This window comes from Macaca nemestrina, chromosome 2 (genome assembly GCF_043159975.1).
Source record: "Macaca nemestrina isolate mMacNem1 chromosome 2, mMacNem.hap1, whole genome shotgun sequence".
Lineage (NCBI taxonomy): Eukaryota > Metazoa > Chordata > Mammalia > Primates > Cercopithecidae > Macaca > Macaca nemestrina.
This window is the reverse complement of record NC_092126.1, coordinates 190,111,385-190,688,100: the sequence shown is the minus strand read 5'-3', so window position 1 is coordinate 190,688,100 and position 576,716 is coordinate 190,111,385. Positions and strand designations below refer to the sequence as shown.

General features: G+C 34.9%; 1 protein-coding gene and 1 pseudogene across 4 annotated transcripts; both read left to right on the top strand.

Moving 5' to 3' along the window:
* Positions 1-127,223: 127,223 nt before the first annotated feature.
* LOC105477414 (EPH receptor A3) lies at positions 127,224-485,083 on the top strand. Of its 4 annotated transcripts, none has more exons than XM_071092556.1 (18): positions 127,224-127,444; positions 147,609-147,673; positions 231,464-232,124; positions 359,434-359,589; positions 360,280-360,615; positions 405,048-405,172; positions 408,589-408,748; positions 416,227-416,329; positions 417,024-417,091; positions 422,075-422,200; positions 428,196-428,381; positions 438,290-438,351; positions 440,317-440,526; positions 458,310-458,459; positions 459,245-459,438; positions 474,614-474,736; positions 475,592-475,747; positions 482,392-485,083. In XM_071092556.1, the coding sequence occupies exons 1-18, from the start codon at positions 127,357-127,359 to the stop codon at positions 482,495-482,497; spliced, it is 3,075 nt and encodes a 1,024-aa protein (XP_070948657.1). In that variant the 5' UTR covers positions 127,224-127,356; the 3' UTR covers positions 482,498-485,083. The 4 variants fall into 4 exon arrangements, with proteins under 4 accessions (XP_070948657.1, XP_070948658.1, XP_070948656.1 ...); XM_071092557.1 differs by having other exon boundaries at positions 408,586-408,748; positions 474,639-474,736; XM_071092555.1 differs by having other exon boundaries at positions 408,586-408,748.
* On the top strand, positions 227,064-227,936 carry LOC105477413 (protein FAM133B pseudogene; annotated as a pseudogene).
* Positions 485,084-576,716: the final 91,633 nt, after the last annotated feature.

The window sequence follows — 576,716 nt, the reverse complement described above, 5'->3', positions numbered from 1 at the left end:
ATGTTAACCAATTGTACACTTTACAAAAGGTTATAAGGAATTGCATTAGCCTCTCTCTCTCATCTCTTCCTACTAACCCTCTTATTTCACAGATCATAAGAAAAAATGGGTTTTATTCCATCAAAGTAAGTATTTTTGTTCAATGAAGGACACTACAGACAAAATCAACAGCTACTTCATAGATCAGGAAGCAATATTGAAAATATCTAAAGCATATGAAGATTAATAGTAAAAACATAAAAGAAAGTCTTGAAAATCAAAATGAAAAAAAATAGAAAACGCTATGGATAAAGGGCTACAGGATATGAACAGATCTGTCACAGGAAAGAAAATTAGAATGCCTAAGAAGTAGACAAAGATATGACTAAACTCACTTTTAATAAGATGTTTCACTTATGTAATGCTACATAACACAGAACCCAAAATGGAGAGGCTTGAAACAAAAAAAAATGATTTCTTCTTTGCCTCATGGGATAATGACTGGCTTATTACTCATTCAGCTGCATTTATCTTTGAGCTTTTCTAGAATTGGAACATCAAGGCTGGCTTCTCACACATATGTGGAACCTCAGCTGGGATGGTTTGAACAGATGGGGCCACACATCTCACTTTATCTGGGTATGTTTTCTATCAATGTAGATCACCTCGTTATACAGTTCAGGGGTCTCAGAGACCAAAGGCAGAAGCAGAAACTGGCATAGTATCATTTCTGCCACCATCTATTGGTTATAGTAAGTCACATAGCCAGATAAAGATAGGGGAAATCGGCCAGGCGCGGTGGCTAACACCTGTATCCCAGCACTTTGGGAGGCAGGCGGATCACCTGATGTCAGGAGTTCAAGACCAGCCTGACCAACATGGTGAAACTTTTCTCTACTAAAAATACAAAAATTAGCTGGGTATGGTAGTGGGCGCCTGTACTCCCAGCTATTCAGGAGGCTGAGGCAGAAGAATCACTTGAACCCGCAAGGCAGAGGTTGCAGTGAGCTGAGATCGTGCCACTGCACTCCAGCCTGGGGACAGGGTAAGACTCCATCTCAAAATAAATAAATAAATAAAAAGAAAAAAACAGGAAGAGGAAATAGTCGCAGTCTCTTAGTGCCGGAAGTGGTCAAGAACTTGTGATTGTATTTAACTGCACCATTAGTTAGGTGCAAAAATCTTAAAACAATAGTAGTGTACTACTTCTCACATATCAGATTGGTAAAAGGCATGAAATTTGAATAGGGTTGGTAAGGATGTGAGAAAGCAAAAACCTTAAAGCACTTATATAGAGATAATATAAATATTGAGAGGACTCTGGTGAAGCAAAGAAATAAGTAAGATTTGCTCTCTGACCCAATATTTGTGATTATACATTCCAGAAATATTTTTGAAAAGCTCCCTAGGTGAACCTTTAGGAAAATATTCTTTGCAGTATTTTTTTGTGGCAGTGAAGCAATGAAGGCATCTTATATGACCATCACTGTGGAATTCAGCAACTAAAATAGGCTGAATTTATATTGAATCTCATAAAGCTATCAGAATCAATGAAATAAATATACTCACGGCAACATGGAAACATCTTTAAAAACATAATGTTGACTAAAATAAAGCCAAAATGAAATAAATAAGCAATATAGCTCAATACACTTAATGTAAATGGAGATAACACTTCTGAGTTAACAAAAAACTTTTCCAAAAAAAAAAAAAAATTGGAGAGGCAAAGCAAGATGGCCAAATAAAAGACTTCAGTAGTCATCTGCCTCACAGGAGCACCTAATTTAACAACTATCTGCATACACAAAAACACCATCCTGAGGACCAAAAAATCAAATGAGCACTCACAGTGCCGGTTTTAACTCCATATCTGAAAGAGGCACTGAAGAAGGTAGGAAAGACAGCCTTGGTTACTGATGCCGCCCCTTCCCCATTCACCCACAGAAGTGCCTTGCCACAGAGAGAGAATCTGTGCACTTAGGAGAGGGAGAACACAGTGACTGTGAGTCTTTGCATTGATCTCATTGCTGTCTTGTCACAGTAGAAAGCAAAACCGGTTTGGAACTAAGCTCACATCAATCCACGGAGGGCACATTCAGAACAGCCCTAGCCAGAGGGGAATTGCCCATCCCAGTGGCTGGAAGTTGAGTTCCAGCAAGTCTTGTCACTGTACTCTTTGAGGCCCTAAATGAATTTGAAAGGCAGTCTAGGCCAGGAGGACTGCAACTCCTAGACAAATCATATATCATATTGCTGAACCCAGGGTGGAGCTAGTGGATTCAGGGGGCATGGAAACCACTGAGACACCACCCACAGTGGCTAAGGCAGTGGTTGTGCAACGCTGCATAGGCAGCACAAATTACAGCTCCAAAAGAGGCCCTTTCCTTCCACTTGAGGAGAGGAGAGGGAAGAGTAAAGAGCACTTTATCTTGCATCTTAGATATCAGCTAAGCCGCGGTAGGATAAGGCACAGTCAGAATCATGAGGCCCCCATTCCAGGCCCTAACTATCAGATGACATATCTATGCATGCCCTGAGCCAGAAGGGAGCCTGTTACCTTGAAGGAAATGACTCAGTCCTATCAGGATCCATCACCTGCTGAAAGAGCTCTTGGGCCCTGAATAACAAACAGTGATACCTAGGTAGTAAGCCAAGGGGATTAGGTGAAGCTCTGAGATGTGCTGGCTTCAGGTGACACTCAGCATGTTCATGTTGGCTATGATGAGAAACTCCGTCTGCTTGAGAGAAGCAGAGGAGAAAGCAAAGGGGACTTTGTATTGCGTCTGAGATACCAGCTTGGCTACAGGAGGGAAAAGTACCAAGTGGGCTCTTGGGGTCCTTGATTCCAGGCATTGGGTCCAGGATGGCATTTCTGGACCTTCCGTAGGCCAGATGGGAGGCCACTTCCCTGAATGGGGAGTCTCAGGCCAGGCAGAATTCATGACAAGCTGACTGAAGAGCCCTTGGACTGTAAGGGGACACTGGTGGTAGCCTAAAGCATTACTCTCTATGGGCCTTTGGTGGTGTTAGCCAGAGGAGGAGATTCCTCTGCATGTGGAAAAGGGAGGAAAGAGTGGGAAGGACAGCATCTCACGGTTTGAGTGCCAGTTCAGTCACAATAGACCACCAGGCTGATATCTAAGGTTCTTGAATTCAGTCTCTGGCTTATTGTTCATCTCTTACTGCACCTAATTTATACATTAAACTTTATCATAGCTACATATGCATAGGAAAACCCACAGTATATATAGAGTTTGGTACTATCTGCAGTTTCACTAGGAATCTTTATCCGCTGACAGTCTTGGAATGTACCCCTTAAGAATAAGGAGTGAATACTCTGATGTCTAAGATCAGCAGAAAAATTTTTGGTTTACTTTTCTCTTTGCTATAAAAGTTACTTATTGTAGCTCTTATTTAGTTTAGACCAATTAACGTTTGCAATAGGTTTTGTGGAACAGCCAACATAATAAAAATACAAATTTAAATTGTAAAATATGCTGCACATGTATTGACTTGGGTTTGGATGATTAACCTTTGTTGAAACTATAGTCTAGTTAACATGATTACTTACCCATAATACGTATACCTCATGTTATCTTTACCACAAGAGATAATAATTTTGTGGAAAACTAAGTTTTATTTGGAAAATTACCACTTTAAATACAAATACTCAGAGAAACTTTCAATTCCACCTAAGTAAATCATCTTGAGAATAATACATTAGTGACAGTACAAATTAAGAATTGCAGTGGGTCAAGCGGGAGTTTTAAAAATTCAAGAAGCAAACAAACAAAAAAAAAATGCAGCCAACAGACACATGAAAAAATGCTCATCCTCAGTGGCCATCAGAGAAATGTAAATCAAAACCACAATGAAATACCATCTCACACCAGTTAGAATGGTGATCATTAAAAAGTCAGGAACCAGCAGGTCCTGGAGAGGATGTGGAGAAATAGGAACACTTTTACACTGTTGGTGGGACTGTAAACTAGTTCAACCATTGTGGAAGACAGTGTGGCGATTCCTCAAGGATCTGGAATTAGAAATACCATTTGACCCAGCCATCCCATTACTGGGGATATACCCAAAGGGTTATAAATCATGCTGCTATAAAGACGCATGCACACCTATGTTTATTGCGGCACTATTCACAATAGCAAAGACTTGGAATCAACCCTAATGTCCATCAATGACAGACTGGATTAAGAAAATGTGGCACATATACACCATGGAATACTATGCAGCCATTAAAAAGGATGAGTTCATGTTCTTTGTAGGGACATGGATGCAGCTGGAAACCATCGTTCTCAGCAAACTATCGCAAGGACAGAAAACCAAACACCACATCTTCTCACTCATAGGTGGGAACTGAACAATGAGATCACTTGGACACAGGAAGGGGATCATCACACACCGAGTGATTACCAGTGTACTTTTGGAATATACAAAAGGCACTATTGAGGGATGGGGGAAGAGGGGAGGGATAGCATTAGGAGATATACCTAATGTAAATGATGAGTTAATGGGTGCAGCACACCAACATGGCACATGTATACATATGTAACAAACCTGCACATTGTGTACATGTACCCTAGAACATAAAGTATAATAATAAAAAAAAAATTATCACAGTCTCGGCAACATGGAGAGACTTTATCTCTACAAAAAGGAAAAAAATAAAGTAGCTGGGCAAGGTGGTGCTCACTTGTGACACAAGATGCTCAGATGATTGAGGTAGGAAGATCCTTTGAAACAAGGAGGTAGCAGCTGCCGTTAGAATAGAGACCGTCTCGAAATAAAAAAAAAAACTGGGCGTGGTGGCTCACGCCTATAACACCAGTAGTTTGGGAGGCCAAAGTGGGAGGATAACTTCAGCCCAGGAGTTTGAAACCAGCCTCTGCAACGTAAGTGAGGGCTTGTCTCTACAAAAAAATAGAAAAATTAGCCAGGCCTGGTGATGCCTGGCTGGGACTTCTGGTCCCAGCTACTCAAGTAGGGCTGAGGTGGGAGGACCGCTTAGGCCTGGGAGGTCTAGGCTGCAGTGAGTTGTGATTGTACCACTGCACTCCAGCCTGGGTGACAGAGCGAGGCACCGTCTAAATAAATCAATAAAATTCATGACACTCAGTGTGGTTCAAAAGGGGCAATGAAGTTGTGTTTATCCTGCAGATGTCAGCTGGTTCTCTTAAGCCATCATATATTGTTGTTACCTTTTTATTTGGTAAGTAGATAGGTGACTGGTTCTGTGACCTAGAATGTATCCTTAAAATTATTTTCAAGGAAAGCAAATTATGTGGTTTTGAGAGGAAAATGTTTTCAATTTCAAGCAGAAAATGGATTATGTATTAATCCATAAAATGTTATATGCTAGTCCCCAATTATACTTTGTATAGCTCTAGTATTACATGTTTTGAGCACAGGAATGAATCTCTGTCTAGTCATCCCAGTCATTTATCTTTTATTTTCCCCATAGTATAAGACAAGAGGTAAGATGGATGAGCTGCCGCCTTTCCACAGAGGGATAACAGTGAGATACAGACACTCCTGATGTAGGTTTTGGCAGTGGTCCTAGGTTGGCATAAAACTCTTCAAAATTTCCTTAAATAACACTGATTAAGGTTTATATTCTGTGATGATGCCAACCTCTGCTTTTGACTGCATCTCTTTTGTAAATGTTCTAGATAAATTTTGAATTTATAAAATTTGAACAAGCCTACCAATTTCATTTGATTGGTAGGCTTATTCAATTGCAGAAAAAGCTGCTTTTTCCCATCACACACATTCTTGTGTTTTCCAGATTACCGCCATCCTCATACCTTGGGAGGTACAGTTAGGTTGGGTAACAAATTCCTGAAGCAAATGTCTTTAAAAAATAAAAATCAATTTTTCACAGTTATTCAAAAATGCATAATAATTTGGAGTTTGTCTACAGGGAGGTATTACTTTCTCAGCCACAAGTTCTTTCCCTCTTGCTCAGTCTCCTTGTTGGAAAATACTTTGTGTAAACCTTAGGTGCACAGAATATTACCATGATTCACTCTGCAGAGCAGAACATGCTGTGAGGGTCCTGCCTGAAGCAATTGTTCTGCATTCCTTTGGGACACTAGAATTCTCTGAACTAAAATTATGCTTGAAAGCTTGATAATTTGATAAATCTTTTAATTGTGAGCTGTAAATCATCAAATTGCTTTTTAGTTTGGTGTTAACAATATTAGCTCTCTGCAAAGAGCACACTGAAATGATTAGCTAGAGAGCATCCTGTTAAAAGGACAGACTATGGATTCGCTTTTTTGTACCATCTTCCAGAAGCAGCCAAATAATGTAGACACTTTACTCTTATTATACTGAGGTGAAGAAAGCTGAAAGTTTGCCACATTCTTGGAAAGAATCAAAGAGTTCATTCCTTAGCTTAGAAATTGGGTTTGCATTAATGTGTTGCCTTTAGGTATTTCAATCCATAGTACCAAGTATGTTCTTTCTTTTCTTGTACATAGCAGCAATGCTGACACCAGAGATTTTTCTCTTTTTTTCTCATTTTATTACAATTTTTTTTATGTTAGCTAGGAAGAGGTATGGAATCAATATTTTACTTTGAAAGTTTTGAAATTAATACAGAAATTTTCAATGGTGTGCCACAAAAGGGGTTTGTGTATCTATCTGACAACAGATACATTTATTTTTTTGGCATTCATGTTATTAAAACAGGAGCAGTGTTTTTGTCCAGTTACTCAGGAAAGAGACCAAGAGGTGCTGAAAAATTCTGGAAGAATCACAGAGGGAGGACAGAGTTATACAATGAGTTAAAATTTTATATATATATATATATATATGAAAAATTGGGGAGATAAGTTGAATGCTTGATAGCTAGTCATAGCAACATTATGTTTAATTTGCCTCAAGCAACACTGTCATCAACCTCCTGGTAGGAGCATTTTTTATGGTTTGAAATCTCATCTCGGCTAATTGGCAGCTGTTTTAGCTTGGCTATACATTTTACATCCTGGAGTTTTTGTTTCTTCATCTAGAAAATAAGTCAATAGCATGTTTTTTTATGGTATTTTAAATATCAAATGAAATAATACATGAGAAGACAAAATGTCTAGAAGAGTCTCATAAATGTTAGTCCTTTCTCAATTAAAAAGCAAATGTTCATTCAAGATATAACACAAAAGCTAACTGGGCATTAAAAATATCAAGTACATTTGTTTTGCAAAGAGCTATGCCAGTAACCTTAATTTTTTAACTACTAAGTGCCAGTGTACTTTTGGAATATACAAAAGATACTATATTTCTCTTAAACATATTTCCCTTAGAACAGCAGATATAAAATGAACTTGTAGTATGTTGTGAGGAATTTTATACTTCTTAATTCTTTTGTATTCCTATTGCTTACAATTTCAGAATTTCAAAACTTTTTACCTGAATAGTGTTGTAACCGTTATTTTAAATTACTTTTTATATCCCTATTATCAATATTATAAAGATAAGTGATGATCCTAAAATTGTCTCTACAAATATCTTCAAAGGTTATTCTTATCCCATTGAATATATCTGATTTTTTTCCATTTCAGCATTTGGCTTCAAAATTTATAACCATTATTCCTAGTTATTCCTATACTTGTACCTTATACTTCAGCCAAATTAAGCTCTTTCTCATCTCTAAACAAGTCTTAAGTGTCCTTACATTCTTTTACTCAAACTAACCTATTCCGTATGGAATAACGTCGCCACCTGAAACATCCTCCTGCCTTTCATTTGACAGAACTGTGTAGCTGTATGCGTCTCTCACAATCCAGGTCAAATGTGGTGTCCTATACAAACGTAGCTCTCGTGATACTGAGAAAATAACTCAGGGTTCTTCTCTGCATTCTCCCTCTCTCTCTCTCTCGCTGTGTGTGTGTGTTTATCATATATATGTGGTAAAAAAAAAAAATTGAAAATTTCCCTAAAAGAGAGAGAGAGAGAGAAAGAGAGATTCATCTATCTTATGGCTATTACCATATTCCTTGTTTTTAGTTTACCTCCACATATGCCTTTGGAGCTTTATAATCATCTTTTTGATACTGAGAATACCTAGTATGATGAAATTAAATGAATCCCTTAATCCTTCTTCTGGATTAGAGTACTAGGTCATAACAATGAGTATTTTTAAATGAAAAGGAATTGAGAAGTAGAAGGAAGAAATAACCTAGTAGAATAGATCTGTCCCGTCAGGAACCTGATGAGCTGGTGCTGGGATGGGGATTGTAAGTGAGCAGGTTCTGAGCAAAAACAACGGGGGCACGATGAATGGAAGTGTATATACATGCGAGAGATACTATTTCAGTTTTTGGCCAATGGTAACTCTGTTCCTATAGAAAATAGTGATATAGAGTAACTCAGCCACTGGAGAAAAAAGAAGACTGTTTGCAAGTGTAAAAGTTGACCTCTAATCTCCATCAATGTTCCAGACTGTGCCCTAATAGCACACCTTTCCTCACACAATTGTGACACTGATCCTCTCGGAAGCATTCAGATTCCTCTCACGACCTCTTTAGTCAACTGCAGCTCTGTGTAGTGCACGATCTAAGATCTGGCACCTTTCAAAGTTGCCTTTACCTATTCTGAAACAGATATTGAAAACTCTCGCCAAACTAGGCTGCTCTAATATTTCACACATGACCTAGTTTTCTCTCCACTGTCGTACAGTTTCTCATATTCTTTGATCTGACTGGAATACACTTCCATCTAACCTGTCTTCATTCCCCACAATCTCCATCTCTATTTACGTATTGAAATGCTACTCATGCTTCAAGACATAATTAAAATATCTGTTTTTATTTGAGGACTTCTGAGATTCCTAGCAGTATGTCACAAATAAGATATGATTTCTTCTTTGTACATGCAAACTAATTTAAATAATTTATAGAAACCACAGTATTTTGTTATAATGTATGCATACTTTTTAATATCCTTTATTATTCTATAAATACCTAAACATGGAGTACATATTTTTAAAATTGCACATGGAATGAGCCAAGAAATATCCTACGAATTCAAACGTAAATGATAGGAACCGTTTTCAACAATAAAGTCAGAATAAAATTAAGAAAGTAAAATCTTTGATTTTTATGTGAAATAGCAGAAAATTTCATTCAATTGAAAGATTAATATGGAGTATGTTAAACTGGAATTTGCAACAAAACATCAATTGGTTAGTTTCACAGAGATAGGAAATGTTGTCGGGCATGGTGGCTTACGCCTGTAATCTCAGCATTTTGGACAGCCGGGGCATGGGATCACTTGAGCCCAGGTATTTGAGGGCAGTCTGAAAAACACAGGGAGATCCCATCTCTACCAAAAAAAAAAAAAAAAATAGTCGAGCATGGTGATTCACACTTGTAGTCCCTGCTACTTGGGAGGCTCAAGTGGGAGGATCGCTTGAGCCAGGAGCTTGATACTGTGAGCTGTGATTGTGCCATTGCACTGCAGCCAGTGTGACAGAGCAAAGCCCTGTCTTTAAGAGAGAGAGAGGAAGGGAGGAAGGGAGGAAGAGGAGGGAGGGAGGAAGGAAGGAAGGAAGGAAGGAAGGAAGGAAGGAAGGAAGGAAGGAAGGAAGGAAGGAAGGAAGGGAAGAATAGAGGAAGGAAGGAAGGAGACAGAAAGAGAGTAAGAGGAAAGAAAGAAAGAAAGAAAGAAAGAAAGAAAGAAAGAAAGAAAGAAAGAAAGAAAGAAAGAAAGAAAGAAAGAAAGAAAGAAAGAAAGAAAGAAAGAAGAAAGAAGGAAAGAAAGAAGGAAGGAAGGAAGGAAGGAAGGAAGGAAGGAAGGAAGGAAGGAAGGAAGGAAGGAAGGAAGGAAGGAAGGAAGGAAAGAAGGAAGGAAAGAAGGAAGGAAAGAAGGAAAGAAAGAAAGAAAGAAAGAAAGAAAGAAAGAAAGAAAGAAAGAAAGAAAGAAAGAAAGAAAGAAAGAAAGAAAGAAAGAGAAAGAAAGAAAGGAGTTGACAAACATCAGGAAAACAACCAGCATGAATGAAAGAGACATCGTAATCTAACAATTTTATATAAAAAGAAATAGTGATTGCTTTTGCATCAAAAATCACCAAACCTCTCAGGAGTTCCCATGTCTAATTAATGCTGGTTCCCCATCAAAAAAAAAACTCTTAGTGAGAGTAGGGGACTAAAACTTTTGATGGCTTTGTATCTTGAATTCTCTACCAAAAGGCCATCACTAGATTTCTTGCTCATTCAAATCTTAATTCTCTCACCCCTGAGCTATGATTTCTCTATCAAGCCCAGGCTTGGCTACTTTATTCATTTATTTGAATTCATTCATTTGACACCAAAAAAAAAAAAAGTACAATCATTTGAAACACAAAAAGAAGTATCACTCTTTTCTTGCCTCCCAAAGCAGTCCAGGTTATCTCTAAGATTGCAATAAAAGACAAAATTAAATTTCAAGAAACAATTAGAAAGAAACATATAAGAATACATATGGAATCCCAAAAATAACAGTAGTTATTTTAGGTAATGTTTCTCTTTTAAAAGTCTAATTTGTTCAGATAGGTCATGTTTTAAATTGAATATTCCGTATGCAATCCCCATCCACTTTTAATTATTATTTTGTATTTGAGATGTTTTCTTACCAGCCAATCTTGTGTATGGCATGTGATTTGGTATAATCATCTCCACAAATAATGAAATCCTCAACCATGATATCTAGCCTTTAATAGAAATTACTGTAGCACACACAATGATTTTATAAAATAAAGGTGGTAATGGGAAGCAGACAATTAAACATCATCAGGAAAATGTCAAGTTGATTTTCTTCCCAACTAATTCAACCCATGACATACAAATTTCTATGTTTTAAACTAAATTGATTTAACCTTTAACTTCAACAGATAAAGAATTATGTTCCAAATTTATTTATTATTTAAAATGCATAATCATACATAAACCTGGAATGAATGCAGTGTGATGCTATGTTAAATAGAGCAACCAGAAAAAGTGAAATGTATGACCTTGTTTTAACTAATCTCTCCTTATCCTTATTGTCCTTATTGGGAGAGATTTCAGTCCTCCCACCTCTTAACTTTTATACAATAGCTAAGGAAACAAGAGGAACACAGTCCTTTCTATGGAACATACAACAACAAAATTCTGTCAGTATTCACTCTGCCAAAGTGCTATAATTAGAACTTGCTGGAAGTGAAATTACAGTGATAAATAATTATATTTTCTCTACTAACAGCACATGTGGGAATACAATAGAGATAAACACAATGAGAAGGGGAGGGAGACAGAATACTCTTTCTGTCTAACATCTCTGATAAAAACGGCACCAGAGACAGGCCATTAACTTAGTATGCAAGTAGTAACTCTCATGAACCCAGAGCTCCCCAGTTTGTCAGTGTCGAGAAAGAAAGAGTCCCAGACATTCTTAGGAAATCAGTAACAGTGCCATGTTAAACGCTCCTTCATGGGTTATTACAGGTCAGTCTAAGAATCCCTTTATCCTCATTTTCCATTACTTTGCTATTTTCTTTATGAGTTTTTAGTTTTCCTTATTGAGACATCATGATTAAACAAACATCAAAACTGCCAGTTAAATGCAGGTGGATTTTCTGAGCAAATATGAAAGCAACATGACCTACAAATAGCATGAGAGATGTGTTATATACAATGTCCTTTCCACAGAAAAGACAGTAAAGACTGAGTTGACAGTTGTAGAAAAATACTTATTTTGTCCAAATTACCTGGAGGAACTCTATTATGGAAATTGAAGCTGTTTTGTTTTGTTTTGTTTTAAAAGCGATGTGATGCCCGCTCACAGGGAAACATTCTCAACACAGAAACACCCCTAGACCACAGCTGGATTGCCCAGCGCTCCAGCTCTTCCTTACTCTGTTCTTTCATATAAGTAGTCCCCAGAAAGCCTGTCTAACCTACACCTCCAGCCAGCTCAGATTTGTCAAGGCACGTTGGCAGAGCTGGAGTCTTGATCTCAAGGTGGATCTAACTTCTTGAAGAATCAGAAGCTGAAATGAACTAAATATAACTAGGAGGCCAGTTATATGGTTTCAGGGGCATAAGTCACCCTTTAAATCTCTAGGCTGGTTGAGAAATGTTCTCATATAGATCTGAGCACCAGTTTCGTGTGGAATGGTCTGTTAAGTAAGGACTATCTGTGCATATGAATGAGGTGAAACCCAGATAGGCTTATAACACAATTCCTGCTTGTTCTGAAGGGCGTGTGTGTGTGTGTGTGTGCGCGCGCGCGTGTGCGTGTGTGTGTGTGTTATGTTGGGGGACAAGGGAAACCAGAGAACGTAATAATAGAATACAGGTTGTTTCACTGGAAAATCTTTATGAAACTAAAAGCAGAGTATTTTGGGACCTACCTGATACACAGAGGAAATGTGCCCTGTATTTTCTCCAAGTGGATTGGCCTCTGGATAGCATCCAATAGCAGTTAGGGCTCCTTTCCGTGAGCTGCACACTTGAAGCTCAGTAGGGTCTTGTGTTTTTAAGACCCATTTCCTCCAACGCTTTTATTATATTGAATCATTTTGTTTTTTCCATGAGACCTTCTTTTTTCCTACACTTCTGTTCTATGTGAGAAACAATTATGATTTTTAAAAAGCAAATAGTACTACTTGTAAACTATTAACAACCTATTCAGCATTTCCACAACTATCTGGTGCTTTAGGCAAAGAGCCTCTGGATATGAGAATAAGTGGAGGCTTTATGGTTTTTCATCCATAATCTGGACCCCAGGTGAGATTTTATAATGAAACCAAAACCAAGTGTTAAACTATGTGCTATCCAGGATCTACGCTATGGTCTGAATGTCTGTGTCCCCCTAAAATTCATATGCTTAAATCTTAATCCCCAAGGTGATGGTATTAGGAGTTGGGGTCCTTTGGAGTTGATTTGTTCATGAGTGCTTTGCCCTTATTAATGAAATAAGTACCCTTATAAAAGAAGCCCAAGAGAAACCTATTTCCATTCCACCACATAAGAACACAACGAGAAGGAACCCTCTATAAACCAGAAAGTGTGTCATCACCAGACACAGAATCAGTTGAGACCTTGATCTTGGATTTCCCAGCCACAGGACTAAAAGTAAATTTCTATTTATACACCACCCAGTTTATGGTATTTTGTAACAGTAGTTCAAATGGACAAAGGCAACCTATAAGCACTCAGATATATAAAGCAATTCAGCTTCTACTTGTAATATGGAGAAACTCCTCTCTTGGTCCCCCCTCATGCTGAGATAGAAGACTCTCAATTCTGAGGGCCTGGAGCAATCAGCCTTGTGGTTGGTTTAGGGGAATTAATCTGCCAAGAATCAAAGCTTTGCAGGAACAAGTGGGCTCTAGCATTTGACTCCTGCATGAAAAAGAAGGCCTGTGTCATCTCTCTAAACACCTGTCATGAACACCATCATTTTACCAGTGAACAACTACTTCTAGCATCCCTTGGAGGCAGAGAAGCTTGATTGATATACTTGTGATAGGGACAGGAAACAGGGAAGTTCTGGGCAGAAGAGGGCAAGTCTGGCAAGGGCCTCACCCTCAAGCATAGAACCACGGCCCAAAGTGAGAACACGCATTCTTGTTTTCCTGCTGGAATTTTGCCTTTTCCAAAAGCACTTATGGCTCTCCTGCCGCCCATCCTGTACCCTTAAAACCCTCAAGTTTCACTGGCAGAGAGAGAGGAGAAGAGGAGAAGCAGCTGGAGGTCCAAGACTATGGTTTGATGTTGGAGAGAAGCAGCTTGACTTCAGAGGGACGGCTTGATGTCATTGCTTTGTAGTGGAGTCCAGTCGGGGACAGTCGGACTCTGGGGTAAGATCCCCTTCCCACTCTATCCCCTTTCCAGCTCCCCTTCCAGCTGTGAGCCACCTGCATTGGCAATGAAATCCTCTGTATTCACCACCTTTCAATTCGATTGTGTGACCTAATTTTTCCTCAATGCTGAACAAGAGTTCAGGTGCCATGGGCACAGATGCTAAAGGCTATCATGCTGACCCTCTACCCTCACTAACAAAGAGCAACCACCTCATGCAAAAAGGCAGAGGGCCCACTGAGCTGTTTAACACTGAAGCCATTTGTGGATGGCAAAGCTAAAAATGCACTGTAACACATGTCCTCTGGGGCTTTGTGGGTCATGGGTACTCCCTGTTAAATGCTGCAGGAGGCAGACATGGAGTTTTGCTCCCACAGGCACTTAAAGGCACTCGCCCCAGCTCCTGCTCCCTCTCACCTGTGCTCCCACTCCAGCAAGGGGTGGAACACAGCAGGACCTAACAAGAGGAGTCTACCCCTTCCAGCACAGAAGTGGATGGCTAGTTCTAGCATCTGCGCACTCCAGTACTCGCCTGCAAAAGGGTCAGAAAAAAATTCCTGCTTCTCTTGGACCTTATGAAAATTCTATTATAATTTCTTTAATTTTCTTAGTGATGTAAGGATGTCATCAATTGGAAGTAGAGATGGAGAAGAAGGGTTGGAGGTGAAGAAAAGAGGAAGGGTATGAAATCAACATATAAGATAGGGGGAACATGATGGATGAAGGAATGAAGTTTCATTTATTTGCAGTGTTAGGTGCCCATTTGTTGTTATTAATCATGATTTCAAGGTTGTTCGCTTTGGTGGTGCATTTTTCTCCAGACACATTCAACTGCATGAATGCAGACATGGACGAAGCAAAGAAGTGCATTTAAGTGGAATTAGAATTACACTCCATAACTGATGTTGAAGTATTTTCAAAGAAAACACAACATAAAGTATATAACACTATTTGTGATCCAAACTGTGTATTTCCAGTTTCTTTCATTGTTATTTTCTTTCATCCAGTTATTTTCATTGTTACTTATTTAAATTGATAGTCTCAGAGATCCCAAGTTGAACATGCTATCCCATAATCAACCTGTGTAAAATAAATCCTTTTTATTTATTCTATCTCTCAGCCCCACCCCCACTACCAATACCAAAGCACTCATCAAAATTATAATTAATCTATTTATCTGTTCTTTATCACTCTCTCTTTTTGAAATTATATGTGTAAAACATACATAATTCTTTGTTCGCCATTCTATTCTCAGCATCTGGCACAAAGTCGCAGCATAGAGTAGATAATGCATATTTATAGAATGACTACATGAATGAAGAAATGAATATAAGCAAATAAGTGACTGAAGGAAGAGAAAGATCTGACTATGGTTTGTATCTTACAGTTTTCTGGTTGTGATGAACTAGAGATAGGTGGTTTATCACCATCCCTTGTGATTTCATAATACTTAGTCTATTGACTTGGTGAGTGCTCAGGACTAGAGCCAGTCCTATCTACTCTGTGACCCTTCTTTCCCAATCATTATTGGAATAGTATTCAACCAGTGACCCATTCATTTGGCATGAAGTAATTATCTAAATTATGAAGAATCATGGACCAAAAACGCTTCAGGAACACTAAGACGTGAATTTACTTTCATTGGGGTTGAGAATTCTGGTTCAACATAAGGTGGCTTTACAACAGTAGGTTTGGCAATCTTTCTAAGCTATTATGCTTGGCAGGGCTCCAAATACAACTTCTGGGTTAAAGATGCAGGTAACTCCTCCCAATTGGCTGCTTCACATGGTGGATAAGAGTCAGGATCTTTGGAACTTCTTTTTAAACATTCATACATGCACAGACTTACTTACTTTTATTTACTACTCTCATTTATTACACTATGCTTTCTTTGATTCTATTTCTTTTTCTTCTCTTTATGTTAACCTACACTACTTGGCAGGTCTTTTACAGGTTACATACTCTTATTGTATGCTTTATGCTTACTCAGATCCCAAGATTTTAGTCACAATATTCTTCATATACTCTTCATTCAGACCCTGCATTCTTATAACATTAGCATCAACAATGGCCAAATTTTCAAAAATATGCATGAGATACATTTTATTAAGTATAAAAATGACACATTTACAAAAATAATTGGGAAAAACTTGCTCATTTAAAAATTAGGAGATTCTCTTTCTCTTTTTCTTCTTTTATTCTTTTTAAATATATTTCCCAAAAAGTTTTGGAGAAATTTCCTGCTTTACTAAGCAAAAATAGCAATGAAAATTTTGTTGTTAACAAAAATCTTATGATACTCAGGACCATTACTATTAGCATTGTTACTGCATTGATAATATAGAATGTTTAAGACATAGGACTTGGCAATGGATCTTGTTAAATTTATCAGAATTGTTCCTTTGAAAACAAAGTATTATGTGAGCTTGTTTGCTTGCTTTCTTGCTTTCTTTCTTTCTTTCTTTCTTTCTTTCTTTCTTTCTTTCTTTCTTTCTGTCTTTCTTTCTTAATTTCTACTTTATTCCAAGGGCTATATCGAAACTACTTTCTAACAGCTTAGTCATTAAAGGCTTACTCATTATTATGTTCCTACAATAAGTGAAACCTGAAGTACACTTTGGCTCACTTATCCATCATGATTCAAGCAAGTGAAATTTTAAAACCAATCTATCAGAAAATTGCCCCGAATCTCTATTTCCTTTAGTATGTGGACACAGTCCATAAAATATTTTGGAAGTGATTATTGGCTTCATTTTAAAACAGCTGATTCCCAGGATAAATTTAATAAAAGTGATTTGTCATCACCATTGATTCATGGTAAGTAGCTATCCTGGGACTTTGGCATCACATACTAAACTTTAAAATTTGCAGAACTTATAATTGCTACCTTCAGAAGTTTATCCATTGAAATACAGAGAGATGAAAAACTTTTCAGAATCAGAAGGATGATTCAGCAACAATATGGCTTAAGCAAAGACCTTTATGGAGATTAATACCAGACAGGAAGAAGGATGTATCTGGCCCACATCTTCATGAGGACGTTCTTAAAAATATGTCCAAATAATTATTAGGAATGTGTGAGGCTAACTATGTTTTGTTTTGTAACCCTCAAGTTTTAAGAATAATTATATTCAGAGAAAAATGCAAGTAAATTGTGCCAAACACTTCTCTCTCTTAAATATTAATCCCAAGGAAATTCCAGTGGAATGCACTGCATATGATTCTGATTTATTTTTACTTATTCAATCATTAAATCAAATAGAGACTATAATGAAGCACTGGATTGTACTTTTCTTTGTCTTTGTAACACAATTTCTATATGAAACAAACAGGCCTTGAGCTTCTTGCAGGATTCAAACTGTCTGCAAACTTCATGGTCTATAGATTAAAGGGTTTTGCAATTTTTCAGATCATGGCAAGCAGGACACAACAATTGCGAATGCTTTATACTGTTAAATTATCATTCTTACTCTGAAAATGGAAAGAGAGATAATGACTCCCTATATAATCTACATAGCTTTTAGGGAGTGAAGGAACAAATTCAAACTTAAAAGCACCAGGAAACAAGATTATAGGAAGATGGTGGAGTAGAAATCACCAGATACCATACACATATAACAATTACTCTAGCAGAATCTGTTTGGTGTAACTATTTTGAAACTACAGACTCCACTGAAGGCTTATAATTTGCAGGAGAAGTCCTGGTTAACAAATTACGGATAACATCAGTCAATTTCAGGTCTTATTTTGACAGCAGCTACCCATCCCTGAACCCTAGCCTCCTGGCAGGCAGTCATGTTCATGTTCCTAGAACAGCTTGCATGCAGCATGCAAAAGCAAGAGTAGGCAATAAGGAGCTGTCCCCCAAATATTGGGGAACTGTGTTCTGAGTATTGATTGTGTTTGATTATAGAGGTGCAGATACAGAGGCAGATAGCTATCGTTTTTACATCCTCCCATTGTTGCAAGCTGCCCAAATCTCTAATTGAAGTGGTTTCTAAGGGGTATAAAGGACTAGTGATTCTTAACACCCTTTATTCTTATCTTGTCCTCTTTTTAGGGGCTAGACATTAAATACCAGAACATTCAAAAGCAATCGCATACACAGGAAAAATTGGAAAATCACTATGCACGCCTGTGGAAATGTGCAGGATCAGAAAAGACCTACAAAGACCTTAAGATTACACCTTAGGCTCATTCTCAGCACAAAGACAGCTGACATCAATTTAAAAAGAAAAACTAAACAACAACATCAAATCCTGAGAAAGGGGAAAAGTCTGATTTCTGGGAATTTACACATTATTAGACTCAAATATCCAGTTTTCAACAAAGAAAAAGTCACAAGACGCACACACACACACACACACACACACACACACAAACCAGAAAAGTATGACATAGTCTAAGGAAAAACACCAACTGAGACTATCACTGAGGAAAACCTAAAAAGTTTAAAACAACTGTTTTTAAAATTGTTAACAGAACTAAAGAAAGATATGGAGAAAGTGAAGAAAATGATGTATGAACAAAATGGAAAAAATTCAAAAGATAGAAAGGTCAATATCAAACAAAAAATATTCTAAAGCTTAAAAGCACAGTAACTGAAATAAAAAAATTCACTACATGGATATAAAGGCAGATTTAAACAGACAGAAGGAAGAATTGGTGAACTTGAAGATAGGATAATTGACATTATTGAGTCTCAGGAAGAGAAAGAAAAAAGACTGAAGAATAGTGGAAAGAGCCTAAGAGATCTAAGAGACATCATCAAGCAAACCAACTTATGCACAGCAGCAGTTCCAGAAGGAGAAAAGAGAGAAAGGGGCAGAAACGATATTTGAACAAATAAAGGCTGAAAAATTCCAAATTTGATAAAAGACTTAAATATAAACATCAAAGAATCTCAATGAACTCAAAGTAAAATGAAGTCAAAGTCACCCACACTGAGACACATTACAATCAAAATGTCAAAATCCCTACAAGGCTACAATAAACAAAACAGCATGGTACTGGTATGAAAACAGATATATAGACCAATGGAACAGAACAGAGCCCTCAGAAATAACACCACACATCTACAACCATCTGATCTTTGACAAACCTGACAAAAATGAGCAATGGGGAAAGGATTCCCTATTTAATAAACGGTACTGGGAAAACTGGCTAGCCATACGTAGAAAGCTGAAACTGGATCCCTTCCTTACACCTTATACAAAAATTAATTCCAGATGGATTACAGATTTAAATGTTAGACCTAAAACCATAAAAACTCTAGAAGAAAACCTAGGCAATACCATTCAGGACATAGGCATGGGCAAGAACTTCATGTCTAAAACACCAAAAGCAATGGCAACAAAAACCAAAATTGACAAATGGGATCTAATTAAACTAAAGAGCTTCTGCACAACAAAAGAAACTACCATCAGAGTGAACAGGCAACCTACAGAATGGGAGAAAATTTTTGCAATCTACTCGTCTGACAAAGGGCTAAGATCCAGAACCTACAAAAAACTCAAACAAATTTACAAGAAAAAAACAAACAACCCCATCAAAAGGTGGGCAAAGGATGTGAACAGACACTTCTCAAAAGAAGACATTTATACAGCTAACAGACACATGAAAAAATGCTCATCATCACTTGCCATCAGAGAAATGGAAATCAAAACCACAATGAGATACCATCTCACACCAGTTAGAATGGTGATCATTAAAAAGTCAAGAAACAACTGGTGCTGGAGAGGATGTGGAGAAATAGGAACACTTTTACACTGTTGGTGGGACTGTAAACTAGTTCAACCATTGTGGAAGACAGTGTGTCGATTCCTCAAGGATCTAGAACTAGAAATACCATTTGACCCAGACATCCCATTACTGGGTATATTCCCAAAGGATTATAAATCATGCTGCTATAAAGACACATGCACACCTATGTTTATTGTGGCACTGTTCACAATAGCAAAGACTTGGAACCAACCCAAATGTCCATCAATGACAGACTGGATTAAGAAAATGTGGCACATATACCATGGAATACTATGCAGCCATAAAAAAGGATGAATTCATGTCCTTTGTAGGGACATGCATGCAGCTGGAAACCATCATTCTCAGCAAACTATCCCAAGAACAGAAAACAATACACTGCATGTTCTCACTCACAGGTGGGAGTTGAACAATGAGAACACATGGACACAGAAAAGGGAACATCACACACCGAGGCCTGTCGTGGGGTGTGGGGATTGGGGAGGGATAGCATAATGAGATATACCTAATGTAAATGATGAGTTAGTGGGTGCAGCACACCAACATGGCACATGTATACATATGTAACAAACCTGCACGTTTTGCACATGTACCCTAGAACATAAAGTATTAAAAAAAAAAAGAAGTCAAAAGCCAAAAATAAGAATCTTAAAAGTAACAAGAGATGAGTGTTATCACATACAAGGAATTGGTAATAAGCTTGCCAGTACACATAAGAACTTTGGAGGCCAGAAGTCAATGGGTTGATATACAGGCATACTTAAGATGTTGTGGGTTCAGTTCTAAACCACCATGATAAAGTCAATATTGCAATAAAGCAAGTCACATGAATTTTTTCATTTTCTAGAGCATATAAAAGTTTACATTACTATAGCCTATCAAGTGTGCAATAGTATATCTCTAATAAAAACTACATACCTCAACTAAAAAACACTTTATTGCTCAAAATGCTAATAATCATTAGATCTGAAAGCAAGATTTAATATTTATTGTTGGCAAAGGGTCATGCCTTCTTATTGGTAACTGATGACTGATTAGAGTCATGCTTGCCAAAGGCTGGAGTGGCTGTAGTAATTTCTTAAAATTTATATTTTCTTTTAAATGAATAAATAAATTACATTTATTAAATTTAAATAAATGTTTCCACATCAATTAAAGCTCCCTTTCACAAAATATTTCTCCATAGCAGGAAACACTATTTGATTGCATTCTGCCCTGAGTAAAAATTATTTCAAAGTAGGAGTCAATCCTCTCAAACCTTGCTTCACCAATTAAGTTTATGTGACACTTTAAATCCTTGGTTGTCATTTCCATAATGTTCTGAATATCTTCAACAGGAGTAAATATCATCTCAACAAACCAATTCATTTACTCATCTGTAAGAAACAATTACTCATTCCTTAAAATTTTATCACAAGATTGCGCAAATCAGCCACATCCTCGGGTTCAATTTCTAATTCCAGTTCTCTTGCTATTTCCATATGTGCCGCTGCTTCCTCCACCAAGCTCTTGAATGCCTAAAAGTCAACAAGAGGGTTACAATTAAATTAACTGTAAATTAATTTCTTCTACACAATTAAATTCTTCTACATTCCTGCTAATTGAATGTTGATATCTTATTTTTTTAATTTTTAATTTTTTTACGTGCCTGGTAAGTATATATATTTATAGGTTACATCAAATATTTTGATACAGGCTTGCAATGTGCAATAATCCCATCAGAGTAAATGGGATATCCATCATCTCAACTATTTATCCTTTGGGTTTTGAAAAATCCAATTATACCCTTTTAGTTATTTTAAAATGTACAATTAAATTACTTTTGACTATAGTTACTCTGTTGTGCTAGTAAATACTAGGTCTTATTCATTCCTTCTATTTTTTGTGTGGATTAAGTATCCGCATTTCCTCCCCTCTGCACCCCTCGCTGACCACACTACCAGCCTTCCTAGCATCTGGTATACATCCTTCTACTCTCTATCTCCATGAGTTCAATTATTTTAATTTTTAGCTCCTCCAAATAAGTGAAAACATGCAAAGTTTGTGTTTCCATGCCTGGCTTATTTCACTTAACATAATGACCTCCAGTTACGTCTATGTTTTTGTCTTCAAAGACAGGATTTCATTTTTTGTAGCTGAATAGTGCCATATATTGTGTATCTGTACCACATTTTCTTTGTTCATTCATCTGAAGATGGACACTTAGGTTGCTTCCATTCTTGGCTATTGTGAATAGTGCTGCAATAAACATAGGAGTGCGGTTATCTCTTCAGTATACTGATTTTCTTTCTTTAGGACATACACCTAAGAGTGGGAATGCTGGATTATGTGATAACTTAATTTTTAGTTTTTTCAGTAAGCTCTAAACTGTTCCCCATAGGGGTTGTACTAATTTGCATTTTAACCAACAGTGCATGAGGCTTCCTTTTTCTCCACATCCTTGCCCACATTAGTTATTGCCTGAATTTTGGTTAAAAGCCATTTTAACTGGAATCAGATGATATCTGATTTTTAGTTTTGATTTGCATTTCTCTGATGATATATAATATTGAGGACCTTTTCATATGCCCATTTTCCATGCTACTTAACTTGATGTGATCCCATCAGCCTATTTTTACTTTGGTTGCCTGTGTTTATGCGGTACTTCTCAAGAAATCATTGACTACTTCAATATCCTGGAGTTTCCCCAGTGTTTTATTTCAGTAGTTTCTTAGGTTCAGATCTTAGATTTGGTCTTTAATCCACTTTTGATTTGATTTTTGTATATGGTGAGAGATAGGGATCAAATATCATTGTTTTGCATATGGATATCCAATTTTCCCATCACCATTTATTAAAGAGACTATCCCTTCTCTTTATTGGGTTATTGGTGCATTTGTTGAGAATTAGCTCACTGTAGATATATAAATTATCTCTGGGTTCTCCATTATGTTCCACGGACACGGGTATCTGGTTTTATTCCAGTAACATACTATTTTGTTTACTGTAGCCTTATAGTATAATTTAAAGTCAGGTAACATGATTCTTCCAGTTTTGTTCTTTGTGCTTAGGATAGGTTTGGCTAATCTGGACCTTTTATGGTACAGTATTAATTTTAGGATTTTTTTTCTTTTCTGTGAAGAATACTATTGTTGTTTTGATAGGGATTGTATTAAATATATAGATTGTTTTGTGTAGTATGGACATTTTAACAATTTTGATTCTTCCAATCCATGAACATAAAAGATCTTTCCATTTTCTTGTGTCCTCTTCAATTTCTTGCATCAACTATTTTTTAGTTTTTATTGTAGAGATCTTTCACTTCTTTGGTTAAGTTTACTCCTAGATGTTTTATTTGTCATTATTTTAAGTGGGATTACATTCTTGGTTTCTTTTTCGGATTGTTCACTGTTGGCATATGGAAGTGCTAGTGAATTTTGTATGTTGACTTTGTATCTTGCAACTTTACAGAATTTGTGTAACAGTTCTAATAACTTCTTGGTGGATCCTTTAGTTTGTTTTCACATACAAGATTATATTATCTGCAAACAAGGATAATTTGACTTCTTCCATTCCAATTTGGATCCCTCTATTTTTTTTCCTCCTGTCTTACTGCTCCAGCTAGGACTTCCAGTGCTATGCTGTGTAACAGTATTGAAAGTGGACATCCTTATTGTGTTCTCGATCTTAGGAAAAAGGCTCTCCATTTTTCCCCATTTAGTATAATACTAGCTATGGGACCATCATATTTGGCTTTTATTATGTTGAGATATGTTCCTCATATACATAGATTTTGAGAATTTTTCTCATGAAGAAATGTTGAATTTTATAAAACGCTTTTTCAGCTTCAATTGAAATGATCATATGCTTTTTGCCCTTCATTCCGTTGATGTAATGTGTCTCATTCACAGATTTGCATATGTTGAACCACTTGCATCCCTGGGGTAAATCCCACTTGGTCGTGATGAATAATCTTTTTAATGTGCTGTTGAATTCAATTTGCCAGTATTTTCTTGAGAATTTTTGAGTCAATATTTATCAGAGAGAATGGCCTGTAGTTTTCTTTTCTCAATGTGTCTTTGTCTCATTTTGGTATCAGAATAATACAGGCCTTGTAGAATTAATTTGGAAGTGTTCCCTGATCCTCTGTTTTTTATAGTAGTTTGGGTAATATTGGTATTAGTTCTTCCTTAAATGTTTGGTAAAATTCAGCAGTGAAGCCAAGGGGTCCCAGGCTTTTCTTTGCTGAGAGAATTTTTATTATGACTTTGATCTTGTTACGTGTTATTGTTCTGTCTACATTTGGAATTTTTTCATGCTTCAACGTTGGTAGGTTGTCTGTGTTTAGGAATTTATCCATTTCTTCTAGATTTTCCAATGTATTGCATATAGTAGTTCATAGTGGCAACTAATGATCCTCTGAATTTCTGCAGTATCAGTTGTCATATCTCCTTTTTCATATCTGATTTTATTCATTTGGGTCTTATCTATTTTTTCTTGGTCTGGCTAAAGGCTTCTCACTGTTGTTTAATTTTTCAAACAATCAACTTTTTATTGAGTTTTGTATTGTTTACTTTGTTTTAATTTTATTTCTGTTCTGATTTTTATTATTTCTGACTTTGGGTTAAATTTGTTCCTGCTTTTCTGTTTCTTTCAGATACATGGTTAGGTTGTTTATTTGAAGTTTTTCTTCTTTTCTCATATAGGCACTTATAGCTATAATCTTCTCTCAATTCTTTTCTTGCTGTACATCATAGGTTTTGGTATGTTGTGTTTCCATCATCATTTGTTTCAAGAAATTGTTCAATTTTCTTTTTAATTTTTTCATTGACTCCGTGGTCATTCATGAGCACATTTTAAAATTTCCATGTATTTGCATAGTCTCCAAAATTCCTCTTGTTCCTCTTGTTCTTGATTTCTAGTTTTACTTCATTGTGATCAGAGAAAATACTTGATCATATTTCAATTTTTTATATGTGTTAAGATTTGTTTGTGACCTAACATGTGGTCTAACTTTGAGAATGTCTTGTGTCCTGAGGAAAAAAATTATATTCTGCAGCCATTGGATGAAATGTTTTGTGAATGTCTATTTAATCCATTTGGTCTCTAATGCAGATTAAGTACAATGTTTCGTTATTGATTTTCTATATGGAAGGTTTGTTCAATGCTGAAAGTGGATGATGAAGTCTCCAGCTATTATTGCATTGGGGTCTATCTCTCTCTTTAGCTCCAATAGTATTTGCCTTACATATCTCAGTGCTTCAGTGTTGGGTGCATATATATTTACAGCTGTTATATTCTCTTGATAATTTGAGAACTTTATCATTATATAACCACTTTATTTCTCTGTTTCCATAGTTTTTGTCTTGACATCTATTTTGTCTAACATAAGGACAGCTGCTCCAGCTTTTTTGTGGTTTCCACTGGTATGAAATATCTTCTTCCATCCCTTTATTTTAAGTCTATGTGCGTCTTTATAGATGAAATGTGTTTCTTGTAGATAACAGATTATTGGTTCTTGTGGTTTCAACCATTCAGTTCCTCTATGTCTTTTAATCAGAGAGTTTAGTCCATGTACATTCAGTGTTATTATTGATGAGTCAGGACTTACTTATGTCATTTTGTCATTTGTTTTCTGGTTAGTTTGTGGTCTCCTCTCCTTTCTTTCCTTCCTATCTTCCTATTAGTGACAGTGATTTTCTAGGGTGGTGTAATTTAATTTCATGCTTTTTATTTCTTATGTATCTACTGCATGATTTTGTGATTTGATGTTAACATGATTCTTATAAATACTATCTTATAACCCATTATTTTGAGCTGATAACAGCTTAACACTGCTTGCATAAACACACAAGCAAAGTCAACTAATAAAAACCCTATACCTCAATGTCATCCCCAGCTTTTTTTACATTTTATTATTTTTATTTATATTTTATTGTATTGTCTGCATCTTAAAAAGTTGTTGTAGTTATTATTTTTGATTGGTCATCATAGTCTTTCCACTTACGAGTAGTTTACACTTCACAGTTACATTGTTATAATATTTTGTATTTTTCTGTGTACTACCTAATGTAGATGATGGGTTGATGGGTGCAGCAGTCCACCATGGCACATGCATACCTATGTAACAAACCTGCATGTTCTGCACATGTGTCGCAGAACTTAAAGTATAATTAAAAAAAAACAAAGAACGAGGAGATTATACCGGTAATCAAAAATATCTGGAAAAGAAAAGTAATGGATCTATGGCTTCATCTGTGAATTCTACGAAACATTTGGAGAACAACTAAAATCCATCATTCTCAAACTTTTTCAAAGAAATTCAAAAGTAGGGAACAATTTGTAAACTATTCTATAAGGTCAGCAGTGCTGTGATACCAAAACAAGACAAACACACTACAAGAGAAAACTACAGACCAGTACCTCTTATGAACATTGATTAAAATGTCCTCAACGAAATGCTGTCAAACTAAATTCAGCACCATATTCAAAGGATTATACACCATGACCAAGTGGAATTTATTATTGAGATGCAAGGATGTTTCAATATATGAAAATTGATCAATATAACATACCACATTAGTAGAATGAAGGAAATGAAAAACAACACATAACCATCTCCACTGATGCAGGAATCACATTTGACAAAATTCAACACACCTTTATGGTTAAAATAACATATTAAACAAACTAGAAATAAAGAAAAATGCATATATGTGTGTGTGTGTGTGTGTGTATATATATATATATATATATATATATAGTGCCATATATAAAAAACTCACAGCAGGCATCTAATTAAATGGTAAAAGACTTAAGCTTTTTCTTTAGGATTAGGAAAATGGCAAGGATGCCCACTTTAACAACTTCTATTTAACATATTGCTTGGAATTCTAGCCAGATTATTTAAAGAAAAAGAAATAAAATTCATCCAAATTGAAAACCGAAGGTAAAATTATCTGTTTGCAGATTTTATGATCTTATATATAGAAAATCCTGAAAATTTCACTCCCCCCCCAAAAAATGGTAAAACTAATAAATCTGGAAGAGTCACAGGATATGAAGCCAACATTCAAAAATCAGTTCCATTTCTACATACTAACAATGAACAATTTGAAAAGGAATCAAGTAAACAATTCTGTTTATGATAGCATCAAACAAATAGAATACTTAGTAATTAACCAAAAAAGTAAAGACCTGTACAATGAAAACAACAAAACATTGCTGAAAGAAATTTAAAAAGACATAAACAAATAGAATAGCTCATCTTCATGGATTGTAAGACTTAGTATCTTTAAAACGGCAATACTATCCAAAGTGATCTAAAGATTCAGTACATTTTCAAAATCCCACTGATGTATTTGTAGATATAAAAACAATTCTAAAAATTTTTCCATGAAATTTCAAGGGAACTTCAATAGCCAAAACAATCTTGAAAAAGAAAGAAAAAGTTGGAGAATTCATACTCTGATTTCAAAACTTACTACAAAGGTATGGTAGTCAAAACCATGTAGTTCTCTCACAAAGATAGGTGTATTGACCAATGGAATGAAATAAAAAACCTAAATATAAACCCATGCATACATGTTTAAATTATTTTTTATGATGGGGCCAAAATTGTTCAACATGAAAAGGGCCATCTTTTCAACAAGAGATTCTGGGAAAACTAAATAATTACATGCAAAAGAATGAAATTGGACCCTTAACTCCTACTGTATACAAAAATTAACTAAAATGAATCAAAGACCTAAATGTAAGATCTAAAACTATCAAACTCCTATAAGAAAACATAAGGACAAAGCTTTATGACATTGGATTTGGCAATGTTTTGGATATGACACCAAAGACACATGCAAAAACAACAAAAATATACACAAATCAGACTGCATGAAAACTTAAAAATCTTTGTGCATTAAAAGACACCATCGACAAAGCAAAAATGCAACTTACAGAATGGGCCAAAATATTTGCAAATCACATGTCTGGTAAGGAATTTATATCCAGACTATATGTCTAAATATAGTATATTTCTAAAATTCATGGACCAAAAAAAGAAAAACAGCAAAAATAAACAAAGAACGTGAGTCGTAACTTGTCCAAAGAAAATATACAAACTACAAATAGGGACATAAGATGCTCAACATCACCAATCATTAGGGAAATACAAATCAAAATTACCATGAGATACCACCTCATACCCAATAAAATGGCTAGTCTCAAAAAAAAAAAAACACCAACCAAACAACAATAACAACAAAACAGAAAATAATTATTGTTTGGAGGATGTGGAGAAATTGGAAACACTGTACACTGTTGCGGAGAATGCAAAATGGTGCAGCTGCTATGGAAAGCTGTATCACAGTTCATAAAAAAATTAAATCTAGAATTAACATATGATTCAGCAATTCTGCTTCTGGGCATATGCCCCAACTATTAAAAGCAGGGCCTTGAAGATATGTTTTCACACCCATGTTTACAGCAGCATTATCTACAATAGGCAAAACATGGAAGCAACCCAAGTAGCCATTGACAGACAAATGCATTCTTTTTTTCTTTTTTAGAGATGGAGTCTCCTGTCACCAAGGCTAGAATGCAGTGGCGTGAGCTCGATTCAGTGCAATCTCTTCCTCCCAGGTGCAGGCAATTCTCCTGCCGCATCCTCCAGAGTAGCTGAGATTACAGACGTGCACTAGCATTCCAGGCTAATTTTTGCTTTTTTAGCAGAGAAGGGGTTTCACCACGTTGATCAGGCTGATCTCGAACTCCTGACCTTGTGATCCATCCGCCTTGGCCTTCCAAAGTGCTGGGATTACAGGCGTAAGCCACAGCGCCTGGCTTGAATTTTTAAAATATGGTGTGTATATATACATGTGTTTGTATATACATCATAGATATATATAAAATCTCCATTATTTATCTATATATAATAGAACATTAATAGGCCTCAAAAAGGAAGAAAATTCTGACTTATGCAGCAAATGGATAAACCTTGAGGACATTATGCTAAGTGAAATTGACAATCACACACACAAAAATACTGTTGAATTTTATTTATATGAGGTACTTAGAGTAGCCAGATTCATAGAGACAGAAAATAGAATGGTGGTTGGTGGGGGCTCAGGGAGAGGAGAATGGAGAGTAGTTTAGTGGGTATAGAGTTTCAATTTGTGAAGATAAATGAGTTATGGAGGTGGGTTGTGGTGATGCTAACACAGTAATATGAAAGTACTTAATACTACTGAAATATAGACTTAAAAAGAGTTAAGATGGTAAATTTTATTTTATGTGTATTTTATGACACTGATCAAAATTTGGGGGAAAAAAAGAGTACCAGAGTTATACAAACATCCTTTTTAGTTATCATGCTCATAGATGTGATAAAAATGTTTACGTTAATGTAATTTTAATATTTATATCGGTGTTTCATACACACTTGAGTTATCATTATACTGTTTGTGTAAAAAATATGTCCTGCCTCCTTTCTTGAGATATGGACATGGTCACTCCCTCTCTTTAGTAACTTCTGCTTAAATGTCTCCTTAGTGAGTTCGTTCCTGAGCAACGTATGAAGAAGAATTATCTTCTCCTATCAGACCCCAAAGTCTGCTTGACTTTTATTCTTTTTAAGTAAAATATTTCATATTAAAACATATTAATCTGCTTACTTCATTATTATCTGTCTCCCAATTTGACCATAGCCCACTGAGGGCAGAAACATTGTACCATGTACCTCTTGTCTCCTGCAGAAAGAACAGGGGTTCAATACAAATTTACTGGACAAATAGATGAGTCATATAATGCACTAAAATGGCAGGAGACTATCTCTGCCAGCTGTTAACATTTCAGAGAAAGGGGCATTTACTTACTAATAGGGTTTTTTTGTACATAAGACATAGTCAATACTTATTAGCAGAAAAGAGTTCAAGTTAAAGGATATTCTTTCAGAAATGTCTAATATCTTCCAGAGCTGAATTGGCGGGAGTAACAGTTTCAGTGACTGACATAGTTACAGATGGAACCTTTGCATAAGACAGTGAATGAAATAGAACCAACTGCAAGAAGCTAGCTCATTTGCAGTTGGTTGTTTTCATTAAACATACCCATCAATCAACTGAAACCAGCTGCTCAATTTTCAGAAGCTATGGGTAACATTTTTTACTGAAAAGGATAATGAACTTATGACAAAAATACATGTGAGCCTTTAAATCAGAATTACTCTGCTAAGCTTTTATTAAACTCACATAGATTTTTTTTTTTTTTCATTTAACTTTTTAATTTGTCTTGAGTTCTAAAAACCTTCAGGGGTCAGAGAAAAAGAAATCTTGTCTTAGTGAAGCCTTTATATTCTGCTTCTGAGAGATAAAAACAGTTGAGGTAATACTGAAGGATTCTTTTTTCAATTTAAAAATATGATTTTAATCAGAAGAACACATTTCAATCACTACTCACCCATTTGACTGAATTCATGCCTGACTCTAAACTACATGATTTACAAACCTCATAACTCAGCCAAGTTTGGTCTTCTCACTACTCCTTAAGTGTGTGCCAACCACATTAGTGTTCTTTTAGTGTAGCTTTTCATCACATCCCAGATTCCTTAGGGATTTAGGATTTCCAAAATAATCTTCTATGACCAATTATAATGCTCAGTACAGCTCAATTCTCTCTTTGTGTGACCTACAGAATTCTGTAAGTGAGGTTTGATCAGAGCTTTAGCTCTAAGTTTCTCCTGTAAAAGCTGACTTTTCATATTCACAAGCTGCGTGAGTAAAAATTACCGTGTCAGTTTTGTGCCTTGCTCTTTATTTATATGGTATAATAAATGCATCTGGCAAAAGCATTCAGAACTAAAAGAAGCCTATTTTCTTGCTCCAGACTTGGATTATCCATACATTAGCCACTTTCTCTTGCTTTAGATCAATCCCTGCTATCAGAACACACCTTATTTAGTAGCATTAATTGGACATCTAGATGTGCCTTTTTCTTAAGCTAAATAATTCTGCAATGTTGATGGTCCCTCATCTAAAACGGGACTCATTATGTTAATTTCAATGGGTTGGCTGCAGAAACCCTGTCTGTCTAAGCTCTATTCTAGGAATGGCTTGGTTTTAGAAATAAATGACTCTACTAAAGTATGTCTGAACTCTTTCGGCAAGACATTTATCTGAAAGGAGAATACAAAGGTAAGCTTTAAATTTGGCATTATATTTAATCTATTAGTTGAGCACCTACGAATGTGACAAAATGAACTCCAAAAGAAGTCATGCCTTCTTTGCATTCAAGAGGTCAAATCTGAAAGGAAATATAGATATGGAGGCAATAACTAAAAACGACATACAAAAGACACACACCAACATAGACAGGCATTACAGAGGATGTGCCATTAAGAATGAGGTAGACTTCAATGCTCTTATAAAATAAAATAAATGATACGTGAAGAAAGAATATAGTGAACAAAGAAGTAAAAATGTAAAAGTGCACAGAAGGTTTGGGGGATAGAAAATAGTTCCATCTGGTCAATTGGTCAACCATTGACACTCAGAGATTCTGTGTGACAAATGAGCCTGGGTATCCATTGCATCTACTGAAGTGGATCAGAGATCTTATAGATTAGATCAGTGACTCTAAAACGTTAGTGTCCTTAAGATTAACTGACAAGTTTGTTAAACATAAATTTTATGATCCATCCACAGAGGTCTTGTTTCAGAATGTTTAGAATAAAGTAAGAAATATGCATATTCAATGAGCACAGCAGGAAATTTTGATTCAGATCAATGCCACTCTTAGATCTAGGCAAGCGGGTCCCCTGCTGCAGGTCCTCGCATCAGGGGCTCTTCATGTTTTGGAATGCCTTTCCCAAAACTTTCTAAGCTTCTCTCAAGTGCTTAGAATCAGCTGTTCTGGCTGTGTGGCACGTACCAGTACCCACATGGGCTTTGGTCTAGTTTCTCTGAGTCCTTTTCAACCCTTTCTCATAGGTATGGGTTCAACATATGCCCAAGGACCTATGAGGTTGTTTCATGGCTCCAGGATTTCCTCCATGGGATCAGGTGACATTGGACTATGATCATAGAGATGGCACACCGATTTAGGTGACACATTAGTTTAGCCCTCCAGGCTACCTACAGCTCTGACACTTAGGATTTGAGTTATGTATAGACCTGTGAATCAGCTTTTGACTTTCTGTTGGCTATCATCTATCTGTGTTATGTCCCCTTGCTCCGTAGCACCTAAGTGTGGCAGAGGTGATTGCCATATCGTAGTGGTGCTATATCGTCATCACTACTAGAACCAAAGGAAGTTTTCCATTACCTTCACCAATTTTGTGTCATGAGTCAGGTAGCTTCATTGGTAGCTGTGCACTGCTCCATAATGTCAATGGGCCATTCTGATTCATATTCTCTTTTGCTTCTGAGCGATTCAGTCACCTGCTGCTCTTCTAGGTTAGTCTTAAGCTATGTCAGTTGAGGAATGGAAATTTCTATGACTTCTACATAATTCGGATCCACAAATGTATGTTGAGTGCCTATTGTAGTTTAGACATGGTTCTAGGTGTGAGAATATAATGCTCAATTAAGTCATGACCCGTACACTCAAAGAGGTCAAAGTTTGTGAGATGGACACATAAAATAAAAGAGTACATGTTATTATGGCACATTCTAGTAAAACAGAAAGCACAAATCACTAGGGGAACATAGAAAAGTAAGTAATAATTCTGCCTGAATTTGCATTTAAATCAACCCAGAATATGTTTTTAAGCAAGCATTCATTTATTCTTTCAAACAGGAAATATTTTGGTGCATGTCTACACCGTGCCCGATATTATACTAGTCACTGACAATGGAGAAAACTGTCAAAGAGTGGCATGAATGACACCCAAGTACACACAGAAACAAGTTGAACAATAAATGAACCTTTCTTAGACTGAAGAACCATATCTTCCTCAGGGATATGTCCCTCGTCTGTTGATAACAAAGGCAAGATTTTTGTTTCAGATTTTTTGAATAAGTGAAAGGAAAAAGATTTGATGTTTTTAGAATTTAAAAAGGAAAGAAACAACAAACAACCAAACAGCATTTATCTCAGGCCCTTGAAGTCACTTTCTCCCTAATTACAAATTACCCACAGCAAGTTTGTTTAGAGTTGATCCCTGTTTGACTGATGAGATGCTTGTCAAAGCTTTAAGAGATGAAAATACTCTGAATGAAGAGGAACTGGATAAGATAGCATCCATGAATATAAGGTTCTCTATATATTTTTTCATCATTCCTAACAGCAAACCTCTTCATTGAACCCTATACAGAGGAATATTCCTGCACTTTAACTCAGTGAGCTGTTGGTTTGTTATTATTCCAGCCTCATCTCATCATTAGAAGGAGTTATTCATTATGCTTATTTGTTGAGTTCCTGTAATGTAACATATCCTGTTTGCCAATTGAGAAAGTGAACTCTGAAAATAGCAGCAATTATTATTCTTATTACTGTCAATATTTTATTTGATATATATATAAAAGTACCTCCTGAGCTTAACATCACAATTATAAAATAATAATTAATATTATAGATATTTGAAGCCATCTATTAATCTACATTGTGAAGTTTGCTAAAGGAGATCTTAGTGTTTGAAAACCACTGACTCTACCTATGTGGATGATTTAATTAGGACAGGGAGCAGTCGAAACGATATGAGATGAAAATTTTCATTGCATCAAATTTGGCAACTTTTCTTTGTGCCATCTCTGAAACATCCAACTGATGAACAATCATGTTACAAAACAGTGGATGTTCTGTTCCATTCCATTTAAACCCTGTGTAGAAACAAAACTATGATAGTCAAAACATCTGTGATGTCATTTCTTCAAGACACTGAAATATGGAATCAGTTAATGGTAGTCAGTATTAAGTCTTTTTTAAATGACAATTACCATTTAAATACATATATATATATTCATTCTCATAGTGACTCTAGGTTTTACACACACACACATGCATGCATGTGCACACACATACAAATAGCATAATATAGGCTAAATATTTATGTAATTCAAGCTTTTTAAAGTGCTATGTTGTGCTGTCACTTGATAAAATACTTCTATTAGTTTGCATTTTGGACATATTTTGACTTCCTCTGTAAATGATATTTTAGTTGAGATAGTTTCCAAGAGAAAATTGAGTTCCATGGAATTCTGTCTTTGAAATTCAGCTTCAAATTAGTCATTACAGACAAGTATAGAAATCAGGGCATAGAAATCTCAATGGCCCACATATTATCACCTTCAAATATTTTGCCATGAAAAGGAACATCTGGCTACCTTATTCCAGAACCCTTTAAGACACATATTTTTACCATGTTAAGACGTGTAAGAATCATGTGGGGGCCTTTGAAATATAGAGATTTCTAGCCTCTGCAGATATTGTGATTTATTTTGTGTGAAGGAAGGCTCTAACAATACTCAGCCACACTCTGAGACACATTGCCTACAGAGAGGAGACCTAATGATTAGAATCTAAAATTATAGTGTCTCTTTATATTTGATAGTGATTTTTTTTCCTTAATTATCTCTACATCAATTTCATGGTCTCATTAACTTCTGGATCAGTGATCTCCAAAATAAAATGCAGGTATTTGAAGAGCAAAGATATTACATGGAAATGTAGAGAAAGTATTAGAGCCCAATTTATTTTTAAAAATTCATCCTTTTTTAATTTTTTAATTTTTTACTTTTTGACTATGTTTTATAATATAAAAATACATAAGTAAAATGCTAAAACACCAAAAGCAATGGCAATGAAAGCCAAATTGACAAATGGGATCTCATTAAACTAAAGAGCTTCTGCACAACAAAAGAAACTATCAGCAGAGTGAATAGGCAGCCTACATAATGGGAGAAAATTTTTGCAATCTATCTATCTGAAAAAGGGCTAGTATTCAGAATCTACAAGGAACTTAAACAAATTTCCAAGAAAGAAACAACCCCATCAAAAAGTGGGCATAGGATATGAACAGACACTTCTCGAAAGAAGACATTTATGGGGCCAAGAAACATGAAAAAATGCTCATCATCAAGGGTCATTAGAGAAATGCAAATCAAAACTACAATGAGATACCATCTCACACCAGTTAGAATGGTGATCATTAAAAAGTCAGGAAACAAAAGTTACTGGAGAGGATGTGGAGAAATAGGGTTGCCTTTACACTGTTGGTGGGAGTGTAAATTAGTGCCACCATTGCGTACAACAGTGTGGTAATTCCTCAAGGATCTAGAAAAAGAAATACTATTTGACTCAGCAATCCCATTACTGGGTATATACCCAAAGGATTGTAAATCATTACTACTATAAAACACATGTACACATATGTTTATTGCAGCACCATTCACAATAGCAAAGACTTGGAACCAACCCAAATACCCATCAATGATTGACTGGATAAAGATAATGTGGCACACATACACCATGGAATACTATGCAGCCCTAGAAAATGATGAGTTCATGTCCTTTGTAGGAACATGGATGAAACTGGAAACCATCATTCTAAGCAAACTAACGCAGGAACAGAAAACCAAACACCGCATTTTCTCACTCATAAGACAGAGTTGAACAATGAGAACACATAGACACAGGGAGGGGAACATCACACACCTGTTGGGGCCTGTTGGGATGTTGGGGGCTAGGAGAGGGATAGCCTTAGGAGAAATATCTAATGGAGATGACGAGTTGATGGGTCCAGCAAACCACCATAGCACATGTATACCTATGTAACAAACCTGCATGTTCTGCACATTGTATCCCAGAACTTAAAGTATAATTTTAAAAACTGCAAAAAAATCAGCTATAACATTTATAAATATGTATACATATTTCCATATATATATATATATGAAATACTCAAAAATTTCAAAAGTTTGAAAATTACTGTTTCCAGATTACTGCCAGTCTGGATTATGCATCCATAATAAACAAAATACAAATATCAGATCCTCAGTACAACAAAAGTGTTGTTTTTATCTTACACAATGTCTGCCATAAATCTGGGCACCTCTCCAAGATAACTGTCCTTCATACAGAAACTTGGCGGGGAGGGTCCAGCATTCAGTAACTGCTTCATAATAAACACAATGCCTCAGGGCAACACGGGTCTAGGCAACAGGGAAAGAGAGAGGGGAGAATTGTGCATACGCTCTTTAATAGAGTTTGATCGTGTGTCCCCACCCAAATCACATATTGAAATATAATCCCAAATGTCAGAGGTGGGGTCTGGTGGGAGGTGATTAGATCATGGTGTGGATTTCTCATTAATGGTTTAGAACCATCTCCCATGGCACCGTCCCCATGGTAGTGAGTTCTCCTGAGATATCGTTGTTTAAAGATGTGAAAATCTTCCCCTCACTCTCTTGCTCCTGCTTTAGCCATGTGATGTGCCTACTCCCACTTTGCTTTGCCATCTACCATGATTGTAAGTTCCTGAGGCCTCCTCAGAAGGTGAGCAGTTGCCAGCACCATGTTTCCTATACAGCCTATGGATCCATGAGCCAATTAAACTCCTTTTCTTCTTTTTTTTTTTTTTGAGACGGAGTCTCTCTCTGTCGCCCAGGCTGGAGTGAGTGGCGCGACACTGGCTCACTGCAAACTCAGCCTCCCGGGTTCCCGCCATTCTCCTGCCTCAGCCTCCAGAGTAGCTGGGACCACAGGCGCCCGCCGCCACGTCTGGCTGATTTTTTTGTTTGTTTTTTGTTCTTTGTTTTTGTTTTTTGGGTTTTTGTTTTGTTTTGTTTTGTTTTTTGTTTTTTGTATTTTTAGTGGAGACGGGATTTCACCATGTTAGCCAGGATGGTCTCTATCTCCTGACCTCGTGATCCGCCCACCTCAGCCTCCCAAAGTTCTGGGATTACAGGCATTTAAACCTCTTTTCTGTATAAATTACCCAATTTCAAGTGTCTTTTATAGCAATGTGAGAATGGACTAATACTCTCTTAAAGTCACATTTTGTTGGAAAAACAAAGTCCAAGACCATCGCTTATGGCAGGGCAGTGGGGAATTGCAATACTCACATGTACAAGAAATATTGGTAAGCAAATCTAATATCTGCTACATAATTTAAACAAATTTTAATATTTAATACAATTTATCCAGTTCTAAATATTATATTGTAGTTGTTCAAACACACTAACATACCTGCATATCAGTGCTGATCATAGAACTACATATATGTTTATATTATTATTACAAAACATATTTTAGTTAATATACCGCATTTCACAGTAGAGCCTATAAGTTAAAATTCTGCCAGCATATATTTCTTTTTATTCGAAAATCATCCTTTGATATAACATAGCATATTATCTAATGCAAAGGAGTAAAGAATATTCCTTTATCTGGATGACTACTACACATAATGTAAATGCAGCTGAAAACTAATCATTTTCGGCATCGTTATCATGTTAGGTATTTAAGTTGGAAGGGAAAAAATATGATTATGGAAAAACTTGAAATGTTGACATTCCTTTTCTACAGAAGAAACTGAGGTATTTAAATTTTTTATTTATTGGTTTAATTATTTAATTTAATTTAATTATTATTATTATCAAGACTGAGTCTTGCTCTGTTGCCCAAGCTGGAGTGCAGTGGCATGATCTCGGCTCACTGCACCCTCTGTCTCCTGGGTTCAAATGATGCTCCTGTCTCAGCCTCCCGAGTAACTGGGACTTCAGGTGCCTGCCAGCACACCCAGCTAACTTTTTGTATTTTTAGTAGAGACGGAGTTTCACCATGTTAGCCAGGATGGTCTCGATCTCCTGACCTCCCGAGTGCTGGGATTACAGGCATGAGTCACCATGCCCAGGCTAAATTAGTTTTAAGAACAGGCAATTCACTGGTTTCTATGCCAAATTTCATTCACTTGAAGGGACTTGGCTTTTCACAGCCAAGTTTTAAGCATGAGGAAATCATAACTGAAAGCATATTGTGTCCTCTGATCTTTGAGGTAGCAACTTTTCCTACAAAACGGGGTGGGAGATTGATCTCATTCTTTGGTTTTTTACTTTTTTGCTGAAGAATTTAAATTTACTGTATTTTAACCAATAGTTTAAAAAAAATTGCACAGTCTCAGTTAAAAGAGCATTGCTTCATAACTACATAATAGCTTCACCAACAAATAAGAGTCTGTTTCCTGCAATGAAGCCACAAATATGTTGAAAGGTCCCAGCTTTCTGCAGGATGTACAAAGATGTCCTTTCGAGTCACTTTTGGACTATTTTCCTTCTTTGTGGTAGCAGTGGTTGTCTGGATGCGTGGGTGTACATTTAAAACACATCTTACAGATTTTTAATAATGCATTCTTTGGGAGGAAAGAAGACCAATTTTTTCCTATGCTGTGAGCACTTAAAGCACTTCTCTGATGACTTATTGGTTTTCTTTAGCAACTGAAGATTGACTGAACAGGGAAATAAAGAGGATTTTTGAAGGAAAGTAGAAAAAAGTACCTAAAACATTTTATTATTATCAGGCTCATTTTAAATTCATTTCTTGTCAGTGCCACAAAGTCTTTCACAGCCAAGTTAAAATCTCAACTGGAATTTATCATAGTGAATTAAAAGATGTCAAACTCATTTATTTTGAAAGCTTTTCATCTGGTGATATTACGTCCATTATGTTTATTTGTTAATTCACTCTCAATTTCCATTTGATATATTCAGTGATGGTGTGTTTCCAGCTCTAATTTATTATCATCTCAAAAGAAAAAAGAATTCTTCCAGGTCAGACCTTCTACAGGGCAAGTATCTTGAGTATTTTCATGACCTACTTATACTGATTATATGATTAGATGACGACTCTGGCAAATTTTTCCCTGGAGAATTTCCTCCTGATCTGTGTCTTTCACAGCAGTTTGGGTCTGTATTAGAGCAAACGCATCTGATCCATTTCTATTGTTCTTCGTTTCAGAAGTAGGTTTCACGTTCTTCAATAATATCATATAGAGGATAGTATACATACGTTATGAGCAGTTTTCTCTGGTTACCTTCCTGTATGTCTAAATGGATATTTAAACAAATCAATGTATTCATTTCAATGTTTTTAAGATGGTCATAAAATCTGATTCCTTTTCTCATCCAGTAAATATAAATTTTATTCGTTTGTCTCTAAGCTAGATGATAATTTAAGCATAATAAATAGATGCATAAATAGGTAAAATAAAATAAATAGGTAAAATCAAAGGTTTGGTTGAAATTATTTCTCATGTCTCCAAACTCTTACATTTCATATTCTGTTATTTTAAAACCATTAAGGATGATTGCTTTACCAATGTTAAGGAACTTTTTTTATTATAGATGCTTGTTTTTGGGAAATATATTCCTCATTAATGATATAAATTACTCAAGTTTAAATACATCATTATTTTGTACCATTTTTTAAAATGCTAAGTAATAAATAAATTTTAGAATTCTTAAACCATATACTAGATCACATCTCGTTTCTTAACTTCAAGAAAAAAATAATAATTTCTCAATTTTTCCAATGTTTAGACTCCTAGCAAAATGCTTCTTTTTGTGTGCCATTTTCAGTTTTTCTGATTTTTTCTTAATTTGTGATCTTCAGTCCTGTGTGATCACTAGGATAAAAGAGACAAGTTCACAGTTTTCAGCACCTATGCTCTAATACTCCAGTTTATGCATGGTAGCCTCTTCTACAGGACCTTTAGCTCACTGGTTTTTAAGCATCACATTTACCTCACACCTCACATCCTAGAAAAATCTAGCAAAATGAACAGGCAATGTCTTTCCCACCCCCTTGGAGAGTTTTTATAACTTAATAGAGAAAATATATAATAAAATTGGTCCTTGAGCTTATATATCAAGAAAATATATATATCAATTGAGCTTATATATCAATAATAAACTCTCACAAAAATATTTTATTCAACAGGTAAATGTGTGGATTTAGAAATAACAGAAGAAGGGATTTCAGGTTCAGGAAGGAACGTGATTTTGGAAAGCCTCTGAATGCAAGCTTGCTGTTTCCATAGACCTTACTTTGCAAGATACTTCATGAGGAGGGACGTTGATGACACTGCAGCACATACAGTGGCTGCCAGAATTTATCCCTCTTCACTCCACACTCAATTCAGCCCAAACTCAGGGAACATTTACTGTGAGTCAGGTATTGTCTACACATTACCTCATGTAATGCTCATATCAGCCCTGCAAAACCATGTCATAATTATCATAAGTTCACGTGTGAGGAAATAAATATTTACAGGCATGACATTATCCAAGCTCACACAACCAGTATGTGACAGAATTGGAAATCAAACCCCCGACTCATTTGACTGCAAAGTCAGTGTTTCTACCCTTTCGGCTCTAACTGTCTGTGCTTTATGACTGCTTTATGTGCCACATCACATTTGTCCCTCTCATCATGGTCTTCCCCATTCAGATCAAGTGATATTCCTGGGAATTTACTATTTAGCATCTCTACTGTTGAATTTCCCATGGTTTACAAAAATGAAATAAAATAATTGTTTTAAATTCTCCGAAGTTTATTGTTTCTTCTTAATTTATGTTATTATTATTTTTTGAGATGTAGTCTTACTCTGTCACCCAGGCTGGAGTGTAATAGCGCTGTATCAGCTCACTGCAACCTCTGTTTCCTGGGTTCAAGCAATTATCCTGCCTCAGCTTCCCAAGTAGTTGGGATTACAGACAAGCCCCACAATCCCCAGCTAATTTTTGTATTTTTATATTTTTGTTGAGACGGGGTATCACCATGTTGACTAGGCTGTTCTCAAACTCCTGACCAAGTAATCTGCTTGCCTCGTCCTCACAAAGTGCTGAGATCACAGTCGTGAGCCACTGCACTAGGTCAAATTCAAAATTTAAATAAACACAAATTCAAATGTTAAATATCAACTGTTGAGATAAAGTAACTAAAGAGTAATTGTGTTAAATTTTAGCTTTTCCAATAAAACAACAATAATAAAAGTGACATAAAGTAATTATTGATTGCAGAGTACACTATCTCCTACTCTCAGGAGACCAATTTCAACTAGGAAGTGTAGTTCATGCTCAGATTAAACTCTTCTCCATTTTTCACTTATAAATATGTTATTTGAAGCCAATATTGTCACAGACAGAATGTCTAATATTTTCAGGATTGTGTCTTGATATTACATACCAGACTCAAAGCATCTGTAAAGCAATACGAAGTTTTAGATACTACACGAGTCTTTCAACCCTGACCACCTTAATAACCCAGGGTCATTGCAAAGCTGTCCTCTCAGTTCATATGGAGCCACTATTAGAAATTAAAAATCAGAATAATTATTTCACAAGAGAGGAGATGGAGGGTATACCTCTAAAGAGCAATATTGTTCTTTTAAAAAATTTATATGGTTTTAAAGATATTTTAGTTTCACTTAATGAATTTCCCTAATTGACCAGTAATCAAAAGATCAAAAGTAGATCCAAATAATTTTATAAGGTTGAACAGTAAGCACTATTTCTTCTTGGCTGCCAACTTGTTCTTTGTTTCAGGACTGAGATGCAGCTCCCAGTTAAAGCATCCTGGCTTTTCTTTGAAAGCTACTTATTTGCTTCCTGACTATGGTCATATGCTTTCAATTTCTTTTGCATTTTACCACTTACTTTCTACAGCATTCTTTTATGCATGAATGACTGCCTGGCAAAATAGAAACTGAACCACACTATGTAATTAAATTCTTTGCACAATGGAAGTTAGTCATCGACACAATTAAACCACTGGCTTCAGGATCCAGCGCTGAGGGAACGAACAGCACAACCAAAGAGTGTTCATTTCAGTAAGACTTTCCTAAATCATTGAATTGAAGAGTTCTGCCTGCTTTTTTGATGTCATGATAAGAATCCAAAGCAAACTCTCTTTCACAAACTGAAAAGAATTCATGTCATATTTTGTTTTTGCTACATAATTTTTAAAGATTTCTTTTTACTGTTTCTGAACTGTTAACAGAGATTTCAGAATATTGGTGGGAATATATAATTTAGGGTTTATTTTCTTGTTAAAGCCTAGAAAAACTGTTCTAAAACATAAAATGTAGTTTTTGATAACATATTTGAATATTTTTCTATTTTAATATAAAGTATGATCCAATAATAAATACAATATAAAATTGTTAAATATATTTTAATATGTTTCAGTTTTCTAAAACGTAAGTAACTCTTAGAGTTGGTTAAGAATGCTCTAGGACTATTTTAACTTATTATGTAAAATTCAATTTCAAGTGATGGCCAGATATGTATCTAGATTAAAAGATGTAATAAACAGCCATTAAGTTGCTGGAAAAGTATTTTTTAAAGAAATTTTTAGAATTATAAGTATGTTTAAAAAAAAATTCAAAGTGAGATATGAAGATAAAAATCTTGGAGAGGGAGCGCGCCCAAGATGGCTGAATAGGAACAGCTCCAGCCTCCAGCTCCGAGCATGAGCAACACAGAAGATAGTTGATTTCTGTATTTTCAACTGAGGTACTGGTTTCATCTCACTGGGGCATGTTGGACAGTTGGTGCTAGTCTGTGGGTGCAGCCCAACAAGTGAGAGCTGAAGCAGGACTAGGCATCACCTCACCTGGGAAGCGCAAGGGGGAAGGGAATTCCTTCTCCTAGCAAAAGGAAATTGAGACACACAACACCTGGAAAATCGGGTAACTCCCATCCTAATCCTGCACTTTACCAAGGGTCTTAGCAAACGGCACATCAGGAGATTATATCTCACACCTGGCCCAGAGGGTCCCACACCCACAGAGCCTCCCTCATTACTAGCACAGCAGTCTGCGATCTAACTGCAAGGCAGCAGCAAGGCTGAGGGAGGGGCGCCCACTATTGCTGAGGCTTAAGTAGGTAAGCAAAGCTGCTGGGAAGCTCAAACTGGGTGGAGCCCACCACGGCTCAAGGAGCCTGCCTGCCTCTGTAGACTATACCTCTGGGGACAGGCCATAGCTAAACAAAAATCAGCAGAAACCTCAGCAGAGGTAAATGTCCCGTCTGACAGCTTTGAAAAGAGCAGTGGATCTCACAGCATGGAGGATGAGATCTGAGAAGAGACAGACTGCCTGCTCAAGTGGATCCCTGACCCCTGAGTAGCCTAACTGGGAGACATCCCCTGCTAGGTGCAGACCAACACCTCACACCTCACATGGTGGGGTACATCCCTGAGACGAAGCTTCCAGAGCAAGAATCAGATAGCAACACTCACTGTTCAGCAATATTCTATCTTCTGCAGCCTCTGCTGCTGATACCCAGGCAAACAGAGTCTGGAGTGGACCTCAAGCAAACTCCAACAGACCTGCAGCTGAGGGTCCTGACTGTTAGAAGGAAAACTAACAAACAGAAAGAACACCCACATCAAAACCCCAAGAGTACGTCACCATCATCAAAGTCCAAAGGCAGATAAAACCACAAAGATGGTGAAAAAGCAGTACAGAAAAGCTCGAAATTCAAAAAATCAGAACTCATCTCCCCCTCCAAAGGAACATAGCTCATCGCCAGCAACAGAAAGCTGGACAGAGAATGACTTTGACGAGTTGAGAGAAGAAGGCTTCAGTCGATCAAACTTCTCAGAGCTAAAGGAGGAACTATGTAACCAGCACAAAGAAACTAAAAACCTTGAAAAAAGATTTGACGAATGGCTAACTAGAATAACCAATTTAGAGAAGTCCTTAAAAGAACTGATAGAGATGAAAACCATAACATGAGAACTATGTGACAAATGCACAAGCTTCAGTAACTGACTCGATCAACTGGAAGAAAGAGTATCAGCGATTGAAGATCAAATGAATAAAATGAAGTGAGAAGAGAAGTGTAGAGAAAAAAGAGTAAAAAGAAATGAACAAAGTCTCCAAGAAATATGGGATTATGTGAAAAGACCAAATCTACGTCTGATTGGTGTGCCTGAAAGTGACAGGGAAAATGGAACCAAGTTGGAAAACACTCTGCAGGATATCGTCCAGGAGAACTTCCTCAACCTAGTAAGGCAGGCCAACATTCAAATTCAGGAAATACAGAGAATAACACAAAGATACTCCTTGAGAAGAGCAACTCCAAGACACATAATTGCCAGATTCACCAAAGTTGAAATGAAGGAAAAAATGTTAAGGGCAGCCAGAGAGAAAGGTCAGGTTACCCACACAGGGAAGCCCATCAGACTAACAGCAGATCTCTCAGCAGAAACTCTACAAGCCAGAAGAGAGTGGGGGCCAATATTCAATATTCTTAAAGAAAAGAATTTTCAACTCAGAATTTCATATCCAGCCAAACTAAGTTTCATAAGTGAAGGAGAAATAAAATCGTTTACAGACAAGCAAATGCTTAGTGATTTTGTCACTACCAGGCCTAACTTACAAGAGATACTGAAGGAAGTACTAATCATGGAAAGGAACAACCAGTACCAGCCATTTCAAAAACATGCCAAAATGTAAAGCCCATTGATGCTAGGAAGAAACTGCATCAACTAGCGAGCAAAATAACCAGTTAATATAATAATGATGGGATCAAGTTCACACATAACAATATTAACCTTACATGTAAATGGACTAAATGGTCCAATTAAAAGACACAGATTGGCAAATTGGATAGAGTCAAGACCCATCAGTTTGCTGTATTCAAGAGACCTATCTCACATGCAGAGACACACATAGACTCAAAATAAAGGGATGGAGGAAGATCTACCAAGCAAATGGAAAACCAAAAAAAGCAGGGGTTGCAATCCTAGTCTCTGATAAAACAGACTTTAAACCATCAAAGATCAAAAGAGACAAAGAAGGCCATTACATAATAGTAAAGGGATCAATTCATCAGGAAGAGTTAACTATCCTAAACATATATGCAACCAATACAGGAGCACCCAGTTTCATAAAGCATGTTCTTAGAGACTTACAAAGAGACTTAGATTCCCATACAATAATAATGGGAGATTTTAATAGCCCACTGTCAACATTAGACATATCAATGAGACAGAAAGTTAACAAGGATATCCAGGAATTGAACTCAACTCTGCACCAAGCAGACCTAGTAGACATCTACAGAACTCTCCACCCCAAATCAACAGAATATACATTCTTCTCAGCACCACATCACACTTATTCCAAAATTGACCACATAGTTGGAAGTAAAGTACTCCTCAGCAAATGTAAAAGAACAGAAATTATAACAAACTCTCTCAGACCACAGTGCAATCAAACTAGAACTCAGGACTAAGAAACTCAATCAAAACCGCTCAACTACATGGAAACTGAACAACCTGCTCCTAAATGACTACTGGGTACATAACAAAATGAAGGCAGAAATAAAGATGTTCTTTTAAACCAATGAGAACAAAGATACAACATGCCAGAATCTCTGGGACACATTTAAAGCAATGTGTAGAGGGAAATTTATAGCACTAAATGCCCACAAGAGAAAGCAGGAAAGATCTAAAATTGACACTCTAACATCGCAATTAAAAGAACTAGAGAAGCAAGAGCAAACACATTCGAAAGCTAGCAGAAGGCAAGAAATAACTAAGATCAGAGCAGAACTGAAGGAGATAGAGACACAAAAACCACTCCAAAAAATCAATGAATCCAGGAGCTGGTTTTTTGAAAAGATCAACAAAATTGATAGACCGCTAGCAAGATTAATAAAGAAGAAAAGACAGAAGAATCAAATAGATGCAATAAAAAATGATAAAGGGGATATCACCACCAACCCCACAGAAATACAAACTACCATCAGAGAATACTATAAACACCTCTATGCAAATAAACTAGAAAACCTAGAAGAAATAGATAATTTCCTGGACACTTACACTCTCCCAAGACTAAACCAGGAAGAAGATGAATCCCTGAATAGACCAATAGCAGGCTCTGAAATTGAGGCAATAATTAATAGCCTACTAACTAAAAAAAGTCCAGGACCAGATGGATTCACAGCCGAATTCTACAAGAGGTACAAGGAGGAGTTGGTACCATTCCTTCTGAAACTATTCCAATCAATAGAAAAAGAAGGAATCCTCCCTAACTCATTTTATGAGGCCAACATCATCCTGATACCAAAGCCTAGCAGAGATACAACAACAAAAAAAGAGAATTTTAGACCAATATCCCTGGTGAACATCGATGCAAAAATCCTCAATAAAATATTGGCAAACTGAATCCAGCAGCACATCAAAAAGCTTACCCACCATGATCAAGTGGACTTCATCCCTGGGATGCAAGGTTGGTTCAACATATGCAAATCAGTAAACATAATCCAGCATATAAACAGAACAAAAGACAAAAACCACATGATTATCTCAATAGATGCAGAAAAGGCCTTTGACAAAATTCAACAGCGCTTCATGCTAGAAACTCTCAATAAATTAAGTATTGATGGAACGCATCTCAAAATAATAAGAGCTATTTAAGAAAAACCCACAGCCAATATCATACTGAATGGGCAAAAACTGGAAGCATTCCTTTTGAAAACTGGCACAAGACAGGGATGCCCTCTCTCACCACTCCTATTCAACAATAGTGTTGGAAGTTCTGGCTAGGGCAATCAGACAAGAGAAAGAAATAAAGGGTATTCAGTTAGAAAAGAAGAAGTCAAATTGTCCCTGTTTGCAGACGACATGATTGTATATTTAGAAGACCCCATCATCTCAGCCCAAAATCTCCTTAAGCTGATAAGCAACTTCAGCAAAGTCTCAGGATACAAATCAAAGTGCAAAAATCACAAGCATTCTTATACACCAGTAACAGACAAACAGAGAGCCAAATCATGAATGAACTCCCATTCACAATAGCTTCAAAGAGAATAAAATACCTAGGAATCCAACTTCCAAGGGAGGTAAAGGACCTCTTCAAGGAGAACTACAAACCACTGCTCAGTGAAATAAAAGAGGACACAAACAAATGGAAGAACATACCATGCTCATGGATAGGAAGAATCAATATTGTGAAAATGGCTGTACTGCCCAAGATAATTTATAGATTCAGTGCCATCCCTATTAAGCTACCAATGACTTTTCTCACATAATTGGAAAAATACTGCTTTAAAGTTCATATGGAACCAAAAAAGGCCCTGCATTGCCAAGACAATCTGAAGCCAAAAGAACAAAGGCATCACATTACCTGACTTCAAACTATACTACAAGGCTACAGTAACCACAATAGCATGGTACTGGTACCAAAACAAATATATAGACCAATGGAACAAAACAGAGCCCTCAGAAATAATACCACACATCTACAGTCATCTAATCTTTGACAAAACTGACAAAAACAAGAAATGGATAAGGATTCCCTATTTAATAAATGGTGCTCAGAAATTTGGCTAGCCATAAGTAGAAAGCTGAAACTGGATCCTTTTCTTACTCCTTATACGAAAATTAATTCAAGATGGATTAGAGACTTAAATTTAGACCTAAAACCATAAAAACCCTAGAAAAATATCTAGGTAATACCAATCAGGACATAGGCATGGGCAAGGACTTCATGTCTAAAACACCAAAAGCAATGGCAACAGAAACCAAAATTGACAAATAGGATCTAATTAAACTAAAGAGCTTCTGCACAGCAAAAGAAATTACCGTCAGAGTGAACAGGCAACCTACAGAATGGGAGAAAAATTTTGCAATCTACTCATCTGACAAAGGGCTAATATCCAGAACCTACAAAGAACTCAATCAAATTTACAAGAAAAAAAAAACAACCCCATCAGAAAGTGGGCAAAGGATATGAACAGACACTTCTCAAAAGCCAACAGACACATGAAAAAATGCTCATCATCACTCACCATCAGAGAAATGGAAATCAAAACCACAATGAGATACCATCTCACACCAGTTAGAATGGCAATCATTAAAAAATCAGGAAACAACAGGTGCTGGAGGGGATGTGGAGAAATAGGAAAACTTTTACACTGTTGGTGGGACTGTAAACTAGTTCAACCACTGTGGAAAACAGTGTGGCAATTCCTCAAGGATCTAGAACTAGAAATGCCATTTGACCCAGCCATCCCATTACTGGGTATATACCCAAAGGATTATAGATCATGCTGCTATAAAGACACATGCACACCTATGTTTATTAGGGCACTATTCACAATAGCAAAGACTTGGAATCAACCCAAATGTCCATCAGTGACAGACTGGATTAAGAAAATATGGCACATATACACCATGGAATACTATGCAGCCATTAAAAAGGATGAATTTGTGTTCTTTGTAGAGACATGGATGCAGCTGGAACCTTCATTCTCAGCAAACTATCACAAGAACAGAAAACCAAATACCACGTGTTCTCACTCACAGGTGGGAGTTGAACAATGAGATCACTTGGACACAGGAAGGGGAACATCACACACCGGGTCCTATTGTGAAGAGAGGGTAGTGGGGAAAGATAGCGTTAGGAGATATACCTAATGTAAATGACTAGTTAATGGGTGCAGCACACCAACATGGCACATGTATACATATGTAACAAACCTGCATGTAGTGCACATGTACCCTAGAACTTAAAGTATATATTAAAAAAAAAGAGTACTGTGGTAAATATATGTAACGTTAAAAAAAAAAATCTTGAAGAGGAAACTATCCAAGGTCAATTGAGTTAATAAAAAGTTTCAAATTGCTCTTCGCTTTTTGATCATATTATTTACCAAAAACACGTACATAAGAGTCTAGCTGAAGCACCTACGACATCAGATAAAACACAAAATATAGAAAATTATCCCACAATGTCACAAAATTGTAATAACATTCAATATTTCCGGGACTGCAATTGCTGTTGATATGTTGAAAAAATGCATTTATGTAAAGAATGAGTGTTACATGATCTTATTGTTTGTAAGCTAACAGGAACATTTCTTCTTTGATATTTTGCTGTAAAGTTTTCATTACAATAACTAGCATGTTTAGACTTGACCACACTCAAATGTGTAAAACTATAAATATCCAGAGAACTCCAAAGAAATTGGAGTTGCAATTAGTGTTTCTGTTGCAACTAATTTTTGTGATACTAGTTTTTGACTAGGCATTTATTTTTCCTTTGATAGAGGGTTATAAATAGTTTCTGGTTGATAGTAACTGAATATGGTCACTTAACTTACTCCTACAACTAGTACATTATTTTATGAACTTTGAATTTAAGGACAACCACTAAATTTCTGGTAGAATAGTGGAAGAAATAAAAAAACATGTCCAAGTACAGTCTGACTTTGGAAAACTTGTTTTTTTCTAATTGCCTATAATCATTCCCCATCCACCTCCCTCGGATTGCATCATCCTTTGCTTTTCCCATGGGACATTTAAAAAATCTTTCTTCCCTCTTAAATGTTACCATTCCTTCACAGTGCTTTTCATAGGTGTTTTGCTATAGCTATTTTCTCCAATGAATTTTTCTAATAAGGCATTGGTGAATACCTGTCGGTTAATACACTGACTCTTTAGGAAAAGCAGGGAAGGCATTGCAACTTATAAAAGAGAGAGATTTCTTATAGACATATGAACTTGCAGGTCCTCAGTGTTGTTGGATAATATTTTGAGACAAATTTTTCCTTTCACACATATAATGAAAGCAGTCACTTTCTTGACCTATGTCAGGGAAAGGCAACATCTGGTCTCAGGGCTAAGATTATCATCATCTAACTTGATTTACACAAGGTTGTAGTATTCCAACTCACTGAAGGACGGCGTGGAATGTACCATTAACTACCCCATAATCAAGTTAGACAGTAACATAAGTGGGCTGTCAGAAAGAGCTGGGAATAAAAAATAAAATCTGCAATGGATGAAAATACAGGCAGAGTGGAGCTTATAGGTTTTGTAGCTCAAAAAATTTTCGAAAGATTAACTAGTTGGGAAATGGGCTGGAATGCTGGCAAGGGATGATCATGGAAAGGAAGCAGCTTGTCATGTGGGCTGGGGTTTGGTGAAGAACCTGAAATCAGGAGTAGATGGTGGAAAGAACACCAAGGGTGTGCCAGCCTGGGCTTCTACTGAGTGCTGTCCCAGGTCTTCTTTGGTCTCCAGTGGAAATACTGTCAAAGTATGTACATGGATTCTCACAGGAATTATTTTATGTGAGATGATTTTCAGTTCAATATTCATTCCTTTATGCATCTGCCCAAAAAGTTATTATTAAGTAATTATCACCTATCACCTAAGATGTGAATCTTGATGTTTACGAAGATGTAAGAATCTATGTAAAGGGAGAAATAAGTACCCAAACAGTACAAGGGGCTGGTGAGAATATAGAAGGTATGTGTAATATAAACTAAGAAGCTCAGTGAGTTTACTGAAAGAGGAGACTCCTCAACAGTAATGAAAAAAAAAAAAAAGATTAAGATGAAAAAATATTAGAAGTTTCCAGGTAGCGCATGAGCAAGGTCCAGAGGTGATGATTGAACTCTACAAAATTTTAGAATCATACACAGAGTGGCAAAGAGGGCAAATGGCCATCTGACTTTAAAGGACATCTAATGTCTTGAACATAAGCTTGAACTTTATCCTCTAGGTAACAGGGAGCCATTGAAGGGTTTCAAGCACAGAGGTGACACCTTTCGATTTGCCTTTTAAGAAGATTGCTCTGAGCACAGTGAAGAAAATTATTTGGAAAAGATCAAGATTAGAGGTGGGAAAACCAGTTCAGCAGTTGTAGAAGTTAGAAGGATAAATGGCAAAAATTTATTGTTTACATAAATGGTGATCATGAAGATTGTATACTTAATGTCATGAATTCTCATGTTTATTTAAATATCATTCAATTATTTAACCTTTCCTGCTCCCTTTTAAACTTAACAAAGTGTGATATCTCTTTTATTGTTTTAAATTAACCAAATTTCTGGACAAGGAATGGAATGGACTCTGTCAGAAATTAATAAACTTTAATCAAGAAAAGATTATTTTCACCAAACAAGATATTTTCACCAAACAAATAAATAGAAAATTCAGAAATGAGGCATCAGATTCTAGATACCTTTCTGTAACTCATTTTCCTAATGAGATTTTATAAGAAATTTTTCTTTGCAACCAGTACCCAGGAAGGGGTCAAGCTAGTGCCAGTTCCTACTTCATTATGAGGGTAGTTTGACCATTTATACAAAAATATGTTAACAAAACACTCAACTCTTCCCATTTCTACAATCTATCTCTGCTGAACAGACTTTTCTCAAATTAATGGCAACTTTATTTACAGAAATAAAATTATTTTAATAAGTATAAGAGGTCATTGATATGAACATTTATAGAACATTAATTGGAACAAAAATCTGGCATATTGTTAATAAGAAATCAAAATGTGATACTCCTAGAGGGTAACTGAAGTTCTGCTTCTGTTAGTTTACCTTATGTGAAAATCAATAATTCTAAATTTTATACATGAACCATATTTATTAATAGGAGAGCCTGAACATAAAGCCAGAATATGTGGGTCTAAATTTTAGTTTATTCTGCCGATTGTATAGAAATATTTGCTTATATTTTTGAGACTTTAGATGAGATAAACCAGATGAAGCTTTCCCGACCCACAACGTATGGGCCGCATACACACCAGGATGCCTTTGAATTTGATTTGATTTGAATTGGATTTAAAAGACAAATTTGTAATCTTTTTTGAAACATTTTGAGATTGTGTGTGCGTGTGTGTGTTTTGTCTGGTTTTGTTTCAGTTCATCAGCTATCGTTGGTGTTAGTGCATTTTATGTGTGAACACAGATAATTCTTTACTTCCAATGTGGCCCAGGGCAGCTAAAAGATTGGACAGCCTTGAACTAGCTAATACCTAAAGGTTTTTTAAATTCTAGATTACTGTGAGTCTTTAGTTCTAATAATGTGTAAATTTATAAACACATATACTATTTAGTAATAAAATGCAATAATGAAATATTTACAATCATTGATACCTGTTCTTACCACTTAATACTCCATCTCAATTTTCTTGAAATTATCTTTGCTCTATTATACAGTCAATTTTTTCTCATCCATTCTTAATCATCTAAGACCATTTCTATTTTGTTGTGCATAAATATAACATACGTATACCAACAATTCCAAATATTGAAATTGAACTTATTCTATAATGTAGTAAAGTAACACTAGTCTTTGGATTTGGGGGTTGGTGCATTTAGATAAAAATAAAATAGTTGTTTCAAAATAGATGCATAAACCCACACCATCAAGATTGAACTTCATGAAATTCTTTTTTTATTTTTAAATTTTATTGCATTATTTTTTAATTGTTTTTATTTTTCTTTCTTTTGTTTTGTTTTGTTTTTTTGAGATGGAATCTCACTCTGTCAACCAGGCTGGAGCACAAGGGCATGATCTCGGCTCACTGCAACCTCCACCTCCTGGGTTCAAGTGATACTCCTGCCTCAGCCTCCCGAGTAGCGGGGATCACAGGCGCCCACCACATCCAACTAATTTTTGTATTTTTAGTAGACATGGGGTTTCACCATGTTGCCGAGGCTCATCTCGAATTTCTGACCTCAAGTAATAGACCCACATTGGCCTTCCAAAGTGCTGTGATTAAAGGCGTGAGCCACCGAGCCGGGCCTAAACTTCCATGAAATTCTGAAGATCTTCAAACCCCTTCGTATATGTTACATAACACAATTATTAAAGACACTCAAATTTGACAGATATTTATTTTACGTTTTTTATTAAAATCACAGTTTTTAAATGAGGTTTCAATTGCACATTAGAGGTCTATTACCCAGGAAAATATCGCATCATATTAATAGAAGCTTTTTAAGTGCAAACTTATTCTCAAATCAGTGAGATAGTGGTGAATTTGCCTTAACTGGCTATGACCTAAGTATTCACTTTAAATGTTACATTTTAATATTTTTTAATTGCAGAGATTTTAAAATAATGCTTTGGCAAACTTTTTTTCTCAAGACAACATAAACTTTGATGACTTGTTTCCACAGGCTTAGGAAATATAAGAGCTTTATATGACAATTTTATCTAGACATTTGCTGCTTATGAAATGTCATTTGCAAGCTACATGCTTGGATATATTCTGTCTAGTACATAGGATGCTTCCACCGGTTGAGCAATGTGCATGTTTCAGTAAGAGTACAATAAAACATTTGAGACTTTGTGACAGCTAAAATCATGACCAAGATAAATTAATCATTTTTTTTGTGATCCTTGAAGCCAAGGTTTCATGTGCATTTCAAAAATATACACGTGTTTTGGAAAAGGTCATGTTTCACTAAACACAATATGAACACTTTGATAACGCATACCACTTGTAAAAACTACAACCATATTCCCTATGATTCCCTCACTTTAGCAAAAGTAACTGTGCCCACTCTCTCTTCAACCAAACATTACAATTGCCATTATTTGAATTGAATAAGAATGTATCAAGTACAAAAAAATCAAAGTATAATCAATGGGGGTACTATGAAATATAAACGTCAAAATTCATTTGTTCGCTCTTGAAAATTAAATTTTTAGGCACATAGACGGAAACATTTCAGTGTTAAATCAGTTTCTAAAGCATCATAAATTTGTCAGAAGGCCTCAGTTGGACCTAGGTGGGGCGTATGCGTGTGTGTGTGTGTGTGTGTGTGTGTGTGTGTTTCAGTGATAAGTTTGTGTGTGATTTCTGATCACAGAGTTTGAAATTTTCTAATTAAAACTTTTTGAACCAATACTAAAAAGCAGAAATTTTCATATAACAATCTAGATGTTATTCTCTTTTTGAAAACCAGAAATAATGTGGAGATGCATAGAGGCTTTAGTTTTACACTCATTTCCATTCACCTGAGCCCTATAAGCATTTGAGTTTTAAACATAGTTTTAGACCAACTCAGTGGGTTCGTGGCTTCTTATTACATTAGGCCCCAGAGATAGTGCAGAGGGGGAATTCAACTGCACAAAATAGTGGAATTCAGATAGTAGCAGAAGCAGAGAGAGTAGATTTTAATTTTAGTTATGCTTTTACAGATTACAGGCATTTCTTGCTCAATGTCGGAACACAGTTTCTGAAAATTGGACAACCTTCATGAAGGCACTAACCTGGAACTTATTTTATCCTATTGTAAGTATGAGAAATCATAATATGCCTTGTGGACTCAATATGTCTCATTTATTTTATGAATCATTATGCAAGGTTTTTCACATCTGTTTTTACTGTTAATATATATTTTTTTTAATTTCAGTAACTTGTTTCTAACAGGTAAAATTGCTTGGTGGTTAAATTTGTCAAAAGTGCCATTATCATCCACCCAAAGTAGGTCTTCACTGTAACAGACTATGATGATTATGAAGAGGAATGCAATAATGAAGAAAGACTTTGGAAACATCATACTCAATATTAGCTATAATTTTCTATTGGAAAATCCAGAATTATTATAAAAAGGAAAATCTGACAATAAATTTTCTTAGAAAACATTTGAGAGAAAATATCTATAAGTAGCCATTCAGGAATATGGAAATTTTATTTTGGAGGGCAACAAACTTCAAATTTCTTTGCTAGAAAATTTTCCAATTTTCATATCTGCTTTTGTAAGCTGTAGTAAGTGGAAATTCTTTCTCTTTCTTTCTTTCTCTTGCTTTCTTTCTTTCTGTCTGTCTTTCTTTCTTTCTTTCTTTCTTTCCTTCCTTCCTTCCTTCTTTCTTTTTTTGACCATGGCAACAAAGGGCAAGTTCGATTCTAACCTTAGGAAATAAATTGTGATTGGAATTGTTAATATATCTTGCTAATGACAACACTGAAAAATGTATTAACAAATATCTCTGAACCTTAAAAGTAATCCTTCCTTCCTTCCTTCCTTCCTTCCTTCCTTCCTTCTTTGCTTCCTTCCTTCTCTTTCTTCTTTCTTTCCTTTCTTCTTTCCTTCTTTTTATTTTGTTTACTCATTCTTTAGAGAGAGAGAAAAAAAAGAGACTGTGTGTGTGTGTGTGTGTGTGTGTGTGATGTTTGTAGTTATGCAATAGTCTAATACTCATTAGCTAGGAAGGAGTGTTGATACATAGTTTACCACAGACACTATTTTAAGTATTCAGGAAGCATAGAAAGTACAGACATACATGCATACTTTCAAAAAATCAATATACAAAGCTCTCTGGGGAAAAATTATGTTAGCTTTGTGTTATGGACATTTCTTTTTCAAAAAGAATAGGAAATAAACACACATACATACACATTTAAGACAGTATTTCATTGTCCGTTTTAAGATAATAATAGGAAACATAATTTTATGAGTCACAGTCTGCTTGACTTTAATCCTTTTAGACATTGCAACCATTTGATTAAGTGCTATATGAGCTTTCTCCCCCAACACTCTCAAAGTGTCATCTGTCATAGCCTTGCTGTCACAGCTATAAAATATGACTGTCTAATGATATTAGAGCTAAGAAATATGATGTTGGGCTTGGCATTTCAGATCACAATGATTCCTTACTGTAAGCCATGTAGCATGGTCCCAGTGTACATAATGGAAAAGGAGATATTAAATTGAACACATAAACATGGCAGATTTGGGGGGAAAGACTGGAAAAAGTAACATTATTTTACGTTTAGACATATTCAATCCAGAATAGCATGAAAATAAAGACCTATTGTCCCAAAATTTTTTTTTTCTAAGAACATTCCTATAAATTTATTTTGAGGATATGAAAAATTACATATATAAGCTAAATCACCTGATCAGAATATTTGCTTGAGTTGTCTAGGTTAATATTGTACCTAGATTTGTTATTATCTGGTACCTAAAAATATCCTAATATGTTGCTGACACTATAAGTGTCAACTAAATGTGGAGCATGATCTCATGGGATTTGTGATAAGAGAAAATATTTTATATTTCCTGTTCAAATATATAATTCAGCTGTGTCACTGTATCATATTGGGTAAGTTACTTAAACTTCTCTTTCTTGTCCTTTTGTATAAAACTATGCTTTTAATATTTGACTAGCAGAGACTATTGCGAATTAAATTTTAAAAATACATGTGAAAAAATTAGGAAAAATCTTGACTCATAGAAAGTGCTGTATAACATATAATTATATTTAGCATTGGGAATATTGCTGAAAGCGTATGGTAAATCTATTTCTGTTCATATACAATGCCATAATTTAGACCTGTAATTTGGGAACTTTGGTCCCATACTTCTAAAATAATTAAACAACTTGTAGAGAATACAAAGAATTTAACGAAATTAATTGGGGAGATTAGGGTACATCCAAGAATCATTGCATTGGTTCATGGAGCTTTATGAATTATGAAATATGTCAAAGTGGGCAATAAAGAAATGTGAAAAGTAGAAATAGCCTATAAGGCAATAAAGATGACCATTGGGGGAAAATATAATATTCTGAATGGATGAGGTTTAGCCAAATGATTATATGTGGAAAGTATGGTGCATTCTTTAACAAACAACAACTGAGAAGAGTGTACAAAACTCAGATGCATAGAATCTGTCCTCTAAAAATACATGTGCAAATGGAGGAACTGGAACATACATAAATACCATAAGACAAACCTGCCAGACTGCAAAACTGCACAAAGGGCGAGAAATACTTGTGGAATGGTAGTGTGAGGATTGCCTTGGACCCTCTTCTAAAACAAAACGACCATAACTTTCTGCAAAACAACTATAGCTCATGAAAATTACAAAAAATAATACTCTTTAAGTCTCTGGAAATTGCCATAAGGGCATATAGCAAATGGAGAAACATTTACTCAAGAGAGTCTATGCAATTGGAATCTGTGCCATTTCACCTATAACCTACTCACTCTCCTTCCCCACCTCAGTGTGACAAAAGTTCTACTGTAGGCAGGTGTAGCCAAGAAGATGGAATTCACTCTTCTCCCAGCTGCCTAACATTATGACTTCTTCCTAAGACGTAAAAGCTATGAACACTACTCATCCATTCTTCCCAGCTCCGTTGAAAAAGCTTTATTCCATGCAAACATGACAGAAAGCTCTGGGATTTCCTTTTTCCACCCAGCCCTCACCTGCAAAATGGAAACTCTCAAGTTAGGTGCAGCAGGCCAAGAAAACTAAGCCCCAGTTGCCTCCCACCTCAGTTTACTCATATGGTGGAGGTTTCATGCCAGTCAGAAAAGTAGAAGACAAAACTACCATAGACCACCATCATTCCAATGTCCAAACCTAGGACAGAATTTTCATTCTAAGAGAACTGGGCCACTATTCCTGCCTCCTGGTCAGAAGCAGTAGAAGAGTTTCTGTCCAGGGGGAGATGCATGCTATAAGAATAGAAATTGCTGTCGCTCTCTCAAAAGACATTGACTTTTGAGGGTTCAAAGCAAGCCTCAAAGTCCAGCCTGATGAAAACGTTTTAGTTTAATCCTGCAGAAGGGGCCACACTATATTTGGATGTGACTATGGAAAATTTTATGCCCCAGAGCATTGTTAAAAACAATACAACAACCAGCTAGTAATTAGTGAAATGTAACTAGATTTGATGCCATTTGCGACAGATCATCCAAAGTTTAACAGGAAGATCAGTGAAACAGGCAAAGAGCTAAAACCCCAGCTAAAATCACAGTCATCTGTGTGAAGGCTAGGTGAAGACTGCGCATACCTAAGGCTGTCCCCTCTGAAGAGCAACATGAGAAACTGCACAGTGTGCGGTAGTAAATAGACTTCACCGAACTGGTCCAGTTGAGTCACTAAACAAGTATACAAGCAAACAATAAGATGGGAAGTGGAGAGGTGTCAGGATCCAGAGTTATTATAACTAGTATCTAAAATGTACAGTTTACAACAAAACATTATCAGTAATGCAAATAAAGAAAAAAATTGGGCCCATACACATGAAAAAATGCACACAGTAGAAATTGTCTTTGAGGATGCAGTTGATAACACTTAGCAGATAAAGACTTCAAACCAGCTGTAACTATTTTGAAAGAAATAAAGACAACCATATGGAATGAATTAAAGGATGATATGTTAACAATGTCTCATCAAATAGTGAATATCAATAAAGAGATAGAAAGTATTTTTTAATGAACTAAATAAAAATTCTGTAGATGAAAAACACTATTACCAAAATGAAGAACTTACTAGAGAGGCTCAATAGTAGTTTTGAGATGTACGAAGAAAAAAAAAATCAGTAAACTTGAAGATAGATTGATAAAAATGATGTAATGTGAAGAATAGAGGAACAAAGAAAGGAAAATAAACAGAGACTCAGAGAAACAGGGCACCATTAAATGAACCAATATATGAGTAATGACACTATGTGGCGGGGACGTTAGAAGAGGAGAAGAAAAAATTTTATAAGACATAATGTCTGAAAACTTACCAAATCTGATAAAATACATTATTTCACATGTCCAAGATTCTCGAAGAACTCTAGAAGGATAAAAAACAAAGATATCCGGCTGGGCGCAGTGGCTCATGCCTGTAATCCCAGCACTTTGGGAGGCCGAGGTGGGCAGATCATCTGAGGTCAGGAGTTTGAAACCAGTCTGGCCAACATGACGAAACCCCATCTCTACTAAAAATATAAAAATTAACAGGGCATGGTGGTGGGCACCTGTACTCCCAGCTACTTGGAAGGCTGAGGCAGAAGAATTGCTTGAACCCAGGAGACGGAGGTTACAGTGAGCCAAGATCATGCCATTGCACTCCAGCCTGGGTGACAAAGTGAGACTGTCTCAAAACAAAACAAAACAAAAAAAGATCCTCACTGAAAAAATCATGTTTAAAATATTGAAAGTGTAAAATGAGGAGAAAGTCTTATAAGCAGCAAATAAAACTCAACTTGTCACATGCAAATGCAAGGAGACGAATAAGAACGGCAGCTGCTTTCTCATCAGAAACAATGAAGTTCAGATGACAGTGGTATGATGCAATGATTCAAAGTGATTAAAAAAGACCTGTCAGTCAAGAATCTTATCAATAGCAATTTTTTCAAAAACTGAGGTAAAAACAAATTATTTCCAGATTTTAAGTGAAGTAATTTCTTGCTAGTAGATACACCATACAAGAAATATGAAATAAGTATTTTAGCCAGAAAGCAAGTAATATCCGGCAGTAATTTGAATCCACACACACTCAACAAAAAGAGCATTGATAAAAACAATTATGTAGGTCATCATAAAAGCGGTATAATTGCATATCACTTCTCCCTTTTTTTTCCAGTTGATTCTATGAGGCCAGTGTTTCCCTGAGGCCAATGCCAGACAAACATATCACAAAATAGAGAAAACTTCAGACCAATATCTCTTGTAAATGTAGATGAAAAAATTCTCAATGAAATATAGCAAACAAATCCAGTAACATCTACAAAGTGTTATATTCCATGGCCAAGAGGAATTTATCCCAGGAATGCAAGGTAGGTTTAACATACAAGAATCAATATAATTAATCATATTAATAGAATAAAAGATAAAAAACATGTAATTATCTCAATAGGAACAAAAATTCTTTGAAAAAATTCAACACCCTCTCTTAATAAAAGCACTCAAAAACTAGAAATCAAGGGGAAATTGTTCAACCCAATGAAGAGAATCTATAAAATAATACATGAAACACTATAGTTGGTGGTGAAAGACTAAAACCTTTCTGTCTAATCCTGAGAACAAGACATATAATTCTACTCTAACATTCTATTCAATATTGTATTTAATTTTTGTCAGGGCAATAAGGCAATACATATATATATATATATATACACATATGTACATATATATATATATACACATATGTACATATATATATAAACAAGATTGGAAGGAAGAAATTAAAAAATTTCTTCTTTTGAAATTGATATAAACTTGTATGCAGAAATCAGAAGGAATCTACTAAACAATGATATAAGAGCTGATATAAGAGCCAATAAACTACTTCAGTAAGCTTGCAGGATTTAGTATCAATGTTCAAAGATCAACTGTATTTCTATACAGCAGTAATGAATAATCATCAAATATAAATAAAATAATAAGGAATTAATTTAATGAAGGAAGTGCAGTATTTGTACTGTGAAAACTACACTATTTTGAAAGGTACTAAATGAGACTTAATAAATAGAAAGACATCTATATTTATAAAAGCCTTGATGTAGTTAGTATATCGTATAATCTTATAAGATATAATACTATTTAAATGGAATGTCTAGAATGCCAATACTCCTAAATTGATCTAAATTTAATTCGAGCCCTATCAAAATTCCAACTGCTTTCTTTTTAAAGGAAATTGGTAAATTCATCCTGAAATACATATGAAAATTCCAGAGACCCAGAATAGTAAAAACAATCTTGAAATAGAACAAAAGTTGGAGTATTTTCTGATTTCTAAACTTAATACAAAGCGTCTATGATACAGACAGATTGGTCTGCCATAATGATAGGCATATAGATAAATGAAATTATATTGAGCTCCAAAGATAACCTTCTACCTTTATTGTTAGTTGATTTTTGAAAGTCATGCCAAGAAAATTCAAAGGGGAAAAAATAGTATTGTCAAGTCATGATGCAGAGACAACTAGATGTTCACATGCAAAATAATTCTATATTCTTATTCATTATTTTTATTCCAATATTTATATTATTCTATATTCTTATTGGTTATTATTCTATAACCTATAACTAATTCAAATCCTAACTGTAAGCTAAACCTACAGAAGTCTTAGAATAAAACAAGAAGTCACTATGGGTTAAGAAATGTCTTCTTAGATATGACAATAAAAACGCAAGCAACAAAAGAAAAATTAGTTTGTATTTCCTCAAAATTAAAAGACTTTCGTGTCAAATCCACAGAATTGGGGACATACTTGCAAACAATATGTCTGATAAGGGCTAAGTTTTTAGAAAATATAAAGGACTCTGACAACTCAAAAAGATAAATAACTCAATTTAAAAAAAAAAATGCACAAAGCATCTGAATAAACATTTCTCAAAAGAAGATAGGTGAAACCAAGAAATACATGAAAAGATGCTCAACATCGTTAGCCATTAGGGAAATGCAAATAAAAACTACAACGAGATACCGCTTCTGAAACCCACTGGAATGACTACAATAAACAAGTAATTACAAGTGTTAGTGAGGAAATGGAGAAATTGGGATTGTCGTACATTACTAGTGGGAATGCAAAGTGGTACAACTGTATTGGAAAATAAAGTGACCATTCTTGAAAATATTAAGCATAGAGTTATCATATGACTCAACAATTCCACTTCTAGGTATATACCCAAGAAAAATGGAAAAACACCTTCACAAAATATGTGTACATGAATGATCATAACATTATGCATTAAACTTGAAACCAAAAGGTTAAAATGTAAATGCCCATGAACTGCTGAATAAATAAATAAAATACAACATAACCATAACAGAATATCACCTGGCAATAAAAACAAATTGATTACTGATACATGCTGCAATGTTGATGAATTTTAGAAATGTTTTGCTAACTGGAATACATCAGTCACAAATAATCTTATATGATATAATACTATTTAAATGGAATGTCTAGAATAGGAAAACAAACCTCTAGAGACAAAGAATAGATAAACGGTTTTAGATGTGCCTGTGGCTAGGGGTAGAGAAGGGAGTACGGATTGCGAGTAACTGTTAATGTGTACTAGGTTTCCTCTTAAAATAATGAAAATGGGCCGGGCGCGGTGGCTCAAGCCTGTAATCCCAGCACTTTGGGAGGCCGAGACGGGCGGATCACGAGGTCAGGAGATCAAGACCATCCTGGCTAACACGGTGAAACCCCGTCTCTACTAAAAAAAAAAAAAAACTAGCCGGGCGAGGTGGCGGCGCCTGTAGTCCCAGCTACTTGGGAGGCTGAGGCAGGAGAATGGCGTAAACTCGGGCGGCGGAGCTTGCAGTGAGCTGAGATCCGGCCACTACACTCCAGCTTGGGCGACAGAGCGAGACTCCGTTTCAAAATAATAATAATAATAATAATAATAATAATAATAATAATAATGAAAATGTTCTACAATTAAATTGTGGTGATGATTAACCAACTCTGTAAGTATACTTAAACACATTGAACTGTACACTTTAAATGCTTTATTTGTGTAATACAAGAATTATGTCTCAATTAAGCTCTTAAGAACTATACAAAGAAAACAGCTAAACTTAGCAGGGTTTAAGTGGGGGAACATTCAAGCAGTATGTGAATATCATTGAAATAAAGAAAGAAATAACCTCATTGATATGTGGGTAGAGCTCAGCTCCAGGAACCTGGGAGCAGAAAAAAATGTAAAATAAGAAATTCAGAGAGCAGACAGCTGAAAATTTTAGTAATAGGGGTTAGTAGGTAGTAGACATTTCTACAGAATTTCTCCTGAGAACAATTTTCTTTTCAGAAATGAGAAAATAATCCACGTGAAGATTTTTTTGAAGCAGTCACATCTAGGAAGAGAAAAATAAATACTGTTGTTGGATTAAATAAATATCTGTTATGTCCATACATGTGAAACAAACCAGATTTCCATTGACCACCTCCTCTCTCTAGTTTATTTTAATCTGTTTCCAGTCAGACTGAGGATGAATTTCACAGATAAAAGATGACACATTATTGGAGTTTGGAAAGGGTGGTATTAGTTTTGCAGGCTCTCACCCTGAGCCAGGGACATGGGAGGATTTATATTAATTCCAGAATTGGCCGGAAAACTTTAGTTTAGCATGGGAAGAAGAGTGAGATGTGAGTCACAACCACACAGTGCTTTATTTCATGTGAAACTGGTGTAAGTGAGAACTTTAAATGGTATTGACAGGAGTGTGAATTTTCTTTTTTGAGAGTTCCACCTGCCTAAAAGTAGAAGCTTCCCCTGCTGCTGCCCATGCTGTCCTCATTTGAGGGATAAACAAAAGCCTCCTCTCCAAAAGTCTGTCAATCCAGCACTTTTCTGAGGCACTGAATTCATTTAAAGTAAAAGAAAAAAAAAAGTGCTAAACGAATACATTGTCAAACTAAAAATGATTTTAATTTTTTAAAGGGGAACTTGGCATACTAATTATTCTGAATAATTATCTCAGCAATGTGTAGTTTTGTGTTACCTATTACTACGATAGCAAGAAATACAATAACATATCTACTATTCTAAACAGTAGTTACTACTGGTCTCCAAAGTATAACTGGCAACAAATGACTCCCAAATTTGTGCGCAAATGCCATAGAAGGTAAGCAAAAATGCTGCTTCAGTAAATATTATCAGAAAAAAAAATGTTAATACCATATCAGATTGTCTGCTTTTATTTTAAAAATTAGTCAAAAATTATATAAAACAGGAATCTAATATCTTAAACCAAATAATCATTTTATAATTTCTTGACAACTCTACACTAATTTAATTCACAGGAAAAACTTATTGAAATATCAACTTGCTACCTTTGATTTTTAATGTTTCTTTATCTTTCCATTTTGATCCAAGAAAGTTATTTTTTAAATTCTTTATTATTATTACTTTTAAAGCAAAAAAAATTCTGTGCTCTTTTTCAACTTAGAGACTAGTACAGGTCATTTTTTTAGGTTTATGCAATAAAAATGTATATAATGTCTCCAGTTTTAATTCATCTCCTTTTTTTTTTTCTTTACAATAATCAAGTTGGGAACATTTTTTCAAGTGTTCTTTTCAAGTACTGCTCTTTAATTTCAATTCATTGGCTGGCACACATGACCTGATACAAGATGGGATCTGGTTAATACGCCTGATCCATTGTGTTCACATTGGCTTCCTCTGCGGTACCGTGATCCAGAGCAGTGCACAATAGGAGGCATTTGGGTGCTTAATGTGCATAATTATTAAGGTGTGACAGAGGAATGGAGGAGTTGCAGAGGCAATCTGTTCTTCAATCTGGCCTGTCTGAGGATCCTTCCAGAGCAGCAGAGTGTTAATTTCCTGAACATCTCATGATAAGCAAAACAAGGCTTCTCTGACAAGAAGGTTGCCATAAAAACATGCCATTGGTGTGTGATTTATTCCCCAATGTAATAAAAACGTCAGTGAAACAGGAGGGTTAGTTCTCAGGTAAAGAAACTCTTAAGCGTTTATAAACAATTTGTGTCCTCCTACCAAGAGGAAAAGAAAACGGCAACTAGTTTATTTATACACACACACACACACACACACACACACACACGCATATATACAAACTATATAGTTTTTAGACGGAATCTCACTCTGTCACCAGGCTGGAGTGTAGTGGTGATATCTCCTCCTGCCTCAGCACCCTTAGTAACTGGGACTACAGGCGCATGCTACCATGCCCAGCTAATTTTTGTGTTTTTAGTAGAGGCAGGGTTTCACCATGTTGGCCAGGATGGTCTCCATCTCCTGACCTGGTGATCTGCTGGCCACAGCCTCCCAAAGTGCTAGGATTACAGGCACAAGCCACTGTGCCCGGACTAGCTTAAAGTTAATGAATCTCCTAATTTGCACTATTTTTTACTTCATATCAGCAGTGACAAACAAACAGAATTTATGATGATTCTTGGTGATATGGAAGTCCATTCCTCTCCACATAGTGTAGCTTGCAAAACTTGCTTTACTGTTGAAGAAACAGAGCTTATCATTGATAAATAGTATTTCTGTGTGCATTGTTACAGATAGTTGTGAAAACCAGTAAACAGTAAAATTCCAAATACATATACCATGTAATGAAGTTATCACTTAAACAATAAAAATGGATCTATTATAATATGAACTTGAAAATCAACCCTGTGTACTTCCTCTTGACTAGTCTTTTACATATTCTATTTAAAGCAAATGCCATATCAGAAAATGAAATGAACCAAAATGTATGTTTCTTAACTTCCTTGAATCTGAGAAAAAGTGTTACTATAATGAATGATACAAAATACCCATTTTCCCCCTTAGCTGGAAATATCAGGTTATGTTATATAATTTTGGTCTCCAAAGTAACCCATCAACTCAGAAGTAAAAGGCTGTGTTTCTTGGCCCCCTGTGAGGTGGCAGATCTAGTTACCTGGGCGATTGTTGCCTTTCTTAGGCTGCACCTCAGGACTTTCAAAAATCATCCAGAGAGCTAACAGCAGTGGCCTTCAGTCTGAGCCTTTTGAAAGGAAAAAAAAAAATCAAGAGCAGAGGCAGTTTGGAATATCCTCTTAGGCTTCTTTTAGGTTTGACTCCACTGGCATGCTCAGCAGCTTATGCTGTTCAGCTCTAGATGAGTGATTTGTGGACGTCTTTTACGATGGTTTAAAAATCATCTCAGACTTCTTTTTCTTTGTCACATGGGTAGCAACTTAAGTAGATTAAATATGAGTTAGCCCATCTCAAACTGGGTATCTATTTCATGTCGAGAGAAACAGAAGTCCATTCCAATTAAGGTGTTGCCTAAGGTGGAAGTTAGGAGCCTTAAACAGAGATGTGCAACAAAATGGAGTATCTGAGTCCAGTCTGAGGACTAGTGATTCTGAAATTGAGTTTGTTAAAAATATAAATTGTTGGTTCTCTCTGTCAGAGTGTCTGACTCAGGTCCAGGTTGAATCAATCTGAATGTTTAACAGGTGTCTTTGGTGTTTTTGTGAATCACGCTCTGATAAACCCACAATATGTTAAGTATTACCAAAATACATAAATGTTTCAGTCAGTTACTGACCATTACAATTAATCTCAAGCTGCAGTATGATATGAGCATAGACTTGATTCAATCCCTCCTCTCATGAAGGGTTTCTGAAAGTTTGCACAATTAGCTGTGTCTCTATCAAATGTAGTAAATATGTGTAGTTTGCTGGGCTTTTCATCTTTTATTCTCATTATCTCATGTATGTGTGTATCGCCCATTATTTCGAAGTATTTTTAAAAGTCAATTTGTTATATTTGTAAGGAAGTTTTATCCGGATTCCCAATCTTCATATGTGTTGTAACTAAAAGAGTAAGAAGCTTTTTTCCCTCAGACTCACTCTACTACCATCTTACCAAGAACTCAAGGTGGGGGCAGGGGTTGCTTATGTAGAGAATCTCTAACCTAGAATGCAATCTAGTCTAAATTTCAGAAAATGGCTGTTGGAAGGGTTGAACACATTTTACACAGTTCTCAGTGGGTAGATCATTCTGCACTTCAAATGTATATCGGCAAAGGTGAACATTCTGAAAACCAGGATATACGCAAAGAGACAGTTAACTTCACACAGTAAACAAAGAGAAGCTAGGGATGAAAGAGAGTAGGGAGAATAGAAGTATGAGAGAGGTAAGAGAGATGCAAGAGTGTATTAGCTTCTGTGGCTGTTGTGTCAAATTTCCACAAAGCTTTTGGGAATAAATTATTTCAGAATTCTTGAGGCTAGAAGTCCAAAATCAAGGTGGCTGGCAGAGCTGTATTCCTTTTGAGGGTCTAGAGAAGAATCTATTTCTTGCCTCCTCCAGTTTCTGATGGCTTCCAACATTCTTTGCTTGTGGTCACATCACACCAATCTTCAAGGCCAGCACTTTCAAACCTCTCTCTGCTCCATCTGCACATCCTCTTCTTCCCTGTGTGACTGGCTGTAAGATCTGCCCTAGACTCCCTGTTCTAAAAATGCAGATGATTGGATTTAAGGCCCATCGAGACAGGATAATCTTCCTGCTTCAAGAGCCTTAATTGAATCTTTTTTGTTGCTGTTGTTGCTGTTTTTTGTTTTGTTTTGTTTTGCCATCATAAGGTAACATTTACAGGTTCTGGGAATTAAGATGTAGATATCTTTTTTGGGAGTTGTGATTTTTAAGCCTTCAAAGGGGGATAAGAGAGAACTTTTATCAGGAAGCTGAAGGTAGTACAGAAAGTAATCATTGGAAAAATCCTAGATGGAGTTGCTGCCAGAGGCTGTAACAGAAATATCTAAGATCAATTTTAAACGGTATGCCTTGCTGAGATAAAAACTATCTTGATCTTCCTAAATTTTCAATGACTGCTGCTTCAAAAACGAAGCCTTATGAGAGAAGCTATCTGAGTTTCACAGAAGTAGAAATGTCCATCAAAAATGACCATGAGAATTTTAATCCCTGCAAGAATTGGGGACAGGACTTCCCACAGGACTTGGGGTAAGAACTTAAGCTAATTGTATCTAAATATCAAAGAGCAGTGTTGCTTAACTGATATGTGGATAGCACTATTACTGTGGCTTACACTGGAGTTTAACAATAACTAGGTTTTTTATTGTTGTTGCAGTAACTCTGTTCTTTCTTGACTATTCACACATTTCTGGGAGCCATCTCAGGTAACTCTATGCTTCCTTTTCTATGTTTTTCTTTGCTGTCTCATTGTGACCTGAACACCTCCTGCCTAAGCTTGAATGAAAGAGCTTGCTGACACTCATTTGTGTTTATGAAATATAAAAGATCTCAGGTCCAGTGCAATAGGAGTTCCCATCTGCTTGCCCCTTGAATCATAGTTTTCACTCGTTAAAAATTGGGTGTTTTTTTGTTTGTTTTTGTTTTTGTTTGCAGGGAACTTTATTGATAGTACATGGTAAAATGTAAGTCTCCCATTCTTCAGGGGTTCTGGGTTGAAAAATACATCACGAAGGAGAGAGTCTCAGTGTGATAGGGGACTGAATAGTGGCAGGGACTCTAGCAGCTAAGTACCTCTCTCTCCCCCTCATGCTCTCTCTAAGGCTGGCAGACCAGGGGTTTTTTATTCCTTGGTGGCCATATGGCCCGTCAGGTACAACGCCCTGTTGCTGTAGCCAACTTCATTGCCATAGCAGGAAATGAGCTTGACAAAGTGTTCTTTGAGAGCAATGCCAGCTCTAACATCAGAGCTGGAAGGGTGGGTGTCACTGTTAACATCAGAGGGGAACAGTGTAGGCTAGGATGTACCTGAGGAAGTCCCCCAATGTCTGCTTCACCACCTTTTTAATGTCATCATATTTGGCAACCCTCTTCAGATAGCATGCCAGTTCCACAGCTGACACACTGGCAGTGGATACAGAAGGTCATGTTAATGAGCTTCTCATTCAACTCAGAGATGGCCTGGTCCATAGTGTTGGCAGTGCCAGTAGGTGCAGGGATAATGTCCTGGAGAGCCCCATGGTCACCACACCTGTCTCCCAGAGGGACCATCCAGCATTTTCTGGGTAACAGTGATGGCATGGAATGTGGTTATGAGTCTCTCCATGATGCCAGAGTTGTCATAGACGACCTTGGCAAGGGGACTAAGCAGTTGGTGATGCCAGAGGCACAGCCGAAAATCATGTGGTTGTTTTCATACCAATTATGGTTCACATATCACCAACACAGGAGAATACGCAAAAGGGTCAGAGATGATGACCCTTTTAGTTCTACCTTCTAAGTGAAGCCAAGTCTTCTCCAAGATAGTAAAGACACCAGTAGACCCAATGACGTATTCAGCACCAGCATCATCCATCTGATTGTGGTGGGATGTCACTCCTGGAAGATGGAGGTGGGATTCTTGTTGATGACCAACTTCCTGTTCTCAGCCTTGACAATGCCCTGAAATTTGCCATGGGTGAAATCACACAGGAACATGGAGATCATGTAACTGAGGTCAATGAAAGTGTCATTAATGGTGACACTATCCACTTTACTGGAGTTAAAAGCAACCCTGGTGACCAGACATCAGCACCACCAAATTCATTAACCCTGGCCTTCACTGTCACCATCGTTTCTCAGGGATGCAATTGGCACTGTATGAGAAGATGTGGCTATCTGTCGAACAGGGAGGAGAACAAAGCTTTGCTCGTAAAACTTAATATTCAAATCTATAATGAGAGAGATTATTAATCCCCATCAGGAAGCACTTTGACTTTTGTGGAAAGGAGAGACTTACCAGACTGACCTCAGAATTATGTAAGTGCTATGCATACCTGGTATTGATGGTCTACCCTAAAGCTACCTGGCACATCTAAAAGGCAAGCTTTCTTTAGTTAATGGCAAGGCCCGCGTCAGAGTTTATAGTGAAAATAAAGAGATTATATTATATTTTATATTATATTATGTTATATTATATTACAGAGATGAAAATAAAGAGATTATCAATGGGCTGGCAGGAACAGGCAAAGAGAAAAGCCACTGATGCTGTAAAGCCTTACGCAAGTGGGTTTCATAGCACGGGTTCTGGCTATATTTCCTTAAATTTCCAGTTTCATAGACATCCCCAAATGCCAAAATATAGGACGGGTAGTTAAGAATGAGGTGCCAGGTCACCTTTGCAGGGCATTCTAATGGGCTGCATTAGAGCTGCTTCACTTACAGGATGAGATTGGACAGCAAAGCGGTGGCGGAGGCGGAGGATTCTCCGGGAGCATCACAGCGTGCAGGGGAGGAGGTGTTATCCCTCCGCCTCCAGGTAAAGGGAAAGGGGGTGCTAAGGCAGCTCTTCAAAAAGCTTTACGTATTTTCTCTAGAGCTTGAGAAGCTAACATGTGACTTTTGCCAAGAAAAGAGCCTTGATGCCAGGGGGCTGTGCCTGGAACTGATACTTTCTGGCTGCGCAAGGGTTAAGTCTTCATTGGAGTAAACTGGGCTTCCCCTGCTGGTGGGACCAGGGTTTGCGAATTTACCTGTTTGCGAATTTACCTATGAACTAATCCTGTTTGAAGGAACCAGCCTGGTCTCCTCCCTACAGAAGACTGCCTGGATTCCTGAAGGGACTTTTAAAGAATAAAGTTTGTGGGTTGGACCAGGGTAGGGGATCTTTGAGGTTCTAGTTATATTGGACTAGACGAAAGGTATTCAAATAGTATTTTAAAAAGGAGTCGAATTGAATGTGGTGGAGAAACGCAACATTTTATTTCATTTTTTGCTTGTACCATATCTAATCCAGAGGCTTTTCAACAAAATAGCTACAATTAGAAAGTAGTTGCCTTTGTACTTCGATTTTTACAGACTAGTAGTATAATTTCAAGGAATATTAATAATTAAGTTTACTCTGTATCATCATATAGCAAATATCAAAAAATTAAACTAAGGTATTCAGATCGGGCGCGGTGGCTCACGCTTGTAATCCCAGCACTTTGGAAAGCCGAGATGGATGAATCCCCTAAGGTCAGGAGCTCAAGACTAGCCTGGCCAACAAGGTGAGACCCCGTCTCTTCTAAAAATACAAAAATTAGCTGTGCGTGGTGGGGGGCGCCTGTAATCCCAGCTACTCAGGAGGCTGAGTCAGGAGAATCGCTTGAACCAGGGAGGTGGAGGTTGGACTGAGCCGAGATTACATCATTGCACTCCAGCCGGGGCAACAAGAGTGAAACTACATCTCAAAAAAATAAATAAATAAAAAATAAAAATTCAAAAAAAATTAAGGTGTTTAATATTTATTAGCTATTTTTGTTTGCGTTTCCTAAAATATTTTTCCATCCTGATTTTCTAATAGCAGCTATCCCCATTACTCTCATGCATACGTCATGCCTCTAGGAAAACCCCACCACTGACTTTTCCCTGAATACCTTTTCCTGCCTTTATCCCTTGAAACCTATATGTGGATAATGTTAAATGTTACTTATTCATTCAAGCGTTTTTGTTTTTCTCCAGCCATATATAAAATTCTCACTTATTCTATTGAAAAGTGTCATGATTTTTTGTTCTTATGGTCATACTTGCTCTACTTTAAATTGCATTTGCGTGCTTTGCCAGGTCAACCAATGTATTTATTCTTTCGTTCAGCAAACACTTGATCACTGGCTATTATGTGCAAGGAATTGTGTTGCATTCTTTAAGCAAACAGAGATAGTCACTTTATGGAGCATAGTCACTAGAAAAGTAATAGTATTCAAAAATATGTTTTGAAGAAACATCAAACCGAGCATTTAATGAATGCATCTCTGCACAATACACTGTGTGGAATAAAAACATGAATCTGATGCTACATTGCCCACAAAAAGAGGAGCTTATTATTCAGTGATTAATTATGATATAATATTATATATGGTAAAATGTGACAAATGAGAAGCTGTAAGTATTCAGTTAAAATAAAACAGTGCCATAAAGACTAAATTTCTGGCGTGGGTTACAAGTGAGTGTCTTGTTTAAAACCTTCCTACCATCTCATATAATTCTGCTTACCTTTTGAGTGAGATAAAACCACCACACAGAAATATATTTGTGTATCGAATACTATGTCAAAAGTGAAGACTCCAAAGATCACTATGGTCTGATCTCTAACCTTAACAAAGGCTATGAGGCAAAGGGAGTAATACACATTTATGGAGATTATATTAATGAAGTGTGTGTGTGCCCAGGTGTGCGCTTGTGTTTCCAGAATTGAAAGCCACACAAAGCATCTAGCTCTGTTGAGAAAAGTCTAGATATGGTTAAAGAGAAAATTAAAAATGATTTTAGAAAGAGCAAACTCTTTTACAGTAAAAAATAAAATAAAATAAAATATAGTCTGTCTTTTTTTCAAAAATAAAAGGAGTTTAAATCTAGAAGTGGTTCTCAGGAAACCAAGGAGATTGACTTAGCAGGGAGGTCTGCTGCTCACTCTGCCTATCTTCAATGTCAACACAAGGCATGTCTCCAGTGTCGCCAGCACTGTGAAGGCACAGCCCCCGGGCATCATCTGAGTGAGACCCTTCACCACACACTTAGTTGTCACAATGCTACTTCTCAGTGGCAGTTTTCTGGACATAGAGGTCAATTATTTTCGGCATTTGATGATGTCAGCTACTAATCCTGATCCTCTTTCTCCCATTTTATTTCTCCTTAACCTAAACTTCCTTGTTGATGTCTGAAACGTTTTTTCTGAAAAATAATCCTACCTAGTCTCAACAAGGTTTTTATATAAATGTTAATCTCTCTTAAGGTAATGTGATTTAATATACCGCCCGGATTCTGAAACTTTCACAACCAGGATATCACTCTTAGAGGTGAACAACCACCCATCTTGGCTTCACGGGTGAAGTCTGGGCACTCTTCACAAATGCCACTATTTACAAATGCTAGGAAAGTAGGATTTATTCCTCAACAAAGATTACAAAGGTTTACAAGAAAAAAATGGAAAGCAAATTTAAACAAAAATGACTAGCAGATGATTTTTCAGAAGTATATTTGGGTTAGTTAAGTATAAATACTTTTGGAAGAATACATTTTCTATAGAATACATACTAAATGTAATGTGGATTGGCAATTGAACCTTGGAAAATAAACCACTGAAGTTTCTTTTTTTCAAAACTAAATGCAAAGCCAATTAGGACAGTGCTGCTTTGACTAAGATGGACATTTTTAAATGTTTGGGGATTTAAATTTTGTATAACACATGCAGAAAAGAATTGCAAAACAAGGGACAATGTATTTTTTTTTTCATTTTGCAACACTTAGCCAGGCATATCAGAAAGACCATATGTTAGTTGCAAGAAAAGTTTGCTCTGAGGGGTTTTAGTTAGAATTTTGCAGTTTGGAGACTGTATATGACAAGATAGGCTTTCAGAAAAGATTTAAGTCTTTTTGGTAAGGGTAACACGATCAAACTGCATTGTAATGCCTAGAGACCCTACTTACAGATATAGTATGCCAAAATAACTGCAGTGCACTTTGTTGTGGTCACCCCACAGAAGTGAGACGAGCCTCCAACTCAAAATTTTGTTTGGCTATCAAGATTGATGATGTCACACTCACCAAGAGGGTATTGAAAGGTTTATTACTCACATAGTAAGTATTTCTGAGGAAAACAGAATGAGCTCTCAAGCAGGTCCATGAATTTCTTGATAAAACAGAGAACAAAGACTGGCTTTAGGGTTTTTAGAGTTGATAGGGGATGAGGAGAGGGTGAGGGTTCCTTTGCATGTGCTGGGGCCTGTATGGTTTAAAATTCCCACCAGCACCAAGGAGAGCATCGGGCCTTCTTATCAGCTTGCCCAGACGCAGAGCAGAGGGGAAAGGGAAGTGCTCAGGCTTGAAAGCTGCCAGCAGCCAAACATTAAAAATGGAATCTGACCCTGTTGCAATTCACCTCTGATATTTCACTAGTAGCTGAAGTGTGCAATGTTTCAGTTAACTGAATTTGAACTTGTTTAAATAAGCCATCACCATATTCTGTAGGCCTCTTGCCTGAGGCTGGTATGGGAGGTGAATGTTTTATTGAATGTATCATTTAAGAGTCCAGTATTGTATAGCTTTGGAAGTGAAATGAATGCCTTGGTCACTATCAATAGTGTCTGAAACTCTGAAAGGAGTATGCAATATCTTCATGAGGCCTTGTATTGTGGTTTTAGCATGTGCAGGGCATGTTTGAGTTTTAATTTTTTGTATATTTGTGAAGCAGGAGGTCATCAGAGCTCTTCACACCAAAAGAGGCATTTGTTGTTGCCATTGCTAAATGAGATAGCCAATCCACCAGCAATGAATAATAATATTTAAAAATAATAGCCAATCCACCAGCAATGAATAATAATATTTAAAAATAATAGCCAATCCACTGGCAATGACCAATAATATTTTAAAATGTGCAGATGGGGCCAATTGTTGGACAGGTTATCCAACGCTAAGATGACTTCTCTAAAGTACAGATAGTTGTGCTGACCTTTGGATCCTATGGTGTCAGGGACATCCTGAAAAAGGGATGAAGAGTAATCACCCTTCAGAAATCCTTATCACATGTGAAGATGTTGCTGATGTCCATAAAGTATCCGAATTCCTTTTCTCTTCACCCCATTATGGCCAAGGGATTCAGAACACAGGGATATTCCTGTGGAACCATAACATCTACAAAGATTTGGGGGTGAGGATGGAAGGGTTCCTGTTCTTGCAGATGAGATATGCCAGAGTACTCACAGTTTATTCTGTCTTCTAGGAGGAAGCCTCTGTAGTTGTACAGAACTTGTGGGATACTATTTTTTTTTTTTAATAAGGCTTTGCTCTGTCACCCAGGCTGAAGGTATGAACATGGCTCACTGCAGCCTCAGCTTCCTGGGCGCATGCAATCCTCCCCACTTGGCATCCTGAGTAGCTAGAACTACAAGGGCTCACTGCCATGCACGGATTTTTTTTTTTTTTTTTTTTTTTTTTTTTTTTGGTTGGGGGTACAGAGGACGTCTTACAATATGGCCCAGGCTGGTCTTCAACTCCTGGGATCAAGCAATCCTTCCACCTTGGCTTTCCCAAATGCTAGGATCACAAGCTTGAGTCATCATGCCTGCCAAAGTGGGGTACTGCTTTTACAATGAAGATATAAGCACAATTAGATATGTAGAGTCATGGATTCAGGGCCTGTGAGAGCCTCTGTTTTCAGGAAAGCCCAGAATGCAGTCAATAATGGCCACTCTAAGGGTATGTATGGTGGAGCCAAAGAGGACAGTTTCTTATGGTAGAAGTTCATGGACAATTTATGGCTATTTTGGGTGGTCCAAAGACCAGAAAGCTAGACCGGATGTTAATAGAGCCTCTAGAGTGAAAGAGTCTCTAATAGGCCCTAATGGAAATGCCTTTTGTCTTGCAATTTAGATGGATTTTGGAGCATTTCAGTGTAGGATTCTACAATCAAGCTTGGCTGATTTGTCAGTAACAGTATAAAAGCCTTAAGTAAAATGTGTAACTCAGGAATATGTTGCCTCCAGAACCCAAAAAGGCCTAAAAGATGTTTGCCTTCTTTAAAAAAATTGTGGGTACAGTTTGTTGACAGTGACGGGGGTAGCCATTTGTTGACAGTGTTAGGGATAGAGTGGACCTTAGTTTACCAAATAATTTTTGGAAATTTATGGAGTCTTGGAGGTTGTGGACTCTGGTGCTATTTGTGTGTCACTGGCCTGTTCCCTTTCCGCATGCTCCTTTGTGAGTATTTGTATGTCTTGAATGAGTATGTCAAACAAATCACCTTGGAGGATGATCATTATTATAATATCATACCTGTGTTCCTGGGGAAAGCTGGATGTTTGCCTGCAAACATTTTGTGTGATGGCAGGGCTGTTGCAGTACTCCATGTGTAGCAGATAAAGGTGCATTCAGTTCTTCAGAGGTGAAGGCAAACTGGCTGAGAAACTGTTGAAATAGGAACAGAACATATCAGTTAAATCTATGACTGCAAAGTGTTTGCTTGTTGCTGATTGGATGAAACTGGCAATTTCAAGACTATTGGATGTTGGAACCCTAATGAATAAAACCGGGGCATTGAGTAATGCACCATTGGGTGGCATTCATTCTTGCTAAGTTAAAGAATAAGTTAGGTTGAACTGCTAAAGAGAGAAGCAGTGGGACAAACCTCCCTTCTCTCAATAGGTCTTACATAATGGGTTTCAATTCTTGAAGGCCCTTTTTAAATTTATAATGGTGTTTATTGATTATTTTTAACCTGGAAGGAGAAGGCCCATGGAATCCCATTTTTTTTTCTAGCCATTTGTAAATGGCAAAGACTTAATTAATTTTAAATCTGCATTCAATGAGTGGAAGCTCCTATGCCCATTATGGTATATTCTAGGGCAATGGGCAATATGACCATGAGGAATTTTGACAAGGCAATAGCCCGATGGTTAAGGTGAGGAATGTTTCTTGTTATCTAGTTTATATCCAGGAATTCTTCAAATATTATAGAGGGGTCCCTTGTTTAAATATAGTGGGATCATACATTTAGCTAGAGTTTGCACCTCAGTAGTTACTCTAATCTTGAAAGTTCAACAACTGGTGCATTTTGGCAGATATTAAAATTAATTCAGGACCTATGCTGTAGGGGAACAAAAGCCAATCACTCTTATTTTACTGTATTATTGCATAAGATTTCTTAGTAGATTTTGAATTTTCAATTGAGTCAGATTGTGAAACTTTATTTTAGATTTTGTTTCTGCACCCTGTGTCTAAGGGTTTTTTGTTTGTTTGTTTTTGTTTTTGTTTTTTTTTCTTTTTGCTAGTTTGTTTGATCATTTATGAATGTACTTCAAGGAGAAACCAAATTCACATCTTCAGAGTTAGGAACCTTTCCCATGGCAATAGATGCTTTCTGGGTTTAAGGGCTGTGTACTTAAGTCAGGTTAGAACTAATTCATTGGTTGTTCCATGGGCATGTCATGAGTGTGTTCCCTATAACCCTGAAAAATCAGGATCTTTGTCAGAGGATTAGGCAGCAGTAGCAACAAAGGCAATTTGTGCCTAGTTAGCTATCTGCTTTTAAAAGTGTTGCCTCAACATGTCACATGATAGATACTTTTCCTCTACAAGCAGCCACCAACTGAGCTTATATACCACACAGAGTATCAGTCTTTCCCCTGATCACTTTAGAGTATGGGTTCCTGTCAATGCCTAGTTGAAACAAACAGACACACAGGGTAAGAGTTGCTACCTTAAGCCTGGCTATGCTAACAAAATATACTGGCACAGAAACACATGAATCAGTCTAACCCACACCGAGAAGTCTGGGCCAATACACATGACCCAGGGCCATTTAAAGAGGGCCCTAATCCCATACTCCTGTCCCTAAGTGCTCATTCTTGAAACCTGATATTCAGGTTAGTGAAAACTGTAAGAGGCTCAGTAGGACTCAGCAAATGCAGCACAAAACAGCACGACTCAAAGCAAAAGCTTGAGAGCATGGAAGAAATCCAGTCTAGAAGCCAAAGCCAGAGAAGAAAGATCCCCAGTGGTGATGGTCACTATCTAGACATCCTGATTGCCTTGACAAATGTTGTGGTCACCCATAGCAGGGAGTGGATCCTCCACTCAAAATTTGGTTCAGACGTCAAGACAAACGATGTTACACGATCCAGGAAGAAGGTTTGAAAAGGTTTATTACTTACACAATGGGGCTTGCTGGGGAGAGCAAGGTGGACTCTTGACAGTGCAAAAAATGACTTATGAGACGGAGGATTGGAGACTAGCTCTGAAGTTTCTATAGTAGTTACAGGATGGGGTTCAGGTGAGAGGATCCCCACTCAGGCTGAGATTTGCATGGTATAAACTTTACACAGCCAAAGGAGGGAGAACCCAAGATTTCTTTTTTTTTTTTTTAATTTTTTTTTCTTTTTTTTTTATTATTATACTTTAAGTTCTAGGGTACATGTGCACTACATGCAGGTTTGTTACATATGTATACATGTGCCATGTTGGTGTGCTGCACCCATTAACTCGTCATTTACATTAGGTATATCTCCTAATGCCATCCCTCCTCCCTCCCCCCTCCCCACAATAGGCCCTGGTGTGTGATGTTGCCCTTCCTGTGTCCAAGTGATCTCATTGTTCAATTCCCACCTATGAGTGAGAACATGCGGTGTTTGGTTTTCTGTTCTTGCGATAGTTTGCTAAGAATGATGGTTTCCAGCTGCATCCATGTCCCTACAAAGGACATGAACTCATCCTTTTTATGGCTGCATAGTATTCCATGGTGTATATGTGCCACATTTTCTTAATCCAGTCTGTCACTGATGGACATTTGGGTTGATTCCAAGTCTTTGCTATTGTGAATAGTGCTGCAACAAACATACAGCTTTCACATAAGCAGGGCTGAAAGGGAAAGGGAAATGATGGGACTCAAAAGCTTTCAGCAGTCAAACATCAAAAATGGAGTCTGATATTATATTACTTTATTACACTGTAAGTATGTGGGTGTGTGTGTAGGTGTGAGTGTGTGTGTTATATGTATGTTAGAAGGAAAAATTTGGTTTTGAATATTATACCATATTTTCACCTGAGCTCAGGATGAAATAATGGTCTATAAGGAATCAAGAGTGGTGTAGAAATAGCATGGATTTTAGAGTCAAACAGGCCGAAATTCACATGCTTTTTCTCGACAAACAACCTAATCTGTTAAGTATTTATTCCATGCCCTTGGGAATATATATATATTAAGTATTTATTCCATGCCCTTGGGAATATATATATATATATATATATATGTATGTATGTAACTTTTTTGGTTTTCTTCACTATGTAAAATAGAAACTTCATAGAACTGATGCATATAGAGGCCGATGTGTGAATGCATGTGAACTGCGTGGCATGGTTCTTGGCATATGGTAGTTATTATTAATGCTAGTTACTTCTCCTTCAGTCACTCAGTAACTTCTATTAACTTCTGAATGGAAACCCTGGCGATAGTAATGTTTTCCTAGATAGTCAATTCCCAACTATTCACAAGGGCATTCTCCTTTCTTGGTGATAAAATGACACCCCAGAAATTACCTGGTTCCCATTTCAGCTGGCCAGCATGCTTCATCCTAGGGTAACATGTGAGTCAAACCAGCTAATTTAATCATATTTTTAATTGAATCATGCAAAGTAATTTCCTCTATTGTGTGCTTTTACATCATAAAAAAGCAAATTTGAATCCTTCCGTTTAACTTCTATGAATCAATTGTATTTTTTAGCTATGAATTTTAGTATGCTTCCTTATTATGTGAACTTTAATCATGCTACTTTTTCTTTCAACAGACGTGAATTGTGCACATTACGGTAGGTCATGGTGGCACAGTGGGTCTGAAGACATAGTAAAATAAAAATAAAAAGGAAAAGAATTCAAAATATGTACATGTACAAAGCAGAATATGCTATTGGTTGGTAGGTAGACAATGTGCTGCAATGTCTTACTCATTTACTCTGTGGCAGCAAAGGCAGCAAACTCAGGGCTATGAACTCTAACTTGCTGGTTTCTTCAATATGCAAGGCCCCTTTTTTTTTATATATGGGGTCTTGCTGTGTCACCCAGGTTGGAGTGCAGTGGTGCCATCACAGCTCACTGCAGCCTCGACCTCTCAGGCTCAAGTTATCCTCCAGCTTTAGCCTTCCAAGTAGCTGGAACCACAGGAAGGTGCCACTATGCCTGGCTTTTTTTTTTTTTTAACTTTTTATTGAGACAGGGTCTTACTATGTTGTCCAGGCTGGTCTCAAACTCACGGGCTCAAGCAATGCACCTGCCTCAGCCTCCCAAAGTGCTGGGATTGTAGGCATGGGCCATCATACCCAGCCTTACAAGGGCCATTTTTAGCACTGTAGGTGACGTGTTGCTGCCCCAACTGTATCCCATTTACTATATAATTACTGTGGACACAGTCGAATTCCAACTCTACTATTTGCCTCACTGTATCTGATGATACTCTCTAAATTTGGAGACCACTCTGCTCACATGCCAGACGTGCTGGAAATGCCTAGATTTAATATCCTCCAGGGGTACTCCCAACCAGTGACTGGTGGGAATTGTTCTGTAAGTAACCACCATTCCCATCTTTCAGACAGGATAACTCAGAAGCATGTGCTTTATATTGACTTCCAGAATCAAGTGTCAGGAAGCAAGCAAAATTAGCTGTCTTTACTCCCCGATCTCCAGGGGATTTTATCCTAAGTTAAAGGTCTCTGTTGAAATAAACACCTCCATCATTGCAGTCTTACAATAAAGCACTCCTTAAACTTTTTTTCTATGTCAATGGTAGAGTTTAGTGAGCATGAGAATAACGGGAATGGAATGTGCAGAAGCTAATACATCAGGCCCAGAATTCAAACTGTCTTCAATCCCTCGGAAGAAACTTCTTAGCAATATGACTCTGGACAGGTTACGTAGCATCTCTAGAATTCAATTTCCAAATCTGTAAAATGGGAATGGTACAATTTCATTCATCAGGCATTATGTTCTCATGACTAAATGAGACAAATCATGTAAAGTTAATGGTGAGGCACCTGGCACACATTACTTATCTCATACAAATAGTTACAATGCTCAGGGTTATTTCACAGTTGGAAATTGAAAGTATTTGATACAATAGCACACATAAAATCAAGCCACCGCGCTTATTTGGCTACTGCTAAAGTATTTTCAAAAGAGTTTCCCAAATGGGAGATAGTCATAATGTTTGCAAGTTATAATATTTTTATCAAAATTGAAATCAGCTCACTATATCAAAATGTGACTGTGGCTTTCTAAATAGTGCCAACAAATTTTCAAAGAAGTTTTAGGAGATGCATCTATTGTTTATTTTTAAGAAAATCCCTACACATTCATAAGCAAGAAATAATGCATTAGCTTTATACAAATTATATCCATGTGCCATGGGAGATTTGAAGAGTTAATGTTTCAAAACACTACTAAATGGCTGATAAAAGTTTAAGTTTGAGGAAAAATAGTCATAGAATTTAATAGCTAAGAAATACCAAACAGAATACATGGTTCATTACCTGATGGTATTCCAATATGCTTTGTTATAATTGGAAATGAAGAAGGATAAGTATGTGTAAGCCTGTACCGCAGGCGTCTGTCACACTTCTCTTGGCCAAGCCTCAACCCCAAAGCCACAAGTATGCCTTATTGGGTAAACCTAAGGCTTCCCCACTTGCATGCACTATGATACAAGTCACAAATAATGCTTGTACCAACAGTTACATAACTTGCTCTGCAGCCATAGCAATCTTGCTTCTTCCTCTCTGGGGCCCATTCAGTCACTGCTCATTTATCTTGTTCCACACCGCCCTGTTCAATTTCCCCATTCCTTTTAAGCCCTGGTGCCTGAGCTCCTTACCACACAACTCACTCCCTGAAAATTGGCCTGGACTCTGCAAAGTGCAACAGATTCCCTTTTACTAGTCACCTCTTAGGGGACTCTGCCTCTTCTAAACTGGCTTCTGAACCTTGAGCCTGCATCTCCCTTTCTCTGCGCATTTGGCATGAATGTGATATAATTCCTGGAGATGACAGGGATGAGCTGCTAATCCAATCCTCTCACTGTACAGATAATGAAAGGACTTCACTTCAGTTACTTTTAGATTAGAATGTTTCTCATGAGATTTTTGCAAAAATATTTACAAATCACTTCAAATGGTGGGCTAATTTCTGGAAGGCTTCCACCAGTGGCTAGTCCTCCCTTCTGTGTTATATTGATTCCTAATAGTTTTATTCAGAGGATAAAATGTATACATTGTCCCCTGAGGTAAAAATGTCTCTTCATTAATAAGCCAATGGATCAGAAAAGAGAATGTATTGTTGTCTTTGAGTAAAAATACACAAAAAGCAAGTTTCTAAAATGTATTTAAATTCTTTATGTCATTAATTTAAATCATGTGTCATTCATATGAATTAATTCTGGAATTTATTTCTTCTTTCCTTGGTTCCCTGAAATTTCCACTTTTTGTATGTATGTTACTTTATAGTATTTAAAGTATATTATATCACATTCTTCTAATAAAAGTAAAGAATGCCGGATGGGAAAATGTACAATTTTATTTTATAAGTGAATAAAACATGGATCATTTCTAGCTGGCTGGGTTAGACTACTGAAAGTAAAAAAAAAAAAAAAAGAAAAAGAAATTGTGAACATACCAAGGATGTTGGTGAAAGCTGGAATGTTGATATACTTGAGATCCCAAATTTCATAATTTTCTCTTTCCAAAAGACCAAGTATTTAAAAATACTCACAGATGGTGAAAATATCCAATATACTGTCCCAAGTATGTCATTCTCTAGGTGTGCCAAAAGCATTTCTCTAGGCATTTAAGATTTAAACACTCTTTACAGTGTCCATTTCATGGTGAATTATTCTCTGTCCATGGAACACTGTTGAAAGATTCCAGAGTCTATCATTGTCTTTGGAACTAGTTTTTAGAAATTATGAGTAACAAGTGACTTTGAATTTTATGTATGTTATTACCTAAATAAACAAATAAAGCATGAGGTGAATCATTGATAATTTTTTAAACATCTGTCGAGGTATCTCAAGCTCCACTGGAAAAATATTGTTTAATGTTCCTGCTTGAAAGAGAAGATTTGAAAAAGAAAAGAAAATAGACTGTCGTGTGTCTCACTTTTACCTCAGACCAATTTCCTTGTTCTTATTTGGAAACCTTGGTTTAAAATCATGCTGAGGAAAACCACAAGTGAATCCATTAACTACTTCAGTGACACACATCCATTTAAACAATGAGGACCTTCCATCCAAACTTACTCGTGTGTCACAGTCAGCCGCACTTTAATCCTTCCTTCTTTATCTAGAATATAGCAACTTCCTCTAATATTTTAAAAGAACCTTGGTCAAAATAGTCCATCAACACTCTCTTTATCCTTCCTAAAACTCTTTCTTTCGTGTTGTTTCAAAGATTTTTGTAAAAGTATCTTTCCCTATTTAAAATGTCAAGTTTTACTTATTTAAAATATATGTGCTACTATACCTCCATAAACCACTGGCTGGGCCTAGGGACAAGAATATGAGTTGGCTCTTCTTTAGGAAAGATGTCATAATTTCCCAACACCATCTTCAATCTATATAGCACACGACCTCCAATTCTTCATTTAACAAAGCGATTCTGTTGAAAAGAACAACCATCTAACATAAGCATTCATAAAATGTTAAAATGGTTAATTACCTTTATGTTTTTCAACGAAGCATTGGTTTACACTAATGTTTGCTCTCAGCATTGTCAGCATAATTTTATTCACCATAATATGTAATGTAGATTGTCATGTTGTTGCTAAAATTTAATAAATTGAGGAGCTATTATTTAATTGATCCAATAACAGAGCGACACAACCAGAACACCTAGCAAAATTTTTGCTTCAGTGTTCTTCTATGCATCGGAAGAGAGAATGGTTAAAGTGCTTTACGGTCCTGATTGATATATTTCCTGAGTGATTTGGGACACACTGGAGTAAGTACTCCATAATAACCAGGAGATCTCAGTTCTCTGCAGCTCTGCAGCAAAGTTACTTTGTGATTCTAGGCCTGGGTGGTTTGGGTCTGATTCATGGGCTTGCAAGTCTGAGATTAGATAGTTAGACAGACAGACAGACAGACAGACAGACAGACAGACAGATAGATAGATAAACTGACAGATACAGAAGTAGAGATAGACATATAGCTACAAATGTGAATGTAAACATAGAAATAAACACAAACCTATGGATATATTGATACATAAATATAGATAGAGCAGCACAAAACCCCTTTCACCATAATACTTTCTCCTGTTTGATAAAAAATTTATGAAAATTGCCTGACACCTGTAGTCATTTGCATGCCTATACTTTGTCCTAAGAAATACTAAGTGGCTAAAAGATATTTATTCACAGCAAAAGGTCTCTACATGCCTAGAGTGAATTGAAGACTTTTCTTAGATACACACGTACAGCTCTTACTGAAGTGTGGCATCAACAAAGCATAGGAAACACTGTGCAAAACACTGAGCTTTATAATTTTGTGTCCAATTACAACTCACAAACAGAAATTTATACGTTGATCTTTAGAAATCTTTTATCCAACTTTAATGACAATGTCTCTCAACTTATTTAAGCCTGAAGTTTCTTTGCTAGTATTATGTAAATGAAGACTGGCATATTGGTAGAAAAAGCAAATCTTCATTCCTTAGAGGATTCAAAGATTCATAGGGAAATAAGTTGCATTAAGCACACACACACAAATATACACACGTGCACATGCGCATCACACACATATTGACACAAGTGAACAATTTCAAATTAATATATTAGATATGATTTTGTTAGATAAGCCACAGTGTTACACAAATATAATGTTTTCACTATTTCTTGTTTTTCTTTCCAAATATATTGTTTGAAATATGTCCACTTCACCAGAGAAGTGATAAAGATCAAATCAGGTTAAAAGCACTCTGCCTTGAATTCGTGGACTAATAACTCAAATTTACATTTTCAGTGACTTGGCAACCATTGAATTTCCAAAACAATGATTTTAGTCACAATAATGTACACTTTCCGCAAGAAAAAGAGAAATAAGAAATGCCAAAGCCATCCAAGTACATGCTAGATAATATGTTTGATTTATATGTTTGATATATATTGACTGGAGCAGCAGTTTGGAATAGTAGTTTTAGATTTATCTGCTACATATGCTATATTCTTACATGTTGATATACATTTGACTGTTGTTGACTTGTTCTGTGTGCAAATGGTTTTGGCTCACAGAAGGCTGTTAGGTCTCTAAACTATTTTCCCCATGAACTGATTTAATTGTTTGCAAACATAATCTTAAATGCAAGAGACCAAAACCAACAGCAACAACAAAACATAGAAAGCAACATTGCTGGAAAGTACTTTGGCTTAAGAAAAATAAAATATTTTCCAATAAAGTAAAACATTTCTCTTGTGTAGAAACCTTATAGACTTCTTTTCATATTTTTCAATTATTTGTGTATTGCTTCAGCTTCTCTAACTATGGTATTCAATAATCCTGCTCGTAATTATCATGATTAAACATTTATATATTATTTTGTTTGAAATTAATTGCTCTTTAAGTCACAATTTTTTAGAACTTAGAACATACCTGGAAAATCATCCAGTTTGTTTTCCATAGATGACTGATGCTAAACCTGAGGAGAAAAACAACACAACTACCTAAAGAAATAGAAATATATGACATTTTAACTTACATTAAAAAGACATTAATCATCAAATTAATTTAGATGTATTCTTAGAGAAAAACTCAAGTTTCTTTCAGTAAAACAAAGATAAAGATGATTATTTAGAGGGCCGTTTGCTTTCAAACCTTGTTTAACACCTATTACTTGCCATTCACAGGTTTATTTACTGAACATGGAGGAATAAACAAAGCAGAGGAAAAAAACAGCTATTTGGAGCTCATATTTAGTGGAGGAAGTGGGGTAAATGAGTCAAGTTAGATATATCTTATTTATAAATACATAAGCTGTAGTCAAATATTATGTTACCTAATAGTGTGTTGCTTACATAGATTAATACAGAAAACATCACAGAATCAAAAGCCCTGAGTATTAATCTAGAGTCTGAAACACTCAAGCCACTTTCATAAGTTATTTATGAGTTTTAGCTTCAGTTTTGACTCAAGTTAATTGTGAATCATATATACACCCAGGCTTCCTCACACTAGTTCTCTGAATCTCACATGTGATCAATGTACAACATAGCACTTTGTAAAGCTGTGTCAAGCATTTCATAAACAGAAAGCCGTGTCATTATAGCTAGAAGTTGATGTGGGGAAGAAAGTAAACTACAACATGGCAAACAAAATCCATAGAGCATTCCTGGATCTTTTTATTTTTAACTTTTATTTGAAGTTTAAGGGTACATGTGCAGGTTTGTTATATAGGTAAACTTGTGTCATGGGGGTTTGTTGTACAGATTATTTCATCACTTAGGTATTAAGCTTAGTAGCCATTACTTATTTTTCCTGATCCTCTCCTCCCTTTCAACTTCTCCCCTCCAAAAGACCCCTGTGTGTTTTCTTCCCCTCTATGTATCCATATGTTCTCATCACTTATGTCCCACTTATAAGTGAAAACATGAGGTATTTGGTTTTCAGTTCCTGTGTTAGTTTGCTCAGGATAATGACTGCCAGCTCCATCCATGTCATTGCAAAAGACATGATCTCGTTCTTTTTTATGCTGTATAGTATTGCATTGTGTATATGTACCACGTTTTCTCTATCTAATCATTGATGGGGCTTTCGGTTGATTCCATGTCTTTACTATGGTGAATAATATTGCAAATGTGAATAGTATTGTAATCTTAACAAGTGTTAGCAATTGGTCAGCAAAGTGACATAATTAATATGAGCCAGTGAATGAAGATTGTGAGAACTTTGGACCTGTACATATTCAGTTTTGCCCTATCCAGGTCCAACCTGAGAATGTAGTGTACTGGAGTCTTCTCAGAGAGGCTCATGTTTTAAGGGACCAATTTGCTACATGACAAGTGGTAATGCAACAAGGATTCTAGGAACAGTCACTGGGTTAAAAAGAGATCCCTCTCTCACTCATTTGTGCTAAAAACCACTGACAACTTCTGAAAAAGGTACAAGAGAGCTGTCTCTACTTTTTAAGGTTTTCCATTAATTTTTATTTTTAATTTAAATTTGCTCTTGACAGTCATCTCAAACCCATTGCATCTGCTTTAAATGTTGGCATTAGGTCTGGAGTTAGAATGAGAAATCCAGGCAACATTTTTTCTGAGGTTCTGTGCCTTCAATAACAGTGGTTCTCAAAATAGTGTAAGTCAACTGTTGATGTTAGAGGACATTGCCATCCCTGGACACTAGCACAAATATTCTGATTTGGTAAGTCTTGAATGTGTCCCAGATCTGCAAACTACATAGTACCCATCTATCCCTCCATTCTAATTCTCTCCACCTTAATAATACATTTTGAAGAAAACAAATGAAGATTAATAGACAACCCTAAAAATACCTAGATTAATATTTTATTTTAGAAAATTACTTGCAAGCTTTATAAATGAGATTACTTTTAGGGCTGTCTACCTAAAGAAACCAGAAAAATAGTGAAAACATATATATATTTTGGCTTTCACTAAAAATACATCTCCTACAACAACCTAAAAAATTCTGCCAGAATTAAATAAAGCAAGCTTAGGTTTCTAAAAGATTCTACCCTTTGACTTGGGGATGCCAATAAGAGGACTTGGTGTTCAAGATTTTTTTGTATGAGTGTGAGAGAGAGAGAAAGAGAGAGAGAGAATATAAGTGTGTGAGTGTCTGCCCATGCACAACACACACACACACACATTTAACGCTATGAGATCAAAACCAATCTTATGTTTTTGGTGTGTGTTTTTATTTTAAAGATGCTGTTGACGCTTTGGAGAATGGACAATTTTAAGAAAGCACCTAAAAGTAAATTTTCGTTTGAAATAACAAATATAAGGGAAGGGAGGAAAAGAAAATAATGGTTTTGATTAAGGTTTTCACTTGTCTTATATATGTCAAGAACTTCCTTTCCTCTTCCTGTGTTTTAAAAGGCCTAGAAACATTTGATGGGTTTTTATTTTCCTCTGAGTATTTTCTTTGGATACACTCTCTTGGGTTCTGAGAGTCATAACTCAATAGGATGTCACTGGGGCAACTCCAAGGTTGAAAATAAATAGCAAACTTGGGTAAAGGTTTACGAAATAACATATATGTGGAATAGTAATAGAACAAAAGCAACCTTCGCTTTCAGAAGACATGAATGAAAGATACTACAACTCTTTCAGCAATAACAAGGGCAATTACATAGAGCACTTGCCCAGGTGTTCATCTCCATTGAGGGCAGGAGAGGAAATGGATGAAACTGAATTATTTATTTTGAAATAAGAAACAAACTTCTGAGACTGAAGACTGAAAAAACATTGTTATTGTTGTGGTGGTGGTTTGTGTGTGTGTCCGTATTTTATGACGTAAGGAAGCCATACAATAAAATTTTCAAATTGGGCCTCTTCGGTCTCAGTTGGTTTAGGTGTGGTGCTGCATGAGAGAAAAAGTAGTGTAAGTGACCTCTTAGAATACATTTTATACCTATCATTCTGTAAATTAAAAATCTGAGTGAATGGTTTCTTTTTTTCAGATAGTTTGAAACTAACTGACAAGATGTCTTTAGGGAGTTTTCCCTGAATTAAACATAAATTCCTTTCCATAATCCTCTTCTCCTTTACTCTTCATCTCATTCATTCCCAATTATTTCCTTTCTCATGACAGTGGAAGTTAAAGAGGGTGGGACACACAGAGAATGTTTCAGATGTAGTCCTTTCTGCTTGAGTTAAAAAGCAGCATTTGGAAAAGTTTATGTTACAGTTTCCTATGATCCTGAAATAGAAACCTTATTGAGAGTAGTTTTCTTAAAAAGAAAAACACATATCAATAGCATCAGAAATGCAAAGAAAAGTTTATTAATGTAAATGCCACTTTATAATGTGACATTATGAATTACTCATTTCAAAATTGCAGCTGAACTAGATTGATTTAAGAGAATGCTGAACTGTATTCTGTAATTGCAAAATTCTGTAGTGGTACAACACAGTGTAAAGTACAAAGAAAAGAAGATAAAAACTCACGTCTTAAACCATATCTTGGATGTGAGGCAGCTATTAGAAATATCTTACTTTATGAAATACAACCTATATTATATTCAAATAATAATAATTACATTTCCATTGATATCATACCTTATAAAATATATTTTTAAAATTTAGTTTTATCCCAAAACACATTTCAGTGGTGCCCTTTTCTCTGTCACTAAAGAGGATGGAGAAGATTACCCATGATGTAATAAAAAAATCATTAAATAAAAATGATGCTTGGTGTCAATAGTCTTTTCTATTTACCATATTGTTTTTATGTCTGAATAATGACCTTGTTTGAGGCAACAATGTGGCCAAACTTGTGATTTTTCTGTTTTTTGTTTTTGCCAGATGTTTACCCTTCCAGCTTTTTTTCCAGCTGGGTGTGGCCACGTGACATAACTCTGGCTGCTAAGGGATTTTTACAAATTGGCAATTGATTTCTTCTCATTCTTTGTGCTTTAAACATCGATGTGTTATATAGAGTTGAAGCAACCATCCTTTGACCATGACTGAACAGGTAAAAAATGGTTGAAAATACATCCTTCAATAGATGTACTTTCACTTCTGGATGAAAAATAATATTTGTGATTATTGTGAGATTTCTGAAAATGTTACTGAGATTTTTAAGACAATAAACGTCCTGTTCAACAACTATAAATTTCATTCACACTGAAGAGAAAGATCTCCACATCAGACAAATACACAAAAATTATTTGTGTTGCAAAAGTAAATAATACCCTCAAAGTGTTTTAATATACTTAAAGTGTTTTAATATGTCCTTACATTTAATACTGAAAAAATGTAGAAATATTTTTATTTGTTCTATCTCTCTTTCTCTCCCTCCCCCACCATACATACCACATAACACAAATGTAAATATTTCAATATAATATATAAATATTGGCACATATTCATATTTATTACTAATACAGATTATAATATAACTTATATTGTGGTATTTAAAATACTTTAGGTATAATATACTTAAGCACTTCTTATATTTTGGAGAGGAATTTCTTAATTACAATTGTGACTTTGAAGATCCACACATAAATGTTAAGGACTTATAAAAATTTTTATTCAACATATTCTGACTTTAGTCATCCTTGTACAAGAGTAATTCCAAAGGCTTTTCAAATAAATGCTTTGGACTGTGGCTAATAAAATAATTAAAGTGTTTTCAGTAGTTAATTACTTTTGTAATTGGCTAAAAATGTTTTATATAAATTCTATTTCTCTTTTAAATTAAGTGAAATCATTAGTTTAATTTTTATTTTACGTTACTTTGTGACTCTGTGACAGAACATTTATTTTTAAATTTTATAACGCTAAACTGAATTTCAGTCAAGTTTTAAGAAATATAATATACTTTAATACTACAATTGCCATATTCAAACCTCAACTATTCATGTTTTGGGCAAGTGGAGTAAAATAAATAAATTAAAGGTAATAAACTTCATTGTTTTTCCCAAACCATGTTTTAATTGTTTTACAAATGTTGAGTAATGTGATTACTTCAAAAAGAAACTGAAATTATAGATGTGTCTGTTTCATAGAAAATAAGACAAGTAGTTGTATACATTTTTAAAATGTTATGTACATTATTGAAAAAATATACATTCTTTTCGTAAAGAACATTTAAAAATTTACTTCAAAAAGAAGCATTAAGAATACTTAAGAAAAGTATTACCCAACACAATCAATTTGGAGAAGCAGAGTAAAAGGGAATTTGTAAATTTCTGTATATAATTCTGATTTCTCCCTGTATTTACAGACAGTCCATGAGAAAAGTTATTATAAATTCAGTTACATTTTAAGTTTATCTTAGAAATTACATTTTGTGGTCACCTACTCTGTTTGCCTTTGATACTATTGTGGTACCTTTTAAATATATTCAGGTTGAAAAATTATCTATGGGCAATTTCTCAAGTGTACCTCAAAGCTATTAATAGATTCTCATTATTTCCTCTGAACTTGAACCATTGCTTTAGTTAAAGCGTGTATAATATTATGTGCAATGAACTTGATCATTAATGATTTTTACTTTTATTTGTAAAGTCTGAATGAAACAGATCATTCCTAACTCTTCATATACCTCCCCTTAGAAGGGGGTGAATTAAACACAGTCTTGCTGAATCAGACCAGGTAATTTGGGTACAGATCTTTGAAAAACAATAAGAAATTTACCAGATGAAAATGAGTTTTCAGTTGAAATGGGTAAGAATGAGTAAGCAGTTAAAACAAGTTCCTAATCATTTTCATTATGAAAGAAACAAAAAGAAAGAACATAAACTTGATTATCAAATGAACAGAGGCAAAGCTAGGCCTTCATCATAGGGAGTTACATGGCAGTGCTTCTTAGAATTCTTTTTTTTTCCAAATAAACCCTCAAACACGGAACAAAGAAGCCAATGCCGTTCCTCTCATCTCTCCCCTTGTCCCTACTGTTTTTAATAATGTACGTCTGACATGCTAACAATCAAGCACATGTTCTTTCATTGTTGTCTGATCTCAGCTGTCTGATAATGGCTTAAGAGGAATGATGAGTGGAATCACACATCAAGGGTCTCCTTTGTTGACAGTATAACCAAGGGTGTATTTCCAATTTGCAGTTTGGTGCTGCAGCTTTAGAAGTGCCACATTTGTTTGATATCCACTTGATGCAGTGCCATTAATCCACCAAACTCAGGGGTCAACTATCCCGACAATGTGTGAATGAGGAATCAAAGATACAGACTTTGCAGAAGTTTTTGAAAAATAAAAGAAACAGTTTGTTTCCCAGGTTTCTTTTTTTAATCTTCAGACATAAAATAATAAAATATCACTCTGCAAAAATCTAAGCATACCATATGATATGTACATACGTTCTCTACCATCTATAGATTTGGCCTAAAAAATGTTTCATGTTTTTCATAACGAATAAAGAGTCAATCTGTTCTGTGTTTTACCATTTGGAATTAATCCAAGACCAATTATTTTACAGATTATCCTCACAAATTTTCTGAATCTCAAACTCTTTTGGGGAAAAAATACATATTTTCAATATTTTAAACATTTTCTACTATGAACATGTGTTACTTGAGAAATACTAAAAATTGTATTTAAAATATAAACTGTAAGAGCTGGTAAAGACCTTAATAAGTTCTATTATTACAAATTTAAAAAGGCTTATTTATTTTAGAATATTAACTTTTCCCACTTCCAATAGTAGCCCATTATTTTCATAAAGTTCACTCTCTGATTAAATAAAATATATTTCATAATTTTTTTTGTCTTATATAAAATGATGATGATTAAAATTAAGTCTTTTCTGGTAGTGAAACCATATTCACAGGTAAGAGACTTGAAATTGTCTACGAATATTTTGTGTTCTTAGTATATGCATATGTATGTGTGTGTGTGTGTATATATATATATGCATACACATACAAAATGTTTGTTACTTTCTCCTGTTTTATTTGATTAAGAATATAGAAAGCAAACTCCACATACATACAATTCATATCCTTTCAACATTAATAAGCTCTCAAAAGATTGGTGCCAATGAATACATGTACTCTAAATGAATTCACTTTTAATTCAAACATCCCTTTTACTAAAATTGATTTTAAATTTAAGGTACATTGGCATGCAGATTTTCAGAAATACTTTTACTTGCAAAAACATACCAAATTGTAAAGAACATTGACACTATAAAGAAACTGCATCAACTAACGGGCAAAACCACCAGCTAACATCATAATGACAGGATCAGATTCACACGTACCAATATTAACCTTAAATATAAATGGGGTAAATGCCCCCAATTAAAAGACACAGGCTGTCAAATTGGATAAAGAGTCAAGACCCATCAGTATGCTGTATTCACAAGATCCATCTCACGTGCAAAGACACACATAGGCTCAAGAAAAGGAAGGAGGAATATTTACCAAGCAAATGGAAAGCAAAAAAAAAAAAAAAAAAAAAAAAGAGCAAGAGTTGCAATCCTAATCTCTGAGATCAAAAGAGACAAAGAAGGGCATTACATAATGGTAAAAGGGTCAATGCAGCAAGGAGAGCTAACTATCCTAAATATATATGCACCCGATACAGGACCATCCAGATTCATAAAGCAAGTTCTTAGAGACATACAGAGACATAGACTCATACACAATAATAGTAAGAGACCTTAATACCCCACTGTCAGTATTAGACAGATCAATGAGACAAAAAATTAACAAGGATATTTAGGTCTTGAATTCATCTCTAGACCAAGAGGACCTAATAGACATCTACAGAATTCTCTCCCCCAAATCAACAGAATGTATATTCTTCTCAGCACCTCATTGCACTTATTCTAAAATTGACAACATAATTGGAAGTAAAACACTCCTCAGCAAATGCAAAAGAATGGAAGTCATAACAGTCTCTCAGACCACAGTGCAATCAAATTGAACTCAGGATTAAGAATCTCACTCAAAACAACACAACTACATGGAAGCTGAACAACCTGCTCCTGAATGACTACTGGGTAAATAATGAAATGAAGGCAGAAATAAAGATGTTCTTTGAAACCAATGACAATGAAGACACAATGTGCAAGAATCTCTGGGACACATTTAAAGCAGTGTGTAAAGGGAAATTTATAGCACGAAGTGGCCACAAGAGAAAGTAGGAAAAATCTACAATTGACACCCTAACATCAAAATTGAAAGAACTTGGGAAGCAACAGTAAACAAATTCAAAATCTAGCAAAAGACAAGAAATAACTAAGATCAGGGCAGAACTGAAGGAGTAGAGACACAAAAAACCCTTCAAAACATCAATGTATCCAGGAGCTAGTTTTTTGAAAAGATAAACAAAATAGATAGACCACTAGCCAGACTAATAAACAAGAAAAGAGAGAATAAAATAGATGCAATAAAAAATGATAAAGGAGATATCACCACTGATCCCACAGAAATACAAACTACCATCAGAGAATACTATAAACACTTTGCAAATAAACTAGAAAACCTGGAAGAAATGCATAAATTCCTGGACACATACACCCTCCCAAGCCTAAACCAGGAAGAAGTCAAATCCGTGAATAGACCAATAACAAGTTCTGAAATTGAGGCATTAATGAATAGCCTCAGGAAAAAAAAAAAAAAAGTTCAGGACCAGACGAATTTACAGCTGAATTCTACCAGAGGTACAAAGAGGGGCTGGTACCATTCCTTCTTAAACAATTCCAAGCAATAGAAAAAGAGAAAATCCTTCCAAACTCCTTTTATGAGGCCAAAATCATCTTGACACCAAAACCTGTCAGAGACACTACAAAAAAAGAAAAATTACAGGTCAATATCCCTAATGAACATGAGCGCAAACATCCTCAATAAAATACTGGCAAACCGAATCCAGCAGCACATCAAAAAGCTTATCCACTATGATTAAGCTGGCTTCATACCTAGGATGCAAGGCTGGTTCAACCTATGCAAATCAAAAAAATGTAATCCATCACATAAACAGAACCAATGACAAAAACCATATGATTATCTCAATAGATGTAGAAAAGGCCTTTGACAAAATTCAACAGCTCTTCATGCGAAAAACTCTCAGTAAACTCGCTATCAATGGAACATATCTCAAAATAATAAGAGCTATTTATGACATACCCACAGCCAATATCACAAACTGAACAGGCAAAAACTGGAAGCATTCCCTTTGAAAACTGGCACAAGACAAGGATGCCCTCTCTCACCACTTCTATTCAACATAGTATTGGAAATTCTGGCCACGGCAATCAGGCAAGAGAAAGAGGAGGAGAGGAAGTCAAATTGTCTCTGTTTGCAGATGACATGATTGTATATTTAGAAAACCCCATCGTCTCAGCCCAAAACCTCCTTAAGCTGATAAGCAACTTCAGCAAAGTCTCAGGATAAAAAATCAATGTGCAAAAATCACAAGCATTCCTGTACACCAATAACAGAAAAACAGAACCAAATCATGAGTGAACTCCCATTCACAATTACTACTAAGAGAATAAAATACCTAGGAATACAACTTACAAGGGATGTGAAGGACCTCTTCATGGAGAACTACAAACCACTGCTCAAGGAAATAAGAGAGGACACAAACAAATGGAAAAAGGATTCCGTGCTTATGGATAGGAAGAATCTATATCATGAAATGGCCATAATAGCCCAAAGTAATTTATAGATTCAATGCTATCCCCATGAAGCTACCACTGACTTTCTTCACAGAATTGGAAAAAGACTACTTTAAACTTCAAATGGAATCAAAAAGAGCCTGAATAGCCACGACAATCCTAAGCAAAAAGACCAAAGCTGTAGGCATCACACTACCTGACTTTGAACTACACTACAAGGCTACAGTAACCAAAACAGCATGGTACTGGTACCAAAACAGATATATAGACCAATGGAACAGAACAGAGGCCTCAGAAATAACACCACACATCTACAACCATCGGATCTTTGACAGACCTGACACAAACAAGTAATGGGGAAAAGATTCCCTATTTAATAAATGATGTTTGGAAAACTGACTAGCCAAATGCAGAAAACTGAAACTGGACCCCTTCCTTACACTTTATACAAAAACCAACTCAAGATGGATGAAAGACTTAAATGTAAGACCTAAAGCCATAAAAATCCTAGAAGAAAAACTGGGCAATACCATTCAGGACACAGGCCTGGGAGAAGACTTCAGTTCTAGAACACTGAAAGCAATGGCAATGAAAGCTAAAATTGACAAATGGGATCTAATTAAGTAAAGAACTTCTGCACAGCAAAAGAAACTATCATCAGAGTGAACAGACAACCTACAGAATGGGAGAAAATGTTTGCAATCTATCCATCTGACAAAGGGTTAATATCCAGAGTCTACAAGCAACTTAAACAAATTTACAAGAAAAAAACAAACGACCCCATCAAAAAGTGGGCAAAGGATATGAACAGACAGTTCTCAAAAGAAGACATTTATGCAGTCAACAAACTTACGGAAAAAATGTTCATCATCACTGATCATTAGAGAAATGCAAATCAAAACCACAATGAGATACTATCTCACGCCAGTTGGAATGGTGATCATTAAAAAGTCAGGAAACAACAAATGCTGGAGAGGATGTGGAGAAATAGGAAGGCTTTTACACTGTTGGTGGGAGTGTAAATCAGTTCAACCATTGTGGAAGACAGTGTGGTGATTCCACAGGATTCTAGAACTAGAAATACTATTTTACTCAGCAATCCCATTACTGGGTACATACCCAAAGGATTGTAAATCATTGTATTATAAAAACACATGCACACGTATGTTTATTGTGGCACTATTCGCAATATCAAAGACTTGGAAACAACCTAAACGTCCATCAATGATAGACTGGTTAAAGAAAATATGGCACATATACCCCATGGAATACTATGCAACTACGAAAAGGAGATGAGGTCATGTCCTTTTCAGGGACATGGAAGAAACTGGAAACCATCATTCTCAGTAAACTGTCACAAGAAAAAAAAAACTAAAACACTGTATGTTCTCACTCATAAGTGGAATTTGAACAAGGAGAACACATGGAGAACAAGCAGAACAGAGGGAAACATCACACACCGGGGCCTCTCAGAGGATGTGGGGCTAGGAGAGGGATAGCACTAGGAGAAATACCTAATGCAGATGATGGTTGATGGGTGCAGCAAACTACCGTGACACGTGTATACCTATGTAACAAAACTGCACATTCTGCACATGTACCCCAGAACTTAAATATAATAAAACATATTTTTATTATATTTTATTATATTTTTATTATATTTTTGAAAATATATATATATAAAAGAACAAAAAAAGAATGTCAATTGCTGAACACTATTTCTTCTTTGTTTTGCATTCTTTTTGCAACAATCTTAATCATCCTTCATCAAATCTAATTTCTTGAGATTAATAAGAAACACAGTGATATTGAGTAGAACACAGAAGAAAAACAATAAATTTAACGTATTTTCAAAGTTTGATATATTTTAAACAATCTTTACTTTCACAAGTGAAGATTATTATAGTTAAACAAGAATTTAAAATAAATATTAATGTTTATTTTAATTAATTAACTAATTAATAGATTTGTTTACTCAACAAATATTTATTGAGTCTTCCTATATTTCAGGTAGCGTTATTTGCCCTTGAGATGCATCATTGAACAACGAATACAAATCTTTGCCTTATTTCGAGCTTTTTCTGCTGAACAGCACAAGTATTATGAATCTTATTATTTCTCACGGCTTTAAGTACTATATCTGTATGCACTATATATGTTATATATAAGTACTAATATATATATGTTGATAACTACTATTATTCAGGGTCTAATCTAGAAAAAAGAAACCGTTGTGAGGATTCAAAAATAACTTTAATAGAATCTACTTATACATAGGAGATTAAAGGGCTCAGGAGAAAAAAAGAGGCAATGTGGTAGCCATTATGTTACAAACAGCTATACTCTTAGACCAGAGGCTCAAGGAATAGAGATAGAATTATCAAATATTAGATGCAGGGGCTCAACAGATGTAAGCTAGAATTACAGCCAGGCTATGGGGTGGGAGCCACAGAGGATATTTAGCCACTGATGACACACAAGGCAGAGGGTAACTGAGGGAAATATCCTTGCTTCTCCATTCTTTCACCTTTCAGTTTCTCACTAGTGCCTCCCATTGGACAAACCCAATCTGAGACTTGGCCAACAGTACTTAGCCCACTTGTGAGGCAGAATAGAACAGGGAAGTCTGACAAGTGTATCTCAGGATAAACAGGACAAGACTGGCATAACTACCAAACTTCTATCCCTATCATTATTTTCCTTGTGAAACTCAGGCACGTGTGTTCAAATGACTGAGGGAGATTGCCCTTGAATATACAAATGGCACATTATACTGAATATGTAAAACATTAAATTTGATTGCTGCCACATTAACTAAACATATACACCAAAAAATCTAAACTAACTAAAATGTGACCTCCTGATAGTGCCCTGATACATTAAAAAACTGTGTCAATTATCACAGTTGCTCAAGCATTATGGCTAGGGGTTCATCTTTTATCCTTCTCTTACCTGTACCTCCTACTCTTAACTGTTCATCCTACTCTTACAGTTCGTTACACATGTAAGTCCTATCTTTAAAACATTCTGGGTCACTCTACTTCTTTTAATTTTCACAAAAGCACTCTAGTCTAAGTCACCATTATATTTAGCCTGGTTTTTTTTTTTTAAGAATTTAAAAAATTTTTAAATTTGAACTTTTAGGTTCACAGCAAAATTGTAAGGAAGGTACAAAGATTTCTCATTTCTCCTTGCCCCAACACATGCATAGCCTCCTTAGTTATAAGCATCCCCAACACAGTAGTATGTTTGTTATAACTGATGAACCTACATTGACACATCATTATCACACAAAGTTGATGGTTTACATTAGGGTTCAGGTTTGATGTTCATTTTATGGGTTTGACAAATGTATAATAACATGCATTTACTGTTATAGTATCCTACAGAGTTTCACTGCCCTAGAGATACTCTGTGCTCTGCCTATTCATCCCTTCTTCTGTCTTATCACTGGCAACCATTAGCCTTTTCATGTCTCCATAGCTTTGCCCTTTCCAGAATGTCACATTTTTGAAATCATAGAGTAGTTAGCCTTTCACGTTTTTTTTTCACCTAGTAATATGCACTGTAGTTTTCTCCATGCCTTTCAATGCCTTAATAGTTCATTTCTTTTTAGCATTGAATAATATTCTATTGTATGGACATACCACAGTTTTTATCCTATATTCCTGCAATAGCTCCTAACTGTCTGGTTGTGACAGATTGTGTTTTTCAAAAATGGCTGCATCAATATCACTTACCTGTCACGATTTTCTGCAAGGTGGCATTTCCACATCCCAATCAGGAGGTAAAATCAATTTCTCTATCCACTTGAATGTGACTGCCTTGACCAATAAGATAAAATAAACGTAACACTGTATCCGTTTCCCACCTTTTAAAGCCATGAGCCATGGAGGAAATATACTTCTAGCAACTACCATGCTGTGAGATAATCAAGTGGAGAGATTCTGGAGAATGAAACCAGCCACGAGGAGGGAGGGGTCAGGAAGTATTCAACACCGGATAAATGAATGAGATATCTTGGAAGTGCATCCTGTAGCCCCAGCTGCTCCAACCAATTTCCACAGAAAGTAAAAAGTATGGAGCTACTATAGGATTCAACATTTTCACTTTTAAATAGTTACCCAAGATAATTGAAAATATATATCCATACAAAAACTTGTACATCAATGTTCATGGTAGCATTATTCATAGTAGTCAAAAAGAAATGACTCAAATGCTGATTACTGAAGAATAAATAACATTTGGTATATCTATATATATACAAAGAAATATTATTCAGCAATAAACAGGAATGAAATACTGATACATGGTTCAATATGTACTAAACTTGAAAACATTATGCTAAGTGAAAGAAATCAGTTACCAAAAATACATATTATATAAACGATTTACATGAAATTTCCACAATAGGCTGATCTACAGAGATAGAACATAGATCAATGACTTCCTAAGGCAAATTTGTGTGTGTGTGTGAAAATGTTCTACAATTACATTAAAATAATAGTTTCATAAGTTGGTGAATATGCTATAAACCATTGAAGTATATGCCTTCAACGGGGGAACTATATGGTACGTAGGTTACATGTCAGCGAAGCTGGTTAAAAAGAAATCAACCCCTTCTTAAAACCCTTCCTTGCCTTTACATTCACCTATAATAAATTTCACACTCTTATCCTAGGCCTGTAACCCTAAGAATAAATTCCTATGGGGTCACAACCTTGTCTAGCATAGGTCTAGCATAGAGAGTTGAATTTACCTCTTTCAACTCTCTCCAAAGCACACTATATTTTAGCCAGGCTGGCTTTTTTTTCAGTGCTTCAGATAGTCTTAGTTTGTCCTCTTCTTACGATATTCACATTATTCCTACACCTATTCCTGGAAGACTCTGCCCTTACGTCTTCACGGGTTTGCATCCTCCTAGTTCTTCAGGTCTCGGCTCAAATATTAACTTCGTAGGCCAGATTCACTCAGTCTAAATAGGCCCAAGTCACTTTTTTACACAATACCCTGTCTTGTCTTTATCTCACTTCCAACACTGTAAAACATGATCAGGCCTGTTTCATTTATTTACTTGAGATGTCTTTTTTCCCCAGTAGAATCTGAGCTCCATGAGAGTTCAAATCTAATCTTTTGATCTTCACTTTGCAGCACCTGACTGCATGCACAGAGTAGACGCTTGGTAAACATGTGTTCAATGAGGAGTTCTTTACACTTACTTATCTTTTTACATTTATCATCATGGAGCGAATAATATATTTTCACAATAGTTTATGTCCCAAAGATATTCTTTGTAACCTTCACTCTCACCTTTCTCTGCTCACTGCTGAGGAAATCTCAGGCTGCCTGTAGACACAATAGTGCTATCTAAAGATGGTATTGTATCCCGTTCTTACCCGCCTGCTTCACAAGCTGTCTTGCAGATCTCCCACTGCTAAAGTAATTACAGAAATATTTTATAAACTATTTTGTAAGTATTTTTGGTTTATATTTTTACAATGTATGGCATACAAAGGTGAAAAATGAACACATAGCGGAGAATCAGGAAAGCTAGTATCTTGCTTGGATTCTGCCCTCAAAGAGGTCAAGTCACTCACCTGAGTCTGTGAAATATTGAACTTTCTTTAGATAGCTTCTGAAATTTCCTTCTGTTCCAACATCAAATAAGTTAGGCTACAGGAGCAATACCAATATGACAACATTAAGAAGTCCTAGGTGTATGCCCTGGTGATTGTGTTTGATCTAATCTAAGTGCCTCCTTGGTTTGTTTGTGAAGATTTTCTACTTTATTCTCCACATTCTTATGAGAAATTTCATGTGCTCAGCTGGTTTATAACCTCGTGGCACTTCCTGGCCAGGCTAGTTTGGCTCAATCTTACATGTGATGCTGGGGGCATTTTGTCACGTCACCTCCTCCATTCAGCTCCTGCTCTGAGGCTACCCATCAACATCAAAGGAAATAGCTCAGCACTGGCTCAATGGACCAAGCATGAGAGGCTGTAAGCTGCATGTGGTTGAAATGAGAATGTCTCTTCTTGATCATTCTGCAAGACCTTGTGCATCCCTCATACAGGGTCATGTTAATTTGTAATTATTAGCTTACTTGTCTCCCTTTCCTAGAGAACTAGGACAATGACTTGCTTAATGTAATGACATTTTTATCACAGTATCTGGAATATAATAAGTGATAAGATAATAGAAGATTGTATTGAGTGCTTATTAATATCAGGTATCATACTAAACACTTTCATCTTCACAATAACCCTATGAAGTAATTTCTATTTGTACCTCATATTACAGATGATACAATAAAAACCCAGAGAGAAGATGTCATTCACCTAATGTCACACATTTCACACGGGGCAAGCTGAGATTTCAATACAGAGAGTATAACTCCAGGTCCATTAAGTACTATGTTATAGTGCATTCTAAGTGTAGAATGAATTAATAAAATAAAATTTTAGGATTCAATGCTCCAAGGCAGTTAAGTTAAATGTAATTCAGGCAAGCTTTGACTTTCCAACTTAACAGCTGTATGAATTTCAGTAAATTGTCTCACTTTTCTGTACCTCTTTATCTTTATTGTTAATATGTGGAAAAAATGGCACATCCTCCTTTTAGGACTAAATGAGATAACTTATATAAAGTATCATGGTTACCGGAAGTGGTACAGAGAGAGTGATTGTATTTGTTGAAAGAAGTATAATAAATAGCTGCATTGCAAGAAGTATAATAAATAGCTGCATTGCTCTTTATATGCATAGCTATTCTATGTTAAAACACCAATGTTTCAGTTGCTTAAAACAAAATGTTTATTTCTTACTCCGTCATGGGACTCAGGCTGATGGAAGATCTACCAGCTGGAATATTACAGATCATCAAGAGAGAAAGAAAAGATAAAACATTAAAGATCAACTTTTAAGTGTTTGCTCCCTGAAAATGACATGTATCATTTCTATTCATGTATCTGACTATTCACATCACATAGCCTTGTCTGTCATCAAGAGATTGATTAAGTTTCAATCCTATCATGTGTTTGGAAGAAGAAAATTAGAATTATTAATAAATTGTAATATTTATTACAGTAGCCAACTTACATTTACTATTTTTTTTTCATTTTTGTCATGCCTATTAGTTAAAAAAGAACCTATATAACTGAATTGTTAGAGATGTATACCCAATTCAGTTCAATGTAGAAATCTGTTCTGGAGTCATTCTCATGTCCAAGACACTAGGCTTACCTAAATCAGAGAGTTCTGATACTCAAGGTGCTTATAATAAATTGACAGAGACTGTCATGTATAAATTTGATGTTGGGAATACAATGTAAGCTGAAAGGATGATTTTATAAATAAATAACCTTGAGTCGAAAAAATGCGGTAATAAATTCTCACTGAAAAAAAAAAAAAAAGAAAGAAAGATCTACACACAAATGACATCCCAAATAAAGTATACTAGATAACAGCAATGCATTAGAGAAAGATGGGGGAGATGAGGAAGCCTCATCCAGAGGGAAGACAGAGGCAAAGGCCGAGTAGTGCCTCACAACCAGAATTCAGCCCAGGTTGGAGTGTGTAAACTTCAGAAAATGATGCTAGCCCTCACTGAGGACTTTGCTCTCCATGCAGTGGATAAATATAAAATATTAAAAATATAAAAAAGATAAAATAAAGGGATCAGCCTTTATTCTTTGGGAACTGGAGAACCAACTGAGTTTTAGATCAGAGACATAGGTGATTAGACTTTTATTTTAGAGAGAAGGATGTGTGATTGTGGAAGGAAACTTCTGGATATAGGAGTACAAAGAACAATTTCCTCCAAAAGTACAAGAAGATATATTGGAAATGGAAAAGAGAGGTATCAAAGACAGATTTAAAAAACAGTGGAACCATCGCGCCCATTGAAATAAGAAGCACTAGAGTGTCATGGTCAAGAAAATAACAAGTTGAATATGGCATTCGGATTCTTTTAGTACAAAAGAGATTACTGCTAGTAACAATAATTGAGGACCACAAAAAGAAAGGCGTTGTAGCGAAAAACAGGGTTGACTTGCAAAATATGAGATAGAGGCGTTTGTAGGAGTTTCATGTGGAGCTGTTTAGTAACTAGACAGAGGTCCTAGCACAGAGAAACTATAAAGACCAGAAGGACAGAAAAAACAGAAAAGCCAAGGAGAGAGGATATGTGTGTGTGTGTGTGTGTGTGTGTGTGTGTGTGTGTGTGTGTGTGTGTGTAGAAATGGATGGCAAATTGTGTAAAATGCTGGGCAACATGGCAATTTAAAAAATCATTGGTAAATTTTCAGTTTATCCTTAGATGAATAGTGAGGGCAGAAGCCAGCATGCAGTGAGAAAGACTAGAGGAGTAAATTGGAGATGATGAAGTGGATTATGAATTCAAGAAATTTGGCAGAAGGAGAAGAGTTATCACATTACTCCACTGCTCTAAGCCCTCCAGTCATTTCCAATCTTACTCCACATGAAATATGAAGTTTTTATCATGGGCTACAGCCTCAACATCATCTGGAAGTTTCTGAACTCATATCCTGCACTCCCCTGAAGATCCCCTACAGCTAATACTGCTGTAGCCACATGGGAATCCTGGCTGTTTCTTGAACAAAATACAGGCCTTTCCCTTGTCTCAGCCTTTTTCATTTGGAATTCTGTTAATTCCCCCAGTTATTCACATGTACGCTATTCATTCTTTTTGATAAACATCATCTTAACGAATGGACTCTACTTGCTCACCTGATTTAAAAATAACCTGGTCCTTTTTAACACTAATTATCCTTCACTGTGCTTTCTTTTTAATACTTACTACAACTTGACACATTAAAAATGCATATTTTTCTATCCTTCCCTGTCCTCCACAACCCCCACTATATAAGCTGCAGTAGAGCAGGAATTTCCTGTCTTTTGACCAATGCTTTATTTCTAGGACCTAGAATAATGTCTGGCAGATACTAGTTTTTCAATAATTAATTGTTAAATGCATGAATAATGATATGGAGCTGTACTTAGAAGAATTCATAACATAAAGCATTTTCTTCGTTGAAGTCAGTCTTAAGACTATCTCTAGGGAGAAAGGACAAATTTGGAGGAGGAGATTGGTGACTCCCTGAAAGGAGATTGGTTGTAAATAGGCTATGGAGCAATATTCTGAAAGGAGAACAGTATTGAATCATGTCAACAGGTCAGGGATAAATCTCAGAAAAAAGTAGGAGAATGCTTCCATCAGAATCTAAAGAAAGAGAATAGATGCATTGAAATATAAATAACATCTGAGGAATGAACTTGAAATCATTTATTCTTAAACTGAGACATAGAATTCAAGAATTCTGAGACAGACCAGCAGAAAAAGTAAGAGAGAAGCTTGAGAAGGTCCAGAGTGGGGACTTTAGACATATTTGCTAGGGTGGAATGAGATGGCTTCTACATTTCCTGAAAGTGAGCCCAGGGCAGGGTTCTCCCCATCTTCATCTAGTTTTACAAATTGTTGCTAATGTAATAATCTTTCCAGAACAAAGCCACTTGTACCATTTAGAATGAATACTTTGTTCTACTAAAATCTTAGGTTTAGTCTAATTTTCTGAGATAGATAGGCTAATATGGGATGTTCTATACTGAAATTAATACATGCACATATACACACACACATACACACACATCAAGGTATATATATATATACACCTATATATATAGATTCTTGCATATATAATGCATACATATATGTTTATATTTGTGTAAATGTACATAAGCATTTAAATATATGTGTGTATATGTATACAGATCTTTAATATAGCAAATGAATTACCTGCTTTTTTTGTTTTCTTAGAATTGTCTAGTGAACTCGCCAATATCTAGTATCTTTCTCTCTTTATACTGTATTTTCCACTTCATTCCTGACAGAAGTCATCTGTTCGGAATGGTAACTGTTATTTAACCTTTAATGGGAAAAACTACAAAATATTTATCCTCCTCTGATAGTCCAGCTGCTTTACTAGATGTTGGCATTTCTTTTTACTGTTCTGGCATCACAGAAAAGCCAGTGATAACAATACTTTTTTTCTATCTGTAAAGAAGTATATGCATATTAAAAGGGAGAACATACAGCAAAGAACATGAAAACTACCTATGATTTTACAAACCAGTGTAGTTGCATGGTAATTTTAAAAGTTTTTTTGTTAACCTATTTATCTCCATATATTTTCAAGTACTCCAACTAATACTATGTTTAATTCTACAGTTTGATTTTTTTTCACATTTTCTATCATTAGCAATTTGACAACTAAGTGAACGCTCTTTAGAAAGTTTTAACTTTCTAATAGCTATATAATATTCTGTCACATGATATTTATTTAACCATTGTTCTATTTGGAATTTCTTCAATTTTTATTTTCCATTATTGACACTACCACAAAAAAATTCTGCATAAATTCTTTATTTCAGGTCATGTATTTTAAAATTATTTAAAATGTTACTGTTTCTGTGAAGAATTATAATTATAGCTGCTGCTAGAGTTTTGTTCTTAAACCGATATTTCAGACAGAACATGACATACTAATACATAATTCTGAATTTATATTTTGGTAATTATAATGTCTAAGAGGTTTCCATCTTGGGTTGTTACATTATCTTACCTAAGTATTCACAGTTGTGAATTTTCATGAATTTGTGCTTTAAGACTGTTTGTATTGTGCATTTGTTAAGCTTACTTAAATTTCAAAAATGTTGTGCCATATGCCTTCTTGGATATACTATATTAGAATTGGCACTAAATTTAGTATTTGTATCAAACTTTTTATAATTATCATGAGAAACTACATTATTTTAATTTTGTTGCAAATAGCAAATGATATTGTCATCAAGATCAATATTTGGATACTGGGAGTTACTTTAAACATTGTTTTATTTTAACCTCAGTGGATTTTTTGCATCAAAATATTCCCTGGTAGTATAAAGCAGACATTATAAAGTCTTTAAGAATATACTTCATAAAAAATAGTTATGTGAAGGATTTCTTTTTCCCTGAGCAGAAATATCCTTCCTCGTTGCATTTCAAGAGCTCTTTCTTTTTGTTGTTATTGTTCCAGGAACATAAGTGCTCCTGAGTGAATGGGTAATGTTCGTTGAGAGAAGGGCATAGAAGAGAATAAATCTCAATGTTTCTATTTGGAATTCATCGATGGCATCTGCTGATGTCCAAGGCAGACAAAGTTGCTTAAAATGCAAACTTTTTGCTGTTCCCACCACAATCAATATTGCACATCTTTCATACTTTAAAAGCATATTTTACTGTAAATCTTCAAACATTCCTTAGGTGATAAATGGCAGGCTTTTAGAGATCAGGCCATTTCAACTAAGATGGCAACTATATTTCTAAGATTCAGTTCTCTTTAAGATAAAATGGACTTTCTCTCTGATATAATAACAAGAAAAGAAAGGAAGACTTACCACAATTCTTACCACTTTGGCTGCCAAATCATAGAATGACATACAGGCAGTGTTTAGTTTCATTTGCTTGTTTGTTTCCTATTGGGATTTAAAATGTTCTTCTTAGAAAATTGCAGTATGAAGAACAGAAACCTTTTTTTAAAAAAATATGGTACTTTCTCTTGGGTCTTTTATGTTTTAGCTGAAGGCCATTGTAGAAAGCTTACTAAATCCCATATTTTTCTCTGGGGAAACACTCTGTATCCAGCCAAAATCTCTAATAGGCAAATTTATATATATATATTTAATTTTATATATATATGTATATAAAATTGTGATATAATTTTTTTCAAAAAAGGAGATCTCTGGAAAGGGGACATAGAATTTCTATTCCTGTCACATCAGAACCGAGTTCTGTTCACCAAGTAACATTTCATTTTTGCAGATTTGGGGTTGAAAAAGTGAGGAAAATAAAGTAGCTTAAGTAATGATTCAAGAAAAGTGTAATCTAATACTTTAAAAAATTGGTTTGTACTGAGTGGATCTCAAAAATTAGTCGGAATGTCAAATGTTCTAATCATTCTCAGCTTTGTAAAAATAGAGACTTGAATTAGCCATAGGGGTCATTTATTTTTCATTTGTTCATTTTATTTCTTCTAAAGATACTATTTCTAATTATAGGAAATATATAGAGATGAAAGACACTGTGTTTTCTGGGATCTCATTTGACTGCTTTTCTTAAAGTGAATGTTATTTTTGGCTTTGAGTTGAAGGAAGAGGAAGATAATAGAGGGTATATCATGGTATCCAACACCTTGACTATTGGTATCAAATGATATTTTTAATCTATTAACAATAGCCAAGATATGAAAGTGACTTAAGGGTCCATCAACAGATGAATGGGTAAATAAAATGTGATATCTATACAATAAAATATTACTGAGTCATAAAAGATAATGAAATTCTGTAATTTACAATTACATGGGTAGAACTAGAGGCTATTATGTTAAGTGAAATAAGCCAGTCACAGAAAGACAAGTATCACATGTTCTCACTCATACATGATGGCCTAAAAAATTGATCTCATGGAGGTAGCAAGTAGAATGATGATTGCCAGAAGCTCAGAAGAGTAGTGAGGACGGGGTATATAAAGGGTTGGTTAATTAGCACAAACAGTTTGATAAAAGAAATTGGACTTAGTGTTTGATAGAAGGTAGGGTGACTACAGCTTACAATAATCTACTGTATATTTCAAAATGACTACAGGGTCAGATTTGGAATGTTCCCAACAGAAAGAAATAATACATTTTTAAGGTAGAATATCTCAATCACCCTGATTTTGTTATTACACACTGTATGTTTTTATCAAAATAACGCATGCATCCTATAAATATGTGCAACGATTATATGACCATAAAAAATCAAAAATTTAAAATTTAAAAGTTTAAAATTAAAATAAGATGATTTTGAGAGGATGCCAAAACAATAAATAGAGAAAATATAGTCTTTTCAATAAATGATGTTGGGTCAACTGGATATTCATATGCAAAACAATTAAGTTGGGTCCCTTTCTTATACCATAATCCCCTCCCAATGTACATGTAATAGCTAAAACTATGAAAGGCTTAGAAGCCCATGATTTCTCAAAAATAAATAATGGAGGTGGGAGTACACAGAGAGGACTATGCTCTGATGGCTGCAATAAAAAAGACAAACAATAACAAATCCTGGGGAGGAACCGGAACTCTCGTCAATTGGTGGTAAAATATGTAAAATGGTGTAGCATCGTTGGAAAATGTTTTCAGTTCCTCGAAAAGTTAATCATTGGGTTATTATACGACCCAACAACTTCATATCCAAAGGGAACGAAAATATAAATCTGCAGAAAAGCTTGTACGTAAATGTTTCTAGCAGCATCATTCATAATAGCCAAAAATTGGAAACAACCCTAGTGTTTATGCCAACAGAAGAATTGGTAAATAAATGCAATATATACTAGAATAGAATATTATTAGTCAATAAAAAGAAATGAAATAATAATGTATGCTACACCAAGGATGACACCAAAATTATCACGCCAAAAAAAAGAAGTCAGTCACAAAAGATCACTCATTGTATGATTTTGTTTTATGTAATTTTCAAAATAAGCAAATTTATAAACAGAAAATAAGTTGGTAGTTTCCTAGAGCTGGACTATGAAGATTCAGGGAGAATAATCAAAGAGTGACTGGTAATGGGTATGAGGTTTTTTCTGCGGTCATTAAAATGCTTTACATTTAGATTGTGGTGATGTTTGAATAATTCTGTGGGTGTACTAAAAACCATTGAATTGCATAATTTAAATGTATTAATTTTCCAACAAAGGTATTATATCTCATTAAAATGTTACAAATGAGTATCAGAATCAGAAAATAAAGTTTTTAAGAGAAAATTGGCATAAAATTCTTAAAGCACAGGCCAGAAACTAATGCAACTCTTTTAAGAGATTTCCAGATTCTAGACCAAAATACATCTACTTTGGATCCCAAGATTCATTGTATGTCACAGATGGGTTTACATCTTCACTTTGTTCATTTGACTATCAGCAAATGCCACGATTAGTTGTAAATAGAAAGTCCTAGCTTCTCATGCTAAGATTACATTCTCTGAAGTTATCAGAAGACAACACTCTTGATACAAATATTTTTTCCTAAGATGATAGCGTATTCATCAGTTATTCAAAGGTGTTCTACCCTCATCTGTTTTGAGGAATGGGACGCAGTCATTAGTGATTGCATGTTTGTTTTGAGAAGTAAGAGGAATAAAATAATAATCATAGCTGGAAACCTGCTTTATATATTTAAATATTATCATAGTAGCATCAATATTTATGTGACCCAAAAAAGGTAACAGTCTCTCCTGAAGAATTTATTTTGGAAATTTTAGTTGAGGAGGACATATGTGAAAACTTTTCTTAAAATCCTGTATCTATGCATGTGTAATAGCTTCTTCAAAATTTTTACCATTACCTTCTTAGAAAAGAAGATATGAGAAACATGTATAGTGTTTCAGTTGAAGAAATTCGAAACACAATTGTTGAACCTCCCTTAATCGCAACAGAGTAAATGATTGAAAATCTAAAAATAATTACAGCTCGTGTCATTCTTGTGTACTTCATCTTGAAAAAGGCAAGTAGAAAAATGCAAAGAACTCTGTACATTTTCTGGTTACATATTCTAATTTGTTTATCATTTATATTAAGGTTAATTAAAATACAATTTTCCTCTGAATTATAATTCTCTCTGTGTGTGTCCCCACATCCAGCATTTATTTTGAGCAGTCAAGGCAAACATATTGTTAAGCTTATTGAACCAGGCATAATAATTAGGCATAAAGATATGTTTGACAAGAACAGAAAGTTATTTTAGTAGGAAAAGCAAAAGAGCAAATTTATATTAAATGATCTGTAAATCTCTTTTCAGCTATCAAACATTTGGCGATTCTATAATTACAAATAGTTACAGAATTTTAGAGATGGGTATAAAACAGTGATAAGAGTTTTGCTATTCACATTAAATAAAGTGTTCTTAAAAGTATGGTTAGGAAATAGTTTTTTGAGATTTCCAAGTCCAATAAAAACCATTTTAGGCATTTCTTAGAGAAACATACTAATAAAATGGTGACAGATCTTCCAAGTTTCCAAAAAAAAAAAAAAGAATTCATGAAAAATCTATATAGTTTCAGAGGGTAATAATGTATAGAATAATTTTTATTGCATATTTAAAAATGGATATATCAGAAAAATCAAAAGTTAGATGAAATGTAGAAATTCCTTGAAGAAATATAAGCAAAAAAATGGAAACAAATAAAATAGATAATCTGAATTGCCACTTAGTAGAATAATTAACAAAAGATATGAAAGACAACTGTAGTGAAAATTTAAAAATAGAATTCAGCATAACCTAAATGAGATGTAGACATTATATGTATTCTTTAATACTTTCCTATAGAAACAAAAATTCAGGCATAGTGACTTCATTGGTGACTTCTATTAAACATCCAAGTAATTATAGATAGATATTATCAAGAAAAGGAATAAAATACTTTGTAACTAATATTATCAGGCCAGCATAAACCTAGTAATAAAACTTATAAAAGACACTACAAACAAAGAAAATTATAGATTAATATCTCTCATGATATACATGCAGAAATCATTAACAAAATATTGGCATATTGAATATAAAATATGTAAAAAGATAATAGACAACAACCATGTAGGGTTCATCCTAGGAATACAAACGTGTTTTAACATTCAAATCAATTAGTGTATTTCATCATATCAGAATGAAGGATAAGACTTTTTCAAAAGAAGTAGAAAAAAGCATATAGCAACATTCAACATCTATTCATAGTCAAATCTATTTTTCATCTAGGAATAACAGGGAACATATTTGATCTGATGAAAGATACCTACAAAAACTCTCCATAATGAATGGTGTTTATAATGGTTAATATTATCTGTCACTTTGGCTGGGCCACAGAGTACCCCTGTATTTGATCCAACATTATTCTCCATGATCCTATGAGGGTGTTTTTGGAGAAGATGACTATCTCAATTGGTGGATGTTGAGGAAAGCAGATTGCCCTCCATAATGCAGGTGGGCCTCATCCAATCAGTTCAAGGCCTGAAAGAAACAAAAAGACAGCCTCCCCCAAGCAAGAGAAGTCTCCAGTAAACTACCTTCAGACTTCATCTGCAACATCATTTCTTCTACTGCAGACTACTGCCTTTGGACTTAAACCACAAAATCAGTTCTCCTGGTACCTCAGCTTGCTAGCCTTAAGACTGGAACTGCAACATTATCTCTCCTAGGCCTCCAGCCTCATGGATCACCCTGAGGATTTTAGACTTGCCAGCCTTGATAATCATTTGGGTCAATTCCTTATAATATACATCCATATTCTATAATAATTATGGAATAATTATTAAATAAATCATATAAATTATTATATCATAATTATATATAATAGATTTATTGTGCACTTATATAACATATATGTATGTATGCATTTTATTGATTCTGTGTCTCTGGAGAACCCTAATTCAGTAATATATTAAATGCTTGCCCCACAAGATCAGGAACAAGATAAGGATGAGTGTGCTTACTTCTTTGCAATATTGTACCAGAGGTCCCAGTCATTGCAATACGAAAAATACCAAAAAGACGTAAAGATTCAAAAGAAAGAAGCAAACTATCTCTGTTCAGAGATGGAAGAATTGTTTTTGTAGAAAATAGCAAGGACTATACAAACTACTAGAACAAATAAGTGAATTTATCAAAATTGCAAAGAACAAAGTTAAAATAATTGTTCAATTATATTTTTATAGCCAAGCGGCAAAAAAAAAAAGGAAAAAGAAAATGTACAATGGTATCAACATGCAACATATAGAAATAAATGTAATGAAATGTATGCAAGACATTTACACCAAAAATTACAAAACATTGCTGAGAGAAATTACATAAACTATCAATAAATGAAAATATACCATTTTTATATATTGGGCTAAATATTACTAAGAAATTACTACTCTAATTTCAATCTCAATAATTTCAATCCCAATAATACTAAGAACTTTTTACAGACATTTTCAATCAGATTCAAAATTGTATATGAAAAGACAAATAATCTATAGTAGCCAAAAGAATGTTTAAAAAGAAAAACAAAATTGTAGGACAACCTGTACTTAAGACTTACTCTGTCTAAATCTCTCGTAAGAAAGAGTGATGTTCATGAAAGAATAGACATATAGATCAGTAAAACAGACTAGAAGATCCAGAAATAGACCTATACCTATAGGCTCTATTGGTTTTTGACAACAATTTCAAGATAATTCAGTGAGTAAAGATTTTTCAACAAGTAGTGCTAGAACAACTGGATATCCATATTAGGGAAAAAGTGAACATTTTACCTCACACCGTACATAAAAATTAGCTTTAATCAGATACTTAAACAGAAAAAACTAGAATTTCAAAAACCCGGAAAAAAAAAAAAAGAACGTTTTGACACGTTAAAACAAAGACTGCTTAGATAGGACACAAAAGCACAATATATGCAAAAATATGTAAACTGGACTTTATCAAAATGAAAAACTTATTTCTTAAAATTCAACATTAGAACAACAAAGAAGTAAACCAAAGGATGAAAGAAAATGTTCCCAATACATTTATCTTACAAAAAAAAATTATATTCAGAAAATATAATCAATCTTTCTGATGCAATTATATGCAGACAACCAATTAAAAATAAGTGAAAGATTTGAAAAGATATCACAAAGAAAGATATACAAATGATGAACAGCACATGAAAAATTGCACAACACTATTAATAATCAGGTAAAATGCAAATGAAAACCATAAAGAGAAAACGCTATTCACCAATAGAATGGCTAAAATTAAAAGGTCAAATATAGACAAGGGCTGGAACAACTGGCTTTTGTGTACTACACTGCTGTTACAAAATCAAAATTTAAAAAAAATATCGGAAGCATTAATATAATTACTGTATGCTCTAGCCATTTCATTTCTTGGTATTTACCCAACATGAATGAAAATAAATATTTACAAAAATAAATTTTTACAAAAATGCTTGTATGTGAATTTCTGTAGTAATTTTTTTCACAAAAGCCAAAAACTAGAATAAATGTCAAATATCATTCAGAGGTGAAAAATATATTTCTACAATGGAACATTTCTCAGCAACAAAAAGAAACAAACTCCTGATGTGTATCAACAACATGAACGAATCTGAAATTCATGTTTCTGCATGCAAAAATACACAATAATGCATGCTATAAGGTTTTGTTCAACTAAAAGTCTGGAAAAATCAAGCTAACAGATAGTAACAGTGGTTACCTGGGACTGAGCAATAAGCGAGAGATGGATTGTAAACAGACATAAGAAAACTTCCCGTCACGATGGAAACATTTTGCATCCTGATTGTAGTGGGGGTTTTACGGGTGTACATATCTACAAAAATTGAAGTCACTTAAAGTTGAAATGGACACAGTTATGTGAAAATTATAAGTAAATGAAGGCTAATTTTAAAATGGAAATAAATAAATTGTCAAAGTATAATATGTCCACAGGACTAAATGTTGATATAGGCATGAAAATGATTTTAACATATTGGTAAGATAGTTTTAAATGTGATAAAATGAATAGCTAATGGATGTTGGTTTGTCTAGATAGACCAAAACTGTCAATCTATACGTGCAAAGCCACAAACAAAAAGAAAATGTATCTCTTTCAGGAAGTTTTTTCTAATTTTGGAAAATTCTATATATTGTATATATAAAAGAAATGTGTGTTTTGTTCTAAAACTATTTTTGTGAGATGTTGAGTGAGAAAGGTAGTAGGATTGGAGGATACTCAGGGAATTTCTATGTCCCATTTCAGTATTACTTAGCTGTATCCTATTTCTTCTAAAGAAGCTTTTCTAATGAGCTGCCTGGATTGCTTCTTAGGAGTCAGATGGGTCGTAGGCAACCAGTTAACTTAGGCATCTCTTACTAAGTTGATAGTATTTGAAGCGGTTTTAAGAGGAAAAACAGGCAAAATACATAATAATGGCCATGTACATTGAAAGGGCCAGTAAGTATACTATCGTTGAGATACTAAAACCTATTATATAATTTTCCACTTCAAATAAGTACGATGGTGTAGTACCTTAAAAGGTATTTGTTTTTCCATTTCCTTTCTACATAAAAAATGTTTTAGAGTTAAAGAGGACCTTACAAGTCATAGGTCATAAAAACTTACTTTGAAGATTAAGACACTAGGACCTCAGGGGCTTTGGTTCAAGATCATACACCTAGTTTGGACAGAAATGAGACAGATAATTATCAGAACTTGGTTACTTTTATGAAAGCATAGGTCTCATTAGTCTTTGGGATCATAATGAATTAATTTTAAATGAACTTTTATGTTTTTATTTCACTCAAAAAGCCTGGGTGAGTGTAAATTTTTAATCCATATCTTGCACATCTTTTAATTTCTGGATTACGGGAAACACCAAATTACTAAATTATCATTTGCTGATTAAGGGTTTATATTTACATTTAAAATGTAACCCTCTTTTTAAAGTTCCTATTTAGATTAGATAACTGCAATCACTGTAAAATCATATCTAAAATATATGGCCTAACTCTCACCACTGCAACCATATACTCAAATCAATTGGATCCATAAAATATAATAGAAAGAAAAAAATCCTCTTTCACTTTAGACTTTACATTACTCCATCTTTTCTTTCTAGTGGTATAATGTTATAATATGACAAATAATAATTTATCTTTGATATTCACTATTGAACAATAATCACAATAATCTGAAGAGCTTTTGTGTGTATTCACATGTTGCTTAAAATCTCGGTATCGACATTCCCATCACTGCGTTTCAAGCGATTCTCATCATTCCCTTCAGCAAACATGTTGCTCTTAAATGTCTTTGGAGTTCATTCATTGTACGAAATTACTCTGATTGGAGCGAGCTTGTGGGTTCTGATCGATGATGACAATTGTATGTATCTCCTACTAAATAAAACACCAATGTCTTCATAGTATTTTAGTTGTCTTTTTAAACAATGGAACTTTGCAGACAAGTTATAGCTGATGAAATCTATGCAGTTATAGTTAACGTTTTACTGTTTTCACAGGTCTAAAATTAAATGTTGATTTGGATAAGACACAGAATTTTAGAAAGGGATTATAAAGTCTTTATATATACACAAGGGTGGTCTTGGATATTTAATTCCATTATATATGATCTAACATCTTGCTAGTAAGGTAATTTTTTTTCCCTCTGATTGAAGCAAGGCTTCACTTGAAATTACCATTCACGGCGATCATTAAAAAGTCAGGAAACAACAGGTGCTGGAGAGGATGTGGAGAAATAGGAACACTTTTACACTGTTGGTGGGATTGTAAACTAGTTCAACCATTATGGAAAACAGTATGGCGATTCCTCAAGGATCTAGAACTAGATGTACCATATGACCCAGCCATCCCATTACTGGGTATATACCCAAAGGATTATAAATTATGCTGCTATAAAGACACACGCACACATATGTTTATTGCAGCACTATTCACAATAGCAAAGACTTGGAATCAACCCAAATGTCCATCAGTGACAGACTGGATTAAGAAAATGTGGCACATATACACCATGGAATACTATGCAGCCATCAAAAAGGATGAGTTTGCGTCCTTTGTAGGGACATGGATGCAGCTGGAAACCACCATTCTTAGCAAACTATCACAAGAACAGAAAACCAAACACCGCATGTTCTCACTCATAGGTGGGAACTGAACAATAAGATCACTTGGACTCGGGAAGGGGAACATCACACACAGGGGCCTATCATGGGGAGGGGGGAGGGGGGAGGGATTGCATTGGGAGTTATACCTGATGTAAATGATGAGTTGATGGGTGCAGCACAGCAACATGGCACAAGTATACATATGTAACAAACCTGCACGTTATGCACATGTACCCTACAACTTAAAGTATAATAATAATAAATAAATTAAAAAAAAAAAAGAAATTACCATTCACTGGTCTTTCCACAAAAATAGTTAAGTGGAATATGTAAATTACAGTTTTCCCCATGGAAATATCTTAGAATTCCATTTTCTGGTAGAAGTATCTTTGAAGACGTGTATCTGATATGCTGGTTCAACCCTCTTTCAACTTTCCAAATTTATTTTTTTATGTTATATATATTTGGTCCAGGTTAGCTGCTTTTAAATGTCTAGTAAGAGATATTAATTAATAATATAATTCCAAATAACAAATAAATATATTTTAAGAATCAGTGTATTCTTTTCATCTCTACCTTTAATTCATACTTTTTAAATTTTAATTTTAAAATATTAGATTTCTGAAATTTTAAAACCTCTTAAAAAAAATGTAGTTCTTCAAAACCAAATTACCATTTTTAGGAAAATGGCTTAAGTCAAAGATGCTAAGGTGATAATGATCAAGGAGTGCAGTGTCAGTATTTGCTAAACTTCGTGTTATTCCATTGGTTTTTACTTTCACGTACTTTTCATTTGCCCCCATTATTTGCATAGAAGAAAAATGCAAGATCACAAAGGATTAGAAAAATTACTCCATATAAATCACTAAAAAAATGCATCTATTGATCTCTAACTGTGGCCTGTTGTCTAAATAGTTTTAAAGAGCCTGTGTCTTCTGTATGTTCTGAGCTTGAACAGTTACTCTCGTCGTCAGTTCTTGTTCTAGCTGCTGCCAATTTTTGCTTAATTACCCTGCCCAGCTTTTCTCTGGAAGTCATTAGCAAGCAGTAATACAGACATCTACAACATTATTAGCCTTCTTCCCAAAATATAGAAAGTTGTGATTCTCCATAAGTTAGCAAGTTCAGTTAAAAAAAAAATTGCTCTTAAGAAGACCTCTTGAAAAATTACTAATAATGAGATTATGTATGAATTTCTAAATAGTTATCACATGCTCATACATGGAGTAAGGTGATAGAAAGCGGTATCCTGATCAGGTAGATTGAATCATTGTGTCTTTCACATAAAATTATATTTACCCTACTTATCCAAGAGTTTATTGCTTTCTAGAGACTTCATGATTGAGCAAAAATACCTATTAGAATTTATTTTCAATGTTAGGATAATTTAGGGGATATTAGTAATCTTCCACAACCATAATTTACATCAGCATTTTTCTTTTCCCATTTTAATTTTTTTCTATTTATTTTATCATAATAGAACTTGGTGAAAGATGTTTCCAGATTTCCAAGTCCTAAGATTTCTTTGAAGAACTCCTCCAGTGTAGTAGGTCTTACTGAAACATCATTTACTGTTTTTGTTTGTTTGTTTGTTTGTTTTTGGACTGCAACGCCCCTAAAGCATAGAGGCATACAAGAGAATAAAGACTCATTTTTTCCAAGTTGGGAAACCTCTCTCATATTCAGAAGCTGTCTGTTAAACAGGCTAAGTTCTGTTTTTAGCCCTACTACAAATATTTTCTTCAACCAGAGTCTGTTGATTCTTACATTCCTGAATAAGTGAATTTGTTGATAAAGGGGCTAGGTTGCTTTTTTACCTCAGAAATAATGCATTTTTTTTTTCTAAATCCTTTCCTATAATCTTGAAGACTGACAAAATGCAATTGGCAGTAAAAGGGTATTCAGATAACTTTAAGTTAATGGGCAAAACAAACTAAACTCATAAAAGACTATATAATAGATATGAGCTGACACATGAATGGGTAGAGCCACATAAAGTGAGCTGTGTGGCACTATCTTTCCCTGTTATGTGCTTGTCCTGAGGACACGTAAGGACTTTAAATCTCACAGCTACAAACAAGGCTCTCTCTATAAATCAGATATTACACGCATTTTCCTGCACACTGAGTTATTTTCTTCATTTAAAAAACTATTGCTACCCTGTTGAATATTTATGCTCCTAAAATATGGCACAATTAATTAAACATACAAACGAAAACTTGTGGAGATTAAGCAGTTTACTTAGTAAAGACTTTATTTTTTAGAGCAGTTTGAGGTTGACCACAAAATTAAGAGGAAAATACAGAGATTTCCCGTATACCTCGTGCCTTCACGCACGCATAGCCTCCTGCATTATCAGCACCTCCCAACAGAGGGGTACACTTGTTACAACTGATGAACCTACATCCACACATCACTTCGCTCAAAGTCCATAGTTTACATTAGGGTATATTTTATGGGTTTGGACACATTTATAATGATACCCAGCTATCATTATAATAACATGCAGTATTTTCTCTGCCCTCAAAAACCTCCATAGTCCCTTTATTCATTCCTTCCCCATTGAATAGCTTTCGTGTAGGAAGTCAAAAAATTGAAATTTGTCTGCATATAATGATTACTTCGGGAGCCATTTAAAATGTTCATATATAACAGTTAACTCCTTTATTATTTATGCAAGCATGAGGCCTACGGCTCTCTGTCTGTGTGATTTGATTTGCTGGAAGCTTAGTAGTATAAGAATGCCCTCCTTCCTGTTTTGGGAAAAGAAATCCATAAAATAAAATATTGTTTTTTAAGGATTTTAAGTTTCAAAAACTAAAACTAAAGAGATGTAATAATCTTACACATTGAAAATAATTTACATTATTTTGTTCAGTTGTAATTTTGTTTTGCTTTCTTCACTCTTTAAATTTCTTTATATAAAATCAATTTATTATGAATGATAAATAAGTTAACACAAAGTTTGTTAAATAAATTAAAACAACCAACATAAATGTTTTGTCATTTATTTATTGATTACCTTGAGGATAAGTTTTTGACTATTTTTCTCTAGGGTCAATATTTTGTGTAAACAGTCCCTTAACATTGTTTGCTCAACCCGTTGTCTATGTTTTAAAGAAGAGTATACGATTTCCAGTTTAATCTTTCATCAAAATGCAAGAATGTATTAATTTATTGAAATATAATTGAATAATTATTAACACATTACTATGTGATTAACTTATTATGCTTAATTTTCTGGGCTATGTTAAACTGTTTGAAATGGAAAATTAAAGAAGTAAGTGAATAGGTAGAGTGTTGAAATCTGGCATAAAATTAATCCAAAAGGAGACAAAATATAACAATAAAAAACAAAACTTTAAATATTATCATAAATAATAATTACATTTTCACTCAATCACCCAATATTGATTACAGACCTACTATGTGCCAGACACCGTTCCAGGTGCTGGGAATACAACAGTGAAAAAAGCAGACCACAATCACTGCTCCCCTGGCACTTAATTCATGAGTGTTTTAGATGAAGACATTCTTTGGCAGAATCAGACTTTGGTCACAGGTGGTCTGTAAGGCTACTTAGCATTCACAAGTTATCCTTATATTTCTAACAAAATAGTATTCAGCCCTTTACTGCTCTCATCATAACACGATGTTGTATTTCTTAAGTCTGGCATATTACTCCATAAATGAGGGACAACCAGCAACCCATGACATATAATGCTGACTTAGAATACTGTTAAACAATAACATTGTTAGATGCTGTAGAAGTTATGCTTCTGGTGGATATTAAAAATAGAAGATTGCAAGTTTTAGAGTAGACATAGCAAATAGATTTATTTTTCTATGTTAGGCATGTTCTTCTCCAAAGAAGATCATCCTTACAAAGATTTGTATGCACTATTCAAACAGTGCATCATGTCTCTTCTGCAAATCACACTAGGACACATCACTTTTACTGAAGGGAGCAAGACACATTCCACAGGAATGCCAGGTATGCTGCTTCCAAAAAAGGAGTAGGATATTTGGTCTATCCATTTTTCTCCTGATCTTCCTTGAAGTTTATAGCTTTACATAAAAGTGCTAAAAATAAATCAGTTTTTCCTATAGCTGTTGCTTTCCACAATACATTTGTGAAGGCAAGCCCCTGTCTTCCCTCTGCCACAGATGCTAAAGGGACTTCTTAAGACAACTGTTCATTATAGTGATCCTGTTTTTTAAATGTCTGTTTTAAGATATTTCCTTACCTTTTACTGTAAATTTTACTGAAACACTGTTTTTTTTAGGAAATATCTGGAGTATACAAAAATCTTACACTCCAGTCATTTTCAGAAACATTTTCACGGGGAAATTCAATGAAGAAACACTGCATATAAAGAAGAAAGATTTAAAAAAAAAAGTGTCACTTATCTAAACACTCTTTAGTGTGGAAATGGGTAGATTTATCTGAACAAGAAATCAAATGTGACAATGTGACACCATTTCTTGATTCCTCGGGGCTATAAAGAACTAATCATACAGTCCAGATAAGGTAAATACGAGGTTATGTGATTAGTTAAAACTCACAGATGTACATATGCATTCATACCCTTCTTAATTACTACTAATCAGGAAATTAATTAAACTGAACCTAAAAATAAAATTGTGCTTATTCCTGTGAAGGCCTCTATGTCAATGATCTGCCTCAATAAGCAGATCTAAATACCCGAATCTTCAGCAGCAGTGGCTGCTGCCTCGTTAGAGCCCTCTAGTGGAGAACCCGGCCTATAGCAGTGCCCTATGCCTGCGACTTGACAATAAAAAAATCTTTCATGAAATCGAGGGAAGTGAGGACGGGTATGTGACTCTACTCTTTCATTTGTTTAGATGTGATGACACCACCCAACAGACAGGCTTCCTGCATGTGGACTTGTAAATGTATTCCACCTTATTTACTCTAAGGTGAATTGAAAAAGTCCAAGTTTTTAGTTGAGGCTTTACTTGTGCATATGTTTCAAAAAAAAAATTACTGAATATTTGAGATGCTTAAATTAATTAAATCATAGAAATTGCAAGATAAATGCATCTTAAATAAGAATATAAAATGAAAATTTTGAATCATTCGTTGCCATAATTAAAAATTGAAGGAGGGCATACTCATTTTTCTAGAAAACTGTATCACTATATTTGTAATTATTTTTAAGCATTTTAGGTGCAATCTCCCTTACTTTGATTTATTTTTCAAACTGAGTTAATTCTGAGTTTCAGTCATCTCTGTAAAACCTGCAATTTTGTGTGTAAATAAAACATATTTGGATAGTAAAAAACCCAGAGTTGGAAATGGAAACAGCTTCCATTTAACTGGGGAAATATTGCATGGATAAAGATGATTGACATTAAGATGTGGACTACCTGACACACTTTAAATTATTTATCATTATTTAACCACTGTATTGATGTGACATAATAGGGATCACTGACCCACAGCATAGTCTAGGAGACAAATTGGAAAAGCAGGTGAGGTTATTTGGACACTTGTGGAAACCAGAGCATCCGTGAAAAATCACAAATGTTTGACATTGTTGAATATAAGATCTCTATGACTTAATATGGATTATTTTTCCAGTTCCCCGCTGAATTGATGACTTTGGTTAGACAAGTACATAATCAGTTAATTTTTCTGTATTGAGTAATTCTATTTTATGTTCAAGCTTGTTAGATAGTTCAGAAACAAAATTGAAGTCACATGTTCTCAAAATATATTTCTACAGAGCATTTAATAATCCTTTATCACCTTTTGCTTTATGTAGAAAACTATTTTGGATGTCCTCTTACTTTCGTCTGAGCCATAAAGATAGCATCTGCTATGACATCCTTTTAAAAATTCCCTTCAATCAATAGGCCATATTGCTATTACTTGTTTTTCTGAACTATGTAACAATACATTAAGGAATGAAAATGTCATTTTATATTTAAAATTAATTGATAAATAAAAGGACATTAGCTTTTCATCTTTAGATAAATTTCTTAATATTTGCAAACACAAAATTCATTTTGTATTAAATCATGGGTTTAACAGTGGTATTCTCATATGTTAAGCCCTATATATCTTCCTGGATAGCTGAAATTTGGTCTTTTAATGTATATCTCAAGAAATTATCCTCCCACTATATTATCATCCATTTAACATATCTGAAACAAAATGAAGTAGGTTATTTTACACTCTTGTGCTGAATAATGTTTTCACTTTTCTGGATTATGTTAGGTAATTTATTTTGTTGTGAAAGAACTTAAAATACTGAGAAGGAAATTCATGCACTTGAAACAGTTAACTAACAATGCAGATGAGTAAATAATGAAATGCTTCTAAGAGTGATTTAGATAAAGGTGAAATAAGAGTCTACAGGAATGATGGTGTGGTCTTGACTACACACTTTAAAGAAGAAAGGGATTTAGAATGAGGTAGTGTTATCTAAATAGTTGACTGGAGCAGCAGGCTAGTCTTGAAGTTTACTGAGAGATGAGTTTGAATTGATTGAGCCACGTATTCCCTTTTTTTTTTAATCAAATCTGATGTTTGAATATTTTAATGTTTGTATTTGAATATATTGTACATATTCACACTAATTTTCCAAATCAACCGATGTATTTTAGAACTTTGCTGCAAAGTGTCGCCATTTGCAACAGACATCAGACCTCGGAGCTTGTTGGAAATGCAGAATCTCAGGCCCTGCTCAAGATTTCCTAAATAAAATTCTGCATTTTACCATACCCTGCTCTAAGAAAATGCTATTGGATAGTGGATGGTCTTTCTTGTTGATGAACACAATATTTCATATGTGTGTGTACGACGAATGTACATATGTATGTATATTCATAATTATTTCTCAAAAATGGATTTTAAAAGGACTACAATCTAAGTCCTATCTCATCCAAAACGTTCCCTTCGCTCCTCACCATCTCAAGCCCCATATGCTCTTCCTCAGAGTTTGCTCAGAGCCTTGGGATGTTTTCCTTAGATGTTAAGATGAACTCTTGGCTTGTTTTGACTGTCTTTTGGCAAGAGAAACAGAAGAGTAGGAAGTAGTGATAGTAGTAAAATTTGTTTTAAAAATGGAAAAATGTTTCAGAAGTAATTATAAAATTGAATGTAAGAGTATGTTTTAAATAGCATTGGTTTATCCTAACCAGCAACTCATATTGACGTCTTTATTTTTTATTTTATTTTATTTTATTTTTTGCCTTTTTTGGACAGCTTTATAACAATTGGGTTAAAGCTTTCTAATTTATAATTAGCATTTTTCAATTAATTTGGGCATGCTAATTTTTATATTGATTGCATAAACTTGCATGTTTAAGACATATTAATTCAGTGGATATCAGTTAAAATACAGCAAATTAATTTGTGCAATCTGCTGTGACTATTTTCAAAGCCAAAATTTAGTAATTGTCCTAAAAAATCACTGTCCTTCAAGAAGCTTTCTTAGATTCTGAGACTATTCCATTCTTCTAATTGCCTTCAAATACTTAGGCACCGAAGATTTCCTGTAGAGTTTCCCATTGATATTTTTTTCTACTTTTTTAATAACTTTTTTTGATACTTTCTCTATTGTTGCCTTTGACCCTGTGAACATAACGATGTCACTAATGTTTGACTCTTTCTCTAACTATAAAATGATAGGTTCTAAAATATTTTGCAGCTCTAAACATAATTTTCTGGGAGGGAATTCCCAATCTTGTGGTCTTTTCACTCACTAGAAAGACTGTTTTTAGTCTTGATCAAACTTTACCTCTGTTTCAGTTGATTGTCCCCTTCTCGAAGTTTTCATCTCTGTTGTCCTTTCTGACTCATTCTCTTTACCTTCTTTTACAATATTTACTCCTATTCAGTTTATTGAGATAATTATTCAGTTTCTTTCTGCCTTTTGGATATTCTGTTTAATCTAAATCAAGGTTAGCTGTGATGGCTCACGCCTGGAATCCCAGAACTTTGGGAGGCCGAGGGTTGTGGATTGCTTGAGCCCAAGAGTTTGAGACCAGCTTGGACAAAATTGCAAAACCCCACCTCTATAAAAAATACAAAAGTTAACTAGGCAAGCCGGCACACTCCTGTTGTCCCAGTTAGGGAGGCTGAGGTGAAGGGAATACTTGAGCCCAGGAGGTAGAGGCTGCAGTGAGCCAGGATCATGCCACTGCCCTCCATCCTAGGTGACAGAGTGAGACTGTCTTAAAATAATAATAATAATCTGAATTGCATTCTGGGTTCTCTTTTTCCCTCATTGTTCATAGTCTTTCTGGGCAACTACATTTACTCTCGTGGATTAAACTATCATTTACCAACAATTTCCTAACTTGCAGTTTATGACCTTCTGGGTTTCTTATTTGATAACAAACTACTGACTTTATTAATTGCACTTAGATCTCAACAGGTTGTAAACAAAAAAAAAAAATTGGTATTTTTCCCGTTTTTCTCTACTTCGCAAATTTGAACCACTGTATTTCTTGTCAATTAATTGCATCACTGCTCAGCTAAGCACAGAAGGAAACATATCAGCCTCTTCTATTTTATAATACTCTTATTGGATCTCACTTTCCTCTTTTCCAGGCTTTTCTTCTAAGCTTACCTTCTTGAAAGCATAGAATATGTACTATTTCTATATCCTCACTTACCATTTCCTCCTTTATCTTAATTGAACTTGCAGTTCCATTACTGCACCAAAAGCATCACCAAAGCCATCAAAATCTTCCCTGCAGAAAGAGGCATTCATGTTTGAAGGAAACTTACAAGAGCGTCAAAATGAGCGCAAAGCAAAACCGAGCCTGGGAATTAATGTGAACAACATAAGATCTTGAAACAGTAGGCTCTCCAGATTAAGATACATCAAACAGTAAGTAAAGAGTTTCTATAACCTGAGCACCATTCTGGATCGATGTGAAGAAGAGGGATGTCAACAGAGGAGAACAATAAATTTAGCTGCAATGGGAGTGGGAAGGATAGAGGTAAGGGCAGCAGATTCAGAGAAGGCCTGATCCAGAATGTCGTCAAATTCAATTGTGACTTTTCAGTCATCTTCTTGGATTTTTTTTTTTTTTGCATGCACCACAGTTAAGAATGAATTATTTTTCAAAATTTTAACAAGCTTGATTTCTAATAAGCTATTTTTTCTAGTCCTTTACTATTTATTTCTACCTGCCTTTTAAATATAGGTGTATGCTAGGGCTTCATCCCTGGCCAATCAACTGATCTTCCTACCAACGCTCTGTCACCCAGGCTGGGGTGCAGTGGTGCGATCTTGGCTCACTGCAACCTCTGCCTCCAGCGCTAAAGAGATCCTACCACCTCAGCCACCCCAGTAGCTGGGACTCCAGGCATGTGCTACCATGCCTGGCTAGATTTTGTAGAGGTAGGGTTTCTCCATGTTGCTCAGGCTGGTCTTGAACTCGTGGACTCAAACAATCCACCAGTCTCAGCCTCCCAAAGTGCTGGGATTATAGGGCTGAGCCTCCACTCCCAGCCTATTTTCATATACTAATGATTTCCAAAGAAATAACTCCATTTAGGTCCTTTTCTCCTAGTATTTCATTTACCCTTGGCTTTGCCTCAGGTCTTTCCAACTAGACATATGTAAAACAGAAACCTTTACATTCCATGTCTGTTTTCTCTCCTCAAACCTCTCTTACTCTTCACTAACTCCTCATTTGAGTCAGAAATTGAAAGGCCTTCTAGGCACTACCATCTGACTAATTTGTCATAATCAATCTATTATGAAGTGTTGCCAGTTTTCCCACTTATATGCGCCTGGTTTCAGTTCTACTGTTCCTGCTCAGTGTCACACTCTCTAGATCTCCCTTTTGGATCAAGATTTTTTAAAAAAACAGCATTGAATGCTTTTAATAACTCAACCACTAGGCTAACACCGTATCTGTACCATCCCAAATCTGATATAATCCTTACAACATTCTGATGAGATAGGATCTGTTATTATCTGGATTTCACTAAGAGTGACAGAGCCAGGTCAGTGACCTAGATTGCTCTGAATCAAGAGCCCCACTGGTAACCTCTATGTGATATTGGCCATCTTACTGCAAAGGGCTCCTAATTTGTCTTTTGGCTTCTCATTGGGGTTTTCACTTTCATTTTTCCCTCCTTTCTTAAATATGTCTAACTGATCTTTCTAAAATGCAAATTGAAGTATTTCTGCCTTGCCCCTCAGCACCCCTGTCCAGGCTTTTTAGAGCAGCTCATACAGCTCTTCATGACCCCGCTCCCTCCTAGCTGGGGTCTCCTCTTTCCCATACCCGCTGACACCGTTTCGAAATCGACACTCTAATAATAGAGGCATTTGTCATTTCCTCCAGAAATCTTGTTTTTCACTTTTCTTTAAAATGCCCCTTTTTAGTTTCCTCTCAATTGCCATCTCCCCTAGGGAACTATTCTTTAACTCCTAACTTGAGTTATGTACTAAATCCAGCTTTCCTTGGGGGAGTATTGTTTGTTTAACCTAAAATCGTCTTCTCGTTTTCCCTTTTATCTTTCTTCTTTCTGAGAGATCCTAGTTCAGTTCCTTATCACTTTAGTCCTACTTGAAAAATAGCTGGAAGTCTAACTGGTCTACCTCTAATATTCCCTCTTTCACATTGAGCAGTGGTTCTCCCAGGACCCCAAGGATTACCTGAGAAGCTTGTGAAATTGCAGATTCCTGGGTTCCAACCTTTAGATGCAGTAAGTCTGTGGTGGGAAGAAGGTGTCACTTCTTAATAAGCATTGCACCCAGGTGGAGACATCCTGTTTTATGCTATCATTAAAATTTTGTCCTCAGACTGAGACATGATCAATTTACTACTTGCTGAAATGCTTTTGATGTCTCTTTAGTCTAAAATATATTGTAAAATCATTGACATGTGGCATCAAAATCTCTGCAGTTTTCAACCTGTTCTTTGAAGAATATTTCCCTACATTTTGTCTCCAATCCATACCTCCTCCTATCCTGGCCTTTTAGCCACCACAAATACTCTAACATACTGTACATTCCATATGTGCCAGATGCTTTCTTTTTTGGCTCAGTTGGACACTCTCTGGCCTTGCCTGCCTGCAGTGCCTTCTGAACCATTTTCTCACTAGTGAACTCCTACCCATTCTTCAAGCTGCAGCTCAGTTACCACTTTCTTAATAAGGGCTTCCCTGAATCTGCTGCCCCCACCTCATCCTTTCCACTCCTGCTATAGCCAAATCGATTGCTCTTCTCTGCTTGTTGGCATCACTCCTTTTCCCCCATCTATCCAGAATGACGCCCACATAATGGAAACATTTTACTTTTCACTCGAGAGTTGACAATTTAGAGATTCTATATCATTTATACTCTATTTTTCAGGCCAGGTATTGCTTTGTACTCATTTTGCCACTCCTGTAGCTTTCTGCAAACACGAATGCCTTTTTTCCCAGTGACAAGTAGTTTTTAAGTTTTCAAGTGTGAGAAGAGAAATGGCATGAGGGGGCCAATGTATGTGCATGTCAGCGCATTGGCAGGTTCTCCGAAATGTTTTCAAATTGTCAATTCCAAATAATATTTTAGTTGCTTTCAAGTTTCAGAAAATGTGTATCTAACTTTGGAACAATGTAAGTGTTGTGCTGGAACTTTGAAAAAACACCAGAGTCACTACTATCTAAGTTCTCTGGGCAGTATCTGTTATTATTTTCAATTCTGACAGACTTCGCACTTGAGGATTGCACAGCCTCTGGTGACACAATGTGGAAAGAAGTTAGAGACACAAAGTAACATGGCACACACAGAAAAGTGAGAGGGGTCCCTCTTTTCCCCTGGCTGCTTCTATCCACCCCACTTCCCCACCTCAGTCATCAAACTGTTATCTGGCAGCATTGTCTTATAATTTAAGTGAACATAGTGTTCTCTAATTAAAAACATCATGTTTGTGAACTGAATATATTATTAGCAAGGCCTTTTCAAACTTTCGTTTAAATTTCATTACCAAGAGCTCTAAAACTGATCACTGATCTTAAGATTATCAACATACCTTTATTTTCTGAAGTTGTGAGAGGACTGTAATAATCTTGTTTTCTTTTTAGTATAAGAAGAGATAGATGGGTGGAAGGATATCCGAGTAACCATTTTCTGGGAGATTGTTTTAAAGATAAGTGATACTAGTTATTAAAATATAAATTACAAAATTATTTGGCTGAAATAGATTGCAATAGGTTGTTCAGCAGTGGGATTGGAAATAACAGAGACCATTGATAATCATGGAGTGAAATAAGTGAGAAAGTACATTATTATTTAGCCTTTGGGATTTGGAATGTTAAAGAATAAGAATATCCCAATATTACCAGATTATCAGTGGTTGAAAGTTGAATGGAGCAAATGTGAATTATGCATTGTTTCTCTCGCAGAACCCAGAGATCCTAATGTGAGACGGTGAGGGACGGAGATATGTATTGTTAAGAAATTTAAGTTTGATCTGTATTACTTTTACAGCACAGAATGAGGAAAGAATGTGGACCTCAGGCTGGGGCTGGACTTGCTCATGTCCCTAAGATGATGAAGGTTACTTCCCTGTTGAAAAAACAACAACAACAAAGTATGCTCTATGCGCCCTGGAAATCACTGTGCCAGATCGCCTAAAAAACCACGATACCACTGGGTGTAGAAATACAGAGACCATCTGATCCAGGCTGTGTATTAGTGTCTTTCTGAACCACAAAGAACTCACAGAGAGTTATGATCGCATTGAACACAGTAAAGGAATAACTATAATCATTCTTTTTTTCAATTATACAAACACGATTGACTTTTTAACGAAAGACTGCTATTCTTTCAATAACACACGTTTCTCTCGCATTTCAGTTCCTTGTGCACTCACACTGCCATATGACACTCTATCAAGCCTCTGATTTCTTCCGTGAGTTAAACAGAGCATGGATAGCAAACAATAAAATAGCCACTTTTCATGGAGCACAAAAGAGGGTGCATTTTTCTCAGCATCGCAGACTCATCACAACTTCTGTGTTTCCTGTCCCATGGGCGACGCCCCCACTCCCACCCAGTCTCCTTCCTGGGCAGCTCTGGGCTGCTGAGCCAGCAGCGTGCCATCCCGCTCCGCTTTAGCGCCCGTTGAGGACGGCACTAGGACCCAGGGAAGTCCCCGAGCGGGGTTCGCGGAAAGGCAGCCAGACTCCTCCTTATCTCCAGTGTCAAACTTGACATCAGCCTGCGAGCGGAGCATGGTAACTTCTCCAGCAATCAGAGCGCTCCCCCTCACATCAGTGGCATGCTTCATGGAGATATGCTCCTCTCACTGCCCTCTGCACCAGCAACATGGATTGTCACCTCTCCATCCTCCTCCTCCTCAGCTGCTCTTTTCTCAACTGCTTCGGGGAACTGATTCCGCAGCCTTCCAATGAAGGTAAGCCAGGTACCGCGACGCGCGGAGCCCTGCCCCGTGGGCTCACGCTCTCCAAAGCACGTTCTCACCGAAGCCTTGCGCGTCGGGAAGGTGCCTCCGAATAGAGCGGTTTGCTCTTAGTGAACGAAAGATGTGCCTTTTTTTTTTTTTTTTCCAACTCTCTTCTAAAACACTTCAGAAGATAATTTTAGATGGTCTAAACCTTGAAAACGTGTTTTTAATTTGATACCAATTCGAGCAATTACCTTGTTTGCCAATTTGAACAGAAAGAAAGAAAGAAAATCCTCCAGCGTTGCAACCCAGTTATGTTAATTGCCAAATAGCCAAGGCAGTATTTTATTTTCTAATTATGACCATGTGGTACTCCGAGAAGTTTGAAAGAAAATTCAGCCTTCCTTTCCTAGACTCTTTAGTATGTTTAAAGGTAATGACAGGTTGTTCCTACTTGGGATCATGGCATTTATGAATGGACTAAAGGGAAATCACTTTGTCGAAGCGGAGGTGCGTGTGTGTGTTTATGTTGCAAGGGCTGTGTTGAAGTTGTGTGTGTCCCGCCAGGCAATGGTTTGCACTGTGGTACAGGTTCTAATGAGCAGCATATGCCACATTAACATAAGTAATATTTGCAAGAATTACAATAAGCTTAGGTTGGATTCTCTTTGTTTAAAGGCTTGTATACAAATAGGAGAATGTATTTAATGAATAGTGAATAGCTCCTGGGAAGATATAGTAAATAACTGAATAGTAGATTAAGAGAGAATGTTGATATGCAGCAAATGGCATTTCCTTGATGTTGTGTTATTTATTATCCTCGTAATGAGCATTAATTCCTTTTCAATGGGTTAAAGTGCAAATCTAATGTTAAGAACCAATGTGTTCTATACGATTGTGTACCTAATACATACATTTTCTTTCTCCTATATACGTTTTGTGATCTATTCCTAATGACTTGTGAATGCAGTCACTAACTCTTAAAACAAACTTCTCTAAATAATTGATTAGTTTAAAGCCACACTTACAACATTAATTTCCTCTCAGTGATTTTGAACTTATAACAATAACATTTAGCAATTTATTTTGCAAGTTAACAATACTGAGCAACTGATGTGCAAACGTCATGTTATATACATCACTCCTTAGAAAATATATTGTCAAGCCAATACTGTTGTATATTGTACAGTGTACCTTAATTTTAAAAACACAAGTAAAAACAAAACATTTAGAAAGTTTTTTATTAAATGTAAAAACTGCCTCATACCCGGTGACCTACTTTCACTGCTAATAGAGCAGTCATTTATCTCCTTCCTTACTGACTGCCTTTATCAATTTGGCAGATTTCATTAAATTTTCTGAATCTTTTTTCTAAATAAGAAAATAAAAATTCTAAAATTGTAAGAATCAAGAAAATGATCTTACCCACAAACGACTTTTTCTTTTACAACCCAAATTAAAATGTTTATTGGAAAGTAAGAGTCAATCATTCTTCCTGAATAAAAGGTAAGAGTATTCATTTGTATAACGGGTAACATGTATAATAGGTAACATATCAATAAATTAAAATTAATGTTTTAAAAATTTTTGTTCTTCACAGATATTAAAATATTGACAATCACTAGAAAAATAGTGTTAAAATTCCCACATTGCCATGATAAATTATATTTTCCAGATAGAATATTTATGAACTATGTAGATAATGGATATTACTGAATTAATTATGCACAAGAATGTAGTAATTAGTCAGTATTTTTGTGGAAAACATAACCTTTAAGTAAATTACAAGAGAAAAAAAAGACACCAAACTATTTCACACTTATGTAAAATTAATCAGTATTAATTTAATGATACAGAGTTAATCAAATGCAAATTGCTTTTAAGCCTCACCTCATATGTGTTTGGGGATATAATGTGCATAATTATACAGACAGGTACACATTAACAATATGTATATAGAAAGGTAAATATATTCAGAAAGCTGACATAATTACATTTAATTTGCTTGGATAAAAGTTTATCCATCGTTCATGGGATTATTCTTTCCAGATTGTGTCCTGTGGATAGTGTCTCTTTTCCCTCCTGTGATTATGAAGGGAAGCTTTAAAACAAATTTAAGATGATTTAACTTAGGTAATACTTGAGTGAGATTTTAAATATTAATCCATAACTTGGCTCTCAGTTGAGTTGAATAACATGAAAAATGAAAATGCCGAGTATGTGCCCAGATTTCCATGCAATTTTTCTAACAATGTAATTTAAATAAAAAGCAATTCTTTTGAAAATGTATATATGAGAGGAGTGATTTTAAAATAATATTAATGTAGTTTTCTGATATAATTTTTTAAATTTGAAATATGAAATACTAGACTGTATTTAAAATACTATGAATGAAATATTTCAACACTGTAAACAATGTACGAGAAATTTATTGGAACATATTCACTAGAATATATTCTTCGATCTATTATGAAGTTAGGCATAAGAGAACCAAGAGAACAAAACCAGGCCATTGACTTAATTGCTAGGACATTTGCAGTTGTGTGATTTGTTTTTAAATTTGAGATTTAATCATTAACTATCAATATTGAAATGCCATGGGTCCCTGATAAGAAAAATAACTTAGAAAATGTTTAATCTGAATTTTCCTTCTATTAATATATTTACAAATACCTTTCTTATATGCTTTCAAGAAAATGACTCCAGGTGATAATAGAGACTCATCAATGATAACAGATATTCATAATTCCATTGATCACTTGACTCAGCAATTGACCTATATACTTAAACAGAGCTTTATAAAAACTTTATTAAATTCTTATCAGATCTCTCTGTTTACACGGCTTAAGAAAAGACTTTTAATGGGAAATCAGCTGTTTTTCATAGCAAAGTACGATTGCTACACTATGTATTATTTTAAAAGTTCATATACTTGCTCCTAGTTTCCATACCAGAGGGATGATTAATGGTAAACAGAAATAACATTGAAACAAAGTTAAAACTGGATATAAAATAAAATGATCAACTATGGTTACTTCAACCCTTTCAGAATTGGTAAAAGTACTTCCTTTAAACACTTTTATACATTTATGGCAGTCTGGAGTACAATGCACTGTTAATTCATCAGTACATAATACGCTAAATCGTTTTTTCTATGCAAAAGAGTTCATAAGTTGGATTACCATTTATCTAGAAAGCTCTTTATATTGAAAATAAAGTATCCAAAATAAAATTGAATAAAATTAAATATTCATATTTATATACTAGTTTTTTTAAAAGACTTTTTTGAGTAGCTAAGACACTATTTCTATGAAATGCATTTCCCTAAATATAAATATTCTAAATACTAGAGGAAACTATGTGATTGTTTAAAACTTAAAAGTAAAACTTGCAATATGAATATTATAAGCCTCCCTTTGAGTATTAGGCAAATGTTGGAGAAAATAATCAATTTTTTTCATTTTTAAAAATTACTATAAATTGGCATCACTTTTCATATATAAACACTTTTCCTCAAATAAGAACACACTGTGATTAAAACATTAATAGAAAACTAAGCTATCATATCATCTTTATAAGTTTTTTTTGGTTTGGAAGAGGGTTTACATTTGCTTTTAATAGCATTTCATCATGCTAGACTAAATAATTGAATGCATTATACATTTTTGTAATTTAATAGCTCTCCTAATAGCTCACCCCTACATCCCCCCTGCCTCCATGGTTAACTGTGCTATTTGCCTGAAGGTAGGAGAAACCTTAATTTCACTATTTTATAACCCACAACAGTTAACACTTGACCTAGGTCATTAACAGGATTATCAGCAAATTTGTTTAAGCTTTTACTGACAATCTGAATTGCTAGGATAATATTTTGAATGTCCTAAAGAAACTTTTTGTAACCTCTCAAAATCTATCATGAAATTAATTCATTCTGAATCTATATTGTTGTAAAGACTAGTACTGATGATAATAATTTGAGTGGTGAAAGTGTTCACTCAGATACCTCAATCTCCTAATTTTTATGTTTCATAATCACACTATTCCAGTCCTTGTCATAAATGAGCAATTATAAACTCTTTTAGATATTACATCCTCTAGTAATAACAATAGATTTATCAATACAAAAGTTTCACCTGTAACAATCAATATTTTTAATTTTATATTTTTTATTATTGTTACCATAGTTGATAGGATTTTTTTTTTTTTTTTGTCTATTTTAAGGTTAAAAGTTAGTTGGATATACTTCTAACTCAGAAGTGACTGGACCTATAAAAGGGAAACTACATGTAATAAAACACCATTGCCACGTGTTAGATCATGGTTGTATTTTATATAAAGTTGTCTTTCCATGAAACACTAGAAATTGGGAGCTATAATGAAAAACACTTTAAACTAATATAAAATTTTAAAACAAAATATTGTACAGAATCAGATCTTAGTTATTTTTAACATTTTTTAGTAGGTTTAGGAAGTTTTAGGTAAAGTTTTTCAGTTCTTGAATTTAATTATGGCTGGCTCCTTGGTTATATTAACAACTTAGTAATCTCACATTGCTCTTAATACGTTCATTATAAAATAAATGATTTAGTAACATTCTTTATGTATTGCCTACATTTAACATTCAAATTTTGGTGTGTTCTTCAAGGGTCCAACATTTGTAATACTTTTTCACAATAACTTTCTTTATAATGTTAAAATCCTTTCAGAAATTTAAAATTTTTGTGAAATAAAATACATGTAATATTTAAATATCAAATAGTTACTTTTGCAAAGGATTTTTAAAGGCAAAATACATTACCACAATATATTTGATTTACCAATTTCAACACAAATGGAAAAAAAAAAGAAGCGTCCCTGAGAGTTACACTTTCCAAGTCATAAGACCTTCAGGAAAGTATTAATAAAACTTTCCTCAAATCATCAAACTCGATAAGTTTTTATAGACGCTTACTAAAAAAAAAAAAATCTGTGATCTGGGCTACTTTTGATTTGAATCATTTTTTCAATGATTCTGTTTGGCATAAATACTAGATAGAAGGGGAAACGTGTATTTCTTGAAGAACATTAAGTTTTACAAGTAATCTTCTGTCAAGATCCTCAAATTTGTTTATTTTTTTAACCTGCACACTTTTTCTTTAAAATATTTAATAAACCTTGTTCCTTTAAGTCCTGTTTGAGAGAAGATTTAGAAGAACAGATGCAGGTGTCTCCTTTCGGGTTCTGTTTTCAGAGATCTGGATTTTCTCATCAGGGAGGGTCAATAAAGGGCTTTTACCAAGTACAAAAGTAGCTTTCCACAGATTTTTTAAATAAAGGGTTGACCAGTAGTGTGAAACATTCATTATATTATTCATCCAGGTATACAGAAAACCAGGATTAGAAATTTACTTCTCAAAAATTTGGAAACCTTAGCTAACTCTTCTGTAACAACTTTAGAAATATTAGTAAAAGCAATATTGTGACATTTATAAAATGCGAAGTCTTCCAAGTCACAAATCAATCCCCCTAGGAAGACATCCCTCAACGTGTTCAGGGTGTGGATACACGTGCGCCACTTGCTTGATTTCATTAAGTCTGTTCCCAGCTGCTTGGTATCAGGTAGTTCTTGGAACCTGGCAGGAGGTTTTCTCCAGGAAAAGTCTGAAAGTCAGCAAGTTTTAGTTTGCCTCCTACCAGCTTCCTTTGTAAAAAAAAAAAAAAAAAAAAGGGGACAGGGGAGGGTTGTCGTTTACAAAAAGTTTTTGCAAGTGAAAATTTTAAAAGTTGATTAGAAAACTGGAGAAGTAGAGAAAAGGTTTTAAAGCCAATGTTAATATATAAATCATTTGCTTAAAAGAAAGACATTTATCACATAAAACATCTGGTTAATCAATTTTTATTAAATCCCTAAAAACCCCGCACACTTAAAATGGGGTTGGGGTTGGGGGGGGGGGGGGGCTGCATTTCTTTGTTTCTCTTCTCAAGTTTACACACTTCTAATTGTTTCCCAGAAGAAAATATTTTATCCAGGAAAGTTTTAAGAGTGTCAGCCAAAAAATGCTAAAATGCTTCCCCCTTTGAATGTCTGGACGAATGCATGTGGAGGGGTGGATGGAGTCAAAACCAGTTCAGCAAATAAAGCTTCAAACTTGGAGTGATGTTATTAAACTGGAAGCCCTGAGTGTGGACATCCCCCAACCCTTCATTTTCTAAATCATGTCCCGCTGTTCCAGTCAAAGCAAAGGGTGAAAATCCACATAATCCAAACCAGCATGGTGAAGTGAGAATAATAGGTGAGGAAGGAGGAGGAAAGCAAGTGGCAGCACTGCACAAACAAACTGTTGTGAATACTCCTCGCCATGGACAGGAGTGGCCACAGAAGGGGATACTGCCTTCCTTTTTCTTCGCCCTACACTTCCCACATTTAATAAAGCAATCTTCATTAAATTACAAAAGTGTGTCCTGCGAAATTTTAGCACAAAGCAGAGCTGTACGGGTAGAGACAGTAATGTGGCAACAGGGAGATGAGCAAGTGCTCCTTGCTGCCACCACACCCACCGTCAGGGTTGCCTTAACCACAAACTATTCTCCGCTAGGTCCAGGCTCATTGGAAAACAACCGTGTCTCTCAACAGTTCACTGCTTACTCACTCTGCATCAAATTAAAGATGAGATTTGAAAAAAAGAAAAAGAAAAACACATCTCGGGGTGCGGGTAAAGCAGTCCCAGCCCTCTGGAGGCCAGCGGGTTCTTTGTGCAAGAGACTCTCCGCTCCTGGCTGCCAAAGTCAGTTCCCGGAGCGCGACCAGGGTGCCACGGCCTCCGTCCCGGGGTAGGGTGGGTGGGCGAGCGCAGTCTGATGCTCTTTTGCTCCGGGTTTCTGCCTCCGGGCGGACGGTGTAGGCGCTGCGATGCAGGCTGCAGCTAGCAGAGCGCGAAGGTGCAAAGTTACGCGAACACCAGCGCCAGGAGGAGACTGGAGCGCGCGAGAGGCAAACGTGCGCCCTCTGCCTGCTGCCTGGGATCTGCTGGCACTGGGAGAGCACGGCGTCCTTCTTAACACCTGGACCCTTCTTACCCGGGCGTCAGGAAGACGCCAGAGTCCGTGCGCCTTGGACGGGTCTGGCAGGTCCTGACCTGAGGAATAGACTTTGATTCAGGATCTACCATCGTCCTGCCGCCTTTTACATTGCTGTCAGCTAGGCTTTTCAGTTTGATGTTTGGAAGTGCTGTGTCTCTTTTCCATCCGTTTTCATGGGTTCACCAGGTGACAGCCAAGGGAAGGAGATATTCTGCAAGGTTCGCTGCAGGATTGAGAAAGCATCTCGTACTGGGTGCGCTTGGTTGAGACTCACAGGAGTTGCCTCATACGCCCTGTTGTCCAGCTTGCTGATTTCTAACACTATCCCTTTACTATTTCTTCATCTTTTGGACATTCAACTCTTTTGGTGTCGCTAGACTCAAATGAAGAAATTTATTTTTTAGAAAAATTTTCTTTAAAACTACCTGCTAATGCCACCTGTTAGGCCCCTAGTAATTGCTGAGAGGGTGTCCGTAAACTTTGCCCCTGTGCATATTCAAAAGTTGTCTGTGTTCTCCCAAAACCCGTGTGTGACTGATACAGTTTTATTAAAACAGGATTTTTCCTCTTCCAATATTGGGAGTAAACAGGGAATGGACCAGAGAGGGTTTTGGGAGCTGTGCTATCGATATAGGTTGGTGGTTGGATGATCCTGATGCTCTGTGGCTGTGTTAGAACTTCAGTGTTTTTCATAAAAGATGGTATTGTTAAATCCTGTAGACTTCAAGACTAATATATCCTCAGTACCATGTTCAACATTGAGAAAATAATTGTTCATCGTTCTGCTGGCAAACAGATTTTTCCCGTACATTATCATTCATGACTTACTGAACCTCATTTCATCGTTAAAGTAGCCCTAAAATAGGTAATGTGACATTTCCCATTGTTAAACTGAGGAAACTGAGAAAAATGGATCCTAATAAAGTAGTAACTAAGCCAAGCCCTCTCTCTTGTCTTTGTCTTTTGATTTTAACCTCACATGTTTTCTTCTAGACACAAACGCCTATGAACTAGGGAGGCATCCTTGTCAGGAAAAGCACTAGCTTCTCAACCTTAATCCCAGTGACTGTACTAATGTGTCTTCTGACTTTGCAAGGATAACTTAGAAACAATCAGAAATTTGTAGTGAAAAATTGAAGGAAACCATAAAAATGAGAGTACTTTGGAACTGTAAAGTGGTTCCACTCCTAAGTTATGATTATCTGCATGGGTGGGGAACCCACTAAGAAACTAAGTTAAAGAAATTTGATGTAGACAGAAGAGCAGATAAAAATATCTGTGATGACTTTTCTTCACACGTTCTTTCCTCTGTGCTCCTTTCCTGACACTCAAACCCTCCTTTCCTCACCCTGGAGAGAAGATTCTGTCAAGAATTCCATACATACAGATAGTGAGGAAATTGTCAATATAACCAGAGTGTGATTATTTAGGGTTATGTGTAATAAAAATGAAGTGTTAATTAACAATTGGAATTGTCTTAAAGGTCAGTAATAGAAAATAGAACTTGGTCCAAAAAGTAGACTTTAGTCTCTGTGGAAATTTCCCCCCACTTAAACTACAATTTTTAAATTACTTAAGATGAGAAAATAAATTTTAGTGATTTAGCTCTTCTTTCATAAAAACACTTGTATTCTATTTAACTGTAGCCATTGAGAAAAGGTAGCTAAAACAGGCTTTTGAAAGGTAGCAAATTAAGTTGGGGGCAATTATATTTTTCATGTGGGTATTTCAGCACATATGTTTTGGATTAATTGCTGCAATAAATTCTGTTAACCTGGCAAAGAGCAAAAATAGCATATTGATGACATCAGGCTTCCAAAGCAGAAAGCAGCTTTTAGTATCTTGCTTTCTTCACTGAAACATAAAAAAAAGAAAAAAAGAAAAAAGACTAATGTGTTATCCGTTATGTTCCCAAAGAGTTAGACAGTCTTTCAAGCTATTGGCATGTTTTCTATGAACAAAAGTGAAGAATTAGCAACAAACTTTTTCCCCTTACTTCCAGAGAATTCATGTCAATTACTCATTTTCCTATTACCTGATTTTTTATATTCATATTTGTTACTCATTTCCCTATTATTTGATTTTTTTTTATATTTATCTTTGGGTTTTCAGAACTCTCTCACATCAAGGCAAATGTAAACTGACTTTAAAGACTCCAAACTGAGCTGTCTTCCCTTTTAAGACAAAAATCTTGACTGATTACATAGCAGGGCCTCAAAAGCACTTGCGCAAATAGATAATTGTAGGTTAATTTTATTACCGAGAGGTTTATTTAGTCAATATCAAAACTGTTTCTTCTTGCTTTTTTAATGCATTCATTTTGAGAAGGTTAATGTATGTTTTTTTCAATTAATAGTTAAGAAAAATAGATGAATAAGCTCTACAGCTCCAGTAAGTGTAAACTGCCTCATATAAGGCTTTAAAATCTTACTTTTTGCCTCTGATAAAGTTGATTGATTTCCAATCAACAGGAAATTGTAACATTTCCTATCTACGTCAGATTGACCAAGGGAAACACAGAGTAGCTTGTTAGTAGTCAACATACATTTATTTCCTGATTTTCAAACCCAATGTAGCAATTGATAAAACTGTTTAGCTTTTAAAGGGATATATTCTTTCATTGCATATGATGGCAGTCTTCACACTGAGGGAAAGTCTGGGAAGCTAATTTGCAATGTCTTCCATATGGATTATCTAACTAATCCTCTGGGTAGGCAAAACACCACTAACAGGAAAAGTCCATTTGCAGCACTGTGTGGTGTGTTATATCACCAATAGTATTGTCCTCTTACAAAACTGAGCTATTCCCAAACTGTAAGCAAAATTGTATGAATAAATATATACCTTTTGACCTCTCTATGGCATAAAATTTTATTTTTTTGAATTATAAACATGTGGTATGAAAAAAAAACCAAAAACATTGATTTATTTGTCACTATCTAATCTTGTTCATTTTCCCCAACTGTCCTCTAATCATCTATACTATTCAAAGGTGGCAAAAAGGCTAGCGTTATATACAAATCCCCCTCAAATAAGTCACAGTTGATCATGGTAGATTTTGCTTTTTTACAGAATAAAAGAACTGGCAGCATCATAGAAAAGCAGAACTAGAATTAAAGTAGATTGTTACTCTTTTATGAAATCTATAAACACCACCAAATCTAGTAACTGCCAAATATTGGAAATATTTTCAAAGAGGCAGTAAAAAGGAATTCGTATTTTTCTCTTGGTTTGCTTTTACTATCTGGTTTACCGTAGATAAGTTAATACTCATTTACATTAGATAACTCAAAAAGATAAACTTAGAGATTTTATTATAGTGTTCTTGACACTTCTGATCTAAATTATGATTTGATTGTCCTTGTTCTCTGAAAAAGAAATTTCCACGTGTAATTGTAGTATTTCTTGTGACTAAACTAGTTAATCTATGCTTAACAATGGTGTTTCTTTCTATATTTTCAGATACAAATGCTTATCTTTGACATTTGTACATTGAATAAGGAAAATTTTTCTTACCTTTGAAAGTGATGTTCTAAATCATACTAAAAGTTTTAATATTCCCACAAAAAATATAAAATGAGAGGAAGAAAACTAAAAAGATATAAAATTAGTAATGTTTCTTTAAGTTTTTCTTTCCAAAGGTGATCCTTTGGAAATTAACTCAGCATTTTTTTTTTTTTTTTTTTTTTTTTTTAATGTTTGGCCAGGTTTGTAGTAGGTTTACTACCCTAACCCTATTAGTGAAAACTTTGGAACTCTAAATGTAATGACAAAGACACACGTTTAAGAATCATTAAAACGAGTCAAGAAAAAGGTTGATATATAACTAATTTCGTATTACAAATTAATAAGTCATCTTTCATATTATAATAATTTATTGTTTGTGTTTGTTTATTTATCAAACTGTTTACCTGAGGATTAGTTACCCACTGGAGTTTGAAAAAAAAAATATGCTAGGGACTGGAATGCTCTGTGCTTTTGAAGATGTCAAATTCAATGGGATAAATGAATCTAAAATGAATACTTACATAAAAATTGTTATAGATATGAGAATTATGAAAAATATGATATGAATCTTTGGTGGAGAAGGCAATTTAAGTCCCAGAACAGAGTCCCTGAGAGACAGGGAGAATTTTTTTAAGGTAAAAGATAATAATAAATTCCTAAAAACAAGGAGTAGAAGATTAACTGATTTGCTTAAGTTCATGTGCTGGGCATAATTTTAACCCAGATTATTTTTAACTGCATGTAACTTTAAAAATAATTTAAATGAATATATAACAAAGACATATTTTTAAGCATGTCCAAAATAACTAAATATTCAGAAACAGTCCTTATTAAGCACATACCTAAACTGATGTAAATTCTGTGTGAGTGCATGTGAATATATTGGAAACACACGGGACTGAATATCAAAATAGAACCATCACCAAATAAAAACTTCTGGCCGGGCGCGGTGGCTCAAGCCTGTAATCCCAGCACTTTGGGAGGCCGAGACGGGCGGATCATGAGGTCAGGAGATCGAGACCATCCTGGCTAACACGGTGAAACCCCGTCTCTACTAAAAATACAAGAAAATTAGCCAGGCGAGGTGGCGGCGCCTGTGGTCCCAGCTACTCGGGAGGCTGAGGCAGGAGAATGGCGGGAACCCGGGGGGGCGGAGCTTGCAGTGAGCCGAGATCGCGCCACTGCACTCCAGCCTGGGCGACAGAGCAAGACTCCGCGTCAAAAAAAAAAAAAAAAAAAAAAAACTTCTGTAGGTGCTATTCCTATTATGATTACACTACCCCAAAATACCTCACTGGTCTTTATTTGCATTCTACCATCTCTTTCATCAATAAAGTAAAAGTTTTCTGACTATTCCAGTGCGGAGGTTGATGCTTTCCATTGACACCATGCTCCTAAGATGTAAGGGAAAAGACTAGTGTTTTGAAATAAACTGCTAAGAATGTGGTACCATATTTGATCCTTTGTGGACCGTTATAAAGACCCAAAAACAAACCTTGAAGAGTTTGTTTATGTGTGTGTGCCTATGTTTGTAGATGTCAGTGAAATTTGTATTGTCACGATCAGAATAAATGATACACATGAGATTTTAGATAATCCAGATATTCTGCAGAATATGATGAAGTCAAAGCTTTATTCTGATTGTAGTTTTCCAGAAATTTGTTTAATCAGGAAACCAATTTCTTCTACAGTGGGGTTCTTTCAAAACAAATACATGTGTACGTATATGCACATGTGTGTTTGAGGATGCCAAAATATCCAGAGGATGTTTTTAAATTTAAACTTACTTTTGTCTCATCATTACATTCTTTGTTTCCTATGCTAGAATTTTGAATCTTTATATCCAAGGGACTTCTAGGAACAATTTTATTTCTAAAGGAAATATTATATTACAGTTATTCTGTAAGCCAATTTTCTTCTTCTATTTTCACAGCCAACAGTCAAACTCCGGCTGAATAGAGAGAGAGCCTGTACTATCTGGATGTCGATATTCTACATTTTATGATAATACGATTTTTTTAATACCAAGATAGACTGATTTTATGGGGTGAAGGCAAAATGCATATGCTGTAGTTTAAACTGCTATTTCCCTTAATGACTATTTGTATTTCATAATTGAGTAATATGTTTTCATTTTTCACTTTTTAATCTTTCAAAAAGGTGTCCCTGAATTGGATGTAAACAAGTCATTCTATTACTTCTGGAACACTTTAAAAAGCAAAACTGTGAAAAATAAAATGCTGTTTACATAATAATGTCCTAGTTTTAGAAACTTACATTTTGGGAGATGCATTTTACTTGTCTGAATGATTCATAATATCAGTTAACAATGGAGAGAAACAAAGAGCTGTTATTTAAGTCAGGCTGTTAGTGTACTAAAAATTCACTGGCAGTAGAGGATCACAACTGATTTATGTGAAAGGATTATTTTGTTATAAGAACACATTTCCTACTGATATCTTGATACCTGTTTGTTCCATAATAGTTTTGATATCCATATGACCTTTATATTTCTCTGATTAAAAGAGGAAAAATGAAAATTTTAATACATTATAAACAGCATAGGATTGACATTTACTAAAGTGTCCAAGTTTCTAGTAGAATTTTGTTCTGCGTTATTTCCTGAGTCACTCTAGTTATAAAAACACAGACTCATCTTACTGTGAGACTCTGTTTTGATTCCAAGGAGTTCCCCCTACTGTTGGCAAAGACTGAGATGAGACAGCTAATTACAATTTCTTCCATAACTAAGATCTTGATAGAAATAAATCCAAAATTATTGCCCAGGAGAAAAAGCTAATGAGAAAGAGTAAGTTAAGGGCAGAAATCTTCTTATATCACATAAACAGGTTGTTAAAATACCACCTGACAAAAAAGGTTTTTCATAACAATGTTTAACATGGCAGCATTTAAAAAATTATTACATCAGCTAGGCGCGGTGGCTCACGCCTGTAATCCCTGCACTTTGAGAGGCCGAGGCAGGTGGATCACAAGGTCAGGAGATCAAGACCATCCTGACTAATGCGGGGAAACCCGTCTCTACTAAAAATACAAAAACAAAATTAGCCGGGCGTGGTGGCAGGCACCTGTAGTCCCAGCTACTCGGGAGGTTGAGGCAGGAGAATGGCGTGAACCTGGGAGGTGGAGCTGGCAGTGAGCCGAGATCATCCACTGCACTCCAGCCTGGGCGACAGAGTGAGACTCCATCTCAAACAAACAACAACAAAAAATTACATTCTAATTTTAGCTGTTCATTTGATAAAAATTGCATAAATTAAAATTTCTGTGATAGAAAATGCTGCTAAATTTAACACAGTTTACAGGAACTTTTATCTGCACACACTTGAGGCATAATAGTTGACTTCGTTTATAGTACAATATTTTTATAATGTTTTATCTGTGAAATAAAATACTAATTAGATCTATTAAAATATTTTGGCTGGTCGCGGTGACTCACGCCTGTAATCCCGGCACTTTGGGAGGCCAAGGCGTACAGATCACGAAGTCAAGAGATCGAGGCCATCCTGGCCAACATAGTGAAACCCCGTCTCTACTGAAAGTACAAAAATTAGCTGGGCGTGGTGGCCCATGCCTGTAATCACAATTACTCAGGAGGCTGAGGCAGGAGAATCGCTTGAATCCAGGAGGCAGAAGTTGCGGTGAGCCAAGTTTGTGCCACTGCACTCTAGCCTGGCGACACAGGGGAGACCCTGTCTCAAAACTAATAATAATAATAATAAATAAAATAAAAAAAGAATAATAATGCTTGGGTAGAAAGAAAATAAATACAAACAGGAAGTCCACAGGAACAGTTAAATTAAGAATATGCAAGCGCAGTAGATAAAAGTTGTTGCAATACAGAAGTACATCAGAAAAACTATCTTCTCTAAACTTCTCAATGTCATACCCTGGTGCATACAGTAAAACAGAAAAGCTGAGTTTTGGTGAATCCTATCATAAAATATTTGTTGATTTCTTAATTCTGTATTATGTTTGACCAGAGAACTACACAGAGAATTATAACACTGAGAAAAAAAATTTATTTCTTTCTGTATCATTTTCTTCAATTTGTGACATTTAAATATATTTAGAAGCAGACTGAAGAGCTCTGTGTAGTCCTGTAACCTAGAGCAAAGTTATTCTGCTTATTATAACAGAAAGTGATGAAAATGATAAAGATAAGTATTTGTGAAATGAGGCTGGGACAATTACAGTGATGGTGTGCATAGAAAGAAACTGTCATTACTCTTTAGTAAAAACAAGATGTAATCAAAGGATGGGCTTATTTTCTATTGTAGTGGTTTTATAGTTATTTGTACTTGGCCATAAAAGTCCCTTATAACTGAAGGTTTTACAAGAAAACTTGTGCATTATTATATGAGTTTGAAATTCTTTAGCCATTAAAGCCTACTGTTCACCTTGAAATGATTGTTTAATAATTATTTATAACTCAGTTTCATAAAATGCAACTACAGCATTACCACAAAGCCTATGGGTATATTATTAGATAATTGGAAAGATCTGCTTCAGTACAAAGCTGTGGCATTTAATCTTAAAAACCTTTTAGAACTATCTGCATGTTTGTAGCACTTAAAAATCTTTCAAGGTGTGAATATTAGTTTCATTCTCAGTCTTTCTAAGTGGACAAGTAGCCACTATGAATCAGAATTTATAAATGTCCTTTAAAAATCTTTATGTGTTAATAATTCTCTAAAAATCAAAACTCCAGAAACTTGTACATTTTTAATCTGCCCTCACTAACTGGGAACCTTTGTTTCAAGCCCTTATTTTAGTAACTGAGAACTTGAAAAAAAAAAAAAAAAAAATCTTAGTTTGTTCCTTTTACTAAGAAGAAAAGATGATGTAAATTATTGGAATAGGCAATTCTTTTTGACACTGCCAATACTAATGAGCAATTTTACTAGGAGTGGACTTTTGATTGAGTCTCTCCATTGTGATAGAGGACAGGATAGGAAGAGAGAGGATGGCTCTGGGAATCTCAATCCCACAATCCAACAGAGGGGGAGATGGAACAGCAGAAATCAGTGGCAGAAATGACGTCCAGGTTTCCTCCTTTCCCTAAGTACTTATTACCAATTTGAGCCAATTTGCTCTATACTTTGTTCCTTTTTTTGTTTGCTTGCTTTGTTTTATTTTGTTTGTTTTTGAGACGGAGCCTCGCTCTGTCTCCCAGGCTGGAGTGCAGTGGCGCGATCTCGGCTCACTGCAAGCTCCGCCCCCGGGGTTCAAGCGATTCTCCTGCCTCAGCCTCCCGAGTAGCTGGGATTACAGGCGTGTGCCGCCACGCAGGCTAATTTTTGTATTTTTAGTAGAGATGAGTTTTCGCCATGTTGGCCAGGCTGGTCTTGAACTCATGAACTCTGGTGATCCGCCAGCCTCGGCCTCCCAAAGTGCTGTACCCGGCACTATACTTTGTTCTTACTTCTTTACTCCATTCTACACCTTCTTATTTACATCAGAAACCACCATTCTTTCTTTCCAGATCTCAGTAACTTAGTGCCCATCTGAAAGCCAAATCAACAGTCCAAGTAAGGATTACCTTCCCCTTCTCATGAATATAAGCCCCTTCTAGTCATACATCTCTATTTAAAAGCAATTAGAGGCAGTAAAACATGTAAAAGAAAAACCTAGAACCATATCCATCGATACGTAAGACGGTGATTTCCAAATTCATTTTTGCCCAGAAAAACTCCACTTATTTATTTACTAACTTAAATAGAATCATGACATTTAAAAACATTTCCAATTTAAATCACTTTCATTAAAAAAGTTAATATATGCCATATAGTTCTTTGAATATAAAATATTCTAAAATTAACAAAATAATGTGTTTTCTGTTACACACCAAAAATATATGGCAATCACATCATTAGAATATGAAATCTGGGAAGGGGTAACTTACAGCTTTGATAAATAACTGGCATGAGATAGCCATTAAAGAATGAAGTCATACATATGTTCCTATCTAGCCTTAAGTAAGTTTTCGTTTTGTCAGATTTTATTGTCTGACAAATAAATTGTCCAGCAATTGAAATAAACTATCCAATTACTAGTGCAATTATAACTCAGTCCACAGTATTATATTTGTACGTCACAACTCATCAGACTATCCTGTCCATCCTAGCGTTTGAAAAGAAATGATCAGGTCTACATATGTTTAGAGAGGGACAGCATTCTAGTAACCAAAGTTCTTGCCTGTATCAGTGTGGGGTTTAAGGTATGTATTGCAATGTTACATTGAGTCAATGTATGCAGATAAATCCCTCACAGATTTACTTTGAAATTCCATTCATTTTCTTTTCTTACCTCAATTATGCTATATACTCAAACTGTTCTATAATGGATCACAGGAGATTTGAGGTTTGTATCCTGGGAGTCCCAATTAAGTAACCATTCACTTTAAAGTACTTAGAATTCTTAGACGGTGTTATTTTTATTTGGGTACAAACAAAAGGGACTTTATAAATCCAAATTATATGCTTTTAAAATGTGTTTTGAAGTTAACTATTCTACTCTACTAGGTCATGTATTTAGGTCATGTAATTGAATTATAAATATAATTCAGAAGTCAAAATGGAACTGTTGTCAAATAATATTAATGTATTAAATTTACAAGAAGGGAGTCTGTACAGCATGTTATAAACTCATGGCGGTTTTAAAGATATTTTTGGTATTTGAACATCACAGCAACATTGCAAGATACTCAGGGTAGATATAATTGATAGACAATAGAATCAGTCAGAAGTAATGCTGCTAATTGTGTTTTTCTCATTTGTGCTAAATGGAGTACACTAAAAATTTAATTTCTGAGTAAATGCAATAAATTTAATTAATCTATACTTACTTTAATTGACTGTATGGTCTAACTTATTTTGGTTTGTTCTCATTTGAGTAGAAACCAAATGCTGATGTGATTAGTCCAGTTCTTTTCCATTGTTCTTATTATCAGAAGAAACTTAAGGATATGGTAGTTCATTAGCTGATAACCTACATTCCAATAAGTAATTTACTAAATAGAGTCTATGTAATAACCACATCTTCTTCTCCTCACTCTGGTTACTAATACTAAGATTAAACTAGTGATTGATTTTAGCATGTGGAGTAACATATAATTATCATTTAGTAATGTGCAATTAGTACCTAAACACAATGATACATTAAGCCATTTAAACCCCCAAGGACACTGCAAATATAATCTAATAATTTATGCATACTGGCAAGCTGATTTCTACTATGCAAATCCCATATAAAGCTCAGAGAGATTAAATGATTGGTATGAAACAACTAACAATTGAACTAGGTATATCTTTTATGAGAATGAATGTTGGTAATATCCTTTAATTTAAAGGTGAGGAAGTATTTTTGTATTTTCAAAAATTTTCTAACACTGATCTGAAATATAATCTATAACATTGATTAATTGGTAGAGGGTTTTTAATTATTTTTCAGAGATAATTGCAATATAATTAAGCATACTGTTAATTTCCAAACTGATATCATGGGAAATAATTCAATTATGGAAATTATACTATGTAATCCATGCAGCGGCTATCTATCTTCTGTTTTAATCTAAATACAGTTACTTCTCATTAGGATTAATTTATTGGGAAAACATTCTTTAATCATTAAGGAATTATAATGTAAAAGGTAAAGTTTATGTTTGTCTTTCACTAGCAAAACTTAAAGAATCAAACTTTGAGAATTGTATTTCTTTTACATTGTAATGATCAAGAGCCTTACTTTTACCCACCTAATGTATTTATCAACTAACCAGGTAATCAAAATTTTAGTACTACCTGAAAATTTAGAAATCTAATGTCTATCAAATATGTAATTAATTTTTCTTAACATTTTATAAGATTAATATTTCCTTTACAAAAAATAGTTGAGATGATTTTTAGTATGTCAAATATGTAATTTATTTTTCTTAACATTTTATAAGATTAATATTTCCTCCACAAAAAATAGTTGAGATGATTTTTAGTATGTCAAATATGTAATTTATTTTTCTTAACATTTTATAAGATTAATATTTCCTCCACAAAAAATAGTTGAAATGATTTTTTAAAGTCTATCAGATATGTAAATTTTCTTTACATTTTAAAAGATTAATGTTTGCTTTGCAAAAAAAAATTACTTGAGATTATTTTTAAAAGAATGGTGCTTTTCATGTATCAGGAAACATTTTGTAAACAACATGAGAACATGTTGTGCAGTGTACGTATTTACATTTTGTTTTGCTGTGTGTATATATGTAACCCCTGAAAATGATTCCTTTCTATTGTGTGTATTGATTTTCATGGTCTGGTTCATGTTAATAATGCATGCTGAGTTTATGTAACCTTCCTTCACATCCTCCATTAGTCAATCATGGAATTTTTTTTCTAATTTAGAAGAAAGATGAGGTAAAATCATAGCTTCCATTATTTAATAGGTCAGATAGACAAAGTGAACCTTTTGTTATTAATTGTATTTGAAGTGCTGTTTTATATTTAATTTTCTAACCCATTACAAATTAATATTCGGTGTGGAAAATAACGTTCCATCTTCTTTTAATAATATATGCAATCATATGCATGTTATGTTTTACTTTTCGTGTACAAACATCGATGAAAAGTCATTAGAACTAGCACGAAGTTCTGAGTAAAACCACTAAAGTCTTTGAGTAAAAATACTCGCTCTGCCGCCCAGGCTGGAGTGCAGTGGCCTGATCTCGGCTCACTGCAAGCTCCGCCTCCCGGGTTCCCGCCATTCTCCTGCCTCAGCCTCCCGAGTAGCTGGGACCACAGGCGCCGCCACCACGCCCGGCTAAGTTTTTTGTATTTTTAGTAGAGACCGGGTTTCATCGTGTTAGCCAGGATGGTTGCGATTTCCTGACCTCGTGATCCACCCGCTTCAGCCTCCCAAAGTGCTGGGATTACAGGCTTGAGCCACGGCGCCCGGCCAAAATAACTACTTTAAATAAGTAAAGCTTTACACAGGTGTTATTATAAAACTTAGTTTTACTTTTATTTCTCCTCAAATTGGTAGTTAAGCTTTTTGTTTGTTACATGTAAGTAAATAATGAATACATTTTTAAAAAATACACATTGCAGAATAATATGTTGAGTATTAGCCAGGGACAATATGAAGGTGCCGTATTAAATATAAATAAACATATATTGATTCACTGTAGCAACATATTTAAGAAATGAATTAATTGTGAAATCATATGCAAATTTATCAAATTTAATATTTTTGAAGGTATTTTGATATGCTAGCATTAATATTGTTTTCTATTTTGCATTTTTATTGTTTCCTCTTTAAATCTGTAATTATTATGTAAGAAATTGTCAGTGTACTGAACATTAACCTATCCTTGTAAATAAATGCGAACAGTTTAAAAGGACACAGAAACTTTTGATCTCTTAACTTTCCCTGTGTATTTTTTGTAACTCCCTTTTTTTATACTAATTATAGACTTACAATGAAAAGGAAGAGTTATGTTTTTTGAGCAATATCAACAACAGACAATGTGAACTCAACAGAAGCAAATAGAAATAATTCACTGTTATTAATTGTGTTTGTGTATTGTGTTTTATTTCAGTCAATCTACTGGATTCAAAAACAATTCAAGGGGAGCTGGGCTGGATCTCTTATCCATCACATGGGGTGAGTTTAATAAACTATCAAAGGGAAACATCATTTTCTCCATTACCTTTCTTAGGGAGCAGATGAATTTATTGTATTCTCTAAAGAGAACTCTTGTACTTCTGGTGACAAATTATATTTATAGGAGTATTCAATATATGGAGTAGCACAGCTTGACATTTGTGTCCAGTGGAGTTACTGAGAATTTTGAACATTTTTTTCTTCTTAATTTATCAATTGCTTGAATGGATTGATTAAATAGTTTAATTATTGTTGGCATCATGTTAATGATTTAAGAGTGACTTTTTTTTTTTTTTTTGATGTGATCAGAATAGGTGAATTAATTAGACTGCCTAAATTTCAGGTGATGTAGAAAGTTTGTATTTGGAGATGGTAATCTCCAAAGTCATAGCTTTAAAATCAACCTCGGTAACTGCTCTTCCAAGTAGGTAGAATTATTGTTCAACATTATAAACCTATATTGTCTTAATTTACTTGTTTAAAATGTCTACAATTTGCCTAGATCAGTTTAAAAATGGGAATATTACTTAGAAAAAATCTGCTGCTGCCTTTAAGTTTTAAACTTTTTATATAGTTTTGGTATTTTATCAATCCAGATACAAATTACAGAGTGTGTAGTATTTTGGTGCTCTAAATGACTATAATGAGCCTTTTCTGGGAGAAAATTTTTCTTTTAGTTTTTCTGAAAAATGGGGGGTGGGGTTACATTTCTCAAACTTTTTTCCCTACACAATTTTGTAATAAATTCCCCAACATACCTTTTTGTTTCTAAGTATAGCTTGTGAAATACGTGAAATATTTTGAAATATTTATCATAGGAACAAGTGTATGTATTCCTGTCCTTCTATGATAGTCATCTTTTCAAGAGATTGTAATTACTTCCATTTCGTATTGGTGTTCAGTCTTTAGAGTTTTGTGCCTAAATATACACAGTTTTATGATAGCACCAGCTTCTTCACCAGCGGATGTTTTCCATCAGAGATACTTCATCTATCTGTCATCTTTGTATCTGCTTCTCTTCCTGACACACCTTGACTTTGACAATATGCCAAAACCTAAAATCAAGCCTTCATTAGTTACTTTAGAGCAGAGAGTATGAAGTAAGCCAGGATTTGGTTTTCCCAGAGGTGTGAAAGGAATCAAATGATTTGGATAAAAGCACAGCCTAGGTTGTCGTAAAGAGTGAATTGAAACTCAAGAATGAGCTGGAAAACTCATTTGAAACTAATCATCTAAAAGTCAAACCTCACCTTAATTTGATTTTAGAAATTTAAATTTTTCATGACTCTTTCAGATAATATACCAGAGAACCTGTTGCCTCAGGATATAAGAAAAGCAAAAACTATAGTAATGTTTAGTTACTATATATTAGTATATAGTATACTATATACCATATATACATACTATATACTATATATACTATATAATATGGTATATATATTACTATATTAGTATCTATAACTAATAGATACATATATGTTTATTTTTTAAAACAAGAAATTATCTTATATTTCACAGCAACAGTCCGGCTGATGTTTTCCTTTAAAGAAGGTATAGTGGTAACACATTTTTATATATTGAGAGTTGGGGGAAATGAATTCCCCCATTGTTAATCTCGTAGATAATGTGATGGGGTAGAGTTGACACTTCTACTTCTAGATCTATGTTGGAGGTAGACAGTGGGGTGTTCTTAGCACCTTGCTGGGTAAAGTGTGACACAGGGACAAACCAGCAACATCAACATGTGGGAGATTATTAGAAATGCAGACTACCAGACCCTTCTCCAGACATTGTGAATCAGAATCTGTATCTCAATAGGTGACTCTTTAGCACATTCAATTTGAAAAACACTCCTCTGGATAAATTACCTCTTCACATTTCCCATCTCTGGCCCAATTTACTATCTCTTTGTTGCCTAGGAATCTCTTATAGCTTCCACAGTCAAAAGTTTTCAGTTTCTTCTTTGGTTTACTGTTGCCTCAGAGATCCCCACTCGGACCCATTGGCTCCTCTTCATTGCTGTCCTCTGTTGATCTTTCAACTGTGATTTTCTTATTTCTGATGCATAAAATAGCCTAAAATGGTTGGTCATTCTCTTCAAGCTTATCATTATTATTTGCAGGGAGAAAAGAGAAACTCCCCAATAGTTCATGAAACTTACAATACCTAAGAACCCCAAAGCTAAAAAAAAGAATAAAATCAAATGATGTGAATTATTGTTCTGTGGTGATATGTAGTGTATATTTCCTTTAAATTTCCCACATATTTTGTTAACCATAATATATATAAGGAAATATATAGTGCAGTTTAGAAAACGTTAGATCAACTGTTTTTTTGGGAAATCGACCAAATTATTAGGTGAAAATACTGTATGGTAAGTTTAGGTTTTGGATTTAATAGCCTGGCATATACAAATATTTGTGCCTCCAGATTCAATTAATTATTTTTATTGCTCTCATTTTTAACACGGCAAGGATAGATTAGTTTTGTGGTGGTATTGTTTTTAAAGGAAATAGATACTTATAACAATTGTGATATCCTTGCTGAAAGGTTTTTCATAAAATAAAAAGACAAGTAATAGCTGGAAATGGACTTTGAGTTTGTTATTTTTCAGATTAATTAAATAATAACTGGCAGTGCATCTGACTGGAGGATAACTAAAATATGACTGTAAACTTAAGGGGAAAAATCATAATAACAATATTATACCATATTAAATCACTGCAAATTCTCACTCTTGATTTAGGGTAGTGGTTCTTAACAGTTTGAGCGAGTAGGGAATTTTTATTTTATCTCGGGGGGATATTTGGCAATGTTTGAAGACTTTTGTCACAACTGGGGAAAGGAGGCACTTTTACATTTAGTAGGGGAGACCAGTGGTACTGCCAAATACCTTACAATAAACATGGCAGCCTCTAAAAAGAAGATTGATCTGGTCTAAAATGGCAGTGCCTAAGTTCAGAAACTCTTACTTGGGGGATTAATAATAGCATTCCATCAGGAACTGTCCTTAACTAAGGAGATCTGGGAGACCGCCAGCTCCTTCTCTAACTTCCAATCATGTTCTCATCAGAAGCTCTGAATTCCAAATCTGTTGAAATATAAATTTTAAAAAATAAATCAGTGATTCATTTCAAACTTAAAATGAATCTTTCATGGAATGCTTGTATCACCTGAGCTATTAAAAAATTAATATATTTGGAGGAAAATGGCCAAGAGTCACTCATTCCTTCATATAATTTGTTTTCTTTTTCTATTCTTTCTTTTCCTCCAAAGATGTATTCATACATGAAACTTTGCAATTTGCCTAGGTAATTTTCTTGGGAGTAGTATTTCTCTCTCCATTTTTAAATGGTGCTTCATATCTTAGAGAAAACCTTGTAGGGAAATATGATACTACATATATTATTAGGCCTTGGACCAATTCTCCAAATAAATATCTGGGAGTAAATTTAATGAAACTTTAATTTTCTCTAAATGAAGGTCATGAAAATAATACTCAAATTTGTAAACTGAAATTATTTATGGAGGTCATGAATAGCAATTCATTTTTCAATGGAAGAGTTTTATTTGTCACTCATATTATCTGGCATTATATTTGGTGCCTTTAGCAAAGCAGACAGAAGCAGTTACCTTCTCTGGGCCTATAAACTATGAATTATAATATGATATTTGAATCCAGGACTTAATTTTATTCAGAAATTTGGGTAAATAATTCAATAGTTCTAATATTAATATTTGATTTTGAGAATAATCAACACATATCAAAGCTTCTATATATTGTTAGGTTACAGCTTAGAAAAACAGTCTTTTGCTTACACATGACTCTTAAATTGATTGTACTTAAACTGATCGATGATTGATTGATTGATTGATAGTGTTAATCTACCATGTAAACTTTCTTAGACTACATATCATTACATAAATTCATTGGAGGAGAGATCCAAGGAAGGTCGAGCTACACAGTTTTCATTTAGTATAGTATTGATATCCTGATTAACTAGTACAAAGAAATTATAAGCTATGACTCAATTAAGGAAACTCCAATAAGAAGAGGGTGAGGACTGGTAGGGTTCAGGAAGTGTAGAAAAAGCACTGTCTGCAACAAGTAATATATATTTGTGGAAAATAGAGGTATCAGAATTAGTAATTGTGGAATTAAGGTTTCTTTAGATATTTATTGATGTCTTAGCAGTGAACGTGCACTTAAATGAAAACACTCTTTTGGCAAATAGAGAGCTTGCTGATTGCCCACCCAATATCTGGATTCTCTTTGCTGATGGAAGAAACATCGATATTGTTCAAGTTTTCACTCTCCCAGGTGTTACTGGAAAATGGCCCTTCTGCGACTCTGTGGGTTTAATGTTGATTCATCTGAGAACTAATCATGACCATGATAGTTATTTTGGCAGGGATTGGTTGAAGCAAGTGTAAGTAAAGCCAATGATGCTGGTGCAGAATTCTAGTGATTTCTAGGAAAGGTTTTCCTCCTGATAGAGAGATAGGGAGAGACCCAGCATTTCCTCTGTTTGGACTTGTTCTATAAAGGCTCTGGGTCTGCAGCAGCTGCATTTCTCTCAGGACTAGAAAGGCAGAGCCCAGTGAGCATAAGAGAAACCAGCATGGAACCTTGTTATCACTGAACCACTGAATTACGTGAAATAATGCCTCTTCTTTGTTATTTAAGCCACTCTTAGTATTTTTCATGCTTTCAAATGAAAGGCATCCTGATAGGATGGAATGTTTTATCTTTGCTCAAATATTCTAATTTCTAAATGGAGGCTATCATTGTGTATTACAGTGTCATATATATTTTCCAGATTGTCTTTTTTGGTACTTTAGTAAGATGTCAAAAATAATAGAGTAGTAAAACAGGTTAAGCACATTGGTTAGAATTGAGGCATCTGCATTTCCATTCTATCTCTACCCCTTATTATATAATCAGATGTAAGCCAATTAATCAAAAACTGACCAGGTGGCTCACACCTGTAATCCCAGGGCTTTGAGAGCCTAAGGTAGGAGAATCACTTGAGATCAGGGCTTCAAGATCAGCCTGGGCAAACAGCAAGAACACCCTATCTCCAATAAATACATAAACACATAGAAATTAGCCTGGAGTTGTGGCATTCACCTGTAGTTGTAACTCTTCAGGGGGCTGAGGTGGGAGGATCACTTGAGCCCAAGAGTTCCAGGCTGCAGTGGGTTATGACTGAGCCACTGCACTCTAGCCTGGATGACGGAGCCAGACTCTGTCTCTCAAAAGGAATTTTTTTTTAATCTTGAAAAAACATTTGTTTTCACCTCTAAAAAAAGGAATTAGAGTAATTCCTATGTCATATCACTTTAGAGCAAATGAGATTTGAGCATAAGTATATATATGTGTATATATAATACATGTGAAAGAGCTATATAAATGTCATTTCTTATTCTAAGACAAGCTTTGAGGTTCTCCCACTTTAATTCAAACTCTTTTGCTAAATTCATTTACATGTCTCCATAAACCTCAATCTACACTCGAGGTCTTGAATTTGTATTTAGGAGAAGGAAAGTTGACAGTGTTGTGTGAAGTCTCAGCAGGCACCTCTTCTCAATTCAGAGTCCAATACATTGCCTCTGATGCCACTTCGTTTTTATTCCATCTAATCTGCACAGACTGAAGTTCACATACAATCTTGCTGCAAAAGGAATTGCGGTTTTGGACCGTGAATTTAAATCATTATTACTAGGCTCGAACACATCTTTATTAGTCAAAATAGGAACCATTACAATCATCACATTTTTGCCAACGAAAAATAAGTTTGTTTATTCCTGTAGAATAAAAATTCATGCTTCGGGATTCGATGAACTCTTGGAAAGCATTTTCTGCCTCCTGCTAGTTGTGGAAGCGATTTCCCTGCAAAAGGTTCTCGAGATGCTTGAAGAAGTGGTAGTCAGTTGGCGAGAGGTCAGGTGAATATGATAGATGAGGCAAAACTTTGTAGCTCAATTTGTTCAACTTTTGAAGCATTGTTTGTGCAGCGTGTCATGGGGCATTGTCGTGGACAAGAATTGGACCCTTTCTGTTGACCGATGCCAGCTGCAGGAATTGCAGTTTCCGATGCCTCTCATCAATTTGCTGAGCATACTTCTCAGAAGTAATGGCTTCACCGGGATTCAGAAAGCTGTAGTGGATCGAAACAGCAGCAGACCACCAAACAATGACCATCACTTTTTCGATGCAAGTTTGGCTTTGGAAAGTGCTTTGGAGCTTCTTCTTGGTCCAGCCACTGAGATGCTCGTCACCAGTTGTATAAAATCCACTTTTTGTCGCACGTTACAGTCTGATCGATAAATGGTTCATTTTTGCGGAGAATAAGAAAATGACGCTTGAAAACAACTTTTTTTTCTTTTTTTTTTCTTTTTTTTAACTTTCTCTCCGCTCATGAGGCACCCATTTATCAAGTTTTTTCACCTTTCCAATTTACTTCAAATGCCGAAGGACCACAGAATGGTCAGCATTGAGTTCTTCAGCAACCTCTTGTGTAGTTGTAAGAGGATCAGCTTTGATGATGACTCTCAGTTGGTCCTTGTCAACTTCCAAGGACAGGTCACTACGCTCCTCATCTTCAAGGCCCTTGTTTCCTGTGCGAAACTTCTTGAACCACCACTGCACTGTACCTTCATTAGCAGTTCTGAGCCAAATGCGTTGTTGGTGTTGTGAGTTGTCTCCAATGCTTTACAATCCACTTTGAACATCAATAAGAACATCGCTCGAATTTGCTTTTTGTCTAACATCATTTCCATAGTCTAAAATACATATAAAAAACAGCAAATAATAAGTCATTACCAAAAACAAAACGAGAAATGCACATTAAAATGATGTATAACATATTTCACACTTAATTCAGAACGTATTCCAGTATCAAATGGCAAATTTCAACAATGCAAACACTGCAATTACTTTTGCATCAGCTTAATAATTGAGGCAGTTAAAACATAGTAATTTGGTATGTAGTTTATTTGTAACTTTTAGTGATGAGAATATTCTCAAATATTGATATTTCAGATTTCAGGTCAAATGTTACTTCTTCATGGAGACCTTTTCACAAGCCACCCTCCTGCCCCACCATCTCCTAAATGACCCTCACCCCATCCCTAGTGTATAACACCTGATAAGCTCATCTACCTCCTTACGCATGTCCTTTGTTGTATATCCACAGCTTACAATTATACATTAATGCAATCATTCGATTGATCTTTATTTCAGCCAGGAAACTCTGGCTTTCACAGGAAAGCTCTGTGAGGCCAATCCTCATTTCACGAAATTCTCCCTTAACTCTTAGCATTTACAGTTTCTATATTAATTGCCCATGAATTAAAATTATTAAATGAATAATAAAAGCTTTGCCAATTAAGAAAGCTGACATCGATTTTTGTTTTGTTTTGTTTTTTGAAAATAATTTGATAATTTAGACTATATTACTTGAAACAATGTCTTTTAGAGATTTCATTGTCTCTTTTAATGGCATAAAATTAAGTACAATTCTTATATATAAACGCATATATCTTCTATAATCTATAATATATCTATATTAAATATATTACATTGTCTTTTGTACTAGCAGACATATTTAGTTAAATGTAGCTAGAAAATACAACTGGCCAGTGAACTGAAGTTTAACTGAAAAAAAATCTACATAAAGATAACTTCATATTGAAAATTATATTGATTGTTATCAAGGGGGGAAAAGTGAGAATCCTGTAAATAAATCCAGTTCAGCAAATCATAGAACTGTTTAAAATGAATAAATCATAGAGAGGAATGAAAATAATAAAAATACTTTCTAAATTAAGTCTTTACTTTTCTACTTTACAGTATGATGTTACTTGCCTGTAATATTAGAATTATTGCTATTTGGGAAGTTCAGGTTCTACAAAATCTTCCCAACTGGATTTCTAGCTTTCGCCTTGTGAATGGGGTTTTAAATGCAGAAAGAATATTTTGACAACTGGGTGTCAGCGATAACCACCTGGGATTCTGCCTTTATGAATCACAGTCCAAATTCTACTTCATAGACTGAATAGTCAATCCAGGAACATCAAATTTTTGTCATATGTGATATGTGATTCTTGGTCATTTGAAATTGTTCTGCCTAGACTCTATTTTAAGTATGTCACTCTCACCTATTATGCCGACCTCTCAAGGAAAGATGTCTGATTGCGTTAGAAAAACATGGCAAAATCTTACCGGCTTGTTTTTTTGAACCTTTCCTTGAAACAAAATGCACTCTGGAAAAAAAGGGGAAATGTGGACAAGTGCTAGAAATCAGATAAGATAGAATTTATTCTAGCAACATTTAATTTTTTAAAAATAAAATGCTACCTTGGTGCTTTAAAAAAAATAGAAGTGATTTTTCTGTTGCTAACACTATGTCTCTATGTGAATTGTCTTCTCTTCATCAAAACAGTGTTTATGTTTAGGGAGATTGGATTAGAATTTTAAAAATATGGCATGTACTCTATTTCATTTCTTTTACTTTGATGTAAGCTTAGTGGGATTTAAAACAAAGGAGACTTGAAACATAAGTGCATGGGTTTTATTTCCTCTAGCTTTACTCAAAAATTTATTTGTGCTTTATGATCATTACCTAACATATATTAACTATAAAGTTAAATAAAAAGCTAAGATGTAGTCAAATAATTTTCATTTCTATTTTGAGCGTTTAAATATTTCATATGTTTGCTATAATCATTCTTTATTTGTTTTTTAAAGTAGATTTAAAAATTCCAAATAGAAGACGAAATTCTGCTTCTGCTAGTTTTTCATATTGATAACATTTTTTCTCTAGAACAAATAACTTTGACACTAAGCTCTGTTTTGTTGTTCAACTTCAAATTAGCATATTTTCTGGTCAGAAATGCACAGTTATTAAAATAAAAGTGACCGAAAATATACATATTATAATTTTAAAAGAATGGCTTTCATATTCAATTCATTATATATTGAATGTGTTGAAACGTGCAAAATAGTGTATGGCAGACTGAATAGGTTTGTGCATTACTAAGAAATATCCTATTCCTTTAATATTTTATAGAGAGTATATTCAGCCTAAACATTATGTTTTCAAGCTTCCAAGTGTTCTTTTGTATGAAGGATATAAAAACAAGATACATACTCTGATGGAAAGGAGTTTCAACTGTGTCTTTCCATTACACGTAAAACAAGAATTTTTAAAAATAATTCACATAAAAGCTTTGCTTATTTAAAATATTGCCTCTTTTATTAAAATTTTTAATTATTTTGACCCTTAGGCTTATTACACTCTGGGTGCTTAATTTCTTTCGAAAAATTTAAAAAAGAAATTAAATTTAGTCTATAAAAACTATGGTGTAGTATACTTTTTATGTAAGTCCCAAGTCCCAAATGATAGTCATTGAACCTGAGAATGCTTAATGGCTATGATGCGTACAATATAAACCACCTTAAGTATTTCTGAAACCTTAATAGGGTGTAGATTACCATCACTGTTTTTCCTGCATATGCTGCTCACTTTATTGAAAAATTATTACATAAATAAAAATATTACCAAAGTAATATATGAGATTCCTTGGGAGTTGCTAAAATCATTTATCTCTATTACATGTGACATAAGAAGAAAAATGTCAAAGGGGCTACTTGGATTTTTCTGAGTATATCTAAAATCATATTATTACACATTATTTTTATTAATTCTGTTAATAAGGCAGTTTGATATATATAAACTAACAGATCAAAATTGTTACTTTTAAACTTCTATACAATAGTTGTTAGAAATGCAAAATTCTGAGCCCTAATCATGACTTGATGCATTAGAAACCCTGCGAATGGAGCCCAGCAATAGGATTTTTAATAGGCTGTCCATGGGATTCTGATGCTACTCAAGTTTGGGGATCACTGTGTTAGAAAATCATTATCTGATGTAATGAGGCATACAGTACTTACTAAGATATTCAGCTGCTGCTTGATTCAGGGCTGTAGTTCATCTCAACCTCTAAATGCAGCACTGTGCATAATTCATGATTAATATAACTATTGATATTTTTAAATATTGGATTTTTACAATAAACACACAGCAAGAGAAAAGACATGTTTCTCTGGCAACTTGGGAAATCCATTCCTGGAAATTTGTCATAGGAATTTATTCCAAGTCATCAAATTTATTTCACGTAATCTTGGAATTTAGTTTGAACCACATGTAGTATCTTCAATATTTACAAATACTTATACAGTATTTATATATCTGGAATCTATTGCTCATGATAAAAGAGATGATAATAAAACCCAAAAACTAAATAAACAATGAATTAAGTGATAGGGAGGTGGGAATACAGAATTGGAAAGTCCCTGTCATGTAGTTACTAGAATATAAGGTTGTCTGGGAAATGACTGTTAACTGTTCCCAGAGTGTTACTAGGATCAGATTGTGATGAATTTTATGTGCCACCCTAAAATACTCACATCAGTCAAAGACAACATTTTAAGCAGGTGATCAGGGAGGATAGCGTAATTGAAGAACAAATAGGAGTCAGAAAGGACACTGTAAAAGTTCCCACTGTAGGTTAATAGGACCTAGAATGAGCCTCCTATTCTTTTGGATATATATCTTGATGATTTAGCATCAAGTAGAACTTTTATTATTTTGTTAAGACTCCAGGAGGAGCTATCCTTAAAAATCAAATCTTTATTATTTTCTTTTCTTTTTTATTAATCAGATAATATTTATAATAAAGTCACAAAACAAATAGAAGTCATATTTGGAAAACTGAGTAACTTGTAGGACCTATAGAGGACTCAGTGAACATGAAAATTATCTAGTAAACTAGGGAAGGCAAAAGAAACAAACACAAGAGTGTGTGTTGGGGGACAGAAGGTACTCTCGCAGTAGAAGTGATTACGTTTCCCTTCTGTGTGACAGCCAATATTCTTTTGAGCCTAAGGTTAAGAATAAGCTAATTAAAAAAAAATGCAAATGGCTACCTCCCTTCTCAATGTAAAGTGACAACACCAAGAATCCAGCAATCGGGGAGACAGCCTAGCCTATTCAAGAAGGGAGAGATGCAATGCAGTGTTTTAAAAGAATTTTAACCATTTTGGATCGTCTATACTTGGATACTCTTCCATGCCATGGAATCCCAGGAAAACTGATAGCCACACACTTCATAGGTTTACTCAAAAGTCTTCAATAGGATATAAATCTAGTGGGTGATAGGAGTCAATGTAGTCAACTGTGTTTGTCCAGAAATTCCCTGAATGCATACGTAATCTGTGCCCGTAATGTTGGATGGATGTACTAGGTAGCCATTTCTTAAGTTGAATTAGTAATACAATTCAGATGGAAATTTGCCTATCCTGAGTGAGGAAAAAGCAGCAAATAAGCTGTAAAAATATTATCTGTAGAATTTTGTGAAAACATTTGTTGATAGAGCTGCTTCAGTTTTCCATTAAAGGCAGCAAAATTTTACCTTATTTAGAGCAGTAAAATATATTTGAATGAGTAATCAAATTTTAGAGGTGGCAGAAATGGCAACGACTGTAGAAATCTTTTAGTGCAATACTCTATATAGACAAGCAATTGAGGTTCAAGGAGGCTTAGTGACTTGATGAAGGTCACAGCATTACCTTCTGGGTCTGGGTTTGGTGTTCTTTTCATTCCTCCTCTCTGTCTTGGTCTGTGGACAGTGCCAAGGAAGGATTTAAGATTGTGTGGTTTAATATTATCAGATTATACTTTATAGAATTTCAAGCCACGTCAACCAAGTGTCATGCATTGCAGCAGCACCCAAGATAATATACAAATCTTGAGACACAGCAGACAAAATAGAACTACTTTTCTTAGCAGGTGAAAAAAGACTGATCTTTCATAAGCCCAAGAGAAAAATCAGGTTGTGTAGGATTATTATTAGCTTTCCATTCTCGTGAATGTGTACCCCTTCATCACGACTTGATTTATGATCCAGAGACTGGGCTGTCACTTGACGACTAAAGATTCTTAACTCATTTTCTGACAACTAGAAATTGATTTTAGCTTGAATTCAAAGAGTAATCTAAATCTGCTTGCATTAAAAGAGTATTTTCAAATGTTACATTGTAACTAAAATAAATATCACATAGTTTCAGTTTCTGTATAAGCCAATTAAATTCTGGAGATCCTTAAAAATTAGTATACCATTTTCCTACAACTAGTCTTAAAAGAGAAGCATTAGATATATTGTTTTCTAGCCAGTAAATCCTCAAGATTTAAAGTATCTCTAAATTATTGGCTTTATTTTGTGCTTTCTGAACTGCTAAAATAATCACTAAATTTTTATTGGATTCATTTTACAGAAATATATGTTGTTCATATGTAGGTTTCAAAATAATTTGGTAATATAAATTAGAGTAACAAGTTCGTCCTTCAACAAATTTTGGAGACTAAAATATAAAACAGAACAAACGAGCTTTATAACTCCCAAAAAACCTTTGTGGTGAAATTTGCTTTAGTGATTATCTCTTGGAAAATAAACACTTTTATTTTCTGAAATAAGTGATTCTGATTCAAAGAAAAGTTTAGGAGTGGTAAACATTTAGGAGAAGATTAAGGGTAATAACATAATTTCAGAAGTGAAAATATATGAGGCAATATTAATTTCTAGAACCTACTGAATTCTTAATAGTTTATGTAGCATACAAGGGGCTTGTAGAATCTTTATTACATTGAAATTTGTTCACTCTGTTGTCCAACAACTGCTTTAGCTCCTGCTATGTACCAGGTACTATTGTTGGTAGTAGAGATGCAAAGAATACAATAGCTAATATTTCTCCAATGGGCTATATACTATTCCTAGTGCTTTGATGTATCATTTCATTTAATTCTCACCACAATCCTATGAAGTTTTACAAGAAAGAACAGTAAAGCCCAAAGAATTTAAATAAATCGAACAAATTCAGAAATCTGGTGAGTAAAAACATCAGGAATGGAAACCAGACAATCTGATTCCCCCAAAATGCACGTCACCCCTACTTTATACTACATCTTGTAAGAAAAGTAAGCTATTCCAAGGAAAGTTTAAAGTTTAGTAGAAAAGACCAATACATAAACCAGCAACTATATACAATGATAGTCATGAATGAAAATACACAATAGATACAGGAATATTACATGGAGTATGTCATCAACTCTGCTTGGTATGAGTTAGCAAAGCTTATACCAAGAGATAGTGAAGCTTTAAAGATAAGTAGGAATTCACCAAGTATACTTGACTGTGCACCACACACACAAGTGCAGACTGAATAGCTTTGCATGTTGACAGAGAATCATAGCCCATGTCATCTGAAAATAGAACAGAAAATGTGTAAATGATGGAATTTCTGAAAGGAAAAAGAAAATAAATGAGAGTTAGAGTAATAGACTGGATAATGAAGAGCCTCAGACGTTATGCCAAGGGTTTGGGTTCTATCTTAACGCAAAATTGTTATGAAGTCTGAATTAGGATGTTTACTCCATGGACTTAGACTGGCGATGCAAAGATCAGATGGTCTACCAAAGTCATCAGAGAAAGGTCTAGCAAGATATGGAAAGGAGGTAATAGACACCAAGTGATTTATGCTATCTGTTCCATAAGAAAGGCAGAAAGGAGGTAGAGAAATCAAGGATAATTTCCATGATATTGTGATTGATAATAACTGATGCATGTCTTGATTTCTCCCAGATCAATGTTTCCCAAACTTTAGAGTACATCAGAACCATCTGAAGAATACCACCCTTACAGTTATAGTTACAGACTGCCTTGCTAATGGTGCTTTTCCAAAGATCACACTTTAAGATCCAATGTCCTACATTAATACTAAGACGTTAGCCTGCAAATAAATTTAAATGGTTTGGTATTATGAAAGTTTAAAGGATAGAACTTAAATGAATCTTTAAAAAGAGATGTGATCTATTATATATATACACGCATATGTCTAGGTATGAATATATCTATGTATATATCTACATATATATCTGCATCTAAAACACATATCCTAACATACCCAGTGGTATCTCATGTGCTATTTCAATATATGAAATTGTTTCATGACCCCTATATTATGAATAATTTCTAAATTGCTGGAAATTTAGATGCTATAAATAGGAAATTTTTACACAGATTCCTCCAGGCTGTTGAAGAAATTTATATAATGTACTCGTAGAGTTTTGGCAGAGTCAATTATGGGTATTTTGGCAGTAGAGTATATATAAAAGCTAAAAGTAAAACTTTTTTCTAAATATTAATTTTATATTGTATGCTATTTGCTATCTAAAACTGGTAGTTTCTTAAAAAATTGCAAAATACACTCATGATATTTGGTTGAAAAAAGGGAGGTAATCATGAAACTTTAAATAGAATTTTAAACAATAGTAGCCTTAGGAAATGTCTACCATATCACTTTTTTCCCCAATGTTCAATTTCCCTTTGAAAAGCACTGAAATTATAGATACAACATTTGTAGAAATTATGATTCTTAATAGAAACATTGGTATGTATTTACCGCAGTGTTTAAATGGGAGAGGAGTTATTGTTTAATCTGTTACTAGATCAGGGGATGTTCCATAGGAAGTGGCTATAAACAGAGCATGAAACATCTCAAGGCACTTATAAGTAAGTGAGCTAACTTTTGTGGCGATAGGCCTGCTTTAAACATACCAAAAAAAAAAAAATTCATGAGTATTAACATTAATTTCATCCCAAAATGTTTACAATAAAGTAAAAGGATGTTTTAATTGTTTAATTATTGGTCTTTATTCAAAATTGACATAAACTGTTACTTATATTAACATGCTTTTAGAGGACTTCCTCAGGAAACAGACACTTTTGAATTGTCATCTTAGAAGAATAGGATCTCTCTCATCAAATACTGTGGCAAAAGTGCACCAAAAAAGGGGGATTTGTAAAATGTAAAAGATAGCCATTTCTTTAAATTGTACATACTTTATTTTTATTCTTATAATCATTTAGAATTTCATGGATTGATTTAGACCAGTGAGCCATCAAATCTTTCAATAGCCTCACGCATTAGAGTTCCACTTTGTGCCTTTTCAAAAAAGAGCATGGATCCGGCACAATGCTAAATAAAGATTATATTCAAAAAATTGAAATGACTGAACAGTTAACTAGCTGTAACATGTTTAATAATGGAATGGGGAAATCCTCTTTTAACCTTTCAGCTAATTATTAAATATCTTAATATGAAATAATCTAAATATTATTTATAGAATATTCTATAAAGTATAACCAATGAAAAAATGAAAACGTTGCCTGTACAAAAGGACCTATAACGTGATATTTAATAAAATCTTTAAGTACTGAATTCTGCATGATATCTACATAGTTTGGGGAAAAAAATAAATTGTTTCTAATGAGACTAGATTTCTCTTTACTTTTCTAATAATACTTTTGTGGTTTTTTGGAATATACAATATAGCTGGTCTTTAAGCAATAATTCAAATTAAATAGAAAGTTACCTTGTTAATTAACATAACCCAATCTGTACTACTAAGTGGCATTGAAAGATCTTGTTTTCACTTGATTCTAGGTGATTAAGAATCAATCATTAGCAACTTATAAGCACTTTTTTCACTAGATATTTCATAGTTAAAAGAAAGCTAGAAACAAGTCTTACCCACAAGGACCAAGTATATTAGTGTGTTTTGTCTTGTTCTTGCACTACAGCTATCAAAGTCAAGAAAGAATATGGTCTATAGTGGTTGGAAGTTTCACTCTAGCTGTCAATTATTTCATGTATAATGCCGGTTTTAAAAAATTTCTTATTTTAAAAATAATCTTAGATATACAGAAAAGTTGCAAAGATAGTACAGAGTTGCCATTTTCTCCACTTACTTTCTCATAATGTTACATCTTACTTAACTATGGTACAGTATCAAAGCTAAGAAATTTATGTAGGTACATTACTATAAGCTATAGACTTTATTCAGATTTCACCATATTTTTCAGCCACTTCCTTCTTCTGTTCCAGGATCCAATCCAGGGTACCACATTGCATTTAGTAGGAAGGAATGTTTTTCTTGTGTATTTATAGTCAATAGTATATTTTACCACATATCATTTTGTCATCCGTTTAACTGTTTAAAATTAATAGATTTATTTTTTAAAGCAGTTTTAAGTTTACATAATAATTGATCAGAAAGTACAGAGAGTTCACATATATTCTGCATTTACCCCCACAGTTTCCTCCATAATTAACATCTTGCATTGCTGGCGTATGTTTTTTGAAAGTTGATGAACCAATATTCACACGTTGTTTTAACTTACGTACATAGTTTGCATTAGAGTTCACTCTTTGTATTGTACAGTTCTGTTGGTTTTGCCAAATGCGTAACACATATTTTCACCATTTCAGTATCATACAGAACAGTTTAATTGCCCTAAATATCCCTTATGCTCCACCTACTAATTTCTTTCCTCCTCCCACTCTTCCATGGCAACCACAGATCTTTTTGCTGACTGTTGTTTCCCTGTCAGAATGTCATATAGTTGGGGTGATGCAGTCTGCATCTATTTCAGACTGGCTTTACTCACTTAGTGATATGCATGTAAGATTCCTGCACATCTTTTCACATATGATGCTGTTTTGTGTTTGCTTTGACCATCTATGTATCCTTCCAGTTCTACACATGTCATTTTGAATTCTGAGTTTACAAAAGAAGACTTTGTCCATGTATGCCTTCCATTTTGTACTTGTTGAGGTGTGTTCTTTTTGAACTTAGTTTTCTTTTGGAATTATTAATGGTAACATTACAACAAACCTTTCAGTGCCGTTTACTATTAGAAAATATCTGCCCGTATGAACACTTTCATTTCTTTGCATATTATCACTTGTAAGATGACAGAGTGCATTTCTTTTACATTTCTTGTTATTTTTACAATACCATACTATTATTTATTTTTGCTTAAATTGAGTCCTGAATACTAGGCTTTCTCCTCATTTCCAAACACTCTGTGGTTGTGTTTTGTTTTGGTTTGATTCTTTTTACAGTAATAACAAATGGCAATGGCTTATATTTTCAATGCCCAAAGCTGATTATTAAACTTTGGGTGTTTAATAAGAATTGAGGGAAAAAGTCCAGAATAGGCCTAATTTACCACTTGAAAAATACCAGTTTGTTGACTTACTTTAGTTGAACTGTTTGAAACAAATTAGAAAATAATAATCATATCATTCTTAGAGTAACAATAGTAAGCATTTAATAAAACCACTGGATTTGATCGATGATTTAATAGGGTAAAAACAGAATTGAATTTACCTTCATAAAATAAGACAAGTTCCTTTCCTTTCCCAGGAAGAAAAGAATTCATCCTCTAAGCAACATTTTATTTTCTTGATAGAGGAGGAGGGGGGACAGGGACAGGGATGAAAAAGTTGATATTCTTTTCCCTACCTGAGTCATTGTTCTCAAAACTTTGCTCCTAATGGATTACTTTATTTTCTATAAATCAAACAAGTTAGAAACATTCTATTTTGGTTTTGTGTATTACATATATTCACAAACAGAGACACAGACACACACACATAATAGTGTATTTACCTTTATATAGAGATTCTTCAAGGAAACATACAAAAATATTGTGTTTATTTTAAAATAATATCTATCATATCAACATTCTTAATAAAACTATTGTGTGAACATACTCAATTTCCATATATATACATATATTATTTGAGCTAAATCAATCTTAGCGCAGTTATTTAAAGCAATATAGAATGATCTTCATAATACAGTTCTTTGAAAGATCTTATCTTGCAATCTTTTCTTTATAAAGGTGTCTGAATTTATAATATTCGATAGCTTATATGTGTCTATTCTTTTCACTGTTGACTTAAATAAGTCAAATTTTTAAAATCTGCTTTTTCTATATTGTCTATTTCAAATAATGTATTAAATATCCACTTAATCACCTAATGTAGAGACCTTTGAATCAATTATTATTTGTTGTTTTATTTTTATTCATATTCAATATTTACTATTTCCTGAGGATTGTTTTTTCTCAAGCGTGTCTAGACTCAATTTCTCGCTCTCCATTTCATTGTTGCTTTATTTCCTTCAGTGAAACAAGTATCGTCAAAGAAGACACCACCATGTAATAATATCTTTGGCTTTAAAATAAGTGGCGTAATTTAGTTAAAAAAGAAAAATTAACACAAAAATAATAAAATAAATGAGATGTAGTGTTAAAAATGAATAGATGGTAATTTTGGAAAGAAAATCCTTACTGTAGTTCCCACTCATATGTGATTTAGATTTCTGTGCTTTCAGTTACCAGAAATCAACAGAGGTCTGAAATCATTAAATGGAAAATTCTGGAAATAGTTCATAAGTTTTGAATTGCCCACTGCTTTGAGTAGTGTGATGAAGTCTCTATCTGTCCTGTTCCATCCCACTCAGGGCATGAATCATCCCTTTCTCCAGGGTATCCTCAATGTATACACAGGACCAGCCCATTAGTCACTTAGTAGCTGTCCCAGCTATCAGACCAACTGCTGCAGTTTCACATGGCTTATGTTCCAATAAACCTTATTTAACTTAATAATCCCCCAAAGTGCATGAGTAATGATGCTGCCAATTCAGATAGGCCAAAAAAAAAGTCATAAAGTATTTCTCTAATGACCACTGATGATGAACTTTTTAAAATATGTTTGTTGGCTGCATAAATGTCTTCTTTTGAGAAGTGTCTGTTCATATCCTTTGCCCACTTTTTGATGGGTGGTTTGTATTTTTCCTGTAAATTTGTTTAAGTTCCTTGTAGATTCTGGATATTAGAACTTTGTCAGATGGGTAGATTGCAAAAATTTTCTCCCATTCTGTAGGCTGCCTGTTCACTCTGATGGTATTCTTTTGCTGTACAGAAGCTCTTTAATTTAATTAGATCCCATTTCTCAATATTGGCTTTTGTTGCAATTGCTTTTCGTGTTTTAGTCATGAAGTCTTTGTCCATGCCTGTGTCCTGAATGGTAATGCCTAGGTTTTCTTCTAAGGTTTTTATAGTTTTAGGTTTTACATTTAAGTCTTTAGTTCATCTTGAGTTAATTTTTGTACAAGGTGTATGGAAGGGGTCCAGTTTCTCTTTTCTGCATATGGCTAACCAGTTTTCCCAACACACATATGTTTATTGCAGCACTATTTACAGTATCAAAAACTTCAAACCAATCCAAATGCCCATCAATGATAGACTGGATAAAGAAAATGTGGCACATATACACAATGGAATACCATGCAGCCTTAAAAAAAAAAATGAGTCCATGCCCTTTGCAGGGACATGGATAAAACTGGAAACCATCATCCTCAGCAAACTAACACAGGAACAAAACACCAAACATCACATGTTCTCACTCATAAGTGGGAGATGAATAATGAGAACACAGGGTGGGGAACATCACATACCGGGGCCTTTCAGGGGTGGGAGCAAGGGAAGGGAGAGCATTAGGACAAATACCTAATGCATGTGGAGCTTAAAACCTAGATGATGGGTTGATAGGTCCAGCAAACCGACATGGCACATGTATACCTATGTAACAAACCTGCATGTTCTGCACATGTATCCCAGAACATAAAGAAAAAAAAAAACATAGAGTGCTTTCCTAAATGTAAAGTTCCTAAGAAAAAATCTTACAATGAAGTTGCTAAGACGTATGGTAAGAATAAATCTTCTATCCTTACAATTGTGAAGAAGAAAAAGGAAATTTGTGCTAATTTTGCTTTGGCATCTCACCCTGCAAAAGTTACAGCCACAATTTCTGATAAGTGCTCAGTTAAGGTAAAACAACATTCAATTTGTGGACATGAACAGAATCGTGTTTCAATTGACCACAATCAGTTCAATATTATGTAAGATTTCAGGCATCCACTGGGGGTTTTGGAATGAATCCCCTAGAATAAAGGGAGACTGCTGTATTTACATTTAGCCCGATCTCAGGACTAATTCCTCACCCCTGAGGAATTTTGGCCTAGAAGTATAATATGGGGCATCAAAAGATGCTAGTATGAAGGTGGAAATAATGACTACTAACAATTGAGAAAGCAGAATGACTCACACATTAGCACCAAATAAGTTCAGTAAAATTCAGTCAGTTCTTTGACAGTAGCATGGAGTAGCAGGTCAAAAAGGAGGAAAACCAAAATGGAGAAGTCTTTATGTTTTGCATACGGAATATTAAGGAAACATAATGGATGATGCATTAAGCTAGGAGAGTAAAATACCATGAGAAAGAAAAAGGCATTTGGGTTTAATGATGTTGTATTCTAGAAATATACAATGTCTAGAATGTGCTGAGATTTTTAGGAAAAAAATGTATGAACTTGTGTGTTGATTAAATGCAAATATCAGTCAGTAACACAGATATGTGTTCTCTGTGTGTGGGTGTGTCTACATGTGTGCCTGCATTTTTAAAATGCATTATTGGAAAACTAAAACATTTATTAAAATGAAAACACTAACATATAAGGCACTTAATACCAGGGTCATTATTACAGAGAATAAGAGTCTATTCAAGTATCTGTTTTTAAAGTATGCAAAAGATAATGGAGAGTAGAGTTTATGAATTTACTGTTTTACCGGAAAGACTCTCTTCTTGGGTTTAGAAATTTTAGGGATAAGCAGAGAAGACACGAAGTGTTAAGCAAATTTATTTAAAAGCAAACAAAAGGAATTTATGAATAAATTAAGATTTTATGACAATATCAAAAGTTATTTATACAAAACGTTCATGTCTTTCATGAAACAGACATCCAAACTGAAGTTAAATTCAGTTTTCTCTAGGTTTTTTCTTCTTAAAGATTGAAAAATTATCGGGAAAATTGTGCTTTTAAACTTTGTGATAACATGATTTTAAGGAGCATGTATAACTTGCAGAATAATAAAACAAAATGGCTATTTTAGAATATTCCTTGATGATGAATTAATCTTACATTGTTTTCCAACATACCCATCTTAGGAAAGTTCTGTTTATCACTTCACCTATAGAAACAATTGGTGAATGTATCTGAATTATTTTCAGCTCCTGTCACTTGCATGTCAACCTGGAAAGGAAAAGAGGAAATCAACATCTCCCCCCATTCCTAAGTTAGGTATTTGCAAATAGAAAATAGAAATTATTGTTTATTTGGAGACATAATTATAAAAAATATTATATTATTGTTTCATTAGAGTCATACATATAATAAACTAATTGTGAAAAGTAAACATCAGGAACCTGAGGATACTGAGTCAGAGAAAGCTAGAATGCCATAATGCAAATTTGGAAGCCAGCACATACCAATCAGAGATTATAGTTCTTTAAGAGAGACAAAAAAACGGCAGCATGTTTTTTTGTTGAAACAGAAGATACTATGCCTACACAGTCGTAAAATATTATATAGTTCAAGGGATTTTATAGAGTGCTGGTTTCTACCTGAAACCAGATATGTCTGACATGGTTGCATGCAGGTCTGCTTTTGAAAAATATTTCCTTAGTCTATAAATATTTACCAAAAGCATTCTATTTACTGAAGCAGTACAGGACATTGTAAAGTATTACTTCAAGGATGGAACAACCACTATTTTATAATATCAGTCATCTTTTGGGTTTCCTTTTCTGAAATAGAAAACCATTGAAATAAGACACATAGTGGTATGCCATCCATCAGACACTAATATGTGGTCTTCCCTTCAAGTGGTTGGTGTGTATTAAAAACTACCCACATTCAATGCATATAATAATCTTTAAAGGCATTACAAAACTCCTATGGAAAATATGAGTTGTGGGTATTTATCTTTATAATATTTAAAAAGTTATAAGAAACTAAAGTTAAGATTCTTTAAAAGCAAAAAGGATTCACTGGTGTGTGACTACATGATAAACAATGGAGGGGTGATTGATATTAATAAGAAAGTTTAGGTCAAATATTCTGCTCTCATCTCAGCTGTTATAATAAACAAATTAAATATTTAGTGAGAGTTTGCAAGTAAAGCACCAAAATGTATTTCTGTGTACAAGTACCAGCTTGTTCTCAGGTATCACTAAAATCTATCCTTAAACAGTAGTTGTTTCAAAGGTCCTGTGGCTGTACATCCATTTTCTTGTATCTCTGGCTCTCTTTTTAGTGACAATTTGGATGGGAAAGTATATGGTTCTTAACAGATATTGATTTCATGCTAATGACTTCATGATTAATTATTTAAGCATCTATTAAGTCAAATTATGCTAAATCACACCACAGACATTGCAGATATGAAAGTAAGTGGTAGCCAACAATTTCAGATTTTCATGGGGTGGACTTGGTCAGATGAACAAGTACTTTAAATTTTAAGCTAGAAGTAAAGTCAACATGATCTTCAGATAATTCAGACAATAAAATTTGATTCATAGTCCCAAGATATATGTAACTTTTATTTACATGTTTTTTGTATAGATGGATAATAATGTGCATTTGTTATTGGGAAAAAAAAGATAAATTTAAAAGGCTAAAACAGATATCAATAGGGGGTACCCATGCACCTCATTTTGGAGACCTTCTAGAGTAGATAATAGATAATACCCTTCATTTTATGATCAAGAGTGATTTCTAGAATTTAAAAATTCATATAACTTCCCCAGATGCACATATACATATTATTGAGAAAACTCCAAAATGTTGATAATGGATCCAGATTCTGTGTTACTGAAATGTTTACCAGATATCGATTTGAATTTTACGTGTATTTCGTTTTCCCATAGCATTCATTCCTTACTTCATATATCACCAAAATGACAGACTGATTCAAGCAGACCAGAATATCGCTTGTACCTTTAGAACACTTGTAATTTGACATTTTTAGTATAGAATTTGCTGCTTAGAAATTACAGCCTGGTATGGTGACTCATGCCTGTATTCCTAGCTACTCAGGAGGCTGATGCAGGAGGATCACTTGACTCCAGGAGTTAGAGGCTGCAGTGAGCTATGGATCATGCCACTGCACTCCAGCCTGGGTGACAGTGAGGCTGTCTATAAAAAAGAAGACAATATAGACAAGTTCTAACACCTTTTCTTATTTACGCTTAACAGCAGATTCTGTGGAAAAAGGAATGCTTGATCTTTTAAGTCTGATAATAAGAGATATGTTGTGAAAAAGCTAAATATTATACAGGAAAAGGAACAATTGATGCATAAAAGCAGCAGAGAGGTATATCTAATTATCATGGCTAAAGTATGTGCTGTTGAAAGCCATCTCTGTGTCTAATTGCCTACTCTCAAATCCATTATCTTTACTAGAAGACATCCCATTTTATTCAGACATTCAGAGAATATTTCATATATTTACTTCACTGGACTTCTAAGATAACATTATACTGGCATTCTACTCAGCTAAAGGGATACATTTCCCAGCTTCTATCAATTGAAGTGTGTCTGTATGAACAAAGAATTTTAACTGAGGGGACGTAAGTAGGAGTGTGGGACTTCTACAAAGATGTTGTACAGGAAATCTGGCATTTGGGTAGTGACTGGCACTACAGAAGCACCTTGGGGACATTAGAATGAGTTATGTCTTAGGGTCAGCCTAGTGAGGAGCAGGAAGAGGCAGCTCACTGGTGCTTTGTGGGAGATGTCACGGCAGGTGTCAGCTGCCTATTTGTGAACTGTTTATGCAAGAAAATTAAACTTTTATATGACTGAAGATTTTCTAGGTTCAATCATTAGAGCATAATTCCGAACTAATATACAAATAATATATTATTTTAGGAAAAGTTAACATAAATCCAACATAGATATGTGTATAAATACACAAATTCTCCATTCTCTACATGAGCATGATAATAGAAATAATAGAAATGAAAGAAAAGCATAGAATTTAAATATTAATATCAAAACTTCCAAATCGATTTTGTGGTCTGGCATGCCCTGAAGGTCAAGTAAGAAAACTTTTCTCCAAATTCTGTTTGCAACGATCCACTTACCTTTACTCTTAGAAATAGTGAGAGGCCTTTACAGAAGGCTGCAAAATAGATTTTTGTTTTGAAAATTATAGATTTCCCACATTTAAATTTTAATATTTGGTAGAAATGTTTGTTTCAATAAAAACTTCTGCCCTACCTTGAGATTATTCAGTGAATATTTTTATGTTACCTCACATACAATCCTTGGTATTTTAATTCATTTTTCTGTGGATCACAAAGGTACTTACCAACATTATGGTGTGCTTATTAATTTATATCCATGTGTTCTCTGCTTTACCTGATTAAAATTCCAAATTCTATCTCTAACTCAACAAATGATCAGCGAGAACACAACATACATAAGTCACACATACATTAGAATTAACATAATACTCTCAGTTGTGTTCTGGTAAACCTAAAACGACCTCCTTGTGCTGTTCCTTATTATGATTAAACACTCTCAGAAACAGGCCTCTTTCCACCCGCAACCTGCTTTAACATATGGAATTTTTAACTTAGGGTCAAGACCATTCGAGATGTCTAGGTGATTTTACTCATCTGTTGTTATGAATGATTCTCAGGACCTAAACTGTTCATACTGTTCAACTTTTTAGGGAGGACTAATGGAATACATACTATTATATATTTTTTTGAAATGCTGGAATTCACATCATTATTCTTTCACTTATAGTTTCAACCTTCAGAAACTTAATTATAGTTTTTAAAAAGAACATGCTTACACTTTCCATCCCGTCAATGTTTTTTACAGGGTCAAAATACATGATTGTAAAAAGTAAAAACCAGCTTTGTGGTTATAGGAATATATTTAACAAAAATGATTGTGAAAAATCACAAAGAAATTGTTAATATCTGTTTCTAAATGAATGAAGGAATGTAGGCATTATATATGTTGACGGAAGTTTGAAAAGATTCATTATAAATTAGCAACTAAATTCCAGAATTTTGATACTAATTAGCTTGGTAAATTTAGAAAAATCACCCAAGGCTCAGTTTATTGTATTTATTTATTTGTAAAAGTGTCTAATTATTTTTTGTCTACTATTTCATAAATATCATGTGTGTTTAGAAGGTATTATAGGTTGATGAATATAAAACCTAAACATAGATTGCTACAATAAAGCATATTTAAATAAGCACCACTGTAATAAGCACTATGCTATAAGTTAATTACTAAATGGGTTATGTATGCAATAACAGCTACAGATGTTTAGAAAATGAAGAGATCCATTGTGAATTGACATGGGTAAAGGAAAAGGCAATTACATCTAGAATTTCAGTTTTGTCTTGAAGCAGGTAAATGAGTCAGAGAGAAAATGAGACTGTTTCATATATTTACTTCACTTAAGATACTATGCTCTCCTGCTTTAATTTTTTACACTGGTGGCTCCTTCTTTATTGACTTTGCTGTTGCCTGTTTATTTTCAGCCTTCTGCAACATGCAGATTCGTATATCCAACTTCCTTATTAACATCTCCATTTCCGACTGAACTGATTAAAAGTTGTTTTCCTCTTTTTCTCTGAGCCCACCCCCAAAACATATTTCTCCTGCAGACTTCCTCATCTCAGTTCATGGCCACTTATCCCTTCCAGGTATCAGGCCAAAAACTTTGGAGTCAACTTTGACTCTTTTCCTTCTCTCACATTTCACTTGCAGTGGTGGCAACTCTTGTTGACTTTACTTTCAAAACATATCCAAAATATAACCATTTCTTACCCACCAGCAATGCTACTGTTCTGACCAAGCCACCACCATCTTTTACCTATTTTTTGTTAAATCCAGGCTCCCTGCCCCTGCATGAGTCCTATTACAGTTACACTCTGTATTCATCATAGAATGATCCTGAATCTACTTACCTCAGTCCTTTGCTAATGATCTCCAAGGTTTTCCCATCACAGTCAGAATAAAAGCCAAAGTCCTCAGAATGACCGGCAAGGCTCATCATGATTTGTCCCCCAATGACATCTGTGACCTGATACTCTCTCCTTCCTTATACTGTTCCATCCTTCCTAGTGTCCACAGTGTCTATGAACAAGTCAGGTCTGCTTTTATCTCTGAGCTTCAGCCCTTATTCTTCCCACTTCCTGCAAATGCCTCCCCTTTGTCCCGAAGCCGTGAAGCGCCCGCATCCTTTATTTCTGTTCTCCTCAAATGTCAACTTCTCAGTGTGGCTTGTCTTGATCACTCTATTGTAAATTGCATTTACTGCTTTTATTTTCTCCATAACAAATATCATCTTCTAATATTCTCTCTAGTATATCCCCTTTCCTCTTGAGAAGGAGAACAGGAAAGTTTTGGGCTTCCTTGTTTTGTTTTGTTTTGTTTTCATTCCTTGGATGCAGAAAAAGGTGAGCACTCAAAAGTTAAGTGCTATTGAATAAGTTAAAAATTAATAAATGTAGAAAAGTGTCTTATCTCCATGATTTTTTTTCAGAAAAAGTTATGAAATATCAATGGACTGTGTGGTGCTTATATGCTGCTAATTTTGTATAAATGAAGGGCAGAAAAACATAGTCTCATAATAATTTCAAAAATACTGATTTTGGACCTAGCCTCTAAGATTTATTTATTTAATGAACAGCTATACTGAATAATATTTTAAATTGTTTGATCAAGCTAGGATTAAATTATATAAATCATGTGAAAACTTTCAATCATTTGGCAGCCATTTTGTAAACAACTTACTCTATCATTTTGTAATTGGGAGATTGCTCAAATGTTGGAACAGTGTAATACAAAGCTTTCAGGTTCAAATAGATCATGATTTTAAAAGGTTGGAACTCTAGAAAAAACAGTATTTTATTTGAGAGATTAGGCAATTATCCATATATTTCATCTAAAGAGAAATGTAATACCCAGCCAACTTCCTTTAAGCCACATTAAAACATCTAAGAACATACACACACACACACACACACACATATATACACATGTGTGTGTATGTATATATATAATGTTTATAATAGTGGAGCAATGATAATTATAAAATGTGACTTAATTATCTATAATCCATTGATGAGTTGATCTATAAAACTGAAGTCCTAGATAATTATGGAATAATTAGGTTATTTGTTGAGATTACTAGGCTAAAAAGACTGCACTTTGTCTTAAAATACTTCACAAATTATAGACTTATCTGCTTTTTAGCAGAATTGTTTAAGTAAAAGTATATTTAAAAGCTAAGTATTATTTTAATCATTCAATTTTGTTGCTTTCATCTACACAGTTTGTAAAAGGAAATTAATTGATAGAAACAGAATTCTATTTAAAAGTTTCAAACTTTTAAAAATTTTTTCAAAGAATAAGCATCATTAAAAATTCTTGAAGTTTGTTCAAAGTGACATCTATTAAGCACTTACTGTGTATATATCTGATAGTGCTGTACATTAAATATAGAAAGATGAATATATGTCATAATCCCCAGGATGAAGGCATTTTGGAGTTAATAGACTCAGAAATGTATGTAAAATCAATAAATAATGAGAACTATCCAAAAATATAAATAATGATCTTGTATATTTTTTATCTGTAATAGCTTAGGTACTATTTCTTTATTTGTAACTATGGTTCCAGCCTGTGTCATTTAAAACAAACTTCAAGAAATATATAAAATACCCTTTTTCTAGTTATATTAATAAGACTATCATGTAGCATTTAGTGGGTATATACCTTGTGCCAAGCACTGATGACAATATGTACTGTTTCATTTAATTTTCTCAAAAGTCCGTTGATATTTCAAGCATAGTATTAACCAGACAATGCTAGTACATAAAAGAGTAAACAAAGTTTGTAAGTAAGATTTCAGATTAGATCACCTTATAATTGCAATCCATTTTGATTTTCATGGTGGCTTTTTGATTGTTCATGGAATTTCTGAATAAGAAAATACATTTTCACAATGCCAGGCTTTACAAATATCATTTATAAAAGCTAAAAAGTAAAGTCAAATAACTACTGTTTTACAGTTACGTTTTAATAATGTTAACTTAAAAATTAAAAATGAAACAACTTCTCATATACCAGTTAGTGGAGGATTGAGTTCCCTTGAGAGAGTGAAAATATGGTCTTAGTGATTTCTTTTATGAGATTACCCTTTCTCATCTTTGAAAACATTGAACAGATTCATGCTTTATACAGTATGTAGTTGAATGTTGGGAACCAAGTCATACTACAGTGGTAGGAGTAATTACAGCTGTCAGTTCTTTCAACATGAGAAAACAACCTCATTTCAACTTTACAAGAAACAGATTGTAAGTATCCAAAGGAAAAGAAATAACGGTCTTTATGTGATGAACAGTGTGGTGATTGTTAAACTAGTAAACTTGGCCGTTTGAAGGATGTATTTACTGGAGGCTGTTGGGAAGAAGATACTGTTTACATGCAAGTTTGAGAGTGTTTTATGAATGAACAAACAAAAACATGAGCACTAAGTATCTCATCAGGAAGATTCTAATGACTGGTGGACTTTTCAGAGTAGAGACATTGTGTCTAAAGAAACTTGTCTTAACTGCTTTCATGTGAGTTTTGTTTTTGTGTGAAAGCACTTCCTTTGTATCTGGGTGTTCCTCACATCTGGTTTATTTGGATGTTAGAAATCCAGGACTTCCTTATGCTAAACAAGAAGAGAGCAGATAAAATTGGAAAAAGTTGAAAACACATTATAAAATGAGGAGCAAGTGCTCTTATTTTTAACTACTCTCCAATAAACTGTTTATTTTTTAAGCAATTTGTTTAACATATGCTTGTTCTCTTAATCTGTTTGGAAGGGGTTATTTGGTGTGCTTTTGGCAAAATTCAGTCGAAGTGCCAAAATCAGATGACTGGGAAACTGACAGAAAAGCAAATCCATTGTTGTTATTCCACTGTTAGGTAAAACTTAACGTTCTGGTTTTCAAGTGTTTGCTATTTTTTTCCCTTTTCTTTGTGAACATTTTTACTTCTTAGGTAAAAAGAAGAATGATGTTAGTTAGCAAATTAACCAAAAAAGTTAGTGTGCAAAAGCTAAAAGATGTTTTTAATGCTAAACAGAGCAGGAACATTTTATTTAAAAAAATGATACCATGAAAGTGCTGAATATATAGGTATATAAGATTTCTGATTACTTTTGGTGGCATCGCTTTCCTTTTTCTTTACGTATTCACTCATGTCCACTATACATTTTATTTTATTGAAAGAAAAATGTAACTAAGGGCAGCCAGATGGCCTAGGACAGAAAACAGGACACCTCTCCTTGCCTGGACAGATTTCAAGATTGACACTGCATCAGTGCACAAATGAATCCAGATAATGTGGCAGACACAAGGTGTCTGCCTCTTAATATGTAGCATACAAAAGCTGAAGGAATAAAATAAACTTTCATGGACAGTTCTGGTTTGCAGATATATAAGAATGAAATTGTGATGAAGTGAAGGTTTGTACTGGGAAAGAAGCCAGAATGCTATGGTAGTGCGATCCAGTGTTCCAGTCTTGGCCAACCAAATTCTGCTCTTTTATGATCGAACCACTTATTCTCAAGTTCCGCTTTAGCAAAAGCAAGATTAAAGTGGAAGTCTTCATTAAAATTCAATTGCCAGATATTCCTTAATGCAACTTTCAAATACTTTTCTAGGATTGCCAAGTTTAAACAAATTCTATTTGACCTTTATTAACAGGCACCCCTTCTCATACTTCAGCTGTTATCCGTAACACCTGTAGCAAATTCCTATGGTGTTCTTTCACAAAACCAGATCTCTTGCAAAGTTGATGAAAAACGAAGAGGAACAAGGAGCATAGAATATCACATTTCTTTTAGGTGTTTGTCCTGATTTCCTTTGGGTTCTGGAACATGTGCTTAAGTTTACATTTATCTAAATAACCCTGCTGCTCCAAGCAGATGGCTGTTGTAAAGGGGTAACGTTGCAGGGATAAAACCAGGGCAGGGGAACCCAGAAGCAGAGATGAAACTCTCTGCGGGCTGATGATGTATATATATTGATTTCACAATTGTCCTACAGGTACTAATTCCAGGAAGTTGCTTCTACATGTCTCTGGGGATACAGCAGTAAATAAAAGAGAACAAATCATCCTTGGCAGTAGGGGAGATGGACAATAACCACCACTAATATATACAGTGTAGAGAGTAACACTCATTATGAAGAAAAAGAAAAAAACAAAGGAAAGAAATCAGGGGAAAGAGAGAGTTAATGGGCAGGGTTGAAATTTTAAATAGAATTGACAGAGAAAACCCTGAGAAAGTGACATAAATGCCTAAAGTTTGTGAGGTCTTTTCTACCCACCTCAGTTGAAAGAGCCTACCACTGCTTGTTTGTTTGTTTAACAGATAATTCTGTAGTTCTGTGTATACCAGTGCTTTACAAATATCAATTCCTCGAATCTACAAGATAACACAACGGGACACATTGTATTACAATTTTGTAGATAAAAAAAACCTACAATGAAAATAACTAAATTATGCAAGGTTGTGCAACCAGTTAACATTGAATATAAGATTTAAATGTAAACAGCTTGACTCCAGAATGTTCTAAACCATTTTTAGGTGTGTCTTTAAAAATAGATTTATCTCTGTAGATTCTACCACTTCATTGAGGATTACCTTTAATGTTCATGGTAGAGAGTATGTGGTTTCTCATTAGGTGACATTGTCTCTTACTTCTCAATTAAGGTACACTCATAAATTGTTGGGGCTTTCTTTCGTAGTGTCTGTTAAAAGGAACGAAAGAATATGCAATGTATTGGTTGGCTAGTCTGGTGAAGAATTCCTAAATTTGTTTATCAGAAAACAGAGTATTATTACAAAAAATGTTAAAGATTTAAACAAGATAAAATAAATGTACAGGATGCTACTTATCGTGTCTACTTTTCCCAGATTCATAGAAAATGAACACATTAATATTTTATAGATTCAAGAAGTCCTTTTTCAAAGAGACAAGATTTGCTTTTTTATAGCCCATTGCTTCTTAAGCATATTTTACAGTGGGCCGCTTATTCTCAGCAACAACTGCAACATTCAAAGGAGCCCAGTGTGCCAAGGAGCATTTTTAATGAACAGTGCTGAAAGAGTACTGGATCAAGCTGTCCTCCAAATGTGGAATTAGTTCTATTTGAAAGGAGTGGAAACTTGGTTGGCAACTACATAAGAAAAAATACATATATTTGCCCTTAATTTCATTAAAGAAAAAATTCCTATGCATATATTTGGGGAAGAAGAAAAGAAATAACTACTTTTTTGTTGTTGTTGTTATAGGCCTAAATAATACATCACTGTAGGGCAAGGGCAATATAATATAAATAACCTCACCCATATTTCCTTATGTATATGTGCATTATTTACCTAATTCATTAATATATTAGTTCATTTTGTACTAATATGTCTGGCATATTTTCAGATGTTTCTAATGTGATTTTACTGATTCATTAAGTCAATATTTATCAAATGTCTACTAGGCATTTTGATACTCAAAGATTTTATTTTTAGCATCATTTCTATAGCCCTGATTATTTTACGTAAAACTGAAGTTCCTTTTACCAAAATCAGATGCACGTTTTATGAATCAGAGCTCTTAGTTGTAAGCATAGGAAACCTGCTGAAGCTGATTTAGTCAGAAAAGAAATTTATTGAAAAGAGTATTAGTAACCCAGCTCAGAAAGTGGCTAGATACAAGTTAGGGAGGGTTCAGTCAGGACCACAGCAAGCACCACCAAAATCCACTAGTGAAGTCCCTGTAATCACCACCACCGTTAACCTCTGGCTATGATCTCATTGACACCATGACAAGGTTGTCAATTGAGATCAGATGGCATTGCCAAAGTTGCTGCCAGAATAATAAATTCTCCACTGCCTCTCACTCCCATTACAAAGTTCTGGGCAGAAATAGTCAATGCAACCAATTGGAACTAGAGAAAATAAGTGCCGATTGGAACTACAGAGAATAAGTGAGGAGTATTTGGTGATTGTGTATCTAAATATGGGAAGGTGGCTCAGTTCCTTGGAATCCAAAGTGGATAAATATCTTCATGGCCCCTAGCATTAATTACTATTAGTGCTATAATTTTCATCATTTTTATTGTTATATTGTAGTATATAGAAGTACTCACTGTAATGAAACATTAGCTTCACATGGTGATTTATGAGATTGTGTTGAGGTATAAAGATCATTAATTAAGAAAACTCTAAACACCAACTGGGCTTTATATGGGCTCTGAGTTCCTTCCTTCCTTCCTTCCTTCCTTCCTTCCTTCCTTCCTTCCTTCCTTCCTTCCTTCCTTCCTTCCTTCCTTCTTTTCCTTCTTCCTAGTTTTGTATTTTTTAACTTTTTCTTCAAAAATAAAAGAAAAATTATATTAGATTTGGAAATATGACTAAATACTGCAATTACCCTGACACCCTATGACCGTTATCCTAAAACAGTATACCAAAGAGTTTGAATAAGAAATGATGGTAATCAATTTCCTTACATTCTGTTAGGAGAAAGAAGTTTACAAATGCAGTAAATGAACCTAATATATAATATATTAGAAGTCAATAATGTTTGGAACAATCAGGATGGATCTCACATTTGTTCCAGGGGTAACGGACAACAAATATATAATAAATGTATAAATTGTATACTATGTTTAAGTTTGATAAGGGATATGAAAAGATAGAAAAAGCAGTATAGCATATCTTGTTAGTGTCCATTTCTTACAGAAAATGATGGTAATATTTAGACTATTTTCCTTAGGTTGTTTGGAGAATAAAATGAGACTTCATGTGAAGGCCTTCTGAAAAGTTGTTATAATTGCAAAATTGTCAATATTCTTAAGTAAATAATTATAAATAAATGTTCATAAGTAAATAACAGCTTTATATTCCACAAGACAGAGAAAACCAACATCAGATTTTGTGTGTGTGCTTGTGTGTGTGTTCTTTTTCTGTGTGTATTTCTTTCACCAAAGTTTGGATCATGTTGTACAGCAAACTTGTATCCTCTTAATTATCAAACCTAAAGATTCAACCCTAAAGCTTTCTTCAATATTGTCACAAACTTGGTATATCCCTTTGGCAACTGCTTTCCAGACTTTTAATAGGAAATTCATCAGCAAAATTTTCACTTTTTATGGTCTCCTCAAGTTACAAAGTTGCTACTGTCTCAAACCTCAAATATTTCTACATTAAAAACATTTTTAAACTAGCAATTTTGGAGTGATTCTCCATGTTTTTGTCTCAGGATTGTATTCTAAGAAATTATTGAGGTTTTGTTTATGTTGGTTATGTCTGTAAATATTTACCCTAATGGAAATTAAACTAGGAAATTTAATGAAATTATTAATGCATCTAAAAATTAGCAGTAAGTCTACGTGAAGGATATTACCATCTGAGTGATGATGTCTTCTCACATCACGCAACTTCTAAAAAACTCCACCAAACTGGTAAGACGATTAGAGTGAAAAAGACAAAGACCACCATACTGTTCCTATGAAAATCACTTTGATTTCCCTGGATCACACTTTAAGGACTATGCTATATTAGAAACTAGAATAAAAAAAGAAAATGTTTGAATGGGTAATGCATTCACATGGTTACAATTTCACAAATTCTAGAAGAAATATAGTGAAGTCTGTCTCCACCTCTGCCAGTAAGTCATTGTTTCTCGTGTCTCAAGGCCATTAATAGTATTAGTTCTGTGGTTATATGTATACAAAAATTGTGTAATGTTTACATAGTATAAATAGAACACCTGCTTTTATACAAATTGAATCTTTCAATGATGTTTTATAGCTTACTTTTTGTGAAATCTAACAATGTATCTTGGAGATCTTTCACATAAAGAGCTTCCTTGTTCTTTATTTTTATGTTTGCATAGTTATTACAGAGTACGGATATACCATGATTTATTTAATTAGTCTTTTTACTGATGGGCAGTCATTCCTTTTATATATACATATAAAACGAAAACAGTGGCTGTAATGAATAACCTTGTGTGAATGTCCTATAATTTTTATTATTTTAAACCTGACTTGGGCTAGGCACAGTGGCTTATGCCTGTAATCCCAGTATTTTGAGAGGCCAAGGTGGGTGAGTTGTTTGAGCCCAGGAGTTCAATACCAGCCTGGGCAGCATGGTGAAATACTGTCTCTATGAAAAGACATAAAACATTAGCTGGATATGGTGGCATGCCTGTAGTCCCAGCTACCTGAGAGGCTGAGATAGGAGGATCACCTGAGCCTGGGAGGTAGAGGCTGCAATAAGCCATGATTGAACCACTGCACTCCAGCCTGGTTAATGGGAGTGAGACTCTGTCTCAAAATAATAATAATAATAATAAATAATATTAATAATAATAAATAAACCTCTCTTGCTTAATGAGCCTTCTTATCCAAGTGAGGTAATTCACTTAAAACACAAGTAAGAGATTTAAACAGAAACTGGGAATTAGATGAACCCATAATTATCCTCAGAGTAGGGATGCTTGAGGCTGAAAAGTGATATTACTTAAAATTAAAATTGGGGACAACATGTAGAAAGTAAGACAATCCTGGACATACTAGGCAGGTTATACGGTGTCCTGGAAATCATGCATTTTGGAAATGGGGAAAGCAGGAGTAAACGCAGGAACATGCCATACTCCAAAGAAATTAGATCAGAAGAAATAAATTATCTTATTAATTAATGATGTCCAAATAACATATTTCAGCCACTGTGAATGGTGATGTTAGTTTCATGCAAAAGCAAATGCAATGAACTAGCAGAATTTGTTCTTTTAGGATCTGATTTCTGTTCCTTTTCTGAAATGTTCCTTCACTCAGTGTTGTTCTCTTCCTTCCTCTCTTGCCCGGAAATCACTTGCCCAGCCTCTCTCCCTTCTCAATTGTGGTTTGGGTTCCCCTGGAATCAGACTGTAGGAAGGCATTTTGTATGCTGAATGTTTAGTAAGGAGTGCCTTTGGCATTCAAACCTGTGGAAAGGAAGGAAAGGAAGCAGGAATGGGCAGAAGGTGAAGTGAAGCTGTGATCTAGGCCTATCAAGGGTTTCAGCCCAACCCAGAGTGCTGGAACTGAGAGGGGCTTTTAAAAAGATCTTGAATTGGGCTGAGATGGCAAGGCCTTCTTATTCCTGCAGAACCCCTGGATGTGCCACCCTTGGGAAGGACCTGAACTCTAGCACGGCTACTCCATGCAGCAGAGACAATGTCTGCAAGGGTTGAAAGCTGCAGGCTGTCTGCTGACCGCGTCCCAGCAGCTGGGGCCGCAGTCCTTCAATGAAGAGGTATCCACGTGGCAAATTGCAGTGTCACCCTCTTGTATCAACACAGTCACTCAACAAACATGGTTTATACTAAGATGTAAATGATTAAAGTTTATGTTTACCAGGATATTTCATTTTAGCATGAGCAAAATAAATGAGCCAAATTACAGGAGTGATTATAGCTTTAGGGTCATGCACACCTAAACTTGAATCCTGCCATTGCCTCTTATTCACTGTAAGCTTCAGTTTCTTCTTCTGTAATATAGGGATGATGATACCTATTTTGGAGGATAGTGTGCAGATTAGAAGTTATATTTTATGTAAAGAACTTAAGCACCTAGTACGTAGTGAGCTTTTAGCAATGATGACCTATTTTTAACGTTAAAATTGATATTAACTTGATTAACTTTCAGTTTGATACTAAATACTTCGATATGATTTTGAGGGAGCTGGGGGGAAGGGAACAATAGGAAAATAAGAAATTTTCCCAGAACATCTCATTTATATTGCTGCTGATTCTTTATACTAACCCTGTTACCATATTTTTTAATATTATTGATTTTATTCCATTATAATAGCAATACATCATATTCAGATGATATAAAAATGATACGTAGAAGTTTTGTGAGTTCCCTCAATATCCAATGTATACTTCTATGGAAATGTAGGAATGAAAGTTTGTAAATAACCTAAATGAATACGAGTTGTGAGTATCTTAACCACACTCCTGGGAAATTAGAGAGTCTTGTCCGATTTCCCAATCAGACAAGATAGTGAGTTGTGGATCACTGCTGTAGCTGGGTGGCACATATAAATGGAACACTCCTGAACAAATCAGAATTAATTGCAGAGACAACCTGCAGTGTTATTTTCAAACGATGATGGTATGGGGAAGGAAGAGACGCCAAAACACATTCTAAAGTGACTGTTTTCTATTTGAGGTCAATAAAAGAGGTCTGGTGGTTTATCCAGGTGAGTAAGAGGCAGATTAAGGAATGAGATCTTTTAACATCTGATTGTGCCTAGTTCTTTTGGATGGAGAAATCAATAGCTAGGAGCAACAAACCAGAGTACAAAATAATATTACCATATTATTTTCAAGGGAAAAGAAATATCTCAAATTAATCCAGTGATGATTTTGAATTCTTCATACAGAGGCAGCATTTCAGACATAAAGGAGTAGAGAAGAGTAATTGATCTAGAAGTGCATGGATCTACCAGCTAGCCTAGACGAGGAATGTCCAATCTTTTGGCTTCCCTGGGCCAGATTGGAAGACGACGACTTGTCTTTGCATCTCATATAAAATACACTAACACTAACAATAGCTAATGAGCTTAAAAAATAATCGCAAAAAAATGTTACCATGTTTTAAGAAAATGTACGGATTTGTGTCGAGCCACATTCAAAACCATCCTGGGCCACATGCGACCCACAGGTTGTGGGTTGAACAAGCTTGGCCTAGACAGTCCCCTCTAAAGAATCCAACAAACCTTTGTAGAGTGTATGCTATTGCTGGGATTAACTGGAAATCTTTCTTGGAAGACATTTTTCAGACCTTTGTCACACCTGACATCTGAATTTTCCCGTCCACAGCTTCTCTTGCCCTTTGGATCTGCTTCCACCCAGACTTGCTCTAGGGTAAATCCCACTAGTTTTTCTATCTTCCTCTGAACTTACTAGAAATCTTCCAACACAAAATTATAGATGCCCTCATGATCCTTTTCTTTTATGGAGAAAAAAAAAATAAGTAGGCCAAGGAAATGATCTCCAGATTATTCAATGAAAGTATATGCTTTTCTGCCCATTTACTCTCTTGAGAGCATGCAATTAGTGCTAATAGAATGTGTGCTGGTAGGATAGCGCCCCGGAACCCCCTGCAGAATCGTCACGGTGTATCTCAGGGACTAGAAGAGAGTATTTAATAAATGAAATTATCTGATAATACTACATTTAAAATGGAGGTGTATTTATACAACTACACAGAGACCACTTGTAGTACTATTCAAACAAAACAAAATCTTTCCATGCAACATTGCTGATTCAGGGTTTTCATATCCTTCTACTTCAGAAACAGTTTCTTACTTGGCTTTTAAAGATTGCAGGTCCTCCTTACAGTCTTTCTGTCACCTCTGATTCTAATCAGTGAGGGATTAGGAACATAAAACAGATTAATGCAGGAGACATTTTGTGAGTGATTCTAATGCAACATTCTAGACACTCCCACTGGGATCCATGGGAAAATTCAACCTCATTTCTTTTCTAGCTACAAGTGAAACTCTGGGAAAGGTGAATGAGAACACAAAGAACTTCCGCCTAAAATAAGACAAATTGCCAATGCTTAACTAATCCTCAAAAACAGGTCTTCCTAAGAATTCAAACAAAATATCATAGTATGGAATCCACCCACCATACATTATCAGTATATAAAATATTCTTGAAAGAAATTATACTTTTCATAATAATTATTTTTAATAAATGCAATGCAATGCAAACCTATTTCAAATTGGTTCAATTATTCCATCCCCAATGCTGTCACCATAGAACAGACCCATCTCTTAACTGTTCTAATGCATGGAATAAAAGCTGTGCTCTTCTGTGCCTTTTCTCTTTACCATCTCCATATTGCAGTCAAAACGATCTATTCAAAAATGCAAGTCTTATGTTAATTCTCTGCTTAATTTTTAATGTTATCACTTTCAAAAAAACTGTGTTACTTTTGTATTCTTTTGAATCCTTGATTCAAATATCTTGCATCTTTACATACTCATCTTCTAAAATAAAAAAGACATCAGCTTTTGTACAACAAAATCCAGACTCCTTTCCAAGGCTGTTCAGGCCTTGGATGATAAAGGCTCCTGCCGTTCTGGAACTTGGTCATGCTGTGGCTACACTGGCCAACAATCAGCTCCTCAGAAACACCAAAGGCCCATTCAGGGCTTTCGTTCCTGTGTTTTCATTTTCCCAGAACATTTTTCCCTGGCTCTTCAAGCGCTGTTCACCCTATGGTTTGTTTTAGACACTATCATCATCTTTGTTTTACAGATGATGAAACTAAAGCCAGAGAGATTAAGCAGTTTGCTCAAATGCTCATTAATAGCAAATGAGTGGCAGGATTAAAACCCCAGTGATCTAACTCCGGATTCCAGGCTCTTCACCGCATGAGATCTCTGTCTTAGCACCCTTCAGATCTGGTTCTCAGCTGAAATGCCCAGGTAGTTTTCCCTGTTCCACTGCCTAAAGTAGGTTTAAGAACCATCTTCATCTTCTCATTCTTCCTTTATCTTCTTCTTTGTATAATTTACCAAAATTTGTAATTATTTATTATGGTAGTTGTTCAGCTTTTTAAATTGTACACTAAATTATGAGGTTTCTGAGGGCAAGACCAAAATATTTCCAGCACATATACTGTCTTTTGAACAGAAGCACTCGCTCTGTACATTTTTGCTTGAAATAACTGAAACACATTGGGAGGAAGGGTAGTTATTGGATGCCTGTAACTTTTGAAATGATACAAAGTCATTTAAATTACAGTAACTGCTGTTTTCTGATTTTTCACTCTGGTAACCATGTTACAAGTTTCTATTTCATGCAGAAAGTCTAAAAAAAACCACCAACCATAAAAACATAGTTCTTTGAAACAATGAAGACAAATCAATTATCTTTTATCCTTAACCTTTCTCCTTTTCTCTCCCAAATTCACCTGCTTCCTCTGATTTGCTCTCCTTTTTTCTTTTGCTTATTGGAACTATTTGCATATAAGTAGTTTCCAACACAGTGACATATCAGAAATGTCATGCTCTCAGAATATTTTAGAATGAGGTCTAGGGAGAACCTAAACAAAACACATCCTTTGATTAAATTGACTTGATAATATTAAGGGAGTGCTTTTGAATGGATAATTATTTGAGAGCATCAGTTAACAAACAGCACAGAAAATACAATCACAGCTACCCAGCAAGTATGATGTATTATTTAAGAAGGGGTGGAGTGGGTGCTTTATCTGACAAGTCACAGGCAGGAAAACACATTCTTGCAAATTGCCCCATTTCTCCTCAAAATGTGTCTGAGGTGAAATGGAGCATCCTTTGTTTTGTACAAAGAAAATAGCTTAGGAAAATGACAGTTTAGTGATATATATCCTCATGGCCTAAAAGTCAATGACCTGGAAAAAAAGGATGAAAAATAATTTGTTTTAATTGACAGATAACATTGTATATTTTTATCATGCACAACATAGTGTTTTGAAGCATGTATATGTTGTGAAACAGTTAACTAGCTAGTTGATAGATGCATTACATCACAGTTTTTATTTTGTGATGAAAGTACATAACATTCACTCTGTTTACAGTTTTCAAGAATACAGTACATAAACTTAGAAGTTCAAAGGACATATAACTTAAAATATCACATATATTATCTTTAGTATTTTCTATTCTTTCAATAAGAAGATAAAGCATAACTACAAGGTTTAGCATGGGTAGGGTTAGGGGGAGAAATGAGAAAATGAAGTAGGAAGAAAAGCTATTTCTCTCCCCTATGTGGGGAGAAGTAACATTACAAAAATAGAAGCTAAAATGCATCATCTTCACTTGTGTGTTATACTAACGTTATAGTTTGAAATGTGTAATTATTAGAAATCCTGACATCAGTGAATTTAAGGTAGTTGTCTCGGTTTTTGTCTTAAATGAGAGTCAAAGTTGAATACACTGAACTTTCTGAGGAGCAGCAGAATTTCAAGGGTTTCTTCCTTTAGAAATTATAGGGATTATCTGAGGACGAACTTGATGCTGGAGAAATATTTGCACATTGCTAAAACCCTGTATTCTCTTTTCAACTGGAGCAAGATAGAATTCCCACAGCGAGGTCATTACTATACTTTAACTTCTCAACCCTCATGTTTATACTATGTGTCTACATATTTGAGAATTGCAAAAGATGAGAACAACACTTTCTTCACTAGTTTCTATTATTTATTATACATAAATATATACACATATATACGTACATATATGTACATATATCTGTAATCAAAATTATGATTAGAATTTTATTTGAAGAGTGCAAAGTACCTAAAAGTCACTAAGAGGAAGGTTTGAAGTTGACACTAGATAAAAAGACAACCTTGAAATAATTTTAAAGTTTGCAATTAGCACAGATCACAGTGTGGCAAGTAAAAGTTTTAATAGCAGACTGGCCCAGGCCTTGAGGTAAATTATGCATAATTATTCATAACTGCTATTTTTGGCTTGCCTGATTTGTCCTAGACCTCTGGCTGAGGAAACAATTTGAAATAATTAGCGTACTAGTGCATTGACAATGATGAATGAATTGAATACTTCTTGTGCCAAACATAGATCTTGATAGGAAGCAGATAACTTTGGCAACTGTGGTATTTTGTTATTAGATCTCTGAAAGTGGAAAGTTTTTATTTTTTGTGATTTTTATAGGTTGTTCCATAAGTCATTCTCTAATGTCTTCAATCATTAATGAGGCTGTGATTAAAAACAAACCAAAAAAATTAAAAAGAGCATTGATGTTTGTTTATACCAAATTTTTACATGTTTAATGTTGAGAGTTTAAGCTATTATATTCTAAAAATAACTTCATGGTAATTAAGAGACTTCCTTTTCAATTTTAATTTCATGAAAAGTTTTTTAGAGTTTAGTATATCAAAACTCTATTTAAGAAAAAACATACAGATAACTAAACACAATGCTTCTTGAAATAGAGAAGCTTTAAATGTTACATAAGATGTTTAGTAATTTTTTTCTAAATATCACAAAATGCATATTTGCCTACGTGTTGAATTCCTATTACTAGGTAACAAAACCTTCCCTTTACATATGTTAGTATAGAAAATAATTTTCTATGATTATAATATGTAAATGTATTGAAATTAAAAATTGAGAAATTCTGGTACACCATCAAAAAATAAAACTAGCAGAAAAATTAAAGAAGTCTCAGAGACATGTTTTTCCAATTCATTGTCCATAAATTATATAAAGCTCCTCTTTTAATTAAGCAAATACTCAGAACACAATATATTCACATTTTTCAGTAGAATAAACACCAACAATTGTCTGTCTGGAGACAACTGTTTCTTGGCTGGAGGTTTGGAGGTTTGGACAGACAGGCAATCTTTGTTTTGGTATAAAAGCATCAGCCCATTTAGGTCACCTGAGTGGAAAGAATCAGACTTATTTTTTCTGAAACCATAAAATAATTTAAAAGTATAAAAAGATGAATTTACAGACAACCTTTGGCATCTGTGATAATTTTATCACTGCTAATCATACATGTTATTTTTTCCTATTTTTAAAAAGTTTGTTAGGGCATCCACATTTACAGTAAAAAATATTTTTTTACAGATATTGTATATATTTTTCAGACAGAAATTATACACATTTGTATTACACATGCACACAGTAGTTGGGTCTCAGCTGTGCTTCTGAAACATTGCACCTAATCAATGTTATCATTCTTTATTACTTATAACCATGATAAAATTATTTAAATGATTCTTGCTTTTCATGTATAGAATAAACTGCAATCTTAAATAAACTGCTAATAAAATATCTCAACTTGTTTGATGACCGTTATATATAAATAAACTATTATTTTATGTAACTCTTACCCATAATGAAGAGATAAAAAAGCACACAACGACCATACAGTGTTTTTGTGTATATCTTCAGATATCATATATTTCAGAATTGTGCCTCTGACCTTGAAAAAGTTGGGATCACATGACTACGTAAAGAGACACTTCTCTTCAGTTCTCTTGTATTTATTAGGTTTAAAGCTCAAATGTATCATTTCTTCAGTTTTACTGGGATGTATGTGAATTCTATTTCATAACCTTAATTTTGATTTTTGCTCATGTTTTCTGGTAGTAGAAATTGCAGCATTCAATCTACTTTACCTGAAGGCTTTGTTAATTAGAGCGTCTCCTACAGTCACTGGTTTCCGTAGAGCCAGATGAACGGCTCTGGAAGTCAACAAACTCTAATATTGAGACTATAGCCTCATAAAATAATGATTTATTCACAGAACTAGAATTACTTACGTTTAAACCTGAGGATACTTGGCTTAGTCTATGAGATAGCTTTTTACTTTATTTTCCTCGTAAGTACTTTGTCATATTGGATTACTTTGGACCCAAACCTTCAAGGACACTTAGCCTGGCTCTCTGTTCTGATGGAAATGGAATAGCGATGGTCAGGCAGTAAAGATTTCCACTGGTCTGTGGAATGCACACTCCTTGGCTGTGAAGTGTAGCCGAGGAGCTGATGACGTATGAACTAGTTCTTCTCCACTTTTCTTCTGAGACAGGGGCTGTTGCGACTACTCTTGTTATTGAAGTGAAGATAAAGCAAAAGTGTAGACAGTGGAATCCCAAACTCAGATTAAAATATTTAACCCTAAGTATGAATTACAAAAATGATATGTCTCTATATGTCATTGCAGAAGAGAAGTGCTTGGGGATTTTGATACCCTTGAGTTAAAAAAAAAGAATTATTTGAGAGCAATTCGAGAGCAATTTTTGTGAACGGTCACTTTGGTTATTTTTGTTAATATTACCTAGAATTAAGTTCAGTAGTTTTCTGATCGAGTGGATCATTAAATGTAAGATGTTTACAGCATGAAGAGCATATGCTAACTGTTTAAAACCATTTTTTCAAGAATTGCATCTGATACTTTTGCTTAGCTGGATAAGGGAGGCAAAATTTTTAACAGATTGAGCACTTTAAAAAGGGTTCTGTTTAGCATCACATGATGGGCATGCATTTTCAGATTGGTACAAATTAGCCTTGATATTACATGAAGATTTTTATGTTTCAAATTTATCAACGTTGTTTCAAAAACTGTATGAAGAAAGAAGCATTTTACTCCCTGAAATAAAATGAACAACATAGGAGGCTTAACTACCTCTGTGGTAAGTTCTCTCTGAGAGAATATAAAATAAGCATATTTTATTTTTCAAATGCCTCTTGTCATTTGAAGTCAAGCAGATTCAACTTTTTGACAATGGCTACATACTGAAATCTATGAGAACAATAATTTCTCAAATTGATTGAATATCACTAATCAGTACTAAAGAAGGAGATATTGTTTTTAAGTTGGAAGCAATGAATTTTGATATACAATGAAGCAAGCAATAGATACAATAGGTGTTTTTCTTATGATACAAATTAATAACTTGATTTTGAGGCTTATGTTGAGTCAATATCATGGAAGATAATTTTACAAACTCATCTCACATTTGTTTCATTCTGAGAAAGTGGTGAACGATAAAATAATCGGAAAGAAAACAGCATCTATAATTCATTCAGGATTGCCCACTCTTTTCTTAATTGCTTTAGGATAAACTGCAGAGCTTATTTCTAAAACGTCATATGTTTTCCTTGTGATGTGATTTTCTAATCACAAGGAAAAAATATATGATATCCTCCCAAAGGAGGCAGTTGAACAAAAGACAACACATAACCAGAAAAACAAAGGTTCATGGCCTGACTTAAAACTCCTTTGAATCAGGAACCACCTATGATCACAACAGCCATGTTTAAATGCATGACTCTTAGAGATGTGCCTGTCGTTGATAACATTCCCAGGTCATTGTGTAAGCCTGACCATAATCTTTCTATAGACAGAAGCCTTCTGTTTGGGTGGAAGGCTTAAAAAGTAGTGTTCTGTGAGATAGATTGCAATTTCTTCCATTCGCTTTTGTTTCTTCCTTCTTCCTAACCAACTGCCCCTTCTTCTCTACTCCCCCACCACCCCCTTTATGTCTGAAGCCATCAATTCATGTATTTAAATGTCCTTGGAAACTGAAAGTAATCTAGAAGGTTATTAGCATATTGTTATAAATGTTAATGGCCTGACAGCAAGGATGGGCTTTTTCTTTTATGCGTGTTGTTGTGAACATTATGAGTTTAAATGGGGTAAATCTTCCCCATTCAGAGTGTTGCCCTGGCCCTTCATTCACATGTCAGGAGCTCATTGTGTGCCCAAACCTTGTCAGAGGCTTCTAGATGTTTAGTGGCAGCAGCTTGCCATTGAGCTCTGGAAAGAGGGCTGTTTGGGATGGGGGAAAGACCAGCCTAGGCAGCCAGGTGGTGGCCAACTGGCCAGTAACTGACAGACAATTTAACCTAACTAGGCTGTACAGTCAGGCCTGCGTTACAAAAGACCCACATGTGTCCTTAGCAAGCTTCATTAACTCTTTTGGCTAGGGCTGTACTCCTCTGACATATTAATTAGTTGCAATGCTTTCTCCTACTCCAACTTAACCTTTCCATTGGTCACTCGATTCAAGTGGATCCATTGGAAGCTATTAGAATAATATGCAAAATAACTGGAAAAATAGCTGTAGGAGGAACAAGATTCCCTATCACTTCACTGATTTTGTAAGAAACAATATGTTGAAAAGAAAATGAGTGATCATTAATACTTCACTCAGAAAGGTGATGTATTCCATACTGTTAATAATAATAGAACATCAATTACAATGTAATTATGTGCATGTCATAGGTGTAGAATTGTCATGATTTCTTCTGTATCTGTAATAAAAATAAAGGAAAATACTATAAAACAATATTTTGATGTATTTTAGGTTATCTTAACGACCAGAGTGACCTGATGTGGGGATTATAAATTGGTTCAGCTTTTTGAGTAATTTTCACCACTTAAAGTCTTAATGAAGAAGAAATCGCGCAATATTCAAAAAAGTTAATATTTTTAATATTATAACAAGTACAGCATTCAGAATCTGTAAATATGTTTCATGTGTACATAGGTAGAGATAGATATACATATAAAAATACCCACCAAAATAGATGAGTTTTTTGTGTACTCTTTGATATTTTACATTTCATAATCAAGTGCTGTATCAGGTAACTCTATAGATGCCTCAACTATTGAATTTAATGACCATTGAATCTAATTTGTATCTTTAGTTTGTTTTGCTTATAGAATATTTTTGGCAGAGGTATTCTATATGCATAAATTAAATGTCCAAATTTAATTTGGAATTCCTAAAATCCAAAGGCCAAACATGCATTTTATTTATCAACCCTTACATAGTCAATAAATCTGCAATGGTATAATACTTTTAACTTCTCACAGCAGATAAGTCACCTCTCAAATCCATTGGGTGAATAAACTCAGTTTTGTTTTACCATTTTTAGATACTGTTATTTTTCAAACTTAAGCAAAGTTTCATATTACTTAGTTCAATATTCTACAGAAAAAAATAGAAACAAGTACAATGTGTGTACTTACTATTAAATGTTTTTATTAGCTATGTAAAATCAATAATCCTAAAAGTAGATTTTGCTTTAAGCTGTATTACCAGAAAGAGAGAAGCTGTTTTCAAAACCTGATGATGAGCATTGTCTCCTTACTTTTTGGTCAGCTTCACTATGTTTTTCCTCACAATTGATGGTTAATATGAGTCAGGCTGACTCTAAAATAAGCACATCCTAGGCAATTGTTGAGAACTAAAACAATATTGCTTAGTTTTAAATTATATATAAAAAATAACATACTGTCACATTTTAAGAAAAGAGAAAAAAAAAAAAATAATCCCTTCCACACTGGCTGTTGTCTCTAAACCATGTTCTATAAAACATAAAGTAAATTCGAAAAGATGGTGAACAACCACAGTCTGGTAGCAAAGATGCATCTTATTCTTAAATCACGTGTGTGTCTTTTGGGATATATATTTTGGGAAAATAGTTGATATTGGTGGTAGAAGCAAGGAAAAATTATTTGACTATTACAGAGAACAAACACAAGAAGAATACTATGTAAGAAAAACGACTCACGCAGATAAGTTAATAATAGCTTTAATTTCAATTGATTTTAATTTAATTGTGAATCTTAGGTACTCAGAAATGATCTGTCTTCTGTTGGTGAAAGCTGCACATTAAATATCAAGAGGTCTTAGGTTTCAGTGGTACTAGGTGTTCTCATACTTAGATAGTCTCATACATTTGCATAGTAATAAGATGATAATATCTGTCTCTAGGAGTGCTTGAGTCTTCTTTATCATCCACAACTAATCTGAATATACCTGATCAAGGCAAAAATGTGAGTGTGGTAATTATGAGTATTTCATTATTGTTTTTATCAGGGAAATGAGATTATTTGCAGCTACATACAATGAGCTTGTTATCTGTTGGTAGATTGGATCTCTTTTTTAATCCATTTCTAAGCAGCATATGCATTTACATAATGTGCATATCACTTCAGGAAGTAAAATTACAAAAAGATTGATTGCAGAGAGTATATTTACCCTATATTCTAGCAAGTTCATCATTTTTCTTAAGAATCCCTGTCTTGCATGTAAATCAGAATTAATTATTATATCGTTAATAATATAGGTATAAATCAGAGCCAACAGTCTTAGAACCACACTTCTTAATGAAGTTACTTTTTAAAATTAACCCCCAAGTTAAATTATGAAACACAGAGTATGATATTTGCCAGGTGATAATACTTTAAAAAAGATGGAGCTTTGGAAAGAATTTATACTAATCAATTTAATAGAATACTGTGTGAACTAATTTGGTTGTCTCTGTTGCATTGGAAGCATGTATTAACATTCTGTAGTTCTGCATAATACTTTTTCTGTTAAACTAAGCTTCAAAAATCTGATAATAAGTTTGGTAAAGAAAAAAAGTGATAGCAGTTTTTTGTTGTTGTTGTTTTTAATTTGGTCTTGAACCTTTCACCTGGGGAAATAAACATGTGTTGGTTGTATTTGGCAGTAGAATGTTATCTCTGAAAATAGGCCCTTTTTATTTGATGTGATCCAAAATAAAGCTGAAACAAATTGGGTCACAAGTGCCAACACTTGATAATTTACCGTGTGGTAAAACTGAGTGGTGTTTATAAGTATAATTTGCTCCGGGAAAATCTGAAACCACTTTAAGTTGGAAAAGTGTCAATATTTTATAATATATTTTATACTAACCATACCCAGATTGCAAGATCATTTTTAATTACAAGCTCTAGTTACCTTTAAACTATTCATTTAAATTTGTGGCTTACAGGTGTAGTATAAAGTCACTGGTCATTTATTAAAGCACATTCTTTAAATACTAAGACACAGGAATTGATAAACATATATATTTTAGTATGTAGAAGTTTATTTTGAACCTTGTTGAATTATTAACTTCAAAAAAATTGTGACCAAATTAGTAAAATTATGTTTCAGCCTTATTGGCTTTATAAACTCTAAGAGATTATAGGCGTTAAAGTTCAAAAACTAGTATCATTAAATATTAGTAACTAACATTATTCCACTTTAAGTTTTGATTCATACGATTTAATTAAAATACTTAATTAAAGGACACATTGTCATCTAAAATTTTCCTTTTGGTTTCTGAACAATGTCTGTGATTCTATATTCTGGTACCCTAAGCATTAAAAAAGGAAGAAGGAAAAGGAGAGAGAAGGGCAAGAACATCCTATTCTCCAAGACTGAATTCCTCCTTCTGATTATTCTGTTGTTATTGTTGTTTTTTCACAGTTGTTTTCGTTTTGGCCACCACTGACCCCTAGTGATGCTATCTTGGGCAACTTTGCTTTTATTTTTTGTTTAAGTTTCAGATATTTTTGTGAGATATCTGTAGTACTTTAATATAGAAACTGAAGTTTCTTTGAGCATTTTCCCATTTCATTTCTCTTTTTGTGATACACATCTCAATATATTCCAATTTGGGGATATTAGTATATGGCACTGTAGAAAGATTATAGGTGTTGAAGTTCAAAAACTTGACTTAGAAATATCTTTTTTTTTTGGCTGGCCATGGTGGCTCACAACTGTAATCCCAGCACTTTGGGAGGCTGAGGCAGGAGGATCACCTGCAGTCAGGAGATCGAGACCAGCCTGGCCAACATATAGTGCAACCCTGTCTCTACCAAAAAATACAAAAAAAAAAAAAAAAAAAAAAAAAATAGCCGGGCGTGGCAGCAGGTGCCTGTAGTCCCAGCTACTCAGGAGGCTGAGGCAGGAGAATGGCGTGAACCCGGGAGGTGGAACTTCTGCACTCCAGCCTGGGTGACAGAGCGAGACTCCGTTTCAAAAAAAAAAATAATAATAAAGAAAAGAAATATATGTTTTTTCACCTACTGTTTATTCTTACACCAGTTATTTAATCTTTCTAATTCTCAGGAATTTCTCTTGGAGAATGAAAGTAATAATACATGTCTCACAGAGTTGTTGTGTGCAACATTTTGTAAAGCATCTTACACATATTAACAGTCTTAAACATTATTTAGAATAATAGTGTTACATATGTGCTTAACTATAAGTTTATTAATAAATACGTCATAAAATCCTTGTCTCTGTTGGCATTTGTTGTGCAAACCACTTGGAATTTATTTGGAATGTACTATAGAGAATGAATTGAAGAAAATAAAATTTTCAAAATGGCTTTCAAAATATTCTATTTTAATTTTATGTGGAGATTAAAATAAATACAAACAGATATTTTTCTTAATGTTTCAGATTCTCTTTTAACAACCAATACACAAACACAGCCACATACAATACACATATCACACACACACACACACACACACACACACGGTTTTCTTAGACATTGACTAATTTGCAAAACCAAAACATTTGCTTATATGTAGCATAGCATAAAGGATTCACTCTCTGTGTGTGTATGTGTGTGTGTCTGTGTGTGTGTGTGTGTGTGTGTGAGAGAGAGAGAGTTTTATCACTTCTCATGATCATTTGAAATTTCCTAAATATTTTAAGAGTAGTTTTTCTTCTTCTATCTGATTCCACATCTTAACAAAAACTTTTACCTCTAAGCATGGACAGAATGCTGGTCAAGCTACCTGCCAGCAATTCTTTACATCAGATCTGCAAAAAGACACTTATCTGGGTCTTGTGCATGCCTTGGTGTGCACTGACAATTGAGTATTGAAATCTCTGGGGGACATCCAGAGCGAACACAAGTCTGAGGTCTTGGATTGCCTGTCCACATTTGGGACTGTAACAATGAAAAAAAGATTTCTCTCTCATACATCTGCCTTCTCTCTTCAGATTTGATGTTCCTTCTCCCATTGGTAAGATTTCAATAAACAACTTCAAAGACTGGCATAGGCTGACAGCACACGGCAGATGTGAAGGGTTACTTCCTTTCTCCTTTAGGTTTCATATTTTTAAATTTTTGAAATTACCAATTAGCCTTAAGGTTTAATTTGTTAGAAAGGGTTTCGAAAAGCTACTCAAATTGCCAGAAAATGTAAAGGATAGCAAATCTTCAAGTTGTTAGTTCAAATTAGTAGTTGCTAATTAAATGCACTGTTTTATCAAATCACTCTGTACATCTCCGGTGGGTAATTTCAACTGTAGTCCTGACAACATTTGATGTGTTTTATATTTGCATTCACTGTTTTTGATGCCTGCTTTATTTCCTCTTCTTCTATTTCTCTTTTCCTCACTCGTTTTATTTCTCTCTTATTTAAATACTGTGCTATGTTGATTGATTGATTTACTACACTCAGAATTTTCCAAAGAAGCCTGAGTCACAAAGCAAAAATATAATGTCCAATAATAATGAACATGATATCCTCCAAAGGAACCACATTATTAGAGGAAAATCCAAAGGGGTGAACTAAATTCATATCTATTTGTACATTTTTAATTTTATTTTGGATTTTACCATTGACATTTTTATCTTCTTTGTGGATAATGTTAAAGTATTGATTACAATTATTCTACTGAAACTTTTCAAGGTGCAGTTCCCCGGCATGATGATTCATAAACTAGTATTTAATAGGAATACATGATATTTTGAGGGCTTATAATCAAGAGACATATGTAGTCAATAGATAAATAGATAGATGATCATTTCCAGTGATTTTTATGTTATTAAATCTTCCAAATATAATTTTGATTTCCATGTTGATATTCCTTTCTTCCATTTGTGCAAAGATGGAACTAAGGTATAAAGAAATGCTATTAGAGTACTTATAATTACACATACATTATTGTTGATGAAGGAATTAGAAATAAGAGTCTGGCTCTGGAGTTTTATGTCATTGCAAAGATGTACCAACTGTTTTGAAAGAAATACTTGTTCTGAATTTTTAGTCCTTGGGGAATAATGGCTCCTGTGAATCCATTATTTATTACTGTAGATAGTACATTATCTATGAAGTTTGTGGACTGGATCAGATATTCTTCAGATGTTTTAAATGCACCGAAAATTATAAAACCTTTTCTGTTTTATTATTCATTCTGAATAATATAATGCCATAACTAAAATAATAATATTTTCAATACTTTTATAAATAATCCTCTATTTTTAAAGCATTTTGAGTACCATAACTTCTATTTGTTGAGCCACGAAAGTAATTTATATTGTATTTTTACAATATAAATTAAAAAAGAAAAAGTATTTTCTTGTATATGTGTAAAGTTACTGCTTACAACTAGCATGTGAATCTTGAGAATAACCTTTTCTGTATGTTAAAGTCATAATTTTATTGCTTTTATCCATTATATATTAAATCATAATAAGGTAGTCAAAGTCAATAAATGTTTGTGGTATAAAAACTAGATGTATATTATATTGTTAACGTGGGATGTTTTTCTAAAAGCAAAATGGTACAAACTATATCACTTATATTTTATTATAAAAATTTTCATTTTTCTTTTTTTACTTGAATAAAATTATTTATTTATACCTAATGAGCCATTTGAGTAATGTTATTTGTGTTTCTTGCAATGTTGAATTGTTTCATGTGCATTTTCATGTTTGCCAAAGATTCAAGTATTGTAAAATGATATTTGAGATGGAATTTATTTGGAAGACTAATTAGTATGTCTTTTTCTAGTGCTTTTTCCCACTGTTATACTGATCTCTGATATCTCTCATTCCTCCCTCAAAAATCACATGGGAATGGAGTATAGACAGAGTTATCAGAGAAGGGGTTTTAAACAAGTCTAATTTCTTTAAAAAGGAGGGGAAATTTTATAATTAGTTACCACCATTCGCTTTTATTTTTCATATAATAGAATACTTACTCCATCATCTAATAAGAAATAAATCATGATTCATAGTGAGTCTCTTTGTGATCTTTGGTCCAGACTAGTCCAAGGGGAATACAAGTATAAAGTTTGAATCTTCTCTCATCTTTTTCGCTTAGATTGAGGTCACTGTTGGGGCAGAGCAGGGAACTGTGTGGTTAACTGTAGTGAAGACAGCCTTTGAGCCCAATGCTGAGTGTTATGTTCAAATGTTGCCAATATTTTTAAAGTCTGTTAAAAAAAAAAGAAAGATCTTCAAAAAATGTGGACAATGAAATCCTTGTCTAGCTCCTTTTTCACTTTTTCCTATTAACACATAAAGTCACAAATGCATGTTACCAAGTCAAACATACTCACACTTGTAGATACATGTTCCCAGCAGGGTTTCATTTGTGCTCAGTGCTGCGGTTTGGTGACAAACCCTCTCATGTGTATAGTTGTTTTCATTTTTGAGCTTGTCACAGCATGAAATCAGTGTCTCACTGAGAGCAGGGTTTTTTTTTCAATACCCTGAGACTTAGAGGCTAAGTAATTTAAATTTTTAAATATGCAGAAATACAGCTCAAGTGCAGTTTGTATATTCATATCAATTTCTGTTATAAAAGATTAGAAAGATTAAACAAAACACTGTAATCTGTGGTTGAGGGTGTTTAGAGAACCTGTTCTTTTTGTTTCCATGTTTTTCTACAACAGCATAAATTTCTTCCCTAAAATATCTACAAATGCATAGTATGCCAATTAAATGATGTCAAAACAGCTCTACATTAAATTTTTTTTTTTTCATGAAGGCTTTCTTACCTGCTGTGCATCTAAGATATCTTAAATAGACCAGGCTTGAATGTGGAAATATTCAGGCATTGTCTTTTATACAATTCCAAATCTGATTTTTTTTTTTAAATAAGTTATCCACTGTACCATAAACAGAGCTAGAAGTTAGTTTCTCTTGATTTTCAAATCTGTGTGTGTTCAATTCCCTAAAGAGAAAGATGAAACCATTCTCTTAAATTTATGGTGTATATATTTACTGACTGGCATGCGACAGGAACACTGGTTAGAAAGCCATAGCTTTATGATGCATTGGGTCAAATATTGTTTTGACATTATGCTTACTTTACAGTAATCAGCATATTAAACTGAGGAGCGTTTTCTTACATATGCAAAATGCAGAGTATAAAGGCAGCAGTTTAGTAGCGTTATAAGGCCATAGAAGGTTAAGGTTTGCTTGCCTTGTGGTGCAGCTGATAAAACAATTGGACTGTTTCCAAAATTCCTTGACTCCAGCTTTGTCATTTATTTTTCTCTGTCGTTATTTTTTAAGAAAAAAAAAAAAACAGACTTATTTCCATGAAACTCTGAGGTGGCAAACCTGTACTTCACATAAATGAAAACTTTTTTGTAAGTGAAATGCATATGGGACTACTCCGGCAAGTTTAGTTTGCATAATTTGCTAAGACTTGCTTGTATAGGAGGAGCTAAAATAATTTCCAGAGAGTTGGGAAAAAAAGAGATTTTGTCACAGCCTTTTGGACAAGATGTTGATAAACCAAGTGAATGATAAACCGCTTTAAATGGGATATTTTCCATACTCTAACACATAGTAATGAAAATTTGTTTTCATAGTTTTGAAAATGTTTCTTTTGATGTAAACAGAAACACTCATATTGTAATTATGTAATTTGAGTTTGACAGACTTAAGTAATCGCCTAGTTTTATTTAAATGACTTTTATATTCTACCTATTTCTATTATAATATTTAAGTTTACTTTTTGAGCATTTCAGTGAATTTATTGGTGTTCATTGGTTTTCTGCCTTGTTTTCAAAATTGTAATAGGTATATTGAAGACCACAGAAGAAATTCTGAGTTAATTTCCAGTTAAGCAAATATGGGATAGAGTTTAATTCTTTTAACTCCTACTGAATATTTTTTTCTTACAGAAAAATATATCAATTATACATTTTGTCATATAGTTCAGTTTTGTACCCTGATTAAAATATTTTAGAAGCCAGGCAGACCTTCAAATAGACCTGTTTAATAGGGAGTCAATAATAACCTCAGAAGGTGATGCAGCCAAATAAACAGAAAAATAAATAAGAAGACAATGTAATGGAGATGGTAGTGGAGAGAGATATACTAAATACTGTGGTGTTTTAAATTGGGGCCTTTGGATTATTAGTGCCCTATGCAATCAGTAAGTATGCCATAAATCTTATCCTTCAGAATTATGAGATATCAAGACCAGCTACATAATCTGAGGGGCATAGGGTATTTTTGAAATACCTTGTTCAAAAGCTAACAACTTTAAGATTGTGACTGCAGATCGTGACATCTAAGCAGAGAGCCCTAGGAAACTACAGATTGCTTGCTCAGAAAGCTGGCCTATCAAGCATGCTAACTGAGTGAAAGTCTTCAAAGTTAAGAAATGGTTTTCAGTTCTTTGAATCATTATTCCTTGGCAAAATGCTAGTACCTTTTTTAAGGGTTGCTGGGAAGGTTGATGAAATATTTCATGTAAACTACTTGGGCAGCAGTGAACACTTTAGATACCATTTGACCAGTGATAATTATTTTCAGCCTTACTTATCTGTTAGTTCTTTTTTACTATGGTTTTCCTCTTATTTGATGACCATAGTATCATAAATTTTCCTTTATTTTTCCCCTTTATACTCCTCTTCTCTTCTTCACGACTTTAATCGTTTTTTTCTCCTTTCACTGAAAAATAAATACTGGTTTTATACCACCCTTTATTTCCTATAACAAGGACATGCCATACCCAGTGGTGCCACTTTACAGTCCCAGCCATGCCTCCATGCTGAGTGCGTCCTTTCATCAGATTTCCTTGACATCTGTAAAAGATCAGTCCGGGAATGTATAATTGCTAATGGTATAGTCTGTGCAGTACAGAAAATATGGCTATTCATTGTGGAGAGTAGCCTGGTCACTGAAGTTTAAATACATCAGAGTGTCCTTTAAAAATAAGAGGTAGGAATGCATTGATAGCTTGGTGTAGGAAATTTTATAGTCTGAATAGATTCTCAATTGATTTTCTGTATAGTGCACATAGATTTCTATTCATTTTAGTGGATAATTTAGAAAAGGTATGCCTTACATTATGTCATGAAGAGGAAAATATTGAAAAAAAAAAGGTCAATCCATACATGAATTTTGAACACAGAAAGTACAGCTTAAATGAAATAGGTTTTTCTAATGATAGGTAATTTGTGTGGTGTGTGCATAGGCGTGTGTGTAATTCTTTTGCTTTACCTGGAATAGTCTATGTATGTAAAAGTTGAGGTATAACCAACACAAACTTAGCATATCTTTCTACATCTGTTACAATGTCAGGGAACTATGATGTCTCTCACACTCTTTTGAAAGACAACAGTAGAAAAATCAAAACTCCCTCTAAGTAATATAAAAATCCATTCATTACTGTTTTTCAGGATCACATGGTATATATTACATTATTTCTAAAATATTTTGAATGAAAATTATCTACAATAAATAGCTTATTTTTCCATCGAATTACACAAAGCAGACATTGAAACTTGTCAGAATGTCAGACATTTTTTAAGATGAAAGGAAAACTGATTACAAATGTGATTTTAACTGGAGGACTCAGAGAGGTAATCTTTGAAGTCAGAGTTCCAGTATAATTTAAAACCATCCAAAACTTTTGATGATGTACTCTGATAATTAAAATAATTATTGAGTTCCCACTATATGTATATTTATAGATAGCTATAGATTTAGTTATTTCTACATGTATCTTTCTGTATATTGTAAATTTCTACATGTACCTTTCTGTATATTGTACACACAATTGAAATTAAATATACATTTTAAAATGGACTGCACAAGGATGGTTGAATTCCTGATCTCTTCCCCCTGTCTCACATGCTTCATTGAGCTCCTAAGAGTTTTATTCTATTATGCGTAGTCCCGGATGGTGCTTTGGGTGAGATCTGCAATATTTGGTCTTTTCTCATGGCTGCAATTAGATCTTCTCTTGCTACATCACCCTAACAAATACCCAAAGATATGTCAATATTGTCCTGATTAGAAGGTATGGTAAACCCCCGGGGCCTTTATATTTTAATATTTCCAATTACCTTTTGCCTCACCTTCCTCTCTATCACTTGGGGTCTTAATTACTGCCTAGAGTTCTGAAGTACTCCCTACACACACACACACACACACACACACATGGCCTCCAACTTTATTTTAACGTGATTTAATAAAGAAAATATTTGTTAATGAAAACAGATGCATTCTAAGCCCTTTCCATTAACATTATGATTTTTAAAATAATTTATGAGTTTTTTTTGCTTTATGAGCAGAAATCTAGAATTTTATAACTCTTTATACTTTGTTTAATGGCTCAAGAAGTAACTGTCACTTTTTGGGAACTGGGAATTAGCTACAGATTTTGTACTGCTGTCTTATCTGAAATTCTTTTGCAAAACTCTAGGGTTGAAACTAATTGTAATTGTAAAAGTCTGTGAGATTCTGCAGGTTACATAGAGACATTGAAATGATTACATAAATGATCATTTAAATCCTATGACTCTATCTTATTCTATGACTATGAAAATATTTTAAGATATAATTTTTATAAACAGTATTTTGTGGTTTTCTTTTTTTTAAGGTTTGACCTTTTCCTTTAAATATATTCACATGATTCGGAGCAGTATTTGGAATTTTCAAGATGTTGGTGTTCTTCAAATGTTTCAGGGACCAAGTAGTTATAGAGATCACTGGAAAATGATGGTGATTTTCCTGCTTGACGTATTCTTAGATAGAAATTGAAAGAGACCAATTCCCCTAAGGGAAAATATTTTCCCTTGGCTTCACGAAGAAAACACAAGGATATGTGTGTAGAAGTAGTTGAATGGCTAGTTGACTTGAGTGGCTTCATCAAAATGGAGGTCCCTATAGAGTAATGGTCTCCTTAGTAGGTTCCAAGTTACAGGGATTTCTTGGCATCAAAACCATTGTGCTCTATTTGTGTTTAAAAGGCCTCCATTCATTGGGTTGGTGGTTTACATTGACATTAATCTAATTACATTCCGGTTGTTTTGAATTTAGTTTAGATATGCCATAAGTGATTCTACTTTCAATAATCATATGCACAAATTACAAAGTAGCAGTCAACGAATTACTTTTAAAATAAGCAAACACTGGAACAACCAAACTCTTATGTTTTTCAGGAGCAAAATCCAGAATGTAAACACACGCTGAAAAGCTCTTTAAAAATCAATGAAAGATACTGTGCTTATGGCACTCGAACTTTTCTAAGGTAGAATTCTTGGTTTCTCTTGTGATTGTTAAAACAAAAGGAAGCAGAACTCTTGAAATTGAATCATTTTAGCATTTTCTTCCCCATGTCTAATAAGAGGGAATGTTTTGCAGCAAGACGATGATGGGGAGTCAGGCAGAAAGACAGGAGACTTAGGAAAAGGGATAGCAGCAGTGATATTAGAATGTGAAGCTGGAAACTACTGCTCCCAAGATTAAATCATCTAAGTGCTCCCAAATCTTGTGTCCATTACCAAGAGGGAGATTGGCATCTCTGGTTCGGAAAGCATGTTTTTAATTTGTATTTGTCTAAAATTAAAAAGCCAACTTCTTATTGGGTGCTTTTTTTCCCCCTCCTGTTTCTGGATTATTTTTCTGCTATGAGCTCAGTGCTTTATCTGCATCTGTGGGCTGTGAAGACAGTATATGACTGGGCACCTATAATCAAATTATGGTAAAGAACCTAAACCTAGAAATATTATGGTGTTTCCTCTATAATTCAAAGTCAAAGCAGCATCAGTAATATAATTGTAACAAGGTCCAGCAAAGTTTTAGCTTTTCTCCTTTTCAAACATTTATTTATTTTCTTTTTAAATATATCAGACATCATTTTAGATTTTAGAAATTAGAAAAAGAAAGTTTTGTGACCTTGCCATCTCCTAGATACATGTTGATCTGTCTGGTGGGTAATCCAGCACCTGTTGTGGCTGAATTAAGCATTTTATTGGCTACTTAAGTAGAAAGGAAATTATATTTCATATATTAATATATTTAGTAGTTGAGAAAATAGACCTCAGGAAAACTAAGTAATTTAACAGATATCAACAGATATTGTGAAAACAAGAATTAAAGTCCAATTTTCTTAATTGTTCAATTCCCTGGTCCTCCTCTTATGTTTTTCACTACTGCCTAGAGAACTGTCTTTTGTATCTTCTCTAGGGTTTAAACTTGGCAAAAATGTGAAGTAAGTCGGATTGGAGGAATGTGTTTTGTTTCTTCAGTTCTACCCTTTCACTTTTCATTTCACGTGCATCCTCACAATTTCCACACAGCTCTCCCCTTCTACTTTGTCTACTGTCAGAGCCTTCTTGGTTCACGTATTCACATTTACACAAATGATGGTTTAGGTTTAACATTCTATTATACCCAGGGGTGTGGTCATTTTTAGGGACAAGCAACAGGGTTTAGAGGGAATAATGGTTCAATAGTGGAATGTTGTCTTTTGAAAAGTGATATTTTGAGAGGAATAGCCCCTCATTAAACTCAAATTTAATGCTTATTACAAATAATGCTTATTTTGTTTGCAAGAAGGTTCATTTTTTTCTTTCTTTCTTTCTTCCTTCGTTTTACTTTCTCTTTTTTCTTTCTCTCTCCTCTTATCTCATTCCTTCTCTTTTTTCTTCTTTCTCTCTCTCTTCCATTCATTCTTTCTTTCAAGTGGTACGTGTCTACTGTTTGTTTCTAGAGATGAAACATAAATTATAGTATTACATTCATAATTAGCACAGTTAGTGAGTCCACCTCATTTTGCATATAGACTTCTTTTGGTAAAATTTCACTGTGTTATCATGATATATTAATCCATCTTGATACTATATTGTAACTTCCTCTAGGTCTAGCACCCTTTACCTTGTCTTTGAGGTCCAGGCACCTGTTCAAACACCTCTGTTCATTTTTATAATGATACAATCTTTAACTATCAATACATGTCCCAGGTTTAAAAAAATATAAGCAAGATAGTAAGTTTACAACTCACCTGTAGTTTTGTTAACCTTTCTTTCTTTAATTTTTAAAAATTATTTCAAAGTCAAAACTGCTTAAACTCACTTTCAACTGTCACAAATTTCACTCTGTTAAATGAGAACAACTCAAACTTCACATTGAGAAGTATTTTCTGATGTTTGCTAGTTGTGCTTGTGTAGTACTGCCAATTACATTGATTAGCCCTAAATATTACACAGCTGGCAAAATTCCATTGTATATAAATAAGACATTTGAGACCTGGACAAGTGCCATGTTGAATACAGCCAGCTGGTGCTTTTTACAGTTGTATTTGGGCTAGTAGTACTGATGCCACAGTACATTCAGTGTTTAGGTAAATGACAATAGAAAAACATGTTGCGAATTGGGAATTCTATAGGAAAGTCCATTGTGTAGAAATACAGCATTTCAAAGACTTTTAAACCAAAGAAATGATACGTTATGCACCTGTTGATTGAATTTGTTGAATTTTGTGTCGCCTGGACTATGTTTTTAACCGTCAGTTTACTATGTGCCTATTTTATATTGCTCTGAGTTATGCCATGCAAAATGACGACTGCTTTTGTGTTTAGTCTTCTAATAAAATACATTATTTCAGATTTATTTTAATTATAAAAGTGTATTGAACTTAATAGTAGTATAAAATTTAGATTCTCACTTTATATGTAGAATTTACTCTTTCAGAGCACTACAGACTTTAATTTTTATCCTCATGAATATTTTTATGTTCATGTCCTACCTTTGTTGAATTAGTGTCCAGCCCTTTATTATGTTATTACATCAAATTTGTGTTTTTGAAAAGCACATATATCTATAGTATGCTTATTTAATGTATATTAAGTAATTAATATTTATTTATGAATGTATTTAATATATGGCTCTATACATTACCAATTTATTACTATTCATTAATAAATTAATAAACATAAATAAATAATATACATTATAAATAAATGTATATATCCATGTATTGAATACACATTTATCTATTGTTCAAAAATGTATAAAGCTATAAATGTATTATGTAATTAATTTATCTTATTTAATATATATTAATCAATATATATTTTCAAGATACTGGATTGAATAAGGCACACAAATGCTAGTAAAGTGACTTACACTGTTGCAAATATAAAAAAAATGTTAATTTAAATTAAAAAATAAATTTGAGCTGATGAATATCAGTGTGATTCTAAAATTGTCCCTTTGTTTTAAAAGAGTATATGTTCCTAAATTTAACTGGTAAATACTGTAGAAAATATTTGTTGATTTACATGACGTGCCAGAGTGTGTGTATGTATACAAGCATGTGTATGAAAAGTTTAAATTAAGCAGTAGCCTTGTCACCATAAACACTTATCTGAGATAATTGGCCACGACATAGCTTTGTGGGAACACTTCAAAGGCTAGGTTGGGCTTGAGAAATGTAATATAACGACTCTCTTGACTTTTGCGAAATAGATATATATTATATATTACTTAACACTAAAAATCTCTTAGCACCTCAAACCTGCTTTCGTTGATGATTCTATATATATTTTAAAGTGTATAATTAGTATCTCCTAAACAGAGACAAGCAATCTGAAAAAAATTCAGTTTAATGGGCAGTATATAACAAGTTACTTTATTCCAATAATATAAAAGAAAACTCATAGGCAGAATTTTATTTTTATTTATTTTGTGATTTCATGATTTTCATGATGGCAATAAATGGATACATTCTCGTTTGTAGTTCCCTCTTTAGTACCCACACAAAATACCTTCTCAATAAATTGTTATTGAAGAAACAAATAGACGAAACACATCCAGATAAAAATAAGCCAGCTACGATCTCATTCTATCATAGGCACATAAATGACACCCACATTGCCAAACGCTGTGTCTCAGTCGTCGACCGTCACCTTGCTCATCTTGTAGAAGTATTTGGCAGTGCTTACTGACTTTTCTTCTTTTTATCATCGACTTTTATTCTTCCAGATACTTCGTCATTTAACATACTATTTTCATAATTCTCTTACTTTACTGGACACTTTTTCTTAAGCTCTTTGCAAGATTCTCCCAAAAATTCTTGATTTCTAATAAACGAAAAATTCTAGAACTCATTCTTCAAATTTCTTCTATTCTCTGTACAATATTTTCCTAGCCATTATCACCATCTACATATTGACAATCCTTATATTATATCCTTGACTTCATCATGCTCCTAAATTCCAGACTCATAACAGATGCTATTACAAACTTCACTTCTAACTAATATATCCAAAATGCTTTTATATTCTTTCACCAAACCCGCTCTTTCTTCAGTTAGTCTTTTCCATCGTAATAAATGGTTTTCTTCTTCACATTATTCACACCTCTGCCCATGACGATTCATCAGAGCAGTGATCCTTGACCTCTCTGTCCTTGTACCCTCCGTCATTCTTCATTATCTGTTCTCTTTTTCCTCCTTAAAAGTAAGTTCCATGAAACTTGAGACTGCCATTTGTTTATCTAACAGCTTCTATCCCCAGTTTTGAAAAATGTATGGTTCATACTAGGCCCTCAATAAATACTTTTGAGTGAGTTAAACATAAGACTATAGTAAGTGCTTCTCTCATGTGCTATCTAGACTAGATGCCTGTGACTGGAGTGTAATACCTGGAGTTAAATGGATTCCAGTTTATTTAGAAAGTTTAAAAACATTTCTGAAAGGAATAAATTTCAGTCTTTCTCAAGAGTATGAAGAGGACTAAATGGGGAAGATTGGCCTTACCTTATGAAATGAGAAATATATCTTAGACTATAATTGATATTAAGTGGGATTCTAGTATCAGAGTCCAGACCTTCATTGCATTAGCATTAATGTCCAATTCTTCAGTCCTAATATAATATTGAAAACTATACTAACAGGCCAGGCACAGTGACTCAAGTCTGTAATCCCAGCACTTTGGGAGGCCTAGGTGGGTGGATCATGAGGTAAAGAAATCGAGACCATCCTGGACAATATGGTGAAACCCCATCTCTATTAAATATACAAAAATTAGCTGGGCATGGTGGCGCGCACCTGTAGTCCCAGCTACTTGGGAGGCTGAGGCAGGAGAATTGCCTGAACCCAGGAGGCGGAGGTTGCAGTGAGCCAAGATCGTGCCACTGCACTCCAGTCTGGTGACAGAGCAAGACTCCGTCTCAAAAAAAAAAAAGAAAGAAAACTATACTAAGAGACCTAGCTCTAGTCTAAGCCATTTTTCTCTTCTTGAAAACTCCTGGTTTCCTGAACGTTACTTTCAGTTTTGTATTGCCCCCTGTGTCCAGCCCTGACAAATTGTTTTTATTCCAAAACAGAACCTTTGCTTTCATTTGCAATACTTTTTCACATTATCTATCTTTTAAAACTAAATTACTGTAAGTACTCCATTTTAAACCACTGGTTAGTAAGGAGGCATTAATTGTGTCCATTATGCTCTGCGATTTATTATTAGTACGTCTTCCTTTGTTTAGTAGCCCTACTATGTTTCACCGAGATTTAACACTGAAAACAAATTTTAAACTCAGTTCACCTTATTTGGAAGCATAATTTCAACATTAGATCTGAGCTGATAACAGGTACCTTATTCAGAAATTTGAACCTCGGACATTTCCTGTAACACTATTAAACATCCTCCATCTGTAGCAGTTCATGGTTTTACTATTTAACCATTTTATGACTACTTTACCTAAAGGCTGCACCTGCTTCTTTAATTTATATTATGTATCTTATTGAAATCAGGCCACATTTTACTTTACATATCTTTTTAACACTTACTAAGAGAAGCTGATAAAGAAAAATGTTAACATTTCTAGACTGGTCTGATTATAGTACTTTAAATTCTTTTTCCTAACTCTCTTCAAGACTCCTTGTTTGCCAGGTGGGTCTATGAAAACAAGTGAATCAGTCATTTCAGAGAACAATATATCTTCCAATTAACTGAGTAACCAATTAACCGATTATCTATAAACATAAGCTTTAGTTGAATACTAAACATTTACATTTTGTGTAAGTGTTGTTACAAGATGCATTCTTTGTTACATACTGTGACTAAATACCACAGACTGGGGGGTTTAAACAAAAAAATTATTTTTCTCACAGGCTGAAAGTGTGAAATCAATGTATTGACAGGATTGCTTCCTCTGAGAACCTTGAAATACAGGTGTAATTGCATAAAGTTGTACTTTTTATAAATATAACATTTGAAACCACAAAATAATATATTCTGTGAATATCTTCTCTTTATGTAGGCCATTTACAAAATATGGAAACCTTTGAGATACCACAGTTGAGAAGAATCTGTTTCAAACCTCTCTTTCTGGCTTATAGATGACTGTCTTCTGTCTCTTCACACTGTCTTCCCTCAATATGTGTCTGTATCCAAATTTCCTCTTCTTTTAAGACCTCCGTAGTATCGAATTGGAGTTCACAATAATAACTTCATTTTCATTTAATTACCTCTCTACAGATCTTCTCTCCAAATACACTCCCATGCTGAGATCCTGAGGGTTAGAACTTCAACATATGAATTTTGGGAGTATATGATTCAGCCCATAGTATATGTTTAAACATTTACCCATTTCATTTTATTCTTTTTATTGATATTATGCTAGGTTAGAAGACAAAAATGGATGGATACATTTGAGCCACAGTGTTTATTAAAAATTAAAGTGGACTTTCTTCTGACCATTAATGCACTCTCCAGCTTACCAGAGTTCCCATGATTCCAAATTGTACCCAACTAGTATTATGTTTTTATAGATCTGCCTCTGCAAGTATGTATTTCCAGCACTACGCTAGAGTCTGCAGTTACATGGAAAATTTTTAGTCTTAGAGATCAACCTTGAGGTAAAGTATAACCTTTTTGGCGGAAAACTGCAGTACTAGGTAATATATGCAGTAGTGGAACTGTTTAGAAAGTGGTGAAAGGGTACAGCTGAGAAGCCAGTGACTCAATCTTGGTGAGGAGGGAAGAAAATCTTAAACAAGGTGCCAGTTAAATTGGGTCTTAAAATCAATGAGTAGGCACTCACTGGGTTGGCACTAGCAAGCAGAGCAGCAGGGGAATAGCAAAACCAAAAATACAAAACAGAAAGAGAAGTGAGATCAACCAAACCAAACCAACAGGGAAGCATGATTTTAGTCTGTGAACTAGAATGCTGAAGTTAAAGCTCCTTTGTCCCGCCCTAGTGTGTGACTTCAGGACCTTCCTTAATCTTTTGGCAGCTCAATGTCTTCATTTTTGAAAGGAGATGATATTTTTTTTTCCCTTGTTGGTTGGTTATGAGGACTATATTAGATTTATAATATCAAGAACTTAAAAAAGTGTCTGGCCCATGAAAAACATGTAGTGCATGATTAAGAATTTGGCAAGCCTGGTGAAAGAATGTCAAGGTCCAAAAGGAGAATCCTAGGTATAATATTTTGTTCTAGAAACCACACTACATTATGGAGTGGTCATTAACTTACATTCACCTACAATACTGTTGAGTGACTGTTGCTACTGAAAATGATGTACTCTGAGCCTTCTTAGATCCAGAGTTATAGGAGTAAAAGTTTAATTTTCTTCAAAATAGTAAGGCTAAGATTTGAAGCAGGAAACTATAATAATAAATCTAAATAAAGGGTAAAATATACTATATATACTACATACACTAAGAAATATCTTGTATATCAAAATACATTCATATATGCATATACATCAAGTTGAAATAAATAAAACAACTGTAGGATTTAGAAATTAGTTCTCCAATAACCAGAGTATACAACTGACCAAAATATTTGCCTTCTGGTATACTTATAAAAATCTGTAAACTATAGACTTAATGTTGGTTTTCTTCAGTGTAATCCTACTTAATTTCATGGTATTGACTTGGATTTCATATTTTGAATAGAGGATACTAATGCAGAGAAAACTGGTATATGTTACCATTTTAGGTGTCACACAGCTCTAGAAGCTGAAGGATTCTCTGGAGACATGTAATATTAGGAAAATAAAATAAGGAGCCATCCTGCTCCTAATTCAGAGTAAGTAACTGCTTTAAAATGTACTGTACTTATTTAGCCTCATCGAATTAGGATAGCCAAAAGAAATAAATAATCACTTATAAAATTTGAGGTAGAATGTAGAGAAATATTTTCAAATAAACACATTTTTACACATCTATTATTAATACATAAACTTTGGATTAGTTTGTAAATAATCTCCGAAATATTTTTTACAAAGTTGAAGCAAAAATTTATTTGGATAATAAATAGAGGTGTAATTGCATAACGTTGTAGTTTACAAAAATATAATATTTGAAACCACAAAATAATATATTATCTGAATATCTTCTCTTTATATAGGCCATTTGCAAAATATGAAAATATTTGAGATGCCACACACAAAACAATGGATAAGCCATGACCAAAGACAACAAGATCTTTGTAGCTTAAGTAGCTGGCCATTGTTTTGGGGTTTCAAAATTTATTTTAAGTTCAAAATATTGCTCTCATGATAACTTGCAGCTGCTCCCCACCAAATGATATTGCTCTTGGCATTAACATGGGAACAATTGTTACAATTTGATAATCCTATTTTCACAATTCAATTTATGATTAGAAAGATTTTCTTCATTCTTGATCATTTTGATGTAGAAAGAGATTTGTTAAAAGACACAAAATTACAGTTAGAGAGGAGAAGTGCTAGTGTTCTATACCACTGCAGGATAGCTACAGTTAACAATAAAATACTATATAGTTTCAAATAACTGGAAGGTGGATATTGCACCTTTCCAAAAGAAAGAAATGATAAATGTATGAGATCATAGATATACCCATTACCCTGATATTTTCGCTGTACATTACACATTCCAAAATGTGACTATGTGCTCTATGAATATGTACAATTATTATTTGTCAATTAAAATAATATTTTTAAATGACATTAAATAAGTTACTTTTTTAGAAAAATTTAATTACACAAAATGATATGAATATACACTATTTAGCTTTTTAAGTTTTTCCCAATGTTTACCTGCTATGAACATGTTATATAAATAATATTGAACGATTTTGCTGATATCAAAATTTATAAATGTTCCTTCATCTCTAAAATTTTATGTACAAGTGGCTATTTGTGATTCCAATGTATTTCATTATTTTTGCTTGTACACACATTCACATTAGGCTATGAAAGTGAATGCACTATACATTATGGAACAATTGTGATCATATGATAATTTTAAAAGTGGAATATTTTCACTTGTGATTTATTTATAATCATTTTTAGGTCGGGATTAAAGTAAAATTTAGTCCATTCCCAAATATTCTTCCAGAAATGTAACTGTTCTTTAAAAATACTAACATTTCAGAACTTGTTAAAACATACTCTTTATAGTACATAGATTGATGTGCTAACAAAATGAGATTTTAATAAGTTAACTAGGTTCATCTAAAATTATAGTAATACTATATTTCTGTATTTGTTTCAAAGTTACTAATATTTTCCTGTAACTGAGGGGAATTCCCAGTTCAAATCTCATATTAATTATTAGTGGAGCAGAGTTTTACCCAAACTGACTTCACGATTAGTCCCTTCTGCCTTGCGGAAACAATGTGGTTTATTGGCACTTGTACAGGTCTAAGAGTAAGAAGATCTGGTCTAGGTTGGACTTTTATTAGTTTTGACGTTGGACATGTTTTTGCCTCTCTCTCTAGATATTGATTAAGAAATTTGTGAAGAAAGTTCTCCAATCTCCTATAGAATCTATTGAATATTTTTCTGTTCAATGATAAAATTGTTAGGACAAAATCTCCATATCTGCTTTGACTTCTTCTCTGCTATGCTTTATGAGTTAAATGACATTTTGTGAAAACCTCTGCTAACAAAAATACATATATTTTTTATAGTCAATATCTTTCTTCTTGTCAGTCACTCTACTCACACCACACTTTGCTCTAAAGTATCCTCTATAATACCTATACAGTTATCGAAATTCTCTTCTCTCTGGCAACTCTGACATTGTTTTTTCCTTGTTCTATTCTCACCTCTGTAAATGCTCCTTTTCCAGCAGTATATACCACACTTAACTTGAAAAACGTTTTGATGTGGGAACATTTCAGTATGGATTTGGACAGAGCAATTTCAATAATACAATATTTCCCCTTCTCTCATCAGCTCGTCATTCTCTTCCTACCCTGTAAACACAAGCATTTCATAATACAGTTTCTGACATTTCATTTTTCTTGTATTTTTTCTTTTTTAATCATAATATTTCTAAAACTTCAGTTATATGACTCCAAAATCTGAATTTATATGTGTATAATTTTTGTCTGAATTCTGGATCTGCATTTCAACTTTTGAAAACTTTTTTTTCTGTGTTTCATTTTGACATTATTAGATTCTACCCATATTAAACTTTTGCTCCTCTTCTTTGCATAAGTTTTCCCACCTGTTTTTCAGCTCTTTCTGCTCATAACATTATTTCCAAGTCACCAAGACAGGTTCATAAAAAACAGGAAAGCCTTGCAATTGAAGAGTTCTGGGTTTGAATCCAGGCTCTGCCATTACCAGCTAACAGATTTAGGGGAAGTTATTGAACCCCCTCCTAAGCTTCATTTTGTCTCATCTATAGAATTAGTAGATGATGGCACTTGCAGCACAGGGCTTTCAAGGATAAAATGATGCAATGCCAGAAAGGCCCATTACCTTGAACATAAAATGGTCAATATGATTATCCAATGTTAGCTTAAAACCTCAGAGTCATTTTCAGGTTTTCAGTTTTCTCAAAGGAAATATCAATCATTTGCCAAGTCCTTGTCCTACTCCTAAAATATTTCTCTCATTCAAAAATTAGTTCATTTCTTTACTTATTCAATGAGTGGGTTATGTGGAACTGTCCTGGGTGTTGGGTATCAATAATGAGCAAAATGAACAATTCTTCATTACCCGTCCCTTGCCTAACCACAGTAACTCTCAGATCCATCTGCCTCCATTCCTCATCTAGCCCATCCTAAATACTCTTGCCAAAGCAATGTACTTAAATCTAATTGTTGCTTAAATCTCATGAGTGATGAGAAAAACTTCCATTATATTACAAACCATCTACATGGTCATTTCCCACTCTTCTAATTTTCTACTATTCTCTTTATAGCACCCAGAGTGATTCGAGGAAAAAGTAAGACTTGTCAGTCTTCTGCTCAGATCCCAGGATTGGGCTAAACTCTTCAACCCTTCCCCTTCCTCCTCCTTCAAATCATTCTCTTTACCTCCCTCCTCTGAGGACATACAAGTTACTGTCTACCTTGGGATTCTTTACTGCTGTTTCCTTTGCCTTGGATGCTGTTTCCTGATATATCCATATTCCTTTATTCAAATAGTTCCCCATGAAGTCTTCCTGTGCCTTGTGTCATCCTTTGAGGTTTTATTTAAATATCACATGTCAGTGAAGACTTCCTAGGTCATTCATTTTGAAATCTTCCCCTCCTCTCAACATACACAACTGTTCAAGTCATCACTTTCACTGCTGTAATAGCACCTCATAGAGTCACTAGTGCATAACAGGTGTTTGATAAATATGTGTTGAGTTAGTCAATGAAAGATCAGCTTCATCTCTCGCTGCAGCTACCCAGTGATGTCCAAACTCAGTTGGAATTTTGGGGGTCTTATGCCTTTATCCGTATCATTTCACCTACCTAGAATGTGTTCATCCTCCTTCTTCCTCCTCATCTATTTTCACTAGTTAAAATTCCACTTATGCTTAAATTTCTTCCCTAAATGCCACCTCCTGACTGTTATTTTATTCCTCTGGTTTTTGTATTGGGAGGGGCAACTTTCAATAGCATAAATCACATTCTCTACTTTTCTCTCATGTCCCACATCTAATCTATAATATCCCATGGCTCTACCACCCAAATGGTTTTGGAATCTGTTATTTTCTTCCTATTTCCACTAATGAATGCTATCCTATCGAGATTCCATCCTATGTCACGAAAGTATTACGATAACCTCCCATCTCATTTCTTAGATTGTCACTCCTTGCTGTTTCTCTTCCACATAGCAGCCTGTGACCTTTTTATGACACGATTCAGATCATGTCACTCCTCTATTCAAACCCTTTACTAAATTGCCATGTGTCTAAGGATAAAATCCAAAGTCTCTCCTATGACCTAAAAGGACCTAAATGACCTTCTACTCAACTACCTCTTTGAGGTAATGTTTAATGACATCTTGATCATAATGGTAGTGCCAAAAATGGTTTTGTAGAATGTAAGGGCTTAATAAACATTTGTTTCACTTAGCAGGTAACAACTGTGTAAGCGCTTACTATCAATATTATTTATTAAGTCACTAAGAAATCCTGTGAGAAAGGTGCTATTATTATCTCCATTTTAAACATGAGATACCTGAGGCTTAACATATTGCCTGGTATGAAATAAAAACATAAAAAGAGTACTTATTTTTATTAAAGATATAGAATACATCTCTTGACATGTTATGCAGATAGAAGGCAGATATATTTTAATTTTTAAAAAGACAATAGTAAAAAGAAGTGAAGTCAAATGTCTAATAAAATTACAGAAATATAGAACATGGTAAAATGTGGAATACTATTGGCAAATATTTTATTCCAGTTTAGAAGGGCAAATTTATCTTAGATAAAAGACAGCAGACTCATTTCTAATAAAATTGTGACTGGGCACAGTGGCTCACGCTTGTTATCCCAGCACTTCAAGGCAGGTGGATTTCTTGAGGTCAGGGATTTGAGACCAGCCTAGCCAACATGGTGAAACCCTCTTTCTACCAAAATCATAAAGATTAGCCTGGTGTGGTGGTGTGTGCTTTAGTCCCATCTACTGGGGAGGCTGAGGGGGGAGAATCGCTTGAACCCAGGAGACAGAGTTTGCAGTGAGCCAAGATCATGCCACTGTACTCCAGCCTGGGTGACAGAGCAAGACCCTGTCTCAAAAAATAAAAATAAAAATATGTGAAGCAGCCAAATATTCAGTTACCTTTTGTCAACTATATTTAGTGAATTTCAAAAGACTAAAACAAACTTACACTGGTCAGAATTGTTATAGTCTCGAATTCGAAGACATAGAATCTCTAGCAAGTGAAAAGGAATAATAAATAAATAAACTTTGAATTTAAAATACATTTCTGTTATTTTATAAGGAAAACAAACTAGTATATTCCGGTGACATTTTTGGCTAACTCAGCTTTGTCAGCATAATAATGATGAGTGTTTATTTGCTGCTTCCCAGGTGGCAAACACAGTTACAATCATTTTAAATGGACAATCTAATTTTGTTCTCAACATCTCCAGAACATGTTAATTATTATTTTTCCCATTTTACAGATGTGTAAATTAAATCATACTCTATTGAATCTCTTAGTTATTAAGTAGTAGAGCTAGGTTTCAAACACAGGGTTTTTTATCTCTACAGGTTAGACCTTTAAATCTAGGCTCCCCGGGATACTCAATGGATAAAAGATTAAACGTGTTTCTATGAAGTATTGTTGCTACCCTTGTGAAGAGGACACTAGAAGAGGTTTCTGCAGCTTTAAAATTGGTGCTATAAAACAGCTTACGTTTCAGAGAAGTGCTCTCAAAAATTACACTTATTTTGTTAAAAACTAAATTTAACTATCTGAAGATCTGTAAAACTTAGCATTTGTTCCATAGTGACAGGAGTTAATTTCATTTCCGTCACTGGGAGTGCTCCACAGGTATATTGTAAATTGCTATGAATTACTGTGACTCTGACCCATTATCATAGCAGGAAATTGCATGAATCTCACAACTGATATGAAATGTACTGCCGTCACTGTTATGCATTAATTTCTAAGTAGTTGGCCATTTGTAATAATTCTGTAAATGTCCATCTTAGCACACTTTTCAGTCTAGACAAGTTAAGCCAATGTGCATGGAATTTTCCTCATTATCTTCAAGCAGTTATACTGAATTCTAAAATTACTTTTTTATTGGACAATTTCACCTTGAACATCTTTCCAAGAATTGGAAACATGCTAGTCTCATTGTCCTACTCTCTAATACTTAAGGGAAATTTACTCTATAAAAAGTAAAGCCATTTGGCTATATATGATTAGAAAGACAGAGTGAGACAATCTCTGATGAATGTCAATAATGTATTTTTTTCTTTCTAACTTGTATTGAATATATTAGTGATTCATTAGAGGATTTTTAAATCATATTGACTCTCAGTTTACTGATATAATTTTCAGATAATGGTATACTTCATCACTATAGTTTTAAAAAGAATGTTTTTGCAATGTAAGTGTCCTTTACATTATAAGTAAACACATTTCATCATTTAAAAACCAAACCTTTACAATGCAAATTATACTTTTCTTCTCTTTTCTTTGATATTGACATTCTTCCCCTCACAAGAAAGATGAATTCAAATAGCATACTTCATTGAAACTTATTGACAATGGTGAAATATATGTGGCCTCCCTATGTTATATTTTATATTTTAGGATATCATATCTGTTTCAACTCAATGCTTCTGGCTAGAAATTCCCTCCTTTGGTAAATCTTTAAGTACTTTTAATAATTTTTGAATTTTTTTTATTTCCACCCCACCACATCTCAGGTTTTCAGATTCTTTTCCTTCATCTTCCTAACTATTCACCCTCTATTTCAAAATCTGAATTGTAAATTAGTTTCTAGAAATTTATACCTTTTTTTTTTCCTGTAAGTCTGTCATTGATCTTATAGTTACTCAGTTAGGGCTACTCTGACAGATAACTGTCTGCATTACTGATTCTCTAACTCCAATGCCTCATGTAGCCAAAAGCACACTTCTGTCTATACTTTATAAATTATATAATTTTGACATTTGGCACATTGCATGCCATTTAATTTTAGTAAATTAAAATAGTGTGCCTACTTGGTTTTAGGCACAGGGCTAGATGCTTGGGAGGGGAAGAAGAACAAAACCAGAGACCATGGAGGGCAGCAAGACTAATGAATAGAGAAATGAATGAGTATGTTTTATATAAAATAACAGTAGATATAACTGGTAGACATTATGTTCTATAAGAACAGCTATCCTGTCTATCTCTGTCATAACTGCATTATCAATATAGAGTCTGATACACAGTAGTTAGTCAATAAACAAAAATTGAATGTTCTTGAAAGGAGATAAATGGAGTCTAAATAGGACATTATTTCACAGATAAAAATTAAAGATATCAATTTATTTATATATACGTACCTTGTCTTTTTTGTTGTTGTTGTTGATGCTGCATCTTTCAGTACAAAGAAGAATCATTCTAAAATATGTTTTGGTAATCAAAAATTCTAAGATAAGCTGAGTTACTATCTTCACATGTGGATATTGACTGTGTGCATTCATAAGAAAAAAGAGTATCTCTTTATAATCTTTTTGGGAAATGTTCAGTATGTAATTATTCAACAGACGTCATCTTAAGAAGTCTTGCCTGGGTCTTTGTCATGGTCTTCTTAAAGCTGTCCTCTTTTTTATTCTCTGGAGTACCAACTCCCAGTCCAGAGTTAACCATGCACCTCTCTTCAGTAGTTTCTCACTGTAGCAAATGAAGCAGAGACACGTTGTATTACCCAAATTGTTCCTGGCCTTACATTGCTAAGTATGCCAGGGCCTTGAATAAGCTACTTTTGTCCAATAGCTTTCATTGTAACACTAATGAGAAAGAAAAGTAATTCACAGCCAGGGACACTGTGGAATGTTCACATTGTCCCCATGTCTGCGTGAGTTTTCTCTGGGTACTCTGTTTTTCTCCCATATCCCAAAGATGTGCCCATTAGGTGAACTGGCATGTCTAAGTGTTCCCAGTCTGAGTCAGTATGGTGTGTTTGAGTGTGCCCTTCAATACGATAGCTTCCTGCCCAGGGCTGGCTCCTGCCTTGTGCCCTGAGCTGCTGGGATAGAGTCCAGCCACCCCAACCTTAAACTAGAATAAGCAGGTATATTTGTCTGTTCTCACATTGCTATAAAAACACTACCTAAGACTGGGTAATTTATGAAGAAAAGAAGTTTAATTGGCTCATGGTTCTGCAGGCTGCACAGGAAACATGGTTGGGGAGACCCCAGGAAACTTACAATCATGGCAGAAGGCAAAAGGGAAGCCAGCACATCCTACATGGCTGGAACAGGAGGAAGAAAGAGCGAAAAGGGAAGGGCTGCACACTTTCGAACAAGCAGATCTCATAGGAACTCACTCACTATCGTGAAAACAGAAGGGGAAAATCCACCCCATGGTCCAATCACCTCCCACCAGGTCCCTCCCTTAGCACTGGGGATTACAATTCAACATGAGATTTAGGTGGGGACACAGAGCCAAACCGTATCAGCAGGTTAGAAAAAGAATGAATGAATGAATACAAATTATTTTAAAATAAAAATTTGTCATGTGTTCAATAATCATACAAATACATGGCATCAAATGAGGCAGTAGCAAAGCACTCGGCGAGCCACCATATTTGCCATAGTTTTTGAACGACACAGTGGGAGGAGGTGCTCCTTAAAGTTTTCACTTTGCAAATGTTCATTCCTAGATGTAACACACTACCCGTCTGACCACCGTCTCACAGCTATTCACCAAAAATTGGGTTAATAATCATCTTTTCATGAATCTTTCTTAAATGAATCTGTACCTTACATTTATTTCCATGTTTAATATTAGAAGTGCTTTGAGTGTTTATTTAGAAATTTGGTGATGTTTTCATAACCAGAAATATGCCATGGAAAGTTAACTCTTGTTTATATCAATTAGCCCAGAGTAAAACTGGTTTTGTTATACATTGTTTCAAGTCATAGTTTCCAAGAATCTATAGAGGTTGTTAAGTGCGAACTTGAAGTACTTGTCCACATATCCACAGCCCACTGCCCTATATTCCAATCGTACTGGAACCCAGTTACTTAAACAGATTCTGTCCTCACATTTGCTAAGCCTGCTGACATTTGTTCTCCCTCTCTGTGTCCTCCTTAATTTTCACTTACAGAAGTTCCAATAATCCTATCTTTTCATTTCTGTATCCTTTTCCAGGACCTTCCTTCACATGATAATCTGTTCTTTCTCAATAACTCCTTGCAGAACCTCAAATACAGAACATATTGTCATCTTCTGTTTGTGTTATGCCTCCTCCACCAGCATCAATTTCTGATAAGAAAAATCACATTTTGTGGCCAAGCATGGTGTCTCACACTTGTAATCCCAGCACGTTGGGAGGCCAAGGCAGGAGGATCACTTGAGGCCAGGGGTTAGAGACCAGCCTGGCCAACATGGCAAAACACCATCTCTACTGAAATATACAAAAAAAAAAAAAAAAAGTATCTGGGCATGGCGGCGCATGCAGGTAATCCCAACTACTCTGGAGACTGAGGCAGGAGAATCACTTGAACCCGGGATGTGGAGGTTGCAGTGAGTCGAGATCGCCCGGCTGCATTCCAGCCGGGATGACTGAGCGACACTCTGTCTCAAAAAAAAAAAAAAAAAAAAAAAACATATATATATATATATATATATATATATATATATATGAAAAATTGCATTTTACTTATCTTTTAACTATAAAGTTTCTAATTTAAGCTTTGCACATATAAATATTTAATATATCCATGTAAAGTTGAATAAAACTGCAATTATAAGGGCATTTTCAAAAATCACAAATCACAGAAATCACGGTGGAATGCTATCAAACTACAGCAAACTATAAAAATAGTATCATGTCTAAAATCATCTTCATTCATACCATTAGGAATATGTGATTGAAAGTAATTTCCCCACACACTGTTTGCATGTTTTTGTAATACACGTGTTTTGTCAGGTGTACTACCACCAGATGTGAAATAGAACACTGTGAGGATTTACTTGGTTTGTTATAATAATATCTTATCATTCCTTGTAGGAGGTAGAAGATGAGGTTATTCAGGTGAGCTTCTGTGTAAGGCGTGTCTAGGCCTTGGCAAATCTGGAGTGAAAAACCAGATGGGATAAGGGCTGAACATAGACCATGCTACAGAGACAGGGGAAGGAAGACACTTTAGACGCAGTTTCATGGAAGCTGATATTGGAGCATCTTATCAGTTCAGTTAAGGTAAAGCACAGAAGTCAAAAGTCCAGTTGGCCAAGGGATATACAGCATTAGTTCTCAATGTTTGGGGTTAGAATGTTAGAATCACCTAGGCTGCTCTTTTTTTTTTTTGATCTGGGAAGTAGTATTTTTAAAAAGCCTCCGGGTTCCCTGCTTAGCCAGAATTAAAAAAAAAAAAAAAAACAAAACAATTACATAAAGGAATTAAACAAACTTAAAGGTATGGGACATTTGTCCAAAGGTGCAGTATCATTGCAACAGACCTGAGATCTCAGTACAGTAACTCTGAATCCCAGCTGGGAAGAAAATAAATCTCCGGCCGGGCGCGGTGGCTCAGGCTTGTAATCCTAGCACTTTGGGAGGCCGAGGCGGGCAGATCACGAGGTCAGGAGATCGAGACCATCCTTGCAAACACGGTGAAACCCCGTCTCTATTAAAAATACAAAAAATTAGCCGGGCGTGGTGGTGGCGCCTGTGGTCCCAGCTCCTCGGGAGGCTGAGGCAGGAGAATGGCAGGAACCCCGGAGGCGGAGCTTGCAGTGAGCCGAGATTGCGCCACTCACTCCAGCCTGGGGGACAGAGCGAGACTGCCTTTCAACAAATAAATAAATAAAATTAAATTAAATTAAAATAAAATAAAATAAAAATATTTTTAAAAACGTAAAGCTCCTACAAGAGTGGAGCTGAGGCTACTTCAGGTCTTTTCTCAGTCTAACGGTATTAAGGAACTAGAGGACAGAGAAGAAAAACACAGACATCTATGAGCCCAACTGTGAGGTTGCTCGGTAAAGTGGAGACAGAGGGGACAACATACTGCAACTTTCTGGAGACATTGTGCCTTTAGTAACCTGTATCCTGTTAAAACCACAGAAAGTAGTGAGGCATGCCCAATATTGGTGAGAATTCTAAGCAGGGATCTTACATGATTGTGTTCCTAGTTCTTCTCACTCTCTAAAATACTTTCTTGGCTTTTCTCATGATAATTTCTGATTCTTTTACATTTGTCTTTGTTTCCCAGATCTTTTCAGTATACTTTGCCAAACTGATGTTGACTTTTCTATATTCCATTAGGCAATTATAATACCATCACCAAATTTCTGCTGAAAACTTAGGGGCTAAAGGTGGTTAAATGAACTGAATAGTAGCCATTATTATTAAGATAACTGTCCATATCTTCCCACGCATGCCCTTTTTGGTCATATTTGTCTCTGGATCCTGTCCCACATCACGTTAATCATGGGGATTTTCCAACATCAAATCTCCATCTTCTGTCTTCCTGACTCCTTGGCCACAAACATAATTCTCTGATTTGACACACCACACACACACACACTTACACACACCCCAAACAAACAAAAAATAATTCTATTCCTCATTTGTCTCAACTATTTGATATTACTCTGATCTTTTTATAATATACTTTTAGAAATATATATCTGTGTGTAAATGTGTGTGTGTGTGTGTGTGTGTGTGTGTACTTTTGAGACCAGAATGGGCTAAGGAAAACTACTTATGAATAAATGGAAATACAATGATTTTTGTAGACATATTTGTGCCTTATGCTTGATAGTGACAGTCTTGCTGTAAGAGATTCTGCATGCATGCTTAAAATGCCGCTGCCTCGTAAATGCCCAAATACTTCGAGGTTGAAGACTGGATTTTGAAATGGCTATGAGTGTACAAGGGGAAATAAACATAAGAATAAAAAACATGAGTGGAGAAAGGAATAACATGAACCAACTTAATATCACTTAAAATTACTGAGTGCAAGATTAATCATCATTAGCATTTTGTAAAGCACAGAAATAGGTGTTTCTTATAAACCATTGAAATGCAAAAGTAATATTGTAAATGTAACAATATTGCTGATGTCATTTTCCTTTTATCGTCATCCACAAATTTCTTAGAAACTGGTTTTAAGTCTTAAAAGGTAAATCATGACTCTCTTGCACTCTTAATATTTTCCAAATTATATTAGCCTGTGCACTAAATTTATTGCAGCTTCTGCTTCTCTTAAAGGAAATGTAAACTTCTTCCTCACCTTACTATCCCTTGTTAGCAAATAACTAAAAATGTTTTCCATGAAAGTAATTAATAGCAACAATAAATATAAATTATTAATTACCATAATGATGATATACTAGCATAATAGTTATTATGTTAAATGCCAGTTAATTATTAAAATATGTGTTTTCCTCAAAAATATATGTTTGATTCAGTGACAAGGAACTGTTCTATCTAGAAAATATAAACTAAGAGCCTCCTTAGTATCTCATACTACCTTTGACAATGGAGAGGTTTGGTGTGATTAGTTTCAGAATGGACTCTCCGGGGGAGAAAGTTTGGATGCATAGGTTTGTTATAGTTGAAATGATCTGGAAAAAAGATGAAAATACAAGGAACCCGTCTTGGTTTATGTGGTCTGATAATTAAAGCTTAGAGTCAAAATCTGGAAGCTAGGCTAAATATCAGAATTTTTTATTTTAATGAGTTAGAGCTTGAGAAACTATTTTGAGCTCCTCTTTAGTTTGTATCCTCTTTTGCTGAAGCTGTTACTAGTGGATACCAACCACAGAGATTTCTTGTAAGCATTAAGAAAACGAAGAGAAAGATGCTTTTCACCACCAAATTCTATGTTACCAATGCTATGTCTCCCTTTTTCTTTTTTCATCTCTGCCTTGAGACAATTACTATAGCAGGATAGAATTTCTGATAATGTATAATGGTAATATATAATGAATATTATACATTAGTTATTACAGTAGCAAAGTGAATGAAGCATGGGCATTCTTTACATTTACAAAGCATGAGCATTATAACGGCAGCTTTAATTCATGATTTTTTCTTGTTGCTGCTGCTATGAGAAAATATTCATTTAAGGATTTTATTTCTACTGTCTTTAGTCCTCAGCAAATGCTAGAGTTAGAGACTTGTTTTCACAAGTGGTCTGAGATGGCACATCACCATCCCTTACAAGCAATTTGGCCTTCATTATAAATTAATGAAGTGCTAATTGCTCCTTGCAACCTTTTATGTGCAAAGGATGCTGGTGCTGTTTGCATTATCTTCTTGCAATGTATACTTCTGCTTTCACGGACTTGTGGTATCCTGCCAAATGTTAAACTACACTGAGATCTTCATAATTAAAATCATATTTTACATCAAATTAGGAAAATCTCTACATAATATGTACTGTTTGATGTCAAGTAAAATGCTGTTCATTGCAGAATAAATTTGCAAATGATTCATCAAAATAACAATCTCATTATTACTAAAAGGAGCTCAATTGGTTTACATTCAAATAATACTGTCAGGCCGGGCGCGGTGGCTCAAGCCTGTAATACCAGCACTTTGGGAGGCAGAGACGGGCGGATCACGAGGTCAGGAGATCGAGACCATCCTGGCTAACCCCGTGAAACCCCGTCTCTACTGAAAATACGAAAAACTAGCCGGGCGAGGTGGCGGGCGCCTGTAGTCCCAGCTACTCGGGAGGCTGAGGCAGGAGAATGGCGGGAACCCGGGAGGCGGAGCTTGCAGTGAGCCGAGATCCGGTCACTGCACTCCAGCCTGGGCGACAGAGCGAGACTCCGTTTTAAAAAAAAAAAATAAAATAAAATAATACTGTCATGATCAAACTTTCTATAAGATGGTTATGGAAAGCATTTATTCTCTAGAGTTTTTGCTACATCTGTACTTTAACATGCCATTGTGGAACCAAGGTAATGATACTAGAGAAGACTCTATAAAACACTAACTTTTAACACCAGAGATTTTTGTAGCACCAAGTCTGTTGACTCCTTTTTTATATTAAACATATACATTCATTTTGCTTTGAATATGATTGTATTATTATAGGCACCTCAATGTAAAACCCTAAGAACTGAAACTCTTATATACTCTTACCTTCTTAAAAACTCAGTATATAACATATAACTAGAGTGGATGCGAGAAAATGGTATATTGGCAATTATTACAAATACAATGTGAATATTTTCTTTTCTTAAACTGCAATTAGAATGTATCTTGTATATTACTTCTGAGATCTTCTAAAATAGTCTCAACTTGTTTCGTTGTTAAATCTGGGATGTGACAATGAAACTAGGTCAATTTTGCCTCCAGCAAATGAGTCCCTATCTTGTATTTTAGATCCTGAATGATCAAGGCTTTTAAAATAAGTAGTGCTGTTTACTTGTTTCGTTTGTAAGTTAATAGGTGAGCTAGGAAGAAGTTTTTAAACTGATTGTCACACCAGTAAAGTTTACAAATTGTTGTCACACCAGTAAAGTTTACAGATTGTTTTTTATAATTTAAGAATTTAATATAAAAAAATTTCCCCTAATGAGGCTTGAAGGCCAAATAAATGTCATGTTTCTTTGCTTGTGATTACCAACAATGTAATAAATGAATATTTTATTTTATTTTGTGATTAGAAGGTATGAATTAAAATTTCTGTGTTTTTAAAGATCGCAACAATAAAAACTAGGGACTGCTCAAGGAGAAAGGGAGGGAGGCAGCAAGAGTTGAAAAAGTCCCTGTTGGGTACTATGCTCACACCCTGGGTGAGGGGATCAATCGTACTGAAAACTGGACTTCGTGCGATGGACCCATGTAACAAACCTGCATGTGGACCACATTGGGAAAATATTCATACAGATAAATTTTAGGCAGTAACTTTTTTTATTCTTTTTTTTAAACAAACAAAGCAAAAAAATACAAGGAAATCATAACAAAGTGTCAAGAGAAATAGAAGAAAGTGTTAATGCATTTTAAATGCTGTTGATTTAGTTAAAAATGTTTACTATCTATTGTTCCTGATGAAAATAATTAATTCCTTTATTGGAGAAAAATGTAGGAACACATTTATAATGGGCTCACAAGGATTTTATTCATATATTTAGCTATAATATTTAAATATTTTCTCTAAGTAAAACGTTTTGTTTTATTCCCATTAATAACTCTCACATATATTATAAGAAACATAAGCTGTGGCGGGCCCGCTTCGGCTGTCTCTCCATCCCGGTTTCCCTCGCCTTGCGACTGTGCGCTCAATCCAGCACCATGGGGAAGCGGGGCAATCGGGTGGCCTATATGAACCCAATAGCAATGGCGAGATCAAGGGGTCCAGTCCAGTCTTCAGGGCCAACAATCCAGGATTATCTGAATCGCGCAAGGCCTACCTGGGAAGAAGTAAAAGAGCAACTAGAAAAGAAAAAGAAAGGCTCCAAGGCTTTGGCTGAATTTGAAGAAAAAATGAATGAGAACTGGAAGAAAGAACTGGAAAAACACAGGAAGAAATTATTAAGTGGAAGTGAGAGCTCATCCAAAAGAAGACAGAGAAAGAAAAAAGAAAAGAAGAAATCTGATAGGCATTCATCTTCTTCTTCATCAAGCTCTGATTCTTCCAGCAGTTCTTCTGATTCTGAAGATGAGGATAAGAAACAAGGAAAATGGAGAAAAAAAGAAGAACCGTTCACATAAATCTTCTGAAAGCTCCATGTCAGAAACTGAATCAGAAGTAAGGATAGTTTAAAAAAGAAAAAGAAGTCAAAAGATGGAACTGAGAAAGAAAAGGATATTAAAGGACTCAGCAAAAAGAGAAAGATGTATTCTGAAGATAAACCTTTATCATCTGAGTCCTTGTCACGATCAGAGTATATTGAGGAGGTGCGAGCAAATAAGAAGAAAAGCAGTGAAGAACGAGAAAGAGCAACAGAAAAAAAAAACAAAAAAGAAAAAGAAGCATAAGAAACACAGTAAGAAGAAGAAAAAGAAGGCTACTAGTTCAAGTCCTGACTCACCATAACACTAAGAAAAATCAGGATTCCCTTATAAAGAAAGTGCAATGTCTGAGGAAATTTCAACTGTGAAAACTACAACATATTTACGAAAATGCATGAATTTTCTTGTTTTTAGAATTATTCCGGCCGGGTGCGGTGGCTCAAGCCTGTAATCCCAGCACTTTGGGAGGCCGAGACAGGCGGATCCCGAGGTCAGGAGATCAAGACCATCCTGGCTAACACGGCGAAACCCCGTCTCTACTAAAAAATACAAAAAACTAGCCGGGCGAGGTGGCGGCGCCTGTAGTCCCAATTACTAGGGAGTCTGAGGCAGGAGAATGGCAGGAACCCGGGAGGCGGAGCTTGCAGTGAGCTGAGATCCGGCCACTGCGCTCCAGCCTGGGAGACAGAGCAAGACTCCGTCTCAAAAAAAAAGAAAAAAAAATAGAGAAAAAAAAAATAGAATTATTCCTGGACTATTCAGTAGCCACTCAGATGCCACTGTGTGAAAGGGCCATAAATGTTGCCCGCTGCTTGAACATCTATTTTTTTTTTTCTCCAGTGCTTGATAACTCTGGGAGATAATACACTGCCGTCATACTAGTGGTTAAGATATTTGGGAATAAAATTAATACTTTTGACTAGAAATGTCTAAGGATAAACCAATAGAAATTGAATCTGGATACATCTTATAAGATGTAATCAGAAATGACCAGATGATTCTAGTTAAAATTTTTGAAAGAGGGATTACATTAATATTGCAAAACCCTTACTCTGTAGATGTGTATTTTAATTTTTTCCCCTCATATACTTTTATTTACCTGGGGAAGGAGCTTTTAGGATTGGGGGAGTGGTTTGCTATCTCTTTAGCTAGCAGAATAGTGTGCCTTTGATCCCCACACATCCTATATTATGGACACAGTAGCCATGCTTCACAGGGAGGTCAGAGCTGGCTACCAGTAGTCTTGCCCTTTACTGAGCTTAGTATCATCCTTGGATGCTTTCATATGCTGCTTTGAGTGAACCAGAGAAACAGCCGTTTGCAGCACGAGAAAGGCCCAGAAGCTCTGGGATTTACCTCCACTTCAGTAATAATGAATGTTTTTTATTATTAGAATGTGTTATGTCATTTGAATTAATTTTGATTACACTTTGGCTTGGGAGAGGAATTATTTTAAATAGACACTGGTACTTTTTGAACTTGATAGCTAAAGATTCTAAAATGCATGTTTTACACTAAGTTTTAATCAGGAAAATTTTATGTAACCAGTGATAGTTTATGTTTTGTATGAATTTTGTTTAGGCTGCAATGTTTAGTTTTTGTTAACTCCTCAGTCTTGCTGTCTTAAGTTTATTACTGTGTTTAATGGCCTACTTGCCAAGATATTTAGCATGTAGAAAGCAGGGTTTTGATTTTTTTTTTTTTTTTTTAAAAAGGCTTCATATTGAAGCTGAGACTTAGAATAACAAGTTGAGTGGCAAGCCTGGTATGCTGTGTCTTATTGCCAGAATCTTAGTAAATGTAATGTTTTAAAAGTTTATTGTCTTTGTATATCAATAACAAATTATGACAAGTTAAGTTAAAATAATAATAATAATAATAATAATAATAATATCTGTGCATATACCAAAAGGTGAAGTTTTTGTGCTCCATACTATAGTGAATATGAAGAGACCTGCCTAAAATTTAGCAAATGCCTATGAAACAAAATTAGACTAACTTTAGCATGTATCATGAATTAAATTTACAAATGAATAGGGGATTCAATAAGGGTTATATAATACAGAAATTTTCTTAAGATTGTCAGGGTTACGGAAGGCATAAGGCAGAAGAATGCACAGTTCCATGGGGTTATATCTTAAGAAAGGTATATTCCAAGTGGGCACAGTGTCTCATGCCTATAATCCCAGCACTTTGGGAGAACAGGGCAGGTGGATCACAAGGCCAGGAGCTCGAGATCAGCCTGGCCAACATGGAGAAACCCAGTCTCTACTAAAAGTACCGTAATTAGCTGGGTGTAGTGGCAGTGGCCTGTAATCCCAGCTACTCAGGAGGCTGAGGCAGGAGAATCACTTTAACCCAGGAGGCGGAGATTACAGTGAGCTGAGATTGTGCCATTGCACTCTAGCCTGGGTGACAGGAGCAAGGCTCCATATCAAAACAGAAAGGAAGGAAGGAAGGAAAGAAGGAAAGAAGGAAGGAAGGAAGGAAGGAAGGAAGGAAGGAAGGAAGGAAGGAAGGAAGGAAGGAAGGAAGGAAGGAAGGAAGGTAGGTGGGAGGGAGGGAAGGAAGGAGGAAGGAAGGAAGGAAGGAAGGAAGGAAGGGAGGGAGGGAGGGAGGGAGGGAGGGAGGGAGGCAGGGAGGGAAGATATATTCCACAAGCTCCACAAGAAAGAATAAAAGACAGAATATCCACCACATCTGTCATAGACAATAAAAGCGTTTACACTGAAAATAATATAGTATGTGGAAATACTACTTATCTTGATTCAAGCAGTTAGAAAAATTAACATGTGGTTTAGGACCAGTTTTAAGAGGAACACAAATGTGAAACTCAAGGGTCTGAAAGTTTTTGCATAGGTAATAGAGATCCCTAGAAAACTTTACATTCAAGAATGGCATGGCAAAATATGTAGTTTCCTGCAAGAAGTAAGCAAAATGGGGCATAAGAAGAAAGTATGTATGCAGAGATAACAGAAACAACTGGTTTAATAGTTTTAGGATCAGAAGTAACACACTCTTACGATGCTAAGTTAAAAGCTTCTCAAAATTTGTCCTAAGGATCACAGAAAATAGTGCTTCACTATTCTCAAAAGTCTTAAGGCTTTTACAGACTTTTTACAGTGAGAAAAGTTGTACTAAGATAACCTTAACTACGATAACCACAAAACCCCAGATATCTATCTATTTTGGGAATATTTCTTGACTATTTCTTGACTAAGAAAAAGTCTAATGTGGGTGTAAAAGGCTTTAAGAATCAAATGTTTGCCATGTCTTCTGTTTGTCACACATAACTTGGTTTGATATTTGGCGGAGGCCAGGGGGTGAGGAACATTTATATTTTTACTTCAAGTTTTCTTTCATAGTTCCCCAATACATGTCCATTGAAATGACAGTACATTAAAAAAGTCATGCATGATGATATATAGTAAAAATATCATTTATATTCACTTTATTTTACCTTATATCAATTTTACCAAAAACCTGGCACAAATGGGGAAAAGATTAATAAGCATGAATTTTAGACAGTATTATTTTTTCTTTTTTAAACAAAGAAAAACACCCAAAAACATATGAGAAAATCATATCATAGTGTCATTGGAGACAACTGATTCGAGCTTTTGATCCTGGAATGTTTGATTAGGCTCTATTAACTGCTAAGTGACTTTTTCCTGAATATTCAACAAACTTCAATGCAATTGAAATGTGTTCATTCAAATTATAAATTACTTTGTGTCCATTAACTCAGAGAACCTTACAAATAAAAAACCAAAAACAAGAATGTTTTTTAATGAGTAAATGATAACTTACTATATAGTGATGGCTCTGACACCCTTATCTTGTATTCATTATTATCATTAATTCTGCCTCACTCTCTGTTTCTCTTTGATTCTTCAGTGGGAAGAGATCAGCGGTGTGGATGAACATTACACACCTATCAGGACTTACCAGGTGTGCAATGTCATGGATCATAGTCAAAACAATTGGCTGAGAACAAACTGGGTCCCCAGGAACTCAGCTCAGAAGATTTATGTGGAGCTCAAGTTCACTCTACGAGACTGCAATAGCATTCCATTGGTTTTAGGGACTTGCAAGGAGACATTCAACCTGTACTACATGGAGTCCGATGATGATCATGGGGTGAAATTTCGAGAGCATCAGTTTACAAAGATTGACACCATTGCAGCTGATGAAAGTTTCACTCAAATGGATCTTGGGGACCGTATTCTTAAACTCAACACTGAGATTAGAGAAGTAGGTCCTGTCAACAAGAAGGGATTTTATTTGGCATTTCAAGATGTTGGTGCGTGTGTTGCCTTGGTGTCTGTGAGAGTATACTTCAAAAAGTGCCCATTTACGGTGAAGAATCTGGCTATGTTTCCAGACACGGTACCCATGGACTCCCAGTCCCTGGTGGAGGTTAGAGGGTCTTGTGTCAACAATTCTAAGGAGGAAGATCCTCCAAGGATGTACTGCAGTACAGAAGGCGAATGGCTTGTACCCATTGGCAAGTGTTCCTGCAATGCTGGCTATGAAGAAAGAGGTTTTATGTGCCAAGGTAAGAGCCTTCTCTGTTTTTCTTTGAGTGGTATTTCTCACCTGTGAGTTTATCATAGTGTCATTAAATAAAATGCACTCAGTCTCAACTCACTTGGCAGGAAAACATGCCTCAAACTGACCATAGTTTATTTTTGGACTAAAATTAATTCCATTTGATGTGGTAATTCATGCTTTGCTGTAGAAATATTAATGTATTTGATTATGCAGTGCTGGCCTGCACCCTACATGAGGTGTTATATATGCTATATTTAAGTTGTTCTGTTGTTTAATAACTAAGGTAATCCTATTCTAGACCACCTGAAAGAAAAACTTTCTATCTCTTTTATGTAGAAAGTTGAGAAATCTTTAGCACTCAGCTAAACTAATTCTAACAGAATTAGATACTGTGGTGGTTATTTATGCTGGTGCTCATCTAGCGCGTAGCAATATTTACTTCGCTGCTATAAAGTACAGTCTTTTCTTCACTGACATCTGGGTATCAAATACATATTTACTTACAAGAGATTAGTGCTTTTAGAAGATTATTTGATTTAAAAATCCAGAGCTGATGCCTCAGTGTTTAATGTATGCAGGCATGATTTTTAAGTGTCTTTTGCACCGTGATTTGGCTTGTTTTAGTGCTCAAAAGATTATTTGTATCATCCTTTAGGCTTGAATGCATATTGATATTAATATAACATCACAGAACAAGAACTCTTTAATCAAGTTAATATTTATTAAAATCACTGTATATTTTAAGTGGAATCAATTAAAAGATCATTTTATATAAAATTATGTATATCAGCGATGCTATATCATATAATTTCACTTAATCCCAAAATTTACTTAGCATTAGGCAAGGTTTTATGCTGAAGAACACACTAAAATTGTTACTCAAAATTTAAATGAATAAATACATAGGAGAAGTTAAGTATATTGTCCTTGAAATTTTGTCCATTTTAATGCCTTTGCTTGCTGTTACACTCTGTCAAGTCTGGTGTTCTACTCCTGGTCTCATAATCAGTCACTTTTCTCAAATGCATGTGGAATAAATGAGCCTACTTTGTATATAAATTGTCCTCTTTAAATCTGAACAGAACATAATATTTTGCTTTTGACTGTAGACATGGTTTACAGAAAAAAAGTCATTTTAAATGAGAGTAAATGGTTCATTCTAGCTTCATACTTCTCCATGCCTTTTAGATCCTTGGAAAACACCATCAGAATACTCTTCCAAAAATGGTTTTGAAAGTTATAAAATTAAAACAACATACTGGCTACTATTTGCTTGTACTCATGAGTGAAGAAAAGTTGCAATAGCCTTTATATTCCACTTTGAATTGAATTTATCAGTAAGGTATTTGTTTATGTTATGTGGTATTTGTGAGATCTATTTTAAATAAAATCATGAAAGCTTATTCCAGAAGGAATTAAAAAGTTGCCCATTTAAGGTATATTCAGTGCACACCTACTTCATGGTAAGTACTGTAGTAAGAACTCAAAGATTTTTTGTTAACATTCATTAATTAGTCACTTACTACATGCCATACACTGTGCTGATTTGCTAAGTAATGTTCATTAGCTATCTCGTTTATTCCTCAAAATAACCTATCAAGTACATACTATTACTCTTTCCATTTTAAAATCATGGAGAATAAAGCTTTAATAGGTTCAATAGCTGGCCTTATTTCCCTCAGTGAGTTAGTACTGGAATTGAGATCTGAAACCAGGCAGTCTGACTCCAAAGGCTGGAGTCTTCACATCAACCCATGCTGCTTCCCTGTGATTCGGTGAAGAGTAACTGAGACTAGGAAACAAAGGACACAGATTCCACTTTAATTGGAACACTGTATTTTGAAGGATGAGAATGGCCACAAAAAGTGAACACAAAGTAGCCAAAGATCTAGAAATATAACTGTTATCTGTACTAGTTTATTTCCAACTTTTTTATTTCTAGATTTTTAAGAAAGAAGAATTATAAGCCAAAAGACCATATTTTAGGAAGACTAAGCTTAGCTCGGGTGGCATCTGATAAAACTGGATATATGATTTGTCAAGCATCTTAGACATGCAAATTTAATTGTATAAGTGTTTCTGACCATCTATGAGTACAAAGTAATAATGTGCCAGACACAGGGGAAATATAAATAAATAAAGTTATCGTATCTACCTTCTGGGAGCTCACTATCTAGCATGAAAGAGAGACACAAAAATGAATGGTTTTAACATGAGACAGACCAGTAAGTCTTCAGCCGATGATACAATGTGCCTTAACAGTGAAGGATAAGAAGAGATTAAGTTTGAATATTTTATGATAAATAGTAGGAAATGTTAATTAATAATGGGAAACTTTTGCATTGAGAGTTTGGGACTTTTTTATTGTTATTTTGCATAGAAACATTTGGAGTAGCAAGAAGGGGCTAGCTACCTTACACAGCTTACACATTCCAGAAGGTGAGATTTCTAATTTGTTTATGGAATCATTATATCAAAATTTCAAAATGCATAGGCATCTTATTAGAGTACTATCTTCTGAGTTTGTGTCACAGGGATACCTTAAAAAGGATCTGAACTTCACTACTGGGTCATTTTTTGACTTTAGTAATAAAATATTATAAATTTTATATTCCACTCTAGACAAATAATAGGCACAGTTAGAGTTCATTGAACTGAAAGATGAAAATGTGGCAATCTCCATTTGATAGGAAAAAACATATCAATTAAAATGTTTCATATTTAAGAAGCATATTTATCAATTTCAGAAGTATAAACAAAAGCTCTGGTATAAAATGTTTACTTTCAAAACAGTTCAGTTTTCCTGAAATAAGAAAAAGTAGTCAAAAGTATCCTTGAACCATTTCTTTAAACAGTCAACAATTCTTGAGCCCTTAATAAGTGTCCAATACTGTATTGAACACTAGAAACAGAATAATGAACACTGTCATTGCTTAGTTTGGTTCATGGTCCAAAAACGTGTGAGCGCGTGTGTGTGTGTGTGTGTGTGTGTGTGTTCTAAAATGTTTTTATCTGTACCTCTGAAAGAACATAGATTTTTTTAAACTAATTTATGAAACAGAACTAAGTTAACACTAATTTCTAAACATCTAGAAAATAAGCTATTATTGTTGATAGGGAAGGAAACATTGGTATAGGAGTAGATGAGTGATGAGAAATGAAGATTTTTCTGCATTAAGATGCTTTATGTTGCCAGGTTCTCCTCCTCCTCCTCCTCCTTTTTTTTTTTTTTTTTTTTTTTTTTTTTTTTTTTTTTTTTTGACTAGGGAGGATAGGAAAAAAGAAAGCTAAGAATAATAAATGGTGATTTTTTCTCTTTCAATGGCTGTTTAGAGAGAGAAAGTAAAGGAGGGTAGAAAGAAATGTTGGTGGCTAAAGAATCATTCAAGAATCACATGTCAAACAAACTGGAAAAAGCACCAGGAAGGTAAAGAGTACTTATTACACTAAGTTTGGTAAAATAGAAATGCATGTAGAAATAACTATGCAAGTTTAAACTGATAAGGAGTAGTATAAAAATTAGTAAGGAAGGTAAAAAATTATGTGTTATACTGTTTACTAGAAATTCATCTAATATATTATTTGAAAATATGACTTTTGTTTAAATACGTTATCTCTCATATTTGATGAAAGAGAAGGATAGTGTAATATATTTTATTTAATTTACCTGGTATGTAACTTAAAACTTATTTGGACCATTATTCTGGGATCTGGGAAGACTTGCTGGATTTTGACAGCATGATCAAATGCCAGGTTGGGTTGTTTTTTGGGGAGGGTGTTCATAAACCTCCTTTGAAAAGGGTAACACTGAAAAATTAAAATTATAAAGTGACATACTAAAACTGAATCATCTGGCATTTGCTTTCAAGCATTGGTAATATTTTACTTGATTATTTCATTTGGACATTTCATATTTTTTACATCCCAGCATAACTCTTCTTACTGGTTTTCTCTTTTTAAGATTGGAAGTGTGGGAAAATTTTGTATTAATACCAAGGAAACATCATGATCTTTTTTTTTCTCTCTTTTTAATCCTGGCTAATGAATTATGTTATCTGTTTTGGTTTAGTTTGGAGAGGAGAGATGAGAATGCTAATGGCTTTTTATATACTCAGTTAATTACATTTGAGTCAGATAGCAGAAGGTTACTATAAATATTCCTTCTCATACAAACTTTGTTTAGACTTAGTGTACCAAATACCTTATTAATGTCACTGAAGAATTTGTTGCTCTGTGCTTTATCTCTGCACATTCATTGTGGAATGCTAACGTTATCCCTTCTTCTTTTACATTAGCAGCTAAATAGAAACGTGTATTTGATGTGATGTATGAAGACGCCTAGACTTTTTGATGACTATCCAGAATTATATTTGTTTTACTTATGACTTAGGATACCAGTTCTTACTCTCCACTCATTTCTCTGTTAATTCAGAAACTCTTAAAACAGCTGCCAAAGTTTCAATAACAGGATGATTTTAAGACTCTGCTTGCTCTGACAGAGGCGCTAGAGAAAATTGAAAAGCTTAGTATATTCTTCACACCTACTAAGTCTATGTGCACAATCAGAAGGCACCCTCTGGACTTGCGAGGTGTTCATGAGTGTGAATAAATTCAGAAGCATTCCTTTCTCGTTGTTTTTTGTCTGGAAGTTCCTTAAGGGCAGACACCATGAATGTCTTTTCTTAGAAACACCTTGCTTAGAACTTGGCAGAATCTAATTGAGTTGGTTCTCAATTAGATACTTATAGGATGCGTAATTACTGGGAGATTTCTATGCCAACTATCCATTCTTAGAATAGAGGTCCTGTAGAGAATAGACTTTACATTATTTATCTTTGATTGCACTAGGCCTTTCAGAATGCGTTGCAAATAAAGATGTTAATTTTATCTAATTTGAAATAAACATATTTGATTATTAGGTCACATACAATTACAGCCAGGCAATAATAGATTCATCTGACTTCTCGTTAGAATAGCGAATAGATGATGAAGTAAAGGAATAACAAATATTTTTATGATACCAAATATCATACTTTTTTCTTTTATGAATTTATGATGAATATTATTTTTTCTGCCTTAAAATAATCAATTGTTTCTAGATTAATACCTGTAATAAAACAACAGTCTAAACAATTTTTGTAGGTGCTGAAATATATTTGGCCTTTTTGTCCCCTAAATTTACTGATCTAGTGCTTAAAGCATTGGTTCACCTTGTAAAGACTACCCTATAATTACCGAGTTCCTTACCTTCAGTTATGAAAAATTTCCTTTCCCTGAGGTTAAAATGACAACTGTCTGTTTCCTCTTTGCCTTTAACAGTTATACATCCATGATTTTTCCAACCAATGAATTTATTTAAATATAAAACATGGCACTGTTAAGTAATAAGATAAATAACTTCAACATAACAAATTAAACAGATGCATTATAGCTTTATAATAGCTATCAAGCCTGATTTATACAAGATTCTATGTCTTCTCACCAATTTATGCACATTAGCATAATGCAAAAAACTTCCCTGCACTTGTCCTCAAATTTCAGTTTGCATTTAATTGTTCTATTTAGCCGAAGGCTCTTGTCACTAACAAAGTGTTTGAGGGCTTGGGCTTAAGAGTCCCAGGAATGCAGCTTATTAATTTTGTGGCTAAACATTTTGAGCCTTAGTTTCTTTATCCACAAAAGGGATGGACTTCAAAATGGCCAGTCGATGTATTGCTTAGTCCATTGCAAAATGTACACCACTGGACGCAAGGTATTTGAACGTCATTATTTTCAGTCATCAGAATCCCTGAAAATGTGTTACCTTCCTTGTTTCCTTGTTTCAATACATTTTAAAACATTTAGATATGACAAAATCACCCATTCAACAGCTTACCTTAGACCTTAGACATATTTTAGGAGACAAAACATGTCTTTGATGAATGTATATATTTGTGTATTCATTATTTATTCATTGATTGCCCACCTTCTTCCAAACAGAATTGTGCTTTTCTAAAGAGACATTTTTTGTTGTTGTTCAATTAAACCTCTAGTCTATTAAACCATGGGTGACATTCCCTCCATTATCTTATTGTTAACTTTTATTTTTCTTCCAAACAGCAGTGACACTTGATTTTTCTCATCTGGTATTGGACTCAGTCTCTGTTTTTTTTTTTATAGTATGGATCTTTCCCACTGATTTTTCAAAAGTGCCTTGAGTTTACAAATGTACATTTTTATATGGTCTATTCAGAAAGACTTTTAGGTTTTAACTGACTTGATTTAAGGAAGTATGATTTAGGAAATAAGCAAACAACAGCAATACAAAAATAAAGTTAAAATGCTACATTTCAAAACTGTTCAGCCTAGGTTTTGTTCATACTATGTTTGTGCCCTTATATTCCTTATATAAAAGACAAGGTTAGGTAATTGGAAAGGATATACCAATAAATAATGTCCTTGCCTTGAAGGAATCATGTGAATCAAAAATCAGTAAGCAACTAAGAAAAAGAAAAAAAAAACCGATTGAAACATTTTACCTGACTCTGGATGGAACTAACTTATCTATTTACTTTGCTTTATGTAGTTGTTATGTATGCTTAAGAATCGCCCAAATAGCATAAAGGCAGTGGAGAAACAGTATAAGTTGTATGAAGTATATGTCAAATGTGCTTACATGAATTATTATGTGATTATTACTGGAAGTCTTTGATCAAATTATGGCAATGCACTATCTAAAAAGTAGTTAAAGTAAAAACTTATTTTTTAATATGAAAAGTGAGAGAAAGCAAGGGAATATATTTGGTTTGTGACTTCTTAAATGTTGTGGCTCATTTTTGAGTCTGTATAAAAACAATATAAATTTAAACCATGGAGTTGCATGTTTAGGAAAATAGAAATGTGAATTCTTTGTTCTGTATATACTACAAATCAGATTATTTTGAACACTCAGGCACAATTTAATTGCAAACATGTTTAGGAGAAATATGACTGTGGTTAAATTTAGGGAGTAGAGAAAATTCATATCTAAGCATTTGAATACCTCATAATGAATAAGAATGAATTAAATGATAAGCAATGAACCACTATAACAGGCCTTAAAAATCACATGAAGTTCCATAAATGTTAGTAACATTCTTACACAGGATTACAATTAAATAAGACTTACTGTGTTTTAGTAAAATATGAACTGTTTTACCTTATTTGGGTTAACTTTAGTAATATAATCTCACCAATTCTGTCCAGAGGGAAAAATCTTAAAACACATTTTCTCTTTAAATAGGCATTTCACTCTACTTTATCCAACCTAAAAGATGATTTTATAGGTCATTATTAAAGCATACTTCTAAAGCTCTAATTTAGCTCACAGGCATTCCTTATCAAATGACTGTGGGGTATCTGCTTTATAGTATCAAGTTCTGTTCATTAAATTATTATTCTTACACTAAGTTCTTTGGGCTTTTAGATGCTTTAATGGGTCTAGTGTTTCAAATGTGCAAATGGTAATTTAGGTAATATCAATATGCCAAATGTATAATCTTTGGGAAACATAAATGATGTGTCCATCGAGTAGTTTATTTGTTTGAGAGACTATGGTAATATATGGATTAAGCTTCCCAGGGCAGTATTCACTATGAGAATCTAAGACATCAGAAAATAATTTCAGTTGCAGAAAAAAAGTAGCTCTCATTTTACTTGAAAGCAGTTGTTTCCATCATTTCATTTTCAGTTTCCTTTCCAAAGGATGATCAGAACATAGCTTTGTAGACAACTCACTAAATATCTATTAAATGTAAACTTATCTGTAAAGTGACTGAAATTGTTCAAGCAAAAGACATATCTAAGTTTCTTTTGTCTGTGAAGGGTGGGATATTGGTTATTGTGAATAAGTAAAAATTATAGTTCTTCTATCATCTTAATAAATATTATCTTGTCAGATAGCTCATGAATCTGCCATCATAATTTACTGTCGAGGCTGGTTGGACCCTAAAGAAAGTCTTGAAATTCCTTTTCTTTAATTTAAGCTGTTTTATATGAATGATCTTCCTTAGCTCTGATTTGCTGCGTGCCACTTTGTTAAACAACTTCTGTTAAAGCACACATGTTATATAATGTATGGCTTTTGTAAAGAACATTCAATTCAATTCAAACTTATCTTTTTTATTCTAACTATTCAGATATTATAAAAGCTTCTGAGTTTCCAACTTTTAAGATGCAATATAAACATTTTTTTCAGAATACATGTAATGATTCCAAAGAACGATTATTGATATTTCATTAACTTTTCCAACTAATGTTTCATTTTTTTTTTTTTGTCAACTTCTTCCAGCGTAAGGTGAATAAAACCCTATACAAAATAAACTGAGAACTAGATCTTTTTTTCCCTCTTGATGGACTTCGATTCTGTGAAATATACTGGTAATAGTTTCACAAAGATGGCTTTGTCAGCACAGATTCATTGAACACTTTCCACCTTTTTTTCCTGTGATTTCTCCACCCCTTTCACTTCTGTCTGTGTTTAGAGTTTTGACAATCCCTTATTAGTTCCAGAGTAGAACTTATGAGAGCTAATAAGGGTTTACATTACAGCTCTGACAGCTGGCACTAAAGTTTAATAGAGAGCAATTGTAAAGAAGTATAAGTGTTGATAATATATGATGAAAGTGCTCTTAAAGAAAGAGCCTTTTGAAAATAATCACATAACTAGAAAAACTGCATATATACTCTTTGGTTGTAGCTTCTCATCTTCTAGGATGCGGGCAAAACATTCTGTTGGCAGATGACTCTGTAATCGCTTATGGATGCCTTTTCTAGGAACAGAATCCAGGATCGTTAAACAAACAAACAAACAAGAACAACAACAACAAAAAAAACCCAACTCTAAACCACTATTTCTATAAATCTCTGAAATTCATGTTAATTGTCCTTTAGAAACACAATCATAACGTGGATATCTAATCGCAGATTCATTCTGTGTGAAGAGACCCCGGGGATTCCAAAGGCAAGTCATTGAGATCATGAAGGCCATAAACCCCACGTAATCCACCACAGACTTTTTGTATTATTAAAAATAAACAAATAAAAAGCAAGAATGGCTTCAGATATAGAAAGATCCTGAGTGTAAAATATTTCTGAATTATCTGTTCAATGGTCAGTTGCAATGCCACAGAAGGTTAAAAGAAAATGCTGCAATTGAAAACAGCTGTAGCTTTTTTGACATGAAGACTAACTTTCAACAAAGAGAAAGCATATGCTGTGAGATGAGGGAATACCTGAATTTATTTGTGCGCCAGGAACATGTAAAGTTTTATGAAACTGAGAAGTGAATCTGAATATATAAATAATTGGAAAGGAACATCTTTGCTTCTCTGATGGTTATTGGAGAGGAAAATTTGTATTTCAGAGATGTAGATTCATTTACTGTTTATCTCATGCTTCTACATTGAATATAGAATATTTCAATCTATCATCATGCGTAAATGTTTTATAGCATACAGAATTGATTAATGTATTGAATTGGGGGGAAGAAGGATACAGTTCTTGCTATAAAGCATCTTGGATTCTAAAGGAGATATGAACTGAATCTATCTTAAAAGGAAGCAAGCATACTATTCATAAGGAAAAACGTCTGGTAAGCATGAAAGACAAATGTTGTTTAGAGACTCATTATCTGCCTCTAAAATGTCATCAAAGAGTTAAAGTTTCAGTCTCCATGGAGTTTATTTAATATTTCATCATTTGTCCTTTTTTTCTCAGCAACTTTTTTTTTTTTTTTTTTTTTTTTTTTTGAGGCAGAGTTTTGTTCTTGTTGCTCAGGCTGAAGTGCAGTGGTGTGATCTCGGCTCATCGCAACCTCTACCTCCCGGGTTCAAGCAATTCTCCTGCCTCAGCCTACTGAGTAGCTGGGATTACAGGCATGCACCATCCCACTCAGATAATTTTTTTTTTTTTTTTAGTAGAGAAGGGATTTCTCCATGTTGGTCAGGCTGGTCTCAAACTCCCGACCTCAGGTAATCTGCCTGCCTCAGCCTCCCAAAGTGCTGGGATTACAGGCGTGAGCCTCCACCTCCACGCCCGGCACCCAACAACAATTTATGAGTGTCTGCTATACCAAATGTCAACTGGAAATGTGGCACTAAATAAAACAGAAAAATGTTCCTGCCCTCAAGGAACTTAGATTTTAGTGGAAATATTAAGAAACCAAATGTTAATACAGATCCTTCCAGTGTATTACCCATAGAATTCTGGAGTCTACACCAATGTTCCTAACCCAGGTGATACTGCCTCCAAGAGGCATTTGACAATGGTTAAAAATATTTTTGGTTCTCACAGCTGAAGGAAGGGGTTGCTTACTGGCACCTCCTGTGTAAATGCCACACATGTTGCTAAATATCCTGCAATGCACAGGGCAATGTTTATAGCAAAGAGTTATGCAGACCAAGATATAAATATGTAGTGGGAGGGTTGAGAAACTCTGGTCTAGTTTAATCCCTGTCCTTTACAGATATGTATATTAAGCCTAAAGGTTCTAATTATACATTAGCAGAGCCCGAATTGGTACTTGACATCTTGTGATTGTACTTCAGAACACATTCATTCAGGGATATTCTTTAAAATTAGTGAATTTTTGAAGGCATATAAAGTCTTACTAACCACTTAGATGATTGGAAAGTGACACCTCTGCAAGAAAAACAAAACTAAGATGGCTTTTTTTCTGGGAGACTGAAGAAAGATTTCAGGAATAGTGACATGAAGATGGATATTTTAAAACTGAAAAAAAAAAAAGTTACTTGCAAAGAGCGGGTTAAAGTGACTGACATTCAGCGGGTAGAGTTTCATAATCTAAGAACTGAGAATGTGAATGGAGTAATAAAAGAGTTATCAAAGATAAAGCATTTGGAGGTTGAGGGTGTTTCCGTATGCAAACAATTCAGACAGCTGTTACAGAGTTAGTTTCCTTTGAGGATATTCTGACGTGCTGACATGAAATCAGATCTGACATTTGACTCCCTTTTTTTCTGTAACGTGATACTAATACAAAAATGACAGGTAGATGTGGTTCTATTTGAGGACATATTGTGTTAATAGTGTTTGTATAAAAAGTTTCTATGCTTTAGTTCTAGGACTGGTCCTTTAACAATTGCAGTGGCACTTTGATATCAGCTGTTTCTTTTAAAAATAGCCATTTCTTTCCTTTAGCATGTAACTGAGCTTGGCACTTCATTTAATCCTCCCAACAACATATGAGGTTGGTGGAATCATGTCTCCATTTTGTACGATAGAAAACCGGAGACTTAGAAAAATCAGGCAATTGTCCAAGGTCACAATCAGTAAGTGGTTCAACTGGAATTTGAATGGTAAAACTGGAATTTGAAAGTGGCACAGACCACTTGTGTGGAGCCACTGTTTCCTACGCTTCCTGGCGTAGAGAGTCAGGGGAACCTGAAGCTCATCAGCCTGCTTTACCAGAAATAGTCCCTGAGGCGCAGAGTATGTTTACTGTAAGGATGCTTCTCAGGATGTTACTCAATACTTTCCACTGTGTCCTCTCTCTGGGACCAATCAGACATTTACTTCTGACTCCAAGGGTGGGAGTCATTGTGTTCCTTAAGCTACTCACTTGGTTTTGCTTTTGGATATTGATTCACGTAATGGTCATCGTATCTTGTTTGCATTCCCTATAGAAGAGCAGAAAATTGCATGTCTTCCTGTATCTGACAAACATACATAGGTACGCTCTCTCAACATGCCTTTTAAATACTAAACTCGCTATTTTATTTGTTCTCTTTACGTACCCTTTTTCGTCTACTCTTCAGCTTCTAAAATGTATTTTATTGTAATCTGCTCCATCTTGAATTATGGGAATGCTTTCTCAAATATGAAAACTCATACATACATTTAAATTATTCTTTATTCATTGCCTAGTATGTACCCAGTGATTAATATACCATTTGATCCTCAACAAAAGCCTTATGAGGTAAATATTATTAGCGTTATTTTATCAGAACAGGTCTAAGAAAATTTACTAATCTGAGCAGTGTCACAATGCTAGAATGTAAATTCAGGTATGGCTGACTCTGAAACCTGATGCTTTTTATAATATAATATATTAATAATTTTCATCTGAAATGCTTCTGCAAGTCACCATAATGAGAAAATTTACAAGTTCTTGCTGCCAAGGGGAAGGTTGGAGAAATTGGTTATAAGAGTTGAGAAAAAAAGATTGGCAGTGGTTATATAAAAAGCAAAAAACTTCGTATTAATTAGTATAACACCTCTTTCTTTAATATAGAATTAGGTAAGCCTCTAACATGCAAATCTTTTCACAGGGCATCTCTGGCCTTTATTTTCTAGGCATGTGGAACTGAGCCACACCTCTAATTGCTTCTGCTTCTGTTTCCATTGCTCCTGCTGTTGCTGAGGACATGATTGATAGGAGATGATGGCTAGTGGAGAACCAGGGCTCAGAAAGACACTTGCTATGTGCCCAATGTGTATGCTTGCACAATATGCTTCATTATTAGCTTGACAGATCTCCAAGTGGCAGATTGGGAATCAGTTTTGGACCTGGCTAGCATTTCTGTTACAGACCTTGGGTTTTTATGAAGCTCATAAATACGTATATGTATGTATATACCTATACATACACACACATATATATACACACACATGCATGTAAATATATAGATGTATATGTATACTTGTGTGTGTATATGTATATAAACACAAAATACAATGTGTATTATATAAATATATATTATATATAAAATATATGTGTGTATACACAAAAATATATGTATGTATAGATGTGTATATATGTGCATGTTATCCATGTCCATATACATATATGCACTTAGCACTATATACTTAGTACATATATATTTAATAAATGTGTACTTATAAATGTACATTAAATTCTTTGTTTCTAAAAAACTGAGAAGAATGAAGGCTGTGATAAAATATCGAATGAGTTTCTGATGGTATTGAACTGCTGCACACATTCTTAAACTTCTTTTATTGCTTTTAGAACGAGGCGGCACACAAAATACATTAATCAATATGATATGTATAACTTCCAAAACTTGAAGTGGTAACACATACCGATGAATCTTTGCACTTCATTAAGTGAATGAATGTGGCTTAAAGTTACAGACTTCTTAAGTGTCTGACCTGGTTGTTTTATACAAGGATTATGTGTGAAACTATTTTCCTTTGAAAATGTTATTGGTGTTACAGATTACAAATTTTTGTGTTGCTGTTAAATATTTCTTAGTGTTTTAAGCTTTACAAAATCTAAAAGCTTATTTAAAGCAACCCTTTGGTTTATATAATACAACTCTTGAAAAACATTGATGGTCAAGAACAGAAGTAATTAGCAAGGGCTTTCACTGTTTATTCTTGTTATGCTTTCATGACAAGATGTACGCTGCTTTAAAATCTATTTTTTCTCATTTTTAAAAAACTCCTCTTATTAGCATTCCCAATAAATCAAAATCTGTGCAAGATGACGGGTGGCATTATGCTGTTCTATGAGTGCTTCAGTGCAGAACTATCAGGAAAGGGAGGCTGAAAGGAAGTGCTGACTCCATCCTTCATACGGTTGATGGTTGCTCTTATTAGTGATGAAAAGAAAATGAGAAAATGCATTGGTTTGCTTTTTATTAAGCACAGTAGGTAAAGCAGATGAATGCTTGAAGGCTCATTGAGCTGCCATAAAGAAATTTAAACATTGTTCATATTGGCTAGTCGCCAGGCTCATGCTGCAAACTCCAGATGAGGGTCATGATTGCAGAGGAATTGTCAGCTCTATTGGTAGACAGTTTCTGTACATTCCTAGTCTAGTAATAAACCTGAGATTTACCCAGCAGGGTTGGTGGGATTATGCTTGTTGTACATGACTTGGTATCCATCTTAATTCCTACAAAATAATTAAGATTTCTTAGTGTAAAATGATGGTGTGGCTTGACTTTATACATTTGGATTTTGTTTGTATCATTGTATTATAATACCTTATATGTGTTTATAAATTTAGCTTCCTCATATGTAGATCTAGAATAATAGAGTAAGAGTGGAGAGAAAACTGTATAATAAAGTGCTAAAATATGGTTAGTAAATATGGTTCTAAACATAGTAACTAATTTTTTAAGTTAAAAAATCAAGCTTTGTTATCATTATAATTTGTAATCTTTCTAAGATGAGCAGTGTGCTTTCCACTTCTTTTTAAATTCTTTCAAAGCCTAGTTCAAAATCTGAACACAGCTTTTGTGTGAATAATGATGATTATTTTATCGATCAATATTTTTGCTTCTTTATTAATAAATATACTATAGCAATATATAGCAAAAAATATGAAGCAGTAAGAAAAGATGGATAACGTTCTTGAATGTAGGTACACAGGGGGAATGTAAACCTGGACATTTGTTACGCTCTCATTTGAAGTTTATTTCAGAGATGTATAGCATCTCTTCTATCTACACAAATAATTTTCCATAAAATCTATTCAAAATTAAGCTTCATAAAATAAAGACGTAATCCAAAGATTTGGCTGAGTGATCATGCTGGTTGACTAAATCTTTAAATATTGAGACTGCCAGGGCAAATGAATTAGAATAGTTAATTTACAAGAAAATGATGAAACAAATTCTGCTGTATTTAGCTAACACCAAATTTGCCTCAAATCAGTTTATCTTTTTTTCCACCATTTTATTTTTAAAAAGTTACAAAAAGAAAGTAATAAGAAGGTAACTGTTTTAATTTCTGAAGAAGGAAGATGGCTAGAAATAGCCATTAATTTCTATTAAAGGTATAGATACTTTTATAAAGCATACACTTTTTGGTCAGGCACAGTGGCTCACGCCTGTAATCTTAGCACTTTGGGAGGCCAAGGCAGGCAGATCATTTGAGGTCAGGAGTTCAGGACTAGCCTGGCAATCATGGACACTATCTCTACTAAAAATACAAAAATTAGCTGAGAGTGGTGTCATGCACCTGTAATCCCAGCTCCTTGGGAGGCTGAGGCAGGAAAATTGCTTGAATCCTGGAGGCGGAGGTTGCAGTGAGCCGAGATCACATCACTGCACTCCAGCCTGGGCAACAGAACAAGACTCTGTCTCAAAATAATAATAATAATAATAATAAATAATAATAATAATAATAATAAACATACACTTTCTAAATACTCTTTGAATGCTGAAAAATATAAATGGGAAGGGTTAAACAGTGACAGTGATTAGTGAGATTAGCTTTCCAATTTAAAGCAAAATTTAGCAATCAAATTCAATTAAAAAGAAATGGAATACTTCAAGGATGTAAAAATGTGAAAGTTATTTGGAAATTATCAAGTTATTTACAAGTGAAATTATCCATCTTGGAATAGCTATGCTAAGATATAAAGACTTGAAGGTAGTAATTTGTAATCACATTTTATTTGCTATTATTCATTCACTGGTCAGTCATGGCTACGATTATGTGCTGCTGCTTTGATGGCTGTAAGGATCAGAAAAAAAAAATGCTTTCATAATCCAGTATATGACTGGAAAAGTCAGTGAAAATATTCTATGAATCCTCGGAAGATATTCTTTACTTACTCCAAAAGTTTTTGCTGTGTTCAAAACAATTTTCTAAGACTACACTAGGTATGAAAGTAAACCTTGTGGAACCTTTACAGTTTCTAACAACTGTACTGTATTATACATCTCAGCCTGTTGCATATTGCTACATTTCTTTTAGCTTAATAGTTATTGTGTTCTCTAAGATGATGCCAGTTTATAAAATTTGGTCATAGTAGACTAATATATTTTCAAAGAAAGTTGTATTTTTTCCCCAAACAATTTTACAGAAAATGTCTTTGGTAAAATTGCTAAGTGAGGAACATAGGCCTACAAATACATCCCCTAGGTACGCCATAAGTTCATAGTGAAATTCTTTACTCTTTCAGGAACACCGAGGCTGCAGTCAGAGCCCACCCTATTTTAGGTACATAGTTTGAATATGCTGAGTAATTTGGTTTCAAAGCTCATAGGAGATGAAAATCTGAAACTTGAAAGGGGTAAAGAAGTACATAGAGTGAGTATACTAAACATCACAATTGGCAGCCTGAGAATAGGAAAATGACCCAAGGGTCTATGATAACATACACACGTGTTCAAGTTACATTTGCCTGGGGCCACTGTGGACCACAGTCTTCTATGCCTCAGTAAACTCTGAGTGTTCACAGGACTGCAAAGTACATAAAGCAAATAAAAATATTCATAGTTGTGACCCTGAGACATCAATAAATGTTTAAATTATATTCACTCCACTCTGGTAAAGAATCAAATCATTATATAATATATTTTATATTTCCTCCATGGAAAACAAAGATTAGAAACATCGTTGCTTTAATCAGTATAAGTCGTATAAATCAGAGGTCCTGGGGTTTATCTTGGCTCTACCTCTTATTCCCTGTGGGACTGTGGACAAACTGTGTAACCATTCTGGGTCCCAGTTTCCTCACATATACATTGGAGATAACAAGAGACAACAATAGCATCTCCTTAGTAGTGCCATTGAGAGAATAAAGTGACATCATGTTTTTAAAATGTTTAACACAGGTCCTGGCACCTAACAAGTACTTTATAAGTGTTAGGCTTATCATAAGAGGAATAAATCCTTACTATGGGGAAACATTAGCTATCTAGAAAGTTTTTTTCCTAAAAGTTCCAGGAATCCAGAGAACTGAAGTTTTATTATATGTCAACTAAAATACCAAAATAAACAAAATAAAATTTAACTAAACAGTATACAATTTGTCATAACATGCAGTATTTCTGCACTCTAATTTAAAAGATTTTCAATTCTTAATTATATTTAGAACTTCAACTGATCCATGATTGGATAGGTTTTCAGAATTAAATAACTTTACTTGGTTCAGTAATTGGTTTTGATGGTCTGTCTAACATGGTTCAGGATTGTTTCTTTTAAAACAAGGCATGTCATACCATTCTGAATTCCTTATAAATTCTGAATTACCTTGCTGTGACAGTGGTTTTTTTTTTTTATCATGTAGAAAACCAGTTCTTATTCAGCACCAGATAATTAGCTACTTTGCAAATGTCATGAAGTTTGAAGCTTAGGCATGATTACTGAGACTTAATCACACTAAAATCCTTCATATGCATTCCTTTGTATAAGATTTTAAGTATAAAGTGTAGGTGCAGGGATATAGATGGTGATGCGGCTATGAATAGGTAGGAAATCAGAAGACATTTTGAGGCAGACAGAGAGCACATACACCTTACACAATAAATTTAGTTAAACATAGTCAAAAGAGAAAAATCAGTGAAGACTTGTTACTCAGGAGTCCATCAATTTTATATGCAAGCGTTCAGTCAGGTATATAATTAGTAACTGTCCTGAATGGCATGTGTATTCATATTTTTATACTTTAAACATGTCATTTCTATGTTTACTTTTTATTTTTGCTTTTTTTCTGTAAATAGACCAAAGTTCTCACGTTGGGAAACGTATTATGACTGCAAAATGTTTAATCGTTTTTTATGTGAATTATTTCAAAATTTCTTTGAGAAACAAATAACAGTTACTCTCTTGGAGATTCTGAAAATTGACTTCAGATGTGGGAGGTAGTCTTGTTCAGATATTGAGGATCTAAGCCCAAGGGATCACTTGCAGTTCTCTGATACCTCATGGATGAATCATGCATTTCCTGTGTGTTTCTTGAGTAAATATTAAATGGAAGTAAAGAACTTATACATTACGAGAGACTGAATATTTAAGTCAGTGTTTAACACATTATGGAAAACATGTATATATAAGTCATGGTATAAATGTAAATCCTGGAATGTGGGACAAAATTTCTCGATTACCTTGTACGTATCCAGGAACAACTAGTGAGCCCTCTATTTGTGCATACTTAGGTACTGGAGGGTGATTGATTCATAGCTTCACCTGTGATTTCAGAAGGTTGAATATTATTATTTTTATTAATTTTAATACTTCAGGGAAATTTACTATAATAATTCAGAGTAAGGATATCCTAGAACATGATGGCTATTATTTTGGGCAGTTTATTTGTAATGTTCCATGTCCAAGAATGACTCACTCTTATATTAGGTTGTTTAAACTGGAAAGGTCAAATGACTTAAGCTTCCAAAAATTCATTTGGCAAATTTCACATTTACTTTCAGCACTGTGGTTCCTTTCACCAAGGCACATGCATTTTAGAGCTCTATGTACAGTGAATTTACAAGGTTAATTATAGTGTATTGTGCATAACACAGTCGTTTTGTTGGTAGTTCAATATTATGTTTGGCATGTGTGATAACATTGCAGGGTAGATTTGCTCTAACTTTGACTTTGGTATTCTTAGTTAGAAATGACTACTCTCTTAGACACATGGTCCCCAGATAAAATGCCTACTCAGATTCACTGTTAAACAATAAGAAAAATAGTTTCTGCTGGAAACTGTTTCATCCATGGGTTGACAGTCATGGACAGAGTGTGTATAATTGGCAATGTGTATTTAAGTGTTTGCAAAAGCAGAAGAGAAAACTGAATATTGAAGATGAAAACTTGCCCGTGAGATGGTGTTCCTTTGAAAAAATTGGACAAAATAGGAATGGGAAAGCCTTCCAACACAGTTAGAGAGGATTAATTTCCTGATATTCACATACAGGGCTAATAAATATAGTATATCTACAACTTCATTATGCATAGTGCTCTTTTCATTCAACATGTTAGGGAATGAATATGGAGAAGCATAATAACAATGTCATGTTGATTTACATAAAATTTTGTGTATAGAATGATTAGATGCACTATCATATGGCATAAATTTGGAAAGATAAATGCTATATGCAGTCACGATTTTAGGAATTGTTAATTTTATATACACACACTGATTAACCATTAAGTTTAAGGCATTATACAAAACACTGTGTAAGATGTAATACCTATGAAAATTGCGCTCTAGATACATAAAATCTAGTGGGTGAGGAACCCATAAACATACCAAAGAGGTATGTAAGGACTGTATGAATGGAAACATACACTTGATATTGATAACCAAGAATAAAAACATTTTTAAAAAGTTTTCTGAAACCCATAGAGCAGCAGTTTTCAGGCTGAAGTACATATAAACTAAAGATTAACAGAGACTTTCCAAGGGAGTACATGAATATTTGTGGTTAATGGAAATTAATGTTTATATGCTCCACTTTCATATGTAGTGAAGTTAACTTGTGTGAGAATTTGACTATGTTTAAGCCCAAGCTCTCAAGCTAGCTGTCCTTCCTCACTTCCCTTTTCACTGTTTCCCTTTCCCTATTTTCTAAAGAAAAACATTCTTCTCATTTTTCTGAAATCTTACTAAGATGCTTTGTTCATAGGATGTAAGTGCTATCAAAAGGAAATTTTAAAATGTGTTAAGAATGTGAATGAATGTGAATCAAATTACATTTTCAGGTCAAGTGGTATCCGTTCTTGGCTCTGATTCAAATTGAAGAAAGACTTACGAAAGTCGTCAGTGAATAAAGAAGAAAAAAATCACTTTAGTGATAAATTACTCTGGAATTTAGCATATAACTCAAGTTCGAAGAACTCACACTGCTGTAGAAAAAACTATTTTTATTCCTACCTAATTATTTCTATAAATAAGATTTTCTGGTGCTTGCATTTATAACAATGAAAACTACAAAATGAATTGATTTTCAGTGCATAAAAATCAGTTATATCTATCTTAACTGGGAAAAAAGTCTAGCTCATCTCAGTATGACATCAATTTCTAATAAACATTTTCTTTCCATTAAAATAGTTTAAAAATATATAATACTTATGTAGGTTTCTTGAGTTATTTACTAAAAATAATTATAGTAAGAAAATTTAGGAAGACAATTTGCAGCCTTAAAACATGGAAATTAAAAGAAATAAACTATTAATTTCAGTTTCAATATTTGATTACTGCAATATATGATAGGTTGATCAATATGAGATGTTCAAGTATAAAAAAACATAAATATTTAGCATAATATTATAAGGGGTGAGTTAATTGGACGTATGAACTCAAGGGACAGAAAGCAAGCAACACAAATATTCTGACTATTAAAGAAGAACTTGATCATTTATTTTTATATGGATGACATTGAATAACAAAACACTGGAGTATTTAGATTCCATTGGGTGCATTTAGGAACAGTGTAACTGTTTTATTTTAAAATGTCAATATTTACAATATGTTAGAAATGATATAATTTTCAATTATTTACACTCAAGAGGAAACATTTTATATGTCAACTTTAAATATATAAGTCAGTATGTATGAGCTTTAAAAATTATTTTAGAGTGTGTATGATTAATAAAAGTTAGAAATTTACAGATCTAGGCTCATCACTTTAGACTACCAGTGAAGAGAGGAAGACCCAGAGGAATTAAGTAAACTCGCCAAGGTCATTCCAGCTCTTTGTAGCAGATCCAACTAGAAGGAAGGATCTGTGGAGAACAGAAAGGTTTCATGAAGTGGGTAATATTTAAGGTAAAATTTTGCTGGTTGAAAATGGCCTCTGGATGGGAGGAGTTTTTGGCTAGGTGTATCACCTCCATAGTTACCAAACCATAGACATTTTCACTTTGCCTAAATTGTGAAATTTTGTTGGAATGTATTGATATGCAAGGGTGCAAGGTTATTTTGGAGGTGCATGGTTCAGGCCAAAGATTTTAAATGTTCTTCAAACATTGTATATGGAGTGAGCTGTTGAAGGTTTTTAAGTAGAGTGAAGGAGAAAAGTAGTATAAAGCTACTATAAATCTTATGAATGAACACTATGGTACTTGGTTTTGATCATCTATCCAAATTCTTCTTTCTACAGTATTATGATAATACTAAATACAAACAATATTTTTAGATGTTGTTGTTTAGTTGTTTGTGTTTTGGGCAATATCAGGGAAAGTGTTTTGATCAAGGTGCTATTTTTATAAAATCAATCAGTTATTACTTTACTTCACTTTATCTTCCTTCAGATTTTAGAGTACATCTAGATATCTAGATCCACTGGTATGGTTCCACTCCCCAATATACATATTTCTCTCTCTCTCTTTCTCTCTCTCTCTCTCTCTCTCCCCCTCTCCCTCTCTCTCTGTCTCTTTCTGACACACACACACACACCCCTTTGTTTCTATCTGCTCTCCAGAAGAGCTTTATATTTTAGGTTATGGGCTTTGTTTTAAGGTACAGTCATGGTTGTGTGCATCATTGGCTTTCTCCATGACTAAGTATCTATGAATCTGTAATATTATTTTTATAATATTATGTTTATTCTAAATAAAAGCAATATATTAATCACACACAAAGCTCATTTGTTATACATTACCTATCATATTTTAAAATAATTGAATTTACGTAACAGGGGAATAGGCAGTAATTAATTCTATTAAGAATTTGCACTGAGGTGAATAGGTTAAGTTTATTGACACAATTAATTGTTCCCTAAAGAACATTCTTGTGTCATTTAATTGGAGAAACTATTTACCTGCAATTTCTCTTAATATATGACATTAGTAAGTTATTTATTATAGAAAACATTAGTGACTCCTGTTAGACCAACTCAATGACAGCATTTTAGGCATATTATTATATTATCTAGTGCTTTCTATATTGTTTGAATAGACATTTAAATATGTGTGTACCTAAATGAAAACAACCTAGATTTTAGATAAAACCACTATTTTCTATTAAATACCTAATTTAGAAAGAAAGCAATTTGTTTGCTATTTGCCTTTTTCCTTCTTGCTTCCTTCCTTCATCTAGTTCCTAATTGTGTTGTCACTGCTGTTACGTGTGTGTGTGTTTGTGTTTTGGGCAATATAGAATAGTGCTTTCCAAACATTGTCGTGCAGATGGATAACCTGGTGATCGTGTTATAAATGCAGATTCTGAGTCCTCAGGATTGAGGCAGGGCCTGAGATTCTGCCTTTCTAACAAGCTCTCAGGTGATATGAATTTTAGAGGTGAAAAAATAATATCCTTTCCCCACCCACTATAAAGTTCATGGCTGACACGCTATAGCAAAAACAGACTAACAAGAGGAAATAATACATCTATTTAAACAAAGTTTGATGTGACGTGGGAGGCTTCAGAAATGATGACCCAAAGCCCCAGGGAAAAGTGTATATTTATATGCTTCAGTTTGATGAATAATGGACAGTCTTGTAGAAATGGGATTAGAAAAGGTATGTTCTAATAGTAATGGTTTACTTAACAAGGCTGTTAACGTGCAGTTCTTTTTCATCTTCCTTCTTTCCTCCAAGTGTAGGGCAGGACACCCATCACATGAGGATCTGAAGGGCAGAAGGGAAGAGAGATTCTTTATATAACTCATGGGAGAAAGACAGGAGAAGGTCAGAAGGTGCCCATTCTGCTTATGCCAAGATGTTATATTTTGGGGCGTCGCGTTCTGAGCCCCAGTGGGACCACAGTTTAGTAAGGCTTGAGAGACTAAAAGAACACATATTTCCATTTGCTTATAAAAAATATCCTTAAGAAAGTTTAATTCACATGCATGCATTTAAAGAATGAAGAGCAAAAATTTGGTGGTTGGGCAAGGAAGACTCATTTCTGGCGGGGCTGATAGGTTAGAGGAAGCTTTGTTGCTAGGAGGATCAGGAAGCCAGGCTGGCGGATGTGGGGCCAGCAGGTCTTAAGATGTGTCTGAGCAGGTGGGACAGATTGGGTGGGAATGGCCAGACTGGTGAAAGGCCTTGACAAACCAATTATGTTGGAAACAGAAAGGTGTCAGAGGCTTCAAATAATTTTTAGGAGAATTATAGCATGCTTGCTATACATAGGTTTCATGTAAAACCATATAACCATACCTTATTTTGGAGATATCTTGCAATTTTCGGTTAATGGGGAAATTTAAATACTAGTGGGGCAAGGTAAAGTTTGTAACAATTCAATTTAGGCACAAATGCCACTTCTTAGTTTTATGCCAGATTAAATAATGAAAGGCAATTAATATTAGTGTGTTATACAAAATGGTCTCTCAGACTTGAGAATATTCAAATAGCCAAGAAGAAATTGAAATGATCTATAATTAATTCTAAACTCTTTAGTCCTGTACTCTAAGCTAGAAAAGATTTAGCTATTTGCCTATCATTCATTCAGATCATTTCTAGTACCAAAATTAGAAAGATAATAGGCAATGAACTTTCAATTTTACTGAACTGTAGCTGTTAGCTGTCTTCTCCCTGTACCTGAATTCAACATGTATAAGCAGAGTTGGCTTTTCATGGTGTCGGAAAATGAACTCCTATTTTATGTCCAAAAATAGTCAAGTTGAGGCTTTACTAAAATATAGTAATTTATTTCAGTATGCAAGACCACAGAGATCTCATATCTAAATACTCCCATTATAAAGTGCAGAGACATCTCAGGTAACAAAAAGGTTAGAATTTAGGAGAATAGCTTTTTGTCCAGAGTATTTGAAAAAGAAAAAATATATATATATATACACACACACACACATATGTACATATGTTAGCCTATGTCTGAAGATGAATCATTTAGAAAATCAAAGAAATGTTTAAAAGAAAAAGTAGAAAGTCTTGTTTGTCGGTAACTATTCTTTAGTGTGGAATAGATGCAATAATAATGCTGTCAACTGCAACGCTTCCCCTAAGACTTACATTGTCTCCTCACTTTTCTGCCTTTGGCATTGAACTAGTGTGCGTAAATGAGGTTGCTCTTTTTGTCCAGTTGTTAAGGCATGAACAGCGGGGCTTGCTTTTGGTACTGAGGCTATTCATCAAAGCTTTTTAAAATGTTTTCATTGTTGTTGTTGTTGACATGACTTTTTGCTTCTACCTCCCCTGCTGGGCCAGACCCTAAGAACTTTGCACCGGCTGTTGTTTTTTCTCATGTGCTGAATTGCTGTTGATTTGAAGACAGCAAGAGGAGAGTGAAAATTATATTGGTTCCTCAATTGGTGTTGGCTATAGGTCTTGCGCAGTTTCTAACCAAAGGCTAGAGTGTAGTACTACCTCTCTTTAAGGTTGTCGGCTGGAATATGTGTTTTACACATATATTCTTATGGAAAAGCTCTGTGGTATGTGTTACTTTTGTAGGTCTGTATGATGATGATTTGCTATTTTCCAAGCATCTATATCAGATGCTTATAAACCAAATTACTAGTGTCATAGTTAAGTGACTAAGATTTTTCTATTCTCTTATCCTTTGTGAAGGCAGAAAGCGTGAGCATTTTGGGTTTGCAGTTAAAGTGAGATTTAGTGGGAAAGTAGAACGATTGAAGAGAAACAGCACAAATCTGAGTGGTAAGTCTTCATAGCTATATCTTTCAGAGTTTCACTTCTAATAAACAAAAGGCAAATAATGTAGAGTAGGAATTTAACAAATTATGCCATAAAAGAAAAAATGCCACTTTGAAGTGATCGTAAATAAAAGATCAATTTAAATATAATTATATAGAGCAATAAGGATGAAATATATAAACAAGAATATAAAATAGAATAGAAATTGCCTTATTGAAGCAATTCTATGAAATCCTAATATCAACAGAAAGGAGAACTTGCTGTTTACTGGAACTTAACAGTTTGATGTTACTCATTCTCCATGTGACAGCTGTTTTCATGTATTTTAATTAATAAAATCTCGTAAAACTCTGCAAAACTGCTTGGAAAACTAATTATTTGAACTACACAGTCATGTACCACAATTAATCTATTTGAATTTTTTAATGTATATTTCATTGTTTATATTGGTCAACTTTGTAACTAGGTAATTTTGGTGGGTTAAGATTTGAAATCCATGTGGGCCAATCAAATGTGCTGGTGTCTTTCTTAGTAATGGGGACTATCAATTACATCTATAGGTGAATTTCAGTAGTGTACTTGAGTTAGGGGATCATGAGCCTTTCCATCATGCTACAGTATTTGGAGGGGCTTTGTCTGGATTTCTTTCTTCCTTTCTTCCTTTCCTCCTTTCTTTCCTTCTTTCTTTCTTTCCTTCCCTTCCTTCCCTTCCTTTGCTCCCTTTCCTTTCTCCCTTCCCTTCCTTTCCTTACTTTCTTCCTCTCTCCCTCCCTGCTTCCCTCCTTCCTTCCCTCCTTCCTTCTTTCCTTCCTTCCTTCCTTCCTTCCTTCCTTCTTTCCTTCCTTCCTTCCTTCCTTCCTTCCTTCCTTCCTTCCTTCCTTCCTTCCTTCCTTCCTTCCTTCCTTCCTTCCTTCCTTCCTCCCTTCTTCCCTCCCTCCCTCTTTTCCTTTCTCCCTCTTTTCTTTTCTTTTCTTTTTCTTTTCTTTCTTTGTTTCTTTCTGTCTGTCTGTCTCAATATTTGTAGTTTTAGTAGCGATGGGATTTCTCCAGTCTCTACTAAGATTGGCCAGTCTCGTTGCGAACTCCTGACCTCAGATGATCCACCCACCTAGACCCCTCCAAAGTAGTGGGATTACAGGCGTGAGCCACCCTGCCCAGCCTGGATTTTCTTGACAATAAATGTAATCGTGACACTCACTGATAGATTTGTAGATTTTAAAAATGTTCATTAAAAGTACATTCTGTTCTTTAATACTGTTTTGACATTCGAAGAGATAAAACAAAATGATTTCTAATAATAATCTAGAGATGTGAGCTTAAGATCAGATATATTTTACATAAATTTATCAACCTGTGTGCCAATCCTTTACTTTCTTAGTATAGCATAATAATAAATCTTGATATCTGAAACGGAAAATCTCTCATTCCTGACCTTAATATTACAGGTAATTACTGCCTTTTATTTCTTTATATGCATGTAAGAGTGATGTTATTAAATGCCGTGAAAATCCATATTGAGATTTTTCTTAGAATTCTACAATTTGTAGATAAATTTAGAAGAAAATGATTGTATTTTCAATATACCACAATTTTTCATGAACATGGTATATTTATAAACCTATTAAAACTACCCTATATTTTCATATGTTTAATCATTTCTCTTTTAGAAAACTTGCTGAATTCTTAACACTGCAGTTTTTATTCATATTAAAATAAAAAATCAGTTTGTACATTTTATACATTTTTTAAAAGTTTATACATTTTAAGAAAGTAAAAAAAGTTACAAACAGAAATTATTCTCACACATATAATTGAAAATATATGGATTAGTAATATATAAATAATTTCTATGTATTAATAAATAAATAATAAAAAGTGGAGTAAAAGTTATAAAGTAGAATTCCCCCCACAAAGCAAATGTGTGTATTCAATAAACATGGGAAGAAATGTTCCATATCATTAGTGGTCAGTGACATACAAGTCAAGAAAGCAGTGAATTACCATTTTAAACTGTTTAGTTGTGAATATATACATTTGTTTATTTTAGATACTTCAAGGATTGAAGAAGATGTGGTTTTTACATCTAAATTTATATCTAAATTTAACATAACTTATAGGAATCTAAATGTTTTAAGCACTTTAGGAATCTGTTTGACATTATCACCTGGAGTAAACTAAGCCTTTCTTCTCCTAAATATATATCCCCCCAAAAAACCCTTGCATATGTTTAGCAAGATATATTTTCATAAAGCACTATTAAACTATATAAGACCTCAAAATAATATCAATATTATTTAAAAGAGAATGAATGAATAAAAGGTGGTACATTTATACAATGAATTATTATACAACAATCAAGATTAATAAAAAAAAGACATTAAAACTTTGTACAAAATTTAGCAATATAGTATTAAGTAAAGAATAAGTCCTTAAAGTCACATCTATCATGATAATTTTAAAAAATAAAATTAAAGAAAACTACATTTGTTTAATATCTAAAAGCAAAATTATGATCAAATTGTGACTTACAATATCAATAACCCAGTGTGTCAGGAGAAAAGAATGAAATCAGGAAGACAATATGATTAGATCCATGTAGTTATTATCAAGTTTATATTCTGGATGATAGATTTACAGAAACTTATTACAGTACTGAATGAATGTAATCATGGATGAATGAATCAATACATGGCTTGAATGAATAAATGAATGCATGGATTGATAATTGAACAGATATGTAAACAAGTACATAAATATAAGCCAGACATAGTGACTCACACCTGCAATCCCAGCACTTTGGGAGGCCGAGGCAGTTGGATCACTTGAGGCCAGGAGTTCAAGACCAGCCTGGCCAACAGGCCAACAGAGCAAAACCCTGTCTCTACTAAAAATACAAAAAACTTAGCCTGGTGTGGTGGTGCATGCCTGTAATCCCAGGTACTCAGGAGGCTGAGGCATGAGAATCACTCGAACCAAGAGGCAGAGGTTGCAGTGAGCCAAGATGGTGCCACTGCACCTCAGCCTGGGTGACAAAGCGAGATTCTGACTCAAAACAAAACAAAACATAAATATATAAATAATGGCCATACATGAACCAATTTCACAAACCAAGGATTATGATAAATGTATTCTGTGAATTTAGTTTCAATAGAAATAAAGAGATATCCATAATTGTCACAAAATGTTACTTTTTGTTGACTTTTCATTTTTTCCTAAGAGTTTCTCCCCTATAATTTGAACTAACTGTATAGAGTGTTAGTTGGTGGTGGATGTGTACTGTTGATATCCAAGAATAACTTTTATCTGTTTTGTTAAGTCGTGGCCAATTTTTTAGTTTGTAATGTTATGTTAGATGAGGATTGGGCTGCAGTGGTGCCGTGGCTCACACCGATAATTCCAGCTCTTTTGGAGGCCAAGACAGGAGGATTGCTTGAAGCCAGGAATTCAAGAGCAGCCTGGGCCACAAAGCAAGATCCTTTCTCTACAAAAAATAAAACAAAATTAAAAAAAAAAAAATAGCTGGGCCTGGTGGTAAATTCCTATAGTCCTAGCTACTTGTGAGTCTGAGGTGGGAGGACTGCTAGAGCTCAGAAGTTTCAGGATGAAGTTAGCTATGATTGCACCACTGCACTCCAGCCTGGGCTACAGAGTGAGACCATGTCTCAGAAAAAAAAGAGGATATGACTTTTACACTTAAAACTCTACATGAAGAGAGAGGTTCAGTTGGCTCTCAGTATACTAATGTCAAATTCCAAGGCAGAATTTTTCTTGCTGAGACACTTTAGGGAACAGCAATGACAATATGCAGGACAATCTTTAAATAACTGGTATTCACTATTCACCAGTATGTTGATTATTTTCTCAAACATTAAGAAAAGCATATTTTTAAGGGGAGGTGATTACACAGTATGGGGTAGCCAGATGGATGTGTGAGAATAATTTCTCTTCCTTCACTTTGGTAGTTGGTTCAACACACTCTGCCAAAAAACCAACACAAAAAAAGTATATAATGATCTCACTAAAAACAATAGAGAATTGGGAGGCCCAAAAAATTTCATTTTGCTAGTAGCTTGAAGTCTTACTGAGGTATGTGAACCCAATTTTGAATTTGATAATTGCATTTTCTTCTAAAGATTTCAATATTGTATTTTATGCCTCTGCTGTTAGTCAGAACCACAGTTAAGTCAGTTCCAGCATGAAGAAACTATTCTTCTTTAACCACAGTTCTAGACTCAATTCTCGAGTTTAGCATCTCTTACTTTAGGAAGGTATTTCATGTTACGGTTTTTAAAATGTGGATTTATGATTTGCCTGTAAGCAACATAGGTTTTGGGAAACAGTATTGTCCAGGAAAATCTGTTAAATGGTGGCCTAAAATATGGAATTGATCTTATTTTCTTTAGAGTGTTGTTAACCTTAATAAATCACTTACTTCATTTCCATAACTTTTAATGCCAAATACTTGTAAAACAATAGCAAATGTTTAAAATTAAACTACTTCATAGGTGTTTGTAATAAACTAGACTGTGGACGTGATTATGTTTTAGGGGGAAAGAAACCTTTCTAAGTGTTGTTTGGTGTCCATGAATCTACCCTTTATTAACCTCAGAAACAGAAACCTATTGTATTCTGTCTCAAACAGCTAGGTTTATATTAGGTTAAAAAAGTCATACTCAGCATGGTATAAATACATCTTAAATTTGGCCACATTCCCATGTTCAAGAATATGACATAAGAAGTTACACAGTATGTGAGAGTGATTAAACATCTTTAATCTTTGGTCTTGCTAGACTTTGTAGCTCAAAGTCAAAAAGAAAGCCCACGTGCTCTATCTCTAACTGTATACACTGCACTATGGAATATCAAAAGCTGTCAGTCCTCACTCAAAGAAGATTGCACTGCTCAAAGTAAACGCTGTCTTACTATGAGTTTTATTGCTGAAAGCAATTCATGTACATAAAATGAGGATAAAGCAATACAGGAATATTTCACCAGTGATTTCATTGCTTTCCACATTTCAAAATACCAGTTTTATGATTTGGATAATTCCTTTAATTCCTACTGCTTTAAGGAAATAGTCCAGCCAAGCCAACAGAAGAGTAATGACAATAATAATAATAATAAATCTTACATGTTAGGGATATTATATCTTGCTGCTGGTGCTGTAAAATTTAAAACCAAAAGCCATTGTTTGTGCAGTATATATTTTAACATGACAATAAAATATTAGGTTTTGAGTGAAGGAAGTGAGAGTTCATAGTAGCATTTTAAAAAATCAACTAGCCTTTCTGAACCTATAACTCAGGATTACAGATATAAACACATCGCAGACATTTATCACCACTATTCTTCTCTTTTATGACCTTTTGAAAAGAACATAATTTCTCAAAAAAACATTTTTCAATAATCTCTTCACAGGATAATTTGCCCTTTTTCTAATCTTCAAAGTGACAGATTGCATAGGTTGAGCCTCTCTGACTTACATCACAGACAGTTTCATGTTTCAGTATGCTTTTCTGTCTCACTGGCTGACTTGATTGATAATAGTTGAGGTAGTACAAAATTAAAAATTAATTAATTTGAGTGAATTGGTAATAAAGGGGACTGAGCAGTTGTATTGAGATGCTAATAGGTCTATTCCAGACCTATTCTGGCCATCTGATCCTCTGGAAGAGCCAACAGCTGTGGTAGGCAAAACTGACAACTGCGCACATTCAAGGGTAAGGGTCAAGAGTTTGTCATCTAACCCCAGTGGGGCCAAAGCAGGGGCTGTTCTTCCCAAGACTCTTGTTCTGGGACAAAAGCAGGTCGCATGATTGAAATAACATATTTGTATGGCATTACTAAAATATTTTTATAAAATAATAATATAGTCACAGATGATGATTTTCTGTTTTGTTTTTTGTGTGTGCGCGTGAATTAGAACTTTCTGAACAAATTTCTGTAAGGTCTCCAGTAACTATAGTGCCTGCTTCATTCACTATTTTATTGGGAAAAGGCATAATTAATACAATTAAGACTAGTAGAAAAATACTTGACTGGTATTTTGCTATACATATAGTGTTATGCATATTTATACATGCCTAAAATGCAATAGATTTGTATTATTTTAAAGGATGAAATGCAGTTAATTAAGAAAATTACATTTCATGACCCATATAATAAAGAATATTCTTTATTTTATGATAGTCAAATATTTCAACTCTCCAGTAAACCAGTATAGTGTGTGGTATAGGATGTTTTTATATCCTATACAATGAATAGGATATATACATAGGATGTATGTATATCCTATACATTCACAAAATGAATATATAGTGTGTATATTTTTTATAACTATGTAGATAGTACCCATTCGTTTATGAGATTTTTAATAAAAATTCAGAATATTGGTAGAAAATAAAAACCATTCGCATTCTAGTTAAAATAATGATTTTTTGTCTATCTCACTAAATTATAGAAAAATAATATTAAAGTAGAAGAAATTATGGACAATTTGTTACCAATAAAAATAACAGAAAGCACCACTGGTTTAGATTATGGAGATTGATAAGCTGATTTGAGACAATTGAGCTCAATAATTATTGTAGAGCAAACTCTGAGAAACAAAACTTTAAAACTGAAATGTTAAATTCAGAGATGAATAAAATTACACAGTACTTCTTGAAAGTTAAGGACATGGATTAAAATAACCAGATGAAATATTTAATTTTTACTTTATAAATGTATGATTTACCTTTTTTAAAAAATAGTTTTTTCATTTACTTGAAGAACACATTATAAACCTTGTAGCTTCCTAGGGATAGTGTCACCAGTCTGTTAATTTGAAGCAGTCAAATATCTAATATAAACGTTAAAAAAACACCAGTCGTTGCATAATAATATAATTTTTAATGTCTCTCCGATTTGATTTATTTTTGTTTTTCCTTAGGAAGAATAAGAAAAAGATGATTATCTATTTTACTTGAAACCCAATTATCTCCACGTGTCTGGTGGGAATTTTTACACCATACACCAATCAGTAAATCAGCCAATCAGTGTTGACCTATTGTAGCTAAATGTTAGGTATTTGAAAACTGATTGGCATTTGCCACTGAATTCATTCAGCTAAAATTTACTATGGTGGTGGTGGTGATTTTCATATATTTTAGCAATCCTGAAATAACTATTTCTATTACATCTACTAACACCACCAATAATGATAACATTTCTACTATTGTTTCTATTAAGACTATTATACCTGCTTATTAATTCCACTACCATTACTAATACATAGCATTTATTGGACTCTTTGTGGCATTGTTCATTTGTATAGTAGTGTATTTAATCCTCATAACAACTGTCATTGCCAAATACCATTATTTTCTCCTTTTTAAAAATGAGAAAATCTAGATGGTTTATCAGTTAGTTTCTTTTAGCACCCCCCTACATGATTTTAAAGTAATGCCACGTACATTCTCTGTTTCTCATCTGAATAGCCTATTGTTTCTTGGAACACGGCTAAATTAAAATACAGGATATTTCATAAGGAGGTCAGGTTTTTCAAACAGAAGATTAAAAGAAAACATATTTTAAGAAATAAACTAAATGTTTTTTCCATTGATTGTTTAACTTCATTCCCCTCTCCTCCCTGAGATAAACTACAGGGATCATCAAGCAGAATTATAAAATCTCAAGCCTTAAGCTCATATTGATAGGGAGGTAAATAAAATTATACTTCTCTGCATCAGAAAACAAGATTAAATTGTCCTTTAGTGCAATAAAATGCTGATCTCAAAGCTAGGTTGATTCTTTTAAGGTGCTTTCTAATCAATGAGGATATAAAAGGAAATACATGGTTGGCAGAGTTGGGACTCCAACTCAAAATCTAAAGAGGACCATCTTCGTCTAATTGCTACAAATGGTTGTAATATGAGCTGCTGAGTTTTAAAGTGATTCAAGTCAAGAACTGTAATTCTATGAGACAATCATTCCCACTGCAGGTTAAAATCCATAGACCATTTCCATTAAAAATAATTAGCAATCATTTCTTGGGAGATACACATTGATATGAATGTTTCAAATAACTTTAGAATTACCTTAACTTTCAGTGTGAATACAATGTCCAGTTGTGCATTGCAACATAATGTTTTAGTATTTTCATTATAATTTTTGTCTTCTTTAGTTAATGCTTAAAACACTTGAACTGGTGGACTTCTTAAAGCCATTCGGTGAGATATTATGTAAACATTATCTCACTGCCAGGTCTCGTTTATCTTACCACTTGTTCTTTTACACCACCCTATACATTTTATTTAGTGAAATACAAAAATATTTCCACTCAGGAAAAAAATAAGGCACCTACCTTTGATATTGTCTCCTATATTACCTCTCACAATGCTTATATTTATAATTTACAAATATGGTGTTGTGACTTGTCTTAGGAATTTGATAATTTTGCATTTAAAAATGTAAAAATATGACCCTTACATGTCATTTTACATTTCTGTAATACTAATTTTATGTGACATTATTGATACACAAGCTGTAATTCTGAAAAAAAATTATTGGGGGAAATTGGCTCATAATAAAATATTTTTATGAAAACAAACAGATTTTAAGTCAATAAAATTGCTAGGTTAGCAGGAATATTAATTTTCAGAAAATCTGAATGAAAATATCTTTGTTATATTTTGTTTGCTTTGCTGATGTGTTTAAACTTTTATCACACTGAAATATATGCTAATATCTAAAAAATTTAAGCAGTAAGATTTCTATAATGATATGAGCTAATAGTATTCACATGGTTACATATTTCTGTACTTCCAAAATATTTAAATTTTTTCCAATTAAAAAAAGATGAGTACCTTAAAAAATGTGTTGTACTATCCATTAAATTTTTGAAACCAATGTATTTGTATTATTTTTCTGTATTTCTGTAACTCATACAAAAGTACGAATTTAGTAATTATAAAGTTTAAATAGTAGTATTTTCATGAATATGAATATGAGAAAAGAAGTATTATAGAAAATACGAAGAAATGTTTTAAATCAGCTTTATCTCTTATATTAAAATATTATTTTAGCCACCGTGGTATTAATACCAGTAATAGCGATATGCAGTTTTATCAGTGGCTATAATGTGAATATTTCTTCAGCTAACTGCCACACAGTTGGATGATCCAGTTGCAGGTCTGGGCTTTTCAATTTTTCCAAATTCTGGCTATTGTGTTAGGCATTGGTTTCGGAAATGAAGTGACACTTTTTCTTATGAAAATGCAATTGAGCAGATTGTTTTGGGCAAAGTTCAATTGCAGTTAACCCTCCAGACGAACAGTTACGCTCTCATTATTCAATGTCACTCAGGTCAATCTGAATTATTAAAGCGGATTGCAGAAAGGGTAAGTATAGTTGGCCATTCCTGAAGAAACGTTAAAAAAAAATTACCAAACCAGCAGTTTGATTCGCTTTCATTTAATTGTTTCTTAAAGATAAATAGCACAGATCATACCTATCCAGAGATAATTAGTACATATATGGTCTTTTTTGAAACACTTTGTGTTATTTTAAAGATTTATATATTCTTTATGTCCTTGTTTTGAAAGATAAATTTAAAGCTAGTATAATATATTGTTAAATTCTAGAATTCTAGAATACCCAGTTATGTAGTTATTTCAAGAACACTTGAAGGAACAAGAGCAGAAAATAGTAAGATATATCAGTGCTTTGTTTGTCTTTTAATGCATTTCACAGTTAATAATCTTCAAAAAGCATTATGCTACTTTCATGTCTGTATACTAATCAAACCTTATGACATGGTTTTATATGACTTGTAATTGATGAATATTATAAATATGAAAAACAATATTATGCCTCGCCAAAGACGTTATTTTCAGCTTGATTTCACAAAAAGAGAAAGAAATTTAAAGGTTCCTTATGTTGATTGTTCTGGTGAGATAGAACAAATACGGAAATCTGTTGGACTCCCACAATTGTGAAACATTCTACTGCAATGGGGCAAGATTAATTTGTAACACTTTCTCTGAAGTGCGAATTAAATCTGATGTTTCATGATGATCTGTAGTTGATGTGGATGCCTGTGTACATTATAGACCTGGCCATCCAGCTGGCATCTACTGTTATCAGAGTGCTGGCCCTGACTGGTTAAATGGATTTTGCCTCAGGTTAAAAAGCCTTTAGGGAAGTGGGTCAAATTGTACAAGGACAGCTTTTCTAATTCCTTGCTTGTGATGTAAAAGTAAGAGGATAATAAGGTTACTTAAAGCCCTGCAATATACAAGCTCATTTAGAAATACTAACATGGAGAATCTCAGGAGAATAAATTAGATCCACAGTTGGGTATTGCAAAAAGTCATTTACTGAAATGGTAGACAAGTTCCTCTTTAATTTTTTTTTTTCGTGTTGTATGACTCTCTTATGCTCAATTTAAACAGTAAGAATGCTAACTATTAAAAGGGAAATCCACTGAGATAGTGACATATATTTCACATATGATATGGAATAGTTACAATTATGCCATTTTCTGCATTTTAGATTATGTGATTCTGCAGATTGTAGCATGGGTGATAAATATCACACTTCCAGTGCAGTATGGAAACTGAAGTTTATATTTTATTTATAACAGAATTTAGTGTTTTAGGCACTCAAAGGCTGAAAGAAATCCTCCCAGGAAAAAATAAATAAACTCTTAGAAATCACTGAATCCCACAATTAATTGTTTATTTGATATGTTTCCATTTTGAGAAAAAAATAAGTTTAAAAAGTTATTTATTTGCAAGATAGAATAACATTTTGATGGCTCTCACAACACTTTAACATGACATAGGACACAGCTGTCTGTACCAGGATCCTCTACTGAATAGGTCTGGTCCCCTGCTGGCCTAACTCTTTGACCCTCCCACTAGGTTGTGTCAAAGAGCTTGCAAGGGACACAATGAAGTTGCCATCATTCCCATGGGCAATGGCAGTTCAATTATTTTACATGTGAATATATCGAATGTCAGTTGCTACTCTACCCTTTATATGATACAGTGGACATACTTTCAATATCTTTCCTTTGATAGAAATATGTATAATAGCTAAGGGAATGAAATATGAGTTGTTGTAAAAAGCATTCCAGGCTTTCTCAGATATTCATTGCTAATATTTACATGATTTAAATCTATTTTTTTTTATTTTGCTCCTTATTATTGTGGAAATGATCCAAAAGTAATGTTGGTTTAATGTCCTTTGGAGCAGTAGATTTTCCTGCTGGACAATTTCAAATTGAAGGTCTTGTCTTTGAGTTCTTACCAATGTTTTATATAGAGCAAGAGCAAGTGTTAGCGTATAGCATGTAGCATGTAGTGCCTGTGGTCTTTACTGACTCAGTCTCCTGATAAGAGTCTTCTGTACCATTCAACAAGTACATCTTGAGCATCTACTCTTTGTCCATGCTTTTCTAGATACCGGGAATAATTAGAAAGATAAGTAAATCCCAGTCATCATTACCAAAAAGTCCTAGTTTGGGAGATAAAGAGTAGGGAGAAGACAGACAAAGTAAATAATTTCAAGACAACACTGTACAGATATACAGACTCCATCTTCTGAGACTGGGAAAGATCCAGCTCAAGTTGAGGGGATGGGGAATAATTCTAAAGAGCAGATAAACTTAAAGCCATACTTAAATAATTAATAGAAAACAATCAGGCACATAAAAGGTGAAAATGGATAAATGAATCTTAAGTAATATCATGGCACAGTTCTGAGTTTAAGTAAGGGCAGTATTTGGTATTGCTGAAACACAAATTGTGAGGAATTCAAGAGCAGAAAATGTTATCTGAAGCTTTAACTTTATTTATGTATTGTCAGTTCAAGAAATTGTGACAGGTTTATCTAGATTAGTTTTATAAACCTGTACAAAAAGAAGCAGAACCCAAAAGTACATAGGATATGAAGACCATGGGAACAGGTTACTTAGAGAAAGAAATCTAGGTAATGCAGTTTTCTGATCGTAGAAAAGATTAGGCAAAAACCAGCTTGTGAAAAAAATGATGAGTTCAGTTTTGGGTATTTTGTGACCAAAGTCACTGTGGGACTTCCAAGTATAATAGTTAAGCAAAAAAAATTTGAGTCTAAATTGTATTGTAAAAGATATGATTGACATGCAGATTTGTGACCTTCATTGATAACATGGATACTGCTAAAAATCTAGAGAGTGGATGAAATTGCCCATAGAGACTAAAAACAGTAGAGACAGTGCTGATATAAGGAACTTGGGCAGTGCAGATGCTTAAAAGAATTTTCACTTCCTTGATCTTCTTTGTCTATTGTTTATGATATATATATATATATATATATATATATATATATATTTAATTTACCCTTTCTACCTGTTCCCTCTGTTAATGAATATACCTGCATCCTCCCAATTAAAAACAAAACCCCAAATATTTTCACAATATATCAAGTTACCTTACTATTTATCTCATTTCCTTAATCTAGACTAATAAGGCAATCAATCTAATCATTTCCTTAAATGCGTTGCAACTTCTACTGCCTGCACTTTTTCACCATGAAATCCATGCCCATTTTTCTTTGTGGCACTGTATGAAAATATTGTTCCTGGAGTTTATAGCATGAGACCTCCACGTTACCAGACAGATGATATTTTTTTTCTCAACTTGTCTTTCCTGATCTATCTGAAGCAAGTGCTCTGTTGATCACTAGACTCATTCTAAAATGTCTGACTTCCCACAACTCAGTGATTTATCACCCTCCATCGCTTTTTAATCCCCACAATTTGGGTCAACCTAGCTATTTTCTCCAGTTGTAGACATGAGTGCCCAGTTGCCAGAACCTTGTCTTCATTTTTATTTCTCTTCCCCTAATATTTAATATCGTGAATTCTTTAAAATATCGTTAGCAGCTGAAGTGCATTTGGGTATAGTAATAGATACATTTAGTTGAACTGGCATAAACACTGTATATAATGAATATAACATTACATCTCAGGAAGTCCAAAGGATAGAAGCATAACAATACAATAATCAACCAGATTATTCCTCTATTATACTATAATCCCTGCAGCTTCATCATTGGTGACTGGCAAGAATTTGGTTGTGACAGTTCCAGGCATTATTCCAGAAAAAGGGAGATTGTCTTTCTAGATAATCCTACTAATGAATGTGCAGATTTGGAAAAGAATCACTTTGCTTCTACCTAAATTCCTGTTCTTTAAAGGGCAAAATGAAAACCCATGTGCACAGGTCCATAACACACAGCATACTTCAAATTCTTCTGAACAGAGCGAATAAGGAAATCTTATTCTTACACGAAATTAATTATTTCTTAATCCTATGTGTCAGCCCTCATGTGGCAGAGATTTTAATCTGCACCAAAAATCTATTTGCAATCTCCTTTTCCCAGTATCCCTTGCAGTTATATTTGGGTCAAGAGAGTAGTTCTTAGCAGTGAGCTGTGAGTAAAAGTGACTAATGCCACTTTTGGGTGAAAGAAGTTAAGAATTGTGTTGCTCATTCATTTGCCTGTTGCCTTTGCCATGGAGAGCTTTTGTTCTAGAAACAACCTTCCTCATTCATTATTCTTCAAAGGCCCTGGTTTTGTCTGCTTCCTCATTATTTTATAAGATCACATGGGATATGAGTGGTCTTGGCATTGAGAAGCTTTGGCATCTCACTTCCTCTTGTTTCCTGTTTGGACTTTAATTTTCTTATGTGTTGAACGGTGAGATTTTAATTTTAATTTTGGCTAAATTCATGGTTTCTTTGTTAGTACAGTTTCATTCAACATTATTAGCTTCTGATCAAGCAGTGGTTTAGATTTTTATTTTTTATTAGTAGTAGTAGTAGTAATTTTGAGACAGGATCTGGCTCTGGTGCCCCGGCTTGAATGCAGTGGCACAATCTCTGCTCACTGCAACCTCCATCTCCTGGACTCAAGCAATTCTCCCACCTCAGTCTCCCTAGTAACTGGGACTACAGTCACATGCCACTACACCCTGTTAATTTTTGTATTTTTTATAGAGACGAGGTTTCACCATGTTGCCTACACTGTTCTCAAACCCCTGAGCACAAGCAATCTGCCTGCCTCAGCCTCTCAAAGTTCTTGGATTACAGGCAGTTGTAGCCTTTAAAACCAAGAATGTCTTATAGTGATGAGTTTTTGCTGTTTCTATATCTCAGGATACTAACATCTGTTTGACATAATTCAGATAAAAAATAATTCATTCCTGGCCAACATGTTGCCATTTCTTACTATAACAAACACAAGATTCACCCAACATTCATTTCTAATGCTGCAACTCTGATAGATACACAATTAATATCTTTATATATTATGGAAAATGCCAGAGCCAATCACTTGTAAAAAATGTTACATCACGAGACTTACTAGCTTCCTAACCAAAATATGGGGTCCTCCTGTTTTATGATGGATCTTTTCACCTGGACAATTTCCAGTTTTAAAATTCTTTTCATTGAAGTTCCACATTTCTAGTATACATTCATGAACAAGGACAGTCACTTTTGATTTAAATCCAGGAAGGTTAATTGATTTCATACAAATACCAAAGTCAGCATTCTCCTTATCAAATCAGCTTCTCTGAGCCGCTTTCCTCTATTAGCAAAGCTTCTTTATTTCTTGAGTGGAATCATGGAAACTTTATCGACATATATGCTCATGTGCTTACTCAGTTGCTTCTTTCCATCATATTTATTGCCCTTTGCCCATATCTTCCATCCTGTTTCAGGACTTCAGTGATTTTTCATGTAATATCAAGGTATTGCTATTTTTTTTCTGTCTCATGTCATCATACTTTTATCGACCCTATTATCACCCGCAAAATTAATCTTCCTAATTTGATGTTCTAGTCACATTAACTTTCTTACTTAAGTCTTCATTCTACTATATACCAAATTCTTCAACTTGGTTTTCCAGAATCCAGTCTTGGTTACTTTCTGTTCTTATCCCTATTGCTATCCTGTGCTGACCTAATACCTAAACCAAACTGGAAACGCCTCTGAATTCACCAAACTGGATGTGCTAACTATGTCAGAATTTCCTGAAAAGGCTCAAACTTCTGTCATCACTGCCCATTAGCAAAACCCTTTTCTACTAACCTCTTTCTTGAAATGGCTTCTGGATATAAAATCCCGCCATATATTTTTAAAATATTTTATCCCTAATAGCATTTATATACGAAGCCTCAACTGTTCACTGTGACTAGATAAAATTTATTTCCCCTTAATGAACGTTTGGTGATATTGTTCTATAAGACTGTAAACTTCACAAGCAGCATTAGCATGTGTATCCAAGTAAGCTCTGCAGCCCTTTTCAAGAGGCTAATTAGAAAGGATAACAATCTTTCATGGAACTGCTAGAAACATTAGATTTGGAATTATTTCTCTGAGACTATGAAATAAAAGGTTTAGCCTTAGATCAAAGCAGTTAGGCATATAAAATAATGTATAATGATTTTGCTCTTGAAAATTTAGGAGTCTGGACAGGTTTAATAACCAATGTTCTGGAGATACTCTTATCAAACTATGAGAGTTTTTTGGTTTATTATTTTTTAATCAGAATCTTCCAGAATAAAAAACAAACTAGGAAAAACAAGATAAGAGAAAACCAAATAAACCCTCTTGATTATAAATCTGTGGGAAATCACCTATTTTGGGGATTTTTTAAATCTTTCAAATAGATTAAAATTTTTTTTAAAGGACATTAATATAATAACCTATAGAAGGTGAAAAATGTATCAATCACAGTAACAATTTTGGACCAAATACATTTATCATATATAAAATTAAAATGATATGTGAAAAGATCACTCAAATTTATGAAGGCATAGTATGTGTTAGATATGTTTTGCATAGTTTTGCAACCCTGAAGGAAGTTGCTATAAATCTAATTAATAGAGACAGAAACCACAATCAGTAAAAGCTACAACTCTGATTTAAACACGAATCAATCTGATTACTAAGCCCCTGCTCTTTCAACAATCATATGATAATAAAGATAAAATATATTAATCAAGTGCAATTCATAATAATGTTTAAATATCATTTTTATTTCATAGCAATTTAATTTTTTGTTAGTTTTTCTAATCCATTGGCATGTCTTGCTTTACTCCAGGATGTGTTCCAAGAAATTGTGTGTATATAAAAAAAATTCAGATTGATTGGCATCATAGCCATACATTCTATTTAACAGAAAAATATAATGAGACATTTTACCATTCCAAGTATTTCAGGGTGTCTCTATTTTAAAGTATGTTTTGCATGTTTATTGTTAATTGCAGTATTTTGTTTTATTTTACTTTTTAAGTGGAACATGCATCAATAAAAGTAATTATGGTATATACAGCCTAAGAGAAAGAAAATTATGAATTATTACTATGAGTCTTAGTTTCTATAGATCTTCTATTCAGGAATAATAAATTATAAAGGAAAAACATGTCACAGTTATAGGAACATTTAAAAAAGAAATATGAAATATTTGCAGAGTAAATATGATTCCATACATTTCTTATACTGCAAACCATTTCCAAATTTCCACATATGCTTGCCAAAACCAATGATAATTAATGTTTCATTGAATTCTTTGAGAAATGTTGAATTCCAGGACTGGTTTGGACCATATTTTAACATCTATTATGCTGGACTAAATTCCAGAATCAGAGAGAATATTTTATATTTTTTAGCTATTGTGTTAAGAAAAATTCTCAGGTGGAGTACAGACACAAAATAGATTTGGTATCAAAACAATCCATATTCTATTTACTAGTTGCTTCTTCAGCATTTAAGAAAATATTTGGGGCCAGATACAGTGGTTCATGCCTGTAATCCCAACACTTTAGGAGGATGAGGATCTCTTACCCCAGGGGTTCAAAACTGGCCTGGGCAACACAGGGAGATTCCATCTTTACAAAAATTTGAAAAAATTAACCAGGCATGGTAGTGCATGCCTGCAGTCCCAGCTACTCTGGAGGATGAGGTGGGAGGATCTCTTGAGCCCAGGAAGTCAAAGGGGCAGTTCACTATGAATATGCCACTGTGCTCCGTTGAAACATTAACCTTTTTGTCCATTCATATTTTTAAAATACTATTCAAGTTTTTCATGCTGTTATCTTAAGAGATGTCAACATCAGGTACAATATGGTTTGCAGGGAGTTTATTGTTCATTAAGATTTTTAATTCATATGTATAATTTTTATGTACATTATACTTAATATAACTTTTTTTTATTTAATGGAATAGTGTATAAAAGATCAAAATAGTTTAGGCAAAACATTGTCTGAATTTAGTTTCTCAGTTGGTTTACTTTAAACTTACTTTACTTCTCTCTGCCCCCAACTTAGTCATTCTCCGTAGCCAGATGCTGGTTAGTTACTCCGAGCAATAGAGGAAGATTTATGCATTGACAAGTGGGGAGGTGAAACACTGGCTAAAAGAGTTCTGCAAATGATACTTCTGATCCCAGCAGGAGTTATAGGCTTACAATTTTTCAAAAAAGCAAAGTTTTCCCTGTTAATAACTATAAATTATATGGTATAATATTTTATCCCTTTTTTCTTTTTCCAATGACTAACTATACCTCACTTTAGGGATAAAATCCCTCAAGTGCATGACAGAGATGAATACAATATGTTTATATTTGGGAAACTCTTGAGATTTTCTTTGAAAAGAATGGATTTATGAGATTGAAAGACACAGACAATTCACACCCACACCATGCCCTCCTCCCACCTCAAAGTTGCATGTTCTTTTACAATAAAAGAACAAAAGTTCTCAAAAACATGTGTGGCCTAAGGCAGTCTTTAATCATTAGAGCACTTCTCTGTTCCCTGAGCCTCTATTAAGACATGTATATAGCTTGAACTTGAAAGTATATCCATGTATTTATTAGAAAGAAATACCACAGGTGGAGGTCAGTTGTCTATTTCTTGCAAAAATGTAAACTTTAAAGATATTGTTTTAAAGAAATAGCAATTTAGGAAGACATCTTGTCTGTAAATTTTACTAAATGTCATCTTCGTTTCATTTTAGCTTAGACACTGAGTTTAGTCAGTTAATAGGGAAGTTTCTGACTAATAACAAAGCTCAAAATTAAGGAAAAAATCTGATTTGAAATTATAGTTTGTGGTTAGTTTATATGAAATAAAAAAAAAAAATAAGAGGAGTTTTTTTTTTTTTAAGTACCAAAAGCATGTATTATGGGTAGCTCATGATCTTGCATTTTGATCATTATAGGAGTTGAAATATCTGCTTTCTTTTCATATTTTAAATATACTGTAAGTTTTAGGGCATAAAAAATCAGAAAAGTATGTTTAACCTTCTTATTTAGAAGCCTCATAGATATATCAATGTAAGTATAGCCATTTCCGTGTCCAACAATGTCTACAATTAGATACAAAATGATCGTAGAAAATGATAAACAGTATTTTCACTGCTCTTTCAGCCCTCTGAGTTTATATGTTATTCTATAGTAAAATAATCTGCTTAATTCATATTTAGACTCTTATACTTAATGCCAATATAAATCTCTATAGCTTATATTAAAATATTTTGAAAACATAGCTTGGAATTTGCATTGTTTAGTTAAAAAACTTGCGTTGGCAGGCCTAATACATGCCTGAAATCATTACTCTGCATTGATTAAATAGTCAATAATCCTTATACATTTACTTCTGTGATTAGTATTATTTCCTTCAGTGATACATTTACTCTGAATTAAATAGGAGGAGCCATCGAACAGATAAATCTATTTATAATTGCACGCCTAATAAATCCTGAAATTATCTTCTCAGGCCAAAATGCTTGAGGCACCTCTGCCTCATCTCTTTCTCTAAAACTCTACATCCTATCTGTGTAGAACTCTTCCTTGATAACATTAAAAAATCCAACCACTTCCCACTATGTTGAATTGTACTCAGCTAATGCAGTCACATTTGGGTCTGGTCAAGATTGCCATGGCTTCCTAACTTCTCTCCTTGCTTCCACCTCTCTCCCTTATCCTTATCCCACTCCCTTCTCAAAACAACAAGGTGATCCTTGCCACCTCCCCACACAAAGGGACCAGGGACTTTTGGAGAAATAGTTGATTCCTCATTTGAAGCAGAGAAAGTTTGAGGTGATTCTTGAGTATCTTATTATTTGAAAGCCAGAAAGTGTTTGAAGACTAATGGGAATGTAACAAAGTCACAGGGACTTAAAGTAGCTCCCACGGGCCAAACAGAATAACTCGACAATTAAAAGAAAAAAAAATACAACATATTAGGAAATAATAGTAAAAATAACAACCAGAATGACGATAGTAATACAACTAACATTATCAAAAACTGTTAAGTCCACACTAATCCTAAATAAAAGGTGGTAGGAGTGAGATGAGAGAAAGAACATCTTTACAGAGTGTTAGTGGACAAATGCATTATATTTCACCAACCAACGTAATAATTAACATAGGCAAGCATTATCAATGGATGCTAAAACCACTAAGTTAAATGTGCTGAGAAACAGAATATTCACATGAACTCTGTGTCACTCCATAAATTTTTAAGAATTAATTACAAAGAGAATAAACTATCTTTAAAAGCGAAAGATTTAATGAACACTACCCTCACCTATTCAACAAATTTAGCTGTATTCATGAGATAAACTGGTACTCCACCCCTCATGATATGATGCAGTAGGAAGTACACAATTACTTGTCTCATGTTCTTGCTGAAATGTCCAGTCAAAATTTGATCAGGAGGAAATAATCAGACAAATCCATCCAGACTGTAGGACATTCAATAAGCAACTAGCTTATGTCCTGAAAGACAAAAACAGGGGCCATTGGGGAGACATGGAGATACTTGTCCGGGATAGGGATGAGGAGAGAAACGACAAGCAAGTGTGGTGAGTGATCTTGACTGGATTTTTGATTTAAAAATTTTAAAGAATGTTTTAAGACAAGGAAAGAAATTTGTGGCCTGTATACTAGAAGACATCGTATCAGTGTTAATCTTGGACGGTGTGATAATGCTGTGCTTGTGAGACGAAGTTCCCTGTTGTTAGATGACTCATGTATTTAGTAGTAATTGCCGTTGTATATGGCAAATTAGTTTCAAATGGCTCACCACAGAGAGTAAGAAAAACAACATGAAATTGAAATAACGTATATGGAAAAATTTAAAAAAGCAAGTAAAGTGTCAGTATTTGAAAATACAGACATAAAGAAATACAGGGGTTCATTTTATTCTTTTAACATTCTGTAGATTTGAATTAAGTACAAAAACAAAAGAAATAGATATGTTATATATAATCTAGCAGATTATGTCACTTATTTGCTCAAAATCTTCCAAAGGAGCCCCGCCTCACTCAAAGATAGTCAATGCCATTAAATCAGTGACAGGTGGTCGATAGGGGTTGGGTGAGCACATGGCAACAAAAGGAGGACATTTTGTGGAGTCATGAAACAGTTTTGTACCCTGAGTGTTGTGGTATCTACAGAAACCTGCACATGCCATAAGATCCAAACGACTTTACACCAAACAACAATGCAAAGCCAATGTATGGGAAATCTCTAGGAGTCTGAATAAGGTCTGCATCTTAGAATTGTACCAATTCCAATTTTCTGGTCTTAATATTTATGGTTACATATATGTTATCACTGAGGGAAGCTGAGTGAAGGGTATGTGGGGATGCTGTACAATTTTACAAATTCTGTAGTCTAAATGTATTTGAAAATATAATTTTTTGATTACATGCAAGAGTTTGCATGATCTGCCCTTGTTACCTCTCTGACCTTTGCTATTCTCAAGCTCACCAGTTCTTCTTCACCTGTAGCTACCTTGCTGCTGCTTGCAGGGAGATGCCATCCTTGGGGCTCTGTGTTCCCTAACCCTGACCACCTCCTATCACATCATAGTCTTTTTAGTCATTATGTCCATCATCTGTCTTTTTGGCTAAAATGAATTTTGTAATAAAATAAGAATCTTTATTTTGTTTAAGGATGATATTGCCTGAAATATGCTTGGAACATGCTAGGCATTCAGTAAATAAGTGTTGAATTAACTAACAAATCTTGAAATTTATGTACTGGAAGTTTTTGTGTGAAAAGCGGGGCATGCCCTATTTGAAGAGAATACTGTTTTTTTTTTTTTTTTTAAGTAAATTATATTGTGTATATTTGAGTATACATTAAGTATTGTGTATATTTACAATATGATGTTATGGGATACGTATAGATAGTAAAATAGTAACTCTACTGAAGCAGATTAACATATCTGTTGTCTCACTTAGTTATGTTTTATAACCACAGAAGCTAACATCTACTTATTTAACAAAAATTTCTAATGCAATACAATTTTAGTCACTGTAGTCCTCGTGTTTTACATTAGATGTTTGTATTTGTCCATAGTACATATCTGTTACTTTGTATTGTTTGACCTACGTCTCCCCATTTCCTTTCTCCTAACCCTACCCATGAAAACTGCTGTTTTATTTTCTGTTTTTTTCAGATGCCACTTATAAGTGAGATCATACAATATTTTTCTTTCTGTGTTTTGCTTATTTCTTGTAGCATAATGTCCACCAGGTCCTTCCACATTGTTACAAATGGCAGCATCTTCTTTTTCAAAGGCTAAGTAATATTCCTGTCTCTGGATATGTGTGTGTGTGTGTGTGTGTGTGTGTATTTATAATTTTCTTTAACCTTTCTTCTGTCAACAGACACTTAGGTTGTTTCCATTATCTTGGCTATTATGAGTAATGCTGAAATGAGCATGAGAGTGCAGATATCTTTACAAGGCTGTGATTTCATCTCCTTTGGGTATATACCCAGAGGAGAGATTGCTGGGTGTATATGGTAGTTCTATTTTTAATTTCTATGGAACCTCCATACTCTTTTCCATAATGGCTAGACCAGTGTACATTTTTGCCCACAGTGTACTGGGATTCTCTTTTCTCCCCACCCTAGGCAACATTTGTTATCTCTTCTTTTTTTGATAATAGCCAATCTATTGGGTATGAAGTGATATCTTATAGTGGTTTTAATTTGCATTTCCCTGATGATTAGTGATGTTGAGCACCTTTTCATATACATGTTAGCTATTTTCATGTCTTCTTTGGAGATATGTCTGTTCTGGATTTTTGCCCATTTTTAAATCAGGTTATTTGTTTTTCTGCTATTGAGTTGTAGGGTTTTTTAATATAAATTTTGGATATTAACCCCTTATCAGATATGTGGTTTACATATATTTTTCCAGTCTGTAGGCTGCCCTTTGTTTGTATTTGGTTGCATTTTGTCAATTGTTTTCTTTTCTATGCCAAAGCTTTTAGGGTATAAGATTTACCTAAAGCTTCAACAACAAAATTTAACAATATTCTTCAGCTTGCACTATTGACAGAACATAACATTACTCCTTTCTTTGCCTTTTTGTTTGCACACAGTCAAAATCTCCCTCTCTGCTGACTTCCACACCAGACTGATTCATGAATGGCTCCTGTTTCCCATTGTTTCCTGTTAGGACTCTATGGTCCTTCACAGCATTTCCACTGAAATCTTTGAGGCCATCCTGCTATTTCTCAATACATAGCAGCTGCTAAGCTATCCTGCTGTCTTCCATTCTCTGCACGTTTCCTTCTGTGGAGTTATATTCCAACAAAGGCTCCTGACATGCTGGCTGAGCTTGCGCTTCTTACAATGCCATTTGTTTTTCAGCAAGGTTTGCTAGCAGATGATGAGATGGCAGAGGAAGCCAGTTATGGTATTTGCTATTAGTCTCAGTCTTCAAGAGACTGTCAGGACTTCCTTGTTTGAAAATCTGCTAAAAATTATTTTATATTCTCCAGAATTATTTGATTTTATTTTAACACTTGTATATTCTTTTTTCTTGATGCTCTTAGAAATGGCACTCGTGCCTCAGACTGTCTTTATACCTGCATTTTTTCCCATCAGAATGCTGACCTCCTGCCTTGTTCTTTGTATGTTCAGCTCCTTTGAAGGCTTCAGCCTTCAGTTAAAAGTAATCTGCACTGAGAACTGTTTCCTTGCCCCTGGATTGAAAGTACACTTTTACTTGTTCTTTTCCATGTAGACCTTGCTTACAACTTGTTATTTTTCATGTATTTTTACGTTGTGTGGATTGTCTCTTTTCCAGAGACATGCATGCTCTGTAAGAGCAAGGGGATCTTTGATTCCCCACTGTAGCCTGTCCCCCAGCACAGGGTTTGTATATAATAGGTGCTCAAAATAAATATTTTTTAAATAAATGGATATTTGAAAAAAATAATTTCTGGATGCTATTAAAGCATGTACCCAGAAAATAATGATTTGAACCCAAAGTGGCCACAAGTATCAGATACGCACTCATTTATAACTCTAGTATATTGTACTTACATCGCTCTTTGAAAGCCATTTTCAGTCATTTTATATTTTCAAGTAGTTGTTTAAAAAGTGATACTATTAGTTTGGTGCAAAAGTAATTGCTGTTTTTCCCATACTTTTAATGGCAAAACCAGCAATTACTTTTGCACCAACCCAATACCTTTAACCATCAACACACAGACCCCCCACACATACATATGAACACACACATTAATTGTGTAGCATTGTTAATAAAATATCGATATGATTTAATTGGTTTACCTTTTTGAATGTCTACCTCCAAAGATAACACAAAATATACAATAGGTTAAGTCACAATTTTAGTTTTCATTGGGTTATAACCCAAATAATATTATAACTAGTATCAGAAGGAACTTTCATATTCATGTCTACATGGCCTACGTAATATCAGCTCTAACTCTTCATGGATCACTGTCATCAGTATTCACAGTAATAAAAATAAAAATATATCAGGATATTTACTCTCATGAGAAACTGTTTTAGTTTCCCTGGGCTGCTGTAACAATTTACTGCAAACTGGATGACTTAAAACAACAGACTATCTTTCTTAATTGTTCCGGAGGCTAGAAGTCTGGAATCAAAGTATTGGCAGGGCCATACTCCCTCTGAGGATTCTAGGGAAAATGTTTCCTTTGCCTCCTTCTAGCTTCAGGCAGTTGCTGGAAATCCTTGGCATTCCCTGGCTTGTAGTTATGTCACTCTAATTTTGGTCTCAGTCTTCACAAGGCCTTAGTCACAGTGTGTGAGGATTTTCCTGACCACTTTATGAGAATACTAATCATTAGGTTTACAGTCTACCCTAATCAATACGACCTCATCTTAATGTAACTAATTATGTCTGCACCTTTTTGAAGCAGGATATTTCCCTGACCGCTTCGCGTGATGTATGACAGGGGTGCCTTGTCTACTCAGCCCACCTCTCTCAACTCCTCACAGCAGAGAGTGCATGAGTGAACACGGCGGTAACTGGAGTCACCCGCACTGGAACCGGCCGGCCGTTTTGGTGGCGGCAGGATCAGACTCCATTCACTCGCACCCACTGCGTTCCACCCACCGTGGGAGGGAGCGTGCAGGTGAGAAGGTGCAGAAGCCAGAGCAAGCCTTTTTGGGAGCCGGCCAGAGCGAACTCCGTTGAGGCCCTGCAGCAGCAGCCAAGCAGGGTGCATGCAACTTCTGAAGCCCCAGAGGGCATGTTACGGCGCTCTTTTTTATTTTTTTTTAAATTATAGTTTAAGTTCTGGGATACATGTGCAGAACGTGCAGGTTTGTTGCATAGGTATACACGTGCCATGGTGGTTTGCTGCACCCATCAACCCGTCATCTACATTAGGTATTTCTCCTAATGCTATCCCTCCCCTGTCCCCCCACTCCCTGTCAGGCCCTGGTGTGTGATGTTCCCGTCCCTGTGTCCATGTGTTCTCATTGTTCAACTGCCACTCATGAGTGAGAACATGTGTGTTTGGTTTGCTGTTCCTGTGTTAGTTTGCTGAGAATGATAATTTCCAGCTTCATCCATGTCACTAGAGTGCTCTGTAGCTCTGCTGTCTGTGGATGGCCTAAGTGTTAAGACTTCAGTTGGCCTTTAGCCTTTTCGTGTGAGGAGGCCGCCCTCCACCAGCAAGGGCAAAAGGCCAGTGTGATAGGCTTTTGTATCCACACTTCTGGCTCCCAAGCTCTTGTACCGCATCCAGGAAAAATGAGGTTGCACGAACGAATTGAACGATGGTAAATGCAGCGGATTTTATTGCTGCTCAAAGTGACTCTCAGCAGGAAGAGGAGCTGAAAAGGAGATGGGGCAGGTAGGAAATCTTCCCCTGAAGTCTGGCCATCTCGGGCCAGATTCATCTCTGAAGTTATGCTGTCAAGCTGCCCCTCTGAAGTCAATCTGCTTCTCTCTGACATCCACCCATAGTCCCCAATGCCCAGCTGCTTCTCCTCTCTGTCAGCTGAATCTGAGGTCTTTCTAGACACATGATGGGGGCTGGGGTGGGCCATGGGTACTTTAGGAAAAGACAACATTCAAGCAGGTAAACAGGGATACATGTTCTTATTTTGAGCCACGGTTTCAGGCTTTTTGGCTTGAGAATGGGGTTTCATTGTGGACCCTCCCTTTTCTTCCTAGAATTGCTCTGCCCCTGTCCCTATCACTATTTCCAAGTTAAGGTTACATTCTGAAGCTTCAGGTGGACATGAATTTCTATTTCAGAGGAGGGGATGCGTTACTCAACCCAGTAGAGTATGCCCTTTGGCCTCAAAATCCATGTCCATCCCATGCGCAACACGTCCTGACATTCCCAAAAGTCTTAACCCATTCACGCATCAACTCTAAGTCCAAAATCTTATTTAAATATCATCGGTTCCAAAAGTTTCAAATCTTATCATCTGAATCAAGTATGGCCAAGACTCTGGGTGTGATCTATCCTGGGGCAAAATTTCTCTTCATCTGTAAATGTGTGAAACTCTTAAATGAGCTATCTACTTCCTAAATACAATGCTCGGATAAGTGTAGGATAGACATTCCCATTCTCATGGGGGAAAATAGAAGGAATAAAGGAGTTCCTTGTCACAAGCAAGTCTGAATCCCAGTAGACAAAATTCCAATGGACTTCAAGGCCTGAGAATAGTCCTCTGTGGCTTGATGTTCAATCCTATGAATCTGCAGATTCCTGGTCAGTCCTGCCCTCTGTTCTCTTTCCCACCAACTCCCACCTCCCTTCTACTCCTTGCTTAGTGAAATCCTACTCATTTTTCAGTCTTAGTTTAACTGTTACTTACATGTTCTAGTGTAGGTGAGTTCTCTTTTTATAAATTATCACATAAACATTCATTCTTATCTTTGCTTACTAGAAATTATAAAGTAGAATAATTTCACAAGTAAATTAAACCCTGTTCCCCCAAGTAGTATTCAGATGAGAACAGGAGAAGCTTATGTCTTATTTGCTGTTACATCCGCAAAGCATAGGTCTATGCTTGCCACATCCTAGGCTCTCAGGAAATATTTATTGAATTAATGAATAAAATGGAATTCTGTCTTAAAAGAAAACAGTAGGAGTTTTTTGCCTTTTGAGTTAAAATAACATCATGGGCAAAATACCTGATTGCATGTTGAAGTTCCAAAGAGTCATTAAGAACATTGATGAAATGAAAAGGTACTCCTGTGCTTTAAATTTTTTTATTTTTTTATTTTTGTCGGCATATAGTAGGTGAATATATTTATGGGGTATATGAGATGTTTTGATATAACTCTTATGCTTTTAATGCAGTAATTTGAAGATTTCAGACACAATTGCAGACATTTAAAATTTTTAACAAATCCTTTGGAAATTGATTAGAAATTAAAAATTATGTTCAGCAATAATGTAGATAGACTCTCCCATAGGTGTTTTGGCCTAATTTAATTTTTGTTATTATCATCATTTTCTACTGTGAGTTCATCTCTGACTTGTACTAAATAAAAAATGCAACAAACCTTCTTTCCAAAACTACACTTCCCAAAACTGGTATTATAGAACATACATAGCATTTATTTAGAGATGCATCAAGAAAAATGGAGAATCCCTGGCCAAATAATTTTGGGAAATGTCATATTCAATATCCTCCTTCAACAATTAATTTTCATGAAGTTCGTTAGTGAGATGATATTAATAGCTCTGTGTAGTTATACAGAAAAAAATATTTTCTAAAATAGTTGCTCCTTCAAAAACTTTCATTTTAATATTTTTGTAAATATCTTGATACACCATTATTTTATAAAATAATTTTGGCAAAATATGTAATGCAAAATGTGATACGGCTTTTATTATGCAAATTAATTTATATTCTCATTTAGGATAAAGCAGTTTAACAATGCCTTCTTTCAAATACATATAACCTGAATTCTTGTTATATCTGTTTATTTGCTGAAATTATAATTTTAGAGAAAAGTATAGTAGAACCAATTGTGTAATTCCTGACCCAAGAGAAGACGTCAAGGAGTAAGCAATGTGTCACTCCTTTTGTCATGTGGATATTATGAAATCTAGTTCATTCTCAGTAACTGTCAAGTCTTGAGAATGAGCATTGATTGGATACCTGGGCAACTTTCCTTTTGTATCCTCTTCGTCCATGTCAAAGTTTCTCTGCCATTGGGGAATGTGATACTAGGAAAAAATTCCTGTAAGATATACACAAGGTAATTTCTATTTCCCATTTCTACTTTAGAAAGTTTTAGGATTTGATTGAAAATTTGCTTAGGAACGTGTTGCTCAGGATTTTCCAGTCCGATGGACACTATCAGAAGATATATAAACACAATTAAATTCCTAGCTTAGCTCTGAGCTCTATCTTCTGGACTTCAAGATAATCCAGAGGGGCACAATCCTGCCAAGACACACTAAACTCATTGAATAATAAAAATAGCATAAAGTATGAACACATTTAATATTCATAAAAATTCTATGAAGTAGGTATTTGTATTGATTTCATTTTATAGATAAAGAAACTGAAACCTACAGTTCAAGTCACCCATCCTAGGCCACACAGTTACTAAGTGAAACAGATGAGATTTGAAACCAGGTCGTCTGGTTTCTTATTCTTAATTACTACACCCTACAGCCATCATGTTCATTGGAAATTATTGTTTTATTGAAGCCAGCTTAGTTCCCTGGTAGCTGAATTTATATTCACATTATTAGACTTTAAAGAGTTCTGTTTCACATTTTAGTGTGTCAACGTTGAATTGAGGATTTAAATTCAATTTTAGCATAACACATAAATCAGTGAACTTCAATTACTACAGATTTTGACTAAAAGTGTTTTGATTTTTTTAAAGTAAATACTTATAAATTAACTCTCAATTTTTATCTAACCCTAAGAATATAACTTTTCTTACATAAATAGCATATTCTGTCATCGCTGGTAATTTCAATGCTTTCTTTATGTTTCTTTATCCTTGATGCTGTATATTTTTATGTTCTCCTTTGATCTCTATAATTCTTCTGATATTTCTCTTCAGACTATAAACAATTGGTTTTATTAAATACATAATCATTTAAAAAACAATTCAATAACAAATGACTAGACACACAAATTAGCAATGAAAAATATGATCACACACCAAATACACTATGACATTCTCAAAACGCATTTTAATGTGTTCTAATACAATTTTCTTCAGAAGTAGAAACTCACCTATTCAACCTTGAAAGGGCTAAAACCTCTGAAAGTCAATGACTTAAAAAAAATTTTTAAATAGTATTTCATTAAAAACATGAAATTGTCTATTGTTTTCTACCACTTCTCATATTATTCTTGGATGCATTTTTCCTCAGAGAGCATAAGACAATTTGCAGAGTATAAGCAAACTGGATGAATAAAAATTAGATCCTTTCTAAGGCAGAGCTAGAAAGGAAATGAGATAAAACGTGTAACATAAGGTGAGTGAAAACAAAACAGGAGCAGTAGGTAAAGTAAGCTTATCTTGCCAAATGTTCGATTATAATAGTTGTAGTATTAATGATAGAAACTTTAGGAAATTTAAGATGGTAGACATCATTATAATTTTCTTTGTAAGTACATTTGAAAAAGATGTCTGTGTACTTCAAGTGGAAGGGAATGAGGGTTGACTCAAAGCATATAATTAATTATCCTTGGCTATTTTACACTGTGGTTAATTCAGATGTTACTCTCTCAGGAAGACAGGGAGAAACTTCATTTATTCGGTCTGGAATCCTATTCTCATTAAAAAAGAAAGGCTTAGGCACCTACTGACTGACACAAGTCACAGCCCTGCCATTCCCCCGGAAGCCAGGAAGCAGAATAGCAAAGAAAAAGTGTTTCTAAATGAGCATTAAAAGCCCTTCACCATGGAGGAAGCTACATTGAAGGTAAAGTCTTGGCAAGGAAATATTGCTGTTTAGCTATATATTTTTTTAAAATTAACTTTATGAAGGCTGTCCTGGTATGTTTAAATAACATAAAGTCAAGGTTTGGTTTATTTCTGTTTAAGCTTTGGCTTGCTTTTTTAATAAAAAATTTTAAATCCATAAAAAATTAAAAGCTTAGAATAAATGAAGGCCAAGCTACTTAACGTTTTATACTAGAATATTAACAGTTGCTGAGGTGATGCTGAGCTTAATTTTGAGAAAAGAACAACAGATAAACCAATATGATAACATTTTGTTTTAAAACAGTGTGATTCCATTAGGCTACAAGTATGTTTTGTTAGTAATGTTAACTGATTTGAAGCTCTCTTTGCTGTTGTTCTCATTTCACATTGACCTTCAGTAAAGTTTGCAAATTGTTACAATGATGGAAAAGATATGTGCAGTTCCTAATAGCTAGGATGGGCTTACTGATATAGGTTAAGAAAAATTACGAAGTTAATTACTTGTGGTAGGTTGATGTAACTCAATCCATTTTTCCTAGGGATGCATTTAAATGCCAAAAGAAACAATTCACTTGCTCCAGGCCACACAAGTCAGTAGCTCAGGGTGGTGTTTGAGAGGGATTAAAATTCACAAATTCTGACACCTAGTCTACTAAACCACATCAGTTCAAACTGCCCTCAGTAGATCAACTTTCTTCTTTCTGGAAACATGTGCCTCCTAATGCTATTGCTGCTGAAAGATATGTCTGTTCATGTGGCTAATCTTCATTGCTTAGAAATAATAAGAAAGGCTCTCTCATCTTAACGAAGTTCAGTGCAGTCTCAGAAATTTAAAGAGATACTTCAAGTTTCTAAAAACTCCCAGTTTTATTTTCCTTTTTCTTATTTCTTGATATGTGTGGTCTATCTGGTTTTCCATGTTTCTGTTTTTTTTTAAGCCACCAATAATTTTATCATATAATTAATGTGTTTGAAATTAAGAAAGTTGAATTCACTTTTAGTAGTGTAGACAGTTACACTATTATAAATGATATCTATGACATATTTAAAAAGAAAACCTACCTGCTGATTTTTGAGGAAAAAGAAATCTTGTCTATAGCACTTTAGCTGCAACAGTAAATCAGCCGAAGTATTAGAATTTTACAGTGTTCTTTGAGGAAAGTGAAATTTATTATTGGCTTTTATACACTCCATTATTTTCACAAAGTGTTATAAAATAATTTTACAAGTTTTTTTAAACCTTCCTGTGTTGTGATAAATGATATAATTTTTCTTATTTACAAGTTAGGAAAAAAAACAACCTCAGGTCAAAGCAAGGTTGTGTATTTTATACAAGGTCATGTGTCTTATACAAGGTCATAGGATAAACCCACGGGCATTAGTTAGAGTTTTAAAAGTTTATATAGTATTATGGCATTACTACTTTTACCTTTCTATTCTTTTAAACATCACTATCTACTTCAAGTGTTGCTTCTGTAAATCTACTGACCAATAATATCTTTTAAGCATTCAATGTATATCGTGGGCAAGACCCAGTTTTAAGTGCCTTACATGGGGTAAACAATCGAAATCTCAAAATAACTTATAAAGAATACTTTTTACGCATTTTACAGAGAGACTGAGGCACAGAGACTTTATTATGACATGTCCATATCCAAAAAAGAGTATAGAACAGTGACTTGGAACATTGGTTCTCAAAGTGTGAATTCCAGACCAATAGCATTGGTATCATCTGAGAATATATTAGAAATGTAAATCTTTGGTTCCCACCCCATACTGAGTTAAAAGCTTGATGTACAGGGCATAGAAGATAGCTTTTTATAATTTATTATTATTATTATTGTGGACACAGGGTACTGCTTTGTTACTCAGGCTGGTCTCAAACTCCTTTTTTTATGTGATCCCCCTACCTTGGGCTCCCAAAGTGCTCTGATTATAGGCATAAGCCACCCAGCCTGAGTGACAAAAATTTTTTAAGAAATGATTTTGACGCATGCCCTTGTCTGAGAACTACTAGTTCAGAAGATAGAGTCTAGAGATAAACTGTCTGCTTTTGACTCACAAGATTTTCATTTACAAGGTTTGTGGCTTCAAGTCATTGGTTGGTCAGGGTCTAAGTTGGGTTATTTTTAGAATAACACTGGCAATACTAGTAGCTCTTCAATGAGGCTGTCAGAAGGACTAAATGTGAAAGCCCACTTCAGGTAGGTAGTATATCTTCTGTGAATACCAAATCCAAAACTCTATTATTTATAAGATTGAAACTAATTATTATATAAAAGATTCATTAATTTAATGTATTAAGGCATTCTGCATGGTACCTGACACTTAGTACATGGTTAGAAACTGATATCATGTTATTATTGTTATTACTACTACTATGATTCATCATTATCACTGCCAGTCATTATTTGAGTTGTGGAAAACTAGGCTATTGGTTTACCTATGACCTTTATACGCAGAAATCCCTTTCCACCCTCCTTCTGACAGGACTTCCACCCACTGTCTACTCATTTGTGTCTGTCTGTCTTTGGCCAGCTGTTAGTCCACCTGTTCTTTATGACTGTGATAGCCATTTAGACAGCTTCTCCTGATCTACAGCCAGTCTGATCCTCACTTCTGTCTTATTTCCTTAAGGAGACATGCAATAATGTTTTAAATTGTGTAGCTTGAGTATGAATTCAATCCACCATAAATATTTAAATGCATGCCCTCTCTTATTGATTGTGTTTCTTTTCATTGAAGTTAATAAAACTTAAACAAATACATGTGATCAAACTCATCTGTGCCCCAGAGTTGTAACTTTTTGAATGAATTCAGTGTAAACTTGCAAATATTATACCTTCAAAATTTCCTCTGTATGTTATTTTTTCTTCTGTTTATTTCTGATAAAAATTGTCTGTGCTTTTTGATTAAAAAGCAAACAAAACACACTGGGCTCCTCTAGTGAATTGTTTCTCAAGCTACAGCAATAATGCTTTTCTTTAATCAAGTTAAAGAAAACTGATATGGAAAGAATAAGCCCTCCCTACTATCTGTAGCTATTGTACAAACAAAATATAGATTATACTCACCATGTTCTGCCTTATTAATGTTATTTCTCCTTTATTAATATTGTTGTATGTTCTGCTTGAGCATTGAGACGAAACATCTGTTTATTCTTATTCTTCGGGAAATGTTAGGTCCAATAATATTGAGGAAGGCACAACTTTACATATAAAGTCACTATATTACCTTTTGTATAAGCAAGAAACCACAAGACAAGACAAAAAAAAAAAAAAGGTTACGTGGAAATGGCAATTTAGTGTGGGTTTTTTTAAAATGTGAAGAAGGCCGGGCGCGGTGGCTCACGCCTGTAATCCCAGCACTTTGGGAAGCCGAGACGGGCGGATAACGAGGTCAGGAGATCGAGACCATCCTGGCTATCACGGTGAAACCCCGTCTCTACTAAAAAATACAAAAAACTAGCCGGGCGAGGTGGCGGACGCCTGCAGTCCCAGCTACTCGGGAGGCTGAGGCAGGAGAATGGCGTGAACCCGAGAGGAGGAGCTTGCAGTGAGCTGAGATCCGGCCACTGCACTCCAGCCTGGGTGACAGAGCGAGACTCTGTCTCAAAAATAAAATAAGATAAAATAAAATAAAAAATAAAATGTGAAGAAATTATTGTAATTCCCTGGCAGCATACAGCAAAGTTAGGTATATTTCTGAATGGTGTTCATGATAAATGTATTTTTCTTATTTTTTTTAATGACTGAAATTCCTAAGGCTAGCTATCACATGGAGGAGTCAAGAAACCTGCAGGAACTTGGCTTTCTCTCACCTTTAGTGTTCTTGAAACTGGTCATGTCTAATATGCTTTAGATCTCTGGATTTATGTTCAAGTCTTCCATTTAACTGGTAGTACGTAAAACAAAACATATACTGTTTTTCTCTGCCTCTATTTATCTCCATCCGTACCGATGGCTGATGGTTGATTGTAATATGTTGAAACAGAAGAATAGCAATAGAAACAGACAAAGGAGGAGGATAAGAAGGGGAAGGAAAAGCAGAAAAGAAGAAAGAAAGAGAAAAATACTTACCAGGAATAAAAAGAAATTACGAGAAATTAAAAATAGAAAATTCCGTCAAGCGTGTCACTTTTATACTGGGCCCTTGAACAACCTGGGCTTGAACTTCACGGTTTCACTTATACATAGATTTTCTTCCACCACTGTCACCCTTGAGACAGTAAGACCACCCCTCCCTTTCCTCCTTTTCAGCTTACTTAATGTGAATACAATGAGGATAACATTTATCATGATCCACTCCCATTTAATAAATAGCAAATATATTTTTCTTATGATTTTCTTAATAACTTTCTCTTTTCTCTAGTTTGTTGTAATAATATAGTATATAATACCTATAACATACAAATATGCATTAATCGACTGTTTAAGTTGTCAGTAAGGCTTTTGGTCAACAGTAGGCTATTAGTAAAGTTTTTGGAAAGTCAAAAGGTATGCATGGATTTTCAGCTGCATGGGAAATCAGTGACCTTAATTCCTGCATTTATTATTCAAGGGTCAACTGTATTTTTTTGTACCAACTGTATTACCAACTGTATTACCATTTCTTTTGGCTACAATCTTTAAAAATGAAAATAAATTCTATTCTTTTTAAAATTTTAAATAAAACATTTTATAAGTCATATAATTTGGCTAATATGTCATACAGTTGTGGTTGTATTGATAGATTACACAAAAATTTCATCAGCCTTTAAACTAAAGCCCTCTCTTAAAAATGATGCAGTGTATTTCAACTTTGCCTTGTTACAGTGTCAAGAAATTTTAATCCATTAAGAGTTGTTAAGAAGTGAAAAATAAGGCATGTGCTATGCCAGATTTTTAAGTGTGCATGTGTTTGCTCTTAGACAGAGTTGTGTTAAGTAGAATCGTATTTCTCATTTTTCTAGTTGTATGTGATAATTGCACGTTAATCTCCTCAAATACACTTCTGTCTAACATGGCTTTGATCTTTTACTTGGTCCACATTTTACTTACTCCTTCTCTTTGTCCATGTTCATATTCGTAACCAATAATGTTTAAAAGCAATTATGGAACACATGGGAAGTTGGAATATTATTGGGATAATGAAACAACTTATTTTTTACAACTTGATGACATAGGATTTAAAGTAAACATGTAAATCTGGGAGGTGCTTTATAGAATTAATGTTCTCTAATGGTCACTGGAAAAGACTTAAGAAACCATGTATCTCTGGCTTAAAATAAATTCTGACTAAATTATTTATTACAAAATTATAATCTACATACACTGCTTAAGTGATTATTAAAGGAAGTGAATATTTTTCTTATCTAACCTAGTAGCTGGTAGGCCAAAAATACATTTGGTTTGATGGGAAGATAAATTTTCAACATTTTAAAGCAATTTTTTAATGTTTTTATGCATTGTGAGCCAAAATATTTGATTTCTTATTCCAACTGCTTTAGCTCTACCCACGTTCTTTTGACGACATTACTTTCTCTCTGAGCCTCACTCTGCTTATTTGTTAATTGAATATAGAAATGCTTGCAAATACCTAAAGAAGAGGTAGAAATGACATAAAGTAAAAAACCTTAAAAGGCAGTAAGAATGTCAGTCATTGTTATTTTCTTTGTCACCATTTCTGTATTCTATTCATGTTATATCTCTCACTGTTTATACCTTAGTTTAAACCTTATATTAATAGAACAGTAGCCAACTTTTCTTTTTGCCCATTTCCATCAGTCTTATTTGTACAATCTAACTTTGAAGAGAGCTTTTAGTAAATATAATTGATGTGAATTGATGCTTGTGAAGTGGAGTAGCAAAAATTATGCTAAGAGTGAGAAGATACTCAGTTGTAGTGTTTATAGTTAGTTGTCATTATTCATGGTAGTTATATTGTTTAAAGTTGCTGTGAATATTGAATTGCTGCAAATACAAGTTTAGGTTCCTGAGGGCACCTGGTCACAATATTGTCATCAACTGATCAATACATAATCTTATTTTATCTATGTTTCTGTTTTAAGGCACCTTATTTAACATACAGTTGATTCATTAACATTCAAATCATGGCCAATAGCGTGTAACTACTGCCAGAAAGCATATTTGCTAACATGTATTTTCTCTGTAAGGCCTTCTTGCCTTTAGGAACACTGGCTGACACTTTAGCACTGTGCTTTCGGTCGTTTTTTTTTTTTTTTTTTTGAGACGGAGTCTCGCTCTGTCGCCCGGGCTGGAGTGCAGTGGCCGGATCTCGGCTCACTGCAAGCTCTGCCTCCCGGGTTCACGCCATTCTCCTGCCTCAGCCTCCCGTGTAGCTGGGACTACAGGCGCCCGCCACCTCGCCCGGCTAGTTTTTTTTTTTGTAGTTTTAGGTAGAGAGGGGGTTTCACCGTGTTAGCCAGGATGGTCTGGATCTCCTGACCTCGTGATCCGCCCGTCTCGGCCTCCCAAAGTGCTGGGATTACAGGCTTGAGCCACCGCGCCCGGCCTCGGTCGTTTTATACAGCAAAATCACTAACAAAAAGCACAAAAATGTGAAAAATGGGGCACTAAATAGACATTTACATATTTACAGTGTGAAAGCTAATAAGAAGGCAGAGAGTTGCCTTATTTGACCTTCGCTGAGAACATGCCTGTCAGGCCACTAAAGTTTTTGCCATTCTGTCATGTCTACAAATGACCAGAAAGTGCCACAAGTATTGACTTTCAGGTCACAAATAAGTTTTAGCAAATATGTGAATTTGCAAATACAAAGTCCCCAAGTAATAAGATCAATTTTGTTATTTTCTATTTACCCACCACCCTCCCACCTTGTACCAGCTCAGCAAATAATGGATGTTTTGTATGCTGTACTTTAAATTCATTTTCATTTTAAAGCTTCAAAAAAAACCATTCAATCTCTGTAATGTGAGTACTCTAGTATTTTTTATTTTTAGTATTTAATACTTTATGAATATTGCAAATACTCAAACATTAACCGACTGAACTAAGTGATTTCTAAACAACAAGCAGTTTATTTAGAGAGAAGAAGAGTAAGGACAATTTATTTAAGTGTAATCATTAGACTTTGTCTAATGAGCTATGTTAAATTCTTACATTTTCTAATGAGTAAGGAATAATACCCTCATCTGAAAGCCATAGATTTATGTGAATTAATAGAGAACAGACAAATATGTTTAAAAGAGATATCAGTTGTATCATAATTAAAATGACTTATCTAGAAGTGAAAATCAATACTCTTGATTGAGCCATCAGTGTAATATAGTAAATTGTATGCCTGCCTTGTACCTCAGTCTGTCAAAGTTTTCCGCAGTTTTGAAGACTGGGCAGTGATTTAGAATGGTAACCAAGGAGGGAAGAAAAGGCAGATTAACCAAAAAATTTTAAGAAGATTGGAGCCCAGGAATCATGCATAATCTCTGCCAAGTCAATCCTCCCAGTACAAAGATAATGTAAGTGAAATTGCCATCTTTCCTATCCGTATGTATCAATCAGATTTCATATTGCCATTTCACTAGCATGATATATATGTCAGGCATGTCATTTTTACTTTATAATTCTAGTGCTGTTAACATCCTGCTCCATAGACATTAATACTTTCAGAATTTCACTAATGATGAAACTGAAGCTTTGAGTGGTTGTGACTTGTTCAAGGTCAAATAGCTAGTAAGTAGTTTAATTAAAATTGAAGTTCAAGGCTGAGTGATTCCAAAGTCCATAATTTTTCCGCCACATCAGGTTTTATATATATCAACCCAAAATTCCTACTATTGGATGTGCTATGAGATAGTCCTTGGGGGAGCAATGTCAATTCTACACACTCCTTTCCCTGGAGTTTCATGTTCTTCGGAAATCACTGACAGCTCCTAAAATCAAGAAGCTATGGTGGAAGATAGAAAAACTGTCTGCACCAGAGCCCCGTGATCTTCCTAATACTCAGCATCTTCACGACTCAGAAAACTGGATTTCACTCTACAACTATACATTCCCTAAACCTTCAAAGTGTGTAGCTGGGAAAATGTGGATTCATAGTCATACTAATAAAGTTCTTAATTTGTGAGAGCTCCAAACCTTCACCTATAATAAGTGAGGAATAGGAATCTTATCTCTGTCTTGGACACTAAGAGATTCAAATGAGATACTGTAAGTGGAAATGCCTTTCAAAATGCAAGTCCCTAACCCATTTACAAATGTGCTCACTCCCACCAGATTATTTTCCAACACCAAATTTTCTCAGAAATATGAAAATTCTTCAATATTTTCCACAACTGATAGCAGACAGGGTGAAATAGAAAGTTTGTGCATTTTATGTTCAGCTTTCATATTTGGTTTAAGTTTTCTGTCTCTGTATCACGGAAAAATCTTGGTTTATTTTATTCATTGACTCAATATTTATTGAAGGCATACTAAAAGTTACGAACTTTGCTGAGAGCTGGTACTATAATAATGAATAAAGCAAATCTCTTCCTTCAGTTAAAGGGAATACAATGCAATGCAATACAATGTAAAACATATTTTTCACAACCCAGGAAATGTACTTGGCCGAATTTTGGAGAGTTGCAGAAGGTGTTTGAACTAGAACCAGCAGGATGAATAGCAGCCAGTGAGGCATAGTACGGGGGAGAAAAAGCAGAGGTAGAAACGCTCAGGAAATAGAAAAATGGCTGTGCTTGCATTTTTAACATAGATGCTCTCAAGGATAGACATGTTCTAAAAATGTCCATACTCTGAAATCGTATACAGGTAATTTCTCCCCCAGAACATACTCTGATTGCCTTATCAGTGTCACAGGATGTCATCCTTAAAAATATGTCAACCTTCTAAAGAAGTGAAAGTATGAAAAGGCTCATAACACTTTCTCTTAATCCCCTTCCCTCTCAGATAGGATGTCTATCAAGCATTGTGCTGTACAGAATGAGGATGCCTCTGCCTGGGTGCTTAAATTATTGATCCAGCCTGTCACTAGCAAATTCTTTAAACTAGATACATTTTGATTGAGTCGGAAGGAATGTTTAGATGGATGCCTGACTGCGAAGAGAATGGTTTTGCAAATGTCTCCACAGCGCTTCTAATTAAAGTTCTGATAATACAGTATTGCAAGATAACTTGTTCTCCTCTATTTTTAATATGGCAATTTAAAATGTGCATATAAATTAAAAACACAGGAGTAGAAAGCATCAGAGATTGATAATACTCCTTTCCTCTCCTCTTAGATGTTATTTGGGAAAAAATATGAAATATATTTGATTGAGTGAGAAAGTTACTTTTACCATGCATTCTGTATTCAGGAGAAATATTTATTGTTCTAATCCGAATAGCCTTCTCAGGAAGTCTAGGTTCCCATAGAAGACAGGAAATTATGTATTTTTCTATAGCACTAAAAGACACATTATGTATTAAAGAGAATATTTAAAAAGTCAGTCTGTTTTGAAGCTATCCAGCTGCAACATTCACTTAAAAACATCATAGTAACTTTTCTCTTACAGTTTCCAAAGTGATGTTATGGATCAATTTAATAGTTTTCAATGAGTATATCCCTTTTAAAATGTCATCTTATAAAGCTCATGATTAATTGCATGAATATCCATATGAAACAGCATTGCCTCTCCCTAATCCACCTCCCCAAGGAAAAGCTAAATACATATGGAGTAGCCAAAACTTTAGAAGACATGGTATCTTCGTGTCTGCTACTGAATTACCAACTTGCATGTCCTAGGAATAGTTTAATATGAAGGCATACAATTTCTCTGAAAACTACTTTTTCTTATCTCTAAATAATGGCTTCTTCATCTCAATGTAAATAATAATATTAAATTAAAAATGCATACTCTAATTCTGAATTTTTAAGTGGGAGAAACGTACGTTTCAAGAAGTAATGACACCTAAAGTCCAACTATAAAGTAACAGTATAAAAAATCCGTTAAGCTCTTGAATATATTTCATTCAGTGCAATATCTATTATATAATCATATCATAGACGACTAGGTTTGATATTTGAAAATTTTAAAATCTAAGCAAAGATAAATCTTCTCCACAAAACTTTAGTTCAGAACTAGATAGCAATAGTAAAATTGTTCTAGACCACTGAAAACATGATACGTTTAAATAAAGTGTTTTTATTTATGCATATAAAGATATGTCACTGGGGTAGCACACCCTGGCCTGCTTTTGTTTTATAGGTTTATAATTCAAACTCTAAACCATCCATTTTAATGAGAAAAATGATCCCAGTATATTATATTTTTTGTCATAATATGATGCCCTAGTGTTCTATTGCTCTTTCCTCAAAAATGTCCTGAAACTTTATTTTCCAGTGACTATTCCTTTTCCCATTTATGAAAATTCCCTATGCATTAGCTAATATGATTTAAAGCAATTTTATTCTTTTTTCTCCTATTTAAACATTTTTCACACAATGATTCTCTTTTGGACCCTCCATGGATGGTGAATATAATTTCAATGGGGTGTTTAACTCTTACTTCTCATACCATAGTCAGGAGGTTGCCTTCAGCTGCCTTTTCAAGGAAAGTTCCTGAGGTTTGTCTCAAATATATTTGATTTTTTTGACAAAGATCTGTGCTTTTACAAGCTTTATGATGGGTTTATACTTTCTACAAGTTGCCTTTCTGAAAACATGTGTAATTCCCCAGCAGTCCTTTAAAATAGAGTCAAAATACTTTTCTTTTGGAGAAGTTTTACCCCAAAGGCTAGTATGTTATATATATTTCCTGCTTTACTTTTCATTTTAAAAGATTTATTCTTAATCCCAGGCATATTGAAACATTATTCAGACAGGGTATCAGGTTTGCTGGGTCTCTGTGGCATACTGGCAGCCTGCATCTTGCCACAAGGGTAGCTAGAAGCAGGTCTCTGCCCTGTAGGTGGCTGAAGCCAGAGGAGCTTGGCTCTTCCAGGTGGGAAATCAACCTGTCAAGAAGAGTCATGGAAACACGATTAGTTTACTAACTTCATTAAATGAAAACGTTTGCAACACAGGGCTCCCTTTGCTCTCAGTGTCTGCCCTTGCTAAACAATCCAGCATTTCATGGGCTGAATGGAATGCCATGTGTACTCCCAGCAGGAGGACATTCCAGAAGGCCATAGGCTTCCTTTACCTGGTGATCTTGTAGACTTCATGCGCAATGGCCTATTTTGTGACTCTTTCTCTTCTGCATTTCTCAATAACCCATAACCACAGGTACACAAATTAGGAATAAAATGAAATAGAGGTCGCTCTGCTATTTTCAGATCTTGATAAACCCGATTTAAGATTTGTATATATAAGCTATCAACTTCTTGAGTAAAGCATTTCTTTTGACTAGGTCTATTGCCCCAGAGGTTTGCCTTAATTTCCCAAAAGAAATGTGCTAAAATGAGTGCAAATTAACTTTTAAAAAGAGGATAGATTTCATTACTCTAAGTGCCTCATGCTGGGAGAAAGGTGCTGTTGAGCTCATATTTAAGGGTGATTAGAACTGCATCTTAATAGCTCGAGGATTCTCAAGTATGCATTCAACTTACTTGGTGGTAGTTTAAACTGTGGAAAATTTGAACCAAATGTATATATAGTGTTTTATTCCCCCTCAGATTTTTAAATAGCAGATTGTGGAACTGTGGATCATTTAAATTCTAAGAGTTGTCTTCTATTTTAAATTTAAAATTGTTCTGCAAGTAAACAGCTATGTCAAGTGAACTAAAAATTGTTTTGCAAACAAATAGCTATGTCACTGTTTTCTTAGTTTTTTTTTTTTAATTAACATACATACACACTCAAAAAACCTCATTTAGGTAGGAAGAAATATGTTCTCTTAAGTAATGAATTTGAGAGAAAGAGTCCTTTCTTGTTAATGGAATTGACACACTCTGTTTACTATTCTAGAAAAGTTAGAGAACAGGTCAGTAACCTGTACTTGTTCTACACATTAATATTTATAATCATTGAATACATTATATTCATAATGACTTATGTTTGCCATCATTAATTAATTTTAATTTTTTGGGTTTTTCAAACAAAATATATAGATACCTACTGTGTTACTGGCTTAGAAATATGTCTAAGAAATGTTAAAAAGTAAATGATACTAAAATTTATAAGAAATTACACATTGGTATTCAGTGATGTGAGCTAGTCTGTAAGCTTATTTTTAATGTAAAACTTTGGCTAATTGATTTTTTCTCATACCAGATAAATATTTCTTCATAAGGCCATCTTTTTCTAGAGTGGATCCTGCAACACTTATTTGGTGCAATTCTAAAGTAAAGGTAGTACAAACATATGTATTTGACTACTAATTTATCCTCTCATTAATTTGGTTACAGTCCTCCTTGCTAAGTAGCAAATAATCCTCAAAGAAAAATAACAATAAATAATATCAAAGGATTCAGTATTATTATACGCTAAATTGGGAAAAGCCACTCTAAATATGACACACAAAGAAGGTAGTTACTTCAATAATAAAAAATGATCTTTATTAAACACATTAAGTTGTGAACCATATTTTATTCATTCAGCTTATGAACTCAGGGGAAAACATATAGAGTTACTGACCACAATGTTTCAACAACTCTTGTGTGCACCTGTGTGTGTTTGTGTGTGTGCGCGTGCACGCACATGTCAGAGATGGGAACGCAGTATAATATTACATCAAAACAGCTAGCTATAGAGTTGATGTAATGGCATAAATATTAAAATTACAGACATTTGCTTCCTGCAAAAATAGATTTATTCAGTAATGGTTATATTTCATAATGACTTTTGAATACCATTTCATAGAAAATACTGATATTTCGAGTGGAAGATGGATGGACTTTTACATAGGTTCCAAGAAGTGAGTAGGTATAGACAGCCTGTTTACAAATCTGTGTTTCAGGTACACAGAGAGTATCTCAGAGTTAATAGTTATCAATAAAAAGTCTCCAGAGGGCTGAAGTAAAAAAATGGGGTTGGGTTAGGCAAAGGGTGGCACTGTCACCACATCTCCTCTGTCTGTGATACAGCTTATACAAATCAGAGCACTTGGGTTGTGACTAGTGATGTTTCTGTTCTCATTGATTAGTACTGAGTGAACTATTCTGGAGGGAATGATTGCTTTTCAGAGAGTCACATGTGGTATAATTGGGTTTTAGTTGCATTGAGCAATGCATCAATATAGTTACAAGACATGGGTTTGGTACTCAAAGGCATCTGTACTGTATTTATGCCTGTTTCCTGTATGTACACATTCATAAAATATATCAAGGACATACCACCTAGGAATAAATATGGTACAGTCGTACTTATTATGTAAGAACACATTATCAAAAGTGACTATATTACAACTATATCTTGCTGTCTATGAAGAGGGTAGATTTTGAGTTATTTTCCCAGAATTGGAAACAAATTATGGTAAAACAGCTAAAGTCTGTGATGTAATAATGATTCTTGTGATTTGACTTGTATATTTTACTTAGAAGAGTAGCTTATAATACTACTAGGTATTATTTACTAAATATCCATGTTGTTCACATATTATCTAACCATATGAATCTCACAAGATTTTTATTTTATTTTATTTTATTTATTTATTTTTTTATGACAGAGTCTCGCTCTGTCACCCAGGCTGCAGTGCAGTGGTGAGATCTTGGCTCAGTACAACCTCTGCCTCCCGGGTTCAAGCAATTATCCTGCCTCACCCTCTTGAGTAGCTGGGACTACAGGCCCATGCCGCCATGCCCAACTAATTTCTTTTGTATTTTAGTAGAGACAGGGTTTCACCATGTTACCCAGGCTGGTCTCGAACTCCTGAGCTCAGGCAATCCGCCTGCCTCAGCCTCCGAAAGTGCTAGGATTACAGGCATGGGACACCACACCTGGCCTCTCACAAGATATTATAGCTGTTTTATATATGAGAAAACTGAAAATCAGAGAGGGTATCTTGCCCAAGACCAAAAACCACTAGCAGATTTCTGAGCCACGATATAAATGCAACTCCCTTTGAAATGGAAACCTGCTCTACTTCTATTGCGGGAGGTTGTCTCCATTATTGATTCTGTGCCCTAAAATATTAACCAAACATGCATTATGAACAAATGTACAGTCAGATGCTATCTGTAGTCCATCCCTCCTTTCAACAAATATTTACTGTTTAATATTTGTATAAATAATATATGCAACGCAAATATTAAAATAAGTAATTTTATTTAAAGCGTAATGTTTTCAAGAGGCTCCATTGGAGATGTGGCTTTGTTCTATAGTACATGGGCTTCAAGGAGAAATTTAGAACATATTTACACTTTACATTTTGTCTTTCTGCAACAAATCTTGTGTCCCCTGAAACTCTCCAGTGGGAATAGTGAACAGGAAAGGTGCCACACTAAACAACTCTCTCGATTTTGTACCCGCTGAAAAAAAGCATACTCATGGCTAATTCCAATCATTGTACATATGTGTTAGAAAATGGTAATATAGTTCTTTCATCACCTGTTTTTAACAGTGTCTAGTTATTGGGCTGATGTGTCGGTTTCAATTTATCTGATAAAATTATGATTATCAAAGGCACAGATTATGTGAATTATATGTTAAATAATTCACTAATTTACCTGTGAAAGTTTATTTGTGCAGTTTCATTCAGTAGTTTTATTAAACATCTACTATGAGTCAGACATACATCTACAGTCAGATACAATGGTGGGTAAATATAGGCAGTATCTTGGCTTTTCTGACATTTCTCATGCTTGAACTAAAACAACCACAAAGTATTCAACTAATACTTTATTCAGAGTTATGATGAATAACTGTAATAATCTAGTCTCTAAGACCACTGAGAATTGACATTTAAGCTGATATCCTACAAATATGTACTGAGCACATACTCTATGCCAGACATTGTTTTGAGTATCAAGGAAATGACAGATATTTATTCTCCAATATAGAAGTTCTTATGCTTGTTGATTAATCACAAGTACATTTTTGGGGGAAGAAATATGTAAAAAGCACAGATCATCTGCTATATACATTTCATTTGGGAGTTTCTTTTGCCACCTTTTTTTAAATAGTTTCCACTTCCATCATCTTCCTACACATGGAAGAGCAAACCTCCATTATCTATTTTCATGGAAATTTATAGTTTATTGCCTTTAATAACAGGCCATAATTTTATTTGATTGCATACCATGTTTTCTCCCGTATTTTTGTTTACTTATGTTGATGTTCTTAAAAGATTTACAATCAATTATAAGTACCAATTTGGGGATTTAAATGTAAAAGGTGAATAAATGTGAAAAATGAACTGAGTTATTGAATCATGCATATCTGTAGCCAATAGAATGTCTTTTCTTTATGAAAAATAAACAGTCTCCTGCACCAAAACTGAAATTTGTTATGACTTTTTCAATATAATAATTCAAATTACTGTGAGTCATGATGATTATTTTGGTCATGTTAACTGAAACATGAATAACAGGAGCCACTGAAACGCTTTGCCTTTATTTCATTGTGTTAATCCCTGCATTGTACAATCTTTGTTGTACTAATGTTTGTATAAATATCACTTTAAAAGTTGACAGTTTCTGTATTTTCTTTGATACAGGAGAAGCCAGGCAAAAGAATTATTGTGAATCCAATCAATATAAATAACAACTATTGGAAGTGCAGGAGTTTGCTTTTAAGTGCAGTAACAGGGCGTGAACAAGTTTTAACTGTCATTATGGGTAATGGAAAGAATTTATTGTAGATGAATTAGAATCAACAGCAAAGTGAAAAAAGCTTAAACTGATTAGTGATATTAGATTTTCTGAAGAGTCAAGCCCTTGTGTAACTGGAGTGTCACAGAATTCTAAGTAGATAGCTTCCTGAAGCGGAGGAAATACATAATGTTTCATTCTTTCTGACGTTTATCCAGTGGGGGCTGGTGAGGGAATATGGTGGGAAATAGAGCACTTGAACACAGAAAGTAACAAAATGGGGTAAACTACTAATAATATTATGAGGGGAGGAAAACTGAATTACGTGTTTTTACTTTGCAGGAAACTTCTGGCTAATTTTCCGACAGAAGAATAAACAACCAATTCTAAAATGTCACAACTCTTTTAATCTAAATATGCATTTCCCAACCATTGAAGACATTTTACATATGCATTGCCACATAGTGAAATGAGAGCAGAAGCAAAGTAACTGAAGGACAGGCCAAATAAGGTCAAAAAGAGAACCCACTTCTACGCAGTTTTATTTTATCATATTCTAACTCTTCAGATACAAATCTTATTGCACAGCACAGTGCAACACAAGAGAGAATTGATGTTCTATAAACATAGAGGTGCTCACTTTGCTGCTTGTGCAAGCTTGAAAATGCATTCTTCCCCTTATAAAAATGCTCTAAAATCAAACAAAGAAAATAATTATAATTAAACAAATGGAATATGTTTTGTCTTCTCCTCTTAATTCTTTTAAAAATAGAAGTTCATTTTTTCAATTGCAAAATTTACATTAAAAAGAAATCCTAAGGATGTCGATGGACTTTCATACCCATATTTCCATCTCAGGTTTATAATTAACATCTTTTAGTTATATATTTTAGTGGAATACTAAACATGAATACAATGTTTAAATTCTTACTGCCACACCATAAAAGACTAGAGTTTTATTAATAAAATTTACTATATACAAATGTATAAAATAATGATTAGAAATGTTTATCAAAGTAATTCCAAATAAATGAAGTGAGATTTATATCTAAAGCCCACCTTTGTTGTTATAGGAATGTGTTCTGGATTATGCAATACCTATTTTCACTTTTTAAAGTCTGTACTCATTTACATTAATAAACTACACATTTGGGTTAGTTCTGTAAATTCATCTTGCTACGTTTTTGATAGTTTTTTAATAGACTCAGGTAGAGTGACTGGAGTGATTAGTCAATTGGAAGCTATTGAAAAAAATAAACCATTTCTGGTGATGGGACTGCGGATAAACCAATCTAGAACATTCAGAAATATCTAACTTTTGTACAAAGTCAGTTCAAACAGTGAAATTTTTATCTACCAACACTTTTTTAATCAGTTATATAATCTTAGTTACTTAACTTTATAATTTGCATGTTACTGATTTTAAAACCTTGAGTTTGATTTCTCCTGATTATTTCCTCCATGTAGAAAATGATTTCCTGCCATCCAAATGATTATTTAGAATAAAATCAAAATTATACTTTAAAACAAAATTATACAATTTCCCATAAGCTATGCCTTCATTAGACTCCTTCAATGGCACTTTCTTTTGCATCTAAAGTGAAATTCAACTTATTACCCTAGCCTAAAAGGCCCCAAATGAATTGTCCTCTCCTTCCTTCTCAAAACTTATCTCCTGTGTTTCTCCTCCTTACTTAATTTACTCCAACCATGTTCTTCCACTTTAGTTAACATAGAATTAGAACAACTATTTTAAAATATGTCAACAGGTGTGGTGGCTGACACCTGTAATTCCAGCACTTTGGGAGGCTGAGGTAGGTGGATCACTTGAGGTCAGGAGTTCGAGACCAGCCTGGCCAACAGGGTGAAACCTATTTCTACTAAAAATACTAAAATTAGCTGGGCACGGTGGTGGGCACCTGTAATCCCAGCTACTCAGGGATTGAGGCAGAGGAATCAATGAACACAGGAGGCAGAGGTGCAGTAAGCCAAGATGGTGCCACTGCACTCCAGCTTGGGCAATAGAGCGAGATTCTGTCTCAAATAAATAAATAAAATAAAAAATAAAAATATGTCTTGTCACTCCTCTTTTTGTTTAATGGCTGTCAGTTGTAAAGGACTTTACATCTGCCTAGAATAGTCTCTGCCTCGAGTGTCTAATGATCCATCTCTCTCAATATTTTGGGCTCAGGGAAGTCTTCCTGGTTTACATTCATTTACTCTTTCATTTATTCAGTAAATATTGGGAAAGCACTTAAGTGCTAGGCATTTTTCTATGCAATCGGAATATAGCATTGAATGACAGACAAAAGTATCTGTACTTATATTATGTATACCCTCACAGAAAAGAGATAATAATACAACAAAATAAATCTATTGGAGGTAATAATTACTATGAAGCAAAATAAACCAGAAATGTATAGAAAGTTTTAGGGTTTGGGGATGCAGTTTTAAAGAGGGCCCTACTAAAAAGGTGACAGCTGATTAAAAAGTCCTGAAAGAATTGAGCAGGCAAACAATGCTGATAAAGGGGGAGCATGTCAGCTATTTGCAAATGAGCAAAGGCCCTGGATGGAAGAATTGTTGGTGTATTTCATGAATATTAATATTTCCAAAATACCAAGGATTCCATCTAGGTCCTGTTGCTCAATGCACAGAAAGCCAATCACTGAGGCAACAAGTATTGCCAGGGAAGAAGTCTTTATTAGATTCCTGGTGATGTCAGCAGAAGACAATTCTTAAATCTGTTCTTACCTCCCAACTAAAGTTAATTTTTTTTTTAACTTTCTTTAAGAAAAGTCAGGAAAGGAATGTAGCTAAGTGTGGGGAATTAAGGCGGGGTAAGGAAGAGGCATTGGTCAACTGGAAGTAGGTGGTCAGGTAATCATGATAGATGAGATCGCTGCTGTCTTAATTGTCTGCATATGGTGATCTTGTTAGTTTCAGTCCCTTGATACTGTCTGGGAGGTCTGAGAGTCAGTTTCCTGAGGAAGGAACTCAGATAAGGCAAATGTAAGTTTCAAACTTTAAACTAGGAGGATCAATTTCTGTGTGTGTGTGTGTGTGTGTGTGTGTGTGTGTGTGTGTGTTTCCATATAATTTATGGGACTCTTGGGCTGGTTCCATTAGCAAAGCCAGTTTTCCTGGTGCTACATGAAGTAAGAAGAGAGGAGTGGAACGTGGTACAAGTGAGTAAGAGGTGTGAGGCAGATCAGGTAGGGCCTAGCAGAAATACATGGTGAGACTTCTGATTCTATTCTGTGTGAAATCAGAGCCATTGTATCCTTTGAATTGAGGAGGTACATCATCTGATTTATGTTTCCTCTGGCTCTGTGTTGTAATTAAACTGTACATTGGCAAAGGTGAAAGCAGGTGTGGAAAACCAATTAGGAAGGTTTTCCAGTAATTAATTGAGAGATTATGGAGTCTTGGACTCTCATGGCAGCAGTGAAAGTGATGAGAATGGGTAAAATACTGAGTATGTTTTGAAAGTAGAGTTGACATATTTCCTGCTGCTTTAGCTATAAAACAACACAGAGGAGTCAGAATAGTTCCAGAGGTTGTGTTCTTGGCAATGGAAAAATGTCATTTACTGTAAAAGGAAAAGACTGCTAGTGTAACAGGTTTTAGGAAGATAACCAAATTATATGGTATGTTTGAAAGTCATTTTTAATCCCTGGGCTCGGGTGAGGAAATGAAGAAGGGTACATAAACAAAGCAGAAATAATGTGCAGAACCTGAGCCTTGATTCACTTCAACATCAAGAGGTATGCATATCAGCAAGTAAAAGCACTTTTCCCTCCACTCCCACTCTCTTACACTCTTATTCTCTGCTACATGTCCTTGCTTTATTTTCTTAGTTGTTCTTATTTCTACCTGAAAATACCTTATTTATTTTTTAGACTCACTTTATATCATCTTTTTGCCTCTGGTGGAATGTAAGCTTTATGAGAACAGGAACATGTTCTATCTTTTCATAGAACCTGACTCCTGGCAATTCCTCCAAAACACTTTTTGAATGGATTACTTAATTTTCCAACCTATTTTTGGTTTTAACAGGAAAAACATTTTAAGCTGTAGAACAATTATGAACAGAAAAGTAATAATTAGCATTTATTAAATTTCAAGCACAGTTCTTAGTCTTTATATGTAATAAATCTAAGCCACAGAACAACCCTGATTGGTTAGCATTATCATTATCCTGATTTTGTGGATGGGAGAATTTTACAGATGGAAGCATAGAAATACTAAATACCTTGCCAAAGTTTATGTGGAGAACAGTCAGAGAATTGAAATTGTAAACCAAATCAGTGTCCTTATGGCATCGAAGTGAGTGTCCTTTTACCACTATATTGATAATTCTCAATGAAAAGAAATGATAATGATGGGGTAAATAAAGGCATGACATCTACAAGGTTTGGAGATTTTCATGGGCTGACTCAGTTAAGGGAAGGTGTGTTGTCAGCTAAAACAGAGAAAGAAGAATTACCATCCAAAGCAACTCTAGTATTCTGGGAATATATATTATACAGGCAAGAAGTTAATTAAACCTCCCACCAAAATACCCAGGGACAAAAGAAAGAAAATAAGGAAGAGTAAGCCAACATATTTAAATACACTTCATCTAGTATTACATTTTTTAGAAGAAAATGTTAACAAAAATCACTGAGGTCAACACTGTTATCTACAGATAGAGAAACTGTGGAAATTAGTTCATGTTACACAGATAGACATTGACCCAAATAAGTGTTGAATTTTACCTCAACTCTACCTTGTTCCCACTCAAGATTCTCCCTTGGTATGACATTGACCTTGTATTTTCTTTAGAAGTAGAAGAAAACACATCAACTGTCCATCTTTTATTTTTTCTGACAGCTAAAAATATGTCTGAATATGATAATATAACTCAGATTACTGTTTCAGCTACATAGGGTTATGCCTACCTGACAGGAAAACGTGCCATAATTTATTTTTATTTTTATTTTTTGGAATTAAAAAAAATAGAAAATAACCTAATATGTACATGCTTTCTGATAAAAGATGATTACGAATACCTACAAAAGAATGCAATTACAAATAAAAAAAAAAAAAACCTGGTGAGTGTTTGCATATAATAGTTACCATAATGCAAAACAATGTCTCACGTAGTCAATGTTGTATATTCAGGCTACAGTACATATGCATTTTTAAACTACAGTGCTCTCTGTGAGTAAAACATCTTTCTAAATGGATGTGTCACACCATTACTTGGTAGGACATGAATGATTATAGCCTTAAACTAGTAATATGCCTTCCTGACACAAATATAGAGATATGATGCTGTATAATGTTGACATTTATAGCCACTTCCATAGACTTCACCTCAAATCTTTGAGTGGATACAGAGTGTACTGTATATCTATTTTAAGGTTCCTGTATGTGGACAAGCACAGCAACCATTAAGTGATGCAAAGTGTTATAGACTTGAGTATTCTATTACTGCATGGTTTTTAGGAGCCAATAGAGATACCGGTTTGAACCAATACTTCTGTGTGAGTGGCAAAGGGCTGCTATCACCCAGTAATGTTCTCAGATGAAAAATCCAAGTAAATATTCCCATAGTTAGTTTCATATTAAATACTGTTTGTGTGAGCCTTTGAACATTACTAGGCATATTAAACTCAAAAGTACCATAATGGTTGCATAAATGATATTGCATTTTTCAGTGTTACAAGAAAATGAGGCATTGTGGTTGAGAAAATGGTCAAGCTTAAAAACAGAAAGCATGTTTATTTAACCTGAGATTGATTAAAATGCTTCCAAACAGTTTTAAAAGTTCTTTGGCCTTAATAAAGAATTCTGAAGATACTTTCAATCCATATGGATAACAAAATATCATTTATATATAAATTAAATATATTTTGACAATTACCATAGTAATAGCTTATATGGCACCTACTATGTGTCAAAGTTCCATATCTTTACGTATACTAATCCAGGTAGTCATTAGAAGAACCCTATGAAGTAAACACTGTTACCTGGATTTTACAAGCTAAGGAACTACAACAGAGAGATAAGTGGGTATGCTCATGGTCACAGAGCTAGAAAGCAATCTCCATCTACTCTTGATCATAACTGAAATGTGCAGAACTTAACTTTTCTGTATCTGGTTTCCTTCAGTGTGGAGAATCTCAGCCAGCAGAGAGAAGCTGAGGCTTGGTTCTGCCTTTTACTCTTTATTCCCACTGACAGTACAGGATACTCATTAAGTTGCCTTATGGTTGGTTAAATTTGGTATTAAAGTTGGTACTCAACATTGGTACTAAAAATTAATGGTTTCAGAATTAACTCCTGGGGGTGTTCTATGAAAATGAAAAAAAATATATATGTAGTATTTTAAAGTAATTCATCCTGTGTAATGGGATCCTGGAGCAGACAGGCTGTGCTCAGCACATTTATCTGAGAGCCTTGAGCCAACCTGTTAAATTTCTACATGTGAGATATATACACACACACACACATACTATATATCTTTACATATATCCTGCCTATACACACATATATTAATAGGTACTATATTAATGTTAGAAATTAAAATTTTCTCTGATTTTCTAAGTTCTTCCCAGTGACAGGGAATAACTCAGAGGTTCAATATGTGTATGCGTGTGTGCATGTGTTCATGCAAGGGGTGACACAGAGAGTTGAGACTCACAGAGACACGCACAGCAGGAAAGAAATGTGTGGAGGGGCTAAAAGGCTGTGATTCCTACCCCTTGCCACTTTGCCATTCTTCCTTTGTTTCCACTCAGGTTTGATTAATAGAAAGTGGATCCCTTTATACTGCATTTTAGTCAGAGGCCTTTCTGGTGAGTGAAGCCATTGTGGGGAAAGTTTAGGTTTCCGGGTTGTGAACATCAAAGAAAACACAGCCTCCGAGGTACCTAATGTAATAGACCATGCTGTTTTGCCTTCAGTTTAGGATTTATCCTCTGAATACTCACCTGTGTTTTATCAAAGATAATGTCAAATAACACAAACTGTGAGGCTGCCAACAGCTTCTTGTTGGACCGTTCTTCTGTTGTCGTTCTAAGAGTTCCTTTCTGGAGGTTTTATCACCTTTTCTTCTTATTCTAAGCACACAATTCCCTCTGAGGTTTTGTATAAGTGCAGATAAGCAAAAATTATATGTTCCTTTACAAACTTATCAAAGTAATGGATATTTAATGATTTTAACCAATTTCATCATTAATTCAATAATCTTTTGAGAATTTCTGCCAAACGTGCTCTGATATGTTCCTCTCTCCTCTTTGATGAATCAACGAATGAAAATACTGTTGAACGTGTGGTCTCATCGGAGTTGTGTGGGGAGGAAAACATGCTTTTACACATGTAGCATACATCATATGGAAAGAATGGACACCCTCCCCTCCACCAAAACACTTGAAAACAATACAATAGTATGTTATGAAAAAGGAATTGTGACAAGTGTTAATTAAAAGTTCCTTATTAATTCTTACTTTGTTTTTCATTTTTAGCACAATTTAAAGCTAAGTGTCATGTGTTTGGTTAACAGTAAAACTGTATCTTATTGCAAAGGATGTTGAGGCATATCTATAAATAAGAATCACAATCTCTAGCTGATTTTAGGCCCTGATTTTCAAAGCTTTAGCACTGCTGATGAATTTGTTTTTATTGTCACTGTGTGAGTTTTCAGGCACATAAAATTCAGTGAAAATCACTGAGCAGGTAGCTCTTTTTTGAGCACTCAATTCTTTTTTACAGTTGGGTATATTTTATAATTGAAATAAATTATTAAATCCACAAGCCAAGTTGTTAGATGTAAGGTTATGAATATTTTGTTTGTTATGTATTTTTAATGACAGAATTATTTAAGAAAAGAACAATGCATACCAAGGATATATTGAATTGAGTGACACATAGCTTGGTTTCTTCCCTGCCAGCCTCAAATCACTTGCATGATTGGATTGGTGCCTTTTTTCTTTATATACCTTTTGTAGTCAGCATAATATTTGACTCATCACTGGAACTCTCTAGTTAATGAATGGATGCAGAAAGCAATTCAATTTCAGTTAGAGCATTTACTCACTCTGTGATCTTGAGTAAGTCACTAAATCTCTTTCTCCCCTAATATCATCATATATCTATTATGGGGTTGGTCTAGTTTACCTTTGGTGTTCCTCCAACTTCTCATGTAGTTTGTTTATAGGATTTTATGAGTCAGATTATGTATCTAAGAATAATTATGGAGGCTAGAAAACTCTACTGTACATATTTTTATTATTGTGTTGTATTATAGAGAAAAATGAGTGTGTACTATGGTATATCACGCAGTATATAAAATTTGCAGTATTTTGGATTTCAAAGTATTATCTAGAAATTATGAAATGTGACAAAGGAAAAGACAGAGACAGATATATAGAGATATAGATAAAGAACATTTGCTTATGTGTTAAGAATTAATGGTTGGTTTAGGAAAACCTTCCATAATCATAAAAAGATGAAAAAAATGAGAGTTATTTACAGGATTCTTGAGTAGGAAAATCAATAAGAGAGGGCAGATATAAGATAACTTATGGTCAACTGTAGGCACTTAAAACTGAAGAGTTACTACTAAATTGCTAACTGAGGGCCTTGAAGTGTGATGTTGCATGAGATTATGTGTAAGGATCATTTGCTCCACTTTATGACTCTGTCACTTAAAAGATCAGAACTTTCTACCCTGTGATGTGCACATTTGGTCTGGTTTATAGGACATGTGCCAGCTGGCCAGGCTAAATGAAAGTGTCTGCTTCTTCAACAAACTGGTAATCTATGATCCTTAGTCTACTTTTCTAAGAAAGATTACTGTGGATGTATGGTAGCATCAATGTCTAAGAAATGGAGGTGATGTACATTACCTGGCAATTAAATTATAATAATATAAAGTTGACAAATTCACATGCTCCAGTGCCCAATGAAATTTTAGGCTCTCTGAGAATAGTAAGACCAATTATTTCCATAGTTCTAATAAAAATAGAAGAAAGACACTATAATTCCTTCCAGAAATCTCTGTAATAAAGATAAAAGATCATTTTACTGGAAAGTAAGGAGGGATCATTCAGTTATAAGAATCATAGTTAGCTCTCTGTATCCATGGGTTCTGTATCCACAGATTCAACCAACCACGAATCAAAAAAGGTTTTAAAAAAGAACAATAACAGTAATAATACAGCAATATAAATAACACAAATTTTAATATACAGTATAACAACTATTTCCATAGCATTTACATTGTATTAGGTATTTTAAGCAATCTGGAGATGATTTAAAGTATACAAGAGAATGTGCAGAGGTTGTATGCAAATACTATGGCATTTTATATAAGGGACTGGACATCCACAAAGTTTGGCATCCACAGGGGTCCTGGAACCAATTCCCTGTGGAACCCATTCCTTGTGGATGACTATAATTTAGTAAAACTTTTACATGAAATGTAGAAAGCATACCTATCTTTATTGAATAAAATGTCCTCCTTGAAAGACTTTACTAATCCAATATTTTGATTTTCAAATTTGTAAATATGTACAGAATAAAATTCTTAACTTTATTTGATCTATGGAAAGCATAGCATATCAATTCAGAATGCTATAGTCCCCAGTAAACTCTCTGCAAAGTCCCCAATATATCATTTATTCTTTTAACTTTGTTCTTTTCCTCTTACACACACACACACAGAAAATGACTACTGAAGTTTATCACAAATTTCAAAAGTCTTTGAATTGAGTACACATTTATATACAAGGCTTTATTTATAAATGCATGTTTCATTTCTTTTGGATAATTTTGGAAGATTGGGCTGGCTAAATCATGTGACTTTTACACTTCTAACAAAGTGTCGACATGTTTTCCATAGCATTTGAAACATTTTGTGTCTCTGCCAGCTGTGCGTGAGAACTCTAGTTTCTTTATATCTTCTCCACTCCTTAGTATTGTCAGTCTTTTTAATTTTTTGCCATTTTGATAAGTGTGTAATGGTATCTCATTGTGGCTTTAATTTGCATTTCCATAAAGCTAATGATGTTGAGTGTCAGTTCATGTGCTTATATCCCATATGTATATTTTCTTTGGTGAAGAGTCTATTTAAAGGTTTTGTCCTTTTTGAGGGGGGAGATTTTTTTTTTTTTTTTTTGAGTCGGAGTCTCGCTCTGTCACCCAGGCTGGACTGCAGTGGCTGGATCTCAGCTCACTGCAAGCTCCGCCTCCCGGGTTTATGCCATTCTCCTGCCTCAGCCTCCCGAGTAGCTGGGGACTACAGGCGCCTGCCACCTCGCCTGGCTAGTTTTTTGTATTTTTTGGTAGAGACAGGGTTTCACTGTGTTAGCCAGGATGGTCTCAGTCTCCTGACCTCGTGATCCTCCTGTCTCGGCCTCCCAAAGTGCTGGGATTATAGGCTTGAGCCACCGCACCCGGCCAAGGCGGGAGATTTTTTTTAAACTACGGAATTTTGAAAGGTCTTTATATTTTCTAAACACAAGTACTTTATCAGATATTTGATTTTTAAATACTTTTTTCCCAGTCTGTGTTTTATTTTTCATTCTCTTGATAGCATATTTTGAAGAGCAGAATTTTGAATATTGATGAAGTCCAACTTATCAATTTAACAAAAATTATTGTGCTTTTGCTATTATATCTTTGTCTATTCAAAGAGTTGGGGAACTTTCTTTTAATGGGACAGATAATAAACAGTTTAGACTTTGTGCTCCATACACCCTCTGTGATACAGTTTGCATCTGTGTCCCCACTCAAATCTCATCTCAAATTGTAATCCCCATGTGTCAGGGGAGGAACTTGGTGGGAGGTGATTGGATCATGGGGACGATTTCCCCATGCCTTTCTCATGATAATGAGTGAGTTCTCATAAGATGTGATGGTTTAAAAGCGTATGGCAGTTCCCTCCTTGCTCTCTTTCTCTCTTTTCTGCTGCCATGTAAGACATGCCTTGTTTTTCCCTCATCTACTGCCATGATTGTAAGTTTCCTGAGGCCTCCTCAGCCTTGTGGAAATGTAAGTCTTTTCTTTATAAATTACTCAGTCTTAGGTAGTTCTTTATAGCAGTGTGAAAACAGACTAATACACTCTGCTTCAACTAATCATCTCTGTAGCTGTAGTGTGAAAGCAATCATAAAAATATATTTAAATGAATCAGAATGGCTATGTTCTAATAATTAGTTATTAAAATATGAATTTTACATAATTTTCATGTAATGAAGTAGTATACTTTTTCCATTCTGCTAATCATTAAAAGATCTAAAAAATTATTCTTAGTTCATACATTATAGAAATACAGGTAGAGGGTAAGATTTCTCCTGTTGGCCATAGGTAGGTTGTCAACTTTTCTCTTAACCCAAGGTGACAATGATTTTCTCTTATGTTTTCTTCTATAGGTTTTATAGTTTTAGGTTTTAACAATGTCTATAATTTATTTTTATTAATTTTATTATGTGTTCCAAAGTACGAGTCTTAGTTCATCTTTTGCAAATGACTATCTAATTATTTCAATGCCATCTGTTGAAAAAAACATCCTTTCTCTATTAAATTACCTTTGCAGTTATGGAGAAAATCATTTGTTCAAATATTCTTCCCTGACACCATTGAGAATTACAATTAAAAATGCATTACACAAACTGAAGTAGTCCAGTGCTCTTCACATTTAAAAATCCTTTTTCTCTGTGTTCTTCATTTTTGGTAGTTTCATTTATTCCTTTAACTTTGTTCTTTTCCTCTTACATACACACACAGAAGATGACTACTGAAGTTTATTATAATAGTGTGCATAGTTGATTGCTATGCTTTCTCAAGCTCATGAAAATTTTCCAATATAATATTTAATCTGCCACCATCCAATCCAATGTATTTTTCATAGCAGACATTTTAGTTTTTATCTCTAGTTTTCTTTGGGCCTCCTAAAATATATTCCTTACTTGTCTTTCACTATTTGGACATATACAGCACGGTTATATTCACTGTTCTAATGTCCATGCCTACTAATTCTAACATCTATGTCAGTTCTGAGTTGATTTGACTGGTTGATTTCTCTGTTATGAGTTGTATTTTCTTGCATGCCATGTATTTTTTTGGTTGCCAAACATTGTGAATTTTATCTTTTGCATGCTTCATATTTTTGTATTCTTATTAATATTCTTGAACTTTTCTATGGGACACAGTTAAATTATTGAGAAACAGTTTGATCCTTATGAGCTCTGCTTTTTACATTTGTTACATGGAGTCAGAGAAGTGTTAATCAAGGGCTGATCATTCTTCACTCAAACTTGTATGTATACACATACCTTGGAAATATTGTGGATTTATTCCAGACTATAGCAATAAAGCTAATATAGCAATAACATGAGTCACACAAATGTTTTGGTCTCCCAGTCCATATGAAAGTTGTGTTTACACTATACTATAGTCTATTAAGTGTGCAATAGTGGTATGTCTAACAAACAGTGTACTTAGTTAAAAATACTTTATTACTAAAATTGCTGATGATCATCTCAGCCTTAGTGAGTTATAATCTTTTTGTTCACGGAGGATCTTGCTTCAATGTTGATGGCTGCTGACTGATCAAGATGGTGGTTGCTGAAGGGTGGAGTGACTGTGGTAATTTCTTAAAAGACAATAAGGTTCACCACATCTTTCATGAAAGATTCCTCTGTAGCATGCAATGCCATTTAACAACATTTTCTCTACCATAGAACTTCTTTCAAAATTGTGGTCAATTCTCTCAAACCCTGCTTCTGGTTTATCAACTAAGTTTATGTAATATTCTACATCCTTTGTTGTCATTTCCTTTTTTCCTATATTTTGAGACAGGCTCTGTCTCTCTCTCTGTTACCCAGGCTGGAGTGTTGTGGTGCAATCTCAGCTCACCGCAACCTCTGCCACCAGATTCAAGAGACTCTCATGCCTCAGCCTCTCAAGTAGCTGGGATTGTAGGTGTACACCACCACACCCACTAATTTTTGTATTGTTAGTACAGACAAGTTTCACCATGTTGGCCAGGCTGGTCTTGAAGTCCCAACCTCAGGTGATCTGCCTGCCTCGGCCTCCCAAAATGCTGGGATTACAGGCATGACCCACCATGCCCAGCCCCTTTGTTGTCATTTCAACAACGTTCATAGCATGTTTACCAGGAGTACATTCCATCTCAAGGAAGAATGTTCTTTGCTCATCCATAAGAGGCAATTCCTCGTCTGCTGAAGTTTTATCATAAGATTATAGCACTTCAGATACACATTCATGCTCCTCTTCAAATGCTAGTTCTCTTGCCATTTCCACAACATATGCAGTTATTCTTCCTCTGAAGTCTTAAATCCCTCTATATCATCCATAAGGATTGGAATGAACTTCTTCCAAACTTGTTACTGATGATATTTTGACCTCCTCTCCTGAATCACAAATGTTTTTAATGGAATCTAGAATGGTGATTTTTTTTCCAGAAGGCTTTCACTTTTCTTTCCCCAGATTCATCAGAAGAATCACCATTTATAGCAGCTATAGCCTTACAACATATATTTCTTAGACAATAAGACTTGAAAGTCAAAATTACTCCTTGATTCATGGGCTTCAGAATGGATGTTGTGTTAACAGGCCTGGAAAATCTTTCTATGTACATCCTCCTTAGAGTTCTTGGGTGACTAGGTGCATTGTCAATGAGAAGTAATATTCTGAAAGAAATTTTTTTTGAGCAATAGGTCTCAATACTGGGCTTGAAATATTAAGTAACCCATGCTGTAAACAGATGTGCTGTCATCCAGGCTTTGTTGTTACATTTGTAGAGCACAGGCAGAGTAAATTTAGCAAAATTATTAAGGGCCCCTGGATTTTCAGAATGGCAAATGTGTGTTGGTTTCAGCTTAAAGTCACCAGCTGCTGCATTTGCTTCTAATAAGGCAGTCAGCCTGCCCTTTGAAACTTCAAAGCTAGGCATTGACTTCTTCTCTCTAGCTATGAAAGTCTCAGATGATATCTTCTTCCAATATAAGACTATTTTGTCTATGTTGAAAATTTCTTGTCACATGCAGCCATCTTTATCAATTATCTTAGCTGGATCTCCTGGATAAATTACTTCAGTTCTTCTCTCAGTACCTGCTGCTTCACCTTGCAGTTTTATATTATGCAGATAGCTTCTTTCTTTAAGTGTCATGAACCAACCTCTGCTAGCTTCCAACATTTCTTCAGCAGTTTTCTCACTTCTCCAACTTTCATAGAATTGAAGAATGTTAGGACACTGCTCAGGATTGGGCTTTGGCTAAAAAGAGTGTTGTGAATGGTTTGATCTTCTCTGCAGACCACTACAACTTCTTTCATATCAGCAATAAGGCTGTTTTATTTTTCTGTCATTAGTTTGTTCAATAGATTAGTACTTTTAAGTTCCTTCAAGAACTCCTTTTCATTCACAACTTGGGTGTTTGTCATAAGAGACCTTTCTTTTAGCTTCTGTGGGCTTTTGCCACTCTTCCTCATTGAGCTTAATCATTCTAGCTTTTGATTTAAAGTGAGAGGCATGCAATACTTTCTTTCACTTGAACACTTACAGGCCATTGCAGGGTTATGAATTGGGTTAATTTCAATATTGTATCTCAGGGGATAGGGAGCCCAGAGGAGAGGCAGAGAGATGGGAATACTGCTAGTGAATGGAGCAGTCAGAACACACACAATATTTATCAATTAAGGTTGCCACATTTTATAGGCATGGTTCATGCTATCCCAAAACAATTACAATAAGGAACATCAAAGATCACGGATCATAGATCACCATAAAAGGTATAATAGTAATGAAATCATTTATAATATTGTGAGTATTACCAAAATGTGACACAGAAAAAAGTAGTGAGCATATGCTGTTGGAAAAAAATGGTGCAGATAGGCTTATTTGATGCAGGGTTGCCACAAACCTTTGGTTTGCAAAAAACTCAATATCTATACAATAAGCTAAGCACAATAAAATGAGGTATGTCGGCCGGGTGCAGTGGCTCATGCCTGTAATCCCAACACTTCGGGAGGCTAAAGTGGGCAGATCACTTGAGGTCAGGAGTTTGAGACCAGCCTGGCCAACATGGCAAAACCTCGTCTCTACTAAAAATACAGAAATCAGACGGGCATAGTGGTGCATGCCTGTAATCGCAGCTACTCAGGAGGCTGAAGCAAGAGAATCACTTGAACCTGGGAGGTGGAGGTTGCAGTGAGATGAGATCATGCCGCTGTACTCCAGCCTGGGCAACAGAGCGAGACTTCCTCTCAAAAAACAAAACAAACAAAAACATCGAGATATGTCTGTACTCTACCTAATGCTGCATGAATCTTGAGGTTTTCCAATTTGGCTGGTGGGAGCAAGCATTTTTCTCTGTCATGTGAGAGCACCAAATCCCATGCCTCTAATACATTTGGATAGTTCTTTCCCTGGCCTCAGGAGGTTTGGTCACACATGGTCTGCTAAAAACTGAAGGAGGAACTTTTGCAAACAGCCTTTCTCTGTCTCTGCGTAGCTGTCTTCTCTCTGGTGTTCTCTGCAAAAAAAACTCTAGTCATCTTGGTCTCCCTAGACTTTCATCTCCATCTCCTAAAATCCAAGAATTTTCTGAGCTCTACTTTGGTTTTCTGGCCTACTGTTTCAGCCTAGAAATTCTTACAGCAGTAAAATATTGCACTATAGGGTCACCATTTCCCTTTGTTAAGGATCTCTGTTCTTTGTTGCCTGATATCCAGTGACTTGAAAACTGTTGTTTTAGATGGATTTTAAAATTTCATTTGTTTCTTATTTTTTGTTTTGGTTGTTTCATATGAGATGGTAAATTCAGTCTCTGTTACTTTTTCCTGGCCAGGATTCAAGGATTAAGTTTCGTTATGTATTAATTCTATTAAATATATTTGTTGTGTTTTAAAAAGTATACATTGGAGATGCCAAGAAAGACATAAAATCCTATAAAATAGTTAAGTGTGCTTAAAATTATTTTAACATGGAGTAAATACATGGCATATGTAAATTAAATATTATAAAACTGGTTAAAGTAATATATGATTAACTGTCAAGTTAAAGATGGCAAAGAAAAGAACTCAAAATAAGAAGAATTTATTGATAATTATATGTTTAGAGACCCCTTCATGGGGTCTCTGTTATCATCATGAAGATGATAGTATAGGTAAACTCTCTATAGCTGGTATGGAATATTTTCATAAAGTCTTTTTATGCAGGTAAACACCATTATATAAAGATGTGTTGTACAAAATGATTAATGAAGACATTATTTTATGTCAGAGGGCAAAAAAAAAAAAAAGATTAAATGTTTGAAGAAGTATGTAAATGTCAGATTTTAGAAACTTTAAGTTTGTCTTTTTATATAAAGGCAGTAGAAAACCATTACAATTTTTGGCATTCATTTGTAATAAGATGGTGAATGCCACTTTGAACAAGAATAATCAGGAGGAAGTGACAAGGAAAGAAATACTAGACAGACTAGAAAGAAAACTGTTATACTTAACCAAGGTGGATTAAATCATTGTAACAGGGATGAAAAAAAAAGACAGAGCATCGTTACATAATATAAATTGGCAGTTGTTGGTGACTAATTATATGTGGGAATAAGAATAGGGGAAACTTTTAAGATGAATGAAATTTTAATAGAAAGAGCATAATGAAACTATCAACAGAAAAATGTAACATCCATAGCCTATAAAACTAAAATAAAGGAACCCAGGAAAAAATAATGGCAGCATCTTAATATATAAAAAATTAAAAAACAAAATTGTGTGCAATGAGTACCAGCACTATTAAGTCTTTACATGGAATACTTCATTTAGTAACTACAGCATTATTATCAGCTTATGTGATTGTCTTTCTGTAATTTAAAAGTCAGAAAATAAGTATTTTACCTAAGATGATAGGAAGTGATGGGGGCAGGATTTGAATCTCAATATATCCAACTTCAGAATCCAGTCTCTTGTTACAGATAATTACTAAAATGGTATAGTTTTAAAAAGGCATAGTTTTAAAGAAAATATATTGGGCAGGAGTTTGACTAACATTGTATATGAAATAGGAAAATATAACTGATTTGTGTGATATCCAGTCTTAAGGAAAAATGTTGATAGCCATAAGTAATGACTACTCTCATAGTACTGCCTATCAACAATCTAAGATAGTATTGCAATGTGACTACATATTTAAGTATCGATTATGTTAATTTTTCATTTGGGCATAAGAATATTATTTTATTTTATTTATCATGCTTTTGCCACTAAGCCAAATAAGCAACAACAAAAAAGAATTTAAAAATATTAATGCCAGTACTTACCAGGACTTGATTCACAGTAGATTTATGTCTTTGATAATTGTGATTACTTAACTTTCTTTATTATTTACCTACTCAGTAAATCTAATTGACAAGGAACTATTAAAGTCTCAAATCCCATAATACATTTTCTTTATACAATGGATTATTATTTTTTTAATCAGGAAGATAGTATTACTCCAATTATATTTGTTCTCTGTAATAAAAGATTTATAGTTAGTTTCACTATAAAATACTCTTACAGCCTATTTAGAATTGTCAAAATATCAAATTTATATGTAAAGTTATATATTAATATGTAAAGCATATGTTTCAAGCTTATATATGTAAAGTTTGATATATTGACAATGTTACACACACAGACATACAACACACAGACATTCACAACACATACATACAAATGAACACACAAACACACACACAAACTAATAAACAGAGAGAAAATGGGAGGACTGAATTACTTAGTACATGCTATGTTACAGACGCCATGCTAAACATTTTTATTTAGATTATCTCATTTATTACTTTAAACAATTATCTTTATTGTCTGAAACCTGCCCAATGTTACGCAGGTAATAAGCTTTGGAGCCAGATTTCAGTCTTCACTGTCTGATTTCAAAGTTCAAGTTCTTAACCACAATGTCATACGGCTCTGTATTCTAAGATATACTGAGTCGCTATAGTGCCTGCCATTTATTTTAATAAAGGATATCCTGTGTGGTGAGACCAATTTTTTAAAAGGGAAACTTCTCAGATAAAATGCACAGCCTGTGTCTCCTTACCATACAGCCATACCTGTTCTCTGGAGATCTCTGAGTATCTCTTTCCTCGCCTTCATTTCTGAGTTACCTCATTTGTGAGATACGGTTATAAAGCAGGGTAGCTGATATTTCCATGAAAGTTCCACAAATGTCTTCAGCACTTTTGTCCCCCCGACCCCTCTAAATTAAATGCAATAGCAACAAATTCTGATTTTTGCTTGAGGTGAATTTCGCTTTTCATAGCGCTTAACCATGATCTAGAGTCAAACCTGGTGGCTAAAAGAAATGACCAAATAAGAAATACCATTTAGGGTTAAAAATAAATGAGTCATGGATTTTAAGCACCGGGGGAAGTTTTCTCATGTGGCTTATAAAATGTCTGTCATGGCAATGCCTAAAAGAATTTTCAAAAATATTTGGAGTGTAGCAACATTGTAGGATGAATGTACAGCGTTCTCAATGTTTCACTTTAAAGCTGCCACAATAATTTGGGTTTATATATAATGAGAAAATTTTTGAGAGAGAAAGCTGATAATGTCACTTTTTAATAATAAAATATATTTCTACTCCTAAAAGAGAGGGCATTTTGTGAGCTCACTCTGAAACTAAACAGAGACTAGTACATTACTAGACACAGGAGGTTAATAAATGTCTCTTTCAGTAATAAAATTGGATTTCATATTAATTGAACTGGATCACATGACCCCTCAATTTACATATTTAAGTATTTTCACTGCTCATTTTGATGGATGTCTATTATGATTTCAGCAACGATATTCACAGAATAATTTTAGTTATCTAAATCTTAAATATAAAATGTTAGGTGACTGGAAAGTAGTGTAAATTGAGAGTTAAGCATACAGTATCAGAAGATACTTATTTGGAGTTGAAATCATGATCTCTTTCACAACATTTCATGAATGGAAATGTATTCTAAATTTTTATTCTCTAGGAAGCTCAATAGAATAGAATATACCATTAAATGATAGTCCAGAATATTATGATAAGGGTGTTGATAAACTCTGTAAAAGTCAGTGGATGATGCTTAGGAAAAAAATTGCAGGGACATAGGAAACTGAAACAAATGTGATATGGCTATTTTTTGAATATTAACCTTTTAAATTTTGGGTGTACTCAAGTAAAGAAGGAAAAATAAAATAAAATGTGGCCACCTCACTGCCTTAGAAAAGTTATAAATTCTTCGGACCACAGAAAGGATCTTGTCTTCTCCTATGTGGACAATTTATTTCATAAATAAATACATAAAATAATTATTTTAATATATAACAGATTTTTATGTTAGGAGGTGGCATAGTGTCATCTTAATAATTTTATATTTAAATCTATGAAATTCAAAAAATGTCATCTGTCATTGAAATAGCAACCTACTTACTTCATATTCTAAAGGCAATTATATTCATATTGTATCATAATTTTACATTTTTAGTAGTAACTAAGATCTATTTATACGGTGACATGGTTTTCCCTACTTACACTTCCTTTCCTTTCATTGATAACCTTTTTTATGTGTTTTATAACAGTCTGTCTTTATGCTTTTATTCTAGTTGATATAAAAGACCAAAAGGTGTTCTAACATTCAACTTGCTCTGTGGGAGGTAGAAAATTCTTTTATTTTCTATCCATTTGAGGAGTTTGACTCGATCCTAAGTCAGTAGAAGCTGAGAGTAAGGAACTGAGGAGGTGGAAATGATTACAGAATTACAGTCAGGGGCAAAGTGGTGAAAGATATTGTATGTGAATGAAGAATACCATATGGTATTAATTTCACTTGTATGTCATGACTGCTTATTTTTTCTAAAACCCTTCTCTCCACGTTTTAAGATATTTTTTAAAAATCTTCAAAATGTCTATATTTTCTGAATTTAGAATCCATAGAATCCTTGCTTGCTAATACTCTTCTAAAGTTTAGCTTTTTACAATTGTTATTTTATATATCATGTTCTGAATAACATTAGAATTATAAAATATCAGTATTATATGGTCCAGTGGCAATATGCATTTATTATATTACAGGATTATGCATAGTAACATATTAACTTTTTTTTTTTTTTTTTTTTTTTGAGACAGAGTCTCACTCTGTTGCCCAGGCTGGAGTACAGTGGCATTATCAGGGCTCACAGCAACCTTGACACCCTAGGCTCAAGTGATCCTCCTACCTCAGCTTCCCAGGTACCTGGGATTACTGGTGTCTGCCGCCACTCCCGGCTCATTTTTTCTATTTTTTTGTAGAGAAAGGGTTTCACCATGTTGCCCATGTTGGTCTCGAACACCTAGGCTCAAGCAGTCCACCCACCTTGGCCTCCCAATGTGCTGGGATTACAGACTTGGGCCACTGCGTCCAACTTTAGTTTAAGCTATATTTCTCGGTTTTTAAAATAATTTTTATTGATGGTATTTGCTCTACATACTCCTTATTACTTTTTTCTATTTGCAATTTCCATAATTATTATTTTCTATCATTCACTATCTTCTTCAAAAGCTTCTATCCCAGCACCAGTTATAAATATAAATATTCTTTACATATTTTCTCTTTAATTCAAAAAGGAGATCTTAAGATGCAAAACCTGATATCTATAAAAAGGCAAAGAAAAAAAAGAAGGAGAGAGAGGACAAAAGAAAGGAGGAAGGAGGATATAAAATGAGGGGAGAAGAGAAAAGGAAGGGTTAGATTATTAAATTAGAGTAAGTTGTCACGTATAGTTTTATTATTCCTATACATGGGTCTAAAAAGATCAATTTCTTTTACAAAAATATGAAAGAGGCAATTTAGTCCACATTAAAAAATTGATATTTTTTTCTATATCAATTATCCAGGAGCATTTGAAAGAAATATCATTCTGCTTTTATTAGTCTCCACAACATATTTAGAATTTTTAAAAATAAAGCAACTATTTTTTATGGCATGAAGAAATGGAATTCCCACACTAGAAAGAAAGCAAGTGACTTTAGTACAGATAACTTCCTCCATACATACAAATAGTTCAGATGACTCTTTGTGCACCTCTGTGTTTTTATGTCCAAAGTGACTAAGGGGAGTTTAAACTGGCTATCCCTTCATGTACTTCTGCCAAATAATAGTATGAGCTCATTCTGTGCGGGTTTTGAACCAGACTGACTTTTCTTTTCCTTGCTGATTTTCAAACTATTGAACATCTTTAGACCATTTTCTTCTACACTGGCAAACTGTTGAAAACTGTAACTAAGAGAACTCTCATTCTCTGTTGTATCCCCAGCCCCACGCTTCGCTACTCACTTGGTGTGGAAATAAAGGTCCCTGAATCTTTGGAACCAACTGTGGCTTTCGCTCCAACTTTTATCACCAGCACTTTCACCAGACAGCATTTCAGCAACAAACTCCCCACTTTTTTTCTAGTCCAGTATGAACTGTATTTCAGCCTCAATTTGAGCCATTCTTACCCTCTACCATTTATTCCCAGTGCAGGTATGGTGATATTATTTGTTAAAATTAGTCAGTTGTTGTTTCTCTCCAGTACCCTCCAATGGTTTTCCCATTTATTCAGAATTAAAGCCAAAATCCTTACAGGACTTTGACTGCCATATACAATTTGACTTTTGAGACTCATTACTCATCCCATCCGTCCTACCACTCCAGGCACACTAGACCGCTTGATGTCCCTCTAATATATCCTTATCTTTGGGATTTGCCCTGGCTGTTCACTAGGGCAGGAACAGTCTTTTCCAGGTATCTGCATGACTAATATCCTCAGCTCCCTTAAATGTTCGGTCAGATCAGTGATGAGCTAACTTTTATTCAAAATATTCCATTCACATACTCCCTTCTTTAGCTTCCCAGTGTATTTTTGATTTTTCATATTATTATGGTATCATATAAACAACATATTATGCATATTTATTATGTTTGTGAGAGCTTGTCTATTTCCTTTCCTCTCTCCGTTTTTCTGTTCTCTGCTCACTGCATACTACCACATAAATTCCAAAAGGGCAAGGTTCTTTCTTCTACTTACTGATGAATCCTAAGCACCTTGAAAAGATCGTGGACCACAATTGCCATTCAATAAATGTTTAAGGAATTTATAAATGAAAATATTTCCAGAGCTGTCATTAGGTTAATAAGCATTTTATTTTGATGTTGGCCTTCTTTAGCCATGTAATTAAAAGATTGTTCATTTCATGGATTATTTTTCAGTGTTATTTCTGATTATTTAAGAGTGTGATGGTATACCAATTTTTATATGATCCATTAATGTCTCTTGCATTCGGAATTGTTCCTATTGTTAAAGGATTCTCCCATAGATACTTGCAATACTTTCCATATTCTCGTAAGTTTTTCTTGTTTGTTTAATCTCTTTCTATTACAATCATCTTCCTATTCTGAATACATATTTCAATCTTATAGTTTTATACTTTTCAACATGAGGAGTTATTTATCATAGCAAATACAAATATTATCATTTAATGAAAAATGTAACAGCGAAGAAAAATATTATTTTGAATGGCAAATCATGCCATCTGTTAGCAAAATACAGAATTGACAAGCTTTCACTCTAGTTTTATTCTGTGAAGACTTGCACATTTAAAGTTTACAAATACAGGCACCTTTTTTGCATCCACCTGTCAGGTAGAAGAAGTTACATTGGATTGATATTTAGAAAATCTTAAATTAAAGTTGCTTAGTGTTACTATATTCTTATCCTGTAATATGAATATGTCATACCTCCGAAAGTTATTCTTTAATATCTCCTTTACCTCTAAAATTCAGTCATTCTATATATGGGTTTCTTGATTGTTAGGGGAAAAAAACCTATAATATGTCTTCTGAACTAGTGTGTGCCACCAATTTTAGCAATGACCCTATTAACCCCTTGGCTGCTTCCACTTTCACATTATTGCTTTCCTGTGTTTGACTCCAGTCTCCCGACTATGTGCATTCAACCAGACTACTTGGCCCTATCTTATAATACAGAGAATAAAACTTTGTGTTAATCAACTTCCTTGTTTTCCTTATTTTTCTAACATGCCAACGACACAACACCAGCTTAAATGTCATACAGAAGTAATTTTTATGGAAAGTTCTATTTCCTAGGAGAAGTAAGTAGAGAAGGACATATTATGTGCAATGATCATAAATGGAGTCAAGAGGTAAGCCTTCCCAGATGTAGTTATAAACTTCTCATCATCATCATTACTGTCATTATCATTGCCAGTGCTTTCTGATTGCTTACTACATTCCAGGCACTGTTCTCAGTACCTTAAATTTAATAATGTTTAGTTTCTACTACTGTAGTATTAGGGAGTTAATATTTCAATCCATTACACAAAAGATAAACCTGAGGCACAGAGAGATTAGGTAATTTTTGAAAAGGTATATAGCTTGTAAATAGTAACACCAGAATTCTAACTGAAGTGTCTGGCTTGAAGCCCATGTTCTTAATTACTATGCCCATTTTTATTTCATCTTAGACCAGGAAATTTAAGTCACCTCAAGACAAGATAACTATTGAAATCATCATGAAAGACCAAAGTAGACAATGTTAGATGACGCTATGAATATTCTGTGCCTACAGTAGAATTCATGTTAGCAGTGGCTTTCAGAAAATTTAATTTTCTATTGTAACCATCTTAACAAACTTTCTCTGAAAGTATTTAAATAAAATTTTGAATAACAAGTTATAGTTGAATGTGGCCTGACCTTCTAGAAACAAAGGAATGGGCTGTACAGTGGCAGTAAAATTAATGATATAAATCTCAGCTCTGATACATTACCAGACTTTCTGGCTTCTCCAGGCTGGCTTACCTAAGCTCAGTCTAGCCATCCGTTCATAGCAAATTGTGAATAATACTCAGAAAAGCCCTGTGGATTTGGATCTGTTTGGTCAGAACCATGCTGTGGCTTGGCTAGCCTGAAAGCAGAGAGTAGAATTCTGTCTTCCAATACTTGTGAAGTGGATACTTGCCAACTATGAAGTTGGTCCTTTGAATTGGATATAATCCTTTGTAGATGAAGCACCTTTCACGGTTTCTTTGGTTAGGGAAAAAGAAAAATGTCTCAGAATTGAAAACACACATTAACATAGTTCTCTGTTATTCTCACGTTTCAAAAATCAGACTTAAAATTATCAAATTTAAAAGAACAGTAATTTGACATTAAAACATAGATTAATATATGTATAATGATATAAGTTATTACCTTTTGCTGGGCTTCAGGAAGTTTGATAAATTCCTGTTCCTCATGGGCATTGACCATTGTACCGGTTTTCAAAGCTTGTTCTCTAAAATAAAAATGTTAAAAAAAAATCTAACATAACCATGGAAACCAAGAAAGCCTAAAAGTGTCTTGAATGTTTTTAAGAAGGAAACATAAACTTCTTTGTAGCCAGCATCCATAACCAGTTTTGGGGAAGCCTTAAGATTTTCAAATGCACAGAGTCTTGGCTCAAAGGATTGAGTTGCTAAACCTAATAAGGACTAAATAAATCAAAATCCATGAAATAAGTTAACAAAAAAAGACAAAGTCTGAAGAAATACAAAATTTAAAGGCTTAATTATTCAGCTGGTAGCATTATTAGACTGGTTAAGAGCGTGAAGAAAGTCAGGAGGCTAACCACATACAAATATTGTCTAAATGGTACATATATGGTTACCAAAACAGTACCAGTGCTAATGTTTGTTGGATTAGGAACATCTCTCTTTCATTTTATAATTTGAGACAAGTTCTCTGCCACTCAGGCTGAAGTGCAGTGGTGCAATCACAGCTCACTGCAGCCTCAATGTCCTAGGCTCCCACCTCCACCTCCCAAGTAGCTGGGACCGCAGGCATGCACCAGTATACCTGGCTAATTTTTGTTTTTTTTTGTTTTATTTTTTAATAGAGACAGGATCTGTTCATGTTGCCCAGATTGGTCTTGAACTTCTGGGCTCGAACAATCTGCTCACCTGGGCCTCCCAAAGTGCTTGGATTACAGACATGAGTCACTGCTCCAGGCCTAGAGCATCTCTTTTGGATTGTTTACCTTTTTTCCATGTACTTCCAAAGTTTAGTTTAATATGGTAAATTTAACCATATAAGTGGAGTAAAATGTAGCTGATAGTTGTGATTTACGATAGCATCTAGAAATTATTGCTATTGAAAATTGACTCTTTAGAGTGTAATCATTAAACTCATAGTGATTGCCTGAATCATCTAATGAGATCTTGGTGATTTTTTAATGTTCTTTGCCAGTAAGCAACCAGTAAGTAATTGTTGAGTGTGCATTATATACTTGGCTTTGTGATAAGTTGTGTGAAATATTTAAAAGAAGGATAAAATGGTATTAACTCTCCCTTTTCAAAGAACTAACTGTAGAAAAGTAAAAGAAAAAAAAATTCTACACATGAAAAGCAGTACATAACAAAACTGTGTATAAATAAAGCTAAGTTGCATGATAACCAACAGTTTGATTATATGACATTACATTAATACATGTAAAATAATACAAAGTTAAGAGCAAAATAGTTTGAGATGGGATAGCAGTGTCAACTGGGACCATCAGAGATGAAAACATAACAAGAAATTAAAAAGGGAAGCTGGCTATAATAGTGTGTGGGTGGGTGGGAGAGGCAGGCGTGCAAGAACATCAGGAACCCTGGCATAGGAAGCAGCTGATTATGTTGAAGTGATGGTTATGTTAAGAATTCTGCCTGCACTAGTTAAGTAGAAACAACTAAAAAGGGGACATATTATTTATAGACTACAGCCAAGGGAATGTTATTTTATTTTTATTTATTTATTTTTTAGTTTTCCAATAATTTGCAACTACATATTTTGAGCAGAGAAATGACATTCAACTCAGCAAACGTTATAAATCCTCAGCTGGATTATAGTTGGTTATAGTCAGTATAAGCGGGGTGTTGAGATTTTGAAATTGTGGAAAGGTTTGTGTAAAGGGATCTGGGAATAACAATTTTAATGAAACTCAGTAATCTTTTGTACATAACATTGAATTAACTAAGAAGATTCATACTGAATGCATATATAAAATGGATTAGATGACAAATGCAATGGATTCAGGAAGATATTCAGTGTTTTCTTAGACTACCTTTCCATTATGATTGATCACTTCTTCCTAACTACAGCATCTGGAAGGCAAACAGAGGAAGATTCTGAGAAGTGTTCTAGAAGGTGGACAGCAAAATGAGAGAGTGGTGTCTTAGAAGTCAGGATTAGGAAAGCTTTTAAGATGAAGAAAGTAGTAGAAGTATCAAATGTTGCATAGCAGATCAAGTAGACTGAAGAAAAAGAGCCTTTGGAGTTAGCAACTGGGAGATTATTTTTGACAGTATCCAAATGGTTTCATTGAATTGGTAGGAGTTAGAGAATGAATGGGTATAAGAAAGTAGAAAGAGAAAGAATAGGATACTCTTTCCATAAATGTTTTCAAGAGGAAATCTTAATTGTTACATCAGCATTTTGATGTGGAGAAGGGGAATAAGAGAGAATATTGTTTTGTTTGCTTTGTTTAGGAAAATTGTATCTTGAGCCTATTTAGAAACCTCTGGAAAAGAAACTAACAAATGTGAGAGACATCACCTTTTATGGTGTCTAACATGGGAGAAGTAGAGAGAGTATGGGAGTGGGAAGTAATAATCCTTAGTTTTAGCCTCTCAAAATCATGAGATGTTCTGTTATTACTGCCTCGCACTTTCAACTCCCTGCCATGTACACACACACGCACACACGCTCACATCTAACCGTGCTTTTACTGGCCTATCCCATACTGGGGCACCAGAGCACTAAGCATAGCTAGATTAATCTACTTTACTGTTGTTATTATTATTTTAGTTCGTTTATTTGATAGCCTTCAAAGAGAAATATTTTTGGTTTCAGTGCCAAACCTATGTTTCCTAGGTCAATGATAATATGTCAATTTCTAAACATTCAAGAAAAACATGTTTTTAGTAAATGATTGAATACAAGTTTAGAGAAGACCTTAAGAGATCTTTGGGCCCATTCCTTCTTTCTTCTCTTTTTACAATAAAATGCCACCCCCCTCCCCCCACAAACATTCTGTTTCATAATGCCATTCTCATATCCTGTGGTTTTTATGACTACAAGTTACAAATCTTGTGAATTAAAACTTGGAAGCAAACTAAATGCATCACCTCAGAATTAAGATTCTTATACCAAGTCAGATCTCTGATGGAAACCTCACAGGGTGAGCTTCACATGCTTTTAAGCTCTCTGTTCTCTGTAGAAAGCAGTACAATTGCTGAAATGTTCACTGACTTCTTTCAGCAGAGTTTTTAATGAGCTGGTACCTGTACAGCCCTTTGAGCAGTTCAAGCCAGGGTTCTTTATATATAAAGTAGACATGTAAAAGTAAAAGGCAAGTGAGTAAAAAGCATAATAGTCTATGTGAGTACTAATTGTAAGGGATAGGAAAAAGATACAATATAATAGCTTTAAAGGAAAAATGGAAATTGAAGACCTTATCACAATTATCCTTATAAATGCACAGAATAATGTCAGACTGCTTTGGAAAATTCATTAATTTTGTTTAAGCTAGTATTGATAAGAATTTTTGGGGTATATCTTCTCAATGACAAGTAGGTTAATCAAAAAGCACTTTGAGGAGATTAAGTCTAACTTAAATTATGTTAATACCTTCCTTTCTTATTGTGTATTTTGTTTTTAAAATTTTTTCATAGCCTGGGTCTTACATCCTCCAAATACCTTACTTATTCACCTCTCCAAAAAACAGGGACACAGTCTGTTAACTAAGTCTAACAGAATAGAGATATTATATATACCATCCAATTTAATATTCTACATAGATATCTATATAGATATTCATAATAGATATTAATTAGAAGTAAACTCCTAGAAGTCAATAAACAAAGTGAATTTCCTGATATTTCATCACCTTGTGATTTGTCATCTGTTTAAATATAAGAGCTAGGTAATTTAATTGGACTTCTGATGTTTTATGACAAATATATGAAGTATCAGCAATAGCAAAAAAGCAAATCTTAGTCTTCTGAAGATGTCTTAGCCTGTGTGTGTTTTTTTTAAGCATCATGATTTGTTGCACAGTCTTTGAAGCCAAAATGCCTAGGTTCTTATCCTGACTCTGCCATTTCCTAGCTAGTTACTTCACCTTTCTGCTATTTGGTTTTCTTATGTATATAATAGAGTTCATAGTGGTACTGCTACAAAGGTCTGTAATGAAGATTAAATAAAATGCTAAAGCGATACCTGGCAAACAGTAAGCATTTTACAAATGGTTGCAGTCATTATTTAAGAAATTATTTTAAGGACAAAAAGTGTGTACATATATGATGCCCCTCCCTATGTTATAAAAATAAATAAAATGCATTTCAGATTATGGATTACAAACAAAAGAAATACAAAATGAAGCATTTAACATCAACACATTTCCCTTTGTTCTCCTAACTATGAACCTTGACAAAAGAGTGCTGACATTTTGAAGAAATTGACTTTTTGGTGAATATTACAATTTCTTTGTTCTTGCTTTTGACATTTACTATTTCAACCAACATTCTAAGTGAAACCATGCAAACTTTGGTGCCTAAAGTAGGACAAAAGACGGTGTTGTGATTTGAGTAATAGAGGAGGATTTTGAAATTCTGCATTGTATTTCCATATGTATCATTTACTTAGCTTGGAAAGAAACAAATTATAATCATAATTGAGTCAAGACATGTTCAGAATTTTCAGATGTGATCAAGTTTAACATTCTCTTCAGTGTTAGCCAAAGGACCCAATGGATTTAGGAGATCATGGTCCAAGCCATCAACTGTCTCTTAAAATTCATGTTTATTATTCTGGCTTAGTGAATATGGATTGTCTTTCTTCAGCAAATGCCAGCTCTGGAATTGTTTATTAAGTGTCTATATCATTAATACTTCCAAGGGACTCTTTAACCTCAGCGTATGTTTCCTTGGCACAGGCACTTGTATTTTCAACACTTTGGAGCTGGCAATATAACTTGGAATATTTTCCATTTAGTGTCTGAATAATATCCTGGGATTTGTTGTCCAATGTGAAATGGCCAAGAGTATTGAAGAGTGGCTTTGAGGATGATACAAGTAGGCATGATTATGTTGAAAGGGTGAGAAAAGAGGGGCACAGAAAACAAAAACAAAATCCTTAAAGAAAATTAAGTAACAATTAAAAGACATAGAAGTATGGAACCTATATAGTTTATCAAAGTCTTCGCACCTCGATTTTCTATGGTCAGCACATCACTCCCTATGTATTTCCTGGTTTCACTTCTTTCAGGACTTTTGGTCGCATATATTTATAACCTCTGATAATAATAGAATCAAAATGTAATGTAAACAGTATTTCTGAAGGATTTAGTGACTTAAGGATTATAATAATGTTTGTCTTTTATTTTTATTTATTAATTCCACAAATTTCAAGAAAACTCTGAAGTTGGGGAAGATGTTTTTTTAGAGAAAGCTTAAAATGTGAGAGTTCATTTGCAGTTATGCAATTCTTTTTTTTTTTTTTTTTTTTTTGGTAGATTCACTAGGATTTTCTACATACACAGTCATGGTTTATGGAATAAAGACAGTTTTAATTATTCCTTTCTGATCTTACCTTTCTTCTTTAAATTGTGTGCATTTTGCCTCAGTTTTTTGCTCTTTTTAGATTTAGATACATTTATAAGTATTATTTCTTCTTGTTATATTGATCTTTTCATTATGCCCTTTATAGTTTCTTTTTTTAATTTTTATTTTAAGTTCAGGGATACATGTGCAGATTTGTTACATAGGTAAACTTCTATCATAAGAGTTTGTTGAATAGATTATTTCATCACCCAGGTATTAAGCCTAATATCCATTAGTTATTTTTCCTGATGCTCTCCCTCCTCCCACCTACCACACTCCAGAAGGCCCCAGTGTGTGTTTTTCCTCACTATGTGTCCATATCTTCTCATCATTCAGCTCCCACTTACAAGTGAGAATATGCGGTGTTTGATTTTCTGTTCCTGTGTTAGTTTGCTGAGGATGATGGCTTCCAGTTCCCTCCAGGTCCCTGCAAAGGACATAATCTTGTTCCTTTTTATGGCTGCATAATATTCCCTGGTGTATATGTACCACATCTTCTTTATCCAATCTGTAATTAATGGGCATTTAGGTTGATTCCAGGTCTTTGCTATTGTGAATTGTGTTGCAGTGAACGTACATGTGCACATATCTTTGTAATAATATGATTTGTATTCGTTTGGGTATATACCCAGATACTATTATTTTCCTTGAATCCATTTTGTGTAATAATAGAGCTGTGCCAATTCTTTTATTTTACAATATGCATAGTAATCTTCTTTAATCTTTTCACTTGCAAATTATTTTTGTTTCTAAATTTAAAGTGCATTTCTTATAGATAGCATATAATTGGATCTTGGTTTTTTAATTCAATCTGACAAATTCTGCTGTATGTTTGAAAAGTTTCATTCCCTTACATTTAATTTAAACAGTGCATTTGGCTTTAGGTTTGCCATTTGCTGTTTGTTTTCTGCTTCTCTGAATAATGTTTTGTTCTTCTGTTTTTCCTTTAATCTTTTGTTTTTATTACACTCTTAGTTTAACACAATGATTAGTAAATATGTAATTTTCAATCCTCCATTGATCTTTTTGCTATCTGTTCATAGGTTCTCTAGTGATTTCAATGTTTATCTGTAACTTATTACAATATACTTCAAGTTGACACTAAATTACTTCTGGTAAAATATAGGAAATTTTCATAAGTCTATGTCCCCTGTGGGTTCCATGCATTATATCATATATTTTACAAAGCCAAATATACAGTCTTATGTTTACTTTAAAGTTGGCATGTGACTTTTATACAATTTGAAAAGAGATCTGTTAGTCAATGGTAACAAAAAGTGAATAAAAGCAAAAATTATCACTTCCCCTGTTACATCTGTAATTCCAGCTTCTAAGTACTACATACTGTTGTTTAAAACTATCATCAGTAATATAAAAAGAAATATTCTCATGTCATGGCAGGTATATATTTTTTATAAACTGTTAAGAATTTAAAATTTGATTTTTTAGTGGGAATAACTTAGAAGTAAGTTAATTTTAATATTAATTTGATACTGTATGTACACACACATACACCAAGAATTAACATTTTATAATGCTTTTCATTTTACTAGGCATCTCAACATGTCCTTGTCCATTTGATTATATTTGAGGTGCTATCATGGAATTTTTCACAGAAGTCAAATATGTTTTGAAAGGTCAATTTCACTACCTCAAATCATATAGTCAAATTTCAAATTTTGTCAAGTTTAGTTACCTTCTTCACCATAAAATAATCAGCACAGGGTGAAATTAATGTTTGTGCCTATATAAAAGCTACTTTTCTATTTTCTAAAGTAGTTTCTAATTAGTATTTTAGGTTTTGTTTCTCCTCATAGTGACATTAGAGTTAAGTAACTAACTTTTTTCTATAAATTATGAGGATCACATGGGGCAAATAAGATTTTTTTTTCTAACAAAGATCTTTAATAGTGTGGGAATCAATGCTACTGTGATACAAAGCAATCTATACTGTATTAATCAAAGATCCAAAGCACACTGATTATGAAGAGTGAAAGCTCATGCAAATAAATTATGAAAGAATACAAATGAAGACACACTTACATGACTGCCTCATTTCCAGAGCCTGGTGACAGTCCTGCTGTTCTCAGCATGCTGCTTCATGATGACCTCATCAGTAACATAAGATGCATTCAGCTATCTGGCACCTAGATGGCAGCCTACAAAATCTAAACATAGTGATTTCAAATGGACCATAAAGCCTGGCTAAAATCTTACAAGTTAGCAATAGAAATACCTGTTACATCATGACATCATTTAGGTACACTCAGCAAATTATTCCCTGATGGAAATTATTTGAAAAAAAATGTATATGCAGTTATGCATTACTTAACAACGGGAGTACATTCTAAGAAATGCATCCTTAGGTGATTTTGTCATTGTGCAAATATCATAGAATGTACTTACACAAACCTAGATAGTATAGCTTACCACATACTTTGGCTCTGTGGTGTAGCCTTTTGCTCCTAGGTTACAAATCTGTACAGCATGTTATGGCACCGAATATTGTTAAGGAAATAATAACACACTGGTATTGTATATCTAAACTTATCTAAACATTGAAAAGGTATAGTAAAAATATGGCATTATAATATTACGGGTCTGCTGTCATGCACGCTGTCCATCATTGACTGAAACATTGTTATGTGGTACATGACTGTATATATGACATATGTGTCATATATTATATATATATATGGTTTGTATGTATACAATGTGTGTGAATGTCTGTGTGCAAAATACTTATTCCATTTGTTAAAACATAATATCTTATAATGACAGTGTATGCCTACAGAGATTAAGTTGAATAGAATGGCAATTAAGAAGCATGGTGTGTTTCTGAATCAACTACAGTATGTGATGAGACATTTGGTATAAGTGCTACAGTTCAGAACTCAGGAAAGATGAACACTTCAGTGCACCTTCAGGGATTAATGAAAGCTTTTTTTTTTTTTGTCCTGTGGATGATAGCAATTCATACAAATGTGTTAGCATTTATTTGGTTTAAAAATGACATTTAATCATTTTTAGGAGAATCTTCCCTAAAGCTAAATGAATATCACCATCCCTTTTGATTTAGGATGATTGAAACCTGTGAAGAGAAATTTCCTTTTTAATAAAAAAAAAAAAAAAAAGCAATCTTGTCCACTTAACCATCTCAGCTTTAGCAGTTCTGAAAGGGTTCTTTTTATTCAGGCCTCATGCTGGATTTACCTTGCAGTTAGTTTCATGGAGAAAAAGCGACAATGCTAAAATTATAGATGCCAGTAAGTCTAATTGTGATAGATGATGCATGGTTTCAGAAAAAGGATTTATTCTTATTTCAGAATATCAAATTTAGCTGACATTATTCCTTGAGAATGGAAAGTTAGGACCTGGATCCCCTGAATCATCTCTAATGTATTATAAGAAAAATCTGTTCCCTGAGGTACTTATCAATCAAGGGACAGCCTGAGAGTGGCGACCCACATATACAGCCAGGGAGAATGGATGAATCATAAAAAGGTTCACTTGAAATGCCTTTTTAAATACGTAATATAAATGTAAAAGGCACTCCTTGAAAAAATAACACAAAAAATAAGTTGCCGTAACCCATAACTTGCCTGGGACAGAATATAAAAAAGAAAGTGTTCATCAGTGCTGTTTCAGATACTATAGCTGGCACGAAAGTAGGCACAGGAGGAGAAAATCACCCTGAATTATAAATGTTATGTGCTATTTTCATGGCACCAGGTGGGAATGTTAACACTTAATCAGTCTCTCTGGCACTATTTCCCATCCATATTGCCAGCTTTATCGCCATGAAAGATGCTTTGATCCTCTTCTGTGGTGTCAAAAACAACAGGCCACAGCATCAATGACATTCCAATCAGTGGGGCATCACTGCACATTAGTTTTTATCAGATATGGTATTTCACTAACGCATTTTGACAACATGTGGTACAATACAGAGGTCTCTGTCTCTCAGAGTATACACTGTGTGTGTGTGTGTGTGTGTGTGTGTGTGTGTGTGTGTGTGTGTATACCTTTTTCCTATGTCCTAAAAAGGAGATTAATCACAAAGCACTTCTCTTTTACTGTTGTAGATTTTGAAAGCAGGAGGAAAAGTTCTGTTTTAAATATGCTGCAGTTTTCTCTTTGGTGGTACCTAATGCTTTCTTATGGAAAATGAAATTCTTAGATTTCTAAAATACTTGAGAGTTACCTTATGTTAAAACAATGCCATTGAAAATTGGCACTGTTAAGATTTGCATGGAAGTATCAGTTGTGAAATATAACTGTTGTATAATGACAAAATCTTTCTTTTGGTAAGTACCTCCTTTATGTCAGACACTTTATGAATGGTCGTTTCAGTGTTCACAACCACTTTGTACTCAATATAAATATATGAAAATAAGTTCAGAGAGGCTGAATAACTTTTCTAAGATCACTTAGAAAGTGTCCAAACTCTGATGCTCCCTGAGATCCAACTTACCATATCATGCCCATTCTACTGAAACTCAAGGCTGCCCTCCCTTTTAAAATCTACTTAACCAAATGTTAAATTAGACAAATAGAAATTTTGGGCCATAATTAAAGGAAAAATGTTGCAACATAATATCAAATGATGGTTATAGAAAATCAGATTAAAATAGTTCAAAACGTCTCAACAATTAGATTTTTCTCTTGATTTGCCATTTCTTTTATTGTTTAATGATAAACTCACTAGGTTTATCAGTTAGCAGGAAGAAAGAAAACGGGACTATTCCTATTGATGTGGAGCAGATGCCAGATAAATTTGGAGCATAGAAAAATTTCAGATCTGGATGTGTTTAAATCTGGCCCTGCACTGCCAATAGGAAAAGCATGACATTACTGGCAAACGGGGTTGGGGAAGGATATGTGTAAATAGAGGGATAGAGAGAAGTAGCAAAATATTATAAAATGAATTCACAACACACTCTCCGATTCCATAAAGCCCAGTCTTAATCTCTATCTATACCATGATAAAGTGTGTCTTGTCATATATTGACCTGAAAAGTTAGACCTCTGATACATCGTAGGTAAAAAACAAAGAATCATTTTTGCATTATAACATCAAAGAAACTTTCCTCATTTCCTTCCCCAAATGTACACATTTTTAAAAGTAATGCAATATATTTATATTAATATATTCTATCCATTCAATATATAAAAAACAGCCTAGACACTTTTATGGAATATTTTTACAATAAAAAAGTTAGAAAGAGAACATTTTGTATTAAACCAAAAATAATTCAAAGAAATGAGGTAATGCATTCTTTTGTATCACTTCTACATAAGCAATAGTCTTTGAGGTTTCTAAGTGCCTTAAAAAGAGATTTGATAAGTTGAAATATTGTCTTTTCTCGTTTTATGGCCAGAGAAAAATAGTACTTGTCTGGAATATATATAATATTGCACACAGGGTTAATTAGGTTAGGAATGAATTAATTTGTAACAATTTCCGTTATTTGACAGGCATCAATAATATAGCAGCATATTACATGCATTCCAGACATCAGCATACTTCCATGACCCAGTCAGATTCAATTTGGAAAAACCTTGGATCATATGAATATTTTATTATTGATTTTTTGTAACATCATATTTCACAATCAGTTCTGGTCATAAAAGACCATAATAACTTGAAGAGAGATTTTAGAAAGCCATATTGTTGATAAATGGAAAGTATGCTTTCTGCAGTGAAAAGACAACTTACTGTCCTTTTCCTGAGACAAGATGTCAAGGTACAATTTTGTGCTTTATTAACAGCTATCAAGGAAGTTCATTTTCTGAGCAATTTTTTCATCCTTCGATTTGATATTTTGGGTGTGGGGCACGGGGATATGATGATAGTTTGTATATCTTGGTTGTCCTGGCTTCTTTCAAATTCTTTTCATTTCAGACTATTTTCTATTGAATGATTTGACTTCTAAAAATCTTTCCAGTATCCTAGCCCTCAATCATTTGCACATAATAATCCAATAAAGTATCAAAGTTAGCACGTAAATGGTCAGATGGCTGGCCAGCTTGATACAGAAAGGTTATGTTGATGGTGTCCATGGTTAAATGCATTTCATTTCCAAACACATGCTTACATTCATCAGAAACCTAATTGTAGAACTTTTGCTTGTGGAGATGCCAAGCATAATCTATTGACCACGTATAAAAATACAATAATGACGCCTCTAAAGAATGGTAGAGTAACTCACAAGACTTGATATTAGTTATGAGTTTTCTTGTACTGTCTATATTTGAAAATGTGTAATACTTTACACAAGTACTGTGTTGGTTGCATTTAAACAATTGTGTGAAATCAGAACACACACACATCCTTCCCCAGAGGAGTGCAAATGTTGATTTTCCATAGGCTCAAAGAATGATTGCTCAATCCACATTTCCTTGGTTCTCTCACCTACCATATGTTATTCAGAATATTTTGCTCTTAGTTATGCTTTTTATGAAATTATTGATCTCTACTATCGGTTTTTACCATTTGTCATTTTTCTGAATCTCCTTCCCAGTATCACCTATTTTTTCTCCAGGTTCCAAAATGTAGGCAATTTTCTGATTTTCTAGTCTAAGTGCCATTTTCTTATTTTTCTCCTTTCTTTTCTCCTATAGAACCTAAGAACTTCTGGGGAGAAAGATTGAGAGTAAGAGAGAGGAGGGAGAAGAGAAGTAGGAACAGAGACTCATACCATGCCATGACATGTATACTAGGTATTATCAGTGCACACCCATGCCACACACGTATCCATGTATGTATGCATGCAGTTTATTTGTGTCAATGAATAATAACTACCAATTTTGTATTAGGCAGTATTCGGAAATCTGATACACAAGGATATATAGGACATAACTCTTCTCACTGAATTTACAGTGTAATAGGGCCAAAGCCCCGAAGAAAGATAATGACAATATAATATACTAAAATGGAAGCATGCACAGATGTTAATATTACAAACAGGAGAGCTGCATAGTCACCAGGCAGCCAGAAAGAGTGGTTGAAAAACTGAAGCTCATAGTGACTATACCCATCGAAACCCTATCTAGAGTAAGGACCCTCTCTCATGGCTCAATTTGTTCTGTCAGTAGAGAGCCTTTTATCGTTTGTGCAAAAACTGGGGGCCTCAGATGACCTAAACTGATGCCATAAAATGTTAAAATAGCTCCTCTCTCTTTTAATTCTAAGCTATTATGTGAATTCCCTACAATTAAAAATTATAAGAGGTTTCCAGTAGAGGCTCATGGTATAATAACTTGATCTTAATATGCTTTCTATAACTAATCTGGAAACATTTAAAACTCTTGGGCTTGTTTTTCATAAGCAATGGTATATATTGTGTATAATGCTATATAAAATAACAGAACAAGGTGGTATTTATAAATGCCGTACAGGTACCTACGGGCAAAATAAGTATGTATTTAAGCATAACTTTGTTCAAAATGTTCACAATTCTGAGCACAAGGCAATTTCTGATGATATTGAAAAATAGCATAATTCTAAAAATAATAACTTGTTCTTTAGTCATTACTAGTCAATACTAGTCTCACTAGTAATACATAGAAGAAAGATATACACACGTGCAAGTACAAATAATTCAAATAGAAAATAATAAAATAATGGGGGAAACCACATGTAAGTGCCAGCTCCTACAGTTATCTTCCCAGGACACCCAAGCCTTTCACTTCCTCTGGTGCAGCAGCATTTCGGTGGCCTCCAGCTGTGGTCAGAATAGTGTTCATCTCGTGCTATTCTCTAGTGTCCCAAAGGTGTTTAATTTTCAAGTTATAGTTGACACAGAGGAATAGAAATTCAGCAAATGAAAGAGGAACTTGAGATAAGAAACTAAAGGTGACTACAGGGATATTATCTTTGCTTTAGGGGAAACACATTCTCCAATGTAATCATTGAACCATCTTGTGTCATCTTCTGATCCTGGGAGATGAGTGCTAAATAGATGAAGAAGTCTATTTACTCTAGGATATGAGATTTTAAATGAAACAATCCCATGGACTTTTTTTTTTTTTTTTAAGCCAGGAGGCTACATGGCAAGATTTTTAAACTCTTTGTTTATACTTAATTATATGCCTATTTAGGATCTTGATTAGCAAAAATTAGATATTAGATTACCAGCAATGAATGTAGATGTAAAACACCACAAAAATATTTGAAAGTCTTTTATAACTCCCAAAAAATTGTTGCTGAAATATTCAAAATGTTACTATTCACCAAAATTACCCAATTCATGTGATGAGTATGTAATGATCTATCTCTATCAGTAGTTGCTGTGTATTCCTCTGTAATGTGAAATTGAGAAGATTCCTAAGACAGAATCAATATCATCTTGGCTGTTGACAAGAGAATCCTGTACGTATAGTAAGTGATAGAGAAAGAAATGATGGGTTATGTATGTTTTATGAGAGGCTGTCTTTTTTTTCTCTCTACAACAAAGTTCACACCACTGGCTTGTTTTATGACACTGTTCCTGGACTTCAGTATATTTACACATGTATGCCGAGTAAAGTATAGTCAAAAGCACATACATCCCTTCTTAAATTGACCCAGGAACATTTTGTTAGCTGTTCTTAAGGTTCTATGCTGTGAGCATAATGGAAGCAGCATGTGTGTTGAAGAAGGAAGATCTTTTGGCAAGTCCATCTCCACCATCCATTGGCTTTGAGATCTGGGACTAGTTCTTAATGTAAGACACTAGCCAGCTAAACAGTGTCGATCAGAAATAATAGACAACTCTGCTGCCTCCTGATCTGAAGCTATTCCTTTTCCTACATGAAAAGATGCCATTCAATAAGGAAGCTGTGCTTATATAGTTCAAGCTCATTTAAAATAATTTCTGCTCTAAGAAATGTTCTGATACCACTCCATTAAGTCAGTTCTGAAATACCTTGGGTACAGCACTTCCTTTAAATGTCTGCTATTCCTTTAGAAGCACCACAATATTCTCCTCATTTGCTGATTACTTGTGAGTCTGAGAAATGTTTAACTTATTACCAAGTGTGAGCAAATAGAAAGAGGTTGGAAAGAAACTGAAAGGAGCATGGCAGAGTCTTATAAACCAGTGGGGACAAAAGAGCATATTTAGCATTATAAGTAAGGGTACTGTATGTAAAATTGAATCCTAAAATATGAATTTAATAAATGCCTTAATAGCAACAGATTGAATGTTGTTTTGTTTTTGAAGAATAAAAATAACAAGAAAATTTAGTTAAAATAGCATTCTATAAACAACATGAAGCTTCTTGATAAAAAGTCATTTACAAAACTGAGCCGCTGCTCCTAGTATCCCGGTATTTAGATGTATAAAGATATTGCCTTCTGTTACTTTAATTCTGCAATACTTTATGCAGCGTGGAAATGAATTATCTTATTTCTGAACTTGCATTTGGTATAAAGTTAACTTTAGAATTTTGGTAGAATTGTACAAATTCTGGTACAGATTATTCAAATGAATCTACTTCAATGGAAAAATCCATGGAAAAGCAGTAACTGCACACACACACACACACACACACACACACACAATGAGAGAGAGAGAAACAGTATATACTTATTCGATAGAGCTTCCTATTTGGCACTATGGAATTATTCAATTATCCATTGAGTCTTTGGAAATAATGCTATGATCACCTAAAAGAACTTGCCAATTATTGCCATATGTGAATGTGGTTTTTATAATCTGGACACTGATGCCCTAGGATTTGGACTAATACTCTAGCCATTTACTTCTCATTAACTGCCAGAAAAATTATGAGACAGAGGAGACATTGGTCAGTGTCAACATGATATAAATTTGGACAAGTGGCTGAAAGTTGAAACGATCAGTATCACCTTAGCGATGGTGCTGTACTTTTTGAGAAAAAAGACTGAGAAAACTAAAGTATTTGAAAGTCCTACGTGTTTGGAAACTCTGTAAAAGAAGGCTCCTTCCAAAAGTGAGGACGAGATATATAGGGAAGGCAGCCAGGTTTGGAAGTGTTTACTAGTGTATGTGGCAGCCTAAGAAATAAAAAATTGAAAACTGCCAGTATTGGGAGTGGGAAGAGTGTACCTATATAAAAAAAGCAAAGCAGCTTTAAGCTACGAAGTCACAGGTAATCATTTCAATTACTCCTGAGGAGGTCCATTCAGCTTTGGTGTTTTTACCAGCTATGACAAAGATTTCAGAGGATGGTAATGTTTTTATATGCGTGTGACAAGATGGCCTGGCATATCCACCAAGAACCAAAAACAAAAATTTATTCGACTTGTCTGATTTGTTTAAGTTATCTAGACCTAATACACAAATGGAAATCTCTAGGCTCCCAAAGTAGGGTGTGGCAAAAGACTTGTCATACAGCTGTCAATAACATACTTGAAAAAAGGTGCTATTTTGTGATATATCTTTGTGAATTATATTTAAAAAGTATAATTTTAACAGAAAAGGATGTTGCATAATATTCCAAGAAAGAGCAAATGTCCAATACATCTCTAAAAGCAGAAAACTAAGAAAAGGCAAATGTGGTTTAATATTGTTCAAATATACTGACACATCTACCTGTGTTGTAGACTTCAGAAATATTTATACACAATTTGTAAGTATTTATTTATATAAAGTGTGTCAATACTTACTAATTTCTAATATGCTAATGTGTATTAGAGAATATTTATACTCACATGCAATTCCTACAAAATCCTGTTATAAAGTTTTTACTATCGCCATTTTACAGACAATGAAACTGAAGCGTGAGGAAGCTTTGGAACTTGTTCAGTTACATATGTAGTAACTGGCAGAGCCAAGATTTGAACCTGTGCAGTCTGAACCTGGGCTCTTAACGATTAAAATGTGCAGATCTAAATAATATCTCCTATTGATTTATCAGCATTGAGAATACACTTTTAATTGTTGGTCCAATAGTCATGACATGATTTTTGTTGATGTGATAATAATATTTTTTCTTTTCTGTTTTGTTATAAATAGTGTATACTAGCCAACAACAACAAAAAAGCTTGTATTGGAGTCCTTAAAACACAGGTTTTCTATTTTTGAAGACAGGTATCTGGTTCATGAAGAAATCAAAACCAGTATTCTGGTTTAATAAGCACTATATTCTAAGAAGATGAATCACCCAACTCAGTAAAGATAGTTTATTTTTCTTATGTATCAGTAATGTGGAAGATTTCTCCAGCAATATTTTATTGAATTATTTTACATAGAAGTTATGTATTTCTAGACCACTTTGGCTTCTCTAGAAACCCATATTTTTGCTAACCAGCTTCATTTAGTGTCAATAAACAGAAGCCTATGTGACAAAGAAAACTAAATGTGGCATTTTTCTTAACATGAAAATATTGGAATCCATTTTTTTTTTGCAGTACAAATACTATAAATACCACACAATTTACTACAGCAAATGCTAACTTGGCATTTCCTATTGGCTAACTCAATGTAACATATCCAAATTACAACTCCTGTGCCTTTGCTCATATAGCCATTCCTTCTGTAACTCAAAAAATAGGAATAGTTCCCAACTGCTCAATGTGGAACTTTAGATGTCAGTCTTTTTTTTTTTTTTTTTTTTTTTTTTAATTTTTGAGACAGCATCTCACTCTGTCACCCAGGCTGGAGTGTGGTGATGCGATCTTGGCTCACGGCAACCTCCGCTTCCCAGGTTCAAGCGATTCTCGTGCTTCAGCCTCCCAAGTAGCTGGGATTACAGATGTGTGCAACCATGCCCTACTAATTTTTTTGTATTTTTAGTAGAGACGAAGTTTCCCCACGATGGCCAGGCTGGTCTCGTCCTCCTAAACTCAAGTGATCCACCTGCCTAGGCCTCCGGGCGCTGTGGCTTATGCCTGTGCTGGGATTACAGGTGTGAGCCACAGCACCCGGTGAGTTTTGTTTTGTTTTTTGTTTTTTTTTTAACTAGTTTATCCAGATTTATTTGTTTCTGCCTCTATTGCTATATTATTGACAAAAATTACATATATTTAAGGTATACAATGTGACAATTTGCTATACATATACATTGTGAAATGATTACCAAAACACATATATCACTACACATAATTACCAGTTTTTAGATGTCATTCTATTTTTTTGTAATTTCAACTTTAATTTTAGATTCAGAGTGCACATGTTCAGATTTGTTGTATGGGTATATTGTGTGATGCTGAGATTTGAGATATGAATGATCCCATCACCAAGATAGTGAGCATAATACCTACTTAATTTTTCAACCCTTAACCTCCCTCCCTCTCTCTTCACCATTAGTTCCCAATATCTATTGTAGCCGTCTTCATGTTTGTGAGTACCCAGTGTTTAGCTCCCAGTTATAAGTGAGAACGTGCGCTATTTGGTTTTCTGTTCCTGCCTAATTCACTTCGCATAATGGCCTCCAGTTGTATCCATGTTGCTGCAAAAGACATGATTTCCTTCTTTCTTATGGTTGCATGGTGTCCCACTGTGTATATGTACTACATTTTCTTTATCCGCCACTGATGGTCACCTCGGTTGATTCCATGTCTTTCTTTGGTGAATAGTACTGTGATGAACATAAGAGTGCATGTGTCTTTTTGGAAGAACGATTTATGCTTTCTTCCACTCTGCATCATCTAAAATCTCCCTATCATCTACATAATATATCTCAAATAAATACATTTCTTTCTATGTCCATAATCACTTCTCTATCTACGCCATATGATTTCTTATTTAGATTATTTCAGTAGTTTCCTATCTGTTCCATTTTTGACTCAGTTTAATACATTTTCCCGATAGAAGTAAGCATAATCTCTTTGAAATGTAAATCTGATTATGGTGTACCTCATGCATGAAACCTTTCAATAACCCCTGATAACACTTAATATAGAAAAACAAGTCACCTTAATATAAGCCTGAAGACATGGCATGGCCTAATTGGCCTGCATGTGCCACCAAACTAATTTGAGGCCCTCATATCATTTCTGTTCTAGCTATACTCTTTTCCTTTCACTTTCATTTATTCTCCAGTTCTTTCCTGCCTCAAGACTTTTACCCTAGAATTCTCTGCCTTCTATTTTTGTATTTTTTCCTTTTACATACCATGTGAATACTTTAGTACTTTGTATATATCACAGAAAATGATAGATCTCTTTTAAAGGTTAGACACTGTACATACCATAAATATTATTCAACTGGAAATTCACTTACTCCATTTCTTTTCTATGCCAACTTAAATGTTTAAGGAAAAAGTTTCCTTAGTAAATGTAACTCATATTTTCCTTTATCTTTGTGATATTTGCTTTAATATAATTAAGATTTATACACAATTAAGATGTTATATCTAATTAAGATTTTGTAAACAAAATCTTTAATATAACTAAAGATTATATTAAAGAATAAAAAATTAAAATATAATTAAAGATTTTGTTTTAAATAAATGTTTATAGGACACTTAGGACACTGGGAAGTCCTTTTTTCTACTTTTAAAATGTGATGATGGTGATCATTAATTATATATATATTAATACATATTATGTACATGTTACACATATTATACAGAGTTGTACCTTGGTATCAGTGAAGGATTGCTTCCAGGACCCCTGAGAATACCAAAATCCATGGATGCTCAAGCCCCTTGTATAGAATAGTGTTGTATTTGCAAATAATCTATTGCATGCTTCCATATACTTAAAAACATCTCTATATTACTTACAATACCTAAAACAATGTAAATGCTAATAAGTGGTTGTTGTACTTTATTATTTAGGGAACATTGGCAAGAAAAAGATCTGTACATGTTCAATACAAGTACAACCATCTTTTTTTTGAGACAAGATCTTGCTCTGTTGCCCAACCTGGAGTGCAATAATGCAATCATGACTCACTGAAGCCTTGACTCCCCTGGACTCAGGTGATCCTCCCACATAAGCCTTCTGAGTAGTTAGGACTACAGGCAAGTGCCACCACACCCTGCTAATTTTTGTATTTTTTGTAGAGATGAGGTTTCGCCATGTTGCCCAGTCTGGTCTGGAACTCCAGAGCTCAAGAGATCCACCTGTCTTAGCCTCCTAAAGTGCTAAGATTACAGGAGTGAGCCACTGCACCTGACCCTTGACTAGCCATTAAAAAAAAAAAAAAATTTTGATCTGTGGTTAATTGAATGCATAAATGCAGAACCCATAAATACAGAGGCCAACCCTATTTCTGTATTTAGCACCTAATGAAACACATAAATATTTTCACAAATTTGTCCATCCTTTTTCGTTTTTTTTTTATTAGGAAACTTCACGATTGATTCAGAGCATGAGACTGATTCTTTAAAGGGAAATTAGACCTACTAAGATATATGTGTTTGGTTGAACAAAGTAATTGGGCATCGGACACGTGATAATGGGGAATTGCTGTGGAAAGATGAAAGAGGCCTCCATTCTTCCCTGAAAGTTTTTTGGTTGCCTTATATAAGACAGTCATTTTAGTACATGGTGAGAAATAAAGGTAAATAAAAGAAAGATGCCCGTGAGGTGCACTTACCTTATCTATCACGCTGCAGTAACACAATAGGAGTGGAGTTTTAAACACATGTAGAATGTGCTTTCTACATGTGTTTTATGAAAACATGATTATACTGTCAGTGTTTAGAGTGACTAGATTGCCTTACACGATGTATCAATTTTCAACTGAATATAGCACACTGTTTCAGAAAGAAGGTTTTCAGGTACTTGAAATTTTTATCTGGCCTGTAAACACACAGACAATGAAATGTTAAGGCAGTTAGAAATGACTGCTAGAATGAGTTCAAATGATTTTATATAATACTTCCATGAACTTGCCTAGTCATAAAAATTTTCTTTTCAGATATATCCCCACACCATGTGTCATCAATTAAACTGTACGTGCTAAGAAACCAAGATTTACTCAGAAGGAAAGTGGTTCAGACTCTATCATATGTTATACTGAGGGCACATTAGATGTACTATTAGATGTACTTTTCCAGGTCTAATTGACAGAAGTGTTATTGGTGTTTAAATACTTTATTTAGTTGTGCCAAATGTATAATCAAATTGGTAAGTACAGATGGGGGACAGTGTGGAAGGTTTTTTTAGGCATCTTTTCCGAAGTGCATCAATATACCCCTGAAAGTCTTGAGAACTATGCATTTTTTTTCTATATTGCTTCCAGATACATGGTACAGATACACAGTAGGGCACTATATCTATAAATGCCATAAATTGTTTCTGATCAAAACTCAAAGAACTTGGGAAGCTGAGGCACGTGGATCACTTGAGGTGAGAAATTTGAGAACAGCCTGGCCAGTATGATGGAACTCCGTCTCCACTAAAACTATAAAAATAAGCTGCGCATGGTGGCTCTCGCCTGTAATCCCAGCTACTTGGGAGGCTGAGGCAGGAGAATCGCTTAGACCCGGGAGGCAGAGGTTGCAGTGAGCCCAGATCATGCCACGGTACTCCAGCCTGGGTGATAGAGTGTGACTCCATCTCAAAAAAAGAAAAACGAAAACAAAAACAAACAAAAAACAGAAAAAACTCAAAAGAATTTATGCAATCTCACTTTATTACTTTATTCTGTCAGACATTAAGCACCCTTCACTAATTTAGGAAAATAAAATGCTTTATTTTTCCCCTCTGCACAATAAAAGTTCCGTGTTTTCACTAATAACATGTAGCAGACAGTCCATTATATGAGAAGCAGGCAGATCCCCCCACAAAATAATTCAGCCTACAAATACCTTTTCAGCAGGTCTGCATAAATTAAGCATTCTCTACTCCTAATAAAGTTTCTTTCCATCAGAGCCAGTCACTTGACTAGACCTCTAAGACATTGTTGAAGAAAACTACTGTGGAACTTACAGTCACTGGAAAGAGATGAGGTAATCAATTTCCCTGTATGCCTTGGAAGGTGTCTCCATCTTCATAGTCACACTTCCATTAAATTGGTTACCTTATTTTTACAGTGCAGGATTGCGTGTTAATGCTACATTAGTTGTCACTTTACAATTTTACATGAATAAGAAGCAACTAGATGCAAACACAGAATACCTATGTCTTGGAAGCCCTCAAACATGGTTTCATTTCTGTTTACAACACTTAAATCTTAGTATAAACAGCCAGTGCACTTAATACCTTTAAGCCCTAATCTTCTCCTCAGGGAAAAGAGATAATACCAGTCTCACATAATTGTTATGAATACGGAATTAAAACACAAGTGCAATGCTAGGCATGGAATAGGTTTCAGTAAATGCTGCTTTTTACATTACATATAGGTATGAACTGTTCTTTCCCGGTAGATGGTTCTGGAAAAGGTGATGTAAACATTGTAGTTCAATGTACCTGGGTTTTCAAAGGCAACAAAATGTGTGCTGCTGTCTAAGATGTAATAATCTCAGGGAACTAACTCCCTTTCCCATCCTTTCCCAACCCCTCACCTCTTTAGGTCTCATTTTTTTGCCCAATATAAAAATAACACAATTGTCCTGAATGAATATCTCAAGGCAACCAATGAAATTCTAAAAAGTAACTCCAAAGGGTTAATGGAATAAGTAATTATCTCTACTAAGAAATAGGGTGGTGGTTTAAATTCATATATAAACATACACACATACCCTGGGTGTGTCCATTTTAACACACACAAACACACCATTTCTCTCTCCTCCTTCTCCCTCCCACTCACCACTCCACCCCCCCACCATCCCCTCCACACTTCTAGGGCAGCAACACTGAATACAGATGACCAAGTCTGAGGTTATGCGACGTTTCCAGACAAAGTGAACAAAAATGGCAGAGATCCTTCTATTGTTCTTCCTTATGGTCCAAATTCCTAATGTGTCCCAGTTATTTATACTATGAGTGTTATGTATTTGCCAACTATAAGCAATCCATCTTAATATATCCAATATACTATTTTCTCATCTTTTCTTGCACTCTTCCTGTCCTCTAAAGGACAGGAACTAATTCTCTCTTCCTCTTAAATGGATTTAATCATCATATTCCCTTTATTGCAATTCATCTTTCAAGCTGAAAGTAAAGTTTTAGAATAACATAGTGAGGAAAAAAATGTTTATCTCTATATTTAGAAGTTAACCATTTTAAAGACTGTAAACCTGTTATAGTGCATCTTAAAGTTTTGGGATATTTTATTTTCATAACACCATTAAATACTGCTATATATTGCTGAGGTGTCTGCCCGTGAGATTGTTCTATATACTTGAGAAATTTCTTTTGACCTTCATTGGGGGAGGGGAATATTTTTGTGTTTTTGACATACAAATTTGAGTGAATATACAAATCTGAAACTTTATAGAGGCAAGTTTTTACAAATATTTTTATTCTTAGTAAAATAGAAAAATAATTTTTCTTGAATAAGATAGAACTCACTTTATGTGAAAATCAAATATATAAATATTCCTATACAATTACAAACATTTATGTCTGTATAGTTTCAAAAAAGAGGATTCGTTTAAGATATTTGAAAGACTCGTTCAGTCAAGTTTTGTTGATCTCCTAAGCACTGATTTATGATGGTTGTATGTTTTCCTTGAGAAATCCATTCTTATCTATTTAGGGAATAACTTTCAGGATACCTTAAATAGAAATCCTCTTTCTATCTGAGAACAAATACTTACCATAAACATAAAAATAAATAAAAAACAGACCCTAAAATTACACTAACTCTTATTTTTCTGTTATAAATGTCTGTCTGCCATGAAATCACTCAAAGCAAATATTGAATACTTTTAAATGATAAACTTCTCCTAGTTAGTAATATTATGTGATAATAAAAATCCAATGTATAAATTATACATCAAAGGTTTATTTTAAATCCATTGGCTTTTTAACAATAATATTATCACATAAGTCATTTTAATAAATTTCAAAAAATAAAATGGAATGGAAAGTTGGTAGGATGATATGAAATATTAGGGTGTGAATTTGAAAGCAGAGTTAATTCCTCATAATAGAAATGTACGTTAATTTAAAATAAATTTATCTAAACAGTAAAGCCAATTTGAAGAACTTAAAATAAAATGCAATGATGCCACCATTGTTCAAAGTTCCCGTTTGTCATCTTTTATTTGCAGAGTGGATAATCAATAATGTAACTAAGAGAGCAAATAATTGCACATTGTATTTTGCAGCATCCACAGAAATTTGCTCTAAATTTTCCACTTTGTACAGGTTTTCATTTAAATCCTGGATTAAAAAAAAGTGCTATCTTCTGTATACATCTTACCAAGTGGGGACACAATTACTTAATCTGGAAAGTGTGAAAATTCACGTTAGTAGACTATCAAAATTTTCTGTCAATTATAAATTCCCTCCATGTTGCATGTTTTTGAAGGGAAAAAAGCAAGAAGAAAAAGGAAGCTCTTAGATCAGTGACATAGAAGTAAGAACAAATAAAAGCTGTGGTGAGTGGATATTTGTGCATCTATATGTGTGTGTGCAGACAGAGTGGGAGAGGGATATGGGTATGCACATGCTTGCCCCACACAGAGTGTGCAATGTAGTTACATATTTTACATGTACATAACTACATGCACATGCACCCAAACCTCAAATTATACAAACACACATATTCGTTGACTAAGATGTTTTGATTTTTTAATTGTGTATGTGCAATAATTTTAATTCTAAGAACCTTTTAATTTTTAAGTTTGTGAAATAAGTGATAAAGTTAATGTTTGATGAATAAGAAAGTACAAACAACAACAACAAAATTATATATACATTTTTATCCTGCCTTTTTTCCTGTAAGAATATTCTGAGCACCTTTCCATGTGAGACATTAATACCATTATGCAAATGTATGAGAATAGCATAACTTAGTTATGAAAATGTGTGAACATAGCATAATTTATTTAGCTGCTTTTCTAATTTAGGGCATCACGCTTTTTTTCTAATTTGCCAATTTTATAAATAGCGTTGCTCATATAACTTTGTGTAGATGAACATACCTAGGACCTAAGTGTTCTTCCAACATTCATGTACAATATTGATCCTTTAGAAATTACAGCATCTAGGCTTTTATCATTTCTATCTCAGACTCCTTCTCTGGGTGACATTGTACACTCCGAACTTCAATTTATGATGGTAATTCTATTCATCTAAAATTAAATTATAAAGGTGGATATTGGATTGGTAGCCAAAATTCCTGTTCTAGTTATGATTCTAAATCAACCTAGGAAATGCTAATTTACAGTAGAGAGTATTCAGATGTAGTAGTGATTTAGCATCTCCAAAATTCCTTTCTAGGAAAGGAGTAATTTCCAATACTATTCTGATATTTAACAAAACAAACAAGCAAGCAAACAACACTTCAAAAAAAGCTTTTTAGCACTATTCTGAACAACTTCTCCAGGCTGTCTGCTAATATATCCTGAGTGTAGAGTTGAACCCTGTGCATTTTGATATTCACCTTAATAACATCTTCATAAATAAGACTTTCTGTCCCATTCTCGCTCTCGTCCCTTCCCCCATAATCGTCTGCTCATTACCTGCATATTCTGTTAATTGATCTTATTCTCTGAGCACTGATCATGAAGAATAGAAAACCCAACTAGTGCTACTCAGGACATACAGTTCTTTGAAAGCGGACAGCCAAAAAGCTGGCAAAACACGACCATCCTCAGGACCAGAAGCTGTTAACATTCTTTTTGTGGCGAATGTACATTGGACATATTTTAGTGTTACTGGCACCTGTCTTGCTAAATCTGATGGAACAACAACAAACACAATGAAGCCTTGTTACTAAGCTATCTTTGAGCCATACTAGATTGTGATTGATTTTGTTGTGTTTAATGGTGTGGTGGCATTTTGCCTTAGGCCTTTTTTATTGAACAGTGGAAGGAACAGAAGAAGGAAACACTTGATCACTTTGTAAATGCTGCACATTGCAGGCAGAGTTTAATGACTGAACATAGCCACTTCCAGTGTATTGAAATGCCTGGGCCTTGCCTCAAAGCATTGTACCTCTATTCAGATGGCGAAGAATAGAGTTCCTGTAACATTGTGGAGTACAGCTCATTTTGGGAATAAACAGTTGCTTTGACCTTGTACAGGCAAATAGCCCTGTCAGGCCTGGAATTGCAAGGCCAGGAAATCATCTGTTTAGTCAGTGCTGGTTCTAGTCATTAGTTTGTGTTTATGGCTGGGAATTGCTAACATAGTCCTGTGTGTAGGGAGCTAATGTCTGAATACTAAAAGAGACCTATTTACCAACAGCTTTATTTTTTAATTTAAAGTTAATTCAAATTGAAATGAGCCTTTTAACCCTTAATTAGGACCATGTTTCTTCTAAAAGTCAACCACATTAGTCAACTGGAGACAAAATTCACTTTGCAATTGAAAGGCTGCCTTCTTTCTTTCAACAGTAGCCACCATGGTTTACTAAGTGCATTTGTTTCCCTTTCACTATGGTAACTTTACCCATTCCCTGTATCAGCATAGTTCAAAGTCATCAATTACAACTGTGACAAAAATGTGTTATGTGCTTTGGGAATGAGGCCAAGATTCTATCTGGAAGCTCTTCCATAATGATTATTCATTGTATAGGTAGTGCTCATAATACTCCCTGTTTCATACTTTTTTCCATATTATTTTTCAGAGCTGGCCGTTTGCTGTTTTACCCCCATATGGCCCACAGTGTTTAGTTCCTGTTTGATTGTTTCCCTTTCATAAACATGAAATCAGCAGGTTCCCAAAATATTTCTAATTCAGCCACTACAAATTGGTATTATTTTGGCTTCCTTCTATTATCTTACTCATATTTTTAGTATTTCTCAATAGAAAATTAACATTTGGCAAAGGTCTCATCTAATTTGTTTCACTGTGGCCCATTCTGGGTGTTTTTTAAAATAAGTTTTGGCGTTTGCTCAATAATGCACAAGCATACCGTCACTAACTCCGCACTTAGACTTGAAGAGCTGAAGACTAGATTAGCAAGAAAAGGGCAAATAAAACCTAACTGCAGACTGGGCAGGGTGGCTCACGCCTATAATCCCCGCAGTTTGGGAGGTTGTGGCGGGCAGATCACCTAAGGTCAGGAGTTTGAGACCAGCCTGACCAGTATGGTGAAACCCCATCTTTACTAAAAATACAAAAATTAGTCGGTGTGGTGGCATGCGACTGTAGTCCCAGCTACCTGGGAGGCTGAGATAGGAGAACTGCTTGAACCAAGGAGGCAGAGGTTGCAGTGAGCCAAGATTGCACCACTAAACTGCAGCCTGAGTTACAGAGCAGAGCAAGACTCCGTCTCAAAAAGAAAAAAAGAAAACAAACACCTCACTGCAGACTAACAGAAGGAACATGTGCTCTCTTTGCAGTCGTCTTTTTAATACTGTGTTAATTTTTCTTGTCATTAAAAGAGAAAATATATTCTCTTATATTTTTAAAATTAGAAATAATTAATTTTGATTGATGTTATCAAATTGATTTGTATATGTATTCATTCCATAAAATTTCCAAACTTCTAAATATTCTGCATAATGTAAAATGTGAAAAAGGGATGACTATCATAACATATTGTTTTATTAAGTTATTGGTTATGATGAAAGTATAACAAGGAATTATTTGTTTGGCAGTCAATGTATCATTCAGTCCATTTGACTATAAAATCAATGTGCCCTTTGAATATACAGTACTCTAGTAGAGGAAAGCACTGCAAATTCCGTCATTTCTTTTTCAAATATATTTGTTCTAAGCCAGGAAAGATTTCATTTCCTTGTCCTGTTGCCATATGGCATTTTATAATTTAAATGGCTAATTTTAATCTTTAAAGCAGTGATGAACAAGAAGATAATTTGTTCTTTTATCTCCACTTAGAAAGTGTTACTAATCCTACAAATTTGGGCGTACAGAGGATTAACATTTTAAAGTGTCTAAGCTAAGAAGAGTCTTTGGAGACAACTTAGTCAACGTCTGTCATTTTTTAAATGAGGAAATTAACCTCCTGATAATTCAACTGGTTGCAAATTATTCACTCACTTTAAAAATTCATCTCATCCACTGCTAGGTGCTGGACGGTGTGCTAGATATAGGGTGTACAAACAGAATAGAAAATAACTCCCGTCTCTGTGTGGCTCAGGGTCTAATCTGGGAATACATAATTACTTAGAGTAGAACCTTAGAGTTATGTATAGAAGAGGAAGTCACTGTCTCAAATACCTCATCAAAGTTTGAAGATACCTGATCAGTAAATCTAAGCCAACACCTATTTAGTAGGAAAAGCTAGATCAAAACATGCGTTTCCCGCTTCCTAGTCCAGTGCTTTTCCTCTAACACGCTGAAGACAACTTGAAGTATTGGGATAAAAAGAAGAAACTGCAGAAAATTTCTCAGTGAAGATAACATATAAATGACATATAAAAATGTATCTTGCAACTCCAGTTCTCAAGTGAGAAGATCCATTTATAAAATAGCCGTGATATGAAACTGATCTCCTTTTTAAAAGCTGGAATTTTGACTTTTATTGCTGTAAGACTGGACACAATAAATGGTAATTTTCATTTCTTTGGGCTGCTATATCAAAATGCCATAAGCTGGTTGATTTATAAACAATGGAAATTTCTTTCTCCCAGTTCGGAAGTCTGGGACGTCCAAGATCAAGGGGCCAGCATATTCAGTGTCTGGTGAAGACTCATTTCCGGGTTCATAGATGGTACCTGCTAGCTATGTCCTCAGATGATAGAAGGGACAAGGCAGCTCTCTGGGACCTTTTTTATAAGGGCACAAATCTCATTCATGAGGACTCTGCCTTCGTGCTCTAAACCTCTCCAAGATCCCACCTCCTAAAACCAACATATTGGTCATTGGAATTCAACGTATATATTTTAGGGAAACACAATCACTTACATCACAGCAAGTGTCTAGATCATTTTAGGAAATCGATACATATTTGATAAAAGTGAAGGAATGCATTGGAACATTATGTAAACAAAGACAATTCATAGCAAATCCGTGATGATGTCTAGTGAGGCTTCAGAAGGTGCTGCCTTCCATTTTAATTGTTATTAACTTAGATTCATGGATCATCTTACTTGAATATATCAGTATAATATTAAAGATAAGAGTTCCTGCCACAATTAACTAGTTTAAAAATCTTCTTCCAAAACGGGAGAAAGCATGTCTGGGACCCCATAAAAAGGTGACAAGGTGCTTCCACTTGAAAGATTTTTAAACTATTCAATCACTCTTTGGTTTTGCTATCCTGGGGTTAAGATCTCTGAATAATTTCTCCCAGTGTTTGACTGACAAGAACATTTACTACTGGATTACCTGAGGGAAGACGTAAATCAGAATTGTGTCATTTTGGCAGCAGCTTTTTGATATGTGTGTATCTGCCTTAGTTAAGTATTGATTTAATAGCTGGTCTCCACTACAGACAACCTTGATTATATAGCTGGGGCTTTTGATTTTAAAATTTGTCTCTGTATAAATCTTTTGTCCACCCTTCTTGTCTAATCTCCATTTTCTTTGGTATTCTCTGTAAGTTGACTGGGACTTATTTTCATTAACAAAAGGAAAGAAAGCACATTAATATATCTACTTTTTATTTCCTACTTTTATTCTCTTATATGTGCAGCCTCATTCAGCCTATAAAAATGCTTAAATGAGAGAAATATGTAGATTGTTACTCACTAGTTTTACACTCAAGGAAGGAAAGGAGATGTTTTCAATATACAATCGTTGCCTTTGCTACTATAAGCAAAGATAACACACACACACACACACACAAAAATATGGATGCTCCTTAAAGTCTCTAATACTGTCAGGAGGATTTTTTGAAGCATAAAGAAGGCATGACAGACAGGTAATGAGCACAAGTTGATTTATAGCAAGGGAGAGAGATTACTTATTGATGAGATAAATTTAAAAATGGGCTTGTTATAGAAACATACATTTATAGAGATTGTTTCTTTATAAAATAATAATTTTATGCATTCTCCAGTCATATTCTCAAATTCGTTGCACAGTTTTGGTGGAGAATTGAGATACTACTGGAACAGAAAATGGAAAATTTACTTATATGCCTCCCAAATACCGCATGTCATGTTGTCCTATTCATGAAATTGAAAAATCCCTGCTGCCTTTCCAACTAAAAGGACACTTACTCATCTTCCCATACCAATGTTAGACATCAAAGAGATAGCAAAATAGAGAAAGGCTGGGTGCAGTGGCCCAAGCCTGTAATCGCAGCATTTTGGGAAGCTGAAGGGGGAGAAACACTTAAGGCCGGGAGTTCAATACTAGCCTGGCTAATATAGTGAGACCTCATCTCTACAAAAAGTTTTTAAAATTAGCCAAGCATGGTAGCATGCACCTGTTGTCCCAGCTACTTGGGAGGCTGAGGTAGGAGGATTGCTTAAGCCCAGGAGGTGGAGGCTGTAGCGAGCTGTTATCATGCCTCTGTACTCCAACCTGGACAGTCGGGTGAGAAGAGAAGACCCTGGCTCAAAAAAAAAAAAAAAAAAAGCCTAAATCGTAGAGAAAGACATGTACAAGAGAGCATTAGCCTTTCTGAGATGTTTTCTCACTTGGAATAGATGACAAACTCTTGCATTTTTTAATTAAATAAAAATTTAAATGACTATTTTTCAATCTCAAATCAACAGTTTAGAATTGGTAGAAAAATAATTGGTGTTTTAAGGAGGTAATTTGCTTTCAATGATTGGTTTTTATGAAATTAAAAGAAAAATACCTTCCCTGTTCAAACTATACCATTGAATTTCTTTGTTATCTTGGGCATGCTGTCCTTTCCATTGGTGCTTCAATTGTACAGTCTATAAAACACACAGACTGATACCTACACTGATAATTTCAATAGAACTGTGATTTAATTGAGATGGTATATATAAAAGTCCTACAGAAGAAGTAAGACATCTACAAAAGTTAAAATGTTATTATAGAATCTAGCATTTTACTCGTGCACATAGTTGGCATTAAATGACTATACATATGTGGTTAAAGCCTATCAGCTAGTTATCAGGTGTCAGATGATGCAATGTCTGTCCCTAAACTCTGTGTCACTTAACTTTCTGGACTTCAGTGACCTCAGATGTAAAACACACATACTGGTCAATGTGATTTCTGAGGAGTTTTTAGTTTCATTGGGCTATTATTCTATATAATTCGTACATCTCAACTGAATTTTCTATTTATCTATGTCACTCAGGGATGTCGTCTGCTACAAGTAAGAGAAACCTAGGCCACAGTGACTTAAACAAACAGGGTATTATCTTTCTGATATTATAAGAAATCTTGAGATTAGTGGTTCCTGGATCAAGTACAGAAAACACATCATGCTGATTTTCTTGGCCTTTCACTCATGATCACATGTAAGCTGCTGCAATTCCAGCCGTAATGTCCATGATGAAGGCTGGAAGAACTTGGCTTCAGTTGCATTTGTACCATCTTGTTAGAAAACACAAAGGTATCACAAATATTTTAATCAGACTTCTGTGTACATTTCTTTGCCCACCTTTTTGGCTATAACGTTGGCCATTCATCCCTAGCTGCACTGGTCTAAGGAAGAAAGGATTTGGATGGCTTCAACTCTGAGCAAAATCAAGATTCTGCTGGCAAGAAGAAAGCAGAGTTTGGATATTGAGTACCAACACTACTTTTCATATAATTCTGTATAATAGTCTGTCTTTTCATGTTGATTTATTTGTATATTGAATTATGCTTCATACTGGCCATTTCTAGTATCTATGTATGATCTTTCTCAAATGGCGCTCCTTCTGTGGAGTCTCTTCCAACCACCAATCACAATGGAGTGATTGCTCAGCATGATTTGTATTAAATGCCTGCTGCCCACTTTCTATTGCAAGGCCCTTTGGGTATGGGCAGAATTAGGGACATTTTTGCCTTTGGGGGTATCAAACAGCCCAAACAAGAATAGATGTTTGACAAATATTGATTAAGCTGTATGTATGTGTGCCTACCTATCTTTTACTGTTATTATCTCAGGGTTATTATCTAGTCATAATTGGATAAAGTCTGGTGACTAGTTTGAGAGGCATTCTTAACTTGTAGGTTTATTAACTGTAGCTACCTTCAAGATACTATCAGTAATCCTGATAATTTGTGCAGTACCTAGGAAGTGATTATGTGACTGTCTTTTCAACTATCATATAGTATAGCCATCTATAATAGTAACAAAAAGTGACTGAGTGTTTACTGAATACCTGTATGCCAAATGTTGTAAAAACCATAAAAGTCACACACACAAAAAAAACACACAGATAAACTTACAAGCAAACAAAATAACAAAGTACTTCAGAGCACAGCAGTTTAATCCTTTAAAGACTCAGCAATGCCCTCTTAGAAGTTTAATGGCATTCAATGATGAGCTAAATAGAAAACAGAATTTAAGTGCATAGTTTGTTTACAAATATCTGCAGTGCAGATAGTATACGCATTGCATATCATTTATATCATTTCCCCCTGAGGCAATATGATATGAGATATGAGTGGAAGTTTGTAACCAGTGCTTAAGGACAATATTTAAAAAATTATAATCCTGGCCAGGTGTGGTGGCTCACACCTGTAATCCCAGGACTTTGGGAGGCTGAGGCAGGTGAATCACGAGGTCAGGAGTTCGAGACCAGCCTGACCAATATGGAAACTCTGTCTCTACTAAAATACAAAAATTAGCCAGGCATGGTGGCACATGCGTGTAATCCCAGCTACTCGGGAGGCTAAGGCAGGAGAATAGCTTGAACCCGGAAGGCGGAGATTGCAGTGAGCCGAGATTGTGCCACTGCACTAAGCCTGGATGACAGAGTGAGACTCTGTCTCAAAAAAAAAAAAAAGAAAGAAAGAAAAAGAAAGAAAAAGAAAAATTATAATCATTAGGGCAGTAGAATTGACTATATGGCTACATGGAATGGATCTCAATGTGACACCAAAAGTTGTTCAATATATTGGAAATTGGTCCTAGATCAGCCACTCTTAGTAGGAACTAGAAAACTGTAAGACTAGATTAATGATTGCTATCATTTTAAGTTATTTCAGTAGTTTATTTTGGCAGGGTATTTCCTTTGTCTTATTTTAAGAAACTTTCAGTAAGAAGATATTCTACAATGGATATGTTGTGTTTCTTTTCAGAAACGTATTTAGTGATTATAAATATTGATTTGTCCACACGGGTTTTACTTTAATGCAAATAATCTCCTCTTCACAATATGAACTTAGTGTAAGAAAATTCGAGAATGTAATGACCATCTGTAGGGCCTATTCTATATATAATTCTGTAAATCTTCAAGTCTCTATAAGTTCTATAAATCATCAAGTCCAAATGTGGCACCGAAATTGAGCTTTAGAAGTTTGAGAAGATAATTGACTTCCAAGGATGATCTTGGATCTAAAATTTAGATCCCAAATTCCTTCTCAAATGAATGATTAGAGACTTCTTGTTGGAATTTTCACTATGATTTTAGTTCTCAATGTAATTATGAAAATGAATCAAAGAAATAATGCAGCATTTTGAATTTTCTGTCAGACAAAATGAAAATAATATAGTAGAGGCAGATTAGGCATATCTCTGTAAAACAGTAAATAGATGCTGAACACTAAATTATAAGCTGAAATCAGTGTTCGATAACCAGTTCAATAGGCTTACAAAAATCATTTTATGCAGAGATGTGGCCAGAAATTAAAAAGATAACACAGTTATTAAAAGAGCTCTCATCTAGTAAGAGTTCATAAGTGTATTAGTTTAAATAGGAACTGTATATCCCTCTGTATTTCAGATATAGACAAAGGAATACATTTAAATTTTTATTTTAGGCCATTGCCATAAGAGGTAAGGAAAAATACTGTCAAACCAGAAATAAATATTGTAGCTCATGAAAGTTTTTTATCAAGAATCTTAAAAATATACAAGAAGCCATGATCTCTTCTTTTAGTTGCTTACACTTTGTGGGACAAAATTGTACCCACAGAGCAATTAGAAAACAAGTCAATGTTAGTATACTGCTTACTGCAGTGCAGATAGTATACGCATTGCATCATGTTTTAAAAAGGGAATTACTGCATGGTGACATGGTTTTGCTTTATTTTCTCCACAAATAGTCCAATGCCAAGTAAAACTGTGAAAACATAAGCTGGAAATTTCATCATACACTAGTGCCAAAATAATCTAAATCTTGTGTGTGTGTGTTTTTTTTTCCTTAACATTTGGTGCAAATTCAATCATATATGCAGAAAAACTACAGTAGGCCCTATCATTTGTTTCTGTAAATTCTTGGAGGAAAAAACTTGATTTTTATTTATAATAAATTCATATTCGAACTTACTTAAATCTGTTTTACATATTTTCAAAAAAAATTATCACAGACTTTTAAAAGAGAGTCGTTTTGTTTGTAGCTTGCCGACCAGGTTTCTACAAGGCGTTGGATGGTAATATGAAGTGTGCTAAGTGCCCACCTCACAGTTCTACTCAGGAAGATGGTTCAATGAACTGCAGGTGTGAGAATAATTACTTCCGGGCAGACAAAGACCCTCCATCCATGGCTTGTACCCGTGAGTAGTTTTGCTGCAACCCATGCCTCCATGTTTGTTTTGTTTGTTTCGTTTTCTTCTTGTTACTGTGCTGTTTGTTTTTGTTTTAAAGCATTTGGCCCATTTCCTTCTGTTGCCCGTGTGCAAATTGAAAGCTTTCTCTGCTTCACTCTCCATGCTTGGCTCACCACAAATGCAACATTTATCATACAAAATGAATTATATTTTAAAGCACTTCCTGCAACACAACCCCCAGAAAGAGAGAACATTTTCTGTGTCTTGTTTAGATCCTGCATTACATATGACAGGATAGGGGAGGTTATAGACAGGGATTTATGTTTTTACATTTCTATTCCCTCTTGCTGTATGTTGGTCATAGGTCATAGGGAAAAAGACTAAGATTTATAAAACTAATACTAAAGTTTTTGTAACTATTCACAAGGGTTTTGAACATAGTGGTGAGTTATTTTGTTAGACTTTGTGAATGTATCCTTACCCTTGAGTCAAAACTTCCCTATTCACAGCTTGGGGAAGACAGTGTTCTTGAATCCATGTGTCTATAATCTCATGGATCCTCTAAGGATGAACTGAAAGTTGATAATAAAGAAAGGATAGTTATTTACCTCTTTCAGTTCCATTGTAAATTATCTATTTCCCTTGTAGTAGAAAACAGAATTGAGGCTCATTAATCTTTGTTGAACTACTTTGCAGGACCTCCATCTTCACCAAGAAATGTTATCTCTAATATAAACGAGACCTCAGTTATCCTGGACTGGAGTTGGCCCCTGGACACAGGAGGCCGGAAAGATGTTACCTTCAACATCATATGTAAAAAATGTGGGTGGAATATAAAACAGTGTGAGCCATGCAGCCCAAATGTCCGCTTCCTCCCTCGACAGTTTGGACTCACCAACACCACAGTGACAGTGACAGACCTCCTGGCACATACTAACTACACCTTTGAGATTGATGCCATTAATGGGGTGTCAGAGCTGAGCTCCCCACTGAGACAGTTTGCTGCGGTCAGCATCACAACTAATCAGGCTGGTGAGTAAATACTGGATGTTTCTTACTCCTATCATATCATGTCCGAGTAATGGTTTTGACAGAGTGGAAAACTGGGCGGAAAGAAAAAAAGATTTGATAGAGCCCCAAGATTTTGCCTTCTAACACATTTAAACAGTTATGGCACATTAAATAATTTAATTCTTCAAGTGAGAATAAACCATATTTGTTAGGTGATTTTTAAACTGGTTTATACCCATTGTTTCACAATTTGAAATCCTTAAATGTTTGAGGCTCTCAGATAGTAGTAGGGAGGCTCCTTAGGGGAAACATTTTTGTATTTCAGAGAACTTAGACAATGAATCTTAGCTTAAAAAAAGTTATCAGGATATGAAAAATTATAAATATCTTCAGCTTAGTTAAAATTAGATATTTTAGATATAATTATTTTGTTATTTTATACTTCTAAGAAGCTCTATGTGTTATAACTGATAGTTATAAATCTCTGCTTAGTTAATAATAAGAAAATAACCGATTTTATTTAATACATACAGCTTTACGTTAAAAAAATCAAAATGTTAAATTTAGAAAAAAGCACTATAAAAAGAGCTCTTGTTACAGAACAATTAGAATCATTAATTTAAATAATTTTCTGAAATGAATTGATAGGTGATTTCATCAACTATATTTTCCACTGACAATCTTTTCCCAATTAAACAAAAAATCCTACATTTGAAGGTTGTAGGCAAAGACTCCTTAATATGAAATGGAAAAATTAAACAAGTGTACAAACACCTCATCTTTCTTTATCTTACATCCATGATTTGTCTCTCTCTCCCTTTTTTTACTGTTAGTAAATCATTTCTTTTTAATCAAACTTTAAATTCTCTATGTACATTACTTAAGGATTTTACTTGTGGGATTTTAATTGTGAATCTCTCGAAGATATAGATAGATTATATGTTACATAGAAATAATGCCCCTTTGAGATATAACAATCATTTTTCAATATCGACAACTGATAAATGAATAATAAACAATTTTCTTTTGTAATAAAAATGTCTTATACAAAGTTAAACTGACAGGTATTTGTTGTGCTTAATTATTGCTACAAAGTGTCATTATTAGGTATACATTCCAAGATGCTCAATTCAGAGATATTGTTTTATTTTTACACACAAAAAAAACAAACATTGGAGCCAAAGCGAGAGGGAAGAGACAGACAAGATGCCACTCTGATTCTCCAGAGAACTACAGATTCTCCAGTCCTCTCCCAGGTGGGGTCACCTCTGAGCTGGTTGTCAAGATAGAGTATAAACTCGGCTTCTGCTCTGCCTTTGGCTCACATTATGGAAATCCCTGTGGTCCCTGGTGGGAATCACCCTTTGCTCTGAGAATATAAGAATGTGTCGGCCGGGCGCGGTGGCTCAAGCCTGTAATCCCAGCACTTTGGGAGGCCGCGGCGGGTGGATCACGAGGTCAGGAGATCGAGACTATCCTGGCTAACACGGTGAAACCCCGTCTCTACTAAAAATACAAAAAACTAGCCGGGCGTGGTGGCGGGCGCCTGTAGTCTCAGCTACTTGGGAGGCTGAGGCGGGAGAATGGCGTGAACCCGGGAGGCGGAGCTTGCAGTGAGCCGAGATCACGCCACTGCACTCCAGCCTGGGAGACACAGCGAGACTCCGTCTCAAAAAAAAAAAAAAAAAGAATGTGTCCTGGATGCTCTAGGCAAAAGGAAACCAGAAATGACTAAATTATCTCATCACCTAGGTCTTCTAGTAGCCAAATAATGAGCCAAAAAAACTCAGCACATTCCATCTCCATCACTTGGCTTACTCAGAAAGTTTAGTTCAACTAGCAAAGACACACAATAAGTGTCATCTACAAAAGCAAGTATGCATCAGTATGACTCTGCTGGTTGTTAACATTTTCATCTGTTTACGTACTGGTTAAATGTAGTTGTATCTATTCCTGCAGGTTATTATAGAAATGCATCTCTACTGGTTAATTTCTCAAATACACTGAGTAGCCCCCTAAGCTCAGTATGTCAGGTCCATCTCCATTATCCCCATCATTCAGCAACCAAAGGGATAAATCCTTGTGTAAGAGGGGTATCCAGAGCCTTTGACTAGCACCCATCTTTCTTGAGGGGCCGCTGTCTTCCCCATGCCGGTGGATAGATATTTTAAACACAAGCCATGGCAGAGTCCATCCATGTTCAAATATGTATCTTTCTGATTCTGAATTTCTCTTTCATTTCCACTTTGCTTCAGGTCTCATATATTGATGAAAATCTTATATTTTTATATTCCTCATGATGATAAGTAAACTTAATTTGTGGAAAATGAATGAATTTTTTTTTTTTTTTTTTTTTTTTTTTGAGACGGAGTCTCGCTCTGTAGCCCAGGCTGGAGTGCAGTGGCGTGATCTCAGCTCACTGCAAGCTCTGCCTCCCGGGTTCACGCCATTCTCCTGCCTCAGCCTCCCGAGTAGCTGGGACTACAGGCGCCTGCCACCTCGCCCGGCTAAGTTTTTGTATTTTTAGTAGAGACGGGGTTTCACTGTGTTACCCAGGATGGTCTCGATCTCCTGACCTCGTGATCCGCCCGTCTCGGCCTCCCAAAGTGCTGGGATTACAGGCTTGAGCCACCGCGCCCGGCCAAAAATGCATGAATTTTAAATGAAGTGCCCTGAATCACTACTTTAATCTTGCTCACTGAATCTGTAATTTCTCCCATTTGAAGCTAGATCCCAGACCAACCAGCATATACTTTGCTTTGCTTCAGTTAATGATATTTATACTTTGTAACTAATGATATTTAAAAGTTTGTAATGTAGGTTTATTTAACTATCTTCTATGGGGAAAAAATGAGTACTGCAATACTGTTGCTATATATTGCATGATTATGGCTTCTCATCTTCAGCGAACACAGGAATTCTTAACAAACTGTAATCATGTGGCAAATGGCTTTCTGGAGCCCTATATTTCAAGCTGATTTACTACCCTGTTTAAAATCATAACATCAATCTGTGTTATAATTATCTCTTAAGTCAAACAGAATTGTATAAAAACAAGCAAGAGCTCCTTATTTCCTATCTTATCATTCCCCCTGGCTTTCTGACAATGCATTTATCAGGAAACTAATAGTTCCAAATATATGCAGTGAATGAATCTAGGTAAATTGGCAACCAAGACCAGGCCAAGACATTAAAAAATAAATGAGGTTGATACTTTGGCCCTCCCAGTTACAAATCACTGTTTATGACAGATTCAGTAAGGGCGATATAAGTTACTTACCCTAGTCTCTTTCCCTTTAAAAAAAAATCACAAATGTGTTTGTAATGTGCACCACCAGGCATTTTATATATTTATTTCAGGATGTCTGTATCATTTTCTGCGCCTGGGGAGGTACAGGTCTTTGTTCTATCTTCGAATCTCCAGAGTAAGATACATAAGCATGATTAGAAGCAATGCCTTTTCTAAAGGGAGTGTTTCTTTGTTTTGCTTTATTTTTGTTCTTGTGAAGGTTAATGGACTTGTAGCCTTGAAAAATGAGCTCCCCACCACTGGAAGGGTATGGCTGTGACAGATATGATACCACGGTGTTTAAAATCCTCCCAGACTCTCTATACTTGACGTAGATACAAAGCGGAAGCATGAATGTGTCCTTTTTAATTTAGTTTGTGAGATCGAGTTTGTTGATTTTTCTCTTGATTACACTGTAAAAGCCTTGTGATGATCAAATGATAAGGCACCTTCTAAATTGTAGAAGATTATGTTGTAAATTCGGATATTAGTTCTCAGCTCTCAATACTTTCACGAAGTATGTCAGTGAGATAAGAAGGTAGGCCTCCATATAAAGATTTTATCTGTGAGTCCATAAGTCAAACAAGTAAAGAAAGAATTGCAGATTACAAAACAAAAATCTTCAAAGTTATAACATGACATAAATTGCTGCCTTTTGTTTTCTTTCATCGAATGAGTATATTAATCTTTTTTCTCCTGGACAAAAACAATCATTCCACTAGTGGAATATGTATATCTGTTCATTCTTAACTGCCGTTATAGAATCTGCCCTTTTCCACTATCCTATAGCATATAATGATCTCAGACTAGAATAAGGAGCACTAATAGAGAATTTATGTGGCCTTGGGGTTTTGAGGTCCACCTCTACTCTTATTTTACTACTTGGATCCTGAGAAGCTTTTTCAACATTTCATCAAGACAGCAAACTTCTGATTAAATTGACATTTCCTTCCTTTTCCAGTTTACCCTATTGGAATTCAGCATGTGTATATACAATTTCTATCATAAAATTGGATTTGTTCACATGTGTGAAAATATCACAATAGTGTACATTATGCTTATATACCTTAACACAGATTTCTCCTAGATTAATAATTTATTGTAAGTGCTTTATAATTCCCACTCCCATCTCTCTCTCTATGTAAATGTTACTTATTTCTGAACCACTGGCAGATATTATGCCCCTTTCCTCCTGAACACTTCAGTGACAATTTCTTAACAACAATAATGCTTTTACATAGTCTCAATATACTTGTTAAAATCAAGACATTAGCATTGTTCTGTACTATAATCTCATCTGACGCTATTAGTCAACTTCTGTTCATTGTTTTCCTCATATCCCAGTGGCAAAAACAAATTGATGTTCTGTTTACCTCCAGTTCCTATTTATAATAATATAGTAGCATATACTGATATAATATAGTTCCCACCCATAACAATAAGTAAATAATTTTCTGTAAATTCAAGGCAGATGCAAAAAAAAAAAAAAAAAAAAAAAGAATGGAGAAGGAAGAAGACCAACACTTATTGACAGGACTTCCCAGGTGCTGGATATGACACAGGGAATTTCAGAGTTGCCATTCCATTCAAAAATTATCAGCAAATTATGATTATTTTAAAGAGAACATGACTTCATTTTATGTAGATTTTCAATTGAAGGTGCACTAATTTGTGTAAAGGAAAAAATCTTTGAAACTGTTAGATATAATGAAGGAATTCCTATCCTCTGCTTTAGACAGAATGACCTCTATTATCTACTTAATTTGATGATCAAAGACAACCTGCTTCTTATCCTCTTAGATAAACCCTTTCCTTTCTTCTGGCTGAAAATTGCCATCCATCACATGAAGGGATTAAACTAGAAATCCAATAATTATTTTTATTTTTAATTTATTTTTTGGCATTCTGGGACTACAATTCAAAACGTTGTCTAGTATAATGTTAATCAATTAATTAGTTTTGACCTTTAAGACCACCTGTGCACTCACTTACTATCAAAAACGTTTAGAGGTTTTCTCAGTCATGGTTTTATGGCCTTTTATTTCACAGAATAAAGCAATAGTATCCATTGGTTAAAGAAAGTAGATATATTTAATAAATGTTAAATAAAAAATACATACTTTAAAAAATGAACCCTAAAATATTAGAGCCCTTTGACTAAATTTAGAATCCACGCTAGACCAGGTGCGGTGGCTCATGTCTGTAATTCCAGCACTTTGGGAGGCCGAGGCAGGCAGATCACTTGAGGTCAGGGATTCAAGACCAGCCTGGTCAACATGCTGAAACCCTGTCTCTACAAAAATTAGCCAGGCATGATGCCAGGTGCCTGTAATTCCAGCTACTCGGGAGACTGAGTTGGGAGAATTGCTTGAACCCAGGAGGCGTAGGTTGTAGTGAGCTGAGATCGCGCCATTGTACTCCAGCCTGGGCAAGAGAGCGAGAGTCTGTCTCAAAGAGAAGGGGAAGGGGAAGGGGAAGGGGAAGGGGAAGGGGAAGGGGAAGGGGAGAGGAGAGGAGAGGAGAAGAAGGAAAGAAAGAAAGAATCCACTGCATTTATTTTGCATTTGATAAAGTAAATATTTCTAAGTTTTCTGTAGGTTTCATTCTGGAATATGTTTCCTCTAGCCACGTTATTTTTCTTTTGGGACTTAGTGTATGTAGATATGACAAAGAAATAACTCATGTTAAAGACATCAGTCAGGCTTCAGCATTTCTGCAGAAGCAAACATTTTAAAATAAAGGTAGAATAAGTGCTTAACTGAATCTGCCATTAAACTATGGCCACCTATGGTATAGTCCCTATAGAACTGTATGTTGCCGTGTAATTATACTCCTTGGAAATGAATTAAACACCAGAACACCAGAAGGATCTACATGAATTCTTTCAGAACACGAAGGTTGACATTTTTCAGCACCAATGTAGTGAATCAGAAACTTTAAACATAATGAAAATCACCTAACAAAATAGTGAACATCATACGACTTTAGTAATGTTCTATGATGCATCCTTCTCTTTGTTTCATTGTATGATTAATGAAACCTAAAAATTGAAGTCTAAACATTTTGTTTATTTCAACAAACAAATGAGGTCTGAATTTGGCCCTGAGATTATAAGTGGTTGTATATATATATATATATATATATATATATATATATATATACACACACATTATGATTTCACAGTACATCAATTTAGCTTCTTCCTGTTTTGAAATCGAGGCAGATACCTGTGCATCTGGGAATATCACTCTGCAGTGACGTGTCATAGTGTGGCCGAAGCCTTCCGTGTCATTTAACACATTAATGATGACTTTCAGTCATCACACCCTGGTATGAAGTCACAGTACATATCTGTAGAGTGAGCAATAAGCTGTACAAAAACAAAAACCATATACTGTCCTGACAGTTATTCAAAACCCTTATATGAGCTTAGAGGCCATAACAAAATGGAACATGAGCTAAGGAAGGCTGTTGGAGAGCTTCATGAATCTAAACTGAATTTTCATCCCGTCTTCATTCTGATGTTATATATGACTCGAATTAATGGAGAAGACATGTACCTGGAAGGGTTTGATTACACCTTTCATTCAAGAGTTCTCACTGGAAAAAGAATATTAATAACCAGTTAGAGGAGTAAATATAGTGTTAACTAAAGCACATGGAAATTAAGAAAGAATTAGCCTTTTGATGCTAACTTGTTGTATGTTAACTATATTCCCCCAAGAGCAAAAAATATTTAATTCACAGAAAGTTTTCTCATCCTTATTTTCCAAGGAGAACATTTTTAGTCTCATATCACAATAAAATCATATTTTATACTTTAAACATGTTCTACCTCCCTAAAGTTAACTGAAATAGAGCCCTTAGGATATACTAGCGTTGCATGTGAGTAAATGAGAAATTTAATAAATGCAAGTATTTAGAAAGAAAAAAAAAGTGTTGTTTCCAAAAGCAGATATATTACTACCACTGGCAAAACTCTTTCATAATAAATTCTTAATTATATTTCAGTATCTCCCAAAGTATTAGCTTAGTGTTAATAACCATTATGTAGCCCAGTATTCTGACTTTATAATCCTATCACTATAGTACCAGTGTTCAGATAGAAAAACAAACATACATCCCTTTCTTAAGTGACTTTATAGATATCGGTCAGGAAATCATTGCAATAAGTATCCAAATTACAAAGACTGTGACTATGAGGTGTGGCACCCCCATAAGCAGGGGCCCTGACATTCGATATCATTCGCACCAAGTAAAGGAATGCAAAGGCCAAAAAGGTGAGAAGTTCATATTTTCTGCTCCTTTATTATTATTATTGTTATTATTATTAATTACTGACCTAACTCCTCTTGACATGATTAGCACTGCACTCAAGTCCTTTATGTAATTATCTTATTCAATCCTACAACAATTTTATATGGCTATAAGTGAATAAGTGACTTGTCCATGACCACACAACTCCAGAGCCCCTCTCTATATATTCTTCTTCCTATGGGTTGCAAACGAGAGGCTTTGCGCAAAATCTAAGTAAGACTGAAGAAAGAAATATATAAAGATGGTTATTATATTATAGTGAAATCTGGAATGCCTGGTACACAGGTGGTGTGATTTCTTCTTTGAAATCAAAATGTCACATGATGGTATTTACTATTAATCAATGCTAATTTAAAAGCACTTATCTTGACAATTCATCATCCAGAAATAACCTCTTACTCCTTTACATTTTCATTTCAATTGGAAAAAAAATAATTATAACAAACTACCAGAAAAAAAAAAAAATCTGTCTCTGGTCACAAGTTTTTCCCAAGAAATAGCTTTAAAGGCAAGGCCATGTGCCTGAGTAGGGAGAGGTCTGGAATGGGTGTCAAAAGAAGTAAGTATTTGCCAGGCGCGGTGGTTCACGCCTGTAATCCCAGCACTTTGGGAGGCCGAGGCAGGCGGATCACAAGGTCAGGAGATCGAGACCACGGTGAAACCCCGTCTCTACTAAAAATACAAAAAATTAGCCGGGCGCGGTTGTGGGCGCCTGTAGTCCCGGCTACTCGGGAGGCTGAGGCAGGAGAATGGCGGGAACCCGGGAGGCGGAGCTTGCAGTGAGCAGAGATCGCGCCACTGCACTCCAGCCTGGGCGACAGAGTGAGACTCCGTCTCAAAAAAAAAAAAAAAAAAAAAAAAAAAAAAAAAAAAAAAAGAAGTAAATATTCATCTATGATCCCTCTCTGATTGGGCCTCAGAGTAGGTCAGAGCTATCCCTTTATCTTTCTGTGAAATTTAACATTCGGACTAGACCATTTCTAAGTTTCCTTCCAGTTATATATTCTAGGAAACTAAGTTAATGCACATTGTATCATGTACTTATGAAAAAGTAATCCACTGTTTATTTATAATGAAGCAAATACGCCTTGGAAAAAAAAGGTATTTGAAAAACAAAGTGGGCAGGGCATGGTGGCTCACGCCTGTAATCCCAGCACTTTGGGAGGCTGAGGCGGGAGGATCACGAGGTCAGGAGATCAAGACCATCCTGGCTAACATGGTGAAACGCCATCTCTACTAAAAATACAAAAAATTAGCTGTGCAAGGTGGCAGGCACCTGTAGTCCCAGCTACTCGGGAGGCCGAGGCAGGAGAATGGTGTGAACCCGGGAGGTGGAGCTTGCAGTGAGCAGAGATCACGTCACTGTACTCCAGCCTGGGCAACAGAGCGAGACTCCGCCTCAAAGGAAAAAAAAAAAGAAAAAGAAAAAAAGAAAAACAAAGTGGAATAGGACAGTAGCAAAAGCCCAGTTGTAAATTCAGGTACTGTCACTTAATAACGAAGTGACTATTTTTTGTATTTTTAAATTTGGTATATTTATGCATTCATTCCCAATTTTGTTTAGAAATGAATTTAAGGGAGCTACTGGACTAAACTTACTAGCATCTTTGTATCCTTTTAGATTACTGCTACAATATGTCCTACACATAGATTGTTGTGAGAATTACATAAAATGAGAGAACATTTGTGACTGGGAAAGTGCTTGAATAAGTTGTGCCCTGTCTCCAAAATAATCATGCAGATTTTCCTGTGTCTTGGGAAAATAGAAACTCTTTTCTTTAATTAAAAATATGAATAAATATTAAGATATGTAAGATCAAAATTCTGATACATTCTTTTGGTGTGATTGGCTTAGAGTCCAAGTTTTTTTCAAAATTGTAATTCATATCTGTAATGTATGACAACCCTCAATATAATAAGTCATTCCCGCATTGTTCGTTGCACATACACACATGTGTATATACAATGTAGGTATATCCATTGATTTTGTGCCATCACTGAGGTGCCCTCCATAGGATGTAATGGAAATGACTGATTGAAAGTTATACATGTTGGCCTATATGTCTCAGTTGGGCTAAAACAAGAACCAAAGGCACACATAAAATAAGAAATTGTTAAGACTAATAAAAGTACAATCAACACTTTGAGAGGCCGAGGCGGGCGGATCAGGTGGTCAGGAGATCGAAACCATCATGGTAAACATGGTGAAACCCTGTCACTACTGAAAATACAAAAATTAGCTGGGTGTGGTCGCTGATTGTGCATCTGTAATCCCAGCTACTCGAAAGACTGAGGCAGGAGAATAACTTGAACCCGGGAGGTGGAGGTTACAGTGGGCCGAGACTGCACCACTGCACTCCAGCCTGGTGAAAGAGCGAGAAACCGTCAAAAAAAAAAAAAAAAAAAAAAAAAAAACCGACAATCAAGCAAAGGATATTGGCAAAGATTAAAGAAAATAGACGGTGATATGGGAATAAACCAGGTGACAACAAATGTTCTAATAATCATTCTGGATAGAGAGTTAGAATAATACACTTTACCAAGGCCCAGGTTGTGACAGGAGAAAAAGATTTTACAACCACTTAGGAAATGCTCACTTTTTAATTTTTAATCACTAGAAGGTTAGTTGTTGGCTTTTTCTACAAGTTTATTTTAATAGATTTACTGTAATTCCAAGATGAGAATGTCAGATGACCCCAAAATTAATTGTGCATACCACAAATATTTTAAAGAAAGAAAATCGTTGCATCTTTACTTTTATTTGTTTACTTTATCATGCTATTTGAATGTATTTTGTGGGCAAAGTTTGTCTTTGTCCATCGAACGAGGGCAATTGGGTATATATCCTCTAAAATGAAGTACCTGTTATGGATATTTACGCAGATTTTCAACATATCAAAAAATAACATTCTCTATTTCTATGTCACTTAGTAAAGCTTGTTTTATTTCTCTTCTGTTGAAATGATTTCAAAAGGTTTTTCAAAGTTGATATCTGGGATACATTGCCTACTGTTGCATTAAATCCCAGTTAAAATAAAACAACTAGACTAAGAACATAGCATACTTTTCTCTTGATTTGAACTGATATAGTGAAAAACTTTAGTTTAATTTGACATTTTTATATCTGAAATGTTTGAAAAAAAATCCCATCCGTCTTCTCTGAGGTATGTTTCCATTCTAAGCTGCTTTTACAAATTCTTATTATTGCAGACGTAAGTTAGATGTCCCTATTAAAATGCTAATATAAAACTGCTAGATAAAGAACTAGGTTTTACAACTATTCATATGTGTATGTGTTTGTATTTTTATATTCATGTGCGTGTGTATACATGTACATGTATAAATTAAGAATATAAAGAGCTAGAAAGAATAAAATTCTAGAAAGTATATGAAGTCTAACAGATATGAAACAAGGAAGACTTTTTTACTAAAATACTTGAACAGGACAGTCTTTTTCTTAACCATCTCATCTGTTAAGTAACGATTATAGCTACATTGAGATATTGTGAACTCAAGAAAAAAAGCATATGTAAGTACCTTGTGTGGTGCTGGCTGCTTATTAAGTGATCAATACTTGGTAGTTAATATCTTTGATAAACATTTGGAACATTTAGCAGTAAATGCGTTCTAAAAAAGAAAAAAAAAAAACCATTGATAACTCCAGGTTTTCTTTGGCAATAAATAACACACTCAATTAATTGGCTTTTTCTGTTCCCTGAGAATTGACTAAGCCCTTAGTATGAGCCAGTTACTATACTGGATCTACTGGGATAAAATGATGATTAAGATGTGGTCACTACTTTTAAGGAGCTCTCAGTTTAGGACATCTTAAAAGGTTTCATCAACACAGCATGAAATTGATTGGTTTGGCCAGGAAAAGACAGGCAAAGCCAGCTGCCAAGAGAATTCAAAAAGCATCAACAGCTCAATGAAGCCCCCAATGAAACAGATTGGTCTGGAATTCACAGATTATATGAAATTATGTGGAATAGCTTTATCTTCTTTTTTTCATTACTAAAGCAAAGGAAGAAAAGAAAAACCTACCTATTACACATGATGCTAGAAAACTCACAAACTGTCCCAAAGTTTTTCACTAGAGAGAAGGAAAGTAAATGAAATGCTTTAAGTTATGTACAAATTCGATGATAATTGAATGCACATTTTAATGATCTCTCAGTTGCATGTATCTGGCTTATAAAAACACATAGAATATGTGAACTTGTAATAATGGGACAAGAACAAATGTTTAAAGTTTTGCAGTAAAACTCTCCATGTTAGTCTGACTTATTCGTCTATCTGTTCATTTACTTACCTATTTGTTTAAGCTTATTGTTATTAGTTTGGAATTAAATACTCTAGTTAAGTAGACAGTTACCACATAAAGTATATGAAACTAGAATGCTTTAAAATATAATCAACATGAATTAGTATGAAAGTAGCTCCTCATTTCAGATAAAGAAAATGTCAGAAGTTTAGAAATGATCAGAATAATCATTGTAATTATGAATTATAACTGTTTTGAAGATACATGGCCATAATTTGGCACTGATAACATAATAGTAAGTCAGTTTTTACTAGTTTGCTAATATTTGTTAAGACATACACATTTACAGATATTGCCTATTTGTGAAAGTTAAAAGATATTGCTTTCTCTGTATGAAAAGTAAAAGTGATTAAAGTGAGTTTCAAAAAAGATATAAAGGAAAAATCCACTATTTTATCTATGTTAATCTACATGCACACTTTGTTGAGAAGTAAGAATTTAGCTGTCTTCTTGGGTAGTACTCATGGAGATTTTATAATTTATGTACATTTCACATGTAATACTGGTATTTACACACTACTGTAATTTTTAACACTGTATGATGTTTTTTAAATTGTGATACATTTTCAGATAATATATATTCCTCTATTGTCAGTAGCCATTTCTTCTTTAGATGAACTGGCAAGCATTATATATATATTTTGAGTGTGTGTGTGTGTGTGTGTATATATATATGTGTGTGTGCATGCATCTCTTTGGATTGTTGCAGTAGCCTAAGGGAATTGTTGCTCTCATTCAAAATCAGAATATTCATTATTTAAACTAACAACCAACACCGTACTGTACTGTACTGGGCATTTTCAAGGTATCATTTAAGCCTTAAATCAACCCTGTAATAGAGACATTATTACCCTTATTTTTAGAAGAAACTTTTCAAGTGTTTGCTAGTCCTACTTATCTAACTCAAGTTGCTAAGGACAGTTTGAGCCTAGATCTTTCCAGTGCACCAACAATTTCTAAATTTCAGTAAACAACTTACTGCTTTTAGGAATTTTGCTTCATCCATATGCCACTAGGACTCCTGTAACATAATGTGCTAAATCAAGCCTCTCTTTTTTTGTTTTGTTTTGTTTTGCTCTGAAATGTGAAAACAGTTTTCTCCTATAAATAGAAAACCAATATTACTTGCCAAAAATTTACGGCTAATTGGATAAAAAATGCTTGTCCACATAACACTGAAAATTATTTCACCAACCACCATGGGTGAATGTGGAGTAATAGACTGATTCCTATCAATACTACCTCACTGGCAATTGCTTATAAGGATCACTAACCCGCAGGCCATGCCATTTCAGGTAATTGCAACTCTATGCTTTTAGTTATTCCAGTCAAAGCTGTTGGAGTCAGTTGGCTCTTCTCTTTCTCTCAAACTGTATATCTACATCAGCATAGTCTATAAAACATGCCTTCAAAATATCACAAGAATCTCACTACTTCTTACAGATCCAGTGTGACCGCCCTGGTAACATCATCTTGCCCAGATTATTGAAAATGCTCTCAACTGCGTTTCTTTTTTCACCCTTGCCTTGAGAACACATGGACACAGAGAGGGGAACATCAAAAACAAGCATCTTATAACTATACTCATGTTTATTCTTATTATTTATTTTATTGAGTAAATTAACAATATTTGCAGTTTTAAAATTATTTTATAGCTAATCAAATTTCCTGTGTAATTTCAAATATTTAATTCATTTCTCATGTATTATTTCAAAGGTGACTGGCATTACTTTTTATTTGACCAATGAAAAAAATTGTAACCAATCACTTCTCCTATGAACAGATAGGTTTATTTAAAAAGTGGCTCAGGCAGGAATTGCTAGTGACCATGTGCCCTTAAATGCTAACTCACAATTATGGCAACTTACTGAATCAATGGTTTGGGCACTTGGCAAGTCTTTCTTCTGTTAATATCTTGCATATAAAATATTCATTTTCAGAATCTTACCTAGGGTGCACATATGGTTTTTCAACTCAAAAGACTACAGTAAAACGATGGGAAAGAAGATGCCATTAGTGTTGCCCAAGGCACAGACAAGGCCTTTGGCTTTCTTTGGAAAGAAAGACCTATGAATTGCTGATCTATACTTTTTGTTAAGATCCATTTTTAAAGGGTGTCATGTGTAGCCTAAGATATAGCTTGAAAGTTGATATGAGTGGTGCTTTGTGACAGACCCACAGATGTTCAGCACATGATATATTTATTTTTTACCCCAGTGGCCCTTATAAAAAGGGCTAGAAAATCAGCTTATAACAAGCCAACTAATGACATGATATAGAGAGGCCTCTGGTTCAGTGACTGTTAGTACAGCTGTGTCCCATTACATGTTAGATACCTAGAACATACTTGCATTCTGAATGGCATTTATCTTTTGAATTTCAAACATTCCTACCATAAATAAGGATTTTATGCTTTTCACAAATGTTTCACAGTTTAGTCTAGGGAATACTGAAAGGTTGTTTTTACTTAATGAAATTTAGCCTTTAAAGTTTCCTGGGACTAAGACGAGCATTTTCTGAGCACTCACCTCAACAGACCTGCCTCACTCTCCTCTATGTCCATTCTCTGCTATCCCCTTAGCCTGGAGAGGTGATAATAACTTCAGTTTCACAAAACCAACAGTGTGGGCACCACATGAGAGCTGGGTTTTGATCATGGTTTAGTAATTCCCTCTTTGTTACTTCTCCCTAATAAGAGGTGTCTAAGTCTAACATAGAATTGCTACACTGGTGCTGTGGGAAAAGCAATATTTTTATGTGTATTTTGTTTGCAAAATGCACACTATGTCTAAAAGGTATTTTAAGTGAAAATATGAAAGGGTGACAACCCCCTCAAAGTCCTGATTATAATTTGAAGGTACTGAAGACTCATGCTTCTAAAATAGAATAGTATGACACCTTAAGAAAGGTTATGTGAGATGACCTCACTTCTGAAATAATGACCACAATTGTTTCTTTTTAAATAAGTGTGATGGTCCATCTCATCTTCTTCAAGCTGCTATTCATCAAGAAGATGTCCGTTTCTTTTTGGGATGAACATATCTCCTATCTTGAGGAATGAACCAGGAAAAGAAGGAAAGTCATTACTTGTGTTTCAGGCAGGAACTCAGTCATTTTCCTTTTGTCCTTCAAATAATTGTTGAAATGGTGGGAGATTAGCCTAGATAGTGACTGCTGCAGTAACAACTGCTGCCTAGAAGTGAGCTTTATTCCACCTCCATGTAAAGAAAGCAGCTGTCTTTCTATTGCAGTTGGTGCTAGGCAGCTGCTTTTACTTTCTATATTTCTTTGGAGAGCCCTTCATCTTAAATACAGTCACCTGCACACGGCCTACACTTTTTTTAGTCACAAAGGTTACAACAAGAAAGCTTCGTATGACTCCTGTAGTGAGCAATGCAGAAAGTAATATGGAAAGACAGTCCTTGAGCATTGTATAAGGAGTGTACTGTGGGGATGTTGGGAGATGGGGCAAGGGAGAAGGTGTTTAACATGCGTGATTGGCTGTTTGTGAAAAGCACCAGATTGTCAGATGGCAGGATGTATACAACATGCGAGGAGTGGCAGGAAAGGCTCTAGTCATCAGTTCTTGTCCTGCACAAAAAAATTCATAGCACAATGAGAACCAAAGATATCTCCAATAAATGAAGTTTTCCTTCTTCCCAGTTAAAAGAAAATATTCTCATTGACCCAGGTTATATTTACTAACTCAAACTGAGATTGTAGTCTGGTGTATGTTTCAATCTCCTCTTTCCTCCTAGAGTTTTACTAAAGATTTATGCAAACCCAAACTGTGATAAGATTTGTAAGATGATTGACTGTGGCACCAAAGAAAATAACTCTTATCATTTCATCCTATATAAAGCTAGCTAGCTATCTACTCTCTTTTTAAACATAGGTTTTGGTTTCATGAATAGATTTGCAAAGTAATTTTTCAATTATATTAGTCCATATATTAATGAAGTTTCTCCAGAGAAGCAGAACCAATAGACTGTGTGTATCTATCTATTGAGAGAAAAATAGAGAGGGGGTGGGGGAAAGAAAGGGAGAGAGAGAGACAGAGAGAGAGAGAGTGTGTGTGTGTGTGTGTGTTTAAGGACTAGGCTCATGTGATTGTGGAGGCTGTCAAATCCAAAATCTGCAGGGTAAGCTGATAGGCTGGAAACCTAGGGAACGGTTGATATTGCAGCTTGAGTCTGAAAGTGGTCGGAAGCTAGAATTCCCTTGGTCTTAAGGGTTCTCTGTTTTTTCTCCTAAGGCCTTCAACTGACTGAATGAGGCCCATACATATTATGGAGTACAAGCTGCTTTACTCAAAAGTGTACTGATTTAAATGTTAATATCACCTGAAAAACACCTTCACAGTGAGTCCAGACTGGCGTTTGACCAAATATCTGAGTATCATGGCATAGCTAAGCTGACATATAAATTTAACCATCATAGTCAGTGGTATGTGTGTGCATGCACATGATTGCTGTTTCTCTTTTGAGTTAATTTCTAGACTATATTTTTTAAAGAAATGTCAAGATAAATTGATACGAAGAAAATATGAATCTTTGAATTTCACCCACTGACCATATTGGAATTCTCTTTTAATGGATCTTCATTCTTCCTTGAGAGCCTTTTTTTTTAGGTTTTTCTTGGAAGACAATGCCCAGTGCATCAGAAAGTGTCCCCTCGCCTAATCCTATTTCAAATATATTGTTTCAAAATCTCACTTGGATGACCACTTATCAATAGCAATGTAAACTGACAAACTGGCTTGTGGAAAAGGCACACTATAGGTTGTTTTAATTGGTAAATATTTTCATGTCAACATTATCCTTTTGGAGATCACCTTCTTATGTGCCCTCTGTGCATGGAATTTCAGGAATAGTGTCAGGCCTGATAAGACAGTTTTCACTACACTGTTTCCCTTTACCGACTTTTGAGAGGCATCCTTATTTTCAGGACAGTGCTGTGACTGCTATTAGTACCACTTGAGGGCTTATTAATCATCTTTGGGTACTGCTATTGATGAAATCTCTAAGCTCAGTGATTTTTTCAACCAGAATTGCTTAAAAAAATCACTCAGAGGCCTTTCAGAACACCAGTATTTACCTACTCCAAGCCAGTCCTACAGATGCAGAGTCTGTGAAAATAAGCATAGGGATTGTCATGCGCGTCAGTGTGAAGAGACCACCAAACAGGCTTTGTGTGACCAACATGGCTGTTTATTTCCCCTGGGTGCAGGCGGGCTGAGTCTGAAAAGAGAGTCAGCAAAGGGAGATAAGGGTGGGGCCGTTTTATAGGATTTGGGTAGGTAAAGGAAAATTACAGTCAAAGGGGGGTTGTTTTCTGGTTACAAGGTGCTCAGTGGGGGAGCTTTTTGAGCCAAGATGAGCCAGGAAAAGCAATTTCACAAGATAATGTCATCGCTTAAGGCAAGGACCAGCCATTTTCACTTCTTTTGTGGTGGAATGTCATCAGTTAAGGCGGGGCAGGGCATTTGCACTTCTTTTGTGATTCTTCAATTACTTCAGGCCATCTGGGCATATACGTGCAAGTCACAGGGGATGCGATGGCTTGGCTTGGGCTCAGAGGCCTGACAGGGATCCCTAGTAGCACATGCACATTTAAATCACTCTACAGATGAATCTGGTCAACAAGCACTTGGGAAGTTGTTAGGAAGAAAAACTTTCCCAGTTGCAAGGCTGCAGACAAGCAGAAAATCTATAGCTCCTTCACATTACAGCTTGTGCTTCCATGAACTGCCTGGCCTGAGGCCATGCAAATTGAACTTGCAGAAAGAGAAGTTCCGTAAACCCTTGTTAAAAAAAAAACAGACTTATTTATACTAATATTATCTTGGCCTCAAAAAGGCAATACTTGTTTTTCTAGACTTTATGTAAATTTAAAATACTGTCATTATCTTATCAATATCCTCTAAATCTATTTAATTCTGAAGAATTGTGTTAAACCTGTTGAAGAGTAATGCTGAGATAGTCAATCAGTGTAATGTAGAGATTGTACTTAAAACTGTTCATTAACTAATACTGAGTTATCTTTTCTTCTACATTTTCATCACTCTTTGCTACTTTTAAAAGATTTCCTTAACATTTGTTTTATAAAGTGACTTTACTTCCTAACAATGAAATTTAATTATTCAACTTCATTCCAACAATATTTGTTGCATACCGTTATGTGACCAACACTGTGCTGTATGTTATGGGGGAGATAATGATAATTAATACCTACTTTCTACCCTCAATGAATGTATAATTACCTTAACATTTATTCAACTAAATATAGTTTGTGTAAAGAAAACACATCATAATAAAGAAAAAGAATGATTATTCTCCGTCTGAGAATAGAGAAAGGTGTTCTTGAAGGGATGGGGTTTGAGGTGGACAATAAAAGGTAAATAAGGATGTAACAGGAGCCAGAATGCTGAAGACTGGGAAAGGGAATGAAGAGATTGGGAAGATAATTGTCTCCTCAGATATAGCCTTTCAGCTGAGCAGGGAAGAGGGGAAGACTAGAAGGGCAATGTTGGATGGAATGGTGATGTGGCTTAAAGTCTACAATCTTTTGAGCGGATTTTATTAGTGCATTGGAGTGGACACACACTTCCATTTCCAAACATATTTAGTCATGGATACAAAACATAATGCAAATATAGGAACTACAGGCATAAGAGCAGATACAACATAGCTTTTCACTTTGGTTTGTTTTTCCACAGGGCAACACTTGACTGTCTGTGCAGCAAGGGCCCTGCTAGACTTGGAAACATAGACTAATGTTGCTGCACCATTGCTTGTTAGTACTCAGTTCTGTGTCATGCATTCTAGAAAAAAATAACACCAAGAAATTGTGTTCATCAGTTTAAGGGAGTATTCACACACATTGACTTCCTTTTGGTTCCTGAACCTACTCAGCATCAACAATACCGACAAGTAGAGAGGAATAGAGGACAAAGCAGTATGACTGTCCTGATGTCCTTGAATAGGGTCTCTGCCTCCACTTTCCCTTGAAACAGAAAGCCCATTTGCATGCAGAGCCTGCCATGCAATTTCTTCACCTGGACAGAAATGCATGGGCATTTTTTCTTCATTTTATATATAGTGGTGCTTGTGTATGATATAGATGGTTTGGGATGGGTTTAGCAGAAATGCTTGTTGATTTTTGTGTAGAAAAGTGACACAATCAGGCCTATGACTTAGAAAAATAAATGAAGATGCAATTAAAATAAACTAGTTGACACATGAATGATAACTCAAATGAGAGATTATAAAGGTCAGAAATAAACCTAGGGAAAGGAAGGAGATGACCTTTCAGAGATTAAAACCAGAATCATTAAAACCATGACCAGTTCTGTGTCATGCATTCGGGCAAAAAAAGGCACCAATAAATTACTTTCATCAGTTTAAGGGAATGTTTACACATGCTGAGTTCCTTTTTGTTCCAGAACCAACTCAGCATCAACAATACCAACAGGCAGAGGGGAATAGAGGATAAATTGACCAAAATTGAATGAAGGAGCAAGGGGAGTTGTAGCTCACTCAAACCTGAGAATAATTTAAACATGTGTGGAATAAAGGATGATAATGCCATTGCTCAAGATCAAAAACATGAATGCCTGATAATATACAGCATTTTAGAATTGATCAAATTAAGGCAAAAAACATATTTTGTGCAGGTGGTTGTACTAAGTAAGCAATTGACCACTAAGATCTGATTCTTGGGAAATATCTTAAATATAAGTTGTATGTTTGAGAGCCATGAGAGTTGAAGAGAAAAGGGGTAGACAACAGAGCATGGAATTTAATTTTAAAATAGCATCAAATAAAAGATCTTGGGAACAGCAACAGATACCTGCTGAGTACAGATGGAGTCAACTTTGGAATCAAAGCCCAGACTTTAACTGGGAAACAGTCACCTACAAAGTCATTTATGAAATCTTACTCTATTTTTGCCCTCTCACTTAGTCCTCCTCCAGGAATATAAGCCTAATGAGGGTGGGGAATTGTTGTTCACTTTGTTCATTAGTGTATTGTTGATGTATTTCCTCAGTGATTAAAATGTGCTGGGTATTAAAAAAAAAGTCTATTGAATGAAGATGTAGCCAGTTAGCATGTCCCATAGATCCACCAGCACAAACTCTCTTCTGTTTCTATAACATCCTTTCTAACTTCACTTGATATTACTAACTTCAGGTTCTCATCATCCGTCATTTTGATTATTACAATAGCCACTAGTCTTCAGTTGCGTTTCCACCTCATGTGTTTTACAAAGTTCCTTAATCCAAGTGCTTTACTGTGACTTACAAAGCCCTCCATGACCTGTTCTAAGACTACCTGCCGATTAATACATTTCCATTTTACGCTCCATGAATACATTTTCTTGTAAACTTGCATAAACCCACTACAGTTTCATGCCTTTTAAAATCTATTTATATACACATATAGAAATTTCGACTATTTGCCTTCTTCACCTGTTCATTTCTCATCTCTCAAAAGTCAGTTCATGAGTCACTTCCTGCAGAATGTTTTCCATTTCTTCACTAGAATAAGCTGGCCTCCCGTGTACCCCATAGGAATCAGTTTCTAGCTCTGTTGCTGCTCTTACAGATGAGGTGACTCCTCAAAGGCAGGGACCTAGCTTTCTCCATGCTTGCTGAACTCTTGATAAAATCATTGCCAGATTAATCACATTGGCAGTTTCAATCACATAACTTAGCTGCTTCAAATAATGGCTTTCATTACACAGGAGATAAAAAAAAAAAGACTTCTTAGCCTCGAAACTAAGGTTCCTCTTATGTGGCATCACACAAATCTCCAGTCATAATTTCCTTTACTCCTTGTTACAAAGATACATTTAACTCTTTCCTATTCTCCAGGACATTTTGAAAATTTAGCAACCTTCACCTAAAATACACTTAATCTATATGCATGTGTTTAAAATTTTTAATTCTGCAAGACTCAGACTAAGTGCCAGCACTTCGTTAATTTTTCTCTAATTCTTCTCAGCTGGAAATAGTTGTCCTTTTATCAGAACTCCCATAGGGTTATAGAATCGGTTATCTGTATTCCTCTATTCTAATTTGTATTAGAATGCTATTTCACATGCATTTAATCTTTCATACTGCACTCTACGTTCCTTGAGGGCATGACCAAGGCATGGTCCACATTTGTCTCCTTCATGGTGACTAACTTGGGCCTTATCCAATAGGCATTTTTATATACATTTTAAGTGAGAGAGCCGTAAGAAGAAGAAGAGCTGAGTGGGAGATCGCAGTCCTAGTGGTTTCATACAATTAGATCAGAATACTAAAGCATGTGCTGTTGGTAGTTGTGAAGGTATGGACTTTTAAAAAATTATTATTTTAAGAGAAAACTGAGTGAAATTTGGGGACATAATTTAGATCATAAGTGTTAGAGTACATCATTTAAAGCAATCTTCATTAATTAAAAAAAGACAAAGCAGAACTATAAGGTAGTATATTAGTTAGGGCACTCCAGAAAAACAGAACCAGTGGGTTATATAGAGATATGTAAGAGGAGATTTATTATGGGGATTTGTTCACATAATTATGGAGGCCAGGAAGTTCCACAGTCTGCTGCCTGGCAGCTAGCGAACTAGAAAAGACTGATACAATTCCCTCTGAGGCCAAAGGCTGATGAACCAGGGGAGTCGATAGTTTAACTTCCATTTGAAGTCCAAGGCCTGAAAACTGGGGGGTCTGATGTTGTAATTCTTAGAATTAGCAGACCCAAGAAACAGGAGCTTCAATATCTGAGGGCAGGAAAAGATAGATATCCCAGCTCATGAAGAGAGAGCAAATTCACTGCCCTCTGCCTTGTTCTATTCAGGCCTTCAGTGGGTTGGATGATGCCCACCCACCTTAGTGAGGGTAGATCTTCTTTACTTGGTCCCTCTATTAAAACTTCCGTATCTTCTAGAAACACCCCCATAGACGCACCTAGAAAAAAACACTTCACCAGCAATCTGAGCATCCCTTAGCCCAGTCAAATTGACACATAAAATTAACCTTCATAGTTAACAACCATTAATTTTCCAGTTTTTCAATGTGGAAAACCAACGCAAGGATGTGAAGTAAGATGCCTAGTTCAGCCTGGTGTTGCTGAGTCACGATTTGAACTCAGGTAATCTGACAGCCAGGCCCACATTCTTAGTCATCATTTTCTGTGCTATTGAAGCATGTCATGGAAGGGAAGATGAATATGAATTAGCAACTTAATGACAAGCGAGGCTGGGTTTTTTGATAACTCAAGGAATTTTAAGAAGGAATGGAAACAACAACAAAGTAGAAATGAATAAGGAAATCTCTTTCTCTCAACATTGAGAAGAAAGTATAGGAGAAACTAAAAAGTCAAATTACCTGAATCAAGTTATGAAGCGAATTGGGTAAAGTATTAAGAAGTTGCTAAGCCGTGAAATAAAACAGTACAGTAGCCTCTCAAACTGGTACTGCAACTGCAGTTTTTCATCTTTTTTGTGCACCTAGACAAAACATCTACAATTTGGTAATGGATATAAAGTAAGAAAATAAAAGAACTACCAAGGAATTTTTAAAGTGAATATGGAAATTTTATTACATCTGCTCTTAAATGGTATGAAAATAAATATCTCAAGCTAGGTTCTTTGGGAAATCAACTTTGGATAGTCATTATAGATTTGTGTTTTAAAAACTCTTCATATTAGTTATTCATATATTTGCTTGTTTATTTTCATTCCAGTGATTATTTGTATTTAAACTCCTTTTCGGCTGATGATTTTGAGACATTATAATTTGTACCAATGACTACAGTCACCATAAAATTCTACTTTAGCACATTTAAGCAAAAACATCTTTTATCTGTTCTCATGTCTTTAAATTTCCCTGGAGGATTACTCTCTTTACTCATTTAATGAACATGCCCTTAACTATCTTTGTCTTTTTGGTATCTATTACGCTGGAATCTTTTCATTCTGGGTCCATTTCTACCACGCAAACTGAGAAAGAGATGATAGAAGATAAGATGAGATGAGATAAGATAGACTGATGCATGGGCTGGTATATTTGTATTCCTTATAAGGAGATTTGTAGAGTTTCTCTCTCAAAGTACTGACTGTCAGCCAGGGCCCTCCTCCAGTTCAGTAATCCACAACTATACCGTGTGGAACATTTAGATTGTTTAAGGGAAGTCTGTTAATGGGAAGAGTTTTTCTAATTTGTCTTCCTCTACTTAGATTATTAGACAAGGCACAGTGATACACATACACACACACACACACACACACACACACACACACACACACACACACATATATATGACTGAGATTGACAAGTAGCAAAGTTTTATGACTGGATAATTTATTATATGGAAATTTTTCATATCCTAGTCAACCCTGCTTACCTGCATTGAAGAGAAACAGTTTCTGAATGACTCAACATTTGAAGAGTTACTAGAATATGTCTGGGGTGGACTTTAGTATCAAACCAGTTGTTTCTGTAGGGCAATTCTCTATGATTCACTTCCAGCCTAGGGAGTTATCTAAAAGCTTTCTTCAATTCTAAAACAAAACAAAACGAAAATTAAAACAATTATAGCAGAGAGAGAGAGGAAAGAAAAAAAATGTCACTACAAATTTCTTCATAATTGATCATCAATCTGGTCTGAAACATTCAGATAAAATTGGCATTGACATTTGCTCATCTTGGAATCTATAGATTGATCCATCTGACGTTTTGGAACCAGTCAGCCTCAGTGGGATGTGCTGACAAAAAGGCAGGGTATGTCAAGACAGGAGTTCCTAGGACAACTCATAGCTTTGCTAGTCGTGACCTAGAATTGTACAGGCTTCATATACAAATTTAGGGCTTAAATACTTTATAGTGTGATGGAGACTATTGGTTACTTCCAGCAGCCCCCCTCACTCTCATACTTAGGTTCAAGCCTTTATATTCCAAGATATTTTTAAAAACACAGCAGCTTTTATTCATATATAGCACAGATTTTTTATTCCTTCTAATTGAAAAAAAAACTTTGCAATTTGCAATTGGCATATGTGCCACTTCTAGGAATGCTCTTAACCACTTCATCAAACTTGGCACTGTCTAGATGTTGGTTTTGATTGCCAACCTATGAAAGAGAAAGGAAATCACAAAAGAGAAAATTAACAAGTGAGCACGGTTCCAAAATTTGTTCTACAAATGTGTTTTAAATCAAATGAATCATCCTTTGGCACAAGTTATTCACTTTATAGTCATTCATTTGAGCAGCTTAGTCTCTGTCTCCTACAGACTGTGGTTAACATTATTCTTGATGAATGAGACAGTTACCTTAAAACATAAATAAAACAAATAGAATAACTTAACATCTGACTCTCAAAGGAAGGTATGTTATCTTACCTTGCACTGGTAATATATTTTAAATGAAAGTATTCAGAAATCAGCTAAAACCACAAAAGAACCAAGGATATGTCTACATAGAACTGCTGCATGGAAAAAGTAATTTGATCAAATACATGTATCTTGATTAAGAAAATATGTGATCTTTCCAAATATTTTATCAGTTTTCTTTTCTAGTCTTTTCACTCCATAAAAGTGGTTTCCATTCTTATTGTTTTTACTTACTAATTTGATTAAAAGTCTCCGGCACAAAATAGGTTTCACGCCATAAAGTATTGTATTTATTGCTGAAATTAACATTTTAAAATTAATTTCAAGTCTTTGCAGGGGCAAAGACTTACAAAAGTAAATAATTATGTAAATCTTAACCTGTAAGATAATTTTTTTCTTGTTATTTTTTTGTCATCCCATTTAATCTTTACTTTTAAAGAAATTATATTGCTAATGTAAAATTTCTTCCAGCCACTTTTTGAAGTGAATCCTTAGGCAAGATAACAACCTTTTAAATGTGTAGAACAATTTTTTTTTTTAATGTAGGCTTTATATAGGTGAGTTTGCATATATTTCTGCATCGTTTTCCAACATCCGTCTTACCTTACAAAACAAAACTCTGGGTGTAATAATTGTGAAATGGCAATGTTATTTCAGAACATTCTTTTAGCAGCAAATGGGAACTCAGAGAGTCAGAAACAGAAAAGATTTCTGTGTAAGCCCACTGGTCTCATTCCTATGTGACAGGTGTCTCTTTTGGTGAAGTCTGCTAGTCAGTGGAAAACCAGGATATCATCATCCTGCCGTGAATGAGCCTCTCCCAGTGGAACTCGCTTATCTGCCTCTGTCTCTGACTCCTACTAGACTCCAATTCTCACTCACCATGAGAATTGACAGGAAAGATTTATTCAGAGATATATTTAACCTCACTTTTAATCCTAGATCAGCCTTCTATTTGTGGGTTTGTTCAACGTATTATATTAACATAGAACTAAATTGCATTTTATAAGGCTTTGAGATGTAGAGGATAAGGGCAATGTCATTACATGGTTTTATTCATTCTAAGTACTAGAATTTAACTCTAAGAGTCAAATAGAGTACATTTGGTCTGATTACTATGAGATAGGCATCATTCAATACTATATATAATAAATATCAGCTTTTATTAAGACAACAAAAGGATTTGTTAAAAATGAGTTCCTGAACTAAAAGCTCAAATATGTACAATTATATACTCAACACACATACACACGTACTCAGAAATATAGTCATATATAAAATGTTCAGCAAGATATTTTCTTGTAGCTTGGGAATTGGCAACTAGAATTAAAAAAAAAAAAAAATCAGGCAAAAATACACCAAATATACCACATACAAAAGAGAACTGCGAACAGTTGGGGCCAGACACATCTTGAAGCGTTTTTAAGAGGAATTAAATGGGTCCTTGCCATGTAGACCTCTGCAGAATCATCTGAAAACGTCATGAGTGCCTACAGAAAGCTAGCACACAATAGTAAAAGTCAATATTAGTCAATAAAACAGTGGACGTCGACAAATACAGCGCAAATGTGTGCATGGCTAAGTATAAACTCTTTATTTTCCACAGTCTCTCCACAGTCCTCCAGCATTGGAACAGGGAAGGAAGAGACGTAAATGAGCTGATTTTTTTTCCTCTTCCACCCATGAAATTGCTTTTTTATATGGTTATACACTGGGCATTAACAACCAAAAGTGAACAGCAGGGTATGCGATATTACAGCAATTTCATCAAAGAACAAGAACTTGAGGTTCAACAGATCAGAGGGTCTCTGTTCTCTGTATTTCCCTTTTTAGAAAATTCCCATTGGTCTGGTCTGCATTAGGATGTCTGCTTCTTGTTTGAGGGCCAGCTGTCATGATACATCTTAGTTATTTCTTGGGAATTTCCAGGAATGACCAAGTAATGAAGTAGCTCTTATTTTCTAACCTGAGAATGCCACATTCTGAACACGGAGCAGAATAAAAACTAGATTTTTGGTTCAGAATAGCCACCCAACTGAGAGTAGTTAGATAAATAGAGACTTCATTGAACTGAAGTGATGCTACTAACTAAACTTCTATCTAACACCACAAACTATCCTCTATTCCACCATAGCAACTGTAGGTCCTGTTAATCAAATAATTTTTAATATTTTCTGTATCATAGCTTACAACTCAAATTCACAATTCAAGAATAAGTTTGAGGCATCGATGTTGCTGGGGTAGAAATATATTTATGTATGTGTGTGTGTTCACTCTGTGTATACATATGCTTGTGTGTTTGTGTGTTTTTTTGGTTTCCCTAAACTTTGTCCCACTCGAAGCCAAAACTACCCAATGACACACAATGAGCCATTAACTAGAATAAGCCTAAACTGTTAAAGTGTCTTGAAAACCCAAATAAAGCTTTATATGGTCTCGACTGTCACCAGTATCCCTAAGTGTTTACAATGATGCAAGGTCTCTTAGTCTGAATTCTCCCAGAAGTAAGCATTGAGATGAGAATTTGAATATCGGTTGTTTATTTGGGAATAATCCCTGGAAACACAGGCAGGGGAGCAGAAAAATGAAACAAGGAAAGGAAGGCAACCACTGAAGAATGAGTATTCATCAGTTTGCTCTGTGGGAAACTGGAGCTTAATCCTGTTGCTGAAGAGTGGGAGCCTGTGTGGAATACTTGCTTCTGAGTTATCCCGCACTAGATAAGAGGAAGCTGGGGTATTTATACATGAACTCTTCATCAGTCATTGACTGAGAGCTGTTCCAAAGATGCGAAGTCATTGAAGAGTATTTGTTTTTATCCCCAAGACTCTCAGCCTAAAGTACATGAACAGAAGTGACTCTGATAACAAAAGAAGCCCTCAGTCATATAGATTAAGTAGCTGACACCTTGAAATTGGAAAGTTGCCCTTATAGTAAATTCCAAAGGGATATTTTTCAGACACAAACAAAATAGGCCCATTAGGTATCCTGGAGGAGTTGTAGCAGTTCAAATCCTTCAGTGGTTAACTGAGATGATGATAGGTTCCATATGGATTTGAGGGAACATAGTATCAGAGGGTAATTTGTAAAGAAATCCAACTCTAGTGATGAGAATATTCCAGATCTCCGTAAAGGCAGGCGATACATCTGCCTTTTTCCACTACTTTAACCTTCATACCTTACATGGCACCTGGCGTATAGTAAGCACAGAAAATCTTGAATGAAATCATTTTATGATATTTACTTTAATAATTTTTACTAAACTGATAAGCAAAGGTAAGCAAAAAGGAACATATAAAGAGATATTCCGTACATTATTAATTTTAAAAAGACCCTAGAACCATAATAAGGGGCACTATAAGACTAATTACAATTGTTGCTTTATTGAATGAAATGCAAAATTGTCTTTGAAGCAATTTTCAAACAATTCCAGAATTTTTTAGATTACTTTATAATTAAATAAAAGAATACATGTATCTAATATATAGTGATTGGTAATTGAGCTTTATGTAGGATGTGTGTATATAAATATGTATATATATATACACACACACACAACTAAAGGTGTATATTTGTAATGTGTATACATATTATAGATATTGTATATACATATAAATTTGTCCTCCAAGTTGTACCTTTAAAATTCATACAATCAGATTTTGTATGAATTGTAAAATTCATACAATCGGATTTCTTTTACAATCAGAAAAAAAGAAAAATTCTTCAGTTTTCTTTCTTTCTATATCAACTGTGAATAAATGATTTTCTAACTGTTGTAGGGTTTCTGATGACTCGTATGGTTTAAATAATTTATGTTTTAATTTCATCAAATATTTGTGTCCATATTTTTGTGATTTTCATATTCATATTTAAAAATATAAACAGTCTCCCCTATACTGCATGCCTTCCACCTATATTTGGATTAAAGTGTGTTGATAGGATTTCAAAGTCAAAGGTTGACACTAAGCCTTCAGATGCCAGTTTTCACAGCAGCCACTCTTGGGATAGTTTGTCATCGGCGTTATTTGCCATTTCCTTAAATGAACATTGGTAGTTAGCAATTTGTAGTCCATAAGGGCCTTTTAATTTGTCTTCGAAAAGTGGCTTCGAACATATGTTATTTTGTTAAATTATAGACGTTAACTGAATAAATTCTTTGGTTGCATGTTTTCTTTCTACAATCACTTGATTGTTTCCTATAAAACCCTGCTGACTTTTTATGGAATGTGTTGGAAAATTTTTCTCACAATTTTCCTTCTGTGCCTGTAGTTCTTGGAGTTGCTTCCCTCATTATAAATTTAATTGCCAGGGGTTTTGTCACAGGAATATGATCTTTTTTAATTCAAAACTTTCATTCTGCTTATGTTGATTGTTTTTTCTTATCTGATTTCATGTCCCATCATGTTACTAAAACCTAGTGGTGAATTACCTAAAGCGCTTCCCAACCTGTCTCTACATTCTTTTAATGAAGAGAATACAAACATTATATTATGTGTAATTGCCTGTGCATCAGATGCTTTATATTGAACACAAATGTTATGGACGATTCATTTCATATGTACCCATTTGCAAACTTTATATATTGTTTAGAACCAACGTCTGGTCTTACTGAACTCTTATTTCAGGATCTCCTTTTAGAGATTAAACCAACCCATTAAAGCCAAAAATCCACTTAACAGTTATTCCTAAGGTTAACAAAGAGTAAAAATACCACACTTTAGCCATCCAGGAAAGCAAGGTACAACATAGATTCATAGATGCATATATGAAAACCAACTGTGAACCACTCTAGAATGCAAAGGGTAACAAAACCCACTTGTATTTGGAGAATAGACTACCAGACTTTGTAAACTTCAAGTTTGTTTTGCCTCTAGCATTTGTCCTTTATTTTATTTTATTTTATTTTTTTGTTCCTAGCTAGGTGCATTTTGAAGGAAATTTAACCTGAAAAGCGTGTTTCTAAAGCTAAACCACAGACTGTGCAATGTGAATAATAATGATTCTTGGCTTATTGTTTTTCAATTCCAGAAGAAATCTGACAGACCAGGCCAGCAACACTTTATAATGCTTGTATAATAGTTTCATGCAGATCTTTTTTTCAACAAATGGCTCTGAAAATTAGAAAAAAAAAATATGGAACACAATAGAAAAATATTCAAAATCATTCAAAGCCATATAATTAGTTTAACTACCCCTTAATTCTGGTAAACCACATGTACTACTTTTTACTTCGCGTTATTCTTTTTTAAAAATAAGTGTATTGGCAAGAACAGAAAACCAAACATCGCATGTTCTCACTCATAAGTGGGAGTTGAACAATGAGAACACTTGGACACAAGGAGAGGAACATCACACACCAGGGCCTGTCACGGATGGGGGGCTGGGGAGGGATATTAGGAGAAATACCTAATGTAGATGATGGGTTCATGGGTGCAGCAAACCACCATAGCACGTGTATACCTATGTAACAAACCTAGACATTCTGCACACGTACCCCAGAACTTAAAGTATAATAAAAAAAAATTTTAAGTGTATTGGGATATATTTACATCTCATGAAATCCATTCATTTCAAGTGGACAATTCAATAATTTTTAGTTACTTTATTGGCTCACGCCACCATCCCCAGAAATCAGTTTTACAGTGTTTCTCCAACTAATTAATAATGATAAACTCATCATTGCATTTTGAACTATTTTTCATGCAATTCTAATTTAAGATCATTACATGGAATTTAGTTTTTTACAAATAAAACTCACCATGAAAAGGCTTAAGTTTACTTCACAAGCTTGGAAATAATGTTTAGAATCTTTTCACACTTTAGGTAAAATGTAGTATCTCCCTGTAAAACTGAAGTCTTCACAGCTGTGTTTGAGAACACTTGCTCTATATAGGCTAATGACAATTTTCTGTTAGCTATTGAGATTAACAATTAGAAGTGCAGGAACCAAAATACATACATTGGATTGAAAGCCAAAGCCTTGAAAGAAACAAGTATTGCTATATTTGTATATGCATGATTTTCTTTTTAGCTTTACTTATGAAATCCAAAAATTGAGCAGCTTAAGACTATTTTTTCTAATGTGTTAAAATTGTAAAAGTATGTATAAAAATCAATCAATAAGTTCTCAAAATTCTGAGATCAATTATGTGAAATATTCATAATGGCCAAAATAAGTATTGATGCAATTTACTTATTTGGATGGTCTTAAGAAATAGAATCACTCCAAAATTTATGGCTAGCTAAAAAGTTACTTGACAAAAATTCTTCAGATAAATTAATCCTGGGCCTGGAACTAAATAGATCAAACCACAAGCATCACGGAAATTAAGCAGCAGGTAATCTGCTTCTGCAATTTCCCCTTCACTTTCTGCTCAGATTTTTAAAAATTTCTGTTTGTGAGATATAAAGTTATTCATTGCCACTCGATGTTTGCATTTCTTAATCAAGTAATATGGGGCAGAGAAAGAGTAAATTTGTTTGGGAGAAAAAGAGACTGAGAAGTATTAGTAAGCCCAAGCATAGACAATGCAAATTTTACAGCCAAAATAGAAATTTTTCAGGCATGATTGCTTTTGGGAACTCTGTAAGTCTCTGCTGGCATTCATTTTGTTTGTATAAATATGCAAACACACCCAAATTAGCATATTCCCTACCTGCACCCTTCAGACAGCTAAACTAGAAAAAATTAATCCACACAATATCTTTTTGTAGTACCTAATTTGTTAAAATGTAATTGAAATTAGAGTGAATATTAGGATTCCAGTTATAATTGTCAAGTGCATTTCACTTCTTCCTATTATATTTTTAGGTGATTTCTTCTGAGTTAAAAAATAAAGACTGTGCTCTTCAAGAGTGTGCCTGTGTTACAAATAAGTTTCTGGTATCGTGGTAACGTGGAACTAGGGCTTCTCAGAAAGATTTCATGGTAATCAAAATGGTTTACATCGTATATAGTGACCAAGCAAAATTATTCTTATTTTCTGAAATACTATATTGTCCCATTTTTTTAAGCCCATGAGTATTTTTATATGTGAGTCAATCGGATAGCTCTGAGTTGGTTTCTAAAATCTGATTTCCTAATGTTTGAATTGACTTCATAAGTTTTCTGTTATGGGAGGTTTGGGATTTTGCCCCCTTAAAGGAAGGGATCAACCTACACAACGTCTCAATAGAACCCCTCTTTCTGCTTCAATTAGTCTTTGTTGTATGTTGGGTAGGGTTGCCAGGCATATACAAGCCATATGGGCCAGGCATATATAGGTCATATGTTAAGCAATTTTTTTTCTGTTTCCGCACACATGGTGAATAATATTTTGATGCAATGCATACTTCTATGTTGTCCACCATATTAAAACATTTTGAAGAGAGATAATTCCCTCTGAAAACTCATGAGTCATGTAACAATGTAGAGTTAAGCAATAGTGACTCACTCAGGCATGTGATATGTATAAGGACAATTGTCATTCCTGTAGGAGGAAATCAATTTCTCACTCGCCTCAGAAGGTATTTATGGGAGAATGAAGTTATTATGGAACCACAGTTGAATGTATATGTGCATGTGTCTGTGTGTTTTTGTGTATATTTCAAAGTTGACTCCTCAATTAAAGTTAGCAGTTTATTATTTGTCACACAGACCCCAAACACAACAGGGTTTGTGTATGATGCCTTTGATAATTCTGGTCTGGTGTAACAATGCCCTCATTTTCTTTTCTTACTTATACGGATGAAAGGAGCCAGCCAAGACTAAACAAAATTGTTTATTTTGAGCCTCAACAGTACCAACCAAGAGGAGGTAGTTCTAGAAAAGGGGTTTAGCTTACAATTTAGTATAACCATCTAATTAGCAATGTAAATTGACTAAAATCATAGGGGCAAATCAGCAGAGCCACAGAGCCACACATAGTAAACCTGTAAGTTTAAGAATACCTACTCTTTAAACAGCATAATAGGTAGTAGCTTTTTTTTTTTTTTTTTTTTTTTTTTTAACATGAAGTTTTGCTCTGTTACCCAAGCTGGAGGGCAGTGATGCAATCTTGGCTCACTGCAACCTCCGCCTCCTGGGTTCAAGCATTTCTCCTGCCTCAGCCTCCCAAGTAGCTGGGATTACAGGTGCCTGTCACCACTCCTGGCTAATGGTAGTAGCTTTTTAACCAAAGCTACTATAGGCTGGTTTTAAGCCTGTGTATAAGTTAAACATCAAAGACTGCATCATAGGGGTCTTTCGTGTCTGAATATTTCTGTCCCCTCCACATTTATACGTTGAAACCCAATCATCAGCATGGTGTGATGGCTCATGCCTGTAATCCCAGCACTTCAGGAGGCCGAGATGGGTGGATCACTTGAGAACAGGAGTTCAAGACCAGCCTGGCCAATATGACAAAGCCCATCACTACTCAAAACACAAAAATTATCCTGGCATGGTAGCACATGCCTGTAATTCCATCTACTGGAGAGCCTGAAGCACAAGAATCACTTGAACCTGGGAGGCAGAGGTTGCAATGAGCCACGATTGTATGACAGCACTCCAGCCTGGGTGACAGAGTGAGATGTTGTCTCAAAAAAAATTAGGAGGTGGGCCCTTGGAAAGAAGATGATTAGGTCATGAGATTAGAGCCATCATAAATGGGATTAGTGCTCTTATAATAAAGGCTCCATAGAGCTACCTTGTCCTTCCATCATGTGAAGACACAGCTGGAATGCTCAATCTGTGAAGCAGGAAATAGACTCTCACCAGACACAAAATCTGCTGGCACCTTCATCTTGAACTTTCCAGTCACCACAACTATAAGAAACATGCCTTGTTTATAAGCTTTGTAGTTTGTAGTATTGTTATAGCAGCCCAAACAGATTAAGATGAGATCTCTGGGTTTAAAGAGTGAGAAAAAAAAATTACAGCAAGTTTGTGTACATGCCAAATAGCCAGCTATTACTTTAGATAGCTTATTACCTCTTTGTCAAGCATAGTTCTTTTGCTTGCTTGAAAAAACTTCTAGATGATATTTCTGTACTGCAATTGCTTTAAAATGTGGCAGCAATTTAGGAACTGGGAAACAGGCTAAGGTTAGAACAATTTGGAAGACTCAGAAGAAGACAGGAAAATATGGGGTAGTTTAGAATTTCCAAGAGACTTGGAAGACTTAGAAGACAGAAAGATGTGTTGGTATTGCGGGAAGTCAAGGACCCTGAACAGAGGGACCGGCTGAAGCCATGGAAGAAGAAGATAAATTGTGAAGATTTCATGGACATTTATTAGTTCCCCAAATTAATACTTTTATAATTTCTCATTCCTGTCTTTACTGCAATCTCTGAACATAAATTGTGAAGATTTCATGGACATTTATCACTTCCCCAATCAATATTCTTGTGATTTCCTATGTCTGCCTTTAATCTCTTAATCCCGTCATCTTTGTAAGCTGAGGATATATGTCGCCTCAGGACCCTGTGATGATTGTGTTAACTGCACAAATTGTTTAAACAATATGAAATCTGGGCACCTTGTAAAAAGAACAGGTTAACAGCAATGTTCAGGGAACAAGGGTGATAACCATTAGGTCTGGCTGCCCGAGAGCTGGGTGGAACAGAGTCATATTTCTCTTCTCTCAAAAGCAAATAGGAGAAATATTGCTGAATAATTTTTCTCAGCAAGCAACAGCCCTGAGAAAGAGAATGCGTTCCTAGGGGGAGGTTTCTGAAATGACTGCTCTGGGAACGTCTGTCTTTTACAGTTGCAGATAAGGGATGAAATAAGCCCCGGTTTCCTGTAGCACTCCCAGGCCTATTAGGATGAGGAAATTCCTGCCTAATAAATTTTGGTCAGACCGGTTCTCTGCTCTCAAACCCTGTCTCCTGATAAGATGTTATAACTGACAATGTGTGCCCGAAACTTCATTAGCAATTTTAATTTTGCCCTGTCCTGTGATCTCGCCCCACCTCCATTTGCCTTGTGATATTTTATTACCTTGTGAAGCATGTGATCTCTGTGACCCACACCTTATTTGTACACTCCCTTCCCTTTGAAAATCACTAATAAGAACTTGCTGGTTTTATGGCTTGGGGGGCATCATGGAACCTGCCGACATGTGATGTCTCCCCCGGAAATTTCTCTCTTTTGTACTCTTTCCCTTTATTTCTCAGACTGGCCAACACTTAGGGAAAATAGAAATGGACCCACATTGAATTATTGGGGATGGGTTCCCCCGATAATGTGGGAAAGTTTGGAACTTCCTAGAGACTTGTTAAATGGCTTTGACCAAAATATTTATAGTGATATAAACAATGATGACCAGGCTGAAGTGGTCTCAGATGGAGATGAGGAACTTCTTGGCAACTGGAATAAAGGTGACTCTTTTAATAGTTTAACAAAGAGACTGGTGACATTTTGTCCCTGCCCTAGGGATCAGCAGAAGTTTAAACTTGAGAGAGATAATTTAGGGTATCTGGTGGAACAAATTTTTTAGTAGCACAACATTCAGGAGGAAGTAGAGCATTAAAATTAGGAAAATTTGCTGCCTGATAATGGAGTAGAAAAAAAAACCCATTTTGGGGGGAGAAATTCAAGCTGACTGCATAAATTTGCATAAATAACAAGGAGCCAAATATTAATTGCCAAGACAATCGGGAAAATATCTCCAGGGCATGTCAGAGATCTTTTTGACAGACCAGGAAGCCAAGGAGGGAAAAATGGTTTTGTAGGCTTGTCCAAGGACCCCCTGCTGTGTGCAGCATAGAGACTTGTTGCCCTGTGTCCCAGATGCTCCAACTGTGGCTAAAAGAAGTCAAGGTATAGCTTGGGCCATGGCTTCAGATGGTGCAAGACCCAAGTCTTGGCAGCTTCCTCCTAGTGTTGAACCTGCAGGTGCCCAGAAGTCATGAACTAAGGTTTGGGAACCTCCACCTACATTTCAGAGGATATTGAAAATGCCTGGATGTCCAGTCAGAACTTTGCTGCAGGGGCAGAGCCCTCATGGAGACCTCTGCTAGGGCAGTGCAGTAGGGAAATGTGGGGTCCCCAGTGGGGCACTGCCTAGTGAAGCTGTGAGAAGAAGGCCACTATCCTCTAGACCCCAGAATGATGGATCCACTGAGAGCTCATGTTGGATGCACCTGGAAAAGTCACAGACACTCAACACCAGCCCACGAAAGTAACTGGGAGGAGGACTGTACCCTGCAAAACCCAAGGCTCTGGGAGCCCATCTCTTGCATCAGCATAAATTGAATATGAGACATGGAGTCAAAGGAGATTATTTCAGAGCTTTAAGATTTAATTATTGCCTTGTGAGATTTTGGACTTGCATGGGCCTGTAGTCCCTTTGTTTTGACCAACTTCTTTCATTTGGAATAGATGTATTTACCCAATGGCCATATCCTCATTGTATCTGGGAAGTAAATGACTTGCTTTTCATTTTACAGGCTCATAGGCAGAAGGGACTTCACTTGTCTCAGATGAGACTTTGGATTTGGACTTTTGGGTTAATGCTTGAATGAGTGAAGACTTTGGGGACCATTGGAAGGGCATGATTATGTTTTAAAATGTGAAGACATAAGATTTGGAAGGGGTGATTTATAATCACCCTTCCATAAGATTTGGAAGGGTGATTTATGGGTGAATTATAATTCCCATAATCCCCATGTGTCCTAAGAGGGACCCACCAGTGGGAGGTAATTGAATCATGGGGGCAGTTACCCTCATGCCACTCTCATTATAGTGAGTGTGTTCTCATGACATCTGATAGTTTTATAAGGGTTTCTTGGCCACTTCACTCTGCACTTCTCCTTGCTGCTGCCATGTGAAGAAGGAAGTGTTTGCATCCCCTTCTACCACGATTGTAAGTTTCTTGAGGCCTACCCAGCCCTGAGTAACTGTGTCAATTAAACCTCTTTCATTTATAAATTACCCAGTCTTGGGTGGTTCTTTATAGCAGTGTGAGAATGAACTAATACAACCTCTTTCACAGTGAAGCATTATATTTAGAAATCTATGATTATCCACTAGATTTTCAGAACCATATCATATATCTCATATATATGAGATTGCTCTAATTCTGTTAGGATACTGTAGGATATTAAAAGAAGACCTTTATATTTTTATAAAAAGGAATATGTTGATTAATTGATAAAATGAAAAATAAGATTTCATTTTTGTGAATTTATGCAATAAATGACTATGAAATGTACAGTTTGTTTGTCATTACTATTTAAAAATTTTTTATTTCTCCATGCTGAAAAAAGAGTAAGATTATAAATTGTAACAAAATTCTCCAGTCTTTAAAACTCCTTTAGATCTTTAAAATTCAATGATTAAAATTTTGGAGTTTTAGTCTTTAGAAAAGACTAAATCTTGTGTATACTGTTATCAAAAAATCGGGGGAGGAAATTCTGGTCAAAATTTATTTTCAGTGTATTGTGTCTTAGAATATTTTTCTCCCAGCACAATTAATTCTATTGAGAAAATTACTTTTCTTTTTACTCTAGAATTTGAATAACGTAAGTTTATAGAGTGTAGTCTCTCTTCTAAGCACATTTTAATTGCCATTTTTGTTTTAATTTTATTATTTTAATATCAGGGGCTAAATAGAATTTATTTTTCAGAGGAACCTGCCACAAAATATGCTGTGTACTTTATTTCAAGGCTAACCAAATTCCATGGCTAGATTTATGCAAAGTCAACACTATGCTAGGCACCTAAGATTCTGAGGGACATACAGTCTAGTGGGAAGGCATACTGTAAGCAAATGATGTAATTACAACACAATGCAGTGGGCTAAATAATAGGAGAAGGAGCAACTATACTATAAGAGGCCAGAGGAAGGAGCTGATTAACTATTGCCTAAGGGACTCAGGAGAAACTTTACGAGGGAATTACATTAGCAAAGGATTTTGGAGAATAATGAGGAGTGGAAGCAGTTTTCCAGGTGGAAATAAAAGATACCTAGTGTTGCAGACAGGGAGTACAGCATACACAAATAATTGAAAAAAAGAATCGTCTTTAGAATTTTTGCTTTGTATGGAAAGCAATAAATGACAAAGCTGGTATGTGTGTTGCAGTCTTGTGAGGAGCACTAAATAACAATGAAATGAATTTCAAATTTTGTATCCTACTGTAGTCCAAAGTTTCCCAGCTCTTTGTGATTCTAAGAGTTTTCTGCTATTGTCTTCTTAAAAATACAGATCTCCAGACCATTCTGTTGGAGCTTATTATTTGCTTAACACTTTAGAGAACCTAGATTTGAAATTATGTGATTTTGAAAGAGAGGGGAATCAATGTTTCATTTGCTTTATACAATAATTCATCAAAATGTATAGAAAGTTGAAATTCTGAAACTATTAAGCTGAAAGGCATAGAATCCAATGCAGGTGGTAAATGGCAAGGGTTTGAACTAAGCCACAGCTGGAAAAGTAGAAAATTGATCAGCTTTTGGAAGGTGGACCTGATTGGCATGCTGAATTATTGGTGAGAAAGAAAATGTAAACTATAACTCTGAGATTTTGAAATGGATACACTGCAAATTGATGAGGCTTTGTAGCTAAAATAGAAAATCAGAACACCAGGTTTGGAAAATCAGTGTAGGAATAGTGAGTTGGAGAACATTAATCTATGAATGATTATGCTAAATCAAACCCAAGAGGATGTCTGGATTTAACAGAAGTGTTCACTTCTGAAAAAGCTGAGTAGGAAATGTTCCTCAGTAGGCATTGTAATGAATGGTAAAGAAAAATAAGAGACTAATGCTTTTAAAGTCATGTCTGATTCAAAAGAAAAATCTTTCAACCATTTACTGCATATATTTTCCCATGGAGATAATTTTTAAAAGCTTTGGCTCACTTAGAAAAGAAATCCTGAGCCCTTTTTGTTATTACTTTAACTTGTCCAGTCTCTAAACCACAGAGATACCTCAGAGGTTCATTAGAAATTCCCAAATCTAGAAAGAGGAAGGTCCCAATAAAAACAAATGAACCAAACCAGATCCTTTAGGGGTTGAAAATTGAAGTTTTCACTTCCTGATTTTAAGGAAGGGTCATATTTTAGTGGCAGAATAATGTAGATTTTAAAACACCATGATTAAAACAAAGAATCCCTTCCATGTCTGTCACTAGATCTGGCATACACATGTATCAAATGTAATTCTAACACAAATTGTGAATGATACAAGTCTCATCCCTAACCAACAGGGAGACATTTTCTGGGTAACATTTTTACTTTTCTGTTGTAATTTGTTTTTCTATTATTTTACTGAATGTAGTCAATGACTCAGGTTACTATGTGCAAAAATCTTCCTTCTGTACTTCAATTAGATGAAGAAACAATCTTTTAGAAAAAGTTCTTCTCTACTTCTCAGCTGAGGTTCAATTATTAACTTTTTTTTTTTAAACTAAGTCTCACTCTGTTGCCCAGGCTGAAGTGTGGTGGTGCCATCTCGGCTCACTGTAACCTCCGCCTCCAGGGTTCAAGTGATTCTCCTGCCTCAGCCTCCCAAGTAGCTGGGATTAAAGGCACACACCACCACACCTGGCTAATTTTTGAATTTTATTAGAGATGGGGTTTTGCCCTGTTGGTTAAGCTGGTCTCGACCTCCTGACCTCATGATTTGCCCACCTCAGCCTCCCAAAGGGCTGGGATTAAGGCGTGAGCCACTGTGCCTGGCCAATTATTAACTATTAAAAGTGGTACTTTGGCCGGACGTGATGGCTCATGCCTGTAATGCTAGCACTTTGGGAGGTCGAGGCGAGGAGATCACTTGAGGTCAGGGATTCGAAACCAGCCTGGTCATGATGATGAAACCCCGTCTCTACTAAAAATACAAAAAATTAGCGGGGCATGGTGGCATGCTCCTGTAATCCCAGCTGCTCAGGAGGCTGAGGCAGGAGAATCACTTGAATCCCGGAGGTAGAGGTTGCAGTGAGCTAAGATTGTGCCACTGCACTCCAGCCTGGGAGACAGAGCAAGACTCTTGTTTCCAAAAAACAAACAGGGTACTTTGCATGTCTCCGTCATACATCTCAACTAGTCATTGCATGTTGCTATTTCAAGAGGCTGTCATTGCGGTGGCCTGGACTTAGGGAAGAAAACACTGTGAACAAGTCAACACTTGGTTTCCAGAAAGTTATGTCTTCTTAGAGGAGAAATTGAAAAATACTTTTTTTTTTTTTTTTGAGACAGAGTTTTGCTCTTGTTTTCCAGGCTGGAGTGCAATGGCATGCAATCTCTGCTCACTTGCAACCTCCATCTCCCGGGTTCAAGTGATTCTCCTGCCTCAGCCTCCCTAGTAGTTGGGATTGGAGGTGCCCGGCACTATGCCCAGCTAATTTTTTTTTTTGTATTTTTAGTAGAGTCGGGGTTTCGTCATGTTGGCCAGGCTGGTCTCGAACTCCTGATCACAAGTGATCCACCTGCCTCGGCCTCCCAAAGTGCTGGGATTACAGGTGCGAGCCGCTGAGCCTGGCCTGAAAAGCACTTCTATACCAGCTTTTATAAAACACATACTACTAGGTAACATAGGGTAAAAATATCTGTCTAGTCCTGTCATGATCAAAGAAGCAGTTGAAAGAAGAATGGATTGAAAGCATCACGCATTTCCACTGTCACACAGTTAAGAGTTTCCTTAGTACTGGCGGTGTTTGGAAGTTTTCAGCAATGCTGTGTAAGTCTGGAGGATGGTCAGCCGTGTGACTCAAAAGCCACCCCTCCTTCTTAGTCTTAACTATTTTTCTTCTTTATTTGCATTCTTTTCTTTTCTTTTCTTTTCTTTTTTGAGACAGAGTCTCGCTCTGTTGCCCAGACTGGAGTACAGTGCCGCGATCTCAGCTCACTGCAAACTCCGCCTCCCGGGTTCTGGTCAGCCTCCGAGTAGGTGGGACTGCAGGCGCCTGACACCACACCCCGCTAATTTTTTGTATTTTTTGTATTTTTTTTTTTTTTTTTTTTTTTTTAGAGACGGGGTTTCACCGTGTTAGCCAGGACGGTCTCGATCTCCTGACCTTGTGATCCGCCTGCCTTGGCCTCCCAAAGTGCTGGGATTACAGGCGTGAGCCACCGCGCCCGGTCTACTTGTATTCTTTTAAGAAATATTTCATTTAAAATATAATCAGTGCCACTTTACAAAGTATATATGTCTCCTTTCTTTATGATTTTACACAGGGAACGTCTGTCAGCTGTACTCAGAATAGCAAACGTTGAAGATCAAATATTAATATTCTTTCTCTCTCTTAACTACCAATACAACAAAAATGTATTTTACATACCAGACATCACTTTAAATTTTCTAAGCATTATTACCTTTATACTGTTGTAAATTTTCTTTTTACCAGTTTCTTCATTTGTTTTTCTACAAAACTATTTGCTAACTTGCAACAATGCCTGCACCAGTTTCTCGGCATCCTATTCTGTCATCAACTTCTTTCTCTTAATAAGGGAATCATTTCAATAATCTATCAATTAGGGTGTATAACAGGCAGAAAATTAAAAATCCGAACGGGTACGCTGGCTCACTCCTGTAATCCTAGCACTTAGGGAGGCTGAGGTGGGTGGATCACCTGAGGTCAAGCATTCGAGACCAGCCTTGCCAACATGGCGAAACCCTGTCTCTACTAGAAATATGAAAATTAGCTGGGTGTGGTGGTACGCATCTGTAATCCCAGCTACTTGTGAGGCTGAAACAGTAGAGTCTCTTGCACCTGGGAGGTGGAGGTGCAGTGAGCCGAGATTGCGCCATTGAACTCCAGCCTGGGCAACAAGAGTGAAACTCCATCTAAAAAAAAAAAAAAAATCCTAGGCTATCAGATCGTTTACTGGCAATTGCGATTTTAGCATATATACCAGCATTTTTGCTACAAAATCCCTGAGCTTTCTCTTCCTTCTTAATTTCACCTGTAGCTCCCAGCATTTTTCCAGTCTTAAGGAAGTTGAAATTTTTTTTTTCCATTTTGCTTAACCATTAACCCCCATTCTCTCAAATTGCAAATTTTAAATTTTTATTTAAAAAAGAAAATAAATCTGTCGTACAGTGTACATTGCAATATCATGATTTTTGTACAGAAAAATACTGATGTAAAGAATTTCTATGAATTTGCAAATTAGTAATTTGAACAAATCACTCTCTGATATCTGAAAATTAATGAAAAGCATAATTTGTATCACCGTTTCTCATTAATATTCTAAATTGTGTTACAGCACATAAAGAATCGATAAATTATACCTCAAAACATGAATTAAAAAGTGTTCTGGAAACTTTTTAAAAGCATTGATACAGTGGAGTGCTCATAGAATTTGTCTCTTTCTCCATTATGTTTTATTATGCCCACACTATTTCTCAAGGGAAAGAAAAACAATTCCTATTAATTACTTATTAATATTAAAATATTGATGAGTACTACCTAAAAGTACCGGGCTTCCAGCTGGTGTACTGAGTTGAACTTTGCTGAAATGCAGCCAGCATAAGGGGCGTGTATTAAAAGAGCAGAACAAATGACTTAATAGGGGTCCAAAAGCAGCAATCAGAAAAGGTTCATTTAACATAGTGATGGCACAAGCTTCAAGCAATTGCCTCTACTTAAGTAAGTGTGGAATTACAAAAGGCTATTTATTACAGTCCAACGGAGTCCTGCAGCTTGCTCAAAGAGCTTTGAAGAAATTCAAGTTATAAAGTCCTGCTCAGTGCAGAAGCAGTAAAATTTGGACAGACCCCCAAAACAGCCTGCAAAGCTTTCATTAAAAAGTTAATACAATCCTCATCACAATTGTTCTTTCAAATGAATTATTTTCTCTCTTTTCTTTTTTTAAAGGAGAGATGCTGTACTTGGTTATTTTCAACACTTCTTTGAAAATGAATTTTAACCACGAGGAAAAAATGGAAGTTTCATGGTGGTATCAAATTAAATGTAGGACCTCATGTGTTCCAACATCAAGCTTCTTGAAATGCTCTTGAAACTGACATTAAATGTGACTCCATTAATGGACTTACTTCAGCAGAAAAATTACTAGGATTTCCTCATTGTAGGAAATGCAAAATTTGAGTCCAAAGACATTGGGGCTGCAATTTTTTTATTAGTGATTGGATAATGAATTGATTTTTCTAAGTATTGAAGTATGTAAAAATAGAATATTTTTTTAAAAATCCACGTCTATTTGTAATTCAGCAATACATTTGTATATATTGAATATGTTTATGAAGCTTCAACTAAAATACAAGAAAAATAACTTACCTTTTGCTTAGAATCAACTTTAGAGAACAAATCACAGGGTTGTGGGGGTGAAACCAATTTAGGGACTAAAATAGAGGATTATTGAATAGATGAATTGACAATAAAAGGTAAATGATATTAATTTATATGAAAAGATACTAATTTCTAGTGGGAGCAAAATGTTAATAAGAAAATGAATTTACTTTTTCATCAGAAAAGCAACACCTACATTTTTTCCTTGGCAGAAGATTAAGTCAGGCAAAGTGTGGTGGTTCATGCCTGTAATCCTAGCACTTTGGGAGGCCTAGTGGGGAGAATCACTTGAGCCCAGGAGTTCAAGATCAGCCTGGGCAACGTGACAAAACTTTGTCTCTACAGATAATAAAAAAAATTAGCTGATTGTGGTGGCACAAGCCTGTAGTCTCAGCTACTTGGGAGGCTAAGCCAGAAGGATTACTTTAGCCTGGGAGCGGGAGGCTGCAGTAAGCCAAGATCACATCACTACACTCTAGCCTGGGCAACAAGGGCAAAACCCTGTCTTAAAAAAAGAAAAAAATAAAACAAAAGATTAAGTCATCATTCCTAGGCCAATCCATGTTTCAATTAGAAGGAGTTCCTATGACCTCACAAGTAATACAACCCAGTGGATGGGAAATATCGCAGTAGATTCTATTTTTTCGTGTACAGTTTTCTTGGAAGTGGCACAAGGCAACCGTAATGAAAGTTTCTATTATAGGTGAAGAATAAAAATGAAAAGTGTTTATAGATAGGAAAGTTTGAACGAGAGGTCGGATGCAAAAGTCATCATGTGATAATCATAGAAATGTCAACAAATTCGAAACTTCTGCTAACTTGTGGGAAATACAAATATATGAGGTTCTTACAGCCCTTGATTTGAGAAAAATCTATATAAAAATAAGTTATTTAACAATGAAAACAATTCAACAGTTAATGTATCTAAAGATTCCTGAGTTTTCGTTTGTTGTGTGTTTGTAGTTTATTTTGCTGCATTCCATTAAGACATTTCGATTGGTGAGTGAACCAAGATTGAGATTTGAAAGCAGAAGTACTTTGATGATAGGATGCATTTTTCCTTTTAATGGAAGGGCTTGAAGAAGGAAATCACTTAAAATATATTTAATCTTCAGTTAGAAATGAATTTGACCCTATGATATCTGATCCAAACAGATGGGGTTTTTATTCATATTCCATACTTTCGATAATGCTTAGCAAAACATAGCAAATATAGAATCACCATCAAATAAGACATTTCAAAACATGTCTAGGTAATTGTAAAACACATATAGCAGTCATTTCCTTGGTACCTCTCATTAAATATTTTTTTTAAGAAATAAAAATGTAAAACAGAAGATTGTTGTTTCCTTTTCTTTGTAGTCAAGAGATGTTTGTCAGAAGTCAAGACCTACTGTAATATGTCCTAAATCATATCTATTTTACAATACACTAAATGTTATTATTACCTATGGATACCATGGGACTCCTTGTGCATAATGGATTCCAGTCCTCTTGCAGAGCTGCATATGAAAATGTTATCAATGAGCTGAAGAATCTGGCATTAATAACTTTGCAACATTATAACAAATAGGTAGTCCTGATGTTTTGTTCTTTTTTTAATATATCAAATATATTTCATTGCTTACATTATAGTAGCAGATTGAAAACATCTGCTCACTTGCCACTAGTCCACCAGCAGCAGAGAATCTCAGCTCATTTTCCCTAGGCCTGCATGTACCAGGGCTATAATCCAGCTGTTGAGCCTGGATATGGGGCCAGATTAATACTCAAGAGCCTTGGAAATGGAAATCGTGCTTTCTTGCCAAAAATTGGAATGATGATAGATTCCATTTGCATGTTCCCTTCTCTCTCTGTTCTTATTTGCCAGCCTTTCCAACCCATTAATTTGCTTCCTTCCACCTTCCCCTCCCATCTTCTCTTTACAGCTCCATCACCTGTCCTGACGATTAAGAAAGATCGGACCTCCAGAAATAGCATCTCTTTGTCCTGGCAAGAACCTGAACATCCTAATGGGATCATATTGGACTACGAGGTCAAATACTATGAAAAGGTGGGGAAACAATGTTTCAAGGTTGGGCTGTGTAGGAAAGAAGCTGTTTCCTCATGAGCTGTGCTCTTGGAAAGAAACCAGTGACATTGCTGGTAAATGGCAGAGCGCTGTTGAGAACTGTGGCCATGTGACCCCTTTGATTTATTGGTAGAGGAAGGTTTAGAAAGAATCTTGTTGAATACCCCATATTCTAGAGCAATAAGCAACATCAAAGATGCCACTGCCAACTTAATCCAGTTAGTTATGGCAATAGCATGACATTTGTATCCTTTTACACCAAGACCCCTCCTCTACCAACTATTTTATTGTGATTTCTTAGTCTATTTGTGAACTGTTTTTTTAGTTCATTACCTCAAGCATCATATCCTGACCTTCAAATTGACATGCATTTCATTCAATACAAATAGAAACATTGTGCTAGTGACAAAAATATTGTATTGTTTAACTGATGATGAAAAGTTTTCTTGACCCTGTAGAAGGAAATTTAGAAGGTTGGGGTTGGATGGATACATTTGCCTGACATAAAGTTGTGGCTTGGTAATGCAATTATTTAAAAAAAATAGGCACATGGTTATTTTTACCCCAAATTTAAAAATTATTAAAAAAGAGGTACGCAGTTATTTTGCCCTGAGTGGAGTGGTGAGTATTCCATCATTCTAAATGACTCATTTTTTTTTTCTGTTTGTAAATCATAGTAAAGTTTAAAGGCAAGACGTGTTTAAACCTTAGCATCGCAGCTAGTTAGTTTCACAGCTACAAAGTGACGACTACATATTAGTGTATCTACTTCAGTTTGTAAAGTGTGTTAAAGTGAATTAAATGCAAATTGTGCATTTATACAGCAGTTTGTATTTACAGAGCAATTTCTGTGGACATTACTTAAGTTTGAGCTGTATAACAACCTTATGGAAGTAGAAAAGTAAGTTGTTTAACAATTAAGAATACTGAGATTGACGTTATATGGATTTCCGACGGCCTCACTGCTAATAAATATTAGATCTCTGTTTTGGATCGTGGCAGCCATGAGTCCTCCTTTAGTATGTTTTCCCCTATATCAGGTACCTTTGTCTACATGAGAATACATCCTGATGAGAATTATTGGCATAATCAACTGTGCAAAAATGCATAATGTAAAAACATTGTTTTGCGTTATGTAGTTATTTCCTTGCTTGAAGTTAATGTATTTCTCTAGTATAATGTCGTTTTTTTCGTAGTCTGTCTGTAAGAGAGACTAGAGTATGTCTTTTTCATTAAAAGAAATTGATGCCAAATAAATTTTATTGTTCCAAAATTGTAGTAGAAATAAGTTTTCTCTTAACTTTGAGTCCTCTACTGTGGTAAAATCAAATGCTCATATGATTGTGATCTATTTTCAGAAGTATGACAAGATAGAATGGGGAAATATAATAATTCATGTTCATAAATGATGCCACAAAATTTTTAAAAATCAGTTATATGCCACAGTTCAAACTACATTTCAGAACTGGGAGAAGAATGTTAGGTAACATTTAGATCTATGATATTAAAATCGAATTTTAATTGTATACATCCGTACCTTTCACAAACATGAAAAGTGTTCTGCCTTATTTCAAACTCCTTCAACAAACACAACAAGCAGCACTACTTTTTTTTTTTTTTTTTTTTTTTTTTTTGAGGCGGAATTTCACTCTTGTTGCCCTGGTTGAAATGTGATGGCAAAATCTCAACTCACCACAACCTCCGCCTCCCAGGTTCAAGCGATTCTCCTGCCTCAGCCTCCCAAGTAGCTGGGATTACAGGCATGTGCCAACATGCCCCACTAATTTTGTATTTTTAGTAGAGATGAGGTTTCTCCATGTTGGTCAAGCTAGTCTCAAACTCCTGACCTCAGGTGATCTGCCCACCTTGGCTTCCCAAAGTGCTGGGATTACAGGCGTGAGCCACCACCCCTGGAAATTACTTTGAAACAATATTAACCAATGCAGAAAAAAATGGTTGAATCTATTGATTATTCCCTAAGTATTTTTGATACATACATACCTGTAATATTATTTAAAATATATTCCTATAAATACATATTTGCATCATATATACCTAAATTTAAAAATTAATTCCAAATATTTATAGTATGCTTGGTAATACTGAGAAAGTGTCTCTAGTATTTAAACTCCACAAGGTCTAGCTTTCTTGATTGGTTATTCCGCTGATGGTGATGAACACTATATGTAATGTATGCTGTGTTTTCTGTACTACTCAATCTCATCTTGGTTGAGGATATACAGTGTTTCGTATTACCTACTCTACGTCCTACCCTAGGTGCAGGGACATTGTACCATTGCTTGAAATCAGGTTCCCCATAGGAGCTCTGTGCATAATAATATATGTGAAAGAAAAAACGTAATTCTGGATAAATTCAATATTTGTAAACGAGACTTGACACAAAGAGACCACTAAAATGTGGTGTGGTGTGAATCTAATGTACAATGTGAATCTCCTAGAGATCCTTTTTGAGAAATATTTCTAGCCTTTGATCTGGAGATTTTTGCCTCTACCAAACCATAGTGACTTAGATTAAATACAGCACAAATACAGTTATGCTAAAAATAATGTAGAGCTACATATAAAACCTTGACTTTTTATGTTTAATATTTTAAGGTTGATAAAAAAATATTCTACTCCAGAATCAATAGAGCATTCCTATTAGGTTTCATTCAAAGGGATATTTTCTTCTTTGTAAGTTTATAATTGGAATTAGATTTAAGTTTTCTCTCAGCCTTGACTTTGAAGAGAACATATCTTTCCTCACATATTTACTGATTAGTTAGAATAAAGCTAAATTTTTCCTGCTTTATATGCAGGGCAGAAATAATAATATTCAAGTTAGGAAATTCTGTAAATATTTTTTTCTTTTAGAAATGCCTATGTTGGGCCAGGCATGGTGGTTCACGCCTGTTATCCCAGCACTTTGGGCAGCTGAGGCGGGCGGATCACCTGAGGTCAGGAGTTCAAGACCGGCCTGGCCAACATGGCGAAACCTCATCTCTACTAAAAATACAAAGATTAGCTGGGAGTGATGGCATGCACCTGTAGTCTCAGCTACTCGGGAAGCTGAGGCAGGAGAATCTCTTGAACTTGGGAGGCAGAGGTTTCAGTGAGCTGAGATCACGCCACTGCACTCCAGCCTGGCGACAGAGCAAGACTTTCTCTCTCTCTCTCTCTCTCTCTCACACACACACACACACACACACACACACACCCCAAGCCTATGTTGCCTTTGGAGAATAAAATAATTGCAATAATCGATATGACTTTTGAAATCCATCCCATGATCTGTGTTAAAATATAAAAGAATCAGGTTTGAGTGGTTCACTGTTTATCGTTTTATAGCATTATGAAGATTTGATTTTAACATGATTTTTTTTCTGACCTCAAAGCAGGAACAAGAGACAAGTTATACCATTCTGAGGGCAAGAGGCACAAATGTTACCATCAGTAGCCTCAAGCCTGACACTACATATGTATTCCAAATCCGAGCCCGAACAGCTGCTGGATATGGGACGAACAGCCGCAAGTTTGAGTTCGAAACTAGTCCAGACTGTATGTATTATTTCAATGTAGTCTAGAGGAGGGGGCAGGGGGGTCTTGCCAAAGATGTCTGATCATTTATTCTCACTGTCTCTAAGTTTTAACCAAATGTGATACATTTAAGGTATATTGCTTGGGACATTGCAATTTGCAGAGCCCTGTGTCTGTATACAGTATTTGTGTTTGTGTGGGTGTACATTTTGTGTTTCCTTTTTTCCTGCATATTCTAATGCCTGAAATGCTTCTGTTTTGTTGTTAGGCATAAATTGCTTTTGAGGAACATTATTTAATATATTAATTCACTTCCAGTTCCTGTCATTTCAGATATTCCAGGTTCATTGCATGATTCAATGAGCTACAAAAAAGAAACTTGCTGATCCATGAGAATCTTAATTTTATTTTAATCCTTAACACATTCAACAGCATATCACAGAGAGAATAAGGATTTTCTAAAATGTGTTTTATCACTTCTTTCACATTCACAAGTAATTTGAATAGCCTGTTCCTTTAACCCCAAATTTGGCTAAAATTGGCCTAAAACTGGCAAACATTTTCCCAGTAACTTTTCTTTTTTTCAAATGAATTTTCTTCATACTTAAAAGAGCCCTTTGCTAAAATACAATTTTCAAAAAGGTAAAATTATGTCTATGGCACTAATATAAAATGGGTGCAAGTTAATGATTTTACTTAACTCATTAATTAATGAGCAGATTAGCAAGAGATTTAAACCTGTTCTAAGAAAAACTTGAACAGATACATAATTATGTGTATGTGTTTGTGTGTGTGTGTGTGTGTGTGTGTGTGTGTGTGTGTGTTTAGGCAATCATAATATGTTAAAATGTGCTAATATGTCCCAAACTGGTTAATATCCAATGAGGGTAATAAATGTAATGATCGAGGTCATCTTTCTTACAGGGCACAAACCAGTTGTCTTTCTAGCAAATAAGTGTTATTTCAATTGTTAAAGGAAAAAGGATCTATATCACTATCAGTTTTCTACAACTTAAATTTACTCTTGTAAAATAGCCTAGAAAGATGAGCAAAGATGCACACCCTTTAGAAATAGATTACCCAGGAACGGTCTGACAATGCTCAACACTCTGCTGAAAGAAATGTAATAATCTTCTGACCATTCCCATTTCCCATTCTTCCCTGACATCTGTATTTCCCATTTTCTAGATAGTTTGTTCCTGACAAAAAATCTCATTGTTATTGGTATATTTTTGTGTTCAAATTTGATACTGGATAAAAACTTTCAGGACTGGCCTGAAAATATAAAAATCATTCTAGTTATATAGTATTTACTCCATCAGGTTTACTCATGTTAGAGTACCTATTTTATGGCGCACTTTCTGTCAGACAATTAGAAATGCTGCTTACAATAAGGAGCTGTAAATTCCACCAGGTATTGAGATGCTAATGTTTTTAGAAATCATCCGCTTACAGCTGAACCATGACAATTCTACTCAAAGGAGACCTGACATCCTCAAATACATAAATCTATTCCTAAAGACCTCTTTTAATCCTCACGATAAAATGTGTGTGGAGAAATCACCCTCAGAGGATATTAGAAACAAAACATGAAATATGATGGAAATGCAAGTGCCAACAAGGTTTAAAACAAATTAAAAACTTAGATGGCTCAATAATAAAATGTAAGTGTAACTTAACATTAGCAACATTAGTACTTCTAAGACTTTTTGCAAATGTTAAGTGGTACAAAGAAAGTTTCTCCTTTTGAAATGATTACAGATTAACTTTTCTCAAAATCTTTTTTTTTTTTTTTTGAGACAAAGTCCTGCTCTGTTGCCCAGGTTGGAGTGCAATGGCATGATCTCAGCTCACTGCAACCTCTGCCTCTTGGATTGAAGCAATTCTCCTGTCTCAGCGTCCCGAGTGGCTGGGACTACAGGCTCACGTTCCCACATCCAGCTAATTTTTTTGTATTTTTAGTAGAGATGGGGTTTCACCATATTGGTCAGGCTGGTCTCGAACTCCTGACCTCAGCGTGATCCACCCACCTCGGCCTTCCAAAGTGCTGGGACTTAAATGAATCTTTGAAATAACAGCAATAACAAAATCTATATTTGATTTATCAAGAGAGATCGGAAATCATAGAAGTAGTAAAAGCAAATATTTATTGTGTCCTGTGGTGGAAATCAACATATTATGAGGTGAATGCTCAGATCACTATTAGATAAACATTTTTTATGCATATTTGGGAACATCCCTCTAATCTTACATGCTCTTAATTAACACTTAACCCTCTCTGATAAGTAAATTTGCAAAAACAATATATTTTAAAATTCTAATATAATTCCAGATTTATCACAGATATTGCTGTGGTAGCATTTATGAAATATGATGGAATATTTCTTGAGGTTTAGGAAATATCTCATTTGAAAACTGCAGGGCCATAGGATTTTTGCCAAGTAAGTTTTGTATTAGCAATTCTTCCATTGATTGAAAGAGAGAAGAGGAAAAAAGGGTGGAAAAAATGAGTTTTTTTCCCCCTCCTCATTTATTTAAAAACTGTGAGTTACACATTTTAATTTTTTTTTACAAAAGTAAATTTACTTTTGCTATTTCACCATAATGTTTTAAATAAATTTGAGAAATTTTATTGAAATAAATAAATTTAAATAAAAATGTAATTTTTAAATAAATTTGAAATAAAAATAAGAAAAAAATGCCTTTTGTCTTAAGAGGTAAAAGAAAATTTTTTTTTGTCTCACTCTATTGTTTTTTTAAATCAAAATGACATATTCCTAAATACTCTAAGTGTTTAATAAGAATCTCATTTGTTATATGTTGATTTTTTTAAAAAAATAGACATAAGATTTATGTTTGTATTTAACAGTTTGCTTTTTCCCTCTAGTTTTAATTTTTTATTTTATTTATGTATTTATTTATTCTTTTTGAGACTGAGTCTTGCTCTGTCGCCCAGGCGAGAGTGCAGTGGTGAGATCTCAGCTTACTACAAAATCTGCCTCCCGGGTTCAAGAGATTCTGTAGCTGGGATTCAGGTGTGTGCCACAACACCAGCTAATTTTGATATTTTTAGTAGAAACGGGGTTTCACCATGTTGGCCAGGCTGATCTTGAACTCCTGACCTCAAGTAATCCAACTGCCTCAGCCTCCAAAAGTGCTGGGATTACAGGCGTGAGGCACAGCGCCTGGCCAGTTTTAATTTTTTAATTACATAATGTCTCATTCATGACATGTATGCATATATTTTGGTAGAACACAATGTATTTTGAGCTGGAATTTAGATAACATTTTCTGAACTTTGTAAGGAAGAGATGGAGACAGAGTAGAGCACATATATTTTTCTAAGTGCTTTAAAATATCTTATTTTTATATGTCAGTACTTTATATTTATTATCATCTTCATTTTACAGATGAGGAAACTGAGGCAAAGAGAGGTTAAGGAAGTTTTCCAAAGTCACACAATTGGCAAGGGATATGTCGATTCCAGAATCCTTGTTTCTACATGACAGTATATAAAGCAGTATGATAAACATTTCATTTGATTCTGTTCTATAAGCTTTTCAGATACTATTATATCATTTTATACATGATCTAAGATACACATTTTATGTGTTTTTTTCTGAGTTTGCATATCTAGTCAGTGGAGCAACAAACCTAGAATCTCCAGGTTTTGAAGTCTTGAGTCAGTGCAATTACTGCACATGAAGAAGAAAAATACTGAACTAAGACCCATGGAAAGCTTGGAGTATAAAAGAGTAAAAGGATTTTCCTAGCATGAAGTTAGCTTCCACCAATACGAGAAGTACAGACATTAAGGCATGTTTGGAAGAGCAGATAGTCCAACTCTTTGGAAACCCTCAGTCAGGAAAAACCAAAGCTGTGGTGTGTGCTTCGTGCACAAGAAAACCAGGGACAAAGTGAGAGTTAAGAGCAAACACATTAGAGCAGATGAGCATTATTACAGTGAGCTTCACAAGTCATTTCAAGTCTGCATGTCTCGGTTTTGCTATCTGGAAATTGGGAAGCATCATGAGATTTTAATGTTGATTAAATATGTTATTACTTGTAAAGAGCTTAAAATAGTACCTCATATAGCCTCATATAGCAGATACTCACTGTGCATGTGTGTTGTGTTTAAACAAATAGTCCGTAATTTGAACATCTGAAGAACTTCAAGAATAACAATCTATGGAATAAAGTTGGGTTTTAAAATTAGAAGATTTCATTGGATATTACTATGAAGAAGACCACCCCAGGGATAATTAAATTAGCACTCCCGAATGCCTCACGTCCTCATTATTTGTTGTTTTGAAGAGTAAAAATGGTACAACTTTACTTTCTTGGGGCCTATTACTAGGGGACGTAAAGGAAGCCTGACAAAGGGAGAATGGAATCATTAAGTAGAGAAATTTCTATATAAAAATTAGGCATTCATCATCTATAATTTTGTAGGAAATAGAATACTTTTGCAAAGTTTTCACCAGGGAAATGATATAACAATTGGTAACATTTATTGGGCACTTAATATATGCTTGGCACTACTGTAAGTATTTTACTAGTACTAACTCATTTAATTCTCAAACAACCAAATTATGTCACACAGCAAATAAGTATAAATCCAGGAGTTCTGACTCAAAAGAATGAACTCTGAATCACTCTTTTGAGAGAGAAAGCCAGCACTCTGTGTAGGATGGAGCAAAACAGAAATGACTAGAAACAGAGGGAGCAGAAAACAAATTCAAATTGAATTATTAAGAAATGTAATAGCTATCAATTACATTAAATTATTAGACACCTATATAACTCATCACTATTATTCATTCACATATTTTCTCATTTTAACAATGAAAATGATCTGATTTAGTTATGTGCTTTAGATAGCCTCTGAGAGTCATATATTTTAGAGAGAGAAAAAACTGTAGGGAAATCCTAGTTTAATTCTGTTTTCAACAGAAAAAGAAATAGAGAATTATCTTTTCTCCTATCATATTTCCCTTCCCAGTTTCCCTGAGCTTTATTTTATAAGCTGGCTAATCAAAATAAGGTTTGAATTCTCAAATTCAAACCTTGCTGCTTTCTATAAATTACTACAGTACGCAAAGTGAAAAACATGAGTTCAAGTCACCACTCTATGTTATGGAGCGTTTTTGAAATATTGGATTAAACTATTTCACAAATCATTCACAGATCTTTAGCCAATGGATAGGGATATATCAGTCAGATGCTCTGGGAAGAAGATACCAAGATGAAACTACGAGAGCTTTATAGGAGAAATACTTGTGAAGGATAAAAGGCAGATGGAGCTGAGCCAGGCAAGCAGAACCTCAGACTGAGATGTAGGTCTGTCATTTATAAAGGGAAGGAGGGAAAGAAGAAAGAGTTGAGGAAGGGAAGCCCCAGACAGCAATGCAGCTCTGAGGGTCTCAGCCAAGCCAGTGGGGAGCTTCAGAGCACACATCACCCATTTGAGGAGTGTTGCATTCGGCATGGATGGCCAAGCTCCATAACCCTTTGCCAGTACTGTTAAGTCACTAAGGGAAACATAACCTGTGTTTGAAGGCTGTAGTGGATCCTGAAGGTGCAGCAGCTGGAGGCTGTCTGCTGACTATACTCTTTGCAGCAGGAACATCTGAGCAAGCACTCCTGTGACTGCCATAGGGGTATAAACAATAGTTTGCTGGTAGTAAAGAATAAAGGCCTTGCAACAGTTTATATTATGAGTGTGCCATCCTGCCACACTCTGAGCACTTTTGCTTTTTTTTCAGATGCTACTCACAGGAAACTCCTAACAACCTATATGTCACATTTCTTTTCTTGCATTATTTGACTATCCCTGAAAACACATATTTTAGAGAAAATCTTCCAAACTTAGATTTGTTCAGGCTGAAGATTCCATGTTGGCTCCTGGGGAGGTGATATTATTCAGATAACTAAACTAGCTCTTCTTTTGAGTCCTGAGGTGTTCGTGTATTTAATCAGCATTTACCACAAGAACAACATATGCAAATAAGAGCATAAAAGAGGCTATTCCAGGAAATGTGTGTATTTTTAAAAATCTAGAGATTAGGATGCTTATGGAGTTTGTAGGAGATGTGGCTGGGGATTGAAACATGAAACAGATCCTAAATGACTTTTACATGCTCTGCTATAAAATTTGCATTTTATCCTGAAAGTTACGGAGAGTCAAAATTTTCCTATGCAAACATTTTATGCATAGGAATGACATGGTCAAATTCATGGTTTAGAAGGAATATCCTAAAAGATAAAATATGTGAAAAGCATATAAATAGAGACCCAATTAAGAATTTCTAATTATAATCCAGAAGATAAATGAAGACTTAAACTAGGATATTTAAGAGTGTTTGGTGATTAATTGGAAGCAGAATGATTAGGAGGTGGAGAGGAGAAGATTATTTTATATTTGTAGTCTAGATTCTTGCCCCTCAAAATGTTGTGGTCTGAAATCAGCATAATCAGCACTGCCTGTGTGTTCATATGTGTTCATAAGAAACATGCAGTCTCATGTCCCACTCCGGATTGACTGAATCAGAAACTGCTTTTCCAGAGATTCCTGAGTGGTTTTTGTGAACATTAAAGTTTGAGAAACATTGGTCTGGGTCAAGAGTCAGTAAACGTTTTTCTGTAATAGGCCAGATAATAAATATTTTAGGCTTTGTGCACATCATTCTCTATTGCTGCTACTCAACTTGCCCATTCTAGCATAACATTGGTCATAGACAATGTACAAATTAATGATTGATTGTGGCTATGTTCCAGTAAAACTTTATTTATAAACAGCAAAGTTTGAATTTCCTAAATTTAGAATTTTCACATGTCATGAAATCTCATTATTTTGACTTTTTACAACTGTTAAATGAAATGTAAAACCATTCTAAGCTCACAAGCTGTACAAAAACAGGGGACAGGCAAGATTTGGCTCCTGGGCCTTTTTGCCAACCATTTATCTAGGTGAATAAATGGGCTCAGGAGCCATTTCTAAAGGTAGGAAATAGAGGGACGGTTTGTTGATGGTATGTGTTGAGGTCCGTGTATCATATCACTTTTCAAACGAATATAGATATTGGAGGTAAAACAAGCTTATTTAGAAAGCTTTTTATAATTTTATGCTGAGAATTCTTCCTCTCTTCTCTAAGATCCTCCCATAACTTCTGGTTCATTCAATGAGATTTTTGCCATTGAGGGCAGAGAAACCCAGTACAGCAGATTTTGGACAGGAGACATTTAAATAATGTTTGATTGATGTCATTGAAACAAAGTATTTAATCTTATTAATCAGGTAGAAATTTCAAGCAAAATTATGGGACATGTCTATTTTTTTAAACACTAAGTGAAGAATAGTTTCAACATGGTATCAGACATTAAGCCATACTTCAGGTAAAAATAGAACACAAATTAATTAATTAGTCAATCAACTGTTCCACGTAGATGTTGGTCATGACTATAAAACCTGTGCTTATTTTTTATCTTCAACCTCACAGCTTTCTCCATCTCTGGTGAAAGCAGCCAAGTGGTCATGATCGCCATTTCAGCGGCAGTAGCAATTATTCTCCTCACTGTTGTCATCTATGTTTTGATTGGGAGGTGAGTTCACAGTCTGTTTTACTATTCACTTTCATTGTTGCTTTGTTTGCTGCCATTGGTTGCTGTTAAAATGTGAAGAGTGTGCTCAATAAAATATTTTAACAAGTAAGAATGTCTCCACTTGTAGTTTAGGTCCTCTCTTTCTTCTCCTTTTCTTTGTTTCTCCATCCTTAGTTTCGATTTTCTGCTCTACATTAAATTCCTGTCCCCACTCTTTAACACACACCCCTCCTCTTCTCTCTTCTGACCCTACTCCTAATTTTTACTTTCTTTCTCTAATTATCTCCTCACTCTTCAAATAACCCCAGATTTCCTTGACACTTTCTCACCCAGAACAGGGCTAACACTGCACAGCACTAATCATTACCCATGGAGACTTTACCCTTCATTCCTTCTAACAGAAGTTGTTAAAAAATACTATAAACACATTCTAAGGCCATTATAAAAACTGAACTGGAGTGTCTGCACAGTGGGAAGCAACTCTATGTGTCTCCTCATTAGGCAGCTTTCCAGGGTCCCCAGAGAGAGAGACTTTCTTCAGAGGATTTAGAAAATATGAAGTTATTAAACTTTCACTAAAGCATTTAATTGTTTGAGGAAAATGCTTTATTTTTATGATTTGCACATTCTGAGCATAGATAACTATTTTAAGTATATTCTTCTTATGTGTTCACTTTCCTTGATTTACCTCCAGGTTCTGTGGCTATAACAAGTCAAAACATGGGGCAGATGAAAAAAGACTTCACTTTGGCAATGGGCATTGTAAGTTTCTAAACTTGGCTTTTTTTTTCGCTTCACTATTTGAGTTCTAGCATTTATTGATTCACAATTGGTTAACTTCCTCCTGACAAAGAGACTTCAAAAGTAGTTTTATGGAAAAACTGAGTACATTAAATTTATTTTAGAAAAAGAGGGAAATTCACGGGTCTACATTAAGTAATTTTTATATGTGTACATTTCAACATACTTACGCTAAAAATAAAGGGTAATCTGTGGTTTACATTCAAATAACGCACATGATAGGTAGTAGAAACTGTAGTCTGCTCTGCATGGCTGAAATGCAAAGCGTGTCTTCAGTTTCCTTATTACTAGTCCTTTGCTAAACTCTAAATAGGAGACTTTTCTCTTTCCTAACTGCCAAGTAAATATAAACAACCTCTGTTTATTTGAAGTGCCTTATTCCATTTTATCAACCAACCTAGAAAGAGCCTTTAAAATAAACTGTTTATTTTTCAGTTACATGATATCCAACTAGTAGTAAAGCCAGAACTTTCTCTCCACATTTTAATCTACCCTTTTAATTTTTTTAAAATAGCCATTTAAGAAACAAAGTGTTTACAACTAACGAAAAGACTTTTTTTGTGTGTGTGGTGAAACGAATCATTCCAGGTGCTTTGTCTTCCAAACTATGGTTCGGCTTAGTGTGGCAATTACTAATCAGTGGCTTAAATAGCATGTTCTCATGGAAATTAGTACAAAGACTATACTCATGCTTATGTGCTCTAAAATAATCTCAATATAACTAATGTAGTCTTGTAAGCATTACTTTCTTTAGCATTCACTATTGCCTTCTAAAATTATTTGCCAATTAACATGATACTTTGTATCAGTCATTGGATTATCATCTAAAAAAATAGCTTTAGTTATAACTCAAGTAAAATACTTGACTACCTGTTGCTAACCTGCAGGAAGCATACAGTAGCTTGAAGAAAATGCCTTTCAAAATATAAATTGATATGAGATGAAAGCAATATAGGAGTTTGCAGAAGCATTGTTTTGTTCATCCAATTGCAGAGTCTATAAAATAATTCACACAAAACAGCCAAAGTACTACATTCCTAAAATCAACACACATTGGTCCAGGTTAATTAGGTGACCAACTCAAAAGTCTAAAAAGAATGCCTGAACAAGTTACAGGATACTTGTCTTTCTTTTTCTCAATGGGCCCACAAAACACTTGTGTTACGATTTTTATGCATAAATTAGAGCAGTGGCATTCTTGTGGATTAAGTCACCGTTAATTTGACTTGAACAGTTGTTGTAAATATCATCTTTAGAGCAAGACCGTGTTGATTTGATTTTTTTATGGGAATTCTACATCTTACGAATTTTGAGCTTTGGTAAATTTCTGTGTGCCAATTATTAAACAGGTTCCTCTATCATCCCAGTCCATTTTGCTATTGATTTTATGGTGGACTTTGTTGATACTTTAATTTTTTTCAAACACACAATATCCTTATGACAAACAAAAAAGAAATGCATTTCATCCTGGCTGCAAAGGCATAAAGTAACTTACGTGCATGTCATAAAGTTTCTGCCTCTTAATACTACAGCTGGTTTATTTCAGACCATTTATTTGGTATTACTTTAAAAAGCTCAGCTATGAACTGTTCCCTCCAGCCTTGTTACAAATCCTATAATATTGCTTCAAAAGGAAAGAAATGTGTTTCACCTCCTAAGATCCTGTCCCCTTGCCCTTTCTGGCTGGGCCTTTTTACTTCTTTGCTATCCTTAGGGCAACTCATGCTGGTAAAATGGAAATGTAAATTGTGTTTGCACAGAACGAGCTGTAAAGTAGTGCAGCTTAACACGTGTGCGTGTGTTTATTATCTGGTTTTCATGACAGAGCCCAGTTACTCTGTGTGTTGCCCTTAATTATTGGTGTGAAGGGATTATGTGCCTTGCAGTCTGAATCACCTGATTCCTGGAATCTCTGGGGTCAGCAGTTAAAAATCAGCAGCCAGTGCTTCTACAGTGAACAGACCATTTTACTTGGGGGTGTATATGTTTATGTTTGTTATTTTTTTCCCCAAATGTCTTATGGATGGAAAAGAAATTCACCTTATTTTAATTAATAGCAATTAATAGGATTGATTTTATTTGGGAATGGTGGTTTAATTTTCAAATTATTTAGTAATAGTATTGCATATAGTTATTCATCACACATATATTCTCTACAAGCTGACTGGTACTGAAGGGTAAATCTAAATCACAACTTCAAGACTTATGTTTAAGGCCAAGGCTTATTTAAAATATGTGAGACATTGTTCCTAACAACTCATTTTATAATCTGTGTAAATTCTGATGCCAGGAAATCTCCCCCACATTAATTTTCTTAGCTTCAGCAAAGCAAAGCAGTTGTAATTATGTACAAAACAGTTCCATTTTACCTTATATTTAAAGTCTCATTTTATTTCCTTGAAAAGGATTGCTAGATTTCTTTACCTTACTGTTACTAAGCAAAGGCAAATAAAAACTGGAAGATCACACATTATAGGGTCGATCTGATGTGAGTTTTCATCCTTAAAATGTAACTAAATTGACTAAATGAAAAGACTCCAACAAGACTTTATTTGCTAACATATTTTAGTAATGGTTACTTACTTTTACAGTTTTTCTTACTCCACATCTAGAAAAGTATGATAGCTTTTCCTTAATCTTAAATAAGTTTCTTCTTTTAAAGGTAAAGGGTTTTAGTACTGATAACATTAGAAGTTATTTTAATGTAATAATAGAGCACAGTAGATTACTGTATTAAAGGGTGACTCTCCCATCTGTTTTTATAGGAAGGATTCATGCTTATATGGAAGAAGCATGCAAGCTGATCTGTGAGCTCAAAAGAAATGCACATTTTTAAGCTTAAATTCTACCATTAGGAAACCTCAATCATATTAATAATTGTAAATAAATGTTCTTAACAATGAAAACACTCATTAGGACAATGAGCTCTATCAATAAATTGAGCGAGAACTATGTAACAGTCTCTCATGCTAGGCATTTGAATAGCATAACTTTTTTTTTTTTTTTTTTTTTGTCTCGGAGCCCTAACTTGTCTTTTTGGTCAAGATATTCAAGATGAAAAACTCTAAAAGTGAAGTTCTCACTTCAAAAGTTACTCTACTCAGAGTTTGTCCAAAGCAAGGGACAGAACTTGAATTTCCCCATTTCTGTGGATATTGACTTCCTAGATAGTGGTGTCCTTTCAAATTATCCACACCCGGCCTCAAGCTGGATAGCGGCTGCTCTTTTGTTGTAGCTGTCTCAGCACCCGGCAGAAGTGGGAGTCGTGTTAGCTTTTCTTCTGTATTCTCTAGTTGCCCTCTCACCGCCATCCCTACATCTTAATATGCTGTGTCAAAGTCATCCAAATAATAGCTGAGGAAAATAGCGTTTTTACCTAACCTCTCTCTCAGCCACCATTTCTTTAATAACCAGTTTATTCTTGCACTTATGTTTCTTTACTCAAAACCTCTGTGAAAGCTTTACAGGAACATAAATGGTAATGCATTATAACTATGGATTTCATGAAGTTGTCTTGTAGTTCAATGAATTGATCATTTGTTAACACATACTGTGAAATCCTAGACTTGGCCTAATGTTCATTGTACTGAGGCCTCCCAGAAAAACTGCGGGCATCTGCAGTCTCCACAACTATTTAATACAAACTACAAAACTAACTCAAAGAAACGATTGGTTCACGCAGGGTGTTCAATTGCAAATTTGCCAATGAGATTCTCCCATTATGAAGTACTATTGTAAACAATAATATCTGATTTCATTTGTTATATTAGAAAAAAACTTCAATAATTTAATGTAATGAAGGAAAATATATTGCACTATTAAGTATCCATATTCTATGCTAAAACAATGCTGTTAATGTTACCAAAATTAAAAGCAAAATCAGTAGTATTAGCAGATATACCATAGAAGTTACATTGCAATTTCCTTTAATGTTAGAGCATATTTATATACTTTAGTAGATCTTAGAATCACTTTTTTAAAACTCAGGGTTTTTGTTTAGAGAAAGTTAGTTTATTGAAAATTGCAAATTGTTTCACTGTTATTTTTCTAAATTATAGGAATCTTATTAATATTAAATGAAATCTAAAATGATTATCCTGTATCAGTTGTCTGTAATACTTTAACTACAGGATATGAACATTTTTACCTTCAGAATAATTTAATGAATAAATATAATACAAAGGAGATTTTTATTTAATAAATTACATATATGACTAATGTTTGGGACTTAGCTCCTTAGCACCATTATTCAACCCATAGACAATATTTATTTTACCTCTAATTATGTTGTAAAGCTACACAATATGATTATATTTAACTGATACTATATTGGCGTGTATATATAATACATACATGTATACACCTACTAACAGCTTAAAGTAGATCTGTAATTACAGTGGGAGACTTTGATTGTGAATGTTAATATAAGCAGTATAGTGTCAGAAGGTATGCCATTATATATCCTTTAATTTATCTATACTTGCAGCCATTATCTCACTTTATAATTGTATTGAATTATTTTCCAATCCTGCATTGTAATAGATATCTGGTTATTATAACATTTGTGTAATCATAAATATGCAATAGCATAATGGTGTTCGCTCACTGTTGCTCCTGGTAGTAATGACTAGGTCTAATCAGTTCTGAATCATCTTTCTTCTTAAGATCCCCTTTTTTGAATACGCGTTTTCCTTCTGATGTTTTTGCAAAGAAAGCTCCTCATTGTGGTTCCTTTTTAGGATTCATCATAGAGAACATGTTTTCTTAAATTTTTCAGCACTTAGTCCAATGTCACTGCGAGTTTATGTTATACTATAGAATAAACTGAAGGTTGTGCACCTTATGGGGTGGTGATTTTTTTAACCAATAATGTCATAAAATTTGATGTATAATTGTTTTTATAAATCTACCTACAAATGCGCCTTTCTTTCTTTCCTCAAACAGTAAAACTTCCAGGTCTCAGGACTTACGTTGACCCACATACCTACGAAGACCCTACCCAAGCTGTTCATGAGTTTGCCAAGGAATTGGATGCCACCAACATATCCATTGATAAAGTTGTTGGAGCAGGTAACCACAATGACCCTACTGCCAACTTAGTACTGTACGTGAATCATGATTGCTCAGTCTCTGAAACCTAAGTATGTTCCTAAGGAAATGGGGATTTTCTGATTTCATGATCAAAGGCAAGTAATAAATAAGTGCAGTATTTAATGGAATGTAGTGAGTTCAAAGGTGCCAGACTTACCGGCTCACGGACCATGGCTGTTTTTGATTTATTAAATTTCTGATGTGACAGCAGCAACAACTGAGTCTTCTCATAGCTGTGCTGATCGGATGCCACAGAACCTATTGGGTTGAATAAGGATAACTGGATAAAAGTCTATTTCAATTTAGACAAGCCGGGTAATTTAAAGTTTTGATTTTCAATTTTAGAATCATTTTTGGAATTAAAAGAACAAACAACACAAAATAAAATCGTGACTCCTCTTACACAAATTTTACCACAACTATCTTGAGTGGATATTTTAAATGACATAAGTTGCTCCATTTTAATGCTTGCTTGACTTTGAGTGTCTTATTGTGTTAAAGCTTTTCTTTTATAAAGTTATCTCTTTGTGCTAATTACTAATTTGAACAATGATAAATTCGTTAACAATCACCTAGTAAGTGATTAATAACAGTTGCATATTTATAAGAACACTTTCACATATTTGTAAAATAACAGTATTTTATATATTTACACATAAACACATAATATGTGCAGTATGCGCAGGAATAAAACTACTATCCAAAAGTAAAAATGAACCATGCTCAACAATAAAAAAAACGACAATGCAGTTCTTTTATTTTTTAAAATTTTGTACCTAATCCTTCAATGTCACTCCCCAAAACAAACATAAACTAGTTATATTGGTACAGGAATTCTTTGCGTAACATCAGATCACATTTTCTGCAAGTACTGCATTTATATATTTGGGAGTGATGTGTCTTTACAAAAATGTACATGTAATGCTTTGTTTCTTTTTCTATACACCAAAGTAGTATTTAAAAATCAAGTAGTAGTATGGGAACAGGACAATCTTATTATTCATATTATGTAAATATAATGTTAATTTACTAGAGCTTCTCTCCTAATCGTCTTAATTTTATATCCTAAAATTTACATGTGCAGGTAATATTAAAATATGAAACGCGTGTTCATAGAAGGAAAATGGAGTAGTAACTTCTTTTTTACAATCTAAGACTTGAGAGTAAACATATTCGCTGTACGTCTGTGGTGATCCAGTGCCAAAACAGATATATATATTGTTTACTCTGTTTCATTTCTACAGTCCTGATTTGTGAACAGCTCCATGATGCGGAAGGGTTTAGTCTGGCTGATTTTAATGTTTCCCCACAAGAGTGCACTTTTCTCCAGCATGGAGTCTGTGGTAGCAAATGCAGCACGAGGACTTTGAACAATCAACTGGAGAATATGTTGAGAGGAGGAAAAGGTTACTTCTGCTAAGCCACTGTCCAGAAGCCAGGCAGAGATTATTATGATGTTGAAATTTAGGTACCTCTCCATTGATAAAATTTTTTTACATAGATATTGTTGACAGACTCAGATATCCAGAACGTAGTGATTTGGGACAAAGCACACCACTGAAAACAGCAGCTGATAAATGAGATAAGGGGAGGTTTATTTATACTGAATCACTTAATCCCTGATGCTCATTAAAGATTAGAGTAGAGCCTCCTTCCTATTTCTCTCTTCAAGTATATATGTAAATAATTAGATATATTCCCATGTTCAGAGTTTTGCAGCCAATATTCACATTTGCCACATTCTGAACAATAGAACTGTACTTATTTTATTTGCAAATAGGCATATCTTCAAGGTTAGTTGTGCTTTCTCTGAAATAATTCAATATAATATACACACCCAATTCTAAACTGCCTTGATGACCCTTCGGAGGGTTTGTCTTTACCAAGTTAGAAAATGAAATCATTATTCTTAAAAGCTACCAATTTGTTAATCATTTTGTTTTGTAAAATGTGAAATATGTACACAAATAAATTAAATAGTATAATAATAAATAAACCTGCATGTTACTCATTTCTACAATAGCTTTTATAACAATCAACAAATGGCAACCTTGTTTGATATATACATTTAACTACTTCCTACCTTCTTAATTTTAAAAAACAATTTGTTATTTATAAAAATTTAGTAATTATTCTAAATTGATTACTGACTAGCTTCCATTGTTAGAAAGGCAAACCTTTCAGCCCACTACATAACTTTCACAGTCAATTAAATTTACAGAAAGAATATATATATATATGTATATGTGTATATATATAGGCTAATTCTCTTAAATTTCTGTCAGAAATTTTACATAAATAAATTGATGTTACAGAAATTCTCTTGTATACATTGGACTATGGAAACAATTATACTCATATGATAAATGATAAAACTGAGACATGAATTAGCTTCCCACAGTAGTAAATTACTATTAGTGAGGAATTCATGACTGCAAATCCTAGTTTTACTCCTCAATCCAACCATTCTTTCAACGACTGAATACTAAAAATTTCTGAAGAAAGTAAATACTTATTAAGTCCTTAATTTATTCTGTGCATTCCCATGATATTTAATCTTATTATCCTTTTTAGATAGGTATTATTATCTCCATTTCAGCACATGAATAAACAAAAACTGATCATTTGAATAGATTTGTTTGCATCAAATGCAAAACCAAAATTTGAATCTTGTACTTTCCAACTTCAAAGCCCACAATGGACACTGGAGATCATGATAGTGTCTTCTTCATAGTATTTTTTTGAGGATTAAACAAGATAATTTATGTAGGGGACTTAGCTGACACAGAGGCATTATTCAATATATATTTTTATTATGCTTATTTTATTAAAACAGTAGAAGGAGGGTAGGCTTTAAGGCTAGTACTGGAGGGGGTAATTCTGCTTAAATAAATGTCGTGGGTTTTTTTTTCTTCTTCTTTAAATGAAATTAGCATAAGATATTTTATTTTGAGCAGCTTTTACATTGTGCATCTTAATCAGAATACAGTCCCCATTCTCATAAACATACCTATTTCAAAGAGCAGATAAAAATTGCTCTACTTACTCGATTTAAAAAACCAAGATCTAGTAGCCAAGCTTTTATCTAGAAATGACAAGATCTAAATTTTTTTTCATATGGGTGCAAAGTTAATTGAATAAGATAATATAAAACTTGGCCAGATGAAATGATTGCCAATTGCATTTGCCCAGTCTTTGTTAACTTTTACAATGCAGTTCTTTTATTTTTTATTTTTAACCTTTTTTCTGTTTTTAGCAGCTTTCTTGAGATATAATTTACCAACCATAAAGTTCACCTGTTTAAGTTTACAATTCAGTGATTTTCAGTATATTTTCAGAGTTGTATAACCATCGTTGCTCTCCCAATGCAGTTATGTTAAATTATTGGAAATATAATTGAATTAATATTAAGCATTTCTATGTCTTTTATAACTTATTGGTGGCTATTTCTAGTGTTTATCTGGTGAAATAATCACATTACTGTATTTGAGGATTTTAAAAAACTAACATCGCTGAAACACAATTTTCATGAATTTCGAAGGTAAATATATACATGGATATGTTTATGTGTCCAGGTGTTCCACTTACAACAGAGAACACTCTTAGTTGACTCATTTAAAATTTAACTCCTACCTTTCATATCCCTAGTATGCTCTCCTTTACAAATACTTCTCCAGTAAGACATGAGTCTTGTTATCACCATCATTACCATAACCATCTCTTACATTAACATAGAATTTGGCATTTTATAAAGCACTTTTGTATTCATTTGTCAGTTTGATTTAAACAGAAACTCTTAAAGAGTAGTTAGGCAATTTCTCCTTTAGGTGGGTCTGAACTCAGAGAGATAAATAGTGACCAACACTTAGATGTCACCTACTGTGTGTCTGGCACTGTTTCAAGTACTTAACATACGTTAGTTCCTTTAATCCCACAACAGCTTTATGAGGTAGATACAATTAGTATCCCCATAGAAATAAGAAAAGATAGGTACAAAGAGGTTAAGTTACTTAAAATCACACAGCTAATATGTGGCAGAGTCAGAATTAGACCCAAAGCAATTTGGCTGCAGGATCCATGCTCTTAACCACAGTTCTGTACTATCACTGCTGTAAACTGACAAGTGACATGCCACTTAGAATATGTGGTGATGACATCTACATTTAAAACATGCTCTATTATACCGTGTTGACTTATGATAATGGCAGAACTTTCTGGTTTTCCCGAGCTTAGTGTTTACCCAAAGTGAAACAAAGTGAATGGGAGCTCTCTGATAATATTCAGATAACCCTGTATAAGGAAAGAAACTCACTCTTATTTACAATCGTGAGAATAATTTTATCACTCCATAGCTTCTCTTTCTCCTAATATTCTCATATCTAAATGGCATATTCTTCCTTGGAATTAGCAAGATCAATGAGCTTTCTCGAGTTCTACTCCCTGATTCTTTCTGTATCCTAAGGAACACTATAGCTGTGGATATCATTATCTTCTCTACACTTCCTCCAAGGGAATAAACTAGTCCTGTCCTGTTTACCGTTATATCTATCTCTGTGTGTTTCATGCTGTATACAATACTGTTACTAGTATGAATATTTATTAAATAAATGCATGAATATCTGCTTTTGGATTTTAAGTGACTTTGCCAAATTAAAGCATAAGTCATTGCTTTGAAAACAGGGCAAGAATGGATTTCTGGGAATGAGTCAAGCCTGGGGAAGGTGAAAGCTTCCTGGGGAGCGAGACACCATTTGTAGTCATGTAGTTGGCAAATCAATAGGACAACCTGCTACTTTTGTGGGTCTAACCACTTGCTTGAAAACAAAAATAGAGAGGAATCATATCACTTCACTCTGACTGACACGTAGGGCATGAAGCTTGTAGAAAATTCACAGAAAGAAAATTGGACCAAGATTATGATTCCACTCATTCAAGAGCCAAAAATTAATCATATAATTAATTCTAAAATATTTCAGGAAAAGCTCATTTGATATTAAAACTATTTTTAATGTGACACAAAACATATCTGACAATCCACACTACATTAGAAGTTCTTCTATGAGCAAAGGACATTCTGTAGAACTCCTATGTGGCAATCATCATGGCAGCACAGGTACAGATAAAGAAATGTAAAGGGTCCCTGCTCTAAGGGAGCTCCAAACGTCATGAATTGAAGATGAGTAAATCTCTCAGTAAAAATGTATTTTGAAGGTAGTGTCCATACTAGTTCTAGGCAGTTTTATATCAACTGGACTATAACATTTAAAAGTCAGTAACACTCTACATGGGACAAATTCTGGATTAATTGCACATTTAAGACATTTTTTTTAAATTGAAGAAGATGAATCAAAAATATTTCTACAGTATTTAGATAAGACATGTTATTTTTATTTGATACTGTTATATTGTTGTTGTCCTCCAGAAGCCCAGAGAATTTTATAGCTAGTATGTCAGTAATGCAACACACCAATACTCCAATAAAATAAATTGATAGCAGATGCTTTGCCTCTCATTTTTAGAGTCTGAATATATAGCCAAATTGACCCTCAGTAAAAACAGAATTGTTAAAATATCTGAAATTTAATCCAATGCTCACATTTAGTCACCATTTGTGCTGTCCTGTTAATTTCTCTGAGGTAATGGTAGCTATGACAACAAGGGGTAAAAAATCTAATATTTGCAGCTTTCAACTTATCTCTCCTTTTACATTACATTATTTATAGTGTCATACTTTAAAATATATGGAATTTTCACAAGGTTCATTTTCCAACAGGGGGAGACTATCCTGAGGTTTTCTAGGCAGTTTCATATGATTATCTTTCAAAATAATTTGGAGTACTAGAGTGTACATCTTGCAGGTCAAAGGCACAAAGAGTTTAAATGGAAATTTTGAAAGTAAAGAGTTGCTCTCTACTGATGAGTTTTTATTATATAATTCCTTACATTTTGTTGTCATTGTTCTGCTTTATAACAGGTGAATTTGGAGAGGTGTGCAGTGGTCGCTTAAAACTTCCCTCAAAAAAGGAGATTTCGGTAGCCATCAAGACCCTGAAAGTGGGCTATACAGAAAAGCAGAGGAGAGACTTCCTGGGAGAAGCAAGCATTATGGGACAGTTTGACCACCCCAATATCATTCGACTGGAAGGAGTTGTCACTAAAAGTAAGTAAAGTAGTCATAAGACTTGCATTTGTGTATGTTGAGCAGAGGTTGTTTAAACCCAACCCCAACCATTTAAGAATTTTGACTTTTCTTCATAAGTGTCTCAGTTTTATCAAAAATACTAATTTAGGAATTGCATGCCTTTCTCTGAAAATAGAGCAGACCTTTAGATAGTATTCTATTGACAGTACTCAAAAAACTGTAAAAAATAATAGAAGCTACACATTTAAAGGTACGCTGATTAGCAGATGGTTAAGAAGAGGATTGTGGGGGAACTCTCCGCTATGTAAGTAGCAAAGAAAAACAATGACTCAAGCTTGACAGGAACTCCCAGCTAGCTGCCTTTTCTTTTATTGTTCATCAGCTTTATTTAAGTTTCCAAATCTTTAACCTCCTCCCACCTCCTGCATCCCCGTCTTTAGGAAAATTATGGGAGTCTAGGAAATGCTTCTGAGCTGTACAGATTGGGATCACAATAGACCCAAGACCGTTTGTTGGTTCTCTATGGATTTTAAGTAGTTCTGAGCTAGGAACCCAGGTGGATTCTTCCTGCTCTGGGGAGGCTCTGGCTCACAGCCAATGATAGAGATGTGAACTTATTTCCATGGTGGTTTCTCCAGCAGGGCTCAAACGGGATCCTGTGAGGCAGATCTGTGATTTTTGGCTCTAATCCCTATGAAAGGCCCTTGAGAATACTCTGGGAGTTTTTCCCTCAAGATTTTGGAGCTCAGGATGAAGAATAAGCAGAATTGGCAGCAAACTCTTTAGAGTGAAAGACAACATATGGCAGGGAATTTGGCATCCTTTAGGGGATAATTCATTGGCACCACATTTACATACTCTATGGTTACCAACAGACAGATTTTTCATAATGATATTTCTCCTTAACATTATATAGAGCATTTTCCAAATGGCACTAATACTTATTCTCACTTTAGTGTGACTAAAAAGGCATTTCCTTCCTCATGAGAACATGGTTTAATTGAAATAGACTTTGATTTCCTTTTGAGTGTTCCTCTATGAAAAGTGGAATTAAGAATTTAACAATGTGAAATAGTTCAACCACATGTTGTAAGCCCATATTAATTCTTATAAGGCTTTTTTTTTTTTTTTTTTTTTTTTTTTTTGCCTATGTGCTCCACAAAACCAGTCCGTATTAATAGAAATATTCTGATAAAAAACATTTTTAAATGTTAAGTTAATAATTAATAAAAAACATGGGCGTAAGTAGCAAGGATTGGGAAAATGTATGAATCCTTTGTTCTTTCTGAGCAAGGCTATACTGTTTTCTATCTGTACAGTTATAGTATCATGTCTCGTTGGGATTTTAGTGTCATTTAGCCATTGAATGTTCTCCATTACACCTGCATCAAGTAGTTGCCTTTTAGCTCTTGAGCCTCCTGGGAAGAAGAGAAAACTCCTCTGTACTTATGAAGCCATTCTTCTAACTCTCAATTTTTACAAGTTTTTCATTATGAAGTATCTATTATGTGCCCACATTATACTATGACATGATTTCATTCTTACCCCCACCCTGCAAGTGCGACATGATAGTTTCTCTTTTACATTTGAACAAACAATAACTATAAAGGGTAATTAGCTTGTGTAACTAGAAAGTGCTAGAGGTAGCACTGGGAACTTGTTCTGTTCATTTCACCCCATCCCCAACTCTGAACCCAAATAGGTTTCTACTTGTCTTTTCCTGTATTCTACTTATTCTTTTATATCCTTACTTTAAAAATCTTCTCTAACATAGTGAGACATTCCTCAGTCTTCAAACATTTCTGGAACTATTAATAATCCTTAATATTTAAAACAGAGTATAAACTCTCAAAGAGGCAAAAACCCCTGTTATTTGATGACAAGTGACTAAAATAAATCTTGAATCATAATAGATACTTAATTTACCAATGTTGAAAAATAAAAAATTTATTGATGAAGGAAGGAAGGTAGGAACGTGGAAGGAAGGAAGGAAGGAAGGAAGGAAGGAAGGAAGGAAGGAAGGAAGGAAGGAAGGAAACAGCAATATCTTCTAACAATAGGTCTTTCTTTAGTATTTGATTCATTAAATTGAATACACTTTTCAAAGGAGTGCATTTAAATAACGACTTCTATCACCCAGAGAGTGATGAAAAAAATGATTACTTTTTAGCTTGAATAGAATAATAAACTAACTTCTTCAACAAGTATAATTAAGAAAAAAAGTGCACTAAAAGTCACTATCAAACAAATATTGGGTTCTAATTTAAGCTTACTAATAAAATCTATTATTTTGTCAGTCATGAGTTTATTTTTTTGTTTTCAGTGTTATGAATTATGAAAGCTACTCATTATATTTCCTGTTTCCTATAAATGCATTTACTGAATGATAAGCAACATTAAACTATAAATATTGTGGCAAATTTCCTTTAGATATAAAACTAAAACAATTAAATATAGATTATGGTAAACTGACAAAGAAATCTATGAAACAATCTCTAAGACAAAAAACGTAAAAATATACACTAAAATGACCATTAAAAATTGCAGATATTATATATTAAACATCTTATTCAAGCCTGACTCTGTAACATTCTAATATGGGTTACAACTGCCTTATTCTTAGGGTGAGAGTTCTAACTTTGATATATCTCCCTGGTCAAATAAGCATGTAAGAAGCTGCCAAATCTGACTATATAAATCCCAGTCATCTCATATATTGTAAATATAATAGAGTAGTAGCCCTAGAATTAGATTTTGAACTCCTTGGTGGCATATTTATAAGCTCTAAGTCTGGCACCCTGTAACATCTGAGAGGAAATAGAAACTCTTTACAATAAAGTTGATATGTTGTATTTAACACACACACACACACACACACAGCGATTATGTCTCCAAAAGAAGCTATTTATTCTACTGCTGTTGTTGTCTTTGTTTCCTGGGACTTCTAAAACAATCTACCTGCAGAGTTCAGAAAGCACATCCGTACATGCACACATGCACCTGCACACACAACTAGGTGATGCAGAGCTTATAATTTAATGAACCAAATAGTATTTTCAAAAGCAGACATGTCAATATCTAGATTAATAATCAATGATCTGAGTTCAAGTTCTCAAACAACCTTACTCCTCTGAGAACTCCTACAAATCAAACAATTTACAGATACTCATTTCTTCACTTGTAACATAAAATTAAAAAGTACTGCCTTACTATTTTCAGATACTGAAGATCAAATGAGATTATATAAGAATATATTAAGTGGCAAAAAATGGTGCAAATCTAAATTACTCCTCTGGTTGTTTGAGATTTTACCAATCAATCTGGGTGTATAGAAAAAAATTCTTGAAATTAATTCTTTTTTTTTTTTGCTCCAAGATAAATCTGTTTATTATTGTTATTCAATTGTGTGCTTTGAAACACTAGGTCTAATATAATGTATGATTTTCAAATCATTTGAAGAAATCTTTTGTTAAAGCTTTTTATTCAGTCATTATATTTTCATTTATTTGAGTTTAGCCACAAACAATTTTAATGTTTTTGAGCCTGATGGTCTTAAACAGGAGAAGGTGAGAGAGTCTCTGATCTTCAAAGTAGCAGAAAGCCGGGGGGGCACAGGCTCTGCTCAGAACGAGGCACTAACATGTGTTATCAATTTTAGCTTAAGTTCAAAAGGATAGAACTTGTTTCTAGCAAATGTTTGATATTTCTGCCATCACACCATTAGTCAAATAATGTTCAGACTCCAAGAACACCTTCCATTGGCCACTTTTCACCTAGTGAAATAGAAGGAGTTATATTGGATGAGATTAATGTGTTCTGTCTTGCATTATTTTCAGGAAATTTAAAAAAATTACCATGTAACTTACCTGTAACTTTGTATTATTGACGAATGTTATAGGCAGAACGTTAAGATGATTTTCATAATTAAAACCTATCTATATTGGCGTGAGTATCCACTTTCACCAAAAGCTTTGTCATTGGCTTCCACTTGCCTATTTCTCTGCACGTATGGTAAGGACACATTTCTGGAATAAGAGGTCATCATTTAGTAACAATGCCAAATTCTTGTTATTTTCTGTCTATTTATCTCTCATAATATTCTGAATTTATCTCAAGTGTACTACACTTCATTTCATCTTAAAAGACAATACATATGTTGTACTTACTTTACTAGTAATTTACAGAGATAGTTTGTTAGGATAACAAATTTTGGAAACCCTAATGACCCAAGTTTTATCATGCATTCATGGCTACAAATTGTTAAATGAGTTCAGAACATGACTGTCTAACCACATCAACAAAATTATAAAAATCACTGCTCCATATATTAGAAAAATACAAGACAGGGAATGTTATTTTTACATATTTAAACAGCTTTTGTTGCTTCTTCATCACTGTCCACTTATGTCCCTTGGATGAATTGGCCATTTTGACTTATAAAAAAGTGTGGCATTGTGTATTTTTCTCATTTATGTGGATAGGATGGTTTTCTGATATTTTTGAAAAATTAAGATCAACCTACAAAATTTGTTATAGCGCGATTTGCATGTGCCCAAAGAGCACTAGTTTACATATACAGTAAATATTCTAGAGAAAGAAAAAATATGATGTTGCACTAGTTTAGTGGCTGTCTGAGTAATTGTGGTCTTACACAACCTTTTCAGAAAGGGAGAAAAAGTATCGCATCTAAATCCTGAGGCTAGTAATATCTTGATACCAAACTATACAGCTATTATCAGAATGTATAATAACATTATTGTAATGCATAAACAAAAATTTTATAACACTAGAATAATTGTGAAGCCAGATCTGAAAGTGTATCAAAAAAGATATTACATTATTTCTAAAGTGTAGTTTATTCCAAGTATGAAAAGTTGGTTATTTAACAGTTCTTAAATAAGCTATTTTAATTTTAATTTTTTATTAGCACATCATACATAGAAAATGTGTATTCCTGATAAAGGTATGTGAACAGCCCCCAAACAAATACAAACAAACCTACAAACATCATATTTAATAGTAAAACTTTAAAAACATTTCTTTTCAAGAAAAAACAAAAAGCCTGTTTTTATTATTTCAATTCAATATTGTACAGGAAATCTTAAACCTTTTTTTTTTTTTTTTTGGCTTTTGCAAATAAATCAGCTCCTTTATTTGCATTATTTTGAACACTCTAATAATGACAGTCTTCACTGATATTCTTGAAATCCTGTTTGTTTTTTTTTAAAGAAACTTTTCAAATTAGACAAGCAAATAAATAAAAGGTAGAAAGCTTAGAAAGGAGAAAAGAACAAAACTTTTTATAAAATCAAACAACATATTCAGATCACTATGTACATTCTTTCCACTTACTGTATGATTTATATTACTGTGCTTACCTCATGACTCAAGTCTAGCGTAAGGGACAGTAAATTAGTTGTTATCTTTGATTATGTTAAATTTTGTTTCAAGTTAAGCATAAATAAAAATATTTTTCAAGCAGCCAAATGTAAAGCATTCTATGTGTTAGGACTATAGAGTACTGTTGGTTAAGGATGTCTTGGAGAAAGTGTTTCTCATCCTGATTTTGAAGAGAGAGATTTTCCCTGGCCAGTCTGAAATTATAGACCTAATTTGATCCATTGTAGCTGGCACACTGATAGGTGTTGGATTTAGAACTACAGACAAATGGGCTTAGTCTCTGCTGTCATTAACTCAGAGATGTAATAGGGGTCATTTCCGCAGAGTAATGTCTTGATTAAAATGGAATTTGGAAGACATTGTCCTGTACTTTTACAATGATTTAATGAGAAACCCACAGAAAAAAATACCCTAAGTCAGTTCAATATTTCATTTCAATATTTCAGTTCAATATTCATTACAATATTGTTATCAATTAGGTATAATATGTGAAAATCTATGAAATATTTTTTATTCTCATCAAAGATGATTCAAATCTTCTTTCCTGGAAATAGGCAAATTTTGTCAATTTTTTTCAACTTTCCATCTCCCGTTTGTTTTTTTTTTTTCCTTCCATCTTGACACTGATTATATAGATTGCTAGTGGCTAAGGTCAAAAGTTTGAATTTTATAATTTACCCTCATTAGAGCGTGTTCAATCCTTTTGAAAATAAGAGGTAAAGTGTTAGACCCAATTATTGTTGTTAATAGGGAGTTAATAGCATTTCCATTTGAAATTATTAAATGTAAATATTTCATATTTCAATATCTGACAAAGTTTATGTTTGAATGAAAATATTTTAATCTAGAAAACAAAATGTGTTAGAAAATTTCAAAGAAAATATCTTTATGACTGACTCTTTGTATATGTATATATATGCATATGTATGTGTATATATTTTATATTAATAAAATATTTTTTATTTTTTATATTTTTATTTATTTATATATTATATTTATATTTTATATAAATTTTTATATATTATATATAAAATTTTATATTTATATTTTTATTTATTTTATATTTTTATTTATTTTATAAATAAATATATATTTATTATATTTATATTAATAAATATATACACATACATATGCATATATATATATACACCTATACACTCTTTATAAGAAATGTGATTGAGAAAGTTTTGGTAAAACAGCTGGTGCTGAATCTGGAATTCTTAGACATTTTGAATCACATTTCTTCTGTCATCAAGCAGCAATTCAATGATTAGTAATAGCTCTGAGCCACTGGGGATAGTTGGGAAAAGGAACTGATTCTAACAGACTGATTTGCTTCCCTTTACTCTACAATTGTGAAAGATCACCATTTTATCTATACTCATAAATCAACTTGAGAACAAAAGTAAAACTCCACTGCAAATTTTGTGTTGCTCATTTTTGATGGTTTCATTTCAACAAGTCATAGAATAGTACTTTCATTGAGTTTAGTATGTATACCCAGATGTGTTTTGGGGTTTCTGAGAGCAGCAAATGATACAGGGTTTGTCTTGAGGAAGCCGATCATGTCATTTGTAAATCAAAATAGACCTGAAAGAGCATGCAAACTTGAGTACAAATACATGGCATAATGTGCAGATGAGCTGCCATTTTATAAATAATTTCCCACCACATTTAATGCATGTTAGAACTAGTTCTCGCCACTACTGAAATCTCCTTTTTCTTTAATCCTATTTATCATAATCAAAATCACAATGGAAGGGAAACTCTAAGTCAAGATACTATTTTCCAAGGTAGAATATTTGTGATTCTGTTTACTCTTTGTACATTTGGTTCGTAGAATCTTTGAACATAATTCAAAGCACATTTTCAGACTTGTCCATCTTGACTGATGTGTTTACAAATACCTGAATGATAGAGTTAAATGCAAGCTGATCTGATTTCTGAATGGTCATGGGGCTTTGACTTAACTGACTGGTTTGATTTTTCAGCTACTTTTATTTCATTTCCTAAACATTCCACTAGACATGCTAATGAGAAATGAAATGGTCATAATGCTGGGAGCCAGAAGGAAAGGAGTGATAAGCAAAGGTCTGAGTAGTATAAAAATGCAGTGACTGGCCAATGATATTCAGAGTTGGCGGTGTGAGGCAAAATATCTGTGACTGCATTTGAAGTATGCATTGAATTTTGGTAACATATCATTCCTCCCAGCACTGTATGAAGGAGGAAAGACAGAAACTGATGGAGATTTACAGAAAGCACACATATGCAGGATTTTATTCATTCATTCATTTACTCATCCATTTCATTTCAGGCCAGGCATCTAGAATCAAACAGTCTTTAGGGATCTGATACTAATTCAGGAGAGATCTAAGTTTCCAAGGAAATGGTGAATCTTACCTTTCTTTCTGAATATTTTTTAATCAAAGTTTAGTTGGAATTTTGATAAAGCAAGTTCTGGGGGCTCAAGGTTTTGACTGAAGCAATTTTTCAGATATTACTACATTAACTAGATAGATGTTTTATGGTGCCTTAAAAACATAAATCAGTGTTTTAATGGAAAGCATATCAATGTATTAAGTGGTTGTAACATGTATAAAAATTATCTCAGAAACTATAGAATTTAAATAGATTTTTTCTTAATAAATAAGACATAATTCCTGGAATATATTCAAATTACTGAATGTAAAAGTATAACCTTCATGATGCTAACTCATAATTTACATTCTGTATAAATTAGAGTTTTTACACATGAAAGGAAAAAAATCAAGAAAAGGAAAGTATTTTCTAGCATCAGAAGGCAAACTAGCCTCATGATAAATAAGACACATATGAGGAAAAATTAAAATTGTGTTATACAGTTAGGTGTACATTAATGTTTGTTTAAAATTTGTTGTTTGCTCATGAATTTTCAGTAGTACTCAAGTAGGACTCAATTCAGGTCTTCTGGACTTGGAAAAGGAGTGATTTTCCTTCCTGTAAAATGCTGGACTTATAACTAAAATAGTGTTATAATAATAATAAAGTAAGGGAATTACAGTGTGGTAATATGGTATAGGTTTTGAAATTAGAGGTGGTCATGTTTAAAATTTGCTTGACTACTATCTAATTGTATTACCTCAACAAGTTGCTTGAACCTACAATGTTTTCTGGATAGGAATCAGTAAAATTAGAATAATGTATATTGCTAAAGCATAAGTAAGCTGTGAGGATTAAGTGATACAACAAATGTCAAGTACCTAATGCAATGTTACATAATTCTAATCATGAAAAACAATTATCAGTATTTCCTTTATATCAACACATCCTTTTTTTGGTATTTTTCTTTTTAAAATGTTAGCTTTATATCATCTTCCTAGTTGTTACCATAATGTATACAGAATTATATTTTCAGCTTTGCATAATATTATGCTATAACAATTGTCTAACATACTACAGTCTTCAGGTCATCATTTTAATTTAAAATCATCCAAAGCTTTAACATGCAGTAACTGACTAAATCATTATCTGTAGTGGAACATTTGTTATATTCATAGCTCTGTGTATCCAGTATACTTAGCACCTTTGTGTCTGATGCTTTTCCATGTGTTACATTTTTCCCGCATTATCAGTTTCCGAAAGCGACAGCATAGTGTGTTTGGGTTGTGACTTTTAGCTTTATAACTCATTAGGTGTATGATGCCCAGCAAGTCAATTACCCTTCTGTGTCTCAGTTTTCTCATGTGTACAATGGAAATAATAATACTTAATATGTTAATAGATAAATTAATTACACCAGTATCTTATGCACAATTACTGTTATTTAAATACAGTAAAATGCTGGGTTAAAGGTTTCATGGTATTTTAGGCTACATATTTGCAAAATGGGTATTACAAGTTACTGCCAATAGCAATTTTAGTTTCAGTTTTATTTTCCGTTTAAACATAGCATTGATTTCATAATTTTTAAGTGTTAATCAAATATGGTAAATAATTATAACTGTTATTCTGAATTGTTTTGTAGAACTCATGTGTGGAATCCATAAAGGCAGGAATTTTGATCTACTTGCTCCCCACTAAGCAGCACAAAAGAGAATACCTACCACAGTGCCCTACACGTATATATGTGTATGAGCACACATAGCGCATATAAATACCCATAGAAAGAATAAATAAATGCTAAATTCCTAACGTTATCTTGGGCTTGAAGGCAGAACTATTTGGTGTTGAAGATTAGTGAGAATTTCATTAAAGAGAGGAAAGGGGCATATTTTTTCTTTACTTGAAAGACCTGTTAAATCAGTTTAGATACTATTGGTCATGGGCCTTTGTTCTGGAAACCAATCTTCTCCAATTTTTGTGGTTTTTAATGTTTTATTTTCTAATGAAACCTAGGGCTTTTTGCTGCAACTTATTGGAAGACAGGTAAAGTTCTTACATCTCTATAATCATCAGGTGTATCCAACTGTATTATATATGTTCATTGTATAACACTTGTTGAACTGTACTGATTAACTATTATTTATTATTTACTGTACACCTAGGTAAGCCAGTTATGATTGTCACAGAATACATGGAAAATGGTTCCTTGGATAGTTTCTTACGTGTAAGTAAGATGCACACACATACATATATATGAATAAATTGCTGAAAATGTTAGAGGCACCCTCCAACACTGTGCCAAGCAATTCGGTAATCTAAGTTTAAAGTAAAACTGCAATTTTCTGAGGCTAAATAGACAGAGGAGGGCTGTAAAATTGCACCTTTCTTTTGCAGCATTCGTATGTTAATGGTTTATATTTTTAAAACAGATTCGTGAATTCTTCTTCAAAAGAGTCTTTTTATACTGCCAAGATTCACACTCATTAAATAAAAATAAAAAAGAATCCTAAAGCAAGTAATAAAACCCACTGAAGACAGAAAGTCTCTTTTTTATTTTAAGTAATCTCAGTCTGATATAATTATTTAATCACAGTCTGATATAAGACAGACCATCTACTTTCCAAATAGTGCTGTCTACTCAGAAAATAAGCATGTGCTCTAATGCTAAAGTATATATAGTTTCAATTTAGATGTATCATTTTGGTGTTAGATATGTATATTAATTCTTTAGATTGGTAAGCTTTATACAATTATCTATCTATCATCTATCTGTCTATGCATCTATCTATCTATCTATCTATCTATCTATCTATCTATATTTTTTTGAGATGGAGTTTTGCTCTTGTTGCCCAGGCTGGAGTGCAATGGTGTAATCTCGGCTCACTGCAACCTCTGCCTCCTGGGTTCAAGTGATTCTCCTGCCTCAGCCTTCCGAATAGCAGGGATTACAGGCGCCCACCATCACGCCTGGCTAATTTTTGTATTTTTAGTAGAAATGGGGTTTCACCATGTTGACCAGGCTGGTTTAGAACTCTTGACCTCAAGTGATCCACCCTCCTCAGCCTCCCAAAGTGCTAGGATTACAGGCATGAGCCACTGCACCTGGCCATATTTTGACATACTATATTTCACCATATGAAAGTGTATATGTTAAATTTCCATCTATTTCAACAAATATCGTGTTCAACATTTTATGAAGTTCAGGACAATACCAATTACCAGTCATTGCAGGGTATCAGAAAAGACATAGGCCCTGTCCTGAAGGTGCTTTTGGTGCTACATAAATTGAGATAGGTAGATGACAGAAAGATAGAGAAATAGATAGATAAAATGCGTAGTATCATTCATAATCATGGAAGAAAATTTTAAATTTTCTAAGAGTGAGAAAGGATATGCTTTATATTAAAATCCATTACCCAAATAAAAATTTTAATAGCAATTATTTTCACAATCATTATTTCAAAAATAAACATTTTCAAAATCAAGTGAGTTAAAATATGATAAATATTATTTCAAAATTATTGTTTGTAATTAAACATGGACATTTTATATTAATGCATTATCTATACATTTTAAACCTTGTGTTTCTATTTTAATCCAAGATTAAATTAGATTGGAAGCTGGATTATGTGATTTAGTTTCTTATTGCTTTCTATTTTGTGACCTGCAACTCAGAGGTGGGTAGAAAAACAAATATCCAATAAATATTTTGACTAATTATGAGCTAATTATTTATGATAATGTTTAAAAATGTAGCATCCACCTTATTTGAAATGATTCATAAAATATCAGGAAACAAAGAAGGGGAAATAAAAATTCAATCAAACAAATAAATATCAACCTAAACTAGCCACAAGATTCATTTCATGTTGTTGTTCTTAACCTTAATGAGTCTGAGGAGGGGTTAGTGTTTTTTTGTCATTTAAGGACCAGTAAAGTCCTTGCTTTTAAACTGAAGTCAAAGAACGTTAAGATACTTCCTGTTACAAAGTATTTGATAACATCGCCACTGTGTTACTTTGTTTCAGCCTTGTGTCCATTTGCCACATATCTTTGTCTTGAGTGCTTAGGACAAAAGGGTGTATAGTCAGTCTTGTTACAAAATTCAATATGTGAGATTTTAACCAATAAAGATACATCTTTAAGAAATAGGAACATATCTTAATTGTACATTTGAACTGCTTCACAGAAACACGATGCCCAGTTTACTGTCATTCAGCTGGTGGGGATGCTTCGAGGGATAGCATCTGGCATGAAGTACCTGTCAGATATGGGCTATGTTCACCGAGACCTCGCTGCTCGGAACATCTTGATCAACAGTAACTTGGTGTGTAAGGTGTCTGATTTTGGACTTTCTCGTGTCCTAGAGGATGACCCGGAAGCTGCTTATACAACAAGAGTGAGTAACTCAGATTTTCTCCTCTTTTATCGTTGTTTTCCATCTCATATCATGTTGATTTGTAAATAAGTAGAAATCATGACCCAAAATGTGTTGTCAATTATGTTTTTCATAAAGAAAACGTATCTTAAAATTAAAATATTATTATTTATTCTGGGTAAATAGATGATCACTGTTTTAACATTTAATGATTCTAATTCTGAATTTCTATACCTTAGTTTAATATTCCCCACCAAAAGCAGGATTCTCACATTCCTCAAATCTTGATATTTTTAAATGTATCCATCTTTTCACCATGGTTGAGTCACCCTGAGCTAGCAGAATAGATAAATTCTCAGGACCCACTACATGTCATTTTGAAACACTTTCAAGTCAATGTTTAATAAGTAACACCTATTTTTATTATAAAAATGTCAAAACAGACGTATAAAGAAAAGTTATCCATAATTGTGCATCCACAGAAAACATTTACAAGATTGTGAGTCAATTCTTCCAAATTTTTCTTCATACTCTTACATACAAACATGTTCATGAATATATTATTTAAATATAATTATTTATAATACAATTGTATGCCATTTATCTCCATACCAATACACTTCTTGAATATATTTCATTGTCAGTAAATAATCTTTAAGTTTTGATGTTTAGTAGGTTGCTGTGTTCTATATTGTTTTATCTTTTCTTAAATCAAATCCTAATTAGTGAGCAAATTGTTATTATATTTAGTTATTTCATATTTTATACAAATGTATAAATGATCTGTCTGCATTCATAATTGTTATGAGCCTCATGATTTTCTAATGATACATTCCTAAAAATGAATGTTTTTGTGTCAAAGATTATGTGACTATTTTAAAAGCACACTTTACTACACTCTTGATAAAACTAGGTGTTATCATTAATTTTACTATTATCAGTTAGGATTAATTAAATGCATATGTTTTCATTTGTATCCATTTAATTCAAAATGTATTTGAATCTTTTGTGAACAGTCTTTTCTGTTGTTATTTTCTTTTGTGTTTGTTTTATGTTTTTTAGACAGGGCTTCACTCTGTCACTCAGGCTGGAGTGCAGTGGCACAATTATGACTCATTGTAGCAGCCTCAAACTCCTGGCCTCAAGTGATTCTCCTGGGCTCAAGTGATCCTCCCTCCTCAGCCTGCTGAGTAGCTGGGATTACAGGCATGGGTCACGTGCCCCAGCTAATTTTTAAGTTTTTCTTTAAAGAAAATTCTTTCTGTGATAGAAATTTAGAAAATATAAACAACAAGTAAATGTCTAATAAGCATTACTATTAATACTACACAAACATAATTATTAGCATTTTAAATTTATACTTTCAATTTTTTAAATAAATTTTCACAAATAAATAACTCCTCTTTTGGCATAAAGTTACAAAAATGGGATTATACTATATATAATGATATATAAAATGATTTCAACATACCAATAAATTCAGCACTTTATGTGTAAATCAGTGCCATTTTATCTGCCTTGTTTTAACTTAAAAAAATAAAATACGTAATTTTCCAGATGATTAAATATTTTTACAGTATTTCATAATGTCTAATACTATATTCATGCACATACTTTAATTAAATAAAGCACTAGTAATTGGGCCGAATTACAATATTTTCATATTATGAATGATATTTTGATGTCAGGATATCTATTTCATGTCTGTCCATGATTACCTCTTTGGGATACTTCTATAGAATTAACATTACAGGATCAAAATGTGTACAAATATGTGAGAGTTTTTGGCATATGTATTGCCCAATTGTCTTTGCTATAGTTTTTTATCAATTTTCTCTCCTAATGGCAGTATCTTTCTCCATATTCTCATCAGCCAAGTGAATGGGTGGTTCCAAAGATGGTAGTCTTCTGCTATTTTCTTATTATCTAATTTTAAAAGTTTATTCCTGATTTTTAAAAAAAAGCTCATCCTATTTGCGAATCTCTCGAGAACTCCAATAATCAAAATTGTCACATGGCATGCATATCATGCTATATATAATGAAGAACCTAATATGCCAGGTAGCATTTCTTCCGCAAGTAAAGCCACAATAATAGAACCACTGAATGACAATGGCACAATGCTGTTGGGATATATCTAGATGCATTGATATAGGAGCTAGGACTCTCCCAATGGCTTTTAATAATAAATCCTTTTTATTTTTCCAATTTTCAAATATACCTCATAGTGATTTACTTTGTTCATGAATCTAAATTTTTTTTGAAATATCTGAGTATTTTTTAAAAAGCCCTTAGACACTTAAAATGTGACCTACACAAAAATGTTGGTCTTACAAACACAATTCTAATGGATAAGAGCATGACGAATTAAGAGAAATTTTGTATCTTGTAGCTAGTTGAATTAAATTTACAAGTGATTACAATTATATAGCTCTGAACACTTGATGAAATTGCAAAACACGGGATAAATACCTCAACAGTGCTTTTGAGTTCTCCTTCTCTGATCACCAGAAAAAATAGCCAATGTATCTGCAACAAAGCATCATTTTAATCACTGAACTATCAGTTCAGTAGACACTATATGCTACAAGGGATACTTATTGTCTTAAGGAGTGTATTTCATTCTACTCACTTCTACTGTTTTTCTAAGGCTATCCGTCTTACCCTGTCATGACATAAGTACTTCTAACAGTCCATGAAAAGTGTCACGCTTACTTACATTGTCCTTGTTACAACAATCTTATTATGCAAGAAAAATACCTTAAGGATAAATAAAAACTATTTGATAAAACACTTTATTTGAAATGTTAAATTTCTGGTTATTCAGTCAGGTTCTAATTTCTATGCCATATTAAATTATTAATTAATTAACTAATTAATTTTTTTGAGACAAAGCCTCACTGTTTCTCCCAGACTGGAGTGCAGTGATGCAATCTCGGTTCACTGCAACCTCCACCTCCCAGATTCAAGCAATTGTCATACCTCAGCCTCACAAGTTATTTGGATAACAGGGGCTTGCCACCACACCTGGCTAATTTTTGTATTTTTGGTAGAGACGGGGTTATTCCATGTTGGCCAGGCTAGTCTCAAACTCCTGATCTCAGGTGACCCACCAGCCTCAGCCTCTCAAAATTCTGGGATTACAGGCATCAGACACTGTGCCCGGCCCCATATTAAATTATTACATGAGAGCATCTCTGTCCCCATAAGTAGGCTTGATTGCCAGGATACTCGAAAGAATAGTTTCTCCGGCAGGAACTGGAAATATTTGTCCAACTTTAGATGATTCATACTATGGAGAACACAGTGGGTTAACTCTAAATGTTTCAGTTACACTGATTGTTGCTTTGTTAGGACCTCTTTGTGTTAGAAGAAAGGTGTGGTATGGAAATTGCTCTTTAACGTTTCTGAAATAAAAGTGCAACAGGCTCTTTGCATTTCTGTTTCAGTCTCTGAAGATTCTTAAAAACACACTGAACAAATAGGCTCATTCACTACCAATAAATAGCAGTTTCGAGTTCTTCAGTGTTCATCCTTGTATTTTCTTGGAACTCTCTCAAATGATCCACGGGAGTCCTGGCTTTCTTCCGAGAAGCTGTAATTTGCACGTGCATTTCTACAGTAATTTAGACATCGTTGATTTAATCTCCCATAATAGGTCTTATTTAGTTCAATAAGTTTATAGTTTACTCTAAATATGAGGTATGGTTATAAAGTAATAGGACTTCATTTTTAAAAAAAAAAACAAATACACCAAACAGCTAAATGAGGCAGCATTCTAAGTTTTCCTTTTGGAAATAAATGTATACTTACTCCAGGAATGCTGATATTGCACAGAATGTTTTGGGAATTTCTCTTTTGGAATTATATTTAAAGCTAAATTATGGCTGATGCTATTAATCAAAAAATTTTAAGCAAGTAGTATTTTGGGATATAGACTTGACTGAGATAAAATCTCGTCTCGATAAGCAGAGTGGGGTGGCTCACGCCTATAATCTTGACACTTTGAGAGGCCGAGGCAGGAGGACCTCTTAAGCTCAGGAGTTTGAGACCAGCCTGGGCAACATAGAAAGACTTCATCTCTGTAAATATATATATATATAAATAACATATAGTATTTATATATATGTCTATATTTATGTATTATATATTTATATAAAAATATATTATATATAAATACTATATATATGTGTTTATATATATTAAAATAATATAGGCCGGGTGCAATGGCTCATGCCTGTAATCCCAGCAGTTTGGGAGGCCAAAGCAGGTGGATCACCTGAGGTCAGAAGGTCGAGACCAGCCTGGCCAACATGGTGAAACCCCGTGTCTACTAAAAATACAAAAATTACCTGGGTGTGGTGGCATGCGCCTGTAATCCCAGCTACTTGGGAGGCTGAGGCATGAGAATTGCTTGAACCTGGGAGGTGGAGGTTGCAGTGAACCTAGATTGTGCCATTGCACTCTAGCCTGGGGGACAGAGTGAGAATCCATCTGAATAATAATAATAAATAAATAAAAATAAAAACATAAATTCATCAGGCATGGAGACACTCACCTGTGGCCCCAACTACTCAGGAGACAGAGGTGAAAAGATCACTTGAGTCCAGGAGGTTGAAGCTGCAATGAGCTAAAGCCTGGTGATGGAGCGGGACCCTTTTTCAAAAAATAAATAAAGAATAATAAATTTAAAATGAAGAAAAGAAAAAGAAAAAAAAGATTATATTTTTGTGCACATATTTTCTGTTTGTTAACCCAAAGCAGTAAACCCAGCTTAGACATCTGTCTTGTTTATTTGATTTAGTGTGCTCTGATTATTGTTATTTCAGAAAAACAAGTTCACCATTCAAAACAATTTGCTGAGGCATTCCTTTTAGATAACAAATCCTGGCTAATCTGCATTAAAAAGTCAGTCACATTAATAACATTTAACACAGTTCATCTAGTGTCTGAAGTTTCTACAATTTGGAGATTAAGATTTGGTGCCTCAGTGCAGTGACCCTTTCCTGGTTGATCCTCTGAAAGCTATTGCCTGTAGGTAGAGTGTAGTTGCACTGAAGAATTATGAGGGGCATTTCAATCAAAGTCAGTAGAAAAGAATAGAGCATGGAATATCTGCCGCTCTCATTTTAAAACATCTCTGTGAGAGGCAGAATAGAGGAGTGTATAGAAATTATATAATCTATTTATGTATTTCAAACTTCTTAAACTTGGAAGAGTATTTGAGGAGTTGAGGGAACACCTAAGCTCAAAACTTAATTTATCAGACACTCAGATATTTTCTCACACTGTGTTTTTTTAAGTGTATCACAAGCTTTCCTTCCTTATGTTCTCAGTAGCGTGCCTGATATGAAAGGGTCAGCTAAGATAGTACTATACACTTTTATGTTTGTTTTTCCTTTTACATAAGGATATTGTGTAGGGAATCAGATTTCTTTTTCCCCCAATACTCACTTCTTGTTATTTCTTCTCATTTCTCACTACTATGTTATGCAGAAATTGCGAATTTTGATATTTTCCATTATACAATATTATTATGCATCCTATAATGCCTGTAAAACTCCACTGTACACTCATGGGATGTTCAGAATGAATAAGGCTGTGAAGTTTCAGTATTATTATGAAAATAGTTTCTATCTTGTGGACCCCTAAAATGCTCTTGGGAATCCACATAGATGCTTGGATGACACATTGAAAGCCACTGTTACAGATACTTTACAGGGACAAAAGCCCCTTAATAACTAAATGAATATTTTTGTCATTATTCACCGATGTAAATCTACATTATGGCATAGTTTTATGTGCTATAATGTATTTTAAAGAAGTAGCCTTGAAAGCAGAACTGCAGCTGCACACCAAAGCTGCCAAATCATCTTGAAAGTCCATGGACTTCATTGGGATGGATATGATTAGAGCATTTAGATCCACAAATTTAAATCATCAAAGAAGTTTTGTGTCTGGAAAAACAAAAAAAACATAGAAAAACGAATTCCTTTCCTTTGGTTTCTCATCATGTGACTTTGAAAGTATAATTATAACATGTTTGTTGTATTTTTGCCCTGGGTCTACTAATTTACTTCATTCTAACAGAATCATGACACTGTTGTAGAACAGTTTGCCCCTGAATGATTTTTCAATCTGTGCTCTTATGAAATTTTATTTTTAACTGGTTAGTATTTTTGTATATATGCATTCATGCATCTATATAGATGAACATTTCTATATTCATATGTTGAAATACATGGCATCCTAAATTCCAAAATGGTAGTGATTAATTTTCTGTTTTATACAGGATCAAGTTACTGAAAATACAGACTTTTATCTTATTTAGATGCTGTGTAATCCGTCACTTCAATTCTTCCTATGTCCTTAAGTTCATTTTGGGAGCGTAATTACCACATAAACTGAGTTGGAAAATTTGAGAAAACAAATTGAGTTATCCTTGGCTATATTCTCCATTATTAGATTTGTTTTCTTTTTCGTTTCTATTCTGAAGTTGCCTACTTAGTACATACTAACTGGATTTTGTTAGAACGTTTTCTTTTACGTAATGATTTATTTCACTTTTTAGATCTGCGACTCTGCCACATCGATATCAGATATATTCTAGTACAACTTTGTTTTATTTGATTTCATTTTAAGGATAAGACAAAAAAAGAAAAGTGGCCAAGCAAGTGATTAAAAGCTAAGAGGTTAAATATTTCCTTTCTGATAACTCCAATCTAAGAACATAAATAACAGAAAACAGGAGGCCTTGTTCTGTAACATTTTCAAGAACTAAAAATCTATGCATATCAAAATTGGTATAATACAAAAGACACATATTAATTTGATAAGTAATATATGTCACATGTCATTTACACCTGCATGAAAAAGGTAATAACAAAATATCTAATTTGTGTCCTTCTTATAGTAAAAGTATTTTAAGCTGTGAACAAAAAAAAGTCAATGATGAATTTATTGCCTCCCGTCTTATGATCAAAATGAATATGCCTGCATGTAGCATCAGAAAATACAACCATTTATTCAATAACTAGAAAACTCTCAAAGGTTCAGTGATTTCAGTGATTAATGTTGAATCAAAAGTTAATGAAAAGTCTAGTACTTTCTATCCAACTATTTCAGAGAGATGAGTAGCATGAACATTTGAACATGTAAAAAACAACTATCCAGTTTATGTGGTGAAAAATTAAAACTATAATTGTGAAGTGGAACACAGGAGCACACAAGTAAAGGCAGGAAAGTAAAATGAAGAATACAGACAGTCTATGGAGAATGCAATTTTATATAGGATGGTCAGAGAAATGGTCTGGTAAAATGACACTGGAGCAGAAAATGGGTTTGAATGAAGGAGCAAATATTGAGGCTAAAGAAACATTAATTTTGCTTTCACTAATTTTCAACTGAATAAAATAATTTTAATAATTGCCCTGATTCCAAGAGGCCCACCTTGCAGGAAGACAGTTTAAGTCATTAGATTAACAGTTTAGCTCAGACTAAATGTCAAGCTAATGGCGACTAGTCCTCATTTCCTATTGGTGATGCATGCCTCTAGTCCCAGCTACTCAGGAGGCCGATGTGGGAGGATCACTTGAGTCCAGGAGGTCAGGGCTGCAGTGAGCCTTGATTACGCCATTGCACTTTAGGCTGGGCCAACAGAGTGAGGCCTTATCTCAAAACAATCATTAGAATGAATTTAACATTATTCCTATCATTTTAATTGCCAATTGTCAGTATCCCCTGCTACATTTCTACTAATTTACCATTGCTTCTTCAAAAAAATGTGTTCAGAGTGCTACAAGTTCAGACTTTGAAATGAATTACTATAACTTTTTTTAAAATTAGAGATTTTAAGTTGGGCGCGGTGGCTCAAGCCTGTAATCCCAGCACTTTGGGAGACCGAGACGGGCAGACCACGAGGTCAGGAGATCGAGACCATCCTGGCTAACACAGTGAAACCCCGTCTCTACTAAAAAATACAAAAAAACTAGCCAGGCAAGGTGGCGGCTGCCTGTAGTCCCAGCTACTAGGGAGACTGAGCCAGGAGAATGGCGTAAACTCGGAAGGCAGAGCTTGCAGTGAACTGAGATCTGGCCACTGCACTCCAGCCTGGATGACAGAGCGAGACTCCGTCTCAAAAAAAAAAAAAAAAAAAAAATAGAGATTTTAAAAATTAGAGATTGAATATATACAAAAAATACAAAATTGGACATTTAAAACCTCATCGAACTTTTAAAAAAGCCAGATTCATATTAGGATATATATGTGTGTGTGTGTATATATATGGAGATATATATATATATGGACTTATACCCCAATGTTTGCATTATTTTTGTTGAAGATAGATATCATACATCAGATTACTTAGTTTTTACACTGTTTTATGAGAATCTGAAAGTAACATAAACATTATGAGTTTGTGTTTTATTTCCTGGATAGCCATAGAATAACTTGGAACACGGAGATTTTCCTGTATTTCAAGAAATGCTTAATCATTTCACATGATGTTGAAAGATCTGAAAAGTTCAAAGAATGAGGTTTTGCTACCTAAAGGATCGTTTATCTCTGATCTCTTGTGGCAATCAACATCTGCTGAAACTATTCTCTCAGTGGCTCTGAGATTTGAACTACTGGGGATAAGACTAGATGTTTCCCTTGGGAGCCTTCTTGGATCACCCTTCACCTTGTTGTCTGCAGTGAATGAATTTTAGTCCCTGACAATAGATAGATGCTAAATCTTTTAGCCAAATAATTTATCTCTATAGTTCCACTTTTAACCTGAGAAGCTAATATTTCTCTCCAGGTTAAATACTCAATTACTTGGGTTTACTCAGATAAATTCTCCAAAGTCCTTTGTCACTCTAAGTATGACCTGACAAAACTCAAAAACAGGAAATGTGAACTATAACCAGCAAGCCTTTCCTAAATCGGCAGGCAGAGATTTGTACATATAATTAGAGAAACATTTGGTAGCTATGTGATATTACGCTTCAATATCCAGAGATTTCAACAATTATACTCCTTTTCTTTAGAAATCAGAACTTGAAGCCCCCTAACCCATTTCAGTTAAGCTCCTGAAAAATTCAGGCTTTTAGTCACATGTCTCGTTGAACTGTCTAAATTCATTGAGCTTAGGGAACTGAATTGCAGAACCTTTCAAGAAGAGGGTTACTGTGTGATTCCTCATCTAACTGCTGTTTCTAGGCAAAGTGGACAAGGTTTTAGACTCTCAACTAGTCCTGCAGTGGAGTTTAGCAATTATGTAATGCATTTGTCCAGAGAATCCCCAGCATCTTTACCTGTAGCACTTTATTCCACTCCTTTAACTTTTCTGTAGAATTCTAGAAACGTAAATCAAGGTGACACCGTGTGGATATGCAATTCAGTCCAAAGTTAGTCTTTCTTTAAGAGTCCAAAATAATTAACACTGAAAATGTCAGCATCCTTGATATTCGTGTAGGTTTAAGATAGAAAGTTGAAAGAGGTACGGTTCATAAGTCAGTAAAGCTGTTAAGCAGTAAGATAAAACTGAACGTAAAGTCAAATTTTATATAGTCCATGACCCTGTTTTTGAATGACAAGACAGCTGTGCAGAGAGGTTAAGAAACTTGACTAAAATTAAATAGGAGGGTCAAAGCTGAGCCCAGAAACCAGGACTCCTGATTCTTATTAAACTTCGGAATCCACATGGAGCAAATGACTAAACTTACCCTGTAGCTCCAGTTACTTAGCTATACATAGATGAGAAGTCAGCACGTGGAGGAACTGGCTGAAGGTTTGGTATTGGAGATATAAGGAGCAAACATTAACTTCTGATTCTGTTAAGTTTGAATTGGAGGTCTTTCTGTAACTGAGGTTTTAGATACACTCCATATGCTGTGATTCTGGGCTTGCTCCAAGCAATTGGAAGCTTTTCTGAAATACATAAATATATCTTGGGAACTTACATGTGGATATAGAGACCAGTAAAAGTAAATGCCTCATTTTAAATGTTTAAATATGGTCAAAAAACACATCTTCATAAATAATTTTTATAGTAACTAGCTGTGCTTTTATAATATTCTGAATGTCTAATGTGGCACATCCTTCTAAAGCATCTACATTTTTAAAATGTTCTTCACATATATAAGCTGGGAAAGCAATTTCTAAACCAGAAAAAGATAGTGCTCATGCAATATGAGCTTGAATTTGTTGAGGTGGGAGGTGAAAAGGGAAGAAGAATTTTTGTGGTCACAATCAAGAACAGAAATATGCATAAGCTCTGTGATGAATTACTTGTAGGAAACTTAGACTCCTATATATTCAATTTATTTTAGTTTGATAGTCTCAGAACTACAGCTCCTCAGCTTAAATGCAGCAAGTCTTATTGTAAAGTGTGACTCAATTAAAATTTATTGCCCCAGCTTCTTCTTTTAACCATATTTCAGAACCAAATTGGGCCCTCAAGGACTCTTATTCAGTGTCTCTCTATGCCAATAACATTTACGTTTTTGTAGCTGTAGACAGTGTTTGCTCTTGGAGCAAATGTATACCTCTAGAAGACAAATATATCAGATATTTTAGTATCTTACTAAAATGCTTGTTTATTGATACCTCCATTTAATAAAAAAAAAAAGATGCTTAATTTATAAAGTGACTTTAAGCTTTACTAACAAAACTTAAATTAACAGGAAGTTATCCTAAAAAAGAAAAAGAAAAGGAAGGAAGATAGGAAAAAAGAACAAAGGAGAAAATACAATAAAACAAAAAATTCAGAAGGGATATTATTACACCATCAAAATCCAAGTATTAGAAGATTGGCTCTGGTGAGCTTGATCCCTACTCTTCTATTAGTAAAGGTATAGCCTATGACAGGGCTATACAATATCCCTAGAAAGTTGATTTCACTTAGTCTATATAAAATCCCAGATAATTTGTAGACCTCATGTGGTTTCCTTTCCCTTGCTGATTGTACAACATTTAAAGCAGTAGTTCTCAAATGGGGATGATTTTGTTCCCCAGAAGATACTTAGTATCGTCTTGAGGCATTTTTGGCTGTCACAACTGGGAAGATGCTAATGTAATCTAGATGACAGCAGTGGAAGTGCTGCTAGATATCCTACAATGCACAGGACAGCCGTCATAGCAAAGGATGATCTGGGGTGAAAGGTCAACAGTGCCCTTTTAAAGAAACCTTGCCCTACAAGCTTCCTATCATGTGCAAAAAATGGGAGTGGGGATCAAATGTTTCTCTCAGGTACTTTCTGTTTCTTCCTGTTCATATTAGACTGCAAGTTGCATGGGACAATATAGACTGCATTACCATTTGTGAACAAATGTGCAACAGACTAGCCATCTGTTATCAGGCCTCCTAGAATGTGGAACTTCAAGCTATCACAAACATAATGCAACAAATCATAAGTCTTGTGTGCCTGTTACAATTTTATTTTCATTTGGTTTCAATTAAACACTTGAAGTTACTTACCACCCTCCACCCTGGGCTCTAAATTTGAAACATAGCCACTCTAGTTTTGATGTTCTATTTTCATTTTATCAAGACATCATGGAGTAAAATCATACATAAATGTAAACCTCTAGAAGACAAATAGATCGGATATTTTAGTCAGTATGTAAGTCTTACCCTTGTGTAATTTTTTAAATGTTTTCACAGTTTACTTAGCCTCATTCTACAAAGGGGTAATGTCCCTGTGTGTAAACTAAAATTATTCTTTAATTAATTATAGTTTTAGGTTAATAAAGTACCTACAACATTAATATTGAAGCAGTCGATGTAGAATGTGTACTGTTTATGGAGTCAAATGAAAATCTTTATAGCATTCTGCAAACTCTAAAACATATAATCCATACAACATCTTGTGACATATTTTCATAATTCTACAGATACTCTAAAAAAGTTGATGCTCAGTGAATCTTATATTAACTATCATTGTGGAGTTTTTCAAATGTATTGATGTAACAACACTATTAAATAGTAGCATAAGAAAAAAGAGGACATTAGAAAGCAGTAAGATTTAATAAAATAAACTATTATGTTTATATTGGCTCATTCACATTCACATACATTATGAAAAACTAGACTAAACTCATTATCAACTGAAAATGAACTGCACATTTAAAATGCTCAAAATGATCAGAAATCTTTAGTAAAATCTACTTTGCTAAGTCCACAAAATTATAAATCATATTCTCACTTGACAGAACAGCATGCTCTTTTGCAAGCAATAAAGTGTTGTAAACAGCAGAGGTAGAAAATAAGACACATTTTAAACTGGGGAATGCAGTGGTGAAGCGGGGCAGGTGGTTATTCCTCTAGACATCCCAGATCAGGCAGGATAGTAAAGCAGTAGAAGGATCACAGAAGATGGAGTGACCAACTCTTGCTGGAAGGCTCCCAAATGTTCACCCAAAGAGTTTACGTTTGACCAAGATGTTCAGATAAGAACTTTACCAGTTACAGAAAGCAGAAAAAAAAAAAAAAAAAAAAAAAAAAAAGCCTCCCAAGAAGAAAGACCATGTCTTTGGGGAGATAGCGTATATACAGGGGGAATTCAATTAAGATCACTGAGCATCTATTGAATGCCTAAACTGCACATCTGCCAAGATAACACCTAAAAAAGAAAATTGCTCTCTGTAGTGAATGTGTATTGTTTATGCAGAGCACAAGTTCATGTGAGTTAATACTCTTTACCTTCAGCTTTGTAATCTATTCAGTTTTTCATAAGCTTATGATTTCAAATTATAGTTGGGGTTTAGTATTTTTATTTGTTGCAGTTGATATGACAGGCACTACTACTACTACTACTTTTACTAGTGTTGAACACAAAGAGTTTGAAACCACCATGAAGAATTTCAAGAGTTTATGAGAATGGATGCATCTACCTTTTCTTAAATTCTGTAATCATTTTGCTGATTTGAAATTTCACCTGTAGTTTGATTTTTTTTTACTTCAAATTAAATGTGTACCATGTTGGTTTATTATTCTTTTATTTTTAAAGCCAGAGCAACTTGATATTATTTGCTTGCCATAGAATAAGAGAAGTTTTAACACTTTCTTTTTATCTGATTTAGTATTAATTGCTAAATTTGAATTGTTTTGTAGCTAACAGTGAGCTTTCCCTAGTAGTGTCATTTAATAAATTTGTTACATCAACAATAAATGTATCAATTAAAGGGAACTGAAAGGAAGGAACGGGCATAACATTTATTGAACACGCTATTAAGGAGCAGACACTTTTTTAGTTGCTTTATATATATGATAAATTCATGACAAATGACAAACTTTTCTAAATAATAATATATAATTCTTAATCATCTTTATTCTCTTCCTGATTCCCTCAATGATGGATGGTGTCATTTGCAATATGGTTAGCTAGAAAAGAGATAAGAGTCTTGAATCCGTGATTATTTCATTATTGGAGTTAAACTAATCAGTCTAATAAGCTACGTATTAGCAGATAATGAAAATTCTCTAATGAGAAGGCCAAATGTTTCATGAATATTGAATAAATTATGGGCTAAATAGCTAACTGTTGGCCAGGTGCAATGGCTCACACCTGTAACCCCAGCACTTTGGTAGGTGGAGGCGTGTGGAGCACTTGAGGCCAGGAGTTAGAGACCAGCCTGGCCAACATGGCAAAACCTTGTCTCTACTAAAAATACGAAATTTAGCCAGGCTTGGTGGCGCACACCTCTAATCCCAGACACTAAGGAGGGTGAGGCACAAGAATTGCTTGAGTCTGAGAGGGGGAGGTTGCAGTGAGCCGAGAATGCACGGCACCACTGCACTCCACACCTAACTGTCTATGAACTTCAGCAGTAACAATGGGCAAGGAAACAACACTCATTCACATTTTCTTCTAAATAAAGAGTTTAAATTAGTCCCAGCTCTTGTTTTAGAATGAATTGTTTGGATGTCATACATAAAAATATAAATTAAGAGTTTTCCATTAAAAATAAAAATAAATATGTTTACTTCTAAGTACATAAGCTCAATTAACGGTGACCTGGGATGGAATCTGGACAGCGAGGAAAAGAACTGGTACACCAATTGATCAATAGCAGTATCTGGATAAATTAAGGAAACATTTAAAGCACTGCACCCTAGTTTCATTGTTGAACTGATTGAATGCCGCTTACTTTTTGTGTGTTTGTAATAACATGTCCAAACTCAAATGAAAAATAAATTAGATTGCCTCACTTCCTCATGCTTTCCCATAAGGGCAGCAACTGAACCCTTGATACAGTTAAGAGACAAAAAGGAAAAGGAAAGTGTAAATCAAAAACCTGAATGACACAAGTAAAAAGACCATATCTACATTTCCAAAGCTAGCAAATCTTGTAGCAAGAGGCCTTTGTCATTTCACAGGTGTCTACTGCACAATGTGGCCATGATACTTTTCCAAGGCACCACAGTGAGCTAAGAGCCAGAATATTTTGTTAAAAATTAGTGCAAAGTTAAAGATAGTGTATAGGTCACCTGATCAGCAAGTATGCTACATTGAAAGGTTTAAAGTTGTCATTCTAACAATAATGTGTGTGTGTGTGTGTGTGTGCGTGCGTGCAGGCTACAACAATTACAAAACACAACCGGAAGAGCAGAATTGAAAATTTAAGTTTTTCTTATTAAGATAATTCACTATACATTTTTCCAAACATATATCTCTTTGTGTAAGTTTTAAACATTTTAATAAGATTTACACAGGTGTAAGCAAATAGACCATATCTAGTTGGAAAATATTCTGGAAATAATTTGGTTGAATCTATAACCATGTACTGCATTAGAGAACATGCTGTACAAGTCCCAGGCAAGTTAAGAGATTCAGGTGAGTGAAGCTTTCCGTGAAGATATGATCATGCGACACAGCAGTTACCTCTCCAACATTATTGTGTCTGCATTTAGAACAGCGCAAAAGAGGATTCTCCTTCCAAGTTTAAACAGAAACATGGCTCTGTTCTTCCTAAAAAAGATCACCTTTCAGTATATCACTATTTTAAGAAATTCTATTCATCTCAACGCTCTTCTCTCTGGAAAATGGTGAAGAAACACTTAAAATGAAACAACTCTTCTGTGTTTCTTTTTAACCCTGATTGAATTAAACCAAATAAATACACTTCTCTTTCATGGCTGTCAGCAACCTATTGTTTTTTTTCTTATGACTCTATTTTAGTTTCAACTAGAGACCTCGGTAAGGCAACAAATATCTGGACCTAATATTTTCTAAATAGGTACAAAGTTTTCAGCATAGAAAGGGCCTTTTTTTCCTTTTTTTTTTCTCTTTTTAGTGCCATTTAAGTACACTTTACACTTTCAGTATTACTGAAAGTATACTGAAACAATCCTTTCAGTATAAGTATACTTATATACTTTCAGTAATACTCAAAGTATCCTTTCAGTAATACTGAAAACATACTTATATACTTAATTTGGTTCTGGAAAAAGAGAAGTAGCAACGGCGGTTAGGAAAAAAATGACAAGCGTCTATAACAGAGATAAGATATTTAATTGAGGTTTTTAGGATACTGTATCTCCCTTGTCCTATGAATACAACTTTGTTTGACTTTTGTTAATTCTCTGAGTTCTTAAGAAGGAGAAAGTAGGCCTAGTGATTCCATTTGGTGTCCTGAGTAGATTTTGTTCAATGCTACATGTATAAGTCCGCTTTTGTCAATATCAGGGAGTAGTATTTGAAATTTTGAATTATGAAAACATAAACTTGGTCTAGGCATATGTGGATGAGTGCTTTGGGGGTTTTAGTGCACTTCGCACACTGTAGTTTATCTCCCTAACTTCCAAGGCTGTCTTTTCTCTGGCTCCGGTCTCTCCAATTTGATTTGTTTTACTTCATCAATAGAAACTGTCAACTATTCTTCACCTGGTAGCTTCTTAGAAAGGTTGTGTTCACTGTGCGTCTTTGCATGCTTATTCTTCCTGCTGTTGGTGCTTTTCCATTTCCTCAATTCTCTGCGCAGTTTCATGCATTCTTCATGACTGTGTAAGCTCTACCTTTTCAAAGAGCTTCTGGCAGTACTCTCCCTGAGTAGCTCACTTGTGCCAAAACAGCAAGGAGAAGTGCTTGGTTTTACTGAGTTAGTTCCCATCTTAGCACTCTCCTAGCCAGGATAAAGTTTCCCAAGTGTATCTGTGATTAAATAAAAATTGGACATTTTAGCTTCCTCTTCCATTATATTTCTTCACACCGGAAGCTGTTTTTGTAGAACATAGAGTTTTCTCCTCTGTGCTTTGATTTATGCCATTGGCTCAGAATATGAGAGTATTGAGCTAACATTTATTGAGTCCTTACTATGTCCTAGGAAGAAGCCTAAAGATTTTACTGCAATCTGTCGTTTAGTCCCACAACAATGCTATGAATCAGGACTATTACATTCTCGGTAACAGATGAGGCTCACATTCCGGCATAACAAGGCTTAGAAACTTGTCTCCTAAGTTGCTAATCCATTTGTGTAAAGCACTGTATTGCCCCCTTGAGGATCACTTCAAATCCAGTGGTGTGCTATGAGGCCCAATAGAAATCGGTCATATTTTGATGAACATGGCTTAAGATTTTGATGATGTGAGTTCTTTGAAATATCCATCCCTTTTTTCTTATATCAAATATTGTACTCATCTTTCAAATGACTTCACTTGAAATTGAGGTCACTTAATTCATAAGTGACCTCCTCAGTTTCTCTAGTGAGAATCTTGGCTCCTCGTTCCACATCCACAGTGGATTTTACTACTGTCTTACTAATCAGGGTAAGGTCCATGGACCAGCATCACATGGAGTTTGAAATGCAGACACTGACTACACACTCAACCTCCTGAATCAAAATTTTCATTTTGCTGGGAGTAAGCTGTATATGATTTATATGCATTATAAAGTTTGAAAAGCAGTGTGCTAGATACCTATTTCATTCTGTATTTAGTTTTTTGCAGTAACTCATTATTACTCCTTTTTGCCTGACACTTTCCAAACAAAAGAGCCACTATGTTATCTATAATTGTTTCACCCAAAATAACTAGCATAATACTTCCTATACGGTTGACAATCCGTACATCTTTATTAAATGTATTTATTGAACTAAGAGCAAATTCCGTAGACATTACACTTTTATATCTCCCATAACTCATAAAAGCAATATTATTCTCCTCTAAATTATACATTCTGGTAATGTAATTATTATGTCTAATTTATATGGTGCTTGCCTACTATCCAGAAGACACTTCAATGATTAATGATGAAATGAAGCAGGCAGTAAATTAATCAAGATGATTATTATATTGAAGAGAGTTTTTAAAAATATTTTATTTTTAGTTTATTTAGGTAACAAACACCTGTAAGTACTTATGTGCCAGGGAGTGGCCTAAGTTCTTTACAAATATGGACTTATTCACATGCTGAACTTCGATTGCTTGGTCAAGCATAAATCTGGGTTAAATCAATGAAGGTTGATTTGTGATACCTCTTTTAATTCTAATACATGTCATATCACATCTACTTCAGGTTGTTTTGTTGCAGATGATTAATTTACATGCTATAGTTGATATAAAATGTCAATATTTAAGCAATTTTCTTTTTTATATATAATTTCAAAATCCAAATTATTTGGAAGTAAAATTTGCTGTAAATGGTATGCTACTTCTGGTTGGTATTAAAATAGAATAACATCAGAATGTTTAACAGAAATGCATATTCCATTTCAGAACAGAAATACTATGAGAAATTCTGTCAGGTTTCAGACTATGTTATGTATATTATATGTTCTATGCATTGCTCATTTATGTAGACATGATTTTATATTCAAAGGGAGGGAAGATCCCAATCAGGTGGACATCACCAGAAGCTATAGCCTACCGCAAGTTCACGTCAGCCAGCGATGTGTGGAGTTACGGGATTGTTCTCTGGGAGGTGATGTCTTATGGAGAGAGACCATACTGGGAGATGTCCAATCAGGATGTAAGTATTTGTGGTCTATGAGTTATGAGTTCAGATGAAAAGATCAAGCTGTGCAAGGAAGTGGAACATAATGAAACTGGGTGACTCCTGGTTTGTAACACTGAAATAAAATATTTAGCAGCAATGAAACTGTTTCCAAGTCTCACAAGGATATTAACTATTCTTACAGATTTACATATTTCCCTCAAGCAAGGGTTTAGAAAAAAGACGAAAGAAACATTTGTAGTGAAAATGTAATGAAATAAGTGACCTGTAAGATAACCTCTAGATTCTAATACACGTTGAAGTTTGAAAGTCACTGCTTTACACCATTGAAAAGTACTAATGAACTAATAGTTACTTAATTTTACAGCACTTAGGATTTTACAAAAAAAAATTACTATGATTTGAAAGGGACCATTTGACCTGTGGTATAACTAAAACCTGCATACTAATTTTGTCCATGTTCATTCATATATGTTTTTCATAGAGAACTATATAACTAAATAATAATTTCTTTATAACACTAAATTTCCTCTATCATTCAACATTTCTTTTTATTTTAACCTGCAAAGGATCTTTATATACTCTCCTTTCCTACATTTATGTTCTTTCAATCTTCCTTTATATAATATTTTAGGCATACATAATTTCTTATTTATTTGATCAGTTGTTATCCTTTTAGGCAACTGAAAATGAGAAGTTTTCCCACTTACCTTTAAAATAACCATATTTGTGAGCCCTGTCCATGAAAACGTAAAGTAAGTGACACTTCCTGGTTCCTGAAAACTTTGCTTCTCACACAGGTAATTAAAGCTGTAGATGAGGGCTATCGACTGCCACCCCCCATGGACTGCCCAGCTGCCTTGTATCAGCTGATGCTGGACTGCTGGCAGAAAGACAGGAACAACAGACCGAAGTTTGAGCAGATAGTGAGCATTCTGGACAAGCTTATCCGGAATCCCGGCAGCCTGAAGATCATCACCAGTGCGGCAGCAAGGTGACACATTCAATTTGGTATCCTGCATTCACTCTGAAATTTGTGTTTGCTATCTCCAAGATGTTAATATTTTTGGCCCACCCCACAAATACATTATTTGAAACTTGTATTCCACAATATTAGAGAGATGTAGTTCCCCGAGAGATGTAGTTCCCCTTTCTTTTTTAATCTTTGGAATGAATTCTCCTGCTCCTTAATGGGAATGATGAAATTCTGAGATATGTTTTAACATGTATCTTGACTCTACCTTCAGGCTTGTTTAAGTCTTTGGGAAATAGGAATACTGGTGGGGTGCGATGTCTCATGCCCGTAATCCAAGCACTTTGATGGATCACTTGAGGTCAGGAGTTTGAGACCAGCCTGGCAACATAATGAAATGCCGTTCCTACTAAAACCACAAAAATTAGCCTGGTGTGGTGGCAGGAACCTGTAATCCTAGCTACTTGGGAGGCTGAGGCTGGAGAATCTGTGAACCTGGGAGGCAGATGTTGCAGTGAGCTGATATCATGCCACTGCTCTCCAGCCTGGTCAACAGAGTGAGACTCTGTCTCTAAATAAATAAAATAAATAAATATACTGATCACATACTTCTTTTCACCCTTCATGACTAAAGCAGTCCTGATTCATCTTTCATTTGAAATAATGAAAAAGAAATTATCCAAAATATTGCACTGACTAGCAACATGCAAGTTTTCCCCAGTTAATTAAACAAATGTTTGTTTAATCCATATTGCATACCAATTACTTTGCTAGACACCATTGAATATAAAACTAAGAGTAAGATAAAGCCAGTGCCCCTGGACAACACCACAAATGTTAATATTCTACAGCTATAATGTAATCCTGGATGCACAAAGTCTATTTAATTTTATGCATATTCCTCTAGGTTAAGAACCACTGAGTTCTCTCAGTGTTTAGAAGAATGTAAATTAAAGTGTATCTACAAAGTACAGTGGAAGAAAGAAGGAAGAAGAGATTAATTTTGTCAGAGGCCATATAAGAAGAAAATAAATATTAATGTATTTAGTGCCTCTCAGAGTAATAAAAGGCAAAGATATCTTGTTTAATAATTTTGATTCTCATTGCACGCATATGAAAAAAAGTTCTTTTACATTTTGATAATGCATTGTTCTACAGGCTTTTAATTTTTCTTTCTGATTTGTCACGTAAGTTAGTACATATTTTATACTTTTAAAACATTCCTCTTGACAACTAGAGAGAGAAGCACTTCAGACCTATTTGGGACCTCTAGCGATATGCCTACTCAATGGCTTGGACTTGTGAGTTCAATAATATCTTGATTGGTACAATGGAGTTTTATCAGGAATGATGACTTGTGGGTTATTGTGCCTTCTTTGCCTAACCAGTTGCTTCTCAATATTGATTCTCAATTGTGCCAGTTTTAGGTCTCAATGATACTATCCTGCCCTGTTGTTTCCATTGCTACAAAGCTTACTGACTAAAGCTGGCATTCAATGCATGGGAAATTCCTTGGTTTCTGCCTGAAGTTATCTGTTTGAAGATCAAGCAGGGGGTGTGTGTGTGTGTGTGTGTGTGTGTGTGTGTGTGTGTGTGAGTGAATATGTAAGTACATTACAAGTTTGATTAACCATGCCTCAGTATCGTATTTTTGTTAAAAAATCAATCATATTTAATACTATATTTTAAGATGTCAAAAATCAATGCCCCTGAAATCCACAGGGAATAAAACAGCAAAATTTTAACATATAAACTTTTTTTATCCGTTCTTCTGTCAGTGGATACCTATGTTGATTCCATATCTTGGCTATTGAGAATAATGCTGCAATGAACATGGGAATATAGATATCTTGTTGAAATACTGACTTCATTTCCTTTGGCTATATACCCAGAGTGGGATTGCTGGATCATATGGTGATTCTATTTTTAGTTTTTTGTGGAACCTTCATATTTTTTTTCCATATGGCTGTCCCAATTTACATTTCCTTACTTGCCAATGTTCCCTTTCTCCACATCTTCACTAACAGTTGTTATCTTTGGACTTTTTGATAATAGCCATCGTAACAAGTGTGAGGTGATAGATCATTGTGATTTTGATTTTCATTTCTCTAATGATTAGCAATGTTGACCACCTTTACATAAACCTGTTGGCCATTTGTCTTCCTCAGAAAAAAATGTCAATCAGGTCCTTTGCCCATTTTTAATAGGGGTATTATTATTTTTGCTATCAAGTTATATGAGTTCCTTATATACATTGGATATTAGCCATCTATGAGATATATTGATTGTAAACATTTTCTCTTCTTCTATGGATTGCCTTTCATTTTCTTGTTTTCTTTACTGTGCAGAAAATTTTTAGTTTGATATAATCCTCCTTGTTTAATTTGGCTTTGGTTCCTATGATTTTGGTGTCATCTCTACAAAATTGTTGCTAAGACCAGTGTCATAGAACTTTCTTCCTGTGTTTGCTTCTAGAAGCTTTACAGTATTAGATCTTCAGTTTACCCATTTTGTGTTGATTATATTGAGTGCACATTACCCAGTTTTTACATAATAGTTGAAAAAGTTAAGTAGGAGAATCCTAAACAAGATCTTAATATCAGTATATAAGAATCATAGATTATTTATTGAAAATAACACTTAGGAATCACTACGATTGAATCTAGTAATAAGTCCTTAAATAAAACTACCCGTAACTTATTCCATAAGGATAAATCTCTATCCCAAACTTTACAGAGACTGTGTAGACTCTTAGAAATTCACCTGACAGTTTAACAACTAACAGGATGACAAGCCTGTCCTTCCCTGGGCCATGTGGTCCTCATTTTGTACTCTGAAGCCATTTATTTTTATCTTTACAGCGTAGATAGTAATCACAGGAAAAAAAAAAGGCTTTACCTATCATAAAAACATTCAAACCATTTTCAAAGCGAACTCATGTAATGTAATGTAATGTAAGGATATCTAATACCAGTTTCATAGAGAAAAGTACTCTTACTATCAGATCATAATATGTGAGGCTATGTCCTCGCATCCAAATTTTAACATACTTTCATAATTCACTTTTCCACTCTTATTGAAATATATCAAATGCTTTTTCCTTACATATTTTTCTTTAATACATGAACAAGTTTGATGTATTTTGTCATAAAACATGATTTTAGAAAAAAATCAATATTTTCTATGAAAACACAACCATCTTAAAGTACAGCGTATAAACATTTTGGCAATTACATTTATATTTTTACTTATTACCATCAAAATGCACAATGGGTTAGATTTTGTCATAATGCATTTATTATTGACAACCTCACACTACTATATGCAACTAGGTCGAGAATGTTTTTTCTCTTTAGAAAATTTGCTTTCCTCCTTTTGACAATGATTATTTCATCCTTTTCATAACTGATTAAAATGACCCACTTCTTTAATTTTTAGTGATGTCCCTGCCAAATGCTTTATTGAGAAAATAAGCCATTAGCTGGGGACTTCCCACAGCAAAACAGAAATGTATTGGCACCTGCACCTACCCATATTGTCCTTCTTTCCTCTAATTATAAAAGGAAGTGTCCGTCTATTTGTCAGAGGCTAATCCTCTACTCTCCCTCTCTCCCTGTCTCCCTCTCTCTCTTCTACATATCCAGGCTCTTTCTTTATGTAGGATCATTGCCACAAACATATGTTCTATTATATTCTTTCTCGTTATCTTATTCTTATCACCAGGGGAACCTGTTACACATACAAGTATCCAGGTCTATCCCAAGAATCTCCAGGAAAAGAGAATGGAGTTTGGATACTTTACAAAAACTTTAGGTGATTTTTTTTTCTCATCTGGAAAATTTCGGAGATATTGCTTGCCAGTATTACCCCTGCTGGCCCCACATCTCTGCCAACTACTTCCCTACTTCTCTAACACTCTTCACAGCCAAACTTCTCAAATAATGGACACACAGACACAAAGTCAATATTCTGAAAATGTATCAATTTTCTCCCCCGGCCTGATCCTTCCACTGCTTAATTAACTGCATATACCAGCAGCTACCCATTCACCTAACCAGGAATTGGAGCAACACTTGGGACCTCTTTCTTGCCCTCCACACTGTGATCATCTGGATCAATGAGATCTATCTCTACCCCTTTTCACTGAAAACGTTTTCCTCATGGCTGTTTCATCTTCTGACCTGGACCACTGCAATAGGCTCCTAACTTGTCCCCTGCTTTGATTGCTGTCGAACTCCAAACATTTTTTTGCACAGCCTCCAGAATCTTCTTATCAAAACATATATGATATAGTTTTAGCCACTTGTTTATAATCAATATTGAATTCATGTTACACTTATGAAAAATTCTAGTCTCCTTTTGATTGTTTAAAAAGCCCTGCTGACTGAGTGGAGTGGCTCGAAACTGCAACACCAGCTACACAGGAGACTGAGGCTGGAGGACAACTTGTGGCTAGGAGTTGGAGACCAGTCTGGGTGTCTCCAAGACCAGACTGGTCTCCAGACTGGGTGCAAGACCCCCGTCTCTACAGATTTTTTTTTTTAAATGGGCCGGGCATAGTGGTGTTTGCCAATGGTCCTAGCTACTCAGGAGGCTGTGGCAGAAGGATTGCCTAAGCCCAGGAGTTTGAGGTTACAGTGAGCAATGATAGCAACACTGCACTCAGCCTGGGTGACAAAGCAAGACCCTGCCTCTTGAAAAAATGTATAAATTAATTTAAAAGAAAATTTTGAAAAGTCTTGCTTCTCCAACGTTATTTATTTTATTCATGTAAATTTTATTCACCAACTATTTTTATATAATACAATGAGATGACTATAGTCAATAATACCTTAATTGTGTATTTTAAAATAAATAGTGTTTTCTGCCCCTCTTTATTATATACCAGTCTCCCATGTGCAAGGGATAGACTCTGAAGAAAAATAAAGAGGAAAAATATGATCCCTGCCCTCCTGAAGCTTACATGATAGAAGATGCACAGTAAACAACAGACAAGTACAGACCAGAGGAGGGAAATCGGTAAATGGCCGTGATGGGCAATAAGGAGTAGCTGGGAAAGAGTCTGAGGAGTTGATGTTTGAGACCTGCAGGAAGGGAGTGAGCCAACTGTGTAAGCTCCCCCTCACCAGAAAGAATATTCTTGGCGCAGGATTAAAGAAAATGCGAAAGTCTTGAGATGAGAAAGGATTTGGAGAGTTCTAGGAAGTGGCAGAGTAGAATGTGACTGAAGGGAGTCTGTCATGAACCTAAGGAGGTAAACAGAAGCCAGAGCACTTGAGGCTACACAGGCCATGGTGAGGACTTTGAAATATTTTTCAAATGCATGAGGAATTCATTAGGCATTTGGACCAGAGAAGTAAGATGATTTGATTTATATGGCTGCTTTGTAGAAGGAGGAGCAAAAGTTATGAGGAGGTGGGGGTCATTTTAGCCCTTCAACTTGTGCCACCTTCACCTAAACAATACTCTAACCTCAGTGGCCACTTCTAGTTCCTTCAGAAAGCAAAAGCATTTCAGAAGATTGTAGCATATGCTGTTTGCCTTGTCTCAGATTCTCCTTTGCACCTTTCTTCCTTAAGGAAGCAACTTACACATCATGTATGTATTGACTCATTCTGTGGCAGCACCAGAGAAATAAAGTTTAACGTCATTATTCTTTTACAGAGCACCATATTCACGTTCTTCATCAGTATTTTAATTCTGTTTTCTGTGTTTGCGTGTGTGTGTTCTTTTAACTCCATTTTAATTCTTTTAAATCCATTTTCTCAATAAACTCTAAGCCCTGTGAGAGCACACACCATGCTTGGCTTGTATTACCAGTGCAGATTGATAATGTGTGCTCAATAAATGTCTCCTAAATACCTAATAAATATTTGCTGACATCATTAGTAAATTTCCATTTCAAAAGATGCAATTTGTAGAAAAAATTCCAGAGTTTTTCTGTTCTCCGAACAGATTTTTTTATAGATATTGATCATATGGTAAAAGCCTAAAGCTGTTCTCCTAAGCAAAATTCTACATGTGTACCTTTCTGTCAACTCAAGTCCAGAAATACACTCCTAAAAATATAATAGGAGACTTCAAAACTGAATTCGTGGCTGGTACAAAGCACTCAAGTTTCTGAATGATGTAGTTACTAAGATCAGTGCATAGAACTGTGTTTATACATGTACCCTGTAGTGTCCTTTAAGAAAAACAACATCATTCTGGTAGAAATGATGTTTCTTCAGTCTTTCTGGATTTAGTCAGTTTTATGGTCAAATTTTAACTTTTTCTTGGTGACTGAGTACTTTTTGAAACTAATTGTTTGAATTTAAAAACGTTGTTGCATATACTGCAATAGAAGTCTTTTTATAATGCATCATTTCACTTTTCAGCCTTCATTAGAGTTGATGATTTATAGCAGTATCATTCTCAAAGAATCTTCCACCGAGAGTGTCTCTTTGAATATAATCACTGGAAGTGGGGAAGGTGGAAAAGCTGATGGTCAGGGTGGGCCAGATCAAACAATTACTTAGATGCTGCAAAGGATGATGATAACGGAAGGAAAGTTATATTAAACTTTGTGTTTTGCTTGTTTCCTAGTCATTGATTAATTTTTTCTAAAAGTAGAGTCAATCATAGGAGATGTGCGGGTTTTAAGTTTTGATTGTACATCAGTACAAGGCTATAGATGTTTATTCAACAATAACCTTGTGAGACACTATGTTAGGTCCTGTGATGATTATATAGATAACAGACATAGCTTCTACCCTCAACAGCTTAAATGTGGAAGAAAAAAGAATATTCAGAAAACTATAATACCCCTCAGAAAATGTAATTATTAGAGCAAAAATAAACGGAGTTCGGGAACCCTGAAGGGAGGTGAGTTTGCTTTTATATTTGGAGTTTTCTGGCATTTGTATGTAAAGGGGACTTTCAGATAGTGGATGAAATTTCTACAGGCAGGTAACAGGAAAATAGGTTGGGGGAACACTACAGAAAAGGGAAGACACACAAATGGGTAGGATACTTCCAAATCACATCACATAATACAGTTTTGCTAGACTATAGGATAAAAAAAGGAAATTATGGGGAAAAAGCCTGATAGATCAGGGATCCTCAGCCCCTGTGCCACGGACTGATACCAGGCTGTGGCCTGTTACGAACCAAGTGGCAAAGCAGAAGGCGAATGGCGGGCTGGCGAGCCTTACTGCCTGAGCTCTACCTCCTGTCAGATCAGCAGGGGCATTAGATTCTCACAGGAGTGCAAACCCTCTTGTGAACTGCACACGTGAGGAGTCTAGGTTGTGCACTCCTTATGATAATCTAATGCCTGATGATCTGGGGCAGAATGGTTTCATACTGAAACCATCCCCCACCACACCCACATTCGTGAAAAGATTGTCTTCCATGAAACTGGCCTCTGGTGCCAAACAGGTTGGGGACCACTGCGATAGATGATTCGCCAGGTCATGGAAGACTAAATGTCATTTCTAGACATTTGGGCTTTTATCCATAAGGAAAGGGGAGACATTGAAGTTACTTAAGTGATATGTTGCACTGTGTGTAGGGAATAGTTCTTTGGCAGCTACTTCTGGAAAGGGCTGGAGGTGATGGGATTCATATGAGAGAATTAGGATTTCAATAGTCCGAGAAAAGGACCTGCTAGGGTAGAGCAGCGAAAATAGACAGTGTGTGAATTCAAAATGTTTTATTAAAGTGAGTTCTGTAGGACATAGTGACTGAGATGCGCAGAGTCACAGGGAAGGTATCAAATAATTCTTCCACGTTCTGAATGTACAGCCTTCTCATTGACAGTGGTGGAAGAACACAAGGAAGAACAGGTCTGCCATGCAGATAAGCATTCCTGGAAATAGTCAAGAAACTAATTTAAATGTTTGAATGCCTCCTGTTTCCATTGTATGTAACAAAGTGTAGTGGCAGCCAATCCAGATTTTAGGCACCTTGTAAGGGGCTGTGGAGCCAGTGACAGGAAATGGCAATACGAGAAGGAAAACAAATATGAAACATTCATTAATATCTCAGAATGTGAACTCACTACATTGACTTCCAACAAGAGAGAAAGAAGATTCCCTTTATTTTGAGCTTTGGAGAGGAGTACGAGTTATATCACAGAAGAATGTGAAGTGGTAGGTAGGAAAGAGGAACAATCAGGGTGATAGGATGAGGTTCGACTGCTGCAGAACACCACAGTGCAAGCCGCTTCCAAAAGGTGGGTACATATTGTGTTATCAAAAGCTGAAAAAGGGAAGGAAAAACAAAAACGGAGGGAAAAGACTTCCAGTTAAAAAGTAGAAGGATTTATAATCCTTTGGGTATATACCCAGTGATGGGATTGCTGGGTCAAATGACATTTCTGGTTCTATATCCTTGAGGAATCACCACACTGTCTTCCACAGTGGTTGAACTAATATGCACTCCCACCAACAGTGTAAAAGCGTTCCTATTTCTCTGCATCTTTGCTGGCATCTGTTATTTCTAGACTTTTTAATGATCGACATTCTAACTGGCGTGCACACATATGTTTATTGCAGCACTATTTACAATAGCAAAAACCTGGAACCAACCCAAATGCCCAACAATGATAGAATAAATAAAGAAAATGTGGCACATATACACCATGGAATACTATGCAGCCTTAAAAAATGAGTTCATGTCCCTTGCACGGACAGGGATGAAGCGGGAGACCGTCGTTCTCAGCAAACTAACACAGGAACAGAAAACCAAACACTGCATGTTCTCACTCATAAGTGGTAGTTGAACAATGAGAACACATGGACACAGGGAGATGAGCATCACACACCAGGGCCTATCAGATGGTCAGGGGCAAGGGAAGGGATAGCATTAGGACAAATACCTAATGCATGTGGAGCTTCAAACCTAGATGATGGGTTGATAGGTGCAGCAAACCACCATGTCATATGTGTACCTGTGTAACAAACCTGAAGGTTCAGCACATGTGTCCCAGAACTTAAAAAAAAAAAAAAGAAGAAGAAGAAGGAACATTGAGGTATTAAGATAACTATTTTGAATTTTGGAATAATATATATGACATTGTGAGAGACCTAATTATAAAATTGGATAATGAAAAAGACAAGGCAAAAAAAGAAGAAGATGTGCATAAAAGAATGAAAAAAGGGCTCTCCTCTCTTTTTTTTAAGAATCAAAAAAACTTTCTTCTTTCTTCTCGTTCTCCCTTTCTCTTTCTTTCTTTCTTTTTCTTTCTTTCCTTTCTCTCTCTCTTTCTCTCTTTCTTTTTCTTTTCTATCTCTCTTTCTTTCTTTTCTGTTTTTTTTTCTTTTTTTTTTTTTTGACAGTTTCACTCTTGTCGCCAAGGGTGGCATGCAATGGTGTGACCCTCGCCTCCCAGATTCAGGCGATTTTCCTGCCTCAGCCTCCCGAGTATCTGGAATTATAGGCACTCCCCACCTTGCCTGACTAATGTTTGTATTCTTAGTAGAGACGGGGTTTCACTATGTTGACCAGGCTGGTCTTGAACTCCTGACCTCAGGTGATCCACCTGCCTTGGCCTTTCAAATTGCTGAGATTACAGGCACCAGCCACCATGCCCGGTCCAAAGGAATGTTGCTTAAAGATGTTCTTGATAGAAAATGCCACTATGAAAATAAATAGAAAATAGTCTTAAAATAAAAAATATTCTTTAACTTCCCAACACATTATTTTGTACATATAAGAGAAATACACATTTATTTTTTGAAAACGTATTGTGAAAGATTATTTTTATAATATAACTTATAGATTTAAATAAATTTATTCACTTATTTTTATAAATGAAGCTAAATTAAAAGTTAAGACTAATAACAGAAAAATAAGAATGAGTTTCTACTCAAGTAGTAAGATACCCTTTTTATTTTTGAAAATACAAGATTTTTATCATTGACCATATTAATTTTGAAGAGATGTGTGTGTGTGTGTGTGCATATGTGTGTAAAATGAAATAGAGAAATAATTTCTTAAGTTCACAGAATTTCCACTAGCCAGGCTATTGAATTCTTCTATACTATTGTAAATTGATAAAATTCAAATTCTTGACACAAAAAAATTAGATAATACATTCAATATACTTAGAACAAGGTTTTAAATGGAAGGCAACAAAATTCATGACACAAAGACTTAAGCAATATATTTAATAATATTTAGAACAAGGTTCTGCATACCCAATTATATTTAGTTAATTTAATTGAAATGCTTTTAGATATATTGTTTCATGGCATTGATCACTAACTTTGAAGGGATTTATTTTTATTAACTTGCAGCATAGAGAGGAGTAAAAATAAACAATACTCATATTTTTCCCAGTTAATAAAATAAACAAGTATTAGTAAAAAGTTTCTGATCTTTAAGAGTACATAATAGAATTCTTTTTGAGAATAACTGCTGTTTTGACAAATACCATATCCTTCAAGATAAATCTAACAACCAAAATACAATCTGCCTTTATTCCTCAAAATGACTTTGACCTCAAATTCTGAAACTGACAGGGTGACTTTCCTCAGTGAACAAATATGATACAGAACCTTTTAGAGGGAAACAAATATGCCGAATACCCAAGTGATCTCTCTCTCTCTCTCTCTTTTTTAATCTTAAAATCAAAGCAGCTAATTTTACCACAGGGAGGAATTAAACCAGATGTAACGGCTATAACTTCAAAGATTTTTGTCCTTAAGGCCTAGAGATAATTAAAATAAATACAATGACTTTATTTCTCCTTAACGTGTCATTTATGTACTAGGTTCCTGTTGGGAACTGTATATATTCAAAATTATTTTTAGTTACTGATGACAAATTAAATTCATTTTATCGTATCTGGATTTTTAATTTTAGTGATAAAGATCAAGGTCATCAGCAATCAACATTAAAATAAATTGACAAATATAAGATCTTCCCCCTGAAATACAATGGGGAAACATTTGAAATTTTAAAAAAATTTATAAAATGTACTGAAAAAATGTATTACTAGTCTCAAACAATAATAAATTCACATATAATTATTAGTATTTTGGCTTAAAAAGTTACTTTTTAGGTTTAATATATTCCTGAAACTATTCACAACAAATAAGAAATAAGTATAATGTTTCGGTATGCATCTTGAATATTATTACCTCCTTCTATTCATAATAGTCATATACTTATTCAAGAAATGTGTATTAGTTATTATTTTTGATGTTTGAGGAGTAAATCTCTTTATAAATCAAAAGGAGTCTATTAAGTCAGAAATGGATAACTAGTGAGTCAGAATTCTAAGATAGCATTGAAATAAGATTATTATCCGAAGATATTCCTGGGATTGGCAGTTGTTTGTTGAGGTTTTTCCCCAGTATCTGGTGCTAATTTTTATGCACCTATTTACAGCTAAAATAGGATTCGATGGGAATAAACTAGATGTGTACCTCTCTAATGCAACAGTATGAAAACCCATGAAAGAATAATTCACAAATCTTAATAGAAGGAGGGAGAAAGAAAGGGAAGAAAGTTATTTTTCACTTCCCCTGAGCAAACATGTAATTTCCATGATTTCTTTTTAATGACTGCGGTCTGCAGCCAGTAGGTACTGATTTATGAAAAGCTGTAAAAGATCAGGTGGAGCTCTGTAGGACATCGTTCACAGCTGCATGGATTGAAACCTATCTAATTTGTCTAGTAAAAGTGTGAGCTCACGGTGCACAGCACCCAGCCTATAAATTTCCCCTTCAGACCCGATGTCTGGGGCTGGGGCTGAAAAAACGGCAAGGCCTGCAGCTGCTCCAAGGCCCAGATTCCCTTGGTGCGCATGAAGAGACATCACAGGCTCTTCACAGGGAGAGACAGATTCCTATCCATTGATAAACTCTCCAGATGTCCTCTCGGAGGAGGAAAGGAACCAATTTTTATTTGAAATCCCCAGAGAAATCCTGGAAGTGGAAAAATGATACTTTGCAGGGCTGGTTATTCTGAGGTCACTGGCATTAAAATTAGGTCATTTTTTTTTTTTGTCTTGGATGTACTTTGATCCAAGTCATAAGCAGACAAACTCAGTTGGGGTCACTAATCCTTAATCCACACGTCCTGTTCTATTTCAATTTGTTTATACTAATTTTCTCTAAACTCTTGTTGAGTCTGGCTAAAGGGTTGAGTGTAAAAGTACAAACTATTTTGAACTGAGAAGAAAGAATTCTGCATTTTGCTATTAGGCACACTTCATAAATATTCTGAATAAATGTCCTGGGGTTTGATTCTTCATACCCACAAACCCATAAATAAGAAAGTATTACTATTCATGGGACTAAAACTTGACATAAGGTTCTGTGCTCCAGCTACTGTAGACAGAGAAACTGTGGTGCGTGCACACGCATGCCTGTAGATAGTTTAATGTCTTGTCTCATTCTAGGTTTCACATCATTTTTCTTATAAAATCTTCTCACACCTGATTTAATGCTATTCTTATCCATTTTTTAGTGGTTCAGTGACTTATCCAATGAGTCTAATGTAATATCTAATGCTTGCTAGTGACGGAGGCTATTTCACTCATGATAGCTATGCTGAAAAAACCCAAGAACATTGTGTACATTTTGACACCTGGATTGTGTATCTGTAATTCCTGAAGTTCTTAGGTAAACAACAAAAACACAAAATTTTCAATTATAAAAATAAGCGATTTTTCTTTCTCACATGAGTAATTTATAAAATCATAGAAAGTTGCTTGCATATATGTTTCAGAAGAAAGTAACATATGAAATGTTATATTTATATTTTATAGTTTTCCAGATATTGCTAAAGGAAAAAAGTAATATTTATATAATAATGCCTAATCTTTTTTAGATAATCTCTGAGAGTTGGTAAAACTAAACTGTATCATAGAAATAGAAACTATATAGAAATTATACAGAAGCTGAAACTTTTCCAATGAAAGAAAGTTTATAATTATACAATTTTCAATGTATAATTTGAACTTGTGAAATAGAAAGGATTGAAGTAGTTGAGTTTAGTCTAATGGACAGAAGGTTGAAGAATCCTTCATTTTCAACTGCCCTCCACTACACAAATGACCATCACAGGGAGGGGACTATTAATCTATATTTTCCACAGAGTATGAAAATAGAGTCAGAACCAATGTTACAATTTTTTTTTTCTGAAACTCAGGGTTAAAACTGCACTAAAATGTGACCATTTTTATCAAATACATTTAATGCATCCCTGTAAAAACCCAGATAGTGAATTCACAAACTTCTCATATGTTCCAAGTAATAACATGTAGGTGTAGGGCACTATCTAAAATTGTCTGGGCTCACATCAACTTTACGCTTGAGCAGGCCTGTTGTGCATAAGGGAGTAAGTTGAAGAATATCACCAGAAGTGGTAGAAACCTCTCAATCAAAAGACCTATTTAGGTGTGAGCAGAGCTGACACAGATTTTCTTCACAGATTTTCTCATTTAGAACAGGAGCTTTTACCACATATCCTAGATGGTAATCAATGATTGCTACTCATATGTAAAACATAATACGGTTTTATTTCATGTATATTGTTCATTTTGCTATTATTCCGTGCTATTTCTAAAGATATTGAAATTAGCCCCTTAGAGACCTAAATTTATTTCTAAAATAAGGATAAATGCATATCGATATATTATTTATTTTGGCATCTTCTCACCACAAATTCTAAACTTTGAATTTAAGCACTTCAAATGATGGACTTCACTTAGACAAATCTTTCAAGTACATAAGAAAAATATGAAGTTGTAGTTTTAATATTCCTAATTTTGGAGATTTTTAATGAAAGATTCTGAATAACTAAAATGGCAAAAAGTCAAAATGTACCCTCTTAATTATTCAATAAAGATTAAGCTATGATATATATAGTTTTCATATTAATACTGTATTTTATTACGATAACGAAAAAAATCACAGACAGCAGAATAGCACTTCTGTTTTCAAGCATTTGCTATGGAATGATTGTCAAGTTGTAAAAGTTATTGACTATTCTAATGAAGCCCCTAATAATGGCTACTTTCCAGGATTGTTATACTATTATGTACATAATATTATATATGACTAAATTTCTAGTTACTTAAAATGGTGGTTAACAAGATCATTGCATTCCCAGCATTATATATAAACTGATATTTACTCTGCTATTTTCTTTTTGAAGTTTTCAGAAGTTTAACCATTTCACCAAAAGTGTTACCTTATGTAAGAATAATGAACAGCTAACAGATAGTGCTTATTATGTGCCAGCACTGTTCTAAGTGCTACCTACATATGCTCATTTAATCTTCATTGGTGTGAAATCGATATCCTCACCATCATCCCCATTTTACAGATGAAGAAACAGACAAGAAACTCCTCAAGGTCACACAAATAGTATGTGGTATACCTGGGATTCAACTCAGGCCTTATGGTTCCAGTATCTGTGTACTAAACTTCAGGGCATGTAAACATCGAATGTGCCAAATGATGGAATCATAAATCGTTGAAGAAAAAAACAGGGAAATGCAATATGAACAAAGTTTTACCTAAATGGCTCAGTGTAGCAGTCAAGAATATGGGCTGTGGAATAGAATAATGTGGGTCTAAATGCCAGCTCTGCCTCTTTTGCCTGAGGAAACTCAGATTTGTAACTTAATGTGATTTAGTTTCAGCTTCTTTATCTGTCTTAGGGGATAGCATCAGTGCCTAACAGGTGCTGTAAAGATTAAGGTCCTTCGTGTCTGTGGAATATTCTTAGCATCATGCCTGCCACATTGAGTGCACATGAACGTTCGATACAATATGAAAACAAGGGCCTTCAAAACTTATTTCTGTTGTTGTTATTATTCATCCAAAACTAAAGGCTTTTATAACTACCTTGTGCCCAAGCTCCCTTCCTTAAGAATAAAGAAGATATAAGTCAATAAATTGTTCACCTCGTGACTGGCTCCAGTCTTATAAGTCAAAGGACAATTAAAGAGGCCACTAAGAGCTAAAAAAAAAAAAAGGGGGGGGGGACATACCAAAGACATTTCACCAACTGATTGCTTATTTTGGCTCTTCAGGGAGGCAAACATTGTCTCCTTCGTTTCCTTTATGCCTCTTCCATTCCATTGATTTACCAGGTCTTGCGGGCATTCATAGATAGATGGGTAAGCCTGTATTTATATATAAAAAAAAATCCTACATGGAAGGAAGTCCTTTTTCTTTTTCTCTTTCTTTTTGAGATGGAGTTTCACTCCTGTTGCCCAGGCTGGAGTGCAATGGCGCGATCTCAGCTCACCACAACCTTCGCCTCCCAGGTTCAAGCGATTCTCCTGCTTCAGCATCCCGAGTAGCTGGGATTACAGGCATGTGCCACCACGGTTAATTTGGTATTTTTAGTAGAGATGGAGTTTCTCCATGTTGGTGAGGCTGGCCTCGAACTCCTAACCTCAGGTGATCAGCCGGCCTCGACCTCCTAAAGTTCTGGTATTACAGGAGTGAGCCACCGCGCCTGGCCCTTTTTCTTAATGCTGATTGTATTGTGCAATATAAATCACAATTACAATCCCTCTCTGAGTCTGTGTGTGTGTATGTGTGAACTTCATTTGGTGTCAAATACGCAAGAATGTTTTTTCTTGTCAGTCATCTACTTTTTTCTATTACTTTTTATTTTTATTTTTAATCACATGCAACATTATTTAACTCTGTGTTGAGTTTATGTCCTGCTGTAGGTATACCCTAGATTGTTCAAGCCATTCTTTAGACAGCAACCTGCACAATGTCTAACAAACAAACATCCAGTGGGAAATATTTTAAATATTCAAACTGAATCCATCATCAAAGCAGACAGCAAAGAATTCAGTGTGTCCTCCCTACTGCAACTGTATCCTAAATTACTACCATTTTTGCTAGTGATTAAACCAATTAAATGATAATAAAATATGTATGGATATATTTATGTCTTTCACTGGCAAATTTTCAGTGATTTAAAAAGCACTTGTGGATGGAGAAGGGGAGAACTTAGACAAGATGATTACACGGCGTTCCTCCAAGCTGCCAGCTTGAACAGATGAAGCTTTCATGGCAGATAAATTCCACAAATGAACAGGAACACCGTATGAAGTCTGGATGTTCCTGCTGATGTTAGTGTCAAATTTTGACACACAGCAACTCTGCTGACTCCTGATCTGTCTCCCGTTGGTGTTTTTTTTTCCTTGCAGGCCATCAAACCTTCTTCTGGACCAAAGCAATGTGGATATCACTACCTTCCGCACAACAGGTGACTGGCTTAATGGTGTCCGGACAGCACATTGCAAGGAAATCTTCACAGGCGTGGAGTACAGTTCTTGTGACACAATAGCCAAGATTTCCACAGAGTAAGGAAAAAAAATTCATTAAGAAGAATGAATGATCTTTTGAACTTTCTGCTGAATATTCATGTCTTGACTTGACATGTTATAAATATTAGTGGTAGATCTGAGGTACTATCTCCTGGATTTGCTAATCAGGGCCCTGGGTCTCCTTGTGGCCCACAGCTTCTGGATTGATACATATTGATGTGTCTTCCTCCCTCAAGATAGGGCCAAGGATCAGTGTGTTTAGATAGACCAGATATGACCTACAGATCAACCAACAGATTCACACCCATAACCACACTGCAGACCCAAGACCCTAATTTAAAACATTAGCAGACATAGATTGATGATTATTATATTTCTGCATTTTGTGATTTTTCTGTTATTTTTACTAAAGCTTAACATCTGTGAATAAGGAAAATTGAGAACCAAGTGGATAATCTGGTGTACAAGGAAAGGTATTAAAGTCTAAAACTAGTTTTCATTGTTGCTAAATAAACATAACATCATGTATTCATCATTGTCTACTGTGTGAAGGATATCATGCTAGAAAATGAAGTTATAATTAGGTTTAAGACAGAATTTTTGAGTTTTCCTCAAAAGGCTTATTGCCAGATGAGAAAGAAAATATGCATCATATATTAATATTAGTTGATAGTTTTATGTGTTAAAAGCCAGTAATAATCAAGTATAATATGCTATATTTTGTGGACAATAATCTTTTGGTAACAGGAATCTATTGATATGAGAAACACATGGACTCAAGGAAAGGGTATATATAAAGAATCAAGTGAATCCAGAGAATAGTTAAAAATTTGGTTCTTATTCACAAAGCAGGGTGTTTTGGAATTGATAAATTAAGAGTTGGAAGTCACATTCTTCATCTCTCTGTGATTGAGAACCAATTTACTTCACTTCCTAATGTGACTGCTTCATTTTTTCTTTTTCTGCACAGTGGCGTTTTCTGGATTCCCATGCACATAGCTAAAACCTGCCCTTCTCAACTGTTGGTCATAGAGCCTTCTAGTGCTATTCAACTGACCAGGGTCCAACTCCCCTAATTCTAAGTTCCCAGGAGAGAAAGTAGGACTGGCTCAGTCCCTCTTGTGCATTGGCACCTCCAAAGTCATATGTGTGCTAGTATCTAGTCATTTACCTGCAAAAGCAGTAGAATGAGGTAGTATGAACTTGGCTGCAGGGGCCCTTTCCTGAAGATAAGATAGAGAACTGTCCCAAAGAAAGAGGTGTGTACTGGATAGATAAACCAAAAATTGTCCAGAATGCTGTAGCTTGCATGGTCTATTGGGAAACTGTGTTCATCTTTGTGTCAGTCTTCCTTTGATCTTTGTTAAATTAAATAAACCCTTTAGTCCTCCAAGTTTCTTTAAGTATTATCATCTCCCAATAATATTTAAATATTTAAATATTATAGAATATATAAAGACTTTCATTGCCACTCTGTCAATCATTCAGCATTACTGTGAAAAATGACAGATTAGATGCCAAAAAGGAATGTGCCATGTAATTAATAGATATAAGTGCCCAACAAACAAATAAATAAGTTTATAATTTTTGGTGCAACATTACAGTCAGAAGGACATAAAGCCACAGAAGACTTACAGGAAGAGTTTATTACTATTAAAGAGGAGGACTCGTTCTAAAAAAATAAACTTACTCTAGTCTATTTAACATGCACCAACACTCCTGTTCAAAGTGGAATGTGGTGTATATTGAATAGACTTCTGACCCAATCGACAGTACACTTTGGGTTTCCATGGTACGTATTTTGGTCAGATACAGTCTCAGGATATAGTCATGTATTTAAATATTTTTATAGATCCTTTTTTCTAGTAATATAAACAGTTAGGGTTATGACATACAAAACACCTGCTATAAAGCACAGAAGCACAGCAAAAAGCAAACGCAAAGTTGAACATTTCCACATCATTGACAGATTTTCTAAGGCAAAGTTATGCAAATGTTTATTCTCAATAAAATATCAACACTCGAAACTTTTAGATATTGAAACACTATATTGAAATGTATAAGGCAGAACACTGTTAATAAGATTAACTGCTAGTTTGCAATTCAAATATTGTCAGCCATTATATGCTATGAATGTGATAAGAAAGCTATTTGCTTTGAAAAAGTGAATGACAGCATTTGTCATACTTCCAAGTTAGCGACGTTACTTGTGTTGGACGTCAAATTCTTTTTGGCTGGTTGGAATATTTTTACTTAATTGTTATTATTATTTGAACAACCTGTGCAAATACATTTAAGATAAAAGCTGACTTTTGCTGAAAGACAGCTTGTTCAGGTTTGTCCTTCACACTGAGTCAGGTGGTATGGATATGTCTGTATTACACTCCCCACAATATTCCTTCCTATGTCCTTTCTCCTCAGTTCAGGGACAATATGGGATTAACATCTATTGCCCTAACACTCCTTCTTGAAAGGAGCTGCTTTTTTTCTTGAGTCTTTGTAGTGTCATGCACCTCATGCTCTTAGTTTATATTACAAAATGAGAATTTATTAGAAATCTTTAATATACTAATAATTGGGGTAAATATAATGAGGCAACATTTTCAGCATAAATACTGTAAAATATTGAGCTAGATATTTTAGCTTTCTTTCAGGCTCTTGGGCTTATTGTTTGAATTTGATTGCTTTCAGTTTCTATTTTCTTTGTGCCATCCAGACTCAATTCAGAAATGATTCGCTTGACCAAATAACTGTAGAGATTCTCCTAGAATAGAAAAAGATACCTAAGATGAATAGTGAATCTCTTTTTTATTTCTATTCAGGCTGCCAAAGTATAGGAAAAGATCAATAAAATTTCACATTCAAATTCATATTAATTTATTTTCGTTAGAGAGTTCATTGACATGCAAGCTACTCAAGTTATCTAATTTTTGAACAAAGCCCAGAACATATGCAATTTCATTTAATAAATACGTATTTCAAGACATTACTTCATAACCTAAGATGGATTTAGGAAGGTTAAAGTGAGAAAGGAAGAGAGAAAGGGAAAGGTTAGAGTCACTGTGACTGTGAAACTAGAGAGAGAATTAAGTGTGTGGAATGAATATTAAGCAGATTAGTTGCCACATGTCATTATCCTGCACCCTTGGATGCCATTTTCAAAGTGTCATCACCTATCCCTTTGCCTTTGAAGTACCAGATAACACATTAACCTCTGGTCTCAGTCTGGAGCTGCTCTTTAGTCTTAAACTTTTCCACCACTCTTCTGAACAGGACAGTCAAAATGAAATGAGCACACAGAGTGTTATAGAGACAGCAGCAACTGGGAGTTCCAAGTTATTTTGGACATGGCAGAGAAGTGGACATGGCAGATAAGTGGACAGAAGATATTCTGGCAAGAATAGAGAGACTAGAGGGTGTTTAAAAACCCTAGCTAAGGAATAACCCAAAAGGATAATTACTTTAATTCTCTTTTCAAAAGCCCAATATAATCATTTGCATTAAGTAAAAAAATATAAAACATTTATATATAGTATATTTATATAAACATATATAATATTAAAATATATATTACATATTATCTACATTTATATATTATATAACACATATATAACATATATAAAATACATTATATATTATACATAAACCTATATATATGTTTGCTTATATTGGGTTCACAGACACAGAATGTAAAACAGTTTTTGGCAGAACATTTTTTGAGGAATACACTCAGGAGGTGCATATATGAAGAAGTGATGAGGAACGTCCCAAATCGGTCTGTGAACTCAGCATCACATTTTTTTTTTCCAGCCACTTGGGGATGAATGCTTCAGTTCAGAAGGAAGATCAGGGCCAAACATCATAGCAAGTAGTACTCAGTAACTATGCTTAAATTTCTCAAAGAGCTCAGACAATTACTGCATTGGAATATATAAATATTTTATAAATATTTACTTATATAAATGTGTGTGTGTGTGTATATATGTGTGTATATATATGTATATAAATGTGTGTGTGTATGTATATTTACTTTCCATGACTATTATTTTAAGAAGGGGAAAGGGAAGAGACAAAGGACAAAAAATCAACTAGTCACAAAACATATGATATGGTATTGGAAGAAGATGAAAGAAAGAAGAAAGAGTGACCATCTATTCATTTGCGTACCCATACTTGTATCTGTCCTGTTTTCTGGCTCTAGACTCATAAACTGACTTTGCTATAGTTTGGGGATGAGTGGAGAAATGTGTATTCTTTATTTTAAAGATAGATTCATGGTACGTTTATCAAAATCATGTAATGCACATTCTCAAAGGCAGCGATCAACAGAAGTAGCATACATTACTCTAAGTGAAGGCTTTCATCATCCACAGTTACCCTAAGCGTGGCAAGCCTCACATTCCCATACATCCCCAGTAGCCTTCCTGAGGAAGAGTATGATCAGACAGGGCCTAAGGCAAGGCACAAGCTGTCCACAGAGGATTTATCAGCCCTTTGACAGTCAGCAGGGAGGGAACCTTCAGGTCATCAGGAACTTTCTCAGCCCAGATGGTAGGAATTCAGCAGAATCTTGGTTAATTTAATGCCCTGATGCTTAAATAACAACTACATTTCTTTTCAAATGGTTACCTATCGTCTTCTTGAACACCTTTATTGCCTAGGAACCCATTTCTTAAGAAATCGATTAATCCATTTCTATGTAGTTGAATTCCCAATTTTTTCTTTCTTTATGGTCAGTGTAAAGGAAACCCCTCTGTGTGTGTGTGTGTGTGTGTGTGTGTGTGTGTGTGTGTGTGTGTGTGTGTGTGGTGTGTTCACATGTTTTCTTTTTTCCTTGCCATTCTGAATTTTCCTGGCTCTCCTTGACAAATGATACATTATGCCCTGGTCGTCTTTACCCAGAAAAATAGATTTTGTATGTTTCTTTCTTTAGTAAATTTGTATTAAGCCCACTAACTGGCAGCCATTGTTTAGGTTGCTGTTGATAAACAGAGTCCAAAGAAAAGGAAAAAAAGAATCCCAGTTCTCATGGAATTTACCTTCTTGTGGGACAAGACAGGGAATAAAGAAAATAAATCAGAAAGTCAATATGCTGGATGGTAATCAATGCTTTGGAAGAAAATGAAACAAGAAAAGAAAACAGAAAGTACAGATACAAGTATAGAAAGGTTTTAAAATATTAAATAGGAGGGTTGGGGAAGCTGTCATTAGAAGGGGATATTTGAGCATCCCTCAATCCTGAAAGACATGGATATATGAATTGATTACTTGAAACAAGAATATATAATTAACCATTTGCACATTAGCTGTCTTTTTTCCTAAATGAAATTCCTTATGTTTTTATAGTCTTTATTTTAATGCCTACTTTCCGACTTTAAATTATTATATATTTAATAAAAAGAGATATGTCTTTGTCATAGTTTTTCTACTTTGAAAGAACTGTGTACTTTAATGAGATTATTCCAGTTATCTACGACTGCACAGCAGGCTCCCCCAAAACTTAAAGGCTAAAACAGCAACAGGTTTATTAGACATCACAGTGTTGTGGGTTATAAATTAGGGCAGAGCTCAGATGAATGATTCTTTATGCTCTGAAGTTGATGTTGACAGAAGCTTACAGCTGACAAATGGACTGATCTGGTCTGGAGGGCTGGAGATGCTTTCATTTCGACGTCTGCCTTGGTGCAGTTAGTTACAGAGCTGGTCTTACCTGGGATTGTAGGCCAGAGTGCTTACATGTGGCCTCTCCTGTGCAATACTGTCAGATAGTCAGACTTTTTATATGGTAGCTCTAGAGCCCCCGTCTTGTTCCACAAGAAGGTAAATTCCATGAGAACTGGGATTCTTTTTTTTTTTTTTTTTGTACTCCGTTTATCAACAGCAACCTAAACAATGGCTGCCAGTTAGTGGGCTTAACACAAATTTACTAAAGAAAGCAATAAGTAGAGGCTGGCAGTTTCCTAAGACCGGAGTGAAGAAAGTGATACAGTGTCAATTCTGGCATACTCTGTTAGTCAAAGTAGTCCCCAGATTCAAGGGAAAGAGATAAAGCCCCACAAAGAATATGTGATCATCGCTATTAGTTTCCTAAGGCTGCCACAAGAAATTACTACAAATTTATTGGCTTAAACAACAGAAAATTTTTTCTTAGAATTCTGGTGGCAGAAATCTGAAATTAAGATGCGACAGTACCACGATTGCTCCAGTCTCTAGAGGTGAATTCTTCCTCGTCTCTTCTAGCTTCTGGTGGATCCTAGTGTTCTCTGAATTGTGGCAACATAACTCCAATCTCTGCCTCCATTTGTACATCGCCTTCTTCTCTGTGTATCCTATTCTCTTATAAGGAAACCATCATTGGATTTATGTACCACCCTAATCCAGTATGGCATTTTCCTAATCCATGCACTGGTTACATCTGCAAAGGCCCTCGATCCAAATAACATCACATGGTGAGGTTTGGGATTGACAGAGATTTTGAGGAAACACCATTCAAGCCACTACACCATCTATATAGTCTTCTACAAGATGGTGGAACAGTCAGGACATAATCCCGATGGTATAAATATCAGGCAATTAGGTCCACAGTACTAGAATATATCGTTGTGCAAATTGTGCTAATTGAAAATCTGCTTATATACTATCGAAGAAACCGATTCTTTCATTGTTTTCTTTTTTTACAGTGACATGAAAAAGGTTGGTGTCACGGTGGTTGGGCCACAGAAGAAGGTCATCAGTAGCATTACAGCTCTAGAAACACAATCAAAGAATAGCCCAGTTCCCGTGTAAAGCACTACTTCTGGAAGGAAGTGGTGGCTGTGGAAGGTGTAGCATCATCCTGCACACAGACAATAATGCTGGAGATACTGGTGGAAGTTCCAAGTCCAATAAGACACTCAAATATGAGTACAAATGCCTTAAAATGGAATTGAAAAACTCTTTATTTTCCCCTATCATTTAGTGGATGGGTGGGTGGGGTATTTTTTTGTAATTGCTTTTTTAAATATTAGTTAATGGATTAAATTTAATTCTTCAGCGTAAAATGGTGAAGAACTAGCATATAGCCATTGATCATAAACTGACTATCATAAAATCAAAACAAGTGAAATAACAAAACGGACATGGTGGCTTTGTTTAGGTGTAGCCACAAAAGAAAAGACTTGTAATATTTTTATATACAGAGGAAATCTGTAACAGGTATTCTGTTTCTTTTAAAGCAAGCAACATAGAGGAATTTATACCTCAAACTATCTGGCCATATTTACTACCTTATCACTGCATTATTCTCTTTTATCTGTTTAAAGCATATAGAGAAGAAATTTGTAGTTGTTTTAAGTACTATACATTTTTAAATTGTTAGCTTCCTTAAGTATATCATGTAAAGAAATGTCTTAATTTTTGAAAAAAGTACATATTTATTTTCTTTTGAATTGTTTTTATTGTTTTCTATTTATGCCTTGATGATTTAATATGGATTTGTTACAGCCAAGTGCCAAATGCTCTCTCAAATTGTCAGCAGTCTAACTAGACACAGATAATGATGGGTTTCTTTCAGATTTTTTGAACCATCCACTTACATATATTTTTTAAAAATGAAATACTTTTCCTGTTCATACACTAACCAAATCTCTCATAGTCTGTTATCCTAATCATTCTTGCCTCTCCACTTATTATAAACTGTATGCTCACAACTTAGTGTAATATACTAGCTTGTATGCAATGGCTTTTCAACCAGATAACATACCTTTCCTGCTCTGGTGCTTAGAGCCTATCAACTCCCTCCTTTAGTGAAGGAGCTGGGTTAGAGTTTCCGAGAATAGCTACACTGGAGAGAATTGGAATCCTATATAGATTGCTGCACTAATTGGCAACACAGCACATAGGCCAATGCATGAGTGAAAAAAAAATTACTTGCTCACTGGCTTTGAAAAGTCACTTACTATTGTTGCTTAAACTTGCTGAACTGCTTATAGAGAATGACGATAACAGAACTACTCCTCTGTATCACTGGTGTTTAGGTGAATTAATTAATTATTGTGATCATTAGTGCCAGGTATTATTATCTTTAAGAGTCTTCCACTTCAATGCACATGGTGCAGTTTTGGTGTACTGCTTTGAATTTACTGGATGTAACATTTTCAGAATAGTTGGTCATCTAGCAAATGCCTCAAATGTGTAGGCAGGAGAGAGATTTCTCATCACAGGGATTAGACTTACTATTACATAAAGGCTAACTATGAGCTTGCTCAGTAATTTTGAAAAGATGTACCTGGTGGATATCTAGCTAGTAATATATTCTGAAGCAACACTGTAGCTCTATAAATACTCTTTCTAATGCTGATATGATCTTGAGTATAAGAAATGCATACATCACAAGAACAGAATGGATAAAACAATGCTGCAAACTTAATGTTCTTATGCAAAACGGAACACTAATGAAACACAGCTTACAATCAGAAATCAAAATTCACAAGTGCTAATCTGTTGTAGGTTTAGTGTAATAAGACTTAGATTGTGCTCCTTCAGATATAAGATTGTTTCTCAAATCTTGGCAATATTCCTGAGTCAAATCAGGCTACTAGAATTCTGTATTGGATATATAAGAGCATGACATTTTTAAAAATACACTTGTGATTATAAAATTAATCACAAATTTCATTATACCTCCTGTCAGCAGTTAGAAAACATTTTTTTTAATCAAGTATTTTGTGTTTGGAGTGTTAGAATGAGATCTGAATATGGTTTCAATCTAATTTTTTCCCAGACTAATATTTACTTTTTTAGGTACTATTCTGAGCACACTCAACAAAACCCATGCATTTCATAAACTAATAGAAGTTGAGGATTGTTGAATCTGTTTCACTTATTTTGGCTGTGATTTCCATTTGAAAGTAGAGGTTGTATACACCATATACTGTTCTTCATTTTATTAATATTTTTCTACTTGACCTCTCATAAATTTCCTTTACACAATTCTTACCCTGTACATATGTAAACATAAGTGTACGATTCTTAACCGTGGAGTAGAAGTACTAGAATGCTTATGGCCATCTCTTTGCACAGGAACTGCATTGACTTTCAGTAAACATAAGGTCGCAACTCCTTCACGATGTTATGTACCATATGATCTGTTTTGTATCTTAAATTTGATTTGCATATATTATTTATTTCTGGTAACTCACTCAGTTTACGCTGTGCTAAATATCAATCAAGCCATGTATAAATGTGATATGATTGGCAGTATGTGTTTACTTTAAACTTGTCTTTTCAAAATATTACTCAGTTTATGTTGTACAATGTAGATGGCCTCTTACTAATGTAAAATGATTTGTAGTGGAAACATTTATATTTTTATAATAAACATAATGAAAATATTTTTTACAGATTGGAATACAGAAGTGGTCTTTGAAGTTTAGTTTTTAAAAAAATATATAAAAATATGTGCTTATTTAAAAGCAAAATAATGAAATTTACATAAGTCACAAAAAATATGCTTCTGGGTTTTTATTCTCCATTAGTGAGGAGGGATTTACATTGTGTAATCCACATGTTTTTGGTCTACATCTCATTATGAATAAACCAGAAAAATAATCAGTAAATATTATTTCGAAGTTAATAAACACAACTGTAATAGGCAGTTCTCTTTTGATTACAAATAACAGAAAACAATTAAATTGTATTAATTTTCTAAAAAAGAAAATGTTTAGAAGTGACAGAATTATCTGGGGATAAACTCCCTAGCTACCAGTAATTCAAACAATGTCAACAGGGTTAATTCTCTCATTCTTTGTCTTCTTCCCTTGGCCCTATTTTTCTTCCAACTGGGTTAATTTGCAAGCTATGTCTTTCTACAAGGTGAAAAATACTACTCTCTCTAATCTAATTCTGCATTGCAACTCCTATGAAAGAATTACTGTCTCTCTAGTTCCAACAGAGATCATGAGGCCTTTCTTGGATCACAGGCCCTATTATTTTGGGCTGGAGAATGAATCTCTCGGATTGGCAAGTACTGACTCCTGTGCTTGCCCTTGGAGATAGTGTGTGAAGGTTACATGAAAGTGATGCTCTTCAGCGGTTCGTGGTATAAAAGTAGTTTATGTCCAACAGAAAGTCAGAATGCTGCTTATGACAAACGAAGAAAGGAATTCTGGTCAGGTCAAATAAAACTAGTAAAAACTAAAAAAAATAAAATAAAGTACAACTGCAAGCCACGTACTAAGGCACAGCTGATACTTTGTATACAATAGGTACCTTGTCATTGCAGTCCACTTAAAGAAAATGATTACATATGAAAATCAATCAAAGCCAATTCAAAAATATGCAAATAAAATAAGTGATCAACATTCCCATAGAGAAGGAAGTGATTAGGAAGAGATTAAAAAAACAGGTCTGATTTGTGTTTGCTTTGAAGGAGAAATAGCATTTGGTCAAGTTGAGTGGAGCAGAGAATACTGTGTAAGCAGGAGATAAGTTAAGGGGAAGAGAAGAGGTAAATAATGTATTTATTCATTCAGTAAATATATAGTATGCATTATCATGAGCCAGCTGTTTTGCTATCATCATTTACAAGTTACCTCATTAAATCTTTTGCAACAGTTCTGTGAATGGAGATTAGCTACTTTTATGTAAGAAGGGACTCTAGGCTCAGAATGTCCAAGTCACCTTCCCAAGGTCACCCTACTGGGTAGATAGATATTTCAAACTGGAATCTTCCTATCCTGTGTTCCTCCCATCATGTGATAGCTACTATAATTTCCACAGTGATCTGGGGACAGTGACAATGACAATTTGCAAAAGAGGCTTGGAGACGACTAGGTCAAATAGACTATGTGATGTTAGAAATCTATTTTGGTGTTCTATGCGTGACGCTATACATCTACCCCAGGATGGTGAATAGAGATGTGAAGAACGGAAAGCATACAAAAATACATAAAAGAAAGAGGATTAACAAAATTTACCGATTTACTGATTTGTTCTGAGAATGCTTCAAAAGAGAGAAATCAAAGCAAACCAAAAATTTAGGTCCTGAGTGTCTGTGGAAATGATGGCACCATTAGTCAAAGTAGAGAATTAGGAGAAGTCAGCTTAACGTCATGGGTTTGTAAAATATATAGTGTAAGCCAAAGTTTAAGTGTAAGCCAAACTTTAATAAGTTTCTAAGTATTGGGGATGAGAATCTGAAGCTTTAGGAAAAAGAGTTCCAGAGTAAAAATGTGTATGGAAAGATGTCTCTGAAAGTATGTAAAGGTCTACATTACAAATATTTATGTGTTTCCTAAATAGAAACATATTTTTCTTGGAACACCTCTTAGGTTAATGCTAGCTACATAGTTAAGACTCCAAATATTATCAACTTAAAAATAATAAAAATATCTTTCTTAACACAGAATAATCCAAAGTAGGTGTTTGCCAGGTGTCCTTCTTTGCAATAATTAGGAGCCCATACTTTCTCTATCTTGTGGAGCCTTGAAATCCTCTACTTCCAGCCGGGAAAATGAAGGAGAGGATCATTTGGGGAGATTTTATGAACTCTGCTTGTAAGTGGTAGATACCATCTCTCTGGTCCCACTGGCTACAACTCAACCCCACTACCATACTTAACTGCAAGAGAACATAAAGAAAGTAGTCTGACAGTGTGCCTAAATAAAAATGGAAAGTTTCTGGAATTTATATCGCAATCTCTGTCACAACTCCTTTTAACATAAATAATATGTCAGAGGCAGATTGTTCCAAAAAGCTTATCAGAGAAATACCAGTTTCTTGCTAACTGCGCCAATTTCTTTTTCTCTGTAGGCAACTATTTGTAATTCTTTTCTCTTATTACATAAATCCAATACTTCTACTAATGGTACCTGTCAGCTATGTGAGTACACTGCTCAGATTTCCTTTCAAGAGAGCTTATTGCAAGAGAGCAGTTAGCTGACAACTGTGAGCTGCTATATTTTCAAAACCCCCAACATATTTTTAGCAGTCCATGCTCTACCTTGGTTAACGCCTGTCAGTGACTGAGTATGGTGGAAGTACTAGGGCCAGGCCATTTCTTCTCAAGTGGTAAATCCCTCTAACAAGCAATCTTGTATCTCATGTTCTAATCATCCTAACTGAAGCTTGCTCAGGCATGCCCTGCAGTCTGAGCTCTTTACTATTCAATTTTCCTTCCTTCACTCTTTCCTTTTATAGGTGTCAGACCTGTATTTCTATCTGAAAGCTCCTTGTGTTTTCTCTTAAACCCTATTCCAGTGCTTCCCAGGCATTTCTAGCAAAAATTATTTGCAGATTTAATTCTTCCTGTGTCTGATTCTTGAAAATCTTAAACTTAGACGACTCTCAAGTTGACTCACTTGGAAAACTAAAATGTTATCATTTATTCTTCCCTCTACCTTTTCTTCATTGTCTAACTGATCCCCTAACAATGCCACCTTAGAAATGCTCACTCTCATCCCTTTTCTCTATTGCCCAGCAGAATCACTGGTGGATCCTCATTACTTTTCTGAATTACAGAAGGGATTTTTTAAATTGTGCCCCTGATTTGAGTCTTGGTATCTTCAACCTACTCTTCAATATGCAGCCAGACTAATACAGCAAAGTTAATGTTGTAGTTCCTCCTCAGGAGGCTTGCAAACTCAAATGCCTCAGGGACCTGGCAGGTTATATAAACAAGTGAAGCAAGTGAAGAGTGTGCTGACCTATAAAAGTGCCTTTTCTTCCACTAAAAGCAAACTTCTCAGGTGTAAGACAACACCAATCCAGTGTGAAATCCTGGTTTTTCCTTTTCTTTGTTTTAAGGTTTAAGGCAACTAGGTTTTATTTTTTTTTAAGTAGGTACATAGTAGGTGTATATATTAATTCTTAATTTTTCAAGAGAATCTTTAATCTGAGTCTTTGTGAAAAATTTCTATATATTTAAATTATAACCCACTTAATTATGAACACACACACACACACACACACACACATGCACACTGAACTTACCTTGCAGCTGCCAAGTTTTTATTTCTAAAATACAGACTACTCTTTGGTATTGGCACATGAGACCTATCCTTAATAAAACCCTGCTTCTCTCCTTATTTTCTGCTTAACCCACTAACTCCTTACACTCTATACAACTGTACTGACCCACTTGTAGTTTGCTGAGTATTCCACACTTGCTTAATACATCATAGCCTTTGACCTTTTTGATCTTTTGTCTAGAATCACTTAGCCAATCTCTACTCATTCTTCAAGTCTTCTTATATCCCTAAAAACTGGGTTAGGTAACCTTTCCTCATGCAGCAGTAGAACCCTGTACTTAATACTGACACACATGATCTTAACCCAAATTGCTTATTCTTTATGCCCCATCTTTACTTTTGGCTGATGACGCCTTGAACTATGCTTTGCAAACCATTGTTGCTGCATCACCTATTGCAATTTTTCCTGGTATATACTAAAGAAAAAAATGTTTTGAGTTGAATTAATATATTAAAACAATGTTTGATAACATTATAAATGGAGATGTATCTGATTATTTTTCCCCATAGGAAAAAGTGTAAATATCCTTCAGCTCAGTAAAGCTAGTTAATGTTCTAGTTATATATCTTGGATCATTGAATATACTGATCTCTGCTAGAACTGGTTCATTTTCATAGAATTTTGTGGACTCGTTTCATTGGTCTCAATGCTCCCGTTTTTCTTAGTGCAGTTAAGTTGTTTCAGTAGACCCTTGAACCAGAGCTTAGCTATAAAAATTTAACAAGGTAAATGCCAAAGCTTTTCTGATCCTTTCTGCTTTCTCACTATGTACAAAGAACGTCAACAAGCCTCCTAAAATCTACCCTTATGAGGCTTCTGGGATGCACATTCTATTGACACACAGGCTCTAGATGCAATTTGGGAAAATAAGTGGTGGAGTTAGATGTGCCGTCAAATGAAGAGTTTGGACTTTTGCAGAAGTTCTCACCCTGAAATTCTCTGGGAAAACTCAGTTACATGTTGATGAAGAATAGTCATAATTGAATCGCATTTTCCAACAAAGTGGGCTATCATCTATCCTCTCTGAAGAAAGGTAATTTTCCATTTAACTTAGAAATAAAGTAGTGCTAGTAATAGTAATACTAAAATAAAGTTGCTTGATGTGCCTGTTACGTGTATGTACACAAACATATAAACTTTAACTTTTCTAAAGAATTATAATCAGCGTTCATTTAACTTCTACTATGTACAAAGCCCTTAACATATATTATTTGATTTAATTTTTCCAAGAACTTAATGAAATAAGTATAATGTTATCCACTTTATAGGTTGCAACTTAGAGTAGCTGATAATCACACAAGGTCATACAGCTAGCAAGTAGAAGAACTGAAGTCAAAACCAGCTCCAGAACTCTTGTTCTGAACTATTATACTTTATTAGCTGTCAGTATAATATTACAACTTGAGGATAAAATCTGAAGGACAATTACAAAAAGTATTCCAGAATTAAGATCCTGGGTAGTCTCTATTTTCCACTTTTCAATGTGCAATTGTAATTCAGTAACTCTGCTAGGAGAGATACAGTTCTGCAAAATCCTTTGATTGTCACTACCATGGTAGAGGAAGGAACAGGCAGTTATCCTTGATTTCATTTCTGAGAACTCCATTTCAATAGCATGAGATTTCCTTGACATATGGTGAACCCTTCAAGCAAACATATTCCTTGAACATTCAACAAATAATCTAATTTGGAAACACCAAATACCACAAGGAAAAAATAGTACTCTTGTGCTATTTTCTGACAGATTTCCACACCAATGATTTATGGACGTGTGTTAAGTTTAGGATTCTTATCTGAAGCCAAGAAAAAAACCTTTATATTTTTGAAGGATATCACCCTCAGTGATGGATGTCAAACCCTTGGAATGTTGCTAAAATCAAGGATGAGAGAATACAGAATATCATGTACTATCAAGAACTTATTGACTTTCATATGGTTCTCATTTATTCTCATACATTGCAAATTGAAAGCCTTGGGAGGAAGCCAATACAAATTGTTACAGATAACACTATCTAAATTTAACTGCCATAGGTATGCTTCATATAATAAATATATATTTCATATCAGCAACTCAGCAATGCAAAAATTGAAACAGACTCTACTCAAAATTCATTTGGATACAATCCTTCAGAGAAGGCTCAATTTGCCAATATAATTATTTATCTTGGTCTGGAGAGCCCTTAATACTCAATTTCATGTTTCTGACTCTAGAGATTATGCACACACACACACACACACACACATATACACATACACATAACATACTCTATGGAAGTTAGAACATTGAAATCATAACAATATCTTAGGGTAATAAAATTAAGTTTGAATACATGAAAGTTTAATACTTGTCTGCAGAATCAAATAGATTAATTTGTCGATATTTTCAAATTTTTAAAGACATTTTTGCAACAGAATATTTTTCTTAGTTTAATGGGTTCAGTTTGAGGATCATTTGAGCATTAAAGGCTGTGGCATGACATTAATTTTTAGCCTAGTGTGATGGTTCATTTACCAAGTGCTTAGCAGAGTACCTAGTATACAATAGGTTAGTAGGCATACAATTAGTCTTTGTTAAATGAATATTAAATGTATTGTTGGAGGACAAATAAGCAATATTATCTATTTCAACAATTGTAGCACAGATTCTATGCAACATCCAATTGCTTTCCATTTAGATTAATGTTTCTCTGAAACAGAAAGTTTTGTAGAGGTAAGTCTTATCTAACACAGACAAGTTCAGGGCTCGGCATGTAGAATAAACCCATAATTGTTGAATAACACACATTTATAATGTAAAATCACTATGGGTGACAAAGGAATCCTGTTATACACTTTCCTACTCTAGAGAAAGAGAAATATATATATTTACATACACATATACACATATTTATTAAATGGATTACTTATATACATATATGAATACATATATGAATACATAGATATGAATACATACATGAATACATATATGAATACATATATACATATATTTATATATACTTATGAATACATATATACATGTTTATATATACTTATAAATACATATATACATATATTTATAGATGCATATACACATATATTTATTTATATATATACACATATATTTATTTATTATCCAGCTTACTAATACTTAAAGAATTAATAAATGCCAAAGCCAGGGATAAGACTAGCAAACTAAGAAATCTTTCCCTTTTAAGATAGCTATGATTGCATAACATGAGACACTATGGTTGTATAGTATCACTCAGTGACTTACAACAACAAAATCACTTATTTCATGTTTTTTGCAGGTCAGGAGTTTATACATGGGAAAGCATGTCTCTGCTCCACGTTGCCTAAACCTCAGATGGAAGACTCAAACTCTGGCGTTGGATTCTCCTGAATATTTATTTGCCCGCCTATCTGGTTATTGGTGTTGGCTGTTATCAGGGATCCAGCTAAGTTCACACGTGGCTTCACAATGTGGTTGTTGGTTCCAAGTACAGACATCTAAAGGGAGGAGAGGAGAAAGAGGAAGGATGTGAGATTTTACCCTACTTACAAGTCAACAATTTGGTCTGCCACATTTTCATGGATATTGGCAGATGTCATGAGGTTTCTGGGTCAGAGACAAATAACAGTTTGGTACTCACAGCAGTAGCAGTATCCAGTGTCACCATTTCACACACGAATTCCCCAAGGCCTAATTTCTACAAAGTTCTGCAAAGAGAGCCAAGTCTTGCCTGCATATGCAATGAGTTTTGTTGAAGGAAAGGAAACTCATGTTTAAGGAACTACAATATTTTATAATTGGCTGCAAACCTGCCTAACGATTTCTTCAGAGAGAAATGTCTTTATCATATCGGAGAGTTAACAAACTTACCATTTGCTGCAAAGAGAAGTACTAAGTCTTTATTTATGTATAGGTTATTTACTATACAAATATCTTTGAAAAGAAAATGCGGAAAAGAGGACAGTGCCTCTGCTTGAAAGATAATGCAGAAACATGAGAGACCCACAGAGAATTTTTTCCTCCAAAACACTCCTTTCAATTTTTGCTGTTAAGAGCAATGAATAAATTTAATATACACTCATTAAAAGATTTACCCTCAAAAAATTTTAATATCCACATTTAAGATTTATTTAGGAGAGAAGAAATCAACTCCCTTACCCTCATCCTCCTTTGGTTAGGAATGACTACACAGCATAGAACACTCGGGACTGCTAGGCATTAAACAATCAAAAGGTTCTTCTGAAATTGAGATCATAGCTTATATGAATATTTTATGAAAAATGGCCACGTTTGATAGGTTTCTCATTAAACCTATATATAATTTGGGGAGGATTCACACCTTTACAATGTTGAGTTTTTCAATCCACACATATGGTATTCCTCTTCGTTTATCTAGGTCTTCTTTGACGTCTTTCACTAGCATTGAAATTTTTAGCATACAGATCTTATACAAGTTTTTTTTCAATTTATACTTAAGTACTTCATTTACTTTGGCACAATTAACTAGTATTATATATATGTGTGTATAGATATACATATATTTTATTTATTTATTTATTCATTCATTTATTTTTGAGACAGGGTCTCACTCTGTTACCCAGACTGGAGTGCAGTGGCATGATCTCGGCTCACCACAACCTTTGCCTCCCAGGCTCAAGCTATTCTGCTGCCTTGGCCTCCTGAATAGCTGGGACTACAGGTGTGCACCACTTCTGTCCAGCTAATTTTTGTATTTTTAGTAGAGACAGGGTTTCACCATGTTGGCCAGGCTGGTCTGGAACTCCTAGTCTTAAATAATCCACCAGCCTTGGTCTGCCAAAGTGCTGGGATTACACTAGTGGGCCACTGCTCTTGGCCCTAGTATTATATTTTTAATTTAGGTTTCTACCTGTTAATTATTGGTACATGGAAATGTGATTAATTCTCTTGGTTTTGGTTGTATATTCTACTACCTAGTTGCATTCATACATTAGTTCTAAGTTTTTATTTTGTAGATTCTTTGGGATTTTTCTATGTAGACAACCATGCCATCCCCAAATTGTGAAATTTTTACTTTTTTCCCTTCCACCTGTATGTGTTTTTATTTCTTTTTCTTTCTTTATTACTGTGGCTAGAATTTCTCCTCCTATGCTATATTAAGTTGTGAGCAGACATCTTTCCATTGTTCTCAGTCTTAGGAAGAAAGCTATCAATCTTTCACCACTAAGTTTGATGTTAGTTGAAATTTTTTGTAGATATTCTTTATCAAGTTGAAGATATGCCCCTCTATTTCAATTTTTCTGAGAGTATTTTTTTTCATGAACGAGTGTTGAAATTTTTCAAATTTTTTTTCTGCCTCAATTGGAGTGATGATATACTATTTTCTTTTCCATTTGGTGATTATACTGATTGATTTTTGAATATGGAACTTGTCTTGCATACCTGGGGCAAAATATTCATTGTTCATGGTGTATGATCATTTAATACATTACTGAATTCAATTTCCTATGATTTTGTAGAGCAATTTGTGTTGAACTTCATGAGACATATATAGGTGTAGTTTTTGCCTTTCTTTTACTTCTTTGCTTTTTCTTTATTTTCTTTGTTGGGCATTGGTATCAGGATAATACTGGCCTCATAAAATAAGGTGGAGAACATTCTTTTTTTATTTTCTGAAAGAGATTGTATAAAATTGGGCGAATTCTTTTTTAAGTGTTAGAGAATTCTGTAGTGAAATTATCTAGGCCTGGAGATTTATCTCTCAGCATATTTTACATTATAAACTCTATTTAATCACTACACAACTATTTAGTTTATTTCAAGTTGGTTCATTGTGGTAATTTGTAGCTTTTGAGGAATTTCTCAATTTTAAAAGAATTGTCAAATGTGTGAGTATAAAAATAGTTTGCATTATTCCCTTGTTCTTCTACTCATTATGAAATAATACAACTTGTTTCATTACCAATGTTTATGATTATTGTCATGACTATGTTTTGGATTTTTAATACTTTTATTAACTTTTTGGGATAAAATTTTTGTTTTGTTGGTTTCTCTATTGTTTTTCTGTTTGATTCTTGTTTATATGTGCTGTTTTTAATTTCTTTCATTTGCTTGCTTTGGGTTATTATTTTCTCTTTTTTTCTAGTTTCTTAAGTAGCTTAGATTGTTTAATTGAAGCATTTTCTCTTTTCAAAAATTATCACATAGTATTATAATTTTTCTTTTATTGCTATTTTAGCTGCATCTCATTAATATTGATGTTAGTTTTAATTTTCTTTCAGTTCTATGTAAATTTTATTTCCTTTGAGACTTCCTTTTTTATCCATGAATTATTTAAAAGTGTGTTTTTAATTTTCAAATGTTCAGAGATTTTCCTCTATCATTGATTTCAAATTTGATTCTATTAAAATTAAATAATCTATTCTCCATGATTTAGATGATTTTAAATCTACTGAGGTTTGTTTAATGAGCCAGCATATGGTCTATCCTGGTGAATGTTTGGTGGACAATTAAATAGACCGCATATTACGCTGTTATTGAGTGGAATGTTTTATCACTGTCAGGTGAATCTTATTGGTTGACAGTGTTTTTCAGTTCTCCTATATCTTTGCTCACATTTTATTGAATACTTCTATTTACTGCTAACAGTGGGAATTTGAAGTTCTCAACTGTATTTGTAAATTGGCCCATTTCTTCTTTCAACTCCATCCAATTTTGCTTTATGTATTGAAAAGCTCTGTTTTTCTTGTTTTTTTTTTTTTGTACATACACATTTAGGACCATGATGTCTCTTGTTAGATTAATCCTGTCATTACTATGTAATACCTTTCTTTGTCCCTGCTAATTTTCTTTGCTCTTAAGTCCACTTTATATATTACACAATTATATATATTATGTATATTTATATGTAATATATATCATTATATATTGTATTGCTTCAGAGCTAAAGCGATTTTACCTCCTAAGGCAAAATAGAGTACGCAAACAAAAATTTGCCAAATACTCTACTTTTAAAAATTAATGTTTGCATAATATGTTTTCATCCATCGTTTTATTCTTAACACACCTGTGTTATTATTTTTGAAAGCTTTTGTAGATTCAATATAGTTGAGTCATGGTTTTTATTCATTCTGTGAATCTGTGTCTTTTAATTGATGTATTTAATCCATTTATTTGTCAAGTAATTACATTATGGCTTAAGTCTGCTAATTTACTGGTTTTTTTCTATTTTTCCTTTCTGTTTCAAATTATGCTCTTTGTCTTTTCTTGCTTTTCTGTGGGTTCCTTGACCTAGTTTTATTTTAGAATTACATTTTTGTTTATTTTTAAAGTTTTTAAATCATTTTGTATAATTTTCTTAATATCTGTTCAAGGTATTACAATAAACACTTGCGACTTCATAAAGACATGCAAACTCTTAAAATGTTTACATGAACAAATATTATCTTCTTTACCTGTGGTAAATGATAATTGGTCTAGATATTTTTATACGTTCTTCCAGTTCTAACAATCTGTATTATGTGATATTTACTATTATAAATCGATTAAAATTTGAAAATGAGAGTGCTGTATATAACAAAATAAAACCCTATGACTCTATCCATGCTACTTAGCAGGGCTTTTTGAACTGGTTTGTCCGGAGTTTAAAGAGTTAGCTGGAAACTATTCAAGACCCTCTTGCTTGGTTGTGGTAATTCAGAATTATTCAGTATATAACAGGAGTTTTAAGCACTTGTGTTCTTTGTGCTCTTAAAAATAAATGCACCCTAATTTGATCTTGTATTTTTTATACTTTTACATAGTCATAAAGACTTAGTTTTAAGATTTGTAAAAGTCAGTATTGTAATATAAGCTGACACCTGTGATTGGTTTATTTGGTTGTAGATCACTGAACAACTGAGAAAAGAAAAACAAAAGCACGAAGTTAGCGAAGTTTCTATTATCACCAACATAAGCCAAAAATTCCACGCATTTATTCAGTGGCAACAAGTAATGTGGGTTTTTTGTTGTTTGTTTGCTTTTTTTGAGATATCTACTCTGTGCCAGGCATGATTCGAGGCCTCAGGTATGTTGGTGAAGTAGGGAGGTAAAGACTGTAGGAAGGGTAGATATTAAAGTTACTGTTGAAGCCTGAAAAAATTCTAGTTCTTTTTGATCCTTCCAAGAGTTCAGATGCTAAAATGATTTGTTGTTCCCACAATCCATGCATCATTAAATAAACCTGTAATCACTAAGTAAACTATATATTTTTTTGTTCTTTACATTCTGAAAGATTCTAAGGGACACCCTTAGCCATGATACTGTATGCCCTTGAAAATTTGACTAAAATCATTTCTATTTGTATACCTTCGGATGTTTTAAACACTACATGTCTTTTAAAAAGTGACATTTTGACTAGATAAGTAAATAAACATTGGTATCAGAAAATATTAGATAATTACTGTGAGTTCTTGCTGTTATGCTTGTTAAAAAGTATCATGATGGAAAGAAATCAGGATTTAGAATCAAACAAATCTGAGTTCAAGACCCTTCGCTTTTTTGTTAGTTGAATTCAATGCTGGCTGAACTCTAAAGACTCAGTTTTTTTCCACCATGTAAACAAAAATCATTATATAAAACTAATAGAACTGGAAAGATAAAGTATTATGGGTAAAGTGCTTTCCTTAGTTTATCTACTTAAGTGGTGCTATTTCCTTTCTTTATTTACTTACCTTGGTCCAAGTGAAAGCCTGGTTTTAGGATTTACTTTTACCAAAATTGTACTCTGAAGCAAACCAGCTCAAAAGGTCAACTTTGAAAAGTCAAAATTATAGAAAATTTTTACATTAAAACTGCTCAATAACTGTTTTCAAAATGCAGAGCAGGACTTCTCTTATTTACTATGGTGAATAAAATGACTTTTGTTTTTGACATTTGAAGTATGTAATAATAAAAGTTATACAAGTTAGAAAGCTTCCTTCAGGGAAACAGAATCTTTTTACTTCCTATGAAAGTGATATTTTGGTCTCAATTTAAGTAACACAAAACTTAGTTTTCATTTCCTGGTTTTAAATGATAAACTGTATATTCCTAGTTTACAGTAAGCCACATATTTTTAGAGAGTTAGAAATGTTGCTTCAAAGTAGTAGATATTAAGTGTCATAAATGTCCAGGCCATAAGTATAATTTCCTGCTGTGTAAGACATAAGTTATTAGGTTTAGTTTGAAATGACTCAAAATGTTCCCGACTTCTATTAAAAGAAGAAATGTGAGGCTCCTAGACAATCTTGGCAAATTTGTATTCCGATTAAAATTATTATTTGATCCTACACAGTTCAGCTCATGGAAAAAAGTTGTCTAGTTACTCAATTCAATTTGGTTGTTAGAGAAGAAAATATGTCTATCTCCTTATTAAATTGTGGGCAAGAGGCACTTCTACTGGTTTTTCTAACAGTAACTACTTACTTCAGGAAGCATTAGATGAAAGTACTAGATGCAGATCTCTAGAGTTGATCTGGTAACAGAACTAGAACACATTGACTAGATACTTAGACATGTGCAGAGGACAAACCATTTCATAAAGGGCTGGATATAATTTCTTCTTTCAGTTCTAAGTCAAAATTTGATATTTTTTTCTATTTTTAATAAAGATAGGGGCATATGCATCTAATATTGAGGTTTAATAAAGACTCTTCTTCACTTTAATTTTGCATGTGTGGGCAACTGAGCTTTATGTTGCTACAGAACACTACTTAAAAATAAAAAGCTGAGTTCTGTACAGAGACGAGTCATTGTTGGTTGTTAGGCTCTCATTAGCTGTTACAGTATCAACACTATTGTCAACTTGATGCGGATCTTAAATTGTTCCCCTTCTTCACTGCTAGCTGTGTGTTCCTCTTGTTCTTGGGCCAGTTGAACCATACATCTTGTGTCCTAAAACCATATGGAGCATGTTTTTGTATGAACTCTCATGATTAAGGACATCTGTCTCAGCCTCTACATTTGCCTTCAGGGGATCTTTGCATCATTTAATGGTACAGTTAACAGCATGTTTTGCATCATGAAGTTGGCGGTACAGTTTTTCTGGGGCTTCTACTGTTTTCGTTTCTTAAAAAACACATGGACGAGTCCATATTCTGTCTTTCTGTCTCCCATTCCAACTTCCTTGCTTTTCTTCCTCCCTTGTTCTCTTTCTTTCTTTTTTCCTATTAACATTTACCGGCCATCGCCTTGTGTTTAGCAGGTCTTATAATATTCCAAAATTGCACATTTTCAAAGCTGTAAAGATTGACCGCAATTTCTAATGTAATTCACTTTTCCTTTCAAATTCTTGCTTTGAGTGTAATTTGGATACCCAAAAGTTCATGTGCTACTTTTCTATTTATTTTGAGCAATATGATTCAGATTCAACTTGTTTAGATATTTCTGAAAATGTTCTTAAGTGAACTGATACAAAATGTCCGCATTCCTCATAAGTTATCAAACCAAAATGTTGCTAACTCTATACTGAAATTCTTTCTACTAATTCTTCTGACTGTACAGATTGATTCGTGAGTATTTATTATAAAGTATTTAATTAAAATCAATTGTATTAACTTTAAATGGATATAATAGCACTCTAAATAGGTAGGATATATAGTCACTGAAACTCAAACACTAGGGAACAGATATAAAATATGTGCAATTATTTAATCAATTATATGCTGTTGATTTTTACTTTGTAATTTATGACTTCCTTTCTTTGTTGATGCCAATATTAATTTTCTTTAAAAATCTCTAAATTATGAAAAAGTCTAAGTTATTGTAATCTACATTATAGACTTATTCTAGTATGTTTTACTCCTAGGTAAATAGTTACTAGTCCCATTTATTACAAAATGCAGTGGTCATCTGTTTCCAAATAATTCCAAATTGTAGAAATAAATACATGTAGACAGTCTCCAAGAAAGCATATCGATTCATAAATTCTATTTATTGATATTTATTTATCCTAACATTTATGTTTACTCTTCATAGTACATAATATTTGTCCAGCAGAAATATCGGCAAAAACTATTGATGTGCCAATTACCATGATGCACCGCAGATACAGAAATGAACAAGATGTCCCTGCTCTGGGGAAGGAGTCTACTTGTTGGTATTGAGAGTATGAGAGGCAGGTGTAGAAACAAGAATGGCAAACTTTGTATTTAAAGGTGTAAGTTTCATAGACGGGTACATAGAAAAATGGACACGTTTAAATTAACGATGTAAACATATTAATATTCCCAAATATAAATATAATTCTGTACTGTGACTTGCTTTTTTAAAAAGCATTGAAGTGGAATTTTCATACCATGAAATTCACCCATTTTCAGTGTATAATATGTTGATTTTTGGTAACTTTAAAATCATGCTAGCATCAGCACAGTCTAGTTTTAAAACATGTTCCTCATTCCAGAATGTTCCCTGGTGCCCTTTTGCAGTCCCTCACTCCACATGCCAGCCCCAAACAATCACTGATCTGCTTTTAATCTCTGTAGATTTTCCTTTTGTAGAAATTTCGTGAAAATGCAATAATAAATAATGTATAAATCATTAAAGATTTATAGCAAATGTAGTTTTGTTACCCTTTTTTTCATGTTTCTCAACTTTGTACAAAGAAAACTATTTCAGTTGGTATTTTGAAATGTGGAAGATGCCTTTTGACTAAGAACTTTAGGAGTAACAACCCTAACTCTCATTATCTTCATTTTATGGATATGAAGACTGTGCTTTACAAAAGATCAGACATTTGGCTAATGGCACTGCTACTAAGTGACAACAGAGATTTAAAACTAGTTCTGTCTAATTCTAAATCCACTGATACAGTTTCTCAGAAAGTTGAAATACAAAAACATTATAAACTCATTGATAATGACAGATATTTGTTCTTTTGTTGTTTAGTGTTTTCCTCAAGATCTAAAACAAAGATCAGCAATACAATGGGAGTTTTAGTTGTAATCAGCTGTTTCATATTTTATTAATTATTAAACACTCATGTGCCAAACACAATGCTAGCTGCCTGAAATTACAAAAGGAATAAGGTTTGATATAAAGTACGACACACATAGGTTGGGCGCAGTGACTCACACCTGTAATCCCAACATTTTGGGAGGCCGAGGCGGGTGGATCACCTGAGGTCGGGAGTTTGAGACCAGCCTGACCAATATGGTGAAACCTTGTCTCTACTAAAAATACAAACATTTAGCTGAGTGTGGTGGCAGGCATCTGTAATCCCAGCTACTTGGGAGGCTGAGGCAGGAGAATTGCTTGAACCCCGGAGGCGGAGGTTACAGTGAGCCAAGATTGCGCCATTGCACTATAGCCTGGGAGACAGAGCAAGACTCTGTCTCAGAAAAAAAAGTACCATGTAATTGTCACCTGTTCTAAAAATCTCCTCTCATTATGTAACTCAAGTATAAAAATCCATATTACATCTGAAACTCTTTCTCTACCCTTCTTAAAGCCAAATATATGCCACTTTGCTATGTCAATTGATTTAACTTATATTTGCTACACAAATTGCATTGTTTGTTTTTGTTTTTGTTTTTGTTTTTTGTAGGACAGAAGAACTCCCAGGCAAGCTAGTTTAACTGTATTACATCTACCAATATTCAGTTTTAATTTTTTCAAAAGTAAATGCAATTATAACACATCCAAATACAGCCTGAAACTCTGTTGGGAAATAATGCTTTTAGGACAAAATTTCAATCTGGTTTACTGGGAAATTTTAGCAATAAGTAAAAATCTTAATGTGTTTCCATATGCATGGTTTCACACACTTTTTAACAGGTACTAGAAAAACACTGAATGCTAATGCCATTGAATTTTGCTGAATTAGTGTACTACATAACTCCGTTCATATTAAAGATTTTCCCACTTAGCCTCACCAGAAGTAGTGTTTTCACAATGCATGATTATGACAAAGATAGAATGATAGGGTGAGGGGAAAGTGCCATCAGGTTCAGAGTCAATAGAAAATAAAACTCGTTCTCTTTTTGCAATCAGTTATAATTCCCATTTCAATAAAAAAAATTATTGTAAAATATTTTCTTGAAATGTGCTTAAATTTTTCATTTTTAACTTAACAAGAAAAGTTATTTATAAAACACCTTACTTGTGTGCATATGAGTGTTGAATCTGAGAAGGTATACAGTACGAATTTGACGTGTTATTAAGTGATTGCTGTCAAAAATCTGCTTAGTTAATTGATGCTGTCAATTGATCGCATTAATACCTAATACTCATAATATTTGTATCTAAACATTTCTTATAAAATTCTTTCTCATTGGTTTTTATTCTTTTTCTTTCTCCTATTTTTTAAAATGGAAGTTTGTAGTCAGGTCACGTGACCACATCAAGTCCATCATTCAAACATGTATCAGGAAATGGGAAATTTAAAAATGACTTATGCATGGATACGATGCCAGAGGCAAAGACAAGTGCGGCGGGCGGGCTGTCTCTAAATGCCTTCCAATAACAATGAAAACACGGAAGTTATTGTGATCTTAGAAGATGGCTAAGGAAAAACTGAAACCTGAAACTAAGGAAACAAAAGTTTAGACAAGATAATCCCAACATCAGAGAGAGCATTTGTCATTGTCAGAACTCCAAAGAGCAATAAAGCTTTAATCCATTTCATGGACCCTAGGACTCATGGTCTAGTAATTCTTATGTCACCAAACCACCTTATGATCTGTATGAAATTACAGTGTGTCACCACTCTCCATCTGCAATCTTAATGTTTCCGTCCTTTGATTGTATGACAAGGAAACTCTTGAACCAGAGCACTGCACTTCACAGAAGTCTGATAGAACCAGCTGCTCATAATTTTGGAGTTTTATAGGGCTTTTTAGTTCCAGAGTCCCTGTCTGACCTATGTCCATTTCCAGAATTCTTTTTTTTTTCATTTCCAGAATTCTTCAGAAAACCTCTTGCTGTCTTTTAATGTCTTAAAACATTTTTTTTTTAATATTGAGAGAGAATTACAAAGCCACTCATAGATTTACCCTCTTTCTCTGTTTCTTCTTCAGTTGTGTAATAGTTATGAAATCTGGAATGACCATTTTAAATTATATTCGCTGAGTTTGAAACAAAACGTTTTTAGATGGCTTTGTTCCCTGAAAAATGAATATTATTGTCTAGCATTAACATTCACTCAAATTGATATCATATTGAATTATGTGTGTAGATTTGTAAATGTTTTGTTGTGAAACATCAAAAGAAGTCACTGACTTTTTATTTAATATAAAGAAATTAAGGGAAGTTTAGAAATCTAATTATTGGAAAAATAAACTTCAAAACATAACTCTTCAAAAGTCTACGTGCTCATGTTTTCTATTCCCGAATAAAAACTTTTGCAAAGCTCTCTGAGAGCCTTGTAAAAGGTCAATGAATTTCATTTAGCATTAATTTCCCTAATCACCACACAGCAAATATATGACACAACTTATAGTTCTGTTAAAAACAGCCAGAACTGTTACCTGAACAACTGCTTATAAAAGAGCTAGGCAGCTTACACGTTTTATCTACTTTTTTGTGTGCTTTCTACTACTTTTTATAATCTAAGTGTGTTAGAAATAAAATCAAAGTCATTAGGAATCTCTACGCATAAAAGGAAATTAAATATCATACTCAATGACTTGTGCCACCTGTGGCAAATAGTTTTACATGCCAATTTGTGACTTCAGGGGTTTTTTGTTTGTTTTGTTTTGTTTGTTTATTTGTGTGGCTTTCTTTTGTTTCTTAAAAAAGTGTCTCTTTGTCATTCAGGCTGGAGTGCAGTGACACAAACATAGCTCACTATAACCTCAAACATTTGGCCTTAAGCAATCCTCCTGCGTTGACCTCCAAAGTGCTAAAATTAGAGGCATGAGCCTGTGAGCCTGGACTTTTCCTTTTTTAATTGCTGACCAATAATAGTTACCATACGAATTTGAGTTATGGTCCGTGGTTGATTCATTTTTAAGATCACAATAAAGGTATATTCTTAAAAATTATTTCTATAAATTATGAATATTTAAATGAAAATGCAAAGGGCTCCTTTTATTAAGTTTGGGAAATGTTGTATGCTCTATACCACCTATTGATGAATCTCTATGTTTGTTCTTAACGTTTCCAGAAAGTTCAGTACTAAATCTGAATGATTAGAATGATGTTCATTCTACATCATTGAAATGTATTTGACCAGAGAATGTTTTTCACTAGGTATCTGTTTTGCAGAACACACACTGTGAAATGCTGTCGGGTACTGTACTGAATCACACTACAACATTCTGTACTGACATAATGGTCAAAGGCTGAAATGTTTTTCTTATTTGTTTTCTTATACATTTAGAAAGTGAATGCAAAATATATAAGGTATCTTGTCCATCAAGAGACTTGTCATCTATTAGAGCATGTATGTGTTGCTTTCTCTTTTCCTAAGATGCTGCATATGCCTCTTCTGTTGATTCAGTAGAAAATTTTATGACTATTTTTCCTTTATGTCCAAATGTAAAGGAGTTTAAGATGTCTTAAAAGAAGCTTAATTGTTCCCTTTGAAAATGGGCACAAGACAGGGATGCCTTCTCTCCCCACTCCTATTCAGTATAGTATTGGAAGTTCTGTCCAGGTCAATCAGGTAAGATAAAGAAATAAAGGGTATTCAAATAGGAAGAAAGAAAATCAAATTGTCTCTGTTTGCAGATGACATGATTCTATATTTAAAAAACCCTATCATCTCAGTCCAAAAATTCCTTAAGCTATAAGCAACTTCAGCAAAGTCTCAGGATACAAAATCAATGTGCAAGAATCACAGGCATTCCCATACATCAACAACAGACAAGCAGAGAGCCATATCATAAATGAACTCCCATTCACAATTGCTATAAAGAGAATAAAATACCTAGGAATACAGGTGACAAGGGATGTGAAGAACCTCTTCAAGGAGAACTACAAACCACTGCTCAAGGAAATAAAAAAGGACATAAACAAACGGAAAAACATTCCATCCACATGGAGAGGAAGAATCAATATCGTGAAAATGGCCATATTCCCCAAAGTAATTCACAGATTCAATGCTATTCCCATCAAACTACCATTGAGATTCTTCACAGATTTAGAAAAAAATTACTTTAAATTTCATATGGAACCAAAATGAGCCTGTATAGCCAAGACAATCCTAAGCAAAAAGAACAAAGCTGGAGGCATCATGCTACCTGACTTCAAACTATATTAAAAGGCTACAGTAACCAAAACAGCATGATACTGGTACCATAACAGATATATAAGCCAATGTAACAGAACAGAGACCTCGGAGACCTCAGAAATAACACTACACATCTGCAACCATCTGATCTTCAACAAACCTGACAAAAATAAGCAATGGGGAAAGGATTCCCTATTTAATAAATGGTGCTGGGAAAACTGGCTAGCCATATGCAGAAAACAGCAACTAGGCCCCTTCTTTACACCTTCTACAAAAATTAACTCAAGATGGATTAAAGACTTAAATGTAAAACTCAAAGCCATTAAAAATCCTAGAAGAAAACCTAGGCAATATCATTCAGGACATAGGCATGGACAAAGACTTCATGACTAAAGTACCGAAAGCAATAGCAACGAAAACTAAAATTGACAAATGGGATCTAATTAAGCTAAAGAACTTCTGCACAGCAAAAGAAACTATCATCAGAGTGAACAGGCAACCTATACAATGGGAGAAAATTTTTGCAATCTACCCATCTGACAAAAGTTCTAATATCCAGCATCTACAAGGAACTTAAACAAATTTGCAAGAAAAAAACAAACAACCCCATCAAAAAGTGGGCAAAGGATATGAACAGACATTTCTCAAAAGAAGACATTTGTGCCACCAACAAACATATTAAAAAAAGCTCAATATCATTGATCATTAGGTAAATGCAAATCAAAACTGCAATGAAATACCATCTCACACTAGTCAGAATGGTGATTATTAAAAAGTCAAAAAGCGGCCAGGTGCAGTGGCTCAGGCCTGTAATCCCAGCACTTTGAGAGGCTGAGGAAGGCAGATCATGAGGACAGGAGTTCGAGAACAGCCTGACCAACATGGTGAAATGGTGAAACCCCGTCTCTACTGAAAAGACAAAAATTAGCCAGGTGTGGTGGTGCGTGCCTATAATCCCAGCTGCTCAGAAGGCTGAGGCAGGAGGAGAATCGCTTGAACTCGGGAGGCAGAGGTTGCAGTGAGTCGAGATCACGCCACTGTACTCCATCCAGCCTGGGCAAGAGAGTGACACTACCGCTAAAAAAAAAAAAAAAACCTCAAGAAATAATAGAAGCTGGAGAAACTGTGAAGAAATAGGAATGCTTTCACACTGTTGGTGGGAATGTAAATTAGTTCAACCATGGTTGAAGACACTGTGGTGATTCCTCAAGGATCTAGAAACAGAAATACCATTTGACCCAGCAAGCCCATTACTGGGTATATACCCAAAGGAATATAAACCATTCTACTATAAAGACACATGCATGTTTATTTAAGCACCATTTACAATAGCAAAGACATTAAACCAACCCAAATGACAATTAATGATAGACTGGATAAAGAAAATGTAGTACATATACACCATGGAATACTGTGCAGCCATAAAAATGAATGAGATAACGTCCTTTGCAGGGACATGAATGAAGCTAGAAGTCACCATCCTCAGCAAACTAACACGGGGACAAAAAAGCAAACACTGTATCTTCTCACTCATAATTGGGAGCTGAGTAGTGAGAACACATGGACATGGGGAGAGAAGCAACACACACCAGGGCCTCTTGGAGGGTGGTGGGGAGGGGAGGGAACCTAGATGATGGGTTAGTGGAGCAAACCACCATGGCACACATATACCTATGTAACAAACACATGTATCCTGGAACTTAAAATAAAATTAGAAATTAAAAAAGAAGCTTAATCGACGAGGATTGAATTAGAAGTGCATTTTCCCAATGATTCAGCTGGTCTGGAACTCAGATTTTATTTCATTATATTTAAATCAATTTAGTATTATATGTGTCCCTTTTATGTTTCTTATATAATGCAAAGTAAACTTCACTGAGAGGAATATGAACTATCTCAAACATGGTTGCTATTTTGCAACTTTATAGGTTAATAGCAACACCACGTGAGGTCACTTTGCAAACACATTAAAACAAATATTAGGTTTTCATATGAAGAAACTGTGCCATTACCAAAGGTAAACTTGAAAATACTATCTTTCAATAAACGGGTCCTCACTTTTATTTGGAAGGAGTCATTTTATCCTGAAATAGTGTCCAAAGACTAGGAGCAGACTGACCCCAAGCAGATTTGCTTGCAAAAGCATTGGTTTGGAAATCACTGGGCAGTGCTGTCCTAGCACTGTGCCTGGGATAACGTTTCTTTCATCATTTAAAGTTACCCATTCACTCTTATCAAGTGTGAAATGTAATACCCCTTGTAGTGCAAAGAAATGTTGATTTGCTTGCCTTTCTCTCGGCATTGCTCCAGTATTGACCCAACGTCTCCTTGATAACTCAGTTAGTCTGATATCACTAAACACGTGGACAGGAAATGTTCTGACAGCCCAGGAATCCTGGGGGAAAGGAAAAGAAGTAGGAAGCAAACAGCCCCCTGCTGTTTGGGCCAGAATTTACCTCCATTTCACTTCCAGAATGGCAGAGAGAGAGGATTAGCAATGTTCCTCCTGGAGCCATCAGCAGGTAGTAGTGCTTTCCTGCTCATCAATTAGACCCACGGCTGTCACTGCCACCTGGGTCTCCTTGGGGGACTTGGCTGCATCCCATTGTGTGAGACTCGGAGTGAACAGAGTCAGAAAGTTGCTGATCACTGCTTAAGCAAAGCCACTCAATGCTGGGTCATTGGTTGGCAACATATACCAGTACGTTTAGAATCATGATTTTTGACAGAAAATGGAAATCCAAAATATAAGACATAAAACTGAAAGTGATGACATGCAGCAGAATAGATCTGAGGGAGAAAGCATCTCCATATGTACATTTCTTTTTCCCTAAAGACTATTTATTTTGACCTTAGCCTGACCTCTTTTTAAAATCCTATTGCCGCAAACTGGAGCAATGAGGTCACCTCAGTTCCACCTTGCCTGCTTCCTGCCAATAGTTTAGATTCTTAAATAGTTCTGCATGCTTCTCTATGTTGTTTCAGCCAAACCGGCCAGTAACCCCAAGGTATGCAATACAGATGCCATATTAAGACTCATTATGTCTAAAAAAGTGACAGGTCGTACTTACAAAGTCAAACTGAAATATGTCTAACTTTGTGACAACGTTTGGCAAAATTGCTGTTGAAGTCCTCAAAGAGATTTTGGTGATTACACAGTCTCTAATCGGAAACATGGTCAGAGATACAAGTAAAACTGAATGAAGGTAAGATGGGGAATGCTAATTTGTATCTCCATCGTCAGAGCTGTTTGCATCAATGTTTTCAAACAAGGCATTTTATTGAGAATAACACATAGCATAAAGTGAGAATCAGAGTTTGTTTGTCGATGAAGCTTATTGTATCTCATTTTTAATTGTGTATCTTTAGCCAATGGGGTATAACTGGCCAGTGACCTCTTGGAGAAATACTGAGCACAGTTCTTCATTTGTCTAATATAAGAGATTGCATATTACACAGGACTAAGGAAAATTTATCATTGTGACAGGAAAAGATAAAGCATCTAATAACTGAATGACACCATATGTAGAAACTTTCAAAAATATTTAGTACTTTCTGCCTTTTAGAGTGGCTCAGTTTTGTCTGCATCCACTCTTCTTGGTATCTTGTTGTTGAAATCAACAATATAAATTCAGTGACTTCCTGAACTTCTGCTGGCCTGTAAGCAAAGCCCTGATTGATGGCTCTAAATAGGTATGCACAGACAGGAGCTGAGCCTTTATTTTCAAGTAGCATCGAGCCGGACACAAATCAATCAAATCAGAACTTGCCGCTACCCAGACATGAAGCTGTTCGTGGATAATAGGATGCTTCTACATATCATTTTTATCTTACATCAGGAGATGTTAAGTGATTCCAGTCATCCTTGAATAAAACTGCAGGATGAAATATTCAACACTGTGTTTCAAAACAAAATTAACCTTTCAAAAATCTTTAAACTCTTTCAAACATAAATTTTCCATAACACACACAGTAAGGGAAAGAGGATTTTCCAGGCATAAAAGCGGGAAACAATGATACAAGTTACCCATCCTTACACATCGTACAGGATACTGCTCACTCATTCTTACCAAAAATAAATATTTCTTAGGTCTGCAACAACTTCAGGTCCAAGAAGCACTTGACAAAACTATTCAGACTTTGTCCTGAGGGAGCTTTAGATGTCAGACTTGAGCTCTGAAACTCAAGTCACATCCGAAATATCTAGAGAATTACATCAGTCATGAGAAGCAAGTTCACAGTAGCAGAGTTTTGTTTTGCCAGAATATAAGAGTGAATACCAACAGCAATACCTAATATCGCCATGTGTGTACTAAGTTGTAATTACATTGAAGTGGAATGCTTCAAGTTTACAAATAAGCTTTCATAACCTCACAAGGTTTTTTTTGTGTATGTTTTGGTTTTTGTTTTTGTTTTCACTTAAAGGGGCACCAACATTTTTTAGAGCTGGTAGTCACACACCAACAAAATTCATTTTCTCTTATGAGAAACGAAGATTATATCAGAGTGTGTTTATATGTATGTGCTTCTTCCTTCTACCCTGCAGCTCTTGCTAGTATAAAACTGCCTCTGATGTGGAAATGTGGATGCCTACCAAAAATAGTGCCACATGCTGCCATTCGTGGATGTATCCCAGTGGATGTGAAAGAGAGTTCTCAAGCCCTACTAGTCTTATTTTAGTAAATTATTTCATCTGTTGTATTTTTCACTTCAAATCAGAAGAGTTTGTTGCTTGTCCAATACAAGATGATGAATTACATCGAAAATGAGAAATCCACATAGCAACAAGAATACAGTGAAAGCACAGGCTTCTACTTAAAAGTTGAGTAATACCACATGTAGGATGCTAAATGTTTATAAAACTGTGTGGGTGGGTTCATGGAATCAGGCCTTTCCTTCGATTTGGAGACCTCTTTACAGCTGTACTCAAGTAGAAAGGAAAATATCACTGGGCTTGCCACTTTCAAAATACCACTAGGGAAGGAATAACTAACTTGGCTAGACATTTAGTTTTCAATTTAAAAATAGTATCAATTTAGAGTTTATTTTTTTCTATTTCTTGATTGGAAAGTTGGTTTAATTATTGTGTTGCCTTTTGGCACTTAACTTTAGCTTTGCTTCCTTTGGAAATAAGCACACATTTTGTTATATTTTAGCATACTAAGGGATTTATGTTGGGTTTAAAAATATGATGGAAGAATTTTACCATGTGAAACACAAAACGACCATCCCAATAATGCATTATAAGTGATGATCAATGCATTTCGGTTCAGTCCTCCTTAGACCATAAGCATACACCTTCCTGTTTGGGAAAGGGGGAAGTTGTCCATCTGGTTCAGCCTCTACTAACCTTGTAAGGGAAGAGGCTCACAAAAATTCCTTCAAGAGACTGTGTGCCAGGGTTCCCTAAGACCACCCATAGGCTGGTTCAGCCTGAATTTGCCAGTTGATTTTGTTTTTTATATGTTAAATATTGTAAATAAATGGTAGAAATGCCCAAAAATTCAAAGTATACACTGTTTCATTATCACTTAATCTGCATACTTGTCTTATCACAGACATGAGAATATTTTTAAGGACCGCCGCAGAGGAAGATTCCACAGTTTTCATAAGCTATTTATTTTACAATTCAAGTAACATGAAGTATATACTATCTGACATGTAATCTTTAATATGTAAATTAGTTCCATCTCCCTTTGATAATATCTGAGTGAAAATAGGAAATTACTTATTCATAATCTTATAAATATTGATAGATTTAAAAATCATTCTTAGAGTTCCATTTAGCTTTTAGTCAGAACATATATATATGTATGTTTATGTTATATATGTATTTTAGGTGGGGATTTTGCCAGTTGCTGAATATGCCTAATCAAGTACATCTTCCAGAAGCGGGGAGATTTGAGGACCAACTGGGCCAACTGTGAGATAAATTTGAGCCAAAACACCATTGATCGCTGGATTCTCATAACCCCCTACTCTGACTGGTAGACTACAGTAACACTTTGGCTCTCCAAGTATTAGGGTCACTAATGCTCTAAATGTTTCTTTTCCTTTCTCCAATGCACAGTCATCTTGGTAAATGGTAATAGGTCCATTTGGACAAGGATGTGAGAAGAATTAACAGTAAACTTTTGACAGTGTAGCAAGCTTCTTCCTCAAGGGGATCCAGGCCCCTACATTCAAGGCATTCTGAGTGTGCACTACTATTTACTGTAGTAACCTTCTAATTACCTTAGAATAAAATATATGTATTCAATTTTTAACTGTTGTGCAGTATTGAATAGTCATTCACCTAGTAAACAATGTTTTAATTTGTTCCGAGTTTCTAATGCTCTTACAATGCAACAAAATAGTTCACACTCTCTCTTGAACATGTGTGCCCCTCTTGGTTAGATTCAAAGAAGTAATATGTTGGAACAAAGGAGATATATAAATGTATATATCCTTTTATATATCCTTTTTGAAAATTTCCTATTTTCACTCAGATTTTATCAAAAGGAGATGAAACTAATTTACATATTAAATATTATATGCCAGATAGTATATGCTTCATGTTAGTTGAATTGTAAAATAAATACACATGGATATAATAATTTCCTATGTTAGAACACACACACTATGTTGCATTCAAATTTCACTACCAACAGTGCTGTGAGAAAGCAAATTTCCTTACCATTGACATCATCGAAAGACAAAGGGTCACAAGAAACATAGAGGAGTGGCATTCTTGACAGTGTGATATTTCCATTCATGAAAAGAGCTAGTCCTTCTAAGACCACAAACACAAGCCTTCCTGTTTGTGGGGAAAGGAAGTTGTACATTTGTTTAATCACAACTCCATCCTTGGAAGATAACTCAAGAACACTGCTTTGCTCATTTTCTAATTTGGTAGTTTGTCTTTTAATTGCTGAATTGTAAGAGTTCTTCATATATCCTGTATAATAGTCTCTTTTCAGATATTTGATTTGCAAACATATTCTTCAATTTCCTGGATAGTCTTTTCATTGCCTTGATAGTATCCTTTGAAGCACAAAGGTTTTCATTTTTAGTTTGTGTTTTTGTGTCACATGTAAGAAACAACTCTGTAATCCAATATCATGAAGGCTTATGTCTATATTTTCTTCTAACAGTTTTCTAGTTTTAACTTTTATATTTAGAAGTTGATACCTTTTGAGTTGATTTTTTTATACGGTGTAAGTCCTGAGAGATCAATGTCCTGGAGATTTTGGAAATGCAAATTGAATTTTGAAGTGTCTTTTTTTTGAAAAGATTATTTATTGCCCTTATGAATTTTCTTCATACCCTTATCAATAATCAATTGGCCATAAATACAAGAGTTTATTTTAGGCCTCTCAATTCCATTCCATTAGTCTATATGTCTATTCATATAACAATTCCCTATAGTTTTGATTACTGTGGCTATTTATTATGTTTTGAAATAGAGAAAATGTGAGTCTTCCAACTTTGTTGCTATTTTTCAAGACTGATATGACTATTCTCATTCCCTTACATTTCCATATGAGTTTTATTTTTATTTATTTAACATTTAATTTTATGGGAAAATGGTAATTGTGTATTTATGAGGTGCAAGAGATATTTTAATACAGGCATACAACGTATAACAATAATATCAAGGTAAATGGAATATCCATCACCTCAAGCATATAGCATTTCTTTGTGTTACCAACACTCCAATTATATTCTTTCAGTTATTTTTAAAAATGTACAATAAAGGCTGGGCATGGTGGCTCACGCCTGCAATCTTAGCACTTTGGGAGGCCAAGTTGGGTGGATCACAAGATCAGGAGGTCAAGACCATCCTGGCCAACATGATGAAACCCTTTCTCTACTAAAAATACAAAAATTAGCTGGGCGTGGTGGCACGTGCCTGTAATCCCAGCTACTCAGGTGGCTGAGGCAGAAGAATCGCTTGAACCTGGAAGGCAGAGGTTGCAGTGAGCCGAGATCATGTCACTGCACTCCACCCTGGTGAGAGCAAGACTCCATCTCAACAACAACAAAAAAAGTACAATAAATTATTGTTGACTGTAGTCACTTTGTTGTGTTATCAAATACTATACCTTACTTACTCTATCTAACTGTATTTTTGCATCTGATAACCATCCCCACTTACCCCTGCACCTCCCCACTACCCTTCCCAGCCTCTGGTAACCAACATTCTCGTCTTTCCCCATGAGTTCAATTGTTTTAATTTTTAGCTCCTACAAACGAGTGAGAACATGTCATTTGTTTTTCTGTGCCTGGCTTATTTTCATTTAACATCACGTCCTCCAGTTCCATCCATGTTCCATGTTGCTGCAAATTAATACCAACATTGCAATTAATGGCTGAATAGTAGTCCTTTAAGTAACTATGCCACATTTTCTTTATCGATTTGTCAGTTGTACACTTAGGTTGATTCAAAATATTGGCTATTGTGAACAGCGCTGCAATAAACATAAGCATGCAGATATCTCTTAAATATAATGATTTTCTTATTGGGGGTATTTACCAGCAGTGAGATTGCTGGATCATATGGTAGTTCTATTTTTAATCTTTTAAGGAACCTCCAAACTGTTCTCCAGAGTGGCTGTAATAATGTATATTCCAACCAACAGTGTAGGAGGGAGGCTTCCCATTTCTTCATTTTCTTTTCAGTGTTTATTATTGCCTGTCTTTTGGCTAAAAGCCATTTTTAACTGGGGTGAGATATTTTACTGTAGTTCTGATTTGCATTTTTTCTGATGATCAATGATGAGCACCTTTTCATAAACCTGTTGCCATTTGTAGGTATTCTTTTGAGAAATGTCTATTCAAGTCTTTTTGCCCATTTTTAGTTGGATTATTATGTTTATTTTCCTATTGAGTTGTTTGAGCTCGTTATATATTCTGGCTATTAATTCCTTGTCAGATAATAGTTTGTAAATATTACCTCCCATTCTGTGGGTTGTCTCTTCAGTTTGTTGATCGTTTCCTTTGCTGTGCTGCAGAAACTTTTTAAATTGATGTGATTCCATTTGCCCACTTTTGCTTTGGTTGCCTCTGTTTTTGGGGTATTACTCAGAAGATCTCTGCCCAAGAACAATGTCCTGGAGAGATCACCCAATGCTTTCTTTTAGTAGTTTTACAGATTGAGGTCTTAAAATTCATCTTAGATTTAAATCTTTAATCCATTTTGAGTCGATTTTTGTATATGGTGAGAGACAAGGGTATAGTTTCATTCTGCATATGAATATCCAGTTTTCTCAACACTGTTTATCGAGGAGACTGTCCTTTGCCCAAGATAGGCTCGTGGCACCTTTGTTGAAAATGAATTCACTGTAGATGTATGAATTTATTTCTGTGTTCTCTGTTATGTTCCATTGATCTATGTATCTGTTTGTTTGTTTGTTTTTTCTGTCACCAGGCTGGAGTGCAGTGGCACGATCTCGGCTCACTGCAACCTCTACCTTGCTGTTTCAAGCGATTCTCCTGCCTCAGCTCCCAAGTAGCTGGCACTACAGGCGTTCTGTAGTGCCTCTGCCCAGCTAATTTTTGTATTTTTAGTAGAGACGGGGTTTCACCGTGTTGCCCACGATGGTCTCGATCTCTTGACCTCGTGATCTGCCCACCTCAGCCTCGCAAAGTGCTGGGATTACAGGCGTGAGCCACCGTGCCTGGCCAGATATATGTAACTGTTTTAATGTAACTATCACGCTGTTTTGGTTACTATGGCAAGATAATATAATTTGAAGTCAGATAATGTGATTCCTCTGGTTTTATTCTTTCTGCTCAGGATAGCTTTGGCTAGTCTAGATTTTTGTGGTTCTATATAAATTTTAGGATTTTTTTCTATTTCTGTGAAAAATGTAATTGATATTTGGATATAATTTAATTTTTTTGTATTATATATTTATAAAAACTTTCTATTTCTCATTGGGTTATTTTCAGTAGTTGTGTCTTCCTAGAATTGTGTTCATTTCATTGATATTACCTAATGTATTGGCATAAAATTATAAATAATAGTTCCCAAACAGTTATTTTGATTTCTGTAAGGTTGATAGTAATGTCTCTTTTTCATTCCAGATTTTAGTAATTTGAGTGTTCTATCAATTTTTTTTCCCTCTTGGTCAGTCATGCTAAATGTTTGTTAGTTTTGTTAATATTTTAAGAGAGTCAATTTTTAGTTTTATTGATTTTCTCTATTGCATTCTCGTTCATATTGTTTTTTTCTCATTCATTTTTTTCCTATTCTAATATATTGTCCTTATGCTTACATTGCATTTAGTTTGCATTTCTTTTTCAGTATCTTCAAGTGAAAAGGTAAATTATTGATTTGAGATCTTTATTCATTTTTAATGTAAGGATTTATTCCTACAAATTTTCATCTGACCACTAAAGTAGCTGCATCCTATAAGTTTGATATATTGTGTTTTCATTTTCATGTATCTGAAAGTGTCTTTTTACTTTCTCTTGTAATTTATTCTCTGATCTATTTATTATTTAAATATATTGTTGAGTTTCCACATATTTGTCAATATCCCAAATTTGATTAAATTATTGATTTCTGATTTCATGTAATTGTGGTAAGAAAACACACTGTATCTAATTTTAATCCTTTTAAATTGACTGAGGCTTGCTGTGTGGCCTCATTTGTGGTCTATATTAAAGAAAGTTCCATGGGCATTAGAGGAGATTGTATATTCTAGTATTGTGGTGTAGAGTGCCCTACAGGTGCCTAGTAGCTGTAGTTTATAGGACTATTCAAGCCTTTTATTTTCTTGTTCATTTTCTGCCTGGGTTATTCCTTGATTTATTGAAGCAGGTTATTGATGATGATAGCTGTAAACATTGAATTGTTTATTTCTCCCTCAATTCTCAGTATGTGTTTCACGTATTTTGTGGCACTTTTTAGAAGAAATATGTTTATAATTGTCATGTTTCCCTGGGTTAAGAGTCTTATCACTATAAAATATTATTTTTTGTCTCTAGTAACTATTGTTGCATTTTGTTGTATTAAAATATTTTATGTGATATTAGTATAACCAACTCAGATTTATTTATGTTACAGTTGTCAAGCTATATATTTTTTCTAACATTTTAGTTGTAATCTATTTGTGTCTCTAAGTTTAAAGGCTGTCTCTTATTGAGAGCATATAGTTGAATTGTTTCTTTTGTTTTGTATTTGATTCATTCTGCCAATCTCTGTCTTTTCTTGTGTTTGAAGTGTTTCACTCATTTCCATTAAGTATAGTTACTACGCTAAACTAATAAGTTATATCTTATGTCTACCATTTTGCTTCTTTTTGATATGTCTGTGTCTTTTTTCTCTGTTCTTCTGTGTGTGTGTGTGTGTGTGTGTGTGTGTGTGTGTGTTTGTGGGCCTGAGAGAGAGAGGGAGAGAAAGGATATATTTTATTTTTATATCCGGATAACGTAATTTCCTTACTGTATTTTTTTACTATCTTATTTTCTTATTGTTGTCTTAGTGATTTCAGTTTCTAACAATCTAATTCAGATTAAAATGCCACTTGTTTGTTTCCAAAATAGTTGTTTACATGTAGTTCTAGTTCTCCCCCCCTTTTCTGCGATTATCGTCATACAACTTTTTATCTATATACAGCCTATTGCCATCAACAGAGATGTGTAAGTATTGCTTTATGCAGTTGTTTTTGAAATTAGATAGAAGAAAAAAGTAGTTGCAAGCAAAACAATACACTTGTATGTCCTCTGTATTTAGATACATCTTTACCTATAACGGTATTCTTTTTTTTATATTTAACTTCTATTTTAAGTTCATGGGTATGTACATGCGTAGGTTTGTTATATAGGTAAACTTGCGTCATCATGGGGATTTGTTGTACAGATTATTTCATCACCCAGGTATTAAGCCTAGTACCCATGAGTTATTTTTCCTGATCCTCTTTCTCCTTCCTCCCTCTACCCTCCAATAGGCCCCATTTTGCAGAGCTGAGTTCTTGTGAAGCTTTCTTTCAAATCTAACTTTCGAACTCTCTTTAGTATTTCTTGTTGGACAAATCCGTTAGCATTAAATATCACCAGTTCCTGTTTATGTAAGAATGTCTTAATATCTCCTTTTCCATAGAATAGTTTTCTTGGATATGGAATTCTTGGTTAACTTTTTTTTTTTTTTAACAAAAGAAGAATAGAGAAAGAAATGGCCAAAAAGAATATTAGAGACATAATGATCAGTGATAAACACTAATCTACATATTCAAGCTCAATAATTTCCAAGTAAAATAACTGAGTGACAACTGCACTTAGACATATTATAATGAAACTCTTGAAAACCAAATTCCCACTGTATTGGTATACACGATGAGGTCCCACAGGTGTCTAAGCCTCTACTCATTTTCCTTCATTTGTTTTTTCTTTCTGTCTCTGCTACCGAATAATTTCAACTGACCCATTTGCATGTTTACTGATTCTGTCTAATGCCAACTTAAATTTATTCTTGAATCTTGTGAATATTTTATTCCAGTTATTTTACTTTTCAACTACAGAATTTGTATTTTTTATTATTTCTATCTCTTTATTGATATTCTCCGTTTGGTAAAACATCATTCTTGTAATTTTATCTAGTTTTTTACACATTATTTCCTTTAGTTATTTGAATGAACTGAAAGTAGCTAATTTAAATAATTAGTAAATCTAACTCTGGGCTTCCTCAGAGATGGCTCCTATTTAATGTTTATTTCCCTCGCATGTGCTATACCTTTTTATTTCTTTGAACACATAACACTTTTTAATTGAATTCTAGTACTTTAAATAGTATAATATGCCAACTTGAAATCAGCTATCCCCCAGTTTTTTTGTTTTTTTCTCTTCATTTTTGCTGCTGTTTGATTCATGACTTTCCAGGACTAATTTTGTGAAGTCAGGGTTTGAAGTCTCCAGTTGGCTAGCTTGTGATGACTAATGGTTGTACAGAGATTCTACTTGAACCTGTAAGCTTCCAGTCTCTGCTAAGAGGCTCTGTGTTTTTAGAGAACATCCGTTCAATGATTAAGAAAGCAGTTCAAAACTATGACATAGCTTTCATGTCCTGTTTGCATAGAGCCTTAGGATTAGCAAGTGGTGGAAGATTGAGGCCTTCTCAGTTCTTACCTTGGCATGTCCAGAGTGCTGGGCACGTGGACACCCCTTCCCATAAGTACAAGTTTCTAGATTTCCAGGAATATAATGTAGCCCTTGTTCTTTTAAGTGTTTTAGTCACCTTTTCTTCTCAGCTTATAGCTCAGATTATCTCTATGAGTATTTTTTTCCCCAACTGTTGTCGCTGCCTCAGTCGGCAAGAGTTTTAAAAATTGCTGCTGAGGGCAGGCGTGGTGGCTCACATCTTTAATCCCAGCACTTTCGGAGGCCAAGGTGGGTTGATCTCGTGGGGTCAGGAGTCCGAGACAAGCCTGGCCAACATGGTGAAACCCCGTCTCTACTAAAAATACAAAAATTAGCCTGGTGCAGTGGCACATGCCTGTAGTTCTCTGTCTGGAATTGGTGGATTCTTGGTCTCGCTGACTTCAAGAATGAAGCTGCGGACCCTCGCGGTGAGTGTTACAGTTCTTAAAGATGGTGTGTCCAGAGTTTGTTCCTTCAGATGTTCAGATGTGTCCAGAGTTTCTCCCTTCTGATGGGTTCATGGTCTCGCTGACTTCAGGAGTGAAGCTGCAGACCTTCGCGATGAGTGTTACAGCTCTTAAAGGTGGCACGTCTGGAGTTGTTTGTTCCTTCCAGTGGGTTCATGATCTCGCTGGCCTAAGGAGCAAAGCTGCAGACTTTTGCGGTGAGTGTTACAGCTCATAAAGATAGTGCGGACCCGAAGAGTGAGCAGCAGCAAGATTTACTATAAAGAGTGAAAGAACAAAGCTTCCACCTAGTGGAAGGGGACCAGCACAGATTGCCACTGCTGACTTGTGCAACCTGTTTTTATTCTGGTATCTGACCCCACCCACATACTGCTGATTGGTCCATTTTACAAAGAGCTGATTGGTCCATTTTGACAGGGTGCTGATTGGTGCATTTACAAACCTTGAGCTAGACATAGAGTGCTGATTGGTGCGTTTACAATACTTTAATTAGACACAAAAGTTCTCCAAGTCCCCACAGATTAGCTAGACACAGAGCACTGATTGGTGCATTTACAATCCTTGAGCTAGACACAGGGTGCTGATTGGTACATTTACAATCCTTGAACTAGACACAAAGTGCTGATTGGTGCATATACAATCCTCCAGCTAGACATAAAAGTTCTGCAAGTCCCCACCTGACTCAGAAGCCCAACTGGCTTCGCCTAGTGGATGCCTCGCCCAGGCCGCAGGCAGAGCTGCCCCTCAGTCCCCTGCTGCACTCCTCCACCCCTCAGCCCTTGGGCAGTGGATGGGACCCTGCACCAGGAGGCAGGGGGCGGCCCCCATCAGGGAGGCTTGGGCCACACGGGAGCTGGCGGCAGGTGGCGGGGAGGGATGGGGGGAAGGGAATGGCAGGGAGGGGGAGGGAGAGGGAGGGGAGGGAGGGGGGGAGGAAGGGGGAGGGAGGAAGAGGGAGGGGGAGTAGGGAGGGGGAAGGGAGCAGGGAGTGGGGCTCAGGCATGGCAGGCTGCAGGTCCCAAGCCCTGCCCACGGAGAGGCAGCTGAGGCCCCACAAGAATTCTAGTGAGGTATAGGCAGGCCAGCACTGCTGGGGGACCCCTACCCTGCACCCTCCGCAGCTACTGGCCCAGGTGCTAAGTCCCTCACAGCCCGGGCCGGTCTGAGTACAGGGCGGGCTGAGCCTGCACCCACTGGGAACTCACACTGGCCAGCAAGTGCTCCAGGCACAGCGCCCGTTCCCGCCTGTGCCTCTCCCTCCACACCTCCTGGCAAGCAGAGAGCCTGCTCCGGCCTTGGCCAGCCCAGAGAGGGGCTCCTACAATGCAGCCGCGGGCTGAAAGGCTCCTCGAGGACCGCCAGAGTGGACACCGGCTGAGGAGGTGCCTAGAGCGAGTGAGGGCCTAGAGGCTAGCATGTTGTCACCTCTTAGTTGTAGCTACTCAGAGGCTGAGATGGGACAATTTTTTGAATCAAGAGGCAGAGGTTGCAACTTGGGTGACAGAGCAAGACTGTCTTTAAAAAAAGAATTTAAAAAGCTACTGCTTAATATTTTTGCTGGTTTAATGAAAACCTCCAGGGTAGAGGCTAACCTCACTGGATCAGCACTGAGTCATATCAAATAAAACCAATCCTTGTTAGTGGAATTTTCAAGGCTACTGCAAAACAGATAAAATAATAAAAACAATGACAGTTAATTGGGAATGAGGCATTGGAGGAGCTCCAACCCAGTTTTGTTTTGTTTTGTTTTCCCTGTTGCCGCTAACATGCTGGCTGTAAATGTAATTGTGAGATCCTCAGTTTTCAAAGCCACAATGGAATTAGGGATGGGGTGGTAATAGGGCAAGCTATAATGTCACGAAGTTGCTATTCTTACTGAGATTCAGCCACCTTCATGAGGAAATGCTCCCTGGGTTATGGAAGCTTTCATTGAAATCCCATAACTCTGAAAAAGTAAATGTTGACATTTTTTGCCATCATTTTCTTTGTTTAATGAACGACAGGACTTCCAGAGGTTCTTGGTCTTCCATTCTAGCTAATGTCTTCCATATGCATTTTAAACGATGACCAAAATCAGTCGTAATAATCAACAAATAGGACAAATCGACCTTTCCAGATAGTCATGTGAGGCAACAGTTTCCACTTGTATCTCCTGATTGCCCAGCCTGTAGGTACTATTACAGCGGAAAGGCAGGGCCATAAAAGAAACCAGAATCCCTCTTCCTTGCAATGCTGGAGTTACCTTTGTACCCTGAGCACAGCTTCAATTTGATAAGAAACTTTAAATTGCAAAAAAAAGATTAGGTGTCTACTTTAAAAACTTTATTGGCTACTTATTTACTTTCTATACGCAGTTTAGAGTTATGTGTCAAGTTCCATAAAAATTCCTACAATGGTTTTGAGTGAGATGCACTGAATTCATAGATTAATTTGGTGAGAACTAATCTATTTGCAATATTAAGATTTTCCATCCATGGACGTTTTATATCTTGCATATATACAGTTTTTAAATGTCTCTTAGTAAAGTTTTACAATTATCTTTATATATTTTTTGTATATTTCTTTTTAGATTTAGTTGTAGGTCCATACAGTTATTGAACCTGTTGTGAATATTTTAAAAATCAACTATATTTTTTGTTGTTAGTGTTGGTTTTGGGCTGCTGATCTATTATCTAATAGATCTTGTAGATGCTGATTTACTAGATGTCTACTTTTTGAATTTCATTGTAAGTGCTAATACTGTTTTTCTAGTTTTTCTAAGGCTTAATGAAATTATTACATTTTAAAAAATCAATGACAGCTTTACCTCTTACTTTAAAATCTGTATGACTCCAATTTACTTTTTGAATTTAAAACAATGTTAAAAATTGTGGCGATCATGGCATCCTGAACTGTTTTCCTATTGTAAAGTTTTGTTGTTAAGGTATGTTACTTTTTGTATATAGTTTTTATCAGTCTAAGGAAGTATCTTTATATTACAAATAACTTTTTAAATGAATAAATGTTAAGCTTTGTCTTTCTCAGAGTCTGTAAAGATATTTCTCTTTTAATCTGGTAATTAAACAGGTTGCTACTTAATTTTATTAATACATTTTCCCCCTAATGGTTGATTATTTTCTAAACTTTCAACTAAAAAAAAAAACTTTTACTCTATGTTTCCTTAAATACACTGCTGGATATGATATGCCAATATTTTAAATTGTTTTCCATTTTTATACATAAAGTGAGGTTAGTATGTAATGTCATTTTGTTTTGATGTATTTTCTCATGTTAGCATTGATTAGCATCTTACCATAGTCATAATTTCTTACACCTTTGTTCACCTTTGAATAATAAACTCTCCAGATTTTTCGTTGCTCATAAATTATGGGCCTCAGAAGGTACCATAATATTAAACTAAGAGATCTAAACAGTGCTTTTAAAAGTTCATTTCTCTGCATTCACAAATTTATTTTAAGTTAATATTCAGTATCATTTACTTTAATGTAGAGATCCATTTCTAATGTTCTAATATATAGTCAGTCATTATATCTCTTGTATTTTTGTAATATACTCAATTTTATAAATGGATCATGGGACATTAATTGGTATCTCTTTTTGGGGTCATAAACAAGACTTTTAGTTCTACCTGTATGATACAAGGCAGGACATAAAAAAGGAGATCGCTACCTTTCTCTTCCTCTTCTGTTTTTAAATTCTGAGATAAATTGTATGCTTTTGTGTATTCAGTGTCCATAGCAGTGACAAACCCTCTTATACTTAAGATGTGTGAGTTAGATAGCTGGTTTATATAAAGTACATTCTTTAAGAGAGAAGATAAGCAGAAATGAGATTTGTAGCAGGGAAATTCTAACTCTTCATCCAAGAATCACTTTCTTCTCTTCTGAAAAATGAAACATAAGAACTTTCACTTAACACTTACCTCCATAAGAAACTCGTAAACTTAGTAAAACATTTGTTCATGATCTCTTATTATGTATGTGAAAACAGTGGCTTATGTATCCAGCTTTAACTATCATCTCTGCCCTCAGTTCATATTCAGTGCAAGGAACTCCCAAAGTGGTTTCTATTTCACTCCAGTGGGATATGAAAGTAATTCTTGCTACCAACCCCTAAAAAATTATGAGAGAAAGAGAATTAACCTAGCAACCAGGACATCTAATTAACCTTCTATCTTTATCACTAACTGTTGTGAGATATTGGGCAAGGGGCATTTTTATGTCTGCAAATACTCCTTCAATGTAAAATGAGGGGTTTGAAATAGACACCTCCAAGGTCCACTCCATATGTAGAATCCTATGATACTGCATTGATTAGAGCCATAATATGTAAGTGTTAGTTGATAGCTTAAAACTGGAAGTTTAACCTTTATCTTAGAAACACATTTGATGTTGAAATTAGCTGATATATATTTGAAAGAGCTTAGCTTTGATCTAGTGCACAGACTCAAAACAGCATGATGTCTTTAAATATAACTTAAACATAAAGTGACAATCTGAAGGAAGAATTACTGTTAGGTCCAATTTTTAAAAAGGAGTGTATATTGCAGTTACATCCTTTATTAACCGGAAACTCAGAGTCCTTATAAAATGTGGACCCTGGTTTGTCTGTTTTACTCTAAAAAGAGTCTTATACAGAGCTTCAATTACTAGTTGTAATAAAGTATAGTTAACAATTCAAGATTTAGCAGAAATATATACATTGTGTGTTCATGCTTGTGTGTGTATGTGTGTGTGTGTGTATGTGTGTGTAATAGAGATAGGGTCGCACTTTGTTACCCAAGCTGCAGTTCAGTTGTGCTATCACCACTCCTTGCAACCTTGGTCTCCCAGACTCAAGTGATCCTCCCACCTCAGTTACTCAAGTAGTTGGGACTACAGATGCATACCACCCTGTCTGGCAACTTTTTGAATTTTTGGAATGGTTAACTTTTAAATATTGTGGGTACATTGTAGGTTTATATAGTTATGGGTTATATGATATGTTTTGATGCAGGTATGCAATGCATAATAATCACATAAAGATAAGTAGGGTATCTATCCCCTCGAACATTTATCCTTTGTGTTACAAGCAATCCAATTATACTCTTTTAGTTATTTTTAAATGTACAATTAAATTATTATTGACTATAGTCACCCTGTTGGGCTAACAAATACTAGGTCTTATTTATTCTTCCTATATTTTGTACTCATTAACCATTCCAACTCCCCCCCCCACCCCGCCACTGCCCCCTCACTACCTTTCCCAGTCTCTAGTAACCATTCTTCTACTCTTATCTGCATGAATTCAATTTTTTTGATTTCTAACTCCCACAAATAAGTGAGAACATGCAAAGTTTGTCTTTCTGTGCCTGGCTTGTTTCACGTAACATAACAGCCTCCAGTTTTATCCATGTGGTTGCAAATGACAAGATGTCATTCTTTTTAACTCCACTGTATATATGTACCACACTTTCTTTATCTATTCATATGTTGTCATATTTTATCCCTCCCTCCCTCCCTCCCTCTCGCCCTTCCTTCCTTCCTTCCTTCCTTCCTTCCTACCTTCCTTCCTTCCTTCCTTCCTTCCTTCCCTTTTCTCTTTCTCTCTCTCTTCTCTCTCCTTCCTTCCTTCCTCCCTCCCTCCCTCCCTCCCTCCCTCCCTCCTTCTTTCCTTCCTTCTCTCTCTCCTCTCTTTCTTTCTCTCTCCCTTCTCTCTCCTTCCTTCCTCCCGCTCTCCCTCTGTCTCTCTCTCTGTTTCCTTCCTTCCTTCCTTCCTTCCTTCCTTCCTTCCTTCCTTCCTTCCTTCCTTCCTTCCTTCCTTCCTTCCTTCTTTCCTTCGTTTCTTTTCTTTTTTTCTTTTATTTTTTCTCTTATTTTCTTTCTTTCTTTTTTAGTGGAGATGAAGGTCTCTACCAAAGAGACCATGGAGGATCTCTCCATCTTGCCCAGGCTGGTTTCACACTCATGGGCTAAGGAATCCTTCTGCCTCAGTCTCCCTAAGTGCTGAGATTATGGGTGTGAGTCACTGCTCCTGGCCTAGCCACTCCACTCAGACTTATTTTTAAATATGTATTGATTTTTAAATACTGAATATTTAATAAATATCCAATATTTATTACAGTGTTAAGTACTTTAATGATTTAAGACTAAATTTAAAACTTGTGATTTGCTTTAATTATGATGAAATAAGATTGTAATCTGAAAGAATATTTTATTTAAAATTATGATGGAAATCAATATAAATGTAAGATTTACTAACCAAAAATGGAATTCATTTTCAATGTGGATGTTATTTCTCTATTCGTTAATCTGCAGTGTGGTGATAAGTTTCCCACTGGTTTTTATATTTCTTTATTTTTTCCTTTACTTGTATTTACATGAGAAAGATAACTAGGGACTTCAATTAGGACACACTGGAGGGGTCAGAAAACATATAATGGAATTAAGTCATGGAGTTAGGAGATAGAGGCATTCCAGGAGTAGAGTGATCTTTGAGAATTTTGTGGGGGAAATTAAGTTTATATAGGTCTCTATATTGGTTTTAGAGTAGAAATATTGCTGTGATAGTATGATTTATAATAAGAAATATGTATTTGATCTTCAAACTGTTTTTTGGCACCCAGCTTCTTAAAAGTCTTGAAATCTCCAACGAGTTAAGTATCTTTTTATTTGCTAATTAGAGGACTGATGGCTGAGAGCTTCTGGATACCCTCAAGATGGGAACCAAAGGAACTGAAAGTTAAGTTTAACATCCATGGCCAATGATTTAATCAGTCATGCTTAGGTAATGAAACCTCCATAAAAATACAATAGGACTGGGTTTGGAGAGCCTCCAAGTTGGTGAATAAGAACATACCGACATTCGAGAGGGAGACACACCATAACGATATGAGGGAACAGAAGTTCCTGAGCTTGGAACCCTTCCGACCCTCTGAATCTCACCCTACATACCTCACAATCTAGCTGTTTGTTCACATCCTTTAAAATATTCTTTGTAATAAATTGGCAATATTTTGGGAAGCCAAGGCAGGCAGATCTCTTGAGTCCAGGAGTTCAAGAACAGCCTGGGCAACATGGCAAAACCCCATTTCTATCAAAATAAAATACAAAATTAGCCAGGAGTAGTGATACAAACCTGGAGCCCCAGCTAGTTAAGAGGCTGCAGTGGGAGGATTGCTTGAGCCAGGAGGTTGAGGTTATTGTGAGCCATGATTGTGCCACTGCACCCCAGCCTGGCAAGAGGGCAAAACCCTGCCTCAAATAATAATAATAATAACAATATTATAATATAATAAATTGATATTAGTGGAGTGTTTCCACGAGTTCTGCGAAGTGTTTTAGCAAATTCATTCAACCTGAGAGGAGGTCATAGGAACTCCATGCTATTTGGTCAGACACACAGGCAAAGCAACCTAAGGTTGGCCATTGGCATGTGAACCGAAGCGGTGCAGCGGGCCTGAGTACTTCACCTGTGGGATCTGATGCTTACTCCTCGTATGTAGTGTCAGAATTCAATTGAATTATGTGACTGCCAGTTGGTATCTGCTGGAGAACTGGTTGTTGGTGGGGAGAAATCTCTACATATTTTGGTTACCAGAAGTGAAACATTGCATTCTGTATTAAGGGTTAGAACAGAAAAAGTATTTTGTTAAACTCTCTTACAGTACAAAATTAGAATAAATTTATATCTTAAAAAAACATGTAACTCAGAAATAAAACAGCAATAAACAATGAACAAAAATCCAGAAACAGACATTATCTAAGTAACTTGTTATGGTTTGAGTGTGCCTGCCAAAGTTCATGTGTTGGAAACACATACAACAGTGGTGAGAGGTGGAGCCTTTAAAACGTGATTAGGTCACGAGGGGTCTTCCACCATGAATGGATTAATGCCATTATCACTGGAGTGGGTTATTGCGGAAGCAGATTCTCAATAAAAGGAAGAGTTTGGCTCCCTTCCCTATCTCTTGCACATGTACTGTTTTGTCCTTCCACCATGGGATGATGGAGCAAGAAAGCCCTTGTCAGATGAGGCCCCTCAGTCTTGTACTCCCTGGCCTCCAAAACTGTGAGCCAAATATATTTCTATTTATTACAGCTTAAGCAATCTTGGGGATTCTGTAATAGCATCACGAAACAGACTAAGCCATAACTTGTTACCTAAATTGAACTTACTGACATATCTGGGTTCTGTAAGTATTCTTTGTAGTATAATCTTTCATCCATGTACAGGTTGTCACTTCCTAAAACTTAGAGTAGGCAAGTAAAACAGTTGACTTAAAAAGTATGTTCAATTTGCATTTAAGAGCCAAGAAATGTACCCAAAAAAGAGAAATCACCTACAGAAAATACATGTTTTTTTTCCTTGGGTTAGAGTCTCTCGGAAAAAGTCCTTAAAACCATAATAAATGAGGCATGAAACATGATCGTCATAAAGCCTTTGTCAATAGAGAAAGTTGCAAATAGCAAGATGAAAGGTTTTCCTTCATTTTTTTCTCCTGATCTGTGATGAGTATATAATCTAGTCTTGGTTTTGTTCTCAAATCGTACCAGTGGTTTTAATCAAAATTCACTTATGGGTGATTATTTAAAAATAAACTTTTGAATGATGTATTGTGCATTTTAAACACTCTTACCTATCACCATCCAGGAAAATGTATATATTTATTTTTTTTGTCTCATTAACCACTTTCACATTTTGTCTTCACCAGCCAGAAGTTTTACTAAAATGATGGCAAAGAAGAAAACAGATGCCCAGAATGAATGTTACGATATATTGCACAATAGTGATAGCCAATTCCACAAAGCAAATGGGTGACAGACTAGCCTATTTTTTGTTACTCCATTTTATATTCTAGACTCCAAACTATATGTAAAGAAAATAAGTCATAAAAATCTAAAATAGTTACAAATACAAAAAGAAGTAAGGTACATGTAACCAAATAAGATAAATGAGTTAAAATCTAAAACATATTAATTTAACTTCTGCTGAAATTTAGTAAAGAATACATGATCAAAAACAATTAAGAAAGAATTCTGGACCTGACATTTCCCATGCCAATTATTGTAGTTTATTTAAATTAATTGATTTCATTTACTCAGAGTTAATCTTGCAATTAATAGAAACATACATATGTTTTATTTATTTATTTAAAATTGTTTTCTTATTCAGAGGATTAAAAATAAGCTCATCTGCATTGTACATATACCTTAACGTTATATAAGATAATTGTTTAAAAAAAACTCTATACAACATTGATTTTGAAAAGGAAATACAATTACCTATCAATTACACAAAAATGGAAGTTACTTTCAATTGCACAAAAAGATTATTACACATATATTGCCTTATTTGCATAATAAAAAGCCCAATTATATTATTTATTGTTCTCTCAATAGCAAAGTAGAATCTTAGAAACTTGAGTCCAGGAAACGTGCTTGTGGATTTCAAGGTGTGGTGACTTCATTAAAATAACTATTAGATTGCATTATTAGAAGCAGGTTATTTCTTCCACCATTTTTTTCCTTTTTTTTTTTTCTTGTACTTACAGTGGTTGGATTTTATACACTTTTCAGTCAGTTTCTGATATCCTGGACAGTGAATTACAGATTCTGAAGCAGATCTAAAGCAACAGACACAATTGTAAAAGAGGAGGTACAAGGTTCGACTATATAAAAATGTTAACATATTTAGACTTAGTACTGCCTGTGATCTCTCCTCAAGAAGGAAGAATGAGGCACCTACGGGTCAGGGTGCTGCAAGTAATTTGGGAAATGTTAAAAAGAAAAAAGAAAAAAGAAAGAAGCTTGAGAAGAAGTTATATGAGGAAGATAAAATAATAACGATGAACTAGTCTACATTGTATCATCCATTACATGTGCCAAAATACGATATCCTATGAAAGACTCTTGTCAACACACAGTAATGTGATGAGTGATGCTAATTAGACAGGTTTTACTCTACACATACGTCTGGCTCTTACAGTTCTTGCTACTCATAAACATAAGGGGTTACTGATTTAATGACAGGCAGTATTTCCTGCTGAACCAGGAAGAAGATAATGGTTTAGAGATTAAATTTTAAAGTGTTAAGTGGGAGACATATTTAAAACAGTTAACACTGATAAATATTTTTGGAGGACGAACATGTTTGTATTAATATGAAGATATTATAGAAAGTGATAACATGACTTATTGCTTCATTTAGTTATTTAGTAAACAACAGGGACATCTGAACCTTTTCCCAAGTGGAATGAATTTATCTTCCCTCATGCTTTTTGCTAAGATAAGCACTCCCACCAGAAGTGATTTAAAAAGATAAATACAATCAGGATATTCCATCCAACTTTTTCTGCAAATTAAGTCAGACAGATGAAAAAGACAATACATATACCTGTGTTTAAAAGGATGATTACAAATAAAAACATTTTATGAAAACGGAGAAAATCTTAATCTACTCACTGTTCTTCTAAAGACAAATTGTTCACAGCACCATTAGTCATAACTCAACTAAATTTCATATGAGTTTCCTACGCCTGCATTCTTGACTTGTTCCTTTGAGACAGTATAAAAGAGACATTTTACAACCGGCTTGTAAAACATGAGGTCTTATAGGTATCATAAGTTACTATACATATGTATGTATTTTGAGTTTAAGTTTTTCAGCTGAAGAAATATATTTAATTGATTTTTCCCTTTTTTACTAACATTTACCTCTTTTTAACATTTACCTCTTTCTACTTAGAAAAGTAGACCTTAAAAAAAATAAGAAATTGGAAGTGAAATACACTAAAATTTCCTCATTCCTACACATTTGTGGTTGCTGTCTATAAATTGTTTTCACTGAAACATTTTCTCTTAGATTTAACATTGATAAGGTTCACCTGGAAGCCCACAAAACCCTGCTAGACTACAAGTCTTTTGTCTTTATACAGTTTACAATGTGCTTTTTCATAGATGAAACTTCAGTTTATCTCATCAGGAAAACTCTATAAATTATCCCAGGAAACTGAGGCTCAGAGAAATTTAACGAATTTATTTAAGGTCCTAATTTTGTTTCTCATGATATTATCCGTGAAACACTGACTTTACAAAGGAAAAGAGTAAAGGCAAAAGTGCAGGCAGGTAAAAGAAACAAACAAAAAAAATGTAATATTTACTTATTTTTGGGAGAACCAGAGAATGAAGACATTTGTTCTTAATTACATCTAACTTGACTTGAAATAGTCTAACTCCTTTTTTTCACTCTCTTGACAATAGCATGACTCTACACTTGATTAGTCATTTATTTATTACTATCTCCACAGTTGCTAGAAACAGCACCTGGCGCATAGCAGATACTCAGTAAATATTTACACAATTAACAAGTTGCATTTTGTACCTGCAAAATTCTAATATTTTAAAATATCAACTGAATTAAGTGAAGTGTTGAAATTGAACTGCTCATATTCACAAATTGTGAGCTAAACATGGTTTAATCCCTTCAGTGCTGCTCATTCACTGTCACTCTTTGGGATGTTAATGAAATATGTTAATATGTCAGACATCCTGGATGAAAAGTAAATGTGAAATGCAAGATGTGTATTATTTTTCAGACTGCAAATACAATTGAACACGTCTGTAAAAATACGAATCGAATTTTGTCTAACACAGAAAACCCCTCACGTTTCTATTCTCTCACACTATGCACATTTTAAATACATCTTAAGGGATCAAAAAGCAGCTAGGTGGTATGACATTTATTTTCCTATAATCCATTGTTATCCCTTTACATTGCATGGCTATTCAGTATTTTCCTCAATACCTTGTAGTATTTTAAGCTGTACTTAAAGAAATGCCCTTGAGCATATCTTATTTTCATATGTAGTTTGATAGACTGTTACAATTGTGCTTATTATTTTAAGCAGAATTCATATGTTATTGATGAAAATAAAACTGACCCCATTTAAAAGTATCACGGCAGTTAAAGTTTATGATAAGATGTGTGATGAGTTGGTGTGATTGAATCATTACTGAACAGAGATATAAATTTCCAATAGTACCACCACACGGGACTGAGACATATAGAACAGGATGTCTGGCCATGGGGTGAAGGGAAGGGCGAAGTGTGTGTTCTCTCTTTCACTAGGGGAATGTTTCTCCCACCAAGGCCCTTAACACTCACGGACTGCTTTTCCCTACGGTTGGTGTCCATTAATCTTACCACCTCCTGCCCGGCTGAGTCAGCATTTACAGATTCAGCACTTTCTCAACAAGCAAATGGCTCTTTAGTTGTTAGACCTTGCCCAAGAGAAACACCCTGCACAGTGGGAAATAATCAGGCCTCATACATTTACAATTCGAAAAGGTGAGGTAACAATTTCAGTCAATGTAAATAGGCTTCTTTGGACATTCGTTATCGCCTAGATGATCTTGATGGTGAGAATGATGTGAATGTTTCTCTAGCAATATTAAAATTTTAATTCCTCATAAAATAAACACAAATAAATAAAGACATCCATATATTATCCTGTTGTAAAATAAACCTTCTCAGACTGTATGCACATTTTTGAGTTTCAGGTAAGTTTGATTTATTCATTTTGTGAATATTTAAGAAGATCATTCTATTTTTTCTGCTAATAAACGTTTAATCTACTGATACTCCCTTTTCCCTGGATGGAAAAATCTCAAGAGTCTTTTGGACTGTCTTTGATTTCTTTCAAAAATAAAAGTGTGTGATAAATCAGCTGTCATGTATTGGTTAAGAAACAGGTATTTTTAGAAGAGTTACAGATTCCTTGATAGGCTAAATTTCAAATATTTCAGCTATATTTGCACCTATCTGAAAACCAAACTTTCTAAGTGCATGTTTTCACAGATTGCCAGAGAATAAGCATTTCATTAGTTGATCCTGGGCTTAGGACTATATCTTTAAAATTTGTGCTACAGTTTTGATGATAAATTTGGCTGCTAAATGTAAAAGACATAGAACCTTAAGAGTACATCTTACTGTAGGCAGAGCAAAGAAGCAGATACTTTCAAATTTATGGCATTCTCTTAGTGCGTACCACTTATTCCACTCTTAAAAATAGTTTTCTACAGCTTCCGTTTCATATTCCTTGATTTAATATGTTTCTTAGATTGATAAAGTAATCCTTGAGAGCAAGTGCCATACCTTGCTCATGTGTTAATAAACATAGTGACATCTTGCATAAATGAGATGTAATAATGTTTATTGGATTTAGCGATGGGAAAAAGTGCTCTCTGGCCTTACCATTATGAATGCATGCCCCTACCAATCACTCCCAAACTTTAGCATTAGGGATTTTTTTTGCAAGATACTTGTATAAAATGCAGATTCAGGGATCTCATATGCAGTTATTCTTGTTTAGCAGGCCTGAGTATGGCTTCAGAATCTGAACTGGTACAAACATCATGATAATACTGACACAAGTGTTTCCTGAACAGTGCTTTGAAAAATAATGCTTTTTAAAAGTTAAGCATGTTGTTCTTCCATGAGTAGATCCTTGGATTCTTTCAGTAGGCTAACTTTTAGAACATTGCCCTCTTACATATGTATCGCTCCAGGGATGCTTCCTATGCTCGTGTTTTGCATAAGAGAATCTTTGAACCTGATGCACAGCTGATTGACAACGGGTAATACTGGAAGGTCAGCACTAATTACTGAGCCTCATTTGCATGAGAAATTTTGAAAGATGGAAAATTTAAACTGTCTGTGGCATTTTCTGCCAACAGATTACCTAGCTGACAGGAAGGCGTCACTGCTCATCAATGCTGGTAGTGTGTAAGCTGGTACTTGTTCATTAAGGAGAACAGAAATAGTGCCTCAGAGAGTTACCTTCCTGGGAATAATTACTCTAGGTGTCAACAGGCTGGAAGAAGCAGAGAGCCCTTTGCTAGTCTATGAGTTAAGGTTGAGAATGATGAAAGGTCTGATTGTAATGATTATCAAAATCTCTATCCCACCTCTAGGTTTGCTCATTTGTCACTGATTATAAGAGCATGAGAAAGGGCTCAGGAAATAGACAGTAATTAGGTGGTTAAGAACAAAATCCCTTTACTTATTCCATGGATTCCTGAGACACTTCTAAGATGAGGTTACTGTTCTGAAATGTAATGTTTCCGCGTAGACTGCAAGAGCCAATAGAAAGGATAAAGTCTGTATTTTCCGGGCCCAGAATACTTGGAGCACCTGAGACTTTGGTTTATGTCTCCATAGAGGTTTGCTAACTTCCTTTACACATTTAGAACCGTTCTAAGTCAATGTCTTTCCTCTTTGCTCTACTGCTTTCAGGTTCTGGTGCTGGCTAGAAGCATCCTTTGATTTTCATAAACTTTTCTTTGTAGCCATCAAATAGCAGTTTGGAGCCCCCTCTTGGAGAGGGAACATATTTGAATATTTGCTAGGAGACAAGTGAAGCCCAGGGCTGGTAAGTAGAGGCCTTTCATCTGGTTTATATAGCTCAGAGTTCACTACCATCATCAACACTGATCACTTCAGAGTTCTGTAGTTCTGTTCTGTGTTAACCCTCTCAAACCCCTATGGCCTCTGGGAGACCTGACCCCTACTTTGAGACACACTGAACTGGAAATAATAACTCCCATATGGGAGAAGAATACTCCAGCCCCAAGAGCTTATCAAGCTTTGTTTTTTCTATGACTACTAAGAAAAGGAGTGTGTATTGGAAGCAATTCTCTCAGCTTATAGCTATTTTGATAGGGGTTCTATATTTAATAAAGGTTAAATCCATTGAAACCGTGAGTCAAAGGCACTTTTCATGTCCAACAATTTCACCTACTTTAGAAGCCTGCCTCTTCCCACTCTCCCCATGCTTGCTCAAAGCGAAAAAATGGGCGGCATTCGTTTTGTTTAGTAGGCAAATGGCCCTTCCCCCAAAGAATATGAATAAGTATTTTCAATCTGAACTTGTATATCACTCTTATATGTCTCTCTCCTCTACACAAAAGAAATCTCTCTGTAGTCATTGCAAGACTTAATTAGCCAGTGTTCACACAAAGGCGTCCTTTGTTCACCTATCAACAGCCTGCTTTCATCAATAGTTCCCTCTCTGAAGACTACTCTTTTTCTAAGTTTTGCAGACTTGTATTTTCAGCTTTGGAGTCCTATGATGTAAGTGCTCTGCTTTCCTCTCCCAGTGTCTTTTCTCTGCCTCATCCCCACTATATATAGCTCCTTCATGGTTGATGGTGATCTGATCACCTTTCCAGTCTGCTAAGTCCTAGTCTTCAATAGTGGTACAGAAGCAGATTTTTGAAACAGCAGCAATGCTAGGGGAATAATGGGCCACTGAAAGAATTGAATTTCATCTAGTTCCATTTTGTTTTTTCCTTCTTCAGGTCAGAGCGAGAGCAATAGCAGGAAAGGGCGAGGAATTATGAGCACTTGAAACATACTAGAAAGATATGCCAGTGAATGCACTGTAAAAATGTAAGCTCTGTCTCCTTTAAGAACAAAAGGGAGAAAAGGACATCATATATAATTCCACAGGTTTAAAGAAAGTTTAAATCACTTATGAGCTAATTTATGGCTATCACGTTCTGAGCATTACCAGATATTACTCTCATTGAAGTTGCCTTCTTTCTCTCCTCTGCTTATGTAAATCCTACTGGAACATTTCATGACACTTTTTATGTTGACATTTAAAAGGCTTATGTACTAGAGATTGCTGTTTTCCTTCCGAGGTAATAATCTTAAAATTTACATACCTTTTGGAGCCTGACATCTCTAGACTCAAATCTATAGTGTTTCTGCCACTAACTTAAAAAAGAAAAATCTCAGCGTCTCAGTTGTTAGTGCTGAGGAAGTTCTCACTGCCCTTAAGTAATCCCTTCAGAAAATGTACTTATTATCATGATTATTCCTATCTCATGGTAAGTGATGCTTGTAATTTATATCCTTAAAGCTCAATATCTGTGGCATTTATAAGCATAGATCTCCATATCAAATAGAAGGTTTTCAAAATCATGTATTGTTTCTATATAGCTCTCTATTAAATCTGTTAAGCAGAAATATGAATTTACATTACCATGACATTTGAATTTGAAAGATAATTCATGGCTTACAAAAATATGTTTTAAAATAATAAACACGTTCTTAAAATAAATTTGCACTCAGTCATCTTGAGTTGTCATCAAATACTACTGCAACTTATCAGGATGTTCTTCACCTGTTTCAGGAGAGAATTTACTAATTCTTCCAAAGTTTGCCAATGCAATACCAGTTCTGACAATTTCACAGATGTCAGACTCCAAGTACCAAACACAAAACAAAACAAACTTTTGTTTTAGCTCTTCCAATGAAATTTTTATGATTCCCAGAAGACATTTGTTTAATTTCACCACACTAGCTCATCAATTCTTTGTGTGCTACATGCCCTACCACAGTTACAACTCTACTTCTCCCTAACACAACTTCGAGAACACAGTGTACATCTCTCATTTATCATGAATTTGCCTGTTATGACCACTTTTCTGAAAGAAGTATCTTTTTTCCAGTTCAGAAAAAAAGTCATTTCCTTGATTTTCAGATATTTCTGCACAAAAAGATTTTGTTTACTGATGAACTAATTTGTATAAGCAACTGGCCTCATTTAGCTGTCACGATGTTAAATCAACTCAGTGTAAAATAGCAAACTGTGTCCACCCATCTATACTTGATTACTTCTTTACTATCTGCCCTTTGATATCAACTGTACTCTATTAAGTTACTTAGAGTACATACTCTTCTAGTTTATTGCAGACCTTAGTTGTTTAATTAACATTTAAAGAAAACATGTATAAATTATATTTTATTTTTCTTATCATAAAAATGATAATCTCTGGAAGAAATAAATACCCTCAAATAATAGTAAGCAAATTGCTAACAACGTTCTGCATTTATTTCCAGGCAACTTTCTATCAAGGTTAAATTCAGTTTTTAAACAAACTAATTAGTGATGATTTGCTCTACATTTAAACCTCCTTAAACTCTCAACTTGGTTAATGTTTTCTCAAGTATTATCAATAATAAACCATTTTGGATATCAACCACAGAAGGAGAAAAACAAGCCACGTGTTATGAAAAGGACACAGCAGTAGTTTTGATCTTGAAACACCTTCAGTACAAGGCAATAGTTCAGCCATAAATCCATGAGAATATAACAATGAATATAAGGAAGCTTATAATACATGCAACAGGAATAATAACAAGGTGAGAACATTGAGGATTGGGGTGGTCAGGGGAAAATTATGTTTTGTTAAGTCATATAATAAGCAGACTCTAACCAATTGGGAAAAATTATCATGAGGGAAAAAGAAACAGTGAGTTTGATTACACACCATACATAAGTGATTTTAGGCATTTTAAGAGTACAGATTTAAAATCTACTTTTCTAGTTTACTAAGTTTGGTTTAACTAGTCATTTATATTAAAAAGTTAATGCTTAATAAAATTATATGAACATTTAATTAACTGAATTGGATTTAAAAGCTCTTTTTAGCATACACTCTTCTATTGCTTGAGATATAATAATACACTTAAATTAAAAGTCTATTTCCTTTCTATCTTGTAATGGCTTGCAAACATTTTTAAATCTGAAAGTCCTATTACTCTATTTTAAATATGAATAAGATTCAAAAGAACTTTCCTTTCAGTTGTTACAGTATGCTGTTCCAGACTGAGTTGATTTGACATGCTGAAAATCCATTCATATTACATTCAAATTCAATTAAGACAAACAAATCTGCATTTGTACTTCATTAAGTAATTTACAGAAAATGATGGATTTTAATGCTATTTTGAAAACTGAAATTTCAATTAGAACAAAAAATTCTTTGATTCTACTTGATTAGCGATAAAAGGAAAATAAAAGTTGACATGAAGAGCAGAAATGCTGCAAAAAGACATTTTTATCAGCTTGGTGCTATCATCTGCCTCTTAATTTTGTCGCATTAAAATCATCAACATTATTGGCCAGGAACGGTGGTGGCTCACACCTGTAATCCCAGCACTTTGAAAGGCGGAGGTGGGCAGATCACTTGAGGTCAGGAGTTCGAGACCAGCCTGGCCAACATGGTGAAAACCCGTGTCTACTAAAAATACAAAAATTAGCCAGGATGGTGGTGCGTGCCTCTAGTCCCACTACTTGGCAAGCTGAGGCAGGAGAATCGCTTGAACTGTGGGGTGGCGGAGGTTGCAATGAGCCGAGATCGCACCACTGCATTCCAGCCAGGGCGACAGAGTGAGACTCTGTCTCAAAAAATACACATAAATAAATAAAATAAAAATAATCAAATAAATAAAATAAGACCGTCAATGTTATTACTTAAATCTACCCACATTGAAAGAAAAAGAGTGGAATTTGAAAAACAGCCCCTTTACTGTGCATTTTGACTACCTTGATTTCCCATCTCCCTGTTTTCCCCTCTTCATATCGTATAAAAAATAACACTCCATCTATTGACAGCTACAAACAGCTTCTAATTTTAGTTCTAGTTTTTCAAACTTTAGCATATAAAGCTTTATTGGGTGCACCATTTACTTCTCCCAACTTCTTGGGTCTCAGGATCTTTAGCCTTTCCTCTCATCTTTACCAAAACTTGCTCAGAATAAATCTGGTTTTATAGTGACTTTTAGTACTCCTTTCACTATGGGGCTATTTAGCCTAAATTAATAATTTTCAAGCATAAGTTACAGGGGATAAAGGTCAGTTTTTGGTTGTAGGACAATCCCAACACCCATAAAAACTCTCTGTGTAAACAATTACTTACTGGTCGGGTGCAGTGGCTCACGCCTGTAATTCCAGAACTTTGGGAGGCCAAGGTGGGCTGATCGCCTGAGGTCAGGTGTTCGAGACCAGCCTGATCAACATGGAGAAACCCAGTCTCTACTAAAAATACTAAAATAGCTGGGCGTGGTGGCGCATGCCTGTAATCCCAGCTACTCGGGAGACTGAGGCAGAAGCATAGCTTGAACCCGGGAGGTGGAGGCTGCGGTGAGCTGGGCTCGCACCACTGCACTCCAGCCTGGGCAACAAGAGCAAAACTCCATCTCAAAAAAAAAAAAAAAAAAAAAACAAATCAGTTACTTAGTTTACTTAAGGCTAATTCTGCAAGAGATTAGGAATGAATTTAAGCTTTCTAAACAACAAAATGTAAATATTGCATAGCATAGTGCCTGAGGAAAGACTAACATAAAACTAAGGCAAAGAGGATAGACACAAAAATTCATCCTAAAATAAGTATAGAGACACTTTCACTTATTAAATTAATAACCAAATATTAATTATAGATATCCCTGAGAAATAAAATATTTTATTAAAAATCTCTATGGTGTAACTTTAAGATACAATTCTAAATAATAACTCTTATCAAGAGAGACATGTTTTCTTAGGCATAGAAAATGTTCCAATGTTGTTTCAAATAGCTATATATTATTAATTTTCTTGGAAAACACAAAAAGTCAACAGAAACAAAGATACCTTTCCATGGCCACATGTTTGGATAAGACAGAAAAAAGACTAAAATGATACAGAATTAGTAAATCTAGTACTGAAGTTTCCAATAAGATGGGCTGGTGACTATCCATAATTGCATAATTGCATAATAATATCCTATGTACATGTTTAAAGTTAATTATTTTTCATATTTTACCACTTTTCACAAAAATCTTTTGAGTTAAATAGTGAAAATGCTATTCTTTCCATTTTACAACAAATTTAGAGCTTTGCAAGGCATTGAGAAGATGTGAGAGAAGCAGTGTGGATTTGAACAAGATTTAGTCTTAATCACACACATTTAGCAACGTTTTTCAACTTGGAAAAAATAGAAAGTGGCCTTATCCAAAATCTTTCATGATATCTGTGCTGTGCTGGACACAATCGACTGTTGATTCTCACAATAGCCTGTGTATGAAACTTGTGTGGTCCCTCTTAGGAAGCCCAAAGAGTGAGATAATGACAACAGCGCTTATTATAAAGGCCACATTTTTGATCATCCTATTTGTGGTTCGAATTTCCCTTTATTAAGAAAAACTGGCTGATGTAAAATCACTTGCTAGACAGTACCGACTCAGCTTCCCTCTCCTCCAGTTTTCCACAGACCCATTGGCCACACCACACACATTGCTGTCAAATTGTTCTGTTTCTTGTCAGCTGCACACTGGGCAGAACAGGAGGCTGGTTATGCACTAATTAGGAGGGTGGACTTATTTAAAAAGTTCGTTCTCAGAAATATAGCTGCCAAATATTAGCTTATGTAAAAGTTTTTGAGGAGAAAAGGCAGGGATAGAAGAACTACAAAATAAAACTTTTCATTTCATTGGGCCGGGATATGGGAAGAAATTTGTTGTGAGAATGGCACCAATCTCAAAGGAAATTCTTCTCTGAAACTGGAAAAGGCTGCACTACGGTCCACTTGAAACTGATGACTTTAGAAAAAAAAATCCAAAACATTCTCATGTGAATTTGACTAAATCACTGCCTTTTTTTCTGAAATAATTATAGACTAATAAAGTTGCTAAATTTATAGGAAAGACATTAATCTAGCTTGACAGAAATAACAAACAGTATAAACCTGTAATATACTGAAAGTTCCCGCAGCAAATTTATCTGTTAATGTTGTTAATTATATATGGAGAATGTCATAAATTGAAGTTTTTCCCGATTTGAAAAAATTGACTTGTGCTAAATTCTGCTTAACATGAAATTAAGACATATGCAAAGGGTTATTTTAACATATCGTATTCATGATTAAAGAATAGTATGAAAGTAAAAAAGTTGACTAAGAGAGTATATAAATGACTAAAAGATTATATAAATAATCTATCTCTGTGTGTACATACATGACCTCTAAGTGTATATAAATAAATACAAAATATAAGAGAAAGATTATTTGCATACACGTTAAAAATAGTCATCCTCTGATAATGAAACAGGAGATTTCTTTAACTGTATTTTATATGATTCTCCACTGGGGACAATTTATTTATTAATGACTACAATATAATGTTTTAATCTTTTGTTTTTGAATATTGCGGGATTTTAAAGCACTGAGCAAACTAATCTGAGTACTAAATACTTTATAATGGTATCTACAGTAACAAGAAAAGAGGTTTATGAGTTCATATTTGAGCACAACTTGTACAATTTTAAAATTAAGCATGATCGTGACAGGAAAAACAAAAGCACTTCTTTCCTGCCTAATTGTAGATTCGGAGTACTAAGAGGATTTCGGGTGGCAAGAAACTTCCAATGTTCGAAAGGATATTTAGTAACCAAGATGCTAATATCAAAATGAACTTCAGTAAAAAATACCCTACATTTTAAAGATACTTGTCACAATGTGCTATTTAGTAACACAAATGACAACTTTTAGAAATAAATTAACTGATATATTTTACTGAAAGTATACAGTAATTCTCCATATACCTGTTCTTTGTGTTAATCTTGGATAAAACCTGGGGATGTAGAGTAATTCAATGAAGTGGGGTATGTACAGTTTTTAGTTCTGAATAGCTGGGTAATTGAATTTTGTGCATAAAACTAAGAATCAAAAGTCATGACAGATCGATTAAACTGTGGAAATTAGCAATCCTATTGTTGATAATATATTAAATAAGAGGAATCAAAATATGACAATAATTAACAGTGGCATGGTTGTGACTACAACCTATTGAGTTATTGTACAAGATAGAATTAAACCTGTGGTTCGTTAGGAAAGGAGTTAGCATAATGGTTTTATTGAAATAGTTGTAATGAAAGATAATTTCGCACACAGAAAATATAGTTTGAATTCATGCAGATGTTAATGTATTTAAAAATTAAATTAAATGTATAGGTCAACCTGCTGTTGATTCTGTGCATTATTTTTTCTTAATTTTCAATATGCAAAAAAATTTAAATTTAAAATAATATAAAAGTAAGGAAATGTGGGGAAAAAATTCACGATCATACCACACAAGCTGTATTCATATTTTAACGTTTTAATGAATGCAAATGTAAATTCAGATTAAGTGTAAATTTTGATATAAATGTCAAGAAACATTGAAAATGTAATAAGCATTTTCTTATTATATATAGGTTATGATGAAATGCTTATGATTGAAATATTACAAAAGTAAATTTTAAGCTAAATTAAACACAAAAGAAAACCAACTGACATGCAAAACTTGGCTGAAGTGGTATGACACTGGCTCCGGGGGCTCATCAAGGCTCTGTCTATTCTCTCTATCATTTGGCTTTACCTCGCTCTGTGTTGCAGTTTGCTTAACTCAGCTGTGAGGAAAACTCCATAATTAACTACCAACACCCTGAGCAACACATCGTTCCATCTAGGAAACCCCAGTGGAAAGAGAACTTCCCTATTCAAAGCACACTCAATCAATCAGGAAAGAACTTACATGGTCCTTGCTTAGGTTAGATGGTTATTGTGTCTAATGAACTGGACTAGTAAGTACTGATCAATCCCGGGTCATGTGTCACAACTGCATTGGTGAGGCTTTTTTTTTTTTTTTTTTTTTTTTTGAGACGGAGTCATGCTCTGTCACTCGGGCTGGACTGCAGAGGCACGATCTCAGCTCACTGCAACCTCCACCTCCTGGGTTCAAGCAATTCTCCTGCCTCAGCTTCCCAAATAGCTGGGACTACAGTCACGGGCCACCACGCCCAGGTAATTTTTTTTTTTTTTTGTATTTTTAGTAGAGAGCGGGTTTTGCCATGTTGACCAGGCTGGTGTCAAACTCCTGACCTTAAGTGGTCACCCAAAGTGCTAGGATTATAGGCGTAAGCCACCGCGCCTGGCCAATATTTCTGAAAGAATTAGAATGAACACAAAATGTGTAGATAGGTGGGAAGAGAGAACAACTACAGTTGTACAAAGAATTCAAAATAAGTTGTTTCTAATTATTTATTTTTGTTTGCTTACTCTCTTTATGTAGCTTATATTTGGAGATGTTTAAATTTTAGGCTTTTATAAAAAGAGCTACGGAGGTTTTGCATTTATTCACTTAGTTGACTATTTATTTTTTCTATGCTGAAGAACAATTAATACTGAAGATCTGCTTTTTGAAAGCTAGAGACAAATTATTGGTAAAACCTCCTGAGCCCAAGATAATACTCAATAGATCTTCTCTGATTGTTTCTTCATTGTTTTCCATTATTCTTCTTAAATTTTGTTAATCTAATTTTCAAACATTTTACTTGACATAGAAATTATTAATTTTTCTAGTATTATTAAATTGAATAATTATGTATATTATTTATAAATATTTATGTTATTCTCTTTCATTATATCACCTTTCACAAATATACGTATTGAATTTTATTTCTTGGTTTGTTTTGTCTATGATTGATCCATCCGTGGGGTTTCTTTGAATATGCATTTCTAATCTAGCTTTCTGATTTCTTTCTTTTTTCTTTTTGGAGACAGAGTCTCACTCTGTCGCCACGCTGGAGTGCGGTGGCACGATCTCAGCTCACTGCAACCTCCTCTCCTACCTCCAGGGTTCAAGCGATTCTCCTGCCTCAGACTGTCAAGTAGCTGGGATTACAGGCGCGCGCCGCCATGCCCAGATAATACTTTTGTGCTTTTAGTAGAAACAAGATTTCACCATGTTGGCCAGGACGCTCTTGTTCTCTTGAACTTGTGATCCGCCCGCCTCGGCCTCCCAAATAGCTTTCAGATTTCTTAATAAATTATTCTGTCTATATATTTTCTAATGCATATTTTGCATTTAAATATACGATTTTTCTATAATTGTTATCTTTATGTTTTTCTCTTCATAAAATATTTAATTGAATAATTATCTCACATAATTTCTCTCTCTTCTTGTTTCCTATTCCACGTTTCTCTGTCTCCTTGCCTTTATTTATTTATTGGGATTTTCTGTATAGATAATAAGGTACTCTTTGAATAGAGATGATTTTCATTCATTCTTTCCAAGTGAAATGACTTTTATTCATTTTTTTCCTGCCTTATGCACAGAAAAAGATATTAGCTATGATGTTAACAGAAATAATGATAGTGGACATTATGCCTTGTTCTTGATATTAAGGGGAAGTAGTTACTATTTCAGTGTTTGCTGCAGGCATTCATCAATATGTAAAAGCTTTCTGTTCCTGGTTTGCTGAGATATTTCATAATTCATGGTTGTTAACTTTGCCAAATGCTTTTTCTCCATCTCTTGAGATGATTTCTTCCTCTTGTTGATTTGGTGAATTAGTTTGTTGAAGTATGAAAGTTGTACTAGATTTGCATTTCTGGGATAAATTCTTCTTGTTTCTAATGTATTAACCTTACGATACATTTCTAGATTCTATTTACTGATATTTAATGGAGGAGTTTTGCATCTATATTCATGAGGGATTATGTTTCAGAGTTTGTTTTGTTGCAGTGCCTTTGGTTTTATTATCAGATTATGCTAGCTTCATGACAAAAATGAGTTGGAAAGTGTTTCCTTTTAAATTTTCTAGAAGAGTTTTTTTCTTTTTAGAAATGATAATTTTTCTTGCTTAAATGTGTGATAAAATTTACCTGTAGAGCTATTTGATCCTGAATTTTTCTCTGTGATATTTTTCAATTAAATGTTAATTTATAAAGAGTTATGGGGCCATTCAAGTCATTGCTTCATGGGTGAACTTTGGTTGTCTTTCAAGGATTTGTCCATTTCACTGAAGTTGCTGAACTTAAGAGCATAAAGTTGCTTATGATATCCTTTTATTATAGTTTAATTTTCTCGGGGCTTTTAGGGATATCTCTTCTTTCTTTGCTGTTGCTGCTAATTTGCTTCTTGCCTCTTTTTTTTTTTTTCCTTGAGTTGCTAGGCTACAGTTTTATCAATTTTATTGATGCTTTCAAAGAATTGAAGTGGGAGCAGACTATGCCACTCTAAAATGTGCCACTTTGGTATAAGGATTATTTTGAGCTAAAAGCACTTCAAAAACAGCACATGTAAGCAGACGTTCATCTCTCACGTTTTCTTCCTGAAAACAGAAGAGAAAAACTCCTGTGTGAAAGATGTCCTTCCTGTTCCAGGAGAAAAGAAACATTCTTTCATGGGGAGTCATAGCCTAGATAATTCTGAAGAAAGAGACCTTGTTAAAACAATTATTATCTTCTTTTAACCTCCCCTATAGTTTAGCTACTTTTCAAAAACTGCCTCTCTTTGTTCAACTTAGAATAAAGATATTTATGTTTTGCCAGTTTTTTTGTGTCTTTATTTCCTTACGGGGGCTCCTGTGTCACATAAATTTTATATAAATTTGTATGCTTTTCATATGTTAATCTATCTTGCTCCACATTATCAGGCCCAGCCAGATATCCTAAGAAGTAAAAGTTTTTACACCTGCAGAACCATCTCTATGTTTCTTTTGCTTTTTTATTGCTTTTTTATTTTATATTTTAAATGTACTTATTTTCTTATGATACTTATTCTCTCTGCTTATTCTGAGTTTAATTTACTCTTCTCTTTATTTTCAAAAAAAAAAAAAAGATTTTCGATTACTGATTTGAGACTATTTTTCTCTTCTGATATCAGGGTTAATGCTATAAATTTTCCCCTAAGTATTTTTAGCAGAATATCACAGTGTTGATAACCAGTATTTTTATTTCAATTCAATACAAAATATCTTAACATTTTTCTTTAACTTCTTTAACCCATGAGGCATTTAGGAGTGTGCTGCTTAATTTACAAACATTTGAGGAGTTTTCAGATATCTCAGTAATTTCTAAAATAATTACACTTTAGTTAAAGTTTAATCTTATTTGATTTACATTTATTTAATTTGCTCAGATTTAGTTTTTTGGGGGCCCAGAATATGACTTAACATTGTGAACGTTCCATATCCATAATGTGTATTATTTTTAAGTACATATAAAATGTTCACAGTGGTATTCTGGGCTCCAAATACTTGGCTGATAGTGTTAGACATAGGTCAATTTTATTCAAAGTTTATCAGGGTTTGGGTTTTGCTGTTGCTATAATTACCTGCAATTTGCCATTGGCTTCAAATTCCTTTAGAATTTTTTTTTTTTTTTTTTTTTGGCAGGGTCTCACTCCATTGCTCAGGCTCGAGTGCAGTGATGCCATCACTGCTCACTGCTGCTTCGACCTCCAGGGCTCAAGTAATCCTCCCACCTCATGCTCCCGAGTAGCTGGGACTACAGGCACGTGCCACCACACCTGGCTAATTTTGTTTATTTTTTGTAGAGATGAGGTCTTGCCATGTTGCCCAGGGTAGACTTGAACTCCTGACCTCGAGTAATCCTCCCACCTCACCCTCCCAAAGTGCTGTGATTACAGGTGTGAGCCATTGCACCCACCCTAGAATTTCTTATACATGCATATTTGGCCACAAAGTTTTCCTCTAAGTCTTCTTCACTCTCAGGTCCAGGATTCCCCTTACTGCGTACGTCTCATCCGTTTGTTTGCGTTATTGCCTTTTCATAAGAAATAGACTGCTGTTGCTTGATACTTGGTGCTTGCTATCCTCTCCCTTGAGAGTCAGGGGGTTTCTCCTGCTGTCCTAGTTTAGTCTCAATGGTTGGCAGACCCTGTATTCCTGGGTCCCAAGGATTGAGACTATTCTCATTCTGGGGCTGAGGGTCACTTCCTAATGGTCATATTTCTCCCCAAGTCTTTGGAAATCTCTGAACAGATTACCTCGAAATTTTGAATCTGATGGGTTCAGTAACAGTAATCATTTTACAGATTATAATGATTTCTCCTTTTGTGAGAGTGGGAGTTACATTTTTTTCCAGCTTCCTATGCCTTAAGCAGAAACCAGAAGTCGATCCCTTTCTTTTAAATAATAAATAATACTTACATGTATTTTCCTTTGAGTATATATTTGACCATGTATCATCAGTTTTTATATAAAATATGATTTCAATTATTTTAACATTTGTGGCCCATAGTAATTTTTAAAATTTAATGTCTGTATTAACAGTTCAGAACTTATGTTATTTATCCTTGTTTTTATTTCTGACACTGTTCATTAATACTGAGTGTCAACTTGATTGGATTGAAGGATGCTAAGGATTGATCCTGGATGTTGCCAAAGGAGATTAACATTTGAGTCAGTGGGCTGGGAAAGGCAGACCCACCCTTAATCTGGGTGGGCACCATCTAATCACCCGCCAGCACAGCTAGAATATAAATCAGGCAGAAAAACGTGAAAAGACTAGACTGTGCTAACCTCCCAGACTACATCTTCCTCCCATGCTAGGTGCTTTTTGCCTTTGAACATTAGACTCCAAGTTATTCAGTTTTTGTTGTTGTTGTTGTTGAGACGGAGTCTCAAAGGAGGTCATTAAATAAAGGGGTCAATTCAACAAGAATATAACAATTTTAAGTATATATGCACCCAACACTGGAGCACCCACATATAGAAATCAAATATTGTTGTTGTTATTATTATTATTATTATTATTATTATTATTATTTTGAGACGGAGTCTCGCTCTGTCACCCAGGCTGGAGTGCAGTGGTGCAATCTCGGCTCACTGCAAGCTCCGCCTCCCGGGTTCCCGCCATTCTCCTGCCTCAGCCTCCCCAGTAGCTGGGACTACAGGCGCTGCCATCACACCCGGCTAATTTTTTTGGTATTTTTAGTAGACACTGAGTTTCACCATGTTAGCCAGGATGGTCTCGATCTCCTGACCTCGTGATCCACCGGCCTTGGCTTCCCAAAGTGCTGGGATTACAGGCGTGAGCCACCGCGCCCGGCCAAGTTACTCAGTTTTGGGACTCAGACCTGGCTTTCCTTGCTCCTCAGCTTGCAGATGGCCTATTGTGGGACCTTGTGATCATGTGAATTAATACTTAATAAACTCCCCTTTATATATATATATTCTCTGTATCTATGTATCTACATATCTATATATAGAGAATATATTCTCTATATAGGGAATATATATATCTATTCTCTATATATCTATCTATATAGGGAATATATATATCTATTCTCTTTATATATATCTATAGAATATAGATATATCTATATTCTATATATCTATCTAGAGAGTTCTATATATCTAGATATCTAGATATCTATCTAGATATATAGATACACATATCTAGATATCTAGATATCTATCTAGATATATAGATACACATATCTATATATCTATCTAGAGAGAATATATCTATATCTATATATATTGAGGATATATATATTCCCAAATATAGAGAGACAGAACTAATAATAGGATATATGTATATACACTCTATATTGAGAGAGACAGACCCAATAATAGGATATATAGAGAGGATATATATAGCATTGTATATATAGGATATCATATATATCCTATATATTAGTATATATATAACAATAGGATATATATAAGATATATGTAGGATATCCTACATACATACTATATATTAGTATATATATAATAATAGGATATATATTCTGTTATTAATTCTGTCTCTCTAGAGAACCCTGAGTGATACAGATACTATAAGTATTTACTATCATTTCTAATGTTTTTATAATAAGAGTAAGTGAAACATACAATGTCTTCTTTTTGCATCCAAATATTACCAATTTTTAATGCCCCTTACTAATTAATGAGAATTTGTATGCCCCAAGTAACTAATTTTCAATGACACTGAAAAATCGACTGAAATTCAATAACAAAAATAGTGCTAAAACTAATGATAACTATATTATTCAAGAGCTTAATTGTAGGGTGAATTCAAAGTGAGCATTGAGGTACAGAAAACAATTATTTTATTCTAGAGTATACACTTTTCTTATATTAATGTAACCTATATTCAAAGATTTTTTAATGTAGGTTATATACACTGTTGATTATTATTGAAGTCACTGTTATCTAAAAACCTTTAAGATGCTTAGCCAGCTAAACGGGTCTGTAATTGGACATTTTGGGATTTGATTTTATTGCTGTCCCTTAGTTTATCTACAGGGAGATTTGCTGCATTTGATTGAGTTTCACCTTGTTGAGGCCTTGTTTAGAAGCCAATATTGTCATCCAAAATACTATCCCCTCCAGCTTCGTGTCAACTTTTAGGTATAGTCATATTTTCATAAGTAGTGGTAAGTGTTAAACAGAACAGGACTGAGAAGAAAGCCTTATGCTCTACCACTGGAAATGTTTCCTTAAGTTGACGTTATTTTATAAGTAAGCATGTTTGTATATTCCTATTTCATTTATTACAAATCTGCCTAATTATAGTCTCAACTCAAAGCTACTTGCTGCCGTCTTTTCATCACATATTATATAAATGATCTGGTTTAAAGCCTTTCTGAAATTCAGATGTGTCTCGTATATTTCAAGATCCACTTAATAATTTATTCTGAAATTATACTTGTGACATGTCTATAGTTAGAGAAAATTACTGTAGTGGATTGATTGCAAAAATGGCTTATTTCACTACTCCTCCCTTTATGTGTACCTTTTGCATTATGTATTTTTTTCTTTTTCTTTCTTTCTTTTTTTTTGAGACAGAGTCTCTCTCTGTCACCCAGGTTGGGGTGCAGTGGCATGATCTCAGCTCACTTCAACCTCTGCTTCAAGTGATTCTCCTGCCTCAGCCTCCTGAGTAGCTGCTATGACAGGTGCCCGCCACAAAGCTGGGCTAATTTATTGTATTTTTAGTAGAGAAGGGGTTTCACCATGTTAGCCAGGATGGTCTCGATGTCCTGACCTCATGATTCGCCTGCCTCGGCCTCCCAAGGTGCTGGGATTACAGGCATGAGTCACTGCGCCCAGCCCTGCATTATAATTTTACAGCTTCTTTAATCAAGGGATGATCTCTGTTTTATTCCTAAATCTGGGTGTAAAAATTGTGCTTTGACCAACAGAATGTGGCTGAAATGTCAATACAACAGATCTATTCCTATGCCTCAAGAAGACTTGGGTACTAGCACGGTTCCCTGGAATTCTGCCTCATAGACAACAAGCCCAGGATAGCCAACTGGAGTATGGGAGAGCAATGGAGCAGGGCTGGGTTGCCCAGCGGAGGCTATCTGGACCAGCTGGTTTAATACAGACAGATTAGTGATCCCAGAGAAGTTTATCTGAGTCTGGGCCTAGATTAGCAGAACTACCCAAACACTCATGAAAAATACTAAACATTTGTTATTTTAAGCCATTAAGTTTTTGGCATGTTTTATTGTTCACCTAGATAACTAACTCATTGAACATCATTACCTTTTATGAAAATGGAAACAATGATTCATATGGAAATTTGTTGACACATCTTCCACTCAAATGATTATTCAGAAGTCATCTATAAGTCTGTATTTGATCTTGTCAACAAATTTGTTATCTAGGCTTGAGGTGACATGTGGTTTATCTAATTTTGTAGTTGTGATTTATTTGTAGTGACACTGTATCAAGAAAAATCACAGGAGTGATTTACTTCCTTATAAATGACTTTTGCAGATATAAGATAAAGTAGTAATTGAGCATAAGTGCAATGTATTTATTATTCTTGCTTTAGAATCTAATGTAATTTGAGTATGATTAATTTTCATAACTATAATGACTTCCAAGGTATATCAAAGGTAAGGATACTATTTACATTTTCTCTTAATAATTACTATTAAAATAAATTTGTATTTCTTGGAAAGCAGGGAATATCATTTTTTTCTCCACCATTTGTTAATTAATACAAATTCATTTTCTAGGTTAACTAGTTATTATCATAAAGAGACTCTCTGTCTGGGCCCTAAGATGACTGGGGAGATGGGAGAAAGGTCAGTTGCTATGGGAAATGAGGCGGGGAGAGTAAGAAACACAACCTCAGGAGTCCTCAGTCTTCCTTACTTGAGAGGTTGGGGTAAGGTCATTGGCTGTCCCAGTTGGCCAATTCTAAGTAGATAAGAGTATGCCACAAAGATTTTATTTTCTCCTATATACTTAGTGCATGGAACTATAATTTGTGCATTGATTGTGCTTTCTTTTGTGGGAGAAATCTATTTTAAGAGGTAGAAAAGGAATAGAAGTGCAGGTGATTTCCAAAATTATGGCAGAAATTCACAATGGTTTAGATTATTGCATTTGTCATCTAAAACATTTGTGTCAATTTGTGTTTGCACATGAATCTATTACTTCTACCTATGCTTCGTATAATGCTTAGTTTATTAAGTATAAAGAACTACTACGATGTTTTCTCTAAACATTTTAAGACTGTTTACACAATTAATACATTAAAAATTCCAAATGAAATTTTAAACATCTCTTAGATGTTTAAAATTGACTAAGGACTTAGTGGAATTCTCCTAAATATTTTAATAAAATAATAGCTTTGTGCTGTTGTTCCTTTAATACTTCAAATAATATAAAAATAAACAAAACATGCAAAAATATCAGAGGATTCAAAATTTCTTGTTGTATCTGCTTAACCTATTAAATAGTACCCAGAAACTCTGAGGATAGCACTCAGCATTTCTCTCACATGCCCTGCAGGTAACTTTAATAAGGCTAAAGTTTTAGAATCACCTGCCTATGAGATCTTCTTCATCAGTAGCACATCTATTTTTTCCTCCTTTTGTTGTAAACTGAGCTCTACCATATATTTTAGGTTTACAGAAAAATTGCATGGAAATGACAGAAAGTTCCCATAAGTCCTCTCCGCTAAGTCCCCATGATTAGTCTCTTGAAATTGCCAAAATATTTTGTAGCTTTTTAGTCTGGAATAAATGCATCATTAATAGAATCTTGTATCTGTTTAAATAAATAAATCATGTGAATTCGAGTTTTCTAGTATGTTTTTCTTTGTTATTTTGCCTTGTTAATTTTATTAAAGGTAATAGGTATAGTTCTCCAATTTCTGTCATCTAGAAAAGGAAATTGGCCAAATATATGTTTTTCAAGTATTTTTCCATAATCCTCCTGCTTTTACTCACTTAAGTGCATATCTCTATTCTCCTCTGAGAAGAAAGTTTCTTGGGGGTTTATTTTCACCTTACTCCACATACAGCAGCTCATGCTTGCATTAACTAATGTAAAGATGGGACAGCACTGAATAAACTTAATTAAAACAAAATATGTCTGTCGGTCTACACTTCTGTTTTTGTAATTGTGGCTTTTTTTAGAAAATGTCTGGTAAGAGTTAACCAAATGCCAATTTTAGATGTGATAGGAACTGAAGGAAATGACATCTCAAAAGTTACGTCCTGGTAAAGTGTATCCTTGTGCACCAAATAGAGTCCAAGTAAAGAATTCAAAGGCACTGCTAAACTGCAAGTTTGAGTTGCATAGTAAATGCAGATGAAAATCACTTAGGTAATGTTACTGGAGATTAAGAAATGTATACTTACATTGGAAAGATATTTCTCATTTCAGATTGAGACTGTGAAATGTACCTTTGTTGTTCATGTAACTTTGATTCTAAGCCCTTCAAATCTTATGATTTGCATCAAATCAACTGATGAAATGAATACTCAGAATCCTATACTTCTATATCCTGAAAATAAATATGTCTTCCTCTGGACCAATAAATGTAAACATATTCAGCTGAAACTGAAATTCCAAATTATGACTACATTCAAACATCTTTCTGAAGATTATGCATAAATCAAAATATCCAGATATACATTTAGAAAGATGTTTGAATAAAATCATAATATTTATATATGAATATATACACAGCTATACTTGCAGTGTGCACATTTTTTCTTGGAAAACTTTTTGTTTAAATTAAAATAGTTAAATGGTTTTTTAAAAAGAATATTATTTTTGATTTATAGATTAGAATTACTTTACCTTTGCCTATTATTTTATGGGGAATGTAATAATATAGAGAATTACACTGTTCCGTATGAAACTAAAGATTTAAACAGATAGCTTTTAAATATACATGTTCCTATTTCCTGCAAATGTTATCTATTATTTTACATTTCATTCTTTTTAGCATGTGAGCTATATGATGATTTTAAACCTTTTGATAGACCAGCTTCTGCCATGAATTTTCTGTTGGGACTAACCTCCACATTTGCTCTTCTGTATTCTTTTTATCACTGGAGACTGGAAGGTGGGAAACTTATTTTCCAAACTCCATTGCCAGCTGATTTCTGGTGAGGTTCTACCTAACCATCTACCAAAGGGATGCACAATGTCAGAGGTTAGAAAGTGAGATGAAGACAAATTAGTTGTTTCTGGTTCTTGCAGTGGCAGAAACCGCAGGGAACCACCATAGGTTACTAGGGACAGCAGAAGTATTGGCGGTTCTGGCATGGACGGTTTCAGAGTTGTTCTTGATCCAAGGTTATTAGGGTGCCTTCAGCAGCATAATTAATTGGGATTCCAGCAGCACTGGCAACAGCAGCAGCAGCCTGTGTAAGTTTCTCCGTGCCAGCTGCCATGGGACCTCTAGAAGCTCTGCCATTTTAGTTTCTTTAGTTAAAAATCACCTCTCTCATGTGCTACTCCAACACTTTAAGACATTTAAAACCAGGTCTCTCTCTGAGCATTTTCTCTGCTATCTAAAAGAGTTTCTTTTTACTCTAGAAAATGACTTATAAGTGAGAAAAACTTGACTTATTCATTGGGACACTTTGAAGATAAGACAAGGCATACATAGACCTCATACTGTGAACAATATGACTTGATGTAGAGAATAGAGTTTTCAGTGTTAGTGTTGACGAGATGATTTAAGGTAAGTCTCGGTAGTAGAGCCAACTAACATTTGTTAGGACGTCATCTAGTCTTTTCTAAAAAATGGTGTTAAGAACACGTAGCATGACATCTACTATCTTAACAATTTTTAAGTGTATTGGGAAGACTGCTATATTAGAAATGGATAAGAAAGACCTTTGATTGCAAAACAGCTATCTTATTGTGCATGTGTATTTTCGTTACATCTACTCTGATTCACTTCTTAATGGGATAGCCCTTTAATATGTTAAATACCCATAAACACTTAAGCTGTGGACTTAGAGCCAGTATATTTCATTCTAAGCCCAGGTTTCTCTTCTGACCAATTACAGGGATATCAAAGTTTCCCATTCCTCATCTGGAAAACGAATTCCCTAATCCAAACCTACTTTGCAGAGCCTTTTTCAGGATCAAATGGCATAATGTATGTTAAGGTGTTTTTAGAAGGGCTGAATTCTACATGCATGTCAGGTATTATTACAGAAGATTAGTTCACAGCTGGAAACTGTGACTCCAAAACTTACAGCCAAGAAAGTGGCTCTTGAATCAAACAGTAACTCTGCACATAGCTACTTACATGGCTTCTAGGAGGACATTCTCTTCACATAGAACTGTGAAGTCAGGAAGAGCCCTGGAATAGGTGAGAGATCCATGAGACAAATGATGGGAAAGAGGGAAGCAGAGGCAAGACACGTGAATTGGCCATGGTTACAAATTAATATCATTGTCCTTCTCATACTCAATCAGGTAGGCTTAGAGCTCCTGCCTCTTACTCCTGTGCCTTGTGCATTGTGCATCCTGAATGCCTAAGGGTTGTGCAAGAAAAATCAAAGTTTGGGCAATGAATATTTTAGAAATCTTATTGTGCACCAGAGCCAACTGGAAAACCTTCTAAACTAAAGATTAAAGTATATCACCCTTCTGTTTGTATTTACTAGATACAGATGTCACCTAAGATTCTGAATGATTCTAGTGCCCCAGAAAGTTTGTCTGTATAGGTCTGCACTAAAGCACCATTTCTCAGAAGTATGACCTCTGGACCAATTTAATCGAAATGATCTTTTTTACTTGTTTAAATATCTAATTTCTAAGCCTGAGCCCAGACCATTGACCATTGAATCAGAGTCTCTAAATGGTGGGTCCTGGAGTCTATAATTTAACAACTAACCCAAGTGCTTATCATTCATACTTAATTTTGGCAACTAAGACTGGTAGGCAAGGTCAGTACAAGGCCAGGTTCTGCACCTGCTCCCTCACCCCTGCAACACTCTCATTCACTTTGCGTCTAATTTCATTGCATCCAAAAATAAATGTTAACCTTGCTTTACACCAAAATTAAAGACAACTAAGTTTAAAGTGAAAGTCCACTAATAAGTAAATGATGGTATTGACTTTTCTAAGCTTTACCTACCTCTTTCCTGGTTTCCTCCATAGCCGCTTCTGAGGTTAGCATTATTCTTTCAGGGTTCATTTCACTTGAAAGTACCTGTGACTTTTAGGTTTGGGACTCATACAGTTTCCTTAACTTAGAATGTTCCATCAACTCATTTATCTGGTTAACTCCTAGTCATTATTCCAAGTTCATCTTATTGCCAACTCTAAGGAATATTTTCTAGTCTCTGAAGTGCAGGTTATTCACTGCCTTGTATCTAGAATTAGAACCCTTTCTATTACATATACCACACACTATTACAAATGTTTATTTATTTGTCTTAGTCTCCCTAAGTCTCCTAGACCAGGTTCGGCAAACTTTTTCTGTGATGTGCGGATAGTACTTATTTTTGGCTTGAAGATGATTGGGTTTCTTTCATAACTATTCACTCTGTCTTTGCAGCATATAAGCAGCAATAGACAATAAGCGCAGCCATATTTTGATAAATTTTTATTTACAAAAATAGTCAGCGGAAGATAGGTCTTGATTTGGCCCATGGGTCTTAGTTTGCTGACCTCTGCACTAGACTGTTAGCTAAACATGACCATTCTTATTTAACATTGTAGTTTCAAATAGAACAACTCCTGGCCAATGATAAGCACACCATACAGATTCATTGCATGTAATGTGTAATTTGCATAGAATTTGGTTCAGCTGCTAACAAACAAACGAACAAAGTGGCTTAAATAAGATAGAAGCTTGTTTCTCTATCACATAAAAGAATTTTGGAGGTAAGCCAGGCAGGTTGATAAAATGGCTTCAGTGTTCTCAGTGTTTTCGGTCATGAGCTCCTGTTGGTGTACATACTCTCTCACTCTTACCACGTGGCTTTCACTCTCAGAAGGACGTCATTCATGCAGAAATGAGGAACGGAGGAAGTACATTTCAGAGGACTTCCTGGAAGTCTGACATACGTCTATGTACATGAAATTGTCCGGGACTTAGTCCCGTGGCCATATTTAGCTTTAAGAGAGGATAGGAAAAGTGGATGTTTAGCAAGGACTGCTGCGATCAGCTGAAAATCAAGGCTCAATCACAAAGGGAAAAAGAGAATATAGATGTTGGTGTTCAACATGCATGTTAATGACTGATTTTGGTGGTTGCCTGGTACTTTGTTCCAATATTATGTCTATGTATCAGTAAACAAACCCCAAATGTCATCTACCCCAAATGACTGAAATGTGGCAGAGGCAGAGAGCAAATCCACCTCCTAGTGTTCCTTTCCACCTTCTGATTATGCTGCTTCATAAACAAAGAAGAGACTCAAGCATTTTGTTTCTGAGCGGCACCAGAAGTTCATAAGTGAGTGGCCTTCCTAAAAACTGTATTTCATGATTAATGCACTCATATTTAATCTCTCGTTCTACACTTCAGAAAAACTAAAGCAACTGGTCTTGTGCACGAGAGGCAGCCTGAAACATGCATAATTACAAGTGTTTACATCTGTTTCCAATCTCTAAACCAGAACACAGAATTACTCTTGTACTGGGGCTTGCACAGTGGTCCCATTTGTTTATTTACTTTTTGGTTCTTGAATTAAATGTAAACATGCACAACGACAATAATGTTATAATATCTGACATCTGTCACATGGTGAGGTTAGCACACAGGAAGAGATTTTGGTTTTCTTTATGAAGAGTGGATATTTGATCTTCGCCAGAAGAATTTTGGGATTTAGACTTAAAAAACAGAAACTTGGTAATGAGCTTTCTTGATGTGGGCTAAGAATAGTAAAACAAGTTGCCATTGTCTTCTCTGTAAGTGTCAGATACGGGAGTGGGCTATGCTCCAATTTTTTGCAGGAGATGAAATATCTAGAACCAATTCCACACTTGGAATATTAGACTAACAACCTGAAATGAGAACAAATCAATAATTTTTTCTGTTGACAAAGGCAGACAGATTCCGAAACTTCTTAACTCAATTACTGGGCCACTGTTTCTCCGACTGGACTATAAAATAGGATTTCCAGACAACTTCAACAAAAGCAGCAGGCATATAAGATAAATTTTTTCTGTATTTATATGCTTGTATGCATATAATCAATATGAGAAACTTATTGATGGCTAGCCATTTGTTTGCATGATATTTAAAATAATATTCTGTAGAGCCCCTATTTTAAGAAATTATGTCTTTATTTGAAGTAAGGCAAAGGTTAATTAAAAATACATATTTATTATTTTTTACCAAATGTATGTTAATCTATATCATTTGTCATTCACACATTTCTTCTTTTATTATTATTTTTAGTATATGCATTTGAAAAAAGAATAGAGGCAAGGTAATTATTCACTTTTCATGAGTTTGAGGAAAAACTCCACTTATCAAGAGCTACTGGTTATTCAAGGGAAATGGCATCCTGTATAAATTAACATCTTCATCATAAAGTAAATACAAGGGAAAATATTTTTCCAAAAAACTGAATTTCAGCACGGAATCACCTCTTAAAGAGAGGTATACCACAATCAGCCAAATCAAAGTGTTCAGAAAAATTTTATAGTATTCTGAAGAATATTACTTCTGTAGTACTTCTGTATGAGAAAAGCAGGCTCCATGCTTTACAGTTAAACATAAAGTTTGCAAAACCTCTAAAGCTGAATGCTGATACATAAGTGCAAACCATTTCAAAGAAGAGAAACTATCAGGCAAGATAAGTTCTATCAAGTCTCCCTCCCTCCTGTGGAAAAATAAAATAAAAAAAGAGGCCTCCATTATTTTCTGCCAAGGAAATGATTCTACTTTTGACCCTTACCCACTCCTTCATGCCTATTTTTCATAATTATTTATTCTTTTGCCTTGCTGCTTTTACCTTTATTTGCAGTAAATCTTTCTTATTCAGGGACAAAAGTTAACCTTTGCAACAAATAAGTTTATTTTCTGTAGAGCTTGTTTGTTGTTTTAAAGGTGACACAAAATAATTATTCTTTTTTACGTGTTAAATTTGTTGAATGAATAGTCTACACTTAGAGTTTCTATTTTTTAATATTTATTATTTGATTTGTCATCTGTGTGCAGTCTTCAACAGTTTGACAAAACTTCTTTTAAAAAGTCAATGCCACCCCATTTCCAAATGCAGTAACTGACTTTGAGTCCTTATTCACCTGGATTTTTGTGTCATACCAATATTGATGCAACTCCACTCTCCTTAAAGATTTATTTTCTTGGGTTTCACTGAGTAGAGTTCTCTGCTAGGTCTGTCTCTATATAACTTCTTAGGTGTCAAATTCCATCCTTCATTTTTCAGATGGTCTCTATCATCTGCTTTCCAAACTCATGACAACGACTAACACCTAGTTTTGGTTCAACCACAAATCTGTCTATGCAGTTCCAATCAAAGTGAGTCGTATTCTCACATTTTCATCTGCATGGTGTCATCCCTCAACTTCTATGTAGGGATAGCAAATTTAACCCAGATGGAGCTAGCTACACGTGCTTCTCGTTTTTGTTGTTGTTGTTGTTTGTTTGTTTTGTTTTGTTTTGTTTTAGACAGAGTCTTGCTCTGTCTTCCAGGCTGGAGTGCAATGGCGTGATCTCAGCAACTGCAGCCTCTGCCTCCTGGGTTCAAGTGGTTCTCCTGCCTCAGCCTCCCGAGTAGCTGGGATTATAGGCATCAACCACAATGTCCGGCTACTGTTTTGTATTGTTAGTAGAGAATGGGTTTCACCATGTTGACTGGGCTGGTCTCGAACTCCACGTGCTTCTTATAATCACCTACATTACCGTATTACAAACTCAAAAATTCCTACTAAAAAAAGTAACTTAAAATTTCCCAGTATATATAAATACAATTTGTATGAAATTGAATTCCCACTTTTTCTATCTACAGAATACATTTTATCAACATTAGGTTCTACTGATTCCTCTGTTGAAATTTAACTTTAAAATTTTGCTATGTTAATGATACTGTCATCTATTGCTATCATTTCCCTATATTTACATATAGGTCTTTTCCCCTTTCAGAATTGAAAAATCGTGAAAGTCAAATCAATTTCTGTATCTTCTAATGCTCCTAGCCCAGTTCCTGGCACACAAATATTTGCCACTAGTATGGCTTAAATTTTAAGTATTTTTCTGAAGTTGTTAGATCTTTAGGTAGTAAGTAAATGGTTCTTTTAACATAAAAATTATATAATAGAACATATTTGGTATTTAAAATGCAAACCACCTCCTTTTTCTCCCTGAAACTTAACACTAAAGTTTCTAATTATTTATTAGAATGAATATAATCACCCCAAAACTCCTCTTTCTATAACCAGAATATTGGCCTTGAAGGAATGTTTAGCTGTGTTCTTATACCTGACTGAGTCCGTGGAGCAGCATGAAAAAGTGTGGAGGCAAGGCACAGCACACCAGATAGACAGAAATAAATATTTCATTTGTATTGTGGGTTTAGATGGTTATGTTTCAGAAAGTCTATTTTTTAACACATTGGAAAGAAGGTAAATAGGCATGGCATGCTATAAAGATCAGCAACAAGCATATGAAAAAACATTCAATATCACTAATCATTAGAGAAATGAAAATCAAAACTACAGTGAGAAACCACCTCACATCAGTCAGAATGGATGTTATTACAAGCTCAAAAAATAACAGATGCTGGCAAGGTTGCAGAGAAAAGGGAACTCTTTTTTGTTTTTTGTTTTAGAGAAGGAGTCTCACTCTGTCACCCAGGCTGGAGTGCATTGGCGCAATCTTGGCTCACTGCAAGCTCCACTGGGACTACAGACACCTGCCACCCCACCTGACTAATTTTTTTTTTTTTTTTTTTTTTTAGTAGAGACGGTCTTTCACCGTGTTAGCCAGGATGGTCTGGATCTCCTGACCTCATGACCTGCTGGCCTCAGCCTCCCAAAGTGCTGGGATTACAGGCGTGAGCCACCAAGCCCGGCTAATTTTTGTATTTTTTAGTAGAGACGGAGTTTCGCCATCTTGGCGAGGCTGGTCTTGAACTCCTGACCTCAAGTGATCCACCCACGTTGGCCTCCCAAAGTACTGGGATTAAAGGCATGAGGCACCAGTCAGAAAAGGGAACTCATATACTCACTGCTAATGGGAGCATAAAGTAGTTTAGCCATTGTGGAATGCAGCGTGGCAATTCCTCAAAGAACTAAAAACAGAACTACCATTCGACCCAGCAATCCCACTGCAGGGTATATAGCCAAAGGAATATAAATAATTCTGCCATAATGACTTCTGTTCACGTATGTTCACTGCAGCACTATTCACAATAGCAAAGATGTAGAATCAGCCTAAATGCCCATGAACAATAGACTGGTTAAAGAAAATGTGGTAGATATATACCATGGAATACCATACAGCCATAAAATAGAGCAAGATTATATCATTTGTAGGAACAAGGATGGAACTGGAGAGCCTTATCCTTAGAAACTAACACAGGAACAAAAAACCAAATATTCAATGCTCTCACTTATATTTGGGAGCTAAATAATGAGAACACATGGAGAGAAAAAGGGGAAAACAGACACAGGGGCCTACTTGAGGGTGAAGGCTGGGGGGAGGAAGAGGTTGAAGATTTAAAAAGAAAAAAAGAAAGAAAGAAAGAAAAAAAAAAAACTATTGGGTTCTAAGTCTAGTACCTGGGTGACAAGATACTCTGTACACCAAACCACTGAGTCATGAAATTGCCTATATAGCAAAGCTGCACATGCACCCCTGAACCTAACATAAAAAGTAAAACATTTTTAAAGAAGCTCACCCCAGTGTCTATATAGCACTAGGCATGATTAGTCTTGAACCTCATAAGTTGCTCTCCCTAAACCATTCTAAAGGAATCATGTCAGCAACCACTACTAATTATACTGCTGAGCTCTTTCTGGATGTTATTTAAGACTAAATGACTTAATTTAGGGGAAATGTTCACAAGACATAAATGCAAGCAAAAAAAAAAAAGGTCAGATTAGAAATTAGAAGTGTGTCCATAAGGAGATCCCTAATGGAAGATTTAATTTTGTATATGCTTTCCTCCCCTCAGAAGGAGAAATGCAATGTAACTGATGTGACTATTTCCCTTTAAACTTCTTTATTTTCCTTAATACTCAAGTTTCATTTTTATCTACATCAATTGTGATCTAAGGAGTAGCAAACAGATTATGCCCCTCAGAAATGTATTTGGTTCACATTTCTTGAATCTGAAAGCTCATCTGCTTCTAGTCATAGCTATAATAACAACTGAGAACTAGACCAGTCATAACAGCAGACAAATGTTAATAGCTATCTCTGTATATTTGGATGCAACACCAAGCTGATTTTCACTTTGAGAGCATGGATTTGGTCCAACCTTTAATGGATTTGGTCTGATTTTGGCATATCTTGGCCTCAGCGGTCATTATGGTAAAACTTGAGAGATTTTTATTAGCCAATATACATACCATTTTTCCCTAGTATAATAAACAGCCCTTCCATAAAAAAAAATCTCTAATTTTTAAAATATTATCTTCTTCATGGTAGGTAGAGTGCCTTCCTTTATTTTTCCCAGCCTTGCAGCCCATTTCACAGTCCTCATGCCCAAGGGATATTCTACCTGGGAACCTGGAGAGCTAAACGATCATCTCTTTCCTCTCCAGGAAGAGTTTCAGTATTTTTAGATAAAGAGGATTGTGACAGAGTTCTTAAAAACAATTTATACCTCCTTCAGTTGTCATTTATTGAGATACTTCAGAAAAGGTAACATATTTAGCTCTCTGCTGACCCTGCTCTATGCTCCAGGATTTTGTAGCATTCTATTGAAAACTTAAAAACTTAATATTTCCATATAATGATATTTACAAACCGGTGTTGACTATGAAAAGTCCATGCTCATCTACAAGCATCAGATTACTAAGAGTGTCATGGCCATTGTCTCAAAATCACTTCATTCCACCGTCACAAGTTATAATATATTTGCTATTCATATGTAGTATATGAGTCCTTAAATCATAACTCCATGAGAATTCTCATCAGTTTGGAAAATGTTCAAAAATTACTGGTATAAACTGTTCCATAATACTGGGATATAAGAAATATGACTTAAAATAAGGAGCGTGTTTAAATCAAAGGAATTATTTCTAATCTTCCACTTCCTGACTAAAGAACATAAAATGCTAGTTATTTGGGGGAATCCTTTCCCTTATTTTGTTTAAGAGAAGTTGTGTGGATTTAAAGGTGGCCCTTCTTGTAAAGCCCACACTGCTCTTTCTCCCTACCATGGACTAAAGGAAAAGGTGATTGCCTATTGAGAAGCTGTGTTTAGGATTTCAAGGTGGTACCTGCCTAATGGCAAAGGCAGCTATGGCCCAAGGCAGAGTTAAGAGTGAAGGGGAATATTACTTGGTGTTGGGGATAGATACTGTAACTTAGGGAAGCAAGGGGTGATAAAAATAGAGAGAGTTTCTATGCCTATAATTGTGGAAAATACCTGGAAGAAATTGAGTCCTGGGGTTTTGCTATAGCCATTTCTGTCATAGAATCAGCAAAATATGATCTAAAACTGCTTAAACCAATAGCATAAAAAGACAGATGATCTTAAAGGGTATCACTCTTCACCAAAACTGCCAGCTAGAAACTTGAGAAAATCTCATTTCGATATCACCCAACAGGTTGACCTGATTTCCATATTGTCAGCACTTTATGTATGATACTCTAAAAGAGTAGCATTTAAAAAAAATATATAAATATTTACCCTCAAGTAAGAAAATATTTGAAAATTGTAAGTGATATTTTGTTCAAGGATATGATCACCACTGAGAAATAAAAGTTTTATATTCCCTATTGGGCTGGGATGGACTCTTTAGCTAAGACCCCTAACTCCTGTTTATTAGAATCCTATCTTATAGAACTGCCAGGGGATGTCAAGAGTATCACCCTCAGTCTTTTGGGAACCCCATCAGTGAAGCACATATAAACAAACTTAGAAGGTTATACCAGAATTCCCTGTCTCAAGTACACTTTATATTTTTGCATTGTATGTTTCCAGGCATCTGATTTGAGGAGTGAAGACCCAGGCCAAAATTCTATATGTTCTTACCAGCCTGACCATAGGCAATTATAAGACTTTGCCTGCCAGGCCTTAGGGTGCGGGGAAGCTGATCTCCTTACCCCAGACTTGTACATGGTCAGTAAGTTGCAGTTTTCTAAAGGAAACTGCAGTTAAGGACTCATGTCCCCATGAGCCAGCCATGCTCAGATGCAGATCCTGCATTCCTCAGGTGACTCTGTTTAGAGGCCTTTTATCTGGAGGTGTGGTGGTTTATACTGAGTTGTCAACTTGATTGGATTGAAGGATGCAAAGTATTGTTCCTGGGTGTGTCTGTAAAGATGTTACCAAGGGAGATTAACATATGAGTCAGTGGACTGGGAAAGGCAGACCCACCCTCAATCTGGGTGGGCATAATCTGATCTGCTGCCAGTGGGGCCAGAATAAAAGCAGGCAGAAGAACACGGAAAGACTAGACTGGTGTAGTCTTCCAGCCTACATCTTTCTCCCATGCTGGATGCTCCCTGCCCTCGAAAACTGGACTCTAAGTTCTTCAGCTTTTGGACTCTTGGACCTTCTCCCTACTTTTGAGGTTTTGGGACTCAGACTGGCTTCCTTGCTCTTCAGCTTGTAGGTAGTCCATTGTGAGACTTCACCTTGTGATCGTGTGAATATTCCTTAATAAACTTCCCTTATATATATAGATCTATCCTATTAGTTCTGTCTCTCTAGAGAAACATAATACAGGAGGCCTTAACTAAGACTATTTTTCCACTTAGTACTTCTCCACTCCTAACATTTTCCCCTTTTCTTTCTCCCAACCCTTTGAGTCCATAGAACAATCAAGGTCTTTTGGTCAGAGATCCTCAACATTACAAGGTCTCCCACATATTCTGATCCACCCAAACTTTACCTCTGCCATCCTGTAAACACAAAATAGAGCATTAAAAAGCTGAGTCTATTTTTGCCTCCTGCTTGTACTATCTCAGTAAGTGAAAAAAGTCCTGATTATCACATTCAGTTTGGCTTGTCCTACTTGACCACCTAGAAACCTGGAAGCTGGACAGTATGGTGAAGCACACAGGTCTTTTTCCCAGAACTGCTGGGGATTAACAAGGTAGCTGGGGAAAATTAATTGGGGGCAGAGTGTGGGAGAAGGGAATGTTCCCTCTCTTTATGCAGCTCATGGTTAACATATCCAATCAAGTTTTAATCTATACTAAGTTTGGCCTACAGCCCACAATATAATTATTATAGGATGTATGAATTACACTTAGAAGACAAAAGATGTAAGTAGCATGTGTCTATACAAATACAAACTGCATATTCTTTTGGTGCATATTGTTTTTCTTGAGAATTATCAGGCCACTCTCATTGAATATCACTGTTGAAACTCAGCCAGTTCTTCATATTGTGGTTTACAGGGTATGAGCAGCTAAAGAGAGAGAATGCAGAGAATGCTCTCCAATTGGCATGAGTGAGCTAGAGCAATTTTTCCTTCAGTGTTGTGGATGACAGTCTTAAGCTGAAACTGACAGATGGAACCCAGAGAAAGATATTGGGAAAGAAACAGGAGAGACAAGCACATTCTTCAGGGTTCCTGTGTATTAGATAAAAAACAGCATACGGTTGGCTACCCAGAGGCCCTGATGCAGTTCTGCAAGTCATCATATTCATCTGCAGAAGACGTTTTAACAACCTGGATTCTCAAAGATGACTCATAGTGTCAGGAAAGGTGTGCACTTCCCAATTCCAGGGCATTATTCAAATAGACATTTCCCAAATTTAATAAGCATACATAAACAAATCACCTGAGACCTTATTCAAATGCAGATTCTGATTCAGTAGATAGGATATGAAGCTTTGTATTTCTAAGAAGCTTTCAGAAGTGCTTTCACTGCTGCTGGTTTGTGGACCATACTTTGAGTCAGAAGTCAGTAGACTATAATGAAAAGACACGCTGTGGACTTGTGCGCTGTACAACCTGCAGAAATATTTACAGTGGGCCATCCATCTGTATTCAAGAAACTGGAAACCATGTGACTTCTTGTATTTTTTATAAGTTTCTTTTAATCATCAAAGGAAACAAACAAACAAAAACCCCAAAACCAAAATTTCTCTGACTCATCCAACACATTCTTCCGGCCACTTCCCGCTTTCCCAAAAACAGCTCTTTGCTAGCCTAATTTATTATTTTTACTCAATGGATAAAGAGAGTTTTTTTTTTTCTTAATTGTATGTGATAGTGAAAACATTTTCTCTTTGCTCTGAAGTTCAGTTCTACCATTTACTTAATTGATGTAGTTCATCAAAAGAATTAGTTACTACCATCACTGAAATAGGATCAGGTAACTTTGCTCGGAGTAAACATTCTATTATTCTGAAAATTATTCAGTGTTTTTCACTCTGTTCTCTATGGACAATAGGAATCAGACATATTTCCTTGAACTAAAAAGATTCCAGGGTCCAATTCTAACTGTTTCATATGAAGTAAAGCCTCTCATCAGTATACATGTCCTGAGGATTATAGCTCACATTCTCAATAGGAGACCAAGTTACCTGTTGTCTTGCTTAGTCTGTTTTGTGCCACTATAACAAAATACCATAAACTGGGTAGCTTATAAACAAAATAATTTTTTTCTCACAGTTCTGAAGGCTGGTCAGTCCAAAATCAAGGCACACTTTGTGTCTGGTGAAGAAATACTTTCTGACTCATGGACAGTGCCATTCTGCCGTCTTCTCACACAATAGAAAGGGTAAGGGGTCTCTCTCAGGCCTCATTTATAAGAGCACTCATAAATCCCATTGATGAGGGGATCTTCCCTCAACCCAATTTCCTCCCAAAGGCCGCACCTTTTAATACCCTCATCTTGGGGGTGAGTATTTCAACATACGAATTTTGAAGCAATACAAACTTTCAGACTATAAGCATTCACTTTATGACATGGCATTACACATATAATATTAAGGCTTGCTTCAAGTCTTTGGTGGCAACCTACACAGCTGTTCATTCTTGCCTGGCATAAAGCGTAGTTTTTAGTGTTCAGCTATAATTATCCACAACTGACCACCATGAAAAGTGCAAGACATGAAATAGCTCTAAAGCTAGAGAGAATCTAATTTACATGAGTCACAGAGCAGAAGTGTTTTCAGCTATAATGGAGTAAGAACCATATGTACTCTCTAGCATTACACAATTAAAAACTTGGACTATATATGTAAAAATGATCTGCGTATAGTAGACAATAGGAGGCACATGTCAGTCATCCTGCAAGGAAGAAAAACAAGCAACATGAGCCCTGGGATTGCCCAGTAGTAGCAATAGAGTTGAGCATTTGAAGAGGCCAAGCATAAAAAATTTAAAGAGTAAAGAAGAGAAGAGAAGATAGCTTCACAGAGAGAACTCTGCACAAAGAGAACTCTGGAGATGTGGAACAGATTCTCCTTGTATTACCAGTTGAGTACTGATCAGCAAATTCTTTCAGGGAAAACATATCAGGTTGGAGAAAAAAGGAGGCAGAATAACTACCAAGACTCATATAGTGTTGGCAATAGATCACATTTCCTAAAACAAAAGAGACAGCAAGGAGCCTCAGGTGAAGTATTCAGGGAGTTATTGCCTCTGTAGTTGGGCCAAATTAGTCTAAAGGTAACCTTAGTCTTGCCTAAAACACCTTCTATATGAACCTCAGAAGAATCAAACTATATTCAAGTAATTTGACTCTCTCTTACAACAAAGATGAAAAATATTTAAAGGAGTAGAAAGAAAAATCTATCATAAAAATTCATAATTTTCAGATAATTATAATTCATTTAAAGTATCAAGAGTGTCCAACTCATATGAAAAATTCAATCAATAGAAACATACTAAGAAATGATGTATATGATAAAATTACTGGACAAAGACATTAAAACAGCTACTGCAAACATACAGCTGGTATCCAAAAAGTTAAAAGAAAGGCATGAATATATGAATGGGAGATATGGAAGATAGAAAAAAGAGCCAAATCAAATTTGTAGAGATGGAAAATACAAAATATCAGATGACAAATACAAAGTCTCAGATGACAAATACACTGGATGGTATCAAGACCAGAAGAAATACTATTGTACAAAATGTTAGTGACTTTTAAGACACAGAAACAAAATCTCTTTAATAGAACACAGAGAAAAAAAGTCTGAAGAATAATGAAAAATATATCAGTGAGCTATGGGACAAATTCAGTCAGTCCAATACACTTGATATAAAGTCCATTAAGGAGGGGAGAAGAGAAAGAAATAATTGAAAAAAAGATTTAAAATTTACAAATTTTATAAAATGTTTAACTTATCTTTCCAATAATATTATAAAACTAAAACAGAAAAAAATTAAAAAACGACTCTAAGACATTTAATAATCAAATCCTTTAAACCAGTGTTGAAGACGAAAATCTGAAAAGCAGCTGGAGCAAACCAACCAACAACAATAAAAAAAAAAAAAGCCACATTCTATACAAAAGAAAAAAAAATAGATCATTATGTTAGCAGACTTCTTATTGAAAACAATGTCAGAAACAAAATTAAAGAAACAGCTTTAAGTTAAAAAAAAAAAAAAGTTACTGAACGAACAATTCAAAGCTTATGGAATAAGAAAAACCTTCAAATTTGCCATCCAGAAAAACTATCTTTCAAAAATAAAAGTTGAGTAAGGACCCAGTCCTGGCAGCATTCATCGCCTGCTAACTGAAGGGCCCTTGGACCCAGAATAACAAGCAGTGATACCCAGATACTACATTGAGGGCCTTGGGTGAGCCTCTGAGACTTGCTGACTTCAGGTGAGACTCAGCACCTGAAGTGGATACAGGGCAAAACTCCTTCTGCTTAAGAAAGAAGGAAAAGTAAAAGGGGACTTTATCTTACACTTTAGATACCAGCAGGACTACATGGCTGTATGGCACCAAGTGGGCTGTTGGGGTCCCCAATTATAGGGCTTCATTCTTAGACAGCCTTTCTGGACCTGCCTGGAGGAGAAGGCAGCCCACTGCCCTGAAGGGCGAATCCCAGGTCAGACAGCATTCACCACAGCTGACTTAAGAGCCACTGGGCCTTAAGGAAGCATTGGCAATAGACTGGCAGTATTTCGTATGGCCAGAAGTGGTGGCAGATATGGGGGGAGGCTCCTGTGCCTTTGAAAAGGGGAGGGAAGAGTGAAAAGGACTGTATCTAGTGGTTTTAATGCCAGCTTACCCACAGTACAATAAAACACCAGGTAGACTTGTAAGGTTTTTGACTCTAGTCCCTGATTCCCTGACAGCACCTCTGGACCCACTGGCACCTGGGGGACCTTGCTGCCCTGAAGTGAAGGATGTAGACCTAGCTGGTTTTGCCACCTGTTGATTAGAAAGCCCAAAGGCCTTGAGAGAACATAGGAAGTATTCAGGGAGTGGTTAAAGCAGGCCTTGGGTAGGATCCAGTGCTATGCTAGCTTCAGGTCTGACCCAGCACTGTTGTAATGGTTAACACTGAGTGTCAACTTGATTGGATTGAAAAATGCAAAATATTGTTCTTGGTGTGTCTGTGAGGTTGTTGTCAGAGGAGATTAACATCAGAGGCAGTGGAGTGGGAGAGGAAGATCCACCCTCAATCTGGGGGGGCACCAGCAGCCAACATAGCTAGCATAAAGCAAACAGAAGTTGGAAGGACTTGGCTTGTTGAGTCTTCTAGTCTTTATCATTCTTCTGTGCTGGATGCTTCCTGCCCTGGAACATTAAACTCCCAGTTCTTCAGCTTTTGTACTCTTGGAGTTACACCAGTGATTTGCCAGGGGGTTGGGCCTTTGGCCAAAGACTGTTAACTTCCCTACTTTTGAGGTTTTGGGACTCAGATTGGCTTCCTGGCTCCTCAGCTTGCAGATAGCCTTCACCTAGTGATTGTGAGTTAATACTCCTTAATAAATTCCCTTCATATATGTATCTACCCTATTAGTTCTGTCCCTGCAGGGAACCCTGACTAATAAAACAATCATAGTGGTTTTGGCCACAGGGGTGATTGTGGACACACTCACCTTTAAGTGGCTCAGCACAGACAGAGGGAGATATTCTGTTTGTTTGGAAGAAAGTGAGGGAAGAGAATAGGAGTCTCTGGTAATCCAGATAATTCTTCCAGATTTTGTTCAAGACAATCAAGGCAGTACCTCTATGAGACTGCAAGAACCATAGCATTACTGGATTTGGGGTGCTCCCTGAAAGCAGACAGAACTTAAATCACAAGGACCAAAGTCATTTCAAGTATCAAGAAAGGCTTCCTAAGAAGGATGGGTACAAATAAGCCCAGATAGTGAAGACTACAATAAATAACAATGTTTTCAATGCCCAGACACTGAATAACATGTATTGGCATCAGCATCATCCACACCAACATGACCTTACTAAATGAAAAGCATCAAGAACCAATTCTGGAGAAACAGGAATATGTACCCTTACAGACAAAGAATTCAAAATAGCTGTGCTGAGGAAACTCCAATAAATTCAAAACAACAGGAGAAAGAATTCAGAATTCTATTATATACATTTAAGAAAGAGATTAAAATAATTAAAAAGAACCAAGCAGAAATTCTGGAGCTGATAAATGCAATTGACACACTGAAGAATACATCAGAGTCCTTTAATAGAAGAATTGATCAAACAGAAGAAAAAATTAGCTTGAGGACAGGCTATTTAAAAATACACAGAGGGAACAATGAAAAAGAGTAAAAAACAAAGAAACACACCTGCAGCATCTAGATAATAGCCCTAAAAAGGCAAATCCAAGGGTTATTGGCCTTAAAGAGGAGTTAGAGAAAGAAATAGGGGTGGGAAGTTTATTCAAATGGATAATAACAGTGAGTTTTCCAAACCAAAGAAAGATATCAATATCCAAATATAAGAAGGTTATTGAACACCAAGCAGATTTAACCCAAAGAAGATTACCTCAAGGCATTTAGTAACAAAACTCCTAAAGGGCAGGGATAAAGAATCCTAAAAACAGCAAGATAAAATAAACAAATAATATATAATGAAGCTTCAATACATCTGGCAACAATTTCAATAGAAATTGTACAGCCCGAGAGAGTGGCATGACATATTCAAAGTGCTGAAGGGAAAAAAATAAATATACTTTACAGTAAAATAGTATATCCAGCAACAATCTCCTTCAAACATGAAGGAGAAATAAAGACTCTCAGACAAACAAAAGCTGTGGGATTTCATTAACACTAGACCTGTTCTACAAGAAATGCTAAAGAGAGTATTTTAATCAGAAAGAAAAGGACATTAATGAGCCATAAGTAGTTGTCTGACGGTACAAAACTCACTGGTAATAGTAAGTTTCCACCTCATTCTATGAGGGCAGTATTACCTGATACCAAAACCAGACAAAGATACATTTACAAAAGAAAACTACAGGACAATATTTCCGATGAATATTGATGCAAAAATGCTCAACAAAATACTAGCAAAGAGAAACACAGAGAAACACAGACTGTTATAACACTGTGGCTATGGTGTGTAAACTACTCTTTTTCTAAGTAAAAAGACTAAACAATAAATACATCAAAAATAATAACTCTAAGAACTTTTAAAGACATAGTCAGTACAATAAGATATAAATAGAAACCACAAGAAGTTAAAAAATAGGGGGATGAAGTTAAGGCACAGAGTTTTCATTAGTTTTCATTTTGCTTGTTTGTTTATGCAAATAATGTTAAGCTGTTAAAATAATGGATGATATGACAGTATTTGCAAGCCTCATGCAACCACAAGCCAAAAAACATACAATGAAGACACGAAAAATAAAAAGCAAGAAACTAAATCATGTAACCAGAGAAAATCATCTTTGCTAAAGGAAGACAGAAAGGAAAGGAGACCAAAAAAAAAAAAAAAAAAAAAAAAAAAAAGCCCCAGAAAAAAATTAACAAAATGACAAGAGTAAGTCCTTACTTATCAATAATTACACTGAATGTAAATAGACTAAATAACAATCAAAAGACATAGACTGGCTGAACAGATGAAAAGATAAGACTTGTTTATCTGCTACCTAAAAGAAACACACTTCACCTATAAATATACACATAGACCAAGAATAAAAGAATGAAAAAAATATTCAATGCCAATGAGAAACAAAAAAGAATGCGAGTAGCTATATTTATATCAGACAATATAGATTTCAAGACTGAAATTATAAGAAGAGACAAAGAAGGTCACTATGTAATGATAAATGGCTCAGTTCAGCAAGAGGATATAACTATTGTAAATATATATGCACTCAACACTGGAGCACTCAGATATATAAAGCAAATATTACAAGAGGTGAAGAGAGAGATAGATCCCAATGCAACAATAGCTGGAGACTTCAACACTCCACTATCAGCACTGCACAGATCTTCCAGACAGAAAATCAACAAAGGAACATTAGACTTAATCTGCACTATAGACCAAATGGATCTAAAAGATATTTACAGGACATTTCATCCAGGAGCTGCAGAATACACATTCTTTTCCTTTGCACATGGTTCATTCTGAAGGATAGGCTATATGTTAGGTCACAAAATGTATCTTAAAACAATAAAAAAAAAGAAATAATATCAAGCACCTTCTCTGACCACAACAGAATAAAACTAGAAATTAATAACAGGAAGAATATTGGCAACTATGCAAATACATGGAAATTAAATAATATGCTCCTAATGACAAGTGGTTCAATGAGAAAATTAAGAAGGAATTTAAAAAATTTCTGGAAACCAATGATCATGGAAACACAGCATACCAAAACCTATGGGATACAGTAAAGGAAGTACAAACAGGGATGTTTACAGTGATAAGTGCATACATCAGAAAAAAAGAAAGAAAGAAAGAAAGAACGTCAAATAAACAATCTAACAATGTATCTTAAGAAACTAGAAAAGCAACAGAAAATCAGGCCTGTAATCCCAGCACTTTGGGAGGCTGAGGTGGGCGGATCAGAAGGTCAGGAGTTCGAGACCAGCCTGAACAACATGGTGAAACCCCGTCTCAACTAAAAAATACAAAAATTAGCTGGGCGTGATGGGGGGCGCCTATAATCCCAGCTACTCAGGAGGCTGAGGCAGGAGAATTGCTTGAACCCAGGTGGGAGAGGTTGCAGTGAGCCAAGATCACACCACTGCACTCCAGCCTGGGCAACAAAATGACACTCCACTTTGGAACAAAAAAAAAAAGGACTTTATTTAAGAATAATTGGCAATTGGCAATATAAACAGCAAATATTTAAAGAATTTAACTTGATGACTTTTGACATGTGAATATATCTAGAGAAGTATCATTGCAGTCAAGTTAATGCAAATATCAACCACCCCAAAAGGTTTCTCATGCTCTTTTACAATCCTTCCTTCCTGATCTCCCTGCCCTATCTACTTGGCCTGACAGGCTGCACTTGGCTTGTGTTATGGGCCCAAATTCGATACCTGTCAAGGGCAAACCAGGAATGGAATGGTGAGGGGTGCATGTGCAAGTGAGTGCAGGTCCAGCCACTGGCAGGATCCAGTCAGGCATGCCAGCTGCTGTGGCGGGGAAGGTAGCTCCAGGCACTGGCACAAGTGCCAGCTCCATGCATGCATGTGGCTGAATCTGATGCACTGCAAGCAGCTTCTGCTGTGGGCACTCATGTCTAGACAAGGGGAATGCAGTGACATCCAGAAGCTTGGAGATGCCAGAAACTGCAGATCCCCAAAGAGGGTGTCAGAGCCCTGACTTGGGGACCCCGTAGGTCTGGGGCCTCTAAAGGGCAGCAGCCCTTTTCTCCTCATTGCCTGTAATGTGGCAACAGGTCCCGGGGAGGTGGGGGGCGGGGGCAGTTTCAGCCCTGTTTGCGTTACAGATCTTTCAGTCCCACCATCCGGTGGGTCCTAAGTTTCTGTCCCACGTCCAGGAAGAATGACGTGTACAGACAACTGGAGAGTAAGCAAGGGGATAGTGAGTGATAGAATAGCCCTTGGGAGACCGGAAGAGTAAGCAAGGGGACAGCGAGTGATAGAATAGCCCTTGGGAGACCGGAAGTGGGTAGTTCCTTTCCACAGGCAGGTCCTTCTGATGAGTGCAGCCCTTGATGGAGAGGAGACCCAGGGTGGGTATCTGCAGGCAGGTCATCCCGACCTATCCGTAGGCATGTCGTCCCAATGCATGTCCAGCTCTCAGCAGAGAGGAGACCCAGAGTGGGCAGAGCTCCTTTCTGCAGACAGGTTGTCCTGAGGAGTGCAGCCCTCAGCAAACAGGAGACTCGGAGCGGGTAGAGCTCCTTTTTCTGCAAACAGGCCTTCAGATGGGTTAAGGAGACCCAAATTGGGTAGCTCCTTCTCGCAGCTGGTAGTCAGAGGTCTCTGTGAGTCTGGCTGTGTCTGGGATTTTTATGGCTCAGGAGGGAGGAAGTGCATGCTGATTGGTCCATGAGCAGCCATGGGCAGGACTGGAAAAAGCACCATCAGTTCTCACTGAGGGCCGTGGACTCCAACTGGATTTGACAGCCCGGCTCTCAGGCCTCAGGGATGACAGCCAGTCCCCACGCTTCAGGGTTTGAGGTGGGGGGACTTCACTGGGGATCCACCCCTTTATGCTCAGGAGCCTGTCTGCCTCCTACTGTCATCAATCAGGTTGGCCAAGGTGCCTCAGGTGTTTGTGCTAAGGTGTGCCTGCAGGCCCACTCTGAGCTGCCCTCAGCACCTCGTTGGCCTTCCTTCCATGCTTGTTAGTGCCCAAAGCCAAGAAGCGGCTGTGATGGCAGGGTTCTGTCATGTCAGCACTGCCCTGAGCACACAGACACCAGCTGGGTTGCAACAACGTCCGGGCTTGGCCTCAACTTTGCTCTGAAAATGGAGTGGGTGCTGGCAACGGGGAAAGGGCAGGCAGGAGGAGTAGGCAATTCTGAGTCTGTCAGCGGGGGCTTCCCAGGCTCCCTAGAGCATGGGGATGCCCGGGTACACAGCTATGGCTGGGAGGCTGCGGCTGTGCCCAAGAACATGGAACTCCTACCCCACCAACTTGGAAGAGAGTTCCCACCTGCTCCTGGCTCCCACTGGCTCCGCGGAATGTGCAGCCCTGGTCATGCCCTCCCTGTTGCAGCTGGCATCTTCACTGTGGACACTCCAGATGGGCCACCACTGCCATCAATAGTTTATGTAGAAACTCCTAAGGATTTTCCTACAGATCCATCAAAAAAGGTAGAGGAAATAATAGGTGAGTTTAGCAAGGCTGCAGAATAAAAGTCAATACACAAAAATTAATTGTACTTCTATATGCTATCAAAAAATAATTCTAAACCACCATTTATAATAGAATAAGGATATGAAATAGTAATAAATCTGGCAAAAGATATGCAAGACCTGTACACTGCAAATTGCACAATGTTGCCAAGATAAATAAAGAAACCTAAGTGAATGGTGAGTAATACCACATTCATGGTTTAGAAAATTCCATATTTTTAAGATTTCTGCTTTTCAGAAATTGATATGTTAATTCAATTCAATCACATTCAAAACTAGTCATTTATCTTTTCTTTTAGAAACTGACATGCTGATTTTAACATTCATTTGAAAAGGCAAACCAACTAGAATAGCCCAAACTTTGCAAAAGGAGAACAAAGTTGGAGAATGCGTTGATTATAAACTATACGTATTTTAAAATGAAAATAAATGTAGCAATTCTAAAATTAGAACTATTATCAAATAAATTTATTTTAGCTCCTTATAAAACTACAGTAATCAAGGCAACATGACTCTGATGTGAAGACAAACATATAAATTAGTGAAATAGAAGAGAAAATGTGAAAACAGTCCCACACATATCTGTTCAATTGATTTTTAGAAAAATTGCCAAGGAACTCCAAGGGAGAAAGTTTAATGCTTTCCACAAATGATGCTATAACAATAGGATATTTATAGACAATAAAATTAAGATTAATCCTTAACTCACACTGTGTTAAAACATTTACTCAAAATCGATCATTGCCTTAAATGTAAAAGCTAAAATAATACACCTTCTAGAAAAGGAAACTAAAATGAAAATCCTAGTGACCTTGGTTTGGGCAAATATTTTATAAATAGGAAACAAACACCAAAAACAATAAATAAAATATTGATAAACTGGACCTTACAAAAATGTAACGCTTTTGCTGTTTAAAAGACACTTGAGTAAATGTAAGAAAAGTCACTGGCTTGGACAAAATATTTTCAAAATGTATCTGACAAAGGACTTTTATCAAGAATATATAAATAACTTTTGCAACTCAATCATAAGACAAACAACCTTTAAAAAAACATGGTCAAAAGTTTTGAATAGACACTTTACTGAGAAATACATAAAAAGTCCCACAAGCACATGCACACAGACAATTCTATATATAAATTGTTATTAGATAAATACAAATTAAAACTGGAATGAGATACCAGTACATGACTTTTAGAAAGGTGAAAATTAAAAATCCCAACCAAACCAAGTATTGGTAAAGATGTTGAATAATTGAACCTATTGATATGAAATCCTTGGAAAGCAAACTAATCTATAGTTATAGGTAACAGACCAGAAATTGTCTGGGATTGGGTGAACGGTAGAGGATAGGGCAGGGAGATCAGGAAGGAAGGATTGTAAAAGAGCATGAGAAACCTTTTGGGGTGGTTGATATTTGCATTAACTTGACTGCAATAATACTTCTCTAGATATATTCACATGTCAAAAGTCATCAAGTTAAATTCTTTAAATATTTGCTGTTTATATTGCCAATTGCCAATAATTCTTAAATAAAGTCCTTTTTCTTTGTTCCAAGGTGGAGTGTCATTTTGTTGCCCAGGCTGGAGTGCAGTGGTGTGATCTTGGCTCACTGCAACCTCTCCCACCTGGGTTCAAGCAATTCTCCTGCCTCAGCCTCCCGAGTAGCTGGGATTATAGGCACCCGCCGTCACGCCCAGCTAATTTTTGTATTTTTTAGTTGAGACGGGGTTTCACCATGTTGTTCAGGCTGGTCTCGAACTCCTGACCTTCTGATCCGCCCACGTCAGCCTCCCAAAGTGCTGGGATTACAGGCATGAGTTCTAAAAAGGAAAGAAAGAAAAGGAAAAGATCCTATTGGTAGGAGGTATGTCTGTGCAGTTTCCAAGCCAACCTTGAGACAGTAGCGCCATTATATCTTAAGTCAGTAATCAAGTCACTTTATTATGTTTTAATTGTCCAAATCATTGTGGGCGATACACTTTTTAAATTTACTTTTTAAATGTTTTAGCTTTCTAAGTTTACTTATTTCTTGTATCTTCCATCCTCTCACTGAATTTCTGAAGACTCCTTCTTACCCTTAAATGTTTTGGATGAAAAAGTGATTTTTTTGTGATTAAAATCAGGAACATCCTACTAAGACATTATATATTTTATACACCACTGGAAATTTTGGTCATAATGTAATTTCTTTTGTAACTTCAAATAATATTTTTTTCTGCAAATTATCATCAGGAAATCTTGTATAAGGAAAATTATCTGTACTTCCTAAACTGACAAAAAGTAAGTAACACTGAACTCTCAACTAGAAGTTAATAAAAAATAGCAATTGCTTTTAATAAATCATCCCAAGAAGCTATCGCTGGCCTTAATGGAGAGTTCATTGAAAAACAATGGACATGATGTAATGACAGTCGAGTTGTTTTCTTTATTCAGTATATTGGCTAAGCTTTGGTTTTACTGCAAGTTAGCTCAGACAATATAAATGATCTTTAATCTTAAATTAAAAAAATAAAATTACACTATCATTTTCTCAAATGTATCTAGTATATAGATAGAACACGAGGTTAGGTATAGTTGATGAAGTAAAGGCTTTGAAACTCTTCAGTGAATATCAGAGAAAGAAATTCTTAGTTGTAAAACAGCCACAGGTGATTTGCTTTTGTTTTACTGCCTGCTCCATATCCCATTTCTATTCCACATCATTTCTCCCTTCTCATGGAGACATTTTATCCTCAATGTTCTGCAGTTTCCACGTTTTTTTCTTTTTTTTAATCCAAACCTTTTCTCAAAATTCGATCGTGTTATAAAATCTTCACAAATTACTTCTTCAAGAGGTGGCAATATGTATGTCAAAAGTCTGAATTTGTATTTATTATTTTGGTAGGGAATATTTATATCAACAAGTGAGTCATATAGATCTTTTAGCTTTAGTGAAAGATGAGGAGAGTCTTTTATTTGCCATTAATTTATTATGTGGCTAGAGTATCATGATGTGGGGTGAGAGAAGTTTGGATGTATCAAATGGGCAGCTGGACTTTGCTGCTATAAATGAAGTCACACAATATAGTTGGTCCTGCACTCTGCCTGTGTGGATGGATACGAAATATAAAGATGTTCATTCCTGAGACCTGAAAATTAGGTATCTTCTGATCCAGAAGTTGACCTAAAGTGTAATTGTTTGTAAAATGGAAGAGTTTAAGATGATCTCCTAATTCACATTTATTTTCTACAGGTTTTGTGAAGGGAAAAGATATGATTCTATTGCACTATATTAATTTTGTAGTACCTCTTATTTATTTATGTTTACTAGAAAAAAAAAAAAAAAACCCAAGGTGACTTCTGAGGTCTTCAGAATCACCGCTCTGAGTTTAACTGACAGACCTCTAGATTACATTTGTATTTTCAAATTAGCCAACTTTGTATGACGGTTATCTAAAAATAGAAGAAAGAAAATGAAAACAAAGTTTTTTAAAACTCCCTTGTGATATCAGGTAATAATTTAAAAAGTTTTATTCTCACTCTTATTGGAGTATATTCTAATATTTAATTTGACACCACTTAAAATTGAATTGATTATGGGAGGGAGAAATAAGATTTCCACATTTCTTTTGATATTTGCATATTTTATTTCCTGTTAGATTTGATTATGTTTTTCCTTCCTGTTTCTTGCATATTTCTTTTCTGTCTCTATTGGAACAACAAACACTGAGTGCGCACAAAGGAACACTGCTCTAGGTTCTTGAGAAACATTAATGAATGAAACAAAAATATTCTTCTGCAATGTACATTCTAGACTTTTTTTCTTGAGTATTTTTAGCAAGCAGATCTAACATTTATTATTTTAGGACTGCTATTTTCAGAGAACACTGAAATAAATTAGATTTTATTTTAATTGAAAGAGCTCTTTTTATCTGCCTCACATCTGTTAAAGTATAATTTTCAGGCAGGTAAAATCATGACTCTCATACTAATATGAAATGAACAGTTGTCA

Bases quoted from the DNA above. Each gene is read 5' to 3' on its own strand.
- LOC105477414 (XM_071092555.1), top strand. From the start codon at position 127,357: ATGGATTGTCACCTCTCCATCCTCCTCCTCCTCAGCTGCTCTTTTCTC. The intron at 405,173-408,585 runs GTGGGGAAACAA...CTGACCTCAAAG, and splicing joins AGGTCAAATACTATGAAAAG to CAGGAACAAGAGACAAGTTA. The intron at 408,749-416,226 runs GTATGTATTATT...TCAACCTCACAG, and splicing joins GTTCGAAACTAGTCCAGACT to CTTTCTCCATCTCTGGTGAA.